This window comes from Ambystoma mexicanum, chromosome 7p (assembly GCF_040938575.1).
Source record: "Ambystoma mexicanum isolate Mex_15411 chromosome 7p, UKY_AmexF1_1, whole genome shotgun sequence".
In the NCBI taxonomy this organism is placed as follows: Eukaryota; Metazoa; Chordata; class Amphibia; order Caudata; family Ambystomatidae; genus Ambystoma; species Ambystoma mexicanum.
Window position 1 is genome coordinate 571,244,507 of NC_090939.1, and position 576,716 is coordinate 571,821,222.

Genomic DNA, 576,716 nt, shown 5'->3' on the forward strand with positions numbered 1-576,716 from the left:
TTAAACTAGGTTCCTGGCTCATCTGAAAATGTCCCGGATGTAAGAGTTGGCTAACTGGTGAAGGGTAAAATTAGGAATATGGGTAGGAATTTACATGTTCATAACTGTTATGCTTTTTACGGAAACGACAGAAGATTGCCACATGGCTGTGCAACATGGTGCGGACCTGGCTATCGTCATATTTAATTCCCCATGATTAGCTGAATCAGAAAATATGTATATTATGGTAGTTATTAGTAAAATTATGAAGTTTTGCCACATAACAGTTTTTGCCAAAAATGTGACATTCACAACAAATGGGGCTTGGCAATTAAGTTGCAATATGTCTGCTCCAGACTCCTAAACCAATCCATAGAGAGGGGCTGGATTGGGGAGGAGAGAGAAGGGTAACTGTCCAATCCTATTTGTATGACCTCTTGCAGGGTACTGCCCCAAGATTTTAAATCAGTGGTATCATTGCTGCTATATAAGGGGGACTGCACTAGTAGAAAGAGACAGAGCTGCTGAAATTTACCATCAAAAGAGTGCTGTTGCAAATTACGATCTGACAGCTGCAAGGAAACACCAAAGGAGACTGCTTAGAGTGCATCTGGGTAGAGCTGTCTATTGCTAGGAAGGCCTAGATGCTGACTGGTTCCTATGGTGGAGAGCGGGAAGCCATCCTTGAGAGTGGAGTGACCAGACCCCTGCCCTATCTTTCCAGAGGGTCTTGACATGCAGCTGGCTGTCCTGGACTTTATAGAGGTTTTCTATGTAAGTAGAACTGAGCCATGGGAAACCAAAATGTTGGGTGTCTGGTTGCCTTAAATCCTTTCCCTTTATGGGGGGTCGGGGGGCAAAAATGTGTCGATCCTTACCCTATGTAACTAAAAAGATAAATGTAATTAATTTCCCATTATGTGGAACACTACGGGGGGATTTTTGTTATAATTCGAAATGAGCAAAGCTCACTTCCCGTTGTCTGCTGAAAAACTATTGCTTATATTTAATTGGGTAATCCCTTTTGTCCCATTGACCCTGACTTCTTTAAGGAAGAGGGGTGTCTTTGTTCTTAAATCTGTCCAATCTTTTTGTCCAAATTTCCCTTAACACAGGCCTTTCAGTGGAGGTAGGTCTGAAATCCCAAATCCCCCAAATCATTCAAATGTTTCTGTCTGACTTCCCCAACACAGCTGAAAGTAGGGGGGTCTAAAAACAAACCGCTAAATCAGTGTGGGTGAAATCATAATTGCCATATGTATTTGTAACAATCTTGAAACCCTACTGCTAGCTTTTATGCATGCAGCAAAATTGAAATTGGGCAGCACTACATCTATAAATGTGTTCACTGACCAGCGTTAATTATTTCTTGAAATGAAATTTGTAGAAAGTAAAGAATTGTGATTTGCGTTCTTTTCAACTCACTTTTGTGATTCATTTATGTTGAGAGAAGTTTATTGTGTTGTGCCATGGATAAAGTGGTGTTTGACATTTTCGGGCAACTTTCTATTACTTTTAATTTAATAAAATACAAACATATTTCCTGTACACTGGCATGGTTCTTGGCTCATTGTTAGCTCAGGGGGCAGGGGATCAGCAAGGAATATCGAGGCTTAGCACCACCAAAGATGAAATCTGCCAGTCACAAAGTCAAAGTTATAAGTATAACTTTTATTCTTTACAGATTCAAATATGAAAGCAGATAGCCATCTGGTACTCAAGTGCCTCGCAGTGTTTACCAGCAGACACTGTGAGGGGAGAGAGTACTGGACATTCCAAAACTCACAGTGTTTATACTTTTTTCCCCAAGCCCGGTTACATTGTCCAGCCCCTCTTCAAGTTACACAGTTGCTAGAGTTCATGCCCAGTTCACATAGCAAATACAGCATTGTTGTTTCTAGGTTTAAGATACAATCCTTTACACACAAAATACAATGATGACAAACTTTGTTTTTCTTGGCCGTGTAGACTCTCCTTGTTCTTGAGCTTTAGGGTAAGTCTAGTTCCAAGAGATGAGCACAAAGGGTTTCTTCCAAAGCACACGGCTTTAGTTGCTTTGCATTGTGTTCCATTGTTTAAATGAAGATGAGACTTGTAAACACAGGTAACACTTTGAATGGCAATTCATCTTGATTGCAAGGTCTCTTTGCAATGAACAAACATTCTGCTCTCAGCAGCCTTAATGTTGACATAGGCTCAAAGTTCACTCTACTCAGTGGCAGCTGAAAACACAGTTAACCATTTCAGGACAGCAAGCGGGGGTTAGAATCAAAATGGCGGATGTTTCTAAAATGGCAGCTTTAGTCAATTCTATTCAGGGAATGGTTAGACGCGGTTTTCTGTACAATGCGAATGTGCTTAGGCCAACGTTCATAACCAGACGGTAGTATGCGAATATGGTTTAACAGAGGGATCAAAGAGACAGGATATGGGTCTAAAGTAGGGCTGAATAAAATAATCTGGTAAACAGTTTGTTGTGCAACAGCTTGAGTGGGGAGGGAAGGAACTCCCTGTGTTGAGGGTGGCTTCTTAATAAACCATTACACCACTGATGTTTAGTTTTTATTGAGATATTAAAGGCCCAGCCTAGCGGTGGCCTGAATCATTGGAACCCAAATTCTAGATGGCTCCTTGAAAGGTCTGTACCAACACACCCACACGAGGGAAGATTTCCCACATGTCTCACAGCCCTCATCCCGACAACCTTACTCAACAGTCCAAGTACTCAAGTAGCTCTTTCCTGAACGACACTTCACATTGGCCTACTTGCTTCATATGTATAAAACATTCACATTGGCCTACTTGCTTCATATGTATAAAACATTCAGGGACCTTAGGAAAAGAAACAACCACCATTTTAGGTGAGGCGGTGTCACCTCCTTTTCAACCAGAAAGCAAAGAGTGGGCAAATAAGCTACGGAACATGCAGGCATTTGAAACAGTAAACAAGGCTATTATTCTTCACCAGAGCACCGCTTTATCCTCTCACAATTGTGCACTTCCCCATTCACACATGTGCCAGCTAAATCCTGTAGCCCAGGGCACTAAACATCCCACAACGACTGAAATGGGGAATAAACCAAACACAAACACACTCCTGTGATCCCAACACTGCACACCTTTTATAGCAGTTGTAACTATGTAATTTCTTCAAAAGAGCTGGTTCCATCACGAATTCAAGAAGCGCCAGCCACCAAGGCCAAGGTTTCATCACAAATCCGAGAAGTGCCAGCCACCAAGGTTAAGGGAAAGATCCTACAGCAGAATGCAAAGTCAGCCCGTGTTAAAAGCCTCAAAGAGAGCCTATTATGAATTATAAAATTACAGCATCACACGCATCAATTTTCCATATTGCCATTAAAAGCACCGCTCATCCGTATGACAGAGACCCCACTTCAGGACAGTTGGTTAAACCCACCAACCCTTGTCAGATGCACCTCCATTCTTCACCTCCTTTTACTTGACAGTGGCCCAGGGAAATAGCGTGTAATCTTCCCCACTGCTGCTTTAGAGAGCTAGCTTTGCAGCAGTTTCAAAGGCAACCTGTGTCTGAACTGCCTGACAGCCTGTTTCTGCAGAATGCGTCAACATTTGCTTACTTGCTTGCAAATTATAATGTTTTTTAATTCCTTTATTAGCCATTCTTCAAAATATGAAAATCAATCTCCTCTTCAATGGCAGGATAGCACATGTTTTTCCAATAAGTTCTTCCAAACAATTTGCTTACTCCAAAATAATAACCAATATACTTCAGCCATCTGCTGTTGAATGCGTTATGATACCAAATGAAAAAGGACAAGCAGAAAACCAGCACAATATCTTGTTGCTCTATTTTCCTAAATATGAATCCCTGTGGAGCAGGATACTAGGTGTTGTATGCAGAATGTCCATACAGCACTATGATAATGCAATATAGCAAAAGAAATAAAAGTATCCTGTGTTTTCCTTTATGCAAGAACTTCCACTTATGGACACCTCAGGGAGACAAGAATCCAGAACAAGAGGGGTCATGCTGTGCAGATTTCAGCTTCCAATTTTAAGATTTATTTCAGTCACGACCGACTCAATTGCCAATTACCTTCTGCTGGCGTTCGATCTTAAGCCAACAAAAACTAGGAGAGTCAAGCTGCACTGACTAGGTCAGCCTCTTCTGACTCCCCCAGGCTACAACTTCGGACCACAATCACTTCATAAATCACTTCCGACAATCTAACATTCTGGGCTCCTAAATCTCTGTGGTTAACTGAAGTAAACTGCCTGCAATGCTGACGCTTGGGAGACTGCTGCTTTTCAATTATCCCAGCGTTAGGCGGCCACTAACTCCACTTCCTCTCACTGGGAGCACTGCACACTTGGTAAGCACTGCAGTCAACTGGCTGCAACCATTCCAGGTTTTTAACACTATCCACTGCAACTGCACTGCAATGAGAATACACACAGAGTGTCCTTAGAGTGGCAGCAGCGGTGGGGTTATAAATCCTTAATGTCACTTCACCATGGCAGCATTTTACCAAAACTAGCCCTAATTTCATTGCAAATCAAAACAAGCTCCCAAAATGCAAATTACTTTAGCTATTTTAAACAAAGTATCATTTTATTTGGAAGATGCATGGCATCTTTCCCATTCAAAGATGGCCTTTAGTTTTGCCTTGTTTCCAGAGAGCTTCCTTAGACACAGACATCCAAGATGGCAGCCTCAATGGAAGAGCTACAAAAACTCAAAGAGTTATGAGATGGGCGGGAATGGGTGGGATTACAACTGTGTATCCCTTCTCAAATATATCTCAATTGGAAAAGCAGTACAGAGCCTTGTTAAAAGCCCATATTTGAAGCTTGCATGTTAATGACAATAGTTTTGGCTTTAATGGTAGCATTTTCAGCACCACCTAACAGCCTAAACTAATAAAAAGGAACCTTGAGCACAAAACATTGCCGTGAATGGAACACAGAAAACGGTCCAAAACCAGCAAATTCTAATAACATCAAATACTAGGTTGAATGCAGGGCAAACACTTGAATAAAAGAGGCCAAACAGACTTCAGAATGTGCGTGTTCTCAAAATGAAAATATCCACCTTGTTTCTGAATATTATGCAAATTCCCTCATTATTGGAGAAAATACATGCAATAACTATTCATCGACTTGCATCCAAGATATTTTGTCTAGATGTTCAAGGATACAGAAGTGAATCAATGCAGACATAGACGAGACAGAACACATCAATTCCAGCTCGCAAGCTGACTTTAGCAATCCAATGTTCAGTCAATTAGCCCTGACCATGATTACCTGGACTGCTTAGTCAATGCAGCCTGCTGCAAATCAGGGAAAGATTCTGTGGATCCTGCCATCGGTCTGCACACCCCAACATGAAGGAAATCAACAGGTTTAGGAGAGAGCTAGTTAAACTATCCAGTGAAATTAACACACATGGAGAAAAATAAATTAAAAAGATACCTACCATCAGGCCTAAACATTTCCACTCACCTTTGGCTAGTGATAATGGACTCTTGGCAAGTAAGAAATGGAGAGTGGGTGGGTGACTTTTTCTGCATGACTAGTAGCTGGTAACTTGACTTTATCGTTGCTCCTATACTAATACATTGCCAGTCAGTCAACAGAGAAACTATAAAGTACCTTCTTTTGCTTGTGACATAGATACTACGTTTGTGGCCGAGAAACTTTGGGGGGGTCTCAGATCTGGAAGCTCAACTTTCAATCTATAATGATTTCAAATCAAACCACTTTATCCAACAGTCATACTTCAGAAAGATCATCTGGCTCTCGCCCCAAAGGATCATCCCAGCGAACACCTGGATACCACTGTTTTACTCCCTCATATAGGCCTGATCTAAATTGTGAATGTGGAATTGAAAGGGGAAATGTGCGAAATCAAGCACAAGGAAATAATGGCCATAATGAAGGCAAACATTGATTAGGAATATCCCTATCAAGATATGACCTGCGGGAGGCCCCTTGAAACTAAATGTTTAGCATGGCTGAAACAACAAGTTTTCCCCAGAGCCATCTGACTCAGTGACCTGAAATGGAGTCCATATTCCGGAACAAAGCTAAGTAATGACTGTCTGATCACAGGTTGTAGGGTAAATATAAATAATTTACCAGGATTATTCGGAACTCAAACCCCAATATCCCCGGCCCAGAATAGCAAGGTAATTATTCCAGCCACCACCAAGTGCTCCAATGGATTCCAATATGATTTTCATGTTAAGCTACTTTCAAATAGGTGCCTTATTTATTCTTGTTTCTTCCCCATTGATTTTTATTGATATGGATATATTTAGTCTGAATGCATATTTCTTGTTTGAAACCAGAGGCTGATGGCCTAAGTGTATTAAATAAAACTTCAAACATATCTGCTGGAGGGAAAGAGAGCACACAGAGCTTTTGGGTGGCACCATGTCACGTGAACGTAGCTGATTTAGTCATATTTCTGGTTTTCCTCTATGCAATTTATAGTCTTGCATTTCTAAAGGAAATTGAACTTTAACATAATCAGTACTGGGTGACATATTTACACATGCCATATTCTGGGGACTAGCTCACAAGTCAGTCTATCATCTTTGACGAGGTTAGCCTGCCCTGCACCAGTATCAACTGAGCCTCTGATTCTTCCAATGTCGACAAATTGCGTACCATCACATTGAGCAATAAAAACAGGCATTAGAAGCGCTAGGAACCAGAACAAAAGCGCTATATGCTTCCTGCCGCCAGGAAGCTCAGAATAGGGTCATTCTGGTTCAGAAAAAGAGACATGTGCCAACTGCCCAAAACAGGAAATGATGAATTAATAATTTGAACTTTCCTTAAAAAAAAATGCACACAGTTGATGCAAAATCTCTAACGCAGCTTTAATTTATGATGAAATGACAACCAACGTCCCACACCTCCTCAGCCATTATCTACGCCGCCGACCCCCGTCCTCTCTTCAAAGATGATTACTGCATGGAATCTGAAGTTGGTCAGAGTTTACTCTCAATATGGCACCTTGCAGAAACACACTACCCAAAGCTAATTTCACGGCATTCACTCCACCTAAGAACCGGTGAGGAATATTTAAGGAAATGTGTAATCTGCAGAGCTGCTCACCCGAGGTTCCAATCTTCCAACATTTTCTTTCCAACTATGCTTCTGGCAACGCCCCTGTGTCAACAAAAAGAGCGAAAGAAAGCAGCGAATTGTGTTCCTCTGTCAGGCACAGTGCATGTTTAGGAAAACACAGACAGCTAGTATTTGGTTTGTGCCTCTGTCTGTCCAGGACACAATTGGACTTATTCCAAGTACGGCGGTCCGGAAATAAGGGTGCCAGAATCAACATACCAGCACCCTTTCAGGACCGCCGTACTACAAGAATGCCGGTAAGGCCACGGATCCCCTCGCAGGCCTGACCTACTGGGAGATCAGGACCCTACCGGCATGTATATCACTGAAGCACCGGCACTGTTAGCAACAGTGCCGGTGCTTCAGTGTCCCCATTCCCATGGAGTCCTGTGGGAGTCCATGGGAATGGGGATTTACAATTCCGTCACCACTTGTGATATCCCAGTGGCAACAGGAGATCAGACCACGGAATCAGTGTTACAGGGTTGGCGGGAACCCGACCGGGAGCACTGGCGGGTTACCACCAACCTCGTAATGAGGCCCAATGTTGTCATACCAGGTGCCTAGACATCTTGGCATGTGACTCATTTTATTGTGTGACATTCAACACTGCATGTCTCTTTTCCTCAAACTTCCATCATTACATTTATCTGTAACAGGATCATACTTTTATGTCAAATCTAGGACATCTCTAATAACAGCATAAAAGAAGCTCCCAAAATGCAAATTACTTTAGCTATTTTAAACAATGTATCATTTTATTTGGAAGATGCATGGTACCTTTCCCATTCAAAGATGGCCACTAGTTTTGCCTTGTTTCCAGAGAGCTTCCTTAGAGGCAGTCATCCAAGATGGCTGCCTCCATGGAAGAGCTCACACAAAATCAAAGAGTTCAGAGATGGGCAGGAATGGGTGGTATTAGCCATAGATTTTACATTGGCTAAGGGCAGGGAATGGGAGGGATTACAATTGTGTATCCCTCCTCAAATGTCATTTCCATTGGAAAAGCATTACAGACCCAGATTCAAAGCCCATAACAAGCCCATAACAAACTGGGACTCCTCCTCGAGGAGGCAACCAACATTGATTGTCCTATCTGCTTCTTGGAGGTAGGCCTAGCTCAGTTCTGCCCATCAATAATTCAGAGATGTCATCATGCTCTATAAATAAGGGTGGTTGACAGAGCTCCAGACACACTGTCTCCTGAATTTCCTGCGGCTGCGTTCCTGATCTGCTCCATTCATCTTGCTGATTCCAGATTTCACTACAAGGCCAAAGCATTGCTGACCCAACTCCAGCAAGGCCAAAACATTGCTGATCCTGACCCAGAAAGGCCATTGATCCAGAAAAAACCCACTAAAATCCCATTAAAAAAGGGAAAAGCTGTGGTACCTTTTACATCCTGAAATCAGACCAGCTTGATGCCCACTACCTGCATGCCCGCTGCAACACTGCCATCCAGCTGTCCTTGCCATCCAGTGACCAGAATTGCCCAGCTGTTTGCTGTAAGGCGCGCCCGCCGTGTGGAGACCAGACCCAGTTGGCTGTTCCATAATTCCAAACCTAAGCATGGAATGTGAGTATCTCCCCATCACAGAGAAACACATAGTCTCCCCATCTTGACTCTCTTGTCTGTATTACACTCTCTGAGCAATCCTATTTATACCCTGGTAACTTGTTAAAACTGTTAGAATTCTCTGTGTACCCTGTCCTTGATTTCTAAGTGCTAGCGCCATTTCTCTTTTCATTTCTGTCTGGTGTAAATCCTAAGCTTTTAGTTATATTTTGAGTTAATCAAACTATCCAGTTAAAGTTGAGCACTGCGGTGCTAAGGTTGACCTTGTGAATCAACCTTGGAGCTTACTGTGTTCCTCTTTAACAATATAGTCTAGATAATGTAGTTTAATTAACATTTGCCTTACTTTCAAAACCGAAGTTTTCATTTCAACTGCTCTATTTCTCCTAAAACTGAACACCATTCCACCCCAAAATTGTCACCCAAATCTTCAGCTACGACCATTCTTTCACTTTGATATTGTCCCTGTGATATACATCTGTCCCCCAGACCAGAAACCGCATTGCGATTTTCAGTATTTCACCCATTTTTATAAAAGACTGTTTGGGTCATTTTAAATGGGAATTGTGAAAATTGCAACTTTCCAACGTGTCATTCGGCTGCAGCATGTTCTAACTTTCCACTAATTTTCGAATTGTATGCTTGTTGATCCATTGCATTGTGATTGCTAGTATTTCTGCATTCCTGTTGTTGGGAGAAATCATATTTGCCTCACACATTTAACTGCACATTAATTATTTATCTGTCCATTTACGAGTGTCATTGCATGTCTTTGCAAAGGGGTTTTGCCTCTCTTCTGTGAGGGAAGGTCAGATTTTGATTCTGTTTTCTGCCCCTTATTCCTGACTACCTGCTGATTCGTTCTATCCACTCAGAATCTGATTATTTGGGGGTTGAGGGAACATTACAGGGGGAAACCTTAAGCTTGTGTGCTATCTATCATAATTCAAAAAGTGTTCCAATTCACTTGTGCTTTGTATATGCTCTAGGAGAAGTAAACCAAGTGCATTGCTTCCATTTTCAATGTAATTATCACCCCATTGGTGATTGCTGCCCCATATTAAAAATTGTATGATTTCCTTTGAATCTTAAAGTAAATAAAATATTGCGTTTTCACCAACCAGCCTGGTTTATGGTCCATTGTGACCCGGGGTATTTTAAAAAGGGGGTGTGAGATGAGTTGTGTACCATCTCAAATTGAATCCGCATAAAATAAAGAGAAAGGCATCTTGGTTGTGCGCTAAAAACTAGGCTGAGACCAAGGTGTGTGTCGCCCGATTGAAATCCTTAACACCAACACAGGTCCAACGGGGACCACTGTGGCGCTGACTCATGCATGCACACTAGACATAGCGGCACCAGTATGTGGATTGGGACCAGACAGTCTGAGCCCACTTCCTCAGCCCATACACACAAGGCATGCACTAGCCCATGAAAAGCACTGCTTTCCCGGACAATTGCATGACCATGAAAGGAAATTCCTGACTTGAAGAAGTCCAAAAACCAAAACAGCCAAAGAACAAGTGTAAAATCGTGTGGCACGGCCATTTTAGGACACTAACCACAGTTAGTAGCCAAACGTGGTAAATGCAAATAAGCTAGCTAAAAATACAGCAAAAATGATAAAGATTTAACTGCTGTAAGGGTGCAGAAGGAGGAGACTGACACAGGTGGCATAGTGATTGCTATAGACTTCTATTTAAGATCAACATAAAGAGAAAAACAACCTTTCCCTATGTCTATGAGGGGATTCCCTGCTTCAACTAAAATTGCTAATGGGTCTGTCAGGATCTTATGTAAATTAAGAGTCCACCATCCTGTTTCAAAAACCTACTTCTGGCCCTCACACTTATAACTAAACTAAAAAGGTAGTGGATCTTCTTGGTCCAGAGGAATTGCTCCCTTCTTCTGAACAGGCGATCAGAGTTCAGGTCGTTAGGTGGGATCTTTACCTGAGGGAATGATCCTCTTCCCCAGATCTCCATCCCATTTCAGGGAACAAAGCAAAGTTCCAGATTGTAATTCCAACAAGCAATACCAATGGTCTTGGTTCAGGAGAATGACACTCCCTCCTCCTAGACTGGATGACACAATTTTGATTGCAAGTCTCTGACCAGGGGGAATGACTCCCTTCCCTTGAGTTCAGTACTTCAAAACAAAGGATTGCTGGCTTTGCATCAAAAGTTAATTATGTCTTCCCTCCAGGGGGAATCACTCCCTTCCCATGGATCACTGGTTTGATCCTTCTTATAAACTGAATTATCAGGAGAATGACTCCCTTCTCCTGATGTCTGTCTTTTAGTGTTTTCCCCACACAAAGCCAAGGGGAATGACTACCTTCCCCTGGACTCCCTTTTTGCTCAGTTTCATGATTTCACAATGCATGGGGAATTACTCACTTCCCCTGGCCTAGCTTGGCTTTGTTCTCACACTTTTGGGCTTTTACTTTCACAGTTCACAACACGAATGACTCCCTTCCCCTTGCCTTTCTTGACTTTAGTTTCACAGTTCAAAACAACAGGGGAATGTTGCCCTTCCCCTGGCCTTTCTCAGGCTTCTTATCACAGTGTACAATGACTCACAGTGTACAATGACAGGGAGAATGTTTCCCTTCCCCTAGCCTTTCTCATATATAAACTTGATGATGAGAGTCCCAGACCCGGGTTTCTTTAGGGCTTTGTCTGGGCAGACATGGTTCACTCGCCAGCCAGGTACTCCCATGAAGGAGATGGCAAGTGAGGATCTCTTCCTCAGGTTGTCATCTGCCTAGCACTGGAAGTTGGGGCAGAGCGCGGCAATGCGGTGGGCAAGTAGTGCCAGGTATTGGTTGAACAGCCAGGGAGAGAGGTTAGACCCCTGGGGAGCACCACAGGTAGAGATAGAGATAGAGGAGTGGAAGGACCCAAGTTGAACCTGGGAGGTTTGATCAGAGAGGAAAGAAGTCAGCCACGCCAGTGCCTGACCGGTGATCCCCACGTTATCACAGAGGTGGTTGAGCAGGATGGCATGGTTGACCGTGTCAAAGGCAGAAGAGATATCAAGTAAGATGAGGACACAGGGGGTGTTGGAATCAAGGTTGGAGAGCAGGTCTTCACGGATGTTCAGGAGAGCAGTTTCTGTGCTTCTGGCAGCTCTAAAGTCAGACTGATGATCATGGAGACAGCCAACAGATTCAGTGTGGTGATTGAGCTGGGAGATGGACAGATTTTCCAAGAGTTTGCCCAGGAAAGGAGTGATGGAGATTGGGCGATAGTTAGCCGGGCAGGATGGGTCGGCAGAGGGTTTCTTAAGAAGAGGGTGCACAAGGGAGTACTTTAGGGGGGGAGGGAAGACTCCAGTGGTGAAGGAGTGGTTGCAGAAGTCGCCCAGGGCAGGAGCCAGGGAGTCAATGTGGTCCTTGATGGTTTTGGCGGAACAGGAATGAACCTGTCCGAGACTTTCATAGATCGGACTTGTCTAGAAACCTTGTCTGAAGGGAACAGGGGAAAGGCAGAGAAGGAGGGAGGAGAGGTAGCCGAAGAAAGACCAGAGAAAGAGCAGGGAGTAGATGGAGGAAGGGGAGAGGAGGAGAGAGGGGACCGGATGTCCTGAGTTTTAGAGATGAAATGAGAAGCCAGTGCTGTGCAGAGGGCCTGGGAAAGGACATGAGCGGTAGAGACTGAGGCAGGATTGGCCAGTTCCTTGCAGATTTTAAAGAGTTCAGCCGAGTTGTTAGATGCCGCAGAGATGCATGCTTGGATGTGAGCTCTCTTCCTGGTGAGGACAGAGAGCCGGTATTGCCTTTGGAGCAGGCGGACGGCCAGTTTGTCAGAGGATGTACATGAAGCATGCCATTTCCTCTCAGCCATACTGCACTTGCATTTAAGGGTGACGAGGTCGTACCAGGAGTTGCACTTGGCTTTGGGCTTCAGGCGGATCCTCATGACAGGGGCAAGAACATCGAGATTATCAGATATAGCAGAGTGGAGCATGGAAAGGGCAGTTTCAGGTGTGAGTCAGCCAAAGGGGGACAGGGGGGTGAGAAAGTGGCCCTGAAAGCCTCAACTGACACGCGCTTCATGGGTCGGATGACTGAGAAGGTAGGTGGCAGTGATGAAGTTGGCTTGGCCTGAGGGGTAGAGAGGGTGAGCTGGGAGGAAAGGAGAAAGTGATCACTCCAGGAGAGAGGAGTAGTGAGAGGGATAGAAAAGGGAAGGTCTGAGGAGATCAGAACATCCAGAGTGTGCCCTGCAGAGTGGGTCGGCCAGAGGGGAGAATAGAGAGTGAGAGAGAGTCACAAAAGTCACAAAAGAGTCCAGAGGAAGGACAGGAAGCATTCAGGTGGATGTTGAAGTCTCGAAGAAGGAGGAGCTGAGTGGTCGACACCAGGAGGGAAGAGGAGAGGTCCGCCCACTCAGAGAGGAAGGAGGTGATCTGACCAGGTGGCCGATAGATAGTAGCTATAGTAAGGGAATGGCTAGGAGAGAGAGAGAGCCTGCAGACGAGGCATTCAAAAGAGGAATAGGCCTGCGTAGGAATGACAGAGGCAGGAATCCACTAAGGGAAGATCAGGGCTACACCCCCTCCGGAGCGGTTGGACATGGGCGCGGAGAGGATCTTGTAGCCATCAGGGAGGAGAGTGTCAAAGCTTGTGACAGAGCTGGCCGTGAACAATGTCTCAGTGAGACCGAGTACAATGAGGTCAAGTTCCTTCAGAAGGCGGCAGATGTCGGAGGAGTGTTTGACAGCTGAGCGAGAGTTTAGAGTGGCAATATGGAGAACACTTCTGGGCAGGGGTACAAATCATAGGTATGCCCTGCAGAGGTGCAATAGAAGCCCGAGGGGGGACAGAAAGGGAAGGAGGAGAGGGCAAGCTAGCCAAGGAGGAGGCAGCAGGGGGAGGCATGGAAGCCGTGAAGGGGGGAGAGGGGATAGCAGGAGAAGAAAGGAAATTGATGAGGCGCAGGAAGCGTCTATCGAAGAGAAGAAGGTTGGCTTGAGGGCTTTGGACCAAGACGGTACCATTCACATAAACATTAATGATGACCTTAGAGGAGTGGAAGGAAGCCAGGAGGGCCTCCCACCGTGTACCACAATTAATGGAGAGGAAGAGAAGTGAGAGAGCACAGAGACCATATGTAGAGTCCCTAGGTCTGGCGAGGGAACAACAAAGAGGAAGTCAGTGAAAGTTTGCCTGGAGGAGGCACTGGTATAGGTGTCAGCGATAGGGAGGCCTGGGTTGGAGACCAGGATGTCCTTTTTAAACTTCTTCCTACTAGATTTTGTGAGGAGAGCAGGATAGTCGATAGAGAAGCAGTTAGAGAAAATAGGAGAGACAGAGAGCACCATAGAGTAGGTAGGGAGAGGAGAGAAGAGGAAAGGAGAGGGAAGGGGAGAGCACTAGGGAAGGACACAGTGCAGGGTGCAGGCAGGTGAGAGAGGCGAGACAAGTTGAACAATTGGACAAGACGACAGAAAATTGTGAAAATACTTTCACAATGCAATTTTTAAAACAGGAGAAAAACACACCCAAGTTTGAGAGCCCTGAATAGAGAGGATAATGCCTATGATTCACAATGCAATTTTAAATACTTACACAATGCAGTTTTGAAAACAGGAGAAAAACACATCTAAGTTTGAGAGTCCTGAATAGAGGGAAAAAGGTCTAGGTTTCACAATGCAATTTTAAATACTTTCACAATGCAACAGTGTATGGATGTGAGGGAAGATGGGGTGAGCCTCGTGGACTGAGGGTAGGTAAAAGAAGTATGTGGAGGGTGAGGGGTGTTGTACCTTGTTCTCCCGAGATGTCCTCCCTGATCCCCAGAGGGTTTCTCTCCCCATGAGATCCTCCCGTTGAGTAGCACCCCCAGGGGGACTACCGGGTAGCGGCCTCACCTCCCTGGCCTCGTGGGAAGTTGCTCCCCATTGGGGAGAAGTGATGACATCTTGGGAGAATGAGGTCCAATACCCCTCACCCTGCACACACTTCATTTACCTACCCTTAGTCCATGAAGCCCACGTTACCTTCCCTCGCTTTAATGTATATATGCGAGACTGGATAACCTACAGCTACTGAGACTTGGAAAAGTAGGAATGACTTAATGAAGATCTCCTTGACAGGTAATGAGACGAGGAGGAAGTGCAGAATAATGAAGAGTCCTCCTTAAGAACTTGATATTTCAGGAAAAGTAACCAGAAATCCATTTGGTCTAAGTCTAGGGTGATACAAAAGTATCCCCATTGCACTGCATTGAAAGATGCTTTGAGCAATATGAAAAAGTTACCCAAACAGGTGGGAAGCGTAGTTTGCCAGTACTGACAGTCTGAAGGACTAGTCAGTTTCCCAAAAACAAAACGAGCAAAAGGCTGGTGAAGATGAAGAGATGAAGGCTTCACTTATCTGTAAAAAGTCAGGACAAGGTGTAAAACAAAAGCAACACGTGTGTGGGTTTATTGAATATGGAGGGAAAGTTGCCTAAAAGAGAAATCTTTCCTAACAGTTGTGAAACACAGATGCATATTAATAAACCTTCCTTGCTTTTTGCATTATTGAAATGGACATCCAGAATATTGTCTTGCAAATCTGTAAATAAAATGTGCAGTTCTAGAAAAAAAACAGCAAGCAGCTTTGTATATTTATTTAAATATAAAGTGAACCTTTTCTTTCACAAATGAATCAAATAGCTTGGGAGTCCTGTTGTCTGGGCTTGCCTTTAAAATGTACATTGGCTATCAAAAGTAACATCCCCTTCGCTACCACTTTGCATGAAAAGTTGGAGGTTTACACATGAAAGTGTCACCAAAGGTGAACTTGCCCCATGACCCATTTTACATTGATGCCTACTGGGGCCTTATCTGACAACAGTGTTCCTTCCGGTTGTGAATCACAGCTGGAAGGAATACTGCAGGGAACCAATTCAGCTCTGGCTGACACACCTTAAACCCCCAGCCACTTGCACTGGCTTCTGTGTCTTCAAACTCACAATGCCCACTCAAGAGACAGATAAAATCTGGATTCGTTGTCTGTTAACTGGACAAAGCTCTCAAAATATGGACTAAATCCGGGCGGGTGGCAACCCTATCCTTGTGCCCTCCCTCTCCCTCTCACCCTTTAAGATATCCCCTCTTACACTGTCATTTAACTATCATCTTTGCTGGCAGCCCTTACTTTTTCTCTCGTCCCTCCTCTCACACCTCACTTCTGTACCCTCCTACTCGCCCTTTTTTGCTCATATCTCCCATTGCTCAGCATCAATGGCACCCTCTACTCAAAGGCTCCCCCACCCCCCAAGCCCTTCTTATTTTCTTCCATGCCTTCTCGCATCCTCCCTTGAAACTTTGCAATTTTCTCCTTGAAGACAGGGGGACTACAAATGCAAACAACATCAAAAAACCCCAAAGCTGTTGTTTTTGGCAACTCTTGATTCAAATGGGTCAAAAATCGAGCCACTCTAGTGAACCTTGACCGTGCAACGTTCCAAGTTTGCTTCAGCTAAGGCGGCAGGGGAGTGTCCACGAGCGGGATATTTCTAACCTAAGGCGGGTTTCATGTTAGTGACGTCGACGAGCAGATTATGAGTGTTGCAATCCTGTGTTACAAACAGAAAACAAAACTTAAAAAGAATGAATTGTTAAGTAAGAACACACCGGCTTCTCTGTCCAGGACTCTATTTCCGAGGTCGGGGGGCGGGCCCCGAGAGTCGGAAATACAATCTGCTGTCAGGCTGCTGACCTCTTCCTCATCCAAAGTAAACAGAAGTGCTCGGCGAAATAAGAGAAGCTGCGGTTAATGATCCAGCCGAGGTAAAGGCTGTGAGTTGATTATTGAATGAACGTTTTTTCAGCCGCGATATAAAAGAAAGACCACGCCTGTTAAGTAAAGCACGCTGAAGAACAGTGTGGGTGCAGCCAGCCTTTCTGGGAGACGAAAAAAGAGCAGGGTTAGTATCCCACGCATTCCTCTCATAATGTAACTGGTTTTGTGCGTTCAGTTATCTCGCGTTGCCTTGTTCCAAAATCAAGTAATTTAGCTTTTGTTCTTATTGCTTTGGATTTTTGGACGTGTAATCTTATGTTTGCAGTGAAAGTAAAAAACTGAAAATACCAGAATGCAAAGGAAAACACAAAGCACATGGCAAACTTTTGACACCTACAAATAACGTGAGATACTTTGAGCTCTGGAAATTGTGATTATGACAGTATTTTGATTCAGTAGTAAGTAATGTTTCTCGTGGACACCATGTGTGAGTGACATTTGTCCCAGTATCAAGAGTTTCGTCCGGTAAATCATGGCGTTTGAGTTCTTGCATTTGAGTTCTTAGCATTTTGCATGAGAGGGACGTGCAGGCACTGTACTGCTTTTTATCCAGTCAGCGCTAGAAATTTCCTTGGCGTTTTATAAACTGCAGGTGCACTGCCTTAGATCATTTAGTATCTGGCCTATATTTCTCAAATCCAAAAAGTTGTAAAGCTTGAATTTATAAATTAAAACTCGCTACTTTTAAATGATTAGATGTAAATGGGTTCCTCCCTTAGCCAATGCATTGACGTGGTACTGCATTAGCTTTCTGTACGCAACGCAACCTCTGTTTTCTGAGCTCTAACATGTCACTTTGCACCCACCTCATATGCTAAACTTCTGCTCAGTGCAATACCCGAAGACAAGACCATCCTCCAGCCCTCCCTCCCCCACCCCACCTTGCTGTCCGAAAACAATCACATACTGCCTTCTCCCAGTCCCAACCGTATGAGGCTCCTCCTGCGACAACTCTACCAGGCACAATTTCTGAACTAATTATTTTACTTTACCTCCTAGAGAAGTATAGTGTCATCCCAGCCTAGTTTCATCTGCTTTGTTGTCTCAAGCTTTGTTGGTATAATGTTCTATGAGTGTGACCCTCGCCCCTCATTCCAGCCTGCTGTGGAGGGCAGAGATGCAGTCGGGTAATGCAGATGCAGGCTCACACTGGGGCGAAAGAGAAGTCTGGGTTCTGTTCAGTACCAATGCTATCTCACTTCATAGCACCTTGTTGGAGAAACCATGCTCACAAGATGTTTTTCTGAGAGTAGCCAGACACTTTATTTCATTGCAATGCAACATGGATAGAGGACTGACAGCATATCCTGTTCCAGCTTCAAACCACTGCTTCTACGATACATACATTGACGCCTGTATACCCAGTGTACCCATCGACTGGTTCAGATCCTTCTAGAAAGTCCAGTCCAATCACTGCCTCCAGTGACTGGCTGCCTTCTTCCTCATGTACTTTTTCTTCTCTATGTGTGAAACCATAACCCTTCATTGTTTGAGTGTCCCAATCATGATGCCCCTCAAGGTGCCCAGGTTTCAAGATGTAGTGTCAGGAGCTCTAATACCAAGCAGCCATAGCCACGCGGGCTCATTCATTAAACAGGCACTGCAAGTACAAATGGGGCTTCTGAGAGCTGTTGCGCAACTTATGTCAAGACAGTTTTCTCAATTAAATGGAAAGGCAAATCAAATGATATCATATGTCCAGCTGCAAAGAAAGGTGTGTTGAATCTACACGAATGAAACTGTGATTAAAACGTAAAGCTTACTACTTTAATTCCCCTCTGGATTTCCTAGCACCTGCCCCTCCCCCCTTCCCCTGCCCCTTCTCTCTGGACTTGTACAATCCGAATGCTCACAAGGCCTAGAAGGACCACCTCTATCCTGTTCATCGTTGTATTCTATTGCCATTGTCCCATGTTCCCTCCGCTGCCCTGTGTGCGCTTTAAAACACAACTTCTTGCTGTATAAGCACCTTACAAATGCACAATAAATAAGCAGGCTTCCACAGTCCCCGCTTTTGTTTTTTATGTGCAACCAACGTTTTAGTGAACCTAGTTCCCTCATCCTGTTACCATGTTCTTGGATTTCATGGGGACTGGGCCAGTACAGACTGGCCTTTTTTCTTTTTTTTAAACAAGTTTTCATTGACTTTTTAAATCATAACAAGCTCTGGATTCGAACATATAAAGCTTGTAACTTTGCATAGAGTAAACCCACCACTCCCTTCCCCACCCCCTCCTACATATTGAGCATTTCAGTAAGTGGATCACAAGGCATAGTACATGGGATTTCACCTTCAAGGCAGGTCGACGAGGGTCAGCACCCGTAATCTCACCGGGCACGAGAGGGCATTGTAGGCCTTTTGCATATAATCCAAGAAAGGCCTCCAAGTAGTCATGAACGGCATCAAAGAGTCTTTTTTTGTTATATTGGCCGATTAGTTTCTCCATTGCCCATATATTCCAGACTTTATCAAGCCACACATAGATCGTTTGGGGGCTCTGTCTTTCTCCATAAGTGGAGGATCGAAAGTTCAGCCGCCAGCATAAGATAAATCAACAGCCTTCGATCCACCATGTTAAAGTCCTCCCAACACACACAATAAAGGGTTGTCTGGAATGTCTATGAATAGAATCTCTTTCAGCCTGAATCTCACCTCCAGCCAAAAGTTTTGTTTCAACAGACACCCCCACAAAACATGCAAGAGTGTACCCTCAAGCCCGCACCCCCCGCCCAATATAACCTATCACTGTTCGGGTAGACGTGGCGTAGGTGGACTGTGGTTTCAAACCACCTTGTCAATATTTTAAATCTAGTTTCTTGCAAGCTCGGGCACAATGAAATCCCACTGCCCCAGTACATTCGTTCCAATCCTCCATGGGAATGCTGGACCTCAGATCACGCTCCCGGCCATCACATTATGAGGAGCGCACTACCCCCTTACTGACTTAATCGACTTTTAGACTTTAGGGATAAGCCCTCTGGTGTCAGTACCTTCCTGGAATACCCGCTCCACTGTGTCAAGTCTTGTGTTGCAAGTGTCAATTTGATGGGTTGGAGGCCCCAGTGCCTTGCCTGCATGTACCGAAATCTGGCAGTTCCCTCAAGGTCCCCTTCCCCCCCCTGCAGTCTTCAAATATGTGGATTTTCCCCTTAGCGAATCAGTCCACCATCTTGCTCAACCCTCTGTCTGTCCACCGCAAAAACCATCTATCAGTCTTCCTGGGGACAAAGAAATGGGTTAAGTGGACAGGGGAAAGTGATGGAGTCTCTCTCCTTTCCAACACTATCCCAGGCCTCGAGAGAAGCCCTTGTGATGGGATTCAAATGGAGGCTCTGCGCCCAAGCCTGGTGGGGAAGCCACAATTGCGTCCACCAATGTCTCCCCGCTATTGCTTCAGATTGGCCTTTCTTACCCCCTTCAACTTAGTCTAAATGCTTATATTCATCAGGGCATCAATTTAATCTTTCAATTGATTATCACTATCATACTCACTAGATTGACTGAATCTTATTCTCTGCTGCCGTGGTGAGTTTAACAGCATACACATTTACTTCTCTCCCATTTGTATGACATTGACAGCAACCTTATAATATTCCTCCTAAGATAATGAAACGCACTGTTAGATTGACACCTAAAGACAGGATAGATTGTTCCTTCATAGGTCCAGTTGCTAAACTTAAAACATCAGAAGGAGTTCACGTAGTGGCGTACCGGTGAGTGAACTAAAAACTCTCTTCTCCTGAAACATTGTCTCTAAGATATGCATTTCTTTATGTAGAAAGTGGGGCAAAATCTGTAAATGTTTCAGGAATTTATAGGACAATAGAGTGGACCAATTAAATGGCTTTACATTGTTGAGACTTACCGACCTTCTCCTTTCTGCGTGCCAAAACATGTTATGTGACCTAGTAGGAGTTTTGCTGATGAAATGTAACTCACGAGAGGGGATATCCTTGCCGCAGATACAGCTATCATTCACAGTAAACCACTCTGTGCGCTCTATGGAGAGTCCCTGGGCCCACCCCTCCCAACATATCTAACTGGCTACCTTAACTAACTAACCTGTTTTCAGTTGCCTAATGCATTATAGCTGTGGACGTTCAAGTAGCTATGATAACCAATCCATTCACAAACCTAGCCAGGCATTGGGGGTTATCTTTGGGAAGCTGAACAGAAAACGTGGCATTTGACCTTCTTTCTTCACTTGCCATATGTCACAGTACGTATACAATGTGCCCACGGACTATGCAGTACATGGCTGGCGAGGGCCCAGATTCCCGTCTCGATCCCAGCAAGGCCCCCAGGACTCAGGCACGTAGTGTAGGCAATGCCTGGACACCTAATCCCACATGGATTAAATCCTTCCTTTCAGACCGAACCTCCAGAGTAGCCATAGGTGATATAGCAGCCAACGCCATACCACTACCAATAGGAGTTCCCCAAGGATCCTGCCTCTCACCAACTCACTACAATGCATATACTAAATTACTCTTTGCAGCCTTAGACGCCATTGGAGTAATTTACACAAATTTCGCTGACTATACACAAATACTTATCCCTATCTCAGGCAACCTAGAACAAGACAACATCACAGTAAACAAAATATATACCATCATCCAAATAGCGATGGCAGCCAACATCCTCTGCCTAAATGGAGAATAAACCGAGATCTTTATAGTAGGCTCTCCCACCTGACTAGCCAATCTTCACCCACTTTACAAAGGTATTATCATTCACAATACCTCTATACTTATTTCAAATCAAGTAAAAACACTAGGAGTTTACCTTGATTCGAGTCTCACCATGAACAAACACATCAGCGCCCTTGCGTCCTCCACAGCTTACTCTACCAAACTTATCTCATGAAGCCGGCCCTTCCTTACGCAGCAAAACTGCATAACATTAGCAAGAGCTTTGATACTAACCAAATTAGACTACTGTAACATACTCTTACTGGCACCTCCAAAAAAATATCAACAAAATGTAACTACTGCAGAACAAAGCCCTAAAGATCAGCATTAGGCATAAAAAAGGAGCACATAACTCATCTTAGGAGAGAGGCACACTGGCTTCCCATCCAAGCAAGGGTACACCATAAAACGCTCACACTCGCACACAAATGTGCAACAGGTCATGCCCCCATCTACCTCAACAACTGCCTTAGCCGCAAAGAATCTATCAGGACCATGTGATCCACTGCCAATTTACACCTTCACGTACTGTGTTTCAAAAACACCAGAACTGGCAGCGCTAGCTTCCCGGTAGCAGCCCCAAGACTCTGGAACTCTTTGCCAGCCAATATAATCAATGAGCCCTCCATGGCTAATTTTAAGAAACTCCTCAAAACTTGGCTCTTTAATAAATTCTAAATTCCTGCGACCACATCCTTGTAAATACACTGAACAAATGGTAATTTTGTAAATGTAACTACTTAGCATATGTTTAAGTACAAAGCGACATGTAACCAATGAGCTTATACCGTTTTGGAACTACTGTATAAAGATCATTCAAATGTAAATAATTATGCAAATTGCCTTGTAGCCATAAGCCTAAGCAAACTTGTAAATACGCCGTGATACCCACGGGTTTGGGCGTACAACAAATGTTATAAATAAATAACGGTTGCTGGCTGTCGCAGGAACAGGATGCAACCTGTTTATATGGTAGACTGCCACTTCCAATATGGCCCCCGTAGCAGGATACCATCTGGAAACCAAGATGGCCTCCGGAAAACCTGCTCTACAGCATCCTTGGTGGTCTAGTGGTGCTGGGTATAGCCCAGGGCTATATAAGCCCCTCCCTGGGCCACGCCCAGCGATTAGCGCTTTCTATGGCTGTGGAGAAAGACAGCAGAATGCTGGCTGTCCAGTGGACCTCCACGTGAATAGCAGATTGTCTCCTTATTCCTCTGCTACTCTAGAGCAGGACTCCTGATGTCGCTCCTGCAGGGGTACTTATCCTGAAGCTCCTGAAACCACTCCGGAACCCGCTTCAGCACACTGTGAGCCACGGGAAGGAGAAACAACACACAGTAAGCTCCCGAAGCCCTTCCAGCATTTCCGCCCGTATTCTAGCTCACCTGTGATCATCAGACGTCTCTCTAGCTGATCCAATGCCATAGGAGGGCACCGGCCGCAGGCAACTTCCTAAAGAGAAAGGACACGTTAGTAACTGGACACAGCAAACTAACATTGAGAATACTCGCCGCGCACTGCTGGCATATGGCCTGTCTGGAACATTAGCGCATTGCAGGACTGATATGCAATGCACAAGACTTAACACAACGCGCAGAACTGAACTCTTAAAAGCAACACGCACAGATTTGTTTTTATCACGTGCAAGCAGGAACACTACCCCTGTTAATCACGAGTGCCCCAGCAGGTCTGACCCTCCAGACAGATGTCCAGCGAACCCACCAGCATCTACACCTAAGGTGAGATTCACTCCAGCACTGCCACCAGCCAGCCAGTGCACCCTGGGGAGAGTCGGGAGGTGGGGGAGGGGGAAGGCTAAGACACAGCACTTACCTACTCCTTTTGTCTGTTAATCATAGATACCACCAGAGGGGTCATCATAGATACCACCAGAGGGGTCTGAACCACAAGCAGCGCAACCAGACCTCCAAATCACTCCCCACTTACCCGCTCACTGGGCAGACAAGCCTTTGAGCCTACTAGTGGGTAGGGAGTGGTTTGGGCATGCAGCACTTCACCAGGAGACATGCAGAAGGGAATCCGAACCAGGCACTCCTGCAGGGCACCAGAGGTAAGCGTTACCATTCCTTCGGTGGACCCACACACTTGAAAAGTGCACTACAAACTTTGAAAGCTTCAGACGCTATACTTGCAGAGTCTTCTCCATGGCCGTAGTTCTACAGAAATTCCCACAGCCAAGCCTGACCTTCATGAATCCTCAGCAACAGCGCATTCAGGAAGTCCAGAACTTCAGCATAGGTGAGGTGCGACTCCATAGCTTCTGCTGCTTCCATGTCATTGCAGCTCAGACTTGTCACAAGTTATTTAGTGACCATGCTGAGGGCAGTTATAGTCTTAAGTTCTCTGAGATTGGCATCAATGTGTGCCATTTGTGCTTCGGTTATACACACCATAGCCTTCTCTATGCACTAAGTGGTCATTTATCGGCTGGCTCCTGTAAGCATTCCAAGATGCAAGAGCAGTATGTGATCCATTGCATACCCGATCCTCTGTGTCCAGTCTTTTCTTTGCCAGCAATGCTTTTTGCTTTGCCAACTGTACACCAATTTGGAGTGATTCAGATTCTTTGAAGTGACAGGTAAAGCAGAGAAGGTAAAAAGAAACTGATTATGCCAAAAGTAATATTCACAAAGGTATAGCCACACCCTGATCTATCTAATCTAGCTACCATGTCATATCAAGGTTGCTGGATTGATGCCATGGTGACATTTTTGAATCCTGGCACCACCATAAAATGAGATCTACAATATTGGGTGATAATAAAAGATGTATCATCTGGTCGATGGTCAGGAGTATACTACCAGGTGTCTGTCTGAACACACACTTTCAGTAACCATTTTATTCTTCAGTCAAGCAGGTAATTAGGGAAAAAAGGCACCATGCAGATAATGCATGTCCCTATCTAGGGATCGAAATTAAGTTAGGATAAGCGGGAGCTAAAAGCAGCTTCTGGGTATCCAACAGTCACCAGTGACTAGGAGCTACCACAGGGTAACGAGGAACTAGTACTCATTCCGCAAATCTAACTTCCAAAAAAGATCCACACTTAACATTTTGTCCATTATTTATGGACCTTTGTGCTTTAAATGTTCGGCATCAGTTGGACTAGGGAGCAAAAAGTAGCTCCTGGTAGCTTTTTGGTGTCAAGCTAACCAGTCTCTTCCACGCTAAAACAGGAGCTAAATTGCTCCCTGTCAATTTCAAACCCTGCTATATATGCCAAAATATCATGGAATAGCCATCATGTCTGCTCCTTATGGGAAAGGTACCTTGCACCTAATGCCACTCGGTTGTAGAACTTGAGGTGTTACATTAATGAATTTTTATTACATGCTTAATACCATAGAGGTCTCTAAGTGCAGTACCGGGACTCCAACCTGTGTTGCTCTGTTATCTTGCTTCCAAGACAAACTTGTTGTCCCTAACCTATTTTTCCAGCACCTCTTGTACCCTTTAACATGTTAGTAAACCACAGAATGGTTCTCTCAGGGAACATTCTCTGTCAAATACAAAGTTATTAGCACAATATGAAACCATATCCATAATATGGGATGGCTTAGACCATCTCAACTCACAGAAACAGTTTGATCAATTTGGCGACGGGCATTTAGGGTTCATCAGGGGCAGCTTGTGTCTACTCCCACTGCCCCCAAAAATCCAATTCAGGAGGATGTTACAAGAAGAAATAACCTGTTGCTCCTTACATATTTCTGCAAAAGGAAAGGAAAAACGATATTAAGCCTACCCCACATTGCCAGGCCCCATCATAAGCACATGCACAACCTCATGCTCACAAACCACTAAACAATTACAGAGGAAAGCCACCACCACACACAATACACAGTGAACAGACCCCTACAAATCACCCAACACACTGCATGAACAGATGAGCAGAGAAGTCCAAAGCAACAAGGTAAGAATAACCCCAACTAACCCAACCCAAAAAACCTCAAGCTCTGCATACACTTCTCAAACGCAAAGCAAACCCAGCCACCTCTCTGCACAGCAATCAGCATGAACATCACCACACTACAATGACTAACAAACCTCACATAGCCCTGCACAACAGCACACAGAAACCTACTGAGCCGTTAATCACACCCAAGCTCAGCAAACGGTGCAAACCGAACTAAAGCTGTCAACAGGACCTCACAACTCTTGCCCTTCCTATTCCAGCTATACCCTACTAACCCTCCGCCCCCTCTTACCTTTCAGTTCCGCCAGGGGACCACCTCAGCGGGGATAGTGCATGGTACAAATGATCTTTAACATAAGCGCTTTGTGTGGGTACAAACAAGTCATTTTACTGTGCTACCTATATTGCAAAGTATCAGGGGCAAAGCATCGGGCCATTTCAGCCCTGTTTCAGCACAGAGCTTGGGTAATTTATTGTTTGTTCCCATTCTGTGTTTCCTCTGTCTCTGTAAATCTAGGGTAATGTGGATAGTGGAGTTTCTGTTGTTTTTTTAAGTGTAGCACAGAGTTCCTTTGCCACATGTCCAGTGCAGTGTGTGCCCCTATCCCTGTTTATGTTGACTGGCACCCCAAATTAAGTTCTAAAATCTCTAGCAAGGGGTTTATTAAGTGTGATGGTATCTGCTTTACAAAATGGGTAGGCTTCCACCCATCCCGAGAAGGTATTCTCCACCACGAATAACATACGGGTAGCTGTTGCATTTTCAAAATTGAATGAAGTCAGCCTGAATGTTCATAAATGGTCTAAAAGACTGCTGGCATACTCCTTTAAAATTGCTTTAGCAGTCTACCCAGCATTATTCTGATGATGCATTATCTACAATAGGTTTGAACTCTGGATGAAAAATCAGGTCCATTGAGGTCCTGATTCAGCATCCTAACCATACCCCGCCTATCCTAATTCCGAAAGTCCAAGATAAATATGAGGCCGGTAGGATAACAGTACCTTTAGGGAAACCATGAGACCATGTCCATCCCATCAATGGTAATCAGAGTGCAGGCAACAGGCCACTGTGGACCAATACCCTTTGCTGAACCTAGGGCTGCTTCTTGGATGATATAGGAGGGGTCTGGTACCTGACTATTTACCCTTAATACGTATTCAGCCTTAGAACTCAGAAACAGCTGCCAGTTTAGCAACTGCATCTGCTGAAGCATTTTCATGAGACACCTACATGATATGATATATGATATGGCATTTGTAACGCGCCTATACACAAGTGTTTCAAGGCGCGATGAGGCAGGGAGGGGGGAACAAAGGGGAGACAGACAACGATCCTACTAGGCCAGGTGTCATTCAGATTGTGCAAGTGCAAGGGTAGAGGGGAAGGGAAAAGTGCAGGGGGGAAAGGGAGAGGGGGAAAATGCAGTACAGGGTTAGTAGAATACAAGATAAATAATAAGGGCCAGATGGTGGCAAGTGCAAGGTAAGTGCAGACAAGTGCTGGGAAGGGGGGCTGTAGGGATACAGAGACAGTCCCGCAGTGCAGGGGTTGCCAGGGAGGCAGTGCAGGGAAGAGTGGCTGGGTCAAGGACCAAGATCGGTGAGTGGCCCAGTTGCAGATTCAGTGCAGTTTCAGTAATTTAGCAGGGGAGAGGGGGAGAGAAAGCAGAAGCAAAGAGGAAGGTTTTGAGGTGCTTCTGGAACCGGAGATGGTTCTCCTCAAGTTTCAGGGAGGCAGGAAGGCTGTATCCAGGAAGGCTGTATCCAGGAACCTGAAGGGGTCCTTCCCTTTGCTTCACCGGCTGACTACAGTCATGTGCCATGCCAAAGGGGTAACAGGAGTGTATATCTTAACAGTGTTGTTATGCTAATTTACATGTTTGTGTTAGGGGTATTTATCCTGCAACCTGATTGGAAAACACATTGGTTAACTGCACTTTGTACTACTTCTTAGGATGACCAAACTGCATACCCTGCTATCAACTTTCCTCTCTGGTCTTTAGAACACAGCCCATCAACAAAATATACCAGGTCAGGGTTCTGTAAGGGAGTGCCATGAAAGTCTTTCCTTGACTGAGGAGTGTGTCTGTGGTTGCTACACAGTCATGGGGTTAGCGTCCGGTTTTGAATCCTGATTCCATGTTGCCTTGCACCTCTGAAAACGTGTCAAAGATATGTGAGGAGTTCAGGAGCAACATTTGATACTTAGGACAGTGAAAGGTGTTGTGTCTTTATTTTCAGTAAAAATACAACTATGGCTTGTGGTACAGCTACTTTTGGAACCAACTGCAATACACTCGGACAGTTGCACCGCAAGTGCGGCCGCTGCTACAAACCTAAAACAGGGAGGCAATCCTCCAGCCACTGGGTCTGAAGCTGTACAGTAATAAGCAGGTGGTCTGTGTTTTTCGCAAAACAAAAGAGGTGACGGCTGGAAGGTTTGGAATTAATCCTACCTCTGGCATGCTTCTGTGTGAGAACTGCAAGAGATAATCTGTTTCTCTCATGACAATCTAGGGTGAATTTAATTATGTCTGAATGCTGGGTGAACATTATATTATATCCAGAATGTCTGCTGGAGATTCCCCTTTTTACTGTTTACAATTATGTATTTTTGCCCAGTCTGTTTTTCAGAGGCACCCCTCCATGATGGCATTTAACAACCTGTTCCACACTTGGATCAGCTCTGTTCCCATTCCAGGGTCAGCTACAGACCATCCATCTTTTTGTTTAAGTTTGTGTCTGGCTTCCACTGGCATAATGATTCTCATCAACTGATTCATGTCTGCCCCTGAAGGGTTATAGCACTATGCAATGGTCTAAAGCTCCTCAAAAACTGCTGTAATTCCTCTTATATTTTGGAACACCTTGAGCAAATTCTTAAATTCCCCTGGTAACCATAGTTGGTGAACAGTGACCAGATTCTCCTCTCCATTGGTGGACTACCTTGGCAATTGTCTTAAGGGAACTTGAAACATAGGATCCCCCGTCCCCTAATGGGTTCCGACTTGGGTTACAGATGGACAACGGGAAAGGGGAAGTGTCAGGAATATGAGAACCTGGGGCTGGCCAGTTCCCAAGATGCCTGCACTCATGATTAAGCTGGCGATCCTGTCATTGACCGCTGACTGCAGAAATATTGAAAGACTGGTGTCTGATATAGAGGGGCAGATGACTGTTGGGTTGTTGGGTGACCAGTGTCATCTTGCCCTCCAATGTCAAGGTCTGAGTAGTGTGCCTCAAGTGTCGCAGTGGTCAGTGGGGTATCACCCCAAAATCATGGAGACAATCACTGCAAATCCCAAAATACCAAATTTCGGATGACCCATTTCACCGCATATATATGTGGGGGGGTGTAAAGTTAATATAAAATGTGGATGGATGTGGGGGCTGTGAGGTATCCCCGCTGTATATGTTTGCAAGGAAATGGGGTGAAGGAAAAAAGAATTCAGTATTTTGGAATTCGCAGGTTTTTTCAAAATGATCACATAGATCTGTCAGTTGGAGTAATTGCGACACTTGATTGGTCTTTCGATCAAGTACTTCTCTGGGCACTAGTGACAAAAATCAATAATATCCTTGAATGTGAATGTTTCCTCATACAGCCAGAGAGGAAAATGTAAACAATTTAAAGGGGCATTCACAACCTTAAGGTTCTCTGACTTTCTGAAGAAGGAGCGAGGCAGAAAAAGCTTGCATACAGCACCATGTAGACAAAGCTTGATCCTTTTGTTGCAGGCCCAAAAGATAGAAGGGCCACATATATCTCCCACCAACAGACTTTCACCTATACTGGAAGACCCTTTTAAGATTGTTGGCCCTGTTCTGGTCCCAGAGTTGCCTGTGGTAGTCTCAATGCTTTCAATTCTGCTGAACACTCCTAATCCTGGTCTATCGGTGGATAATGGTTGCTAGTGTCATTCTGGATGCCCTTTGGGGTCGGGGGTTCCCGTCATCTGTGGTTTGGCCATCCTCTCCACCCTGCAACCTTTTTCTTCTCAAACGTATAGAGTTGCTGGTTGAGAGATCATTGGAAAGATCAGTTATGGTAGCTGTTGCACAAGATGAGCATCTCCCAGCAAGTGCCCACAGAAATGTCTACTAAAACTGAGGCGCCTGATGCAGAGAATTTCTCTGGGTAATCGGGACAATAGATTACTGCAATGCTCAGCACTTTATGCCTGCTCTAGAAGAAGGGCATTATTGTCAACCTGGTATTAATCATGAATGGAACTCCTCCTGTCTGGACAATAACAGTCTCTGACTCTATCTAGTCTGGTTTTCATTATTATTGCCGTCATTCTACAGAAACCACTCTTCCCCATGGCTCTAATTGTGTGGCCTCTGCTGGCCATTGTAAGCTGTCCTCTATTCTAATCCTGCTCATCCCCCTCGCTTGCTTTTGATACGTGGTACGGTTGCCCGCTCTTCTCTCCTTTGGACTCTGGCCAACCATGGAAGCAAAGGCACTACTCTTGACTGGATTGCCTCCTATCTTTTTAATTGTTCTTGCTGCATCTCCTGGGGCACAGACATCTCCGACCTGATCCCCTGACTGTGTCCACTAAGCCTTCATCCTTGGACTCATGGTCCCTTACCCATCACCCCATACACATTCTCCTGTCACCTCTTTGCACATGACATGCAAATAATCTCCTTCTCTGATCTGGCATCTGAACTCTCTGTATGCATTACCATTTATCGTGTTGGTATCCACCACTAGATGGCATTTTCCAGTCTTCTGAATAACTCTTCCAAGACCAACGTAATCTGTCTTCCCCAGCCCCCTTTTTATTCTAGTTCCTGCCGGACATTCTCTCTGCCTCCCTAAAGGCAAGGAACATTGGTGTCCTTTTTGATATTGATCTCCACCTAAATCGATTTACTATTACTCCTGCCTCTTCTGCAGCCAGGATTAACCTGCTTTATATCAGGCAAATGTGCCATCTCTTTGCCTAAAACACTTATACTAACTGTGGTACAGAGTCTCCTTCAATATTGTGCCAGGCTCCTTCTTAAATGTTGTAAAGATATCTCCTTATGTTTATTTATCGCTTACCCCTTCACACATATTTAAATTAACATAGGTATGTATGTTTGGCATCAGTTGGACTAAGGAGCAAAAAGTAGCTCCTGGTAGCTGTTGGTGTCAAGCTAATTAGTCTCTTCTATGCTAAAAACAGGAGCTAAATAGCTCTGCTCAATTTCAAACCCTGCTATCAATGCCACAATATTACGGAAAAGCCATCTTGTCTGCTCCTTAAGGAAAGGTACCTTGCACCTAATGCCACTCTGGTGTAGAACATGAGGGGTAATATCAATTAATTTTTTTATTACGTTCTTAATACCATAGAGGTCTCTTAAGTGTGGTACCGGGACTCGAACCTGTGTTGCTCTATGTTGTCTTGCTTCCAAGACAAACGCGTTGTCCCTAAGCTATCTTTCCAGCACCTTGTGTAACCTTTAACATGTTAGTAAACCACAGAATGGTCATCTCCAGGAATTGTTCATTCTCTGGTGGCAAATACAAAGTTATTGGCACAATATGAAACCATATCCATAATATGGGATAGCTTAGACCATCTCAACTCAGATGATCTTTATTCAGTAACAGAAACAGTTTGATCAATTTGGCAACAGGTGTTTAGGATTCATCTGGGGCATCTTGCGCCTACTCCCCCCGCCCCCTCCCTGCCAGAAATCCAATTCAGTTTGGTGTAACAAGAAGAAATAACTTGTTGCTCCTTACGTATTTCCGCAAAAGGAAAGGAAAAACCATATTAAGCCCACCCCACATTGCCAGGCCCCATCACAACCACAATTTCCCCCTTGCCAGGTCATGTCGTAGTACTTTTACCACAAAGGTCAGATTTCCACCTTAGCAGTAGTAACCACATTACTCACCTTCCAGATCTTTAATCTGGGTAACAAAATAAAGAAGTCCCACTATAAGGCTAGCTATGACACAACATTTAACCAACCGGACCTAACACACAGCCACAGCACAAACTCTAAAAACTTTCCTGAAATATCAGCAGATGCATTCATCTTGTTGGTAAAACACAGCAAGAAAGTAGAATCACCCATGGATCCCTGCCCCCCTGACATCTACAAATCAATCCTCGCACAAGGAACGCCATCAGAATATTACAGAAACCTACTAAATCTCTCACTAGCAATAGAAACTGTACCAAGAGCCTTCAAATCAGCATATATCAAACCTCTTTTGAAAAACACAAGTGGCGACGTAGAAGACCTCCAACTACAGGCCGATTTCGAACATTCCCTACCCAGCAAAACTCATTGAAACCTACGTATACAAATTAACCCAAGAACACGTAGAAAAACACGACCTGCTAGACCAAGCACAAGAAAGTTTCAGACCCGCAAGAGGAACAGAAACAGCACTACTATCCATCTGGGAGGACCTGAAAACTAAGGCGGGCTCAACACAACCTCAGCCCTGATTCTACTCGACCTCTCTGCATCCTTCAACACAGTTAGCCATCACACCCTAAACAAAAGAAAGGAAGAGATAAGCATAACGGACATGGCACTACTCTGGATTAAATCATTCCTAGCAAACGGAACAGAAACCATATGGATAAAACTCTTCAAATCCAAACCACAAGTTAATGACTATGGAGTACCACAAGGGTCCTCACTATCACCACTGTACTTCAACATCTACCAGACACCAGTAATCAGAATCTTCAAAAAATACAACAGTGCATGCTACAACTATGCAAATGAAACTCAAATGATCTACCACCTCAAAGACACTCAAGCCGATCACTCAACCCTAATCGAGTGTCTAAAAGAAGTCTTTAACTGGATGAATGCCAACAAATTGAAAATCAACCCAGGAAAGACAGAAATCATGGTTATATCCAAAAACCAAGAGCGCAACACCTACATTCCATGGCCAATGGAAATGGGAAAAGCAGCAACACCATCTAAAGTTGTAAACAAAAATCTGGGAGTCCTGATGGACAACACCCTAACCGAACCACAAATAAATGCAGTCATCAAGAAATGCTTCTTCCTCCTCCACATGGCAAGAAGATTCCTACTTTTCCTCTCCTTCACACACAAAACACACAAAATCGTCACCTTCATCATGTCAAGAATCGACTATTCAAACAGCCTCAAGAATCGACTATGCAAACAGCCTCTATCTCGGGATACCAGAGTACCTCCCGAAGAAACTACAACAGATCCAAAATACAGCAGCCAGACTGCTCCTCAAACTATCGAAAAAAGACCACACCACTCCAGCCCTAAAACGCTGCACTGGCTCCCAGTCAAATATTGCATCACCTTCAAAACAATGTGCATAACACACAGGACAATCAGTGGACAAGAAGCTGAATTCCTACAAAAGAAAATAACAATCTACAAGCCAACGAGACTCCTCAGATCAAGCAACGAAATCCGCCTGGAACAAAAGCCATACTTTAAGAAAAAACTGGGGGGGGGATTCCTCCTTCTCCCACTTAGCTGCAAAAACCTGGAGCAACATTCCGAAAGCAGTCAGACACCAAAGAGCAACTACAATTCAGAAAATTACTAAAAACCTGGCACTTCAACACCACAGATTCAAACTGAAAAACCAAAGCCACCAAACAGGAAACAGAAAGAAAAGGATGACTAAATTTAGGATGACACTGACAGCACCCAGAACCGACCAGAGAAACTCTTACTACAAGAGAGACAATGGGACACAAGCGACACCCATAGGGACAGAAATCAGCATCCCTAGCCAACTACAGCCAACAACTTCACCAGCCCCATAAATGCTACCAGGTATCATACTTGTATAGAATTGTGTGACTGTTAGCACTTGCCACACTTGAACTAATTTGTGGACATTGGCATGGGCATTGACCGTATGGAGTTGTGAATGAAGCCAGGTGTCGCCCCTGGACGTAATTGCAAGCGCTGGCATGTGCCTCGTTTTGAAGGGACTCGGAGTGATAGCCTGCATAAACAACTGAATAAGATGATTAATGCCAACCAACTGCCACATATGGATGGAGTAGCCTTGGCTAGTCAATGCCGCGCACCGACTGGGCTAGATTTGAAGGGACACACAAACGCCTGCCTGCCCCACATACAGTCAGGTGTCACGTAGGTGGCCGATACCAAACTTGGGTAAGGTTATGAATGTGAGTGGATGCCATGTGTGAAAGGGACTGTGAGTATAGGACGGCCCAGATCAGGACAGAGACGCAGAGATTCTCCCGCACCCCACCTGGAGAGAATACGGAAATTCAGCACCCCACTTCCGGACAACAGTGCCAATTAACTAACTTCATCCCTCTGCATACACCTCTCTAACTCTAACCAAACACAACCACAAGCCTCCAAAACAATAATCCACACAAACTTCACTACATTGCAAGAACAAAACAAACCACACATAGAGTTGCACAACAGCACAGGACGACTACCGACCGTAAAACACCGCAAGCCCAGCCAACGGACCCACCGGGCTGAGGCTACCAACAGCACATCCCTGCTCTCTTGCACTTTTCCAGCTTATTCCCACTAACTCGCCACCCCTTCCCTTTTTTCAGAGCCGCCAGAGCGCGTGGGGACCATTTCCGTGGTGATAGTGCGTGGTACAAATACACTTTAACATTAACATGATCAACCTTGTCTCCTCATTTGGTACATTCAGATGTTGCAACACACAAATCTACTTGACTTTTACGGTGGTGTCGGAAAGGAGCCATACTTGATAGTGCCCCCTCCATATGGGGGCCATTACTGTTTTCCTTTGGTGCACCTTGATGAACAAAAGTCCCTGAGCTCCAGTGAATGGCAGGCTTCCTCCAGTTCTTACTTGTATCTGCATGCGCACCAACTTTATGGAGCAAATCAACCTCTTGCAAAGGCCATTTAAAAAATTGCGTTTTCAGTGATTTTGTTTTTTTATCGGAGATGAGGGTAGACTCCTAGGATGCCTCAAAACACCCAATCACAAGCCAACTCCACCCAAGGGGGGGAATGCCTGCACAACATCATACCCACAAACTGTGAACTAATAACAGGGAGCATCAACCAATAACGGGCACCCCAGGAGGGCTTAGTGCACCCGCTCCTCTTTGGGTGGGAATCGCGCACAAGAAACCCGGGGATACAACCAAACCCCCAATCCCTTAGCCATCTCCAGCCCGGGGGGAGGGGGGGGTATGCAAAACCTCATACCCACAAACCACTAGACAATTATAAAGGAAAGCCACCACCACGCACTATACACAGCAAACCAACCCCTACAAATCACCCAACACACAGCACAGACAGAGACGATGTGCACAGAAGTCCAAAAAAACAAGGTAAGAATAACCCCTACTAACCCAACCCAAAAAACCTCAAGCTCTGCATGCACTTCTCAAATGCAAAGCAAACAAAACCACCTCTCTGCACATCAATCTGCACGCACTTCACCACACTGCAACGACAAAGAAACCCCACATAGCACTACACAACAGCACACAGGAATCTACTACCCTCCCACCCCCTTGGCCACTCTTACCTTTCAGATCTGCCAGGGGACCACCTCAGTGGTGCTAGTGTGCAGTACAAATGATCTATAACCCCTTAAGTGTCAAGGACGAGCTATCTTGTCTTGACATTACGTTTGTGTTGCCAAGGACGAGATAGCTCGTCCTTTTTGGCACTTCGTTTTGTGCGATCCCTTTTTTTATTTGCAGGGATAGCACAAAACTGAAATCCAACCCCCGGGCTTTGTGAGGAGGAGGTTCCTCCTCATGGGCCGGGGGTTTAGATTTCTTTCAGTTTCACCTCGGAGTGAGTAATGCACACCGACATGTAACTGAAAGTAATTTTCATTATCGGCTGCCACAGTGAAAATGAAAGCTGAGTCTCCACCTTTCTCCCCCTTGTGCTGTTCAGATCGAGGGAGGTGTTGTTGGAAAGGGGAGACTCTCCCCTTTCCAATGCCACCTTTTTTAAGTATTGCTGGGCGCGGATCGGGCGCAGAGCGCTCGATCCACGCCCAGCAATGCCATTAGACCACCAGGGATCTGTTTGTGATGTGGGGGGAAGAGGGCTGCTTACTATGTAAGCAGCCCTCTTTCCCCCAGCCCTGAAAGCAGGGGGCCACACGTATTGGCCCAGCTAGGGGCAGATGGGTGATCATCTGCCCACAGGGAAGGGGGTGAAAAAAATAAAAGAAGATTTGGGTGGGGGTGGGAGCCACTAGACCACCAGGATTTTTTTCACAATAAAAGGGGGGTGGCCCTCTTCCCCCCCACCCCACCCTAAGTTGATGGGGAGCTCCTCATGTAGCCCTCCGTGGGGGCAGATTTCGGCACCTAGGAAGGGGTACATGAGATGCCCCCCATCCATTTGGTGTGGGGGGGAGAGGCCACTGGAAATATTGGCAGAGCCCCCCAAGCCTTGGGCAGTACGCCCATCTACCCTTAGGAAAGGGGCAAAACAAAACAAAAAATATAAAGGAGTAATAACTTATTTTGGATGGTGGGGGGCACTAAACCACCATGGATGTTTTTAGTGGAAAGGGGGGTGGCCCTCTCCCCCACCCCAAATAGATGGGGGGGGGGCATCTCATGTAGCCCTCCCTGCTGCCCCTACGAAGGAGTACATGAGATGCCCCCCTTCCATTTGGGATGGGGTGAGAGGGCCACCAGAAAACATTGGAATGGCCCCCCAAAGCATAGAGCAGTACATTTGCCGTTGCACTTGGGGATGTTCGCCCCATATGGGAGACGTAACACAGGCCAGTAAAAACTCCAGGGCAGTTGGAGGTGATGTCCCCGGCAGTGAGCATCCGTTTCCCATGTGTTTGACCATCCCCAAGCCCAGCAGCGGTTCCAGGGAGCCCCGGCTGGGTCCCCGACCTTTCCCGGAGGGAGAAGCTGCAACGCAGGCCAGCCAGAGCTCCAAGATAGTCAGGGGTAATGTCCATGACCTTGGAGGGCTGCCTCCCAAATGGGGCGACCGTCCCCAAGTGCTGCGGCTGTCCCAGGGAGCCCCAGAAGGGTCCCCATCCCTTCCCTGAGGGAAATTCGGTAACGCAACCGAGCCATAGCTCTAGGATTTGTCGTAGTGATGACCTTGGCTGGCTGTCTCCCATGTGGTCGACTGTCTCCAAGTCCATGGCAGTTCCGGCAGGGTCCCCATTCTTCCCCGGAGGGAAAGTCTGTAGCGCAGGCCAGCCAGATCTCCAGGCTTGTATTGGGGATGGTCGACCCACACGAGAGAAGGGTGCCCATGGCCAGGGACATCACCTCCGACCATCCTGGAGGTCTGCCTGGGTTGGGCTACAGTCTTGATAGTATCGTAGCTCTGGCGGTGGTAGCACTGTTTTGTTGGCTCAGCAGTGGTCTAATCCGATTTAATAGTCTCTGGTGGTAATGGCAATTTCGTTTCAGATATGCCACCTGGGCATCAGCACCCAACAATGCTTGTAAGTAGAGACCAGGTGTCTCACTTTGTCAGCAACCTGAAATTTAGTGTCTTTGATTTCGAAGGACGAATAGGCTGGGTCTAACTTTGGTCTGGTATGAGGGGAGCCGAATATCATAATCCCTGTTTTACCTCCATTGAGGCACATCCAGTTGGGCTTCATCCAGGCTTCAGTGGCGTTGTAGATGTAAGTGAGCTTAGTATTATCTGTGGTGTGACATCCGGTTAGTTCAATGACCAGTTGCGTGTCATCAGCAACGTTTGTGAAAAATACTCCCAGATTGACGAGCAGGGAGCAGAGACAAAGCAGATAGAGATTAAAGTGGATGGGTGAGAAGCTCGCCTCCTGAGGTACTCCACAGTCGACCCGTTGTGGAGTGGAGGAGTGGTCACCCCACTTGATCTTGGAATATCTCTCTTCTAGAAAGGACGTTATCCAGTCAATGGCTTCCTGGGAGCAGTTTCCTGAAAACAAAACAAAAGTGCAAGATCTCCTTACATGAACTTGCGAGGAAAATAAATTCAAAATGCGTTTCAAGAACTGATCTAGAATGCACAAAGGAACTGTAATATCAGCACAATGGAAGTCGGTGTACACCACCTTTAAAGAACAAAGATATACAGACATTTTGGCACTTTATTAACAAACATAATGCTGGGGTTCTAAATAATAGATCTCCAAATTCAGTATGGAAAGATTATAATCCTTTCGTTATATTACAGGGTTGAAATTATTGTGGGAAACACGTTATTTGGAGATATGCGACAGAGATTTCTTTACTTTCATGGATCAGGATATAGAAAAAATCCTAAATGTTCTAAAACCATCCAAAGCACCTGGACCAGACGGTCTTCCAAATATTTTATTTAAGACTGTGTTAAAAATATGGGCTGGAGTTCTAAGATAGTCACTACGGTTCTTTTACCCAGGTCCTGGAACAACTCTTTGTTGATTCTGATACATAGAAAAGGTGCAAGGTACTCCCAAGCAAATTATAGAATTTTAGCCATGATGTATTCTAGTGCTATGGACTATGGAACACAATATTCTTAGCAATCAAGAAACTGGCTTTCTCAAGGGATACAGCACTTTATCCAATGTCTGGATTTTAATGCAGCTTATCCGATGCACTTAATTATCGAAGACTAAAGCACTTTATATACGTTTTATTGATTTTTACTAAGGCTTTTGACATGGTAGACAGCCAGATTTTATGGAAAAAGATCATTTACATCACACATTTCATTAGAGTGAATCAAGAAGGGACATTAGGTGAGCAGGTGTTGGTAAACTATGGTTTGAAACAAGGATGTAACCTGGCCCCTATGTTTTTTAATATTTATATTGCCGGCCTGGAGCAGATTTTTAAGAACTGTCAAAATTATACTCTGCGTATACGAACACGACTTTATTATTTGGCTGTTATATGCGGATGACTTGATCAACCAAACAGCACTGGGTTTACAGCATCGCCTTATTGCCCTGGAATAATATACTGCAAAGCCTAACTTAAAACTTAACCTATTCAAAACAGAAATGATGACCATTAAATCCAACCACAGAACCTTAAAGATATAACGGGTCTGTACAAAACATGCCACCAAAAGAAGTGTCTAGTTATCTATATCTTGGCGTTTTAAGTTCCAACAAACTAGACACAGATCTTTTTGAAATTATTGTAAAAACTACTGCCAAGTTCAAGGCAATAAGATGCTTTATGTCAAAATCTGGTGGTTTTTCGATGGAAGGTTTTGTAAAGTTGTATAATACATGCATCGTTCCAAGTACATTTTATGGCCTAGAAGTATTTACTGCCAAGGTGACGGCTTGGTTAGACGTCTGGGAGAAGAGCCTCTGGAAAAACGATTTGGCTGATGGAAGCCATCTGCGTTGAATTAGGGTTAACGTCTAGCTCCACTCAGAAAATGATTGAGGCAAGTAATTTTTATATCAAGTTAATGATGAATCGGGGAAACTCAAAATGTTTGTATTCTTACTTTTTAGATCCCACTGGAAGCCTGAGTAGTTATCCTGCCCTAGGCCTTCGGCACAAAGAAATTGTTGATTTCTTGGATGGAATAGGATGCATGTGTGCCCCAGATGAGAATCTAGCCACTAAATTCCTCGAAATAAAAAAAGGCCAGGATCTGGGATAGAAATATACACACTGCACAACTGTCTGGGAAATCCAACTAGGCTATATATACTATGCAAGCTTTCCCGATTGACATAGCCTGTGCTTACATTAAAAATTTACAAAATAATAAAGTAAAGAAGATTTATAACGTGCTTAAGGCTGAACCAGCTTCCCACACTGGAAAACCGAGGGGGGGGTGGCTCAAGACCCCTTACAAAGAGCGCCTCTGCAGGTTATGTGGCTTTGAACCAGAGAGAACCTGGCATTTATTGACTGACTGCTCCACACTGGTTTTGGTTTATGAAAAAGGTACATAAAATTGATGCAGGATATGAATTTTATTTGCACAAATCAATTTTTCGGTCATTACTGTATGTGGGGGAAAATGTGCTTATGAACTTCACGGTTTTTTATATGTGGCAAAAATTATGAAGCTTTTAAACTGATTGCTTTTTATCCTTTTTAACGCATTTTAGTGAACCAGGGGTCATTGGCAGTGTAGCTTCTCTTTTAAAAACAATTTGTTTTTATAAATTGTTTACTATGTATTTTCAACAAAGTTATATTACCTCTTTTATACTCCTTTTGTGTGAGCAAATAGTGTTTTAGTGTATGTAAAGAATGTGTTCTTTTTGTGGTGTTAAAGGTTATATTTAACCGATAAAACACTTATAAAAAAAATATATGTATATTCATCATAGACCGTTTGCTTTCCCAATGCTTGGGTGTTTATATTTTGACTGCTCTGTCCTTTTGTCCTCATTCTATTAAGAAAGTTGCCTTTGATCTTTGACCTTCAACCCCATGAGGAGACGAGGATATCTTTGCTCCTGTTATGTTTACTCCTGTGCCACATTTGACTGAGTTGATTGGCCCGCTATTTAGGTTGGGTTACATGTTTTAGTCATGGAACCTAGTTTATTGGTAATAAGTTGTGCTACATTCACATTCTTCCTCTGAAGACAATATAGGGCTGGGTTACCTGACCCCTCTTTATTTGATTCCTCCTAAATATAAACTTTGTGAACATACCTTTGCAAACTGTATTTTGAGAGTTATTGGTTTCAGGTGTATTCATTTGTTTTTGCTGAATGTTGGGATCCTTCAGCCCCCTCCTCCCCTGCTGGTGGCACATGCAGGGTCTCTCCTTTCACTCATTCCCCAAGTGGCATCCAACTGCTTTCGGTCACTTACGGGTGGTGAACTATAAATGCCCAACTTTGTGGTACACTGAAAGTACAATATTGCACAACAAGTAAATCTATTAAGGACCAGTTCTGTTTTCGCTTAGTTAATAAAGCAGTACTTACAGAAGTGCAAACCTACAGCACAAAGAGGGGCGCAAGGTTGAACTGGAAAAGGTCTAGATTCTGATGTGGGTTCTGTGGAGTTAACACACACGATTTCAATGTCTCAGATTAACAGCTGGGTTCGCAAAAAGCAATAGAGAGCAGGGAATTCTTCCAATTCAGTTCGGTCACATGAGAGGCGGAAGCTGCCTTTTGTGGATCACAGGGTCCATCGTTTTCTGTGCTTCTTGTTTATGAAGCCTTTCAACATGCTAGCTAGCACATATCCACCTCTCAATGCAAAGACTTAATAAAAACGCTGGTTAACTTGTATGTACACTGAGGTGCTGCATCAAGTAGAGATGCAAAGCAACAAATAGTCATGGGTTCTAACCTCAGACATGAAAATGGCTTTCTTTGATCCTGCCTGATCCATTGAAACCATTTCAGATGCTGGCCCCACTGGGTTTGCCACAGTGCTTTTGCAAATGGGCATAGACGACCACAGGTGGCTGATTGCTGTGTGGCGGTGAGGGCCCTACTCTCATATGTAGTGTTATTAGAAGTGTTGGTGGTTCTGTAGGGGGGCAAACACCTCTGTATCCATATTTACAGAAATCCATTGCTGGTAGTCATGGACCACAAGCCCCTGCTGCCCATTATAAGTGGCAACACACCAAGGAATCTGGCTTATGATTGAAGAATGGACCTTTCGAGGATGGGTGATGCTGTGTTTCAGAATGCGGGCTGACAAAACTGCAGACTTTCTAACCACCCGTGCAAGCTACACAGGATGGTGGAGTGGAAGAACTCCTAGCAGAGGAACTCACCCACCTGATCACAAAAGCTGCATTGCTGGTGTTGCAGAAACTTGGGGGAATATTGTGAGCTATGGCTGCTGGTGAATGTCTGCCGTTGATACTGGTGGCGCTTCAGTAGGGAAGATGGTAGAAATTTCTGGCCCTGCAGAGCCACATGATTGGGCTACCTTACCAACTCTCCATGTTTTGAGGAGGGTGCACTCCGACCTATCCTCTCTGAAACGCAAGTGCAGAGTTGCTGAACGGAAGTGGCGGGCATCGGGCACATCCTCTGACAGACTGGCCTGCCGCCTGACAACACGGACAAACTGTTTAAAATCTGCAAGGAACTCTCTAATCCTGCTGCAGTTTCCCCTTCTCCCCTGCTATCCCTGACCCTCTGTACTTCATTGGCCTTCCCCTTCTTAACCAAAACTCAGGACATGCTGTCTTCACTCTCCACTACTCCCCTCCTCCCTCCACAGATCTCAGGACTCCCTTACCCCTCTCTCCTCTTTCTCACCCATGGCACCGGTGGAGGTCTCTAGACAAGTCCTCTCTGACAGTCTCCTCCAGGTACTCCCCCCTGCTCCTCCAGAACTATCAAGGGCAACATTGCCTTAATTTGCGCCAGCCTTGGCTGATTTCTGTAATCATTCCTTTGCCACTGGCTTTTTCCTGCTACCCCTCAAGCACTCTTGTGCATCCTCTCCTCATAAGCCCTGTGCTGACCCCTGCTGCCCAGCTAACTACCGCCCTATCTCAATTACCCCCTTCCTGGGCAAACTCTTGGAGAAGCTCGTCATCTCCCAACGGATCCACGCCACTGTATATATTGGTTGTCTCCATGGCCACCAGTCTGGCTTCAAAACAGCAAGAAGCATGGAAACTGCTCTACTGAACACCCAGGAAGACTTGGTCTCAAATCTCGATTCCACCCGTTCTTACCCTTCTGGATCTTTCCTCTGCCTTTGACCTGGTCAATCATGCCACCCTGACAGATCGGCTCTGTGACATCATGGCATCACAGGCCTGGCTCTGGACTGGTTGACTTCATTCCTCTCCAACCGACCTTCCGAGGTACAACTGGGCCCTTTTCTCTCCCCGATCACACTCTCCATCTGGCTTCCCTCAAGGCTCGATCCTCTCACCGTCCTTCTTACATCTACCTTGCCCCTCTGGCCCACCTGATCTCCTCCTTCTCTCCTCACTTCCAGTGTTATGCAGATGACATGCAGCTCTCCTTCAAGCTTCCCTTCACTGCCTCCTCTTCCTCTGCTCTCATCTATGACTGACTGCTATTCACGCACGGTGTGCTGCCAATGACATCTGCCTTAATGCCAGTAAGACTGAGATTCTTTTCATTGGGACCCCAGCTCCCTCCTACCACCGGACCGCCCTGTATGGGTCCCCACCCCTCTCCCTCTTGTGAGGCAAAAATCCTTGGTGTTATCTTTGACTATTCTCTCTCTCCTTCTCTCCTCACATCGCAGACCTTGCCAAAAAGGCCCACTATCGGCTGCACCTCCTCAGAGGCATTCTCCCTTTCTGCACCACCCCCTCCCCCAAGAAATTCACGGTCTCCAGAACTCTGGTCCTCTCTAGGTTGGACTACTTCAACAGCCTCTTCCTCAATCTTCTGTCATCCTCCCTTCAACTTATCCAGAATAGGACTGCAAGAGTTATCCTTGGCCTCAAGCCCAGGGCCAGCATCTCCTTAGCCCTACAATCTCCCCACTGACTCCTGGTTGCTACTAGGATCTAGTTCAAGACCCTCTGCATCATCCACAAGGCTTTTTAGGGCCAGCGACCCTGCTTCATCCAACTCTCTCTCCCTAAATACCTCCTTGCTAGAGCCCTTCGGTCTTCTAGCTCCAACCCTCTGCAGATCAGACGCTTCTCTAAGCAGAGAGTGGCGGGTAGATCTCTCTCTCTCCTCTGCAGGAGCATCCCTCTTGAATGGTCTCCCTGCCCCTCTCATGCTTGAGCCAGATCTCCTTAAGTTCCGGAAGCTCCTGAAGACCCTCCTTTTCTCATCTTCCTTCACTCTCCCCTGCTAACACCCCTGTTTTCCTTAGTGACTGGCTACCTGGTTCCCTCTGAGTTCCACAGGGCACCAGGCCCCCTGCCCAGTCCACCCCCATGCATTTAACAGGTGGACCTTCACCCCTGTGCACCATGCAATCCCTGGCACTTGCCCTCCTGGCCTCCCCTTAGCATTCGCCTTGCCCTTGTGGCCCTCTTCCACCCCTCCATTTTCACTTGCACTCTCTCTCTTCCTTACCCTGCACTTCCTTACCCTGCACTTCCCTCCCCACCCTAGCACTTCATATTTCATGCAGACGGCAGTCCCCCCCCCCCGCACACCTTGTTACTGCACTTGCACGATCCGAATGCCATAAGGCCTAGTAGGACTGTTATTGTTATCTTTCTCCATTGTCCCCCTCCTACCACCCTTTTTTTCTCTTGTGGTGCCTTGAAACACCATTTGTTGTATATGCGCTTTACAGATACCCAATAAATAGTGTCTGGTGAAGGTTTAGTCCTGAGATGGCTTCACACGGTTATCCCCTCTGCACACGTTGAAAAGGTGGTAGACTTATCCGGCACTGGACATCAGGTGGAAGCAAAAACAGAAGCATGTCAGAGGGAGGAGAAGATCTGGTTACCAGCTTGTAAATGAAAGTGTAAGATTTGATATATGGTTCCATGTGGTGTCATGTGATCAGGATACCATGCAAGCTGCCACAAATGGATGCTCCGATTAGAAGCAGATATTTATGACAAACCTGGATTTCAGTAAAAAGCTGGGAACCCAAGACTTCATGGTATTGACAAATCCTCCTGCTTCCCAAAGTTGGACTTCATACAATCTATGTTATGTTAAAGGTTCTTATACCGCACACTGTCACCACCTGCGTGGTCCCTTGGCACTCTGGTGAATCTGTTAGGCATGAGGGTGAGGGTGGGGTGTTAGGACTGAGCTGGAGAAAAAGCAAGGGAGCTGTGATGTGCTGTTGGCAGCTTCAATTCGGTTTACACAGTTCACTGAGCGTGGGTGTGTTTCAGTTGGTATCCGCCATGTGCTGTTATGCGAGGCTGTGTGTGGTTTGTTTCATTGTTGCGGTGGGGTGAAATGTGTGATGTTTGTTGTGCTGCAGAGATGTGATTGTGTTTAGATCCGAGTTTGAGAGTGGTGTGTAGAAAGGTGAGATTTTTAGAAGGGTTGTTTAGTGGCTGTACCCTATTCTGCCCCCTCTGTTTCGATTGCCTGTGGCCGTTCCCTTTTCATGCTTTCTGGTGCGCTACACTTACCACTCCCATGCTGCGTGCAGAAAAGTGGTTCCTCAATGGGCCATTCAGTATCACCGGTATCCAAAGTGGTGATACTGGCGTTAGAGATGCTGTTTGCAACTGTGCTCAATCTCTCCCAAGAAGTTAAATTCAAGGTATTCATGCAGCACTTCGGCATACAAGAGGCACATTACTCCATGATGGCCAACAGGGATTTGTAAATGTTTCAGAGAACATTAAACTGTGCATTTCAGATTGTGCACACGTAGGGAGACCCTTTACCCCTATTGAGATTCCTGACGGTCACTTGGACCTCCCTCACATTGCAACACACATGGCAGTAGCAGAGCCATTCACGAAGAGACAAGTAAAATTCCCTTCCAGCACATTTTTTGTAGGTAACCCCCAACTGCTAATCACCAAGCAGTAAAGCGGAAGCAGGTAGACATGGATACACAGGAGAAAATTAGCTGGAAGGCAGTCACCAGGGTTTCATGATGGAAAACCAAGTGTTGATATGGAATAGGCATGCTCACGATATATTCAATACCACTCGAGTCTACAAATTCAGCCACATCCATGGACGATTGTGGCAATAAGGGGGTTCATGGTTAATGTACAGCTCATCTCCCTTTGAGGCATGCCCTTTTCGTCAACTCGAGACTTGAAAGACCTGCACCACAGGAACGCATAGACAATGATGACATGGGAGACCTACCTGATAAAGGTGATCCACAAGACGGGGAACCAGACAAGAAGCTAGCTGCCTGAGATAGTGAATAGGAAATGGCATCCCAACGGCCTGCCAAAGAGTTGAGATAAGATGGAGGTCAAGACAGGGCATCCACTCATCTTGATGAGCATCATGGGAGCTTCCAAAAAAGTTTCAAGATTAATTTATGTGTAAAATCGGTGGGAGGGTTCTGTTGGATCACACATGTTAACATTGAGTTATAACCTGGTGATGCAAACAGAATCATTGGATTAAGTTAATTAAATAAGGTGGCACAGAAGGTGGAAATCCTAGTGCTTATCACCATGTGCAAGTGTTCTTTCACTGCAGCCCAAACACAGAGTATGCCAGCACCCATGGCACCACAAATCCACTGAGTGGTGTGATTCCATGTCATCATTTTAGAGCTACACAACACTAAGTGTTTTTATGTTATGCTTTGCGGGAGGAATCCCCTGCACCTCGTCTTTCTTTTAGCTTTTTCTATTCCCATTTAAAAAGGGACTTTAACACCATTCCTTTGTTGCCACTATATGTACTTATAATTTATTGTAATTGTCAAAGTGCTTTTAGGATGATTTGGTCGTAATAGAGCTTGTTTGATTGACATGGGCCTGCTGATGGTTTAGCACAGATGTCGGTTGTCACTTTCATGTGGTTTGGTACTTTTTATGACCCACTGGTCCTGTACCAAATTTGGGAAACTTGCTCGAGTATTCCTGGAGATACAAAACGCAGTGCTGCGGGATAGCATATTCTTTCGTCTCCCAAATGTGATTTTAGGCACCATCTGTGAAGCCAGGCTAATCAGGAAAATTTGTGTTTATTCACTTAGTCTCCCAGACTGTTGTAGCGGAGCAGCAAGAGATCCTACCCCCTATGTCCCTGTATTGGAGCCATGATACCCTGCCCTGTCTAACCGCAGCTATTGTACCAATACCGCAGCGAGTTTATGAAAGACGGTATCCATTAAGACGACTATATCGACTGTACCCTCGAATTGATGACAGCCTACAGGAGGAACTCCCCGAAGGAATATTAATTGATGACATCATAAAGTGTGCACAACGTCCTGAAATACTGAATGAAGATAATGTATGCATCCTATAGGAGAAATGACGAAGTAAAAAATCAACTTAACCTTAAAGTGTAAAAAAGAACATTACATGGTAAAAAGTGCTGCAGAAAACCGAATTATAAAAAATGTGTATAAGCTGAAACGCAGGATAGATCAAGTCATCGTATAGGCTAGCTACAAGTAGTGAATAGAATGCAGGTGGAGAAGCCATTGTACAGAAACTGGACATTAGTATCATGAAATAATAAGCCAAAGAATCATGAAGAAAGAATGAAAGGCTGTGTCGCAGTAGAATAGCAGGTTATTGGAGCTGCGTTTGGGGGGGGCTGTCTAGCCTGAAGTCAAGAACTGAGACGTTGATGTCAGCTTTCTACTCTGACGAGGAGCATGCGTGCGGAGGATGAATCCTCTCACGTTAAGGTGCAAGAAAGAACACACAGGATGCTAAATCTTCATTAATTTAAAACATTTCAAAGCTTGCAGAATTAACATAATTGTGGTCTCTAGTCATGTGAGTCAAGGATGGAAATCAGGCTTGAACCTGGAGTTCCAGACAAGATAGCGAGTGCCCTCACTCCCATTGCATTCCCAGGACAGGAATACTCTGCAAGGCCAAGTATGAAGAGAATTTTATGGCAGAAGGCATGGATGATGAGAGATAGTGGGCTAATTGGGTGGTAGGGCAGTCTCATGTCCTATCTACTTGCACCCGGGTCTTGGTTTATGTGCTGCTAATTGAACCGAATGCAGACATGGGACAAGTGGGCCAAACCAATAGCATTAGTCTGCATAACAAAAGACATTATAGCTTGAGAAACCAATGAAACAATGTGTAAATGATTTTTCTTAAAGTGACACTTTTGAAGAGGTAGTCATGCGTTGTCCACCTGATATCAGACAGCCAATAACAAACCTACCTCCCATATGATTTCATATCCAGATGTGTCCCTTAACCAATCCCAACCCTTGATAGGTTTTCCACTTTTGCCACATAGTATGATGTCATTCTGATGCATAAAGAAGTATATAATTGTATTTCTTGGGGAAATCGCTGAGAGAATGAGTGTACGTCTGTTGATGGCCTTTGTAAACTCCCTGTTTTAGATAATTATTAATAAAACAGCAACTTGCCATCTTCTTGAGTTTCTCCAGTTATTTGGACTCAGAATTATTCTGTTATAATCCCATCCAATACAGATGCACGTTGCAAGGGCCATAAGCGCACCTTCACAGCCAGGTGTCAAGTGATGAACCAGTCGGGTTGAAGTGCATTCTGGGATTGGCTATTCATGCCATTACTTCCAGGCTTCCTGCATATTCTCAAACGGTTCCTAGCCTATGGGCCTCATTACCATTGTGCCGGTCTGGAAACAATGGTGCCGGTAAGCCTACACACTACAACTCTGCAGGCGGGTGCTGTCCTGCCTGCCATACTCAGACCTGCCAGACGGAACAGCACTCGACCAGAGTTCTCACGGGAGCACCGGTACCGTTGTTCCTGTGTCCCCATTCCCATGGAGTCCTATAGGACTCCATGGGAATGGGGACTACAAAATTACCGGCGCCTGACTTCAGGACACGAAATAGCCCGGTGGCACCGGGAAGTCAGGCACGGTGGCCAGTCATAATTTCGAAAAAAAAATGTCGACAGACAAAAATGTCAAAAAAAAAAATGTCGACTTTCGTTTTTTTAAATTATATATTTATTTTAGGGGTTCGGGAGTTAAAAAAAAAGGGAACAATTAAAAAAAAAAGGGGGGGTTGGGGAGGGAAACCCCCCCCCCCCATTTAAAAAAAAAAATGCATTGAAAAAAAAAGTCGACATTTTTTTTTTCGACATTTTTTTTTCGAAATTTTGACTTTCGACATTTTTGTTGTCGAAATTATCACTATAAACCGTCAGGCACTGGTAATATTTTACGGGTCCCGTGGCAACCTGCCAGTAGTACTGGCAGGGTTACCGCTGGACTCATAATGAGGTCCCATGTGTTTACTTCAGGCATGGAAAAGGATGAGCTATGGGCCCACCCCTTTGAAGTGCTGAGAGATGATGACATGCGGATTAGGCAAGCGGGAATGTAAATCACTGCGTATCCAGCTGAAACATGGCTGTTTGATTGGGCACTGGTGGAGGACAAGATCTGTTGCCTTTTCTATAAGAACAGGCCTCCTCTTCCCTCCCTTCCCCACCCCCCTTCAGCGCTCCAGATAAGATTTTGAGATGGGACTGTTTTACTCCCTACAGTACCTTGGAATGTGAAAACATGTGTATTTTTGTTATAACACATACTTTTCTTTTTTGTCCACTAAATTACCAGTAGTGACAAGATGCTGACGTTTTTATTTAACTTTTTCTTTCCTTATAAACCCACTTAAGATCAGAAAAAGGTAGAGCTTGTCTGGGTGCCATGGGTTGCTGGTACCTCCGGTCTAAAAACACATCAGTGACTGTGGCAACAAGGGACAGCCTTAAATTAATCTGTTATTATTTTACACACTGTTTGATTTTGTTCGGATTATTTGCCTACGCTTAAGGTGTCAAATAGGCACGCCGCTTATCTGTGAGGTGCATCACCCAGAGGCCATTCCCAAAGTCTATGGGAATAGGGACTCGACTAATTCTTGTTGCTGGCACCAAACAGAACAGTGAGGTTACTGAGGCAGGATGGTACTTGGTCCAGGAGACATACGAGCCATTGGGCATTATATTCCGAGCCCATGAGTTTCATAAGGAACGTTGCTGATGTCACATCACTCAAACGGCACAAAAACACCAGTTGCTGCAGATGTTGCCATTTTAGAGGATCAGGTATCTCCAGAAAGTGAGTGCCAAATAGGTGAGCCATTTGTTAACTCTGTTGTATTCCCGCTCCATTTTATTGATGCTGTTTGCCCTTCTTCCTTTTGTTTAGAAATTAATACAAGCAAGTGATTCAGAGAAATAGAATTTTATTTAAAGTATGAATCCTCACAGTTTTTGGAGATAATGGGCTGATCACGGCACCCAACCAAAGGCCAGACAAGCCAAATGATTTGCGTTGCACTAAATCGCAGCCGAAGCGCCTGTCCGATTTAAATATGTGTCTAGCCATTGACAGATTGTAATTGATTGTGCTTCAACGTTAAGAAGTGAGGTTTTCATACCTACTTTAGGCCGGGCAGAAAATATGCACTCGCCACTAGCGGGTGATTGACTCAGAGCACTTACAAAATGGTGTGCTCAAAAGAGTACTTCTTCTGGTTCGAAGATGGCCGCCGACCGGTGAACACTGCAATGCCTGAGCTCCCTGATCCGCTCTGGGCCTGACGGTGCTAACAGAGACATAGAAGCAGCAAACGGCCCTCCCTGGCTGATATTGCCCCCCTCCTTCATCCTCCTGCCGAGCAGAGTGTACTGAGAAGCGGCCGAGAGCAACGGATGCAGAGAGGGCTCCGGAGCAGCTACAGCGGAGAGCAGGCACTAAGCGCGCCAGAGGTGGCAGCTTGGCGGTCCATCGCGGCACCTTACTGCACACAAGCCGCGGGCTTCCAGGGCAGACAGTGAGAGGTGGTGGCTTGGTGGTCCATTGCGGGACCTTACTGTACACAAGCCATGGGCTTCCAGGGCAGACAGTGAAGCCTCCAATGAAGTCGGGGGATGCCGGCAGCGCATCGGATGCGCCGGGACGCCCCCAATTAGAACGCTGTGAGCATTGATTGGATCGGCCCTGCAGGGGACCCTTCTGGCGGGCCGTAGTCTGCATGCAGAGCACCCAGGAGAGCAGGAGGAGGAGGAGGAGGCGGGAGCAACGCGGGCCACTCGGGAACAGCGACCCTGTCATATCTAGACAGAGCATTGCCAGCGCCTCGGGCCTCAGAGCGGCCCAGGGGCCTCGTGGGGTGGCCCTTCACAGAGGTCGATGACTAGAGGTGGCAGGAGCAGACAGCCCTGGGGGAAGTCCCCGGGCGGAGACGAGGACACGAGGCACCCAGACAGAAGGAGTCACCCCAGCCCCACATGAACCCCCGCCATTAACCAGCTTCAGAAACAAGTAAGGAGAGCGGGAAGGGGGACCTTCAGAAAACTGCCCTTGGACGCCGGCCTCGCCCCGGCCATATCCACGGGGGGGACACGCCTCAATCAGAGCCCCCAGGTCGTTTACCAGCCATCCAAGTCAGCAGGCATTTCCCCTGGTTGGGCCCACCGAGACCAGGCGGGTCCTGCCCTGCATTGGAGGTGCTCAGACCCTAGAGGTGAGGGGAAGACTCGCCGCATCTAGAGGGGCACACAATCTCGCCCGAATCGCCCAGCTCTGGGGCTTGGACCAGGCTGAAACCACTGGGACTCCCGGACCCCCTGGGGCCTTACCAACAATTGCAGAAGAGGGCTCTCGCTAGAGGGTTCCGTGCTGGAAGCTCTCTAACCCACAGCAAGTGCACGCCAGTCATATAGGGACATATACTGGGTCCGGCCAAAAGGCACTCTACTCCACCAACGTCAGCTGGCTCACTGAGGGGAACAAGGGTGCCAAAATCCAGGGTTGGGTCCACAGACGGAGGGCGGCAGGGAGCCTCCCGGCAGTTCCCGAACAATGTACTAACTCTGGCCCAGACACTCTTACATCTGGGGGACCCAGACCAGAATCTAACCCCTTTTGCAATGTCAAGGAATAGATGCAAAGATTCTTCCTTAGCTATGAAGAGCATAAAAAAGACCCAGGATGGGTCACTTACCAGAATCTGGTCCAGGGAGCCCGATGCGGAAGGGGGTTCGCACAGGGAAGAAGTGGCGGGGGACACAACCCAGGACTCCAACCAGGCTCCTCAGGACGTGCTGGTCACACACGGGATGCTTAAACAATTCCTAGTAGAGATGGTGGATAAGATGACGTCAGCAGGCCAAAGGCAAATGGACACTCTGAGGGAGGATCTTGTGGAAAGGACTCAGGGAAATTAAATGGGACATTAATAAAGTGGAGGACCGGGTTGACATTAATGAATGGGCCATACAAGAGGTGTCAGAAGTCACACAGAAAATCTGCTGGAGACCCTAGCAGTGGCCACTCAGAATCTGGAGCTGCAGGCTGAGGAGTTGGAGAACCGCTTCCAGACGGATCAATATTCAGGTTAAAGCCCTGCGACAGGCCATTCAGACCCAGGACCACATGAAAACTCTGACAACCATATTCATGGATCTCCTAGATGAGGAATCTGGCTTGGATTTCCCATTCGACAGAATCCACAGAGTGGGGATTCCCCAGGCGGAGCTCGGCGCTAGGCCAAGAGACATCCTACTGGCATTTCATAGCTTCATCACAAAGGAGAAGATACTGGAAAAGGCCAGAAAGGCGGGTCGCATCACCTATAATGGATCTGAGATCTTCCTCTACCAGGACCTAGCACAGGTGACTTTGGCTAAAAGGAGATGAATGGGTCAGTTTCTGACACACCAGAGAGCACAACAAGCAAGGAACAGATGGTCTCATCCGTTTGGCCTGACCTTCACCTGGCAGGCAGGCAACACAAGATCACGACATGCGAGCAAGGCATGGATCTGCTGGGAATTGCGGAACAGCAACAACCAAGCTCCGCGGGGGCAGCACCCCGCCGCAAACCACCCAAATCATGGGAATGGACCACAGTAAGCTCCAAATGACCAACGAAATATGACCACCCTCCAGCACGGCGCAACGACCCAAAAAGAAATCCATGGCGGTCAAAACGGTCCACCGGGTTCAGCCTCTCGAAAGAGAACAGTGTGTAACACAGTGAGTCCGGAGAGGGCACTTGCTATATAAGGATGGGGCACCGTCACAGGCAAACATCAGCTTTACAGAAAGGCTTTGGCGAGGAAGGGGGTGGGGGGAGAATCTTGGAATGGGATGGGGAGATCCCGGGTTGTTCAGGACTGGGAAAGTGTTAGAGCTCAGCTCTCGTCGATACGACACGAGGGGGGCATTCTGCCAGCTGAGCTCATCCAGGGGGGAAACTGAGGAGGTGGGGGGGACATAGAGGGAGGGAGGGTTCGATGCCCATCCAGGAGGCTGAAATCTTTAATAGGCACACCAAAGCTATCAATGAGCTCCCGACAACAGGAATTACCTGAGACCCAGGCTACGGGACATAATATGCGCACTCCCACTTCCTCACCACCTTCTAGCATGGGGCAGTTGACGGTACTGTCCCTGAACGTAAATGGGTTAAACTCGCTACTCAAAAGACAGAAAGTGGAGCGCTTTATACGTAAGAAAAAGCCCCACGTGGTCACACTACAGGAAACCCATATCCGAACTCAAGACTCGCATAGAATCAGATTGTGGGGATACACTAGGTTGTTTCAGGCCACTCAGCCAACTAAAAAAGGGGGGGGGGTCCTCGCTATGCAAGATGGAGTAGAGCTGAAAGTTAAGGCTTCGCAGAAGGATTCCCAGGGTAAATATCTGGCAGTGTGGCTAGAGGGCAGAGGGGAGGTCTACACAATCGCAACAATTTATGCACCCAACACTAGCCAAGATCCCTTTATGATAAAGGCCCTCGCCAGACTGGGCAATTTCGCCGCAGGCCACATCATCTTAACCAGGGATTTTAATATGGCCTGGGAACCTCACAGGGATAGGAGTAAGATGTTATGGGGCTCACGGGGCGGGCCCTCAGGGGACCTAAAGGCAAAAATGAGAGACCTGGCGCTGGTGGATGCATGGAAGGAAACCCAGGGGAACTCTCCCAGATATACATTCTACTCACATGCACACAAAACCCAGTTCCGGATCGACTGTCTGTGTATCTAACTCTCTTTTAGGAAATGTACTAGACATTACACTAGGTCCCATCGCGGTCTCTAACCACGCTCCCATCCTCTTGCCGATAACCAGAACGCAAGGGGCACCGGGTCTGTGGAACTGGAGGTTGCCTACGTCACTTTTTAAAGACATTATCCTGGTTAAGGAAATCGAGCAGGCATTAGAAGATTTTGTATCACATATTAGCTGGGAGGACACTTCAGCACAGACATGGTGGGACACCTTCAAAGCCACGATAAGGGGTAAGATTACAGCGATCAAAGCGAAAAGGGAGAGGGAGCTGAGACTTGCGGAGGAATGGCTGGGTAATAGACTTAAGGACGCAATTGCACAAATGGCTGATAAACTATCGAGGGCCATTGAAAGAGCGGTCCGCACAGTTAGAGCCCAGCTGAATCTCATCCACACCAGGGAAGCGAAAAGGAACTTGCTACATCTACGCCAAAAATGTTACGTTAAGGCGAACAGATCCGATCGCTTACTAGCCAGAATGCTCTGCAAGAAGGAGAGGGACAAAATGATACCGAAAATCAGGGGAGAGGAGGCCCAGACATACACCTCCAATAGCGAGATAGAAAGGGATTTCCGTAACCTCTACACAAACCTATATTCCTCAAGCAACCCAGACCATAGAGCGCACGAGAGGTATCTGGAATCGTGAATCTCAAGTCATATTGAAAGAAGAAAGGGAATGGCTGGAAGAGGAAATAACCATAGATGAGGTCGGAAAGGCAGTGCTTACCCTGGCAACTAATAAATCCCCAGGCCCAGATGGGTTTGCTGCAGAATTCTACAAGCTACATAAGGAATTCTTAATTCCCCATCTCACTAGATTATTTAACCAAATAGGGTCTTCCAGAGCGCTGCCCAGGTCAATGGTGGAGGCAAAGGTCATTCTTATACATAAGAAAGGTAAGGACCCAGAGGTATGCAGGGCATATCTCCCTATAGCCTTAATAAACGTGGACTCCAAGATACACACTAAGATACTGGTGTCCAGGTTGGATACCATTATGCCCACAATAGTTTGGGCCGACCATGCAGGCTTCATAAGAGGCCGCCAGACGGCTGATAATGTAAGGAGGATAGCCCATCTGACAGAAAAAGCGCACAGTAGGGGGATCCCGGCTCTCCTCCTGGCAATAGATGCTGAAAAGGCGTTTTTTTGAAGTGGAGCTTCCTCTTTGCCACAATGAACAAGATGGGGTTTGGCCCTGAATTTATGGACCGGGTCATGGCCAATTATCAAAACCCGACTCTCAGTTTGGCAGTCAATGGTCGAATATCAGTCCCGGTGGCGGTAGAGCGGGGTACAAAACAGGACTGCCCACTTTCTCCGCTGCTGTATGCACTCCACTTGGAACCATTCCTGGCAGCATTTAGGGCAGTAGAAACCATAAAAGGCATACCATTCGGGGGGCAGGAGCATAAAGTGACCGCCTTTGCGGATGACTTACTTCTCACGCTGGTAGAACCGAAGTCATCTCTACCAGCGCTTTGCGAGGAAATCGACCACTTTGGACTAGTGGCCGGGCTAAAAATGAACCCAAACAAGTAGGAAATACTCAGCCTTGGACTGTCGCCCTCCACTGAGCGACATATCAAAAACTCCTATGCCTTCAGATGGGCATCTATGGATATTCAATATCTAGGGGCGCACCTCACTAGGACCGTAGGAGAACTCTTTCGGGCAAACTACCTGCCCCTGATGGAGAAAATCAAATCAAAATTGGTTGACTGGGGGCCTCTAAACATTTCCTGGCTGGGATTCATAAATGTCCTAGAAATTGTTGTTTTGCCGCAGCTCTTATATCTCTTCGCTGCCCTGCCAATTGTAGTCCCACGTAGCTTCTTCAGAGCCCTTCAAAAGGTCACAAGTCGGTTCATATGGAATCAAAAGAAACCTAGGTTGGCAGCATCTCTCATGAGAACCCCAACCTCCCGGGGAGGAATGGGGAATCTGACTTTAGGGCATACTATCTAGCGGCCCAAATTAGAATCCTTAGGGACTGGCAGAAGGACGATCGTAACAAACCACGGCGGCCAATGGACAGAGCAGTGGTAGCGTGGCATCTAGAGGGAATGTTATGGAAGCCAAGGGCAGACAGAACACCTCAAATGTATGCAAGCAAAATCACATTGACCATAGAAGCATGGGGCACTGCACTGAAATGGGCCCACATCACTACATTCCCCTCCCCATAACGCCTATGATCGAGAACCCTCAATTCACGCGTGGCTGTAAAAACATGGAATTTGATGCATGGTATCAGGGAGGCTGTCGAATGATACGTGATATGTACCAAGATGGCACAGTGAAGGACTTTGAGAAGTGCAAGTCAGACTTTAACCTAGATGAGAGGCACAGATATGTGTACATACAATTGAGACATTGGCTGTCCCATCTTCAACTGCAGCAGGCAAGCACACGACTTTTAACCCCCTTCGAGAAATATCTGGACAGGCATTCAGGGGACAGGGGTTTAATGGCGTCAATATACAAACACATAAAGGAGGGGGAAAACCCACCATGCAGGGAGTACATGAGGAAATGGGAGGTGGACACGGGCACTGAGATAGGAGAGCAGGGCTGGCAACTACTGTGGGCACAAAACCCGAAATTGACTAGGTCCCTCCAGATCCCCGAGATTTGGCTAAAGCTGTTGGTCCAGTGGCATCTAACACCGGTCAAACTTAACAAGATCTATCCGTACTCTAACCAGGGATGCTGGAGAGGCTGTGGGGGACTTGGTAGATGGGCCCACATATGGTGGGAATGTCCAAAATTGGACACGTTCTAGGGGCAAATACATCAGGCGGTGGTGTAGACCCTGGGGAATGTAGGGGACAAAAACAGGGGTCTGGATATGATATGCTTGGGTGGAGTTTAGGGGTGAGTAACTTTTCTTACCTGGCTACTAACTTGTATTCTGAAATGTTTACCCCTGGATTAGTGCTTTTGCCAATCAACCACGGGTAGTCTGTGCCCGTGGAACTTTGCCTGTAACAAACAACTTGTGCAGATCAGTAAGGAGGGTTAGGTGTCACATAACCTATGCTTGATTGGACACAGTAAACGTAACTGCAGAAATTTGGTGCTCTGGAAAGGGAGCCGGTATGCTGCTACCGGCACCTTTATTTTCCAACCGCCAGACTTGGAAAGACACCCAATGTATTCTTTAGAAATGTGTTTTTGTGGTATCCGGGAAAACTACTCCTACCCACCCAGATCACCCTCATTTGCACGCACTTACCATTATGAAGAAATACTTTGAAAACGAAACCAAAGAACCCCTTAATCTCTAGAAGCCTTTCAACCCTCCTCTGCCCACCTGATGTGGTCTAAAGTTGAAACCATACTTTTAAAAACTTTTTCATATTGATTTTCGCTTTCATCTCAAACTTGGTTATTGTCAATAAAAGTAAATATTGTTAATTATTTTTGCATTTTTTAAAGCGCTCACAGAGGCATCGAGGCGCTGTTACAGGAATTTATTTAATTTTTTTAGTTGCACAATTGTTTTTTTTGTCTTAGTTGCATATTTATAACGTGCTTAAATACCCAGAGGTTTCTAAGTTCGGACCCGGGGATCGAACCTGTGTTGCTTCGTGTCGTCTTGCTTCCAAGGCGAGCACGTTGCCGCTGAGCTATCCTCCCTTATATATAACAAAAGAAGGGTCCTGGCGCACCAAAGGTATAATCCCAGTGCAACTCAGTTCTCTCTTTAGTTTCTTAAAGAGAGGAGCTAACACCCGGTATGCAGCCCTTTCACTCAAGGAGCCACGTAGTTAAAGGGCTGCCTGCGGTAGTCGCCAACCCCATGCAAACAGCCCTTTTAACTATTTAGCTGCTTGAGTGAAAGGGCTGCCTGCAGGGACTAGCTCCTCTCACTAAGAAACAGGAGAGCTGCGTGCCCAGGCTCTTTCTGTGTTCCTTAATGAGGAGCTGACCCGCTGCAGACTGCCCTTTTATCCAAAGAGCCATGCATGGTTAAAGGACTGCCTGCAGGTGTCTGCACTTCTGATCAGGAAAAGGGAGCAGCATCTCTCCTTTGTCCTAAACATAAGCATGACACCTGCAGGCAGCCCTTTAACCATGCATAGTTAATTGGCTAAATGTGCTGCCTGCTGTGGTTGCCGTATCTGGGGCTAGTCGTCAAGGAGGTGGGAGCCCCTGCAGGGCCCATCTTGTCCTTTTTTGTAGACTGCCGGGCTCCACCCTGTCTAGTCCCGGCCCACCTAAAGCCCTGGGGTGCACTAAACCGTAATGGGCAATGGGCATCCATGATAAAGTAGCCATTATGTGTATTAGTGGCTAGAATGGCATTTTGGTAAATCTAGTCTATCATTTCTTACTGTGGCATGACATTTCTACTGATAATTACCTGTCTAGACTGGTGTCAGGATGCAGTCAGCCTAGCCTTTTCTTACTATGTCATGGCGTATTTCTCTGGGCATGTATGATAAAGTAAGCATGGCAAGTGTTATTACGTGGTTAGATTGGCATTTCAGGGCAGCCACAAATGTCTAGATAGGTCTTTCTGTGGCACAGACTTTTCTACTGTGCATCATCAATGCTACAGCAAACCTAAGTGTATTACATGTCTGGCCTACATTGTACTACCAGTTTTGCCATGTTTTCTTAATGTGGCATTGCATTTTTAATAACAAAGTGGTAAGATAGTTCAGCAGGTTGAGCGCTCGCATACTGTGATCTGCAGGTCGCAGGTTTGAATCCCAGCAAGGGCATCTCGGCCTTTCATTCTTCCGTGGTTGATACCTGTATGTCAATATGTGCTACGTATAGCACTTTGGTGAAAGCGGTATATAAATAACAAATCAGTATCATTTTTAATGAAGGCATTAATGTTCCTGTGGACTGTTGGTGACTTGCAGCTATTGGATTTCTGGATAGTGTATTGGTATTTTATTTATTATTTTGGTATTTTTAAAATTTGACGATGTACTTATTTAAAAAATAAAATGTTACCTCTGAAAGCCCCTTCCAGTGACATCACCATGGTTAAAGAGGAACTGATGTCATCTGGGTCAAAGGTCATGTGCCTGTGATGTCACTTCCGCTACCCCTGGCATTTTGGTGAAATTACATCCCTGATCTGAATGGGGATTACTCAAAGTTGTAGTAAGGAAGGCCAATGGACAAATCAGGCTTTGTGTGGATCTGAGGGGGTTGAATAGGGGTTTTGTGGTAGATTGGTTCCCCTTGCAAAACATAAGAGAGATGGTGAGTCTGGTTGCTGGGGCCAAGGACTTGAGCACCCTTGACTTGGCCTCAGTTTACCATCAAGTCAGATTACACCCAATTTCATAAGATTATACCCTGTTTGTCACACAGGAGCATCCCTACCGCTTCAAGAGGATGCAATTCAGTCTGATTCGGTGGAAGCATTCTTCCAGCGAGTGATGCATGCCTTTTTTAAGGTTACTGAAGGAGTCGTTTGCTTCCAAGATGACAATCTACGTCACTGGGAGGATGAGCAGAAGCAAGAACATGAAAAGAGGTTAGAAAAGGTGCTTCACATTACTGCGGAAGCTAGACTGACACCCCATAGGGAAAAGTGCACGTTTCGGTTAGAATCTATTATCTGGGGCACAAGCTGAGTACAGCGGGTATAGAGCCAAATAAGCAGTTGATCTCTGCCATAGTCAACTCAAACAGACCGAAGGATCGCCAAGAGGCGTTATCCTTCTTAGGACTAGTAGAGTTCTATGTAAAGTTTGTGAGGCACTTTGCTGACCATTGCAGAAGCATAAGGGTTTGTGTAAAAAGGGGGTTGAATTTGTGTAGACTAGTGAATGTGAAAAGGTTTTTGGGGATGTTAAGGGAGTGATAGCAAGCATGCTGGTATTGGCCTGTTTTCAAACTGTGTTAAATGGATAATAACCAGAATCAAAGTGGTATAGAATGGATAGCATTTGCATTAAGGCCTTTGAGGGGGCTCAAATACACTATTCCACCATTGAGAAGGCAGTCAAAAGAAGTTGTGCATTCTTGTGGGGAAGAACGTTTCACATACACACTAATCACAAGCCCCTGCTGGGAAAATTCACAAGTCGGTTTTGGAAGGCACCTCACGAAGAATAATGAGGTGGCACTCCTCGGGAGCGTGATGCCTTCTCAACCTGTGGACCTGGTACTTGACACCTTTTGGGTTCTCTTTCTGTTTTAAAACAACAATAGAACACTTTAACATCTATTAACTAAAATACAACTACATGGCATGTGTGCTCCTTTAATCCCTCCCTTCTCACCTGCGTTTTATTTTTTTTGGAGCTCTCATCCTGCTTTTCTACAGGGGCGCGTTGAGGTGAAGAAACAATGGTAACTTGGGTAGCTGTTGTACTCTACAACTTCTTGTCAAATGTCTTTACTTTTAAGAATGAATCTTGGGGTAAGTAGCTGGTGAAAATGCTGTAATCATTGAGTGCGTAAATTAGATTCCTATGTTGGAGAGATCTCTTTCTAATAACCTTTTCTCTTACTTTTGCAGGTTCTCCGAATTTAGGAAAAGGGCTTATGGCTGAGAAGGACTGCGGAGTTTCCCAGAATGAGATAACGTTTATGAAATGTGAGTTTGCCTATACGGATGAGCGTTCAGGGATGCAGCCTTCAGGGATGAGCGCGGAAACAACTGTGAGGTGAACACTTGAAGCACCTTCAGGTACGTAATGCTTATTTAACGTCTTCTTTTAACTATAAAGTTTGTGTATTGATAATTTAGTACCCGGCGAGGGTGCAATCAGAATGAAAGAGCCATTCTGATTGGCCCTCGCCGAGTCATTACCAGGCCGGGAATCCCTCCGTCGGGATTCCATGGCCTTTGTCCCCGACGGGGGGCGTGGCAGCCCCTCAGCCAATGAGGAGGCTCAAAGCGGGGCCATCTCCGCTCCGAGCCCCCCCCCCCTGCGGCTGAGAGGCTGCCTTCGCCCACGCCGGGGACTTGGGTAAGTCATTTCTTTTTCATTTTTTTTTTTTGTGTGTAATTCCCTCCCTCCCAACTTATCTTCTTGTTCCTGCATCCCTTGGCAGGGGGACGAGGGAAGCCTCCAGCCGTGTGGCGACTTGGAGCGGGGCCATTTTTTTGTATTTTTGTTTTTTTCCCTCTTCCCCGCCCTCCCAACCCCACTTACCTTGTTTTTGATCCTTTTTCCGGGGACGGACGCACTGGGAACACTTGTGTGCCCAGTGCGTCTGCTCCCGATAGCCGCCATGGAAAGGAAAAACAGACTCCGTTGTCCCTTTCCATGGTGGCCATTTTCTTGGTAGTTTCTTTTTTTTTTTTTTTTTTCTGTCCCGAAACGCTGCAGCGTTTCCCTCAGCTTTCCGAAACAGACAAAACAAAAGGTATTTTAATTACGCAATATGACCCTCGCGGCGGGGGCATTACAGACTCAGGTAATGCCCCGGGGTCTTCGGTAAGGCCCTCGCTTCGCTCGGGGCATATACCTATGAGCCTCGAGCAAAAATACCTTCGAAGATGCGGTGGCTGTGGAAGAAACTTCTGACTGAAGATACTGCGGGTGCGAGTAAAACTACTGACGGAAGATAGTCGCCTCGGAGATAACCTTGGTCAGGTAAGTCTTTTCTATTAACTATTGAACTCTATAAATTGCTGTGAAGCTAATGTCTCAATTATCTCCTTTTACAGGTTCTGTGAGGAGAAACGGCGGTAGTGTTACCCGCTGTCAGTGGATCAGACGTGAAGCGCGTGTTCCAGCGGAGGCGGGGCTTAAATAGCTCTCTCTGCAATATGAATAGAACATGCTGCGACTTATGAATGGATCGTGCGGTGGACATGTTAAGTGTATGGAATTTACTGTAAAACATCACAATAGTCTATGGCAGTGTATGCTAAAAATGATGTAAAAGCCATGTATGCCAGGCCAACACCCACCTTTGACCTGCTGGTTTATTTAATGTTCCCTGCCTAACCTGAAAGCCTTAATGAGGATTACGTCAACTGACTGGGATCATGACAGTGGCTTAGCTTGTTGCAAATGCATGCTTTCTCAGTGGAACATGTGCCCGGGAAGGAGACTATAGTTTCTGACGATTTGTCTAGTGCAAGTAGTGGGCAGAAAGACAAGGAAGGTGGGAAGGAAGATGAGGAGGGAGAGCAGGTTTTCCTGGTGAGTGGGTGTTTGGCCAGCGTGGCGGATCAAAAGAAGGACAAGGACTTGTCTTTCATTTTGGAATATTCTTCATTAAAGAAAAGTGAAAAACTCCCAACTTCCCCCTAAACTACAGGTCTTCTTTACTTAACACACACTAAATAGGGTGATTGTCCGTCATCAGGGAGTCCAAACGGAAGATCTGTCTTCTGTCCAAAACTATTCTAACCTGTCCCTATCAAAACCAACTAAGTTAAAGGAGAATGATTCCCTTCTCCTGTGGTCTGCTTCTCAAAGTTCACTTTAGTGACACATTCGAAGGTAGTTCTTGGTAACTACTTTGATCAAGTCATATAGTTCAGATATGGAGCGTGTCAATTCCTCTACCGTGTCCTTTACACTTTGTTTCCCCCCTCCGATATTGTTATCTCTTTTCTTGTTAATTAAACATTTAACCTTTTCTCTACTCAATGTCCACTCTTTTTCCTGGCTGGGCCAAGTAGGACTGCTCCTACAATGATTCTCACTCTTCTTCACCACTTGATAGTTACTGTGACGAGTATGAGGGTTCCAGTAACGGTTCTCACTTGTCTCCACCTCTTTGGTCTTACTGGGACGAGTATGAATGTTCAGTAATGGTTCTCATCGTTCTCTACTACTCTTTCTTTACTGGGACGAGTTTCTGTGTTCAAATATTGCTTCTGCACTTTCTTTGTTATACTTGTCTAAATAAAGACTGTACGAGTGCTCTCAAATAGATTCCCACTCTTCTTTGATAACTTAAACAAATCATACTCCACTGAGACGAGTAGGATTCTTCCCTTTGTTTATTGTCAGTATCGCTCCTGCGACTCCTGCTGTCCCCATTGCCTTTAACTCTCAGAGTTAGCGTCACCAGGTCTGTGTTCAGGATGGGATCCTTTCCTCGGTTTGCCAAGTTGGGACTTCCATCCCTCAATCTACCTGGTTTCGGGTTTCCCCGTATAAGGCTTACTCCCACCAGACTTGAAACTCCTAGACTTGAAATTCTCAGGACTCCTCCTTCTTGATTTATGACGTGTTGCCGGGGATTCCCTGGTGGAGCGTCAAAGTCATTCTTCTGTTAGATGAGTTCATGATCTTCTTCTTCTCAGTATTAGACCAGTATTTCTTTTCCTATTTATTTAGGGTTTCGATATGACAATAGCAGATATCCACTTACCCATCATGTTCTCTTCTAGCAGGCTTCATCAACACTGGTTTGTAAGTGGATTGTATAGAGAGTTCTTCATCACAACAGGAGTCATTGTCCCCAAGGGGAACTCTCCCGGTGAGGTCCCACTTGCCTCTACCCCCAGGGAGGGTATCTCGTAGTGGGCTCACCTCCCTGGTGTCACTGGGAAGGGCTCCCCCCACCCCCTGGGGAGACATGGGAGTGAGAAGCGCCCATGCTTTATTACGAGGAGCTCAAAAAGATGCTGAGCAATGTTTAACAGTGGAGGGAAGGTCAAAATGAGGAGATGTTTCTGAAACTGTTTTGGAAGTTCAGGGAGGAGCTGAGCATGGAGGAAGGATTTCTGTGTGAAGGGTTGAGGTTAGTACCCCTTGCTGGCGTGCAAATGAAAGATACTGGAAGCTGCACATGAAGGGCATCTAGGAATGATGAAAACCAAGAGGAGACTAAGGTGTGACTATTGATGGCCTTACATGAATTCTGATTTGGAAAGTATGGCAAAAATGTGTTGCTTAGGAAATGTGTGCAATCGCTAAGGCTGTTGGAGTTGGCCAGACTACCTTGGGAATTTGTGGCATTGGATATATTGGGTCCCTGCAATGTGGAAAGGGGAAGGGAAGGCTGGTCTTAATGGATTTATATTCTATGTGAGTACAGACAAAGATTGTTTGTGAAGCAGATTCTAAGACGGTAGTGAGTTTCCTTGATGCAGTCTTTCAGAGGGAGGGATTCCCAAGGAAAATGTTGACCGATAATGGGTTTCAGCTGACCTCGATAGTTGTGGAAAATATCTTGGAGGGAGTAATGGGTTGAACATCACAAGACTTTTTGTACCACCCCAAGACTAACAGACTGTTGAAAGGTTTAAACACACCCTTATACAGGCAGGAAGGGTGTCAAATGGAACAAGTGGAGGAATTGGTGCAGCTCAGGGTATGTGTTTACATCTTGGTACCTCATGCTATTACGGGTTGGATCCCTTTTGAAGTGCTGAGGAAAAGGAAGCCATATACTGTGGTATGTCCTCTGTGGTTAGGGCATGCCAGATTTGTGGAATGGAAAGAGCAGAAGGTTAGGGAGTTGGTGGAAGAAAAGGGGCAAAAGATAAAGGTGAGGTATAATCAGCTCCAAAGTGTGCAAGTGAGGACTTCCAGGAGGGAGAATAGGTGTGAGTTAAGAAGGGAGGCAAGGTTCCTAAGGGGCTAGTTGGTTTTGGGGACCACAAAGAGTGGAGTGAGTGTATGATGATGCAGTCACATAAATGGCAGGGTTTGGAACAAGGGGAGGCTAGGCATGGTGCTATTGTGAGAAGGGAGGTGTGATGCATGCTGCATTATCAGGTGGCTCGTGGGAATTTCAATGGAAGGAATATTGGCATTCTGAGTAGAATGGAAGAGCTCATAGATAGAGGGTGTGTACATCTGATCTAGGTCAGTTGAAAAGGAGTTTGGAGATGGAGTGAGCTCTTGGAGGCTGCGTACCCATTGAGTGCAACTATAAAATGAAAAACCAAATAAATCAAGTAACCTGACTTCCCGTCCATAACATATATACCTCAGACAAGTCATCAAAGAAGAAAATCACGTGACAGTCATCAAAGAAGAAAATCACGTGACAGAATACACAGAATTTAATCTTCTGCAACGAAGACTTTTTAACTGTACCCCCAATTCTACCCCTTGCATGAGCCAGCCACGTCACCATACTGTTTTAATATGCTCTGATACTCTTAACAAACACACACACAACACCAATGGCAACCAGAGCATCTAAGAACCAGCACTTAGATGACCTTCCACATCCATTCGATAGAACCACTCCAACCGCTTACCCTGTACATGAGATCTACCCAAAAATATGGATGCTGACATTACAACATTGGACTCTCAAAGCCTTAGATAATCTTGTTCCTCAGAAAACATTCCGACCCCTACAGACAAAACATGCATCAAGATGCCCCCTCCACCCTCAGAGATGAAGGCATGTTCGAAAGATTTCTCTTTACACTTGGTTCAGCCCATATATCAAGACCTGTTTGGTAGATACCTCTCCACCCTGTGTTCAGGCAATGACGCTCACACCGCAACTAGACAACATTTCATACAAGGTTTCCCTTACTCGCCTGGTGATGGACATTACTGAGTATTCAAGGGCAACTGTTAGAAAGTCATTGACCAGATTACTGGTAACGTAATCGCTCAGCATTGTCCCAGGCCTTGCACCATGAGGCATACTGCCTCAGAGTCAGGCATCCTGTTGAAGACCCCCAAAAATAAAGAAAATACAATGATATGAACCTGTAGCCCTGTCCCTAGGCACCAAGGTATACGATTGGTTCAACTTCCTGGAGCTCCTGTCATTACAAAGGATTACAGTCCAATATTCACCCAGAAAAGGGCAGGGGGGGTTGTATGACTGGGAAGAGTAGGCTTCAGTGTAATGGGGTTAACTGTAAAAAATCATATTACTTATTTGTTGATCTTCTTGTCCCTGTCTGTATACTATGAGATTTCTTAAGCGGCACCCCTGATATTGGCCAGAGAAGAGAGCGAATGTTCTGGTATACACGGGCCATTTTATTAGCATTGCCATCTAATCATTAACACAAGACAGGACACCAAATCTGAACATTGGTTGAGGCGGCCCCATATTCAATTTATAATGTAAGACCACTTAGCCGCACTGCTCATTTTCTTCAGGGAGACTCCTTTGTAGGTGACCCAAAAGGATAATGGTGCCCATGTCGATTGTCCTAAGAGTTAATGTCTACACATGTCAGTAGGGCATTTCAATAGTGATCCAGATTCATCTACCCAAAGTTGCAGTTTAGGATTTCTTTCTGATATGACCAGGCCCAAAGGAAACAGAGCGTCTCCATGATGGGCTGAAGCTGTGCGATCTAAATGTACTCTAACCACTGCCCAAAATCCACAGGGTGGGGGAGCAGAAGTAAGAGTGCCAGCTATTTAAGCTTGAAGTGGGTACTACCAGCTCCTCACAATGAAGTCCGATGCCACCTTCAGGCAGAAGAGTGAAGAGGGTGAAGAATTAGGCCCTCGGGAAGGAATCTTAAGCAAGGAGTGGGAGTACAGATGAGAGTACCCGTTCCCCAAGTTTCCTGGCAGAGGCGATAGTTACCGAAAAATGCATATCTAGGTGGTAGGTCAGCAGGTAGGGCAAGCGTGCCTGCCTGGCTTCCATCGATGTTCAGGATGGAGGTGCTGGAGGTTGCGAAACCCCATCTTGAGGTTGAAATCCTTGAGCCACTATTACCTTTCCCTATGTAGGTATGCCATTCTGAGGATGTGGTGTTTTTAATTAATTTTAATTTAATCAGTCCGAACCTAGGATGGAGGTAAAGTCTCAACTTAAGCTTGAGAGGGGGGTGGGTGTGTGTGTGTGTGTGTGTGTCTTGTCTATCTGTCTGTCTGTGTCTCTGTCTCTGTCCCTCTCTCTTTGTCAAAGAAACCCCTGAGGAACTCTAGGGTGTGGATCGATGAACAGGAGGACTTCCAGACATTCAGGAGCCACCCAAATCAGGAGAGGATAGAGCACCAGGTTGATGTCCTGGGTAGCCTGAGCCTTGGATGGTGCATGCATCTTCCAGTGGCCCAGGGATGGATGCATGGTGTTGCTCATTCCAGGTGTACTGAGGTGAGTCTCCTGGAGGTACCATAGGAATAATGCACTGCAGGGTCTCCATCCTAAAGGGGAAGTACTTGAAAAAGGTGTTGACCCCTTTGAGATTGTTGATCGGCCTCCATGCACCTGCAGGCCTTACCACCAGAAATCTGATCAAGATTTCTCCCAGTTACCTGTTCCCTCAAGGGATATGGGGTCATGGGACCATTGCTGTGCAGATTCTTTACCATACCTGTTTGGTGCTTTTTTCTGATGTTCCTTAGCCATTTTGTCACAACTGTACCAGAGTCTCTGGGTAGACAGAGGGAAATAATATGCAGTGAATTTACCTTCCTACATCCTTGATGCTTTTGCCTGTAACCCCCGTCCCCCACAGCTGACATGGAAGCCCTGGAGGGGCCCCTACTCTCTTGGGCTCTGGATAAAAGTAGATCAGAGGTGGGCTGATGTCTGAAAGATGCATGAGCTGGTGTAGCCTCAATCTTGGTAGCTATGGATACAAAGTTACTTCTCCCCTGGTATCATCATCTCTGTGGCCCTCTGGTAGGCTGCCCGGAAACTATAGATAAATGGATCAGGGACATTTACTCACCTGAGTCATTTTGCGCAGCACATTTTATGGGGAGCGGGCCACCTCCAGAGCGGTTGAGACTGCAGAGGACTGATTTTCTCAGTGTGTGTTGCAGGCAGGGTGACTTTGAATCATCAGGAGCAAAAAAGGAGCCATTTGCCCAGTTTGGTGCTGCAAGTGGGGCGGCCTAGGAGCCATGGAGTGTCTGGTTAAATCAGCAGGACCCACACAAAGTGAATCACTGGGTTCTCCTTCCCAATTTTTCTGAATGAGTAATTACCTAAGAACATGAAAGAAAACAAAAACAACGGCATTAATAATGCTTACCCAAGAAGGCACCTATCCTGAATGGACAGGAAAACAATAGGAGGCTCCTGGTGGTTGGCTTTGTCTTATTTCTCCCTCACTCCCTTCATGGGTCAGGCTATTGACCCTACAGTTATATATTTTTTGTTTTTTGTATTCTATTTTGGCCATTTTCAACAATGATCCAGTCCCTAAGGCACGATTCTGAATGGCGTAATGACAGGGACGACAAGCCAAATGGATAGTGAAGGTACAGTATCACACACCTATAACATTCAATAAGGGAATGACCTCATAAAGATAATATACAAATATTTCTTGATCTTCGGTGAAGGTAAATAGTGTTCTGCAGGTAGTTGGGGGGGTAAACTTCGAGGAGAAAGTCTTTTACTGTTCTGAAGTCATGGCCCTGCCAGTTAGGGCCATCAACAATGTTCAAAGTACTCTGGTTATTCTGGATACCAATCCCTTGCACAGTAAAAAAAATCTGCTCAGCCAGAGGTCAGTTATTCCTAAGAATTAATAAATGGGACAGGCCAGCTTTTAATTGGTTAAGCAGGGTTAGTTCCTGATGCTGCAGTACCCCCAATGTTAAACATAGGCCTAATGTTACGAATATGGCTCCATTACTTATGCTGGTACTCACAATAGGCAATCTCCTAATGTGACAAAATGGCTACTGCTGTGCAGGAGTAAAGTGATGAGGCCTATCTGTTGTGTATGGCTTGGCTTTGCAGAAGGAATGTTGTGATGTCATGTGGAGTGTTTATGCCAGAGTGTTGGAATGCACGTGTGAATGTTATAACCTGGTCAGTTGATCAGCCCTCTGCCTGGGTGATGGGCTGCCAGTGTAACTTATATGTAACCTATGAAGCCAGTAATAAACCTAGCAAGTCAACCCAAGAAGGCTGAGAGCTGCTTCATTTCATTGGCGACAAGCTGGTCTTTTAAAGAAGATCCCAGGCATGGAACAGAAGGAGAGCTGGTGAACCTGCTGCGGGGGTGCAGGAAGGTGGAGAAGGACAACACTTCCCCCAATTGAAGTAAGGCCCATCACCAAGGGTGGTGAGAGGGGGAGGATATGAGCCCCTTGTATTGACTCTGGATGCTTTGCTGAGAAAACCCCATTCTTTTGCTCACGAGAAGGAAAGAAAAAGGGAAGCTTTCCTGAAAGATGGAGAAGGGTAAAACGTCTACATACACGGACAGGGGAGCACTATCCATAAGCAGGACCCCAGTGCTAAATCAGGGGACTGTTGGGGTAGAAGGAAGGAAGCTAAGTTGATGGAGGTCTTCCTTAGCTTAAAGGGCGTTTGGTATCCTGTACCTTTCTAGCATTGGTAAAGTGGATCCGGGACATTGTATGCCTGTATATAGCATGGGCATATAAGATGGACTAAGTCGGAGGAATATTACAGCACAAAAGTTGTCAAGCATGTAAACGTACCGGTAATGTGCGAACTGACGGTTGGAGGCAGAGCTCTTCCCAGCAGTACGTTCTGCATGTAATGATGACGTCATGGTGCTGCAGCTGGGTGTTTGCGATGCATTGTTCAAAGGAAAAGAATGGTTTGTCACTGGTGAGTTTACGTTACGGATGTTGCTGTATTAGCAGCAAGGGAAGGAGCAGTTGTGATCTTTTTCTTTTTTAAAAAGGACCCTACTGAGTTCTACGTGCGTAGGAAGTATGGGACAGCCAATCTGTGTTTCTGCGGCTCGAGTGGTTGATGCCGTAAGGTGGGTCTGGTCATCTGGCACTGCAGCTATGTTCTGAGTGTCTGCCCAGCGAGCAGACTGAGTCCGTATTTGGCTTTTGGTGAGGAGAAACAGGAGTGAACACTTTCCGGGTGATTAACTTGATTTCGCTCGTCATGGGACAGATCGGAATGCCTGGCTGGGGAGAAGTACTAAGCAGGTTGCAAGAATGACATTCGTGATGCCTGGCGATACAGGGGACGTCCATTGAAAGACTAAGCAATGGAGCGTGTACCCTTTCTTTGCTTTTACGGGTGTGCTTGGGTGCGGTAAAAGCAAACGTCTGTGGGCAACCTGCAGAATCAGGTGTCCAGAGATGTTTAAGGAATCAGCTTGGTATAGGTGGGGATAATCCGATATGTCAGTTGGTTATGACTGAATGGCAAGCGTGTGTACCTATGGGGTATGCTTTTCGGATTGGGTGGCAGGTTGGTTGGGGGTTTACAGCTTAGCGGTGTGGTCAAGGCACCCAAGGACTGTTAGCCATTCTGAAAATGTGCTAAATGCAGCTTGTGTGGTGCGTGTATTTAAATGCAACTAAGCAGCGACATGGACTTATAGGATTGGGTTGAATTGGGCTTGATCATGACCTTTTTTTTTGTTAGAGTGGATACGCCGTTTGAGAAATGTATTGGGCATCGCAATGTGAGCAGTTTTATTCAGACTATAATCGATCTTTTGAGGAATTTCAGCGTTTATGTTGCTCAGTTGCAACATGGTCTTTAGGGTTGGTCTTGGATTGGGGTTCACGCCATCTATTGGTGTGGAGATAAGTATAACCTCTTGAGGATTTTCAGCAGTTAGATCGCTAAATTGCAACATGGACTTTTAGGAGTGGATTGGGTTTGGGATTCATGATCTGTGGTGTGTTAAAGAAATACATCAATTTGCAAATGTATAGAATGTTGCAATGGGAACTGCATACTGTGTAATATGTGATGTATGGAAGATCTGTATTGTGCGGGAGTTTAGTCTGATTGAATTATCCCTTGTATGGGTGTGGATATGATTGGCTGGTGATTGCGAGGGTAGTGCCTGCCATATGTTTGGTAGTTTGGGTAAAGCTCATATGAAATTTATAAGTATGGTTTTGCTGATGGTGTTACTGCCAGGTCAGCATGTTTTACCTCTCAATGTGGTTGCTGGGGGTAGCACCTTCAGCATACCAATCGGTATGGATGTGGATGGGTATGCCACTAGGGTATTTGGGAGGTAGTGCCACATAGTATGGTATCTGGGTTTAGCGCCCCAGTATAGTATGGGCGTGACTGAGGTAGATGTCACGCATGGTTAAGCAACATACGCATGTTCTGTGGTGGAAGCGCGACCAGTTCGGTGTGGGTGTGACTGTAGAAGCAGTCATGCATGGGTAAAGAATGTATGCTTGTGTCTAGTGGTAGCGCCGCCAGTTTATTCGGAGTATGACTGTGATAGTAGTCCTGCATGGTTTAATGAGGTACGTGTGATGGGTGGTAGCGGCCCCGGTTTTGGTGTGGGCATGTCTGTGGTATTGGGCATGCGGAGTCACACATGTACTTCGATCTCGTGGTCGTGTGCCACGCTCATTGGGCCTCATTACGACTGGAATGGGTTAATGGGTTCCGCTAATGGATGCGGACCCGTAAACACCATTCCGCACAATTACGAGGTCCCCTCGTGGGACCCGGTAAGGATGCCTGGTAAAACCAGGTGTCGTTACCGGGTCCCGCGAGGGGAAGAGGGAACTAACAATGGGCAGGTCGTAATCCAGGTAGTCTATACTCTTCATAAGGTGATGTGCTGATACAGTTACAACAAATAGTATGGTGGTACCAAAATAAAAGCATGTCCAACTAAGGTACAAAATAGGAAAAATCTAACAATGCACGCAACTAATTACAAACACCAAAGACACACCACTGTAAAGGAAACACAGAAAATGCAGACTTTGACCATAAAGGGACAGACACTGTGGGATTATAAGTAGCGGTGCTCATGCAAATTATTTTAGAAGCAATGTCAATGTTCAAGGATATGGCAAATAAGGGGGGCTTAAAAGTCACTATGGTCCTTTAAGGCAGATCAGTGGGGATTGGGCCGCTTCAAATGCATTTGATTGCTTGTCATTGGGGATCAACAGGATCGAGCCAGGCTTCTAAGTGCATTCCTGCATTTGAGCTGGTGTCAAAACGGTCGAGAGGTGCTTTCCCAATGGTGAGTCAGGTCAAGGTGGTTCGAGGCATGACCACCTTGTGGATCAAATCAGCATTTGACATTGGTAGAGTCGATTTCTTCTAGTGGTTCAAGCCAGTGATGAAATGATACTTGCTGGGTCTAGTCAGTGTTGAAGACTGATGAGTCAATTGCTTCCAGCAGATTCAGTTGGCATTCAAGTGCTTTGATTCCATGAAGTCGAGCCAGTGATCGAGGCAATCTGCTTCAATGTGTCGAGTCAGCGTCTGGACAGCTCAATGAGCAGGTAAGCGGTTTGAGGAGCATAAAGTGTTAAAAGCAGTACCACTGGTCCTGTGGTGGTTCAAATTGAATTGAGCACAGTCGAGCCAGGTTGACGATGTCTCTACATGGTAAACATTGTTTGGCCCAGTCCAGGGTCTCCAGGGACAAGGTGAGTACTTTGTTCCACACTTCCACTCCAGGAAGATTATCTGGCATCTACTAGGGGTCCTTTACTGCCTGTGAGCAGGATCCTGGTTCCAGTGCACAGGCAGCAGAGAGGCCTTGGTCCACAGCAGTGCCACCCAAGCGTATGCCCTCACATCTATGGCCAGTGATTTTGGAATAGACTGTATCCCCAATAGCGATCCAGGTGAATCCTTCATGTCTTGAAATCCAAAGATGAATTAACTAAGGGCTGAGCCCCCTCTTCCCCCACCTTATGAAGCAAAGTGCTACAACGTATTGCTCCGCATCATGCCTGTTGTCAGGGTTCCAATCCAGGCTATTGGAACAAGTGCTCTTTGCCTTCTGCCATCAGATCCAGAATGCTCTGTCGGCAGGATGTGGTTAGGGGCAATACGTTTAGGAAACCTAACTGAATCTAAGATGGTGGAGCCCCTCTCCTAGCCTAAACCTCTCAACTAGCTAGTCTTACCCCCCCTCCCTTCCCATGCCTGCCTACTTCAAAATGATTCCAGTGATCTGTACCCTGGTGTGAGAGTTGAAATATGATGCCAGGATAGTCTATAATACACTCATTCCTATGGGAAACCCAGAGAGATGTTCTGTGCCCTGAAAGGTCTCCCTTGCTCAGGGGGCTAAATAAAAAGCTTCCTTAGGCAGGGTTCTACATTTTTGTGTGGAGACGCCCAGGCCAGACCGCTAATTCACAACAGCCCTGTCGTAACTAGTGCACTGCTTGCTAAACTGACAACAATATGACATGGAAATGCTCTGTCTTTATAATTGTTAGACCCCAGTAGCCATCGTGCTATAACCAGGCATGGCTTATCTTTTGGGTTTGATGCACCACTAGGATGCAAAATTATTACGTTGGGATTAGAGGTGTAGATGATTAAGAGGTCACCTCTGTCTGTTGGAACTTTGTGTTGCAGCAGCTGCCAGGAATGTGCATGTGACCTCTGAACCTGCACTGCTGCAGGTCAGTTGCTAAAGAAATCAGAAGGACAGAGCAAAGGCACATAGGTGCACTATGATTTTAGCCTGGAGCTTTATCAAATGGGGGTGTCTGATTATCAGGCCCCCCTTTCAGAAACAGAATTTCCTGCATCATTTTCTCTCGCAATATCTAAGAATTTCAAACTATCTCACCTCACCAGATGGCATTCTGTCATACCCATGTTAGTAAAACGCTGCCTACCAAAACTTTGGAAGTTTGAAAAGTTCAAGTTAACGAGTGCCAGTGCTGGTCACCTGTTCTCTGGTTCTGGCTGAGGCAGCAAAGCGCTGTAAGCAATCGGGAAGACAGAAGACCCTACGATGAAGGAATTATGTGAGAGGAAATATTAAGTATTGAAGCTATGGTAATGTACACTGACACTGTGCTGTTTGCAGTCAATATGTTTTCAACACTGGATGATGCAGTTGGTGCCCATCAGTCAAAATGAAGTTAAGAAATGAACTCCTCAGGGTCACAATATTCATAGAATTCTTTGATGTTTTCTGTTAAAGATCTTGGGCTCTATCCTTTACTGGTGCTGAGTTTGTTTCAGTGCACCACCACTATGTGGCTGATCCATCGAGTGATGAGTATAAAGGCTTCTTCTGGAAACGGGGAAACTGAGGCTTTTAATGCAGCTTTCCTCTCCAGATAAGGTGCAATGAGCACTGATACATTGGCTTCCCCTGTTATCTTGTAGTCCAGTGTCACTAGATCCTGGTAGCTCTTTTTCATCAGACTGTCCATAGGTAGATGCTGCGGAAGACCTTGCTGGTCTCCTTTGGTTTAGTGTCTTATGCTTCAAGAATCATCCCAGGGTTAGACAAAGTGCAGGAGCAGACCTCCAAGTTCAATGGGAATATTCAGAGCTGAGTGCAAACACTGCTTCCAATTCACAAGAGCAACCGTTGTGTGGTCCCCCCTAGGGTGACATGTGAGAATCCAGCAGAGCTGGCATAGTCTAAGGAAAGCACCAACTACTGCCTCATTTGTATTTGTACATTTTGATTCCCAACCACTCCTATGTTTTTCACCTTTGCCGTGTTGGTGGCACTATTTCCAAATAATCTTGATGGAGGTGGAAGACCATCTCTTAATATTATTATTGTATTTATTCAGTGCAGACCTCGTTTGGGTAGCAACAGAGCATTTTACAAGTCAAGGGGGAAGCACACGGCAAGGGAAGCGTATAGCAAAGGATCAATTGAAGGGAGCCGGGAGCTAACAGGGGATTGGGAGGGGGGACGATTTGACAACAAGATATCTACAAGCAAACAAAGGATGAAATGGGTGGGGGGGATGGGGAACCAGATCACCCAGTCTCAGGTTAGGTGGGCAGATGTGGGGGTGTGGACCTAGGTGTTTTTCTTGATTCTTGGGCAATTGCTGTGCCCCCAGTCATGACCTCTTGCTTCTTGGGTTGCATTTCAGTCCACTCGCCCTCACCCAGTCTTTTGCTTCATTCAACAAGTTGTACAGACCTGAAACGTTATCCATGTGGCTACTGAAACAAATATGTCAGTGCGTCCTGCGCATATGAATGGTAATGATATGATAAAATAGTTTATTTATATAGTGCCTATACACAATGTGTTTCAAAGCGCTTCAAGGCAAGGGTGGGAACCAGGGAAAATACAATGACATTCTTACAGACCATGAACACCAAGGATGTGAAATTAACTATCGTACTCGGCCTGACGACATTTCAGATAGTGCAAGAGCTAAGGAAGGCAGGGAGGGGGTGAGTGGGAAGGAAATGGAAACAGACCGGCGACTACCGTACTAGGCCTGACGACATTTCTGGTAGAGCCGGAGAAAAACAAAAGGTGAGGGAGAGGGGTGCAGAAAGGTAGGGGAGGAACAAAACAAGCGACTATCATACTAGGCCTGAGGACATTTCAGATAGTGCTGAAGGTGGGCAGGGCGTGGGGAGGAAAAAACCAGTAAGGGGAGGGGGGAGGAGACTGACGAGGTTGCTATCATACTAGGTCCAGGGACAATTCTGATAGAGTAAGTGCATAGAAAAAAGTAAGGGGAGGAGATAGGAAAAAGGAGAAGGGAAAGGAGGAGAGAACAGAGAGTTAGCAGTCAAACGAGTGGAGAAGCAAGAGGGGAGAGTGAATACAATTGCAGAAGTCAGTAGTAACACATAATGTTGCAAGCCAGGATACAAGATGAAGATGGGAACAGCATGATTCAGGGCCACGAGTACAAGATGCAAAGGAAGTTCAGCATGAGAGTTGAGAAAGGGTGACACACCGTGAATGAAGTCCATAAAAGTTAAATCCAGCATTGGCCACAAGACGGTGATGGTGAATCCAGAATTGATCAGGACAGACTCCTGCAGAAGTAGGCTTGAGAAGGGTGAGGGGGGAACAGGGTAGAATAATCAACCAAAACAGGCAACACCTATGTGTGAGAATGGTGGGGGCCCAAAGGAACATCACAGGGGGTAGGGGGTGGGGATGGCCTGTGGGGACAGAGGGAGTAACACATGTTGGTGCATGATTACCTGCTGTCTGAGCAGGAGGTCAGGCCCTGGGTCGTCCTGGTCTGAATGGGTGCAAACAGGAATTGCCCTTTTCTTCATCTGCCCCTCAACAGAGATCACACATAAATGTTGAAAAGCAGAGACGACAAAGGTGACATGAGTTGTGGTGGAAATATAATTACCTACTATCACCCGCTGTCCTTCGGCACTTTAAAAACCTGCTTATATATTTCTAGGACGAGCTTAAAGTTTATGCGACAGAGAACAAGTAAGATGGGATGAACTTGTGGTCCATGATGTCAAATGGCACAGAGAGATCTAGCATATGTACTCCCTTGTCCCACTCAGCTAAAATATCATCACATACCTCTATTAAGGTGGGATCTGTAACATTATTGAGGAGAGAAATGGTCTAAAAATATCTCCTAATTTTCAACAAAGTGAAGTTGAGATATTGCATCTTTCACCAATATTGTAAATGTCTGAGGCAGGCCTGCTAAGGAGCAGGCAGTAGTTATTACACCAGACAGATCCCAATGTTGGCATTTTCAGCAGGGGAGTGTTAATAGATTGCTTCAAGGAAACCAAAATGATCCCTTTCCAGAGATTTAAAATCTTGTGATATAAGAGCATGTGTTTTTATTGTGCTCTTCAGTGTATAGTCCTGGAAGGCAATCTTCTGAATAGTCTGCTTTACATGTTGTGTTACCAAGTTTTCTGAATCCCACTGCAAACTCCAAGTATCTTCGTAGTGCTGGCTGATGCAGACTAAGGTTATATAATACAATTTCAGTTAGGTTTGCTGAATGCTTGAAGGTTTGTAGGACCCTTCTGTAGTTGAGGTGGTGATCTAAGCTTTTGAAAACGAGTTTTCATGATATTGAACCACTGCACTGTTTGAAATTACAGAACGTATTTGTTTTTCAATTCCAATGTCACTGTTTGGAGGAATGAAGGTTAGGAACTATCAGTCAGCCTGAATGTCGGTTGCTTTTGTGTATAAGCTGTTGTAAAGCTTCACTGTGTTTTGGGAGTATAAATATCTCCTTCATTGCAACGTGGGCTTAAAAATTATTTTCTAATTTCTCTATGCTTATTTCCTACCATCTGCAGATCAATTTTGTAAAAGGATTTTTATTTTTCTCAAGACCTTGTCTATAGGAGTGCACATATACTTTGAGATGATTAAACTTATTCTGAGTCATTAATTCCCTCCCTCTGATTTCTTTGGTCAGACATTTGGCCTTTAGTAGGTTTAATTGTGCAGTATTCCAAGGGACAACAAACATGTTTATCTATTTATTTGTTTTATTTTAGTTGAAGTGGACCTCCTTATCACAACGTTTCCAGAAAGTGCATTTGAAGATTTTACAGGAAATCCTCACTAGAAAAATTGGAAGGAAGGGTAAGATCTGCAAGTAATGTTTCTCCCTGTAATTCTGCTTTGTTTGGGATTAAAATACAAAGGTGTCTAATGCAATGACCAGTCCTAGCAACTGTTAAGGTTGATCAAGTCAAAAGCAAGTGCTTTAGTAGAGCACAGGGTATCCGCCAGTGAAATCATGAGTGAACAAAAAGTCAGAAAGCCTAACCGATTCAAATCTGTTGGATCAATCCATCCAGATACCAATAATTTATAGTACTGACAAGTGAGGCGTATGCAGGGCCGGAGTGACTAAAAAGTCATTCTAGCTTCCCAGAAAGTAGTCAGCCAACCCTGGAGAGTGGTAACATAGCAAAGATGTAATAGTAACCCAGGCATTTATATGTTCTTGAATGAAAACAAGGTTTGTAATTGCTGGGAGCTATTCTGCTCCTGCTTGTTATCTAGAAAAGCCTGGTTAGCTTGATATTAACAGTTACTATACGCTGTTTTTCACTCTCCAGGCCAATTGATGCCATACATGCATGCCTATGTGTCATTAACTCTCCGTATTGGTGAATGTGTGGGAAGACACCTTAGGGCACACCTAGAAGACATTTAATCAATACTCAGTCATATATAAAGGAGGAAAGGTTAGAGTTTGTCTTTTGGGTAGAAGGTAATTTGCAAATCTCTGTGTACTAGCTCCTCATTCCCCAGAGGAACTGGTTGCTGCTGTATATCCAGAAGCTACTTTTAGCTTCAGCTCAACCAATCCTTATTTCAATCCCTGCAAAAGAACTTGAACCTGACATTCCGATTCTTCTAAAGTCTGTTCTGTAAGTGAATTTAGTGCATCATGAATAAAAGCCAGACGTTCTCCCTTGTTTTTCTTTTTTAATTTAAATCTTGGTGCCTTGAGAGCAACTGCTGCAGCTGCAGCTGAATTCATTGGCTGCACGGTGGCTAGGCATATTTTTTATTTTGCTTGCTTTTCTTGGTTTTCTCTCCGAAATCTGTTTAGCATTTAGCCCACTATGTAACAGGTTTACCTTAATGCATTACTTTGTGTTTTAATAAACCGTCTAATCTGCACTGTTTTTTTTAATTTCATTTATAAACGTGTCCAAGCACTTAAACATGTTAACTTGTAAATAGATGTTTAACATTTTTTTAAAAAAAATCAATTTTCTGAATTAAATTCAAGCTCTAACATTCTTAATTTTCTCGTTGCACACAAAGTAATTGTGATTTATTCATACACTGCCCAGGTTCAAGTACTCTGCTTAATACTGTGCACCTAGTGTCACACCCTTTAAAGATAACGTGCGCCTATTATCAGTACTTTTAAAGAAAAAGAAGGCAAGTTGTCAATTCTAGAGCAAATTGAGGTCTTCATTGACATCCATGGACTCAAAGTTCTTCTACCTCAGGAGTTAGCACTCCCCACTGTGATGACTCCTTAGAGTCCAGGGGAAGGACGTAAGAGGCAGCAAAAGGGATGACTACAGACTTGAGCCAAATGCCTTTCATGATGCTCACTAAAGGTCCCCAAAGAAGTTCTTCCTCTGCATATTGCTAACTGGGCGTTCCCTTCTGCTCAAGCTGCAGCTATTGCACTTGGAATGATTGGCTTCCAGGGCCGACCGAAACAAAAAAAATCCTTCATCCCTGTGAAAGTTGCCAAAAACTGTATTGGGGGAAAAAAAAACGTGGTAGGTCGGCAACCAGCAAACTGCTTCTCCCAGATTCTGTGCTGCTTGAAGGAGGAGATGGTCCATCCCACTGGCAAATGTATTACTCTTTGGCTTTTTTGAAGGTCCCACTTACCCGCAGTACAGTACAGGTTCTACTTCATTTGGTGGGTGGAGCAGATGGAACTGATGAAGAGCTGTGCAGGAAGTATAGGGGGGGGGGGGTGTGTGTGCGTGCGTGTGCGCGTGCGTGCGTGCGTGCGTGCGTGCGTGCGTGCGTGTGTGTGTGTGTGTGTGTGTGTGTGTGTGTGTGTGTGTTTTCGTTCAGCAGATCCAAGGATTGCTGACTTGGCTTTCAATGCTATGAAGACAGTGTTTCCGGTCATCTCGTGTTGTCTCCAAAATGCTGTTCTTGGGAGTTTCTATACCTCTTCTAGGCTGTGATTCAATGCCACCAGGAACTGTTGGTGGGTGTTACTCCTTGACAGGATACCCTAAAGATAAGTCACATAAAGAGTCGATGCAATGTACTTGTAAGGTGAACCCTCAAGATATGTAATAATTTACTGGAGAAGCTTTTCTTCCAAAGACTGAGGCCCATTGCTAGAAAATATTCTAAACAGAAGTTACTTTTCTGTATAGACTGGAGTAATCTAATTCATAGATATTGTATGACTGGTTTAATTACGTCACTGTTTCTTTAAAGGATGATTCAAGCATGTAACTATGTAAAGTACTTTAAAAGTACAAACCTAGCTAGGTAGCAACAGGGGGCTGTAGAAAAGGGTAGACTCATTCACAAGGGTAAACCTATGTGGGGTGGGCCACAGGTAGTCCAGAGCGGGTGATGGCCACACAGTGAAAGTAGGTGTTCTGCACTTTCAGAATGGTGTATATTGGAATTATTGTACAAGAGAGTGAGCTCTTCAACCAGGACGGCTGTGCTGTAGGATTGTAGCAGGGAGCCGAGCAATCCCAAGCAGGGTGCTTTACAAAGGATGAAGTGAAAGGGGCTGCGGTTGAAGATCCGGTGCAGGATGTGGGAACACCCAATGGGGACAACATAATACAACAATGCCAATGGATATAAGACACTGGGGGCCATCCTGGGCACTTCAATAAAATACAGGTGGGAAGTGGGTGCTGGGTGCAACAGATATCTCGCTTGAAGTCTTCTGGAGCCCCTTCATTTACTGAGCAATGACAGAGCGCTTAGAGATAGTCTGGCACTGCTGTAGCTCTATACAAGTCTCCATCACACTAGAACAACCACTGCTGACCTCCACTCACATATGTGCGCAACTGTTCACGGTATAAGCTCTCCTTAGCATTGTCTGTGTCAAATATATTGCAGAGCTGCCTTAGTAGTTTGGGGGATGTGCGGTGAAATCAGTCTCTGGTGGAGCCAAACTCAATGTCCTCAAACTTCTACTGTAATCCGGTCCTTTTCTAGTGTATAAACGGTAGCCGCCCCTCTACCATCACTCGTTACTGAAAAACGTCAACTTAAAATCAGCGAGTCCAATATAATCCAGTAGGTTAATGTTCCAATCACAATTGTGGTCGAACACTTTCAATGCTGGAGAATTTGTCACCGGTGGTCAGTCAAAATGTCGAAAAAAGAAAGTCAAATGTATTATTTTTTGATTTGTTTTTTTTGGGTTTGGTAAGTAAAAAAACAAAAGAGGAAAAACGGGGGAATGGGGGGGAACCCCCCCCATTTCGAAAAAAATACATATTGAAAAAGAAATTAAACTTTTTTTTTTCGACTTTTTTTCGACATTTTGACATTCGACATTTTTGTTTTCGACCAAATCACTATAAACCTTTGTCACCATCTAAACAAAACATTGGCAAAATAACCTGCCACACAAACCGAGATTGCACCACAGTTACAAACCAAATGTGATTACAAACTGCATCTTGGTACAAGCGATAGAGCCATTTTTGCATAATAACATTATTCTGTGTCAAATAACCCAAAGACGTTATTAGGGTTCCATTTTACTGAAGGGGTGTTATTGGAAGGGCTCATTTCCTCTGAGATCATTGAGTCACAGCATTTGCAAGTTGTGTGCATGTACACTTATCTTCGTCTCTCTTTCTCCAGGTCCGCAATGGCCAAGAAGCTGCTGCTGGTTGATGTTGACTGCGGAGTGGATGATGCTCAGGCCATCATGATGGCCCTGGCGGCGCCCACAGTGGAGATCCTGGGGATCACGTGCTGCTTTGGAAACACATCCCTGGAAAATGTGTGCAAGAACGTGCTGCGTGTACTCGAAGTTTGTAATCGGACAGAGGTGGGTGGTTCAACAGCAGAAGGGCACAACCAACAGTGAAGCCCTGTGTCAACAAATTGTATGAAGCTAGCCCATGTTATTTATAAGAGCTGGAAAGCGAAGACACCAATCAAACAGATTGTGTTAAAACCACGAGGGAAGGGTACATGAAACAGCAATCACTGGCAAAACCAATAGTTTTGACTTCTGTGTAGGTAAGGGAGAGGCCTTTGCCAGGCACTGCTATAACAGGAGCCTTTCTTGTAGACTCTCTTCTACTTTCTCCAATAGTTAGATCACCTTAGCTCTGGGTTGATGATGGAATGCCACTCTGATAAAAGACTTTGGACCTCATTACGAGTTAGGTAGCATTCCGGCGGTAAATCTGCCGGTATACTGCCCAACTGAATTACCCTTACCGCCACTTGGTCTGGGGGAATTACTGCTGGATTACAAGTGGTAGTGGTGTAAATCCCAATTTTTTAATAAGTCCGCTGGACTCTAGGGGGCTTTTTTGGCGGAATTACCATGGCAGTAATTCTGCCGTGGTAATTCTTCTACCGATTTTGCTAATTACTCATCCTAGACTTGGAGGATTTACCTCCAGCATGATGCTGTATGCCACTGAAACACCGCCCAACTGAATTACCATTATTGCCACTTGGTCCAGGGGATTTACCACCAGATTACAAGTGGTGTTGTAAATCCCCAATTTTGTATGAGTATTTTGCCAATTTTTCAGCTGAGACTTGGAGGATTTATCTCCAGCATGATGCTGTAGGTAAATCCCTGACACCAGGGCCATACACGTAGTATGGCAGGGCGAAATATTGGCAGTAATTCCATTACTGCCAATGTTTTCCCGCTCCACCATACTTGTAATGAGGCCCTTTGTACACAGAGTTTTGGATGTCCAGCAACGGGGCACATTTGAATGACCTATGGAAATTGATTGATACGTGAGCAAGCCCTTATTTCTCCCAATGCCCTGAAATAACGCGAATTACCGAACACTCAAAGCAGGAACACATAAATGTCCCGCAAAGACGATCAATCACAAACCCTAAACACATTATTATCTTCTATACAAAGTAAAATAACTGTTCACGGTATTCCTCACTTTTCCTGACTACAACACTTTGCCGAATTTTCTACCACTTTCTATACTGCAAAACTGTATATGGTGAGTTTGGGTTTGTATGTAGAAGGGAGGGATGAGGTGGGGTATATGAAAGTCAGAGTGCAGGAGGGGACAGCCCCCACTTTTTTCAGTGAAAAAAGTGGTCAAATCGGGCATAGGAATTTGGCAAAGTTGTAGTCGGTGAAAATAATGCAAGGAATCATCATAGATCCATGCATACTAGTTACTAAATCTTAAACTAAAATCAGATGTTAGCACTGTGTCAGTCTCCAAGTGTGCACACAGATGTCAAATCTAGAGTTAAAATGCAGTCAGTCTGAGATATCCTTTCAGTTAGTGCACTTTCCATCAAATGCATCTTTTTTAAATTTTAGTTTACATAAGACGTTAACGATCCTCGCATGCTTGCCTGAAATTAATTACGGGTATATTTATCAACATTCTTTGAATATTATCTCCAAATGACAAATATGATGTTAGCTAATTAAACTGTGTTCTGCTTTGGAAAAAGCCCAGCTCTACCAGTTTCCTGACAGTTTCCTTAATTGGAGACCGACCGTTCTCAATCAATAGAAAGCTCTCATCTTGCAGTCATTCCAATTCAACTGAATGGAGACCTTCTTTAGCGCTGTGCTGAACTATATCTTGAGAGTAAAGAGGCCATTTCATTTATTTATTCATATTTGTAGAGCGCGCAGCAGCCCGAGGGCATTGTGGCACTTGTTATAGAGAGTGATCAGAGCTTAGTTACATATACAACACATAGAGGCATAATTAATGTACAGTTTGCATAGGACAGTTTGAAAAGCATGTAGTTAGGGTGAAGGGGGGAGGAGAGAGGTCAGTGAGCAGTTGGTTAAAGAGAGCAGTTTTGAGGTTTTTTCTAAAGGCAAGGAGAGAAGTTTCTGCTCTTGGTGCAGTGGGTAGCGCATTCCAGAGCTTCGGGCTAGATATGGGAAGCCTATCCCCCCTGCTTTGGACCTGTTAATGCGCGGTACAGTGACTATATGCAAATTGTGGGTCTGCTAATTGTAGTGCCATTTACACATAGCATTATCAACCCAAGACAGACGGCTCTCAAGAACAAAGACAAACCCATATGCATTTCTTCCCCATTGGGTATCGGCAGTGTAGTCTAATTATTGGAGTATGTATAGCAAGCACCATCCATGTGATGGTGAGGTTAGAATTGCCTGAAACAATCCCTTCTGCCTGCAATGTGAGAAAGAAATGGGCCCTTTCATCTGATAAGCCTCACATGCCACAGTGCCAGCCAGTAGTAATTCCTGGAAGTTTACCTTCAGTTTAGAGCCACAGGGCAATGCAGCATGGGTATGCAAATTAGCTCAAAATCATGCATTTTGCTGCAGAAAAGTGACTATTTATAGAGAAGTGCTATTTTAAACATAGCTTTATCAACCCAAGACAGGCGGCTCTCGAGCGTGCAGACAACGACATACGTGTTTCACCCCCCAGTGTTAGGGAGGATTCTCAATATGTGCTAATTTCCCTTACCTTTTGAGACCCCCAGCAACTTTGCTGGATTTCTAGGATTTGATGTTTTTACCTGGGATGAGTGAGAGCCTTTTTTTCCCACTCTTCCGTGTATTTTGATGTGGGTTTTACGTTTGTGTTCTTTGGTTATGGAGTTTTAAAACAACTCCATAGGCATCATCTTTTTCTGTGTGTCACACAGCACCTTCAGTGCAATGGCACAGGGTTGTCTTTAAGACTTCCTGAGGTTTAAACACCTGTTTGGACTGACTACCGTCTCCCAGAACATGTAAAGTCAAATTGACTTTACTAGTCTCTTTAAATTTACTGACCCAGCACACACTAACTTCCTATAGAGTGCTGGAGGGGTTGCGATCTTCCCCTAAGTCAAAACACTGATGTAACAGTAACATTTTACCCTTTCCTACTTTAAATTGTTGGTGGCAGTGGTTTAGATCCAACTACTGTGATTTTTCCTGACCACTAACAACGGTAGCTAAAAATCGGGACAGCCATGTTTTTTCAAAATGGCACCCAAGACCTATCTGTAAAAACAGACTCCGGTCATCTTTTTTCGCCCTTTCTTTTAGGAAAGGTCCTTCTTATGTTTGTCTCTGCATGCCAAACAAGGTGTGGTCCCTTTGTTCGTTGGCCTTTGGCGGGCTCCAGTGCTGAAGCCCTCCTCTGCCGCCAGGATGTCTGGGGTGGACAGGAATCGAGGGAGGTGCCCGAAACTCCCTGTGCTTAGTCTCCTAGGAGACCTGAATGCACTCTGGCGTGATTGGCCGGCTGACTGTCCGGCAAGGACAGCCACCCTGCTGTGTGAGTGACAGCCGGGCTGGAATGAATGGGGGAAAACTGTTTAAAAGCAGGTCTCTGGGACTTGGAAAGCAGAGTCGACCACTGGAAGGAAAGAAACAAAGAGGAGAGGAAGGAAGAGGACTGCTGCAACTCCTGGACGACCGGTAAAGCCCTGCAGGTCCGAATTGCCTGAAACTCCGACGACAGAGAAGCCCTTCAAGGTTAACTTCTTCCCTTGAGTTTGGTGGGAACAACCAACTCGCAAGCCACCTGGACACCGTCCCCATCTGTTCGAATTTTCATCAGAGTGCTGTTGAAAACCGGATAGCCAGAGGGAAGGAAACCTGCTGGTGGACTTTAATGCACTCCCACCTTAAACCAACGTCTTGCTACTGCTTTTGGCCTCTTCCCTGGGCAGTGCAGGAACCTCCTGATGTCCTCCTTGTCCCCACGACTGAAGCTCAGCAACAGCGAGGTCTGCAGGATCTGCCAGGAACAACTGCCTCAGCTACAGCTCTTCTTCATTGACAATGTACTGTGCAAACGCGGTCCCGAAATCTTGTCGTCCATCGAGAAAGTGTGTGAACATTTCATCAACTACGAAGGCTTGTCCTTCCCTAAACATTCATCAAACTTTTTGCCTAGCCAAATCCTTTAAAAATCCATGGCAAAGACTTAACCATTATATACCAGAACTGTGCTAGCCTATACAAAAGACTCTGAACCATTGACTTTGGCCCAGGCCTATGGAGAAGAATTGCATGTTGTATTTAACTGAAACCCTTTGCCCTGCCTGTGAGTGTATTTGGGCTGTCTATTCTTATAACCTTGTCTTTTTCCTCTTTTATTAAGTATCTGCAGTGCCATTTTGCTCCCACTTCATTTTGGAGCTAAACTTGTTCATTTACTTACCGGTTGGATTTTTGTGTTGTATTAGTGTGTGATATTGAGCTGCTTATGCTAATGTAATGTTTTCTAACTGACTGGGTAAATAAATGTATATTCTTTTACCAAGAAACCTTAAGTAAGTGTATATTTGAATCACGGTATTTGTGCGTCCTTTGTGTAACTTGTTCTACTGCTCACTTAAACTCTTGAGATAAGTCTGGATGCTCAGCCATCGCTACCACTTTACTGTGTAGTACAGGCTTCTACCAAAGGTGAAATTGTGCTTACACTTGTAGTCCTAATTGCCTGTAGTGTTCCCCAATGGTACTGCAGTTGATTCTGCCTAACACCCAGTAGGGATTGTCAGTGTGGTATAGGATTTCTTGGTAACTGCCAACAGATTTTCTCTGCTTCAACTTTCTGCCAATGTCTTTCCTGGTTCTCCGCAAATGAAGCAACTGACTCAATTCATTCTCAGTTTTAGAATGCGTTTCTTTTTTAAACTCTCACATGCTTCTAAAGCCTCAGCCTACACTATTGCTAATGGCATGTTAATGGTTCAATCCATAATCTTTTGTGTCCAGACCTTCAGAAAGGGTTTTTGTGACAAAATGACTTCTGCTCCCTAGGAGTAACGAGGTGAGTAGTAGTAAAACCACTTCATTACCTCTCACACTTCTACAAACCAACAGTGATGCCAATCATAAAAGTAAAACGGACCCAGTTGCGAAATATATATCTCTTTCGACTTTTGTGTTAATGTGGGGCGAGGGAAGGCTACACTCTTGAGAGGGGTGCACATGTGATTCAGTAGCAGCCCAAACAGCAAAGAATAACAGTCCAAATTAAAGGGATTTTTTTAAATTAAAATAAACACAGGCAAACCAGTCTTCTAGGTGCAATTTGAAGAGACTGGAATGCAGCGGTCATGTTGTTCTAGGATGGGAGCGGTGTCAAGCAGGGGCTGAATGGGAGCTTGTTCCGGTTCAAGGCAATGCGTGGAGAAGGGTGGATTGTGAGTGCCCCCAGGGTTGGTTCAATGGTGAAGATGCTGGTGACTGGATGCACTGTTCAATGCAATCAGTTTGATGATGCGCTTGAGGTGCGAATTGTGAGTGGCACCAAGGTCTGTTCGACTGTGTAGATGCTGGAGAATGGATACGCAGTTCTGCTAGAGTGGCTCCATGTAGCATATGATAGTCAGTTTGAAGTCTACGAGGGTCAGTTTGACTGCAGATGAAGCTCGGCAGGGACGCTGCTGGAGAGTCAAACAGCAGCTAGAGGGAATCAGCAGCAATGTGCAGCATGGAGTTCAAGCTGAGGCAATGATGCACTCAGCTAGCATGGTGCAGTGGTGAATAGGCTTGAACGTGCAGATCAGTAGTTTGAAGGTCATTGAGTGACACATGCCGCGCTGGAGGGTCCTGATGGTTTGATGTGGTCGAACAGGCCCGAATCGAGGTTTGTGGTGGTTCAACAGTGGGAAATACAGGAATCCTGGCTGTCTTCGTGCTCAGATTCTCTGTCCCTTTACGGGACAAGTGTAGACCTTGTTCTCAGGCTTCCAAATCAAGGGAGGCTAGTGCACACTTCCAGGTGTTCTTCACCATGATGAGGTGGTAGGCAGCAGTGTGACTGGCAGAGACGCAGGTCTTCTTCAGCAGCAGGTCACCCCCAATGTCCCTGGGTGATGGGTAATGAACAGAGCTCGCCTCTACCTTGGACACTCAGTCTTAACCTCACTCGTGGAGGGCTTTGGTAAGGCAACCCTCCCAACAGAAGCCCAAGAACATGTTTCCTTAGATGTTTGTTCCAGAGAGAAGTTCAGGAAGGAGTGGTGGACGACTGCTTTTATAGGCACACGTCTACAGGTGATTGGTCAAAAGCAAGCCTGCTTCAAGGGTCAAATCCCCGCCCTTGGAACAAGTAGAATTTGCCTCCTGACATCACACCCAAAGTGCTTTGTGCTACAGGAATTGTGGGGGGCAGGAGGGAAAGATAGAGGCACAGTGAAAAAAGATGGTAGAACCTTCCTCCAGCTGTAACGGCTCCAAGTGTTTACACTAAACCTCCCCCCTCTGTTCTCAATACTATCAAAGGCTCTTTTAGTATTAAGCACCATGGTGTGAGGCTACTCCTTTTGTTAATGGGTATGCCCCTGGATTCCCTTTCCCAGGACAGCTTGCAGTGGAGTGGCTATCTCTCTGGGCAGAGTCTTATTTGCCCTCACAAAGGAACAAAGAGAGGCAACTCCCAAAAGCTACAGTCTTGCTGGCAGCAGCAGGAACAGCCTGGTGAGGGGGAGGGACACACCTATCCCTGCCAGAGCTGAGCTGGTTTTACAGGGCTGACATATATGCAGTGTCAATTGGATGTGGCTGTGATAATTATGAGAAGTACCCAGCACCATATCCTAACTCAGGAATGGCTTATATTTAAAGTTGTTTATTGTGCAACTAGGACAGTAAATGCAAACATATGGGGTTTTGGGACAGAGGTGCATATCTTAAATGCAGCGGCTGTGCTGCAGCGACTTTGGATGTCACTGCAGTTGGCAAGAGGGCACCTTTGCCCTGAACCTGCTCTGTGCCATGAGAGGGCAAAGACTACAGATCAGGATACTGATTCAGCTGGGCACTGGTGTGCACTATACTTTTGCATGGAGTTTGTGGAGACAGGGGTCAGGTCAGCAGAACGCCCTCACTAAGAGAATTGCACACATCATTTTATGTTTAAATAAAAAAAAGCCTGTGCTTCTACACTCTTGCCAGAATTCAATCCTTCACAGCTGTCATGGTAACTCAGCTGATAAAATAACTACATAAGCAGACATATGTTAAAAAACACCTTCTAAGTCTACTTTCTACCCACAGTTTCCTCATGTCCCGAAATGTAATCCAGGTGCAGACTGGTTTGAAATGTTTCTCACAGCCACCAGGTGGTGTCCTGCAGCCCTGTGCTGACTGTCACAAATTCAGTGGTACATCCTGTTCTCAAGTGATGTCCTGGGTACATACACAAAGCCACATAACCGCTCTGATCTCAGTATTTTCTTTTTGGGTATCATGTAATATTATCCCCACCAGAAATACTGCCGTATATATGGTCGTTGGGAATGCCATAGGCAATATTTTTTGGGGGGATAATTTGTGGGAGCAAGGGTTGCAGGGGGTGTCCCCCGCACATTTAAAAATAATGCAGGGGTTGCAGGGGTGTCCCCCGCAGTGTCCATGTCTCAATATCACCGCAAAAATATGGTGATATTTTTGTAGCGCGATATTTTTGCGGGGATATCAACACATGGAACTTTCTCTTTGTGGTTGCAGGTGCTGAGTTATTTGGAACAGTGCCTGTACATTTTCTTTGCCTGTAATGACTGTGGGAGGCAGATGTTAGTCTCTGACCAACATCTTTGGTATGTATTGTGTGCTTGGGAAGGATCACACTACAGAGAAGTGTACATCCTATAAATGTATGCACCGCAAGGCTGTACAGCAGCATGGCCAAAGCTGTTCTGTCCCTTAGCAAGGAGACCCCAGACGAAGCTACTCCAGAGAATACCACTTCACTCAACGCCCAGGTTGAGCCTCAACACGGGGATGCCCTTCTAGATCTCGGGGGAAGGTGAGTTAGGAAGAAAAAAAAGCACTCCAGCTCCCCGAGGGAGTTGTTCTCTTACCATTCCACTGACTCCTCATCTCCGAAGCGATACCACCGTGTAGGGTCCTGAGGTAGAGTTCTGCGCAGGAATCTGCATACACTTGTTAAAAATTATTAACAAACTTACCTTCCCCACTTTGGCTCTCTCCCAAGCTGGACCGTGATGCTCGAAGTGCTTGGGCAGCCACCTGCCAACTGACGTTGCCTGCAGCATGCTGCTCCCTCACTGTACATCAATGGCAAGCCTAAGAGCTTGATCCAGAGTAAGGTTCTAGCAACTCTTATGGCACAAGCCGCAGTCTCCCTAGTTACTGCCTCAGTGCCAGCATCATCTATCTGGGTGCCAAAGGCTCCAGCAGAACCAATGCTGGTTATGGAACTCTTTCCCCTGTCTCTGGGTCTAGGTGCAGGGTTCCTGCATTGTATTCCGGCCAACAGGTACACCTCATCGGCTCGCTTTGAGTCTATTTTTGCAGATGAAGAGGACATTGCCTTTGGACTAAATGTCAGAAACTTTGGAGGTCTATAGTCTTCCCAATGAGTTGGGCATGGGCAATCCCTTTGGCCCAGCTCCACTGGATCTGGAGGAAGGGTTCAAGGATGCTGGTGGTATTGATACCTCCCCAGACTCTGAAATCGGTATGTAAGAAGCGTCCACTTTGAGAAAAGTATTTGGTGCTTTCCAGAGTTTTGTTGGCATATCTGCAGAGTCTCTGTGCTATACCTTTTAAAAAATGTTAAATAGGCATTTTGCGCTTATAAAACAAAGACCTATTTAGTAAATGTACATGCTAAGCGTGTATTTTATACATGTTAGGTTGAAAATTGTTTACATTCATACAACACATACATTTTCTTGCATTTAATGTGTAAATAAGTTCTTGTGCAATGAACACAGGCCTGTCTTTCCTTCACTACTCTCATTCTTTTGAGTGAACATTCTCAAATGTGATCCGTGGATTCTGACATATCTCATAAGGTGATGCAGGTAGGTTTGTGGGTCCCAGTGATTTTCTTTTTTTCTTTTTTTTTTTTGTCAAGCCCGAATCAACTTTAATAGCCATACATCTTCTCAAAAGTGTGGACAAATTCTGGTCGATTCATGGGAGATAAACGCAAAAAAACTTCGAAGGCTGCAGGATGGGAGAGAAAAGTTAGTGGAAGTAATGCGTTGGCAGGGGTGAGGCTGGATGAGGCATTTGTGTATCTTAAGCAAATAGGACAGCCCATTAGAATCTGCGGTGGGGTAGCTCACTAGGTTAATGCACATACTGCAGAGATCTGTGTGTTAACTGCAGGTCAGAGGTTTGGATGTGGGCAAGAACATCTCAGCCTCCAATTCCTCTGAGGTTAATACATTTAGTAAAGTTGGGCAATTGTAAGATTTCATGCCAGACCAGCGGAGTCGGTCACATGTCCGGCCTGCTTGGGTTTGATTTTGATCATTTGGAATTCGATACCTTGAGTATTGTTGATGTTTTTAATATTGCAATAGAGTGAATTCCATAACAGACATGGACCTCTGAAAAGTCTATTGGGGTGGGGAAAGAGTCAGTCATTAATTACACGTGCATGAACTTTCACAATCCTGTGTTGGCTTTCATGTGGGCAACTGAAGGTAATTATTTTATGATAATAGTCCATGACTGCAAGCCAATAACTTGGTAAGGTCGGAGGCTGAGGCAGAGTCAGTCACACATCAAGCATTCGTGAAGACTGACGTTGCTTAAGTGACCGCCATTTAGTTGGGTAGTATTGCAATATCATGAGCCCTGTACCTGGGGAACAACATATAACCTGTATCTACAGTAAGTGTTGGTTTTCTTTTTTTAACTTGATTAAAGCTTAGCAACAGCCAGGTGAATGGCGTTAGATAATTAGATGCTTTGTTTTCTTTGGATATTCTGGTCAGGAAAAGTTCTGACCTATTTGCTAAATTTATAGTTTGTTTGCTTTGAACATATGCTGGCAGGAAATGGTCTAACCTCTTCAGCCTACTGTTTACAACAACCTTTCATTGGCATGAAATTATAATGACTTTAACCCAAAGCTGTCACACGAATGTCTTAAAAATGTGTGAAGCCCTGTGAATCCTAAATGCAATGAAAATTAAGGTGATTCGGGGTTCGGCCAAATTAATCTGCCCATGCTTTTTCTTGCTATAGTCCATCAATACATGTTTAATGGGTAATGCCCCTTCTCATCTACCATTCCAATTAGTTCTAATACGCAGGTTGAGGAAACCTGAATCAAGCCGCACATTCTAAGTCAAAGTACTCCTTTGTCAGTGAAGGTCCTGAGTGATGTAAACAGGGTGAAATACTGGCAAAGTGCTCGATTGACCTGCGGCGTATGCAATGTTGCTAAACTAGCTCTGCCGCTCTGAAAACGATCCGTTTTGGCTTTTGTGTAGGCATTTTTGTGATATGTAGGTGTATGTGTGTGAAGGGTGGGAGGGAGTGTGCCCAGTATGTGGGCATAGGAACAGTGTTGGGGTGAGTGTATGTTCAGTGTGAGTAAGTATGGATAGTGTGTGGGTCTATTCGCGGTTTACGATTGTGTGGGCATGTGCAGTGTGAGGCTGCATGCACAGTCTGAATTAATGTACAATGACACTCATGTTCTGGAGTCCTCTTTCTAAGGCACACTGGACCCAGTGAAGTTGGGGGTAACAGGTTCGGACTGGCCTACAGGGCAATAGGCCCATGGCCAAAGTCAAAACACAAAATGCTGGTGTGGGCCAGTCTTTTTGGCCAATTTGGGGCAGTTTTGAGTTAATTCACTCTGCGGCTAGTAGTTTTGACGAATGTTGCTGACAAATATTCTTTAAAAATGCACAATTTGCATCACACTTTATCAAAAAACTCCCCCTCGGTTACTATTCAGTGTCCCAAAAGGAATGAATGGCCATTTGCAACGGTGGCCCGAGACAATTTTATGGCACAGTCCGACCCTGTGGTTAATACTGCCAGAGCCTCTTGGTTTGGGGCTACGCGCAGAAGAAGTCCTCAGGTTCTCCTGCAATGATATGTAATTGTGTGCATGGGTGTTGCGGTCCCTGGAACCGCCATACTGGCAATATGGGATACGGAAGTGGGACGGTGATTCCGTCAGTGCGAGGGCCTTGCATATCGGCCACGAGCCCCACTTCGTTATTGGAGCGGATCAGATTGAAAGGGTCATTGAATATAGCACTTTAGACATTCTGGAGGTCATTTTAAAGTATATGGTAGTTGCACACAGGGGACCACCAACACTTGCACATATAGACATTCCGGAGGTCATTTTAAAGTATAAGGTAGTTGCACACAGGGGACCACCAACACTTGCACATATGTTTGGTCGCCTTCATACAACTTTCAACTCTCTCAGAGCACAGTGTAATTGTGAAGAGTAAATCCAGGGAAACTCGCCTTTATTCTTCACTTTTACGCTCCGCTTTGCGAGGAATAAAACCTAGCCTGGAAATGTCGCTGTGCAGGAGGCATTTCACAATGGATCTCTGTGGAATCGTACTTCCCTTTACCAGGTCCAAATGCAGGGCGTTTGCCATAGGAATGCTTTAGTTGTACGCATGCCTGCAGGTATAAAACTGGGTGCTCCTCCAAGACGCAGGAGGAAAGGGAAGGGAGGGTTCGGGGGGGGGTGGGGGTGCAAACCCTGCTTTGCTGCCCTCCTATACCGCGGCAATAAAGAAGTGCTTTTACACTTTCAGTTTGCACTCCACTCTATTGAAGATGACCCCTTTTATGTAACCAACAAATTGCACTGTGCAATTCTTCATCTTTTTAGTCTGTGGTGTTACTTTGATGACCTCTGGCATGGCACACCTGTCTGCATGCATGTATAATCTGACAGCCATCATTCGAGTGACCTTGCTTTGAACATATCGGTGAGCCATCTGTTAAAAGCGTGGGTTGTGCCTTTAGGCAATAAACCCCTGTAGTTCGCAGGAGCTTTCACTGTCGACTCTAAGAAGTACAGGAACAACGCTGTAGTTCTTCTGTGAGTGGTGGTACTCGCACTAGCTAAAGTGCAACTCTGCACACTGACTACACACGATTGCGTGACTCCCATACTTGTATTTGGGGAGCTTGGCACCTCTTGATTCCACACCAATCGAAGCAGTGGTCATAAGTAAGGCAGATAACCTGATTACATGTTACCTGGTGATTTGTACAGAGAGAGTAAAACGTGGGCCATTCTGAAATAGTCCTTAATACAAAGCTGGGCAATGGGCCTGTTTTATACTACCCTATCCAAGACTCTGAATTTCTCCCCACAGATTGCTGTGTACTCTGGCGCCTCAAACTCCCTTCTTGGGGGGATAAAGCCTGAATTTGCTCACTTTGGAACCGATGGCTTGGGAGACACCGGAGAATCTGCCAGTGTTGGACTCGAACCCTTGCAGAAAGAACATGCTGTGAATGCTCTTGTCCGGATTGTTAATGAGCATGTTGGAGAGGTAAGGTTCAAAGAAAAGTTCAGAGGACATGGTGGCTAGTTAGAAATTACAACTCTCAATCAAATCAAACAAAGAGCTCATCAGTGAACAACCTCAAAAGTAACAGGGCCTCATTACGAGTTTGGAGGCAGCCATACCCTTAATAAGGGAATGGCTGCCTCCAAACTCGGTTTTGGTCTGGGCCATTCCGACTTTGGAGGGCCCGGTATTTCCCCATTCAGGGAACCCGGACCATCCCCATTCCCATTTGAGCCCCCATAGGGCTCAATGGGAATGGGGAGCATGCTAACAACGGGCCCATTAATAGCTCCCTGGTCCCCTCGGGGGACCCGCAAAGGACGTGGAGGGGACCTCGTAATGAGGTGGTACGGTGTTAACGGCGCCGGCACCTTTACTGGCGCCGTTAACCCCTTACCGCCTCACTTGTAATGAGGCCCACAGTCGTGAGCCTGTTCTGGCCACAGCCTTCCAAGGCATCTAAGAGTGTCACATAAAGCACTCTTGTGTTCTGACCACATGTATATCCCATAGATCTCTTAATTTATATTCAAATAACAAACTTCATATTCATGGAAACAATTTCAATTTATGACACGCTGATCACAGATCAATAAGTCTTCATGTACTCGGCCGGGATTCTCCATCCGTGGGATTCTTTCTTCTATGGGCTTCCAACGAGGGGTAAGGGGCTTGGGGTCAGGGTGCCGAGGGTTGATCATTAACCTCAGTGGTGATCTGGTTGTCGACCGCCTTAGATAGCTCCCCTTTTGATACGTAGAAGCTATATTGATGGCTTCAGCTAGGCTCCGAAAGTGGTGTTGTCGAACGCACCTCTGTATGGAACTGGATAATGCCTCCAAGAATTGTTCCAAGATACTTATTTTGGTCATAAAGCCCATAGAGGAAATAGTCGACTGTAGCCACTTCTCCGCCATGTTCTTAACCCGGTAAAAGAGTTGCCTCTGGGTCACTCCATTTTGCAGCCTGGTGTCTCTAAACTTGATACAATAGGCTTCTTCCTCAAGGCCCAACCTTTCCAATACTGCCCTTTTTATGTCCACATATGGCATATCCAGTGTGGGATTGGCGGCTTGTTAGGCAACTTGCATTGGACCAATGAGTGGGCTGTATTGACCCTATTTATCTTGTGGCCATTGTGTGTTCCTTTCAATGCCCTCGAAATTCATGAAGAAAAATCCCAGGACATCTCCTTCCTGGTATTCCTGCAATACTGAAGATGGTATCACCGGGTGTACTCTGGTGGTGGTCACCACATCTGTGAATTGTAAAAGGTTGTCTTGGTGTTTTTCCTGTGCAATAGTCAGTTTCCGTGTAGCTGAATGGCCTGCTGGAAGGCCTGTCTGTCGGCTAGAGCCTGCTGGCTCTGTATATGCACACATTGTTGCAGTTGCTGTTGTCCATCGGTTAAAGCTTTCAATAGATTTTCCATGGGGCTTCTGAGTCCCACTTCTGACACCACTTTGTGGGAATAGCGAAGACTGGACTCCTAATGAGGTTAAATAAATGCTTTTATTGAGGATTATTGCAGTATAGGCTGGTTACATCACTCATTCGGTTTCTTCACCGTGATTCCGCTTCAGCCTCCCTCTAGGAAGAGAGTAGGCGGGGGTATAGTTTCTTCTATCCTGCTCTCTTTTCGTCACTCTGTCAGATAGGCCCACTTGTAAAAGGAGCCATCTTTAGCGTCTGACAGAAGTCGTTGACACACAATGTATCCATTGGGTCTGTTTTTATAGAGGCAGTAGTTTGGTTGGACCAATCCCTGCATGCCTTTCCCTGTGCTCCTTCCCGTCCTATTGTGTTACAGACTCCGCCCTTTATCCTCCAACCCACTTGCTGGTGTGGGCCACCATGACACCTTCCCCAGTGACCATGCTGTTTCCCCTGGCCCTACTCTTGTCAGCTCCAGTGGCATACGTCCTAGTATAGTGTCGCTCTGTTGCATTGTGCTATGGAGTCCTGAAGCTATTCTGAGGGGGCTGCGGGCTCCGGTGGTGTCGGCTTGTTTTCCGAGCGCAGCTATGGCTTGTTTTAAGCAGTCCGCATCGGAGCCGACTTTGTTACCACCTGAGGTTCGTCTCTGCAGCAACCAACCCTGTTGCACGCAGCTCCTCCAGAAACGGGTACAGCATCTCCAGTGCTGCATTGTTTCACAAAGACATGCATCTTGTCATGCAGTACTTCGATAAAATGTGCAATTCTGTAAAAATGGTGATACATTACATGCCAAATGGGTGGCTTAAAACAAAGAGGGGTTGCAATTGTCCTGCAGCCTGTGAAGCTGTTCTTGGACAGTGTCTTAACTTTTTTTTAAAGCCCTTGAACAGCGCCTTTTCGACATGAACCAAAAAAGCAACTCCTCTTTAGGACCGTGGTGGAACTCCATGGTTTTAAAGAATCAAGAACCCTTTCCTGGGACCATATGCGCTTGTAACGCACAGGGCCCAAGTAATAGGCCCGACCAAAGCCGGGTCCTTAATACCTGGCCTGGTGCCGTTATCAGCCAGTGAAGCCCCCACCTCCACCCGAACGGGTGCTTATTGCTGTTTATACCCTAGGTTTTAAATCTGTAAACTTGGGGTGCTAATAGAAATGTATTTTCTTTCAATGAATGCAATGCCTTGTGGTGTCACGCTCATTCGAACAAAATATCTAAGATGGCCGCCATTGTCTCGAAGGCCGGGCTCAATACAGGGCCCCTCTTACATGTCCATGGTGGCCAGCAGGGACATGGAGTAGCAGCAGCAGCGACTGTGAATGAATCAGGTAAGTGGGGTTTTGGTGAAGGGACAGGACATCCGAGGAGAAGGGAGGGAGAGGGGTGTGGGAGAAGATGGCAGGGCAGGGGAACCCGCCATCTGGCTGCTCGGAACATGGGTTCAGATTGTGGGATTCAGCCTGTGATCCAAGCAACCTGATTGATTGCTTCTCCCACCCTGGGTGCTAATTTTGCTTTTTGTTTATATTATTAATGCTGTAAGAATTGAGATCCCTAGTTAAAGACTTTCTGGAATGTCTGATTCTATGTATTCTAAAGCACTGTGTAGCATAGCACAATGATTGATGAAAACTGTTTTTGAGACCAAGCATATTGCCCCGAGGAAGCACTGGGGGTGAAACGCATGTAGGCAGGCAGGAATTTGGTTATTATGACTGTCACTGTATTGGCAATTTCATTTTTATTTGTAAAGTATATGTAATTCAGTAGCCATAGTAATTCATTGTATCGTGAATAATTTCTCGTACCTTCTAGGCCAGTGCAAGCTTTTTCTCAGGAGTCCACATGAAAACAGTTGTTCCAACGTGTTTCCCCAGGAAAGCCCCAGAGTCGCTCATCAAGAAACCCCTTCCTCAAAAGTCACTTATTAACAATTGAATGTTAATGCTAATTGTGTCTAAGGGTTGTTTTGAAGATTGCTGAAGTTGCAATATTGGTTGGCCTTTTTGTTTATAAAAGGACTGAAGTCAAATGTTGCTATATAAGTAAGTTATGAGACATGCTATCTCTCATAATTTACTTGATGTTCTTGCTGTGGGCACACTGACAGAGCTGTATCTGCTTTTCTTCAGATCTCGCTGGTTGCAACAGGGCCACTAACGAACCTGGCCTTGGCAGTGAAACTTGATCCCACGCTTCCCCAGAAGTTAAAGAATCTTTACATCATGGGAGGAAATTTAGAAGGTAAGGGATCTCCAGTACTACTCTGGATGTACATAAAATAATATTGGAATGCGACTGGAGGAGTGTTCAAGGAACAAAAGCGACACAACCAGTGCTGGAATTGGGCCGGATTTCGCTGGATTCACAATCCAAAAGAAATGTTACACTCGGATTACAAATTCAGGGAAACCAAAAGCCCGTGCTTGTGCTGCCACATAGTGCACCTCAGTGATCGTTTGTTGTCATGAATTGGTGACCTTCCGAGTTCCGAGCACTGCACCAACTTGTGATTTTTCGTTTGAGCAATTAGGTGGCATTTGCATCGCCTCTTAGCCAAAACTATTGCATTATAGTACAGATGGGGGGGGGAATATGCAGCTTGTAGGGGGTGTTTTGTTATTGGCCTGCCCATTGACTGCCTATAGCCATGCTGATCCACATGGCCATTCCCACCCAGTTCCTGTCCCTATCTGCCCAAAACACTTCCTCATGGGAACTCTTTAATTGGGGCTGGTGTAATAGAAATACCTTAAACAAATCTGCCTTCAGCCCCTCGATTTATAAACGCTATGAGTGTCCTGCACTGAAGTCCTGTTGAAAACAAGCATTGGCAAAGCCAGCACTTGTAGCTTTTAATAATAATAATAATAATAATTTAGCATTTATATAGCGCTACGAACCCTCAGGTATCTGAGCGCTGCTTATTATTACCCACGGTGTGTGGTGCTCATTTATCGACCTCGGAAGGATGAAAGGCTGAGTTTGGCCCTGCCGGGATTCAAACCTGTGTTAGCAGGCTCTGCACAGATGTCAAAGCGAGCGCTCTAGTCGATGTGCTATCGGACCGGCTTTTGTATAGTATTAGGCATTTGCCAGGCACTGCTATTCGATGCCCAGATACTCACACTATTTCACGCCTGCCACCATCAATGGCCAGTTAAGACCACTACGGTAGTGCCTGGCAAGTGCCTTTCCCATGCTTACACAAAAGCCCAAACTGTTGGCATTGCCAATGTGTGTTTTTTATTTTGCATTTACGCACAATAAAGTGAGATTAAAGTTACCTGCAGGCAAGGCGAGGAGTGGATAATTCAAAGTGGGCATTGTCACGTAAGAGTTACGAATGGTGGGTGTTTAAAAATGGGAGTGTGGCATAAAGCTGTGTGAGTGACACAGTGGCATGCATTTTGTATTACTGTTTCTTTCCAGAGGAGATTTTATTTGGGCTCCCGTTAATTTGCTTGTTGGTAGTTGTAAGCCTCCATTTATGATGGAGAACATAAAGCGATAATGATACTCTTTTTGCTCATCTGTATTGTAAAGTCATCTCTCAAAAATTGACTGTTATTTAAGACCTGGTATCCTTTGATTTTTAACACTTTTTACAACCCTACAGTATCACTTCTCTGGCATTAATTCACCCCCTAGCGCACCTGAAGAGGGATGGGCAAAATCACCCCTCCTCCCCCACCAATTAAGTATATAATGCGGAAGAGGAACCAAAGACATTGTGAATGTCCATGCTATTTTGCACCAATCCCTAGTGCTCCAATCATTGATAAGTACGTCAAGAGGTACCCATTTAGCCAAACCTACAGACCAGGGGCACTACAGACCCTACCCAGAGTGGATGAAGACCCTCAGGTGGCAACTAAGTAGACACCAATTGACAGTAATGAAGCCAAAGCCACTGACGTCGTTGGAGACACCACGACTTAGCATGGTTAGACAAGAAACACATGTGCCATCCGCACAATGAAACGTACACACACACTCGATTACATGAAGAACACAAATGCGCAGCTCTATAGTTGGAAGACAGATACACGTATATACTATCATTGCTTTATTATTTTGACACTAGCTTAAGCGCAGCAACCGCAAGAAGTGAGAGATCCTGAGTGAATGCTTGCAGATGCTTACTTATATGCAATTAACCTTCTGGAACTGCAAGAGCACCCATGGGACCTGACAGTCCAGTGTGACTAATATATGGAGAATATAGAGTAGCACGAACATACAGAAGCCATGAAATGACTTAGGAAATTATAGCAGGCCACCGACCCTCGGTGAGAGCTGAGCTGAATTCAGGCTGCACAGAGAAGCAAACGTGTGAAAAGGGGTGGGGGGTAGCTGCCAAGGCAACTATATACGGACAGCATTCCATTCCCTGAACGACAGTAATACCAGCTGCAGTAAAGATTAATCATTCTCCAATATTCAGAGTAACTCAGAGCTAAGAAGCCCATACACGGTCTCCGAGCACGTGACTTGTCCGACCCAGATGATGAATCAAACCGTCGCTTGGTAAAGAGGGGCGATCTCACACCGCCAGATAGAAGCTTGCAACAAAGATGTTACAGTGAAGACGAGCGTTGCATGATGTGAACGGGCACTCTCATAGTCTAAGGTGGTGAACACAGGATACAATACTAACACATAGTCTCTCTTATTACCTTGAGAAGGTACACCATGAGCTGAGAACCATTACAGATCCCAGGCCTGGGGAAGAGCAGCTCTAGCCAATCACAGTTCAGGACCCTAGGGGTGGGTGTCAATGGGTAAGAACCAATGGTAAGACCCTCACACTGCAACATTGTGTAGAGTCAGATAATTGGGGTTGGGCCAGGCCAGCCACCTGACATGAGAGAGCCAGTGAAATAACATGTATAGTGTCCACTATAGATGGACTACCACTCAATGGCCAATCCCAGAATATGATAGGTTTTCTGGTGAAAGGCCCAAGTTGTGGCATCACTCTGATATCCGGAAAGAACAAAGCTGGCCTTCGAGCCAGTAGACACTGGGAAGTTCCTGGATTTCTTCTGTCCGTGTACTGATCCCTGTTGGTTTTGGCTGTAATAAACCACAGTTTGAACTTGCTGTCTGTCTGGACCTGCGTTCCTTTTTGAGAGAAAGGTGTTGGGCCTTCCATGAGTTCTTGAGTCCGCAAACCACTAGTAGCCCCCTAACCTGCATGGGAGTTAAACCCCAACACACCCACCTCACGTCATTTTAGACGGCATCAAAGAGTTATTTTCAATTTTACAGACAGCTCCATAAAACAAATACCATTTCTGCATTTTGAAACAGCCTTTTATTGGCATGGTAACAAAGGGCATTTGTTTCGGCTGTAATGGGCAAAGGTTGTACCCATTTGAATCCGTTCCAACTATTGTAGGTTTTACAGTGTGTTAGTTCAATGAAAACGTATAAGCGAGCCAATATCGGTATGGGTGAATGAAACCAAGCATGTGTTTGTCTCAAAAACAAATGGCGTTTAGCGATGACCTGTAGTGTTGCATTCTAAAAAGAATCCCTTCGTTTTAGCAACGCTGTATTCAGCATTCTGAAAAAATGCACAGAAAGACAGTTACTGGAGTTTTACCAAACAACAATAAATTCACATACAGGCTTGAGTTGCTATGTTTCTATATATTTTTGAAAATTGTTTATTACTAAACTAACATGGCAATTTCTTTTTTTTTAATTCAGACATTGGTTGCTCATAATCAACCTTACAGAGTTAAGAAAACAAATGACAGCATTTTTATTGTGCATGACTAATATTTAACAAAATAAAGAAGATTAAAAAAAGAAAGATAAGACCAATAAAGGGAAAAAGAAAAAAAGGAAGGAAAAACAATTCAATCACTTTTCTATAAAACCCCAGGACTGGATCAATTAAGCTTGTTTGAAAAATATACCATAGAAAACTAAATAAGGTCACAGACCATAGATCAAGTCCTTCACGACCTAATGCGCACCAAACCCGCTTGGTGGAGCATCCTTGTCACAGAAATGGTCCCAACAGTTTCCTCACCCCTCGAAACGGTCTACAAAATTCTCCTGAATCTAATTAAGCAGGATTATATACAAACTGACCAAGCTACATCGACCTCTGGGTTTGTAAAAAGGGGCAAACCACCAGGATGTGCTCTCCAGTCTGTATCACATCTTCATTCTTACAGAGAGCACAACTTTTTGGTTGTTCCTCAAGTGGAGATCTAACAAGGTGGATTCCTCCCGTGGGCAACAGGTTTTGTCTAGATCTTGGAAAATGGTGACTCCAGTAGCAATTAGGGAATTTCTTTAAAGACTTAGTATGGTCCCTCAAAGGCTTGTCATAAGGTGACAAACTCTTATACAGCTTGAATGATCTCATCATTGTAATTGTTGCCATCCAGACATGTTTAAATAATATACTCTTAACAGCTATAGGGTTGCTAACAAGATGACTAGGTGTTGGATCCAATCTATCCAACACCAACTCAGTACATTTTCTAAAGTTGATCAAGGATCAAACTGTGGTTCGCTTTGAAACTTCTGCAAGGTCCTCATACAGAGATCCCGCAAGGGGAACCAACAACTTCCTGTGCAAGGTCATCCAATCCAATTGACAGCCCAACGATGTTAGTGCCAGTTTGAATCTGAGAGCAGCAATTGGAAGGCAATACGGTAAGTTGAAGGCTCACTTCCACACCCTAGACTCCACCTTGTCATACATGAAAGCTCTAGTGTTAGGGCTAATTTCCATGCTATGAAGTAACTTTGGTACCACTTTCATCCTTTAGTAGATTATCAGCGGGCAGAGCGAGAAACAGAACCAGTGTGATGATGGAAATGCATTGGATGGGTAGGCCTTCTTGTCCTCTCCCTCCTTAAACTGTGTGTTTTGCTTATTTTCTGCACAGGAATCCAGTTTGGACCTCTGGCAGTTCAGCTCTTCATTTTGTTCTCGGTGAACAGTACCCATGGATACCCTTAGGGCACCCATGAGTAGCGGTACATCCCTGTACCCCTAGTGTATGTTTTTGGGCACATGTGTGTTGCCCACAGAGCAGGGTATAGGCTGGTGGCAGCTTCTAACAGTGGCACTAGGTATCCTCCATTTTTGAGATATCCAGCCCCTGCCATAGGAATCAATGGATTCCTACACAAAGGCAAGATGGCCACTGTGGCCTCTTGGGTTCCTTTGCCTTACCCCCTTGTTTCTTAAAGTCCTGAGAAGCCCTGTCTCTGTTCCATTTCCCTGCTCTCTCCCCCAACATAAATGTGCCACATCTACTTTGGATCTTTATACCCTAACCCTCCCAGATGGGTACCCGTTCTCCCTCTCCTTCTCTTCTCTCTTTCTCCTTCTCGCTCTCCCTCTTTCCCTCGTTTCTCCTTCTCCCTCTCTCCCTCTTGGATTCTGAATCACCCATTATTCTCTCTGGTGCCCAGCATGCCCTATACAGACTTTTCACCTGAATGTCCCTCACCGCAGGGATGTGTTGAATATTTGCATTACACGTCTGCCAGTCTCTATAGCAAAAGCAAGTACTGCATATGGGTGATGTGCAAAGGTTTGGGGCCTGCTACGGAGGGTAAGGTAAGGATGCACCCTACAGTACCTAAGTGATATTGGAAAAAGGAGAACACGGATTAGGTGGGGCAGGGAGCAAAGATATAGTTTGAAGGAGTCGGACTTTGCAGCGAATGTTCGATGTGCATTAGGCCCCTCCACGTTTCCCCCAGCCCCCCTCCCCGAATCCCTGCATAATGCAATTTCCTTTGAAAGGTATTTTGTTTTCAATTCATGCATCTTTCCTTTCTGACCGGACCACACAGATTACTACACGCACGTGGAACACTTGCTCTGCAAAATATTCTATTCAACCTCAGTACAAGATGTCCATGCCACTGTCTTTAGCTTACATTATTAGAAAGGCACATTGTGTAAGGAGTTAAAGAAATATCGTCAAGATATGGCTTCTCCCACCTGAATAGCTCACAATAACGTCATTGTTTACATACTTAAAAGAGCTTTAATGGGTGGAATTGTTATTTTACCAGTTTTCTTTCAAATCATTATGCTACATTTAAAAATACAGCCACACTGGTTGCCGTATCTATTTCTACAGCAAGAAGGAGATGGCAGCGTGTCTTAGTTGGACTACAATGCTCGTGTCCGTATATTGACCTTTTCCCAAAGTAGAACGCCTGTTTAGTTTTGGCTGTAAGGTGGTGCATTACCACCATCTATGAGCCGAAACTATTGCATTTGAGTAGAGTTGGGGAGATGTAGAAATATAAGGAGGGGCACAATGATTGTGGGTGTTGTTGTTTCTCACCCCACCCATTGACTGCCTATGGCTTGCTAATTCCTGTGGCCGATCCCACCCACTTCCTGCACCTCTCCACCCAAAAAGTACCCTACTGTTATCTCTATGAGCAAGCTTTGTCAAGCCTTAGCCATCAAACTTTGCACCGAAAGTGCCTGCCAGTGTTTTTAAGAAGTCCTCTGAAAGTTAATGGTTTAATTGGAGCTGTAAACCTGCCACCGGTGTAATAGATGTCTTAACCAGGTCGGCCTTCAGCCACTTTATTTATAAGCAGTATGTGTGTCCTTCACTGAAATCCTGTTAAAACAAGCATTGGCAAAGCCAACAGTTATTGTTATAGTCCTATTCTTTTATTGTTTTGTTGGAAACTGCTCCATCTGTAATTTTCTCTTGTGACAGGTTTTCCTTAGAAACCAATACAGAATAAATAAAAATGTTAAAGCCAAAGGTTTCAGCTAGTGTATTGGTATTAGATACGTGTTTGCCAGACACTGTTATCATATGCCAGATACTTTCCCTATTTTGCAACGGTCTCCATTAATGGCCACTTATGATATGTCATTTATAACATACTGTTACACAAGTGTTTCTCAGTACTATTACGGTAGTGCCTTTCCAATGTCTACACAAAATCTAAAACTGTTGGTATTTCCAATGCTTGCTATTACAATGTTTTTTTTGCTATAGCTGACAATCAGCTTTTCAATAGTAGTACAAAACGGAACAAACGAACAACTTACTATGTACATTTAAAAATTGAGAAACATCAACTCAAACATATCACTTGATTACAACACTTATGCTGCTTCAGACCTACTTCATCATTTATAGCTCTTTTAATATAGCATTCTCTACAATATTTGACATCACCTATATTACAGTAAACCATTTGATCAATGATGCTTTCGATGGAATTAACACACAACTTTAAAACTGTATTTCAGCATTAGCTTCATCAAGTTTTAATTCATGCAAAAATGCGATAGCTCTTATGGTTACGGCCGTGGAGAAACCAGAATGAATTGTTCTCCACAATGTTTCAGATGTGGAGACCCTAAATGGTTCCATTATTCGTTTAAAATGTTTCATTCGTTGGTTTAGGAGTGCGTCACATTCGGTCAAGAGATGTTTTAGTGTCTCTACTTTATCTTCTTGATTACAAAAATGACACTTTTGATCTTGGTTAATAAGTCTGCTTCGGGCCATCACTTGGCTCGTTGGCCACAGATTAAGCCTTAGTCGCAAAAAGTAATTCCGGTGTTCTGTGGATGGAGACTTGACCAAATATCGTTCTGGAAAACTATGCTTTTTCAATACAAATAGTTCTGGATCATAATCACTATATTCAGTACATTTTATTCTCGTGTTTTCCCAATCTTGGGCAAATATCCTTACTTTTACTTGCATCATATTTTGGAGAAGTGTAGATAAAGTTACTTCTACTGATTCTAGGACTAACCTGGTTACACCATTTGATTATAAATTTGTCCTTAGAAGAGAAGACATAAGCTGCAAGTGTTCCCAATACTGTACCTGAATTCAAGGCCAATAAGCATTTCCTAAAAAGGGCTACAACAATCCAAATATACCTCCATATAAAGGGAAATCAATCCTAGTTCATGACGTATTGGTGGCAACGGTGTAGAGGCAGGAAGATGTAAGACTCTGCGCCAATACTTCCCCCCTCCAGGATCGACCAAAAACTATCATTCAGAATGGGTCGAGTTTCTGATGAATAAAGTAAAATAGGTGATACTTTTTGATAATAGTACGTCAGTATCGGAGCAATGGTAAACTTGCCATACTTTCCCTGTATGATCTTGGCTTGTTGTTTGAATGTTGTAACTTTGTCCTGTTGTATTTGTTTAAACACAAGGCTTTGTTTCGGTGTTACTATTTGCGCACCCAAGTATGTGTAGTGCTGAACCGTTTGAAGTTTTGACACTTTAAGGTTCCAAGCATAAGATATTTTTTACTATGCTTTTGACTTGCATTGAACATCATGATCTTTGTCTTTTCCAAGTTTATGCTCAAATGATTCACCTCAGTATAAGCTACCACCGCGTCCAACGCCCTCTGAAGGCCCGTAGGTGTTTTAGAAATGACAACCAGATCATCAGCATACATCAAAAATGGGATGATCTTATTAGCCAGTTTCGGAGGATCTGTGAGGATGTTTCTAAATGTCTTCCCCACATCCGAAATGAAAAAAATTAAAGGGGGCCGAGGCAATTGTACAGCCCTGCCTCAGCCCTCTAAATGCCATAATGGGTTCAGGTAATTTTCCTTCGGCCGTTAATCTTATTTATATGTTATTGTGTAGGTCATTAATGAGTTGTACAATAAGCCTTGGGCATCCCTGTTGAGTTATTTTTTTTTAGTAATAGCTCTAGTGAGACGGGGTCAAACGCTGCTCGCAGGTCTATAAAGGTCATGTATAACGGCTGTTTTACGAGTCTATGATGCTCAATTATTGATGTTAAAGTCAAGAGATTTACACACGTTCCCATCCCGGCAATAAACCCGGTTTGAAAGGGATCTCTTGAACCAGAATTTAAAGTCCATTTTTGAAATTCTCGAAGTATAAACCTTGAGAAAAGCTTGCCTGACGCGTCTAAGAATGAAACTGGCCTATAATTGCCCAGGACTGATTGATCACCTTTTTTAAAGATTGGGATAATTATAGCTGACCTCCACGTAGCTGGTATTTTATTAGTAATTACAATCTGCTTGAAGATGAGGGTAAGAATTTTAGACCATAAGACAGGGTTTTGCTTCAACACGAAATTACTCATCCCATCGGAACCCGGGGCTCGCGAATTTGAGAGCTTGTGTTTATAAAAAAACAACTCATCATCTTCCTCAATATTGAGCCCTTCATAATTTGAACATTCACTAACGAGTGGGCTGCTATCACACATTTCCTGCTGATGCATCTTGGTAAAATATGAAACCCATTCTCTTTCGTTTACCCCATTTAACTGGACTGATTTCTGTGTAGCGTTACTGCCAATTTTAATCATTGCCCATATCTGACCCGTGTTTTTGTTTAGGCTACTGCACAACATGGCTTCTCCATCTGTTTGTAGCATGTGCCTTTGATGAGAACGTAACCAATTTTTGTACTGACAGTTTAAGAAGTGCAACCTTTTGAATTTATCAAGGCAGGTCGAATTCAAAATCATTTTTTTATTTTTACGTAGTAATGATTTTTTGGCTTGAACCAAGGCATCATATTCATGACGTGGTTGTGGTAAGCTAAATTTCGCTCTATACATGACACACGATATAGGTGGAGAAACAATGTATACTCTTTTGATGCAGCTTGGCCATCATGGTAACTACTCTCCACATTCTTATAAAAGTCTAACAAAGTATCCATATTCCACTTAAGTCTTGCTCGAGCATTATTTACTGTTAGAGAGTGAGAGCAAATTTGGACAACACCTTCTTCTACTGGAACATCGACAAGCCATTTCAGATTCAATATATTGTGATCACTGTATAATTGTGGGAGTATTTGGAAGCTCAGGGTCTTGTTGAATGTGTCAGGGTCAACAAAGGCAAATCAATTATCGAGGAACAGCACCCTCTTGACCAGGTCGCATTTAAAGTCGTATCTCCTGGCAGGGATCCGTTACACATCACCAAACCCCGATCCTTAATAATGCGCACCCACCTCAGACAAGCTAGATTATATCTGGTATTATTTGCTGGTAACAACTGAAGGTTTAAATCACCTACCACAATCACAATTGTTATCTCCGGAGACTCCGAGTTAGCATTCAGTAACATTTCCAGATCTAAGAAGTAGGTATCATCCGAGATTCCCTTTGGGTTTCGATAAAGATTGAGAATCGTTATGCCCCCCCCACGGAAATTCTAATTTTACTAATAGTAAAAAAAGGTTTGGAGCTAACCAAGGAGAGAGATGCCACTTCTTATGATTCTTAATTGCGACCATTAAACCAGATGATGGTCTTCCCCGGACAGCTGCCTTTGCCGAATGTAAAATGATGGTGTGGTCCTCCTATGTTGGGGTTTCAAGTAATCAAGTTTCCTGCAAGATTATAATATCATGAAGGACTAGAATTTTCGCACTGGAGCCTAGCAGGTGAGAATGCCCACACGTGTTCCAGCTAATCAAAGAAATGGCATTACTCTCTTGTTTTAATATCGGTTATGAGTTGGGGTCCTGCTCTTTCGCTTGATTTTACATATAGACTTTAGCTTTGCTACACAAGTTCTTATTTGAATTTGCAGTTTGATCTTGCTCATAGTTGTCCATTCCCTCAGAATCCATACTAACAGGATTCCTGGCCAGAACAAAACCTAGTGCAAATATCTTCATTCTGGCTTGCAATAGTGCATTCCTAATCAAGTTAGACTGGATCCATAGCCAGACTATAGAGGAATAATTTTCTCGAAAAAATTCCACCTGATCTTAGTCAGTGGTGGTAATATCTTGTAAGGTGCCTACCTCCTCGCATATCGCCAATATACTTGTTTGGTTCAATACGTACTCTGGAAAAGGAGCTGGGCGACATTTTAATATCAGCCTATGATACTTGTCCCATTTAAAAAAAAATAATTGTTACTAAGCATGGGACCATGTGTCGACTCTTTAGAAGTACTCTGGTGTTTCTATTTTATATCATTCTCTTGTCTCGATTTGATGGACTCGTGGGCCGTTTGCAAGATCTGCAGTTGTCTATGTTCTGTCATGGAATTGTTCTTAGTTGTTGAAGTTTGCTTGGCCGTATTGTAGCTAAAATAGTTTTCTACAGCCTTAACAATTTGTTCTTCCATTCGACCGGTTTCTTGCTGCTGCAGTGTGGGGAGGGGGGAAACCACCCCCTTTCCCTTGCACTTGCTGATTACTATTAGTTTCGATTGTCATTCCTGGAATTGGTCTACACAGTGAGTGCCTTTTGTTCGAGGACCTCCTGTTGGAGTTCAACTCGACCACTGACATCCATCTGCCAGGGTTGCTTTTGATGTTTAGACTCAACAGAGTGAGTTGGGTTTAATTGTAGCACTTCCTGTTCATACAAAGCCACCTGCGCCCTGCTGTTATTTTGGGCTTCCAATTTTTGAATTGGGACTCAATCAATGCAAGATTGCTTCGTTTTAGTAATAATCATCTCCGGCTCCGAAATCGAGATGATACTTTGGTTCTGGAGCTGTCTTTCTGTTGAAACAGCAGCCAATTGCTGCAGTTCAACATACTTTTTTATACAGTTCTCAATTTGAGCTCTAACAGCCGCTAAAACAGAGAATTGTACATCATTTTGTTTTGCGGGTAACACCTTCATGTTACCACTGATTGGATTATCAGTCTGAAGCCCATTTTGCTTTTCGGGCAACACCTTGGTCTGACCACCCATTTGATTGACGGTCTGTGACCCCACCGTATTTCAGCCGGTATCTGAGAACTTTCCTCTAACAATATCTCTGCTCTTACAGCGATTGGAACCAATGTCTGAGGACGCACTGTCTTTGGACAGGGCAAGCTTGTATTGCTTTTGGGTGCTTCTACAGCTGCAATGGTAGCAATCAGTTCATTTAGAGGAGGATAAATGTGCATTGTTAATGTAGGTTGAACTGGGAATTTCACAGTAGTAGAAAAAGGACTGGCAGCTCCACGTTAGCCCGACAGAGTCCACAATTGTGAGCCAGCAAAGTAGCAGGACGTCCTCTCAGCAACAGCACCAGATACACTGCTAGCACACCGCTATTACTATGGATTAGAGAGGCAGATTGAGCAGGTCCTTCGTAATCCAGTCCCCCTAGTGCGTAACAACCCCTCCACCCCACCTCGACGATTAGTAGAATTATGCCAAATCTATGGGCTGAAAATTCTGGTCAATAAAAGGAAACAATGTAATAAGTCAGGGGGTGGCGGAGGGGGGAGGAGTCCTCCTGGGTTTATAGGAGCTATATAGCGATAGCATGGACGGATGGTGATCCTTCGAGTAAAGGACTGCAGGTGAAGGGGCTGGAATGGTCTGTGGTGTTTGAAGCTATTTATGACTACAAGGAATGCCCACATAATTTTGAAAAGCTATAGGGATAATGCAGGTAACAATTCAACCAGTGAAAGGGATGGGAACGGCAGTGGTGGGATTTAAACGGGTGGAAATGCCCCATCTGAGAAGTTATTAAACTGGGTACCTATTCCCAGTTAAATGTAATGCGGTATGCCATCTGAAGCTTAAAGTCTAGAAAACATGTTTTAATGGTTATTGTACTTCAAGTGATTGATAAAAAGTGCACAATTAAACGCAACAAAAATAAGGAGCATGTTACTTTCCATGACCCCTGATTATCCGTGTCACGCTGCATTCTGGCACGTTAGGCAGACGGAATACTTCAGTCTCGCTGACTCACTTGCAGCCCAGCTATTGTATTATGGGGCATGTGTGTTTGTATAAAGGGCTGTTGTGTTTGGGGCATTTTCCAGTTTGTGAAGGTTTCTCCGTTATATCAAGGGTTGCTGTGTGCACAGGGTTTTGTGTGTCCGTGTGTTGGGTGCATTTGGTGTCTGTTAAAACACCAGCTAATTGACCAAAGGAGTTAGAATGACACATTTCTCAAAAATTTGAATCTACGCTATATGTGAAAAAAGGCCATTCCTCAAATGTTTCGGTATTTACACTGCTAATTTCTCATGTGAAACAGGGGCATTTTAGTTTTGTAACACTCTGTCCATTTTGTTGCAGCTGTCACAAATCCGAAGACTATGGCCCTTTTTCCCCTAGGTTGAGCCATCCCTTTTGAGGCTTGGGAGGTGGGCCCGCTCAGAAAAACTCTCACTTGGGCTTTGGGTAAGAGGGACCTCACTGGGAGTGATTCACATCAGGGGGACAAGGACTCCCATTCCCATGAGGAACTCCCTATATATAAGACATTATCTGCATTCATGGGAATCAGAGAAAGTGATGTTACCATCAGCTCTGGTACTCAAAATAACACAAAGTGCCTTAGGATGTTTGACGCAAGTCAATGTTGGCATCTCCCTACGCTTGACAGCTGAACATAAACAACGTGCCCGTTTACGGTCACGGAGCAAGAATAAAGGCGCAATCCCCCTTGAATGGAGGACAAGGGGCAATAGGCAGAGGCGAGCCTCAGACGTGATCACGTTAGAGGGCCAGAACCACTACACAGCAGAGCAGTCTATGGTGCAGATAGGAGAGACGCTGCCGAGTCAGCAAGGCAAATACAGAGTAACGCCAGCCTTACCTGGAGCCGTCTATGGAACAAAAGATTGTCCTGCCACTTATTGTTTTGACCTATCATGATATATGTAGGTTGCCATTATTTTGACAGTTGTGGCTTGAATCAATCTGCTCTATGGACCGCTCCAGGGAGCTATTATTTGGTTCGCGGATTTGAATTAGCATACAGATACACCTGCAATCAGTGTGGATCTGCCCAGCTTTCTTTATTTGGCTGATGCCTTGTTTTTTCATATTTTTAAAGTGTTCACTTTTCACATAAAGGTGCAAAGAATATGTAAGCAACTCTATTACTTTTCATCAACATGTAGATACATACAAAAACATCAAGTAGAAACATTTCAACACAAAAAAAATAGTGTTGGACAAACAGTGAGAAATATAATATACAAATAGATTTCATCAATTCAATTTAAAGACGGTAGCAAATAAATTGTCACAATTACTAGACAAACTTGTAGACATACTCTACATAATACTCTAGAATGTAGTTATGTGCAGCAAATATTATTGGACTAAATAAGTCTCCTCTTTCTAGACCTAACATAGTTCAAATTTCAGGCGAAAGTGACCAATCCATGGGTCTGCGTCAGGGTAGTGAGCTCTAGGTGTAACATCGACACTTCAGCAATGCTGCTGCTTGGTCCACAGACGTTTCGGCTCTGGATGAGTGCGCCTTCTTCCGGGCCTCGGTTTGTGTCTCTCTAAAGGAGGAACACATATAAGTGGTGTTAGGAATTTTTATAAAAACTGATAGAAGAGCAATGTCCTACGTGGTAGTTCAAGAGGGTTGGATATAGCTTAAGTGAACGCTGTATTCAGTCTCTTTTTCAATTGAGGGCAGCACTAACCTTGTTGGGGCCCCTCTAGAGGGCCTGGGGGTGCCAGTTGTGGTCTGGGCCAGTGTTCTTTCTGGTATCCAGTGTTCTGTCTACCGGTCATGGTGGTATAAACGCTGGTGGTGATGCTAGTCTTACAACATTGGTATGTATGTAGCAATTAAATGACTGAGCTCTGGGGTGCTGTGGGTAAGGAGAAAGACAGGGGGTTGTTTTGTTTCAGCACAATCCACTGTCACCCATAGGTTTTAACTCCAGTTAGGATGGGCATATCCGCAGTATTAGGACATGAAGTACTTAGTCAGGTTGTGCGTCCCCTTGGAGTGAGCAACAAGGTAAGATTACCTTGTTTTCCCGTTTTATTCGTGAGCCTTGGGGAGACTCTGCATCCCGTAGTGTGCACGCTTTCAGAAGAGTGCCTTTGCCGTGCTTGTTCTGTAGTAGAAACTGATGTGTTTGGGGTTACAGTATTTGTCTACTGGTGTATTGCTCCATTGGTTTGAGCAAATCATGTTCCTATCGATAGTTGAAAAGAATGGAGACATCACCACACAGAGGACATGGTGGGCCAGGGGCCCGAGATACAATGAGGAACCCAGAATGCGAGGGAGGAATGAATACTCCGCTCATGACACGAGAGCCAAGGATCAGAGAAAGGCTGAAATGAGCAGAACACAAAACTCGCTTGTGCCCAGACGGGAAGGCCAGAAAACCGTGGAGAATGCCACTGCTACGGAGCAGATGCCACCTTACTGGAGCAAACCCTAAGACATGGAAGGTACCCAGGTTGCTCATAGCAGAGGGAGTCGGAAAGAGACCAGAGAGTGAAAGGGGAAGAAAGAAGGACTACCCTAAACTCATAATAAAGGCATAAAGGCCCAGAGAGAGAGAGAACAATAAGGGTTCCGGAAGCCCAATAAACCAGAATATTGTAATCCGCCAACGGCTCACAGAAAATCCTGAGAGGCATATGGAAAGAAAGCTATGGAGAACGCCACTGTTACTGAGCAGACGCCGCCTCACTGAAACAAACCCTGTGGCATCGAAGGTACCAGGGTTTTCAGGATTGTTCAGAGTGGATGGGGGCAGAGGGGGGAAGAGGGAAGGATTGCCTTAAATCCACATGAGGGTCATTGAAGCTAGGCAAGGGAGAAAGAACCAGAGAAGAGTTACGGAAGCCCAAAAATCCAAGTGGTGGCAAGAGCGATCACCTACTTCCCGGAGAAATAAGTGAAACATTGAAACATAGGTACCCAAGGGAGTTCAAGAAACACGATTGTTGTAAATGTCCAGATGGTTCACAGAAACCCCCTCAAGAGGTGAAAGAGCCACATAGAAAAAGGGGTTATCAATGCCCCAAGGATATATGAGACATTGGGACAGAGAAAACCATGGGAACAAGAGTGGCCCAAGAAACCCAGTGAAGAACAGATTTAAGGGTAGTATGGAGTAACCCAAGCATTGGTGTAACAGGGGCCCCCATACTCCCCACGGTGCAGGGGGCCCCGCCACCACATGTCTTGTGATGGGGCGGGGCCCGGACTAAAAAAAACTTTTTTTTAAATGTATTTTTTAGTCACTCTGCCTTCATAAAGAAATCATTTGTTACACCGTAACAGAAATTATTTCATTATGAAGGCAGAGAGACTACAAAAAGAGTTTCTTTTTGAAGTATGAGGGCTCCCGCGACCCCATGATATGAAAGCCTCTAGGCTGGAGGCCTTCATGTCGTGGGGTGGAGGAGTTCTATGGCTTCAAAAAGAAAGTTTCTTTTTGAACTCACTCTGCCTTCATAAAGAAAGGATTTCCATTATGATTTGGTCCTTAATGGAAATCATTTTTTTATGAGGTCGGAGTGGCTTCAAAATAGGGCTCCCCTCAACCCCATGACACGTGTGTGTATGGTAAAAGGGTGCACACTTAAAATGTATGGGCGGCTGCCTGTGTAAGTGTTTTTATGAAAGGGGGCACACTTAAATGTATAGGTGGTTGCCTGTGTGAATGTATGGTGAAAGGATGCACAATTAAATGTAAGGGTGGCTGGGTGTGCGTGTCGATTGTATGGTGAAAGGGTGCACACTTAAATGTATGGGTGGCTGGGTGTGCATGTGTGTGTATGGTGTGTGTGCTTGTGTTCAGGGCCGCAACCAGACCTAAATTGCAGGGGGGAGGGGGGTGATAACCCTTCAAATGTTGGAAGTGATGCTAACTTCACAGGTGGTGGAGGAGGAGCACATTTATTTGTGTCGAGCATCTAACTTCTTTATGCATTCTAATGAGACTATTCTAGTGCAGCTTGAATGTTAAAAGCAGTTACCTCGCTCCTTTAAGTCTGAAAGCACCCACTTATGGACTGCTGTGAGAATAAGTGGTCTCCTGTCCCTTCTCTACCCTTCCAATCACTTCCCTGGCATGCAAGTACTAAACCCACATCAAGATTTCAATTGCCTAAAAAATTATGCATTTTAATGCAGGTACTAACAGTGAAACTTTGTTAGTATTTGCTGGGCCTTTGTTAACAGCGAAACCCAGGTGCTGTTTAACATCTGTGTCCTGTTCTGTCTGGCAACGGCTCTGTAGGTCAGCCAGGTCGAGTCAACATAGCCCTAAATTTCAAGGGGGCATTTGGGGGGGAAGAGTGCTGAAGCCCAGTCAGCTCAATGGTGTTGTGCCACTACTTGTTTAATCCCTTGGTTACTTATCGGTAATATACAGGAGCAGGTGCATGCCTCTACAGGAAATCCCGCCCACCTACCGCCTATATGTTGGAAGTCTGAGACTGTGCCATGCTTAACACCAGCAGTTGTGCCAATTCCACAGCAAATATTCAAAAGAAGATATCCATTGAGAAAACCCTATCACATTTATCCCTGAAGAGATGACAATCTGAGGGAGGAAATCTCTCAAGGAATATGAAAAAGAGTGAAAGAAAAGCTGGTGACGTCATGAGAGACGAGTGTGACGCACTGAGAATATTGACTGAAGAGAATGTATGGATCTTACGGAAACTGATGACGAAGTTGAGAATCAAGTAACCTCTTATATGCGAAAAGAAGATTGCATGTGTGTGAAGCACTGAAGAGAATGCAAGCAGTTCAATAACTGTACAGATGCTGTAACGCAAGTAGACTAAGTAGTCACAGAGCTGGCTATACGTAGTGGATAGACTGCAGGCGAAGCCACCATTGTATGGAAACTGGACATTGGTGTCATGAATTTAGTAAGCCCAGACCCATGGAGAGGAAAGGCCGAGATCGTGGACATGAATGGCGAGGCTGTCTGGCCTAGTGTCAAAGCTGAGGCAGCCAAGGCCTGGTTATCTATTCTTGAAGGCAGTGAAATTAAGAAGCTGAACCAAACCTTGTTAAGGTGCAAAGAAAACATCAAGCGTGCCAAGTTTTATTCATTTAAGACATTTAAATGCTGCAAAATGGACCAAATTGTGGTCTCCTGTCACGTGAGCCAATGATGAAAATAAGAGTTGAGTGTGGAGTCCTAGAACAACGATAGTGCGTGCTCGCACACCCATATATTCCCAGAGACAAGAATACTTTGGGCCAAGTTCAAAGACAATCTTCATGGCAGAAAGCATGGGTGATGAGAGATGATGGGCTAATTGGGTGGGGAGGTAAAAGTTAAGTCCACCTCCTGGCACCTGGTTTTGATCTCACATGCTGCTAATTGAACCGAATGTTCCTGAAGGGCACGAGTGGGCCAACCAGTTATAGAGGGCCGGATTACGAAGGGTCTTATAGTTTGAGAGCCAATGATATACTGTGTACTTAATAGTGTTGAAGATAACATGTTGTTAGAGGTAGGCATAAGTTGTCCACTTGACAGGAGATCTCCAATCACAAACACACCCCTTATAGAAAGCATACAAAAATGTTCCCCTTGAACCTCAGTCCCTCGTAGGATTTCTATCATTTGCCACGTAGTATGACATCACATCTGACATATTTGTTTTATATAAGGCTGTTCTGAGAAATGCGCTGAGGGCTTGAGCGCATGTCTGTTGATGTCTGTTGTAGCTCCCTGTTTTAGATAATTAATAAAACAGCAACCTTTGCCATCTTCTTGAGTTGGTTCGATTATTTGGTGTCAGAGTTATTCTGCATCCACATCCATTGCACGCACGTTACCCAAAGGGCCATATGTTCAGCAATCTTCATTACTTATAGCTCTATTCTTCCTCGTCCCAGTACTCGTGTATGAGGCACTTTGACTACTCATACACAAGAACTGGGATGAGATGGAGGGACATGGAGGTAATGCCTGGCTTAGTTACCTTTTAATCTTCATTACTCCTACTCCTTCTCTTCCTCATCCCAATGCTTACCTATGAAGCAAGAAGCCTCATAGGTAAGCACTGGTACAAGGAAAAGGCATGTTTAGTTAATTCTGGGCCGAGAAGCTGATTTTGGTTTTTGGGACAGGGAGTGGGAGGAGGGTGATGTGTGGGGGGGTCGCGTGGCACGGGGATTGTGTGATAAATCATAATGGTCATCCATGTCCAGGCTAAGCAGGCATGATATGTGGTATTAGAGGCTAGAGACACATTTTGATGCAGCCAGTATAGTCATTTATTAGTTGTTCTTGACTTTCTTTTAACTGATAAAGCAGTCCTGCTAAGTGTAATTACCTTGCTAGACTGGCCTTATTTCTTACTGCAGCATTGTATATTTTTCTCAGCATCTGTGATGAAATAACCATGATAAGTGTTATTGCTTCGACTGGCATTTTGGTCTAGGTATGTCTAAATGTGGCCTGTCATGCTTTGCTCTAATATGTTAGTACGTGTCTAAACTGGTCTATATTGTCCAGTCTGTTGGACATGTTTTCATTGTGCCATGGCATTTTTAATAGCAAAGCATTCTATTAATTAAAACATTCATGTTCCTGTGCACTGTTGGTGACTTCCATGTATTGGATTCAAACGATCTGCCAATTTAATGCATTAAAACACATATTTATATCTTTCTCCTAGTGCAGTGTGTGGCATACTCCTGCAGCAGCACGTTCGTGCGTATTGCGCAAGCATGGTAATTTAGGCCGGCCCAGAGTGTGTTGCGACCCGTGATTTGTTGCCGAGTGAGCGGGGGGTCCTCCGCATGGCCCAAAGGCAGCCTCCAAATATTGTGTTACACCGCTGCATCCAAGAGGTGAACCAAATGGGGGTGTGGGGGGGGGGGCAGCACAAGTGTTGAAGAGGGATTGGAAGAATATCCCTCCACCTAAGTCAACTTGGACATTTGATCTTTTCATGAACCAGAGACTTTATTTCGTAAACTGGAGAAATCTTTGGAACTTTGACTGTAAAGAACTGTTAAAACAAGGAGAAGTGTTTTATACAGATAACCATTGGATCTGGAACCAGGAGGGATTCCTGGAAGCCTCAAGAGAGATTGGGGAGAACTCTTGAGGGCAGGACACTCTGCCTAGTTTTTCTTTTATCATTTTTCTAAGTGGTAGGGCCAGTCTAGAGGATATGTTTGGACAGAGGATTATTTTCTTATTTTTACCTTTGACAAGCACTTTAGCATAATTTGTTAGGAAAGGAACTCCATGTTAAGTTCTGTGTTGGTGTGTTTTGGCATGTGAAGGGAAGGAGATGTATTATGTCTTGTCATGAGAGTGTGTGTGTGTGTTTCACCCATGGCAGTTAAAACTATGCTGGGTGGTGGGAGCCGGTGGGCTCCCTCTCTGCTCCTGTCCTAGTTCCTACTTATGAAATGTAACCTGAAGTAACTAAATAAAAGAACTTGTCTACGTTTACCCCAGCTGCCTCGTGAAGTCTCAATCGTAAGACTCCCTTTTTAGCAATAGGACTAGAAAGGTGTTTTCCTTTAAGTTAAATAAAACTCGGGGTGGGGGTGGGGGGGGAGTGTGGGGTTGAGGGGGTTTGCGCATGTATAATATGGCCGCCTGAGCATGGGGATCCGTACTGGGGAAGATCCTATTCTTTAATCACTCTGTGTTGGTGCCGCGGTTTTCCCTGAAAATCTATCAACAAACTCCTGCTAGTCTGCTGCTGGTCCTGCCCGACTGGCGTGTCTCTGAAGGGGACCGTGCAAAGAAATTGCTGTGCTGAAGTTGCCGCCTAGCCCTCTCACAGTACCCTGCATCGTGCTTCCACAGGGAGCGGGCTCCTGCAGACTCGAGCGGTGGGGCTTCTGGGCCCAGCTGGGGGAGGGGCACCCGCCGCTCTGAGCTACGCACCCTTGCCTGACCTGCTTCGTACGGCCGAGACTGGCATAGCAGATGCCTCGTGTGGCCTCCTATGGCATGGGCAATTTCTCGGACACCCTATGGTGACCTCCCCCCCCCCCCTTCAGCTGCCAATCTCTACCGGGCTCCAGCCGGCAACACGCCACTCCGGGGCGGCGATCCTGGAATCCACGGACACCTTTCCCGCGCCTCTCCAGCACCGTCGGCCCTACATTGACGGCTGTTGAGTGCCCTGCGACTCCGGTGGGGCCACTCTTCTGCTGACTGCGCTGTTGCCCTTCGGCCTAGGACAGCGGCCTATTGCTCCTCGACTGGTCGGCCCGGAGAGGTGTGGCGCCAACCTGCTAAATCAAGGTATGGGTCCCCAGCACATCACACTGCAGGATATCCTGGTGTACCCACCTATTTGATCTCGCTGTTGTGTGGCTGACCCCAGGGAGATGCAGAGGACTTGACAGGTGTCCCGCATGATAGTGGGCTGCTGGACGGACCCTCCCGCTGCTCAAACATCCAGGACATTACCATAGGGTTATCCCTCTGGCCGCTGCGGCCCGTATAAGCCTGTGACTCGCTGGTTTTCCCACATCAGGCCCGCCAGCTACCACCTTGGATGTGCCTGTCTTGTTGCCCAGCGAATGGACCATTGCGCTGATTAACCCACTAGTACTGGAGTGACTCTGGATACCATCTTTGTCTGAGGTGCTCTCACTGCACAAGCTCCCCCACTCTACTGCCTGTTTTGACACCATCATTGAGCATCACCTACGGCGAGGTTGCTGATGTTCATTTAATTGTGGGCTGCTACCCAGGTCTGGCTGATTGGTTGTTTACATCGACCACCTTCCTCACTGCATATTACCCTACTATACGTGGGAGGCCACAACCCACTCGGTTGTAGACTGGGCGGTCCTACTGGTTGCAATCACCAACACTGATCAACCCAAGTCACCCAGCTCTGTCATTAAGACCATCTCCTGGGATATTGTGCATGAGACTGTTCATTCTCACCTGAGTTGCTAGTCGTCTACTTGGTCAACTCCCTGGTTGTAGTGATCTACCACTGTCGTGCCTCCATATCAGACTTACCTAGCCCGGGAGCACTCTGAGACGCGATAGCCTGCACCCTAGCACTCAACCAAGGAACACTTGCCATTCATCACTATTTGCTGAACGAATCTGATCTTGTGGGCGCTATACAACTCTGCTTTCGACGTGGTAGATGTGATCATGACCAAAGGAGCCAACAAAAAACAGTTCTATCAATGTGTGTGCAAAAGCGACGTTGAAACTCAATTAATCCCTGCCGGAGCCGTAGGCATCCATGTCAGTACCCCCTGAAGCTACTGAGTCACAGAAAATGATGGAATACATGCGGGAGGGATTCACTGTTCTTTACTCAAAGTTGGATGACATGAGTGGAACCATATACTCTTATCAAATCCCACATGGAAAAAACGGACACTCAGGTGACAGAGGTGGAGACTAGGGTCGGGACGGCAGAGGACGACATTGTTGCCCTACGGGCTGAGGTGACTGCCTTGTCCAGGCAGGTTCAAGATGTCAGCAAGAAGAATGAGGACCTAGAATCACGCTCCAGGCGCAATAACTTGCGTATCATCTGTGTCCCAGAGGATAATATTGAAGGCCCTATGGAAGACTACGTTGAGCGCACTCTGCTGCTGGATTCCCTAAAACATTCCCTGCAGTTCGCAAGTGAGAGAGCCCATCAATCTTTAACAGCAAAACCCAGGCCTGGTGCTCCTCCCTGCCCCATCATAGCGAGGGTGCTAAACTACTGGGACAGGGATGCTATTCTCCGTGCGGCGTGAGCCAAAGCCGACCTCTTCCTAGGTACCACCAGAATTCACCTTTACCCTGACTTGTCCGTGGCTAGTCAGCAAGAACAGAAAACCTTTCTGGCCACCAAGAAAAGGCTGCAAGACCTGGGAGTTAAATACTCTATGCTATACCCCGCTAAACTCCGGATTGAACACTCAAATCGAGTCTTCTTTACCATTCCCGAAGAGGCCTCCAAATTTATTGATGAATATTTCCCTGGCTAATCAAAATTGAACACTGTCCCTGCAGACACTTCGGCTTTGTTCTTCGAAGAATGTTATGAATAACTAGTGTGGAATGATGCCTGGATGACTGATACATCTACAGACCATTAGATTTATGCGATCAACTGACATCCAGCATCGCCCTGCAAGCTTTTTTACTTCCTCTGTACTGCTTTCACATTGTGCACCACATAATGCCTAGTTAAAACCCCTCTTCAGATGTAATCCCTCTCATGGCCAACACACAGCCCCCCAGGCGATGATGCTGCTGCTTATGGTTGGGTTAATGGTTTTGTGGGTTATCACTTCTCTGCTTGGGGGAGGGGCTGAGGTGGGGAAGGCCTGGGAGTGGTTTATAGTTGAAAAAATGCTTGACACGCAACTGGGTATCCGAGTCCCTGACTCCTTCCGGACTGGTCCTGTCAGTTTGAGTCCTCAGTGCGTCTGGTCTGGGCCCCGTAGCTCATTTTCCGGTTGGGGTGCTTGCCTATTGTTGGTTTACCATCTCAATGGCTGATGATAGTGTTATATGTATGAGCTGAAATGTCAGGGGACTGGGTAATCGCATAAAAAATGCGTAAAATGCAGTTATGTATTGAACGGCACAAGGTTAAACTACTTTTCCTACAAGAAACAAACGCTCTTTCCAGCGGATGTGAGGGGTTGGCGAGGTCATGGGGCTCCCAATGCTATTGCACCACCTATTCCACCCAGAACCGCGGAGTCGTGATCTTAATCCATAAAAGTCTCAAATTCCAGCATAAAGTGACTCATGTGGACTCCCTGGGATGTTATGTATTACTATTGGGACCCTGCTGGGCAGAGAAGTCGTGTTACTGAACATATATGGTCCCAACATCGATGATCCCGACTTTTATATACATCTCTCCTCCCTCAAATCTGGATTCCCTCATGTCTCTATCCTCTGGGGTGGGGATTTCAACACTATTTTAGACATTAATTACGATAGATCGGGCTCAACACCTCCCCAACTTTCCAAGGCAGCCGGAACCATCATAGAATTGCAGGCTCAGTTAAAAATGACTGATGCATGGTGGCTGATCCACCCCGACTCCCGAACATTCTCCTTTTATTCCTCGGTACAAGGCTCCCACCCACGTATAGACAGATGGTTTGTCTCGGATATACTTGTCAGAACCATCACCCAAATGTCTATCCTTCCCAGAACATTTTCAGACCACTCCCCGGTGACAGTCTCCCTGAGGTGGAATGCAGATGATCGGAGGGCTCGCTCGTGGAGGTTGAAACCACATTCTCTACTGGATATTGCCTTTGAAACTGAACTGGGAACCAGCTTTGACTTTTCTTTTTTATACTAAACACTGGCTCCGTCAAATCACAAGCCACCCTTTGGGAGACTTTCAAAGTCTATATCGGGGGCATTGCAATTTCCAAAGCGGCAGGGATTCTTAGAGCAATCCGGAGAGACATTGCTGAGAGTGAATCTTGACTTGCCCTCCTCGAGGCCGAATATGCTTCCTCTCAGTTGTCCATCACGCTTACTGATATATACACGGCATTAGATGCGTTCCGCACCCACGCGGAGCGAGAACGGAAGCTCCTTGACCCCCAGTCTGCTCGTAGGTATGAGGAAGGTGAGCACCCTGGGCGCGTCCTGGCTAGATTGATCCAGCATGAGAATGGAACGTCACATATCCCGGCCATTGAGAGGGCTGATGGCACTCTGTCATCGCATGATACTAATACTGAATTTCACTCCTTCTACAAAACCCTTCATTCCAACATGGATAACGCCCCCACTGCTGACATAGAAACATTCTTAGATAGCCTCCCGCTATCTATTCTTTCCTCGAAGACTAGGGATGCCCTAGACACCCCAATTACACCCGAGGAAATATCGAAGGCTATATACTCGCTGGCCTCTGGAAAGGCCCTTGGGTCCACCGGACTTCCTGTTGAATTTTATAAACATTATAGACCCGCCTGGTCCCCCAATTGTCAACGCTTTGAGAGGAGGCCTGCGGAACGGGCGTCCTACCCCCCCTCTTTGAGAGGTGATAATCATGCTACTACTTAAACCAGGCAAACCTTCCACACAATGTGGCTCATACCACCCCCTCTCTTATCAACTGCGACGTCAAAATCTACACTACGGTGCTGGCCCTGAGACTGGCCCCGTATATGTCATATATTATTCACCCGGACCAGTTGGGTTTCATCCCTGGGCACTCCACTTCTCTTAATCTGCGCCGTCTATTCACAGACAGTTGCGGCCACCATCAATATTCAGAAAGCTTTCGACTGGAGGTATCTGTGGCAGGTTCTTGAAAAATGCAACTTCGGTCCTCGTTTCAGATCCTGGGTTAAACTCCTGTACTCCTCTCCCGTAGCCAGGGTTCGTACAGAGGTACTGGTGATTAGCTCAATTCCCAATAGCAAGAGGCATGAGACAGGGTTGTGCCTACTTGCCGCTAATTTTTACCCTAGCCATTGATCTCTACCGATCTCTCTCGCTGCTAAGATCGCCATCCTTAAAATGGTGGTACTGCCCCAACTCTTATACAGATTCCTGAATGTCCCCTTATGTCCAGGCCACGAATTCTTTACAATACTGACTCGAACCCTCAATACCTTTTTGTGGAAACACTAACCATCCCAATGTCAAGGGGCATACTCAGCACCCCTAACTTTGAGAGGTACTGGATGGCTGCTCAAGCTCACTTTGCATCATATTGGTTCCTACCTACGATCCCCCCTCTCCACATTAAACTTGAACGCCTTGCCTCAGATGGTAGTTATATCTGCTCTTTAGTTCTCCCCGTCGATTGCATCAAATTTGAACCCATTGACCCTGCTGGGTCTATGGCACTGGCCGTGAATAAGTTGTGGAACCTGGCTAACGCCCAGCACCCCTTTCATGGTGACCTTCCCCTTTGGAACTTTTTTCCGGAGTCTCCCTGTGTAGATACCACAACAACACGTCATTGGTCAGGTGCAGGTCTCGATACTGTCCGAGACGTCTTCAACCTGGGCATCTTCCTTGAATGGTCTGACTTACCAGAACCCCTGTAAGGCAGACCCTCCCACTAGCTACATAAGGCAGGCCTGCACCGCTCTCAAGAATAGGTGCCCAGACGTCCCCTCAATCCCTCCAGATAACTCAATATTATCAGAAATTCTAAATACCACGACCTTCAAGGGAAAAGTCTCTAGATTGTACACCATCCTCCAGAGTAGGGGTGCCACCCCATTCGCCAAACTCGGGGACTCCTGGGGTAAGGATCTAGGTGTAGAAATGACAGATGAACGCTGGGACCCCATGTGTGCCTGTACCATTGAAATCTCATTTAATTTACAATTTAAACTGATCCAGTTTAAGGTACTCCATAGATTCCGCTATACCCCAATCAGACTACATCGCATGTCGAAAGACCATCCATCCACATGCCCAAGATGCGGATCAGACGACACAAACCATATACACATGGTGTGGTCCTGTCCGCGCCTCTCCCTGTTCTGGGAGGAGGTATGCACTACCGTATTTGAAGTATTGGATTGCACTATTACCCCTTCCCCATTGACATGTCTTTTTCACAAGCTTCCCCGACTTGGGCGAGACTCCAGGAAATTGGCAGGTCTATGTCTGCTGCTAGCGACCCGCTGTGTCCTGCTGCTTTGGCTTCGTCCTGGGGCCCCCACACACACTCTCAGTGGCTCCAGGCTGTCACCTGGGCCTCCGACACAGAGGAGTGCTGGGCACACCTACAACCAACAGTGGCTAGACCCAGGAATATCTGGGCTCCATTCTGCTCCTATATTTCTTCCTTGTCCGCTGACACCGAAGATGATGCCACCGACCGGATCTCTCCAGTACCCAACTGCGTTTAGCCTATGTGCTTTGATTGTCACTATGTTACTTGTATCTCTGACTACTGTAGCCCAACTGTTGTTTTACTGTTCTGTATAATCTTCCTCCAGAATATGTACGTGGAATGTATACTTAGACTGCCTGTATACTGCTTGTGTTCCCTGTTGCACTGTCAAGCTCAAAGTTAAAAAAAAAAAAAATTAATAAAAAAGAAACGGACATCCAAGGGGCTCAGGACCATTCGGACACATTCAAATTCCTCAGATAACGGGGCAAGCCCCCTGAGTCTCGACGACACCTTAAACCTTGGTGGTGACTGTTGTCCTTTTCCAGCAAAGGTGCAAGAGGCTCCCATTGCCACTTTTTCTGAAAAGGAAGGATTAACTAGATACAAGACCCATCAAGCCTCAGTGACACGACTGACTGCCCAGCTTTTTATAAATTCCGAAGGTGAGCCCAAGCCATATCTTGATTGTAGCTCTCTACTAAAGGAAAGAGGAATAAAACATAACGCATACCACTGTGATGAGAACCTGGGCCTAGAGCCTGCCGGGAATCAGGCCTTGAGAAAAACATAAATGGAGAAGCCAGCTAGGGGCATTTTCCCAGATCGCGGTGGTAGCAGCATAGTCACTTTTCCAAGCCAAATAATCTTGAAACTATTTGAGTTGCCATGTCGGGGGAAGAACATTCTTCCTGGAAGTACCCTGATTGGGGGCGGAGGAAATACCTGTTTGCAATAGCCAAAAAAGAACCACTATGGAAAGAGGGTAGTTGTAGGTCTTGCTCTGTTAATGCATATGAATAAAACCCAGAGGGCAAGGGGGTAGGTCACAGGTCTTGATAAGGGAATTGAACATTTGGGCTAAGCGCATTAGGTCCTTCAGACTTGGTTTCCACTTGATTTAATTTTCTTTCAATCTGACACATTGTGCTGTTGTAGATCCTCCCTGCTGGGTTAGTACATTCCCATTGGGTATTCCACCAACGCCATCTTTCTTTTGTCTGTGTGTTCTCTGGTATCCACCTAATATCCAGAGAAATTACTCCCGGGGGATCAAAAAGACCAAGAAGTTGCCAGCATGATGAGAGACTGTGAAGTGTTGCAATAGTGACACGCCACTTCCAACGCAATGTAGCCCCATGGTGGTGCACACCTTACCAAAAAGAGACATTAGAAGGTTTGGTTCCTTTAAATCCCAGTGGAGGAAGAATATTGTATTGTTGATGGTTTGTTTTTAAATGGCCATCAGTCTAGGTGGTGACAGAAGTTACGACAAGAGTGATTGAATTCCTTGAGTGTGTTTTGGCATGGGTGTTCCCTCATATATTTACAGGCAATAATGTGCAGTACCTATTTAAGGAAATGTATTTACTCTTATTAGCATTAATACAGAAAGGAGGACTCAATTCATCTTCACTTATGGTCTGCCAGAGAAGCAGAACTACACTATCCCTGTAGTTTGGGTCTTCTTAACTCTAGAGGAAGAGACCCATAGAAAATAAAATAAAGGATGTTTGGTGTCCCAAACGAAATCCATTTGATATGTTCCAAATATTGATGCTGCGAGTGTTATGGCTAAGAAATCACTGCCCTCAGAAGCACTTTAATGTTAAAAAAGCAGCGTATATAGCATGTCTAGTATTACATCTATCAATTACAGGTTGTGCACAGACGGCTTAAAAGAAACATTTTAAAAAAAACATGTATTCCTGGTGAAGTGTTAAATAAGTAATCTAGATAGGACGTCAACCAGTTTCTGCATATTGCATTGATTATATTGCATTCATCAGGACAACATTATTTTAATTAACAGAAGGGCATTCGCAGCATCCACTTCTGTGGATCGATCCCCTTTTCTCCTTTGATATTGTGGAACAGGTGCCTGATACAGAGATTGGAACTTTTTTCAAGGTTCACACCCTGCTTTTTTATTCTTCTAGGTCTTTTAAAAAAGAAATTTCTTTTTTTCTTTAGATCTTTGGTGCCTACTGTTTTACCAATATTTTAGTGACTCCGAGTAGAGGCCGTATAGTGTCACACTATTACTGGTCAGTTGTACTGTAATCTATAAAAATACAAGCCAAAATTCACTGTATCAATTTATGCTGCCTGAATAGTTTAAAATACCTTCATATTGTATTCTAACCTAAACTAATACTGTTGCTTTCTTAAAATGACCACGTGTGGGCCATCTCTGTTCAATCACAGCTCTGTGGTAACTGAATAGTCTTTCTATAAGATCAAACCATATTGACCATAATTGTTTAAAAATGTTGAGCATTCATGAATTTACAGGGGTTTGATATAACAAGAAAAAATCTGCAAGACACTCACATTTCAGCTTGCTTACCATTAGTATGGCGGCTTCTTACTAAAACGTGACCCACAAACATTTCAGGTTAAGGTCACCCGTTCATGCCATCTAGCTACGTTCTTACCTAGAACATGACTTCTTGTGAAGGAAGAAAGATTCTTATTTTCACGTAATTCCACTGCAGTCCTTATCTTCCATCTTAAAATGGTGAGGTATTGAAATAATGTTTAATAGAACAGTCCATCTCTTGTGAATGTTGGGTTTGTTTCATGTTATTTTATTTGCTATTTGTATAGCGCCTACTACCATTGGTATGGCCTCGAAGCGCTGTGTTGGATGAACACCTTTCAGTAGACCAAAGCTGTTTTGGATGAACACCTTTCAGTAGACCAAAGTCTCAGCAGACATGTAGATGAAAGAAGCCGTACAATGCATGCATTCATTTATTGTCAAATCAGTGATGAGTAGAGGATAACTAGGTTTAAAGCAATTGAAATTAGTCATGAGGCGCATATTGCAAAGGCATAAGGAGGAAAGCTGTGTCAGTGGCTATGTGACAGCTGGGCCACATTTTTCATGAGACTCTGCTGTATTCTATGGGTTGCAGGATGAGAGAGGGCGAAAGTAGGAATTCTGTCAATCCGCAGGCAACTGTGTACAGTTGAGGGCTCTGCTGTACGTCATATGCAGGACACCTGCCTCGATGGACAAAACATGCAATCGGCATGCACAAATGTAAGATAAGACATAGATACCCCCAGCGTACTTACTTAGTCTGTACCATCTTTTTTTCAGTGGAAAATAAGTTGGATTCAGGCGTGATGGTGATCATGGATAATCACAGATAGAAGATGGTGTTCGTTGTCCGTGATATTTTCAGCCTCCTGGAATACCCAGTCCTCTAGAGATACACGGAAGGCTTCAAAGTCTGGATGGTACATCGGGGGAAGAGCCGCTTGAGTTTAGGAGTACTTGCATGTGTATTCTACATCATATCTATTCTCAATCGTTGGGTAGACGGAAAAACATTGTAAACAATGTGGCAATCTATATGATAATAGTTCACTTGACTTGCTCTGGTTTGTGATACTGGCGAAAATTAGATTCTATTGTATGTCTTTGATAGCCAGTAGAGACCTGCCACCATTTTAGACATGCCAACAGCTGTCTTATTGAATACCCGCCTTTTGATACAATGGGTTACTGGTAGTCAATTTGGTCCACAATATGAACAAAAATAATTCTGTCCGGTATTAGCCGAATCCATTTTCATGGGCCTACATTTCTCACTTTTTACTTATTTGTTCAACCAGAACGAACATATCATAGGGAGCATCATGTTTGTGTTCTAGCATGTCTATGTATTGGTCTAGGCTTTCAAACATTCATCAATTTTGTTAGACCACAATTTTATCTATAAACCAATAATGTAAAGCATTATTCTTCCTCTTGGCTTTATTGGAACATGGTATCAGTAGAACAGGCTCAAGTCTCCCAGAGTTGAGCAAGAGCATTGAGTGGGTCACCTGCAGCCTTATGAAAAATGTAAGGATGGCTGTGAGGGTGGGAAAGGGGTGTGAGAGGGAAATGTCCAAGAGTGGGTGCATACACGTTTGTCTATGTGATGAAGTAACCCCATTGACCAGACATGGGCCAACAACTGAATCCCTTTTAGGAATTAAGGACATGTAATCCTCAGGTCAAGAAATGGAAGACGGGCAGAAAAGAAGGTTTGTGGTTGTGTCAGAGGGGACTAATAAGGAGGAGGACTTGAGGCAGATAAACATGCAACGAAATTGTAGAAGTTCATAGCGGAGAGAATGGACAAGAGCTGAGAATACCCAAACCACTAAGTTAAAGACAGTATGCTGATGACCTGCTGAATAAAGTATATTAATGAGGCTATACGGCACCTGGGCAGTTTTGTCGAGGGTGGCTGAACTGAGAGAAGTGGAAATGCAATCATGGGCTTGTGAACAAGGGTGCACATTGTAAGTCTGCCGATGTCACAGGTTTCCCCCCTTCTCACCTGTTTTCGCTGCTTGATGGACTCTTTAGGAGGAGTTTTCTTCCGTAGGGTATGGGTCTTGTACAAGCCCGCTCGGCCGTCTTCGGCTTCCAGTCTTCATTCAGCTTCGATGTCTGGGATCAATAGGAAACTCCAGGAAGTCCAGGATAAGGAGAAGGTGCACTCGGAGGCGGGTGCACGGATTCCAGGAAGAAGGCTGAATAAGAAGGAGAAAGTTCCGTGATGGCAAACTATGTAGCACACGTCTAGCCACAGCTAACGGTAGCGTAGAGACGCGCAGGGCCGCGGGGGTGTGGCTAAGTTATAGAACGTGCTGCATCGGATGTGAAGGCTGGTAAGCAGCGTTCTGTGCTTACGGCCATGTTGGAAGTACAACAGAGTGTAAGCCCCGACGTGTCAAGGACCAGGAGGCCCAGAAGGGGCGTGTGCGATGGTTCATGACAGCATGCCTCCTCCGAGAACCCGTCCCGCCAAGTTTGCCCGGGTGTATGAGATGGAACCTTCTGAGTAACCTGGGGGAATTTAAGTTTGAGATAGGTTCCCATGTGCGTTCACTGGGAGGGTATCCTTTCCATTCCACCAAGTACTGGAGCTGACCACGTTTATATCTGGAGTCATATATTCTGGAGACTTCATATTCCAGTTGTTCATTGACAAGTACAGGATTGGGTCTGCGGTTAGTACGAGTGGTCTGAATGTATGGTTTCAGTAGAGCTGTATGAAAAACTGGGTGAATTTTCTTCCAGGAGTCTGGTAATTTGAGCCAAAAGGCCACTGGGTTAACGATTTCTTTTATGGGAAAAGGCCCATAATACCGGGGGCCAGTTTATTTGGCCGTAGATGTCGGGGTAGGAGTTTCGAGGATAGCCATACTTTATGTCCTAGTGCGTAGGAGGGCCCTGGTCTTCTCTTGGAATCCGCTTAATGCTTGGTATGAGTCTGTGCCCTTTCTAATTGTTCTTTTGCTTCTCTTTGAATATTGAGTGTTTCAATCCAGGAATTGACTGTAGGAACAGGAGTAGGGTGTGGAAGGGTGGAAGGTAGCACTGAGGGATGATATCCTTGACTGCAGAAAAAAGGGCTACTCTTGACAGCTGAATGATCTGAATTGTTATAGGAGAATTCCGCCAGAGGTATCAGAAGTGACCAATCATCCTGGACTTTGGTAGTCAAACAAAGATATTGTTCCAGGGTTTGATTCACACGTTCGGTAGCCCCATTAGTCTGTGGATGATACCCTGAAGAGCCGGCACGTTGTATTCCTAGTATTCGGCAAAGGTGTTTCCAAAATTGAGATGGTATTGCGGTCCTCTGTCTGATATGATCTTGGAAGGGAGTCCATGGAGTATAAATATGTGTTCCAGGAAAATTCCAGCAAGTTCTGAGGAAGAAGGTAGCTTGTATAACGGTGTGAAATGAGCCATATGAGTGAATAAATCTATGGTGACCATTATGATTGTATACCCCCTAGAAGTTGGTAGTTCTACAATGAAGTCCGTAGCAATAATTTCCCAGGGCCTTGTTGGTAGTGCGGGCTGCAGTAGGAGGCCCCCCGGTCTCTTGTTATCATGTTTGTTTTGACTACAAACTGCACAGGCTTGAATGTACAGTCGTACGTCAGTCTTCATTCTCGGCCACCAAAATTGTCTTTGTATTAGATGAAGGGTGTTTGTGATGCCACGATGTCCGGAGTGAAGGGTATCGTGACCAAGGTTTATTATCTTTTGCTGTAGTTTCTGTGTGGGGATGACTAAACCTTTATCCTTGAAAAGAAATCCATCCTTAGTTCTGAGATTCCATCGTTTGTTTCCTGAAAATTCTTTCCAAAGTTCAGAGGACTGTGTTTGTATCCGAACCTCGTCCAGGAGACTGATTGCTTGAGCTACGAATATCGTGTGTGGAAACATTTTAGGGAATGACCAGTCTTCAAGGGTTTCGTAGTCAGGACGTCGAGATAGGGCCTCAGCAATTATATTCTGTGTTCCAGGGACATGATGAATCTGAAACTGGTATTGGGCGAAGAAGAAGGCCCAATGGGCTTGACGGCTATTCCTACATTCCAGGGCCTGTAATACTTGAAGATTTCGATGGTCCGTGCGAACCTGGACAGGATGTTTTGCTCCTAGAAGTAAATGACGCCAATCTGTGAAGGCTTGACAAATGGCTAGCAGTTCCTTTTCTAAAACAGAGTAATGGGTTTCACTGGGAGTTAATGTCTGTGAAAGATAAGCAATAGGATGTTCCAGCTTGTCGTCGAATTCCTGTTTTAGGACTGCGCCAATGGCATAGTTAGAAGCGTCTGTCTCCACTAGGAATGGCCGGTGATGTAAGGTTAACCGTTGGAATGCCTCCTCCTGGGCTGATGTTCAATGAAAAGGAGTGTCTTTCTTCAACAGGGCAATGATCGGTTGGACTCGGAAAAGGAAGGTATGAATTTCCTATAGAAGTTAGCCAAGCCCAGGAAAGACTGGATCTGTTTCACGGTGGTTGGACTTGGCCAAGATAGTATGGCCTTAACCTTGGATTGATCTATTCCAATACCTTCTGGGCTAATGCCGAATCCTAGATGTTGAACAGTAGCGACATGGAAAAGGCACTTCTTGGATTTTGCCAGGAGCTTGTTTTCACGTAGTCGCTGTAATACTGCCTTAACATGTTCTTCATGCTTAAGAGGGTCCTTAGAGAATATTAAGATATCGTCCAGATACATGATGACGAAGAGGAACAGCATGTCTGAAACACCCGATCCATGAAGCGTTGGAAGACCGCCGGGGCATTTGCAAGTCCAAAGGGCATGACCAAGTATTCAAAATGACCAAAGGGTGTTCTAAAGGCTGTCTTCCATTCGTCACCTTCTCTAATACGGATCAGATGGTAGGCACCGCTGAGATCCAATTTGGTGAATATTACGGCTCCTCTTACTGCTTCCAGGAAATCTGCGATCAAGGGCAACGGATAGCGATCCTTAAGGGTGCACTGATTTAAGCCTTGATAATCAAGACAAGGTCTGAGCTCATTGGTGTCTTTCTTAGGAACAAAAAACAGTGAGGCTCCGGCTGGGGATTTGGATGGTCGTATGGTGCCATTTTCAAGGTTAGTATCCAGATATTCACAGAGGGCCTTTTTCTCCGGTTCAGATAAAATGAACATCCTTCCAAAGGGAATCACAGCTGAAGGTTTGGTTTCAATAGCACAGTCTTCTGGTTTATGAGGAGGTAAGGCTTGAACAATAGCAGAAGAGAACACATCAGAGTATTCCTGATAGACTTTAGGAACCCGGATGATGTTTGAAACTGTGAGTGGGCCTTGATGGTTTGCTGAAAGTCCTTCCGATGGTGTCGGAGCGTGATCCAGGAGTAGGCAATGAGACATGCAATGCTCGGAACCCAGGAACAAGGAACCTGCTGCCCAATTGATGTATGGATTGTGTCTTTGTAGCCAGGGCATTCCCAAAACCATTGGGTAATGGGCGGACTTTAGGATGTCAAACTTTATCTTCTCTCGATGGTGGTTTATTGCGAGCTCAACTTCCTTGGTCTGAAGGGTTATGGGTCCTGAAGAAAGAGGCCTCCCATCAATTGCTTCTACAGGTTGCATAATATCCTGGGATTCGAAAGGAATATGGTGTTTAAAGACCCATTCTTGATCTATGAATATTCCCATGGCCCCACAGTCCACCAACGCCAGAATGGGGTAGGTTTCCTTCTTGGATGGCGATAGAAAGGCCTGTAAAATGACCAGATTGTTTTGTCCAGGAGAGTTCAAGGATGGAATAGATGTGGAGCAAAATTCTCTCTCCCGACACTGTGCTCCATCTAGGATCGGGAGCTGGCGTTTCCCGAACGCCGTGGAGGGGCTATAGGACACTCTCTCACTAAATGTTTGTCCGAGGCACAATACATGCATAAGCCGGTATGGATCCTTTGCAAACTTTCTTGGGGGGATATGGGTCCACGGAAGGCCCCTAGTTGCATAGGTTCAGGTTTGTTACTAGGAACAGAAGCACATTCAGGTTTCGAGGAGGTCTCTATGGGGTTCTTCTGGAAGGGTAACTTGGTCTTCTTTTTCTCTGCCTTCCTTTTCTGGATGCAGAAGTCAATCTGTAGAGCGAGATCCATAAGGGCTTGGTATGAACTTGGGCATGCCAATCTGGCTAGTTCATCCTTGATGTCTTCATTTAGTCCTCTTCGAAAGAGAGTGAAGCAGGCTTCAGAGGACCAGTCCGCTTCTTTAGCCAATGGTTTGAATCGTGTTACATACGTGAGCATGTCCTGGGAGCCCTGCTGGAAATCGAGTAAACGTTCCTGCGCATTATAGACCTGTTCTGGGCGGTCAAACATGGTCTTAAGGGCTTGAATAAATACGTCATAATCATCCACGAGGGCATCTCTGGCATTAACTAATGGTGTGGCCCAGGTTAATACATTCCCGGAAAGGTGCGAAATAATAAAGCCCACCTTAGCCCTGGGGGTAGAGAAATAATAGGGCTTAAAAGTAAAGTGGACCAAACAGGAATCAAGGAATCCACAAAGGTTTTTTGCTGTCCCATCGTATTTGTCTACAATGCCGCCCAATAGTACACTTTCCTTCATGGCAGAGTCACGGGATAAGACTAATTGTTTTAACGCTGCATTCTCTACCTTTAGGTTTTGTACTTCGGTTATTAGTTCTTGCATGCCACGCATAAGATCTTGAATGGCCGCCTCCATGTCTGTATGGACTTCAGTTAGGTGGCGTCTCAATCTGTCACAGGTTTCCCCCTTTCTCACCTGTTTTCGCTGCTTAATGGACTCTTTAGGAGGAGTTTTCTTCTGTCTGGTAAGGGTCTTGTACAAGCCCGCTTGGCCGTCTTTGGCTTCCAGTGTTCATTCAGCTTCGATGTTCATTCAGCTTCGATGTCCGGGATCAATAGGAAACTCCAGGAAGTCCAGGATAAGGAGAAGGTGCACTCGGAGACGGATGCACGGAATCCGGGAAGAAGGCTGAATAAGAAGGAGAAAGTATAGTAGGGGAAAGCGAAGGATCCGGGAACCAGGAAACGGAGTTCCGCGAAGGCGAACTACGTAGCACACGTCTAGCCACAGCTAACAGTAGCGTTGAGACGCGCGGGGGTGTGGCTAATTTATAGAACGTGCTGCATCGGACGTGAAGGCTGGTAAGCAGCGTTCTGTGCTTACGGCCATGTTGGAAGTACAACAGAGTGTAAGCCCCGACGTGTCAAGGACCAGGAGGCCCAGAAGGGGCATGTGCGATGGTTCATGACAGCCGAGATTTTGTAGCAAAAGGAAAACGTCTTTCCCGGAGCACCATTGATACCAAAGGCTGATGGAGTGAGACCGCCCAGACCGTGACACCAGGAAGTGGTGATGAGAAATGGCTGCTGAGCAGAATGACACAGAAATTAGTTGAAATTGAGTCAAGAAGCTGGAATAGATGCAAAAAGCAGATTGCATACTCAGAGTTGTGGCTCTAGCACTAAAACAAAAAGGTTATGCAGTGAATTAACAAATTAAATTACCGAAACCCTACAATAAAAGAAAACTCTGAGGATCTTCTTTCTCTCACCAGGCGCTGAAAAATTGGAACAACCTACCAAAGAACATACGCAACACAATAAACCACCTACTATTCAGGAAACTGCTCAAAACCTGGCTCTTCACTTCATAACTAGAAGACCACCCACAGGAAGACACATACAACTAAAACAACGATGAATGAGGAGACCGATCCTGATTCACACTAAGCAATCGACTGTGAAAAGATTCTAAGGAAGACACTCACGACATACCGAACGACTAACCAAGAGATAGCAATGATAGGACACTAAAGGACCAAATACCTAGCAAGACCAAGACAGAAGTACTAGGGCGAATCATCATTAGCACCCTTGCCCTAAACCCCTCCCAAGCTCCAACAGACCCTTGTCATGCTCGATAGCAAGGGAATACGGAACACCCATCCCTCAACTCCGAAACCAGAGTGTGAGAAATGGACATACCTAATCACATTTATACAAAGCTCCTAAAGATACAGCGAGGAGCGCACTGCGCCATCACACACAAGCAACAAGCAAACAATAGATTTAAGGGAATACTTTCTGCGACACACCGATAACTGAGAGATAGCCAGAATAGGAGGACACTAAAGACTGAATACACATGCTGAATAAGGCGGTAATACTAGGACGACTCATCAATAGCACCCTGGCCCTGAACCACACCGTGCTCCAACAGACCCATGTCCCAATAGATAGCAAGGAAATAGGGAGCACCCAATCTCAGCTCACACACCACAGGGAGAGATATTAGACATACCCAATCACATTATACAATGCTCACTAGGATACAGTTGGAGCGTGCCACACCATCACACACTACAGTCAGACGGCCAACAAGGAATCAGCAACAACCCCTCCCACAGGAACACAACTCAAATGGAACAAGAAGTATTAGAACCAGGATACATACCCCACTAACCCAACTTTCAAATCTCTGCATACCCAACCCACCCAAAATTCACACAACCATCTCTCACCCAGCAATACGCACGCACTTTACCACACTGCATCAGCAACATACAAACAACACATAAACAACACCAACAGTACACAAGGTCTTGCCCGCTCAGATACTTGCACCAAAGTTCAGCGCACGGTCTATACGGAACCGAAGCCGCCAACAGCACACTTCTCCCACTCTCCTACTCCCCCTCCACCCAACTAACCATACCCGCCCTCTTTCTTGTTTACAGATCTGCCAGAGCGCCTGGCGACCAATTCCATTGGTGACAGTGCACTATACAAGTGCCTATAACATAACAGAGAATGCTGTAATAACGAAAATGTTATGCGAAAAATATCGAAATTATTTTGTTTAAAATGTATATGGGGTGCGGTAAGGGGTTAAAACCGGTGGGGAGGGGTTTGGATGGGTTTAAAAACAGAAAAATGGGCGGTTTGGCAGGGGACCCCCCCAAAATAAAAATGTTGATCTATTTCGTTCTCCAGCATGGGGTCTGGCATGGATTCACATGCTCATGAATATTCCCCGTCGTCAGGCTGGCAATCCTCGATAAAGAAAAAATCAGTTTCAGTTTTGTTTCTGAACTGTCTTTCTACTAGTAACCAATCACTGGTCTCTGGGTCATACTGCCCCCAGCCAATGACTCCCCTCTACCTAAGCCCCGCCTCTGGCAGCCAGCTTCAAATTTTTACGTTCAAGTGTTGGGAATCCACGTGCTTAGGTCTTGAGCTTTTACTGCGTATTGCGTTTTTTCAAAGCGTTTACTCTTATTTTTTCGGTCAATTCGAGCCTCAAGATCCACCGATTCTTCTTCCGATTAACGGGGACCCGTTTCGGAAATTTCTACGCCCCTCAAGGGCATATTTTCCTCGAATTCCACTTCTTGGAGGATTCTGCAAGATATTTGAGGCCTACCCCGCGTGGACATGGCCCAGGACAAAGGAGATTCGACTCCCACTGAATCCAAGCTGTTTAGGAACTGCCCAGGATGTGGACTGCAGAACGTCTTTATGGAGGATGAACACTCCCGGTGCCTCTACTGCCTGCACGTGGATGAGGACTGTGCGTTCTGCAAGAACATGTCCCTCCGGACCATGAAGGACTGTCGTAAATGACTCGCTTACTGGCTGAAGAGCCCAGCAGCAGATGAGAAGAAGTCAGAGCGGTCTTCTAAGACCTTTGAGCGCGCTCTGGCGACGGGGCCCAACAATAGGCAAAGGACCGCGGCCACCGGGAGCGCCGTTAGTTCGGGCTCTTCGGCTGCCATTCAGGGCGCAATGTCACTGATGCCGTCAATCACGAGCCGGCTCGGTGAACAGGAAGTCGGAGAACCTGGGTAAGCTTCGGGTGAAGCCCTGGTCGATTCCGACGGAGAAAGCCAAGGGGGAGCGAGACGGTGACCCTCCACCCACGGTGAAGGCCTCAGACGCACCCAAAGTCGTGAAGGCCCAGATTCACCCGGCTAAGGCCTCGATTTGAGGGAGTCGTGGCGGCCCTGGCGAAGCCTGCAGGGGCGACCCCAGTGGAGACGACTCCCAGTCCTAGAACTTCACTGTCATCCCAGAGGGAATAGTCTTTCCAGCCTATCGAAAAGACCCCAGTGAAACCCTGGGATGAGAAGGAGGGGGGGCACGGTAGCCCTAACGGACTGAGATACCTCCTCCGAGGATGAGCTGTCTGGTGTCAAAGCTATCCTGGACAAGCGGTTTGAGGAGGTCAGGACCTACTGGAAGGATCCCGAGGAGGCAGACGTAGAGAGCGACGGTGGAGCCGAGGAGCGGCGGGCCGAGGAGGAAACGGAGGACACCACACCCCTGCCGACACTCCCGTTGCAACAGATGCCTCTGCCGCAGGACAATTCAGGAGCAATCTTGATGGCTTTGCAGACCCTGTGCACAGAGATGGGGACAAGATTGCCCTTAACTCCAGTGGATGATCCAGCGGCACCTAGACTGTCTCCATCCCCTCTGCCAAGGGACAAGACTGGGACGGAGACGACTGGAACGGACGACGGTGGCGACGACGGAATGGATCTCCCGTCACCTCCCGCCCGGGTGTCCCCTCCCGACGAAATTGGCTCTTTTCACGCCATGATCACCAGGGCCTCGAAGCTCTTCCAGCTGTGCCCCGAGGAGCAGAAGAAAGAGGGATTTCTTTACCAACGACGGGAAGCCAAGAGGAAAACCGTACTCAGTCCCGCTGTTGGACGACATATGGGACGAAGGGCTGTCCCTTCTGAAGAACCCGTCCACGGCCCCTGCAAAGAGACTCCACTCCGATGTGCCTCAGGGCGCAACCCACCCCGGATTCAGTTGTCTCTGCGGCAGCCAAGAAGAAAGCGGCAGGGGCGGCAGTGTCATCTTCCACTTCCCCGCTGGACGGCGAGGGGAAGAAGCTAGATGCCATGGGACGTCGGGTCATCTCGTCGGCAGCAATGACCATCAAGGCGGCCAACGCCCTCGCGATCGTGGCCTTGCTATGATAGGGAGCTGTGGTTCAAGATCACTCCTATCCTGGACTTCCTCCTGGATGACAATAGGGTGGAAGCCCTTGAAATCCTGTAAGAGGGCGAGGTGGCTTCGGATCACGCCATCACGGTGGCCACGGATATCGTCGATACCGGATTTCGTCAGATGGGCAACAGCGTTTGCCTTCTCCGGCGCGGTTGGCTCAGAGCCACTGACTTACATCAGGATGTGCAGACCAGGGTATTGGACATGCCCTTCGACGGAAACAACCTGTTCGGCAAAGCAGTGGACGAGTCACTGCAGGCCATCAAGGCGGACACAGAGATGGCCCGTGTCTTGGGCACTCCATCAGTGACCGCCGTCATTTCAGACCTCCAGAGGCAAATCTCAAGGTGCCTCCACAGGATTCGGCAGCAGTTCCTCATCGTACCGCCAAGCGGCCTGTTCCTCCTCGCAGGAAGCATACAGAGGCCGCAGCAAGGCCGGTGGATATCGTCATCACCAAGGAGCCCAGGGTGACAAGGCCTTGGCGAAACAGGGCTGAACCGGCCATGACGTCGGGCCCCCACCTGAGCACCCCGGTGGGGAGGCTGGCTGGCGATCTTCGGCTTGTGGGAGTCCATCTCCACCAACCGTTGGGTGCTGGATGCCCTGGCCCACGGGCACACTCTGGAGTTCCAAAGGAAGTGCCGCCATTTTACACCTGTGGCCAGGAAAGAAAACCATGTTCCACCGCTGCTTCTGGAGGTACGAGCCATGCTGAGAAAGGGCGCGATAGAACTCGTCCCAAAGAGGCTCCGGGGCTCCGGAGTGTACTCGCGGTACTTCCTCATCCGAAAGAAGACCGGCGGCTGGCGACCCATCCTAGACCTTCGCCGCCTCAACAAATACATCAAATCCCAGAAGTTCCGGATGATTACCCTTCAGCATGTGCTGGGACAGCTGGAGGAAGGCGACTTTCTGTCGTTGCTGGACTTGGAGGATGCCTCCTTCCACATCCCCATACACAAAGGACATCGAAAGTTCCTATGATTCGTGGTCCAAGAGAGGCACTATCAGTTCAAGGCCCTGCCCTTCGGGTTAGCCGGCGCCAAGGATCTTTACCAAGTGCCTGGCACCGGTGGCGGCGCGACTGCGCCTGCAGGCGATCCATGTATACCCCTACCTGGACGATTGGCTCATCCGAGCGAAGTCAAGAGAACTCGCCGTAGACCACACAGCAAAGACCGTCCCCCTACTCATGGAACTTGGATTCCCGATCAACTTTGCGAAGTCCCACTTGGTACTGTCGCAGGACACCCTGTTCCTGGGAGCCAGACTCGACACAATGGTGCGGTTGGCTTCACCATCGGAGGAGAGGACGAAGGCCATCCTGGGAAAGGTACAACGGCTGTTGACCATGGAAGTGGCACACTGAGGTCCATCAAGTCCCTGCTTGGCATGATGTCATTGTGCATTTACCTCGTGCATCTGTGCAGGCTGCGGATGTGGCCACTGCAGGAGTCCCTCGACGCCCGTTGGATGCAAGTGGCGGGAAGCTTCGAAGACAAGAACCCCCTCAACGAGACCTTCCGTCAAGCGATCCGGTGGTGGAGCACCCGCGTGCATCTCGCAGCGGGCATGGATTTCCAGACCCCAGAGCATCAGGAAACACCGACGACTGACGCCTCCCTGGAGGGCAAAGTGGTTTGTGTCTTCACTGACAACACCACCACGATGTTCTACATCCGGAAACAGGGGGGCACCAGATCCCCAGTCCTATCCAAGGAAGCACAGGATATGTGGCACTGGGCCGTCGCCCAGGGGATGTTCCTGGTACCCTTTCATCTGGCAGGAGTAAAGAACACAATCGCGACTCACTCAGCAGGGAGCTGTGCTTTTGCCACGAGTGGGAGCTTCGGCAGGATCAAGTGGATCTCCTTTTCCGATGGTGGGGCAATCCCCAGATTGATCTGTTCACGACGGCGACGAACACCAAGTGCCGGAGATTCGCCAGCAGGTTTCCCCAACCGGGGAGCATGGGCAATGCATTCTCCTTCCCCTGGGACGGCCTGTTCCTGTAAGCGTTCCCGCCGCTGCCGTTGCTTCTGCGACTCATCAGTCAACTCAGACGGTCCCGGTGCAGGTTGATCCTCGTCGCACCGGCATGGCCAAGGCAGATATGGTTCCTGGACCTTCTGGACATGTCAGCGTCCCCCCCCCCCCAGTCAAACTGCCGATGGATGCGGATCTTCTCGCCAGGGAAGGGGGCGCCATCCTACATCACGACCCGGGATCGCTGAACCTGCAGGCTTGGCTCCTACAGCGCTAGAGTTCGGAGGCTACGATATCCCGGCGGACTGCAAGGAGGTGCTTGAGAAGGCCAGGGCGTCCTCGACTCTTAAATGCTATGGACATAAGTGGAAGAGGTTTTCTGTCTGGTGCCGTGCGCAGAAGATCAACCCTCTATGGATTACGGCCCCTCAAGTGGTGCCGTACCTGCTGTCGCTGGCCAAGGCGGGGCTGGCACATGCATCCATCAAAATCCATCTGGCGGCTATCTCCCGCTACACAAAATCTCCGGGGCGGTCGTCGCTGTGGTCTCATCGCCTGGTGAAGGAGTTCATGAAAGGGCTGTTCCGCTCATTCCCACCGGTGAAGGCTCCGGCATGGGAGCTCAATGTGGTGCTGACCAGGCTCATGGGTCCGCCATTCGAGCCCTTGCATTCGGCACCTGTGAAGTTCCTATCGTGGAAGACAGCATTTTTTGTGGCCATCACCTCCGCACGACTAGTGGGAGAGATCCAGGCCCTCTCCTGTAAGCCTCCATATCTGACATTCCACGAGACAAGGGTAGTGCTGAGGACGCACCCCTCCTTCATGCCCAAGGTGCCGTCTGACTTCCATCTCAACGAGCCCTTGGTGTTACCTGTTTTCTTCCCGTCACCTTCGTCGCCACCACTTTGCACTCGCTGGATGTGGCTAGAGCGCTGAAGTTCTACGTGGACCACACAAACAGTATTCGGAAGACATCACAGCTGTTTGTGAACTTTGGCTGTGTGAACCAAGGGAAGGCCCTCTCGAAGGCTTCCATTTCCAGGTGGATCTCCGGCTGCATCATGCACTGTCACCGGTTGGCAAACCGAGCCGTTGCCCGGCCGTCCGAGAGCCCATTCAACCAGAGCGATCGCTACTACTACGGCGTTCCTGTCTGGTCATCTGCAGGGCTGCTACGTGGAGGTCGACACACACCTTCACAAGATTCTACTGTGTCTACTGGGATTCCAGGGAGGAGTCCAGAGTCGGCCAGGCAGTGCGGCGCAACCTGTTCGCTTGAAGGTGAGCCTGGTGGGGAGGTAAGAGATGCTTAATGTTGAGTTGTTGAAATACTTAATGTTGAGCCTTGCCACCTCCCGTGGTTGTGCATGTGTGTACTGCTATGTATTCTTGTATTCATGAGCATGTGAATCCATGCCAGACCCCATGCTGGAGAAGGAACAAGTTACTTACCTGTAACTGTTGTTCTCCAGCATGGGTCTGGCATGGATTCACATGCGAACCCTCCCGCCTACCCCTCTGCGGCTCTTATCTTGGTCCTACTACCACTTTACCTGCTACCAAATCTGAAGATGGCTGCCACAGGAGGGGCTTAGGTAGAGGGCAGTCATTGGCTGGGGGCAGTATGACACAGAGACCAGTGATTGGTTACTAGTAGAAAGACAGTTCCGAAACGAAACTGATATTTTCTTTACCTAGGATTCCCAGCCTGACGACGGGGAATATTCATGAGCATGTGAATCCATGCCAGACCCATGCTGGAGAACAGTTACAGGTAAGTAACTTGTTCCTTATAACATTTCCATTATTAAAGTATTCTCTGTAATGTAATTCGTTGAAATCACATTTCACCCTCAAAAGGCCTAGCACAGTGGTGCTTGAAAAGCAAATTGAATGAAATAAGAATTCTATTGTGGAAGTTTAGACTCTAATGCACACAAATCCTAGTGCAGTGGCACTGACACAGCGAAGAGAACCAAAAAACAACTGTACTGTGGGAGTTGTGGTAATACAACTCCAAAAGTCTGCCATAGATCTACCAAGTAAGTTCAGAGAACTAAAGAAGAGTGGCACTTTGGGAGTTGTGGTTCTTTTATTTCAAAAGACTAATAAAGTGGTGCTGACAAAGCAGAAAAACAACAAAAAATCGCATTGTGTGAAGTGTTCTGATATGCCAAAAGCTCTGTGCTGTGGCACAGCCAAAGCTGGGAGAACCAATGAAAATTTTGTAACTGGGAGTTGAGAGTCTGATGTTCCAAAACCTCAGCGTTGTGGCGCTGCTGTAGTCAAGACGACAAAAAAGACCTTGCACAAAGGGAGTGGCGTTTGTAACACTCACTCCAATGCACGGGCACTAATGAAAAAACAGAGCCAGTAAAAGGAAACCAGGATAAGATTTGCAGATTTAATAATTGTGACTCCAGCATTTCACGAACACAGCATGATGGCGCTGATAAGTTAAAGACAACCAGTAAAGAACAGCATTTTGTGGTTTGTTATTTAGATACTGCCAGGGTATAATACAGCACCATTGACGAGTCAAAATTTATTGTAGACCCCCTACTAGTCTTTGGCTTTCTAGGGATCATAAAAACTACTGAGAACATGGGGTGCCCTGTCAGAAAGTTATAGAGCTAATGAATGGCTGAAGACCATCTATTACCCTGAGAAGATATAGAGAAAGATCCTGACTAGTTTGAAACGAAGTGGGGTGGAGGGCAAGTTCCTCCCTATCTAAAAACCTCTGGGTATAAACATTATTATTATTTGTGTGTTAACTTTTCTAAATTGAGTTTTACGTCCATTGAAAAAGATGCCACCACACGTCTCCTCAGGTTTGGTCCTCTTTCAAGGTATTGAGATGGAAGGTGAATACCAAAATATTGCATGGGGAATAGTTCATATGATGTATTCACAGTTAAGTTGGAAAGTGGAGCTGAAAGTGAAAGGATGCAAAGCATGCAAAACATTGAAACTCTGGCTGTGTGGGTATCCCCAAAACAATCAAATTCTCCAAGCATATTCAAAATGGCTGGACAAGATCTTTCAGACAATGCTTCATTGAAGATCTAGGAAATGCAGGGCCAACAGAAGACGACACAGTTTGGACCAAGGGAAGGTTAATGGTAAAAAAAAAAGAGTTTTGACTGACGGACTGATAATGCAGTATCCAACAAGTGAAGGGTTAGGGTTTTCACGAAAAACAAAATTATGTAAATAGTTGCAATTGTTTGAAAATTGAGCTATGTTGTATTTAGTTGCAATATTGGTTATGGAAGGAGACCTGATGGCTCTGAATGTTCTTAGAATGAGGGAGTAGGAGATGGCAGTTTGTGGTACAACCAAGCTTGCCAGATTGCAAAGGGTTTGGATTCCTGTTACAGGATAATTTGAACTTACAAATATTCCAAAGACAAATTATCCAGTTTATGCATTAAAGGTTAAAATTGGGTTTACCAGCCTTTTTGCCTGCACAACTTCTTCATTGCCACCGGAACTGTCGCTGCCCAACCGCAGACCAGGATGTACATTTTTGACATCTGACTTTGCAGTTTGTTTCACAGCCAGGAGCCAGAGGCAACCAGATTTACCTGAGCCCAACCGAAGACCTCCACAATGTGGTTTTATCTTTAGCATTAGTCCAATGCCTGAAGTCTGAGCATGCTGCAGCATCATTATCTTGCTGAGACGATAGAGGTTCACCCATTTCTCCCATTCATTGCTGCCAGGGGATAACTCGCAGTTTATCGGATATGTTCCCTGAGGTGTTGGCGACCAAACCTGGTACCTGAAGTATCCACGCGACATTGAACAATAACAATGAGCTTAACTGGTAGCCTCACGATTGTTTAACACTAAAAATAATATTTTCAGAAATAAAGTGCTTAACTAACCTGCACAACATTTTACTTATTTTTCAGTCTGTATTTTTGAAGGCATTGCCTTTTCAAATGTTCATTTATGTGATGTTATGTCTTGACCCACCATGCTCTCACCGATTAGGGTTTTACGAGAATACTCTAGTATCTCTCATATGAGGTGAGCCACGGAAAGCTTTCAACCTCATGGAACACACAAGTACTGTGATGACATGCAGGTGAAACAGAGTGCCAACATCCCCGATGAGGGGTTCTGTCTGTAAACCTGTTGCAAAGAGGTTTTTGGTAAGCCACAACTGCCTACCTCCAACCTCCTCTCCATTTTAATCATACCAACATAACTCCCCCGACACAAGCTCATCCCTAAAAATCACTGTGATCACTTAAACAATCCCCCACATACATAGTCATTACTTTAAAATGTCAAACCATGTCTACAAGGTAGTGTTTGCAGACATATAGCATTTGCAAGAATCGTAGTAGAAAGTCTTCAGAACACTGCTGAGAGCATACATCTTTTTTCTATGTCTATACTAATGTTATGGGTCTGCAAATACTAACTTGCAGACCTGTCTTGAATTACTGGGTCTGTAGGGTCCAAGTATTTATTGCATTTTACATTTATTAGTAAGAATGTAGCAAACCACTCTGAATGCCAAAACTCCTGGCTTGGCCAATAATGGTTTTTACTTGTGGGTACTTTCCATGTGCCCCATTACCCCTTCACACACCCATCATCGCTTAGGAGACTTTGTAGTGAGGATCACATGCTTACATTGGGAGGCACTTCTGAGTGAGGCATTTTTAAGTTGTACATGGCTGGGGTCCCTCCCATGGCTGTAGAATGAAGATTATCCCTGTTAATTGCACAGGGAGTCTTGATTCTATTAAAGACTAGGAGGGGAGCATTATGCTTCAACTTCTTTATTCACTCTTCAGCAGTTTCAACAACAAAACATAAGAAAAACTGAAAAGGCTTCTTCTCCTTCAACCCTTTTCTTTTTCTTCTTAAAACTACACGTCCCACTGTCTCTGTAGTCCTCTTAACATCAGTCCAGCTTATGACCACTTCCTGCTCCTGGACTCCTCCTCTTCTTAGATGCTCTGAAATACATCTTTTCGAACTTGAACAACTGTCAATCCAACAGGGTGAACCTTTTTAACTGATGCCCACTCGGCTGCGTTACTCACTGTGCATCGCTTGACTCCTTCCAGGCCTCGCTACCTAAGGATCTTTGCTCTCAATTATTCTTCTGGTCTTCCCCTAGGGATCATACAAACAACAATATCAGGGTGGAGTCCTTGTACTATCACTCACATCAATTTAGCATCTATACATCTGAGCAGTACATATGAGGGTGGGAAATTAATGCTCGCCTCCTAGTCTTTAATCAAGACTCCCTGTGCAATTAGCAGGGGTAATGTTCATCCTATGTCAAGACTGGAGGTGAGCATTATGCTTGTTGAAAGCTTCCCTAAAACAGCTGTTGCCACCCCCTCAATCGGTTTAAAATAAAACTCTTTAAAAGTACAATCGCTAGCCCAGTCAGCTGCTTGCATGATATCCTGCAGAGTTACTCCTGCTGTAAACGCCTTGGACACGATCTCCTCTCACTGAGTGCATGCCGTACTTCCTGTGATTTTTCCAGTGCTTTATCATCTGCTACTCGCTTGCAAGACACTAGATGTAAGAGCATTGCTAGTTTGCTGATAACTGCTTCAGCGATAAGAATCTGTCTGCCGGCTAGCTATCTAGTAACCTCAGCACTACTGTCACGTCCTACAGCTGGCTATATCTTGGCTCTGGAGGTACTTTGTATCAGGCTCCTTTTATGAGCCTGGTCCCTGCTGGGTGTTCCCCTGCTGCCACACCCTCGACTGGCAGGTGTCCTGCGGAAATGGCTGATCTGTAAACTCCAATCGTCCTGAAGGCCTTCCCATCTTGTAAAAGATGCACTAGAAAGTTCAGGATCGCTACTATAGGTGCTGAAACGGGATGAAAATGACTCCCTCTGCACCAGCTCGACCACGTGGCCCAAGCAGCTTCGTAGCTCCTCCTAGTAGATGGAGCCCAAGATTCTGCGGTGAGCTCAGAAGCTTGTGTCGAAATACCTGGCAACTCCCAGCGTCTCCTGATATTCTGCACGCTATCAGTGGGAGAGCCCCCCTCACTCTCAGAGGGTGAAACGACCTAGCTGGGTCTGTGAGCAAGTGCCCCCCTTCTGGGAGCACCTGCGGGATGTCCTCTGTCATCTCCATCAGCGTCGGAAAGCACACTTACGATTTCCAAATCGGTGCTATCAGAATCAGCTCTGCCTTCTCTCGCCGACACTTCGCTAGCACTCTGCTCAGCATTACGAAGGGGGGAAACGCATAATGCATCTTCCCCTGCTCACAAATGGGGGAAGGCGTCTGTGCCTAGTGCAGACAAGTCCAGCCTCCAGCTGAAAAAGCTGGTTGTCTGCACGTTGAGATGAGATGCAAATAGGTCAGTGTGTACCAGTCCCCATCTCTGGTTCAGATGCCGGAAATTCTCTGGGTCTAGCTTCCACTCACTGGAGTCTGTCAAATACTGTGAATTCCAGTCGGCTACTACATTGAGTTCCCCCAGGAGGTACTCTGCAGTGACTAACATTCCTGACTGGAGGCAGAAATGCCAGAAGTCCTTCGCCAGTACTGCCAGTAATTTGGATCTTTTCCCTCCTAAGTGATTTATGTACCTGACTGCCGATATGTTGTCCATTTTGAGGAGAACGCATGGGCTCACTCTCCCTTTTGTAAACACCTTGATGGAGAAGAAGCCTGCTAGCAGTTCCAGGCAGTTCATGTGAAGACGAAGCTCTTCCTCGCTCCACTTGCCACCGGTTTCTAGAGACCCGCTCTCGCTCCCCAGCCTACTCAGCTTGCTTCTGACTCTATTACTAGGTCTGGTCGGTCTCCAAATATGGCACGACCATTCCAGGCATCCATATTATTCTTCAACCACCATTCCAGCTCCGTGATAGAATCTCGGTCCAGGGGAACCATCTGATGATATCTCAAACCCTGTTGTAAGTGTCTGATTTTTAGCCTTTGCAGGGAGTGGTAGTGTAGGGGCCCTGGGAATATAGCTTGAATCGATGCTGCTAGCATCCCCATTATCCTTCCTAGCCCCCTGATCGATATTTCCTGTTTTCTCACGCAGTCTCTGATCTTTCTTGATATCCTTGATCTTCCTGGCGTGCAAGTCTAAGGTCGCTTTCCTAGTGTCCAACACAAAACCCAGGAAGTCTAGTCTTTGTTCTGGTTTGGTCCCAGACTTCTCCCTGTTCACCAGAAATCCCAGTGAGGACAGGATTTCTGGACCCATGTGGTCTGGTACACTAGCGTTTGGCGATCCTCTGCGAGGAGCAGTGGGTCGTGCAGGTATATAATCATCCGGATCCCTTTCTCCCTGATCACTTCTGCTACTGGCTTCATCAACTTGGTAAAAACTCAGGGTGCTGAGGCTAGCCCGAATGGCATTGTACTGAAGCACCACAGTTGGCCACTCCAGCGGAATGCTAGGAAGGTTTTGAACTCTGTCTGCATCGGCACTGTAAGGTAAGCATCCTTCAAGTATATTCTGGTTAGCCAGTCTCCTTCTCTCAAGGTGTCCCTCAGCTGATGTATGCCCTCCATCTTGAAATGATGGTATACTACCCAGCTGTTCAATTCTCTCAGGTTTATCACTGGTCACACTTTCTCTTTCCTGTGCACCAGAAACATAGAGCTCACAAATCTCGGGGTCGATCTGCAATTTTCTATGGTTCCTTTCAACTCGAGTTGTCGGAGCTCATGGTGTAGACTCTCTTGCTCTGCTTGCGCTAGCTTTACTTCTCGAGGCCAGCTCTCTTGAACTGTCTCATGTATAAGATCTATCTGCAGCCCTCTGACAGATTGCAAGACCCATGCATTTCTGGAGAGCCTGTGCCAGTTTTCCCATGAAAACGGTGTCATCCAAGCCACTGGGGGATAATTTAGGCCTGCTCCTCTGCCTCTGCGTCCCCTTGGGAAACGTCCTCTTGTCGGGAAGAAAGTATGCTGTTGTTTGGACTCCCAGAACTGTGCTCTGTGATTCTGGGGCCTTCTGCCGCCGTGAAAATGACTGGCCGCTCAACCCCTATAGAGGCCAGTCCCGGCAAAAAACTCTGCCTGCGAAAATCTTGCGTATTGGCGATTGGGCTTTTTCCAGGGACGTAGAGGTGCACAGAAACCTGCCCACCTCCTTGCTGAAGGTCTCCCCAAAGAGGAGGCCTTGGGCAGCTTCCCTGGGTTAGTAGGAAGCTAGGACGCTTAGCTTGGCATCAATCTTCAGCAGGAGGCCTCTCCTCCTTTCTGATGAGATGGCGCAGTTGGCGTTGCCTAATGAGCATACCGCTCTCTGGGTCCAATTTACAAGGGCTACGGGATCGATTTCCTCCCCAGTGTCTCTGGCTCTCTCGGTCCAGTCCATTATTTTTGCCAGCGGTCCTGAAATATCCCAAACCTTCTCTTGGCAGCTCTCTGCCACCTTGCCTGGCAGGTCCGGTCAGGGACATTCCGCCCTCTGGCATGCCTCACTTCCTTGTCCAGTGCTTTCCTCAGTTTGAGCGCCATGTACTTCGTCACCCTGGGGGAGGGCTGCCAATCTGAGGATCTTGGGCTCCGAATGCTGTCTGGATCAAACATGTCAGACTTCTTCTGGCTCTTTGTCCAGATGTTTCTCTTTGCAAGCTTTCTTGCCTCTGCTGGGTGTTACCCATTCTTCTTCATCCTTTTCTTTCCCTTCTTGGGAGTGTTGCTCGTCTTCTACTGGCTCTTTTTCCGACCCTAGGTCGCCTTTGCCCATATTTTCCTCCCCTGGGAAGGGGTTTGTGAGGCTTGGCACAGCTGATCGTTGCATGAACGCGTCCCTGAGTTTTGTAAATTCGTCGGCAGCCTCTGGGGCCTTGTCAGGTACCCCGTATGGTCAACCTGGGCAGTTATTAGAGGCCTTCCTCTTGCAGGCCTGGTTACTCCCCTTCGAGCCACTGGCCAAGGGCTCCATGGGCGTGATGTCTTTCTCTACGGTGCTCTCTCTGGGCTGATTTAGTATGGACTCCAAAGTCTCCAGCCTCTCCTGTAATAGTTTCATCCCTTGCACCACAGTGTCTACCAACAAGCTCTCCAGCACTAGAAGCTAAAGCTGGAAGCGTGGTCCAGGGATTGCTCCTCCTCGCTCCACTCACATTCAGACATGTTGCTGAAGTGCTGTGTGCCTAGTACCTTTATGGTGTCTTGTGTACGCCCACTGCTGTGTTGGCACTGACGTGAGAGGGCAAGTAGAATAATCTCCTTATCTAGTACTTTGATGTACTAAGCCTTCTGTGTGTGGGCTTTATTTTAATTTTTTATGTGGCTAGCACCTGTGTTTCCTGTACCTCTGCTTCACGTGCTTGTTTGCACTGTCTTTAGCCTTTCAGGCTGCGCTGTGGGGAGAGCAGTCCGCTCTAGCCACGTGCTTTCCGTGCATATCTTGGCGCTTCCTCTCAATGTGAGGGTTCCTCCGATGCGTCGGAGTGGTCAAAGCTAACCCGTTCACTCCCAGGCTCACAATATGCAAATGTTTTATCTCTAGTAGAGATCCCCGCCTGGCACAGCTCTGAATACATACTCTGTAGCTGTTGCACGTGTCCCATGAGGGAGGGGGCCTTACCGCTCCTGTCGGCTTTGAGGGAAGACAAGCCCCTGGGTGTGCTGTGAATGCGACTCAGGGCTCGCCTCCCTCTCGCCTACGTATACTCGCTCGTTTGAGCGGTCCTCGTTATTCTATAAACAATTGTGCCTGTGAAAAATGCACTGCATTGTGATCACGCTGAACTTGTATTCGCTTGCTTTGTGCGGCCGCCTTGAAGTGCGCGCTACTCTCTATCTATATCTAGAACTTTAGTTGCTCCCACCGAGACAATAAGTTATTAACAGTTATTACTGTCCCCAGTACTAATATCAATTATCCATTCTGACTGCACATATTGCTTAAATACACTATATATCGGGGAATAGATGTGAAAGGGCACTTATCTGCTTGAAGAGCAGGAAAAGGAGTCGAGGAGCAGGAAGTGGTCATACACTGGACTGATGTTAAGAGGACTATAGAGACAGTGGGACTTTTAGTTTTAAGAAGAAAAAGAAAAGTGTTGAAGAAGAAGACGCCTTTTCAGTTTTTCTTATGTTTTGTTGTTGAAACTGCTGAAGAGTGAATAAAGAAGTTGAAGCATAATGCTCACCTCCAGTCTTTTCTTTTTTTTAGAACACATTTTAATTGTTTTTAGGACATATATTACAAATGAGGACTCCAAGGGAGTTGAACCTTAACAAAACATCACAACAAGAGGTCATTGGATTCGTGTAACTCGTACAGCTCCTTTGATATGTTTGTTCGCAATAGCAGCAACACTTCACATTACTGTCCTTTATATCTTACATAGGTTCGGCAACAAGGCAGATCATTGAGCATCCTCCCACTTTTGTCAAATTTTCCCAGCTTTATCAGAACAACCTCTGGCCCTATACACTCTCTGTTCCATCGCTATACAGGCATTTAGATCAGCAATCCATTGTTCCACCTGCGGCAACACGCTCGCCTCCAGTCTTGACATAGAACTGAGCAACTAACTAATTACAGATGTCAGCAACTGATGCATTGTGGGAGCATTAATGGGTTGGATAGGTTTCTATGACTAAATAACTGCATCAGGTCATTGCAGAGCTGTTGAGATGGAGTGTGGTGGAGGCATCCTTTAAGTTGGAGGACCATCTTCCAGGAAGATCTGGAATAGCGCCACAGTGAAGTTCTCTGCAGCGGCTATGTGCCCCTAGGAGTGGACATGTTATGTTCGTTATACGGTACATACTGTAAAGAAGGCTACTGTTGGGTAAGATTTTCATTTCAATGATACATCTTCCTGAGCTGTGTCAACCTCAGATCTTTTTTCTTTAACTAAGTAACTATTTTACCTTGAGCCTAGGTGAAGGGGAATCTTTTTCACCTCTCACCTAGTCTTTTACTCTTTTTATGGGTGACCTTTTTTTGTCTCTCCATAGTGTATGATTGAGGTTATAGTTTCCTACAACTTTTGGGCTTAGGTTGGGTTGCCCCTTTGGGCTCCCCTGTTAATTTCTCTTTGATATACTTGACTGAACTAAAGTTCCCAAGTAGTAAAGGGGCATTTCACCCATTTTACATGTTATATAGTGAGCCAGCACACCCCACCTTATGTGGAGTGATGGAGGATACAATGTATCCCCTTTCTTACTTACCTGGTAACATTTTGTTACAATTGTGAGTATTACAAGAATGGCTGGTTTCTGTGGTTTTACTTTTACCTTCATGACTTTTAGTCTTTATTTTTCAAAGGCTGTTAATTCATCCTCTGTAATGCACGGACGGGCGCCATTTTTCTAAAATGGTGGGTTCCTCCTTTTTTCACCATTTCTTGTGTGCTTGCTATTTCTGAGGTCTTTTCCTGCCATTCTAGGTGGGAACGACCGCAGTGGCTGTTTGTCTTTTGTGGAAATCCTGTGAGTTCCCCACCCAGGCTCCAGAGTCTCTGGAAAGGCCGGAAGCGAGCGAGGAGTCCAAAACTCTGCAGCCCTTTGTCTTGCACCTTGCCTGAAAGGGAACAACTCCCACTGGGGGGCTGACTGTGATGATTGGATAGCCAGACCGTCCCTTTCTGTAAAATGAGGGGAGAGAATGCAAAGGTTGTGCTATAGTTCCTGATGCACTCTGAACCTGGAAGCTGCTGACAAGTCGACCACTGGAGCTGAAACCGAAGAGAAAGATGAAGAAACTAAGGCCACAGCGATTTCCAGCAACCAGAGAGCCTGCTGTGTAACCAGAGCCTGCTGTAAACCTTCCTTCCAATCGACCTGGGTTTCTGGAAACGGATGACCCAGAGCCTGGTGAGATCCACTAGACTCAAGAAGACCTGCATTTTGTGCCATCCCACGTGGTGCTGAGACCTTGCGGGGCTGCAATACCCCAATAACCTTGGTCCTCAAGCCAGTGTGCGGTGCACAGTCTTCAAAGTCGAGTTGAAACTTTGGTGGCATCCTGCTGGAACTCCAGAGATACAATTTGAGTCCTAAGAGTTCCCTCATCAGTGCTGGACCTTGCAAATGACGAGAATCCGACCTGCGATTTTCAGTCTTCTGGCTCCATCAACTGGGTTTTTGGCTGCAGATCCTGACGTCTTCCTGCTGCAACTCTTCTTCTGTGCTGAGGTACTGTGTTGGCTGGGGTATTTACTTACCTTGAGCCTGTGATGATTTCTGTAAAGCTTTGGGGTGTTTGTGATTGGGAGTCCTCTTATCCAGTTCACCAAGGCCCACTGCTGTAATCTTCAGAGGATGTCTTCTTTGAATTCCCTGGACCCTAACTAACTTTACGGTGAATGACTTACTTGTTTGAACAGTTTTCCACAGGAACTCCCTTTTGCCTGCAACAGAACCCTATCTCACTCTGCCTAGAGCTGGCACCTAGACCATTAGGGTCCCTCTTCTACCTTTGAGTGAACACATGCAATATACTAGGGAAGGACTGGATAAGTAAAGGATTCTGTCTTGAAAAGTATAACAAGTGTTTTAAAGTACTTACTTGTGAAAGTGTTAGTTGCTAACTGCAACTCTGAGAGTGAACAGTTACAAAAGTTCTTACTTACCTTGAATGTGTGTTGTGCCATTCTGAAAAGTATATACAAGGTTAATGTACTCGCCTGTGAATTGGTTGTGCCTTTCAAAGAATAGGTGTATAAGTTTCCCAGTTGGGTCTTGCATCTCCCAACTTGCTGTATAGCCTGTTTAGAATATGTCTGCTTTAGGTTTTAGCTACCTAGAATAACATTGAGTCATAAAGTGTAACATTCGGTTTTGCTTTCCCTGGTCTATTTTATACAGATGCTAAAACAGTCTTATGTCTATACAAACTTTGAAGTTGCTTATAGCTCCTTTTAAAAAGTATATAGGTTTTACTTGCCTTGAATTAGCTGTGTGCCATCCTAGTGCATCCTAAATCAGTGTAGAGTTCTTGCTTATCTTAGACTGTGTTCCACTGAGCTGAAAAGCAACTGTTATTATATATTACACAAACAGGTCTTAATCACCTAGTACAACTGTGTGCTATCATAAATGTAGTTATAGGTATATACTGTTCCTTGAATGAGTGTTCCAATATTCAGAAAAGTATCCTGATAACAGGGAGGGTTGATTCTTGTGATTCCTGAACCGATTGTCACTGCATAACTGACAGGGTCCACTACCCACGAATTACTGCAAAGTTCTCTGAAAGTAACTAATGGTTTTTCTCCCCCATGAATAGGTGTGCCCTATACTAAATGTGTTTGATAAGTCTGACTTATCTAGAAATACTATTCCTTTTCTAAATACGGTCTGTGTACTTTAAAGCATAGTGTTGTGTTATAAATGTGTTTTATATGATCTGTGATAGTACATATTTCCCCTAATATTTATCTGGTCCTACTTGTATTTGAATATCATTTATTTTTACAAAAACATAGTGTTTTCGTGTTTCTTTGGACCATAGGTGCACTACAATTTATTTGTACTGATTCTACAGCCTTCTCTACTATGCTACCATATACTCAGGTTGTACAGCCTTGTACCAAGAGTGTAGTCTTGTACTGTCTCAGTTGAATGGTTTTACTAAGCCCTTAGTTGGACTTCAGAAAAACTGTCCTAACACCTACATGTTAGTCTCTGTTGTCAATTTGGCAAAACTAAACTTTCAAGCTAGGAGGATTTGTCAAAATGTGTAACTATACATCTCTGTTTAATCTCTTTATAGGAAGAGGCAACAGAACTGTCTGTGCAGAATTTAACTTCTATTTAGATCCAGAAGCAGCCCAGATTGTGCTGAATGAATTCACTTGTCCCACCTACATCGCTGCCCTGGAGTTTGTTTATAATAATGCTCTTAGCAAGGTAATTATGGAAGGTTCTTTGGCGTTCATCCACATTTTATTCCAACAATATTGTTTTTTGGTTTGTCGGCTTTTCAAGAATTCCTTGCTGCAAATCAGGGATTATACAGTGTGTTAGGAGTTGGGAGAGAACTATGAAGTCCTGTTTTTATTAGAAAAAGTTTATGGTGGGGAAATCTGGTTCTCCCAATGCATGATCAAAAAAGGTAGCAAGACCTACCTTAATAGGCATCCTGGCCCCTCTCCGACAATACCACTAGAGTCTAGCGCAATTGTGGCTGATGATTTTTTAAAATGAGGGGTGTAAATGTTTCCCCTGAATTGATTTGAGCAAGCACACCTGAACTAATGCAGTAAGGTTCTGGCCAGTACATCCCCGTACCCATTTTCTTTCAAATACTTGTTTGAAATCATGCACTTCACATCAATAATTTCAGAAGAATTGGGTAACGATCTAGAATGTACAGTAATGAGTATACATTCTGCGCTATGCACTTCTGCTTAATAAATTCTCTAAGCAGATTTACCTGCTTAATTACAATATATTGGTTATATTTTCCAATTGACAGCACTTTGCCGACACGTGTGTCGACTGCTAGTCGTTTTCAAAGCATAATATTTGTTCTAGCCAAACTCCGTAATGTAAGGGTAATATGTTCCCCTATAATCTTTCTAGTTGTCCAGTCTTAATAGTTGTGAGTCCATTAGTTCAATACTTGAAAGGTCAGTGAGTGGAACAGCATCTATATGAGGTTTAAATCCTCCTGATAATGCAGTGTCTAGTAGGAGTCCCCTTTGGCGTGCTGTGTGGCGTGTCCTGAATGTAGAATGTACACTTCACTCTGCAGGGCACACATGAAGCACTCCAAGTGGTGCCTGGTTACCAACAGTACAAAGTAACATTTTGTAACAATTATTTATGCTGGAAGCCTCGTTCAACAATAAATACCAGCATTGCATCCGTGAAAGACACGTTTCAACACTATGTGCCCACACTGCCCTCCTTCCATGTTGCTACTACCCAAATCATGAGGTCTTCTTCATTACATGCCCACGCTGACACCAGCTCTGCATCATGTCCCTATCACTGCCCATAAACTGCACCTTTGCCCCAGACACCTACACACACATGCACATAGGTACACATTCATACAAACGCGCGTTCAGTGGAACTTTTTTTTTTATCAAATATTTTATTGATTTGAAAATTAAAACAACATTACACTTATCTCTCTGCAATACAGGGTAGGGACGTGGGAAGGGGGGATAGGAACAGCAGGGGGAGGGGAGGGAAGGGGGGGGAGGCTGGGAGGGAGAGGAACATATGTAACATCACCATTTCCAGGTAAGGGTAATGGGATGGGGAGAGAGAAACAATCAAGAAACAAAAGCATCTAGAAACTCGACTTCCGGGACTACGGTCCGACAGACCGTCAACTTGACATAGGATGACCTTGTGGCGTAGTCTATTCATGGCATATTCGTTACCCCCACTTTCCCGGGGCATCTCTCGGACTCCGAGGCTGCGGAGCCACCCCTGTCATTTAGCTAGCCTCTTCCCATCTTCTCCATATTTTGGCCGCTTTTTGCGGGCAACCCCGCGCCGCGTACACTCTATGTTCCATTATAGCGCATATGTCCACATCTGTGACCCACTGGTCATAGCTTGGCGTACATTCCGAGCCCCACAGTTGCGCAATGTTCCGCCTGAGAACCGCCATCGCAGTCGACCAGAGCAATTTCTCATAACGGGAAAGGTCAGTTTCACTGGAGATCCCCAGGAGGAGTTGTTTTGGGCACCTCTGTATCGCTTTACCCATAACGCTAGACAGTTTATCACAGCATTTCTGCCAGAGCTGCTGTATCTTACTACATTCCCACAGAATATGGAAAACGGTACCTTCTTCTCGTTTGCAGCATAGGCATCGTGCATCCGAGAATTTGCCCCAGCGGAAGAGGGCCACTGTCGGGTAGTAGGTGCGGTGCAGGATCTTCAGTTGGACCAGTCTTAGCCTTGAGGAAATGGTTGTTTCACACTGGTACATCAGGGCCTCCACCCAGTCCTCTGGTTGAAGTGGACCCACATCTCGTTCCCACTTTGTCCTCAAACTGGTTAGTTCCGGTGTCACAAAGGATGTTATCACATTGTACATGGTAAAGGTGACCTTCCGGGCCACCCAGTCCAGAACTATGTTTCGCTCTAAGGGGGAGCTTTCCGGCATGTCTTGTGTTGTGTCGATGGGTCGTCCAAGCATGTTTCAGCTGCATGTAGTGGTACCTTTCTGTGGCTGGGAGGGAGAACTTCAAATGCAATGTCCCGAATGGTACCAGGTTGTCCTCGTGTACCACATTCCCTATGTTGGTGATTCCTCGCTGGACCCATTCAGGCCATCTGGGCAATTTTCATATTTCGGGAAGGTTGCAATTGTTCCATAGGGGTTGCACCAGCGTTAATTTCCCGCCCCATCCTAAGTAACGATGTGCTGCCTTCCATATTCTCACTATATGTGTTACCATATCTGTTTTTGGTGTGCGGTTCAGGCCTCCATACAGGTGCCCTAGGGGCGTGGTCGTGGCATTGCAGATAAGACCTTTGATGTGTGGGAGGCTTCCGTCCCCATGGAGCATATCATTTACTACCGCCATCTGGCTGGCCCAGTAATATGACTGCATTCTGGGCAGTCCAATCCCTCCTTCCCAGATAGACCTCTGGAGCGTGGCAAGAGCAATTCGTGGGTGTTCTCCTCCCCATAGCAATTTCCGAAGGGTGCACTCGATTTTGTGGAATTCTCGCTGGTGGATGTTTAATGGAGCGTTTTGCAGGATATATAAGAATTTAGGAAGAGCTATCATTTTGAACAGGGCCGCTCTGCCCATCAGCGTTAGTGGAAAGGAGATCCAATGGCGAGTATCTTCTGCAAATCTTGTTACCAGGGGGGAGAGGTTCAGGGCTGTGTATTCAGTAAGATGCTTCGTGATACGTATCCCCAGATATTTGAACTGTTCCCTCTCGATCTGGTAAGGGCCAGCCTCTAGGTTTGCCATCGAGGTGTCTCCTATAGGCAAGAGGATGGATTTGGACCAGTTCACACGTAATCCGCTGAATGCCTCATATTGCTCTAACAGATGCATGACTCTGGGGCAGGAGTTGCTAGGGTCCTTCAGATAGATGAGCAGGTCATCCGCATAGAGGGATATTCTGTCTTCCCAGGTCTCGGACCATAGGAAGCCTTCACAGGTTGGCGCATTTCGCAGGAGGATTGCCAGTGGTTCGATAGCGATTGCGAAAATCATGGCCGACAGTGGGCAGCCCTGTCTTGTGCCCCTCCCCAGCTTGAAGAGGTCCGAACGCCAGCCATTGACTCTGGTCCTGGCCACCGGGGATTCGTACAACAGGCGCACCCACTTCATGAAGTTCTCACCGAAGCCCATGCGGTGCATTATGATCCAGATGGCCTCCCATCTCACTGAATCGAAGGCCTTTTCAAAGTCAATTGCTAGTAGGGCTAGTGGGTCCCGTATGCTGTTGGCCCTTTCCAGGGCTGAATATAGCCTGTGGAGGTTCATGCGAGTTGATCTCGGTGGCATGAAGCCGCACTGGTCTGGATGTATCAGGGAGGGAATAACCTGTTGCAGACGGTCCGCAAGTAATTTCGCCAGTATTTTGGTCTCGCTATTGATGAGTGAAATGGGCCTGTATGAATTGCATCTTTCCGGGGGCTTGTCCGGCTTGGGTATCACTATTATTGTTGATTCTCGCAGATCTGGTGGGAGAATGCCCTTTTCTCGTGCATGTTGATACATTCGGAGTAGTTGGGGGGGGGGCACCACATTGGTTCCCACCTTTCGCCATAGCTCAGCCGGGAAGCCGTTAGGTCCTGGGGATTTACCGGCTTGGAGGCCCGACATGGCACTTAGGAGCTCATCTTCCGTGATCTCCCTCTCCAGCAGTTGCAGTTGCGTTTCATTTAAGGTGGGGATGTCAATTTGGTCCATGATCGTGACGTCCATCTGTGTCGTGGGTTTTCTGTACAGCTCAGCGTAGTATTCCGCAAAGCCTTGGCTTATTTCCTGATCCGTCACCCCTGCGTTCGCCCTCCTGTGTCGAGCCTTCGGACATGACTGCGTCCCTGCTCCTTCCTTTCTAGCCAAGCCAGCATCTTGCCAGCCTTGTCGCCTGTTTCATAGAGTCTTGCTCGCATTGCAGTATGCGCTTGTTTCTCATTGTCCATCGCTATGTTTTGCAGCCTTTTCTGTGATAGTAGCAACATCCGATTGGAGGCCGATGTGTCCTCAATTATGTGCCTCTCCTCTGCCTGCTTAATCTGTTGTTCGGCTTCAAGTGTCTTGCTCCAGTGCTGTCTTTTTTTTGCAGTCGTCCACGATATTAGTTCACCTCTTACCACCGTCTTGTAGACCTCCCACAGTGTTCCTGGGTTCATTGACGTCTTTGTATTGAGCTCGAAATATGTATTGGTGGTCTCCTGTAGCCTGTCCACAAGCTCGGGGTCACACAGGTAGTAGCTATTCAGGCACCAGCTCGGCGGCGGAATCCGCCTGGATGTTATGAGTGTTAGTTCTAGCGGGGAGTGGTCAGAGATGCCTCTGGGAAGTATGTTTATTTCTTGCGCCATATGTAGATCAGTTGCTGGGGTGAAGAGAGAATCTAGCCTGGAGAGCGAGGCATGTGCTCCTGAGTGGAAGGAGTATGCTCTTGTGTCTGGGTGGAGTTCTCTCCATACATCACATAGGCCTAGTGCGTTGGCAAACGTGGCAAGTCTGGTGGGAACATTGGGGTTTCTATTCCGCAAGTGTGATCTGTCCAGGGTTACATTCATGACTTCATTAAAGTCACCTCCCAGTATCATGAGGTTAGAAGTGTCCTTTGCGATTAACGGGGCAATGTCAGTAAGTAGTGGGTCTAGTAGAGTTGGGAGTGCATAGGTGGCGATCAGTGCGATGGAGTGATCCCATAGCTTGCCTGTCGCACATACGTATCTGCCGCCTGTGACATGGGTTACCGTCGTAAGGTGTAACGGGAGGTTTTTGTGTACCAGGATCATGACGCCTCTTGAGCCCATTGTGAAACCTGAGTGGAGTGTCAGCTTGTAGTTTGTACGTCTGAATAGGGTACAGTCTGTGCCCGCAAGATGGGTCTCAGACAGGAACACTATGGCAGCACCCCGCCTGTTTAGAAATTGCTGCACCAACCGGCAATTGACTGCATTGCCCAGACCATTAACGTTCCATGTCATAAGCCTCAGTGTTCTGAGAGCGTCGCTACTACCGCTACGTGATGCCATGGGGGCTTGTGAAAGTCACTGCCTGTGTTGCCACTGACGGTGTTATGCGCCAGCTGCGAATATGCCCGTGGGTTAACATTGTCTTATCTAGCCATATTATCTTGTATGTTTGACAGGTCCCATCTGTAACTAAACTTAACAAATCCCCCACCCCCCACCCCATACTCCTCCCAACTAGAAGCATCGGTCGCCCGAACAAAAAACCCATGGTATCAACTGGACACCTTACATGCGTTTAACTTAACTTCAAGTACAGGTGGCCTCCCCCTGCCTGGGGGTGTGACCAGGGGGGAGCCGCCACGTATAATAAACATGGAGTTTGTTACGCTATCGGGAGGGGGCTCTCCTTGTGTCGCGGTCTTGGGGCATACCGCTGCCGCATCAGGTAAGTGTGTGTAGCCTGCTGATGCGTGTGTGTGTGTGTGTGTAGACAAATGATTCAGTAGTTCAACCTGGGTGACCCAACGGGATCTCTGGCTTCCGGCAGGCGATGAGGCAGTGGTCAGCCCCCCTGATCGTCCGGTGGGTCTTCGCTGGTGGTCCACGGGCCTCTCGCTGTTGGTCTGGTGGAGGCCTTCTGTTCCTCCCCCTGTTGTCGCGGGGGGTCGACCAGTCTCCGTCTATGTTTTGTTCAGCCCAACGCCAAGCCTCCTTGGGATCATTGAAGTGGACTGTTGTCCCTTTGTGATAAATCTTGAGTTGCGCAGGGAAGAGCAGGCCATACCTCACTCCCATTGTTTTCAGTTGTTTTTCGAGGTGGTCGAAGGATTTCCTCGCCTTTTGCACTTCCCTGGTGTAGTCGGGGGGGGGGGGGAGGGAGGCAATTTTGGAGCAATTGAATGTGATGGCGCCTTTTGCGCGCGCATGTTGCAGTAAGGCATCACGATCCCTGTAGTTTAAGAACTTTGCAATTACCGTGCGTGGAGGTGCGCTGGGCGGAGGTCTGCCCGTAGGTACTCTGTGTGCCCTCTCTATGGAAAAGAACTTGGAGAAGGCATCTGGCTCATACAGGTCAGTCAGCCATTGTTCTAGAAAGAGTTCCATGCAGGGGCCTTCGGCCTTCTCGGGTATGCCGAGTATGCGCACATTGTTACGTCTAGATCTGCCTTCTCCATCTTCAATTCTGTCCTCCAGTACCTTCAGTTTGTTTGACATTTTGGAGCTGCTGTTGCATGTTATGCATTCTATCCTCTGTATTGGATATGCGATGTTCAGCTTCCCCGTGCGTGCAGTTAGTTTTTGGAGATCGTGTCGGAGGAGGGATACATCCATACTTATCCCGTCCATTTTCTGCTCCATTGATGTGCGGGAGTCGGCTATCGCAGCCATGTCCTTCAATGAAATTCCCTGGTCAGTTTCCATCTCGTCTGCGGATTGCGGGTGGAGGTCTGATGCCTGGGGCGGAGGGATGGTATATTGATCCATCCTGCTTTGTGTGGGGAGTTTCCTTGACTTGTCTTTCCCCATGGTACCAATATCACTAGCTGCGTATGGTTCTGCGTGCTTGGCCTTTTGTAGGTGTTATCGTCTCACTGCGTGCTGTATTCGTGCTCTGACCGCACCCTGTAGGAGTTGTGAGGACCACAGCTTGGGCTAGTCTGGGAGCGGTCCGCGTATTCCAGCTATCAGGCCACTACTTCTACTCCTACTTCGGGTACGGCTCCCTCACTTCTAGCCCTTCTTCAATAATGCAAATTGAGGATAGTTCGGTGTGTTTGCTGCAGGGGCGCCTGGCGATGCGTGGGTTGGTGCTACCCCGCGGAGTCCGCTCCTGACGTTGTCCACTGCAACACGGCCAACTATCTGGGGGAGCGGTGGCCGGTGGGCCGGTGTGGGCCGGTGTGGGCTATTTGGCTCGATCAGTATTAGCACTTCACCCCCACTGTACACCTCTTGTGGTGTGTGCTTTGCCAGCCCGGTGGATCAGCAGTTGTCGCCGCATGGTCTCGCTCTGGGCGGATTCTGTGCCACAGGCCCCCACAGGCCCACGCCCCCGGAGCCTCTTTCCGTGTCTTGTGGCGGCACACCTCCAGTCCGGGGCCGCATATGTGCTGTTAGGTTCACGGCGCATGCCAAGTTCGCCAGTAGACGGGGCCGCGTGGGGTCTAGCGGCTCACCCCCAGCCCTCCACCTCTCCCCCGGGCTGTCTTGCACGCCATCGCCACCGGGAGCAGGGCTCGGGCAGGGACACTCACCCACGCCTCCCAGCCGCACCGGTACTTCTTCTCCGTCGGTGGCGCGCAGGCTTGCCTCACACGCTGGGCCCCTCGGGAGGTACGTCCCTCGTTCTCGAGTAGCAGCGGTCCCGGGCGTCCCACGCGGGTGGATACGCGCCCCGCCCTCACATCCGCACGGGTCCGCTGTAGTCCGCCAGTTAGGATGGGACACCGCCGGAGCCTCACTGGGACCGCACTCTTCCTCAGATGTAGTCTGCGGATCAGTAGCAGGCTGGGTTCCGTTGCAGCGCGGCCTCACTGCTCCGCTTCAGTGCGTTCGTCCGTGCGCGCCGGCGGCCATTTTGGAGGGTGGATGTCGTACGCCTCCAAACTTCTTGTGGTTGTTTCTCTTGAAAACGGCTGCGGTTTCCTCTGCTCTACACCTCGTTTGTTGCCAAGGGTGTCTGACACCACACGGAGGAGTTATCAGCTCTTATGTCATCGAATTTCAGGCGATTTTACCAGGATGTTTGTTGCGGTCACAGGAGCCGAGGAGACCTACGTCTTTCTCATCCCGCGGCTAGCCGCGCCCCTCCCAGTGGAACATTTTGAAATGTGCCTTTTTGCTTTGCATAAGCCTAAATGCCGGGAATGGTTAATTATTTCACACCTCACAATGGAAAACGTGCAAACCCCTTAAATTGTCCAATACTTCTTAATGAGTCCAAGACTTGGACACCCCCAGAAGAGCATTTGTGATAAACCCATCTGCTTGAAATCGTTTGACAAAGGTATGCATCATGTACACAAACAACATCTGCACATCCAACAATCATCTATAACACTTAAGGAGAGCAGAGATTGTTTTAAAGGAAAGGGCAACCTCTGCATTATTTGCCATCTCTTCTACTCGAGGCACAAATGCTCTGAAACGTTTGGCTAGGATAGACAAATGCTTCAAATGGTGGCTTTGTCAGTTGCTTGTTCATAGTCCATTTCCATCTGTATTTTACCGTAATTCCATGTAGTATTGGGTGACTCTGTAGTTGGAGTGTCTTTGAGGTATCGGAGGACGGTCATAAGGCAGGTCCCGGGTAACTGAATAGAAACTGTTGGCCCTGAATTTGTGCCATGGCAAAGTCTCACTTGGCATAGTATCAATTAGCCTAAAATCCTATAATATGACATAATAAAGCATAACAGCTAGAGAGAGAATGTTTTTCATAGATATAAACAAATGCATGTGACAAACTGGGATGATTCCAAAGTGAAAAAGAGTGTCCCCATTTCTTGGATGTTTGTTGGACAAGACATAGTAACTGTGACTACCGCAAATGAGTCTACCTTATCCCTAGCAAAACATCTTGTCCCACAACTCCCTCCAGCTCTGCAACAACACATGCTACAAAATGGAGCGCACACCTCTCAAAGAAACATGTCTACACTAAACTTCCCCGTACACAGCACTATCTCACCTTAAATAGACCAACACAAATCTCCACACTCCGTCAGACACCACAGACAACCATGCAAACAATGTACCTTAGTAACCTGGAACATACATTAACCACTCCGCCAGACAACTCACAAAATATCTACAACTCACACACAACAGAAAGTTCTACGTTTTCAGGTTTGCACATATCAACATTGGAATATAGCAAATCGTCCCTGCTCCCTCTGCTTCTATGGTCTACTACCCTACCTTTTGCAGATCATGAGGCTCCAAAAACCTGAAAACAGCAGAAGGTTTGCTATACAAGATTAGATAGCATAACGGGGCATATCAAAGATTTCCTCTCGTTTGCCTGTGAGGCAGTATACTCTGGACGGCCCAAGCAACTTCAGTGATTGGAAGCAACAGGGGAAGAAATGAAAGGTTGGTCCTGTAGCAGTCAGTCTGCTATACTAGAAACTATGGTGCACTCAAAGGCTGAAGATGCTATTTATCTGCCTGTCAAATCAAGTTTTATGAGACTGAGTGTGAGCCAGTGCAGCAATAACATAATTCCAGGTGACCGTCTCACCAACAGAAGAGCAATTTGCTCCTAAAATCATGAATTCTGCCCAATTGGGAGTATTTTCAGAGTAGTGCAAACTTAATTACTTCTAAGGACTCTAATATTCAGATGAGTCACAGCGATATTGCATATTTTACCGCAAATCACACACTTTGGTTAAGCAGTGAATCCAGGATTCAACCCACTCTGGTTAAGGAACTTGAACAGATACATTTCAACGTTTAATTGGTACAAATGATTATGTTTTGGCTTTCAATGATCCCAGTAAGACTGTCTTCCAGTGATTACTTGCAAAATATACAAATCGCACAATAGACCAACCTGATAATATGTAAATCGTTTAAGAAACATAATAAGGCAAAATAATATTATTGTGGCTTTATTTGCACATCCTGTATGAAAACTACAGTCCCAGAATGCAAAATAATGCAAGTCTAAAAATGTAATGCTTTACACAACTGTACTTTTAGCATTCACTTTAAGCAGACTCCCTAGATGATAGCAGCATGAAATAAAAATAATGTTGGGGGGGGGGGAAAGCGTTTTTTTTTTTTTGGGCAAGATATATTTCTTGCTTTATTTTTGCAGCACATTTTTATAACCTGCAGACCTTGCGAAGAAAGGTTGTAAGAACCAAGATGCAGGAAAGAAGCATTGCGTACACAAGTCTGCAAGAGAGCCAGGTTGTCATTATTTGCATCAGCTGTAAAATGCCTCAACTAGCAATTTAATAGAAAGAGTCCCCGATAGGCCAGTCTTGTCTTGGCAGAACAGTGTTTGCTTTGCTTACCTTTTTTGTTTGACGTGCGTGTTTATTTAAGATTATGTTTTTTGATGGTTCTCACTTATAATTATGCAGATATTCCCATTCTATATTCTCCAATCCCCCAGTCATCCACAACCTTCACACTCGCCAACACCCCTCACATTCACCAATTTCACATTGTCAACATTCGACACGCTGCCAGTCATGCACATACTCACTAGTACTGTCACACTGTCAAGTCACTACTCAAGCACCCCAGTCCCTACCACACTCCCAATTGGGCTCCCAACTCAAACCTTATGCTCTCCAGTTCCTCTTGCACCCTACAGTCCTTTATTCTTTCTCAGTATTTTGTTGCCCCAGTCTTTTCCTTCTTCGCCCATGTATTACTCCTTCTGCATCTCACGTCCTTTCTCCCAGTCTTTTGCACTCTCCCTCTCATTCTGTCTTCCAATATTCTGATTACTGCCTCTTCCCCCAAGTCACTCCGTCTAGACCATTGCTCTGTCTCTGGCCCATTGCTTCATCTCTGGCCCAATTTTCATCGCTCCCCTTCTGGTACACTGCTCGCTCTCTGGGCTCTGGCTAATCGCTGCCTCGCAGGCCCACCACTTCCTCTCCCGTTCTTTCCCATATTAGCATGATTTTTATTTATTTTTAAAACTGCAGATTTTGTTTTTTTTTTTTTAAAGAAATGTCTGTTTTTGATTAAAAATCAATTTTTGCTCTTTTTAGATTAACGGTCCATTTACCGTGTTATTTGAGCTGGGGTTTGATACGTTGTACTAAAAGAAATTGTGTAGTAAGGTTACCTGGCTACAAAGCTCCTTTTCGTAGCAAACTTACAGCTTGCTGTTTGTTCTGCAGGATTATACTAGCCACATAAAGTGAACACGTTTATGCGGTTCTATGTGAAATTACATTTTTGTGAAGGTCTCAAGAGAAAAAGAGCAATTTACTTTGATCGATTTTCTTCTAGTGTGGGGGCAGCGTTGTGACAGTTTGCTTACTAAAGCAACCTATTAGTGAAAATATATTCATAAAAATATCTTTTCACTGAGAACGGCTTTTGCATGTCAAGCTACAGAAATCATGGATATAAATGAATCTTTAAAAGGTGCTTCATTATGTTACTCGCTTTAATTGTAACTGGAGTGGTATGAGTGGGGTCTTTCATTTGGAAAGGTCCCATCACTGTTCCAATTGGTGAAACACTCATCCCAAAGAAAGGGGCTGCTAACAAATGAAATGTTTTTCAACAGTAATTGAGATGCCTTTGTTAAGATGCCTTTTCTCGTCTGCATTTCAAGGCAGCTGTGAAGGGGAGCAGGTCACTTCAGCAGTGGCCGACATGGGAAGAGTGTGGCTGCAGCCATTAGATTAAACTGCTGCCCATAAGCAGAGCAATGCAAGCAACAAAGACCAGTATTAAATCTTTGTGGCAGAGGCCGCCTGCCTTAATGAGTGGTCGGGACACTTTCTCCTGGCGCAACGCCCTCTCACTTTGTGGCACAGTACACCTGCCTTAATGAGTGGTCGGGACACTCACACCCTCCCACTCCGCTGCAGAGGATGCCTGCTTTAATGAGTGGTTGGGACACTTTCTCCAGGCGCAACGCCCTCCCACTTAGCGGCATTTGGCGCCTCCCTTAATGAGTGGTCGAGGCACTCACAGCCTCCCACTTTGCGGCAAAGGCCGCCTGCTTTAATGAGTGGTCCGGACACTTTCTCCAGGTGCAACGCCGTCCCACTTTGCGGCATGTGACGCCTGCCTTCATGAGTGGTAGGGACACTCGCGCCCCCCCCCCACTTTGCGGCAGTGGCCGCCTGCCTTAATGAGTGGTCGGGACACTCGTGCCCTCCCACTTTGCGGCAGAGGCCGCCTGCCTTAATGAGTGGTCGGGACACTCGCGCCCTCCCACTTTGCGGCAGGGGACGCCTGCCTTAATGAGTGGTCGGGACACTCACGGCCTCCCACTTTGCGACAGGGGACGCCTGCCTTAATGAGTGGTCGAGGCACTCACGGCCCTCCCACTTGTGGCGCTGCCCGATGACGGGCTCACGCGGCGGCATGACGTATCACGCCGCCGCAGTGTGTATAAATAAAGGGGGCGTTCCCGGCCGCATCAGAGCGACCGGGAAGCCCGAACTGAAAGGACTGGTGCCCGTGTGAGTCCTATGTGTGGAGGGGCTTATGGGACCGCGTGGGGGCTCTGACCCGCCCCCAACAGTGGCGACGAGTGGTGAGGGAGACCCGGGCCCGGCGGTGAAATCATTCCGACCAAATTTTTGAATGGAAGCGGATCGAAGTGTCGCTTCGCTTCATGCCGGGTCGCGGGACGCACACGCGGCCGGCGGCCATTTTGTCTTGTAGGCCGTGAAACTTCACAAGGCTCCGGTTTGGAGCGTGAAGACAACACGGGCCTAATTTTTGGAAAAATTGGAAGTGGGAAATATAACCTGCACGCCCATGCCGGTTTTGTGCATTTCTACCCAGTTTTGGGACTCTTATGTCGTGTGAAAGCCAGGAGAAGGACCAACATCACAGGGCCTGTCCAGGCCCATCCATTGCCTAGGCTCAATTTTTGGAACTCCCAGGTCTATCTGGACTTCGGCAAGGTGAATCCACTGTTTTCTCTTTGTCTCCTTCATCATCAAAGCGCTGTGGCTTCTTCGTTGGTTCCTTCATCATCAGGTTTGGCTGCATGTTGTACCTCCATTGGTGCCCTGCCCGGAAAGGAAGGAGTTTGAGTTGCGGCCCTCAGGACAATAGGTGGGGGGTGCCTGTGCGCTCAAACCCATGGGTGACTCTGATGATTCGGACAGTGGTGTTGCAGCTGCGTCGCTTCCCCGCGATCGTGGCCAGGCAGCTGCTCAACAACAGGCTGTCCTACCTCCGGTGATCCAAGCCCCTGCAGGACTGCTACCTGGACAACCAGGGCTTCCCATCATGGCCCAAGCACGAGCACCCGCGGCCCATGCCGCCCTGCAGCCCATTCCCGAGTTCGACGCATCGGGCCCACCCTCGAGCATGGGGCCCCGATGGAGAAGATGGGTGAGTCGCCTCGACATGTATTTCAGGGCTGCACAGGTGACGGATGACGACAGCAGAATTGCCACCATGCTGTACTCGGCAGGACCTGCAGTCCAGGAAATATTTGAATCACTTACACCCATTAATAACTCTTACGATGCGGCCAAGGCGTCACTCCTTGCGCACTTCCTCCCCCTTGCAAATGTGGATTATGAGAGGTTCGTCATGCTCTCGGCTAAGCAGAAGGAAGAGGAGACACTGGACACTTTCTACGGTCGCTTACGCCGCCTCTCCCTCGGATGTGCATGGGGAGACGCAGACGACATGATGCGTACGATGCTGATCCAGGCATGCTCCTCTGGCAAGCTCAGGAGGCAAGTCCTGAGAGAGCCAGGCATCACGCTGCCCCGCATACTGGAGCTGGGCAGATGCCACGAGGTAGCGGAGGCCCGAGCCAGCAAGATGGAAGCAGGGTCTCGGTCGGTGAGATCAGAGGAAGTGTGTGTTGTGTGGCGAGGTGGCCGAGGTGTGAGACGCCCAGGTGGAGGACCCCGAGACAGGGCAGGAAGAGGTGGGGAGTCGTGCCAGAAGTGCAGGTACGACCTCCCTCACATGACAGAGTGCCCTGCGGTTGGAAAAACCTGCGGGAGGTGTGGACTGGCCGATCACTTCTCGAGGGTATGTCGTGCGGCCATGCCAGTGATGGTGCCGAGTGGTCAGGCACGGATGTGGACTCCGCGCCAGAGCCAACCGCCCAGTGTAGCCCAGGTGGAACAGGGTGAGGCCGAGCCCCAGGCTGAGGGAGCTGAGGAGGAAGACGAAGAGAACGTCTTTTTTGTCTCCAGCGTAGAAACACTCAAGAAAAAAAGCAGGAGACAGCCGAGATGTGTAGTGGAGATCAACCACTCCCCAGTCCCGGTGCTCGTGGACACTGGCGCCTCCGTCAACGTGATGGCCAGAGGACATTTTGACTCTCTCAAACCCCTCCCGGGTCTGGCCACACCGAAGGCCCGCATATTTGCGTTTGGGGGCCAGGAACCGATACCGCTAGACGGTGCCTTCGTGGCTGATGTGGAACATGATGGCTCACATATCAAGGCTCGATTCTACGTGACCCCGGTGAGCAGCAATACCTTGCTCAGCTGTGCGGCTGCAGAGGCATTAGGGATCGTAAGTTTCGCATACTCCGTCCACCTGGAGGATATCCATGATCTCCTGGACAAGTATGCTGCCCTCTTCAGCGGCATCGGAAAGATGACTGGGAAACCCATTCGACTACACATCGATGAGTCGGTACAGCCCATCGCACTGAAACACCGCCGAGGACCCTTTCACTTAAGGGGCCTGGTAGATAAGGAGCTGGACAATTTGGTGAGCCTGGATATCATCGAGAAAGTGGAAGGCCCAACCCCTTGGGTGTCTCCGATCGTGGTGGCCAGAAAGCCCAAGCAACCTGACTCAGTACGCATATGCGTGGACATGAGGCTCCCGAACAAAGCGATCAGAAGGGAGCGGCATCTTACGCCAACGATCGATGACATCATTGCTGATGTTCAAGGGGCTCGATTTTTCTCCAAACTGGACCTCCGAGCCAGCTATCACCAGGTCGTCCTTCATACAGAGTCCGGTACATAACAACTTTCACCACCCACCGGGGTCTGTATCGATACAAGCGGTTGAGCTTCGGAGTGTCGTCTGCCGCTGAAGTGTTCCAAAATATCATCAGGGGCGCCCTAGCAGATCTGGAGGGCGTCCTTAACATTAGCAACAACATTTTGGTGTTCGCCAAAACCGAAGTGGATCACATGAAGAGGCTGGGAAAGACTTTGGAACGACTTCAATCTCTGGGCCTCACCCTTCACCGGGAAAAGTGTGAATTCATGCGCTCCTCCATTGAGTTCTTCGGCTTCATACTCAAGGAGGGGGGGGTGTCGCCAGACCCGAAAAAGGTCCAGGACATCAAAGCGGCAAAAGCCCCCGAGTCGGTGACCGACGTGAGGAGTTTCCTGGGGATGGTAACCTACTGTGGGCGGTTCATCCAGAACTTAGCGTCGAGATCTGAACCACTCCGGGCGCTGACCAAGAAGGAATCACCATGGCAGTGGGGCCCCCTTGAACAGGCCGCCTTCGAGGACATTAAGGGTGCCCTCACAGCGGAGGACACTATGGCGTTTTTCGACCCCGCATTAGAATCTGAGATCGTGGTCGATGCAAGTCCTTTCGGGTTGGGAGCGGTGCTGACGCAGGTGGACCGCAACAGGAGTGTTCGACCTGTGGCATATGCTAGCAAAGCCCTCACCGAGACTGAACAGAGGTACTCCCAGATCAAGCGGGAGGCCTTGGTGGTGCTGTGGGGCTGCAGACATTTCCGGCTCTACGTCTTGGGACGTCCGGTGACGGTGGTTACTGACCATAAACCACTGCTTCCGATACTGGTGGGCTCCTCTTCGAAACCACCGGCGAGAATCGAGAGGTGGATGCTCGCCCTCCTGGAATATTCTGTTACCCTGGTGTACAGGCCAGGGGCCAACAATGCCGCGGACTACCTCTCTCGTCATCCGGGAGTGGGCGAGGGAGAGGGGTATGACACCTGCGGAGAAGAAGCGGACAGTCATGTTCGTATGGTGGTGGAAGCGGCAACACCAAATGCGATGTCCCTAGAGGAGTTGGAGGCTGCGGCGGCTGAGGATGAGTGCTTTCGAATTCTAAAAGACTCAATGCGTAATGGGTCGTGGAAGTCCATCCTCGAAGCGGTGGCCGGGCGCACGCAAGAAGCCAAAACAGTATTGGAGCAGTTGTGGAAGGTGAAGGAGGAGCTGTCGTTCTCGGACTCGGGGCTGCTACTCCGGGGTGACAGGATTGTTGTTCCGCAGTCAAAGGTGAGCGATGTGATCCATCTCGCCCACCATGGACATCAGGGCGCCGCCAAGACCAAGGCGCGGCTCCGTTCGAAAGTCTGGTTTCCAGAGTTAGAGAGAAGGGTGGATGACTTTGTGGCGGCCTGCGTATGGTGTCAGGCGGCCTCCCCTCTGCAACGAGAACCTGCCATTGAGGCAATGCCCCGAGGCACGAGGCCGTGGGAGATCGTCCACGCCGACTTTGGCTCAACATCAGTGGGCACCCATTTCCTGGTGATAGTCGATGAACACTCAAGATACCCGGAAGTCGAGTACGTTGACTCAGTGGCCTTTGAGCATGTGGTGGTAGCGATGGAGAAAATATTTGCGGCCCATGGCTTTCCCCACACCCTATGCTCCGACAACGGATCGCCCTTCCAAAGTGAGCGATTCTCCGAGTTGCTGGAGAGCTGCGGAATACAACACTGGAAGATATCCCCCCTGTGGCCCCGAGCGAACGGGGATGCGGAGAGACTGATGCGGACCCTGAACAAAACCTTCCGAATTGCTCAGGGGCAGGGTCAATCTTTACAGCGTGCCCTCTATCAGTTCCTTCGGGTGTACCGAACCACCCCACATGGAGCCACGGGAGTGGCTCCGGCAGAGGTGTTATTCAAGAGATGCCCCCGGGGGTTGTTGCCGGAAGTTGGGGAGAAAGAACCGGGGGTCATCGATAATGAGCGGGTGGAGGCTCAAAGGCGAGTCCGAATTGAACAAGAAAACCTGCGCCGGGGTCTCTGCCCTCAGAGACTTGAACCAGGGGATGAGGTCCTCATCCGCAATCGACACCCCCACGGGAAGCTATCACTCCCCTATGAACCGGAACCCGTGGATGTAGTGGCGGTGAAGGGGTCCATGGTGACGGCCTCGGATGGACGATCAGCTGTCACCCGAAACGTGAGCTTCTTCAAGAAGCTAGGTGATCCACGAACTGACACCCCGCCCGAACCGGATCCACCAGACATGCCTGCTGACGGAGGTCTCTGTGACGAGGTGCCCGAATCCCCAGTCCGGGGAGAGGCGGCGGAAGGACGTCACGCGCCGGAGGTAGGCGGGAGGTACCCCCAGAGGACTGGGCGAGGGAAACCCGCCTACCTCAGCGAATATGTCGTGGGACAATTGGCTAGTGAACTGGGATGAGCGGATCTGGGTGGATGACATTAAAGGGGTTTCTTTGGGTGTGCAGTAGTGTTTACAGTAGATGTGTGGTTTTCTAGTTAATAAAGTTAATGTTATTGTGTTCTGTTGTTCCTCCCGGAAAAGGAGGAGTGTGGCGCTGCCCGATGACGGGCTCACGCGGCGGCGTGACGTATCACGCCGCCGCAGTGTGTATAAATAAAGGGGGCGTTCCCGGCCGCATCAGAGCGACCGGGAAGCCCGAACTGAAAGGACTGGTGCCCGTGTGAGTCCTTTGTGTGGAGGGGCTTACGGGACCGCGTGGGGGCTCTGACCCGCCCCCAACGCCACTTTGCGGCAGGGGACGCCTGCCTTAATGAGTGGTCGAGGCACTCACGGCCTCCCAGTTTGCGGCACAGGGTGCCTGCCTTAATGAGTGGTCCGGACACTTTCTCCAGGTGCAACGCCGTCCCACTTTGCGGCACGTGACGCCTCCCTTCATGAGTGGTGAGCACACGCACACCCTCCCACTTTGCGGCAGAGGATGGCTGCTTTAATGAGAGGTCGGGACACTTTCTTCAGGAGCAATAGGAGCAACTAGGGTAAAAAGTAGTGGGTGACTCTGAAATGTCAAGGTTTTCGACACAGAGAAGCCTTGTTTGGGTGGGGCGGGTGAGGGAGGGGCGGCAATCTTCTTGTACCCTAGTCATTATGCTACTGCTGCCAACGTGTTCAGGCTTCTGGTCACAGGGAGATCCAGGACTGCATCCTCACTGAAGAGGCTACAGAATGTCCCCAGTAAAGAGTCCAACTATTACCGAATGCAGTGATTGCGCTATCCATGGGCCAGTCCAGTCTCTCTCTCTCTCTCTCTCTCTCTCTCTCTCTCTCTCTCTCTCTCTCTCTCCTTCTCTCTCTCTCTCCTTCTCTCCTTCTCTCTCTCTCCTTCCTTCCACTTTCCCTGTTAAGTTGTGCTTCTTTTCTCTGCATCTTCCCTGTTGGTCTTTAATTCATAACTAACTCCTTTTCTTTACTTTTTTCTGATTTGTATTTGTTTATTTATATCCTTTCACTTTCCTCCCTTTTTTCTTCCTTTCTTTTGTTTTTCATATAGTCCTTCATTACTTTTCCTTTCTTTTGTTTGCCTCTCCTTTTCCACACTTGTGTTACCCTTTCTTTCTGCCTTTCTCACTTTCTCTTTTTGACTCCCGTTTTTCTTTCCACTGTTCCTTTTGATTCCTCTTAGATTTTCTGTCTCCTGGTTTTTCATTAACAGGTTCTTTACTTGGCTTTTTTTTGTTTTCATTTAACTTATTGTTGTGCCTTTCTTTCTCTGTCTGTACATTCACACCTCATTTCTTTCATGTTGTCTTTCTTCTTAGTTTGTTCTTTAAATTATATTTCTATTCTTTCTATTCTAACTTTCTCCTTCTTCTTTTCATCCTTTGGCTTTTATTCCAGTTTATTTCCTTCTATCTATTGCCTTTATTTTCATTCCATCTCTACTTTCTTACTTGTTTATTACTTTTTTTTCTTTGTTTCCATTCTTCATTTTGATAGAATGGAAACAAATATAAAAAAAATGGTTGGAAGAGACAGAAGAAAAGGTAAAGAAGACTGATGACAATTAAAGAGAAATAGAGAGGCCACAAAACAGCCCAAAGAAAGACTGAAGGATCTGACAGTTTGGAATTAAAAACTAAAATACAGCAGGGAAGAGAGATGAAAAAATAATGTAAGAAAGAGCTGGAAAGAAAGAAAGGGAGGCATAACTAAAGCAGAAATGAAAGAATAAATGATAGCGCAAGAAACAAAAGAAAGGAAGAACAGCAGGAAATTAAAGACTTGAAGGAAATGAAGTATGAAAGAAAGGGCGAAAGGGAAAGGAAAAACAAGGCTGGAAACAAAGACAGTAAAAAGAGAAAGGTTGACAGAAAACAGAAAGACTGAGCAAAATAGGACAGAATGATCGAAAGGGACCAAAAAAAGATAAAAGGAAAAATTTACACAAAGGAGGGAGGGTCAACGCAGAAAAAACAAGACTGAGAAAGAAAGAAAAAATAATGATTTGCAAAGAAAGCTGGAAAGCTGCGCATGGAGAGTTAAAGGTAAATGAAAAGGCAGAATGGCTCAAAAGCAAGACAGTAAGAAAGGGCAAAGGAATCCGAGCAAAGGAAAAAGAACAAAAGGTAGAAAAGAGAGAGGGCGAGGGAAAGAAGACACAAAAGATAGAGCTTCAAAGAAAAAAGAACAAACTATCACTGCAAAGAACACCATTGATGTCAGTATTTTAAAGAGTATTTCATAGACAGAACCCATACCAAGTGTTTCATTGTAGAGTGGATGCCTCAGAAAGAATATTTCCCCTGAAGCCATTTATTGTTTCACTGAAATCATCTCATACTGGCCGGGGGTGATGTATTGTGTAAACACAACCAAGTGCATTAGACAAAACGGCTATCTTCTGGTTTTGTAAGAGCTTATTGAGTTATGTTTGTGGAGTTGAAACAAAAGTTTTTACGTATGTTAAAACTGTAGTTTAAAAAAAAAATCCAATCTGTTGCTCTTCCAGAAGTTGGCACTGATCATTGTTTTCAACTTAGTTTTAGTTATTAGCTAATGAATGCAGATTTGGAATGACCTTTAATTGCATTATTCTAGTATGCAAATTGAAACCATCGTCTGATGGGCAATATCTGTGGCCACCTGCCACACACAAGCCCCATCGGAAAAATACAACTTCAGTCGGGCCTGAAATCACCCAGAATAGCACCCATGAGAAAGGTTAGGATGACAAATAGCACCAATGTAAACTACTTGGTACTTTGCATAAAATCAAAGAGCATTTTGGGAAAATAAGAACTAACACACATTTTATATATGCTATCTGTGGCACTGATTCAAACTTTCAATTCTTCTGAACACGTAATGCACAGTGGCCTTTCTGCTTATTTCAGTTATGATAACACCCTACCAGTAAAGTACAGGCAAACCGTGAGTCATACATGTACATTTGAAGAGAGCTATCCTTTAAGGGTCAGATGCTATATGTCCTCCTTTAGCAGGCAGACGGCTTCCCTGCAAGCTTTTATTTCACTGTGTCTGCCACGCACACACACTACTTGACTAAATTTATGCCGGGTGCCACTTGGACTGGGGGAGTCCCGGCTCAAGGACCATTTTTTTGAGCCAGCCCGGCTTACTTACCTTTTCATTTATTCACGTGTTCACCTAACACTAGCTTGCAGCAGAGCCCACTGTGTGTGACTTTCTGCGGCGATACCTGTTACCAAAGAATCATATCGACCCAATTGGCTTATCATGCCTCACTGCGGTGCCCACACCTTCCGTGTTGTGCACTTTACAAAAGGCCTTTTCTTTCCCAGTCCATTGTCTGATTATCTGTCTCTCTTGCTAGCATACACAAGGATTCCTTCCCAGGATATTCACTTTGAAGGTCACTTTTGGTACACATCTTACTCTTACTCTACAACATTAATTTCTTACCACCTTGTGTCTGTCTGTAGAACAATGCATTGTGGGCATTGTTTCATCTTCTTAATTCCTAACCAAGAGCAAGTGGTGCGAGGTTCAACATGTTTGCTGCTGTAGCTTACTTTAATTCTTTTTGGTCAGCTATATGCAGTATACAGATGAGTTCAAAATACATTCTATTAATCTACGAGAGGGTTATTTCTAGAGTTTTCTGAACCAAAATATGTTGTTAAGATTGGGGCAAGTTTGAAACTAGCTGCTATGTGGTACATGGATTCCACGGTGGCAGTGGGGACATCAATAGCCCAAGCTGATATGCCCTTGATTAATGCTGCTTTAGAAAAGCATAGGATTCTATGACAAGACTGGAGGCGAGCATTATGCTTCAACTTCTTTAATTACTACTCTTCACAGCAGTTTCAACAAACTCAAAACTATAACAAAACACTGAAAATAGTCTGAACTGACTTCTCCTTCCTTGAACTACAATCCCCATAGTCTCTGTAGTCCATCCTACTCCAGCTCAGTTATGACCATATCCTGTCCCTGAGCTCCTCTTCTTTTACTGCTCTTCAAGCAGATAAGTGCCTTTCTATTTGCCTCTTAGCCTAATGTGGGTTGGTTTACATTTGCATAGGTTTTGGGGTATATGGGGGGTTTCAGATGCCCCCACGACAAGTTTACACTGAGGGCTTATGTTTAGGACAGTAATTATTGAGTTTTACTACGTTGGGAGACGGAACGGCGTTTCGAGTCGGTAACGCCGCATCCACGCGACTTCGCGGAGATTTCTAATTAGCTGCTTCGCAGCAGCAGCGGGAGCTCCGGCGACCACCAGCCCCGTGCCGCACTACTGGCACTCGAGGGGTGTCCCGCCGGGCCCTGGAGCTCCCCGAGCCTCCCTTCACCCAGCGGGGAGCAGACACGCTGCAGCGGGCCCCCTCCCTTGCGGAGGAGGAGCCGAGCGTCGATCGCGGCGAGCCCTCGCAGAGGGCTAGGAGGAGTTCCCCCCCCACCCTTGGGGGGGCGGAGCTTGATTAGCACTGAGCCGCCGGCCCCCTCCCTTGGGGAGGAAGAGCCGAGCGTCGAGCGCGGCGAGCCCTCGCATAGGGCCAGGAGGAGTCCCCCCCCCACCTTTGGGGGGGCGGAGCTTGAGAAGCGCTGAGCCGCGTCGCTTTTACTACGCGACGCGGCTGCAGCAGATCGAATTGTTCGATCGGAGCGAAACGAAGCTCCGGGAGCGAGAGTGCAGATCTCCCCACGCGCGCGTGAAGCGCCCAGCAAGCGGGGCCTGCAGATCCTCAATAGAGGCAGCAGGAGCGAGACCTTCCCAGAAAAAGAAAAAAAAAAAAAAATAATAATAATAATAATAATAATATAAGGTCCCAGCGAGTTACCCACAGCTGACTCACAAGACTAGCAAGCCAACACAGGCATGGTATACTAAGAAGAGTCAGGTGCAGCCACACAAAAAAAAAAAAAAAAAAGAAGGGAAAGATTTGGTGTTTCGGAGGAGCATCCTATCAGGAAGTGGGCAGCAGAAGACACCTGCACGCAGGTTCTGAGGCACGCAGCACCCCTTATCATGTCTGAATATGAGTGGAGTGAGGAGGAGCAGTCCCTAGACTTGGCTGCAAGTTTCAAGGAGGTGCTGGGGAATTCCCTGATAGATGCGGTGGCTCAAGGGGTGAGACCCTTACAGGAAAGGCTAGAGACACTAGAAGCTATGCTTCATCAGCCTAAGGAAAGCACCAAGACGACTCGCAGCTTGCCCATGGAACCCTCTGGAGCAGGGTCTAAGGGGAGTATTCAGGCCCGCAAGAGGAAAGCCTCTGCAGACCCCCAGGGCCCATCGGATGGGGCAGAAGATAAGGCCCCGGAGGTCGCCGACGCTTTCGCGAAGCTGAAGAGAGCATATTTGCAGCGTCAGGCCGTGCCGGACCTCATGACCCCCTCTCCCGGGGAAGATAATATGGGAGATGACCCAGGCTCGGAAGAAGAGCCAGAGGAGGAGGACTTATCTCCTCAAGAGCCGGAGGAACCAGTCGAGGAGGAGTGGGCGACGCCCAGCGGGGGAAAGAAAGCCCGCAAGGAGAAGCACCTCGATGAGGAGCAAGATGATATGTTTGATCCGGACGCCATCAGAAATCCGAGATCTTCCGACTGGCAGCCTTCTCCAAGAGTGGCTCAGTACATGACAGCAAGGCTCAGAAAAGCATTGGATAAGGAAGTTCGCCAGCGACTCCGGGCGGAATGTCCCAGACCGGACTTACCGGGGAAGGTGGCGGAAGCCCCCGAATTGGATCCAAAGATGCTCACCTTTGTTTCAAAAACCAATAAGGACCCCCGTAAAGGGATTGATAGATCATGGAAGAGTTGCCAGGAGAAGGTCCTGGACTTAGCCGGTCCGCTCGCTAAGATCATGGACTTGGCCGAAAGAGCGAAGGACACAGGCGAGGAGGTGGACCCAGAGGCCCTAGCAGGATGGGCACAAAGGGCAGTTTGCCTCCTAGGTAACGCGAATTGCGCAATAGCCTCCGAGAGGAGAAGAGGATTGCTTCTGAAGATAGACTCGAAGCTCAGTGACCTGGCATCCTACGAGGCCGGGGAGACAGCGCAAGGCCTCTTGTTTGGTGAGACTTTCGGGAAGGAGATGGGCCGATTTGTAGGCACATACACATCACTGGAGAAAGCGCAAGCTTCTATCCGCAAGATCTTCCCGCAGAGAGTTTTTGCCGGGACCGGTCGTTACAGGGGTCGCTCGACCGGTCGCCAACAAGGAGGCAGAAGACCCCCGAATCACAGGGCCCAGTACTGGGAGAACAGGCAGCAGGACACGTTCTTCCCGGCCAGAGGTCGTAATAACAGAGGACGACGAGGTAGAGGCTTCGGACGAGGCCAAGGGTTCACACCAGGTAAGAGCGGTAACATACCCTCCAGTGGGAGGGAGGACAAAGAGGTTCTGGGGAAGCTGGTGCGCGCTTTCCAGCGATGCCTGGATTTTGCAAACCGTCAGAGGTCTGCAGCTAGAGTTCATCCAAGACCCAGTGCAGACAAAAGTCCCCCAGCGCCAGCAGCTAGCAAGAGGGGATCAGGCAGCCCTCGATACCGAGTTGGGGCTCTTAGTGAGGAAGAGAGCCATAGAAAGATGCCCCGGGGTCCCAAGTTTTCTCAGCAACATGTTTCTCGTTCACAGGAAGGAGAAAGTACGCCCAGTAATAAATTTGAAGGAGCTGAACGGATGGATAGTCTACCATCATTTCAAGATGGAAGGAATCCATCAGCTCAGAGACTCCCTGAGGGAGGGAGACTGGCTGACCAGGTTAGACCTAAAGGATGCCTACCTTACGGTACCAGTACAGGAGCAGTTCAGGGGATTCCTGGCTTTTCGCTGGAAGGGACAATTTTGGCAATTCAGGACTATGCCATTCGGGCTTGCGTCAGCGCCTTGGGCGTTCACGAAGTTGATGAAACCAGTAGCCGCAGCCATCCGAGAAAAAGGAATTCGGCTGATCATATACCTGGACGATCTATTGCTTCTAGCGGAAGATCAAAAGGCTCTGGAATACCAGACGCAGTGGGTTCTGGACCTCTTGCAGTCACTGGGGTTTCTAGTGAACACGGAGAAGTCAGATACGAAGCCAGCGCAGAGGTTAGATTTTCTCGGCTTCATCCTGGACACGAGGAAAGCCACGCTGGAACTTCCAGCAAGGAAGATCCGAGATATCAAGAGAGAGATCAGGGCATGCCTAGGGAAGAGAGTTATATCACTGAGGACCCTAGCGAGGATTGTGGGCCTCCTAGCAGCCTCAATACAAGCTATTTTTCCAGGTCCCTTACACTATCGAGCTTTGCAAAGATTGAAAATCAGACACCTGCAACAGGGGCTGAGATATCATCAATCGATACCGCTAGATCAGGAATCGATCACGGAACTGGAATGGTGGTTGCAGAATATGGACGCTTGGAATGGGCGTGCCATATTCGGGGACAGGCCGGACCTAGTGATAGAGTCGGACGCCAGCCGTATAGGTTGGGGAGCGAGATGCGGAGAATTGCAGACTGGAGGGAGATGGAGCGCAGAGGAGCTGAACCTGCACATAAACTGCTTAGAGCTTCTAGCAGGCTCCTTCGCGATAAAGACATTCACGAGAGACAGAGTGAAGTCTTGCGTCCTGCTGAAGATGGACAACATATCGGCAGTGCGCTACATAAACCACTTAGGAGGGACGAAGTCCAGGTTGCTAGCCGAGCTAGCGAAGGATTTCTGGCATTATTGCCTGAGGACGGGGACATCAGTGACAGCGGAGTACTTACCCGGCACACTGAATGTGATAGCAGATTGGAACTCCAGGTACCTCACAGACTCCAGCGACTGGAAGTTAGATCCATCAGTGTTTCGGAGGATAGATCAGAAATGGGGCCCGTTACACACGGATCTATTTGCGTCTCGCCTCAACGCCCAGATACCCAGCTACTTCAGCTGGAGGCTAGACCCAGACGCGAGAGGGACGGACGCATTCTTGCAAGACTGGACAGGCAGCACTCATTACGCCTTTCCTCCGTTCATGATGCTGAGCAGAGTGCTGGCGAAGTGTCGGAGGGAGAGGGCAGAGCTAGTGCTGATAGCACCGTTGTGGAAAGCCCAAGTGTGGTTCCCGACACTGATAGAGCGGTTAATAGACCAGCCGAGGATCCTCCCGGAAGGGGAACAATTGCTCACGGACCCAGCTGGGCAGTGTCATCCTCTGAGAATGAGGAAGACACTCCCGCTCATCGCGTGCAGGATATCAGGAGACGATGGGAACTGCCAGGCATTTCGATGCAAGCAGCAGAACTTATTGCCGAATCCTGGGCTCCATCGACTCGGAGGAGCTACGGCGCGGCTTGGGCCAGGTGGACGAGTTGGTGCAGAGGGAGAGGTTTTCATCCCATTTCTGCTCCTATAGTGGCCATACTGAATTTTCTAGCACAACTGCTGCAAGATGGAAAAGCTTTCCGCACTATTGGAGTGTACAGATCAGCGATTTCCGCTGGTCATATGCCGATTGAAGGTGCACCGGCGGGTGAACATCCAGCAGTCTGTAGGCTCATTCGAGGAGCTAAGTTTAAAGCGCCACCGGTTCCCAGATATACAGTGCTATGGGACGTTACGAGAGTTTTGAAATTATTAGAGAGTTGGCCGGTGAATAGATTCTTGTCTCTTAAGCAGTTGTCAGGCAAATTGGCGATGCTGTTATGTCTCATATCCTGCAAGAGAGTGTCAGATGTTAGGGCTCTGGAAATAAATAGGAGAGCATTCGGACCAGAAGGAGTGACCTTCATAGTAGTACAAAGGACGAAATCAAATACAACCGCAGTGCACTATCCCTATTTCCCCAATAATGTCAAATGGTGCGTAGCTAGTTGCATCAAGGAATACGAGGCCAGAACGGCAGACGATAGAGCGAGTAGTACTAGTCAGTTGTTGATAGCGCGTAGGAAGCCCTTTCAGGCGGTAAAGACAGCTACCATAGCGAGATGGGTCAGAGAAATAATGCTAGCAGCAGGGATCGATTTGCAGCAATTCGGTGCTCATTCAGTGAGGGGGGCCATGGCGTCCAAAGCATATAGGACAGGGGTTCCCTTGCAAGATATTATGGCAGCAGCAGACTGGGCGAATGATCGCATATTTAGGGAATTTTATTTTAAACCAACAGAGGGGATGGCGAGTGCAGTATTGGGACAGCTTTGAACAAGCATAATGCTCGCCTCCAGTCTTGTCATAGAATAAAGATTACCCCTGCTAGTTGCGCAGGGAGTATTAATTCTATTAAAGACTAGGAGGCGAGCATTAAATTCCCACCCGAGAGATGTATTGTACATGTTATTGAATGTTGTATATGAGAATAATATGAAGATGGCAGCAATACATGGACACCTCCCTAAATTTTCTGCTTTCTATTATTTCTAGGAGAGGAGCAGAAGAATAATTGAAGTAAGAGACTAGTAGAAGTCATTGCCTGAGTGGAAGGAGTGCGACATTCGTTTGGAATGGTTCAAGTCATTGCCAGTTGCAGGACTAAGTGTGGAGTTTTCAAGGGGACTTTCAGAGCGAGTAAAAGAGAGGAGGAGCTCAGGGACAGGATATGGTCATAACTGAGCTGGAGTAGGATGGACTACAGAGACTATGGGGATTGTAGTTCAAGGAAGGAGAAGTCGGTTCAGACTATTTTCAGTGTTTTGTTATAGTTTTGAGTTTGTTGAAACTGCTGTGAAGAGTAGTAATTAAAGAAGTTGAAGCATAATGCTCGCCTCCTAGTCTTTAATAGAATTAATGCTCCCTGCGCAACTAGCGGGGGTAATCTTTATTCTTCTTTTAGCCTGTACGTGGCATGCATATCTCACTCCCTCCTTAAGGAATGTCATACCTCGCATATCGCTATCGCCAGGCAGGACAGGGTTGACTGCTGCTCTTTCTATTGAGCTGATTTTTTAAATTAATGTTGATATAATGATTTATTCATAAATAGTGGCAATTAGATTGGTGAAGGTAAACGGAAATTGAGTTTATATAACTCGTAAGGGATTCATCTATCTTTAAACTTTATTGTAGCCCATGGAATTGATCCTTCAGCCATGGTGACCTGTATAACCGACACTGAAAAACTGTTCAACAGAGATGAGTATTCCTACTTAAAATAAACACTAAAACGTTTCATTTTTATGGAGAAGTTCATAAATGCTATCAGTTTCTTAGTCCACATGCCCCTGTGGTTCAGGGTGACCCTTCAACTCTTTTTTTTTTTGTTTTTTTTTTTTTTTCTATAGAAAAGACAGAGAATTTTTTGGAGCAAAAATCACTCTTTCGCTAATCAGAAGATTTGGTTGCTGTGCACATGCGCAATTACCATTCCATGATCACATTTCTGAAGGTCGTAATTTTTGGTATAAAGGCATCTTTATTGCTATAGTTTTGGTCAATATACTCAAGTCTAAGCCGAGCCGATGCTGTTTTCGACCAGAAGGTCTTTTTCTAGGCTTAATTTTTAAATGTTTTTTATTGTATTCACTGAATTTCATCAACTTTACAAAATCATTTTACAAAGTTTAAAATAATCAGATATTTCATAAAAAGACATGATTGTTAAATGACAAAGGGCCTCATTACGAGATTTTGCGGTAAAAACCAAAGTTTACCGGGATGGAGGTAATGCCGCGTCTGGGTAGCATTGACGCTGCTAAGAGCGGCCGATTACGAGAATGCATGCGTTTAGCGGCATGCCGATATCGTCTGTACCGGCATGCCGTAAATGACCCCAAAACCCCCGTTAGCGGCATCATGGAAAGCGCTGAAACCTCCTCCACCTTCGTCCACCCCTAAATAACGGGCCCGGCAATACCGGAACCGGAAGTAACGTCACCGCGCCGGAATGGGAACTGGCACAGCGGCCATCTTAAAAAACATAATCCATTGCAATCCTCGAGATACAGGACCTGGGGCCTCATACCACCAGCTACATCTGCACCCACACCTCCAGCAATATGCCAAAGGCCATAAAAAAGGTGCATCCCGCCAGAGGAAGGAGAGATTTTCAGAGGATGAATTAAACATAATGGCCGACACACTGGCAGAGAATGCAGACATGGTCTTTGCCTCAGACCTCAAGAGAGCGGCACAGCTGAAGAAAAAAGAGATGGGAGCTAGGGGCCCAGGTCAGTGCAGTTGGCACCACCCCCCGCCCCCGCACCGTAAAGGAAGTTAAAAAACGCTGGGATTACCTGCGCCTCCGTGTGCGCAATATCTTGTCAGCTAATCGGTGCCAGGGTCTGGCTACTGGCGACGGGTCGAACTCACCAATTAAACTCACCCGATGGGACGAGACTTGTGCCAGCACCATTGGAATGGAGTCCATAGAGGGAGTGGAAGATATGTAATGTGGAGCGTCGTCATCGGCAGATGGAGGTGAGTGTCCAAACAAAACACTGTAATGCAAAATATGATGATGGTCCACCAATGTGACAGTGACATGAGCCAATGCATGGGCCATCACACACACATGGACACATCCCTGCCTAGATGCTGTCCCCAGCACCATCACATTCACATGCATGCAGCATGCCAATGCCATACCTGAGACACACCCCACAAACACGGAAACGGCATGTGTCACACTGCACGCAGTCCACAACACAAAGGCATGTCACACAGCATACACCACCCCACACATGTGTGAACCAGACGTATGCCTGAATAACCCCACCATATGGCAAGCAACCTATATGCTACAACTGTAAGATAGCAAGTCATCAAATGTGTACAACTGCACTAATACCATTATATGCAGGATGCATGTACAACCATCACTGATGCCATCCCTCTTTCGGTCCCTCACAGGCCCTAATACCAACAACGATGCACAGGACTCTGCTGCACAGGCCACCACTCCATCGAAGAGGGCCGGGGAAGACAGCAACAGGCCTTCCACGTCCAAGGGCACAGGCAAGGCACATCAGCCACTGAGGGCAAAGGCAACACAGGATGGCAAGGAACATGGGCGTCAAAGGACAGCCGCTATACCACCAGTGCCAACACCCGTGGAATCCACTGCAGTTGAGCCAGTGGCAGATGGGACCCTGTCTGCTGCTAACAGCTTGGTAGGGGAGGCAGCTGCCACAGTGGGGATGAAGAACAATCCCAAGGTGAGGTATGTGTCCCTGAGGAGGACAACCGCTCAATGGAAGTTGGTGGCATACCCAGCCCGGCCCCCAATAAGCTCACCCAATGGCCCCACGCACGTCCAGTCTGGAGGAGAGGCACAACCAGAGGCCTGGAGCCCCCACAGAGGACCCACCTTAATTGAGCCCCTTGCCAGACGTACCATCCACCTCCGCAGGGGTCCGGGACGGGGGTTTGAGAATGGCACAAATGGAGGGGCGGCAGCAGGAGCTGACTGGGCTTGTAAAACAATATGTCTCGGATGGTGACGTGACGAGGAGAGAGGCCAGCGAGAACACTGCGGCCATGAAAGGGGCCATTGAGTCAGCAAACTACGAATCTGTGAGGAGCTGTTGGCAGTGAGGCAGGTCCTTGCTAGGATTGCCGATGCCTTGGAGGCTCAGTGTCCTAGCCCGATAGTGGAGCATCCGGCCATGGGGCCATCGTCCAGCTCCACACAGACGAGCCCCCTGCGCAAGTCTGTGCGCACCATGCTGCCCCCGGAGTCTGGCAGAGGACAGAAGTAGCAGGGTCAGCCTGTATGTGCAGACTAATGCAGACTCATGTGGCATACCATTGCACGCCATGTGTGGGGGAGGCGTAGGGGGAGGGGGTGTGTGGGGGAGTTGTAGGGGGAGTGGGTGTGTGGGGGAGTCGTGGGGGAAGGGGGAGGGGGGGGTGTGAGGTGAAGGGGCAGGGCACTTTTTTCATATTTCCTGTTAAATGCACCCATTGTGTACCAAAAAATCACATGACTGGACATTGCTTATTGTGTATGTGTGCTTTATTGGTTTACAGTGCATAGTGTCCATGTACCCCCACACCCAGTGCCTGGAGTCCCACATTCGTGGCACCCTCTGCATTCATGTGTCTTAGAAATATTGGCCTATCACAGACTGGCGCACAGCACGTCCCTCCTGTGCATCGCCACCTGCATGATCAACCTCATCTTCTTCATCCTCACCTGGTGGTTGCTGTTCAATGTCAGGGGGCAGAGGCACATTCCGTCAGATGCACATGTTGTGCAGCATGGCACATGCCATGGTGATCTTGGCCACCTTCTCATGGCCGTACAGGAGTGCCCCACCCGACCTTCTGAGGAAGCGAAACCGTGCCTTCAACAGGCCAAAGGTCTGCTCGATCACCACACTGGTACGGATATGGGCACGATTGTAGTCCTCTTCGTGCCTGTTCTGCGGGTTCCTGACAGGGGTGAGGAGCCACGGCTTCAAGCGATAGCCAGCATCACCTGCATGGGTGCAAAATAAGGTATGTGTAAGTCAATTCCTAAAATGACACCTGTACTTATCACTCACATGCCTGCAGATATTTGTTGTTCACATGCACATGTCCCTGGATGTATGCACACAGCACTTATTATTCCCATGGTGACATGCAGCGCTACTGTGGTGGTGGCCCAGTGACAAGCTGTGTATTCCCTTGGTGGGATTGATTTGTGCGCACTCATGGATGCATGTCCTATGTTGTGTTTTGCTGCGGTCTTTTACATTGTGCATACTCACAGCATGTTGCTGGATTGTGTTACAGAGGGTAAGGTCTGATGAAGTGCAGTGGACGTGTTGTGATATGTGGGCTGGTTGCAAGTCAGGCATATTGTCATTGGTGTGCAGCTTCCATCTTTGTTATGGGGTTTGGGTGTCATGTTCAGTTTGGGATGCTTTGGGGCACAGTGTTTTGCTGTATGGACATTGTGCTGTCACCACCCCAATCACACCAGGGTGGTGTGTGCATCCCCCCCGCCCCATGACACTGCCATGTGCCTGTCATGCAATTTACCAAGCAGCCAGGCACGTCGTCCTGCATGCTGCTCCATCTAGCGTGGTAGCATGGAATTCCGCAGGACCATTGAGTCATGAGTTGATCCGGGATATCGGGCACAACAATGTTTGATGAACTTGCAGGAGTCACATACCATCTGCACATTGATGGAGTGGCATAGCTTTCGATTGCGGTACACCACCTCCATGGCATGCGGGACCACAATTCCACATGGGTGCAGTCAAGAGCACCGATAAAGTTTGGCATACCTGCCAGTGCATGGAAGCCAACTTTAGTGTCAAATATCTCCTGGGCAGTCCGTGGTAGGGATATGTGGTCGCTTGAGGGCATCGAGCACTTGGTTCAACATGCGTGGGAAAAAAAGGTTGTGATATGCTATGCATCTGCCCCACTGTGTTCTGGTAGGTGCGTGTGGCCGGGAACTGGAGCACAGACACTACTTTCAGTAGGGGGGGGATGGCGGTGCGTATTTCAATCAGGCTGACAATGTTGTCAGTATCATATCCACAATGGTGGTGATGGTGTCCCGGTCCAGGCGGTACAGGGTGTGGATCTGCTCAGGGGTTAGGTTGAATGGACTGGCTCTGATGCAAAGGATTGGAGGCTGCCTGCGTGGTACCACTGGCTGCACTGGTGGGACTTGTTGGCCCTGTCTCATCCTAATTATCCTCCTGCGTCTCCTCTGTGGTGTCTGTTGTTAATGGTGTAGCAATGCAAGCATGTCCTCCAGCCCCAATATCGCAACTGCAAGTGGGATCATTTTGGTGTGGAAAGGGGTGTGGTGTGTGGGTGTGCTCCTTTTGTGCTGGGCCAGACTCCATTGCCTCCACCTGTGCTGATTGTGTGCACCTGTGGCAGTTGGGAACACTGCACATTGCTGTTAACGGGTGATTCGCGATGCCGGTGATGCCGCCACCCCGGTATCCCTTATTACCGCCTTCATGATGCCGGTAGTTGCATGTCTGCATGACTTGTGATGTCCTCCGGTTAGCGCCACCCCCGGTATTGCTGGCCCGAAGGGCCGCTTGCCTGCGCACATGCCGGTACGTGGGTGCAGTCTCAGCGGTGACGCTGATACCGGGTTGTCAACTCGTAATAAGCTGGAGCGGTATGCGGTGCCGGTATTCCCTTACCGGCATCGTTTTTCCATTACCGCAAATCTCGTAATGAGGCCCAAAGTATTTAACATAGCTGATAGATATAGTAAGTCTTTATATTTAGTTGTTAAAAAGAAGCATAAACAATGCCCAATAATGTTACAGTCCATGTGGACAAGGCAAATACATGGTTACGGCCAGTTATCAAAAATTAACTGTATATGCCAATGGAACATGCATAAGAGAGGAGAAAACAAAATGAAGAAAATATAAAAAAGCTAACCGGGGCGTGGCCGGGAGTCGACCGTACGGCATGGCTCCTTAAGTGCTCCTGGAATGCCCCATCGTCGGAGCGAATTTTCCGCGGATTGAAGCTGTCACCGAGCCGCCCTTTGGCTCACCCGTACCATGAATGCCTGCTGCTTCTGATGAGCAGGTTTGGAGGCAGCACGGAGCAACCCTGTGGCCGGGAGAGCCTCGCACTCTACCAACAGATCAGCATGGAGTAAGCCAAAATGGCGAACGGGCTCCCCAACGATCGCAGCCGAAATGGGGGAGGGGCAAAACCCCATTAACACCAGCCAGCAACATCAACCATCCGCGGGCTATGAGGGCCTCGGATCCGACCCCCACTCAGCAGCGCCAGCGTGTGAACCCCGAGCGGAGCCCTGGAGGTGTGCCTTATAACCGCGGCAGCCAGAGATCCTCGCCGGTACTACTGAGGGGGAAGCCACCGCATACAGCCGAGGCCAAGCGCGGGCGCATCGCCTCTTGCCTGGGCTGTCACTGCAGAGCACCGAGCCGGCCCCGGAGACTGTGCCCGATCACACAGTGCAGCCCGCCCCAAGGATCCCTGAGCAGTTGGGTGGAGGCCGGGGCCCACCAGGAGAGCTCTCGACGTGCACCCGCGGTGCCCCCTGCCCACAAAGTGGGAGGTGCCGGGCCCCGCTCTGGCTCCCCACACCTTCACCCAGCCAGGCGCGGCGGCGGCTCCCCAACGCACGCCACACACCGCGTTGGGCTTCTGGAAAAGTTTGCGGGACCCTTCGGCCAAGACCTCTGCCGCGGCCCAGACGTGTTGCTGGCCTGCGGTGCCGCACGGCTTTGAGGCCCCGGTGGGGGAGGGGCGCACCTACGCTCCCATCCCTAGCACCTAACGCGGCCCGTAGTCCTGTCACCCATCTCTACAAGCGGACCAGGAGAATCTCCTCCACAACCTGCAGACTCCAGGTGGCATCCATCAGGACCTGAGGCGAAGCAGCACATCGGCTCCGAGCCCCTGCGGTGAGTGCGCCCAGCGCTGCGCCTCCAGCTTCTGCATACATCCGAGTGTGGGCCTGGAGAACACCCGCCCTGGATCGGCGTAGCTCCCCGCTATGGGGGGCACCTGCCCACGACTAACCACCATCTCCCGGGCACCAAATAGCCCTAATTGCAGCATTTCCCTACACGCCTAGCCCTTGTTTGGCGGTCTGGGATTCAGCGGCCCGGGAGCTCCCCTGCACGAGATTTGCCTGGCACTGAGACGGCTCTGCTGCTTCCCCCCTCCTTCTGGACCCGCATACTCCCGTTGGCGCCCTCTGCCCGCCGCCCCGGTGGACCCCACGGCTGGCGCGGGAGCTGGGGCCCACCTGGAGGGGCCCTACGCCTAAACCTACTCCTGGGGGGAGCAGTAGTACCTAAGGCAGTACCCTCGTCCGCGAACACACAAGCTAACACACAAGCTAACATCAACAACTCCTTGAAGCCAGGGACAGCAGCACATGTGCACCCTACCCTACTCTGGAGTTCCTCCGGGAAGCACCTGGCACAGCTATCTCCACATCCTCCAATAGACATTTTAAGCTCGCCTGGATCATATCCACTCCCTGCATTGTGGCCCTTCCGGATCTGCTGATCTCCTTTACCCACTCCTTCGCCTCCAGCCGGACTTCTGCGGGGTCTCGACCCCATCTATCACGCCAATCACTTCTCCTCCTCATCAGCGGATCCTGACCTCCCGGGTCCTTGTATTAGGGCCGCAAAGTTTGGCAGGCCGCTGAGCAGCCCACAAAGCCATCTTACGCTCGTCCTCGTCGCCCGCACCGGCTGACCTGTCTTTCTGTGAGGTGGAGCTCGCCATTCCTCCCTGGCACCATCCCTGCTCAGCTGGGCTATATCTGGCATCTCTGCATACATTATTATTCAATACTACAACAGTTGTCCCTTTTTCCGCCCCCACCACAAGGCGAAACCATGGCGAAAAGTGGAAAAGCGGCAAAACAAGCAGATATTGCAGCAATGATGTCCAACCCGGGCCAAAACAAGGCGAGCAAAACCGACCCTACCACCACAGCAACTCCCAGCGCCCTCTCCTCACCGGAGCACCCACAGGTCGAGCATTTTGCTACCAAAACAGACTTAAAAGACCTCCTAGCAGCCCTCACAAAGGAGATCCATAAAGGCACAGAGGAGATCACCAAAAAGATCGCATCTCTAGACAAAAGAGTGGAGGAAGTGGAGAAGCGCACCGAGAAGGTGGAGAATGGCCTATGCGATAACACCTTTGAGCTGGAGCGCGGCTTGAATAGAATAGCAACCTTAGAGGCCAGATGCGACGCACTCGAGTATAAGCAGGAGGACAGTGAGAATCGCTCCTGGCGCAATAATATACGCATCCGAGGAATCCCCGCTTCAATCACCAACGCAAATCTCGAGAGCTTCGTTAACGACCTACTCAGGTTCATTATAACTCTTCCCGACGGCGCCCCGCTGGAAATCGACAGAGTCCACCGCACAGCGCCTAGGCAAACCTCTTCCTCTCCACCAGATGTTCTCGCCCGGATTCACTTTTTCAGGGTTAAAGAGGAAATAATGAGAGAGGCCAGGTCTTCGAAACAAATCACTTTCAGAGGCGCAAACATCGCACTGTTCCAAGACCTTGCAAGCATAACCCTCCAGAAAAGAAAAGCCCTTCGTAACCTCACAGAATGGCTTCAAGAAAAGAAAATACAATACAGATGGGGTCCCCGCGCATCTGAGCTTCGAATGGGAGGGGGTGCGCTAGCAAATCCGGAGCCCCAAAGAGGCAGATCAATTGTTGGGAATAAAGTCAGCAAATGAGGACTTTGACCATGCAACCTGCTCTCAATCTCAACCCGGCTCGCCTACATCCAATCGTTGGTCCCGTGCTAGCGGGCGGCGCAGGCCGCGGGGCCCCCGGAGGCAACACAATCCGGACTGATCAGAAGCCCTCACATATCTCCCTGTGGCCGGCTCGCCAGATCAATGTCTCTCTCCGCCCGGCGACCCCTTGCGCCTTCCAACCTCTCTGTTCTCCATCCTCCCCTCATCTCACACGGAAGGTACTGGGTCAATGCCTGGCACCCCGGGGAACACCGTCGACTCTCACTCTGGCGCACAGCCCCAGGCCCTTGTTCTCTACACAGCCCTTGGCTTACCTCCCCACGCCCAGGTGGTTTTTCTGTTCATCTGCGGGATGCAATTCCCGACGACTGGGTCCACCAGTAATCCCCACGAATGAGCTTTATGGTCTCATTCTCACAGTTTTGCGGGGAAGGAAGGCAATATTGAGCCATGAGAACTGTTTAACTCCCCTGAAACCCAAGTTCACAGTTATAGTTTTATTCGTAGACATCAGTAATTATAGCCCTCCAACATGCCCCCATAGGAAGACTCTAAAGCCCTACAGCTCTTGCATAAATCTCTCACGCAACACATGCTTCACACCCAGAACTATAAGGCCCGAACAACGCTAGGGAGATTTGCATCCTGACTTGGAATGTCCAAGGCCTTAACTCCCCCAGGAAGCGCAAATCGGTGGAGCACAGGCTGGCGGCTTTAAACGGGCATATAGTAATTCTTCAGGAGACTCCTCTCTTGCCAGCCGACTAACGCCGAATCAAATTCAGGTGCTTTAAACAGGGCTTCTTTGCCTCTAGTGGTGAAAAAAATGGGGGGTGGCGATCCTACTAAGCGACAAATTCCCTCTATCCAACCCCACAGTCAAAAAGGACCCATCGGGCAGATACCTTTTTGTCCGAGGCCTCATTGCAGAACAGCCAATCACAATTGCGGGGATCTACGCCCCGAATGCAAATCAGGTCAAATTCATAGATGAGCTACTCCCTCCGCTATTAACCTTCACCACAGGGTATCTCCTAGTCGGGGGGGACTTTAACTTAGTCCCCGACCCCACAAAGGACAAGTCCCTTCCCCCATCCCACCCTGACTTCTCCCGAGCCCTTGCATTTGCCAGACTTCTTAAAGAGTCAGGCACGGTTGACATATGGAGGGTAGCCAATCCCGACACTCGCGATTACACGTTTTTCTCAAACGCACACGGAGGTCACTCCCGAATTGACATACTACTTGCCACCATCACCTTATACCCATGTTTTAGTAATATCAAAATCCACACAAGAATGGTGTCCGACCACGCGCCCGTCTCGGCAGACCTCTCTATCTTGGGAGGCCCTGACCCCCCTCCTAGATTCTGGAAACTTAACAACACCTTATTACTAGATCAGGCGATCAGGGGCGAGGCAGAAGAAGCATTGATCAACTATTTTGAGGAAAATCAGAACCCCGAAACCCCAATTGGGCTGTTATGGGAGGCCATGAAACCAGGCATAAGGGGAGTACTAATTAGTGCTGCCTCTGAGCAATTCCGAGTCTCCAAAATCCTCACACAAGCACTAGATTCCAAACTATCCTCCCTAAAAAAAGACCTCAAGACCAAATACTCTAGAAAGGCGGACAGGGAGCTAAAAAAGGCAAAAGGGGCTCTAGAGATGCACTTGGCCGACCTTACAGCGAAGGCTCTGGCATATACGAAACAATTTTACTATCATAAAAGTAACAAGGCGAACCGGTTGCTAGCGTACAAATTGCGGAAAACCCACACCAGAAACAACATAGTTAGCCCTAAAGGACCAGGTGGATTAAGCAAATTTACTACCCCAGACATAATCGAAACCCTATTGGACCACCATAAAGCGGTCATGCAAGGACCACCCACATCTCAGGAGGATAAAGCCCAACAGCAACGCTATCTGGAATCTTTTCACACCCCCACGATTTCTTCCCCCTTAGACTCCCTGGAAACCCCAATATCCTCAGAGGAAATCCTAGAAGCCATCAAATCACTTAAAAACACTGCACCTGGCCCGGACAGGTTCACGCCCAAGTTTTGCAAATCATTTGCTCACATCCTGCCCCCACAATTAGCAGTACTATTCAACTCATTTCTATCCAGAAAAAAGGTAACACACACCATGGCCGAATCAACTACTATCCTACTGCAGAAGCCGGGAAAGGATCCGGAGCAAGCAGCCTCATATAGACCAATTGCCCTAATGAACACCGACGGGAAAATCTATTCCAAGTTTCTAGCAGCTAGATTAGCCAGGATTCTCCCTGAGCTAATTCACAAAGATCAAACAGGCTTTATTCCTGGCAGAGGGACTCATGATAACATCAGGCGCACACTCAACATAATCGAGTCCGCGAACAGAATGAAAATTGCGCTCCTAGTAATTTCCCTCGACGCACATAAGACGTTTGACCTAGTGAACTGGGACTTCATTCGGAATACTCTTTCTCACATGGGCCGTGGTCACAACTTCACAACCTGGCTAATGGCATGCTACGCACATCCATCAACGCAACTCCGAGTCAATAGTAGGAAATCGACGAGCATCTCTATATCCAGAGGGACCCGCCAGGGGTGTCCACTATCTCCCTTGGTGTTTGCCTTATCGATGGAGCCATTTGCCACGAGAATCCGCCTCAGTCCCAATATTAAAGGGGTCACGGTGGGCGGGACTGAACATAAAGTGGCGCTCTACGCCAACGATGTACTTCTCACAATCACTGATCCAACCAGCTCGCTGAAACCTCTACTTTAATTAGAAGCATTTGGTGCATGTTCCGGGTTCAAGGTGAACTATGATAAATCCTCCGTCCTCCCGATCAACCTCCCAAGGCGCCAGGTAAATACTCTATGTCCCGATCTGCCATTCCTGTGGGCTCACACCTCGCTGCAGTATCTGGGAGTTCACATCCCTAAATCCAGCCAGTTAATCTACAAACACAACTTCCCTCAGTTATTTAAAACGCTACGCTCAGACCTGAAACGATGGGACAAACAGGAGATCTCGTGGCTGGGCCGGGTCGCCGCGGTAAGAATGAACCTGCTCCCCAGAGTGCTATATCACTGCCACGCGCCCCCAACTCACATCCCGGAAGCGGATCTTATAGCTTTGCAGCGCAATATTATGAAATTCATTTGGGGAGGCAAAAGACCCCGCATTGCCAGGAAAATCATGACCCGCAACCGACAACTCGGAGGTCTAGGGGCCCCGGACATCGCTAGAAATCGACGCGCTTCTCAACTCGCGCATGCCTTCACCTGGACTTGCTCAGGGGATCGCCCAGCCTGGCTGCAACTGGAAGAAGCATGGTGCACGTCCCCCTTATCAGACCTGCCCAACATCCAGTCCCAGAATACCCCGCCCTTAATATCTCCGCTTCCAGCAACTTGCAATACAGTGGACAATTGGAAAGCTGCAAATAGAAAGTGGGGAATCAAAAGCTCGCTGGGCTTGCTGACCCCAATCTGGGGCAATCCGGGCTTCTCCCCCGGCCTTTTCTGCCGAAGTTTCGTCAAATGGTCAGAGGGCGGCCTCCACAGAATCTCAGACTTTTTAAATGAAGACCAGCCGCTCTCCTTTGAGGACTGTAAAGCGAAGTTCAAGATAACCGAGGAGGAACGATTCCGGTATACTCCAATCCGGCACTGGATCTTGCAACGCTCCGTCAGAGAACGAGGCTCCAAGGACTTAACACCCCTCGAACTATCACTAACGGCATCCCCTCCAAGAGGAAAGATCTCTACCCTCTGCAAACTCCTGGAAAAAACCAACCCGGAATCAAAGGAAAGGTACATGCTGAACTGGAAGCGCGATCTGGGGCGCCCCCTGGACCCTAAGGCCTGGGACAAAATTTGGACAAGACTTCACAGGAGCACCCAGTGTGTCACTAATAAGGAAGGAGGATATAAAGTATGCTTTAGGTACTATATTACACTGTCCCAACTGTACAAAGCGGGTGTGCGGCCCTCACCGAACTGCTGGAGGGGATGTGAACAAGAGGGGGTCGCCTTTCCATCTCCTATGGGACTGCCCAAAAGCAGCGCATTAGTGGAAGGGTGTTCTGACACATATCCAAGCAATAACAGCCCTCAATATCCCATGGGACCCTGAAATCATTTTACTGGGAGACTTGGGGGAGGGGGACCTGCCAATGTCGGGAAACGCAGCCCGCCTCTGCACCCATCTACTATTGGCAGCCAAGATTGCCCTCGCCCGTCTTTGGAAGTACCAAGAGGGGCCCTCCATCCCACTTTGGTGGGCTAAGTGCTGGGACATTGTTGTGGAGAGAATCACTGCATCCCGCCTGGGCAACCTCAATCCTTTCCTGAACACTGGGCCCCATTTATAGACTATGCGGTCCGTTACCCGGCCCTCACACTGAAGCCGCCCAATGTCGACAGGTTGAACTGAACTCCGCATAGCTTTAGCCCAACCCAACCTAGAAATATCCCCCTCCACTACCGCCTCCCTATCAGAATATTGCCATGAATGAGGTGCATACTAAATTTCACCCTTTAATATCCATTCTTCCACTATAATGAGCTGTGTCTTCACAATCTTGTGCTAATTCCGTTGTCTACTGTTTGATCTGTTTTATTCCTTTTCTGTTTTTGCTACTGTTATTGTTTAATATTGAATAAAATATATATTTTGGAAAAAAAAGCATACCATAGTATAGACCCAAAATCTCAGTTGTGGTGTTGAGAGATGTGCAGGGGCAAGCCAAATTGTGTAAGTTATAAATAGGGGTACACGAGGCCTGCATATGAAATTCGTCCGAATCACTCAAATACATCTTACCCAAGTTACATATTTAGTGTCTCTGCTTTCACAGATGAATGATCAAATTCTAGTGAAATCTGGTCCTTCGAGATCATGCATTTTGCACACAATACTTAGGATCAGTTTAGATATGAGCCCATGATAAATATGAGTCTTAAGTGAGACGCTATCAGAAAAAAAGGTGTGCACATGGCCAGCAGGTATATTTACCCCAATAGCATGATATTCTCTCTTTTAGAAGCACAATATGTGTATGTAGGATGTTTCATTTTTCTATAATATAATTGCTTGATGGACATTCATTAGTGTTGGTCTGTTAATGTCTATTACTGTAAATCGGCAAATGGGAAGAATTCTACTTGTGGCGGCATTGGTGTTAATCTGATAAAAGTTACTACTGTGAGAGGGCAGATGGGGAAGGTTCTGTGCGTGGCTGAATTGGTTGTTATGAACAAGTGGGATAAGCTATGGCTGCATGTTTAAGCTACGATACATTTTCTATTCTATTGATAATCTGGGATTCCCTATTGGAATCCACGAAAGGCTTCTATTTTCCTTATCTCGGATTGCGATAAAGCAGACGTGTTCAGCCTTGCTGTCCTGTATTTCTCAGGTTCGTAGCCGCCATGTTATCCATTGTTTCTATAATGTGCTGGGACGTCACACACTATACGTGTGACATCATTACTTGTGACGTGAAATCATGTACTCAATGTGTGCCGTGTCTGTGATGGAATCACAGTATGGTCAAAGTATTGCATCCTTGCCCAAGCCCTTTGTCTACATGTATGTTATGTTACCTTTAGTGCGGGATATTGAAAAGTAAAAGATGCCTATAATCTTTAATGAGTTGTTGATCCTATTTCTTAGTGGCACAGATAATGTCGTATTTACTACATTGTACTTACACATGTTTGTATTTCTGGATGTGCGCCATTTGTCGTCTATATTTATTAGAAAACAAGCGCAATATACATCTGATTCAACATATGTATGGATATCAGTAGAATAGTTACCTCTGCATGTAACTTGTGTTTGTTAAGGAGTATGTGTAAAGGATCAATATTAGACGATTCACCTTAGACCCATATGCAACAGGTAATTGGTGGCTAAAGTTGGCCAATATGTATGTTGATTACTGTATACTAGTCTGCATGTGCTTATATTTCCTGACAAATCACTGGCGGGTGATCTAATAACGCTGTGTCATCATTTTGTTTTTAATTATTTCGAGCAAGCTTGTTTTTCATATAACAAACTGTGACCAAATCTATATGTCTTAGGTTCTCATGATTGTCCTAGTTGTGGTTGTCATGAGATTGGTATTACGTAAGTTTTGAAACACATAATTCAAATGTCAAGTGAACTACTGGATAACATTCACTGATAACGCATATGTACCCAAATATACAGTATTAAATAATATGATAGGGCCTCTATTATAAAAAAAAAATGCATTTCATGATCTGTGTTGAGGCTGTTAATTACAGTTCTGAGTTTGCAAATCAGTCAGGCCTCCATTCTATGTTTAAGTTCCCTGCCACCACCTCTTCTTCCACTCATCATCCTTTGTACTCCTACAAAGTGTATTTGTTTCCTGTCGTCCAGCTGATGGTGCTCCTGCCAATGGGTTCCAAGAGGGAGTTTGCGAGTCCTGACTCCCCAAGACATTGAAACATTCAGGAATTCTAGTCTATAGCTCCGTAATGGTGCTTCAAAACACATATTTGCAGTTTATATATTCGTTGTGTATGCTCTTGTCAGCAATCATTAGTTCATGTATTTTGGCCCAAGGTGGATGTAACACATTTGTGGAAATCCCTTTCTAGCCTTCCCTTTCCACCCATCTGTGGTGTCGGTATTGGGTTCCTTATTAGTCATGAAAGGTGGACACTGTCTCATTCTTAGGGTTGGGGCTTTGGTGTATGTGATGTTGGGGTTATCTCATAAAAATTGTCTGAGATCTTGGTCCATTAAAAGTCAGTGCCAATGTTTTGTCATCCAATATTATTGCCTACTGTTGCTGCTGTATTAAGTTATCATCCTGATCTTTGTTGTTTCAAATTCTTCTGTTCTGGGTTTGGGTTTCAGTAAACCGCTCCTTTCCCTTTCCTCCACTTTCTTGATTGCTTTGTGAGGCATGCAGTGTTCTGTCAACTTAATTAAATCTCTGATTCAGTAATTCACATTCCTGTTGGAAGCTATATCCTCGCTGCAGTTCCTCTGTGCTCTAATGTATTCTCCCGCATGGATATTGTTAATTGTGTGTCTCCAATGACAACTTGTGGCAAGAAGGGTGTAATTAACCTATGTGCTTTTCCTATACGTTTTAGTCTCAATGGGATTTTGTTTTGAATGTAAATCTTCAGATCTAGGAAGTTGACTTCTATATCACTGGCTGTATCTGTGAATTGAAGCCCAACATCATTCAAGTTGATCATTGTGACATATTCGCTTAGTTATTGTCCTATCCCATTCCATATCATATGTTGTCTATGTATCGGTACCAAGAAGTGATGTGTTCTACATAGGCATTGTGGCTGAGTGCAACTGCTCGAAATGCCTCATGAAGAGGTTGGCTAGAGATGGAGTATGCTTTGCTCCCATGGCCACACCTTTGATTTGCATATATATATATATATATATATATATATATATATATATATATATATATATATATATATATATATATATATATAAAAAAAATCACATCATTCAAGATATTGTGGTAGAGAGTAAAATCTAACATCTCTTTGATCATCTCACATGCATATAATGGATTGCGGTTGTAAAAATTATGTATTAATGCACTGGTGACCAATTAAACCTTTTTTCATATAAATATAGTGTGACAAATCTGAGGATTTCATCCCTTCTTCCCTAGTGGGAGACATTTCCCATGGAGCTAGGGCCGTGCGTCCACAGTGCAGTTATCCACCTGGGAGTGGTGCGCTGAGGGAGGATCACATGGGGAAGGAAGCCCCTTATGGGATTGGGGACGACTATTCGCAGGAGATACAGTATATCCCTGCTTCAGTACCGCCAGCCCCTTCTCCCGTAGTAAAACCTCCTTCCCCCCTCTAGCCAGAGCCAATATGTTCTATTGTCAAACAAGTCAGACTAATATAGTTGACAAGACTGAAATACCAACTAAGTACTTTTCATCTGGTTTTAAAAGGAGTACTAGCTGGGACACAGGAGGAGAACGATTCTATGAGGAAGAACTGTGGGAGCCGTGCAGCAGGTGAACGGATGACAGCCGAGCGGGAAGCCGTGAACTGAGTAAAAGGAGAATGCAAACCTGGTCTATTCTAGAAGGGCTGCTCGAGCTGCTGTTGAAACAAAACTCTGTGCTCCCCAGGCCTCCGTGAAGTGCCTGCGAGCCGGGCAGAATCGGATATCTTCAGAGCCGTTGTAGACCCCACCCCTCACCCAAATGCTACCAGGGCCTCAAGAAGCAACGCAGATGCTCCGCAACTGCTGGTACCTACAGCGAAGAAGCTAACGGGTACAGAGGTTACGCAAGTGACATTGAAGGTTCAGGAAAGCAAGGGAGTGAGGCAGGAAGTTGGAGAAAGAGCGTCTGGGACCCTGTAGAAACATTGCGAATCTCGGACCCGCACCCATTTGAAAGTCAAAGAATAATAGCATCTGGGACCCTAATTGAAGAAGGAACTAAGAGAGAGGGGATTTGTGTGTTTGGCAGGAGAGTGAACCAAACAGATATGACCATTAAGTGAGTCTGGGACCCGCACACATATGAGAAACCAAGAATAAAAGGGTCTGGGACCCTAATTGAAGGAGCAAACAAGGAGTTGTATGCTTGGCAGGTACAGCCCTGCATTGTGAGTCTGGGACCCACACCCATGTGAAACTCAAAGGCCTGAAAGAACAAGGAACAAGAGGGTCTGGGACCCTGTAAGAGAAAGAAAGATAGTTAATGAGAGGACAACGTCTTGGCAGGAATGTAAACCAAGCTCGTCAAATCTTTGTGAGTCTGGGATCGCACCAACATAAGAAGCTTGGAACAAGAGGGTCAAAAGCCCCTGGAAGTGAAAAGGACATACTCATATGCTTGGTAGAGAAGTGTGCCAAGTAGCTGGGATTAAAGACTGTGAAGTTAGGAAGAATATCCTTGTAAAGTACTCAGTGACATTTACTTAAAAGGACACAGGGCTCAGAAGCCTAAAAGAAAGTAGAACAAGTCTAGGGGAAAGGCACACAACCCTAACCTTGGGGTTCTATAGTGAATGATGAATATGATTTATTTCATCACTTTTGTTTGCCCGAGAGACTGGGAACCTTTCTATTAGTTGGAACTACCGTGAACACTTTACTTTGCGAAGAGATCATCCTTGCACAGTTGGTTTAAGTTGTTATTGTTAGGGACAGAGGTAGGCTTTGGAGACACGACAGTGACTGACTTTTTTGTGTTGGACATCCTGACAATTTCACTAGTTTTCTTTGAGGCGGGGAAACCCCCTCTTAGCTTTGTGCGAATGGGCCTTTAATGAGGTTACCCCAAACAGGCCCCCAACTTAAGTGAGTACACGGTTGAACATGAAGCAAGTTTATTGTACAGTTTTGCAGGGAGCAGTTAGATGGTGTTGCAGGACCAAACTAACCCAAGTCTAAACAAACCACATCAGTTCACATATGTACAGTTTTGCAACAGTTAAAACACTCCCAAATACTTTATTGCAATCCACCCCAAAACATGATTGGACAAAACCATGTAAAAAGAAATCCCATTGTTTCTCAATTCCTATGTTTTCCCTGGCCAGTTTTATCTTCATAATTATCTTCAGATCGTATTCATAACACACCTCTTCTAAGAATTTGTCCATAGTATGGCATGACATCAACACATCACATAGTTAAACATTGGTATTTAAACTTAATTCATTACTAGCTATAACTGGCCTAAGCCATTTAAACCCTTTGCACATGGCTCGCATGAATAATTCCCACAATATGCAGAAGCATGGGTGATTGATTTCTCTTTGTTAGTGATGCTATCTCATTCCCCACGTCACCGCTTCATTGAAACTTTCCAATCTACAAAAACTCTCACTTAATCGCACAATTGAAGCTCCTGAATACCTTTAGACTCTGGCTTACCCTGATGTTTTACTTCTGACCAAAATAAATAACGAAACTGGTTCTGTCATGCTCTCACACATCAGGAGAGTACATCTACTATCTACGATACTCATCAAATCATAAAAACTCATGGCTATTTTCTACAGCTGTACTGACCGCGAATGTTTAAATTACTCACTCACCTGCCTTCTGAAAAGCTGGCAAGGTAGTTTAAAAGTTAAAGTACATTTTGCAAAAGGGGTCCCAACTACTGTGTTCCTGATTAATTTGTGAGATTCATGAATTCCGCATGTATTTGTATTATTATATGTGTATGTTTTTACATTTGGTGGGTTTAACATTTTATCTTTGTGTGCATGCAAGTTAATATGTATCAATTTCTAGACTAACAGGAACAATAAAGTTACATATCCCATCCATAATTAACTACACTTTGATACCTATGAAATTGTCACACGGCACACAGCTCCCCGCCACCCCCAGTTAATCATGGGGTACGCACAACATTAACCCCTCATAATCATGGTGACCTTTCCTGACCACCCCAACATTCCCCCCTTTCGTTAATACTTTAACTAACAAATCATAATTTTCTTGGAGAACAACCCCACGACCATCTCACACTGGTCTCAATATGGGCGTACTCCTCTGTCGAAAAAACCCAGCTCATCCGCCCACCATTCCCACAATCTACCCGCTGCTCCACAAAAGCAAGTCAATTTGGTAGAGGACACAAGACCCCTTCATTTTGAGTATCCATATGGGATGAAGTGGTGGTAGCCCTAGCCCTGGACAGGGTTATGGTCATCATGGCAGCGTCTGTTGCTACCTCAGCAGAGAAACTACGTAGGAGTGATTGACAAGAACAAAGAAGAATATGAAAAAAGAAAAAATAGGCAACATGATCTTTGCAGCGAGGCTCAACCAAGAAGACACCCAAGAGAACAGAGTCGATCCATGAGTCAATGGTGATCCCAGCCTCTGTTTCCATGATCACTTTCAGTTTATGCAGGGCAGCAATAGTTCTGATAAACCTCCCATTTTCAGTATCATTGGGAGGCACAAACGTGCAAGAGGTATTCCCTATTTTCCAGCATACCCCACCTGCTGTTAGGAGGTCGAGTATATATCGGTTTTGCAGAGTCATAAAACTTTAATTCTTCCCAAATGGCACTGAACGCTGACCCAGACTCGTTCATAAAGAGTAGGAGTTCACACACCTTGACCCAGCCACCAAAGAAGCAGGGTAACAGCCCTAAAGGGCTGTCAGGTCCCTACCAGCAACATCAGCTTAAGATGGCGGATACTGCAGCCCCTCTCTTTGCTGAAGCTGCAGGGCCACCGAGATGCCTGTCTCTGCCATGCTCTGATAGGCCATCCGGGCCTCTATTACAGGAACTAGCTTCAAGCCGGCAGGCTTTTGCCGGTCCTGAATGAAGGCCTGCACATAAGGTCATTGACCTTCCTTGTCTTGCCCTCTATTCCGTGGGTTGCACTGGAGTGCACACCTACCCCACCGCATCTTGACCCAGCCATCAAAGAAGCAGGGTAACAGCCCTTTAGGGCTCCTTGGTCCCCACAAGCAATGCCCGCTTAAAATGGCCAACACTGCAGCTCCTCTCTTTGCTGGAGCTGCAGGCCTCTCTCTGATAGGCCAGCCGGGCCTCTACTACAGGAACTTCTTCCAAGACGGCAGGCTTCGCCGGCCCCGACTGAAGGCCTGCACATAAGGCCATCAACCTTCCCTGTCTGAAACCTGGACACCTCAGTGGCTGCAGCACCCCACGGGGCATGTGCAGGTACCAGTAGTCCTGTGCCATAACCTAATGATATCTCCTAATCTTCCTGCATACACGAATATCTTGCCTAGCCCTGTTTTATCGCCAGCATCAGGTACCATCTCCATGCGTCTTGTCCTGACTATCCCAGCCACCTTCTCTGCTGCCCTAAGCATCACAACACTGTCCACATGTAGCTCCGCTCTCCGCAACTCACACCTATCCACCCATATGGCATCTCACACGCACTATGCTGAAAAACCACTGCCCAACCCTTGCCGCAATAAGCGTGTAGGATCGAGATCGGGCCACGATCTCTCTGCGTGCCCTTGAGAGCACTTGCCTACCATGCATGCTCAATGCCTCCTCAGAAGTCGCTGTCCTAGGCCCGGTCTCTACGTTCCTGCCCAGGCCCCTACACCCCAGAGCTCTCTCACTGATAGCCCCTCAGCTGTCCCAACTGCAAGTTCTGCTACCGGCCCCTCCAGCCGCGCACTTCACTGAGCTTACAAAGTGGTCACATAATCTACAGACACTACTAAAACCCAATGTGCACTTCACCCCCATCATCCAGATATCCTATGCACCTAGCAGATCAGACACTACACCTTGCAGTAATATACGTGTGCAGCCCTTTGCCCAGCCCTCCAACACCAATCAAAACTCGAAATGCTGCTGATGCTTCAAATACTGTATGTGTGTTGCCTCCGCATGCTCAGCCATCCAATAACAATCAAAAATAGAATGTTGTTTCTAATCCTGCATGTGTACCATTTCCTCTGCCCAGCCATAATCCCCTATGGTACAATGGCAATGTAATAACAGGCCCACCACTGCATACTCCCCTATCATCCCTTGCCTCAACCTAGCCTTTGTCAATGCACGCTCTCTACCCGCGCATGCCTTAGACATCTATGATCTCTTGACTGCTAACAACCTTGATGCAATAGCAACGAAAACATGGCTCCGCACGGCCTCTGGACCTACCCACTCCCACTCCCTCGCCATCCCTTTAGGCTACACTATCCTCAGGGGTGATAGATCCAATGGCAGAGGAGGCAGCTTCTACTTCATTACCAAGGTCCATCTGATTGTCAGACAAATCCAATCCACACTGAACAACAATTGTGACATCTACTCCATCAAACTCTCCACGTCCACGAAAAGCAACATTGTTGCACACATCAGCTACCATCCGGCCGGCCCTCTCCTTTAATTTGAGGAGGACCTACTCCTTATCTTAGGTGACAACGCTAAACCCTCATCACAAGTGCTACTAGGAGGATCTTAATTTTGGCCTTAACGACCCATCTGACCTACCAGCTTGCTCCCTAGCCAATGCCCTCACCTCACTCTGCTTCACACAATGTATTTGCAACCCTACACACATCAAAGGGTGTTAACTGCTGACAACAACTGCCATATTTCCATCAAAGCTAACTCGCCTTGTCCCTGGTCCGACCGTCACATCATCTCCTTCGTGCTTCTCTGTGGTCCGCACATTAAACCCTCCACCACTTCGCTCCTGCCCTCCCTAGCTTGTTGCTCTAAGAGACTCACTAAATAAAACCGCTCCGCCTGGCTCTATGCCCTTCATCCAGACAACTTGGTTTCTACCGACCCCACATACTTAGCAGACCTGTATTGCAAAACTCTGACCAATGCCATTGATTCCACTGCTCCGCTGGTACAAAAAAAATGCCAAACCCATTAGTCACTCAAATTCTTGGTAAACCCCCAATCTAGCCACCCGCCCAACCGAAAAAAGGATTTTGGAAACTTGCAGGAATAACAACCACAAAGAAGACCCCAAACTCCAATTCACAAATCTCTCCAAACAATACAAGAAAGCCATTATCCAAGTAAAAGCCACCACCTTCAACACTAGGATTGCTAAAGCCAACTCCAACTCAAAAGAACTCTTCACCACAGTATCCAGAAGGCCTTGCTGCTTAAAAATGACACATTGGAAAAGAAATTCTCCGCCAAACAAACCAGCCTCGCTCATCTGCACAGGCCTTCCTATGCCCCAATCCTAAACAAAACTAGAGTTCCCCTGTTCACTATAAACAAAATTACCACACAGGAATCGCTGCGCCTCCTTCCCGGCCTCAAACCCGCACGTTGCAAAGGCGATGTTTGCCCAGCCTCCCTGATCAAAGACTGTGCCGAAACACTAGTACCTTTCATCACAGCTTTCATTAATGACTCCTTCACCTCCAGCTTGGTTCCAGCTTGCCTAAAGGAAGATGGGGTCCTCCTGCTTCAAAAATAAAAAAACACCCTCAATCCAACTTCACCCAACAACTACCGGCCCATCACCACGGTTCCCTTCCTCCTCAGAATTCTTGACAGTGCGGCTTACACCCAAATTCAACATCATCTTGAGTTTAATCAAATCCTTATGCGCCGATCTGGTTTCCGCCTAGGACATGGCACGATCATAACATTCTATGCCAACATCTGATTTTCTCAGCCTCCTTTTCCACTGAAGCAGCCTCCTGGATTGCCTCCATTGTCAAAGGCAGAGTTATGAAAGTCCTTGCAGAGAATGCATGTGCAGCGCCCTCCCCCATCAACTGTAAGGTGCCACAAGGGTCCTGTGTGTGCCCCACGCTATACATTTTCACAAAGGCCCTCTTTGAACACCTAGACTCTCTTGGTATCACCTACACAAACTATGCCGATGATACAAAAATCCTCCTTCCCGTATCTAGCTCCTACCACGATGATGCTGCCACACTAAACTCCACCTATGCCACCATCCAAGCTTGGATGGCTACCCATGGACTCTGCCTCAATGATGAGAAAATAGAACTTCTCATCATTGGCTCCAATTCAGCCCTTAAGCAATTGAACCCCTTGTACTCAGCCTTCAACATTGATGGCTCAGTTATCACAGTCGCTGCATCCGTGAAAACCCCAATGAGTGTACCTTGACTCAACCCTATCCCTCACCCGCCAAGTCAACGCCATCGCATCAGCAGCAGTCTACTCCACCAAACTCATCAATTTTGCCAGACCCATCCATACCAAAGACAACTGTCTAACCATTGCCTGCTCAGTGGTGGGAGCAAGATTAGACTACTGCAATGCCCTATTCGCTGGTACCTCATCGCGTAATCTATAGAAACGCCAGACTATACAAAACAATGCACTTCGCGCAATATTTAACATGCCCCGTTCAGGCCATATCTCTACTGTCCGCAGAGAAGTCTCCACATCAAAGAAAGAATCACCTTTAAGACTCTCGCCATCACCCACAAATGTATCACCAAGTCAGCTCCACCATATCTTTTGCAAAAAGTCACCATGTCCCAACCTTCTAGGCCCACCATAACCCCATTTTCTCACAGGCTTGTGCAACCTTAATTCAATCGTGCAAAAGCAGGAGGCATAAGCTTCCCAGTCATTGCAGCCAAGCAGTCAAACTCCCTCCCACCTGCTCTCAGGGCTGGAGGTTCCTTCTGGGCCTCAAACCCAGTTGTTGAAGTCATCTGTCATGTAGACCAAACAGTAACCTGCCTGATAATTCTTGAATATTGTCTGCTTCTGGTCCCTCTGCAACTTTATGCTTTCTTGCCTTCGGGCCCCATGTAACTGGTTCTATAGCGCCCTGATGCCTGAGGGCTTGTATGTGCTTTACAAATGAAATAAATAAAATAAATACCTGGTCACTTACTATAAAGAAAACCTTGGTGTGGCTAAACAGCTGATATCAATCAGGAATGTCTGCTAAAGAATGTGATGATGCTGCTGAAATGTAATTGGATTGTCTCCTGTGTTGCAAATGGTTCGTGAATTTCACCGTCAAACATAGTCTTTAATTTATTCATATAAGATGGTCAAGGGGGCACAGATGTAACTTCAGGCAATGAACGGGCCAAAATCAGGTGCTCATCAATGATCAGGAGGACAGGCACATGAAGGGTAGAGAAACTGCGCACACCTGGCCAGGCTGGAGACAACTGCCTGTACGCATTCTATCCACAGGTCCAAAAATTATTAAGAAGAGCAGCTGTACCTCCAGCTAAATCTGTGATGCGAAGCATGCGACTGCGGTTCCCATTCGTGCCAACAGGCACCATACCATTGCCCTTAAAACACAAGGAAAAATAGGTGTCTGTATCTTAACATATTTGTCTGGCTCCTTGAACCACAACAGATACTGCAAATGCTTTCTCCTTACTGTCTCACACTCTTTGTTTATTCGTGCCACCCCTTCTTCTGAGAATGCTCTCATTCCTCCAGCTGTGCAACACTTCACCCCTTGCTCCCATCAATTTTTAGAAAATATAGCTCCTTCCAAGGTCAATTGGGCTCTTTCAACACACCTGATATTTTTGTTTTCTACACGCGTGGCAATTGAACAATCATAGTCATTTGGTATGATTGATGCCGTAATTGACTTCCATTAAAACTGCCCTTCGAACCCTGCACAGGGCTAGATGTATTAGACAGCGCAGCTACTACCACTACCTTACTCAGAATAATTACTCTAGGAATGCCAGAAGCATGGGGGATGAGAGCAGATTTAGCAATGCCTACAGATCTCTCGCTCCTCACCTTCCACATATGGCTATTCTGTGTGTTATCTAATGCGAAACCATGTGCATTCATTGTAGAATCTAATTCATCATTGTAATTGTCCAAAAGATTATCAACATTTCTTTTCATAACATGTTCTCCTCGGACCTCCATAAAATTAGACAATTTGAAATGTCCCCTTTTTATACTAGTTATCATCTTCAGACATGATGACCCGAGGACCAAGAAAACCTCAAACATAAATGTTTACAATATTTACAATCTGAGACATTCTTTTCCCTATAGAGAAAATTATTTACATTCCAAATCTCTATTCACACACCGATTTTAAATGGAAACGAACAGTGAATTCTTAGGGCGTACTTAACTTCTGTGCCTGCTCCTGTGCCGATGGAGGGCTGCCGGTATCCCTTCGAGTATCCCTTAAGTGGATCCAACTCTTGTTGCCCTCCACCTTTACTGCAGTCGGAGTCACTTGGATTACTCTCTGCTGCGAATGGAAATGCTGCTTATTCCAGGGACGCACGAAGGTGCGGATATAGATGAGGTCCCTGGGGAGAAGCTGTGTCTCTTGTGCTGATAGTCGGTAGTCTCGCCGTTTACTCCTATTGTCTGTTGGTGAGAAGACACAACCTTAACACTTTTTGTTAACGGCCCAAGGTATTCCCTAAACTCCCCTCCTAGGGCCGCTGCGGTCTTGTGTGTCTGTCATACATGAAGTTGAAAGCGGTGTATGTGGCCTACTGCCCATTTGCGATTTCATGAGGCTCAAGTGGTGGTCCCTCCCTGGCTGGTTTTGTAAAAAAGAAAAAGGCTAGTGAGAGGCATGTATAGCATGATTTTTTTAACTCTACACATATTTTAGCTAAATGGGCCTTAAGGACCCCATTGAGCCTCGCCATGATCCTGGTGGTACACCGAGCAAAACCTATGCTTTATTCCTAGCAGCAAAGTGATTTCTCCGAACAAGACATTAAGTGGGCTCTGTTGTCGGATTTTAGGACCTCGCAAATTCCCCATCTTGGAAATACCTCTCTCTCCAGAAATCTTGCTGCTGATTTAGCATCAGGATGTACACAGGGACCAACCTCAAGCAACCTGGGAAATGGACAAGCCACGATAATTATCTATCTGGAATTACTGCACCTCATTAACATGTCCACAAAATGAATGTGGTTTTCCTTGAATGGACCAGAGGGCCTGGGCAAGACCCCCATGACCAATATCATGGTAATTCCCGGATTTAATTCTTTGCACACTACATATCTACTTACCTGTTCTTGTAAGTTAAGGATAAATCAGCCCTGCTGGAGCTCTGGTGTGATTAGTCATCTAGGTATGCAACGGGGAATGTAGTTGCTCTAAAGCCAAAAGAAGCAGCTCTACGTGCACCTCCTGTGTCCAAAGCAAATCTGTGGGTGAGAGAACACATCCTCTCTTTTTCCATAGCTCCTGTTCTTCTCTAAGGGCTTTCCCTTGCATTTCTATTATCTGGAGTACCAGGACCGTGGTGCACAGGGCTGGTAACTATGCCTGTTGGGACACAGTTTCCATTTTCGCGGAATCTGTGAAAGGAAAATACGCTGCTTCCTTCACTGCCTTGTCTGCAGCATCATTTCAGAGAGCTATTGAATTAGTGCGGTTAGTATGGGCAGTGCACTTTACTAGACCTATCTCTGCTGGCAAGGTTAACGCTTCTATTAGCTGGGATAGCAGCGCTGCATGCTGGACAGGGGACCAGTCCAACCTCCTAAACCCTCTTCTCTGCCATCTTGATAACCCAGAATGGACAGTGGAGGTGATGTATGCAGAGTCAGAATGAACAGTGACTGCCTTCCCCTTACAAGTGCACCCAAATGCCTCCAGCCATCTCCTGGTTGATGGTCAAAGACCCAGCAACAAAAATCACCTCACCCCCTCCAGGGCATCCTCTTTCACATTCACTCTCTTCCTCGTCTCCCTCATGTGTGGCACAATCATGAACAATATCTTCAGGCTTCACTGGCCCTGCTACAAATGTCGCAAGATTTACTAGGTGACATTGCACTGGATGCATTGATCTATTTGACACAAATACCCTGATACTCTCTGAGTCAGCAACGTGCATTTAGATGTTTCTAGAATCGCTAAAACCGCATGCTCCATGTACAATGTCACCAGGCAACCCATAGTAATGGTTGAAAACTTTTGAATTGCAAAAGCGGCTGCCAGTAGAGCTTGCTTACAAGGCACCTGTCCCTGCATCACTGGGTCTAAAAGTCTGCTGTCATATGCTAAAGGTGTGTGGCCTAGCGATGTTTGCTGGGTCAAGACCACGGTCATCACCTGCCCTTTTGAATGGAAAAACGGAAAGAATGCCTTCTTGTAATTTGGGGTCGCCAGGACCGAAGCACTGCTGATTACAGCCTTGAGTTCCCAAAACAAGTCCCCATTTCCTCAGACCACTCTCTCAGAACTTTCACCTTCTGTACTTCCTTTAGTCCCTGCTGTAAGGGCCGCACATAACTAGAGTAATCGAAGATACACGACCTACAATAGTTACAGAGCCCTAAAAACCACTGCATCTGTTCCACTGTGTCTGGCTGAGGCGTATTCTGAACTGCAGTGGCTCTCTCCAGCATTAGCTTTCTTCCTGCAGGCGATATTACTTGCCCCAAATATACTACCTCTGTCTAACAGTACTGCAATTTTTCTTTGTCCACTTTGTACCCCTTCTCTGCAAGCAGGTGAGGAGCGTTATTGAGTCTCCTCAACACTGCTCCTCAGAAGTACTGCAGACTAATAGATCATTCATGTACTGAATTGCGGTACTGGACACATATAAATGCCCCAAATCCATCTGAACCACCCGGTTGAAAAATGCTCTGAGAATTGCAGTACCCGTGGGGCAACCTTGTGGGCTTGAATCGATGACGACAATGCTTAAATGCTGTGAGGTACTGAGAAATGGGGTGTAGGGAACAGAGAAAAATGATTTTTTAAATCAATTACCTGAAGTGGGTTGACACAGTAGGGATGGCATGATGTTACAGAGAATGGTGGCAGGATTCGGTACCACTGGAAATTCTGCCTCAAAAATATTATTGAGGGGGCCCAAATCCTTGACCATCCTCCAACTGGACCCCTTCGCTTTCGTCACAGGGTAGATAGGCATATTGCATGGGGACACAGAAGATTGTATTATGCCTTGCTTTAACAACGCAATAATGGTCTTATAAATCCATTCATCTGCTTACTTAGACATGGGGTACTGCTTAACTTGTGGTAATATCGCACCAGGTTTCAATTTTATCCCCACTGCTCCAACACTCTTTAGCAGCCCCACATCATGAGGATTGCTGGTCCACAAATGGTCCAGCACTTTTCCCAAATCCTCCTCCCAAAATGGCGATGTATTTTTAACAATGAGCATGGTCTTTGATGCTTCCCTTTGCTCTGTCGCTGTCTGACAAGGCACTCCAATTTCAAAGACCATCTCTCCTGTCTCTTCAGTATCTTCGGCTTGTCGGACACGTCCCATGGCGATAAGATCGGATCGATGCACAGAACTTTGTGCCTCGCTCTACCTTTCCCATCTGTGCATGAGAGAACCACCCTGTTCTTCTTGATCACTATGGCCTCCAAGAGAATCGTAACAATGGTTCCTGGCGTTAATTTCTGCAGCACATCAGGCCAAAATAAAAACTCAACTAGTACTCGCCAGGCCTGATTTCTGATCCCCGGGACCCAACTCAACGAAACCATCACCCCATAAAGAAACAATGCTGCATACACAGGAAACCCCCTTATCGCGCTGTCGCTGCAATAGGTCTGAAAATGTGCTGCTTCCCTTACTGGCTACAACGCTGGGATTGAGCATACTATAGCCTCCTCCGTGAAAGCAATCCACATTTGCAACTTTCTCATGATGTCCCTTCTCAAAAGATTTTCTGGGGTGTTCATACAATACAACAAAGGGGCTGATACATTTTGATTACCCACCTTGATATGAAGATCTTCAGTAGAAGCAACTGACAGGATAGCCCCAGAGAATCTGTGTATCCATCATTTTGCCTGACAAGGGGAATTCACCTACCTTGATAAAGACTTAGTAGTCCCTTTGTCAACCATGAATGAAAGCATTTGATCACCTACCTGCACACCTATCTGGGTTTCCTCTTCCAGATCAGTGGTAATGGACAGGACTTGACATATCAGAGATCCCTGTGGACTGTATTTCTCCTGGTAAATATTAGCACCTAGAAGAGGAAAAGGTTTTCCCCTGAAAACACTCACTCAACTGTAGTGCACAACTGTTCTTTGTTGTAAAGGATTCTTGTCCCATTTCTGCACCGATGCTTGTGCTGGCATGGTCGGTGGGATCCCGAAGGTCTGTGCAGCACCAGTCGCTGGGTTTTGTTGTGATTGCATAGATCCCGTGGCATATGGCAGGGCCAGGCCTGCATCTGTTGAGCTCCCATGTTAATGAACTGTGGCCGTTCACAACAATTCCCATGACACGTGTTCCAACCTTCCGTATGACCAACACTGAATCCCATAGAATCCTCCGTAACTGTTTCCCATCGGCCCATTAAACTGAGGACCCATTCCTCCGAACCCACCAAATGTCCCACTTACACGTGGAAATCCTCTCCTGCACCTGGGAAACCCTCTCATTGGCCTTGGAATGTGAATATACTGCGTCGTACCCGGTTCACTGTGTCCCTGTTGTCCCGATTACCCCTGCTGGCCCTCCAAAGAATTTGTAATTAATGCTCCTTTTTAACAAATCTTTGCCAATTTCTTTTGAACAAGTTTAGCCTCTGCTTTTTGTGCCTGCTCTACATTCTCCCTCTCTTTTTCCTGTCTCCTCTTGCAAAAATGCACAATGTCTGCCTGAATTTCCAGCCAACACTTGGCCTCCATCCCTACCACTTTATCTAAATCATGCTGGACTTCTTTAGGAAGTCACTTCAGCATGTGGTAGAAAATTCCCACATTCTTGTCACATGCTTCTCCCGCTTCTCCCCTCCACATCTTCTGAATTAACTGGATGTGAGCGGCAGGATCATCATCCAATTTCATTGTCTTAGCTAAAATTGAATTGATGTCGGACGTATCCGGATACGTAATTCACAAGGCCCCCCAAACCTGTGCCCTAAGATTATTAAAAGCTGCTCCATCATGGGTATTTGTATACAACTGAACTCCAAGATATCATGATCTCTTCCAAAGCTCGTCTGAACACTCCCCCAATAGGGCAGTGAATAAGCTCTTCATGTGCCCTATTGCGAACATTACACAGGCACAGTGTTTCTCTAATGCACCAATCCATTCCCCACCCATGCAGTGAGCGAAGGGGTTGTCTTCATCAAGTTACGTCGGTCCATGTATGACCACGGGACGTAATATGCCCTTCCCAGACCCTTCTGGAGCAACAGAAACTGAGTTACCCCCCGTTTTGTCTGGAGTTTCCCCCATCCCTCCACTACTACTTGCTACAGCCATGCAAGTACCCTGGGGTGTCCTATGGCTCCATGGTGTTTCCTACTACTGAAGCGGAAGTGAGGGTGACTATGCCCTGCTCTCCCTGCTCGACATGCGCCTCCTCTCCTTCATTGTCTACTCTGGCTACTGCACCCCCTGACCCTTCTACAGGAATGGAAGCATAATTAGCACTACCATAGGGTGCCATCTCCCGTCCTCCCTGCTCAGCGCCTGTACACGTGGCAGCATCCCTGTTCTCCATATCCAGCTCAACCGTTCTGATAACCGAGTTATCCAATCTAACAAGAAGCTGCCATGTCTCCACTTTCCTTCTTCTACATCCCTTACCTGTTTTCTCACTTCCTCCCGCTCTTCATCTCTTTGCCACCATAGCAGCACTACCTCATCTTCCGCTAGCCTTGGCATGTCCTTAATTTTCTCTGGTTCTTGCACATCTGTCACTCTTCGCAGCCTATCCTCTATCCTTTCAGGAAGTGGCCTAACCTCTTCTTTCTCTCATTTTCAATCCTTCCTCTGCTTTTCTGACTACCGGCCTCTCTTCTCGCCCCTCCACCCTTACAGGGTAATTCATAGAATTTCGCAGAAAAGTGTCGCAATCGGCTGGCGCAGAGTGTCCGCGTGCGATTGACTGCGCCAGGCACGTGCGATAAAACCGATTTCCGCGCACAGCGTATTCATGGATTACATGCTCCCAAACCAGCCGTGGCGCAGAGTATCGCAGCGACCCTGCAGCAGCGCCAGTAACGCCCCCAAGAACGCCCTCTCGCAAGGAAAAGCCAGCAAAATCGCTAAATCATCGCAAAGGGCTGCGCTAACTCTGGACCAGTTTACAGGGCAGCCAAACAAGGAACGCAAAGCGGGTAACGTGCATATCAGGGGTACACGTGAAGTCATACACGCGATTAGCCAGGGTACGTGTATTACAGGGGTACGCGGGAAGTTTAACAGGCGATTAGCCAGGGTACGTGTATTACAGGGGTACGCGGGAAGTTTAAAACGCGATTGGCCAGGGTACGTGTATTACAGGGGTACGCGGGAAGTTTAAAACGCGATTGGCCAGGGTACGTGTATTACAGGGGTACGCGGGAAGTTTAACAGGCGATTAGCCAGGGTACGTGTATTACAGGGGTACGCGGGAAGTTTAAAACGCGATTGGCCAGGGTACGTGTATTACAGGGGTACGCGGGAAGTTCAACACGCGATTGGCCAGGGTACGTGTATTACAGGGGTACGCGGGAAGTTTAACACGCGATTAGCCAGGGTACGTGTATTACAGGGGTACGCGGGAAGTTTAACACGCGATTAGCCAGGGTAAGTGTATTACAGGGGTACGCGGGAAGTTCAACACGCAATTAGCCAGGGTACGTGTATTACAGGGGTACGCGTGAAGTCATACACGCGATTAGCCAGGGTACGTGTATTACATGGGTACGCGGGAAGTTCAACACGCGATTGGCCAGGGTACGTGTATTACAGGGGTACGCGGGAATCATCACACGCGATTAGGCTGGGTGGGTCCTCACAGGTGTTCCCTGTACACCCTCCACGGCCCCTGCAGGCAGTCTACAAAACAGGGGACTACCCTGCACACCTGCTCATGTCCCCCTGCACCCCCACCCCCCCAGCAGTGCAGGGGCAGCCTCCACCAGGCCCCCACTCATGTCTCCCACCACCCCCACCCTCCCGCCACCAGGGGCAGCCTCCACCAGGCCCCCACCCATGTCTCCCACCACCCCCCGCCACCAGGGGCACTCTCCACCAAGCCCCCACCCATGTCTCCCACCACCCCCACCAGTGCAGGGGCACCCTCCACCAGGCCCCCACCCATGTCTCCCAACACCCCCACCCACCAGCACTGTGGGGCACGTGGCCAGCAGGCAGTCAGGCAGCAGCAGATGGCAGGTGGGAGCGTGCTCAGGGCTCTGGGGGGCAGTAATTTCGCCTCCTGGCCAGGAGCGTGGTCTCTCGTGTGTGAACGCGTGGACAGCCTGATAGGTAGTGAAATCCCACACGTCAGCAAAGGCCCTTAGCGCGTAAACCCGTCAACAGCATATGCGCGCCTATAGTCACCTGCACGTGCAGGAAATTGTTGCGTGACACGTCCCAGTGTCAAAGCGTGTGATTGGTGAAAATGGATGTACACGTAAAAGTGACAAAGCGTGTGATTGGTGAAAATGGATCTACACGCAGGAGTGACAAAGCGTGTGATTGGTGAACGTACACGCCGCGTAAGTGACGCTGTACGTGTGGGCCTGTATATAAGGTACATGTAGAACACCATTTCCTTGTACGTGCTTTTCGTGGAGAGCGAGTGGGTGAAATCTGTACTTCTTGTCGTTTCACACGCGATTTACTTCACGGCGTTTCCAGTTCGTATTCCCTGTTACCTCTGACAGCTTTTTCTCTTTTTTCTCTTTTACTGGTTTACCTGGGCCTGTTCCCTCAAACAGTGTCCCCTTCTACTGTTGTCCTGTCTTCTCAGACAGCGTACACATCTTCTTTTGGCGGGGGTTTAGCCAGCCAAACGCGCTCATTCTTCACGCTCTTTTACCTGGCAGACGGTGAGTCACGCACGTATCCAACTTCTGTGCTTGCCCCGTGTGTTGCCTACCCCTTCAGAGGTCATTCTAGGCTGCGTGTGACACGCATACGTTCATTCTTGTGTTACTGGGTGCCACAGCGTAGTGCAGGTTTTTCTTTCTGCACACGTGGTCTAGGAGGGGTTGCGTGCACGTCATCTCCCTTTTTTGGGCCTCCTGTGCGTTGCGTGACCCGTCATCTTTCCCCAGGGGTTACAATCAGCCGTGCTAGAGCACTAGGGTACAATTACCATCTGGTACCCAACCCCTTTGACCCCCAATTGCCCAGGACAATTGTCTACAGCCACTCCCATACGCACATTAATATCAGTGCCATGGCTGGGAGGCGAGGATTCCGTAAGGGTGGCAAAGGTGGAAGAGCCACAAGTGGTGGCCGTGGTGGATCCGGTAGGGGACGTGGTCGTAACTTGCAGGGTGAGCCTGTCCCCCCATGTGTGGAGGACCAGTCAAGGGCACCCATCATCCCCCCCCCTCCCCCCTCCCCCCCTCCCGTTGAGGCTGAAGTGGCTGACACCATCCATGCTCAGCCCTTGTTGGACCAGCCCATTGTGGCACCAGACCTGGCTGACTCCATGGCTGACTTCCAGGTCAGCAGGGCTACGACACGTGCGCTGGTGCACGTTGATGCCATCATGCCACGTGGATCTGGGGCAGCAAGGTCATCTACTGCACCAAGGAGGCAGGGCGGAGTGGCTGCAGGGGCAGCTGCGGCTCCATCCACCCCAGCCCTCACACACCCAGCCAGGACAGTGTCGGTCCTAGTCCATGCTGCTGAGATTCCCCCTGACACCATCACACTCGAGCCAATGCCTGCACCAACTCCCATGCTGAGTGTGCAATCCCACACTCCTGATACAGAGTCCACCAGGGCTCCTGCCCCTAGTGTCCAGAGCGGCGCAGGACACTCAGGATCACCACCACCTTCCAAGCGGAAGAGGAAGAGTGCTCGTCCGGCACAGGCTGATGCCCCAGACACGGCTACACAGTCCGGCCCGTCCAGGAAGCCCAGCTTCACGGATGACGAACTGAATGCACTTGTCGAGTATGTGTCCGGACATGACAACGAGATGGTCATTGTTGCAGGATCCAAGACCACACCTGCACAACGCCAGGCACACTGGCAGACCGTTGCGGACATCGTAAGTGCCCTTGGAATCGTGAGGCGCACAGCCAATGATTGCTATAAGCGCTGGAATGACCTAAAGCGCAGGGCAAAGAGTAAGCTGGCCTCAAGTCATGCCGCAACTCTAGTGACTGGAGGTGGGTCTCCAGTAGTAGACATGGAACTCACTCCACATGAGTCAGTCGCTGGGACCTACGTCACGGAGGAACAGATCCAAGGCGTGGGAGATCTGGCTGATTACGAGGCATTGTCCGGTGAGTGCACATGCATGTGTGTGTCATACATGTGCATGGTGTGTGTGTGAGGGCTTCTGTTTGGGTGCCAGGAGAGAGTGTGTGCGCCTCAGTCGTATGGGTCAGCCATGTGCTTCATGCAATACTTCCTGCGCAGCTGCATTTGGCCATAGCAGTATCCCTTCTGCCAACAGTAGACATCTAGCACAACTGCACGCCAGTTGCCCTTGAAGTGTCACCTTGACACAACAGATTTGCTTATTTTTCACTGTTCATTCAGTCAGTTTGTTTGCATTCCACCACTTTCACTAGGCATGTCGCTGTCCACTAGTCACATGTCTGACATGGGTATGGTAAAGGGGAGTGACTTTGTTACCTGGATATCATTTGTACACACATGTCCCTGTGCAATTTGACCATTACAGACTGGCAGCTCCAGGTGAAAAATCTGACCTGTTAGAATCAGAAAAGCTATTACATGCGGGAACTGGACTGAATGAATAGGTGCTGCCCTCCTCTCCATCTTCACTCAATAGCAATGGTACATGCCATCTGTGTGATGGCATGTGTGTTTCACCTGCCAATCACAGGCCAATGTGTGATGCCACTGCCAGGCAGCATGCAGAAAATTTGTTCATCTTCCATCTTGGTGTCATCAGTGTGTGCCGTTTGCCTGCACTTCATACGCAGTGAGGGTGCATGCATGGGAGGGTTCTAGTCATGTGGGACATGTCAATCAAGTACTGGTTCTCTTGCTTCTCAGCCCTCAATGTGTGCCATGGTGCTAATGCCTGTTTCCATTACTTTGTTTTCATGTCTTTGCAGGGGAAGACGCACCTGATACTGCTGGGGTTGTGGAGATGGTGCAGACCCAGGAGGTGTCCCAGGGCCGACCAACCACCAGTGAGGGACGTGGTGTGGTGGTGGGGGAGAACCCACAAGTGCTGCAGGTCGTGCTCTCAAGGGGTGTCTCTGGCTGCACCTCCCCCGAGCTGTACTCAGGTGTTGATTCGGATGAGACCTACGTGCCGTCGCTGGTGAGTGTTCCAGGGAGGGATTCTGTTCTGTCTCACCCACCTGCACCAGGGTCAGTACCCTCCATGGGGATGTCAGTGTTGGCAGCTACGCCTTTGGTGGTTACGGATGCAGGGTCACACTCCGCGACATCTGATCCTGTTCCTGGGCCAGCAGATCAGAGGGGGAATGCAGTCCTGCAGCCTCAGGCAGTGCCGGCACAGCAAGGCGCAGTTCGCCTTGCCCCAGACAGGTGTGGTGCCCGCCGACGTGGTGGCCGTACGCCACCTGGCAATACCGCATGGGAGCAATCCATTTACGGTATGGCTACCCAACAGGCTGCATCATCCGAGATGATGGCTCAGGCCATGGATAGGGTGGCCACTTCCATTGTCCCCCCAGAAAGGCTGATGGAGCGACTAGAGCAGGCAACTGACTCCATCTGCCAGTCACACAGGGAGGACATGTTGGGGTCCAACAGGGACAGGCGGGCGGCACTGGCGACTCTGCAGGAGGCCATCTCCATTGAGTCCCAGGGCCACAGGGAAGCCCTGAGGCAGGAGCTCCTACACCTCAGGACGACTCTTGTTGAGCTTGAGGCTTCAACACACCAAAGGACAGAACAGCAGCTGGAGCGTCTCACCCGTACGCTCTCAGCTGAGATGCAGGCAACGAGGGCGGAGGTCCGGGCATCCCGTGAGTTGTTGCATGGGGACCTCCGCACACTCATCCTCCAGAACCAGACCTACCACACCCGCATGCTTGCAGCCATGGAGGAGCAGACTAGGGCCTTGCGTGGGCTGCCTCCCATAGTGCAACCACCTCCGGATGCAGCTGCACAGGGTGATAATAGCGACAGCAGTGACACTCCCACAATAGGGTAGCCGTGTGGGCCATGAGCCCATGGAGGTGTTTTATTTTCCCAGGATCCACGCAGGTGGGTTCTGGTGTGCATCCTGTCCTCGGACCTCCTGGGTGGCCTCCCCAACCCCCCCGGGCCCATCAATGGCCATTTTTGATTTTTTCTTATTTTTATTTTGATTTTGATTTCTTTTATTCCCAATTTTTTTGGGAGGATCTGTTGGCTCCGATCTGTTGGCTCCGATCTGTTGGCTCCGATCTGTTGGCTCCGATCTGTTGGCTCCGATCTGTTGGCTCCGATCTGTTGGCTTCCGTGGTTCCTGTGGGCATACGCTGCATTGTGGCTGGGCACATGCAGGCTTGTAATGTATTTGGTTCAGATGCTTGGGTTTGAGTCACACACACCCCTCCTGCTTCCCGTTTCCATGGGCTTGCAAAGGGTGTGCCCAAGTGACAGTGAATTACACAGTGACGTTGGACTCCCATGACCTGTGTGGCCAGTCTGTAGTCAATACTGTGTATACATTCCTAGTGCATATTGCTGTTGTGTTGTACACTGCATGTTGCATTGATGTGTAACTCTTCTTCTGTGTCTACCTCCCAATTTGCAGGTCCCTTCCTCAAGTCCACACAAGGACCTCTAGTCTGGCGATGGGGACCATGTTGGCAGCAGTGCACCTACAACTCTACATGGCGCCAACACTGCACAGTTGGTAGTGGTGGGAGTGCAGGCATTTCCAGGTGGTGAGACTACTAATATGTTACATTTTTGATGTCATGTTAATGGTACTACGTGCTCAAGTATGTTGTTGGTCCGGCATTGCTGTGAGCATTTCAGGTGTTGCAGGTTTCTAATAGTGCCACTGTACATAGTGAGAGTGATGTCATGTTGTGGGGATTACTTTGTTTACCTGCAATTAGCATGACATGGCACGGTGTGTCGTGTGGCAGTGCTGGGGTTGGGTTGGCTGACATGGCACTGTCCTCTTGTTGCATTTTGCAAGTGGGTATTCATTTTAGCTGCTTCAATGTGTAACTTCACAAAACTGCATTGGTGGTGTCTGTGTGGGTAGGGATGCACACATTGTGACACTTCCAGGTGAACAATCTCAGGCTGACATGGAATTCCCGGTTCATTCTCCACACATTCAGGATCAGTGTCAGGTTGAGTCATCATTGATTGTCAGATGGAATGTGCCAGGGCAGTGTGCACTCCACAGGGGTGTGATTTCTATGTGAAGTAATTAGCCACTAGCTGTGTACGGGCTGCCTCCCCCCGTGCCCTTTCCCCTCCCATGCGCAGCGGCTGTGCATGTGGTTGGGGATGTGGGGCCACCACCATGTCCACGGCCAGGCCCCGGCGTGTTGCAACGTTGTGCAGGACACATGCTGCCACTATGATCCTGCACACTACTGGGGGAGCGTATAACAGCTGCCCGCCAGAACGGTCAAGGGAGCGAAAGCGTGACTTCAGCACTCCGAATGTGCGCTCCACTATGCCCCTGGTTGTAATGTGGGCTGTGTTAAATCTTACCTGGGGTGGCGTGGTGGGGTTCCGAATTGGCGTCATCATGTGGGGGCTGAGAGGGTAGGCACTGTCCCCTGTGGAGGTGGGGATTGGTATCATTGGTGAGGTTGTGACCTTGCTCAGTATCCAACATGCATGCATGTGCAGTGGCATACATACTCACATACTCATACATACTCACCAAGCAGCCATGTATCGCCATGCCGCCCAGCTTCTAGGTCCCGGCTTAGGGTGGACATTCGGTAAATGAAGCTGTCGTGGGTGGAGCCGGGATAGTTGGCATATACTGAGGTGATGATTCCCTTGGCATTACATGCTACCTGCACGTTGATGGAATGCCAGTGCTTGCGGTTCCTATAGATGTGCTCAGATGCCCTGGGGGGACGTAGAGCCACATGGGTGCAGTCGATGGCAGTAAAAATCCAGGGCGGCAGCATGCCTTTCTGCAGGTGTTCTGGGCAGGTATATGTGCCTGCGGACTGATGGGCGTGCAGTCATGATGTTCAAGACCTGGTGTAGGCAGCGTGACTGGGTGGCCTGTGACACCCCACCCACTATGGCACTTGTCCGCTGAAATGATCCAGTGGCTAAGAAGTGCAGTACATTGAGGACCTTCTCCAGGGGGCTGAGTGCTTGGGAGCACAGGGTGGGTGATGTGAGGTCATCCTCCCACTCAGTCACCAGGTCCAGTATTATGTGTGGTGGAAACCTGTACCTCCCATACACCTGGTCATCAGGCATCCCGAAAAGGCTGGTTCTGGGTGTGAATATTCTGGCCCTGACTATCCTCCTCCTCCTCCTTTGGTAGCCCACTGCCACTGCTGCTAGGAACGGTATGTTCATCCTGGCGTCTGAGCTTGTTATTGTTAAAGTCCGCAATTTATGCTTAGCGCGTGTTCTAGGCGAGCGTGTGACCCGCGCAGCCCTGGAATCCAGTTCCCAGTCCAATAGCGTGTGGAAATTCACACGCACCACGGGATACAGCGTGTGACCCGCGCAGCCCTGGAATCCTGTTGCCAGTCCAAAAGCGTGTGGAAATTCACACGCACCACGGGATACAGCGTGTGACCCGCGCAGCCCTGGAATCCAGTTCCCAGTCCAATAGCGTGTGGAAATTCACACGCACCACGGGATACAGCGTGTGACCCGCGCAGCCCTGGAATCCAGTTCCCAGTCCAATAGCGTGTGGAAATTCACACGCACCACGGGATACAGCGTGTGACCCGTGCAGCCCTGGAATCCTGTTCCCAGTCCAATAGCGTGTGGAAATTCACACGCACCACGGGATACAGGTTCGCAGACGTACTTGCGTGTGTAAGTGGCCGCGCACCCATTAAATACACGTACATAGGCCAATCGCGTGTACGCGCACTTTTGTCCAATTACACGCGATGACACTCTGACGTGCAGTATCTCCACGTGTGCCCCGTCATCACGTCCTGAGTGGGGAACACCCGTGCGGGTCACGTCACAGACGCGCTTACGCGCTGAGGGACTCTGGTCCAATAGAATCGCGTATGCGTGCTGACGCGCTTACGCGCTAAGGGCCTTTCCTCGGATTTCACGCTGACGTGCAGGATTTTCACGTGCCAAATCACTCCGTATCAAGCTGGCCACGCGAAAACACACGGAAGCCCACGCTCCTGCCCAGAAGGCCGAGTTACTGCCCCCCAGTGCCCCGAGCAGCCTCCCACGTGCCATCTGCTGCTGCCTGCCTGCCTGCCTGCTGCCACCGTGCCCTGCCATTTGGTGCCTGCACATCAGCCATCTGCAGGGGTCCAGTTGCTGTGTCCACCCCTGCTGGAACTGAAGACTCCCGACTGGTATTACATCGCTCCACAGCCCAGCCCCAGGACCCAGTTGCCCACCCACACCTGCCTCTGGGGTTGCCATGTCGGGCACTTCCACATCTGGCACCAGTGGCAACCCCAGGCCAGAGGGGCAGAGGGGCACCAGCTTCACTGTCACCGAAGTTGGTGTCCTGGTGGAGCATGTCCTGGGGCAGTATGATGCCCTCTTTGGATCGTCCCGCGCCAGCAAGGAAGGACGGCAGAGGATCTGGGCCGACTGTGTGGTTGCCATCAACGCGGAGGGGGTGGCAACCCGCGACGTCCTGAAGATCAAGAAGCGCTGGGAGGACTTGAGGTCCAGGACCCTTGTGAAGGCCCGGCGCCTCGTGGAGGGGGGCCGGGGCCGCATGAGTACCATCCAGATGAGGGTCCTGGAACGCGTACGCCCAGCGCTCCACGCCCAGATCCTTGAGAGGGAGGCCCGTCTGGAGTTGAGCGGTAAGTGTCCATGCATTACTGTGTGAGACAGGGCATGTTGCGGTGTGCTGGTTCTATGATACTTGCCTGTATGTGTGCCATAGCCCATGTATGCATGTATGTGTGCAGGGACATCATGGTAATGCATGTGCGACCAGTGATGTGTGATGCACATGGTTGTTGCATGTGTTGAAATGCCGCATGGGGAGCCCTAATCAGATTATGAACATGAGAGCATGCCAGTCTCTGTACCTGAACATGGGTGGGGGTGAGGGATGGGTGCTGATGCCAGGTACATATATGGTAGCCATGTCTGTGTGCCTGACCTGCGTGTCTGTGACTTGTGCATGCCATGGATGCATGACACATGTGTGTGACAATGCAGAGATTCAGTAAAGCAGCAAAATTACCCTTGTATCCGCTGTGTTTGGTGTGTTTGGGGCCAGATGGATGTGACTGAGGTGATGTGTGTGCATGTGATGGGCATGAGCCATGATGCATGTGAATTACATATCATTGAATGTTTCAAGAGTCCATTGGACATGCATGGAAATGTCCATGGCATGCACCATGCCTGTTACTGTGTGTGTTTTGCCTGGACTGGCCCATGTGTTGTGGAGGGACATGATGGAAGTGTACTTTGACAGTGGTGCTCATCTGCGATTGCTTCCTGTCTAGGGGACCATTGTACAGTGCCCTGATGCTTGTGTTCTTTGTCTCCCTCTACGCAGCGGCTAGTGAAGAAGAGGGCGGAGACGGCGCTGTGGAGCAAGGCGGCGGGGATGCCCCCACGGCTGCAGCGGAAGGGGTGGGTGAGCCCCCACAGGGGCCTGCTACGGTGGGAGACGGTGAGGAGCCATCCAGGTTGGTGGTTTGCACAGAGGAGGAGGAGGCCGCCACTGGGGCACACATGGGGCCTGGTGGGGGCATCCCTGCTGGTGCAAGTGGTGCAGTCCAGGGCCAGGGGCAGGAGGCAGCACAGGTCACCGTGGAGGGGCCTGTGCATGTCGCTGTCCCTGACCCTGTGAGTGCACCACCATGCACCAGCAGGGATGCCCCGTCCCAGGCCTGTCCGCAGGTAGAGGGGATGTCCATGTCACCTGACTCCCCTCCACCTGCGGACGTGGGAACCCCTGGCCGTGCGGAGAAGGTCCTGATTGGGGTCGCGTTGCGCACGGCTGCGATTCGTGATGCTGTGCGTGCTTCCCGGGAGGAGCACGCACGTCATCACGAAGTGCACCGTGCCGACGTGGCCCAATTGGGATCGGCCATGTTCGGGGGTTTCCTGCATGTGTTGGCCAATGTGGCGGCCCTCTCCTCCTCTGTGCAGGCTATCCACCAGTCGTTCTCCTTGCCGTCTTCCAGCCCAGATGCCACCAGGGCCCCCTGTGGACCTGCCCCGACCAATGCAGCCAGCTCGGTGGGGATCCCATCCCTGCCACAGTCGGGAGTCAGAGATCCAGCAGGGGTGGACACCAGAGCAACTGGACCCCAGCAGATGGCGGATGTGACGGCATCATCGGGCAGGGCACGTGCACGACGGCGTCGGTGGTTTCCATCAGCCTGGATGCCGTCGTGCTGGCACAGGCAGTTGCGTCGGAGGCAGCAGCAGGCTCAACGTGGGAGGCATCATGGCTCGGGGCCATCAACATCAGGGGTGCAGGCATCGGCCGGAGGGCAGGAGAACCCTGGAATGGGAGTGGCTTCCGTGTGGGAGAGGTTGTGCCAGCGGATAGGTGCGGAGCGGCAGCGGGCAGAGGAGGAACGGCTCACGATGGTCAGGGCGGAGGACTCCATGCGGAGGGCGCTGAGGCGGGCTGAGTGCCTCGAGGGTCTTCGCAGGGAGTTTGAGCTTGACACTGCGTTATCCCTGCGGGACCTCGGGGCCAGGGAACATGCCCGCCTCCAAGCCATTGAGCAGGAGTTCGAGGATGCCCTGGCCCATGACAACAACCAGTGAGCCGTCCAAATAGCCCGCTGCCTTTGTATATAGTTGTATAGTTAGGGTTAGGTTTCCTTTGTTTTTTTGAATTTTTTTTGGGTTGCGATTGGACAATGCACCACTTTTTTGTATATAGTTCCCTTTTTAGTTAGTAGTCAGTTAGGTTTAATTTGGTAGGGCTCATGGACCCAGGATTATCTTCTTGATTGGCTTATTTTATTTTTTCATAATTATTTCATGGACATTCATCTTGTTTTGTTTGATTTGCTTTGTGTTTTTTCTTATTTGCTGTTCAATACATATTATTTTTTTAATCTTCAATGTGTCGTATCATCTCATTGCTTTCAGGCATGTCATGTTGGGTGTTTTGTCATTCACTTGCAGCCATTGTGTGTGACAGACATGTGTTAAATTGCATTATTTACATTGGGGGTGTAACATGTAATTGCCTTTGATATGTGGGTGGGTGTGATAGTTGGTTGGGCCTTTTGGCAGGGGAGGATGGGCATTACGGACATGATTGGGGAATGTTGGGACCCAGGTGCAGGGGGGCATGGATTGGACATGGGTGGGGGCCTGCTGGCAGGTGCCCCACAGTGCTGGGGGGTGGGGGTGGTGAGAGACATGAGTTGGACATGGGTGGGGGCCTGCTGGCAGGTGCCCCACAGTGCTGGGGGGTGGGGGTGGTGGGAGACATGAGTGGGGCCCTGGTGGAGGGTGACCCTGGTGGCTGGGGTTTGGGGGTGGTGGGAGACATGAGTTGGACATGGGTGGGGGCCTGCTGGCAGGTGCCCCACAGTGCTGGGGGGTGGGGGTGGTGGGAGACATGAGTGGGGCCCTGGTGGAGGGTGACCCTGGTGGCTGGGGTTTGGGGGTGGTGGGAGACATGAGTTGGACATGGGTGGGGGGCTGCTGGCAGGTGCCCCACAGTGCTGGGGGGTGGGGGTGGTGGGAGACATGAGTGGGGCCCTGGTGGAGGGTGACCCTGGTGGCTGGGGTTTGGGGGTGGTGGGTGACATGAGTTGGACATGGGTGGGGGCCTGCTGGCAGGTGCCCCACAGTGCTGGGGGGTGGGGGTGGTGGGAGACATGAGTGGGGCCCTGGTGGAGGGTGACCCTGGTGGCTGGGGTTTGGGGGTGGTGGGAGACATGAGTTGGACATGGGTGGGGTCCTGCTGGCAGGTGCCCCACAGTGCTGGGGTGTGGGGGTGCAAGGGGACATGTGTTGGTGTTCATTAGTTCAAGGAGACATGTGCCTTTGCTGGGGGGCATGCCCATGTTGGGTGGGCTGCCTGCGGGACATGACCAGGGATGCAGGGTAGTCCCCTGTGGTGTGGGCTGCCTGCAGGGGCCGTGGAGGGTGTACAGGGTACACCTGGGAGGAGCCACACTGTCAAATCACATGTGGAACTTCCCGCGCACCCCTGAAATACACGCGCCCAGGCTATTCGCGTGTGGAACTTCCCGCGCACCCCTGAAATTCACGCGCCCAGGCTATTCGCGTGTGGGACTTCCCGCGCACCCCTGAAATACACGCGCCCAGGCTATTCGCGTGTGGAACTTCCCGCGCACCCCTGAAATACACGCGGCCAGGCTATTCGCGTGTGGAACTTCCCGCGCACCCCTGAAATACACGCGCCCAGGCTATTCGCGTGTGGAACTTCCCGCGCACCCCTGAAATACACGCGGCCAGGCTATTCGCGTGTGGAACTTCCCGCGCACCCCTGAAATACACGCGCCCAGGCTATTCGCGTGTGGAACTTCCCGCGAACCCCTGAAATACACGCGCCCAGGCTATTCGCGTGTGGAACTTCCCGCGAACCCCTGAAATACACGCGCCCAGGCTATTCGCGTGTGGAACTTCCCGCGCACCCCTCAAATTCACGCGCCCAGGCTATTCGCGTGTGGAACTTCCCGCGCACCCCTGAAATACACGCGCCCAGGCTATTCGCGTGTGGAACTTCCCGCGAACCCCTGTAATACACGTAGCCCGCTCCCCCAGGCCCGATCGCGTGAGGAACTTCCCGCGCACCCCTCAAATTCACGCGCCCAGGCTATTCGCGTGTGGAACTTCCCGCGCACCCCTGAAATACACGCGGCCAGGCTATTCGCGTGTGGAACTTCCCGCGCACCCCTGAAATACACGCGCCCAGGCTATTCGCGTGAGGAACTTCACGGGAAGCCCTGTAATACACGTAGCCCGCTCCCCCAGGCCCGATCGCGTGAGGAACTTCACGCGAACCCCTGTTATACACGTAGCCCGCTCCCCCAGGGCCGATCGCGTGAGGAACTTCCCGCGCACCCCTCAAATTCACGCGCCCAGGCTATTCGCGTGTGAAACTTCACGCGAACCCCTGAAATATACGTAGCACGCTCCCCCAGGCCCGATCGCGTGTGGAACTTCACGCGAACCCCTGTAATACACGAAGCCCGCTCCCCCAGGACCCATCGCGTGAGGAACTTCACGCGAACCCCTGTAATACACGTAGCCCGCTCCCCCAGGCCCGATCGCGTGAGGAACTTCACGCGAACCCCTGTAATACACGTAGCCCGCTCCCCCAGGCCCGATCGCGTGAGGAACTTCCCGCGCACCCCTCAAATTCACGCGCCCAGGCTATTCGCGTGTGAAACTTCACGCGAACCCCTGAAATATACGTAGCACGCTCCCCCAGGCCCGATCGCGTGTGGAACTTCACGCGAACCCCTGTAATACACGAAGGCCGCTCCCCCAGGCCCGATCGCGTGAGGAACTTCACGCGAACCCCTGTAATACACGTAGCCCGCTCCCCCAGGCCCGATCGCGTGAGGAACTTCACGCGAACCCCTGTTATACACGTAGCCCGCTCCCCCAGGCCCGATCGCGTGAGGAACTTCACGCGAACCCCTGTAATACACGAAGCCCGCTCCCCCAGGCCCGATCGCGTGTGGAACTTCACGCGAACCCCTGTAATACACGTAGCCCGCTCCCCCAGGCCCGATCGCGTGAATAACTTCACGCGAACCCCTGTGATGCACGTACCCTGCAAATCGCGTGTGACACTTCCCGCGCACCCCGGTATACATGCACACGTATTTTTTGTCAGCGGGTGTCCGTGTTTGTGGGTACCCCTTTGCACGTCATTTTTCCTGGAGGGCCACAGTATGGGACATTCATCATGGCAGTATATAGGTGCTATTTGTTGGCGCACCTTTTGGCGCACATTTCTTACAGCCGCAGAGACGCTACCGCCTCCTTTCTTGTGGCGGTCGTGTTTGTGCCTGTGCGCTGGTTTGAGCGTGCGCTTTTTTCCCCTATTCTATTCCATGAATACGTGTTGTAGGCGAGCGTGTGGGCGTTCCGCGCACTTGTGCCCTGTACTTCCCCCGTGACGCCCACGTTTTGGCAAGTTGTTCCCCATTCCGAGTGTTACGCCCGTGTTCCGCCTACTTTTATTGCGTGCGCCGCGCTATGTGCGATTTTCGCTGTGGCCTGTGCGATTTTCGCTGTGACCTGGCGCACGCTGTTAGATGGCCTGTGCGCTAACGTGCGCCGCGCACTTTTTATCGCACATCCGCTGGTTTTCTCGCGCACGGACTTCCATGAATCGACGTGCGCTGCTTTTCGTGCGATTTTCGCACGTTCACTGCGATTTTCGCTATTCCACTGCGATTCGCACGTTTTTGCCCACTTGCGCCGCGCTAATTATTCCATGAATCGGCCTCTTAATCTGTTTGCTAACCTAGCATTCAGAGGAGTTATCCCCTTCCCGCTCTCCATTTTCAACCTCTCTGCAGCCCTAACCATTGAAGCAGTTATCCTTCCACTTTCCTCAAAATCCCAGTTCTTAGAAATTGTAACAGATGGAGACATTACCTGTGTCTGTCTTGCGACCACTGGAGTAGCCACTGGGGAAAATGGTGGTACGAACTTGCAGTATGTGTACCCCTCTGAGGGTGATAAAAGATAGCACGAATATGGGGGCGCTGCAGAAGGAATTCCTGCACCCTCCTTTTTTGGCCCTCCGCACACAATTTCAACATTATGGCCATTCCTGCCTTTTCATACAGCCTCCATAATTCCAAGATGTTTAACTGTTTGTGCTTGGTAGTTAAAAAGCTTTGCAGGTTCCCTCCAATATCCCTGTATCATAGGTTCCCTCAATAGGTCAAGGATTAATGTTGTTTCCTTTACTCTCCTGCAGCCATCCTCTGATACTTTAAAATGTTTACCTTCTAGTTGGCAACACATGGCACAAATGATTCAATGGAGTCTCCATACTCCAACCCAAGTTATCAATACATTGTTTGACAAAATATCTGAAATATCTGATGCCGAACCCACAGCACACAAAAAAAAGGTTTTACCCAAAAACTCCCTTTCTACCCTTACCCAATTCCTTAGTTCGACACACTCATTCACCATACTCGTCTATACCGCAATTAACTCACTCAGCCACTTACTTCAATTCTACTTCTCACTTTTACACAAAAGACAGCATCTTATCAAAACATTTGCCACCAATATTTCCAAGATATCCCCATCATTCAAGCATAGGAGGGACGCAATGCTTTCCACTGCAGCACCGACACTCTTGCTGCTCTCTCTTTTACTAGTACAACCTTCGCTGCTAAGATCGTCCTTTCCTGGCTGCAGGAAGTTTCCCCTTCAGTACTTCGTCTAAGCAAGAAAATCGAGGTGAGGGGCTCCGCCCACACAGCAAAACCAAAGAATGGCAAGGCCTACTTCAGAAAGGTATCTACAGTTGTACTTATCCTAAGATACCACCCCACCTTTAGGTCAGACTCCAGACAAGCAAATTAATTTTATCAGGACAAACCTCACACTGGGCGTGTGGGGGTAAGAGATCCCCTCACACCTCTAAAATAACAAACTATGTAAAAAAATATATACAGGGGACTTACAACACGGAACAATTCAACCACTCTATCAAAAACATCCACTTTTCCTATCCCTGCCACCTAAAATAATTTCACACCCACACTCCAAATCTACCTGTAACAGAGGACTCTGGATCCAAGTTATGCATAAAGGTAAACTTTTTTTATTCAGGTTTAAAAAAAATATTCAATCAAGAAAAGTTATTATTGCTTAAAGTGCCGTAAGGATGAGGTCTCGAGAAAAGCCTTCTTTTCGTCTTAGTATGCCCACTCAAGGTTCTCTGTGTTCCTTTTAGCGTTCGTTCCCTGTAAAGATAAGACGGGCACAATGTATCGCGTCCATATCCTTTTATATTATTGGAGAAACCAGCATACCAATGTGGGTTCAGGATGTAGCTCGGTTCACGTTTATTGAGAAAGTAAGCCCTGACACCAAATCTTAACTTTATGGCGGACGCTCGCCAAAGTTGCTGCCGCTCTGGCTGCTGACATCACTGAGAACGAGGACTGCATTTGGCTTTAACAAACGGTAAATGTGTCGGAAAAAGATTCTCCCCAGCCTCGATTAATTTTAGAGAGTTTGAGGAGCACGGTTGGTTACACGGCTTTGGTCTACTAGGGGTTTGCCTATATGGCAGCTTCCATTTGGGTTGTCATCTTTGATGTCCTGGGTCTTAGTCTTAGCAGTGCACCGTGGTGGCGCGAGTTATGGTTGCTTGGCTTATCATAACTGGCGAATTTCAGGGGGGTTTCGGTTTTACTTGGAACCATAACGTCCATTTAACAAAGATTTTTTACTGAATTTCATAGGTTTTTAGTAGCGCAACTTAACAATAATATCTCTGACTTTATGTACATGTAACATGGAACATACTGAACCCCCTCTACTGAATTTGATGTCCGTGAACTCTTCTAATGTCCGCGGACATATGCGGACAACAATAACACTACCCAAAAAGTCTGGGGGGTATGTTTAATTGTTATATCATAACATATGAACATTGTACAAACTCACAAACCAGCACACATACACATTATATGTAGTAATAAATAAGAAGTGTAACCCACATATATAACACATTAAACATTCATTTAAATACAATATGTTCGGAAATGGAATATACCAAAAGAAGAAAGATAGGCTTCCAACATGATTACCTCACAGAAACTCCACAACTAAGAGCAACAGCAGATCTACAGACCAGTAAGAACACACCTTGCCAGAAGCTAGTAAGTGTACTGCATTTTAATCATATATTTCTAAACTTTCTGTATTAGATACAAAAAAATATTATATTTTTTCTCACAGAAATGTCTAGTACTCTAGAGTGGCTAGAGGAGCATTTCCCACGTGAGGAAATGTCTGAAGATAGTGAACCTAATGGTCGACACTTTACTATATAAACCAATTAATAAATATTGTGTTACATATATTTAACATATACATTTTTTTTGTACAGACCATACAAAAATAGTAAACAAAAAGAAATATTGGATAAGACTCTCCAGCACATGGAAGAGAAAATGGACCTAATCCTCTCAAATTTCAACAATTTAAAAAACTTTGTGGAGGATCACTTAAAACAAAAAACTAGATACCATTGTCCCACATGTACCTGTCCCCCCTTACCATATCCCAGTCAATTATTCCCAAACCCTCTCCATGAACCAAAACGTTTTGATGAGACTTCCATCCCTTCTTCACCTCATATGAATCCTATTGAAACCCCCAATTCTCCTGTGTTTGTCTCAGTTTCTGCTTCACCTTCTCTGTCATAAATATAACATCCATATATAATAAAGTAAAATTATTATATTGTGTCCTAACTCATTTCTTGTTTTTTTTTTTTTTAAAAGCAGTTCAGATGTCTGCAGACAGCGCAGATGTCTGGAATGTCCGTGAAGAAACGAAAATGGAGGTGTCCTAAGAACACTATACCTGTCCGTACTGTTCGCTAGCAAGTTGAAACTGTTCTAAGAACACATGAGATGTCCGGGATATCCGCAATTAACCAAAATGGAGATGTTCTAAGAACATTATGCCTGTCTGTAATGTTCGCAAACAAGTCCAATCTGTTCCAAGAACACATTCGGTGTCCGAGATGTCCGTAATCAAAGTAACACACGTGGTGTCCTGAAAAGTTCGTAAATAATCAAAATGGGGGTGTTCTGAGGACGCTGTCTGTATTGTTCGCAAGCAAGCTGAAACTATTCTAAGAACACACACACTGTCCTGACATGTTCGTAAACAAACAAAATGGGGGTGTCCCGAGGACACTATGCCTGTCCCTATTGTTCGCAAGCGAATTGAAACTGTTCCAAGAACAAACTCCTGTTCATAACTGTTCGTTTCGCTTGTGTAGCACTTTTAATTTGTTTCAGGACCCGAACAGTGTCCGTAGAATACCAACGCGCATGCGCAAAACAGTTCACGTGCATTTGGTGTCCTGCAGACACCGATTCCCTTCCCGGACATGTTCGCGAAACCTATCATGTGTCCCCAAACAATTTAAAACTACCTTTTCAAGCAATCCACAATATTTTTCAATAATAATACCATAGCACAAGTCCCAGACAATAATCCTGAGTTTCTACATACTTTTTGGGACTTTTTTAACCTTTTTTTTGGTGTTCGATCTGTCTGCGGACAGCGCGTGTGTCCGCAAACCGCGCACAAGCACACCTATAAAAGGCCACACCCTAGAGCTCATTGTGTTTTTGACTATCTTACAGAACACAGTGCATTTTGCTGCCAACTTTCCAGATTTTCATCTGAAACCTGATGGCATCCATGGCTGCAGTACAGCCACCTGGTGCTACATCTGCCTCAGCACCGCTCCCACCCCCTCCACCACCACCTCCCTAAGGGCCTGAAGAGCGGAACAGGAGTGAGGATGCAGAGGAGGATGAAGAGGATGACGAGAATGAGGTAGTGGAAGTCCCTACTACCAGCACTCGCTGTGAGTCTTGGGTGTGGCGGGTATTTACCATTCATGGTAACGTACCTAAGGCATGTGTGAACCAAGTCACTTGCAACCAGTGCAAAATGGTACTGAGTCGCAGGAGGCCTGGTTCGTACAGCTTTGGTATGACTACTATGAAGCGACACCTAAAGTCGTTCCACGCGGGGGGCATTCGCAAGGTTGTACCTTGCGAGGAGCGTAGTAGGTTCACTTCCTCTACTACATCCTCTGTTTCCGATCCTGTCACCACAAGGAACACTCCTGTGGGACAGCGTATTCCTCCAGCTGCCCCACAGGCCATTCACAATGCTGATGACCCTTATCTTTCGAGGGTCACAGTTGTGTGTATGTACTGTGATGCAGTACTCTGCAATGGGGAGAGACTTCGAAGTGCTTTTGAGACTCTGGTCTCAGAGCATGAGAAGACCTGCTCACTACCTAAGTAAGGCCCACTCTACATCTTCCTCTCTCCACCCGCCCTTTCTTATCCCCATGGTTGGTTTCCCCCCTTACCCCCCTTTTCCCTCCTCTCCTAGTGTGTTGTGTGTAAAAAAAACAAAAAAATATAAAAAAACAAAAATAAAAATAAAAAGGCTCTTTTCAGAGCCGCCTTTCACAGTTTAAAAATAGAAGTGAAAATAAATGAAGCAGGACCTTCTGTATTTTTTAGAAGTCCGCGAACATCTAACATTTTGGGGTGCTGGCCTATCATAACCATTACAGTTTTGTCTGGGAGGAAGTGGTGGCTCTGAAAAGAGCCTTTTGGTAGTGTTTGTTTGGGTTTGAAAATCTTGAAATGCTCAACACCTACTACAAAATGGATGCTGTAATTCCAAAAAAGGTCACAATGCATTTTGTACATTTCTCAGGAAAATCTGATTGCCAGCATAAGTAAGATAGACTCCATCTCTGCGAAAAAATGTATGTGCTACAAAACATATTTTCATTGTGAAAAGAGGACATGCCAACATCTCTTAGAAAAGCACAAACAGCCTTATTGACATTGCGCCTTGCTTTCTCCATTTGTGGACCAAATGAAGAAGAACGCAGCCACATTTGTCTCTGTGCAATTCGTGAAAAAATTACTTGAGAATTTGGAAACATGTCCATGGCCTTCCCAAGTCCTTCTTTCATTGCAAATTGGAAAGAAATTCCAGACACATGTCCTAAACTGTTCCCTCCACAATGAATTACAAATATGTCTGGATGATGCTCTGTCTCCAAAGTAGCACAGAGGGGTAGCAAGTTCAACCACTTCATTCCACGTACTCCATGCCAGTGCACTTCCACATATGAGAATCAAAGATCTACAGCTACTCCACAGCTTTCTGCATGCACCTTCAACCTATGTATACACGAGTCTCCCAAAATCCAAACAATCTGTTTCCTGAAACACACATCCATAGCTATCTGTTCTTCTCTCAGGAAAAAAGAGTATCTGACAAACTTTCTCCTGGCACAACACACCCACAAACATTTACTGACCAATCCCTTGCTCTGCTCAATTCTCATTTGCATGCCTCCCCACCCCAAAATCCCTGGATGTAACACGTGATGTCCGCGGACTACCGCCATGTCCGCGGACATATCGTAACATGGACAGTCCTTCTACCATTTCCATTTCACTTTCTGTGCCATTCCCTCATTGGATATAACTAAGCAGTCACACGACCATCCACCAATCACATCCAAGACCTCTACATCTAACTGCATCATCATAGATCAGCACTTCAAATGTACTGTTAATCACTCTGAGTACAAGTGTCATATCATTGGAAAGCACCTTCTACAAGAAATACTGTACAAGTCTCCAAGATTTCCACTTGCAGCTGCATGCATATCCATATGCATGAACACAAACTACAGGTATGCATATTTTCTGTATAGTACATGTACAATTCTTATACATTCTTATAAACAGATTAACTGACTTTTAGCTTGTATAACCTATAAAATGAACTTACTGTCATTTTTCCCATCTCCTATAATCAACAGTCACTTCCAAACCTATCTGCTATTTAATTTCTTTTTACACACACATTTGCAAAGCATGTTGAACTAACACATTTAAATTAAAATATAGAGTTCACATAGTCAAATAAAATTGCATGCACACACAATGTTCAAATATCAAACAACAATACTTGTACAAAAACATAAAAATCAATGTCTAAATTAACATCAGTGCTATATACAAACAAAATTACTAATGATTTCCTTTACAATTGCAGACCATTGAAGACCACTCTCCTGAAAAGCAGCAGCAGAATGTGAAGTACAAACAATAACTAAGAAGAAACCTGCTCATTCCACAAAAAAAGTTAAATACCACCATAATATTTGTACTATTATTCAAACATACTGTAGGGTTAATTCATGCTATTTCTGCGCCTAAAAACAGATTGTGCACCATTCTGTCCACAAATCCCCATTTGTTAAACAGAGATTTACAGGCAGAATGGCGCACAAATTCCCATTTTTCAATGCACAAATGACACAACCTAGCCCCTAGAATTTTGATACTATAGAACAAACAAATGTTTTAATTGTATACCATTAGATTTACTGTTTGTACTTCTCCACACCACTAGCTTACTTTCTACTGTCATCTAAACCCCGGTTTAGTAGCACATAAATTCAAGAATACCCATCCCAACTAGTTGTAGTTGCCCAATGCACAATCACACACCATCACATACATCTTTATCATCATACTCAAGACACTCATGCACACAGCACACATACATTGCAGAACACCCCAACCCATACCTTGTTTATTTTTTCAACAGACCCTAAAGAATGCCTACCAAAAATCAAGTCTGTAGAAAGCAACGCAGAAGTAGAGCAAGTTAAACTAGAAGCGTCCAAAATAAGCATCCATCTCTAGCAGAATTTGTAAAAAAAAAGTTCAAACAAAACAGCTAATTCAGTCATTTGGCGAAACAAAACAAGCTTCAAGTACAGAAACTTTGCCTCCTCTATCAAAATGTAAAACGAAACAGAAAACAATTAACAAGAATTCAGCTACCACTACTGATAGAACTGCTCCTATAAATCTTGATATAGTGCCAAGTAAGTATACCAAAAAAAGTATTTTAGCAAAAATGTTCCGCCACAGAGTCCTTCAAAATCTTATAAAAACAGCAGAGAAATCAGGCACAACCCTTAAAACCTACCATAGGAAATTAATCTTAGAAGCTTTGATAGACAGTGCAATCCTTCTCACAAGAAAGTTATTTATTTTAGTGTTAAACAAAATGAAACCACCAACAAAACTTGTGACTAAATTACAAAAAAGACTTCTCAATAAACAAAATGTCAACAGAAATAACTTCTTAAATATCTGTGGAGGTGAGTGGAGTCACACTACAGGCACAGAACCATATTTTAATGAAGAAGCATACAAACAAAAGCAAACAAATACAATTGCCATACATAGCAGTGGACGAGGTTATGAAAAAGTTAATGCCATAATGGAACAAGAAATACTGCTTACAAAAATATCCCCAGAAAACGTAGAATTACCTCTCCATTCAACTGAATCAGAACGTCTAGTATACAAATGGCCATGCACGTCAATGTGTAACATTCCCCAAAAATCTTTCAAGTCTTTACGCCAATTCCTCAATCAGTATGTGAAAGGCAAAGACAAAATCAAAATTAAACTACTGCAAAATATGGATACCTGTCCAGTGTGCAAGTATACTGACTACAAGGACATTCATTGGCCTGCATTTCAGGACCTACTTGTAAAACCACCTTCCATCATATCTAAATGATGTCAACACAGCATTCAACTAAGAAATCTAGTCTATAAACTGTACTATGCTAAAAGTCCTGCTTTAGCACTAGCCAATTTAAATAACATTCTTCTACATGGTACAGCAAAAGACCTACTTGAAGAAATCGACTATATCCAGAAAAAATATTTTGGAAGTGAAAGCCACTTACAGAATGAAATAACTTTAAAACAAATTAGCAACAATTCTATGCATGGCAACCTTCTACTACACACATACAAAAAAGAAATACTGAAATTTAAAGGTACATCTGCTGAAGTACCAAAACATGTGTGTGTTTGTTGCCGCAGAACTTTTATAAAAAGTAACACACAAACTGTAGACCTAACATACAAAATAGAAGACAATGAAGATTCTAAATGGTTTGAATTAGCTAATACGAAATAACTGACCCCTTAATACTTTGCAGTTATTGCACTACAAAACCTGACAACAACCAAACTCCTTCACGTGCTATCACAAATAATTTGGAATTATTTCCACTACCAAAACCCTTACAACAACTCAATTTATATGAGAACATTATAATTCAAACAGTGCATTAATACGCTTTCAACCAAAAACAGCAAAATTGCCTCCCTCTGAATTAGTGAAAGGTATTCATGGAAAAGTAGTGTATTTACCATTAGATCTAAAATAGAATGTGCACACTCTGGGAGTGCAACATCCAATGGAGCAATCTTTAATTATCTTAGTAAATAGTGTCCCTACAAAAGACAAAAAAATTTGGCAACAACTGTTAGATTTACATAAAGTTAGACAAGCCTTGCAATATCTAAAAGACAATAATGAATACTACAAAGAAATGAATATTGAAGAAAACTTGAAAGAAACCACTAAAATAATTCAAGAGTCACCAGAAGCTGGTCAATTTGAGCTTCTAGATCCTGCTACAGTATCCAATACTTTAGACCATTATAAAATTCATCCATTGCACTCTAATGACACCGTAGAAGATGCACTAGAAACGTACCAAATGCGACAAACAAAAGGATCACCAAGCAGCACATGGGAAAAAATTATAGAAGCACATGCTTTTCCTCTACTCTTTCCTACTGGCAAAGGAGGAAGGTACGATGATAGACCTATTCAAATAACAGCATCAGAAAACAGCCAGTTACGGATGTATTCTGAAGATCACAGATTTAGACAAAATGTGGAATACACATTCCACCTACTCTTTGAAAGTGAACTAGCAACTCTATGTTACGGAGTTGCACACACATTAAAATCAGGAACCCACTTTCAAAATATGTCAGCTACACAATTATTACAAAAAGTGCAACAAAAAGATGAGGTTTTACAATCAAGTATTACAAATCTATTAGCAAACATGCGTGGTACTAAAGAGTACTGGTTCCGACGTCATGGGGATGTACCTTGTATGATAAGAAACCTTGGCCCACCCACTTGGTTTGTTACATTAAGTTGTGCAGAATATGCATGGGAAGATTTACATGATTTCCTACGCATATAAAACAAAAACAAAACAAACATAGATATACTAACACCCGGAGAACTTTGTTCTCTAGATCCTGTTAATGTTTTAAGATATTTTCACCATCTCTTCATTGCTATGCTACACTTTATTTGTAATAAAACTGTTCCTCCCCTCGCAGAAGTGCAACCAAGCCAAAGGAGCACCACATATCCACATGCATTTATGGATTAAAGATGCTCCTAAATTTGGTCAAGACAATGATGCCACTGTGTTACAGTTTATCGAAAAATATGTCACTTGTGAAATTCCATCGGAAACAACAAATAAGGATCTTCATGCACAAATTTTACAATTTCAAAGACACAAATGTGGCAAATATTGTCGTCGCAAATACAAAAACAAAGGGAAATACTACACCAAATGCCGCTTTGGTTTCCCTAGACCAGTTACAAAAACAGGTCAAGTAAACAACTTCATGTCTTCAGTTAGACATAGTGTTAAAGGTAAATCACCTAAAAATATATATTACATAAAAAGAACAGAAGAAGAAAAATATATCAATGATTACGATGCAATCATTGCCCAATTATGGAATGCAAACATAGATGTGCAGTGCATTGCAGACAATTCCACTGCAGTTGCATGATATGTTACAGCATACTTAACCAAATCAGAAAAAAACAGAGCTCCAAGACCTCTGGAATGACCTGTCATCAGACAAAACACAGTCTCAGAAATTATACAACTTGGGCATAAAAATGCTCTTCCATAGAGAATGTGGCTCCTATGAAGCACCAGATCGTTTAACCGGTACTGCTTTGTATGGAAAATCTGAAAATATAGTATGGCTAAGTCTTGGTCATGCTAAATCTAGAAAGAGTTCTGAAATCATACGACGATATAGAAACAATAGCCAAACATGATCCCAACAGCCAAGACATTTTAAAAAACAATTTGCTGGACACATACTACCCAAACAGAAGTACCACTTTAGAAACCATGTGTCTATACCACATAGCCCAAAACTTTGCATACAAAAATAATATAAAACCTGATGAAAAAAAAGGTAGATACAGAGTATCAAATTGTGAAGGCAACTTAGTAAAACTAACCAAATGTAATTAATTGTATCAAATTGTCATTAAAGACTCCTCAACATAAAGAACTATATTACATGTCCCTGCTACAACTCTTTAAACCATGGAGAAAAGAAGAAGAAATACTAGATAACTATGACTCCTACGAAGACGCTTTCAAAGCAAATGAAAGCACTATAACCGATGTAAACTTTACACAGTACAAAACAATGTTGCACAATGAACAGCAACACGAAGAAGAACTCCAGGCCCAACTAGATAAGGACACTCCTGACAGTAGTCAACCTTCTGTAACAGGAAGCCAAGAACAACTTGGAGAGCCACTAATAACAAATGAGGCAGAATTAGCTGTGACGGAAGTAGAAAACACCATGTGTCAAAACTAAATAATGAGCAACGTAGCATTTTTCAAGAAGTAACAAAAGAAATTACACATGGTGTACAACATGAGAACAAAGAATGCACCTGCCAAAATTACAAACCTATACTACTGTACGTCAGTGGTGAAACTGGTTCTGGCAAAACATTCTTATTCAAAATCATCAGTAAATTCCTTCAACATTTGACAAGCAACAAACTGTCAGCTGTTGTCACTGCCCGCACAGGTTAAGCTGCCTACAACATAGGCGATGTCACTTTACACTGATTACTACTCCTGCCAGTCGAACACCAAAACAAATTAGACTATTACAAACTTTCTACAGAAGCTGCAATGGAACTACGCAGAGTATTGAAACAAATTAAAATGCTTCTAATAGATGAGGTGAGCATGGTGTCCAACCTAATGTTGGCTTTGATTCACCTCAGATTACAAGAAGTACTCAAAACAAACTACGAAGAGCTCTTTGGAGGAAAACACATTATTGTTTTCGGAGATCTTCTTCAATTGACGCCAGTGAAAGGTGAGCCTATTTTTAAAACCTTAGGACACAAACTCTGCCGTAAAACTGTTGGCAGCATAGGAAATGTCAACCTTTGGCAACATCTCCAATAAAGAGAATTAACAGAAAACTTGCGGCAATCTGCAGATCTCACTTATGCCAACATCTTAAAAAGTATTAGAGTTGGTATACTATCTCAAGAAGCACGAGCAATATTGAAAACCCGGCACATTCATGCACTTTATGGCGATAATGCATGTGCTACGGATGTTATGGAACAATTAGCCCACAAAAATGTCCATAGTATGGCCTTAATGCCAACTCTTGCAAGCTGTTTCAAATTCAATGAAACCATGTTAAAAAAAGAAATGCAAACAATAATTGAAATTAGCGCCACAGACAAACTAGACATACATGGTACGACACTACCCATGTGTGAACAAGCCACAACAAGACTAAATAGTTTAGAAAATTCAATCTCCAACACAGCTGGATTGGAAAAAATATTAAAATTATCCTTAAATTGCAGAGTAATGCTTAAACGTAACCTTGACGTGGATCAAGGACTAGTTAATGTAGCACTGGGTACAGTTGTTGGCTTTCAAACATACCCACGTAATAACAACATTCAGTTTGTCAATATTCTCTTTGACAAACTTTCAGAAGTGAAAAGGATAAGACGCTCAACAGCTCGATTCCTTCTCTTCAAAGACATGTATGTACGCAGAGAACAATTTTCTCTAACTCTAGCATACGCAGTCACCATTCATAAATCACAAGGTCTTACCCTAGACAAAGCATTGATAGACATTGGTAACAGTCTTTAAAGAAGGCATGAGCTACGTAGCACTATCACGCTTACGTACACTTGACGGTCTATTTCTAATCAACTTTGATATTCCTTGCATTTTAGAATACAATAGACTTTGTTCACTATACACCCCTCATGTAAAAACATATCCTGTTCAGCAAAAAGTAAAATGTTCTAAAAGAAAACTAAATGAAACAGAAATGCAACAGGCTGTAACTGCAAATCCTCCAAAGAGAATAAAAAAAACTAATACTTCATCAAGTACCACAAACAAAAAAGAAACTATTAGGGAAAGTAAACCAGGTACTTCTTCAAAAAAGGAAGACAAAGTCAAAAAAAAGCACTTGGATACAGAACTACCTGGCCCATTTAAACTTTCAAATGCAATTGGTGTAAGTTGCTATGCAAATGTAGCAATGAATATTCTATTTCAATTAGCACCAATTGTTGACAACATTTACTTACACAGTACAGACCAATTGTGTTTGCAAATGTTAGTACTTCATAGAAATGCAACAAATAATCCTGACAACACGTATAGTGTTTATGGAATACGACAACAATTGGACTAATGTGCTGGAATGATGAAATTCACTATAAACTCACAGGAAGATCCACAAGAATTTCTAATGTACTTACTACAAGTACTGGAAAACAAAAACATACCTATAAATGAAATCTTCCAGATTTCATACATGTGGAAACATACATGCACTCTCTGCAACAATGTGACATAAGAACAAATCCCCAATGAGCGCTTCGTGTATGTATCAATACCTAATTGTGAATCCGTTCCATTTCAGCAACTTGTACAAAATGCAAACCATGGTAGATTATGTACTACCTGCAATTCGGATAATCGCTCCACCTTACTAATACAAACACATAGTAAATACGTAATACTAATGCTTCTACGTTACAATGTAGATGGTACCAAAAACAACTGCAAGCTGACTGGATTCACACATGGTCAAGTATCACTTGGTAAGAAAACCTTCAAAACAGTAGCTATAATCTACCACATAGGAGCCACAACCAACGCAGGTCACTATACTGCATATATAAAAAATAAAAATGTGGATGGTTCGAATGTAATGATAGTACCATTACTCTAAAGCAGAGATTGCCTGCAAATCTTACAAACGCTTATTTAATCTTCTTAAAACCAAAATGTAATAACTAAACTGTACTTAAACAGTAACAAAACTTCTATTAAAAAACTATAAACTGTTAAAATATGCTAACAACTATCTAACTACCCCAAGATTCGACAACAACTAAACAGATAAATGAATGCCACTAAATTATATCATAAAATAAACAGAATACGCCAACTGGTATCTAACTGCCCCAAGATTTTACAATATCCAAACAGATAAATCAATACCACTTCATTATAACAAAATATAGACAGTTACAATATGTCAACAGATATCTAACTGCTCCAAAAATCTGCAACAAGCCAACATATAGAACATTAGCCAGAAACAAGTGAACACTGAAAACAAACAAACAAATAGACTGTAACATAACAAAAAAAGGGTTTTTTTAATCCAACATGGATTTTTTTTCCCCACAGACCCAATGATTTTAGCAACAAACACAGAAACTGAACAAATTGCACACTACACTGGTTTGTAATCTACTAAATATGAGGGTAAAAAAAAATGTTTGATTATTCCATGTTATAAGTCGTTACAAAATACCAATACTAACATGATATTTTCTTTTATCACAGAAATTAACAAGGAATACATGTACTCCAGTTACTAAGCCAAACAGTAAGTATATTATAATAAGTATAACCATCGCAGCAAACCACACCCATAGTGACTTATAACTTCAGTGTTTATAAATTTGGTCTTGACCATGCACCCCAGACTCTAGGCCCTGGCCACAACCACCGCAGCATACCACACCCATAATAGCTTATAACTTCGCTGCTTATAAATTTGATCTCGTCCATGCACCTAAGACAAGATAAGCCACTATGGGTGTGCTATGCTGCGGTGTTTGTAGCCAGGGCAGAGAGTCTTGGGGGCATGGCCATACGGCCATGCCCCCAAGACTCTATGCCCTGGCCCAACCACCACAGCATATCACACCCATAGAGTCAAACATTTTAACTATGCCATATGGGCACTTTTAATGTCCGCGAACATGACGAGTGTTCTTAGAACAGTTTCAACTTGCCTGCAAACAGCACAGACAGGCATAGCGTCCTCAGGACACACCTATTTTGTTTATTTATGAACATCCCAGGACACTTGATGTGTTCTTAGAACAATTTCAACTTGCCTATGAACCATACGGACAGGCTTAGTGTCCTCAGGACATCCCATTTCCTTTATTTACGAATATTTCAGGACACCCGTATTGTCCGCGGTCAGAAGGAACACAACAGGAGTGCCAGCCACCTAAATAAATACAACATTTAACCCATCTCTTACTCCCCCACCCTCCCCAAACAGTATTACACACCAAAACACTTTACTAAATCTTATTTTTCCACCATGTTTCACTGCGCTGTCCGCGGGCGTCCGTGAATCCAAGATGGCGGGCGTTTCCAAAAATCTGAAGCATTTCACGCTCTTCACTGTCCAATCAGCGAACACGTTGCATGTCCCCGGACATGACGTAAGCCGATTGGCCAATCAGGACACTGTCCGCGGAGCGAACAGGGAAGTGTGTCCGCGGACCGAACATAGATATCACTAATTTTTTGTGACCTACTTTTTGGTCATTTTTTTAAAAAATACTGGACGGATTTTCACCAAATTTTGCAAAAGCATGCTTTTGGGACCAAGCCGCTCCTCCTGGTCCAAATTTGGTGAAAATCCGTCTAGCGGTTTGGGCTGTAGGCGTGAGCAAAGTTTATTCCCCATTCAGTCTATGGGGAAAAAGAGGTTTTGGAACCCCCCCCCCCCCCGGACCAAACCTCACCAAACTTTGCAAAAAAATTCAGGGTGACCCATGTACTTTTTTTTGCAAAGTTTGGTGAGGATTTGTCCAGGGATAGCAGCGTTATGGAAACAGCAACTTAACCATAACTACACAGCCACTACCGTAGCTGTGTAAAATATAAATATATATAATATATATATATATATATTTTTTTTTTTTTAAATGTATTAGTTTATTACAAACTTTTTAAAAACAGAAAGAATGTTACAATTTCACATTTCTCATTATGAATATTCATTATGTCTCATTTAACATTTAACACTTCAAACAGTAGTTCGACTAGATCTTTTCCAGCTTCATTACATCTTTTGTCAACAGGATATCCACTTGATCTAAATAATATATCAGCGCATACATTAGTTTATTTCTTTCCATAGCGAGAATCAGCCACCAAACTTCTCCACATAATGAGGATCTTTCTTGTATGTTTATGCCCAAATATCTTGTTCATAACAATTTAAGTACTGGGCAATATAAAGTTAAGTGTTTTAAAGTTTCATCAGCACTACCAGATAATCTGCACTTCAGCTCTAGCGGAAGATGTCTGTTCCTCAAGCATAATGTTTCTTTAGTTTCGGACAGATTAACGGGGTAATTCATAGATTTCAGCGCAAAGGCAGCGCACGCAAGCAGCCCAGAGAGGGAGCGTGCGCCAGCCATGTGCGCTAAACAGCATTCTGGCGCACCCGTATTCATGGAATTTCAAAGCCATTTTGAGTGCTGGCGCAGAGAACATCCCGCAGCAGCAGTTACAACCCAAGAACACCCCTTGCGCAAGGAAAAGGCATTGAAATCCCCAGTGCAGCGCAAAGGGCCACGCTAACCTTGCACCAGTTCACAGGGCGGGTACAGTGTATTTCGGGGGGGTGCGGGAAGTTTCACACGCGATACGGCTTGTGCGAGCAGGGTACGTGTATTTCGGGGTGCACAGGAAGTTTTACATGCGATAGGGCTTGTGGGAGCATGGTACGTGTATTCTGGGGTGTACGAGAAGTTTCACACGTGATAGGCCTTGTGCGAGTGGCGTATGTGCATTTTAGGGTGCGCGGAAAGTCTTACATGCGAGAGGCCTTGTGCGAGCGGGATACGTGTATTTCGGGGGTGTGCGGGAAGTATCACAGGCGATGGGGCTTGTGCGAGCAGGGTACGTGTATTCTGGGGTGCACGGGAAGTTTCACACGTGATAGGCCTTGTGCGAGTGGCGTATGCGCATTTTGGGGGTGCGCCGGAATTTTTACATGCGATAGGGCTTGTGCAAGCGGGGCACATGTATTTCGGAGTTTGTGGGAAGTATCACACACGATAGGCCTTGTGCCAGCGGGGTATGTGTATTTCGGGGGTGCGCTGGAAGTTTTACACGCAATAGGCCTTGTGCGAGCGGGGTACGTGTATTTCGGGGATGCACCGGAAGTTTTACAAGCTATAGGGCTTGTGTGAGCGGGGTACGTGTATTTTGGGGGTGCGCAGGAAGTTTCACACGCGATAGGGCTTGTGCGAGCGGGTACATGTATTTTGGGGGTGCGCGTGGTTTCACAAGCGATGGGGCTTGTGCGAGCGGGGAACGTGTATTTTGGGAGTGCGCGTGAAGTTTTACATGCAATAGGCCTTGTGCGAGCGGGATACGTGAATTTTGGGGGGGGGTGAAGTTTTACACGCTATAGGCCTTGTGCGAGCGGGGCACGTGTATTTCGGGGTTTGTGGGAAGTATCACACGCGATAGGCCTTGTCCGAACGGGGTATGTGTATTTCGGGGGGTGCGCTGGAAGTTTTACACGCAATAGGCCTTGTGCGAGCGGGGTACGTGTATTTTGGGGGGGTGTGTGAAGTTTTACACGCGATAGGCCTTGTGCGAGCGGGGAACGTGTATTTTGGGGGTGCACGTGAAGTTTTATATGCAATAGGCCTTGTGCGAGCGGGGTACGTGTATTTCGGGGTTTGTGGGAAGTATCACACGCGATAGGCCTTGTGCGAGCGGGGTATGTGTATTTCGGGGGGTGCGCTGGAAGTTTTACACGTTTTTTCGCTAGCGCGAGAGGGGTACGTATATTCTGAGCAGTGCGCAGGGAGTTACACACGTGATTTGGCAGTGTGGTCCCTCCCTGGTGTGTCCCTACCCCCTCCCCATGCCCCGCGGGCAGCCCATCACTCCTGGGCATGCCCCGCATACAGGCCGCATGGCACCATGCACCTGCGAGACTTCACACATGTCCCCGACCCACCCACCATTGACGGCACCTGCCAGCATGCCCCGACTCATGTCCCCCCACCCACTCAGCAGTGACAGGCACCTGCCAGCAGACCCTCACACATGTCCCCCGCACCCCACCCACCCAGCAGTGACAGGCACCCGACAGCAGGCCCCGACTCATGTCCCCCCCCACCCACTCACCCACCGAGCAGTGACAGGCACCTGCCAGCAGGTCCTGACTCATGTCCCCCTGCACCCCCACCCACCCAGCAGTGACAGGCATCTGCCAGCAGGCCCCGACTCATGTCCCCCCCCAACACATCATCACGATCCACAATCATGGCCCTTATGGCCACCCAAATCCCACCCCACGCCACCCCAGTCCAAACACGCAAGCAAGTATTACATCCACCCCACATTGAAAAGCCCATCACATGATACATCCCAAATGGCAAGTATGCACATCAGTACATGTCCGTCACACATACACAATGGGTGCAAGTGAATGAGAAAACCAACAGCGTGACATGCATGAAACCAATGAGAGAATACCACACATTGAAGTATGAAATAAAAATGAATTAAACACAAAAGCAAGGGAATGAAATGAAATCACACAATAATGGAAATAATAAACAAAATGCTGCATGTCCAAAATAATAGAAAAAAAATGGGTGAAAGCAGAATCCAAATTAATCCTAATGAACATGGGTCCAAAGTGTCCGTCCCTCAAGCCAAATCCAAAGGTAAAAAAATAAGACAAATCCATTGATCTATGGTAAAATAAAAAAATAATTAAGTGAAATCCAGTGTTCAACCATATACAAAGTACAAATCCAGGGTCCAAGAACCCAACTATTGAAAGAAAACCTACAAAAAACCCTACCTAATGAACAACTATATAAAAAAAAAGGTGGGGCATTGTCCAAGCGCCCCGAAAGGAAAGAAAAACGGAAAGGAAACCTAACACTAATTAACTATATACAATGGGGGCAGGCAAATCCTACGACTCACTTGTTGATTTACCGGGCCAGGGCGTCATCGAGCTCCCGTTCTACGTCCTGGAGGCAGGCCTGCTCCATGACCCTGAGGTTTCGCAGGGATAAAGCCATGTCCACTTCCAACTCCCTGCGAATTGCCTTGAGGCACTCAGCCCGCCTCAGTGCCCTGCGCATGGATTTCTCCGCCCTGACCATAGTGAGCCGCGCCTCTTCTGCCCGCCGCCGCTCCGCATCTATTTACTGGCCCAACCACTGCCACACAGAAGACACTCCCAATCCAGGGTGGTCCTGCCCTCCGGCTGATGCCTGCCCCTCTGATGTTGATGGCCCCGATCCATCATCGCTCCCACCTTGAGCCTGCTGCTGCTGTGTATGTGCCCTGTCTGTTGATGCCTGCACGTCCTCCTCCTGCTGGGGTCCAGTTGTTGGGGTGGCCACCCCTGCTGGACCTCCGACTCCCGACTATGACAGGGATGTGTCCTCCTCCAGCCTGGCCCCTGGGTCAGAGGCAGCTCCATAGGGTACCCAGGTGATACTTGGGCCGGAAGATGGCACGGAGGACGACTGGCGCATAGGGGGTTCAGTTGAGGAGGGGGTCGGTACAAGGTCCAGCACACGGAGGAATCCAGCACTGGTGACCCATCCTAGTAGGTCAACGCGGTCAGAGGTATCCGAGATAACCTGCAGAGTCTTCACGAAAACCCTGTAGTTCATCTTGCATGCCCCGTTGACACAATGCCATCCCAGCCAGGACATGCTCAACACGGTCCCGGTTTGCCACATCCGCAGGGAGAGGAAGGCCAGTTGTGCGCTCATCCCCTCCCTGAAAAAGTGTCTGGACGAAGACATCCCTGCTGGTGATGCAGTCACAGGATCGGGGACAGGATTACACACAGGCACCTCTGCGGAACGTGTGCTGCCTCCTGTCCCTGTCCCTGCCCCTGGACTGCACCACTAGCACCAGTGGAATCCCCCCTCCAGACCCCGTGTGTGTCCCTTCCACGGCCTCCTCCTCAACCAAACCCCCCACCAACCTGGATGACTCTGTGCCACGTGCCATCTTCCTCCATTGGACTCTGTGGGGTCTCAGCTACCCCTTCTGCTGCCGAGGAGTCCACCTCCGACCTCCGCCTCTTGGACCTACCCTCGGCAGCTGCGGCCATGGATGTGGCACCAGACTCCTCACTCCCCGATGAGATGACAACATGGGAGGGGAGCCGGGCCTTGCGTCTCCGGCTGGCGGTGCGATCCCTGCCACTTTGCTCCACAGCACCGTCTCCGCCCTCTTCATCCGTTGCCGCTGCAGACGGGGAGAGATAGAACACAGGCATCAGGGCACTGTACAATGGTCTGATACACACATGACAGTTGCACATGAGTGGCAGTGTCAAACTTCACACATGGCATCACACTCCCCTACCCACATCATTTCAACTCACACACATGAGCAAATCGACAGGAATGTTGCACTAGGCAGCACCATCCATGCACAAACAGCATGAACAGCCAAAGGTTAGCCTGGCGTCACATGCAACACAAGAAGTGCAGAACACATGCACACACGCCACCAGACATACATGCATCTGTACATCTCCGCCACCTGTCAGTGATATCATCGCCATCCATGTCACATCTGCCAATCAGCCTCCTACATGTCAGTGTCACATGCATCCATGGTGTATCACAGTTGCACACTTGTCAAATACACACACATGCACATGTACATAGTGCAGATACATGCAGGTGGAACCACAACCATGCCACAGTACATAAACAGAAATTTAAATGTGTGCACCTACACATGCATTCGGCCAGCATGCATTCCAACACATACATCATTGATGTGTCTCACACATGACAGGACTCACATGCGGCAGGCTCATGTCCCTGTACATACACATCCATACATGGGCCTACAAAGACATGTGTGCAACCTGCACACTCCTGGCACACCTCAACATGCACAGCGTCCAATCAGTACGCATGTACACTTACCGCTTGTCTCCGGACGGGTCTGCCTCTCAAGGACCTTGAGGTGGAGCACTGGGTGTATATGTTCCAGGACCCTCATCTGGTTGTTGGTTAGGCGGACCCGGCACCCCACAGCATCCGCTGCCTTCAAGAGGCGGCGGGCCTTGTTGAGGGTCCTGGACCTGAAGTCCTCCCAGCGCTTCCGGACGTGTTGAATGTCGTGGACTGCCACCCCCTCCATGTTGATGGCAGCCACAATGTCCATCCAGATCCTCTTCCGTCCTTCATTGTTGGCGCGCAAACTTCCAAAGAGGGCATCATACTGCCCCAGGACTCGCTCCACCAGGATACCAACATCATTGGCACTGAAGCTGGTAGCCCTCTGCCTCTCTGCTCCATGGTTGACACTGGTGCCAGATGGTGTTGTGTCCAACATGGCAACCCCCGAGGCAGGTGTGGGTGGGCAACTGGGTCCTGGGGCTAGGCTGTGGAGCGATGGAATCCCAGTCGGGAGTCTTCTGTTCCACCAGGGGTGGCCACAGCAACTGGACTCCTGCAGATGGCTGACGTGCAGGCACCAAACAGCAGGGCATGTGGCCAGCAGGCAGGCAGCGGCAGATGGCAGGTGGGAGCCTGCTCTGGGTTCTGGGGGGGGGCAGGAAAATGGCCTTGTGGGCAGAAGCGTGGTCTTCCGTGCGTTGTTGCATGGCCAGCTTGATACAGAGTGATTTGGCATGTAAAAAAACTGCATGTCAGCATGTAATTCGAGGAAAGGACCTTAGCGCGTAAGCACGTCTGTGACGTGACGCGCAAGGGCGTTTCCCTCAACACGGGTGCATGTTGATTGTACACGTGCAAAAACTGCATGTCCGCGTGTCACTGCATGTAATTGGAGGAAAGGCCCTTAGCGCATATGCACGTAAGTGACATTGCACGTGTGGGATGGGTTAAAAGGTACGTGTAGGACACCATTTTCTTGTACGTGCTTTTCGTGGAGCCAAGCGGGTGATTCTTGTACTTCTTGCCGGTTCACACGCGATTACTTCACAACGGTTCCAGTTTGCACTCCCGATATACTCAGACAGCGTTCAGTTTTTCTTTTGGCGGGGTGTTGCCAACGTGCACACGTGCGTCTTTTTCACGTTCTTTTTCCAGACAGACAGTGAGTCGCGCACGTATTTTTCAACTGTGGTTGCCCCCATGTGTTGCGTACTCATTCAGAGGTCATTGTAGCCTGCGTGAACCACGTATACGCTTATTTTTGTGTTTCTGGGTGCCACAGCGTAGTGCAGGTTCTTTATGCCACGCACGTGGTCTACCAGGGGTCGCGTGCACGTAAAATTTTGTTTTTGGGGTGCCTGAGCATTGCGTGACCCGTCATCTTCCCCCAGGGGTCACAGACAGCCTTGCTAGAGCACTAGGGTATGTATTCCATCTAGTACCCTACCCCTTTCACCCCAATTGCCCAGGACAGTTGTTTACTGCACCTCCCATTTGCCCAAAAACATCAGTGCCATGGTTGGGAGGTGACCAGGCAGTAAGCGAGGCAAAGGTGGCCGACCTAAAAGAGGTGGGCGCGGTAGGGGGTGATGCCAGGATGTGCAGGGTGGCCCAAGAGGCCAGTGTGCCCCCCCCAGTGGGTCAGGGAGATGTAGCTGACACCATCCCAGCTCAGCCCTTGTTAACCATGCCCATATTGTCAACCGAACCGGCACAGGATGACTACCAGGCTGACTTCCGTGTCACCAAGTCAAAGCCATGTGTGGCAGTGAAAGTTGCGGTCACCAGGCCACGTGGATTATGGGCAGCAATGTCATCTGCTGCCTTAAGTAGCCAGGGTGAGGAGGCTGCCGGGGCCGCTGCAGCTCAATCAACCCAGCTCCGAGTCTCCCAGCCGGGACAGTGTTCGTCCAAGTCCATCACACAGAGGTTGGTCCTGCCAACATCACCCAGCAGCCAATGCCTGCAGTGAGACCTTTGGTCATCGTGCCTTTGGCTACTTCCAGTGCCCAGTCCACCTGCGCTTCTGCCCCTACCAACCAGAGTGGCGTAAGCCACTCAGCTTCCGCACCACCTTCCAAGAGGAAGAAGGGTGCTCTTGCGGTACAGGCTGGGACCCCAGACACGGCTACCCCTCCGGCACATCAAGGAAGCCTAGTTTCAATGATGCAGAACTAGACGCACTTGTGGGCGACGTGTCGGCCCATGGCCGTGAAATGGTGGTGACTGCAGGGTGCAAGACTATGACTGCTCAACGTAGGGCCAACTGGCAGACCATCGCGGACCACATTAGTTCCCTTGGATTTGTGAGGCGCACAGCTGATGATTGCTCTAAGCGGTGGAATGACCTGAAACGCAGAGCAAAGAACAAGATGGCTTCCAATCATGCCTCTACTCTGGTGACTGGTGGTTGGTCTCCACCAGAGGAGGAACAACTCACTGAATATGAGTCTATCGCTGGAGCCTTCATCACGGAGTATGAGATACAAGGCGTGGGAGACCTACCAGATCTTGAAGCAATATCTCCGGTGAGTGCCCATGCATGTGTGTGCAATCCATGTGTATGTTGCTTGGGTGATGTGTTCTGATTGAGTGCCAGGTGAGGCTGTGTATTCATGACTGCTATGGGTCGCCCATGTGGTCCCTTCAAACCATTCCCCGGCCTTGGGTTTCGGTTTCACAGTATCCCTTCTGACCGCAGTTGACAATTTGCACCTGATTACTGCACTTGCCCTTCAACTGTCATCTTGCCAAAACATTGTTCATACTGTTTTCCTGTTCATTCTGCCTGATTGATGAAATCATTAGCATTTTTACCACACATTTTTGTGCCGTACTGCCCCAAATGTGACATACTTCAGTCATAGAGTACACCCCACAATGGCCCACATTTCTTACCTTATTATGGGAATGATTTGACCAATCAGGCTGATTGAGTAATGTGCACCTACACATGGCCTGCACAATATCATTTTGGGGCCGAACATGACAATTGTCTTCTGTCATGTCGAAGTGACCAACCATTGATATCTATGTGGCTGCCATCACTGCATCAGTGAACACTGGATTTGTTGCAGCGTGTGGCACATGCGTGTTTTGTCACACTATTTTGCATGTTTTATTTCATGATGTCCATCTCACATGGATGGGTGACAGTACTGATTTGCTACCATCTGGGTGTCCTTGTCCAATCTGCCATGGCTATGCTACGTGCCATCTGTGTGCTGGCATGTGTCATGTATGTGGATTGTCCATACCACTCACAGTCTAATGTGTGATGCCAGTGCTATCCAGCATGCAGCACGTGTGTTGGGTTTACATCTTGGAGTCCTCAATGTCTGCTTTTTACCTCCCCTTCCAACTCATTGACAGTGCATGCATGTCAGTGTTATTGTCATGTGTGACATGTGTCATTTATGTACTGGATGTCTGCCTCGTCATGCCTACGTGTGTGTGCTATGCTGCTCATGCCTGTTTTCATTACTTTTCTTTCATGTTTTTGCAGGTGATGAGGCACTTGATGCTGTTGAGGAGAAGGAGATGGCACAGAGACAGGAGTACTCACAGCCACAACCGGCCACTAGTGGAGGACGTGGGGTGGGGGTGGGTGAAAACCCATTACTCATGCAGACCATACTGTCCACGGGTGTCTCTGGGTACACTTCCCGAGACCTCTATGAATCAGGTGCTGTATCGGACATTGAGACATATTGTCATGATGCCTACCCCTGGAGATCCAGACCAGGTCCAGCAACCCTGGAACCAGGCATCAAGTTATTTTGGGGCAAGCCCAAAAAACCCTGCTAGGGGCTGTTTGGGTGCGGTCCTGGCGCTTATGGTGCCAGGCTCTTATGGAGAGTCAGTCCTGACACGCCCGCCTCGAGTTTGGAGCTCCTAGAAAAAGGGAGAAAGAAGGAGAAAAGGTTAGAACAAGAGCAATACCTTTGATCCTTACCTGAATTCCCAATCCATCGCGCCTTCAAGCTGGAAGAAAGAAGTTATTTTATGGGCGTCGCCTGCTGCAGCGCCGCGCTGAACTCACCGGCCTTCGCAGCATCTTCACATTCCACCGCATCCTCCTGCATGTTCCCGCCGCATTCCGGCACCTAAGGAGTAGACCACAACAGCAAGGTGAGCCAAGGGAATACACAGAGGAATATTAGTAACCCCCCGATAGACTTACCTCATTTTACCACCGGGGGTACTATTCCTCTTCACGGGTCGGCGCAGCTTCCACTGCATCTTCGCCGAACCCCGGCCCCTAAAGGGAAACAAAAGGACAGCAAGGTGAAACAAAGGGACTATCAAGGGGAACCCTCCTCACCACATTAGACTTACCTGATTTTACCACCGGAGGTATTATTCCCCGAGACTTCATACTTTCTCTCAGTGCCTGAATAAGGGAGAAAGCAACAGGTTACATATTGACATTATTTATCGAACTGTGTTGGAAATACAAATCCTTACCAGAATATTACCGGTTGCCACGAGGAACTCTTCACTAGGGTCAAGCTGCAATCTGCAAGGAATCGGACAAGAGTGAAAGTCAGGCATTTGAACTCTTACGAACTACATACTTTTTGGAGTCAATATTGTTCTGAAACTCACCAATTCCTTCGAGCCAGTGAAGCAACTGGTAATCAATGCGCCCCTGCGGTCAATGCAGGATGGAGAGCTCATCTTTTCAAACCATCAGGTGAGACTATAAGAGGGGACATCAAAGGTGATCTGTGGGGAGAACAGCAGGGGCGTGGGGGGATTTACACTCAACTCCACGGGTGGTTAATTCCCTTTCTCCTTTTGCTGCAGAATATTCCTACAGGCCAAGCAAACGAAGCTAGGTGGGCCAGTCCAGTCCATCATCTCGGCCCTACGGGTCACATTGGTGGAGACCGCAGCTGTCCAGTTCAGATCGACGCCTCTGTGGGAGCCAGGTGAGCGTAACACATATGTCCCGTCTCGGGTGAGTGTTTCTGGCAGGGATGCTGTTCTGTCCAACCCACCTGCACTGGGGTTAGACCTCTCTATGGGGCATTCAGTGTTGGAAAGTCCGCCTGTGGCGGTTACGGATGCTGGGTCACACTCCACAATATTTGCTCCTGTTCCTGGGCCAGCAGATCAAAGGAGGAATGCAGTCCTGCAGCCTCAGGCAGTGCCATCACAGCAAGGTGCACATCACCTTGCCCCAAACAGGTGTGGTGCCTGCCAACACGGTGGCCGTGCGACACCAGGCAATACTGTGTGGGAGAACTCCATCTACACTATAGCAGTACGATAGGGGACATTGTTTGAAATGATGGCTCAGGCCATGGATAGGGTGGCCACTTCCATTCTCCCCCTGAAAGGCAGGTGGAGCTCCAGCAGCAGGCAACTGAATCCATTTGCCACTCACACAGGGAGGACATGTTGGCGTCCGACAGGGACCGACGGTCTGGACTGGAGACTCTGCGCACAGCCTTATCTGCAGAATCACAGGCCCACAGGGAAGCCTCAAGGTTATAACACAGGTCCCTCAGAGATACTCTGTGTGAACTTGAGGTGTCCCGGAGTACAAGGTCAGAACAGCAGCTGGAGCAGCTGACATGCACACTCTCAGCTGAGCTCCAGGCAACCAGTCAGGAGATCCGGGCATCACGCGAGGCCATGCAGGCAGAAATTCGTGCTACCTGTGAGGTGCTGCATGGGGATCTCCGTACCATCATCCTGCAGAACCAAACCTTTCACACCCACATGCTTGCTGCCATGGAGGAGCATGCCAGGGCTTTGCGTGGTCTGCCTCCCATATCACGCCCACCTGATGTAGCACCAGAGGGTGATGACAACGATGGCAGTTCTCTCACTGTAGCGTAGCCGTGCAGGCCATGAGCCCATGGAGGGTTTTTTTTTTCTCAACATCCACGCATGTGGGTGTTGGGGTGCACTCTGTACCTCGTCCCTCCTGGGTGCCCCCCCTGGTCCACACATGGGCATTTTCTATTTTAATTTTTATTTTACAGTGTGTTGGTTTGTGTGGCTCCCGTAGGCATCCACTGTGTATTCCAGCTGGGCACATGCAAGCTTGTCCTGTCTTTGGGTTAGAAACTTGGGTTCCTGACACACACACCCCTCCTCATGGGCTTGCAAATGGTGTGACCAAGTGACAGTAACTTACACAGTGACATTGGGCTCCCATAAGTTGTGTGGGCAGTCTGTAGTCAAAACTGTGTATACATCCCTAGTGGGGATTGTTGTTCAATTCTCCACTACATGGTGGATTTATATATGGTTCTACATCCATGACTTTTTCCTTATATGCATGTACCTTCTTCATGTCTTAAAAAGCCCATCTCCTTTGCAGATACAGTTCATGTGGTATGCAGTGCACTGACACATTTGCCTACCAGCAACACTCCGCAGTTGGAAGGGGTCGATGTGCGGCCTTAGTCAGGTTGTGGCACTTGCACTTCTTCAATTTTTTACTGTCATATATTGCCACTGTTTGATCCTTTACTGATGTTTTGTCTTGCTGGTAAGTATTTTTCATGTGGGTTTTTTATTCATTACTGAGAGCACATCATCTGTGGCCTGTTTCCATTTGGGACAGTGCACTTTGTGACACTTGTGTCATGTGTTGTGCATTCATTTGGTTGCTTTCACATTGCATGCCATGCCATGGTGTGTTAGGTAGCTGAGATGGGGAGGGGTTGGGCGACATGCCACTATTTTGATGTGGTATTTTCAAGGGGGTAGTCCTTCATGCTGCATGAACGTGTGGCTTTTTCTGACACAGCATTGGGTGTCTTTAAGTAGCTAGGGATGCACAGAATGTAGCACTTCCAGGTGAACAATCTCAGGCTGGTATGGTTGTGACAGTTGACTGTCCCTTTTGTCATCATCATTGATTGTGAGCTGGTATGTGCCAGGCCTGTGTGCACTCCGCAGGGGTGGGATTTTAGGTGAAGTAATTTGCCACAAGCTTGGTACGGGCTGCCTCACCACATGCCCTTTCACCTCCCATACGCAGCAGGCGTGCATGAGTTGGGGATGTGGGGGCACCACCATGTCCACCGGCACGCCCCGCCGGGTTGCAACATTGTGCAGGACACATGCTTCCACTATGATCATGCACACTACTGGGGGCGCATATAGCAGCTGCCCACCAGGGCGGTCAAGGGAGCGAAAGCGTGACTTGAGCACTCTGAATGTGCGCTCCACTGTGCCCCGGGTTGCAATATGGGCTGTGTTGTATCTTACCTCAGGTGGTGTGGTGGGGTTCCAAATTGGTGTCATCATGTAGGTGCTCAGAGGGTAGGCACTGTCCCCTGGGAAGGTGATAATGGTTGTCATTAGTGGGGTGTTCACATTTCTCAGTCTCTGACATGCATGCATGCGCAAAGGCATTTATACTCACCAATTAGCCATGTGTCGCCATGCTGCCCAGCTTCCAGGTCCAATTTAGGGGTGACATTCTGAATATGAAACTATCATGGCTGGACCCTGGATAGTTGACATATACTGAGGTGATGATTCCCTTGGCATCACATACAACCTGCACGTTGATGGAATGCCAGTGCTTGCGGTTTCGATAGATGTGCTCAGTGGCCCTGGGAGGACGAAGAGCCACATGGGTGCAATCAATGGCACCTAGCACTTTGGGGAAGTGTGCCACCCCGTAAAAGTCCTGGGCGACAGCCTGCCTTTCTGAAGGTGTTCTGGGCATGTATATGTGCCTGCGGACTGAGGGGCGTGCAGTCATGATGGCCAACACCTGGTGTGGGCGGCGTGACTGCGTGGCCTGTGAGACACCCCAGACTATGGCACTTGTCTGCTGAAATTACCCAGTAGCCAAGAAGTCCAGTACATTGAGCACCTTTTCCAAGGGGCTCAGTGCTTGGGAGCACAGGGTGGGTGATGTGAGGTCATCCTTCCACTCCCTGACCAGTTCTAGGATTATGTGTGGTGGAAACCTGTACCTCCCATACACCTGGTCATCAGGCATCCCAAAAAGACTGGTCCTGGGTAAAAAAATGCGGGGCCTGGCTTTCCTCCTCCTCCTGCGGTGTCCCACGACCACTGCTGCGAGGAACAGTATATTCATCTTAGGGTATGAGCTTGTTTGTTGTTTGCGCGCACTTTTATGCTGCGTGGGGCCGCTTACGCCTACTTCCTGCTGGCGTATGTGTTTCCGGATTAGCGCATCTTTTATGGCGCACGGCTTTCCCCTGTTCGATTCCATGAATACGTGTTGTTAGCGCGCGTGTGGGTGTTGCGAGCATTTACCTCCTGTAATTCCCCCGTAACGCCCACATTTTCACGCGTTGTTCCCCATTCCGCGTGTTACGCCCCGTGTTCTGCCCACTTTTCTTGTGCGCGCTACACAATGTGCGCTTTCCCTGTGCGCGTCTCGCACGCCGTTTAGTGACGTGTGCGCACGCGTGCGTCACCCACGGATTTGGCGCACATCCCATGTTTTACAAGCGCAGCGCATTCCATGAATCGATGAATGGCTCCATGTGCACCTTTAGCATGCGTGCGCTGAGATTTTCATGCTTGCGCTCTCCTTTTCGGCGCACATTTATTCCATGAATTACCCTGTAAGTCAAAATGTCATATATATATATGGCTCTTTGCTTTGAGTTAGGACATTTCTACAAATACCACAGTAGTGTATTCAGTACCTTAGCCTCTGGTGCAGCATTTTTCATCAGCTTGTGGTATGATCTCTGCTCTACTGTATTCACCCAGTCTTGTAGCCACAGTTTCTTTTTTACGGAGTTTGGTTTTCCTTCAGGGTGATATCAGTGTTTAGTTCCGCAAGGAGATTTTCAGATTTGTCTGCCCATTGCCATAGGATCGTTTCATTCTGACCACTTCTTGGGTTATTGAGGATGTCAAACTGTGGAGGTCGGTCTTCAGCAATTATTTTTCTGTAGATCAACAGCATGTTCCATGCGACCCTCGCATTTATGGATGTGAGCCCCAGCTCGTATCATATGCACTCAGTGGGTACCTCCCTTCGAAGAGGCAAAACTCTGCACCAAAAAGTGTTTTCAAATTATGTCCACAGTAAATGTGAGGAGCCCAGTGCACAATCTGCTTCATAAATCGATGCTGGCACAATTTTCTGCTTATAGAAGTCAACAACTGGCTTCAATGAGAACTTGCCATATTTCATATTTATTGCCAAGCCTTGATCTGACAATTGTTTGCATTTATCTTTTGCCTTTTGCACCCATGGCGCATCATTAATGCTGCTGCTAATCAACATGCCAAGGTACTTCCTTTGATTCACGCATCTAAAGGCTTCTTTTCTCAGATACCACTGAAACTTCTTTTGAGATATTCTTTTTTTCTCTTAGATTTTGAAGGATGAGGATCTCAGATTTTGCAGGATTTATTTTGAGATCATTTTCCTCAACATACTTTCCTAGCGCAGACAATTTTCGTTGCAGGTCAATGGGTGTCATGTCCAACAGGACCAAATCATCTGCGTAAAGCATCCATCCAATATGGTTCCCATTGAGTTTGGGAGGGAACGCTGCTACTTCACCCAGTGCAATGCCGACATCTGATATGAACAGACTGAACAATATGGAAGCCAGCAGGCAGCCCTGTTTAACACCTCTGTAGGTCTTAATAGGAGCAGACAGAGTACCAGCACGGTCAAGCTGAATTTTTATTTCAGTTCTTGAATGCAGCTCTTTAATTGCTCCAATTAAGCTTGCCGGACAATTCCATGTAATCAGTTTTGTCCACAACAACTCTCTGTTCACACTGTCAAAGGCCTGGGCCAGGTCAATGAATGCTAGATATATTTCTGTCCCTTGTCGAATAGCCTCCATTTTCAACAGGTTGATTATAAGCTAATTCAATCTGCAGCCAATGCCTTTGACAAACCCAGTTTGCCTTGGATCATACGTACCAAAGAGTTTCATCCATGCTGTCAAATGATGTTGGAGTTGTGTAGCAAATATTTTACCAACTATGTCGAGGAGTGCAATCGGGCGATCGTTCTTTGGCTCCGATCTTTGTCCTTTTTTAAATATGGGCACCACGATTGCACTCCTCCATGACTCTGGGATGATGCCGTTATTCAAGACTAAGCTGAACAATAAATAGCAAAAATTGGCCCACTTTGCAGGATTCTCTTTAAGCATGAAATTTGTAAGACCGTCGGGGCCTGGGGCTCTCGACAAACTAATTTGACTGATGTTCAACCGAATATCTTCTCTCTCTATTTCGATCTCCCAACAAGAGGGTGCTGACGGTTCTGGATCATCTGTCACAGCATGCTTTGAGAACACTGTATTATAGTGTTGTATTCACTGAGATTCTGAGACCATAGAACTCATTATGGCTGATTGTGGAGTAGATGTATCATTTAGCAATTTCCAAAAGTCTCTGGAATTCTTTTTTGTCAAGGTACTCATTATTTCCTCTGCATCACGTTGATATAAGATATGTATATGTGAGAGTAACCAATTGTTGTACCTTTATTTAATTATATTGATTTCTTGAGATCGTTTGTTTATGCCGCTCTTCGTCATGGCTTTTATTGTTTTCGGAGTTCTTTTTTTTTTTTTAATAGCACCTCAGTGTCGTATACATGCTGTTTTTTTTTTAACTTCGTTTTGCACCAGCCTGTAGAGCTCTCTCTATATTGATCTAACAAGGCACAATAATCGATGTTGTGTCAATGGTCTTGAGCATATTGCAGAGATCATAATGTTGTCCACTTTCTTGCCATCAAGCCTCAATTTGTTTTGTCCAGGCTCTATGGATATTTCATGAGGCAAGTTGTTTGAACCACTTTTTGAGGTTCCTTTCAGAGTTATTTTGACAAAGTTGTGGTCACTCTGCCCCATCTGAGTGACTTGCAATGTGACAGTTCTTTGGGCAATTCCGCTCTGACACGAAGATTTAATCGAGAATCGATTCTTGTTGGTTTCTTTGCCAAGTCGCTTTAGGCGGGATATCGCTGATGATATGTCCATTTAGCAGGGATATGTCCCATGCCTCCATTTCTTCCAGCCATCTTTCAGCAGCTCGAAGGTTCCCTTCAGCAGTTCAAAGGCTCCCTTCATTCTGCTGATCTCTTCTTCTTCCCCCACCACCATGTGCCTCTTCTCGTTTCCGCTCCTTTTAGCTCCTTGCGCCCTTACACTGAAACACCCTACCTCTCTCTATCCGCTCCTCCCCACCTATTCCTCCTTCCGCTCCTCATTGAAAGAACTTCTTCACTCCCTTCCCTGATACCTTTCCCCATCCCCTCCCTCCTTCTAATACCCTCTCACTGTTCTTCTTATCTTTCTTTTCCTGTCTCTCCTGTGATCTTCTCTCTTTTGTTGCTCACTTCACTCATTACTCTCTCCTTCTCTTTCCTTCCCTACCCCCCTCCTCTCCTCTCCTTTCTTACTTGCAAATTGTTCTAAATGCTGATTTTATGGTTTGATTCATGTATACTGTTTTGCTTCTACTGTTCCATGTTTTATGTGTTTCTTGTTGTTAACTGTAAAGCTTGCAATATAGGGAAGATAGGAAAAAGGAATGTCAACAGTTACTACTTCTCTTAGTGATTAATTCGCATTTTGGAAAAATATATAAACTTTAATATGAAGTAATTTTTAAGATAGACATAATACATATATTAATACACATAAAATTCATTTTCAGACACTCTAAAATGTATACACAATTGAGACATTGACAAAAGTTGTTTCAGACATAATAGTTCTAAAAAATTTAGAAGCGTATGTTAATATAGCTGTTTGCATTTAACCTTTGCTGTGAGTCCTTAATTTACGTTTGGTATTCGATCTTTCTAGATCTTAAAATATTTTAATGCAATCTATTTAAACTTTTAGACTGCCAACTCTACTTAACTGTAAAGCGCCTTGGATTAAGGCACTATATAAAACAATAAAATACAAATACCAATACTTTTGGCTCTTTCTGTTTTTGACTTTTCCGATGTATTAATTTGTATACAGTCAATGTTTAAGTCGCCACATAATACAATAAAATACAAATACCAATACTTTTGAATCTTTCTGTTTTTGAATTTTCCGATGTATTAATGTGTATACAGTCAATGTTTAAGTCGCCACATAATAAAATGTTAGAGCCGGGCTCTGTAGATTTGGTACTGTCAATTATTTCAGAGATTAGTTCGATAAAAAGATGCCAGCAGCTGAGTGCTGCCAGTAAAGATTTGTAATGTGGATTTTGTAATTTAAGCATAGTCAATTGGATATATGGAGAGTGTTTTTTTTTTTTTTGTGCTACGTACTCGGCATCCACCTTCTTTTTTTACCAACATCAGTAAACCCGCCATGGGTCAGCCCTTTGTTCTTTTTATTGCAGGCTTTGGGGTGATCTCATACCCTTCCGCAATTGGTGGTTCCACAAGCCAAGTTTCTTGAAGGCACAGAATATCCACTAGCCTTAATTTGTTGGAGTTTTTGTTAAGTGTGCATGACCCCTTGTATTCCAAGTGCCGATACAATACATATCAGATCTTTTCAAGTTCGGATGTGTCTCCAGTGATATGGTCTTCTTAGTTTTTCCATGTGGGGGCCGCTCCTCGCAGCACAATGAGTTACCTGACTCTTCAACATCTTCATCATTCACTCTGAATTCTTGAATATCAAAACCAAGGGGGATTAATGAGACACAGCATTCAGTATCATCTCACAAATCATAGTCAACTGTATATGAAGGACCAGACGATCATGCATTCCTTCATCCACAAATTCCACAGTTTTGATGTCGTCGGACACTATTGTCCTTCAGTGTGGGACATGGTGTAGTAGGCGTAGAACTTTCTTTCTATTTAGGATGAGTGCATCCTTATCTGGTAGAATGCTTTCAAGTAGAAGGGAATGATTATAGCTCCTTTTTTGTTTAGCTTTATGGTTTGAATATGATACGTGCTGCAAAGTTTATTTTTCAGTTCTATGTTAATTTTTTTGCATTATGCAGATCATTCCTTAGAGGCTCATTACCTTCCTGTTGCTGTATGTGGAAATGTGATGTGTCTTTTAGTTGTTTTTTGTTTTTATTGGCTTCTCTTCAAGCCCTTGGGGGATAATTCTGTTTAGGTAACATTTCCTTTAAAAAGGATTTGTGCCTCTACTTTTGCTCTTTTCATCCAGGGTATAGAGGTTTTGATATTGCATGTCACTGTGTCTCACCTCTGTTTCCTTTACAACTCCCACGTCTTTTTTTGGAATTATTTCACATGCTCTCTGTGACAATCCATTCTTGATCGGCTTTGGGTTTGCACATTGTGCTTCTAAAGAATCCCCTTCGGATTCAATACAGATATTTTACTGCTACTGCAGTTGTGGTCATCTACTGCCTATACCTCCTCCATTTGATTTGTTGATAGATTTATAGAATCTGACATGCTATCATCATTTGTGGGTTCTTGTTCATTTGCTGCTCTTGATTTTTCGGGATTATTTGTTATTTGCACTTCCAGTAACGTCATAGGTTTATTTACTATCTTAGGCGGATTGACTGTGATACCAAGGGATTTGATGTTCCTTAAACATTTTCTAGAGTTATTGACATTGCAACTCTTCCCTTTTAGTTGGCTGTTGGTTTTATTTCCTTATGCAATCTTGTTTGCATGATTCCTGCTCACTCCTGACTTTATAGAATGGAAAATTGCATAATTTCCTTCCTCTTGACTGGCCACTGATGGTCCTTTGTTTAGTTAACCCATGGAATTGCCGTTCAAGACATTTTTTGTTGCTGCAGCCATGAGTTGAGGTAGGAGGGATTCATCGGCTACACTCAGTTCGTCATTCAGGGAGCTTGGAGGATTTCCGACCAAGCCTTCTGCATTCGCAGACGTAGAGGGCAGGATGGATTGACCAGGCACGGTACATTCAGGGCCTACAAATATCTCCCTGGCACTTGTTTTTGTCAAGTTTTGTTTTAGTTTTAGCCAAATCATCAATGTTTTGGTCAAATGTACTGGAGGATTTTGTTCTCATTGTCGCAGCAAATGTTCCAACCAATATGAGATTAGATGTTACAGATCTCTAGTTTTTCGCATTCAGTGGCCCTGTGAAGATGCCAATCTGCTGCGCATCGGCAGACACTTTTTGTGATATGCCAACTTCACTTGCGACCTTGCATCCTGCCTTAGTTATAGTAGAGCAAGTGCTTTGCGCGCCACTTCTGCCAAAAGCCATCTTCTATGTTGTTTTTTTATTGTTCCATCAACAGTTTTATTGAAACTTCCACTTTCCCATTCTCATTTAGAGTTAATTTTTTATTTGCATGTTGTTCCATTTCCATGCTCACAAGTTTGGAATTCATCTCTGGTCCTTCAAGTTGTCATTAAGTTATTCATACAACTTTAGAAAAGGTGCAACCGCAATTGTTAGTACTGACATAATAGTGTTTGATAGTGTTACCAGTTGAGAGTGAACCATTACTTCCATTAGTTCTAGGTTGAATGTATCGTCTTATTTTGGAATATTCACGGGCAACAAATGATGAGTCAGTAGATGAGTCATCCGTGGATTCTGTAGCGTTTTCAGTTCCGTGGTTGCTATCGTGTCCCAAACGCCTGGATTTATTTCCCAAGCCTCTGGTGTTTTTTCCTTTTGTCCATAGTTGGCGCACTCCCTTGTGAGCAGGCGACAAGCTGCTAGATTCTACCCTTCTCTGTTTATTTTAGGGGGACGGGTCGTTGGCATTCAACTCTGTACCTTGATATTGTTTTAAGCATTTTTCCATGGAGTTTGTACTCTGATGTGAGGATGAGTCCCTTGAATTTCCTTCTATTTGTTTACAGCTTATGTTGTGGGTCATTTGCAGCAGATCTTGCAGCAGTGAGTCACGTCGATGGGACGTATCAACTTGTTTGTTCTTTTCTTCTATTGCAGAGTTGAAAGGTATATCGGGTTGTCTGATCTCAAAAACGTCATCCAAAGAGTTGTGCTGTCTACATTGGGGCAGAAGATCTTCTACCTGCGTCACAGCACCCTCAGGGTTATTAATAGTCACACATTCTTTGTCGTTTAGGCCCTTCTGAGGAGCACTTGAGGTCATTATTTCCTTATGTATAACCTCACACCCAGACCTTGGAAAGTTCACAAAATCAGTATCATGTTTGTTTATAGCGGCTTTTGTGTGCATTTCGTGTCGCGCTGTTTCCGGGTTTGTGCCACTATCATAAGCATACGCAACATCCTCTGCCATGGCTGATTCACTATTTAAGTGTTGTACTTTTTCAGAATTAGTCAAGGAGTTCAATGATGTGTACACGATCATTGTGTTTTTATAGGAGTTTGGCGCTGACATTTGTTTGTCATTTACAATGGGCTCATCTGTGCCGTTGTTACAGGATTCTCCTCCAACCCCCCCTCGTTACCCCAGCCGCTCTAGCCACTCCACCTGGGGCCTCGGCTGCACGCCAAGCAAGGACGCGCAGACGAGGCACACCTGTGGAGGACAAACATTCATTATGTGAATGTGCACCCTGCTATAGACCCAGCATCTGATTAGTTGGTGGGGGCTTGCACGCACGTTCAAAGCGGTCAACGTGGGTTCCTGGAAACTTCGAGCTTATGCTCATCTCGTTAGAGTCAGTAAGACCAACAAGTGCAGTAGCAATAACATTTCTTTCACTTACTTTAAGGGGCCGATGTTCTCGATCAGGTCCACCATCACTCACCAACCCATTAGGGAGAGCAGATTTACATTGTTGCTGTTGCAGTCTTGTCTGCGGGTAGGTCACCGGGACGGGCTTCTTACAATATTCCATCGTCAAACGGACGCCATCAGCATTTTTCGAATGTTGGGCAGCCATACTGCAACCCACGCAAACCCGACCAAACATGACAAACACTCCCCGCACTCACGACGCTCCGCGTTGGAGGCTGGGTATTTATGTTTTGGGCTCCTCCTTGTTGCGGAAAGTGAAAGAATACTTGCTCTGCTATCCAAAGAAACTGTGTTCACCGGAGAACAGAAACAGAGTTCCAAACACAACAAACACTCCCTGCACTATCATCTAGTTGTCAGAAGTCCATGCAAAACAGGGTGGTTCCATCGGGATTTGGGACTAACGTAATCGGAGACCACCATGGACTTTTGGATGGCTCGATAATATCCAGCCTCAGCATCTCCTCTATTTCATGTTTTAGCTCAGTTCTTCACGCTTCTGGGACACGGTATGGACATAGTCGTACTATTTTTCCAGACTCTGTTTTGATGGCATGTTCTACTAAGGTTGTCCAGCCAGGCTGATATGAGAAGACATGTGTCCATGGGTGTAACTATTTTAATAGTTCTGTTTGTGTTTCTGGCATTAGGGAGTTTCCCCAATCTACATCGTGAAGATTTTGTTTGGGCCGAGTCTCGTGCTTGGGTTGGATTCCCTGGAGTAATGGTGGAAACAGAGAAAGGTTTGGAGAAAAGAGCAACTATTATTGCGCCAAACTGTATTGCATCCGAGGCTTAGATAGAATCACTTGTTTAAAAATAAATGTTTTGATTTATTTAGACATATTTCCAGTACAGTGAATCTTTATACAGATTTAGGTCAAATGTCCTTAATTGCCTGGTCCTCTAGACATGTTTTACCAACAGATAGAATGCTGGTTCATCAGGAGGAAGTAGATGGATGTATATTTTGACCAAGGACTGCATATATGTGCTCACAATCAAAGACTGGGGTCAGTCCTGCCTATAGGTAGGGACGCCCTATGGAGGGTTTTGTCTGTGTGACAAAATCACTTCCTGATCCCTCCCATAAGAGGCTAATAAAGCGAGCCGTGTTATGGTGGAAACAGTACTGGCCTGACTCTCTGCCTTCCATTCATTCAACAAATTTATGTGGTGATTTTGTTCTTTATTTTGACGATCAGGTTGACTGACGAGATAGTTAACTGGTCCCAATTTCTTTACTATCTCAATGGGTCCATGAGCATTTAATTTTCAGCAGATGTAGGTAGAAGGCCCATTACTTTATCCTTCTGTTCGAAGGTTCTCATTTTAGCCATTTTTGGTATATTGGTTCTGCTGTTTCACTTGTGAATGACCAAGATTATCTGGGCGAGATCCTGTAGACGTCTAAGGTGTGTTGTAAATCTTGTGCATATATTCGGTTAGGGTTTGTTCTCCTTGGTTCTACCGTTTTTTCTTTTACAACGTCTAATGTTATTCTGGGGCTTTTCCCAAACAGGAGCTCAAAAAGGAGAGAAGCCTGTCGATGATTGTGGGGTGTCTCATAAGACCATCAACACCCAGGGAAGAGCTCTATCCCAATTGTGGCCATTTGGCTTGGTCTTTTTCCTCCGCATATGTTTTATGGTCCTGTTATATTTCTACTAATCCATCTGTTTGGGGATGATATATAGTGGTTCGCAAATGTGATATACCCAGGGTGGTGCAGACTTGTTTAATCATGGTGGACATGAAGTTGGTGCCTTGGTCTCACACAATTTCATTGGGAATTCCCACTCATGCAAAATACGGTAGTGTTAGGGAGAATTCTCTGTTTAGGCTGAATTTCCTAACCTAGTGAGTCACCCAGCAGCTTTGCTGGATTTCTGGAGTTTGTTTTTTTTCTCTTGCCAAGAGTGAGTCTCTTTTCCTCACACTCTTGGACATGATTTGAGGGGTTCCTTTGACTGGTAATGTGTTTTATGGGCTATGGGGTCTTTTACTCCAATGGGTCTCATGTGTTTTTACTATGTGTGTTACACAGCACCCTCAGTGCAGTGACACAGGGGTGCCATAGTGACACCCCACCATAGACTCCATACCCTGGGACTGACTACTATCTCCCAGGGCATGTAAAGTCACCATTGGCTTTACTAGCCCCAAATTATGTACAGAAACCAGTACAAACCATCATATTGTGGACGTACTGGTCGGGGCAATTCGATTGCCCCGGGGTCTGTTAGTCGAGGGGGCACGTCTCCGTCCCCCCTGACCGAGTTTTGGCTGGTGGCAGTGGATACTACTTTTTATATTCGACCGCGAATATATCTCTATGGGATTTTCCCATTGTTCGAGGCTACCAACTTTAATTATTTAATTCTCATAGCCTCAAACATACCGCCGGTTTATTTATTTAATATTAATTCGCTGGTTGGTATTTTTTGCCAGAACTCGATTCTAAAATGGCGTTTGTGTTCTCTTCTGTGACTCCAACACAAGTCAAGCCCTTTGTTCCACTTTTTGGCGGGCTTCTCCACAGAAGCCTCCAAAAGTGGTGCCACTCTGTCTGGGTACCACAGGGGGTGTAGGATGGGGTTTAGGCACCTTGGACTGAGTTACCTTGGTAACTCAAGTCGCACTCATGTTTGATTGACAGCTAGGCTGAGTGAATGCAGGGCTTTTGGGACTGGAACTTTAGAAGTCGCCACAGGACCTGAAAATCCGACGAGGGAGAAGCTGAGCCGACCTGCTACGACGACACCACCGGTGGAGCTCTGCGGAACCGACTCCCCACTTCCTGACGACAGAGAAGATCTCCCTGCTGGAGAGTCTTCTTCCCCTGACTGGTGGGCACAACCATTTTACCTTCTTTGCTCGAATCCTAGGACGTTTTGTGGTCGAATTGCCCGTGCCAAGCACCCCGGCAACCGGAGAGCCACTTACCACTGGACCGCGAATAAAAGGATCGCTCCTTTTAACTGAGAACTCCGCGGCTGGTTTCTTCCCTGGCAGTGCAACGGACTCCTGTCTTCCTCCCCGACGAGATTCTCTCCTCCCCCGGACGAAGCACCGACTTGCATCTGCTGCCAGGAACAACTGCCCCCGCTGGAGTATTCTCACCACTTTAAGGTACCGTGTCCGCCAGGCCTCCCTTTCTAAAGATTGCTGCAAGGTAATAATAATCCCTTAACCTTCTGGACTGGGCTGGCCGCCTTGACCATCTAACTGGTCCCTTTCTTTTGGTCCAACTCTTTCTGAACTGATTTCGAGACTTTTGGGCACTTTTGAACCGTGTGACCTTGAACACATTTCGACCGGAACCTCTTAAAGTGGGTCTGGCCTTGTTAACTTTGACTTTACGGTTTTAACGTGCCTTCTTCTCCTACTGGGTTCTTCTGAAAGTGTTGGGATCTGTTTCTATCTTTGCTCTGTCTTTCTCTCTCTTTTAAACCGATTGATTAGAGTGCCATCTTCGTTAAGCGCTCACCGCTGTCTGAAAACAAGTGTTGCTTTGCTTAAGACTTGTCTAACTAATCTTTGAAGGGAGTGTGTACCTTTTAGTGACCGTGTTTTTGAACTGCTTGATATTAGTGCCAGTGTGTTTTACTAGATGTGTTTTTAAATAAATAATTATATCTCTTTTACACCAAGCTCTGCTCAGTGTTTGCTTGTTCTACTGTGTTCTTTTGACCTATTGTGAATACTCTGTATACTGCCTAACTCTTCTTGAGGGAAGTCTGACTGCTCAGCCACAGCTACCAAGTGAATCTGTGTGGTACAGACTGCTACCAAGTGAGTTTACTGCAAAACACCTGTAGTCTTAAATCTTTTGCAGTGGTCCCAGAGGGAACTGCACAGGTTTCTGCCTAACAGGTAGCAACAGATCGCATGCATATCGGGCCGAGATAACCCTCATATGAAAGCTTCTGGATACCGTGTGGCATAGTCTACCACCACCAATAAGTATTTGAGGCCTCGACTACTCAGTTCTAGAGGTCCGACAATATTGATTCCAATCCTCTGAAAGGATTCCTTGATAAGTAGGATTGTCTGTAATGGTGCCTTGAGAGGTATGTAAGAGCTAGACCACTGACAGGTGTGACACCTCTGGCAATAGTCACTTACTTCCGGGTAGATGACGGGCCAAAAGAACCATTGTAAAACCTTCTTTAATGTTTTTTCCACGGCCAGGTGTCCTCCTGTGAGGTGGTTGTGGGCTCATTTTAATACAATTTTGCGATAAGATCTTGAAACTAACCATTGTTCCTGTTGTATCATTCCTGTTTCTCTGGTAATGCAATAATAAAACCCGTCCCTTTCCTTGAACCATGGATATCCCTTTGGGACTACATCGTTGGATTCTGCTTGGTCTCTGGCTGTCTTCAGGCTCTCTTCTAGTTGACTCTCCATCTGGAACATTGGCAGCTGTTTATTGATGTTCCAGTCTGTTGCACACATCCTCTCATTCCACTCTCTCTTTAATCTTTGCACTTCACTTCAGGTTTTACTGATGGCCATCTTATCGCGAAATAAGGAAACGTCAGAGAAGGGGGCAGACTTTAGCCAGTCCTGTTCTTCCGAACTCGGGGAAGTCGGTTCCAATCAAAACTGGGGCAGGCAGTTTCAGCATAATGGCAGCCCTTATTTTGGAAGCCTTATCAATTCTGAGATGTATCAATTGGGAGGAATACTTTTTTGCATCGCCATGCACACATTTAATAGGAATATCCAAATCTGACCCTTTCCCTTCCCCATTTACTTCTGGTGGGACTGCAGTTTGCAGACTTCCACTATCCAAGAGGGCTCTGGTGGTCTGTCCATCTACAGTGACATCAAGGGTAAAAGGGATATGTTGTCAGCAATATTCCTGTGGCTGTAGGTTGCCAGTTTCCATTGGTTCTATCGGGCAATGGGGCCCCACTCACTGCATTCAAAACATTGAGGTTGTCTGGGACTTAATGTTGGTTCATACTTGTAGTCCAGGTTTGTTAGATCTGGCTTTGGTTGTTGGTCGGTGGAGTGCCTCGTTTTCATACTCTGGAATGGACTGGTAAGGGCTGGTGTTTGGCATGCCTAGGGATCCTGCCTTTTTGTAGGATGTAGCATTTTCAATGGCCTCTTGCAAAGACGGTTGGTGATGTTGTCAAACCTACCTTTGTACTTGAGGGGGTAGGGCATCTATACATTGTTTGTTTATTAATGTCTTCCGTGGGTTAGCTGCCTGGTAAGCTCCTTGCATGGCTCCGGTTAACAAGGGAGCCACATACTTGCTCCTACATTCCAGGGTTCATTGCGCATTTGTGGCAATTCTTTTGAAATTTGTGAAAAAGAAGGAAGGATCTTCGTCCGACTGATATTTTTGTACAATGGCAGGGGGTATAGTGGGTTCTGCCCTAGTAGCTCCCATAGCCTCTCCCATTTGTCTGATGGCTTCTTGGTTCTTTTCTTGCGTGGTACCCAGTACTTGGCTAGCTTGCTGTAGAGCCTGACGATCAGCTTGGTCTTGATGGCTCTGGGCTTGGATTAATTGCTGTAATTGTTGTTGGCCTTCAGCCAATGTTTTGATAATCATTTTCATGGTTAGGCGTTCACCTATCCGACTGCTGCCACCTCCGTAACATAGGAATCTGGATCCTAGTTATACATATAAAGTAAACTCTTTTTATTCAGGTTTCAAAAAAATATTCAATCAAGAAAAGTCCTTATTCTTGCTTAAAGTGCCATAAGGAGGAGTTCTTGCGAAAAGCCTTCTTTTCGTTTTAGTATGCCCACTCGTAGTTCTCCATGTTCCTTTCAGCGTTCGTTCCCTGTAAAAGATAAGACGGGCACAATTTATTGAGTGAACATCCTTTTATAGTACTGGAGAAACCAGCATACCTATGGGGGTTCGGGATGTAGCTCAAGTCATGTTTATTGGGAATTTAAGCCTTCCCCAAATCTTAAGGTTATTGCGGACGCTCGCCAAAGTTGCTGCCACTCTGGCTGCTAACATCGCTGAGAATGAGGATTGCCTCTGGCTTTAACAGACGGTAAGTATGTCAGAACAAGTTCCTCCCGAGCCTCAATTAGTTTTAGCGTGTTCGAGGAGCATTGTTGTCACACGGCTTAGGACTGCTAAGGGAGGCGGGGGGGCCACCTATATGGAACGCTTTTTTCTTCCCTATTTCCCCCTTGATTTACACCCCAATAGTGCACTCACATGAACCTGAGGCACTCTGATGTGGTGCTCCGTCAGGTCGTCCTGCACAGCTAGGCCACAGCACCATGTCTCTGGGGAGCAGATCGATGCTTAACCAATATGGCATTCGCAGACCTATTTTTCACCATGCATGGAAAACTAGCCCCCGTCGTGAGGTGCTGCAGCGTAGAGGTGTGGGCAGAAGACACCCAATGTTTTGGAAAGTCTGGGCTTTTGGCTGTATCGCCAAATGTGTGGATGGGCCTTTAATCAACTTAACCCAAACGGGTCCACCACTGAAGTAGCGAGTACACATTTGTACATAAAGCAATTTTATTGTAAAATTCTCCAGGGAGAATGCCCATGGGTTACTTGCGCGCTATATAAATTTAAATAAATAAATAAATAAGAAGTTAGATGGTTTTGCAGAACCAAACTAACCCAAGTCTCAACAAACCCCATCAGTTCACATCTTTGTATACTGTTTGCATTTAAACACTCCCAAAAACGTGATTGCCATCTGCCCACAAACATGACTGGACAAAACTCTCCAAAGAAATTCCTTTTTTTCACAATTCCTAAGTTTTCATTGGTCAGTTTTATCTTAATAATTATCTTCAGATCATATTCATAACACACCTCTTCTTAGGATTCATCCACAGTAGATCATGACGTCAACACATGATTAAACATTGGTATTGAAACATAATTCTTTGCTAGCAATAGCTGGCCTAAGCCATTAAAACCCTAACTCCTGATTTGCACATAGCTCACATGAATATTCCCTGTGTTATGAGCTAGGCTGGGTGAATGATATCTTTGTTAGTGATGCTATCTCATTCTCCATGTCACTGTTCCATTGCAACTTTCCAATCTACAAAAACTCCCACTTCATTGCATAATTGAAACTCCTTAATGGCTTTCGGCACTGGCTTACCTCGCGTTTTACTACTGGCCAAAATAAATAACTAAACTCCTGTCAAGCTCTCAGGCATCGGGAGATTTCATCTACTATCTACAATACTTATCAGATCATGAAAACGCATGGCTGTTTTCTACAGCAGTACTGACGCGAAGGTTGAAGTTACTCATTCACCTGCCTTCTAAAAACAACAAACAAAACCAGAAACCCACAACACAGAATGTGAATTGATTCCCCTTTCCATTCATTCAGGTCTCACCCCTTCGGTGTACCCAAAACAAGCAGTCCCTGGGAAGGCTCCTACCAGTGTAGTAGGGGCAGCCCCAGAGCCAACTATGGTCCTGTGGCAGCTGGTGAATGTTTAAATGGAGGTGGTAAATATTTCTCCCAGATATGCCATAGTGGGCGAGCGTAGCGAAGGTGCCCAAACCGATGAAGTGTGGTTTGTGGGAGTCCTCCCCCGCACATGTTATTAAAATAATGGGTTAAAATGGTGCATTTTAGATCATACTTTTTAGGAATAATAGGGTAAAAAGCCAAACAGTTTGCAATTGGTTTTGTAGGGTAACTCAGGGAAAAAACAATAGATCCAAGTCACCAACAGTGCACAGGAGCATACCTCCAACACATTTTCATGATGCCTTTGCCCAAAATATGTTCCAGTATTAAAAATGTTCACACTGGCTGTGCCCATACATTTCCATGCTGACTGCACCATTATACCTTAGTATTCCCATATAAGAACATACTCCTGTTAGCTTTGTGCACAATGCCAGTAGTGATACTATAAGAAAACATGTCCATGTTTGTTCTACCAATATATGGCAGTATCCTCATATAAGAACATACGTTGTTGGCTTTACCATTAGAAATGCATCCCACATTATGAAAACATGTCCAAAGTGACCTCACCAAAATGCCAGTCTAGCTTCATAACAACACTTGTCATGTTTGCTTTATCAGAGATGCCCAATATAATATGTCGTACCACAATATGAAATAGCTAGACTGGCTGCATTGAAATGCCAGTCTACCTACATAAAAACACTTATCATGCTTCCTTTATCAAAGATTCCCAATACAAAATGTCCTGTCGCAGTACGAATAATACCACTAATCATGTTTGCTTGATCAAAGATGCGCAATACAAAATGTCATACCACAATAAGAAATGGCTAGACCAGCCGTATTAAAATGCCAGCCTGCTTGCTTTATTATCCATGCCCAGAAAACTAAATGCCACTCCTGCCCCCTCCCCCCCAGCCCCCAAGGCACCAGCACCTCACACTCACACATTATGACATTCATAATTAATGTGATTATGTCTGAGTGTGAGGCACTTAGGGTCCAGGCAGCAGATGTGTGTCAGGCGCTGGGGTCCCAGGGTACAGCCATGGCATTTTTTACTGGGCATAGATGCCCAATAAAAACTGCCACGCCCGCCCCTTGGGGCCCCAAGCACCTCACAGGCACAAAATCAATGTTATGCCTGCGAGGTGCTGGGGGGCCCAGGCATGGCCTTTTTTACTGAGTATCTATCACAGATGTCCATTAATAAAGGGCATGCCTTCGTCCTGGGCCCTCCAGCGTCTCACATGCACAGATAATCAATTGTGTGTGCATGTTAGGCACTGGAGGGCTTATGGGTCAGGAATAACTTTGCATGTGAGGCACTAGGAATCCCAAGGTACTGGGCTGGCATTCTTTATTGGGCATATCCAGTAAAAAATGACATACTTGCCCCCTGGACCTCAGTGCCGCACACGCACATGATGAATGTGATTGAGTGTATGCCAGGCTCAGGGGGCACGCATGGTATTTTTTACTAGACATCTACCATAGATGTCCAATAAAAAATACCATCCCTGTCCAATGGATCCCACCGCGTCTCACAGACACACACAATCAACATGATTATGTGTGTTTGCAAGGTGCTGGGGGGTACAGGGGGCAGGCATGGTGCTTTTTATTAGACGTCTATCATAGATGCCCAGTACGAAAATAGCATCCCTGTCCCCTGTGCGCCACAGCGCCTAACACACAAACACAATCAAAGGGATTGTGTGTATGCAAGGTGCTGGGGGGCCCACGGAGCAGGCATGGTGCTTTTTATTAGACGTCTATCATAGATGCCCAGTACGAAAATAGCATCCCTGTCCCCTGTGCGCCACAGCGCCTAACACACAAACACAATCAAAGGGATTGTGTGTATGCAAGGTGCTGGGGGGCCCACGGAGCAGGCATGGTACTTTTTTGCTAGACATCTATCATAGATGTCCAGTAAAAAATACCATCCCTGTCCCGTGGACCCCACAGCGCCTCAAAGACGCACACAATCAACATGATTATGTGTGTTTGCAAGGTGCTGGGGGGCCCACGGAGCAGGCATGGTACTTTTTTGCTAGACATCTATCATAGATGTCCAGTAAAAGAAATGCCATTCCTGTCTCGTGGGTGACTCAGGAGAGCTGACTTTGGCCTGTTGGGTTGGGGATTGTGCCTGCCCCCCCACCAATCATCATTCACACGAGCACCCATCATCCTACACTCACTCCTAACACAGACATACACATATTTAAATAAATGAACATAAACATACCTTCTGCCCCTGTGCTGTAGTTTCCTCCCAGCGTTCCAGCTCCTACTAGCATGAACCGGAATCATAAGGCAAGAGCGTCCCGATTCCTGCACATGCACGCAAGGGCCTGAGAATGGGTGATGACACGCCCAACTCCTACCTGCTCTGTCTGGAGATGAAGGAGGGCCCCCTCACAAATACAGATATGCAGCCTTGCATGAGCCTTGCATGGCGCATTGAACATGCGCAGCTGGGGAACTGAACTGTCAAAGGGAAACAAAGTTTCCCTTTGACAGTTCAACCAGCCCAGGATCGCTTCCTCAGCTGGAAAAAGCAGATGAGGGAGCGCTCAGTGTTTCTCGGCTCCTCCATAATGGTCAAGTGGGCCGGTGGGTCGAAGCCCCGTCGCCCAGTAGGGATGAGCCACCACTGATAATGTCCTTCCAACCACCATCCAACCAGGAGAAGGGAACAGAGCCAGGGCTTCTCAAGACTTTGAGAGACAGGAAGGGAAATGCAGAAAGCCAGGTGGCCATCTTGCCTTTGTTTAGGAATCAAATGATTCCCATGGCAGGGCCTGTGTGCCCCAAAATGGGGTGGGGGGGCAGACCCACTGCAAAATCAGCATGTTGCTGCCACCAGCCAATGCCCTGTGTGAGAAACCTGAAGGTGTCTTCCTGGCTAGTCCCCATAATCTGTCATCCAGGTGGCCAGGACATGGCCATCGCTATTGGATCCAGTTCCTGGGGTGGATCAGTGAGGGAGGATCACCTAGATGGGGGCTGGGAGGGTCCTTGGGAGTGGGACACCGACAAGTGAGATGCAGTATCCCCCTTTTTTCAACACCTTTTCCCCATCCTACAACTTAGGACATTCAAAACCACTGCCCCCTTCCTTTTCTGGCACAAACACTTTCGCACGACACACCACAGAACTGACTAACACCAGAGCCATTCACCTGACCTGTCCCAATACAAGGGTCAGATCAGAATTACACACACCTGACAGCCCTTTCCCTTCCTCACAGGGATAAAAGGTGGAGTAAGAGAGCACAGTACGAGCAAGGCAGACTGCACGATGAGACAGCTATCCAGACCCGGCAGTTGAAGAGGAGAAAGGCGGCAAATATCAAGAAGCTGATGAGAAGAGACACAACCTTGCCCTCTTCAACAAAACCCTGGGAACCCTCAGTTGAGAGAATCGTAAGGCCGAGGACAATAGCCCAAGTGTGCTGCAGCCTATGTCAATGGTACACAGAGCATATCGACACCGATAAACCGGAGCGAGGGAGACTCCTGTTTCCATGGTAACGGCCTTGATTCCAGTTAGAGGAATGCCAAGTGGTTCATCACAGCCGGTGAGTCGAGGGGCGAGCCGATAAGAACCGGGCTCTGGTGAATGAAAGTTGCAAAGTGGCAAAATAAGAAAAGCTTAAAGAACTGTAACATAGAAATGGGACCACCAGCTGGAAAAGGGAGCCGGCACCATTGAAACCCTGGTCAGTCCCTGTCGGAAACTACAGATACCAGAAGGCCGTAAAATAGCTGTCAAGAAAGGTCAAAGTGGTCATACAGGAGGTCAAGCAAAATCCCTGGACAGTCGAAAGCCTTTGTCCTAAGAAGTGTGAGAAAGCAAGGGAAGGGAATCCTTCAAACAGTGGAAATTAATGCGAATGTGAAGTTGGCAAGAGTGAACCTGGAAGAGGGCTGCTGACGAAAAGGGGGCAAGTCTAAAGTCCCAAGAAACAGTGTGTTGACAAGAGTGAACCCGGTCGAGGGATGTCCACTGGAACTGTTTAAAAAGAAAATAAGATTGTGACCAAAGGAAAAGCCATAGTGAACCCAGTGGAGGGAGGCTGAAAGTAAAGAGGGGTCAGCGCCCGGAAGAGTGGGACCCAGGGGTGAAAAATCCTCACCCTAAGTGCAACCGAGAAACAAACTTTAATTTTGTTGAAGGAATTTTTTGTTTGTTAGTTGAATACGTCAGGACATCAAAGGCTAGAGACTTTCAAGAGAAAGGAGACTTGGCCATCGATAGTCCTGAAAGCTGCAAGTGGAACTATCCTCTCATGCTGGAGAAGCTAGAGAGTGCAGTGCCAGCCTACCACATCCTGACATATTATTTCTGAACACTTCTTTCTTTTCTTAAAAACTATCCCACACCCTTTTTGTATTAGTTGTAAGGTTTGGCAATATGTTTCTTAGTATAGGCCCTTTTGTATTTGACAAAACGCCACTAGGGCTGCCTTTTTTCCTTTGATGGTCTACGCTTGCTCCCATCTTAGATTAAGGTTTAGATTGGGCATTTTTCCAACCTGCATACAGTTTAATAAACACTCTTAAACTGTGATCACTTGTGTCTATCTTTACTGTTGCCACCATGAGTTTGTTACACCTGTTCTGTGGGCAACACACAGTAGCCCAAAAATACACACTAGGGGTAGAAGGGGTACAAGGGTGTTCTGCTACCCATGGGTGCCATAAGGGAATCCAATGGATATTGTTCAATAACAATAAAAATGAAGAGCTGCACTAAAAAATAAAAACACCAACAGTAAGTGGGGCCACAGGAACGAGGAGGCCCTGACCTCCAAAGCATTTCCAGCATCACACCAACAACCAGAAGCACCTGCTTTCCTTTAACCTAAGCAGGTTAAATAGGATCTGCTATCTTGCTGTACTAGTTGAATGTTTGTCTCATCCAGTTCTTCTGTCTAGTATGGAGACTAATAATCATCCGTTTACACAGTGTGGAAGTAAGGATGCACTTTTATTTTCTTCTTCAATTCCTCTTGGCAAGTTTTCAGATTCAATGACCGATTGCTGTAGCAGTTGCATGTCTGTTGCTTCTGGGTCTGCTACTGGGAATAGTAATAGTTTGGTGTTATTGACATCTCCCACAGTCGGTGAACTGGTCTGTGCGCTGCTTTCTTGGCTGGTGAGTTTGTACATGAAAAATATCTTAAGTTTTATTTTTCACACACATTTGAATGTCTATTTCGGTTTCTATTGGGTTACTGTTAGTAGATGGTTCAGTAATGTTTTCCACGGGTGATGGTATCCTGTCTCACATATTTAGTACTAGATTTATTTCCTTCCCGGTTTTTGGAGACTCCTGTATCCTGATCTTGTTGTTACCCTTGATATGTCTTGCTCTCATCCGATGTCTAGGTCTGCCCCCTCTCTTGCCACTAGCTGTGGATTTCCGGTTCTCATATCTGTTGACGGGGGTCTTAGAATCTTTGGCACTGATCTCTGATTGTTCTTTAAAAATCTTATTTGGTCTAAAAATAATTCTTCGTATTAGGTTCTGTGTTCCTCTTACTGGGTGTACCCTCTGAGGTTTCTTCTGTATCGATATTCTTTCAGAGTCACTATCTTCATCTGAGCTTGCTGGCGATTAAGCTGGTGTGCTTTCCTGCAAACTTTTATTAGTTGCGTCTTCATACTTAGGCTGAAAGTATAGCCTCTGTCCTCCCTGTAATCTCTGTCGTCTCTGAAAAAGGTTTGTGACTTCTTAAGTTTAACTTCATCCTGGTGGGTTTGGAATATTTTGTACATTGCTTATAGTGTTTTTGTTTAGTTGTTTCCGATGATGACGTCTCCTTTATTTCATTTTTTAATTATCCCTAATTGCTCCTCTACGCTTGACTGTTCGCCATTAGCAGGTTCTGTAAGTAGCTCTATCATGACAAGTGGGCTATGGTTGAAATTTTACTGCCACTTTTGGCCAATGTCTGTATCCTCTGAATTGTTAAAATCTGGGAAGATAGGACCTGGAGACCTCTTGGTATATTGGCCTGTTCTAGATAGTTATACATAGTAACTTTCTCCCAGTTAATCTTTCTTCAATACTTTTTCTAGACTTAGAGATGTCCGCCGTAATGTTTCTTGAGCACCTGAGGGGCTTTTCAAGGCATGAATAGTGCTTCCTTTGCGTGAGAATAATGCTTTCTTGTCTTCATCTTTGGTGAGTAAATATTCTGCCATTGTGTCGAGTAATCCTGCTGCCGTAATTGAGGGCATTCTCACAAGTATTCCCTGGGGATCCTTTGTTCAGGTGGCCAGCGAAGGGCCATCACTCTTGGATCCCATCCCTGGGGGCAGACAAGTGAGGGAGGATCACCTGGGCAGGGGGTCCTTGGGGAATGCGGGAGGAACACTGGAGGGTGAGACATCATATCCCCCCGCCCCCTTTCCAATATCCCCTTGCCCAACATACCCTCAGGCTTCATGGGATATTGCCATCCAAGTCCCATCCTACCCCAGCACTTTCCCTTAAGGAAAATATGGAAACCATCATCCACCTATCTTAACAGACCCGACCAATCCTCACACCTAACACAGGACAAAGACAAATGATAAAGAAACATACTTACCCACAACGACATATTTATCCACCCTTTCATGACAGTAATTTACCCAATTTATTCATAACCCCTGTGTAACACTACAACTCCCAAAATTCCCATTTCCCCTTACACTGTCAAAGTACTGGGAGGTGGAAGTGACAGCCAGGAGTAATGAAGATTACCCCTAGGAAAATGCAAGCAGCAGCCCTACCTATTCTATGGCAATATCCCGCTACTGAGGACAGGCAAGGTCAGGCACAAGACCATAATCACCAACACCTGAAGCATGTTAAGGAGCCAGCAAGGTATAAAAGGTGGGGCCAGAAACACCCATTTGAGCGAGCTGGGGATGCAGGAATGACTGTGGAAGCCAGGATGAGGTGGCAGAGGGAGAAGCCTGGAGAGTCTTGAGAAGGACGGAGTGCCAGGACACTGACCCTGTGTGTAAAGGGGAGGGCTGCAGTGTGGCGAGCTAGCCTTGTCTCCAAGGTGCCAGAACAGGGACAGCTGCAGTTTGCTGGCAGGGTCCAAACCAGTGCTTGTTCCCTGGGTGAGCTATAGAAGCCCAGGTGGCTGAGGGGCAGGTGGTGAGATCCAACCTCAGTATGATCCCATTGAAGGACCTGCCAACTCTGCTCTACGCAGGGTGAGAGGTAGAGGCACAGTGGCGTGTGCGTGGCTGAAGAATTACCTCTTTTGAACATTGTGAACAGTTTAGCAGGTGAAGCTCCCAAGATCACCAAAATGCTGCAGCGGCGAGCTAGCGGAGTGGGAGAATAACAAACATGTTGCATTCTGGGACTTGTAGTGTGAAAATGGCAAGATTGGAAATTTAATGCAACATGAAGGTAAAAGAAAGATCCAGGAAGTATGCAGAAGCAAGATCGGGTAGAGGGATGTGGGTTGTTTGACCGCAGTATAAACATTCGTGGGGTAATTGACTGTAGCCAATTTCGCTGCAAATCTGTTTTCACTTTGGCAAAACAACCCAAATCATACCATACTGCCAAACTGCCCTAATTTACAATTTTTCTCCCTGCTGCCTCCACAGCTCCTCCTGCACTCCTGCAGCGTCGGATCCATCCCTCTGACGCGGGTGGGATCCAACACTGTACGTTTCCTTTTTCTTTTTTAAAAACAAATCTTTAAGCGGTCGGGTGCTGGGGACACCCCTGCAATCCCCACTGACATTATAGTGAACAAGGGTGCGGGGGACACCCCTGCATCCCCCGCTCCCCTTGATCACTATAATGCCATTCGAATGGGAGATTTTATCACAATGATCATATTCGATCAAAGCTCACATTCAAACAGTTTGTTTCGGTCAACTTTGCTAATACCACAAAACCAGAGGGGCAACCAGTCGGCATGGTCACACAGTGAGAAAGAAGGAAAACCCAGCATTCTCGAAAGTCTCTGACAAAGCCCAGGTCTGACAAAGCTCAGGTACAGACTTTGTTTTTGTGCATTTGGTGAATACTACTGTGAGAGACATAACGCACAGGGCTGGCCTCCAGGCAGGGGACAGACCCAGGATGGCCCCATAGACCCCACACCAAAGTTGAGTGAACTTTGTGAACATTGCCAAGACAGGCATAAACTTGGGGAAGGGAACCCTGTGAGGCCTATTATCAGTTTTTGTTACAAGAGAGGCTCTAACTCGGCGAGGGAAGCCTGAGGGGTCTGGTGTGAAATATTGTTGTACCATAACTATTAGAAGAATTGTGAGCCAAGGAACTGTTGTGAAAATTGGTCAAAGTGGTCATGCATAGTTCCAAGCCAAAGCTATGCAGTTTCGAAGGGCTGCGATGTGAACATTGAAATTGATTGTTTGAATTGATTGTTTATTTGTATAGCGCCTATACCCAATGTGTTTCAAAGCAAAGTGCTTCAAGGAGGGAGGGTACATGGGAGAATACAGTAACATGCTTACAAGTCCTTGAAACAATTCAGAATGTGATAAATACTATCGTAATCAGCCTGGCGACATTTCAGATAGTGCGAGGAACAATAAACGAGGAGGGGCGGGAGGAAAAATTAGACAAAACAAGTGGTTACATTACTATGCATAACGACAATTGATGTAGTGCTGGAATATTAACAAGAGGAGGGGAAGGGTAGGGTGGGAATGGAGTGAGGGGAAAAGGAAAAGAACAACACAAGCAACCAACACAGGTTTGGGGATGCTGCATGGTACCAACCACTGTGGCTGTGCCATGAGTTTCCCAAAAAACGTGTGATCTGAAGATTGTATGGCTGTGCGGATTTGCAATTACCATGGCATTATCCCATTTCTGACAGTCATAATTGTTGGTATAAAGGCATCTTTATTGCTATTGTTTTGGTCAATATACTCATGTCTAAGACGAGACGACACTGTTTCAACTAGGTCTTTTTCAAGGCTCTAACATAGTTGATAGACATAGCAAATTATCATATTGAGCTAAGTTACAAAGAAGCATAAACAGTGCCCAATAATGTTACAATCCATGTGGACAACGCAAATAAATACAATGTGTGAGCCCATTATTCAAAAGTTATCACACATTTACCATATAGCACAGTGGAATACACATAAAAGAGGTGGAAACAAAATGAAGAAAATTGAAAAATACACAGCATACCATAGCATAGACTCCAAATTTCAGTCGTAATACTGAGAGATGTGCAGGGGCAAGACAAATAGTTTAAGATAACAATAGGGGTACAAGAGGCCTGAATATGACATTCTTTGGAATAACTCACTACATCTTACCTAAATTACAAGGTTGAGTACCTATCACACCTTTTACACTAAGCACATATAAAACATTCAGATACATAATTGTACAATAAAATATCAGTCTTCTTGACAAGACACGTATAAAAAAAAAAACAGTAAAATTCCAAACATTTCAAATGTCATTGTATAAGTTATAAAACAGTAAGAAGGAAACAAGAGACATCCGCAAATTAAGTTAAAAGAATCGAATCAATCTGTCTCTTAACCTTCAGCCATATATGGTAGGCAGCTGCAGTTATTACTAATGATAACGCCCTGAAAATCGCAGAACAAAACTGGTCTATACCAGGACTTGCACATTTTGCATATGCTCTAACATATTCTGGCTAAAGTAAAGCAGTTCATCAAAATATGTCTTGCTGTGTTGATACTACTCCCACAAAGGTGGCACAGTCTGTCCTTTAAAGACACGCCATTCCAGGCTCCTGTGTATTCCAAAACCGGGAGGATACCAAATCAGACGTGTTATAAAACGAATCAAAGGGTAGTTATGTAGCTTCAAACAGCTACACAGCGAAGTAGTAAGGAGGCCTTGGCTTGCATACTGTTTATATCTTTTCTTGGCCGCCAGTCTGGTTGGTGATTGCAAGCGGTCCAACTCCAGCAACTTCTCTTTGAGCTTTGGCAGGGCTATTAATGTAAATTGGCATATGGGAAGAATTCTACTTGTGGTGGCATTGGTGGTAATCTGATTAAAGTTACTACTGTGAGAGGGCAGATGGGAAAGATCCTGTGCGGCTGAATTGCTCATTATCGCAAACATGACTAAGGAGTCATCTTTGTATGGCTGCATGTTTAAGCTAGGAAAATGTTAACATTTAAGATTCTATTGACAACCTGGGATTCCCTGTTGGAATCCATAAAATGCTACTATTTTCCTTACCTCAGATTGTAATAAAGCGTTTGTGTTCAGCATTGGTGACCCGTATTTCTCGGGTCCTTGGCCGCCATGTTATACACTTTTTTTATAATGTGCTGAGACGTCGCACACTATACGTGTGATGTCATTACCTGTGACGTGTGAAATCACGTACTGAACGTGTGCCGTGGCTGTGATGGAATCGCAGTATGGTCATAATATTGTATCCTTGCCCCAGTCCTTTATCTACATGTGTGTTAGGTTACCTTTAGTGCGCAATGTTTGAAAGTAAAAACAAAACCTATAATTTTTAATGACTTGCTGATCCTATTGCTCAGTTGCGCACATAATGTCCCATTTACTGCATTGTACTCATACATGTTTGCATTTCTGGTTGGGAAGGCACTTGTCTACATTTCTTAGAAAACAAGTGGAAGATACATCTGATACCACGTATGTATGGATATCGGTAGAATCGTTTCCTCTGCTCACCTTGGACTTGAGTATATTGACCAAAACAATAGCAATAAAGATGCCTTCATACCAACAATTATCACTGTCAGAAATGTGTTAATAGAATGGTAACTGCGTGTGTGCATAGCAACCAAATCTTCAGATTACGCATTTTTTGGGTGACTCAAGGCAGAGTCAGCTGTTGCTATCATGCAGCATCCCACAACCTGCTACGAAGTATAAACACATGGAACCGATATAACCAGCACAGTAGCGAATATGTCCATATGCCCACTCCCCTACACACTTTGTAGCTAATTTGCATCCTCACAAAGTACCTCTGAACAAGGAGTGAACTTCCAGGTCTTGAGGGTTGGTTAATGGGTGGGCCTGGGACATGTGTGGCTTTTCGGCTGAAAAGCTCTATTCTACTCTTAGATTTCAAGTAGAAGTTTTAATTTGTTTTAAACCAATCATAAAATTGATGGCGTTTTCTGTAAGCATGTGTGAATATATAAATACATGTGCAATAGAGCAGGAAAGTTCAGATTACATCAAACTTAACAAAAGAAAATGCAAAACTGCTTTCCTCTAATTTGTTCTAGTCCATTAAAGTTCACCAATTATGTCATGCAGCTGAAGTTGCCGAATTCGAACGCTCTACCTACATTTGGCAAAGTTCCATCAACGTTTTCATGCCTAATGTGACTGATAAAAAAAACTGTTTTGCATTGGGCTTTTCAGAGAGGCTACAAGGTGCCCTATTTTGCCAGAAGATGAATAAAGCATTTCTGTTTCCTGACATTTGTTGTAGGTGCAGTCAGTTCTCCAGATAAGACTTTGAAGTCTGAGTATTTGACTACCTATTTTTGAAACTTGGGAGTAAAATTATGTTTTAGGCGTAAAAACACGAGTACTGTTCCCAATGGAGTATTTTATAAATGAGTAAACATAAGATTCATTTGACCTCTTCCATAATTATAGTCGTTTCTTCCTGTGGCACTACACAAACTACTGGTCCAAACACATCCATGGATCTGTTTGGGTGAAAGCAGGGGCACAAGCTCCTACATGTCAATTTCCCAATTTCTTTATTGGGAGTATTTTTACTCCCCGTTTTTTTTTGGGGGGGGGAGAATTTGCCTATTTTTAGGGAGTAAAAGTGGCCAATACACCCCTTATCTGTAGGGCTGGGTGCAGCGGAGCAAACAGAATAAAAAAATATACTGAAAAATACCCAAACATATCTGCAGACCCCAGCAGACCGCCCTATTCAGTAATGCTCAGTTGGTTGGGGGGACAAAATTAAATTAAAAATATACCACAAAATGAAAACGAATTCACCAAACCCATAAAATGATCTGCCACACCAAACGAGTGGTGGTATGGCGGTCTAAATCCCAATTTATGGTGTACAGAGGACTCTGTAGGAATTTTGGGTGTATTTAATTAATTTATTTTTTGAAGTATTTATAATGTGCCTATACAGCCAAGGTGTTTCAAGGTGCAATTTAACGTGACCGGTAAATAATACTGCACGGTAACCTGATGATTTTTGGACGTAAAGTGGAGGATTTACTTCCACCATTATGCTGGAGGTAAAACCTGCACTGCAATGCCAAACTCTGAAGTCGGTGGTGCAGTAAATGTGGTGGTAATTCTGCTACTTGCGACCGAATGACTGCCACTTCTTTACTGGGCTGCTGAACTCATAATTATGTCCCTCTGTCTTTAAAACAAGTATGAGATCTATGGTTTAACCTGGATCTGTTCTCTGTAGCAGAAGGACTGAACATTCAAATAGCTATGTATAAATGGTTGTGAATTAATACATAATATTTTTAAACTTGCTCATGATCCCGGGACATCATGTTACATTTGGTTTTAGGCACAGAGATACAAATGGGGTTTGAATGCTTGACAGTGCTTCTGATGGCTCCAAGAGCCCAATGAATTTGCATAAAATATGGCAATAAGAGTATGCAAACATTTGGACAGTTTCATGAAGCTCCATTTGAGGGCTAAAGCCAAGGATACATTAAAAAACCTTCGAGCATAACAGTGGATTACTAGGTAAAGGCTTGTAAGCCTCTTACTACGGGCAAATCTAGTGGGATTGGCTTTAATGCAGATTTGTTGGTGGTGCTCAAAGAAACACTGAATGAATTCCTTACAACTGCCATTTCTCCTGAGTCGACTAAAAAGCTGTGAGTTTTTTGTTTGCATAAATCCAAAAGCGATCAGGGCGATCGTGCCAATTTCAGACTGATTTCACTAATTAAGCTTGCATATATATCGGTGAAATGGTTGATAAAGATCAGGTTGAATTTGTCTCAAAGAGGTCTGGACGCAATGTAATTTGCCAAAGACTGGGTATCAACCCGTTTACTCATGGGCGAGAGGAAGACATTTGACAATTTCCAATAGTCCCTGCGTGTTTGCAAACCTAAAACATAAGAATCTTGGTGGGATATTCTGCAATGCTCTAAATTAATTACATTCTGGCATGTCTGGTGTGGTTAATAACAATGGTCTGTATCCAGACAGAGATCCAAAAGGATACACAGTAGGAGTGCCCACTTTCTTCCCCTTTATTTGATCTTGCATTGCTTTGAACCAGTTATTCACATCAACATTAGAAAATGTCAAAATTGGTACAAATATAAATGACTACTTCATACAGATGATATGCCTTCATATGGTCTCCAAATCTGAAATGAGTCTTAGATCATTGAGAAGTGAATAGTTATGGACGCCTCTGAGTCTCCCATGGAAAATGGTCCATGTCAAATCTGATGTTGATTTCAAGACTGGTAGCCCAGAAAAATTACAGCAATGTTGAATTCTGTTGGAATGCCACCTTTATGCCCTACATCCTTTATTGTAGACAATTTCAAATATATCTTAATAAACTGGAATGGATCTCCATCTCAGAAATATGATCTTCAGCGCAAAGCTAGAGGGCTCGTATAAACATTTGGGCACACATTTGAGTGTGTCGAGACCTCTCTGCACTTGGTACAATATGAAGAGGGTCTTTGCCCTGCTTCCTTTCTGAACCTCCCCTGCTTTGTCCTGGAAAAACTATTCATGCAAGGTTGGTTGGTTTCAAGTCTGCTGTCCTTCCCCCCAGCCTGCTGCTCATTCCTCTTTTAATTCCTCCTTTAGTTTACCCCACTTTGCTCAACATCCATGACCGTTATTCTTTGGTCAGAGCTGAACATGTGGCTAATCATTTTTGTTGTGGATATGTGATGTTTCTTGCATTTGTAATTGTCGGAGAGGCCAAATGGAAAGATCACTCTGTACCTAATGCCTTCTAGTTGGAGCTGTTTTGTGACCACCTTCATTCCTAGCCTTTCCTCCTGTAATTGTAATACAGGGTCCCAAATTGATTGCCCTTCTTAAATGTTTGTCCTCTAGCTTTTTCTGGCATTTTAAATAGTCTAATGCCCAGATTTCGACACCAAAAGGTGCAATTGCTGTCATTCTAGTTTTTTTTGTGTCAACTTGTGGCGCTAATGAAAAACTGCTGTGCTTTTCATCAAAGCTATTCAATGTATTCATGGTAGTTTTCAGTGTCTGTATTTTCTGGTGTTCAATCCAGGCCAGTTTTACATTGTAGGTGATGTGATCCCCATATATTTAAACTGGTCATCACCTCTACCTTGCAGCCAGTCATAAGCGATTTAATGCGGTTTATAGGAGAATCCCCAAATCTTCTATTCATTTATATTTATTGCAAGTCTTTGGCTTTGACACATCTGTAAGATGTTAAGAATTCTTTGCAGGCAGACAAGTAGTAGAATTGTAGAATTATTGCATACATGTTGCTGATGAATCTAACATTGCCATCAAGAGTACATTTTGTGGGTCCTCTCAAGCTTTTAAAACATATAGTACTGGCCTTTTCAAACACTTAGAAATATGGAATACAGGAACGCACCCAGCCTCAACAGACCTGTTTGATTAGGGATTTGCGCAGCCTGTGAGGGCCCCAGTGCTCTGAAAGGTTTCAACTTAACAATCATCCTGTTAATTTTTGCAATCATGTGTACAGATTTCCAGGGATCCACTGTTCATGTTTAAGGTGATTCCATCTGAGCTTGATTCTACCGTGAGTGGCACATACTCCTATACTATTTCAGAAACGGTATTCTTCTTCTGGTGTGCTACTTGATAAGAGTAGTCACCTTGTATTCGTTTTCAGATGTGTCTAGTGTTGTATTGTTTTAGAACTATTACTATTTCTCATCAATGTAGGCTATCTAAGATTTCTTTTTATATTTATTCAATTATGGTATATATTTTTTCTGCGTCTTGTCAGTCCTTTGTGCAGGGAGAGAAAAGGGGTTTGAAGAATGTGTCTATTAGACCACAGTGTTGTACCCTCTTTAGCACTACATACATTTTCCTGTTAACCTCCTCCTTATAAATGGCATTGTTTGATATGATTACCCAACTTCTTGCCAGGGAAAACATAACATGCAATATTAACACAAATGTCTGGTATTCCTCTGTTAAAGTTAGACAAAGATTCTCTATCTTCCATCCTCTTGTGTAAATAGTCCACAAGCACTACTTTAGTAATTTGCTGCATTGTTTGTTGGTTCGTGGGATCCTAGTGCCTCCATTGTAGAGCCCAGTGGAAGCATTATATTGCAGAAGGGCTCTCAGTCTGAGATTCATAAAGTATTGCAGTATTAAAGGGAATGGTTGTTTTCTTCCCTATAGCTGTAGACCTGTTCCATGTCTCTCCCTAAACTGAAAACCTAATCTATAATAGCTGCAGTGCAGTAGTTAGTCATTTGGTTGTATTGAGCAGGTATATTATCTGGGCGTCAAATATAAAAAAACATATTAGAATGAGTCCATTAACTGGGCCCCGGCCAAAACCTTATCATTAGAATAGATTTGTAAGAGGACTAACAGTCCCACGATCTTCCAAACCCCTGGCATGTGGATCATCTCCCCCAGGAATTTAGTGTTTAGGTCTAACCAATACATAATCTTGAGGATACATACTAATTTAGTTAGCCCAATGCTTCCATTCATAGAGGGTCATACATTTTTAACACTAAAAGGTTTTCTGAGGCCAATATCCTTTGGGCTTCAACAAGACCAAGCAATATGTTTGGAATCAATACTATCTTTGTAAGCGTGTGCATATCTTTCAAAAGATTGTGCATATTATTGATTCCATTAGTATTCACCCTCTTAGTTCTACCATATTGTGACCTGGTAGATAATGTAAACAATACCATTTAAGTAAGTGTATTCTACTGCCCACTCCCCCTGGAGGAACAGTAGGTCCTTTCTAATAAAAGAAAATCACTTGAGCATCCTAGAATACAAAAGTGACTGCTACAATATGTATTCCAAGAAAGAATAGAAATATTTTGCAGAACCTCGATAGGCTGTAAATATACTGGATGCAAAGTTTAAGGACAAGTACTCTTTTCTTGCGCAAGTATAATTTGAATTATTCTGCAGTGGAGGACATGTTTCTCTCTTAACCGAACTGGCTGTTATTGATCATTAAACATTCTCTATGTAAGGCACTACCTCTGTATATTTAATATGTTCTTGATTAGAGTCTGCTATAGTATTTTGACCATACCTCTTGCTATAGCATCTTGAGTCCGTGGTGGTCAGTCTGGAGTGAGATGCTGGCTATAAAACAAATCCAAACATACACAAACGTTCATTGTATGTAAAGAGATGATACACTATTAAGGGAGAATAAAAATACACCGTTACAATACAATAAACATGTAATACTTATCCACAAATTCAACACAATCAATATCTCTCATTTGAATTACTCTTTGTTGGGGAATTTTATGAATCGTAGATTGCAAAAATGAGACATTCATTGGGAGACATTTTTGTTTCTCAGAAATAGGTTATTAAGTGTAACTGTCAATTTGACTTGGTTGTATTTTCGTTCTTGTGGATAGCCTTTGAGTTTCCTACAGAAGGATATTTCATCCTTCTTTGAGTTGTTTAAAGTGAACCATGTTCCGTCTACTTTTATGTCACCTAAATGTCCTCAGCATCAAGTGGTATACTTAGCTCAATGTACTTCGATCGTAGGCCCTCCAAATGAAGACAGCCAAGGTTCCTGTTGTCCAGATTCATCTGAGTTATTTAAAGGATTGGTGTTGTTAATGGGACATTAGTCTTGGATCCATCCTCAGATGTACATGCCATAGAGCTTAGGTCTTTGGATCACACTGTGGCTTTGATTGTGACTTTTCTTGTGATCCTATTATTATCCAGTTTATTAATTTTGGGTGTTTTAGTTGAAAGATGTTCATGGGTCTTATTTTCCGCAAAGACCTTTATTGAATTTCATCTCCTAAAACATAAACATGTCCAAAACATGCGACTTATGCGGATAAAGACACTACCATGCCACCCTGTGCCCAAACCTACCCCCAACATCCCTTTAAGAGTTACCATCTGATCTATTAATGCAATCCTTACTTTTGACAAGTGTAGAAGTTACATAATGAAGAGCATTAAAACTTTAGACTTCAATATTCATTAAATAAACATGGTTACAAAAAAACATATCAGCTTTTAGACTCTTAAAAGATAAAACTAAAGGCTGCCAATCAGACTGACCTATCGGGTTCATGGAAGGTTTCTCTGTGACTAATAATTGCCAAAGCTTCTACCCCCACAAATGATTATGTGGGCCATCAGGTTTCCTACACAAAAATACAAAGACTAGCTTTGCGGTTAATAATGTTATCATATTCCCTTTAGTGGAATTAAGTGGCCAGTCCTCTTTCACTGGCAGGCCGAGAAGGATCACCGTTGGATCCCTTGGAAAAGTCAGTAACTGTGCAACACAAAATGTGCAATTTAGGGCACTCCCAGTCCCATTATATGTGTATAAGGGAGCCAACATCTCCAAATTGGTGCCAACAGTCTCCTGATAAATCCAGCTTCATCTTCTGTAACTGCAAAGGGTCATGTACCATCTATAAAGCTTGTTAGCATTTTCTCTGAATTGGTCACACATTGAAGAGATCTTTACTTTCAGCCACACGTCTGGCCAAGTCATAGTCCTTGGATTTCCCACATTGCATCATATTCTTCTGATAAAGTGTTCCATAACTAGGACAAAAAGAGCAGAGGTGCCTTGTTCCACTGGTCAATCTGAACTTGGGAAAAGGTGGTATTGACTCAGATTCTGAAGGATGGGTTACTTTAAATGGCTAGGATTAGTTTTAGAAAGGTTTCCCAAAATCCCAGGGCTCTGTGTTTCTTTTGGAAAGGTTCAATCAACTGTATTGAATATTTTCTCATCATTAAGCACTAGTCATACTCCTGGGCCCTTAGGGAACCTTTTCGTTTTATGCAGTAAATGCACTACCTTCCTGATATTGTCAAACAGATTATGACCCTGAATGATGCTTGCTTGATCAGCATGCATGAGCCCTTGCAGCAAACATTCTAACCTGCTGACTCACATTTTGAAAGGATTTTGGCATCTGTGTTCAGCAGAACAATGGCCTATATGGTCCACTTTCTTCGGGGTCCCTGCCCCTCTTAGGGATAAGACTAATCACCACTTTACTCATGGTAGTGTATATCTCCCAGGAGTCCAGAAATGTGTTTACATGTTTTTGTAAAGGGGTTAGGAGTTCCTAAGCAAATGGCCCATAGATCAAGAGACTCTTGTGGTCCTTGGGCCTTATTTGTTTTCAATGTTTTAATAGTTAAATGGATCTCCTTATTTTTTAATGGGCTCTTCCAAAAGCTTGCTCTGGTCTTGAGAAATCTGAGGAACAACTATGTCTATTTATTCTTACAAATTGTCAATATCAGGAAAGACTCAAATAAAAGTCCCAAAATATCTGTGCCTTCAAGGTTTCATCATGCACAAAATTGTGGTTTGAGTCTTGTAGTATGTAAATAAAAGCTTTATTTACCTTAGACTTCAGAGCATGAGCTAATAACTTGCTAACCTTGATAAAGTTCTCATTGTATACACACTTTATATTTAAGAGTGTTTTCCTGTTCTAGTGATAGGTTGTTTGTCCGCAGGTCCCGTCCATGGTCCCCCTTTTTATTGTGCCCAGTTCTTTTTCCCACCCAAGCAGTCCTGGCCGTAAGAGTGCCTTGCATTTCTGTTGTAGTGTAATGGCAGCAGCTGGGTGCCTTCAGGGAAAAGTCACCATTAGCCTTGAAACGGCAATGAGAAGAGGGCACTTGAGCACCCGATCCTAACATGTTGCAACCCTGTAGATTTTGCCTAGATAGATGTAGCAATTGCAGAAGTTGTCTAGGCTGGTGTGTGATACTAAAGCAGAGCTTCAGAGCAAGAATGCCTTTTTGAAAGCGGAAGATTACCTATGCTCATTTGTAAGTACAGAGACTGTTGGGGTGATATGAAGGATGTCTAATCTGGTGGGTAGCTGGGTGGGGGCAGAGGTCAGGAAATGTACAGACCCTGCTTGCTCTGTGTTGGGCCAATACCTTGGTATTGCAAGTAGATCCGATTTTTGATGCTTTTTTAGCTGCTTTTAGACAGATTGTTATGGATTCTGCTACAGAGTTTTCTGCAGAGACGGGTCTTTGTGATATGCAGCACGGTACCATGAAGATCCTTTCTTCTATTGCAATTAGTGAGATGCTAAGACTAAGTGGGTTTTATGGGATTCCTGAAATGTAAATGTGGCAGTTTGTACAGGACAATTCTTGTGTTATATTAAGTTCCAGTGAAATTTCCAGACACTCTGAAGTACAAATATGGCTACCTTGGGCATACAGTTGATTTTGATGCCTTGAACTTCGGAGCACTGGTACATGATGCCAACACAGTACTTGCTTACATCGCATACTGTGTGGAAATTGATACTTGTACAGACAGGTTGGCCCAAGCAAAGTAGTTCTGTTTTATTGCTTGTCTATTTTGAGTAATGCTATAAAGACTGAGAATATGTATGAATTGTGGTACACCATAACGTTACATGCATTTTAACTTGTACTTAGATATACACCTCCTGGTTTGCTTTAAACAGAATGAAGGATATCTGCACCTTGTTAAGGAATCGTTTTTGAAACACAAAAATTGATTGACCTCTATGATTATCATTTTCTTTTTAGATATGACATTTTGAAATTGAAGATGGTTGTTGGACAAACGCTTAATTCAAAACTCATTTTAAATGTTCTGGTACAATTTATATTATTTTCCTTGGATTTTAAACCAGACTTTCTGTGTTAAACATTGCTTTTGTGGAAGATTCAGTAGTTATATTGCCAGATGTGCTTGCGTCAGTTGAGAGGGAACATCTGGTCCGAGGTGTACATACACGGAAAGTACTGTCTAAAGTATTGAGGATGTTTGAGGATATTTAAAAGTAATTCTTTTTTTTTTTTTACTCCATGAAGCTTTGTGTGTTCTTGTAGGACCGTAGTATACAGATGTGTGATTAGCATGATAGGATTGTAGCTCTGGCCCCATGACTTCTGGTTTAAAGAGATATTGAAATAATATCACTTTCTACCAATATGCTTGGTATACTGTCTGTTAAATGCATACTTTTGGCCCTATTTGGAACTGTTTGTTGGAGCAGAACGCTGAAAAACCTACTACCGAATGGTAGGCTCTCTGGGCACACTTGTTTATGAAACAGGGACCGCGCCCAACCGCTAAGACTTCTATAACATGACATGATCATGTTGTATGTTTGTGTGGCATATGCATGGCTCCAGCGACACTGTGGGAGCCCTTGCAGGCATTAGTGCAAGGATGGGTGAGTATGGGCTTTTTTAAGGGGTAGTTTGCAACTACTGTTTGGAGTGGAACAGGCAGAATTTCTTGCACTGTTCTCCTAAGAATCATTCATGATTGCTCATAAAAGGGGCAATTTACTTAATTGTGTGAACTTTGTATCTATAATGTGGGCAGAACATGATTCTCAGGCCTATTGTATGTCTTTTTTCCACATGGAAGTGTTTCTTCTTTCATATATGCAAACTGCACATTTCATTGATGTATATTCACTGCTTTCTATTGAGAGAATAATATTTGCCTGTGCCAGAGCCTGCTGTTAACACAATCAATTTTCTATATGTACATTTTCAATCAAATGAGATCAATTGAAAGCCTCAGTATGAAACAGAGGAGTCTCTGCACGGGCAGTCTCTAGTTTGACCTCTTTATCCTTTACTCCTCGCAGGAATTTTTTGATAACTGGATTCACCAAAAGAGCTTAAAAGGCAAGTTCATGAAGCGGATATCAACCAAAACACAGCTCCACTCTTTTGGCTTTGTGTCCTATGACTCGTATGCCATGGCTGCTGCTATTGAAGACGACATTGTCACTGACTACCTCAAATTTGGTGTGGATGTGGATCTCAGGGGACAATTTACCAGGGGGATGATGATCCTGGATGTGGATGATCGACTGAAGAAGCATAAAGTGTTCTTAATGAAGACATGCGATCTTGAGAAGTTCCAGAGGCTCATGATGGCTGCCCTTCAGTAGGACATGTTACTGAGGAGTTTGGTTATTCATAAGTGTAAACACTAGAGAAGCAATCTCCCCCATCGCAGGTGCAGTAAGGCCACTCCACTGAATTGTGCTTCTGCCTTCACGCACTGTATGTGTGCCTAAGAAACGAAACAAACAAATAGACTGTGATTTGGATTGCAGGGACGTGGAAAGAGTCTAATTTGGAGGTTTATGATGGATAGCAAGGTGTTGTTCATTATTTACAAGCACGACGCCCCAGTATAAAGAGGCTGATCTCCATTGTTGTCATTAGGCTCACCAACATGCAGCCCTGGTTGTAGACAACAATGATTTGCATGTGAGCTGTTTTAGACCCATTATCATAATGGAAAATGAAAAACTACAAGTCCCAGCATGCAAATCACTGTTGGCTTAAAGTGGGACCCTAATGAAATGGGGTGAGTTTGGGACCGGTAAACTCTGATGCCTCGGCAGTAGTAAGGCCTCAGCTCTACATCAAACAAGGTGTCCCATGCCCAGCAGCTCTGAAATACAATATGAAAGCCAGCTCTACCAATGCACAAAGAACACAACGCTGAAATTAAGAATAGGGTCTGGAAAGTTCGCAGAAGGGCTACCATGCATATGCACAATGATAGGTGCTCTTACAACATTTTAGGTTCACTCCAAGTTAGCAAAGCTTTTACTGATTAGGTCTTCGAACCTTGGTTCACTAATCAGTATGGCTATTTCTGGTGAAGAATAGGGTAGAATATTCAAATGAATGTGGGCATTTGTAGAGCACACACCCACAGTCTTGACTCCATCATCTGGTCTTCTTTAGACAACTCCAACTGGGATTTGTTGTGCCACAGTCGGGTAATTAATAAAGACTGATTGCAAGATGGTACTGGTTGCATGAGTAAGGAAACCAAGTCTGGCCCATTTTAGTTTAGCTCTTGGCAATGTATGATTACCCAGAAAACATTTAGGCAATATGTTAGATGTGATACAATGCAGTCCAAAACAGATTCATAATTAAATAAGAGCAATCAACTCTGTGTGTGCCACGTGTCACTGTCTGGAATTTAACCCCCACCAATGGTGACCTTTATATGGGGATTCTGCTCCACTTACTGATTGATACCTTGTGGTGAGTAAATACTTTTGCAACAGCTAAACCGGATAGTTGTTGCTGCTTACTGTAGGTAAAAGCTGGCAACTGGCCTTGCTGGGTCTCGGCTACTGCTCCCACTGGGTGGCAGAGCGCAAGACAGGACATGTGACTTTGGTGAGATGGTGCTACCTGTTGTAGGCGTATGCGTGCTGCTGTTTTGGGATATGATGCTGAAACTGGCGATGCTCTTTAATATGTGCCAGGTGATCTGTACTCATCCCTTCTAGTGTAATCGATGCCTTGCAAGGCCAGTACAGGTAAACCCTCGACAGGCAGTGCCTCACAGATAGCCTGTATATAGACATTACTGCCGGGGAAGAAGGTCCAGTACAAGATGCAAGCAGTCCAGCACACTGTGTTTACCAGTAACCAGCATGGCAGGTGTTTTTTTTTTTTTTAGTACATCAATGAGACCCTGACAACGTGCAAAGGTATTCTGCAACAGATTACATGTTCACAGCTAAAATTAAGGTACACAGTGCCAAGTAGACTTCTGATTGGCTGAAGGTCAGGAAAAGAAATCTATAATAGACTACATTCAGAAAATGTCCATGGATACTGTGTCTACTCAGGATTTGGTCTCTGATGTTAATGAAGGTATGCCGCCTGCTGCTCCAGGGAAAGTGTAATTAGACATAGGATCACTGAACTGAAAAGTGTGTCGCAAGTGAGGAGGAACAGAACACTTGAGACACTGGGGCTATAGGGAACAAAATCAATGTACTTTGCATTTGTATGGCTACTTATGTACCATTGGTATGATCTCAAGGCGCTGGTAGGTTGAACGCCCTCGGGAACCGAAGTTCAAATCAGTAGAGAGAAGAGAGAAAGTCATAAGGTGCGAGTGAGCACCGGATATGTGTGCAGCTGGTGTGGCATTCGTGTGATAGCTGCTTCTTAGCGGTAGGTGTAGTGGTTGATCAAGATCATGTGTTCGTTCTGGCAGGTTGTTATCCAGACTGATTCTGGCTGTGTTAGGCATGAGGAGAACGCCTAGGCTGGAGGGTGTGTAACCAGCTGTGTTTAGTTAGGATGATGGGGAGTATGAAGCAAATGATGGTATAAAAACAGCTATAACGAATGGTGTCATAGTATCGCCGTGTTCTAGTTGAGTGGTGGTGTAAAGAAAAGAGTAAGCATGGAGATGTGATATGGTGGTTTACCTTAGTTGCTTGAGATCGAGCACACTCAAGTAGTTCTATGCCCTCCGACTGTTCCATGCATTACGACCGTTTCAAGCACTCCAAACCGTTCCATGCTGTCTCAAAAGTTCCATGCACTCCAAACCGTTCCATGCCCTCCAATCCGTTCCATGCACTCCAAACCGTTCCATGTATTCCAAACCGTTCTATTCACTCCGATTTATGCACTCCAACCATTTTATGCACTCCAACCATTTTATGCACCCCGATCGTTGTATGCACTTGATATCGTTCCATGCACTCTAATCATTTTTTGTAGTGTCCATTCTGTGCCCTCTATCTGTTCTGTGCATTCCATCCGTTGCATGTACTCGCTCAGTTCTATGCGCACTATCAGCTTGATCAGTTCTATGAATACCTTCTGATCAATGCACTTCGTCCGACCTATGCATGTTACCCCTTCATCATCCGATCTGCTCATTTCATTCATTCTTCCCACGTTATCCGTTCTCCATGCATCATTCATCCACATACTTGACCCGTTCCATACACCCTCTTTCACCCGTTCCATCCACATACATCATCCGTTTATCCACATACATTATCCGTTCGTCCACCTACTTCATCCGTTCCATCCACTTCACCCATTTCATCCACACACTTCATCCGTTCCACCCACTTCACCCATTCCACCCACTTCACCCGTTCCACCCACACATCTGTTCCAACCACATCACCCGTTCTATCCACATACTTCATCCGTTCAACCACCTACTTCATCCGTTCTACCAACTTCACCCGTTTCGTCCACACACTTCTTTCGTTTCACCCACTTCACCAGTTCCACCCACTTTACTCGTTCCACCCACTCCATCTGTTCATCCACATAGATTATCCGTTCATCCACCTACTTCATCCGTTCCATTCACTTCACCCGTTTCTTCCGCACACTTCATCCGTTCCACACACTTCACCTGTTCCACACACTTCACCGGTTCCACCTACTTCACCTGTTCCAACCACTCCACCCATTCCATCCACTCCACCCGTTCCACCCAGTTCATCCGTTCCACTCACATACTTCACCCGTTTCATCCACATACTTCACCCATTCCATCCACATACTTAACCCATTCCATCCACATACTTCACCCTTTCCTTTGACAAACTTCATCCGTTCCACCCAGTTCATCTGTTCCACCCCGTTCCATCCACGTACTTCACCCTTTCCTTCCACCCACTTCACCCGTTCCACCCACTTCACCCGTTCCACCCAGTTCATCTGTTCCACCCAGTTCATCCGTTCCACTCACATACTTCACCCGTTCCAACCCCATACTTCATCCGTTCCATCCACATTTCAATTGATCCATCTACTTCAAACGTTCCATTCAACATGCTTGACCCATTTCGTCCACATACTTCACCCGTTCCGTCCACATACTTCACCCATTCCATCCACATACTTCACCCGTTCCATTCACCCATTTTCTCCGTTCTTCCACATATTTCACCCGTTCCATCCACCTACTTCACCTGTTCCATCCATATACTTCACACGCTCCATACACCCACTTCACCCGTTCCATCCACATACATCACCCGTTTGCTCCACACTCTACACCCACTCCACACCCGTTCCGTCCACATACTTGACCCGTTTCGTCCACATACATCACTCGTTCGCTCCACACTCTGTACCCGCTCCACACTCTACACCCGCTCCACACTCTACACCCGCTCCACACTCTACACCCGCTCTGCATCTGCTCCACACCCTACATCTGCTCAACACCACAACACCTTCCATCCGCTCAACACCCTAAATCTGCTCAACATCCACTCCACACTATCATCCACTCCACACCCTACATTCGCACCACCCCTACATCCGCTCTACGCCCTTATCCGCTCTACGCCCCATCCGCTCTACGCGCTTCATCCGCTCCACTGACTTCAACCGCTCCACTGACTTCATCCGCTCTACGCGCTTCATCCGCTCCACTGACTTCATCCGCTCCACTGACTTCATCCGCTCCACTGACTTCATCCGCTCCACTGACTTCATCCGCTCCACTGACTTCATCCGCTCCACTGACTTCATCCGCTCCACGCTCTCATCCGCTCCACGCTCTCATCCGCTCCACGCTCTCATCCGCTCCACGCTCTCATCCGCTCCACGCTCTCATCCGCTCCACGCTCTCATCCGCTCCACGCTCTCATCCGCTCCACGCTCTCATCCGCTCCACGCTCTCATCCGCTCCACGCTCTCATCCGCTCCACGCTCTCATCCGCTCCACGCTCTCATCCGCTCCACGCTCTCATCCGCTCCACGCTCTCATCCGCTCCACGCTCTTCATCCACTCCACCGACTTCATCCGCTCTACGCGCTTCATCCGCTCCACCGACTTCATCCGCTCCACCGACTTCATCTGCTCCACTTACTTCATCCATTCATCCTGCATTATCGGTTCAACCCATGTCACATGTCCCAAGTTCTCGATCCGTTCCATGTTCTCCATGTGTCCCATGCACTACACCCGTCTCATGCACTCGAATCGTCTATTCTATTTGTTCCATTTATACCATGCATTTTTACATTCCATGCCATCTATCGGTTTCATGCACTCTAGATGTTCCTTGCACTCTGCACTCATCCGTATCCAGTATTCATCTTTCCATCCTCTCCATTTTATTCCTCTCGTCCATTTTGTTCCTCTCATCCATTTCAATAATTTCATTCATTTCATTAATTTCAATCACTTTACTGCTTTCATACAATGTATTCTTTTTATCCACTTCACAGCTTTGATCCTTTTTACTCATTCTATTTTGTTTGTCCTTTTTTTTAGCTAACCTTAGAGGTTACTAGTTTTCGATTTCTCGCTCGGATCATGATGCTGGATTGCTATTTATGATCTAACATTTTGGGCAAATGTCATTGAGTTGCTGTTATCCAGTTTGAGTTAGTTTGAGATAGGGGCAGGTTTTAGAGGAAGAGCCATGTTTTCAGTAATTTGCAGAAAGACACAAGCTCTTCGGTGAGTCGGATGTGGGGTGGGAGTGCGTTCCATAGCGTGGGGGCCAAGGTTGAGAATGATGATCCACCTAGCCTGACTGAGTTTGTTTTTGGTATGACTAGAAGGCCGGCTGAGCTTGATCTTAGAGTATGTGCAGGGTGATAGGGGTTTAGTTGGTCTTGAAGATATTGAGGTCCGGTTTTATGCAATGCGCGGTGAGAAATGCATAAGGTTTTGAAGGTCACCCTTCGGGCAACCGGAAGCCAGTGCAGAGTTTTGAGGGCTGGGAAGATTTGGTATGTCAAGTGTAACACGGGTTACCATCGATAAGAGAGAAAATCTCTATTTGCCATAACCTAAAGACCGTCTATGTGGCGGGTGGACTTTAGGGTACAGCTTGAACTCCTGGGTATTCCCCTTGGACCGTAGCTCGCTTCAGCCCCTGTTAAACTTGGTATTTGGGCCATGTGCGAAAACACATATTGGTGCAAGGGGTACGCCAACAGAAAATATGAAAAAAGGAAGAATTTTATAGATAGTGTAAGGATGGGAACGCAAGTCAATTATTCAGGTTCATGGGTCTTCATCTGAGGACCTAGTGCTCTTGGTTTAATGTTCAAACCCTTATTCTAATCGAGCGTTCCAGGTGTTCATTTCTGCACATTTCTTAACGTCCTGGGGGATTTAAAACACCCTAACCTACTACTTTCTTGGCTTTCGAGCTTGACTTGAGACACAGCTCTCCTGAAGTCTGTAGTTTTGGATCCAATGCTCTCCAGCATGCAGGACCTGGTGCTTCCACCCTCTTCTCCTGGAGTCGCGTGGCTGACACTCTCCTACCAAAGGAAGACCATGGTTTTTCTCACCCTTGACCTGGGGTTACCGTCAGTGGATCTGGGTAGAATCCCCCTCCACACACACAACACGCAAGGGTCGGTTTCTGTTCATGAGCCCAATACAGGCTCTTCTCCAATTTCTATGAATCTCTTTCACATTAGTTACCCTAGTACTCCCACCAGGATCTTGGGTATAGCCCCCAGCAGTCTCAGTACTTTTTGGCTCTTGCTGGTCTCTACATTACAACATCAAGCAGGCTCTCTGCACATCTCTAAACTCATTGAAGGTCTGGGCCACTTTCTATTCTTGCTACCAACACATCACATTTCTGGAATGCCGTCCTAACTCCCATACCACTGACCTCCTTCTGTCTCATCTTACACAAAGGCATAGGGCTTAATTGGCTCAATAGCGGCAGTGATTGTGTTGGGGTCCTGCAACCTTTAACTTGGGGTCAAGATGTTGGCTACATTCCGTGAGTCCACCTACCAGGCATGTGTTTCCCCTCTTTATCTTACTAACATCGTATGTTGCACGTTTGCAATCCAGTCTCCATGGTACAAAGGCTCAAAGTGCTGTCCACCCCCTTAGAACTGGGCAGATTCAATATGGTGACCTTGTTGTCCAACGCTACAGATTCTGGCATCTCTTCTGCCTGTGTTTTTTTTTTGCTTCCCCAATGGTATTCGGGTGTACACCTACAAGGGGGTTGCTTTTCAATGCTTGCAAGCACCCGCTTCCTCAAGAACTCTACATCAAACTCCACTCTGGGGCCTCCTCAGATGCCAGTCAGATGACATGGGGTTCGACCGCTCTGTGGATGGTTTACCATAGAGACCTGGCATGAGCAGCCAGCTCGCCTCTAGTACAGTGCCTTTCACAGTGTTTATTTTCTTTGAACTCTTTTTCTCTGATGTTCCACAGCAGAAAATCTTTAGCTGACACCCGCAAGGCACATGTTATGTTGGGTACCACAGGAGACCCTGCCCGAGGGGTTATCTGTAGGCCTGTCTTTGTGCTTGGATGCGACACAGGGTGGACCCTGGGGGATACGCCACAAATCATCCCCAGACATTGCATCATATAATGGGTGCCCTCTGCTGTCCCCCAGTGCTCCCTGGTCTTACCCTTTAAAGCCCAGAAAAAGTGACTTTGTCACATACCTCATCCGTTTTTGTCTGGCTTGCCCTAGATTATTTGTGCTGGAGAAACTGGATGGCTATTCAGACAGTCCATGTTAAACTGAAGTAACCATGTTTTATGTTCTTCTGTATCGAGGAGGGGTTTGTTTCACAGTAGGTTCGTGGCAGTTGTTCATATACGGTGTGTTATTTAGTTTTTAGAATGATTGCAAATTCCTGGATGATGGTAGACCCCAGAAGGAAGTCGCAGGCCCGCTTAAGGTGGATGTTTGTGTATGTTTAGGTTGATTCTTCCTGTAACTATGGACTGTGGACCTTTGGTGCGAAGGTAGGTAACACAGGTGACTCTTAGGTTCAGTTCGGTGCTCCCGTCAGCCAGTGAGTAAACTCGGACAGGTCTGTCCCCAAGATCACCATCTTCAGGAGTCCAAACATAATGGCACATCCCACAGGTCAGGTCTGGCTCTTGACCTCAAATTCAAGGGATGCCTTGGAATAAACGCCATGTATCAATTACATGTGTCCTCATGAATACATGTAATATGTACATGTCTCCTGGTACAAATTGAGGATGCAGGACTAGGTCCAATATTACTGCTGTTTGGGCGCTCCCTGAGTCCAAAATGGCTTCAGGTGGAGTGTTTTCAAACCGCACTGAGGTTTTATATTCCCTCTCCCGAGCCCCTTGGACTAACATCTCCAACAGGGATGAGTCGTCTTCTATGCTCTCTTGGGATAATCATTCCAGTAGGCAGCTTCCTGGTCCAGGACTTCGATAGGCCACATGCAGAGGTTATCCATGAATTCCTCCTGTCGAAGATCAGACTTTGCCTGTATGACCCATTCTACCAAAAGAGTAGTACTTTTGGTTTTGATTGTAGGGATGGGCTTTCCAAACCTAGCTTCTCCTCCCCACTGGTGTACTAAATTAAGCAGGTTTACTAAGTGCTCCTTGGGGCCACAGACCTAGAGCTTGACTTAAGCGGAGTCATGGTCCCACACAGCAGAAGCTAGTCTTTCTCTTTCTTCCCCACAATTTCGTGTCTTAAGGGAGTACACACCAGTCTGTGGTATTCTGGGGATATAAGCCCTCTGGTGGCTGCTAGCTGTCTGAATTGTCTCTTCTAAAGAAGGATTTCTTTTTAAATATGTTTTTTTTTCTTTGTGAAGTTGTTTAAATGCAAACCGTACACAAAAAAATAGTATTGATTTAGAAGAAAAAGGGAAAAAAGACTACATCAAGAGAGAAACATCAAATTGAATTACCACAATTTGTAAGATTTGGCAAAATACATGAAAAATAATCTAAAGAAATCACAATTCCAAATTAAGATTTAAAAAAAACTGTGTCCATCAAGCTTAATCAATAAAAGAATAAACATGAATTCATACAATTACACTTTAAAATGTCTTCTTATAATAAGCCCTGAAAGATTTCGAGCACACATCTGATAGTGGCAAATTGGTTATACTGTCTGCTGGAAGCCAGGGGCACAAAAGGTTGCACACACAAGTGTGCCGTCCTCTGCCCTCGGCTTCCAGGGCCATACTATCCATTCAACAAAAGGAAGAGAGAAGTAGGCAGCAGGAGGCCTGAGCCGGAAGCAGGTAAGTGTGGGAGTGATTAGGTGGGCAGGGGCAGAGGGTGCTGTGTAGCAGCTGGCATTTCAGGGGGGTGCCCTGAAAGGGACCAGGAGAGGGCAGTGCACAAAACGTTGCACCTGGGGAATGCAGCCTTCTGCGGTTCAATCGAAGGTGCAACGTTATGTGTGTGGCCTGTAGACATAGAACCGGCAATTGCCCAGGACAGTTGAGTATGGGAATCTAGTAAAATGACTTTTGGTGGAGTTGAGTTTCTTCTCCTCAAGGTAACCCTGATAAAATAGTGTCTATCTACCCACCATATCCATAGTGATACACCCGTCTTTCTGAAGCAGCTGTTTCTGAACAAAAACAGGATTTAATTTGAGGTTTTCATTCTAAACATTTACTCTTTCTACAAGTGGTTCACCTTGTTCTAACCACAGATTTAGATCAGTGCAACAATATTTCTCTACAAAAATATTAAGTGACACAAATAGGGAATTTGTAACTAGGTCAATGAGTTTCCTGTATAACCAATAACGTTTTCTACTTAATCAGAACACATAGAGGTGAGACACCCAACTCCTATCTCAGAAGGAAAAAAGGTAAACAAGTAACAGCAACCTGTGCCATATTAAGGCTTGCAGTTTGTGCCAAATTTGTTCGTCATCTACATGCAGCAACCTAGCCCCATAAAGTCAAACACGGCATAACCTTGATTTTATAGTACATTAGCACTGGCAATTGGGAGAAACGCTTGCATTTAAAATGTATTTCTTTAAATTAGGCAGCCAACAGGAGCCCCTTAGAGCGCAGCCTTGATATATTTAAACCAATTTGGTATTCGTTTACAGATGGTAAAACCCAGGTAGTTTATTTGCTTGACAGTCTGTAAGGGCCTTCAATTAAAGGAAGGTGACTTCCTGCTGTTGGTAAAATGACCTTTGATTTATTGCAGTTAATCTCCAACGCATTCTCTTCCATGTAAAACCCTAGTGCACTGAAGCGCCTCTGAAAGCCAAAAGATGTCTGATCGAATATATTAAGAGATTGTCAGTATAAATCAACTAGTGCATTACAACCAAAACCAATCTGGGGCGGAGGGATCTTTGTGTCCATCAAATAGCTATCCACGTCAGAGATGTAGAGGTTGGAAAGGACAGGCACCAAAAGACATCCCTGATGAAGGCCCATAAAGGCACTCCACCTGTTTGGATAATGAGCCATGACCATCCAACCCGACGCTGAACCCTAGTAGTGTTATGAAGTGGGGCCAAGGGTCCAAGTGGCCCATCAGTTAGTCGCCAACCTTTTAGCTTGCTCCAGAGTATACCTCTATTCACCTTATGAAAGACTGAGGATAAGTCCTTGAATACAGCTTAAATTGACCTTTGTTTCCACCAGCAGCTTTTTTGTAGCAAGAAAAGAACAAGTCATTTTAGGGAAGTACGCACGCCCTTGCCCTGACAGGCATATTTCCAAATGACCTGAATCCCTAGCCCACACTTCCAAATTATCCAAAAGGATTGAAGCAAAGATTTTGCTTCCCACATCTAACCATGCTATGGGATGGTAATTTGCCAGGCCCTGCCTAGGTCCCGCTTTATAGATCAGAATTAGGTGGGACTGTTTCCAGGAATCAGGGACTTCGCCCCTAACCATGATTTTATTTTACTAGGGCAAGGAGGATGGCCACGAAAGGTTATTGTCCCCCTTCATCGTCAAATTGGAGATGCCATAGGGGCCTGCTGGCCAGGATGCTTTTGATCTCTTAATAAGAGTCATTATTACCTCTAGGTTAAAGTCTAACTGGCAGGTACCTATATTGGAGGCATCCCAGTACTCTCACCAGTACTGGCCTGGGTATAAAGTTGTTTAAAGTAGTTTATGCAAACCTGTTCCTTAATTGGGTTGATTTGTTGGCAGATTCAATCGCTTTGATTGAAGGACAAGATCTGGAGCATTACATCGCTATCACTTCTGCCTAGTTACCATTTATAATTTTTTGTCCAGTTTCGAAGGTGCTGTTTTACCATCTTTATGCGCCTCTGCAATGTTGTGAGCTTTGCTGCGTTGTAAAGCATTAATCTCCCTTCGCAAGGCCCTTTTCCCATCTTGAATTTGTCAGATTTATGGTTCATCAGGCCAGGACTAGGGACTTGACCTTTATTAGAGAACACTGACGTCCAGGCATAGAAACATTTAGATAATGATTGCAGGGCAAAGAGACCCTTTTGACCTCTTCAGCAAGTTGTGAGTAGAAATAATTGAATTTATGGTTGGATTTAGGTATCGTATGGCAATTCCATTTTAGACCATTCCTAACAGGATTAACCAAAGTAGGAAGGGGCATGTTTTCCTCATGGGCCTGAGTTTTTGCTTAATTAAGCAAGAAAGAACAAAATCATCAACACTACCACCTCACAATATGTTGAATCTACGACACAGATCGAACATGGATTTGGTAACAAATATATCTATGAATGAAGTGGAGCTCCCTGTGGTTGGTTTTTAATTGAGGTCCCCTTCTACTTGACCATTCAATCAGGTCATATTCCAAGTGTGTGTCAGATTAAACCAGGCATAGCCACTGCTAGATGCTAACCCAGTATCCATACAAGCTGCACAACTTCAGTTATAGTCGAGTAAATAGTATCAACATTCACAATTTTAAATCACCCACAGTCATAACATAACCCGAGCTATGCACAGTATGCCAAGTAGTTACAATTTCACCCAGATCATTCAGTATGGAACCCTCATGTGTTGTGGCCGGGTTCCAATAAACATTCAGTAGGAGCAACACACCTTGACAATAGTTACTTGAGTCATTGGAAATACATTCCACCACCAAACGGCCTGGATTGCACAATTCCTAGTCCTTACACACAAATGACCAACTCATGCCTTATGGTCATAATCAGGCCCCCATAAAGCAGACCCTTACCCCCTGTGATCAATCCGGATATGTTGTCACTTATCCCCGAATGGGAGCCCCTTTAAATGAGGCCAGGGAGGTGAGGCTAGTACCAGATAGATCCCTTGGGGGTGGTAATCAGCAGGAGGATCTCATGGGGGGAGACTCTCCTCTAGGGACAAGGATGACCATCTAAGGGTAAAACGGTATGCCAACCCTTTATCACCTCCACCCACCTCCTACCCATCCTCCTATCCCTTCACTCAACCCTCTGTAGCCCACACTTCATTCATGCTACAGAGGCATTAATAACCCCAAATTGGGACGAGGAAGAGTAGGGATGACTTTAGAAAGACTTCCCTAGAAGATACTGGGACGAGGAAGAGTAGGCATGGCTTTAGAAAGACTTCCCTGGGAAGTACTGGGATGAGGAGACCATGCAGTGCAATGAAGAGTCCTCAAGAGAACATACATACATGTTCTAGTTGCTTTGCTGGATTCAAAATAAAAAAAGATGAAAGACTTTCCAAAGGGGCTAGTCTTCCCTGTAGGAACTGAAAGTATGAAGGCGGTACGGCGCAAGAAGTGGTAGCAGATCGGGACGCAGAGGAAGGAGCAGAGAGGTCCGAAGCCGGTCCAAGCAGGAAAGGCAGAACAGCAAGCTGCGAAAGGGAAGCTTCCAAGTGTTCCTGAAGTCTGAGAGGTGCAGAGAAGAAAAGCTGCACAACCGGGAAGAAGTCAAAGACTGCAGCAGAGCCACCACAGGACAGCAATAGTCCACAGAAGCCATGGAGAACCGGAACCCTTGCAAACCACGCACTAAGGTACGTGGGTTGCATGGAAGGTATTGGGGACCCGAGACAGCCGTGGCAGATACAGAGGGGCCTCTGAGTGCTGCTAAACCCCTGCTGGAACGTGCGGGGAAGCCCAGGACGCAGAGAAAGCCAGAAAGTTTCAGCTGGGAGACCCTACCCAAATTGTGGGAAGCCAAGAGGAGGGTGAAGGACATCTCTCTCATCACAGTGTTAGCGGGAAGACTAAAGAATAAGATAAAGGGGGTGGAAGCCCACTCAACCGAGTCTGCCAGGACCATGCTTGGCAGGTTAGTGCACCAAGTTGCTCTAAGCCAGGGGAAGGGTGTCATTCCCCCTGGTATTGTGAACTGCGATAAGACACCTGAGAAAGGCCAAGGAAAGGGAGTCCTTCTCCCTGGCATTGTGAACTGTGATAAGAAACCTGAAAAAGAGGCCAAGGGAAGGTAGTCATTCCCCTAGCACTGGGAGCTGAATCAAGCCTGGGAAAGGAAGACATTCCCCTTGGTGTTGTGAACTGTAAAGTAGGCCCGTAAAAAGCCCAGCGGAAGGGAGACATTCCCCCTGGTGTTGTGAACTGTGAAAGTAAAACCAGAGAGAGTGTCAGAATAAAGCCATGGAAGGTCAGGGGAGGCATTCTCCAGGAATCCAATAGTGAAGCATCAACTATGGGCAATACGGAGTGTTGATGTTCGAATTGGAACTTTACCTTTTCCGTTTGAAACCTGCTAACCTCCGTTCTTTTTCTCTCCACCTTCCTTCTCCTCCTAACTGTTCAGTGTTTTACCAGTCCCAGGCTCCCCCGCAAGTGTTTTGCACTTGCCTCTGGGCCGCTGTACTGTGTTCAGCACTACTGCACTTTCAGCTCCATGAGCGGGGCAACCTCTCTGCACTTAAACCAGGACCCTGCTGGTCTGGATGTGATTGCCCCCCCGCCCTTCCTCGCACCTCAGTCTATACGCATGCATGACCTAAATGTACTAGGACTAGTCCGTTCGTCTGTCCTGTCCCACCCACTCCTCCTTTTTTCTCCCCCCTCCCTAGCTTGGTCACAACTGTAACACTTCATGCACTTGCACTAGAAAAAATGGTGTCAGGCCTTGTATGCTAGTTGGTCATTCAGAAACTTCAAGGCGTAAGAATGATTACTGTATTGCTTTGTTCCCTTCCTACCTTGAAGTGCTTTGAAGCACTCTACCTGTTTATAAGCGCTCTATAAATAAACAATTACAACTTAACTGTTTTGCAAACTGGGACATTGGTTTGTGCTTTTGGAAAGGGATTGAGACCTGGGAAAGGCAGCCATTCCCTCAGGTAAAGATCCCACCTGAGAAATAGAGCTGTGATCCATTGTCCAGAAGAAGGGAGCCATTTATTTATTTATGTATTTGTTAAGCGCACCGAACCCAGGGGCATCTGGGAGCTTGGTCTTCTTCTGGACCAAGAAGATCAATTGCTTCTTTAGTTTAGTTATAAGTGTAAGGAAGAGAAGTAGGTTTTTGAATCGGGACGGTGGACTATTGATTTACAAGGACATCCTGACTGACCCCTTAGCATTTTAGTTGAGGTAGCGAACCACTTCTTAGAGTTAAGGAGAAGTAGGTTTTCTCTTTATTTCCAATAAAGGTTTATGCCAACAACCATGTCACCAGTGTGTCAGTCTCCTTCTTCTGCACCCTTACACCCTTTACTGGCTGGTTGTTTCAGCACATAGAAACCATCTAAGAAAGGAAGTGTCCTCATCCAGACCTCTTGTAAAATGACACTGTCAAAATGATTTAGTTGGACAAAACCATTTTGGGGGGGCACCGATATAGATAAAGCCTGAAGTATTCCAATGAAGGATCTTCGATGTCTGAATCTATATATTGACAGAACCTGATTTCAAAAGACGCTTGTCGTTGCCAAGGCTTCCAGACAGCCAGGACAAATATCACCCTGTGCATCTGATGCCAAGGTTTTAGGCTCAGAGTAAACTGATCGTTTGGGAGGACCATCAGCTGAATAGGATATTTTTAGGTCACTAAAGCCTGCCATGCTCCTTGTGTTCCTGTATATAATTGGTATTGTTGTAGGCTTACACAGTGAATTACACTTATACACGGTATGGACAAGCCAGTCATAATATTGGCAAGAGCGTCTCTTGCTCCAAGAACAGCATTTCTAAAACAATTCTGGAGGTCACATAGAGGAGCACAATGCCAGTCCTAATCTTATCACAAAATGAGTTGAACTCATCATCTGTAGTCACATGTCATGAAGTAAAGCTCATATGTTGGAACGATTAAGGACAACAGCAAAAGCATGGTGTAAAGGTTCCAAGACAACCAGTGAAAGGAAACTGTGCAGGATTGACATTTGGAGTGTGTTATTGCATAGCCAAACTCCTGGTTTCTGAGTATACTTTTTATTTTTAACAGACGATCACACGGGAGGAGGACTTGGCAGGTGCTCGGCTAGCGACGAGTCCTCATATATGGAGATGCCCAATAAAGATGATAACACACCTGTTTGCTCATCTTGCTTATGAATTTTCTGCAGCAATGGAATTATTGAGTCATCCTTAACAGGTTTAAAGTTTGATTTCCATTCACCTGGGGTATGAGATTCTTCCTTTTCACAGATGTCAATGCCAGTGTGGGGTCTTGCTGCAAGGCCTCATTTGTGTTTGAATTTGCATGTTTCTTTGCCTGTAAAGCATTTTTCATATTTTGCAGGAATTTACAGGATGCCCTATTCTTTACAGTGGTACATTTCCTTTGACGTTTTTGGACTTTTCCCCCTGCTTGAGATGTCACTGTAGCCTGCCCCCCCCCAACAAATGGGGATAAGCTGTGTAATAATATTTGTTGAATCAACAATCACCTCATGTACATCTAGACAGCCAGCCCAGAAACCACATCGTCCGTAGGTTCCCCTACACAGGTGGAGGCGGGATCTGGCATAGCAATTGGGCCAATAACCACCTCTTGAACCTCAGGACTACCAACCCCATGGACCACTTCCTTGACTGGATCCTTGGTATTGTAGCAGTCGTAGGTGATCTGAGGCCTGTTATCTTTCATATGTACACTAATATTGTCATACAATCATATGAAGGAGTTTAGTACAAGGATTAGTGCCGATATCTTGCACCCATCTGAAAGGATTGTTTCATTGAGTCCAACTCATGTGAAATGTGAGTATGAGAATTCATATGATTACTTTTCAAAGTGTCAGGGGAATAGTGATCCCCAAAGAGGATTGGTTAAGCCACAACAGAGCATAGAAGGGATGTGTTCAGTCCCTCCAACTGATTCCCTGGTAAGTCTGCATCCAAGTACCCGGGACCAGTGTCAACTATTTGCAAACAAGCAGCCATCGGCTGAGGGGAAAGAATACCTAGGGCAGATAGAGCAGCCTGTACCCTAGCCTCAGGATTTATATTAGTAGATTCATCAAGAGTAACGTTAACAGGGGGACCACACCAGGGCTACAGCAGGGCCCACCATGTCTGCCTTTTGTGGAAAGAACTGAGTGATATGATTTGTTCTATTAGCAAAGAGAGTCAAGAGGGAGAGAACGTAATGATACAGCATTTAAAACGCCTGCAGCTAGCATCTACTACATGCTCCCTCCCTGCCGGAACGCCACCATGAGTCTTCTTTGGACCGTTCTGGCTTGTTAAGCTATTTTGAGTTGTTTTGACACGCTGCGTCCCAGGCATTGGGGGCTCCAGACACACAGGTGCTGATTCATGGAATTATTTGCGCCGAAAAACAGGGATTTGGGTGCCATTCTGCCCGCAAATCCCTGTTTAACAAATGGGGATTTGCGGGCAGAATGGCGCACAAATCCCCGTTTTCGACGCAAATAATTCCATGAATCAGCCCCACAGTGTTGGCTGTGTTAGTCTCTTCTGGCATTTGGGCTGTAATCCTGATTGCCTCCTGCACGATATCTGCACAATTATCCCACAGCAAGGGGCTACTGCTCCAGGGGGGTTTTACTCCCTACCCACTATGCCACAACAACAAAGGTGATTTGAAAAAGAGTGTGGGAGTTGGGGTGATAAACGTTCAGCATGTTCCGAGCCCCCTGGGACCAGCCCAGGGAAACTCTGCTGTTTATTCAGTGACTGTAGCCGATGTGGGAACAGGGCCTGGCTACCGGTGGCTACATTGGCTACCCCAGTTGCTGACCTTCCAGGCGGTTAGCCTTTCGAAATATCATGTATTGAGCTTGCTTGGGAAATAAGGGCTGGATTCGCAGAAGGTGGCCCTCGCATCTGATGTTGGCGACCTCACTGTTCTGAATAAAAGGAATAAGGAGCTGGCCGATATTGGGACAGCCTTAACAATTGACGATATTAATGGTGTAGACCCACCCTCAATTGATATGAGTTCTTATATGCCTTTCCCACCTACAACGCTTTTGTCCAACGAAATAGGGTCTGAACATAACCCCAAGCCTCATGACCTTCTTTTGGGATCCCTGTCGGACTTGGAAGTAAATCCAAAGACACAGATCCCTCCTGATAAATGGGGTTTGGTAAAAGCTAACATTAGTAAAGAATTGAATCTGTGTAATAACGTTGACGACTTCTGTAAGTGGATGGACTCCCTTGATAAGTGTGCAGGAAACTACCACATAATTAAGGTCGATAATGGATGTCAAAAAGATCCGATAATACCCCCAAGCAAATCTCAGCACATAAATTTACAAAATGACTGTAACCAATCGATCCCAATATCGGGGAAAGCAGGTCGAGCGTCAGAAACCACACAGTCAACACCTGATGACTAGAAACCTATCACTAGCTCTCCGCCAGTGGTGAGTCTTTTCTCTCTCTCTCTCTCTCTGAAGTGCATGTGCAGCTGAGAGGCTTTATTCCAGTTTCTCCGACGGATGTAAAGAAACTAAAGCCTGGTCAATCTGTTTTGGGCCATTCTGTGAAAGCGTGAATTCTACCATCTACTGTAAAAAACCTATGAGCAAGGAAACTGACTATGCCGGTTTTTGGGGACAAAACTCTAAAAGCCTTTATCATGGATGACAGAAATTGTGTTATCACTAACGTAGAGAAGCCAGGTGGGAAAGAACCGAGTGACGCACTGAAGAATAGAGTCCTGGTCTAGTTGCGTCAAAGAACTGGGTCTGGTTAGATCTTGGGATTTGAAGATACTGGGCTTCATTATGGGTCCGGCGGTAACCGTGCCGGTACTACTGGCAGGTTGCCGCCGGACCCATAATAAATTACCGGCGCCTGACTTCCCAGTATTACTGGGCTATTCCAAGTCCAGCAGCCGGGAAGTCAGGCACCAGTAATTTTGTTAATCCCCATCCCCATAGAGCTCCATAGGACTCTATGGGAGTGGGGCACAGAGGCGGTGCGTCCATGACGGCTTTGCATGCCGTGACCGCTGGGCACAGTGTCTCCGGCAGGCAACCCTGAAGTTTGCCGGTCCGGAAACAACAGTGCCGGTAAGCTTACTGGCACCGTTGTTTCCGGACCGGCAAACTTAGAATGAGGCCCACTGTGTAGGCTTGAGAACAACGAATAGTGTACCCAGGAAAACAAGGACTGTGTTCTGGTCGGCTGTGGGGCAAGCAACTTGCCAGCTTTCCTCAGAAAGTGTAAATGTCTAACTAGAGGGTCATCGAACTTGAACCTTATAGTGGGCTAATCTTTGATTCTTAATCCCTTGGGAAGAATGTCTAAGACGTCACAGGATGCTGGTATCTGTTCTGTTTGTTTTCATGTGGATGATTTCTGTTCTGTTTTGGTTTGTAATATATTGTTTTGTGTAGCGCTCTGATGCCTGCGGGTTCTCAGAACTTTATAAATAAATAAATTAGGGCAGCGTGGCGATGTAGCAAGTGATACATGAGTTGCTGTGGAAAGGACAGTGGTGCTTGATAGCAGTGCCATTGAATTACAGTGGAAGGTGGGCGTAGGCAGAACTACATAGGCCATATGGCACCTACTGCGGATTTCATATATGGTTGGGCAAAATGAGAAGTCACTGGGCCTCCTGCAGGGACAGCAGTTACAGATCGCCCACTGAATCCGTAGATGAATTATAATCCCATAGCTTTCTTTTCTTTTTTTTATTTGACTTGTCACAATTTACAAAACAAAATCACAAGAAAAGGAAAAGAAAAAGAAAAAGAGAATATGATGAAATTCTCAACTCCAACTGTCCCATCACTTCAGCTGCCGAATTGTAACCAAGGTACAAAGTAACGCACGGACAGATCTTTTCAAATCACAGCCCACGGCGTGGCTCCAGTTTTCGTAGAGCTTCAAGTTCATGAAGAACTGGGCAACCGCTATCACATATCTGATGTTATCCCCCTCAATTAAGCGGTTCCACCAATCTTCTTCATCACACGTTCTACAGGCTAATAATAGATGACGCAATGTCTCTGGTTGTTTCTTGTTTTTACAAAATCGGCAGCTAGTGTCAGTTGTTATTTTCCTGATCGTTCTAATCTTGTTCGTTGATAGGAGATTCATTCTCCCTCTTAAGAAGGTATCTCGCAACGTCTTGCTTGGGAACTTTTTTAGATAGTTCGGTAGGTCATTTAAGCCTCTTGTTGTTGGTGGCAAGTGGCTTATCAATTTGCTTCTTTGGTCCAATGATGTAGTCTGTATCCTGTCATGTTCCTTCAGTTTTTGTTTTACTTTATTCGGATTCTAAATAAGTTCTTCCTCAGAGCTCTTTATTTCCGCAAGGGTTTTTTTATGTTCTTTCTTCCAACACATCAAAATTTTACTTTTCTGTTCTTCAATTTCCATATGAATAATGGACATTACGTTTGGGCAAGTGGTAATCAGGGACTTCCTATATAGCATTAATGAATTTCTAGCGACCATCGAATCCAATGATTGTAGACAGAGTTCCTGGCGTATGGTCTTGACTGGAGTTGATTGTGGTAAGTTCAGGGTACGTTTCCAGAACAAACCTTCTAGGCATTTCCAGAAGTCTTGTGGAATCATCAGCAGTGCGTCCGCCCCATAAATCAAAGACGGTACCACCTTCCCTTTATAGAATTGAATCAGGGGGATTACTGTAAATCGTTCAAATCTTCTGTCGATTATTTTTGCTTGACTTGCCAAGTTTTTTACCTTCTCCAAAAGGTGGAGTTGCATGGGACGCTCTTGTTTATTGTTACTGAGAATTACCCCTAGATATTTAAATTGTACCACTTGTTCTATTTTCTCACCTTCCAGAGTCCAACTGAAATTCTCAATGCGGGTGGTTTGTTTCTCCATGATCATAACTTTGGTTTTGGTCTTGTTAATCTCGAGATTATTCTTCTTATGTTCGACACTAGTTCGTTCAGTTGGCGTTGAAGGCCGATCGGGGTGTAGTCCATTAGAATGAGATCGTCCGCGTAGAGTAATCTTGGGATCTTAACCTTTCCTGCTGTGGGTGGGAAAGACCGGATCTCCTGGCCGCTTTCTTCAATGTCCCAAAGATATGCGTTAAAGAGTGTTGGTGCAAGAGGACACCCTTGCTTCACCCCTCTTGCCGTTGGGATTGGCTCAGACAGCAACCCCCCTTGATTTAAACACACTCTGATAGAGGTGTCATGTTGAAGGGCTCTAATGGGTCCTAAGATGTTTTCCTGACAGTTTCTCGATGTTAATTTTTCCCAGAGTATTTCACGATTGACCTGGTCAAAAGCCTGGACGAGGTCAATAAAAGCAAGATAGATCTTTGGATTTCCTTCTTGGATCTTGCTTTTTAAGGTGGTTAATAAGAGAATGTTAGGTGCAGTTCCCCCATCTTTCACAAACCCTGATTGTAGAGGGTCCTTATGTCCCGATTTCCTAGACCATTTATGAAAATTTTCTAGCAACAGTGAAACAAACACTTTCCCCACTACATCTAGTAGTGCAATCGGCCGGTAGTTCCTAAGTTGATCTCTAGGCCCTACTTTGTAAATCGGAACAATTGTTGCTGTAGTCCATGAAGCAGGTATCGATCTTGTTTCAATACAGTTTTTAATTACCTCATGTATAAAATGTGTCCACTCTATAGCATGTTCCTTCAAGTCTGCGTTGGTAATGCCGTCGTGCCCAGGGGCCCTTGTGTTGTTCAATTGGATGAGTTTTATGTCCTCCTTATCCCAGAAGTTTTCCCATGATGGTTCTAACACTTCATGGTTATGGGACAGATTTACCAACTTTTGGTTGGGACGGTAACAATGTCCCATTTTCTGAAATGCTTTCATGAAGTAGGCCGACCAGGCTTCTTCCCCCACAAAATTATTTATTGAATTATTTTGTGTGTCTGAAGTAGTTCTAATTAAGGTTCAAAAATCTCTGGTTTTCCTACTGCACAGTGTCTTTAGCATATCAGCAGCATCGGCTTGAAGCATGTTTTCTCTGTGATGTCTTAACCAGTTTTTATAGGTCCTTGATGCTAGTTTTAATTTATTCAGCAGTTCAGAGGTAGGTGTCTTCTTAACTTGTCGCTTTAGTTTTCTCTGTTTTTTCCTTTCTTCGACAATTCTCTTTTTGAATTCATGTAAATGGGTTTTTGACGTATCATTTGGACCAAACTTTCTTTTAACTTCGTAGACTTCTAACAGAGGTTGATAGTCGATGTTATCTTTCATGGCTACTTGCTGTTTTTTTCTACTGATGCTTATTTATGCATCTGTAAGTTCCACAACTGCATTAGCCGACAATCTTAACTTTGTGCCCCTATTACAGACTTCAAACTTTGCTTCCATTTTCGAACTTGCTTTTCTTGTGCAAGCCTATTTTACCTTTAAGAGGTTATGGTCTCTGTTAACCGTTCTCACAACCTCATATTCAGTTATGATCTTAAGTAACTCGCCAGAAATAAATATATGATCCAAATTTGCTGTCGAGTTATTTCTTTCCCATGTCGGTATTCTCGGGTTATCTCTGTGTATTGATGTTTCTAGACTCTGCAAATCCCAAGCGGCCATTGCCTTAATCCAAAGATGTCCACGTACCATATTCAAAGGCACCTTTTTACCATTCTCACACAGCATATTAGATTTCGGGCAAACTGCATTAAGGTCTCCACACAAAATGACAAATTTCGGCATCCACTCCAGATGTATTCTTTCTAAGATGTTACCTGCCATTTCTAGGTAGTCCTCGTTTTTAATCGCTGCGGGATTCCAATATGTGTTCACCACAATTATTGCTTCATCCATTGGAATATGATGACTATTATCTAACAATTGCTGTGACCAATTCAGAAGAGACACTTTGAAGTGGCCATTTGAAGTCACTGAGTCAACGTAGCGTAGTCCTGATCCAGATCTAATAGCGGTGAGCAGACCTGAGGAGGGTTGTCCTTTTTCCGAACGGTCAGCGGGGGCCAGGTAGGTTTCATAACCCTCCAAAAATGGCTTCTTAGTTAGCCATGTATCCTGGAGACAAATGATGTCGAACTCTCCAAGGTTAACATCGCTCTTTGCCAAGAGGTGGCTAAACCCCCGGGTGTTCCAACATGCCATGGTGATATTATCCTTTCTCAAGGCCTTCCAACCCTCGGTCCCGGCTTCCGCCTTGCTGACCTTCTGTGCCTTGCACAGCTAACTTCTATTCCCTGGTGCTTTCCCCGGACCGTTTGCACATTCCTCATCTTCTCCGTCTCCAGACTTTTTTCTTACCGCTGTTTGATCGTTGACTATTTCAGTAACTTCTTGGGCAAATGTGATTTTTATCTTCCGCAGGGGACCTTTTGGGTATCTGTCGTTGTTCACAGCATCCTGATGAATATTTCCATCTTCACTTACTTCGTTTGATTTCGCTCTTTGATCTTCTCTTTCTAAGGTACTTAACTGTTTCTCATTCCTGGTAGCTTCCTTTCTTTCTGTACAACCTGCAGTAGATCGAATAGCGGTGTCATCCTGACAGGTAGGTAGTTCCTTTTGTCTTGATCTCAGATTATTCTTTTGCACCTGTTTTTGGGTTGTTTGTTCAGTTTGAGCACCACTTGTTCGGCAGTCCCACAAGTCGTAGCCTAACATTTGGAAATGTTCTTGTTCCGAGATAACCATGAGTCTAATTATAGGGGAGGGAATATGCAGGTAGACACAATATCTTTTACCCGTGGAGCTAAACTCCACGATTTTTATGTCTTCCGTGCTAATCTGCCTCAGTTTTGGGATACAATTCATTAGTGCCATGATGTTTTTCCGATTCAGGATCAAATTATCTCTGGACTCCCCTACCCGTTCCAGCTTAAAAGTAATTTCACTATCTAGTCTTTTGCTGTACAGGATGTGGGTATCTTGTTCTGTGACTGTAGCTTGTTTTCTGTCAACTCTTTTCCTCTTTGTTGTTATAAGTTATTGAGTGCAGCTTCTCTCATGTCTGACTGTTGATATCTCTTTTGTTATCTAGGATTGTGGGCCTTGGATTTGTTTCTAAGGCAGTTCTACTGCTCCTTTTATGGTCGTTCACTAAGTTCTCAGTTTCTAGGGAATTCAGGCTCAAAAGTTGTTTTCCTCCGTGGGCCTTTACTGCCTTTTCCTGTTTTTCTGCCAAAGTAAGGAAGGGGCTCAATTGTTGGACGTCTTTGTTTACTTTATTTCCACAATCATTTCCCAAAACCCTCGCATGTTGAATCTCTCTTGGGGATTCTAGCTCTGAACTTTCAACCGAGTATGTCGATAGGTCTAGTAGATCAATACTCTCTTCAGAGTCAATGATGATCTGATGCTTCTTAGCTGAGCTATCCGCTGGTCTGACTTCTTCTAGATTTGAAGGTTCCAAAGCCTGGAAAACCACTGATCTGTTTATTACCTCTTTTCTTGTCCGTTCTTTAGTTCTTTGTTTTTCTGTTTGGTCCTTTGCTAGAACTGACTTTAAGGACTGAACTTCTTCTGTTACTACATGTTCTCCTTGCTTGTTCACTGGTCTTTTCCTTTTTACAAAAAGCGGATATCATTTCGGGGTCTTCCCTCGATTGTCAAATCCTTTTGGAACTGATGATCCTCTGGTTCGAGGTTCAGTATGTGGCTCTAGATCTAGTTCCTCTACTATTTCAACCATGGCAAGTGTACTATTTTCCTCGGGCATGATTACACATCCATTAGATGGTTGTTTCTTAGATGTGGAGGGGGGGACCCTGTTTTCTTTCCGTGCTTTTATTTGCGGGACTATTTTCAAGACTTCGGTGGAGTCCCCTAGGGGATTTGGGTTAGTTGTTTCATTCCTACTTTCATTCAATGGCTGTCCGTCTTCTAGAGCAAATGTATTTGAGAGTACTTTTGCAAGTTCCTCAGACTGTGCAACAATCGGTGCAAGTCCAGGAGTCGCCTTGTTCCCCTCAATCTCAGCTGGTTTCTCCGAGTTTCCTGTAGTGTCGTCCTGTGGCTTATTAGATGAAGCAAGCCCCCCACCTCTTGTTTCTAGGGCCATAACATACCCTTCAATGTAAGTAATTTTTGTGTAGCGCATTGCCACCAAAGTTATCTGGTCCTTTAAGGTGTCATGAATGGATTCATATAATTTAACGGTGTCAGAGCAATTGTTGATGCTGACATCACTGTTAGGTTGTCCACTTTTTTTTGTGGGAGTTTCTTTTTCATTATTAGAGTCCATAGTTGAAGATCTTCTGCTTCGCAGCTGAGAATGTAGATGGGTACTAGGTGTGGTGTTAGGTCTCTGCTCTAAATTCTTTATAGGCTTCTCAACACCACTTCCCCCATCCAGTGAAACATTTGACGGTATATCCCTTTGAGCCTCACTCATCATTGATATTTCCCTTCAGGTAGGTCTCAAGTTTGTTTCTCTTAAAGCAAGGTTTTTGTCACATAATGATGTGTCAGTTGCTTCTTGTCTGGGGATTAGCTCTATGCTCTTATCTGTGTTTGTCTTAGAAGTTTCACACAATTCCAAGACACGGCCATTTGACGTATAGTTTTGAATCCTCACAGGGTTAGATGCCCGACACTTCACAGTTTCCTCCTGCGGTCGTTTGTTTAAAGTGAAAATGGTTTGTTGGTTCCCTTCAAGTTGTGATTCGGGATCCTTAAAATAACAAATTCCTGTTTTTAAAGATGTACGGGGGGGTAGTCTCTTGTTCCTGACCAAGCACAATCTTTCCTGAGTATCTTCTCATTCGGGGACATACTTGCCCCATCTAATAAGTCTGCATCACGGACTTCCTCCATCTGCATTTGTTCTTTCCTTACAGTTTTTTGGAAGAATCTTGTCACAGGATTTGAGGAAACAAATTTTGTCCTTCGCCCTAAATTAGTTTTGCGGATTGCTCTCTTGTTCATTAATTTTGATTTTTCCTGCAAAGACATGTTATGCGACGATATCATTAATCTTCTTATACTGTGTTTTCTAGCAGGTTTTTTCCGAGTGTCTTTATCTTTGTCTGAGGAGTCCACGGCCGTAAATTCATCCTCTGATGAAAGAGAGTTGTTACTCTTTATTGTATCTTCAGGTTCACCTCTGTTACAATCTCCAACTCCATTTTCTTTATCAACATTTGTTTCATTTGTTTCATTATTGTCTGTAGACTCTGGGACTTGGATATCACCTGGTGATATTGGGTTCTCTTGTCGAATTTCTTCACACGGGCTAATCAAATCTGGCCCTGTCATTAAAGGGTGGATCTGTATGCTGATGTTTGTCAGGTTGGTTAAGTTCACTTTAACTTCAGTCGCACTTTGGGCTGTATGAGACACTTCCGTACACAAGTTCATTGTCAACCTCTCCGAGGGCAGGCCTGGCGAGTTTGTCTCGGGAGCCACTCTCCCCACGGCTCCCGCCGATCTCGATCCCCGGGACTCCTCCCCTCCCTCCTCGCCATGGAACCTCTCATCCCCCACCATCCGCTCCTCACTTCTCGTTCTCCCGGGGGCCCCTCCCGTCGGCCGCAGAACCAGCGGCGGCCTCCCTCGAAAGGGACTGGAGCTGCCGCCCACTGGCACCTGGCAGTTCCATCACTCCACCTCCCCTTGCCCCCACCGGGAGTGGGCCAATCGTCACTCGCTCCTCCACCTCCGCTCCAAGTCCGCTGGCAGGTAAGAGGGACAGTGTGGTTGGGGAGACAGATTGAGGAAATGTTTGTGTTGCGGAGGGGGAGGTGGAGGGGGAGGAGGGATAGGCTGATTCGCGGTCGTCTTCTGCGTATCCTCCTCCTCCGCTCCCGTCAAAGAACTGTCGATGCTTTCATCCAAATGTGACAGAGACAGGGACAGAGACAGGGCAACTTAAAGTGCCAGTACTAGTCGGAGTCATTTTGGGAAAAAGAAAAATGTTTTGTTGCATACCTGCCTCGACCTGTATGTTCATTGGCGACGCTGATACTAGTCGTCGTTGGCGCAGTCGGGGGCGCTTCAGCGGGCTTCTCTTGTCCAGGCCAGAGTCCTCACGCCCTGGTTGTTTGCTCCGCATACCACGGCCAACATCCTCCATAGTTGATCTCGAGCAGGCCGCCTGTGCAGCCCCGGACTGCACCAGACTGCTTCCACCTCAGCTTCCAACTCTGCGTCCGCTCCGCGGTGTGTGGAGGTTTTTCAAGGGTGGACTCCACCTCCAGACACCAATAGCAATGGACAACAGACTCAACAGCACAGAGGGACTGCACCAGACTGCTTCCACCTCAGCATCCAACTCTGTGCCTTCTTTTCACAAATGATGACGCAGTCAGGGTGCGGGAACAGCCAGTCCCATTGACGCGCTACAAATCCTTTTTATAGCATTAGTGTTGGCACTCCAGCATGCATACCTCTCAACTCAAATGCTTTTGGCGGTTGACACCCGCCACTTAGGCAGCTCTCTCACCCACCAAGCTCTTTATACGCCCATAGGAATCAACGTGCTTTCACCCGCCAAATAATAAATCTGGTGTTTTCACCTGCCCAAGGAGCATGAAAGGTTGAGAGCTATGAGCATGCTCCTCACAACAGGGAGGATAGGCTACTAAAGAGCCTGCTCCGAGTTAGCAAAACAATTCCAAAACTGGAGCTTTCAAACAGTGAGCACAGCCAGCAACCGCAGCTGCGAGAAGGATTCTATAGCTGCCTTATGGCCCTCTGGATGTATGGAGGCAGCAGTTTGTACATTTCTCCACTACCAAGGTGCATGCGACAACCAAAAGACCTTTCCCATCCAGCCATTTATTTACTAGCTCCTTTGGTCTTTAGGACGGTTGATTGGGAGAATCCAAGGAAAACAATTGGAGGCCCATTTCAGTTTTGGCAATATAACTTGGGATTGTGGCACATCCATTATTGGATCCCCTGCTTTATATCTGCATGTTGTGAAAGTCACAAGTGAGCAGCTAGGTAATGGCATGCAAGAGACTCTGGGTGCGGGGGGAAAGCTGCCCGGTTTTGATGTTGACCCTGCTGGTGCTATACGAGGGATCCATCAAAGCTTCTCTCCTGTCCGTAGTATATTCCCTATAGAGGCTCATGCAACCCAGCGATATTAGTCAGAGAAAACATAGATCCCACCAAAACTCAGAAAGGACCAGGGCAGCCAGGGCCGCAAGCCTAGCAAAGATTGCTAAATGCATGTGGCACAGGTGCACACAGTTCATGAATCAACCCACAAACTTACTCTAAGAACAGCATTTCTGAGACACTAGTAAAAAAAAGCATAGACTGCAGGGGAGCCAGGAATCCCAAGGGCACACAGGCAAGGCATGGTGGAGTCAGACAGTCGGGCCATGACTATGCTTCCTGACTCCAGGCTGTTGGCTCCTCCTTTTATGGCCTCAGGCTACAGACCCGCAGCAAACCTGAAATACATTATAACATTATACGGGTCACCTAAACAAGAGGAGAAGGGTCCAAAGCCAGAGAACCACTCGCATTTATACACAGCTGAAAAACCCAAGGTGTTCCCAGTAGCATGATATGGCCCCAATACTGTTAACCGTATGCATTACTTTGAACCCTCAACAGAATTCATAACAATATACATCACTGAGAATCGCTACGCATTTATGTATCACTGAGAATCACTGCACGTGTATGTATGTACTTTATGGTGTACTGTCAAAAACTAGCACCCAGATGCCTCAGGGCTGGGTGTGCTTTGCAAATGTCAAAATAAATAAATCTCCATGCAGCTCAGAGTATACAAGGGGTTGGTATACAAACCAAAGCTAGGATATTTGAAAGATGTTCAAAGATGCAAAGTCTAAATGAAAGAGTTAGGAAGGAGGACATTAGGGAGAGGTTGGAGAAGGGAAAGATCAAGGGAGAGAAGGGCAAGGTTTTGACGTTGTTGATGTTGAGAGAGAGGAAGGAGGTGCACAAATCATTACAGCACTGAGGAGTTGGAGGCAATCAGATAGGGGCAAGAAACGTTATCCAGTCCATGCATTGGCAGGGAAGAATGCTTGCTCATAACTTTCTGGGGTTTCTGGTCCGTATCCTGACTTGTAGGAAAGTTGAAAAAGAAGGAATAGAGGAGCAATCCTCGCTGGGGCTACCCCGATCCAGGGGAAAGGTTTAATAATCATGAGAGCTTAAAAGGGGAAGCAATGAGAGATGAAGGAAAGCCAACCTGTCTGTTAAATGCATTTCCAGCAGGGGAGTATCTTGGCCGTGGCCTATTGAAGGTCTTAGCCCAGGCTCAAGCCTATCCCAACATACAGCATCTGGTTTTGCTTTGGGCCATAACTTGGCATAGGTGAGTATCCCACAATAATTACCTATACCTCAGTCTACAAGGCTATATGATTAAGTACCTTCAACCCAAATCCTAAAAGGATGACATCAAACCCTGAACACAACTTAATCCCTTTCCATTGATGCACTGCAAACGTTTCTTACAGGCCTTCAAATCACCCTGATAACAGAATAGTAATGGAACAAATAGAAGGATGACATATTGAAGGAACACCTGGAAGGATACAGAGGGGCATGATACAGAGGGTTAATGGCACATCATCCCTGAAGTATTTGTATTTTGTATTTATCAGGATAAGGAGAAGAGCATGGACAACGAATTCTGAACTTAAGCGCAGCTGAATGGGAAATCCAAAAAATATGGGGTCGATTCATGGAATTAATGTGTGCCGCAAACTCCCGCGCAGAGGTGCCAAAACGTGCGATTCGCAGTAAAAGTGCGAAAATCGCAGTGCAAGTGCGAAAATTGCAGGGAAACCAGCTCACACCGATTCATGGAAGTCCGTGTGAGAGAAAAACATTGGATGTGCGCTGAAAATGTGCACCGCGCACGCCGGCGCACAGGTCATCCAACAGCGTGCGCCACGGCCACTGCGAAATCGCACATAGCGCTGCGCACATCACAAAAGTAGGCGTAACACGGGGCGTAACACTCGGAATGGGGAACAACGCGTGAAAATATGGGCGTCACGGGGGAAGTACAGGAGGCAAGTGCGCGGAACGCCCACACGCTCGCCTACAACCCGTATTCATGGAATCGAATAGGACAAACCAGCGCACGGTCAAAGACGCGCACAGGGCCAAACAAGTACGCCACAAGAAAGCAGGCGGTAGCGAGCGCCCCTGCGCCTGAAAAAAATGTGCGCCAAAATGTGCGCTTACAAAAAGCACCCATATACAGTCATGATGAATGGTCCATACAGTGGCCCTCTAGGACAAATGAGGTGCAAAGGGGTACCGACAAACGCGGACAACTGCTGTGTGAAAAATAGCGTGTGCGTGTGTTCCTTGGTGCACGGGAAGTTCCACACGCGATTGGCCTGGGTACGTGTACTTCGGGGTGCGTAGGAAGTTCCACACGCGATTAGCCTGGGTATGTGTACTACGGGGTGCGCGGGAAGTTCCACGCGCGATTAGCCTGGGTACGTGCGTTTCGGGGTGCGCGGGAAGTTCCACACGCGATTGGCCTGGGTACGTGTACTTCGGGGTGCGCAGGAAGTTCCACACGCGATTGGCCTGGGTACGTGTATTTCGGGGTGCGCGGGAAGTTCCACACGCGATTAGCCTGGGTACGTGTACTACGGGGTGCGTGGGAAGTTCCACACGCGTTTAGCCTGGGTACGTGTGTTACGGGGTGTGCGGGAAGTTCCAAACGCGATTGGCCTGGGTACGTGTACTTCGGGGTGCACGGGAAGTTCCACACGCGATTGGCCTGGGTACGTGTACTTCGGGATGCGCGGGAAGTTCCACACGCGATTGTCCTGGGTACGTGTACTTCGGGTGCGCGAGAAGTTCCACACGCGATTGGCCTGGGTACATGTATTCCAAGGTGCGCGGGAAGATTCACACGCGATTTCAGCAGGGTACGTGTATTTCGATGGTGCCGGGGAATGCTACACGTGATTTGGCCGTGTGGGTCCTCCCAGGTGTTCCCTCTACACCCTCCATGGCCCCTGCAGGCAGCCCACACCACAGGGGACTACCCTGCACCCCTGCTCATGTCCCACAGGCAACCCATCCACCATGGCCATGCCCACCAGCCAACCCACATGTCACCTTGCACTACTGATCACCAACACATGTCTCCCAGCACCCCCACCCCCTAGGGGCACCCTCCACCAGGCCCCCACGCATGTCTCCCACCACCCCCACCCCCCAGCAGTGCAGGGCACCCTCCACCAGGCCCCTACTCATGTCTACCACCACCCCCACCCCCCAGCAGTGCAGGGCCACCCTCCACCAGGCCCCCACACATGTCCCCCACCACCCCCACCCCCCAGCATCCAGGGGCACCCTCCACCAGGCCCCCACACATGTCTCCCACCACCCCCACCCCCCAGCAGTGCAGGGCACCCTCCACCAGGCCCCCACACATGTCTCCCACCACCCCCACCCCCCAGCAGTGCAGGGCACCCTCCACCAGGCCCCCACTCATGTCTACCACCGCCCCCACCCCCCAGCAGTGCAGGGGAACCCTCCACCAGGCCCCCACACATGTCTCCCACCACCCCCACCCCACAGCATCCAGGGGCACCCTCCACCAGGCCCCCACACATGTCTCCCGCCACCCCCACCCCCCAGCAGTGCAGGGCACCCTCCACCAGGCCCCCACTCATGTCTACCACCACCCCCACCCCCCAGCAGTGCAGGGGAACCCTCCACCAGGCCCCCACACATGTCTCCCACCACCCCCACCCCCCAGCATCCAGGGGCACCCTCCACCAGGCCCCCACACATGTCTCCCACCACCGCCACCCCCCAGCAGTGCAGGGGCACCCTCCACCAGGCCCCCACACATGTCTCCCACCACCCCCACCCCCCAGCATCCAGGAGCACCCTCCACCAGCCCCCCACTCATGTCTACCACCACCCCCACCCCCCAGCAGTGCAGGGTTAGCCTCCACCAGGCCCCCACTCATGTCCAACTCATGTCTCCCTGCGCCCCCACCCCCCAGCAGTGCAGGGGCAGCCTCCACCAGGCCCCCACTCATGTTTTCCTGCACCCCCACCCCCCAGCATCCAGGGGCAGCCTCCACCAGGCCCCCACTCATGACCCCCTGCACCCCCACCCCCCAGCAGTGCAGGGGCACCCTCCACCAGGCCCCCACTCATGTCTCCCACCACCCCCACCCCCCAGCATCAAGGGGCACCCTCCACCAGGCCCCCACTCATGTCTACCATCACCCCCACCCCCCCCCCAGCAGTGCAGGGGCAGCTTCCACCAGGCCCCCACTCATGTCTCCCACCACCCCCACCCCCCAGCAGTGCAGGGGCAGCCTCCGCCAGGCCCCCACTCATGTCTACCACCACCCCCCAGCCACCAGGGGCACCCTCCACCAGGCCCCCACTCATGTCTCCCACCCCCCACCCCCCAGCATCCAGGGGCACCCTCCACCAGGCCCCCACTCATGTCTACCACCACCCCCACCCCCCAGCAGTGCAGGGTTAGCCTCCACCAGGCCCCCACTCATGTCCAACTCATGTCTCCCTGCACCCCACCCCCCAGCATCCAGGGGCACCCTCCACCAGGCCCTCACCCAGGTCTACCATCACCCCCACCCCCGAGCAGTGCAGGGGCAGCCTCCACCAGGCCCCCACTCATGTCTACCACCACCCCCACACCCCAGCCGTGCGATTTGCCTGGGTACGTGTATTCCTGGGGTGCGCGGGCTGGGTACGTGTATTCCTGGGGTGCGCGGGTAGTCTCCCATACGATACCATCAGGGTTCGTGTATTATGGGTCTGCGTGAACTTCCACACGCGATACCATCAGGCTACGTGTATTACGGGGTTCGCAGGAAGTTCCGCACGCGATTGCCCTGGGTACGTGTATTTCGGGGTCCACGTGAACTTCCACACGCGACTGGGCCTGTGAGAGTGGGGTACGTGTATTCCAAGGGTGGGCGGAATATTTACTCGCGACTGGGCCTGGGAGAGCGTGTTACGTGTATTCCTGGGGTGGGCGGGAAGATTCACACGTTCGCCTACAGCCCGCCGAAAAATAAATGGTCCAATCCTGAAACACGTACGCCAGCATGAAGCAGGCGTACGTCGACCCGCGCAGCATAAAAGTGCATCCAAACAACAAACAAGCTCAGATGCCAGGATGAATATACCGTTCCTAGCAGCAGTGGCCGTGGGTTACCAAAGGAGGAGGAGGAGGATACTGAGGGCCCGAATTTTCACTCCCAGAACCAGCCTTTTTGGGATGCCTGATGACCAGGTGTATGGGAGGTACAGGTTTCCACCACACATAATACTGGACCTGGTCAGTGAGTGGGAGGATGACCTCACATCACCCACCCTGTGCTCCCAAGCACTCAGCTGTCACGCTCACCTGATTCCCACAGAGGCGCAGGTCTGGCTTCGAGTGCTGATGCTTCTTCAATGGTGAAGCGCAGGACTCTGAAGATGGACAGGTAGGGCCCCTCTACTCTGGCTTCTCTGGCTCGTAGGAATATTCCCCTGTGCGTGAAAAGGGAGTATTACCTACTGACGGAATAATGCCCAAGCCTCCCACTTCCTTCCAACCCTCCACGATACCCTTCCACGATTCCCCATGAAGTCTCACCTTAGGGTCTGGAAGGATGAGTTCTCCATCCTGCTTCTGATGCAGGGGCGCGTTGAAACCCAGTTACTTCACTGGATTGAGGTTTGATGGAAGTTCAAATAAGCTTGACTATTCAGGTAAGGCGCTGTAAGAGTTCTGTTGCAAGTTCCAAAGTCCAAGCTTAATAATAATGTTCATTGTCTTATTGCAGCAAGCGCTAACGCTTATGTCTTTTTCCCCTTAGGGGCCGGGGTTCGGAATGCCAGAGATATGGCGCCGACCCGAAGTGAAACGTGCAGTTCCAATAAATGACAGGTAAATTCTGGATGAGCATTCGGGTAATGTCTTTGCATTCGCTCATTCAATGTCTTTGTCTTTTTTCCCCATAGGGGCCGGGGTCCGGAATGCCAGGAAGCGGCAGGACCCGAAATGAAATGGGAATGACCCAACTGGTAAGTCTTAGAAGGAAACTGAGCTTTTCCTATACCCTTCCTTCTCTCACCTTGTGTTCTTGTCTTTTTGTCTCTAGGCACTGGGAAGTGGCTGCGGATCCGGATGATCGCTGCTGAAGATGGAGGTGCCCAGGAAAGGTGAGTGAAATGCAGCGCTGCAGCGATCGAAACGAAATGCTTTTAAAAATGATGTCTTCCCTTTCAGGATCGTCGGTGTGATGTCTCCGTGATACAGCTTTAGCAGGTAAGGTCTTCTTTCTCTCCAATTCTCTCTTATCTCCCTTTGCAGGTGACCCAGGATGCTGACAGGCGTGGCTAAAGTCCAGATGCAGGAGCTGACACGGTGAGCGTCCAGCTGCGAGGAGCAGAACAACGCGAAGCAAGAGTTGCTGATCGGGCGTGGTTTAAATAGCTTTGGAAGAAGTTCCAGGTATGTATCCTTCCATCGATCAGGTATATATCCTTCCCCGACCACACCCTTGTGGAAAGTAGTCCCACAGGTAAAGTAGTTCCATTCAGGCCTCAAGAGGGCCTGGATGTAGCAGCATGGTCTGCATCAGGTAAGTGCACATTGAAACACTTGAACACATGTCTAGCTTTATGAGCCTGGCGCCTAAGGCGCCAGGACAGGGGTCCAACATGAGCCTGGCGCCTAAGGCGCCAGGACTGTGTCCAAAGGGCCCCAGCTTGGGCCCGCTGGCACTTCCCTGGGGGGAATGATGCCTGCCTCTGGGGTTGCTGGGTCGGACTAGGCTCCTTGGAGGTAGTCATCATGACATCAGCCCCCTGGAGAAGGTCCTCAATGTACTGCACTTCTTGGACACAGGATCATTTCAGCGGACAAGTGCCATAGTGGGTGGGGTGTCACAGGCCACGCAGTCACTGTAATGCTCACCTGCTTCCCGCAGAGGCGCCGGTCTTGACTGGGTGAATGCCGTATCTTCAAAGGTGATGTGTAACACACGGTTGGCTCTTTGGGCTGGACCTCTGTGCACTGTATGTCTGACTCGAAGAGTAAGATGTCTGCAGATAGAAAATATGGGATTAATGAACTGGGGTTATTGGGTGCCTCTCTCCTCTTCCCTTTCTCTTCTCCTGTAGAACCCCAAAGGTTAACGCCCTCACCTTAGGTAAGTGAACGCCGAGCTCTCCATCTGCCTCGGGGCAGGGTGCCGTAACCAGTTTCTTCACTGGATAAGGGTGCAGGCCTCTTGACTTCAGAGGACTGCTGTCCGTCGTTAACTGCACAAACGGTAAGTTCTGGGCACTTGAAATGTCTTAAAAGTCTTTTGTAATGATATCTCTTGTTTTGCAGGGTTCCGGCGATGGCGGATGGCGGGCTGATGAGAGTTGAGGATCGAACCCGCGTGAGGAATAGAAGCGCCTGGAAGCACGTAAGTAAGCGCTTGTAGCCTGCTTCACGATGCGCACTAACTGTCCCTTTTACCTTGCAGGTACAAGTTCGGAGCTTTAGAGAAGCTGAAGGGTGCTGGAATACCCACTGGATTCGGCGTGGGAAGGAGTAATGGCACGTGAGTAATAAAGTTGCCCAATGTCTTTAAACGCACCTTCTTTTGTCTTTCAGATGCGGGATGCAGCGCCGAAGGCCTCCGGAGCGTGCGAAGAGCTGGTAAGCTTTTGTCTTTCAGATGCCGGAATGCAGTGCGAAGACCTCCGGAGCATGCGAAGAGTAGGTAAGCCTTTGTCTTTCAGATGCCGGAATGCAGCGCCAGGCGTTGGTGACAGCCGATGGACCAGGTAAGAGATGCGCTACCACTGAAGACCGTAGTGCTAACCTGTTCTTTCTTTGTCTTTACAGGTGCTGCTGAAGACTGGATTCCAGGATGGTAAGCCTTTGTTCCCTTAGGCCCAGGATCAGAAGCAGAAGACACGATGAGCGTTCTGCTGCAGAGAATGCAGAATAACGCAAAGCAAGATTCATCCATCGGGTGTGGTTTAAATAGCCTCCTGTAGTGCTTAGGTGTCTCCTTCCACAGCCACGCCTAGGTAAGAAAAGAGTTCCTGCTTTCCAGAAGAGTTCCAGTGTTCTGAACCTAGGGAGTGGCTCCTGCCCCACCCAACAGGAAAAGTAGTCCCAAACAGAAGAGGATCAGGGGTTCAACTGGCAGGTAAGTAAGCAGCATGGTCTGCTGCAGGTAAGTCCACCCAAGCATTATGAGCCCGGCGCTTCCAGCGCTGGGACTGGGCATCTTTATGAGCCTGGTGCCACTGGCGCCAGAACAGGGTCCAAAAGGTCCCAATTGGGACTGGCTGGCACTCGGAACCGGGATTATGGGTCTGCTTCCAAGGGAGTCGGGCAAGTCCTGATCCCTTGGAAGCAGAGATCATGACAGTCACGCTGCCTACACCAGGTCTTGAACATCATCACTGCACGCCCATCAGTCCATAGGCACATATACCTGCCCAGGACACCTGCAGAGAGGCAGGCTGCCGCCCTCGATTTCTACGGTGTGGCACAATTCCCCAAAGTGCTAAGTGCCATTGACTGCACCCATGAGGCACTATGTCCCCCCAGGGCATCTGAGCACATCTATAGGAACCACAAGCACTGGCATTCCATCAACGTGCAGGTAGTATGTAATGCCAAGGGAATCATCACCTCAGTATATGCCAACTATCCAGGGTCCACCCACGACAGCTTCATTTACCGAATGTCTACCCTAAACCGGGACCTAGAAGCTGGGCGGCATGGCGATACATGGCTGCTTGGTAAGTATGAATGCCACTGCACATGCATGCATGTCAGATGCAGAGTTATGTCACTTCCCCAATAATGATACCCATCACCTCCTCACCAGGGGACAGTGCCTACCCTCTGAGCACCCACATGATGACGCCAATTCGGAACCCCATCACGCCTCCCGAGGTAAGATACAACACAGCCCATATTGCAACCCGGGGCATAGTGGAGCACACATTCGGAGTGCTCAAGTCACGCTTTCGCTCCCTTGACCGTTCTGGCGGGCAGCTGTTATATGCGCCCCCAGTAGTGTGCAGGATCATAGTGGCAGCATGTGGCCTGCACAATGTTGCAACACGCCGGGGCCTGGCTGTGGACATGGTGGTGCCCCCACATCCCCAACCACATGCACGCCCGCTGCGCATGGGAGGAGAAAGGGCACGGGTTGAGGCAGCCCGTACGCAGCTGGTGGCTAATTACTTCACATAGAAATCACACCCCTGTGGAGTGCACACAGCCCTGGCACATACCATCTGATAAGCAATGATGACTCGACCTGACAATTATGACGAACAAAAGGACAGTCAACTGTCAGAACCATAGCAGCCTGAGATTGTTCATGTGGAAGTGTCACAATGTGTGCATCCCTACCTACACAAACATCACCAATGCAGTGTCATCAAAAGACACACTTCCATGCTGCAGAAATGAATACCCACTTGCAAAATACTACACGAGAACAGTGCTATGTCACCCAACCCCTGCCCGGAACGGCCACACAACACACCATGGCATGTCATGCAATGTGAGAGCAAACAAATTAATCCCCACAACATGCCCCAAGTGTCACCAGCTACAGTGTCCCTAATGGAAACATGGCCACACATGAAATGCTCACAGTAATGCAGGACCTACAACACACATAACCAAATACTTACCAAGAATACCAATCACCTACACAACCTCCAACCTACCTTAAACATGACATTACAGACTTAAAAATTTGCTAGCCTCACTACCTGATGATGCCAGCACTTCGAACACTTCCAAGTATACAGTGTTAGCGCCACGCAAGAGTGTAGGTGCACTGCTTACAACATGGACTCCAGTACCAAGGTGGACCGCCTTGTGAAGACATGAGAAATGGACCTGCAAATTAGGAGGATGAGATGGATGCAGTGGCACATATCAATAAACCATGCAGTGTGCAATACAACAACAATATGCACTATGAATGTATACACAGTATAGACTACAGACTGCCCACACATCGAATGGGAGTCCAATGTCACCATGTACGTCAATGTCACTTGGGCACACCCTTTGCAAGCCCATGGAAACGGGAAGCAGGAGGGGTGTGTGTCACAAAAACCCAAGCATCTGAACCAAATTCATGACAAGCCTGCATATGCCCAGCCACAATGCAGCGTATGCCCACGGGAGCAACACAAGGCAACACACTGTCCCATAAAAAAAAAATTTAAAAAATTTAAAATGGCCATTAATGGGCCCAGGGGGGTGGGGGAGGCCACCCAGAGGTCCGAGGACAGGGTGCACACCAAAACCCACCTGTGTGGATCTTGGGGAAAAAAAACACCTCCATGGGCTCATGGCCTACACGGCTACCCTATTGTGGGAGAATCACTGCTGTCGCTCTCCTCACCCTCTGCAGCTGCATCAAGAGGTGGTGGCACTATGGGAGGCAGCCCACGCAAAGCCCTAGTCTATTCCTCCATGGCAGCAAGCATGCGGGTGTGGTAGGTCTCGTTCTGGAGGATAATTGTGCGGAGGTCCCCATGCAACAACTCACGGGATGCCCGGACCTCCGCCCTAGTTGCCTGTATCTCAGCTGAGAGCGTACGTGTGAGACACTCCAGCTGATGTTCTGTCCTTCTGTTTGTTGAAGCCTCAAGCTCAACAAGAGTCGTCCTGAGGTGAAGGAGTTCCACCCTCAGGGCTTTCCTGTGGCCCTGGGACTCTATGGAAATGGCTTCCCGCAGAGTCGCCAGTGCCGCCCGCCTGTCCCTGTCGGACGCCAACATGTCCTCCCTGTGTGACTGGCAGATGGAGTCTGTTGCCTGCTGTAGTCGCTCCATCAGCCTTTCGGGGGGGACAATAGAAGTGGCCACCCTATCCATGGCCTGAGCCATCATCTCTGATGTTGCTGCCTGTTGGGTTGCCATACCGTATATGGATTGCTCCCATGCGGTATTGCTAGGTGGCTGACGGCCACCACGTCGGCGGGCACCACACCTGTCTGGGGCAAGGCAAACTGCGCCTTGCTGTGCTGGCACTGCCTGAGGCTGCAGGACTGCATTCCCCCTCTGATCTGCTGGCCCAGGAACAGGATCAGATGTTGCGGAGTGTGACCCTGCATCGGTAACCACCAAAGGCGTACCTGCCAACACTGACATCCCCATTGAGGGTTCTAACCCTGGTGCAGGTGGGTCGGACAGAACAGAATCCCTCCCAGGAACACTCACCTGCGATGGCACATAGGTCTCATCATCCGAATCGACACCTGAATACAGCTCGGGGGAGGTGCAGCCAGAGACACCCCTTGAGAGCACGCGCTGCAGCAGTTGTGGGTTCTCACCCACCACCACACCACGTCCCTCACTGGTGGTCGGTCGGCCCTCAGACCCCTCCTGGGTCTGCACCATCTCCACAACCCCAGCAGTATCAAGTGCGTCATCCCCTGCAAAGACATAAAAGAATACAAATGGAAACAGGCATCAGCACTATGGCACACAATTAGGGCTGAGAGGCTACAGAAAAAGTACTTGATTGACACATGTCCCACATGACTAAAACCCTCCCATGAATGCACCGTCACTGCGTGTGAAGGGTAGGCAGATGGCACCAAGATGGAAGATGAACACATTTGCTGCATGCTGCCTAGCAGTGGCATCACACATTTGCCAGTGATTGGCAGGTCAAATACACATACCTTCACACAGATGACATGTACCCTAGCCATAAAGTGAAGAGGGAGAGGAGGGCACCAATTGTTCATTCAGTCCAGTTTGCTCATGAAATTGATTTTTTCATTGAAATGGTTCAAATGTTTAACCTGGAGCTGCCAGTCCAAAATGGTCCTATAGCACAGGGACATGTCTAAACAAATCATATCCAGGAAACAAAGCCAGTCCACTGTACCATAGCCATGTCAGACATGTGACAATAGGACAGAGAAATCCCGAGTAAAAGTGGTGGTATGCAAACAATCTGCCTGAATAAACAGAGGAAAATAAGCAACAATGTTGTGGCAAGATGACACTTCAAGGGCAACTGGCATGGTATTGGGCTGGATGTCTAATGTTGGCAGAAGGGATGCTGCTATACCCAAATGCTGGTGCGAAGAATGTATTGGATGAGGCATATGGGTGACCCAAACAACTCAGGCACACACACCCTCACCTGGCACCCAAACAGAAGCCCTCCCACACACACCATGCACATGGATGACACACACATACATGTGCACTCACCGGACAATGCCTCGTAATCTGCCAGTTCTCCCACGCCTCGGATCTGTTCCTCCGTGACGTAGGTCCCAGCAACCTGCTCATGTGGAGTGAGTTCTATGTCCTCTGCTGGAGACCCACCTCCAGTCACTAGAGTTGCGGCATGACTTGAGCCCAGCTTATTCTTTGCCCTGCGCTTCAGGTCATTCCAGCGCTTGTAGCATTCAGTAGCTGTGCGCCTCACGATTCCAAGGGCACTTATGATGTCCTCAATGGTCTGCCAGTGTGCCTGACGTTGTGCAGGTGTGGTCTTGGATCCTCCAACAATCACCATTTCACGGTCATGTGCGGACACATACTCTACAAGTGCATTCAGTTCGGCCTCATTGAAGCTGGGCTTCCTTGACGGACCGGACTGTGTAGCCGTGTCTGGGGCATCAGCCTCTACTGGACAAGCACTCTTCCTCTTCCGCTTGGAAGGTGGTGGGGATCCTGAGTGTCCTACGCCGCTCCGGACACTAGGGGCAGGAGCCCCGGTGGACTCTGTACTAAGAGTGTGGGATTGCACACTCAGCATGGGAGTTGGTGCAGGCATTAGCTCAAGTGTGATGGTTTCAGGGGGAATGTCAGCATGATGGACTTGGACCGACACTGTCCTGGCTGGGTGTGTGAGAGGTGGGGTGGATGGAGCCGCAGCTGCCCCTGCAGCCTCCCCAGCCTGCCTACACGGGGCAGCAGATGACCTAGCTGCCCCTGATCCACGTGGCCTGATGACACCAACGTGCACCGGCGCACATGGCCTAGACCTGCTGACCTGGAAGTCAGCCATGGAGTCACCCTGTGCCAGGTCTGGTTCCACAGTGGGCTGGTCCAACAAGGGCTGAGCATGGATGGTGTCAGCCATGTTAACCTCAACCAGGGGGGGGGCATGGGTGTCCCTGACTGCTCCTCTACACATGGGGGGCTAGGGGCACCCTGCAAGTCACGGCCATGTCCCCTACCGGATCCACCACGGCCACCACTTGGGGCTCGGCCACCTTTGCCACCCTTACGGCTTGTTCGCCTCACAGACATGGCACTGATGTTATTGTGCGTATGGGAGTCGATGTGAACTATTGTCCTGGGCAATTGGGGGTCAAAGGGGTTGGGTACCAGATGGTAATTGTACCCTAGTGCTCTAGCAAGGCTGTATGTCACCCCTGGGAAAGATGACGGGTCACGCAACGCACAGGCACCGCAAAAAAGGGAAGTAAGGTGCATGCAACCCCTCCTAGACCACGTGTGTGGAAAAATAAACCTGCACTACGCTGTGGCACCCAGAAACACAAGAATGAACATATGCGTGTCACACCCAGCCTAGAATGACCTCTGAAGGGGTACGCGACACACGGGGCAAGCACAGATGTTAAATACGTGCGCGACTCACCGTCTGCCAGGAACAAAAATGTGAAAATATGCGCGTGTGCGCGTTGGCAACACCCCCGCCAAAAGAAGAATTGTACGCTGTCTGAGGAGACAGGACAACAGTAGAAGGGAACACTGTTTGAGGAAACAGGCCCAGGAAAAAGAGGAAAAGAGAAAAAGCTGTCGGAGGTATCAGGGTGTACGAACTTGAAACGCTGTGAAGTAAATTGCGTGTGAACCGACAAGAAGTACAGATTTCACCCACTCGCTCTCCAAGAAAAGCACGTACAAGGAAATGGCGTTCTACACGTACCTTTTATACACACGTCACAGACGCGCATACGCGATGAGGCCATTTCCACCAATTACACGCTTTGACACTCGGACGTGTATTTTTTTTTTTACACATGCCATTCTCTACGGCCATGCGCGTGATGTCATAGCTGCGCATGGGGGCCTTTGGGCCAATGAAATCGCATATGCGTGCAGACGCGCTTACCACGCCAAGGGCCTTTCCTCGAATTACACGCAGACGTGCAGGACTTTTCACGTGCCAAATCACTCCGTATCAAGCTTGCCAGGCGTAAGCACAAGGAAGACCCCGCTCCTGCCCAGAAAGCCGATTTACCGCCCCCCAGAGTCCCGAGCACGCTCCCACCTGCCATCTGCTGCTGCCTGACTGCCTGCTGCCCACGTGCCCTGCCATTTGCTGCCTGCACATCAGCCAGGGGTGCTGTTGCTGTGGCCACCCCTGCTGGAACCGAAGACTCCCGACTGGGATTCCATCGCTCCACAGCCCAGCCCCAGGACCCAGTTGCACACCCACTCCTGCCTCTGGGGTTGTCATGTCGGGCACTGCAACATCTGGCACCACTGACAACCCCCGGCCAGAGAGGCAGAGGGGCACCAGCTTCAGTGCCAGGGAAGTTGGTGTCCTGGTGGAGCAAGTCCTGGGGCAGTATGATGCCCTCTACGGAAGTGTGCGCGCCGACAAGGAAAGACGGACTCAGATCTGGACGGACATCGTGACTGCCATCAACGCGGAGGGGGTGGCAGACCGCAACTTCCAACATGTCAAGAAGCGCTGGGAGGACTTCAGGTCCAGGACCCTGAACAAGGCCCGGCGCCTCTTGAAGGCAGCGGATGCTAAGGGGCGCCGGGCCACTTGTCGGAAGATCATATGAGGGTCCTGGAACGCATATCCCCAGCGCTCCACGTCCAGGTCCTTGAGAGGCAGACCCGTCTGGAGTTGAGCGGTAAGTGTACATGCATCATAATTGTAAGCCGTGCGTGTGGTGATGTGCCAGTAGTGTGCCGGTTGCACATCTGTTTGTATGGGCCTGAGTATGGGTGGGGGTGTACAGGACCATGAGGCTAACACATGCGAGGGCTGTCATGCGTGAGACATGGATGGTGCTTGTGTGTGTAGGCTTGCATGCCAAATGCAGTTGTGTGGGCACACATGTTTGGATGAATGTGTATGTAAGTAGGCATGTTTGTGATGTCACGCATGTATGTTGTTTTCAGCTGCATGTATCAGCACTGTGTACATGTGCATGTGTGTGTATTTGACAAGGGTGCAACAGTGATGCAACATGGATGCATGTGACAGCGGGATGTGGAAGCCTGATTGGCAGATGTGACATGGATGCCCATCGGAAACACTGTGACAGTTGGCTGAGGTGTACACATGCATACAAGTGTGGTGGTGTGCGTGCATGTGTAGTGCACTCCCTGTGTTGCATGTGATGTCTGGCTCACCTTTGCCTGCTCATGCTGTTGTATGTGTATGGATGGTGCTAGCAGTTGCGATGTGGCTGTGGTATGGCTCATGTGTGCAAGTTGAAATGACATGTGTGTTGCCAATTGTGATGGCATGTCTGAGGTTTGCCAATGCCACTCATGTGCAACTGTCATGTGTGTATGTGTCCATTGTACAGTGCCCTGATGCCTGTGTTTTATTTCTCCCTGTCTGCAGCGTCAACGGATGAAGAGGGCGGAGAAGGTGCTGTGGAGCACAGCGGCGGGGATCGCACCGCCAGCCGGAGACGCAAGGCCCGGCTCCCATCCCAGGTTGTGATCTCGTCGGGGAGTGAGGAGTCCAGTGCCGCGTCCCAGGCCGCAGCTGCCAGGGGGAGGTCCAAGAGGCGGAGGTCGGAGTTGGACTCCTCGGCAGCAGAAGGGGCAGCTGGGACCCCACAGGGCCCAACAGAGGAAGATGGCACAGAGTCATCCAGGTTGGTGGGGGGTTTGGTGGAGGAGGAGGCCGTGCAAGCAACAGAGACGGGGTCTGGAGGTGGGGATTCCACTGGTGCTAGTGGTGCAGTGCAGGACCAGGGACAGGAGGCAGCACAGGTCGCCGCGGAGGTGCTTGTGTGAAATCCTGTCCCTGATCCTGTCACTGCATCATCTTGCACCAGCAGGGATGCCTACGTCCAGACCCGTTTTCAGGCAGGGGATGATCTCACGACAACTGGCCTTCCTCTGCCTGCGGACGTGGCTATCCGGGTTCGGGTTGAGCCTGTCCTGACTGGTGTGGCGTTGCGTCAACGGGCCATGGGAGGTGACCTGCAGTCTTTTCATGAGGAGACTGCACGTCATCTCGAATGGCCCGTTGACCGCATCGGCCTACTGGGACAGGTCACCCAGGCCGGATTCCTCCGTTTGATGGGGCTTGCTCAGACCCCCTCCTCAACTGAACCCCCTATGCGCCAGTCGTCCTCCGTGCCATCTTCCCACCCATCAGTCACCTGGGTGCCCTGTGGAGCTGCCTCTGACAGTGCGGCCAGGCTGGTGGAGGAGGCATCCCTGCCACAGTCGGGAGTCGGACGTCCAGCAGGGGTGGCCACATCAACGACTGCACCCCAGCCACCGGAGGATGTGCAGGCAGCAGGAGGCAGTGCACGGGCAGAGGCACAGCAGCAGCAGCAACGTGGTGGGAGCCATGATGGCTCGGGGCCTTCGACATCAGAGGGGCAGGCATCGGCCGGAGGGCAGAAGGACCCAGGATGGGAAGTGTCTTCCATGTGGCAGCGGTTGGGCCACGCCATAGATGCGGAGCGGCAGCGGGCGGAAGAGGCACGATGGCCAGGGCGGAGAACTCCATGCGGAGAGCCTTGAGGCGGGCCGAGTGCCTCGAGGCAATCCGCAGGGAGTTTGGGGTGAACATGTGGACGGCCCTGCGGACCCTCGGGGGCATGGAGGAGGACCACCTCTGGGACTTTGAGCAGGGGTTCGATGATGCCCTGGCCCGGAACATCCCGAAGTGAGCCGTCGGACTAGCCCGCTGCCCTTGTAAATAGTTCTGTAGTTAGTGTTAGGTTTCCTTTGGTTTAGCATTTTTTTTGGACCTTATGGACAATGGGCCACATTTTTGTATATAGTTTTTTTTTTTAGGTAGTGTTATTAGATAGGTTTCATTTCTTCGGTTGGGATCATGGACCCTGGATTGTTTATCTGTATTTAGTTAACTTTTGGATTTTCATTTTTTTTAATGATTTCCCCATGGAGCAATGGTTTTCGATTTTAATTTTCCATTGGATTTACTTTTGTGGACTGTGACTTTGGACACCTTTCCTTTGCATTATGATTTGTGGTTTTGCATTATTTCACGTACCTGCTGTTTTTTTTTTTTAATTTCCATCATTGTTAGTTTATATTTGATTCAATTTATGTTGCTTTTAATACATATTTTTTCTTCAAACTTCAATGTGTAGTATCATCTCATTGTTTTCATGCATATCATGATATGGGTTTTGACATTCACGGACTCCCATTGGGTGTATGTGAGGGACATGTGTTCATTTCCAAACTTGCAATTGGGGTTCTATCATGTTTTTGCCATTTCTAAGTGGGTGGATGCAATACTCAGGTGGGTGTTTGGCATTTGGAGGCTGACCATAAGGGCCAGGGATCTAGATTGTGGTGACATGTTGGCTGGGGGACATGAGTGGGGGCCTGGTGGAGGGTGCCCCTGGTGGCTGAGGGTTGGGGGTGGTGGGAGACATGAGTGGGGGCCTGGTGGAGGGTGCCCCTGGTGGCTGGGGGGTGGGGGTGGTGGTAGACATGAGTGGGGGCCTGGTGGAGGGTGCCCCTGACTTCTGGGGGGTGGGGGTGGTGGTAGACATGAGTGGGGGCCTGGTGGAGGGTGCCCCCGGATGCTGGGGGTGAGGGTGCAGGGGACATGAGTTGGACATGAGTGGGGGCCTGGTGGAGGCTGCCCCTGCACTGCTGGGGGTGGGGGTGATGGTAGACATGAATGGGGGCCTGGTGGAGGGTGCCCCTGGATGCTGGGGGGTGGGGGTGGTGGGAGACATGAGTGGGGGCCTGGTGGAGGCTGCCCCTGCACTGCTGGGGGGTGGGGGTGATGGTAGACATGAGTGGGGGCCTGGTGGAGGCTGCCCCTACACTGCTGGGGGGTGGGGGTGGTAGTAGACATGAGTGGGGGCCTGGTGGAGGCTGCCCCTGCACTGCTGGGGAGTGGGGGGTGGTAGAAATGAGTGGGGGCCTGGTGGAGGGTGCCCCTGGATGCTGGGGGGTGGGGGTGCAGGGGGACATGAGTTGGACATGAGTGGGGGCCTGGTGGAGGTTGCCCCTACACTGCTGGAGGGTGGGGGTGGTAGTAGACATGAGTGGGGGCCTGGTGGAGGATGCCCCTGCACTGCTGGGGGTGGGGTGAGGGTAGACATGAGTGGGGGCCTGGTGGAGGGTGCCCCTGGATGCTGGGGGGTGGGGTGGTGGTAGACCTGAGTGGGGGCCTGCTGGAGGCAGCCCCTGCACTGCTGGGCAGTGGGGGAGCAGGGGGACATGAGTGGGGGCCTGGTGGAGGGTGCCCCTGGATGCTGGGGGGTGGGGGTGGTGGTAGACATGAGTGGGGGCCTGGTGGAGGCTGCCCCTGGTGGCTGAGGGGTGGGGGTGGTGGTAGACATGAGTGGGGGCCTGGTGGAGGCTGTCCCTGCACTGCTGGGGGGTGGGGGTGGTGGTAGACATGAGTGGGGGCCTGGTGGAGGCTGCCCCTGCTGGCTGGGGGGTGGTGGTATACATGAGTGGGGGCCTGGTGGAGGCTGTCCCTGCACTGCTGGGGGGTGGGGGTGATGGTAGACATGAGTGGGGGCCTGGTGGAGGATGCCCCTGGATGGTGGGGGTGGTGGTAGACATGAGTGGGGGCCTGGTGGAGGGTGCCCCTGGATGCTGGGGGGTGGGGGTGGTGGGAGACATGAGTGGGGGCCTGGTGGAGGCTGCCCCTGCACTGCTGGGGGGGTGGGGGTGATGGTAGACATGAGTGGGGGCCTGGTGGAGGGTGCCCCTGGATGCTGGGGGGTGGGGGTGGTGGTGGACATGAGTGGGGGCCTGGTGGAGGCTGCCCCTGCACTGCTGGGGGTGGGGGTGGTGGGAGACATGAGTGGGGGCCTGGTGGAGGGTGCCCCTGGTGGAGGGTGCCCCTGGTGGCTGGGGGGTAGGGGTGGTGGTAGACATGAGAGGGGGCCTGGTGGAGGCTGCCCCTGCACTGCTGGGGGGTGGGGGTGATGGTAGACATGAGTGGGGGCCTGGTGGAGGGTGCTCCTGGATGCTGGGGGGTGGGGGTGGTGGTAGACATGAGTGGGGGCCTGGTGGAGGGTGCCCCTGGATGCTGGGGGGTGGGGGTGGTGGTAGACATGAGTGGGGGCCTGGTGGAGGCTGCCCCTGGATGCTGGGTGGTGGGGGTGGTGGTAGACATGAGTGGGGGCCTGGTGGAGGCTGCCCCTGGATGCTGGGGGGTGGGGGTGATGGGAGACATGAGTGGGGGCCTGGTGGAGGCTGCCCCTGCACTGCTGGAGGGTGGGGGTGATGGTAGACATGAGTGGGGGCCTGGTGGACGGTGCCCCTGGATGCTGGGGGGTGGGGGTGCAGGGGGACATGAGTGGGGGCCTGGTGGAGGCTGCCCCTGCACTGCTGGGGGGTGGGAGTGGTGGGAGACATGAGTGGGGGCCTGGTGGAGGCTGCCCCTGCACTGCTGGGGGGTGGGGGTGATGGTAGACATGAGTGGGGGCCTGGTGGAGGGTGCCCCTGGATGGTGGGGGTGGTGGTAGACATGAGTGGGGGCCTGGTGGAGGGTGCCCCTGGATGCTTGGGGTGGGGGTGGTGGGAGACATGAGTGGGGGCTTGGTGGAGGCTGCCCCTGCACTGCTGGGGGGTGGGGGTGATGGTAGACATGAGTGGGGGCCTGGTGGACGGTGCCCCTGGATGCTGGGGGGTGGGGGTGCAGGGGGACATGAGTGGGGGCCTGGTGGAGGCTGCCCCTGCACTGCTGGGGGGTGGGAGTGGTGGGAGACATGAGTGGGGGCCTGGTGGAGGCTGCCCCTGCACTGCTGGGGGGTGGGGGTGATGGTAGACATGAGTGGGGGCCTGGTGGAGGGTGCCCCTAGATGGTGGGGGTGGTGGTAGACATGAGTGGGGGCCTGGTGGAGGGTGCCCCTGGATGCTTGGGGTGGGGGTGGTGGGAGACATGAGTGGGGGCTTGGTGGAGGCTGCCCCTGCACTGCTGGGGGGTGGGGGTGATGGTAGACATGAGTGGGAGCCTGGTGGAGGGTGCCCCTGGATGCTGGGGGGTGGAGTTGTGGTAGACATGAGTGGGAGCCTGGTGGAGGCTGCCCCTGCACTGCTGGGGGGTGGGGGTGGTGGGAGACATGAGTGGGGGTCTGGTGGAGGGTGCCCCTGGTGGCTGGGGGGTAGGGGTGGTGGTAGACATGAGAGGGGGCCTGGTGGAGCTGCCCCTGCACTGCTGGGGGGTGGGTGTGATGGTAGACATGGTGGGGGCCTGGTGGCTGGTGCCCCTGGATGCTGGGGGGTGGGGGTGGTGGTAGACATGATTGGGGGCCTGGTGGAGGGTGCCCCTGGATGCTGGGGGTTGGGGGTTGTGGTAGACATGAGTGGGGGCCTGGTGGAGGCTGCCCCTGGATGCTGGGGGGTGGGGGTGGTGGGAGACATGAGTGGGGGCCTGGTGGAGGCTGCCCTTGCACTGCTGGGGGGTGGGGGTGATGGTAGACATGAGTGGGGGCCTTGTGGAGGGTGCCCCTGGATGCTGGGGGGTGGGGGTGCAGGGGGACATGAGTGGGGGCCTGGTGGAGGCTGCCCCTGCACTGCTGGGGGGTGGGGGTGGTGGGAGACATGAGTGGGGGCCTGTGGAGGGTGCCCCTGGATGCTGTGGGGTGGGGGTGGTGGGAGACATGAGTGGGGGCCTGGTGGAGGCTGCCCCTGCACTGCTGGAGGGTGGGGGGGTGGTAGACATGAGTGGGGGCCTGGTGGAGGGTGCCCCTGGATGCTGGGGGTTGGGGGTGGTGGGAGACATGGGTGGGGGCCTGGTGGAAGGTGCCCCTGGTGGCTGGGGGGTGGTGGTAGACATGAGTGGGGGCCTGGTGGAGGCTGCCCCTGCACTGCTGGGGGGTGGGGGTGGTGGTAGACATGAGTGGGGCCTGGTGGAGGGTGCCCCTGAATGCTGGGGGGTGGGGGTGGTGGTAGACATGAGTGGGGGTCTGGTGGAGGGTGCCCCTGGTGGCTGGGGGTGCAGGGGGACATGCGTTGGTGGGCAGTAGTGCAAGGTGACATGTGGGTTGGCTGGGGGGCATGGCCAGGGTGGATGGGGTGCCTGCTGGACATGTGTGGGCCACCTGCAGGGGCCATGGAGGGTGCAGAGGGAACACCTGGGAGGACCCACACGTGCAATTCACATGTGGTGCTCCCCGCGCACCCCTGGAATACACGTACCCTGATGGAATTGCGTGTGATACTTCCTGCGCACACCTGAAATACACGTACCCTGCTGCTTTTGCGTGTGATAATTCCCGCGCACCCCTGGAATACACGTACCCTGCTGCTTTTGCATGTGATACTTCCCGCGCACCACTGGAATACACGTACCCTGATGGAATCGCGTGTGATACTTCCCGCGTACCCCTGAAATACACGTACCCTGCTGTTTTTGCAAGTGATACGTCCCGCGCACCCCTGGAATACACGTGCCCTGATCGAATCGCGTGTGTTACTTCCCACGCACCCCTGATGTACAAGTACCCAGGACAATCGCGTGTGGAACTTCCCGCGAACCACTGAAATACACGTTCCCCGCTTGGCGTTTGCTGTTTGGCAGCCCTGTGAACTGGTCCAGGGTTAGCGCAGCCCTTTGCAATGATTTGGGGATTTTGAAGGCTTTTCCTTGCGCGAGGGCATTCTTGGGGGCGTAACTGGCGCTGCTGCAGGGTCGCTGCGCCACTCTGCGCCACGGCTGGTTTCGGAGGCTAAAATCCATGAATACGCTGTGCGATAAAAAGGATTTTTTGGCACGCGGCTGGCGCAGTGTATCGCACGGGGACACTGTACGCCAGCCGCGTGCGCCATTTTTGTGCGAATTTCTATGAATTACCCTGTGTATGTATATATATATATTACACAGCCACAGTAGTGGCTGTGTAGTTATGGTTAAGTTGCTGTTTCCTTAGGAAGAGCACTTTTTGGGCGGCTTATAACTCCGCTTCCCCTCAACAAACCCCCACCAAACTTTGCAAAAAAAGTATATGGGCCACTCCGAATTCTTTTGCAAAGTTTTGTGAGGATTTGTCTAGGGGGGGAAAAGTTATAGGGGGGGGTCCCATATACTGAATGGGGGAAAAACTTTGTGCACGCCTACAGCCCAAACCACTGGATGGATTTTCACCAAATTTGCGGCAGGAGCTTGGTCCCGAAAGCGTGCTTTTGTAAATTTGGTGCCAATCCGTCCAGTACTTTTCTTTAAAATGACCAAAAAGTAGGTCTAAAAAAATGAGTGATATCTATGTCCGCTCCGCGGTCACACTTCCCTGTTCGGTCCGCCGACAAGATACTGATTGGCTAAGGGGCTCACGTCATGACCGCGGACATGCGACATCTCTGCCGATTGGCTGCAGTGAGACGTGTTCTGCGTCAGATTGTTTGGATGCGGCCGACATCTTGGATCCGCCGACAGCGCAGCGGCGACCAGCGCCAACATGCTATTTCGAAACCTATTTTGCTGTGTCATAGTGTTTGAGGAGGTTCACACAGTAAGAGATGGGTGAAAAACTGTATTTGTTCAGGCGGTAGGTGTTAATGATGTATTCTCTATGCACGCCTTGTTCCGAATGTTTGTGCGTATATAAAATTAGGGTTTTAATAGGGGTAGTATTTCAGTCCGTGCTGCGCACAGGCACCTTGAAACTGTTCTAAGGACACGCATGGTGTTCGCCAACATTGAAATTGAGTACATGCCGTTATTACATTATTTTTTCCTATGGTTGTGCTATTGATTAGTACGCCGCCATGGGTGTGACATGCTGCGGTGGTTGTGGCCAGGGCCTGGAGTCTTGGATGCATGGCCGTAGGCCGTAGGCCGTAGGCCGGAGGCCATACTTCCAAGACTGAGGCCCTGGCCACAACCTCCGCAGCATGTCACACTCATGGATACAACTGTAGTATTGGTTATCGATTCGATGGTTTTGGGGAGAGTGTACAGTCTTGGGTGCATGGCCAAAGGCCATGCACCCAAGAACAAAGTTATAAGCACTCGAGGTATAAGCCACTGCACACCCAAACATTGTAATGTCTATGGACATACAGGTAGGAGTCTAGGCTTTGGCCAGAACCACTGAAGCATACCACAACTATCGATACACCCCTACTACCGCACATCACTCAGGTGGTTGTGGGGAGGATCTGCAGTCTTCGGTGCAGAAGAAACTTGTGAACTCTAAAGTTATAGCCAAAATGGTTTTTACATCGTGCGGTGGTTGTGGGCAGGACGTACAGTTTTCGGTGCATGGCTGCAGGCTGTAGACCATACACCGTAGAGTGTAGATCCTGGCCACAAGCAGTGCAGGATATCACAGTCATACATTACACCCATACATTCGATTATGTATCTGGTAGGTGTAGCCAGGGCCTAGAGTCCTGGGTACAAATTGATTGCATGCTACAGTTATAATGTTTTATTGTATGGGTGTGTCACTCATGTATAAATGACTCTGGGTGTAATATGCTGCGGTGGTTGTAGCCAAGGCCTAGAGTCTTGTGTGCATGGCCATAGGCCATAGGCCATACTTCCAAGACTCTAGGCCCTGGCCACAACCACCGCAGCATATTACAGAAATGGATACACCTGTAGTATTGCATATGGGTGAAATGGTTGTGGAGAGTGTGTAGAGACTTGGCTGCATGGCCAAAGGCCATGCACCCAAGAACAAAGTTATAAGCACTGGAGCTATAAGCCACTTCACACCCATACATTGAAATATGTATGGACATACATCTAGGACTTTAGGCCCTGGTCACAACCACTGCAGCATATCACAGCTATAGATATACCTGTACTATTGCACATCACTCAGGTGGTTGTGGGCAGGCCCTGCAGTCATGGGTGCATGGCAAAAGGCCATGCACCCACCAGCACATTTATACGTAGTGTTGTTACAAGCCACAATGGGTGTGATATGGTGTGGTAGTTGTGGCCAGCACGTAGAGTCTTTGGTGCATGGCCAAAGGGCATGCACCCAAGAACAAAGTTATAAGCAGTGCAGTTGTTAGCCACTATGGATTTTGTATACTGCATACCCATACATTGAAAAATCTATGGCCTTACACCCAGGTTTGTAGCCTGTGGCCACAACTACTGCAGCATATCACAGGTATAGGTACACTCCTACTATGAAACATCATTCAGGTGGTTGTGGGGAGGCCATAGCATTTAGCGAGCATGGCCAAAGGCCATGCTCCCAAAATCAACTTTATAAGTAGTGAAATTAGAAGACACAATGGTTGCGATATGCTTTGCTGGTTCTGGCCAGGACCCAGAGTCTTGGGCACATGGCCAAAGACCATGCGCCCAAGACTGAAGTCTTAAGCAGTGAGGTTACAAGTGAACATGGGCGTGGTGTGGTGTCTTGGCTGCATGGCTGCAGACCGTGCACCCAAAACTAAACTTAGAAGTGGTCAAATTAGAAACACCATGGTTTTGATATGCAGCAATGGTTGTGGGTAGGACCTAAAGTCTGGGTTGCTTGGCCGTAGGGTGTAGGTGGTAGGTTATACATCAAAGATGCTAGGCCCAGCCTACAGCCACAGCAGCATATTACTGCCATAGATTAGCCATTTAGATTTGCATATGTATGAAATGACTGTAATTATACCTACTGTTTAATTTGTTCAGAATCCATATATGTTTTACATGACTGTAGTACTTGGCGGAACTAGCCTTTTTTCAATTTCTCTGATAAAAGAAAAAAGTATGTTAGTGTTTGCATTTTATGAAGACTTATTACATTGTATAATAGATAGTTTAGCTTTTTTTTTTGACCCTCATATTTATTTTACAAACCAGTGTACTGTGCATTTTGCTCAGTTTCTGTGTTTGGTTTTCAAATCCTTGGGTCTGGGGGAAAAAATCCTTGTCGGATGAAAAAAAAAACTTTATTTGCTATGCTACAAACTATTTCTTTGCTTTCTTTGAGTGTTTCCTTGTTCTTTCTGATGAATGTTATGTTTCTTGCCTTGTTGCCGATTTTTTTACAGCAGTTCGATACCTGTTGGCGTATTCTAACTGTGCATTTGTTGTTGTGGTTCTGTGGTATTCATTTATCTGTGTCGTTGTTATACACTCTTGGGCAGTTAGATACCTGTTGGAATATTCTAACTGTTTGTAGTCTTTCACTTCATTTTTTGGTAATGTTTAAGTACACATTAGTCATTAAATTTTGGCTTTAAGAAGATTAAATACGCATTTGTAAGATTAGCTGGCAATCTCTGCTTTAGAGTAATGGTGCTATCATTACATTCCAACCATCCACATTTCTTTTTAATGTATGCAGTGTAGTGACCTGCATTGGTTGTAGCTCCTGCATGGTAGATTATACCTACTGTTGTAAAGGTTTCTTTCCAAGTGACACTTGACCGTGTGTGAATCCAGTCAGCTTGCCGTTGTTTTTCATACCATCTGCATTATAACGTAGCAACATAAGTATTATGTACTTACTATGTGTTGTTATCAGTAAGGTGGAGCGATTGAATTGCACATAGTACATAATCTGCCATGGTTTGCATTCTGTACAAGCTGCTGAAATGGAATGGAATCACAATTAGGTATGGATACATACACAAATCGGTCATGTGGGATTTCTTCCTGTATCACATTGCTACAGAGAGTGCATGTATGTTTCCACATGTATGAAATCTGGAAGATTTCATTTATAGGTATGCTTTTTTTTCAAGCACTTGTAGTAAGTACATTAGACATTCTTGTCAATCTTCTTGTGAGTTTATAGTGAATCTCACCATTCCTGCACAGTAGTCCAATTCTTGTCTTATTCTGTGAACACTGTACGTGTTGTCAGGATTGTTTGTTGCGTTTCTATGAAGGACTAACATTTGCAAACACAGTTGGTCTGTACTGTGTAAGTCAATATTGTTAACAATTGGTTGCAATTGAAATAGAATATTCATTGCTACATTTGCATAGCAACTTGCAGCAGTTTCATTTGAAAATTTGAATGGACCAGCTACTTCCGTATCTGAGTGCTTTTTTTGGAGTTTCTCTTCCTTCTTTGAAGAAGTACCTGGTTTACTTTCCCTGATAGGTTCTTCTTTGCTTGTGGTAATTGATGAACCTTTACTTTCTTTTGTTTTCTTTGAAGGATTTGCTGTCAGATTCTGTTGCATTTTTGTTTGAATTAGTTTTCTTTTACCACGTTTTACTTTTTCTGGAACAGGATATTGTTTCAGATGGGGGGTGTACAGTGAACGCAGTCTATTGTATTCTAAAATGCAAGGAATATCAGCGTTCACTTTACTTGCATCAAAGTTGATTAGAAATAGACCGTCAAGTGTAAGTAAGCATGATAGTGCTATGTAGCTCATGCCTTCTTTAAAGACTGTGTTTCCTATATCTATCAATGCTTTGTCTAGGGTAAGACCTTGGGATTTATTAATGGTGACTGCATATGCAAGAGTTAGAGAAAATTGTTCTCTACGTACATACATGTCTTTGAACAGAAGGAATCGAGCAATTGAGCACCCTATACTTTTCACTTCTGAAAGTTTGTCAAAGCGAATATTGACAAACTGAATGTTGTTGTCACGTGGGTATGATTGAAAGCCAACAACTGTACCCAGTGCCCCATTAACTAGCCCCTGCTCCACGTCAAGTTTACGTTTAAGCATTACTACAATTTAAGGATAATTTTAATATTTTTTCCAACCCAGCTGTGTTGGAGATAGAATTTTCTAAGCTACTTAGTCTTGTTGTGGATTGCTCACACATAGGTATGTTATACCATGTACGTCTAGTTTGTCTGTGGCGCAAATTTCCATTATTGGTTGCATTTCTTTATTTAACATTGTTTCATTAAATTTGACACAGCTTGCAAGAGTTGGCATTAAGGCCATACAATTGACATTTTTGTGCGCTAATTGTTCCATAACATCAGTAGCACATGCATTTTCGCCATAAAGTGCATGAATGTGCCGGTTTTTCAATATTGCTTGTGCTTCTTGAGCTAGTACACCAACTCTAATACTTTTTAGGATGTTGGCATAAGTGAGATCTGCGGATTACCGCATGTTTTCTGTTAATTCTCTGTATTGGAAATGTCACCAAAGGTTGACATTTCCTATGCTGCCAACAGTTTTTACGCAGAGTTTGTGTCCTACGGTTTTAAAAATAGGTTAGCCTTTCACTGGTGTCAATTGTAGAAGATTTCCGAAAACGATAATGTGTTTCCCTGCAAAGAGTTTTTCGTAGTTTGTTTTAAGTACTTGCAATCTGAGGTGAATCAAAGCCAACATTAGGTTGGAGACCATGCTCACTTCATCTATTAGTAGCATTTTCATTTGCTTTAATACTCTGTGTAGTTCCATTGCAGTTTCTGCAGAAAGTTTGTAATAGTCTAACTTGTTTTGGTGTTCTACTGGAAGAAGTAGTAATCAGTGTGAAGTGACACCGCCTATGTTTTAGGCAGCTAAACCTGTGGGGGCAGTTACAACAGCTGACAGTTTGTTGTTTGTCAATTACTGCAGGGACTTGCTGATGATTTTGATTAAGAATGGTTTTCCTGACCCAGCTTCACCACTGACGTACAGCAGTATTGGTTTGTAATTTTGACAGGTGCATTCTTTATTTTCGTGTTGTACACCATGTGCTATTTGTTTTGTTATGTCTTCAAAAATGGTGCGCTGATCTTTATTAAGTTTTGATTGTTGTACAGTTAAGTCTTCTATATTTTCTTGATAGTGACACATGGTGTTTTCCACTTCTGTCTTAGCTAATTCTACCACATTTGCTATTAGTTGCTCTTGACTTTGTGTTACAGAAGGTTGACTACTGTCGGAAGAGTCCTTATCTAGTTGGGCCTGAAGTTCTTCTTCGTGTTGCTGTTCATTCAGCAAAATTTGTTTTTCACATCGGTGATAGCGCTTTCATTTGCTTTGAAAGAATCTTCATAGCAGTCATAGTTATCTAGTATCTCTTCCTCTTTTCTCCATAGTTTAAAAAGTTGTAGCAGAGACATGTAATATAGTTCTTTCTGTTGAGGAGTTTTTAATGACAATTTAACATGATTAATTAAGCTTCGTTTGGTAAGTTTCACTAAGCTGCCTTCACAATTTGTGACTCTAAATCTGCCTTTGCTTTCATCAGGTTTTATATTATTTTGTATGCAAAGTTTTGAGCTATCTGGTATAGACACATGCTTTCCAAAGTGCTACTCCTGTTCAGATAGTATGTGTCCAGTAAATTGTTTTTTTAAAATGTCTTGGCTGTTGGGATCATTTCTGGCAATTGTTTCTATGATTTCAGAAATCTTTCTCTAGATTTAGCAGTACCAAGACTTAGCCATACTATGTTGTCTGATTTTCCGTACAAAGCATTACCGGTTAAACGATCTGCCGCTTCATAGGCACCACATTCTCTATGAGAGAGTCTGTACAATTTCTGAGATAGTGTTTTGTCTGATGATAAGTCATCCCAGAGGTCTTGAAGCTCTGTTTTTTCTGCTTTTGTTAAGTAGGCTGTAACATATCAGTGGAATTGTCTGCAATGTACTGCACATCTATGTTTGCATTCCATAAGAGGGCAATGATTGCATTGTAATCATTGATATATTTAGATTCTTCGGTTCTTTTTATGTAATACGTGTTCTTAGGTGATTTACCTTTAACACTATGTCAAACTGAAGACATGAAGTTGTTCATTTCACCTGTTTCTGTAACTGGTCTAGGGAAACCAAACCGGCATTTGGTGTAGTATTTCCCTTTGTTTTTGTACCTGCGCCGACAATATTTGCCACATTTGTGTCTTTGAAATTGTAAATTCTGCTCGTGCAGGTCACTATGTGTCTGTTGTGAAGGGATTTCACAAGTAACATATTTTTGAATGAACTGCAAAACAGTGGCATCAGTGTGGTGACCAAACTTAGGTGCAGCTTTGATCCATAAAAGCATGTGAATATGTGGTGCTCCTCTCGCTTGGTATTCTTTTCTCCAAAAGAAGTGTTGCACTTCTCCGAGGGGAGGAACAGTTTTATTGCAAATAAAGTGTAGCATAGCAATGAAACAATGATGGAAATATCTTGACACATTAACTGGATCTAGAGAGCAAAGTTCTCCAGGTGTTAATAAATGTATATTGGTTTTGTTGTTGTTTGATATGCGTAGGAACTCATATAAATCTTTCTATGCGTATTCTGCACAACTTAGTGTAACAAACCAAGTCGGTGGTCCAAGGTTTCTGATCATACAACGTACGTCTCCATACCGTCGGAATCAGTATTCTTTTGTACCACGCATGTTTGCAAAAAAAAATTGTTATACTTGATTGTAAAACCTCATCTTTTTCTTGTACTTTTTGTATTAATTGCGTAGCTGACATATTTTGAAAGTGAGTTCCAGATTTAAAAATGTGTGCAACTCTGTAACATAGGGTTGTTAGTTCACTTTCAAATAAATGAATATGTATTCCACATTTTGTCTAAACCTGGGATCTTGCGAATACATTCGTAATGAACGGTATTCTGATGCCGTAATCTGAGTGGGTCTATCATCGTATCTTCCACCTTTGCCAGTAGGAAATAGCAGTGGAAAAGCATGTGCTCCTATATTATTTTCGCATATGCTCCTTGGTTAACCTTTGGTTTGTCGCATTTGGTAAGTTTCTATGCTTTCATTGGAATGCAATGGATGAATTGTGTACTGGTCCAAAAGAGTGGATACTGCAGCAGGCTCCAGAAGTTCGAATTGTCCAATTTCTGATGACTCTTCAATTATTTCAGTTGTTTCCCTGAAGCTTTCTTCAATATTTATTTCCTTGTAGTATTCGTTATTGTCTTTTAGATATTGAAAGGCTTGTCTAACTTTATGTAAGTCCACCAGTTGTTGCCAAATTTTTTTTGTCTTTTGGTGGTACACCATTTACCAAGACAATTAAAGAATGCTCTATTGAACGTTGTACTCCTAGAGTGTGTGCATTTTGTGTTAGATCTAATGGCAAATAAACTACTATTCCACGAATGCCTTTCACCAATTCAGAAGGAGGTAATTTTGGTGTTTTTGGATGAAGGCGTATAATTGCTTGAAAAGGGTGAACTGTTTGAATTATGATGCTCACATACAAATTGAGTTGTTGCAGGGTTTTTGGTAGTGGGAACAATTGCAAATTATTTGTGATAGCACGTGAAGGGGTTTGGTTGTTGTCTAGTTTTGTAGTGCAGTAACTACAACATATTAGGTGTTCACTTATTTGATATTTGTTTAGAGAGCTCATTCAAACCATTTGGACTATTCATTGTCTTCTATTTTGTATGCTATGTCTATTTTTTGTGTTCCTTTTGTAAAACGTTCTGCGGTAACACACACACACATGGTTTGGTATTTCAGCCGATGCACTTTTAAATTGTAGTATTTATTTTTTGTATGTGTGTAATAGAAGGTTGCTATGTGCAGAAATGTTGCTAGTCTGCTCTAAAACGATTGCATTTTGTAAGTGGCTTTCACTTCCAAAATACTTTCTCTGGATACGGTCAATTTCTTCTTGTAGATATTTGGGTGTACCATGCAGAAGAGTGTTATTTAAATTGGCTAATTCTGAAGCTGGACTTTTAGCATAGTATATTTTATGCACTAGATTTGAATGATGTATTGATATCCTTTTGATATCATGGAAGGTGCTTTTGCAAATAGGTCCAGAAATGCAGGCTAATGAATGTCCTTGTAGTCCTGTGTATTTGCGCACTGGACAGATATCCATATTTTGCAGCACTTTCATTTTAATTTTGTCTTTACCTTTCACATACTGATTGAGGAACTGACGTAAAGATTTGAAAGATTTGTTAGGAATGGCACACATTGACGTGCTTGGCCATTTGTATACTGGACGGTCTGGTTCAGTCGAATCGAGAGGTACTTCGCAGTTTTCAGGGGATACTTTTCTAAGCAGTCTTTCTTGTTCCATGATGCTATTATTGATTTTTTCATACTCTCGTCCACTGCTATGGATGGCAATTGTGTTTGTTTGATTTTGTTTGTATGCTTCTTCATTAAAATATGGTTCGGTGGTTGTTGTGTGACTCCATTCACCTCCACAAATATGTAAGAAGTTATTTTTGTTCACATTCTGTTCATTGATAAGTTTCTTTTGTAGTTTGGTACTTACGTTTGTTAGTGGTTTCATTCTATTTAACGCTAATATAAACAACTTCCTTTTCAGAATGATTGCTCTGTCCACAAGAGCTTGTAGGATTAATTTTCTACGGTAGATTTTAAGGGTTGTGGATGATTTTGGTCCTCTTCTTATTAGATTCTGAAGGACTCTGTGGCGAAACATTTTTGCTAAAATACTTTTTTTACTATAGGTTGTTGTTACTAGATCAGGATTAATAGGAGCATTGTTAGCAGTACTGGTAGCCAATTTTTTGTGAAGAGTTTTGTGTTTTGTGCCACATTTTGTTGGAGGAGGTAAAGTTTCGGTAGTTGAAGCTTCCTTTGTTTTGCTAAACGACAGTATTAGCTGTTTTGTTCCAACGTTCTCTACCAACTGTGCTACAGGTGGATGCTTAGGTTGGACACTTTTATTTATATTTGCTCTACTTCTGCGTTCCTTTCTACAGACTTGGTTTTTGGTAGGCATTCTTTGGGGTCCGTTGAAAAAAAGAAGGCATGGTTTGGTCTGTTGTGCAATGTGTGTGTGCTGTGTGCATGTGTGCATGAGTTTGATTGGGAAGCTCGTTGTGGTGGTGTGTGAATGTGCATTGGCCTGTTACAATGATTTGGGAAGGCTATGTTTCTGTTTGTATACTACTACAATGTGCTTCAGATGAGAGTACGAAGTGCGCTAGTGGTGAGGAGAAGCATTAATACTGAACGTAATGGCATAAAATTGAAACAGCTATTTGTTTTATAGTACTAACATTCTAAGGGTTCTGTATGTTATTTGAGTTCCAAACATACAGGGATTTGTGAGTCACTCTGCCTGTTATTCTTTGTTTAATAAATGGGGGTTTGTGGGTAAGATGGTTCAGAAATCACGGTTTGCTTTGGTGCGCAAATTAAATACATAACCCGCACAGTCTGTTTGAGCAATAGTTATAAAATAAAGGTCGTATTGTACGTACTTTTTTTGCAGAATGACCAGGTTTCTTCGGATATGTCGTTTGCAGTGTAGATGCTGTTGATTTTCAGGAGAGTAGTCTTCACTGTGATTGTAAAAAGAAGAAGTTAGTAACTTTGTATGTTTAAAGCAATGATGTTACTGTACACGTTAATTTTGCATCTTTCGTCTGAGTATTCTCCTTTGCTATTTCAACACAGTGCATATGTGCATTTCACTTTACTATGTGCTGCCTTTGTATGTTACTTGCAGTATGTCAGTTGCACGTGCTTCAGAAATGAGTTCAATTTTTAGGTTATGAAAATGCCTTGTTTCTTTTAAGCTGTGTTATCTATAGCAGAGAGGTTTGTAAGCGATAGGTCCTTATAGTAAATGGGAAAAAATTCTGTACTTTCATATTATAAGTACGATTTCGAAAAATCAGGAGATCCTCAGAGGTAGATGTCACCACAGCAATCAGGAGCGTTTAATATTTCTCATACAATCGCATTGGAAGTAGCATTTATGTAGGGGGTACACAGTAAACAATTGTGCCATTTTCTAATGGGAAATCAAGTTTCGCACTAAATAGGGAGGGTTGTAACGTATGTATAGGTTATGCGGGAGACAGTAAGAAGTAGTGCGGTTTGTCAATGAAAAATCAGACATCTTGCACTTAAAGGGGGAGCGTTGGTATGTATTGGCTATGCAGATTTAGTGGCATTAATTTGTTTAAATGAAATCATAAGATTTGCACATGTTCTCTGATTAAAATATGCATACGTGTACTTTATACTATACGCATGCATGTGCGCATGCAATGAACTTTACGTAGAAATCTGCAACACTTGCACAGTACTTTTTGAAGTAGATGCTTTGCAATGATATGCGATTTACATCCAGAGTGATCAATAGTACATTTGAAGTGCAGAATTTTGATGACGGAGTTAGATGTAGGGATGTTTAATGTAATTGGTGGATGGTTGTGTGACTGTTTAGCTGTGTCCAATGAGGAAATGGATTTGCGAGTGATGTGGAAAGGGTAGAAGGACTGGCTAAGAGTTATGTGCCGCATGTAGACAACGCTTGTCGGTGGGTAGGACATGTCACATACGGGTTGCTACAGCAAATCCAGCATGGAAAGGGGACTGTGGGCATCAGCCAATCAGATGTTCACATTGTTTTTTTGTGTCGAAAGACTGTGCGTATACTGAAGATGGCAGAGGTGCAGAGGGTCAGGGTTTTTGGAGATATTTTTGTCCATGGTTTACAGCACTATGCCGAAAGTAGACATGTGGCACATCATTTTGATGTGAGAGGAGTGGAGGTGGTGTGGAGCACTGGAACTGATCGCAATGTGGCGGCAATTCTCCAAGTTTGCACCGAGATGCGCACGATGACCACTCCTCATGTGGTACATTTCCACTATGGTGCTTGCCATTTGGGCTACGTGAGGTCACGTACTTTGTTGAAAGATTTGGAACAGTTGGTTCAAGCAGTCATGAACATCTTTCCAACTGCAAAATTAATTTTGTTCTGGGTTACTCCCTAGAGGAAAATGGGACAACAGTTCTGTTTTCTGTCCTGATCAAAGTATTGGGAGGTGTAACATCAATCGCGGCATGCATGCTTTTAAGTTACACGCTGGTATGTTTTTCTGCAACCACAAGAACGTTATTCCCAGTAATGTAGCTTATTTTGAAGCAGATGGTGTTGCGTTATCTTCTTTGGGAAATGCCATGTTCTTTTGGAATGTGAGGCTTGCTTTGGAGAAGGTTCTGTAATGGTTGTAGGAGTAAAGTAAGAACAAAAAATATTGTAAAAAAACAAAACGGGTGTCTGTAAGGCATCTGCCCAAAAAAAACAGCTCTTTGCAGAGCCCACCTTAAGGGGGGAAAAGGGGAATAATATTTAAATGTACAGTCGTCACGCTCTGATCCTGTACGTGTCTGCGAACATGGCAGTAGTTTGCAGGCGGCGCGTATTACCAAAGGGGATTCTGGGGTGGAGACGCATGCAAATGAGAATGTGCAAATGTAGGGATTGGTCAGTAAAGGTCAGTCGGTGTGTTCTGTACGTAGAAATTTAGTGAGAACGTCTTTTCTCTGACAGTAGACCAGACAGCCATGGCTCTGTGCTCAAAAACAGATTATCTGGATTTTGGGAGACTCATGGATACATTGGTTGAAGGTCCATGCAGAAAGTTGAGGTCTATTTGCAGATCTTGGATTTCCTCATGTGGAAGTGCACTGGCATGGTGTGCGTGGAATGAGGTGGCTGGACTTGGTACCTCTCTGTGCTACTTTACAGACAGAGCATCATCCTGATATACTTATCGTTCATTGCGGAGGAAACAGTTTAGGCATGTCTCTGCAATTTCTTTGCAATTTGCAATGAAGGAAGGACTTGCGAAGGTCATGGACATGTTTCCAAATTGCCAATTAGTTTTTTCCCGTATTGCACAAAGACAAAAGTGGCTGCATTGTTCTGCATTTGGTCCACAAATGGAGAAAGCGAGGCGCAATGTGAATAAGGCTGTTTGTGCCTTTCTAAGAGATGTTGGCATGTCCTCATTCCACAATGAAAACATTTTGTTTCGCAGCTCTTTCATTTTTCGCAGAGATGGAGTCCATCTCACATATGCTGGCAATCAGATTTTTCTTCGCAATGTACAACATGCTTAGCAACTTTTTTTGGAATCATAGTCACCTATTTGGCTATCCGTTTTTTCAAACCTACAATTTTTGAAGCACACACAACATCACCGAAAGGCTCTTTCCAGAGCCACCACTTACTCCCAGCGAAAACTCCATTGGTTTTGCTTTGCTTGCACCCTCCATTTTTGTGTGTACTACGACTGTCCGCGGACTTTTCCAAAAAATTCACGGGGGCCTACGACGGTCACTTGATAGTTCTATTGTTAAACTGAGAAAGGCGGCTCTGAAAAGAGCCTTTTTTGTAATTTTTGTTATTTTCCAGTTTACTGCTTTTAAGGACACAACACACTAGGAGAAGAGGGCAAAGGAGGGTAAGGGAGGGACACCAACCACGGGGATAAGAAGGGCCAGGTGGAGAGAGAAAGATATAGGGTGGCCTTTACTTAGGTAGGGAGCAGTTCTTTTGATGCTCAGTGACAGTAGCCTCAAAAGCACTTCGAAAACTCTCCCCCCTGCAGAGTACTGCGTCACAGTACACACACACAATATTGTGACCCTCGAAAGGTAAGGGTCAACAGCATCGCGAATGGCTTGTGAGGCAGCTGGAGGGATGCATTCCCCCACAGGAGTGTCTTTTGTGGTGAAAGGATCGGACACGGATGATGCTGTGGAGGAACTCAATCTACTACGTTCTTCGCATGGCACCACCTTGCAAATGTCTGCACTGTGGAACGAAGTTAGGTGTCGCTTCATGGTTGTCGTAGCAGAGCAGGTCTCCCGCAACTCAGCACCAAATGGCACTGGTTACACTTGACCAGGTTCGGTACGTTCCCAAAAAATGGAAACTCGCCACACCCACGACTCCCGCTGAGTGTTTGTAGTGCAGAGTTCCTCCACCTCATTCTCTTCTTCCTCTTCTTCCTCGATCTCTACATCCTCACCCGTATATCTCTCTGCAGGCCCTTGGGGAGGTGGTGGCGGTGGAGGGTTTGGGGGTGGTGCTAAGGCTAATGAAGCAAGAGTAGCCATGGATGCCATAAGGATTAGTTGCCTAATGGTCGCTACAGCAGTAAAGGCAGCACAACTTCAACTGCTATAGCCAGTAGCACAATGAAGATGAGCTCGGGGGTGTGGCCATTTATAGGGGTCGAGGGGTGCAGCTCGTGACCATAATGATCACTCAAAAGCGCTGAGAAAATTATAAACAACACGTTCACAAGTAGAGCTATTGTATAGGACATGTCCAATGTTGATTTTATACTGAAAAATAATTTCCCATGTATGTATAAGTTATTGTGCAATGTTGCGGAAGCAGACAAAGTGCTCAAATTAGTCCACACGCTCAGCATGGGTGCGGTCACATGATGACGTCCTGAACACATCCGCAAGGGAAATGCGTGCCCGATGGACAGAAAATGCAGACTAACAAAAGTGCGCATGCGCGCCAGTGTTCTACGGACAGTGTTCGGGTCCTGCAACTAATTAAAAGTGCGACACGAGATGGACAGTTAGGGACAGGCGCGATGTCTCTTAGTACTTATGGGTGTACTACTGTGCATGTGCGTACCTGATCTGATGACTGTACGGAGAGGTCCAGTGTCCTTAGGACACCTCCATTTTGTTTGACTACGAACATGCGGACCACCGCGCCTGTTCTACGGACGGTTCCATCTTGGCTGCGGACAATATGGACAGGTATAGTGTCTTTAGGACACTCCCATTTTGCTCATTTACAGACATCCAGGACACCTGGTGTGTTCTAGGAACATGTTTTATCTCGTTTGTGAGCGGTACAGAGAGATATAATGTCCTTAGCACGCCTCATTCTGTTCATTTACGCACAACTTGCACAGATGGTGCTTTCTAAGATCAGTTCCATCTTGGTTGGCATTGGTACGGGTGGGTGTATTGCCGTTAGAACATCCATATTCTATTACTTACGGCTAGCTTGAACAGGCGCGCTGTTCGCAAACATTTTAAGTCTTTTTAAAAAACTTTTTTTCCTCAAACCCTTCCTCTACAACAAATATACAAAAACATTCTAAAAACACACACACACTTCAACAGAAATACAGGAGGATGCAGATACTGACAAGAATATAGGGGAATTAGGGTTCAACACGGGCTGATTGTGAGGAGATGATTTGTGTGGGGAAGAAGGGATGGATGTTTCATCAAAGCGTCTATTTTCTCCTTGAGGTTTCGGGGCGGTTCACTAGGAAATGAAGAAGGGGGCAGGTACAGGTGGGACAGTGATAACGTATTTTTGCTCTCACAAATTCCTCCACAAATTCCCTTAAACTTTTAAAATTGTCATTTAGTGTGTCCATTTTCAGTTCTACCCTTTTCAGCCTGTCTTCCTCGGTGTCGTTTGTTGGCCTTTCTTCTTTTTTTTCCTGGGCTGTTAAAAATAAATATATGTATGTTAAATGCCCATAAAATACTGATAATTATTTTGCTTATGCTGAGCACTGTGTACCATTGCTAGCGCTATCTTCGGACATTTCCCCATGAGGAAATTCTCCTCAAGCCACTCCAAAGTACTGCACATTTCTGTGTCAAAACACGAGAAAGAAATTATTTTTTCTGCCCCTCATACCAAAAAAAGTACACACACATATAAGAAAAATAAAGTTCACTTACTATTTTGTTCTAATTTGTCTTCGTCGTGGTACGTGCGTCTAGTGTCGGTCCTGGCTGCAGAGTTTCTGTGAGGTAATTACGTTGGAGTTATACTTTCTTTTTTTTATGGTATTATCCATTTGATTCTACATGGTCATTAAATGCATGGTTTTTGTTTCAGACGTTTAGGTTTCCCTATTTATTTACTAGTACATATAATGTCTTTATGTAGGCTTTTTTTGAAAGTTGAGCATTTTTTGTGTAACACAATAGTACAATTTCAGATACCCCATGACTGTTTGGGTAGTGTTGACCTCGTCAGTGCCCGTCCGCAGACAGGTGCTCAGTCCGTTCCTTTCAAATATCAATAGCGAGGGGGTTCTGTATGGTCTATGTTACATGTATATAAAGTAAGCAAATTGTACTACATATCTCCCAAGATCACATGATGATAGTGTATATTCAGCAAAAAAACTGTATTAACGCTATGTTATGATTAGGTTCCCCTTCAGAAAACATGTGAAATTCAGTACAAAAAAACTTTGTTAAAGGGACATTATGGTTAAGTTGCCCTACCAAAAACCTGTGCACTTCACTAAAAAAAACTTTTCAAACGTGCCATTATGGTTCAAAGTAAAACCGAAAACCCCCTGAAATTCGCCAGTTATGGTAGGCTAAGCGACCATAACTGCCCGCACCACTGTGCTCTGCTAACACTAACACGCAGGACATGAAAGATGGCATCACAAATGTCATTAATGACATCACTGATGGCATCACATGTGCATTTACTTTTCAGACGAGGGGTTGTGAATATAATTTTAGCAAAAAAGTATCGGGGATTATAGGGACATGTGTAATAAAGTACATACTTAATCACGCAATGTAGTGTTCTAAAGAAAATTCCACTGCAGTGTTCTTTCTAGTACAGGAACCTACTCATACAGAAATGTACGTATTGCCTGCAGCATACACCACAGAGGTGCTATGTTTGTTATTTCCAAAGTTGTATAGTAAAAAGATGAATGTTTCTGTATCACACTTTTCTGGTCTGTGAAACATGTACTAAGTTGGTAATAATGCATCGCTTACCACATATTTCTACTAAAACACACAAAACATATATACACTGCAATGCATACAAATATGGGGCTTATATATGAAGAGTAAAATAAGCATACAAGACGCAGTATCATTACCAACTGTGTATCATCTACATGATTGTATTCACGCACAAAAATGATTGCTTTGTTTCAGGCCTGCTTCTTCCCCTGTATATGTACATCATAAGATGTGATTAAATTGTAAGGAAAGTATTGTACGAACATGTGAGAATAGCAATGTCTATAAATGTAATACCTTTTGAAAATGTAATTTCTGACTGTCAGTAAATACACCCAACTAGCCTAGATATGGCAGTGAACAAAAACAAAGGGGCTACACATGTGATGTCATCAGTGATGTCATTAATGACATTTGTGATGCCATCTTTCATGTCCTGGGTGTTAGTGTTAGCAGAGCACAGTGGTGCGGGCAGTTATGGTCGCTTAGCCTACCATAACTGGCAATTTTAGGGGTTTTTCGGTTTTACTTTGAACCACTATGACACGTTTGAAAAGTTTTTTTAGAGAAGTGCACAGGTTTTTGGTAGGGCAACTTAACCATAACGTCCCCTTAACAAAGTATTTTTTAGTGAATATATATATATATATATATATATATATATATATATATATATATATATATATATATATATATATATAGAAGGAGTCCTTAGGGCAGCACGTATATGTGCGTCTCTAAAAATGTGTGGCTCGGAAGTTCAGCTTTATCAAGACTTGGCCTTTTTCACCCTAACCAAAAGGAGGCAGATGAACCCGGTCACTAGCATTCTCAACCAGGATAAGGTTCGTTTAGGTGGAATTTACCCTTTGGCTTGATATTCTCCTGGAAGCGTAGACAGTTCCGGGTAACAACATTTGAAGAAGGTCTGGATGTGGTAGCGCCGGAAAACAGAGGAGATCGTACTGGGACATTGGATGCTACAGGTGACACCTTCTAGCAGAGGCGACAATGGGAGTGGTCTAGGGCAAAGTGAGACAACAGGAAGGCCAGGGCTCTGAAAGGCTGGGTCAAATAAAAGGACATGCCACACTCTGAGGGGTAAAGGCGAGGGACCAGACAAATCAGGTACATCAAGGGGTCTGGTGGGACTGTTGTAAACAAGTGGGAGAGGGTAAATAGCTTTGGAAATGGAGGGCCAGGATGAGATTGGGGGATGAAGTAGGGGACCGGAATGGGATCTCATGGAGGGGGCTAGTATACCTCTCCACAGTTGGTTGTTTTTTTTGAAGTTGTCAACATGACCCATGTATCGGCCTGGGCCAAAGTTTGGGGGGGTGTTTGGGGAAGGGTGCAATGGGGGGGAAGGAGGGATGAGTGGGTGGGGGTGATAAGCAGGATAATTGTGAAAGTATGGCAGGGGATGGGGGTAAACAAAAACAGGACTTGAGGGTTCTAATAGCTTTGAAATATGCATTTCATTTTAAAATGCCTAAGGACCGCGTTGATCCCAGTGGATTGCTAAGGGGATTAGAGGTAAAGGCCCGGAAAGCAATGCAGAGGGTTGGATTAGACTCATCATGAGTTTTAAAATACTAATTTACAATATTCGGGGGCCAAATTCCCTGGCAAAGCGATGTAAGTCAGGATCATTCTTGAGGCGTGAGAAACCGGACTTTCTCACGCTTCAAGAAACTCACATATGTAGGAAAGACAAATAACATATTAGATTACATTGATACCCACAGATCTTTCAGGTGAATATGAATGAGAAAAAGGAGGGGGTCCTGATCGTGATTAAAAAATAATCCTGATTTGGTGATCCTGAATTCGGTGAATGATAAACTGGGGAGATACCTATTTCTGAAACTCTGCATTCAAAGGGAAGTATTTACGGTTGGGAGCAAACTTGGGTCATGAAAGTTTTCTGAAGGCAGCAATGGAAATTACTGAAAAATATTGCTGACGGCCAAGTTATACTGATGGGATTTTAACATAATATGGGATGCGGAAATTGATTCTACCCAAGTGGGATTTACGGTGCAGGGCTCACCATCACAAAGGCTTAAAGACAAGTTTACACAATTAGGGTTAGTAGATGTGTGGTGAGCTAACCGGAAAGGGAACCGGGATTCACGCTCTACTCACACGTTCATAAAACCCAGTCGCAAATAGATTACATTTGGGTATCCGCTAGATTGGCGGGACGAATTCAGGAAGTCTCAATGGGATCGATAACACTATTGGATCATGCACCCTTAGGGGCGACATTGACCACGACACCCCGCAACAGGGGGCTGTGGAATTGGGTTCTGCCATAATGGATTCTTGCGGATACGGTTCTCTCGGGGGGAAATAGAGGAGTGAATTCAAGCCTATTTTAGGGAAAATGTGATGGCAGATACCTCTCCGGGAATCTGGTGAGATGCCCTCAAAGCGGTAATCAGGGGGGAATTGATAGCCTGTAAATCCCTGAGGGACAAGATGAATCGGCAGCTCGAGAATGAATTACAAACTCAACTCAAGAATATAATGCCTAAAATGCGCAATTACCCTATGAGAGAAACAATGAAAACATATAGAGTAGTTAGAGGGCAGCTAGAATTATTAAGGGTGAACAAGGCAGAGAGGACCCTACTCTAAAATAAACAACATTATTATCTTGAAAGGAATGGAGCGGATAGGTTACTAGCAGGGCAGTTAAGACAGAGGACTGCCACCCGAATGATACTGAAGATCAAGAAAGAGGAAGGGGAGGATGTGACTGACACAGAAGGGATAATAAAGTGTTTTGAAAAATTCTATGGCACGCTATATTCTTCTGATCGAGTGCAGGAAGGCCCGTTGAATACATATTTAGCTGGAATATCCATTCCTAAGCTACCAAAAATAGAAAGGGAAGAGCTCCTCAAGGAGGATATTACAGTGGAGGAAATAATTGCTGCCATAAGACAACTCCCATTGAAAAAGGCCCCGGGACCTGATGGCTTTCCAGACATATTTTATAAGAAATATTGGCAAATGTTGGCCCCCCATTTGACGTGCCTGTATAACTCCTTTGAAAACACATGTTACTGTGTCAGTGGATGAGGCTAAATTGGAGGTATTCCCGAAAGCAGGCAAGGACCCGTCACAGTGTGGGTCATACCGTCCAATTGCGCTAATTAACATAGATGGCAAAATATACACCAAGATACTAGCCACACGAATGGAGAATAGACTCCATATGTTAATAGGTCCAGATCAAGCGGGGTTCATAAGAAACCGCCAGACCATTGATAATCTAAGAAGGGTTTGCCACCTAATTGAGAAAGTAGTACAGCATGGGATCCCAAAGGCACTCCTCGAATTAGATGCCGAAAAAGCATTTGATCGGGTAGAGGGGGCCCTTTCAAACAATGAAGAAAATGGGGTTTGGCAAGCGCTTTTTGCAGAAGATACAGGCAACCTATCAAACCCCAACCCTCCGTCTGTCTATCAATGGACAATTGTCGGACTCAATTTGCATAGAGAGAGAGGTACCAACCAGGGATGCCCGTCATCCCCATTGCTTTACACAATATACCTGGAACCTTTCAAGTAACGCATAAGGGAGGCACCAGGAGTGAAGGGGATTCCCTTTGGAGAGTCGTAACATAAAATAATGGCATTCGCCGATGGCATGTTGTTGGTCATATTGGACCCCGGAGAGTCCATGAAAGTGATTACTTCGGAACAAGCATTATTTGGGGCAGTCTCAGGATTAAAACTTAATCCACATAAACCCGAAATACTTCAAAAGATATCATAGAAGAAATGTGGGATCCACCCAATTCTTATGGGCAGAATAACAAATTAAATATTTAGGGATTTCAATTACAAAATCTATGGCAATGCTGTACGAGACAAATTACCCTCAATTAATCAACACTTTGAGAGGGGACCTGCAAAGATGGAACCCCTTATATATATCATGGCTGGGGTGTATGGCTTCGATAAAAATGGTGACCGTACCACACTTTATTCTTTTCAGGCTTTGCCAGTGGCTATTCCTAGGCCCCAAAGGATCGGGGTGGGATGGCCTCTCCAGACTTTAGAATCCATTACTCGGTGGCCTAGCTGAGGGTATTGAAACAATGGCTTGCAGGAGATGATGGTAAACATTGGGTTGCTATGGATAGGGCAGTGGTTGGTGTTCCACTAGATGAGGTTCTCTGGCTACCTAGGGCTCGCCGCCCTCCGAGTATGAAAGCCTCATGAATAACAGCACTCGTGGGTGAAGTGTGGGACAAAGTGTTGAAGCAGAAACATATAACCACGACTCCGGGCCCCTTCACACTAATATTTGGGAATCCATAGTTCAATCCGGGCATGGAGGCTAGAGCCTTTGGTAAATGGAAGGAGGGGGTTATACAAGGCTAAAAGATCTCATACTAGGCCAAGAAATTAAAACCTTTGAACAATGTAAACAATCCTTTGCACTTACAGAAAGGGACCGAACTATCAGCTTCGGCATTGGGCCTTGCACAACCCCAATAAAACTCAAGCTGGCAGACAGCTCACTGCATTTGAGAAATATATTACATCGCAAAGGGGGACACCCATCTTATTTCAACATTTTATGCCTTGTTTAGCGAGGGGGGCCACTGGGAAAAGAGGCTATATATGGGCAAATGGGAGGGTGCCTTAGATTGTCAAATAGTTGAAGAGGAATGGGAGTCACTTTGGTATAATATCCCAGAATGAATACGATCTATCCAACTAAGGGAAATGTGGTTTAAATTTCTCACTCAATGGCACTATACAACGGAGAGACTTAGTAAGATGTTCAAAGGCACGTCGCCGGACTGCTGGCCTATCTGCAAGGGGCGGGAAGATGGCTCCACATATGGAGGTGTTGTCCGGCGCTGCAACCATTTTGGGGCAAGGTCAAAACCATTCTAAGGGATGTAGTTGAGGCTAATGTATTCGTGGGGGTAGGCAAATGCCTTCTGGGCCTTTGGACAAAAGATGCGACTCCACAAGACAGGGTACATAAAAAGGCATTTATGGTTTTCATTTTGATGGCCCAACTTGTGATTGTGCAGAACTGGAAGAAAGAGGCATCCCCAACTCACCATGAGTGGATATACAAACTCTGGCAAGTCACACCATGGAATGGGTTACGTATAATTTACAAGGGGAAGATCGAAAGTTCAGGACGGACTGGGGTACACTGTTGGACTATTTGAAGGATGACTACCAAATTCAGCCGTGCCCACAAAATACTCTGATTATGGACATTGCCTAGCGTTGCATTGATATACAACATTTAGAATAAATGCATTAATAATGTTTTATTTATTATTAAAGGTACTGCTGATCGAGGGATAATGGGTGGGGGTGGAGGTAGGGAAGGTAGGTTGCAGAGGGGGGAGATTGTTATGTAAACTGGTGAAATGCTAATACAAATATATTTTTTTTAAAAGAAGAAAAGAAAAGCATAATTTGTTCCCATAATTCTGGATTTGGATGACATTTTCAAAACTAAACATTTGTCAAGGCCCCCGCTCTCCCCATTGCATATTTTGGGAACAAATAAAATGAAAAAGTTATTAAGAACACAAAACCACACAGTTCCAGTGTTCAGCCCATCCATTTTCCCATAGAGAAAAAGTGCAGTTTTTGAACCTCTGTAGCATGAAAGCTACTAAGCAGATTTGGACCAAATAACAAACAACTTGGGCACAAAGCGTGGATTAAAATTTTGTGACTGCTTTGTGGTAAATCCATCCAGTAATTTTTAAGATATTCAACAGAGGAGGGGGTACCACCTGCTCCTTAAAACCTTTATATCAGCCTCAATGCTTTTTACAGCAAAGAGGCTGAGCGAGGGTAATAACATTTGACTTGCTGGATGGATTTGGATGAAATTTTCCAAACCAAAGGTTTGTCTTTCGCCCCACCAAACTGGACATTTTGGGAACAATATGTTAGAAAATGAAAAAGTTATTAAGAAAATATATAATTGCTGTTTTCACTCTATTCACATTCATTTTTGCGTAGAGAAAAGGTGAAGTTTTTAAACAGCATTAGCATGAAAATTGCTTTGCAGATTTGGACCAAGTAAGAAACAATTTGGGCACAAAGCGTTGAATTAACTTCCCTGACTGGTTTGGGGTAAAGGGGTAAATCCAGCCAGTAGTTTTTTAAATATTCGACCGAGAACGAGGTGCCCCCTGCTCCTTAAAACCTTTTCATCAGTCTTGGTGCTTTCAAGCTGCGAGGCCTTTCAGACATGAAAAACCGTCTTTTTTTTTTGATGCTCAATGTAAGTCATTCCTGCGATATTACCGGGAGGAGCTGCAAATGAAAGAACTCAAAACGCTATTTGGAGGAGGTAAAAGGATGCCATAAAACTTTGGAATGAACACCCACAATCTTACAGAGTCTAATAACGTTCTCGACTTCAGCAAGAGACTCAAAACTCTTCTGGTTATGTAATCACTACTATGAGAACATTGATTGTTTTGAACCACAGCACTTAGATGGCCTGGCTGTAGGCATTATATAAAAATATCCATAGCAATCACATCAGGCAAGAGGTTGGTAGTGGGAAGTTGAGGATTGGGGATCCAGAAATGGGTAGAAACATTTTGGTTTATCTGGGGAAGACCGATGGAATCTCACGAGATTACAGCGGCAATGCTCAGAAACAAGATGAGCGTCACACGAAGTGATGAGTGATTGGGGTAATGAGAGAGGGTTAGGCAGGTGAAAAAGCAATTGAGTGGAGTGAGAGGACCGGAAAAAAAGTTGGGGGACGCTACTCTACCACAGGAATTTCTGTTATTGGAAATGATTTCTTTGAAATTATTGTGGGAATAAGGAGTTAGAAAGAAAAAGGTTTAACATCTGCAGTGCCTACATCTACTGGGCACGGGGCGATAGATGTTTGCTAACAAAGTAATGGTTTGTCATGGCCAGTGGCCATGCCTAGTGGGCCCAAAAGAAAGATATTGGTGCAATATGCACAGAGGCCACAGCTGAAGGCCGTAGATAGTGAGACCTAAAGGAACTATACAACTTGTTTGGGCGTGGCCACTAGCCATGGCTGAAGGCTACGGCTAGTGGGCCCAAAAGGAAACTATTGGTAGAACATGTGTAGTGGCCACGGCCGAAGGCCATGGTTAGTGGGCCCTGAGGAAACTAAGGTATAGCAAAATTCTTGAAATTAATTGAAAAACCATTTGTTAAGAGAGAGTTAAGGTGATCAGATTGAATGCAACAAAACCACTGAAATGTCAGCGCTCGCCTTTCAATCAAGTCCACCTCGGAGAACAAATGTATGTCACACAAACCAAACAGTGATAGGGGGTGAAGGCCAGCAGAGGGCATGAGAGGAAAAAAGTAATTGAGGGGTTTGGAGGGCCCATGGAAAGACGAGGGGGAACTTTGTGAGTGCCTGTGAGGACAGGGAAGAGTTTGGGATTTTCAAGCATTATCGGGAGAATACAGGCAAATCCCGCAGGCATGGGTAGTTCAATGCCACTGTATGTGTAGTTTGTTGCCATTATCGGGGGAATATCGGGGTAATCTGGCAGGAATGGGTACAGTGTGAAAAAATAAAAAAATAAAGTAATTTTACACCTTCAGTGATCACATCTCCTAGGCAGAGGGTAATGAATCTATGTGCCTAAGGGCATGGCTAGTGGGCTCCAAAGAAACCTATTGGTGAAACGTGTACAGAGGCCACGGCAAAAGGCCATGACTAGTGCACCTCAATGATTCCTATTGGTCCAACATGTACCATGGCTAGAGGGCCCCAAAGAAACCTATTGGTGCAACATGTACAGTTCCATGGCCAAAGGTCATGTTCGGTGGGCCATCTAGAAACCTGTTGGGGCAACAACATGTACAGTGTCTACGATCGAAGGCCATGGCTAATGGGTGCCACAGAAACCTATTGGTGCAACATGCACAGTTCCACGGGCAAAGTCTGTGACCACTGGCCATGGCTAGTGGGCCCAAAAGAAATGTATTGGTGCAACGTGTACAGTGGCCACAAACGAAGGCCATGGCTAGTGAACCTGAAGTAGCCTATTGGTGCAACATGTACAGTAGCCACGGTCGAAGGTCATGGCTAGTGGTCCCCAAAGAAAACTATTGATGTAGCATGTACAGTGGCCACCCACGGCTGAAGGACGTGGACAATGGCCATGGTTGAAGGCCATGGCTAATGGGCCCAAAAGAAACCTATTTATGCAACATGTGCAGCGGCCAAAGGCCATGGCTAGTGGGCCCTGAAGAAAGTATAGTATAACAAAACCCTTGAAATTCTGTGTAAAAGCTTTAGTTCAGAGATAGTTAAGGTAACCAGATTCAACATGAAAAATACTAAGCAAATAAACCTTTGAAATTTAGTGAAAAAACAGCAATCGCATTTCGAACAATTCCACCTTAACTATGGGTCCCCTGTTGCGCAGCATATGACCACAATAAAGACATCACATATGACATCACTAATTACATCATACATGACATCACTGTTAACATCACAGATTGTGTCACTATTAACATCATGCATGACATCACTGATGTCACTGTTTTGATTAATTACATTTTGAAATATGACAACTTCGTTTTTTAACATAACATAAGTGTACATATTTCATATGTACACAGTACAATGTGTTCTGCTCTTATTTCCTTACATGCAACACGAGGTATACAATTGTGTAGTATAAGCAACTGGTCTTTTTTTGCATATTAACCAAACTTCAAATTCTTAGATTCTATATTATCATAATGCACACAAGCACGAACATTCTTTAGTATGTGATTTTTAAAAATATATAACCTGTCATTTAGAATTGAATGTGTTCATGTAATGTTATTACAGTAAGGAGAATTGTACTTGTAAATGTGAACATTGACTATTTCCATAACACTTACTATTAAACATGTTTCTACTTCTATCGATTCTTATTTTCTTTCTACTACTACATATACTTATTATAGGGGGAGGGGTGGGAGGGGATTGTGGACGTGCAATAACTTTTTGGGTCCACGTTTAAATATAGGTACAATATAGGATGTCTGTCAGGCAGTTGGAAGGTTCCCAGTCTTCAAGATGTCATCAAAAAGCACTTTTAATATTACGGCCTAGAGATTTTATTCCCCCCATTTGTTTGCAGATATATATATGTGGGGGGTGATCCCCCAGCCCCCCTCCACCTTACGCCTATATATTTTCTATTAACTTTACCCCCCCCAGATATATATAAATGCAAACAAATGGGGGGAACAGACTTTTGGTAGTAGGTCTTTTTGACCTCAGACATTTTGGCATATACCTTACGGCCTTTGATATAAGTAATTTATAACGTGCCTGAACACAAGTGTGTCTAGGCGTGACAAGACAAGGAAGGGAGGACAGAAGAACAAAACAACGATCTTTCTAGGCCTTGTGCCATTCAGATTGTGCAAGTGCAGGGGGGCAGGGGAGAATTGCCAGGGGTGCTTAGGGGCAGGGGAGAGTGCAAAGTAACTGGTAAGTGCAGCCGGGAGGTGGCTCATAAGTGCAGAGAGTCAGGGGACTGTAGGGTTGCAGATACAGTCCCTGAGTGTTTGGGAGGCCGGGGGGCAGTGCAGGGGCAACCGGTTGTGCAGGAGCCTAGTCCCATAAGTTAAATGGTTGGCCAGGTAACCAGTATGAGCAGCAGACAGGGACATCAGCAAGGGAGAAGGAGAGAGAAAGTGGTAGCGAAAAGGAAGGTCTTGAGTTGCTTCCGGAACCTTAGGTGGTCCTGCTCAAGCTTGAGAGAGGCAGGAGGCTGTTCCAGAGGGAGGCCCCAGCCAAGGACAAGAGATATAAACCCCACTCTCTGCCTCGAGAAGCGACTGACCCTCAGATTGGAGGTGGATGAGTGGAGGGCTCAAGAAAGAAGATGCTTAGAAAGAGAAAGTTGAATGTAGTGTGGTCCCCGGACCCAGAACACCTTGTGGACGATGCAGAGGGTCTTGAACTTGATCCTCGCAGCCACAGGGAGCCAGTAGAGAGATTTCAGGACTGGAGAGATACAATCCCTGGGCTTGAGGCCAGGGACAAGTCTCTTAGTCCTGTTCTGGATATGTTGTAGAGGGCGAAGAGTAGAGGACGGCAGATTTAGAAAGAGGTTGTTGCAGTAATCCAGCCTACAGAGGAGAAGGGCTCTGGAGACAATGAGCTTCTGGGGGTATAGCTGATATTCTGACTTCTTAGAGATGTCAGAGATGCAAGGAGAGAAGGAGAGGGTGGAGTCACATATGGCCCAAGGTTCTTAGCCTCACTGGAAGAAGCAGAGAGGTGAGAGAGGGAAGGCGGGTCCCAATAATGAGGATCTCAGTCTTTCTGGCAATAAGGCAGAGATCATTGGAGGCACACCATTCCTGAATAGCGGACAGACAGTCTGGTATGAGAGAAGGAGTAATAGAGGCTGAGGGGAGTCGGAAGGAGAGCTGGGTGTCATCCGTATAACACTGAAAGTTAGAGCAGAAGGTAGAATCGGGGTGTGCCAGAGGGGCCAGGTAGTGGTTAAATAGCCAGGCAGAGATGTTACACCACTGGGGAACATCACAGGTAGAGAGAGAGAGAAAAGACCCAAGTTAGACCTGGGAGGGTCTATTGGTGAGAAAGGAGGTTAACCAGGCAAGGGCCTGACAAGAGATAGCCAGGTTGTCTCAGAGATGACTGAGCAGGATGACTGTGTCGAAAGCAGAGGTTTGATCAAAGACAATGAGGACAGAAGGAAGGTTAGAGTCAAGATTGGAGAGCAAGCCTTCACGGGTGTTCAGGAGAGCAGTTTCCACACTTCTGGCTGCTCCGAAGCCAGACTGGTGGTCATGGAGACAACCAACAGATTTAGTATGTATATTAAGCTGGGAGATGGCCAGCTTTTACAGGAGTTTGCCCAGGAAAGGAGTGATGGAAATCGGGCAATAGTTTGCTGTAGAGGAAGGATTCGCAGAGGGCTTCTTAAGAAGGGGGTGCACAAGGGAGTGCTTAAGGGGGCATGGGAAAGTTCCAGTGGCATAAGAGTGATAGCAGAAATCGCGCTTAGCAGGAGCAAGGGTGCCTATGTTGTCCTGAGGAGTAGCGGAGCACCTGCTTTGAAGAGGCTTGTCTAGAAACATTGTTGGAGTGAACAGGGGGAAGGAGGAGAAAGGAAGAGGTGAAATGGCTGGGGGGGGGCTGGAAAGGTAGAGGGAGAGGAAGAGAAGGTGGACAGGATGTCCTGAGTTTTAGTGGTGAAATGAGATGCCAAGGGCGTGCAAAGGGCCTGGGAGGGAACAGGAGCGTTGGAAACTGCAGCAGGATTAGATTTTGAAAAGTACGGCCAAGTTGTGTAAGAGAGCTAGTGAGTGTAGAGAGAGCGGTGGGTGGGCGTAGAGTTATTAGGGGTGGGGGATGGGGGATGGGTGTATTTTTTAAAACATGTGGTGGGGATAGAGGTCGAGTTGGGGTGGGGTGGGTGTTGGTAGAGGGAGAGTAGAGGTGGGGTGGGTGGTCGTGACTATTTAAAAATATATATATGTTTTGGTTAAACCTTAACAACTAGTCTGGTATTGTGATCGAGCAATAGTTTTTTGTGTCCAGTCTTTTACCACGTTTGGATATAGGTATAATATAGGATGTCTGCCAGGTAATTGGAAAGTTCCCTGTCTTCAAGATGTCATCAAAAAGTACTTTTAATATTACATCCCATGTTTTTGGATCACCCTTGAATAACCTGTTAGACGCCTGCTTCCCGATGCTCTCGAATTACCACTGCCCATGATGATACCACATACATCCTCCACATCGTATGGATGTTATCAAATCGACAATTATTAATCATAAAACCCATACCCAAATCACTCTGGGCCCCGTCTCAGCATAAAGACTTTCTATGTGTAACACCCAATCTATTTCCGAAATGGCATTAATACTCTGTTCACCATGCCCTGTGGTCAAAGCATTAACCAATTTCCGAAAGGATCTTGTGTCCTTTTAGCAGAGAAAAGACATAATTTCCTCTGCATCAGCTTGTAAGAGCGAGGCTTTATGATTCCTCACCCAATTTTTGATTTGCTGCTTAGCCTTTTTTATTCTCTCCTTTTGTGCACTCATTTATTTTACCTCTTTTAATATCCCTGACGGCCGCCCTCCTCTTTTTTCCATATGGCTAAACAATGATCATACTTTATGAGTGTTTCTAATTACATTCAATGCTCGTACCCTCCATTTTTTATTTCGCCCCAGAGATCTTTCAATCACTTCACAAAAAGCTGTATTAAAATTATCATGGGTAAACGTGAGCAGCTTCCAATCATAAGAGGAGGACCCATAACCCCTGCCAATTCCCTGTTTGCTCTTTCAATACGGTTACCATTCCATGTGACAGTTCAAAGAAACATTAGGAGTCATCGCTTCCATGTACAATTCTTTAGAGGAATGTCATTTTAAATTGATTGAGCACTTCAACATGCAGAGGTCACTCCAGATAGTTTTACTAATTTCCAGTGTCTTACATATGCCAAAGAGGAATTCATCCACAAAAATGTAATCCAATGTGGATGAAGCAAATCCACTGTACCATGTTGGGTGAGTGTCCAAGTAGCCTTCGTTTGCGCATTTCAATTTTTATAGGCCAACATTGCTGAGTTAATTCAGCCATTTGCTGTCGTTTTCACATTTAACTGAATTACCTTTATGTGAATTGAAATAATGTAGTGATCCTATACACGTCTGTTCCAACTCCACTTTTGCTTTCGGACAAGGTGAATTAAAATCCCCAAGAATCAGCACATGTCCATTAACATGCTTACCTCTCCAATAGGCAAAATGTTCCATCAAACACATTTCCAATTGGCATACCCCGATGTGCCAGTATATGTTACACAATACAAATTGCATGGAAACGCCCCTCTCTAAAGATGATACTCCACTGCCAACGAACCTTCTCTTGTACCATACTTCTTGATATCAGCAAACCCACATTCTGATTTTAACATAATTAACAGGCCCCATTTCGATCTACCCGGGAGGCATTTGGTGGCAGACTGATAGCAAGCCTTATAATCATCCCATTTTGGGCATTCGCTCAGCCAAGATTCTTGCAAACAGATTATTTTAAAATGTCTTAACAGACACCCTAGCTCTAGGTTTATAAATAACTGTGTATGGTGTCTGGAATTCCATGATACTAAATTCATAGAGTTTGGCAATAGAGTCCTTTGTGGCAAAGTACTGTAAACCTTTGTTTGCTTAGGGAACCAGCTAACCAGGACCAGTCTTGGTCTTTGTACCATTACTGGTCTCAACCCTCCCAAAGTAGGCCTTCCTTTGTAAGGGGGAAGTCATTGTATACAATTGTTTCATTAGAGGCATTCCTTACTGGCTCCAAGGCTTCTCCACTCTGCCTCCCTTTATTTGACATACCAGATATAGAAGGAGACACGCGGAAGCCAATTTGCCTCAATGTTTTAACTCCTTCAAAACCAACTCAAAAACTACTCTGGAGTCGAAACTGAGGAGCGCCATGTCTGTCCTATCGAGCTGTCCAAATGCCACCCTCTCTATGTCCTTTGAGGATATTGCACTTAAATTTAAAATCTCTCTGAACAGTAAAAGAATGCCGGATCTATTTAAAACCAGTCTCCGACTATCTTTAAAAAAATACTTGTGGGCGGGTGTGGCCAGCCGGGGACGTGAACGGATCCCTCCTCGGTAAGCTCTGAGGTCCCTTGCCACCTTGAGGCCCAAATCCCCCCCTCAAGAGTCCCTAAAGACCTAGGGAAAACAACCCATGTATGCAGGAGCGCCTAGAGCATTGATGGGGAAAAGATGAGATGGTGAGGCGCAAGTTTGGGGAGTTTTGAGAAGGTTTCGTGGCGCAAGATCCTCCCGCCAATATGGCGGCCGCAATCCAACTAACGGCGAAGATCCCAGAGACGTGTGCCGGAGCTGAGGTGGAGAGACCTGCGTCCCAGATGACATCTCCGGACACAACTGAGCTGGTGCAAATATAAGTTAAATCGCATGAGCGAGCTGCGCGAGGGTGTCCTGGACTGAAAGAAATCTGGTGGCGGTCTGTGGCCTCTTCCCCCCTTCCCCCTCCCCCTCTTACCTTCACAGCATCAGAGCAAGCAGCTGGAGGAGCCCAGGAGTGAGTGGTGGAGGTCGGGTGTGGCTTGGGACGCAGGAGGAACAGAAGTGAGGCGGAGGCAGATGCTGTCAACGCGGATGCAGTGGAAGTGAGCAGTCGCGCCGGGGCGAGTAACGGACGTCGGGTGCGCTCCCTCCCCATATTCGCGAGACAAGGCAGAGGGTGGCGCCTACAGAGACAGAGGGCCGCGGTCTGCTCATTCACCACCAGAAGTAAGGAGACCTGGGGGGTAGCGCAATGCATGCGGACACAGGAGGGATAGGGGCCCGGCAAATGCAGTAGAATCCGGGGTGGAGCACGGAGCAGCAGACACCTGTGGAGGGAGAAAGGCCAAGGGCAGACTTATAACTCGTAATTCAATGCAGCGAATGCCTTTGGATTATTGCCCTGCAAACGCAGTACCTACATAAGCACTGAGCAGACACCATCCAATCGGGCAGCACCAACACAAGTGATGAATGTGTGCCGGAGGCAGCTGGACTCACTGCAACTGAACAGGAAGAGATACTGAGACCTGGGAAGTGCATTCCAGTACTCAGCCACAGCACTGGTGCCTTGAGGAGTGACTGAACTGGATGAGAGCATACCCTGAGTGGAATGCATCACAAATCTCTGGATTTTAGAGCCACAAAGCTGCAAAGTACTAAGCAAGGAGGAGACACCTCCCTCTCCCAACAGCCAGGTTGGACCCTTAGAAACCTTAAAGGAACAGCAAGCCTGAGAGGTCTCAATTAGCTGAAGCTAATGATGAAAACCTGGGGCCAGGATAGACATAAAAGCGAAACTTAGAACCCCCCTATGTCAGCTGAAGAAAACCTCATGGCCAAACAAGGTCAGAAGCAGAAAGGATCATCGTCTGGGGACATCAAAGCCCTTATGCAAGCCGCAGATTTCCTTAAACGCAACCAGCAACAAACGGCTGCTCAGGTTCACTCCCCTCCCCCAGGAACCATGCTGACACAGGAGGATCCTCCATTACGCAAATCAGACCTGTTGGCGATGCTACAAGAGCTGAAAATGGATATCGAGGACAGTGCCTCAGACTTGGCCAGGTCAATAGCGGATCTCAACAAAGGAATCATGGCCCTGGAGAAATGAATGGACGAGGCTGAGACGGCAATAGCAGAGCAGGGACACGACCAAGATGCGCTGACTAGAAGAGTTCAAGAGCTCGAACAGCAGATGAACCAAGTCCAAAGCAAACAGGAAGACGCTGAAAATCGGTCAAGACGCAATAATATATGGATCCGAGGCATCCCTAAATCGGTTCCAGACTCCGAACTTCAGCAAACAGTAACAGAACTATTCCGACAGATCCTGGGCCCAGAAAAAGGAAAAAGGGACATTGTCCTAGATAGAACGCATACGGTCTACTCTACCTACCAAATTAACAAGAATCTGATCCCAGATGTGCTAATTAGGGTACACCTGTACCAACTAAAAGAAGACATCATGCAGGCTGCACGTGGGCTAGAACCTATTTGTTTCCAAGCGGCGCCTATCCAGCTCTATCAAGACCTTGCGCATGCCACCTTGCAGAAGAGGAAGCGTTTGAGAGTGGCAACAGACTGGTTGAGAAACAAGAAAATCCGATACCGATGGATCTTCCCGAGTGGACTTAGGTTTGAGTGGAAGGGACAACGGTACACAGTCACAAAGGAAGAGGACTTGGACAAGCTCATGAGAGAAGAGGACGGGAATGAGCGCAATGCCGCGGATGAGAATCCTCCAGATCACCCTAGAGAAAATGGCACCAGGGAGGATGATCTCTGGAGGCCAGCGCGGCCTCGTCCAAGGGGCCGCAATAGAGAGACTAAGGATAAGGAACCGATATGACGAGCCTATGTGAAGGGGTAAAGTGAGGTCTACAGTTTGAGTGTCATGACCCTTGCCCCTGGCCCTCACAGGCAAGTCAGCCTTCCAGTTAGGGCCAGGTCAAAGGCCTTAAAACCTCATCCAAGACTCTCTTGGAGTCAGGCTCATAACCATCATGAAGACCAACATTAGAATGGTGAAGAAAACAGTGAGCAGACTGTTACAACATGTGTCCTCTTTTTTTTTTATAATAGGGGCTTGTTGACAGAGGACTGGATACAAAGAATATAAGCTAAAGGGGTGACAACAAGCTACCTTTAGATATCCACACCAAAGGAAACAATAATAGAACTCAAACCGTATGTGTATACAGGCACACCATCAGTCTTTTAGCAAATATAAAGAGATGGGAAGCTCAATTTTAACAAAAATATCTCATATATTTATTATGTTTAACTCGGTAATAAAACAGACCATGTGGTCACATTTGCAAAACTCAACAGCATCTAAAAAAGAATCACAATAAAAAGAGACAATTGATCAACAGTTTTGGTATTTGCATTCATTTGCATAATAATTTGTATCATAAGTGATGTTAGTAGCACATGGGTGACTTCAAACTAGCATATATCTATTTGCTTAGTTGCACTTAAGAAGTTGCATGGTTCGAAAAGTATGCCTCATTCAGGAGATGCCGTATTCACCAGTGAATGAACACATGACCAATAAATAACCTCAATATGTATGTGGTATTTCGTGCTCTCATATGGCCCTATACTTGTCAAAATGTCTTGTCATTTATAAATATACAGAAATATGGTTTGTAGAGATATATATATAAAAATGAATGTAGCAATAAAATCAATAGGTGCCCACTAAGAATGAGTTAAGTCCCACGTTTCATGTTTTGCAAAGGGAAATGCACCGGTGTTTTGAAGAAAATTATAAATGCTATACCATTGAGATAGCGAATTTATATCAAATAAACAGTATGATCCCCACCCTAAGCTTGAAAGGACAAACAAATATTCTCAAACAACTTGTGTTCACAGTGAAATAATTTTGATAAAAGAGAAAAGGCTCAGGTCCTTTTGGTTTATACTGACACATATATCTCTGTTTTTATAGATATTGTGAGACAATTTACAACACAATTTGTGCCATTCTTGACCCTCTAACAAGAGGACTGATGTGTCCTGAGGAAAGCCTCACATACACGACTAACCAGTTCAAGAACAAGGACAAGTCGGTGTGTCAAATATACGTTGAGGCTGGAAACGGATTTATTCATGTCGACACAACCAAATTGGGGATTCTAAATCTAAGCAAATAGATATATGCTAGTTTGAAGTCATCCATGTGCTACTAACATCACTTATGATACAAATTATTATGCAAATGAATGCAAATACCAAAACTGTTGATCAATTGTCTCTTTTTATTGTGATTCTTTTTTAGATGCTGTTGAGTTTTGAAAATGTGACCACATGGTCTGTTTTATGAGTTAAACATAATAAATATATGAGATATTTTTGTTAAAATTGAGCTTCCCATCTCTTTATATTTGCTAAAAGACTGATGGTGTGCCTGTATACACATACGGTTTGAGTTCTATTATTGTTTCCTTTGGTGTGGATATCTAAAGGTAGTTTGTTGTCACCCCTTTAGCTTATATTCATCATTAGAATGGGACTATTTTCTTGGGACTATTTAACTTGGGGGGGGGGGGGTTCAGCCAACATGGAGGCACACACATAGCTCAGTTACATGGAACTGAGCTATGCGGTCTAGTCTCTTGGGTGTGGCAGGCCTGGGACTACTTTACCTGGACTACTTTGGGTATGGCAGGCCTCGGACTATTTTACCTGGACTACTTTACATCAGACTATTTAAACTGCACCCAAACAGCAGAACATGCTTTGCGGTATTCTGCTGTGGGCAGCGTAACGCTCACCGTGTCCAGTTCTTTGATGCCAGTTTACCTGAAACCAAGGACCTGCAAAGAGAGAAAGAACACTCTAAAACTTACCTGGAACAGTATCCTGTCTTCATTCCATCACCAACTTCAGTTCCACTCACCTGAAGGTACGAACTCCATCATCCGGCACCGCATGCATCCTGGAATACCATAACCTGGAAAGAGGAGAAAGAAAGACAGCATTAGTAAGCGTTTACTCACGTTTCCTCCCGAATGAAGAAAGCCACACAATTCATACCTGGGGAGTCATCTCCTGGTCAGTATCATTGCTGGAACATTACGGCGCTCGGCGAGGAACATCGCAACCTGCAAGGTGAGAAATGACACAGGTTAGCAATATAAAATGCGAAACAGCGCCACGCATCGCGCATTACTCACCGGACAGCATCGCGCACACCGCGCTTTTGCCAACCGGCCCATGCTCATCTTCAAACTGCATGACAACACCAAAATACCTTTCCATACTTAAAAGGAAAGAAGCAAGACATTATTATTCAAACTAAGATGAACATAAGAACTGCATATAAAGACTTTAAAGCAGTAAACCTACGGAGTCGCAGCAGGCCTGGATTCCCACAGGGGGGGCTTGCACCAGTGAAGTAACTTGGTCGCTTCTCGCCCCCCACATCTACGCACCCCTACCGCGATGAGCAGGACGGAGAATCCACCTTTTACAATATTAAGGTGAGGAGAGGACCCAAGGGGGAGGAAGGAGTTGAGGCCAAGGGAGGTGGGAAAACATAAAGACAATCTGGTATTGAATCCAGCTCTCCTATATTGCAGACCCATCTTTAACCAGAGGCCTTACCAAGGGACGGGGAGAGGGTTCAAGAGTGCAAATCATCGAACCAGTGCTGGCCGGCGTCCCTGTGGATACCAGGTGAGCGTAACATTGAGTTTGTTAACAATATTCATATATAGGGGTAGCTTCATGATGGACCTATATTTGCGGAGGACCAGGGGGTAATTAGACTAGAACTCCTCAAGAGACACACCACTTAGGGCGAAAGAGAGAGAGATAAAAGATATGTTTGAGGTGGGGGGAGGAGGGAGGAGAGGGAGGAGCAGAGACGTGGATCCCCATATTCCTGGGAGAGTTTAATCCGGGTGAACTACTGTGATAAATTGGTAGATGTTATTGTTAAAAGTTACAGGGGAGTTAGGAGTTGGGGGGTGGGAGAGGATTCAAATGGAACACAGTTCGTGGTTGAGAACAAGAACAGTTTAGGTGCAGTATTTAAGGGCCTGTGCGAAAATGGGGATTGGCTAGAGGGTATGCAATACAACTCTGAGTATGGCTGACTTAACATTTGCTATGTTAAACGTTCAAGGGCTAAATTCCCCAATTAAAAGGAGATCGATTATGAGGAGGCTCACGGAACAACAAGCTTCAGTGGTGTGGGTGCAGGAAACCCATCTGCTCCCGGAAGATGAACAAAGATTAAAACACAGAGCCTTCCCAACACAATTCCAGGCGTCAAGCGGGACGAAAAAGAGAGGGGTGGGAATCCTTATTGCCAAGGGGGTCCGCTTTGGAAAGCAGTTTGTTCAAAAAGATCTGGAGGGGAGATACCTGATCTTGGGGGGGATTCTGATTGGCCAGCAGGTTACCATGGTAGCGATCTATGCTCCCAACGATAAGCAAGACCGGTTTCTACTAGAGCTATTGCCGAAAATTGCAGAATAGGGAAGAGGGCAGATCCTAATGGGGGGGGGATTTTAATTGCGTAATGGACGCCCCAATGGATAAAATCCTTCCAGCGTCCCCCAGTGACAATGTGAATAGACAAGACCTAGCCCAATTCCTTAGAGACCTACAGTTAATAGAAACCTGGCGGTTTTTCCGCCCTCAAGAAAAAGCCTGTACCTTCTACTCAGCTGTACATAAAGGGTTCTCCTGGATTGATATGATCCTAGTCTCTGACACAGTTATTCCACAAATTGTGGGGGTGGAAATAGGGATACGATGTATATCGGATCATGCACCGGTCTCTATGGTGATGGATATGCCAAGCCTGTGGCCGCAGATCCGTAAACCGTGGCGCTTAAACAAACTACTTCTAAAAGATCTGGCACTCAGAATGGACATAGAACAGGTGCTTAGGGATTACTTCAAAGAAAATACTACGCCAGAGATTAATTGGGGAACAATATGGGATGCCAGCAAAGCAGTAGTCTGGGGCGAATTCATTGCACACACTGCAAACTTCCTGCGGAGAAAGGAAAGGGAGAGACAAGATCTAGAAACTAAAGTAAAAATAGCCGAAGGCCAATACAAAGATAAAAGATCTCAGAAAGCTTGGCGGGAACTAAAACAAACCAAAGCCGCATTAGAGGCATACTATGCGGACGAATCCGCACAACTTCTCCTCAGAACGAACCAGATGTATTGCATAAAGGGGGACAAGGCTAATCGGCTATTAGTGGCCAAACTGAAAAAACAAAAAGATTGCAATAGTATCAATCAACTTAAACGCCCGGGGGGAGGAACGGAAAAAAGGGGGAAAAAGGGATAGCAGAAGTCATTACTTGTTCTACTCCTATCACTTAACATTGGGGATAATCTGCAAAGAGAGGTGCAAACAGAATTCCTGGCACAAATATACCTGCCGCGAATCACAGAAAGGGATAGGCAAGAACTAGAAGCCCCTATATCGGAAGAGGAGGTAAGGTGGGTCATTAATACCTTGAAAGGGAACAAATCCCCGGGTCCAGACGGCCTCTGTAATGCTTATTATAAAACATTCCAAAATGTTTTGGTGGGCCCGTTGACACACTTCTTTAATTATAAAAGGGATACCGGGCAAGTTACGGGCGATATGAGTCCAGCTACAATGGTGCTCCTGTTGAAACCAGATAGAGACCCCACAGACTGTGTGAGCTACTGCCCTATCTCATTGTTAAATGGAGATGCGAAGATTTATTCTACCATTATAGCACAAAGATTGGCTAAAGTTCTCCTGAAAATTATCCACCCGGATAAGGAGGGCTTTATGAAAGGGCGCCACACATATGACAACACCCGGAGGGCAATAAATACCATTGAATGGGGACAGAGAACAGGCCAACCCATGTCTGTATTGGCTTTGGACGCCTCCAGGGCTTTTGATAGCCTGGACTGCAGCTTCCTACAGCTGACCCTGGAGAGGTTTGGCTGTGGACCGATATTCACCCGCATGGGACTAGCCAATTTTGTAAACCCGTCCACACAGCTAATGATTAATGGGCAACTAACTGAAAGCATTCCAATCTGCAAGGGTACTAGACAGGGATGCCCGTTATCACCACTAATCTTTGCTATGGCCATGGAGCCCCTGGCACAGAAGATACCGACGCAGCAAGGCATCTCGGGGGTGGAGGTGGGAACCTGTGGAACCCAGAAAATAGCCCTCTACGCAGATGACGTCCTTCTCTTTTTAAGGGACATGGAGCACTCACTCCCCCAGACTATCACACTACTAGGGGAATTTGCGGAAGTCTCAGGGTTTCATATAAATTACCCTAAATCCAAAGCTCTCAATATCACTGAAGATCCAGAGCCGGTGGCAGAGTGGGAGACGTTACCCTTTAAAATGGAGTCAAGGGCCCATAGCCTATCTAGACATAAATCTAACACCCACCTATAACAGGCTTTATGGGGCAAATATCCCAGGACTGCTGAAAGCCCTGACAGAAGATCTTAAAAGATGGGATATGCAAGAATTGTCTTGGTCAGCACGTATAACAGCGATTAAGATGTCCCTTCTCCCCAGGTTCTTATACGTAGTAGGCGCACCCCCGCTGCAAATTCCTACTATGGCGATCCAGAACTTACAAAAGAAAGTCATGGCCTTTATTTGGAAAGGGAAGAAGCCTAGAGTCCCCAGAAAGGTTTTATTCCGATCTCAGGCAATCGGAGGGCTGTGAGTACCAGAATTCCGTAGATATCTATGGGCAGCACAGGTGGCACCGATGTTACAGTGGGCTCCACGGGAGAACCAAAATGAATGGGTAAGCCTGGAGAGGGAGGTAACGACGATCCCACTGGAGTATCTGGGGTTCTTGCGCTCAAGATATAGAGGGAGAGAGGGTACACTGATAGAGACAACCAAGACCACTCTATGGTACTGGGACAAAGCACTGCGCGGCAGGAAGATAAAGATAGGGGGGGGCATTTACGCCAATGGCCTACAACCCAGACTTTACACCAGGCACACAACCCCACTTCTGGTCTCGCTGGGAGGGAGGACGAGCACTGACATTAAAGGAATTTTATATAGACGGGGTTCCCCTGACGTTTGAAGGGTGTAAAGAAAAATTCCGGATCCAAGAGAGCGAAAGATACCGTTATACCAAAATCAGGCATTGGATTACAAAAACCAAGGTAAAAGAGGAAGCATCCCAGACACCAATAGGGCTAGAACTCACGATACAGGAAGGGACACCTGAAAAAGGAGGTCGCGAATATACCAACTGCTTTGTGGGGCGGACCCAGAAAAACCCTCTCATACATGAGGAGATGGGAGGAGGATGTGGGCAAACCTATTTCTTTAGAGACCTGGATGCAGATATGGCGTCGAACTGCAAAAAGCTCTAAATGCGCTTTGATTAAGGAGGCAGCCTTTAAGCTATGTCTTAGATGGTACATGACACCACAGCGAATACTCTCTACTAATGCTAGCTACTCCCCATTGTGCTGGCGAGGCTGTGGGGACACAGAATACCTAATTCATATGGGGTGGGCTTGTCCATGGGCACAGGCATATTGGAAAGAAATCCTGAGCCACATCAAAGAAATAATGGGGGTGCAGCTCCCCATGGATCCAACAGTGATACTGCTGGCGGAGGCAGTCGAGGGCAGTTATGCAAATACCGGGAACAGGGCCATGCTCATAACCCATATGTTGAGCGCAGCCAGAATCAACCTAGCACACATGTGGAAGAATAAGCAAGGGCCGGTCGTGGCTATATGGTGGGTTAGCTATGGGGTGTCATGGCTATGTAGAAGGTGACAGCACTGGCACACGGCTCATATCCCAAATATTTGAATACGTGGATGCCTCTTCATGAGTTCACTAAAGACAGAGAACAAATGTATTTTAAACCCAGAATCTTGTGTGAAGTCTCCATCCTATGACCGAGAGAGCCAGACATGGACAGCCCTAAGTTGTAATGCACCGAATTACACGTGAACATCTTTCTGATGTTATCTCTACCGAACACTATTGAGAATACGGAAAAGGGGGAAGGGAATAAATAAATTGTTTAACTGTTATACTCAAGAACCTACTTAAGAAGATTTCCATAACTGCATGTAAGTGGAATGTTCAGAATATTACAATCGTTATTTTTTTTTATGCATGTATGTAACCAGTGCTCTTGAGATGAAAACACTAAATAAAGTTTGTAAAAAAATAATGTATATAAATAAATACTTTCAATCATCATTTTAAACCGACTGCGGGATGTGGCGTGTGTAGTTAGTGTGGTATTCATTTCTTTTTTAGATAACTGTGTTTGATTCTCATTGAATTTCCTCTAGTGTGTGACTTGAATCCGAGCCCCTGGCCCCCTTCAATATTGAAAATGTAGTTGGGGCCCTTTTTTTATCGGTTCACAGCCTTCCGTGTGATTCAAAACTCTTGAAGGACACAGCTTCTTGTGCATTTGCATGTAGAGAGATTGGGGATAGGATGGTTGGGTGGAGGTAGAGAGAGTGGGGGGTAGAGTGGGTCGGGGTAGAGAGAGTGGGGGGTCGGTGGGGGAAGACAGTGTGGAGGTAGGGTCGGTAGAGTGGAGGTAGAGTGGGTGGGCATAGAGAAAGTGGGGGTAGGGTGGCTGACTGGTGGAAATTAGCTGGGGGCAGGAAACATGAACCAAGCAACCTCGGGAGGACTTGTCAAATGTAGCCCAAAATAGCTCAAACACAAGCATAACCCAACTAGCACATGTAATGGGTCTGTGGTCGGTGGGTGTAGAGAGAGTGGGGCGGGTGAGTGTAGGGAGAGTGGGGGTAAAGAGAGTGGGTAAGGGGTGGGTGGTAGTAGAGGCAACCTCAGGAGGAATAAAACAAGATTGCAGCTAAAATTAGCCCAAATACAGCCCAATTGCACAGAAAATAGCCCAATAAGGAAAATCACTACCAGCTGGGAAATGGAACGCCCAGCCGACTTGCTTCTTACAAAGCTGCTAACTGGAGTAAATCTTTCAGGGAGCTCCTCATTGGGTAATACGGCAGAGAAGTTTAGAAAGACATTTTCGTGAGTTGGCCATTTCATGCTGTGGCATTGCTGGTTTCTATGCCAACCAGATATTCTCAGTTTAGAACCCCACTTTCCACTCTTTCTCTTTTGCAACAATGGGGCCAGCAATGTTGTGGTCTGTGCCACAAGAATTAATCAAAACCAAAAATGTAGGTAGGAATATCATTTTGGTTAGCGCTATTGTACGAGCCATCCCAACCTGAAACTTAAACCCCTTGTCAATCCTGTTTTCCAGGCTCTGCAGCACCATACCAGTGTTGTTCTGGAAGGTACCATACATATTCCTCACTCCCAGATATTTAAATGTGTCCTGCGCTATGGTGATCGGACACTCTTGTGACGTCCCTGTTGAAAGAGAAGAACAACTTACTGTTAGGCAGAAACCTGTGCAGTTCCCTCTGGGACCACTGCAAAAGATTTAGGACTACAGGTGTTTGGCAGTAAACCCACTTGGTAGCAGTCTGTACCACACAGATTCACTTGGTAGCTGTGGCTGAGCAGTCAGACTTCCCTCAAGAAGAGTTAGGCAGTATACAGAGTATTCACAATAGGTCAAAAGAACACAATAGAACAAGTAAACACTGACCAGGGCTTGGTGTAAAAGAGATATCATTATTTATTTAAAACCACATCTAGAAAAACACACAGGCACTAATAGTAAGCAATTCAAAACACGGGCACTAAAAGATATACACTCCCTTGGAAGAATATTAGACAAGTCTTAAGTAAAGCCCCACTTATTTTCAGACAGCGGTGAGCGCTTAACGTAGATGGCACTCTAATAATTCGTTTTTAATAGGGAGAGAAAAACAGAGAATAAATTGAAACAGGTCCCAACACAAAAAGAGAGGAAGGCAAAGTAAAACCGTGAAGTTAGAGTTCAATAGGCTGGATCCAAGATCACACGGTTGCAGTGCACAAAAGTCTTGTAACGGTTCAAAAAGGAGTTGGACCAAAGAAAGGGACCAGTTAGAGGCTCAAGGCGGCCAGCCCAGTCCAGAAGGTTAAGGGGTTATTATTACCTTGTAGCAATCTTTAGAAAGAGAGGCCTGGCGGACACGGTAATTTAAAGTGGTGAGAATACTCCAGCGGGGGCAGTTGTCCCTGGCAGCGGATGCAAGGCGGTGCTTCGTCCGGGGGAAAAGAAGATCTCATCGGGGAGGAAGGCAGGAGTCCGTTGCACTGCCAGGGAAGAAACCAGCTGCGGAGTTTCTCAGGTAAAAGGAGCGGTCCTGCAATTCGCGGTCCAGTGGTAAGTGGCTATCCGGTTGCCGGGGTGCTTGGCACGGGCAATTCGACCACAAGCCGGTCTGGGGTGCAAAGAGAAGAAGGTAAACTGGTTGTGCCCACCAGTCAGGGGAAGAAGCCTCTCCAGCCGGGAGATCTTCTCGGTCGTCGGGAAGCGGTGAGTCGGTCCCGCAGGGCTCGACCGGTGGTGTCGTCATGGTAGGTCGGCTCAACTTCTCCCTCGTCGGATTCTCAGGTCCTGTGGCGACTTCTGAAGTTACAGTCCCCAAAGCCCTGCTTTTATGCAGCATACCCCCATTCACTCAGCCTAGCTGTCAATCAAACATGCTAAGTGGTGAGCCGGCCGGCTCACCACTTGGGCCAATCACACAAGAGTGCGACTTGAGTTACCAAGGTAACTCAGTCCAGGGTGCCTAAACCCCCTCCCACACCGCCTGTGGTACCCAGACAGAGTGGCACCACTTTTGGAGGCTTCTGTAGAGAAGCCCACCAAAAAGTGGAACAAAGGGCTCGACTTTGGTTGGAGTCACAGAAGAGAACACAAACGCCATTTTAGAATCGAGTCCTGGCAAAAAATACCAACCGGCGAATTAATATTAAATAAATAAACCGGCGGTATGTTCGAGGCTATGAGAATTAAATAATTAAAGTTGGTAGCTTCGAACAATGGGAAAATCCCATAGGGATATATTCGCGGTCGAATATAAAAAGTAGTATCCACTGCCACCAGCCAAAACTCGATCAGGGGGGACGGAGACGTGCTCCCTCGACTAACAGACCCCGGGGCAATCGAATTGCCCCGACCAGTACGTCCACAATATGATGGTTTGTACCAGTTTCTGTTAATAATTTGGGACTAGTAAAGCCAATGGTGACTTTACATGCCCTGGGAGACAGTAGTCAGTCCCAGGGTATGGAGTCTATGGTGGGGGGTCACTATGACACCCCTGTGTCACTGCACGGAGGGTGCTGTGTAACACACATAGTAAAAACACATGAGACCCTATGGAGTAAAGGACCCCATAGCCCATAAAACACATTAACAGTCAAAGAAACACCATAAATCATGTCCAAGAGTGGAAGAAAAAGAGTCTCACTCTTGGTAGGAGAAAAAAACAAACTCCAGAAATCCAGCAAAGCTGCTGGGGGATTCACTAGGTTAGGAAATTCAGCCTAAAGAGAGAATTCTCCCTAACACTTACTTATCCAGGTAACTTTCTTTCGACTGGATCTTCCTCCCACGCATTCCTCATTTTATGATATTTCCATATCCAGGTTCAGCTGCTTTGGACATTTTTTCCAGAAGAGGGCACTGCACGTCATCAATGGTATAAAGCATATGCAGCGACCGTTGGCTTAAGTTCTGTTTTTTCTGTGTATAGGATATCCTACACACGACAGTTACTCTTCCTGAAAGAGCAAAGACTGCAAGAACATGGAAAATTCTACTCCGGGGCAGGTTGGGAGGGGCGATGAGGAATATGTGGGAGGAACATCCAGTTGAAAGAACGTTATCATGGGTAAGTAACTTGTTCTTCGAATGGATTGTGTCCTCCCACATATTCCTCATCTTATGATAAACTCCCAAAGCAATGTATGTATTCCTGGAGGAGGGAGCCAGAATTTTCAGACTCATGATAATTGAAAATGTAGCACTGCCTTTCCAAATAAACCTTCCCGGCTTGAGGAATAGTCCATACTATAGTGTTTGGTGAAAGTGTGTACGGATGACTATGTAGCTGCCACACAAATATCTTTAATTGGGACTCCCCTCTGTAAGGCAGAGGCAGTAGCCATGTCCCTGGTCGAATGAGCTCTAAGATCCTCCGGAGGAGATGTAGAAACTAAGTGCATGCCTTGGATCAAGCCTGTGTAACCGCACCTCTTCCTTTACAGGATGAGGAGGAGGAGGATAATATGAAGGTTGAATTATTTTCCAAGTTAAATGAAACTCAGACACAAACTTAGGTAAGAAGGTAGGTTTAACCTGTCATTGTAGAAGATGGTGTAAGGAGTCTTGCAGGACAAGGCCTGAAGTTCACTCAGTCTTCTGGCTGATGTGATGGCCACTAAAAGGATTGCCTTTAAAGTTAATAACCTTAAAGGACAGGAATGGATAGGCTCAAACGAAGCACACATTAGAAATGTCAACACCAACTGGAACCAAAATGATATTCCTACCTACATTTTTGGTTAGAGCTATTGTACCATCCATCACAACCTGAAACCTAAACCCCTTGTCAATCCTGTTTTCCAGGCTCTGCAGCACCATACCAGTGTTGTTCAGGAAGGAACCATACATATTCCTCACTTCCAGATATTTAAATGTGTCCTGCGCTATGGTGATCGGACACTCTTGTGACGTCCCTGTTGAAAGAGAAGAACAACTTACTTATCCATGGTAACTTTCCATGGTAACATAATGTAGGCCAAAGGGACGTAAGTCATCAGAGGAATGTTCTACATCCTCATAAATAGAAGAAAGTGATTAGAAAAAATCCTGTAGTGGTGTGTAGGATTTTTCAATAATCCTCGATGGCGTCGATGACTGCGCCTAGATTTTCGAGCACATCCACATCAAGGGTTTTGACGCAAGCGGCGTCGAGGACTTTTAAGGTGCGACAAGGAATCTTTCGGCGCTGATGGCGTTGATGACTTCGTCCTCGAAGGAGATCTGTCACGACTAGAGGGATCCTTCGACTGCACTTGAGGAGTTTTTTCCTAGCCTCCTAGGCTCGAGTGCGCACAGGTTTTGCCCTTATCTTTTTTACCTGGGCATGGCTTTCAGGAGTCTTCAAGGGGGTCTAAGCTGCATTCTTGAATACCCTCATCCTTTTTTATCTGAAATTCTCCCACTCAGCCGGAGAGGCTGATTTCATTGGGCACTTGACCCGTTCTGGGGAGGAACTCAACAACGACGAAGATGGCGACATATGGTGCCTTTTCATCGAATGCCGCGAAGATGACGAGTGGTGAGAGCCACTGCGTGATCGTGATCTTGTTGCCTTCTTTCGACAAGGAGAAATATTTCTCGATTCGTCTGAAGATTGTTTTTTCGACTGAGTCGTCGATGGGGATTTTTTTAGACCTACCTGCCGTTAGTTTTCCTCTTTGCTCTTTAAGGGCTTTCACCGTCATCGATAGGCATGCCTTGCAGTCAAAAGTAGCATGATAGGAACCCAGGCACCACAGACACACTCGATGGGGGTCCGCTAGGGAAATTTTTGCCCCACAGTCCTGGCACTTCTTAAACCCCAATTCCGGAGTTGATAACACTGATGACGATGCTATTTGTACGATTATTTTAGCAAAGATTCTCGTGGAGTACTGAAGCGCACCGAGTCCGAAGCGATATCTTTCACGGAAAAACAGAACTGAAGCCAACGGTCACTGCATGTGCTTTATACCATCGATGACGTTGACATTGAGACAGAGGCGGGACATTGAGTCGACAGGCATCAACACGCAGCACCCTCTGCTGAAAAATAATTCCAAAGCAGCTGAAGCTGGATATGGCAATATCATAAGATGAGGAATAAGTGGGAGGACAACATTCAATCAAAAAGCTCTGACTGTTGCCAAGCTAAGCCCATACTAAGATCCTACTCAAACTGATCCACAATCTTGTGTGCCTACCCCATTGATTCACTGGGCCTGCTCAGATATATAACTGATTCTGTCACACCCACTGTGATCCACTTGCCTTCCATTTCCAGTGGCTCTATCACCTGTGCAGGAATCAGAGATGGCATGGAGGCACCCCTGACCTATACCCCTATACAGCCCATATTCCTGGAATACTCTGCCATTGACTCTAACTACGGCTTACAGTGCAAGCTATACGAGCCCTATCATTCTTTGTAGGCAGGTGTCAACTGTCACCCTCATTATCACTCTCTCTTGTTAGGCTGAGGAAATCAAACTGTTTACTGTTTAGGGCCACCAGTGCCTCCTCAAGCGGCTCATCCACTCCCAATATTAATTTTGTCAGCTGCCTGATATTTGTAGCCATCAAGTGTCCTTGAATGAACCCGACTTCTTCTATATATTTCTGACCAGGTAGCAGCGGCAGCAGCTTGTTGGCTATGATTAATAACTCAACGTCTCTATATGTACCACAGAGCATAGGATTCCAAATTGGTTCAGGAATAATCAACTGGCTCTGTATTCTCCAGTAAGGCCCCAGTTCTCAAGCATTTTCAAATACTTAGAGGTTGGAGCCAACATGTCTGTAAATAATTGATACAATTCTATTCTTAGTCCATCTGGCCCAGAGGCCTTAACTGAGGCTAGAGAATAAATGGCCATTTTCACCATATATTGTGATTACACAGACCACAGTTAGTTTACATTCTTTTAGTTCGAGTCTTGTAAGTTGTCTTTTTATTTCATTTTTTTAAGAGAGAGAAGAGAGAGAAGAGTAAGAGAGAGAGAGAGAGAGAGAGAGAGAGAGAGAGAGAGAGAGTGTGTGTGTGTGTGTGTGTGTGTGTGTGTGTGTTTTTTACTATCCTTGTGGGGGACTTGGGTATGAAAACACACACACATGCTGTTGGGACTTGATTGCACTGTGGGGACCTAAACCCAAGTCCCCACATGGTAATGCCTTCCAAATGACTTAAAACAACTTAAAAGTTGTATATGCCAATTTTTATAACTTTTTTAAAAAAGGCCTTGTGGGGACCTGTGTTTATTTTGGTGTGTTGATTTTTTACTCAGCTCTGCCCCCGCAGGCTGGGTGTGGTATTGCAGTCATCAACACACGGACAGGAATTTAAACACACTTGATACATCGGATGCCCTACATGCTTAGGCAGCAGACAGCAGATTCATGGGAACCATTTATACACAAATACAATTATGTTTTAAATGGCCTGAACTCTGCGTTTAAATGTAAAATAATGAAATTAAGCTGGTTTGTTTGTATTTTGTATGTTTACAGAATTGGATATAATTGATATGCAATGTAAATCTTCCCTCATTGATTGCACAACACACTTCCAGATTCATTTCAAGCATTGACTACTTTTGTAATAAACGAATCACAATGTGACTTACTTTACTTTCTTATTTTTCTGTGATTTTGTTGAAGTCCCTATAGGGGTGGTGTGTGATGAAATTGAATTCTACTCTGTCAAGACAACACATTATGTGCACGGATGTCATCTTGTCTATAGTCTGATATGTGAATTAATTGAATGTTGGCATCACATTTTGTCTGATTATTCAAAAAATATTCACATGGTTGATGTTTAATTGATACTCATTTGGTTTCATTACAAGTTGATCTCTAAGGGGAAAAAGTGGCAGTAATGGAATTGGCGCCACTTTGATCAATCTGCTGATATAAGGGTTATTGAAAATGGACGCTAATTCCTCTGGTGGAATTAACCCAGAAGAAATGAGCGCTGGAGGAATAAGTAATGAAAACCAGTGATAATTCCCCCGGGGCTAAATCGTCCAGTGGAATTAGCACTGGAAATAAAAATGCTAATTCCATCCTATCTTCAGGTTAAAATACTGAACGAAACACTGCCAAAAATAGTGGCCAATTCAACCAAAAATACCCAAAAGGTGAAGGAAAATGCATTCAGGTGATGCAAATGAAGCCACAGATGAACCCTATTGGCCATACAAGGGTATGTGAATACAAATAGTATGTAATGATGCTGAAGTCCCCATAGAGCTGATAGGATGGTACTGAGTCCACCAAAAGGATGGTCTGTGGTCATGTTGAGGTCTCTGTTGGGATGTTGTTTGGTGACATAGAGGTCCTCACAGGGATGGCGTGTCATTGTATAGAAGGCCACATAAAAATAGTATGTTAAAAATAGTATGTATTTATGCTCAAGTTCCCATAGAAATGGAATGCAATGATATTGAATCCTCCAACTGAATGGTGTGTGCCGATGTTGAGGTCCCCACAGTGTTGATATGTGATGATATTGAAGTCCTCACATGAATGGTGTGTGCTGATGGTGAGGTCCCCAAAGGTATGATATGTGATGATATTGAAGTCCTCACATGGATGGTGTGTGCTGATGGTGAGGTCCCCACAGGGATGATATGCGATGATATTGAAGTCCTCACATAGATGGTGTGTGCTGATGATGAGGTCCCCATAGGCATGATATGTGATGATATTTAAGTCCTCAAATGGATGGTGTGTGCTGATGTTGAGGTCCCCACAGGGTTGATATGTGATGATATTGAAGTCGTCACATGGATGGTGTTTTGATGTTGAGGTCCCCACAGGGTTGATATGTGGTGATATTGAAGTCCCCACATGGATGGCGTGTGCTGATGGTGAGGCCAAAACAGGGTTGATAAGTGATGATATTTAAGTCCTCAAATGGGTGGTGTGTGCTGATGTTGAGGTCCCCACAGGGTTGATATGTGATGATATTGAAGTCATCACATGGATAGTGTGTGATGATGTTGAAGTCTCCTTAATGAAGATGTATTATGATATTAAACATTTCGTATGTGGGCTTTTTGACATTAAATGCCTTACAGATATATAATGCTTCAAGGGAGTAAAAGAGAGGTTTTGTGAAGATGTTGAAATCATTTAAGAAAGTATTTATAGGCCTGAGTGTGTTTTATGTTAACATGAACTCATGTAATGGTAATGTTACATCAAGCTCTGCTTAGTACATGGCCAAATCAGAAATTGAACGAAATCCCACCTGACAATGGGGGTGATTACGAGTTGCGCAGTATTCTGTCTGTAAATCCACTGGACTTACCGTTACCACCACTTGGTTTGGCAGATTTACCGGTGGATTACACGTGGTGGTGGCAGAGTATGATCCCTTTTTTTCATTGGACTCTATGGGGCATTTTTGGCAGAATTACTGCTAAGGGAGCAAGGGCTAAAGGTCAGTATGAACAAGTGCCAGTTTTGCTGGACAAGCATCAAATACAACGGAAGCATCATCTCTGCAGACAGCATTCCTGTAGATCCCGCAAAGACGGAAGCCCTCCTCACCTGGTCAAGACCTCAGAACTTGAAGGAGTTACAGAGTTTCTTTCTTTAACAGCTACTGGAGATTTGTTGTGGGATATGCCAACATCGTGCAACCGCTTGTGGACCTCATCAAAGGATACCTGCCTAACTAGAAGGAGCCGCAGAACTACCATCAACTCTGCAGACCATTTACACCATCCACATGAGCCCTTTGATGATAGGTGGACCGACTAATGCCAGGAGGCATTCAAGGAGCTGAAGCAGATCCTCACTACTTGAGCTCCTCGAATACTCAAACCAAATGTTGGACTACACAGATCCTCAGTTGCCTTGCATCTTGCACATTGATGCAAGTCTTCCACCTGTGATTGTGTGTTGATCCACAGCCTGGTAAAGAGTGGACAGAACAAACTGAGTAACAAGTGGGAGTCTCAACCATTCAACATTGAGCATCAATTAGTAGCGCTGCCTGTCTACTGACTGTGGCTATGCAGCCAAGAAACATCAAGACCTTGCAACGGAACCATCTGCTCCAAGTCCAGGATGAGTTTGAGCTGACACCGGTAGTGAGAGAAGAGGACGTGAACCCGAATCTAAGAGTGTTCTTTCGAGCCTAATCCTGATACCATTGCTCCTGCTAAATTGGATGTCGCATTTTACCCTTACCCATTGCTCCACTGGAATATAGGGAGCCTGACTTGGTACAGGGTTGATCGCTGGGTCAGGAAGAAACCCTAGATGAGGCCCCGGCTGATCTTCATCCTGCAACCAGGGAGAGCAGGACTGTCATGAAACTAATTTAGGATTCACCAGGGGTCTAATGTGAGTTTCCCATTGCTTGATTCTAAGTTTTCCATGCTTTCTTCTTTAGTGCAGGTGTCTACGAGTTCAGGGATACTTTGGCAGGTGGACTATAGATCTAAATCATGGCTCAATTATTTTTATATTATTATTATTATTATTATTATTACTATTAGGGTATTCAGAGGGGGAGGGTGGGAAAGGGATCTCCAAACAATCAGGGGAGAAAAACAGTTGCTAGCTACATAGATTTTTAATTCAGGACATGGCTATCCTCAAGGTTGAGGATATTTTAATGGGGAGGAGCATGCAACAAATTAGAGTAAAAGACACCCGCATCTGATGCCACACAAAGATTCTTTAAAAAAGGAAAAGGGGGGCCGGCCACCAGGGGGCGCACGGATGAGTCGCCTCTCCGTGTGAGCTCCGTACACAAGGTCCGAAAAGTGGCAGTGAGCCCCCACTTTGAGACCCCCCCGATGCTGATTTTCGAGCGAGAGGTGCGGGAAGGTGTCCTCCCCACCTGGGAGAAAACCCGGTGAAAATCGGAGGCGGCATCATAGCGAAATTAACTTCGGCGCGCTGAGGCCTCCGGCGCGGCGTGCGAGCTGCCGATCCTCCGATGCAGGCCTGAGCACACGCGGGGAGAGCCGCTTCCTGTGATTGCCCCGACGCGGTTCCTGGAGCCGTACACTACTGCTCTGTCTGGCTGGGAGCCCCTCTTGGAGCTCGCCGACACTCCCACCGCTGCACGGTGAGTGGATCTCCCCTCTCCCCCTGTACCACGAGACGGCTGTCCCCTCCACTGCCGGTCTCTGCTGGCCTGTCCTCGGCCCTCGGCCCGGTGGCGTGGCGGGGCCTAGCCCTCCCTAGCAGCTACCCTCCAAAGGAGCCCGGCACTCGCTGCATGACCGGGGAGGAGGGTTGGAGGGGGAGCCACACATTGTGACCGTAGAGGAGGAGACGGTTTACGAAGACATGGAGCTCCGGAGTGCCTTATGTTGCCCCCCCCCAGCGGGCGTGGCTCTGTTTAGACACCCTGCACGTAGAACAACACCGCGGATGACGGTCCCTCGTCCTGAATGGTATCTCCTACCACCACTTCTCTTGTGATACGCGGTTCCGTGCAGAATCCACTTCTACTCCAGAGAATCACCGGAACTGAGGGTTGGGCCCCCAAAAGGTTGGGGCGTGTGCCTCCCCGAACACCCCCGCATACCAGGCAGCCACCGTTGTGAGGACGAAAACCGGCAGCACACCCCTGGGTCTTCGCGGATCTCCTCTGGCTGACGTGGGATTGGGAACTAGGCCCTCTGCAAGCCCTCTACACATGCCTCACCGTACTTGCTGGACACGCTGACACATACCTGTTTTTCTCCCTGGAACGATCTGCCTGAATGCGAATGGTCAGTCCAGACCCAACCTCCCCTGCTGCGCAATCTTACATGAATATCTCTTCAGGCAAGTAGTGGTACAATACTCGTGAGATTCTGGTGGCCCGTGTCCATATCAGAAGTACTGTGCGTGAAAGGCCCCACGACTGAACGGGTCCTAACGCTATATCCATTGAAGATCGCTAGAACCTTTTTTATCCTGCTGGGTGATTCGGGGTCCCACCCCCCATGGACCCTAGGACTAAATTGGCGAAGTATACGTTCTCACCAATTGCCAGATCCCCCTTTTCGATTTCTATGATGTCATCAGCAGGGTCCGAGGCTGCTGCGACCAAGGCAGACGTAGCTGACCTGCTTGCTGAAATGAAGGGCATGCGAGCAGACATTGGCAGTAGGATAGATAAGATCACACAAAGGATAGACAAAATGGACGACAGGCTCGAGCAGGTTGAGCACAATCAAACATCTCTGAGTGTATTAGAAGCGCAGATGGATCACCGCATTGCAGACATATCAAACAGAGAAGACGAATTGCGTCTTAAGGTCGACGACCTTGAAAACAGGGAGCGTCGTAACAACATCCGAGTTTTTGGTGTTCCTGAGAAAGAGGGTGAAACCGAACTGGACCTGAAACACTCATTACACGCTATCTTGAAGCTCCTCTATAACGACGACTCGATTGATGCACCTAAAATTGACCGAATCCACAGGGCTGGAGGTAGACCGGGGGGCCCGAGATCGGTCCTGGCCCGATTTCATAATTATGCGGACAGAGCACGAGTTTTGGATAGGGCCAGAACCGCCCCACAATTGTCCTTGGAGAACTCCGTCATTTCTCTCTATCAGGACCTGTCATCCCTCACGCTAGCAATGAGGAAAAAGTGCTCTCCGATCACGAAAATGTTGAAGGACAAGGGTGCCAGGTACCGATGGGGGTACCCATTCTCCCTCACCTTCGAGTGGGAAGGCTCGACATTGAGACTTGTCTCGGAGAAAGATATTGCCGACTGCATATCGGATCTGATAGGCCCGCCGGAAGATGCCTCTTCTCATGAAGATCAAGGGAAATCTGGCGGCGAATGGAAAACCAAGGCTCCACGGCGGAGAAAGATACCAGGTTCTAGGAAATATAGAAAAATGAACACTTCCCAGGACATGGAGCACTGAAAGTGTGAGAACTGATCAAGTTATTCTGCTGAGGGGGTTATGGACTCGTGTACAGGAGTCAACCTCCTGCTTCGCGACTTCCATAGATGGCCTACAGGCCAAATTGTGAGTGGTCACTTTCTCCACGTGCTAGGTATCCATAGCTCTGTGTGCCTCAGAAGCTCGGACTGTGATATGGAGTAATATTCACATTGCGTTGGCTCCTGGAGGGAGGTTGATGACTCTGTTATTAGATTATTGTTAGCGTTAGATGCGCACAAAAGTTGGGGGCTCACTGATATATGTGATTTTATTATGGTAGGACCGCCTGTTTTGCGGTCTTCACTGGTGGTCCGAGTTCGGCTGGGTGATGTTAACCTGGGCGAATCGGGCGCCGAATACGTTGGGGATGGGGAGGGGGTTGGGGGAGGGGGTGTTTGGAAAACGCACAGTCTGCACTAATCTTGATCCAATAGATGCACAGATGCACCTTGGAAACACTGAGGTCTATTGTACGTGCCGAAAGACCTGGTCGTTGGCCTCTAAAGAGCTTTCTGGGATCCACTCTTATGACACTGACCCACACATTGCAATAGCCGACGGGATATGTGCCACGGCACAGACGAAATGGCCGCCCACGACCTCTGAATATATCTATGATGGCACCTACGCCCCGTAGTGACACATTACGCATTTGCACACTTAACGTCAAAGGCTTGAACTCCCCCACGAAACGATCAATGGTGGCCAGGGAATTCAGGCAATCAAACGTAGACATCCTGTTCCTTCAAGAAACGAGATACCGGAGGGGTGAGGAGAGGGCCATACCGTCACGGGAGATTGGACTTGCTTACTGGAGCTCGGGTATACTGAAGAAGGCAGGGGTGGGGATTCTGGTTCGCAAATGCCTGCGGATGACAGTTCTTGACATATGGACAGATACTGAAGGTAGGGCGATCACGGTTGTGGGCAACATAGGGGGCATAACAATTACTCTGGCTACGCTTTACGCACCCAATCAGGGACAAAATCGGTTCCTTCACAAAATCTCTGAAAAGGTCTTCAATATGGCTAAGGGGCACACTGTCCTGGGTGGGGACTTTAACACATGGATGGACAGTTCTATTGACAGACAGACTAGAGCCGACGCATTAGATCCGCCCGTTACCCGAATTGAGGCTGACATTAAGTTTACCCTTGATCTGTATGGCCTTGTTGATAGCTGGCGATACCTGCACCCGTTAGACAGAGGCTTTACCTTTCACTCCCTCCCCCACGACACACTCACACGCATCGACTATATTTTCCTTTCCAACGATCTTCTACGCGTGCTGCAAGCTGCCACTATATATCCCTCCGCATGGTCAGACCACGACATGGTTGCGATTGATATATCTTGGACTGAGCTCGCACCCCGGAATACTAAATGGAGGTGTAATGAATCCCTCTGGGCTGACCCGGTCTTTAAAGGGACCTTTGAAACCGAAATCGAGCAATTCTTTTCCACTAATGATACAGGAGAAGTGGGGAAGGTGTCTGTGTGGGAGGCAGCCAAGGCAACTTGGAGGGGAGTTCTTATAACGGAAGGGGCCCGAAAGAAAAGGGAACGCGCTTTAATGGAAAGGGGCATCAGGGAGAGGCTTAGTGTGGCTCAGAACCTGGCGCAGTCCTCCCCGTCTGATAGACCTAGGTACTTAGCTGAAGCCAAACAACTCAGAGAAGAATTGAGGATACTTATTGCTGGCAAAACAGCCCAGACCCTACAGTGCCTTAAGCAAAAGTATTACGAGAAGGGGGATAAAGCAGACGCCCTGTTAGCAGCCCGCCTTCGTGCACAGAAAGCGGAAAGATGGGTTGATAGTATTGAGAGGACTGACGGCACTCTTATAGATACGACTGTCACGTCCCCGGAGGACATACAAGAGGCATTTGCCTACTTCTATGAAGACCTATATATGTGTGACCCCCCTCCCCCTATGGGAAGCATAGACGCATATCTTGAGGACGCGCGTCTTCCTACTCTCACAGGTACGGAGGCCGAATCCTTAGATACACCGATCACTGAGGATGAAGTTGAGAGTGCCATTAAGAGGCTGAAAATAGGGAAAGCCCCAGGGGATGACGGATTCACACCGGGTTTCTATAAAGCATTCTCCACCCTTCTTGCCCCTTTCCTAGCATCCTTGTTTAACCATATCTTCGATACGGGTCAGGCCCCCCCATCCTTCTCTCAGGCCCTCCTGGCTGTAATTCCTAAGGAAAGTCGAGACCCCAAATACTGTAGTTCTTATCGACCCATCTCGCTTCTTAACATCGATGCAAAGGTGTATGCCAGAGTCATTGCGGCTCGGCTCGAAACATATCTCCCTAGACTGATACACTCTGACCAAGTTGGCTTTGTCCTGGGCAGGCAAGGCGCAGATACTATGACGAAAACACTACACTTACTTCACGAGGCACAGGGAATGAAGGGGGACCCATCTCTTTTGTCGTTGGATGCTGAGAAGGCTTTTGATAGGGTGTCATGGGACTTTCTGGAAAGAGTGTTAGTGTCTAATGGGTTGGGACCGAAACTCTGCCGCGCCATTAAAGCATTGTACACCTCCCCCACGACGTCTGTGGCGGTGAATGGAGGATACTCACGCTGGTTCCCCCTTGAAAGAGGAACGAGACAGGGTTGCCCACTGTCAGCAATATTGTTTGTGATGTCCCTCGAACCACTGGCGCAGAAATTAAGGAGTGACAGTAGAGTTAAGGGCATCACGGTAGGAGACAGGGAGTATAAACTGGGACTATACGCGGATGATATCCTGCTTCATCTGACGGACCCCTTAGACTCGATCCCAGCTGCGCTCAACATAATTGAGGAATACGGTGCACTGGCCGGCTTAAGAATCAACACAGGGAAGTCAGTCCTCCTCCCGATTGACAAAGATAGGGATTCTGAGATCGTGCGCTTCGCCCCGCTAGGAGTTCAAGTCAGCCTTACTACCCTCCGTTACTTGGGCATCAATGTCACCCGCGATCTTGACTCCTTATATGGAGCTAACTTTCCACCACTGTCACTCGCCCTACAGAAAGATAGCCAACGCTGGTCTAGGCTCACGATCTCCTGGATGGGCCGTTTAAATGCCATAAAGATGGTCTTTCTCCCTAAAATATTATATTTGTTTCAGATGCTCCCCATTAGGATCCCCCCAGAATACTTCACGGAAGTGAGAAAATTGTTTCTGACCTTCCAATGGCAGGGCCAGAGGCCAAGGATTCCGAGATCCTTACTCCAGCTCCGCAAAGACAACGCAGGAGTAGGCCTCCCGGATATGGAGACATATTACAGGGCGACACAACTTAGGGTTCTTGTCCCGCACTTTAGGCAACGTTCAGAGCCCCAGTGGATAGCGCTGGATAATTATCACCTCCGTCCCTTTATTGTGTCCGAATGGTTATGGGTCCCCAGATCTCAATTGCGTGAGGGAATCAGATCCCACCCTATCCTGGGCACATTGTGGGCAGTATGGAAACCCGGCGGGAAAATGATGGGCGTCACGACATGGCCATCTCCCCTAGGACACCTTTGGTCACCAGGAATCCGAGATGCAATCCCAGAACCAGGAGGCTATGAAACATGGTATCAAGCGGGGCTGGAAAGGGCGGGCCAATTATGGCGCAATGGAACCTTTATAACCATTCAGGAGCTCCAGGAGGCGCTCGGCATAGGCCCGCTCTCGGTCTTCCTATATTTGAGACTCAAAGGGGTAATGACAAGGTCAATCTGGAAGGACCAACTGCAGAGGGATCTTACCCCGTTTGAAATGATCCTTGATCGATGTACGGGCTCCAGTGGCCTGATAAGTGCTATGTACTCGGCTTTGATCAAGGCCGATATTTCCCCCTCCTTGGTGCTTAAAAGCAGATGGGAAGCAGATATGGGTAGGCAAATCTCGCAAAAATTGTGGCTACAAATCTGCAGACGTACTGCGAAATCTTCTATATCCTGCCAGTATAAACTGCATGCTATAAAGTTATTGTATAGGTGGCAGTATGACCCGATCAGGCTCGCCAAGATGTACCAAGGGGTTAGCCCATACTGTTGGAGGGGCTGTGGGATGCGAGCTGATTATTGGCACATGTGGTGGGGGTGTACAATGGTTCAGACCTACTGGTCGGAGGTTCTTAGCTGGATCAGGGAACTGGACAATGAAGGAAGGGTACAGCACCCAATGCTCATCTTGTTTGGTCTGATCGAAACAGGGGACAAAGTTGTAAAGGCACCTACGATGGTACACGGTCTACTGATGGCTGCACGAGCCTGTCTCACTATGGTATGGAAGAGGCCAAAGCTCCCTAGTAAAACCGAGTGGCTTGGGGTTGCCCAAACTCTCTATAGAATGGAATGCTTGACTGCCGCCCTACGCGGAGACCTTACGGATGTCGAAAGTGCCTGGTTTGAGTTCAGAGCCAAACATGCCTTGTAAAGATAATGTGTGCAGAATACTGTTGTGATTTGTGCCAATACTGACAATGAACGATGATTCTCGTTGTGGCGGCTCCATGGGCCACGCTATGTGTCTTGGTCGGACACTATATTTGTACTCAAAGCTTTCTGATGTGGTTTCACTGTTTAATGTTGTTTTTCAATCCCGTACTTGGAAATGTTAGAGAAGGGAGGGGAGGGGGGAGGGGGGAAGCAAGATTGGATATTACAGATTTTACCTGCAATATTGTTTAACTCTCAGGAACTATTGCGCATGCCATACGGAGACGGTATTCACCTTACATGCCATTTCTAATATCTTATTGACAAACTCTGTATGTAGATGACTGTTGACTTTGCATAAAATCAATAAATTTTGAATTTTAAAAAAAAAAAAAAGGAAAAGGTTTGCAGCATGAGCAGAGCGCCTTGAAGACAGTCGGTCTGAACCTCCACTGAGGGGGGTTGAGCAGCACTCCTCGCTGCACCTTAGCTTGTTCTTTTTCACCTCTGCGGGCCCGAGCTGAAAGAGTGATTCTCCCCAGACATGTAGGGGTGTGCCAGAACCCACCACTGCCTCCTGGCACTCCTTTCACTGCCAGGGCCTGGATCCACATGGCTCTGTGAGCGGGGAACGCCCCCAGTCATTGCCCCCCCTCTCGCCCTCCTCTGTCAGGTGTGGCGCTCTCCAGCAGAGAGGGGAGTGCTGTGTAATGATTTAAGGCCTGCCCCCTGCCAGGATGGGCTTCCAAGACTCCCGGGGCTGCATCTGGCAGATGCAGCCTGGGTGGAGCATTGGTTTGGGCCCTTGCCCCCAGACTGCCATAAATGCTGGGCTGCACCTGGCATAAACTGCCCATCCAAAAGAAACTTTGGGGACCCATCACACATGCTGCTGCTGCTAGCCTGCCAGAGAACCATCACAACACAGAGGAAGAGAAATACCCAGAGCAGAAAGGACCTTGTGACAGGGCTGGCCTCGCTGGCTCGCAAGTAATGTTTTTTTATACATAGTTACAGCACACTGTATGGAGACATATGCATATATTTGTAAGGACTTTTATTTTTTCGAAGAACTGTTTATATTTTAAAATGACTCCTTTCTGTACTGTTTTTAGTAATTCAGCTGTTTAGGTAGGTTAATAATGTAAATAGTATTGTGTGATTACCCCTTTTTACATACAAATATAAAAGTCTGCTGGTGTACTGGGAGAAGGGAAAAAGCTTAAGAACAACTAAACAAATCGTACACCAGCATTTTGCTGTCTGCCTTTACTTTTCTGTCTGCTAAAAGTCATATCCCTGTGTTTCTTACCAAGAGGTTTTTGGGGAATCCCATCCCAACCTTTGCATTTTTATCCCAAGTCCACTTCCTACCGTGGTGCAACAAGGCAGGTTCAGACTGGGGCATAACATTGGTCCAGGTACCATTGAAAAAGTGGGCCACAATCACACATTACAATTCATCACTATCCAGAACAGACTGTTTGTGTATTAACCAAGGTGGTCTTTTTGGTAAGATATGCTGCAACTAACATGTTTGAAAACATATATGCTTAGTAACATTGGTTAAGCCTAGTATTGTAATTTATCAAACTGGCCCAATCACACCAAACCAGTTGTCAATTCTGTTAAAAGATAACTGGCCCCTTCTAGAATTGGCATATCTTAGGCAAGTGGGGGCTGCTGGAAAGGTGGGTTACATTTTTAAAGTTAAAAGTTGAGTGTCATAAACGTATATTGCTGATCCCATCTACATCTTTCTTCCATCCCCCCAATATAAAAATGGGGGATCCACTCAATGACAGATCTTTGGGAATCCTAGCACTGAAAGGAAGGATGAACTGGATGTCACGGGTGGGTGCACATCAGAAAGGGTTTGTACAGTAATATGCAAGGTTTTGACATTGTGTGCTATGTTACGTTATCATGGTGTATACTGTGCCAAATTGCCAGCACAGTGGTATGCACAGTAGAACACATAGGCTTGCCCATGGGGTGGCGTACCATGAACCTATCAAAGGTATGCAGACCTTAATCTGCTGGAAGAAAGAAAATGAGCGCAGGTAAGAGAAAAGGATGGGAAAGCTGCAAGTAAATGTCAGTGTTATCTGCGTTTTAGATTTTGCAATGAAATATTTTGATTCTATCCTCAGTGATCATGTTATTGTACTAAACTAATACAATATTAATCTGATTAGTTCATGTCAACAGTTTTCTCGATACTGTGAAAAATTCAGGGTCCTGACCCTGTTCTTTGAGCTAGCGGATACACTAGGAACAATGATGGCTGGTAAGAATTATTTATTGGACGGGTGTATATGTTTCCTACGAATTTGGTGGAGTGACTGAGTGTAGCGAGGGAGCATGAACTAATAAAAGGGGGACTTGAGTGGGTTCCTTCCCTGAAATTCTTTTTTATATAATAGGCTAAAATAGTGCATTTTACAGCACACTTTCTGTAAACAATTGGGTAAAAAGCCACACAGTTTGCAATCGATTTTGTATAGTAACACATGAAAACTTCCAATGACTGCAAGTCACCAACAACACACAGAAGCATTTTCCAATTCATTTCCATGATGCCTTTGTGCACAATATTTGCACATTTTAAACAAATTTCATGCTGGCTGTGCCCATACAAGTCCATGCAGACTGCACCAATATATGCCATTATTACCAGATAGAAACATACTCCTGTTAGCTGTGACAGTACAAGATGCAATGCCACAATGAGAGACTGCCATCACCAATGTACGCTATTATGTCCACTTAAGAACCCTCATGTTGGCTTACCTCCTTATGCCACTAAGAAATGCCATGCCACAGTTTGAAACTATTTGAAGACTGGTTGCACCAATATAGGGCAATCTAGCCATATAATAACACTGATCATGATTCTTTGACTTTGGTGCCTGGCACAAAATGCCATACCACAATAAGAAAAGATGTTCAGGCTGGCTGCTTGCCGCAGCTGAGAAAGCACTCAGTCTTGTCACGGGGCTAGCTTTGATCCTCCATAATGTGTGGTGGGCCAGTTTCATGCTGCCCAGTATCTATGAGCCACCCCTACATGGAGACCAGGAAGTCCATCTTACCAGGACTCTTAGGGCAGTGGCTTTAGTTACCTGGAGGAAGACTGAGTAGGATTTGTCAGTGGTCTCTTCCCCATACCCACCTACCACCTTCTCAATTCATTAGGGGCAATGCCCTTGCAAAGCTGCTTCCTCATTCTCTCCTAGTATGATTCCCAAACTTTTTATGAGGGCAGTAACAAACAAAGTATGGTGAGAAAGGCACAATAGGTACAACTGCTCCAATTGATCTCACCACAACCAAACTAAGGCTCTACATGAGACACTTCCTGCTTAGCTTAGACATAGACCCAAACCTGGAATTTCACTGAGTAAGCCCTCTCACTGTTTTACCAAAGAAGAGGTAGACCGAATCCTTGACTGAGAACCGCTTGACCAGTTGAGCTACTAGAGCCACCACAGCCAGATGGGACATAGACAGAGTCAAAGAGAGGAGGCAGGATTTTCTCCTGACCCCAAATGGTCACCCAGCCTTTTCAAGCCTCGGGCACTGCACACCAGCCAGCCAGACACACATATTGAATTAGCCCCATTGCTACAGAGCAACTCATTTGAAACATCCACAATTCAATAGGGTGAGCCACTGCCAAACAGGCAATTGGGGCTATGTGGATTTATTTTCCTTACATTGAAAATATTATCTTGTTTGTAAATCAAAAGGTGCTTTCCTTGATGGGGAAATGCCCCCTTTAACCACCAAACATATGCAATTATGCTACAGTATTCATTAGGAAACAGAATGACATTGAGGTCCCGACAGAGGTGGTGTGCTGTGATATGTAAGGCCACACATGGACGGAGTGTGTTTTCACAGCACTGTTGTGTGATAAGTCCCCACACAGTTTATGGTGATATTAATGTCTTCATATACTTCACATGAATTGGGTGTGATACTGATTTACGTACTGCATGAACTGGGATTATAATGAGAATAGTCCCAACATTATGTTATGTTATGTTACTTTGCATTTATATAGCGCCTTATGTACCATTGGTATGGTCTCAAGGCGCTAGTAGGTTGAACGGCCTCGGGAACCGAAGTTCAAGTCAGTAGAGAGAAAATGGAGGGAGTCAAAGGTGCGTGTGAGCACTGGATATGTGTGCAGCTGGTGTGGCATTTGGGCGATAGCTGTTTCTTAGCGGTAGGTGTAGTGGTTGAGAGATGAGCATGTGCTCGTTCTGGCAGGTTGTTATCCAGACCGATTCTGGCTGTGTTAGGCCTGAGGAGAACGCCTAGGCTGGAGGGTGTGTGACCAGCAATGTTTATTTAGGGGCAGTATGAGGCAAAATGATGGTATGAGAACAGCTATACCAAATGGTGTCATAGTATCGCTGTGTTCTATTTGAGTGATGGTGTAGAGAAGAGAGTAAGGGTGGAGATGTGATATGGTGGTTTACCTTAAGTGCTTGCGATCGAGCCCACAACATCCGTTCCATGTACTCCTAACGTTCTACGTATTACGACCATTTCAAGCACTCAGAACCGTTAGTTTCAATGCTCTTTCAAACGTTCATGCACTTCGAACCGTTCCATGTGAGTTACGCCATTCTATGCAATCCAATTCGTTCCATGTACTCCAGTCCGTTCTGCGCATTCCAATCCGTTCCATGCACTCCAGTCCGTTCCATGCACTCCAGTCTGTTCCATGCACTCCAATCCGTTCCATCCGTTCCATGTATTCCAGGCAATTTTATGCACTCAAACCATTTTATGCACTTCAACCATTTTATGCACTGCTCCTTTCATTCGTTCTACCCACGTTATCCTTTCTCCATGCATCATCCATCCACATACGTCATCTTCTCACGTTCAATCCACTTCACTGGTTCCACCCATTTCACACGTTCCATCACTTCACCCGTTCTACACTCATTCATCTGTTCCATCGACATACTTCACCCATTCCTTCATATATTTCAGCTGTTCCTTCCCCATACTTCACCCATTCCGTCCACATACTTCACCCGTTCCATCCACATACTTCACCCGTTCCATCCACATACCTCACTCGTTTTGTGCACTTCTAATGAAGTCCCTGCAGGTTTGCTGTGTCATGATATTGAAGTCCCCACAGGGATGGTGCAATGGTGATACAGAGGTCAATGTAGTGATGGTGTGTGAGGATATTTAAGTTGCCATTGTTTTTTAATTTTGTACCTTACAGGGACAGCTTGCGTTAATATGGATTATCTTCACAGTGAAGTTGTGCGAAAATATTGAAGTCTGTATGGACTTGGTTTGGTGGTGTTGTAGATGTCTCTCCCACTGAGGTTCCACTTGCCTTAACCCGTAGGAAGGGCCTTGCGGAGTGGGCTCACATCGAAAGCCTCATAGTGGGGGGGGGGGTCTCACACTAGGGGAAAAGGGATGAATACCTGTGATTTGTCAAATACCCTTCCACTTACAATGGTGGGTTCCCCATCTCTATTTAGAGAATCAACTTAGAAAATACATATTCCACTGTTCTTTCCCCTTCTGCTGTGCTACGGTGAAGCAAAATGATTGGCAATCTAGGAACCATCTCAATACTCTTGGGTTAGTGTCTCTTCTCAGGCTCATCCAGGTTAACAGTGAGTGGTCAGTAAGCAACCTGAAATTCCTTACTGTGAGGTAGTACCTCATATGTACAAAGGCCCATTTGATGGCTAGGGCTTTGAGCTCCATAGTGGCATATGACTGCTCTCGGGAAAAAGAGATTTTGGCTGGTAATAAGGGCGGAGGTTCAACTATGTCATACTCTTGAGAGAACACTGCATCTAAGCCTAGTTTCTATGCGTCTGATTGCAGAATACATTTTTGATTAAAGTATGGTATCTTAAGGACAGCCTCCTGATATAGAATTTTCTTCAGCAATTCAAAGCTTGCTTGGTCTTGTTTATTCCAAACCAATTTCTGTGGGAGTGAGTTTTTTAGTTTGTTCATCTGGTCAGCAGCTAGGGTGGAGTAGTTGGGGATAAACCTTCTCTTATATCTGGTGAGACCCATCGGAGATCCTGGTTGGTTTTAAGGGTTGGTGTTTGTTGCACCACTTTTACTTTCTCAGTTTGAGGTTTTATTAGAATATTCCCCACAAATTACCTGAGATATTTTACAGTGGACTGGGCCAAGTGACACTTTCAGGGTTTAGTCGTAGACCTGCTATCCTAAGAGTACGGACTATCGAGTAAAGAAGGTGAAATGTTCCGGCCAGCTGTTACTATGGACCAAGATTGCGTCCAGATAGGCCTCACAGAAAGCAGTGCATAGGTTTGGTATTGTATCTTTGAGCCGTTGAAAGGTGGCAGGAGCTCTGTGTAATCCAAAGGGTAAGACTTTGAACTGGAAAGAGCCTTGTGGTGTTGAAAAGGCTGTCTTTTCCCTATCTGCTGAATTTGAGGAGACCTGAAAGTATCCTTTTGTTAAATCGAAAATAGAAATTTACTTGGCCGTCCCTAACTTCTCGATTAAATCGTCAATGCATGAAATTTGAAAATTATCAAAGATGGAGATAGAGTTCAGCTTCCTAAAATCTATACAGAATTGCCACGAGTTATCATGTTTGGCAACTAGGAAAATAGGGGAGGACCAAAGACTCTCAGAGGGCTCAATGATATCAGCCTTGAGCATCTCCTCTATCTCCAGTTCAATAATGTTTCTTCTAGCCTCAGGGATCCTATAAGGCTTTAGGTTGATAGTTTCCCTGCCGGTGTGTGGAAGATATGGAACAAATTATCGACCCTCCCCGGTTGTTCTGAAAACACTTAAGGGAATTGAGCCAGTAAGTTGCCTGGGTCTTCTTGGTGGGATAATGACAACTCAGGTAAAACTATTGGGCTCAATTTCTGGATCAGTAAGGAGGGTGGCCATAGTGACTGTAGCTGTCTCACTGGGATCTACTTTCCATTCTTTCGGGAGATTAACAAGATAGACTTAGGTTTTCTGACACCTACCAGCTTGAGAGATTTGATAGTACAAGGGACTTTTTTTTCTAGGACTTCATAGGAAATTAGCTTATTATCCAATGTCAGAAGGAGAACTAAAACTGATTGCCTGATAGAAAAGGATCGGGTTACATCATGTTTATTATATACTGCCATTTGCTGTTCTTGAGCTTGACTTAAGTGTCTTTTTACAATCTCCCTTACTGACGCCATATGCGCTTTTAATTTCTGGGCCATTTGGTAAATGGGTAGGATGTCCTCTCGTTCTCCTCCTAGGTTTCTTCAACATGTCCAAAACATCATGGGTTCCCTTCCATAGAGTAACTCAAAGGGAGTACACCCCAGGGAAGTCTGACGGGTCTTATGGACTGCAGATAGGGCTCAGGGTATCATTATATACCAATTTTGCCCATTGGATTCCACCAGTTTCTGCAAAATTCTTTTTAAGGAATCATTAAACTGGATTGTTCCTCTTTCCTTCTTCACAATGCTTTCCTTGCATCTGCACACGGCAGGCATGCGGCATCTCGTATTGGCGTTATCTGCCAAGTTGAAAGTTGCAGACTCCGCGACATGCCTTTGCTCGACCTCCACAAGGCGTAATTATGTCAGGGGTTTTCCCTGCACACAAGGCTCTCCTACTTCTCTCCTACTTGTCCGAGGTAATATATGTCTCATGTTAAAGAGACATCTTCTTTTTCTCTTACAAATGGGTTCCTTTTTGCATTGCCTTCAGCCAACAGTAAAGATGCCACATTATTTGATCTAACATGTATGCAGCCATGGTAGATGTCCTAGGGAGTTCCTCAAAGGAACGGGAGTCCTCGTCCCCAAAGGGGGCACTTGACTCGACCCCTAGGGAGGTCTTGCAGTGCGGGCTCATCTCCCTCGCCTCACCGTGGGCCTCCCCTTTGGGTCAAAGGGATGAATACCTGCAATTAGTCAAATAGACCTGGAAAAAATTATAGAATTCTGGCCAGAGTAGGGTACCGCAGGCATTAGGTGATTGACAGTCGTACCTTCCAGATGCAACAAGGCATATATATGAGTGGTAGGGTCTGAGGCCCTCCTAACTCCCTCACTCCTCCTCTGAGGCTGGGCTGTGGTGAAAATACTGGCTGCCCTCCTGTCCCATGTTGAGAGGGGTCAAGCCCTCCCACGTCCTACAGCTTGAGTAGGTCAAACCCCTGACTATCACAAAATGCAAATGCAATCTCATTGGGTTTCGTTGGCCGTATCACCACTTAGTACACGATTACATGGCATGTCACTGTGAGAAATTAAACAGCGCTCTAGGATTAATGACTGCACCAAGAAATGTATGGGCAATTCCTTTATACTAGCTACAGCCCCATAGCATATTTTAGCAGCCCCCTGACACATATGGCACTACTGTGCCATCCTGGCTTAGCAGAACAGTGTTTGCCATGCCAAAATGTGTCCTTCTGCACATCTCTGTCATACTCAGCTGTGTTGTCCCATATTGATCAGTACTGTGCCATTGCATTATGTTTGGCCTCACTGTGTCATATTAGGTACCACTGACTCATAATAAGTAACATTTTTCACATGAACACATTCCAGAGTCCTCATATCAGGCGCGAGTAGTTCATCAGATCCCGATTCACTCTGCATTTTGGGACATGCATAGAACCAAACAAGATTTTGCTGAAGGACTGAAAACTCTGCACTGGCTCCTAGTGGCTGCAAGGATTAAGTTAAAAACCCTCTGCATTTTCCACAAGGCCTTCTGGGGCCTCAATATCTTCCACTCTCTCTTCCTAAATATCTCCCTTCTCTAGCTCTTTGCGCATTTGCCTCCAACTCCCTCAGGGTCAGCTGCTTCTCCAAGCAACGAGTTGGTGGTAAATCTCTTTCTTCGACTGGAGTCTCCCTCTGGAACAGCCTCCCTGTCTCTCCTCCTCTCTCCTGCTGATCACCTCGGTTGAAACTGAATCTGCACTGGTTACCTGGCTATCCTCTGATCTCTGGCCCAGGTCCCCTCCCCGCCATTTGCACACCTGCACTGCCCCCTTGGTGACCCTTGCACTCAGGGGTTGTTTCTGTGCCCCTACAGCCCCTGCCAGCACTTGACACATGATGTCTGCACTTACCCTGGAACTTGCCACCAGCTGGCTGCACTTTTTATTTATTGTTTGTTTATTCTTTACTGTTATCCTATGTACTGCACTGCCCCCTCCCCCTTAGCCCCCGCACTCTCCCCTCCCCGATCCACTGCATTTGCGTGATCTCAATGTCACCTGGCCTAGTAAGATTGTTGTCTCTGTCCTCCCTCGGTTCCTCCTCCCTTGCCTCATCGCGCCTTGAAACACTTGTGTATAGGCAAGTTATAAATGCCATATCATATCATGTAGCATACATCATTCATGTCATCCTAATGTTCTATTTCGCAGTGTACTGTGATGTGTTTGGAATTGTTAGTCATTTTAAGGTGAGTTATGTGTTGTAAAAATCAATAAAATAAAACAAATCTTTCCTTCACCCACCATCTTTTACCTCCCACCACCCACCTATGGCAGTACACCCCTTGTTGGCGCTGCCATTTCGGCGTGGGCCGGTTTGGGCATGGTTGACATTGCAGCCGCGTTTAAACACCCTCACGCCAAATGGAGGTTAATGCTGTGTGCATTTTAGGGACTCGGTTTTTGTGGTTGTCAGAAATTGGCATTGATATAACCCATCTAAAAACACTCAGTGGCATATGGGTAAACATACTACGCACGTTGGAATTTTGCTGGCCATTTATTTTAAAGTTACATATGTTGCCTTTTTTCATTGCAAGCCTACACTTTCTCCTACTTGAGTGGATTGAGTAGTGAATGGGTTTCTTGACCTCACAAACCGAGAGGGAAGGAGGTGGGTACACAGCACTGCATACCTGTATAATGCGTTATATTTGCAATTCTACCCTTGTCAAGAATCACACAGTGCGGCTAGTCAAGCGCTGAAGCCGGGGTTCCAGGTTCCAAATTGGACATTTTATCCTCTCCTCCCTATAAACATGCACCATGGTCCAAGGCCCTCAGGCCAATCTCCTCCTCTTTGATAGGCGCTTCCCTCGCCTCATCAATTTCCTCTAATCTCCTGCTGTCCCCTCCTCTCCCTCCTTGGCTAACTTGCCCTCTCTCCTCCTCCTCCACTGCCCCTCCTAGGGCCCTTTCTCCTCCGCAGAGCGTACCTCTGATCTGTACCCCTCCCCGGAAGGTCTTTAAGGCTGGCAACTTTCTTCATATTGCCACTCTCAACACTCGCTCTGCTGTCCAACACTCCTCTGACACCTACCACCTCCTTGAAGAACTAGACCTTGATGTCCTTGGTCTTACTGAGACATGGTTCATGAAAGCTCTGTCACAAGCTTTGACACTCTACTCTCTGATGGCTACAAGATGCTCTCCGCACCCAGATCCTCCCGGTCCGGTGGGGGGTAGCCCTGATCTTTCCTGAGTGGATTCCTGCCTCCATCATTCCCACTCAGACCTACTCCTCTTTTGAATGCCTTGTCTGTAGGCTCTCTTTCTCCTACCCATTCTCTTACTGAGGCTACCATCTACTGGCCTCCTGGTGAAATCACCTCATTTCTCTCTGAGTGGGCGGACCTTTCCTCCTCCCTCCTGGACTCTACCACTCAACTCCTCCTCCTTGGTGACCTCAATATCCATTGTGACTCTCCTTGTTCCTCCTCTGTACTCTTTTTTGACCTCTGGGACTCCCTCTCCCTGTCCATCCTCCCTCACTCTGCAGGGCACACACTTGATGTCTTGATCTCCTCTGGCCTACCCCTCTTCATCCCTCTGACTACTCCTCTCATCTCTCCCTCTCTTCCCCCCAAGCCAACACTGCCAACTACCTTCTCGGACATCCGGCCAATGAAGCGTATGTCAGTTGAGGCTTTTGCCGCCACTCCTCCTCCCCACACCTCTGGCTGTCTCACATCCTGACACAGACCTGTCTCTGCTCTACTCTTCAATTTCTGATTCTCTTGATGCTCTTGCCCCTGTCATAAGGATCCTTTTGAAGTCCAAAGCCAAGTGCAATTCCTGGTATGACTCCGACCTAGCTACACTTAAACGTAAGTGTAGGGCGGCTGAGAGGAAATGGAGGGCTTTTTGTTCATCCTCTGACAAACTGGCCTGTTGCCTGCTACAAAGGCAATGCCGTCTCTCTGTCCTCACCAAGAAGAGAGCACACATTCAAGCTCGTGTCTCTGCGGCATCTAACAACTCGGCCGTACTCTTTAAAATCTGCAAGGAGCTTGAAAACCCTGCTGCAGTCTCTACCCCTCCTGTTGCCTCCCAGGCTCTTTGCAATGTGCTTGTCTGTCACTTTATCTCAAAAACCCAGGACATCCTGTCCACCCTCTCCACCCCTGCCCCTCCTCTCCCCTCTCCATTTATGCTTGCTGACCCTCCTTCAGCAGCCCCTCCACCCTCCTTCTCGTCCTTTCCTCTATTCTCCCCTGAGGAGGTCGCTAGACAAGTCTGATCTATGAAAGCCTTGTCAAAACAGGTTCATCCCTGTTACTCTAAAACCATCAAGGATCACATTGACACCCTCACTGATTTTTGAAACCACTCCTTTGCCCCAGGATCCTTCCCCTCCCCTCTGAAGCACACCCTTGTTCATCCTATTCTCAAGAAACCCACATCTGATCCTTCTTGTCCGGCTAACAATCACCCAATTTCCATTACTCCCTTTCTGGGCAAACTCCTGGAAAAGTTGGCCATCTCTCAGCTTAACCTTCATTCCAATTCTGTTGGCTGTCTCCATGACCACCAGTCTGGCTTCAGGGCTGCCAGAAGCATGGAAACTGCTCTTCTGAACATCCATGGAGATCTGCTCTCCAACCTTGACTCTAACATTCCCTCTGTCCCAGTTTAAGCCCTTTGCAGCATCAACCTCCCAGCCGGGACAAAGAACCCATCATCCAAGCAAGTGCACAACGCCAATACCAAACAAGCTATGAGACCAGCAGTGCTCAAGACCAGCCATAACAACACAAGCACCAATGCACCATGAAACACTACAGCCAAATGAGATCTGACAAAACACATGTCTGTAATACGCCCAAGCATCCAGGTCTTGTCAGCAATACCCCTGGAAAGGCTTGAGACAAGTGCCAGTGGAAAGGACGAGACATTGAGCAAAACCTCCACATGGACTCCTCCACTGATCTAAACATGCATACAGAAATTGGGCACAAATGCATAAGGATCAGCCCACAGCATCATCAAAGTCCTGTCAAGGACCCCACTCGCCTGCCGTTGGTGACATGATATGGTATGATAGGTTATTTATAACGCGCTTAATACCCAGAGTTGTCTAAGCGCGGACCCGGGGATCGAACCTGTGGTGCTCCATGTCGTCTTACTTCCAAGGCGAGCACGGTGCCCATGAGCTATCCTCCTAAGACGATGGTCGACCTCCCTCCATAACAACAGCGAGAACATCATCCCGCCCTGAAATAAAAAAAACACCGTAATGGGAGAAGGATCTGAACTTCCCTGCGAAGGATTCCTTTCACTGTTAAGTGTGGAGACAAATGGCCCCGATCGCCCCTGTTTCAAACAAACAATATCTACATTTTGCCCCCCCTCGCAGCCCATGTTCCATGACTCCACGTTCAGTGACGTCGCATCCCAAAATGTCATCTTCACCGCACATCTCTCCAGTCACCATTTCTACTCATCTGCTCCCTTCATTCTGAGACTTCGGCCCAGTTTACACCATTCTCCATCCTGCAACCCCACTCCAAGCTCCGGCCTGCCCTCCCGATAAAAACCCGGATGTGGGTGGTGCTCTGCCCAGATGTCGCCACGGCTATTGTCAATAACTGACAGCTCCTCTACCACTTATCTCATCAGACCAATCCCCACCCTGCCTGCACATACCATGCCACAGACTCTCTCTTCCTATTAGAGGAAGGGACCCAATAATGCTCTCATTCATACGCACACATTCAAATCCCTGTCTCGAGCTCACGAAACACCAGATCCGTTATAAACAACTGTGAACTGTTCAATTATATTGGTATTAACTTCAAAAATAACATCAGCAACATGTAAATAATTAATAAACGTTATGTCCTCACAGCACAACGAGAAGAAAGAACACATAGAAAAATAACCCTTTCTTTAAATATGTGCCCCATGTGAAATAGTTAATCCTGAAGAATCCTTGTTGGCTGTTTTCCTCTGAGCCAAAGTTCAGCCTCTGAAGGGTCTTCTGTACTCTTCATGCCACCGTCAATGAATATCTTCAAAATCACTGGCTTCACCAAGATGACTTTAATGTTTTTCTCTGCAGCCAGATCCTTTGTTTCCTTAAATGATTTCCTCTTCTCCACTATTTCGTTGGGATAATCTGGGTATATAGCCTAGGCTCCCCCATCCAAAGATAGTTTACCTTTATACCTCACTGCCTTCAGGATTTTTTCCTTTGTGCTTACTTTTGTGAGCACCAGAGTGATCTGCTGTGATTTGCCAGATATCAATTTAACAGCTCTATATGAATAATCCAAGTCTTCAGAAAAGACAATCTTCTTTCCAAGCACTTCAGCTAGTATCCCAAGGACAAGCGTATCCAGGCCCTTGCCCAAATCAGCATTTTCTTGCACACCCAACAGCCGAAGGTTAAGGTTTCTGCTTGCCATTTCCAAGTTCAGATTCTGTTTATTTAAATTGGATATTTCGCCATGCAGATCATTGTGGGCTCTACAACTCCCTAACACCTCTGAAGTCAAGGCTGAGTTTCCAGTTTCTACTTTTGGAACCAGGGTCTCCAGGAGGTTAACTTTTGTAGTCAGTTCATTCAAAGTAAACTTAATTTCACCCACATCTTGGGAAACCTTCAGTAAAAGTACATATGTGTCACTGATACCAGGGGTGTCCTCCAGCTCATTTCCTTCTTTGGATTATTGGGGATGTGATTTTCAGGTCCCTCAATCTTCTTTTTGTTCAAAGTACTCATTTCTGGACTAGTGACTTCAAATTCACAGACAGGGGAGGCAGCAGGAGCTGTTGTACTAAGCTGTGTAGGGTATTTTGTGGAGATTTGGGGCCTGACGGTATTTTATTACCGCCGAAAAATAACTTAGCAATAATCACTCCATGTATTCAGATTTGGCCATGTGCAACGATAATACAGTGGACATGCATTATTTCAGCACCCAGGCATGCATATTTGGTATGCGTGGTTGGTATGCGTGGTTGGTGGTATTTTGGTGAGCATAATTCCCTTGTTTTATTTGTGGCCCCAATGTCCAGAATCCCTTATCCTTGCTTAGATTTTTCGTGTAATCACTAGAGAGACCTCAGACCTACATTTTAGGAATACCACATTTTCAGTGTTAGTGTTAGTGTGCCACCATGGGCGATCTCACTGACTTATTTACGACAGAGAGCTATATGTGGTAATTTTGTGGTAATTTCCACTACCTTATATACGGTAGGGAACTATGTTCAGAGAGTCCCTCTTCCCGTTGGCTCATGTACCTCCAACGAGCTATGCTACAAACAATCACTCTCAACTGTCCATACTGAATATGATCATGCACACATCTGTCTTAAAATGACAATTGCATTGTTTAAAAATCTCCCCTCACCATCAGCACTGTATTGATAAATATAAGACACACCACCCGTCTGCTTTCAAATATTTTTCTGTATTATAAAAGTTGCATTTAAACACGATCTCACTCTTTACAGAAATAAATAAAATAGCACAGTAACAGCATTGTCTGTAATACACTGAAAAAAAATGGTGGAGAACAGAACACAATTTGCAACATTAACGTGTGATTAAGGCACCGGAATCTCCTTTCCTACTGTGACTGAACATTCTCGTACACACTCAGCTCCCACACTTATGTAATTACCTTATCTGTTCAGAGTTTTCTTCAGCTGTTCTCTTTCTGAATGTGGCTCCCTTGAAGATTAACCCCAGTGAAAAGCAGCGCCTTTCCTTCTCAAACCGGGGTCATTGCCTGGAATTCTCAGCTTTTGCAGATAGGAATGCTCCAACCAGGAAAAAGGTCCTTCTCCCAGCTCTGCCAAATCTTGACTGTCCTTCTCTCTCCTCAAACTCCCCCCAGCAAAACTCTGATCACTCCCTCTAGCATGATACTTGCTATGACGCTGCTCAAATCAGAATCAATCATGCCATCTCCTCCTTCTCTACACAATGGCTCATTTTTATAGTAATACTTTGTAACCAACTGATTTCCTGTTCTTTCGAGCTCTTTTGCTTCCTGTAATTATGTGGACAGGGCAGCAGAGAAAAAAAAAATGGATGTGCGTTTAAAAGTTCACTTTCAGAATAGGCCTAATTCTGCAGTGGAGACACATTTTTATTAGTGGATTATGTTTCATTAGTCAGGTTAGTTATAAGTAATGTTAGTTATTATTTTCAAATGTGTCTCTCGCACCATAGGCATTTCAGGTGAAAAATAGTGTGCATTTTTGAATATGCACGTGTGCTTTTAACTGTAAAAATAGATTTGCATCTTATATGTTAAAATCGTTTTTGACTGAATAGCCTGTCTTTCCTTGTTAATCTGGTAACACATATAGCAATGCACCGCACCCTTGTGGTGGTGCTGCAAAAAAATTGCTACCTGTGCAGTAGTGCTGTACTCTGTGCTGTTTGCTACCTGTGCAGTAGTGCTGTACTCTGTGCTGTAACACGCCAAATATCCTTACATACCCTCCTTTTGTTTTTAGAATCTGGCTACGATCCAAGCCAATTCCTAAAAACAATTTGTTCTTTTTCTTCTTTTCACAATATATCAATCCAATAAAATGAATATTCATGTTCATCAATGAAAAAGTTGCAATCAATACAGTATTCATCTGAGTTCATTAGTTTACAAAATGTTCTACATTTGCCTTCTCAGTGGAAGTGGCATTACTCTAAGTTTAGATTTTTCAAGTCAATTAAAACAATGAAATAAAACAACTAACCAAAACAAATAATTAATATAACAAATTAAAATAAATAATTAAAATAATAAATACGTGGAACTCCATATGTCAGCACTCTTGTCTGCCTCTGATATGTCCCGACCAGCGATGTTATTGGGTTCATTCGAGTACACTTTCATCTTGGCAATCTTAGATCCATAGGAGTCATCTTTTTTAGCATTCTGGTTATCTTGTCTTCACCTCCACCTGGAGGCAGGCATCTTTTGGTCTTCATCCAGGGGACTCCAGGACTCCATCGTCTCCCGTGGCCTCTGATCCCGCAACCTCCGACCAAATAATGTTAATTTTCTAAATCAAATAGAAAATAAACAAATTAAGTACATAGCACAAATCTAACCTCACCCTTTTGCCAAAAATAAAACATGCTTGGTAAAAATATTTTTTTTTTCTGAAATTAAACACAAGTTAAAAGAAAACAAGCACACATAAACAGCATTCAATATTTAATACATTTTCTCTCTGCACACCAACCATGAGCTTCCGTTATATGTGCATTTATTTATTTATTTATTTATTTTATATTATATATTTTTACATATACTACAGTGTTTATGTGCCATCATAACAATCAACTTTTTAACTTCTTTGTCACTGCCTCCTAATTACACCCATTTATTTTCTCTTTTTGTGTTCAAGGGACTTTATCTGTTTCTACATGCTCAAGCTGCCTGATCTCATGTCTGGGATGGCATGGTTTGATTTGATTTACATGGACAAACTGCTCTATTGCTGTTTCACCTTCATTTTTCAAAATTTTATACACTACAGGAGAGACCTTATCTATAATTCGAAATGGCCCCTGCCAGGCTGCTAGAAATTTAGAATTTTTCTGTTTACTTTTTCCAAAATGAAACTTGTACACCTGATCCCCTACACTGTATTCCTTTACTGATGTCGTTTTTATCATAATACGATTTTGCACTGTCAGCAGCTCTTTCCAGATTTCTCTGCACAAAAGCAAATGCATGTTGCAAATGCCTCCTCAGTTCATCAATATATTCATGAACTGTGGATGCACTCACAAGGGTTTGCTCATGTGTTCTGTATAGTAGGTGTTGTGGTAACACCATTTTCCTACCTGTTAAGACCTCATGGGGGCTAACACCTGTTGCTTTGGCAGGAGTCGACCTGATAGCCATCAAATCCAACGGTAAACGTAAATCCCAGCTGGAACCTGCTTCTGCCATAAATTTCTTTAAAATATCCACAACAGACCTATTGCTTCTTTCAACTGTACCTGAAGACGCCGCCCGATATGCGATATGTAGTTTCCTTTTCACACCTAGTATTTGCCATACCTTACTCATTAGAGTACTTGTGAAATGACTTCCTCTGTCTGACTCAATTCTTTGTGGCAACCCAAACCTTGAGAACACATGGTTCACCAGCAATGTGGCTGCTGTTTGCGCACTACAATCTGGTGCAGGAATGCATTCAATCCACTTCGACATCAAACATACCACACTCAAAATATAACGGTGTCCCCTGCTCGACCTTTTTAAAGGACCTACATAGTCTATTTGCAAATCTGACCATGGGAGAGTTAGGCCTCTTTTCATCAATGGTGCTCTATGCATTGGTGAAGCAGGTTTAAATTGGGCGCATACTAGACATCCTCTAGTATATAATTCCACATCTTGGGACATATGTGGCCAGTAAGCATAATCTTTTAGTATTTCTAATGTTTTTTGTGAACCTCTATGGCCTGCAGTTATGGCATCATGTGCATGGTGTAGCATTAGTCCTCTGAATGAAAGGGGTACTACCCACTGTATTTGTCCTATTATGGACTCTCTAATCATGAGTCCATCCTGTAATCTAATTCGTGTTTTGTTCTTTAATAGCACCCTCAACTCTTCTTTTCCCATACAATCATTTTCTGTTAAAGGATTTTGTTCGGGGTCTATCAAATGATTATAATAGATTCCCAAAATTTGATCATTCTTTTGTGCCTCTATCAAATCTTGGTCTGGCGTGTCATGACTCCACTGCACCACCGGTTGATCTACCTCCTTTGGTGCTTTAGAACGTGTGACTGCATCAATTTGTATTTCACCCATTAAATAATCAATAGGTAGCAATTCTCCCATCACAGCCCCAATCTTAGCCAGGTGGTCTGCCTTATCATTTCCCTCCTTATCCTCTCCTGGTGTTTTTAAATGCCCACGAATTTTTCTCCAGTATATTGTTAACTCATTCTCTGACACCAATTTGTCTATGGCTTGTATCATTTTTCCATGCTTAAGTGGCTTTTTGTTATATGTAACCATGCCTCTTGCTTTCCAACCAGGCAAATACTCCACAAAGCTATTCCGTGCATAGTCAGAATCAGTCACCAGGACAATTTCACTGAACTTTTTATCAACTGCAGTAGCAATTGCTTTATAAATGGCTGCCAATTCCGCCACCTGACTGCTCCTATCTCCAATCCTCATCCCTATACTGGGGACACCTTCAGATTTCAACCAGACATTTCCTATTCCTGCCACTAACTGTTTATTACTGTCATTTTCAATGTGAAAAGCACAACCATCCACATATACAGTTGGCAAATCCTTGCATGTTTTTTCATCAAAAGCTTTGTGTGGTGATTGTTCAAATTCCTGCAAACTAGTTTCTACTTCCATTTCATTTGGTATTTGTTCAGCTGCACAGTCATGTAAGTCAGCTAACCCTTGAGCAATTGGGTTCTTTTTATTTTGTCCATATCTCGCTTCTACGGGAAAACCTTGTAATGCTAGCGTCCATGAAGTGATTCTGGATTGCGCTAGATTACCTGATCTAATTCTTTTACTCTCTAAAAATTGCAAAGGTTGATGATTTGTTTCAATAATTACCTTTTCTCCCTGAACAATGGGGCGGAAATGTTGTAGCGCCCACACAGTGGTTAATAGGGCCTTTTCACATTCATTAAATTTAATTTCAACTTGGGAAAATGCCTTACTTGCATATGCAATGGTTTTGTGATTCAAATCGTGTTTTTGTGATAACACTGCTGACATACAATGTTCAGAAAAACCTATTTCTATAAAGAAATCCCTGTCCTTTATGGGGTATGCTAAACATGGTGCCTTTACAAGACATTCCTTTAATTTAGCCACTGCATCAGACTGCCCTTTTTCCCATTTCCAGGGAGTATTCAGTTTAAGCAGTTTAGTCAATGGTTGAGTGATTTCTGCATAATTTTCAATGAACTTTCTGTTATAGCCTGTCATCCCTAATAAACTTTTTACTCCTTTCACATTTTTAGGATCTTTTAATCTCTGTATGGCCTCTATTTTCTTCTTTTGTGGATTTAGCCCATGTTCAGTCACTTCATGCCCTAGAAAGTTCACTTTTTTCTTGCACCATTGTGCTTTTTGCAAAGATACTTTGGCGCCTGCTTTCTGCAATTGGCCAAGTACATGTCTTATTTCATCAAAATGGCTTTTCAGGCTTTCATTTTTTATCAGGACATCGTCCACATAAACTATTGTTCCTCTTTCCGCTGCATCCGGCATGGCCTTTCTCAGAAATATGCCAAATTCACTCCCACTATTGATGTACCCGAACGGAGCTCTAAGCCAGGCATATTGAGTCCTATCAAATGTAAAGGAAAATAAATGTTGTATCTCCTCTGCCAATGGCACGCACCAATATCCAGAGGTGAGATCTAATGTGGTAAATACATTTGAACCATGTACCTGAGCTAGGCCCTGATCAGTGAATGGCAGTGGCCATCTAGATATTGGTACTCTTTTATTTAACTCTCTCAAGTCTGCACACAGCCGCCATTGACCATTTGGCTTTAACACACCTAAAATAGGTGTATTGGATGTGCTATGAATGGGCCTGATGATTCCCCGCGATTCCAAATTTTTAATAATCTCTGCCAATGATTCTAAACATGCCAGCGGTAGTCTATACTGGCGTACAAACACTGGGTTTCTGCTACACCCTTCTGGTAGTGTGGCCACATGTAAATCAGTTAAACCACAATCATAAGCATCTTTTGCAAATACATCCTTAAACTCCATAAATATCTCCCTCAGATTGTCCCTCTCTTCATTGCTTTCACATGCATCCGCTAAGGAGATCTGCTCTTCTACCATTTTGGAAAATTCTGGAAAATCTTCTGGTAAGGGAATCTCGGCGCTTTCTTCTAATTGTGTGGCTGTGTCTTTTTGTAAAGCTGCCACTTTTAAATATTTTGGCATATCAGCTTCCACTTCAATGGGCTGATTTTCTGTTTCATTTTCATTTAAATTAAATATTATGCAATCCTCCTGATGGCAGCACACTGTCTCATTTGAATCATAAGGATACACAGAATGAATTTTAAATATTCCTTTGGGCTGAGAGTCCAGGTATTCTGGCAACTCGCCCTTGGCATCTACATATTTTTCTGGAATATTCCCAATCACCATGTTATTTAAATCTGCCGTATAATATGATCTTTGTATGGCCATTCCTAATGGGGAGTTTTCCTCTAAATGAATATCCTGACAACCTTTATTATTTACCATGATTTTTACAGATCCCTCACCAATGTCTACCAATGGAATGTATTCATAATCCAGGCCTTGCTGTTTTATGGATTCATTCAGGCATACAAATGCATCAGAGCCTTTCATCTGCTGTCCATTTTTGCATTTCAGTGTTATTGCAAACTGTTTTGTAAATGCAGGAATAATAGTATTTTTCCTCATTTGTAATTCGATTGCATAAGGAACCAGTTGTGCACAATGATAAGCCCTTCTTTTGTCTTCAAATTCAGGTGCCGGACCACCTAGGCGTGACCATATTTTTTGATTAAGGAAATCTAACACCATACACATTCTGTGCATGATGTCATTTCCCATGTAAAATTCATTTTGTGCTCCACTCACTATCCATACATTATGGTAAATTGTTTTCTGCCCAATGCTAATTTTAAGCATGCATCTGCCTGCAATTCGGTTTTCAAAGTCTGGACTGTCCAAGCAAGAAACATATTGGTTTTTAATCCTAAATCTCGGGATTTCTTCCCTTTCCATTATTTTTTGCAACAATTTCTCATTAATGAAACTCCTTTCATGTTCAAGCGCTAAAGTGGCTTTTATTGTTTTAAAATAGTCATTTATACCAACATGAACCCATGGTTGCTCATCTTCCATGTGTATTTCTGCCAGAGTGGTAATGTGTTTTTCTGAATCTGTTTTAGGAGCAATATTCTGTTTGCACGTTTTCTCTTTTAGATAAAAACATAATGTGTGCTCATCTATGGCAGTCTGCCAATTTTTCCTTGGGTCCAAGTATATTTGTACAGGTAGTTTTTCATTGTCGCTCTGCATTTCATCTTGACACATTAATATGACAGTGACACTAGGTATGCAGCTATTCTGGAGATATACCTCCACAGCATCATTTGTTTTGGCAACGGTGTGACATTTATTTATATTGCTTTTTTGTGATTTTAGTTTCTTAGACCTCAATGGTTTTTTGGTTAAGGACCACAGCACTCCATTCACCCCATCTATGAGAGGAGACAATCTTTTCAGGCAATCTGTCCCCATCAGAAATGGAATTTCACAAATAGATGTGATCAATACCTCTTGTTTCATTCTGTGCTTTCCTATTTTTATGTCAACCTCAGTTACACCTATGATGGGCACCTCCTCCCCATTAAAGTTATGCACTGGGCCTTGATTTTCCTTCACTGTAATCTGACTCTGTGGGGGTCTCCCTTCATTGATACTCTTTACCAGCTCCTTGGACATAATTGTGGCCTGTGCGCCAGTGTCAATCATAGCAAAGGTGTGGCATTTTTCTTCTACAGTGATGGGTGCATAATATCTGTCCTCAACTTCCTCTAATACACATAAGAAATGTGAATTCTTACTGATTTCAGGGCTCACCTTTCTCAGGTCTTTTTCACTTTTGGCTAAGCACATTGGTAAATGGAAAGACATTTTTCCCTCCTTTTTACCCATTTCTGCGCGAGATTTTTTATTCATTTCTCCATGATCAGAGGTTTTTTGGAGTGTGGCCACTGTTCGCCCATCCATCTGGGTAACAACAGAGACCACATTACAATCCTCCAACTGAACATGTGTAACAACATCATTCAGCAATTTGTCATTTTTTAATTCTGTGCATTTGTGATAATTTAGTGTGATACCAGCCCTTTCAGCCTCTTCAAAAATATGTGGCTCAAAGAATTCTTCAGGTGATTGACTTGTACCCTCCTTGTGAGTATTTCCTTTTTCTGTCTGTGTTTGGTCATTGTTTTGCTTGCCCAGGGAAGGAGCTATAGCATCCCCACTTACTCCCTGTTCACTGGTATTCCCCATGCATGAGTCATTTTTCTTAAATCTGTTCCTTTGTACTTTTGGAATTCCTAATGTTTCTTTTTCATTTGTGCAAATCTTTACTGTTTTATTTAGCTCTAAGTTAAACTGTACCTCTTTTTTAGAAGTATTTGCACTTTCTGTCACAATTTCATTTACTGGTACTTTCATTTTTAATCCATTAGGCATCTCAGAGTCGTTATGCAAAATTATATCAGAGCAATCTGTCATTTTGGCACTGCAGTTATCATGAGTACTTAGTCACTTTTCGGAAGCCCCCCGGTCATTGCTATGGCCATCAGCCCCCTCTTTGGAAGGTTGTTTTTGCGCTGTATAGAGCTTTCCTATTTGCTCAGCTAACATTTTCACTTGGGCCTCAAGGCACTGGAACCTTTCCATCTCTCTAGGATCCTCTTTCTGTGGCCTAGGTCGATATTGGTTGTTTTCCCCCTGATTGGATCTATTCTGATACCTCTCAGGTGATTGATGTCGGTTGGGATGGTTTCTGAACTCTTGATTCATTTGTGGAGGGGAGCGGGTTGCACCCATCCTTTGATTATAGTCCCCTGGTGGGGAATCATTGTACTGGCGTGGACTGTAGTTCACGTTTTGCCTCATGTCCTGTCTCTCAGATTGTGGGTACTGGCCCCTATGTTGATTTCCATTATCAGTAAATCGATCCACATATCGGGGCCTATCCTGATTACCATATATCATGGTGCTGGGATCAAATCTGCTCTGTGTCCCCAATGACTGGTAGGGACCATCATTTCTTTGATCTTGATTTTGTCTCTGGTTATTGTTCATACCTGCCATATCAGGCCGGTATCCTACCCGGGGTCTGTCCCCTAAATACCTAGGGCTGATGTAGCTCTCTCTATTACTAGGATCATGTGATTGGAACATTGGTACAGGAAATGGCGATCTTTGTTGATTACCCCTTTGTTCAGGTGTCACATTATTTTTACCTTGGCTTTGAGCAGACTCAAGGGACATTTTGGCTGACCTGATTTCCATTACTGTGGCTGAGGGTTCTTTAGATTTAGGTCTAGTATCTTTCATTTTATCACTTTCTCTACCCTGACAATAGAGTACCTCATATAGTTTTGTGCTTTGATGTACAATCCATTCAAGGGACTTGTCACAGTCAAATTCACGGACCAATTGGGATATGATGTCTTTCTGTAGCCCATAGAAGTATGCAGTTTTAAACTCATTGGAATTTGAGTCAAAAGATACATCAAAGCGAGAAAATGCTCTTTTTAAGTCTTGTAAAAATTGGCGAGGGGATATATTAGGTCCAGCAGTAATTGTGTACGCGACTTTCTTTGCCTCCTGCAATGACTGAAAAGGAGAAAAATGACGCCTAATTTCTTTTTCAAACTCCAGCCATGTCATATTCTGCTGTTCATCTAATCCCCTTATGATGCTGGCCGTCGGGGCATCTAAAGTTAAATGAAAATATTGTCTGTACTGTTCCTTAGGTATCTGGAGTGCTTTAAAAATGTCATGCACCGCTTCTAAGTGATCCTCAATGCAGCATTCGCCTCCCTTTTTAAATGGTTTGATCAGGGCTTTAATGGATTTCATTATTTTTATGGGGCTACTTGTTGCAATGCATGGAATTGCACTATTTTGTGATTCACTCCTGTTTTCAGGTGTATGAGATTGGTGGCCGCCCCCAATGGGAGTATCAAATCCCCCAAGGGCGCTGCAACCAAGTTCAGTCACCGGCCCAGTCACTGGAGCACTAGCTCTTTGGGCAGAGCTAGAATTCACCTCCACTCCATTGAATGTGGTACCCTGCCGCCTCTCCTGGGACCTGGGAATGCACATTTGCTGTTCTAAGTCCTTACACTTTTTAAGGAGTCTGTTGGCTTCATCTTGCAAATAGTTGTTTTCACCATTCATTTTATTAATCACCTCCTGCATGTCGCACATTTGCATTTGGCATTCATTGAACTCTTTATTTCTCTTGTCTCTTTCTTAAATCATTTTAATCATTTCTTGTTCTGCACTCTGGAGATCACCTTCTTTTTCACAATGTTCTTTTTGTAAAATCTGCATTTCTGAAACAACCTCATCTTTATCCTGCCTAATGTGATCCACTAAGGCTTTTAAGTGTGCCAATTCTTGCTCACTATCTTCAAATTGTTTCTTGCTTTTGGATAACTGAGTATCAAAGTCTCTGCATTTTAATTGCATGTCTTTTTGGCATACATCCAATTCTGCTCTCAACATTTCCTGATTTTTACTTGCCCCCTCTAATTCAGTCTTTAACCTGTTAATTAGCTGAGTATCATTCTCTTGCATTCGCAGGGACTTGTTTAAAATAAACCATATTTTGCCGCATAGCCGTATTAAACAGTCTTTCTCTGCACTTTTATCGGCTGCATTCAATAATCTTGTAAGGCAGACCTGAATTATGCTGCCTTCTGCAAAAATATTGTCTAGTTTTTCTTTCTGCACCTTACCCTGAATGCGGTTACTCCATTCTAACGTGCTATTTGACGACCAATTCCCATGTGCAAACAACTTTGCCTCTAAATATTGCACTAGATCTGAGAATGTGGTTTCCCTTTGTGACATTCTGAAATTCGTTTTTAGTGGCACACTGCTATTATAAAATGGGTTCCCTTTAATGTGCAAATGGCAGTGTGAGACACACTTACCACGCCCAGTAGGTACTCTATGATCACTTTCCCGGCCTGCAACGCACCATAAATATGTAGGGTATTTTGTGGAGATTTGGGGCCTGACGGTATTTTATTACCGCCGAAAAATAACTTAGCAATAATCACTCCTTGTATTCAGATTTGGCCATGTGCAACGATAATACAGTGGACATGCATTATTTCAGCACCCAGACATGCATATTTGGTATGCGTGGTTGGTATGCGTGGTTGGTGGTATTTTGGTGAGCATAATTCCCTTGTTTTATTTGTGGCCCCAATGTCCAGAATCCCTTATCCTTGCTTAGATTTTTCGTGTAATCACTAGAGAGACCTCAGACCTACATTTTAGGAATACCACATTTTCAGTGTTAGTGTGCCACCATGGGCGATCTCACTGACTTATTTACGACAGAGAGCTATATGTGGTAATTTCCACTACCTTATATACGGTAGGGAACTATGTTCAGAGAGTCCCTCTTCCCGTTGGCTCATGTACCTCCAACGAGCTATGCTACAAACAATCACTCTCAACTGTCCATACTGAATATGATCATGCACACATCTGTCTTAAAATGACAATTGCATTGTTTAAAAATCCCCCCTCACCATCAGCACTGTATTGGTAAATATAAGACACACCACCCGTCTGCTTTCAAATATTTTTCTGTATTATAAAAGTTGCATTTAAACACGATCTCACTCATTACAGAAATAAATAAAATAGCACAGTAACAGCATTGTCTGTAAGACACTGGAAAAAAAATGGTGGAGAACAGAACACAATTTGCAACATTAAAGTGTGATTAAGGCACCGGAATCTCCTTTCCTACTCTGACTGAACATTCTCGTACACACTCAGCTCCCACACTTATGTAATTACCTTATCTGTTCAGAGTTTTCTTCAGCTGTTCTCTTTCTGAATGTGGCTCCCTTGAAGATTAACCCCAGTGAAAAGGAGCGCCTTTCCTTCTCAAACCGGGGTCATTGCCTGGAATTCTCAGCTTTTGCAGATAGGAATGCTCCAACCAGGAAAAAGGTCCTTCTCCCAGCTCTGCCAAATCTTGACTGTCCTTCTCTCTCCTCAAACTCCCCCTAGCAAAACTCTGATCACTCCCTCTAGCATGATACTTGCTATGACGCTGCTCCAATCAGAATCAATCATGCCATCTCCTCCTTCTCTACACAATGGCTCATTTTAATAGTAATACTTTGTAACCAACTGATTTCCTGTTCTTTCGAGCTCTTTTGCTTCCTGTAATTATGTGGACAGGGCAGCAGAGAAAAAAAAAATGGATGTGCGTTTAAAAGTTCACTTTCAGAATAGGCCTAATTCTGCAGTGGAGACACATTTTTATTAGTGGATTATGTTTCATTAGTCAGGTTAGTTATAAGTAATGTTAGTTATTATTTTCAAATGTGTCTCTCGCACCATAGGCATTTCAGGTGAAAAATAGTGTGCATTTTTGAATGTGCACGTGTGCTTTTAACTGTAAAAATAGATTTGCATCTTATATGTTAAAATCGTTTTTGACTGAATAGCCTGTCTTTCCTTGTTAATCTGGTAACACATATAGCAATGCACCGCACCCTTGTGGTGGTGCTGCAAAAAAATTGCTACCTGTGCAGTAGTGCTGTACTCTGTGCTGTTTGCTACCTGTGCAGTAGTGCTGTACTCTGTGCTGTAACACGCCAAATATCCTTACAGCTGCTGCCAGGTCAGCTGACATTACAGAATCCGAAAGTGTGAATGATGATAGCCAATACCAAACCAGGCTGAGTAAACTCAAAAACACAAACTACTATAAAAATCTCAATCGCACAACATCATATGTATCAGGTGACAGGTGTTGAGAGAATTATAAAGATGCAGACAAGAGGGAAAGAAAATTGGCGTGGTAGGAGATACTGATTGTCAGAGAGAGCTGATATGTAGAATTTGTACTTGCTCAACCACCTACAAAAGCTGAGAGGCCAGAAGTGATGGAACAAGTAACACTACTGGGGAAACCCAGAAAACTCTGAGGTGTCTTTGAGCTGTACCCAACCAGAGGAACATGCGGTACAGGGTTTGGGCATCCTGCAAACCAGAGCCACCCCTAAAGTACCAGTGCCATACTGTCTCATGCAGGATGCCCATGAGGTAAAATCATCCTCCCGCATACATTCTACTTCAGGTTCACTTTGGGTCCATTATTGTGGATCAACCCATACAACTAAAGCCCCACTCAATTGGGTACAGCACTCTGTTTAAAAACCTTGTTGTCCATCTCTGTAATGCCAGACACCCATATTGAATTAGCCCCATTTCTACAGAGCAACTTATTCGGCACAACCCCAACTCTATAGGGGGAGTCACTCCCAAACATGCAATTGGGGTGATGTGGATTTATTCTCCTTATATTGAAAAGAGTATCTTGCTTGTAAATCAAAAGGGGCTTTCCTTGATGTCGAAAAATGTCCCCTTTAACCAGCAAACGTATATGCAATTATGCTATTTATGTATGTATTTATTGCATTTATAGCAGCCAAACCCTCAGGCATCAGGGAGCTAGTTACAGTGAGTGTGAAGTGACATTCCTAAATGTGCAAGACCACACCCACAGGTTTCAACATACAGGTGGTTCTTAGTAGCATAATCTGGCAAGCCACGTCTCAAGGTGCAGAGCTAAATCAGGTATACAGATGCATGAGACACAAAATTAGGCTAAATGTACAAACTGGCAAAGCTATGCCTCATGGTGCGGGGGCTACATCTGCAAGATGCATGAGAGAAAAAATGAGGGTAAATACGCAAACTGGCAAGTCCACACCACGTGCTGCACGGGGCTACATCAGGTATACAGATGCATGAGAGGCAAAATTAGGGTAAATGCATAAGCTGGCAATGCTACGACTCAAGGTGCGGGGCTACATCTGCAAGATGCATGAGAGACAACATTAGGGTAAATGCACAAACTGGCAAAGTCTCGCATCATGGTGCGAGTGACTACATCAGGTATGCAGGCAAATATGGGACAAAGATAACGTACATCATTAGGTAGGGTGCAGGTAACGTCGATAGACAGCAACATGCTACATAAATGTCAGTTTAGGATCGTATACAGCCAAATGCAGAATGTAAGACAGATCAGGTGGGTTCCAGGTAAAGTCCAAGTGCTGTGAGGAGCTGCAAAAGACAAAGTAGGTCGCTTGCAAGTCAGATGTGTGCACCATTTGGAAGAGCCTGCCCTTGTAGAGCGGGTGGCTGCTTCCAATGTGCGGACAAGATAGGTAGGTAGAGCAGTGAGTAAAATATGCATTCACACTCAAAGTTAGAAAGATGGTCATGCACGTGAAGGCAATTGGGGGTGAGGAGCATGGGCACTATCCACTTAGTAGATGAATGATTCAGGATGGAGCCAATAAAAGGCAGGGGAGCAGGCTAGGGAACATGCAATCCAAAAACATGTGATGAAGTGAAAGATAGTCGAGATCTAGCTGTGTCAACCACAGGCTTGCATAGATAGATCACAGTGGACGAGGAAAGGAGGTCTGCAACAGCAGGCTAACAACGGTTTTGTTGAGACAGGCTGCTGTTAATGAAGCAGTGATCTGGGTGGGCAGATGCGAATGCTGGCAGCCACGCTTATCTGGCATGCTATGAATGAATGAAGTGCGTACGGAGCCGATGGGGCACGTGTCGTTCTGATGTGCAGAGGTGAGAGACAGGTGAGGGCTGAGTGGAGGTGGAGCGATTGTGGCAGGAATATGCAGTTGCAGACAATGGCGAGGCAGCGCATACGCAGAGGAGGTATTAATCACCTTTCCTTCAGTTCGTGGAGGTTTGCACAGCAAAGAAGGTAGCCATGGCCGGGAGTTCCAGACTTAGTCCTTTTTGTGCATGATAGAATATTGGCAACCAGAACATATAGACAGAAGAGAGATATAGTTTGATGCACCGTACGTGCCCATACAGGCCCAGACAGGGGGTCTGAAGCCTTTTATGCTGGCCTTCGATTTCTGACTGAGTCAGCTTCCCCATAGGGCCTGGTCCTGCATTCAAGGATGTAATCACTGAAAATCAATAGCAAGGCCCAACAGGGGGAGGCAAGGCAAACGTGGCTCCAGGCTGAGTGGGTCGAGGGAATGCAGCCATGTTTGTGTGGAGCACCAGCTCCCATACACCAGTGGGTAGACTGCAGGCAAGATCTTGAAAGCAGGCCTGCACTGCTCGCTCAGGTGCTGCAGGGCAGAAGGGGCCCAGACAGGAGTCTGGAGCCTTTTATGCCGGCCCTCGGTGTCGGACCAAGTCAACGTTGCCGGCTTTGCAGTATTCAGTAGGGATCAGACTCATATTGAAGTACCCACAAATATGGTGTTCTGTGATATGGAAGTCTCCACATGGATGGTGTGTAATAAGGTTTAAGTGCCGACACAAGTGGTGTGTGTTGATGTTTGCACAGCACTGTTGAGTGATGAGTCTAAAGTCCCCACAAAGTGCATGGTGATATTAATGTCTTCATATGCTTCATATGAATTGGGTTTGATGATAATGAATTTACATATGGCATGAATTAGGATGATGATGAGTGTCCCAAAATGATAAATCATTCTAATGAAGTCCCTGCGAGTTTGCTGTGTCATGATATTGAAGTCCCCAAAGTCATGGTGCATGGCGATACAGATGGTGTGTGAAGATATTTAAGTTGCCGGTGTTTGATCATCTTGTAGTACTTTACAGGGATAGGTGTGACAATATGGATTATCTTCACAGAGAAGTTGTGCAAACAGTTTGAAGTCTGTATGGGCTTGATGTGGTGGTGTTTTAAATGTCCCCACAAGGATAATGTTTGAAGAGTTCATAAATGTTTTACCAAGATGGACACCATGGAAAGGGAACACGGGGTGTATAAAGAGAACACAACAGGGCATGGGTAGGGGGGACCGGGAGGGAGACACGGGGCATGAGAGGGGGTGGGGAGTGGCAGGAGAGAGACACGAGGCATTAGCAGGGGGTGGGGGGTAACAGGAGGGAGACACGGGGCATGAGCGGGGGGTGGGGGGCAACAGCAGGGAGACAGGGGGCATGAGCGGGGGGTAACAGGAGAGAGACACGCGGGCATGAGCGGGGGGTGGAGGGCAACAGCAGGGAGACACGGGTCATGAGCGGGGGTGGGGGGCAACGGCAGGGAGACACGGGCCATGAGAGGGAGGTGGGGGGTAACAGAAGAGAGACACGGGGCATGACCGGGGGATGGGGGCAACAGGAGAGGGACACGGGCCATGACCAGGGGTGGGGGGCAACAGGAGAGAGACACGGGGCATGAGAGGGGCGTGGGGGCAACAGGAGAGAGACAGGGAGCATGAGCAGGGGGTGGGGGGCAACATGAGAGAGACACAGCGGGGCATGAGCGGGGGGTGGGGGCAACAGCAGGGAGACACGGGGCATGAGCGGGGAGTGGGGGGAACACGAGGGAGACACGGGGCATGAGAGGGGGATGGGGGTAACAGGAGAGAGACACGGGGCATGAGCGGGGGGTGGGGGGCAACAGCAGGGGGACACGGGGCATGACCAGGGGGTGGGGGGCAACAGAAGGGAGACACGGGGCATGACCGGAGGGTGGGGGGCAACAGGAGAGAGACACGGGGCATGAGAGGGGGTGGGGGTAACAGGAGAGAGACACGGGGCATGAGTGGGGTGGGAGGAAACAGCAGGGAGACACGGGGCATGAGAGGGGGGTGGGGGGAACACGAGGGAGACACGGGGCATGAGAGGGGGGCGGGGGGTAACAGGAGAGAGACACAGGGCATGAGCGGGGGGTGGGGGACAACATGAGAGAGACACGGGGCATGAGCGGGGGGTGGGGGGCAACAGTGAGCGGGGTTGGGGGGAACACGAGGGAGACACGGGGCATGAGAGGGGGGTGGGGGGTAACAGGAGAGAGACACAGGGCATGGCTGGGGGGTGGGGGGGCAACAGAAGGGAGACACGGGGCATGACCGGGGTTGTGGGGCAACATTAGAGAGACACGGGGCATGAGAGGGGGGTGAGGGGTAACAGGAGAGAGACACGGGGCATGAGAGGGGGGTGGGGGGTAACAGGAGAGAGACACGGGGCATGAGCGGGGTGTGGGGGGCAACAGCAGGGAGACGCGGGGCATCACCGAGGGGTGGGGGGCAACAGGAGAGAGACACAGGGCATGACCGGGGGGTGGGGGGTAACAGGAGAGAGACACGGGGCATGAGCAGGGGGTGGGGGGTAACAAGAGACAGACACAGGGCATGAGCGGGGGTGGGGGGGCAACAGCAGGGAGACACGGGGCATGAGCAGGGGGTGGGGGAAAACGAGGGAGACACGGGGCATGAGAAGGGGGTGGGGGTAACAGAAGAGAGACACGGGACATGAGAAGGGGGTGGGGGGTAACAGAAGAGAGACACGGGGCATGACCAGGGGGTGGGGGGCAACAGGGAGACACGGGGCAGGACTGGGGGGTGGGGGCAACAGGAGAAAGGCACGGGGCTTGAGAGGGGGTGGGGGCAACAGGAGAGAGACACTGGGCATGCGAGGGGGTGGGGGGTAACAGGAGAGAGACACGGGGCATGAGCGGGGTGTGGGGGGCAACAGCAGGGAGACGCGGGGCATCACCGAGGGGTGGGGGGCAACAGGAGAGAGACACAGGGCATGACCGGGGGGTAGGGGGTAACAGGAGAGAGACACGGGGCATGAGCGGGGGGTGGGGGGTAACAAGAGACAGACACAGGGCATGAGCGGGGGTGGGGGGGCAACAGCAGGGAGACACGGGGTGGGGGAAAACGAGGGAGACACGGGGCATGAGAAGGGGGTGGGGGTAACAGAAGAGAGACACGGGACATGAGAAGGGGGTGGGGGGTAACAGAAGAGAGACACGGGGCATGACCAGGGGGTGGGGGGCAACAGGGAGACACGGGGCAGGATTGGGGGGTGGGGGCAACAGGAGAAAGGCACGGGGCTTGAGAGGGGGTGGGGGCAACAGGAGAGAGACACTGGGCATGAGAGGGGGTTGGGGGTAACAGGAGAGAGACACGGGACATGAGCGGAGGGTGGGGGGCAACATGAGAGAGACACGGGTCATGAGCGGGGTGGCAACAGCAGGGAGACACGGGGCATGAGCGGGGGTGGGGGGAACACGAGGGAGACACGGGGCATGAGAGGGGGGTGGGGGGTAACAGAAGAGAGACACGGGGCATGAGCGGGGGCTGGGGGGCAACAGCAGAGAGACGAGGGGCATGACCGGGGCATGGGGGGCAACAGAAGGGAGACACGGGCCATGACCGGGGGTGGGGGGCAACAGGAGAGAGACACGGGGCATGAGAGGGGGTGGGGGGTAACAGGAGAGAGACACGGGGCATGAGAGGGGGTGGCGGTAACAGGAGAGAGACACGGGGCATGATCGGGGGGTGGGGGGCTACAGGAGAGAGACACAGGGCATGAGAGGGGGGTGGGGAGTGACAGGAGAGAGACACGGGGCATGAGAGGGGGGTGGGGGTAACAGGAGAGAGACACGGGGCATGAGCAGGGGGTGGGGGGCAACAGCAGGGAGACACGGGGCATGAGCGAGGGGTGGGGGAAACACGAGGGAGACACGGGGCATGAGAGGGGGGTGGGGGGCAACAGGAGAGAGACACGGGGCATGATCGGGGGGTGGGGGGCAACATGAGAGAGACACGGGGCATGAGCCAAAATGTGTTTGGCCCGGGGATGGGTTGGGCTGGTTGCTTGCATATATATATATATTCAGGGCAGAGGTGGGGGTATTTCTGCACCTGTAGTGAAAATCCAAAGCTGGCACCCATGATCCCAGTGTTTAATTTCCTAACAACAGAAACATTTATTTTTGATTAAGCAGTTTGGCAACCATTTAACATCTTAATAAATATAACCTATTATTAAAAAAAAACACAAAGGAAGGGGCACAACAATTACAGAGTATTTGTTTGGTGGTCAGATAAAAAAAGAAACAAATTTCAAAGAAAACTAGCGAATGCAAGTTTAAGCAGCATGATTGAGTTTGGAAATTACGTTTTTTACTGAGTGCCCATTTGGAAAACAATAGTGTGTCCAGCAGGTAGAAAGCCTGCTTATAACAGTGCGGGCCCCCACCCAAATAATAGTCATGGCCACTTGATTCCTGCTGTGTCCCTTTCGGGCCAGAAGGAAAATAAAATAGGATGAGCAAATAAGACGTGCAAACGCGGGAGAAACAGGCTCAGCAAATACGACCTGTAAACGCGCGAAGACGGCAAAGCAGATTAGATCAGAGCCACTGGCTTCACTCTGTGTAGCAGGGGGCTTGGAAAAAGACTTGTCAGTGATGAGGCAGGCTGGGTTCTTGTGTTGTGAAGTGTGCATACACTTGCCAATATTCAAAATAGATAAACGTGTGGCATCATGAAAGATTACGTTTTTAAAAACTTAGCATTTTCTGTGCATTCATGTTAAACTAGGCACAATGTTTAAATAAGAAACCATAACATGTTTTAATTACACTAAAGAACTGTGCACTTTAAATAATTCTATGTTAAACTAACCACTATACTCTTGACAAACTTTATCATCCTAAATGCAAGGATTCTTTTTAAGTATTTGTCTCTCAGTGAACATTGGGTTGGGCTAGCACTGGGGATCACATTTCAACAAGGGCTTCAACTTCAAGGCTATTGTCATGTAGAAGGGGCCCTTCCCTGGGGAATTTCACACCTCCCTTGAGCTTAGACCAAACACTAATGTGGAGGAGGGGAGAGGAAGCAAGGAGCAGGAGAGGGCTGGGAATTCCAGAGTGGTTTCAAACTGGCTTTCAAAAACATTGTGTGAAAGCAAAATGCTACATTTTCTTAATAAATATGTACTTTTTTATTACATTTGAAATGGGTGCTTTTCTCAGAGTCATGCTTAGGGCATAATGCATTTTGCCAGAACCCATTTAACAGTAATACTACGACTGTTATAGAGTTTACACTGTACTGGCTTAATTAAAAAACCTTGTTCTTTATCACCACATTCCTGCTTGTCATAGTTCATTCTGTTGTCCTAAATGCTTAATTTTATAGCACTTCATGCCCTAACCCGGCTTCACATTTTCAGGAAATGCTGAAAAACATTGCATTTTAAAGCGAACTTGATAAGTAAGGTTGGTCACAGCTTGATCGGGTTTAAAGATAGTTTGGCAGATTTTTGTGTAGTTGCTATGTTCCAACATATGTTTAGGAAAATATATGTCAAATGGTGCATTTTAAATACACTGGGTCATTTTATTTCTCATAATCAGTCATGATTACAAGAAATAAAGTTAAGGATTTAATACAACATTACAAGATGCTGGCGCTTAAATGTCCTTCCTCTAGTGGCAAAGCCAATCATGCAGAAATCTTGCTTCTCAATCTACAGTATGGGACTCATTACGACTTTGGAGGTAGCCATGCCCTTATTAAGGGCATGGCTGCCTCCAAAATCGGGTCCGGGTTCCCTGAATGGGGAAATACCGGGCCATTCCGAGTATGAAGGGCCCGGTATTTCCTCTTTCAGAGAACCCCCGCCCGGTCCTTCCCCATTCCCATTCGAGCCCTCATAGGGATCAATGGGAATGGGGAGGGAGCTAACAACGGGCCCATTATGAACAGGCCCATTGTTAGCTCCCTGGTCCCCTCGCGGGACCCGCTATGCACGTCTGGAAGAACCAGACGTCCAGAGCGTGTCCCACGAGGGGACCTCGTAATAGTGCGGAGTGGGTTTAACGGCACCGGCACCATTACCGGCGCCGTTAAACCCATTCCGCACTTCTTTTAATGAGACCCTATGTCTCAGATATACAAGTACTCACCGACCGCACGGAAACACCACCTCCTTTAGCATCCCTTAATATTACCAATGTAACTCTTCTCTTTTTTATTTTCCCACTCCTATTATCAGAATGAACTCTTATTATCGTACCGATAGCTGCATGAGGACATGCCACAGGTTTCAATTCATGATGCACACATGCGAGCACCTAAAGTTAGGGTGACCAGATTTCCAAAATGAAAAAACGGGACAACCAACAACATAAAAGAGGGACTACCCCATCGCAGCCCACCAATTACCGCCCCTCCCCCAACATGCCCCCACAACCACCACCCAATCATATTTCCAGCACTTCTCCTTTTTATAAACTGTGTATGATCTCATTTGTGCAGTTTTGTCTGTGAATCTTGGCATGTTAATGCAAAACAAGCATTTGCTACAACTGATATTACATGGCTTGCTGTACAACCTTTTCCAAGCCAGTCTCTGTGGCACTGTCAGTAAGTGGTGTGACTTGTACCTGAAAGGTTGGGGGTTCGAGCCAATCCTCCAGCTCCAACATTCTGAACGTGTTGTGAAAAAAATAATACACTTTTAATTACCATAGCCGCCCAACCATGCAAACCCCGGATGTGGCTTCTAAAATGAAAAAAACTCCCGGGACCCCAGGATGGAGGGTGATTTCCCTGGACTGTCACTGGACAACCGGGACGTCTGGTCACCCTACCTAAAGTGTAAAAATCCCTACTTTGCATCTTTATCTCTTTGGTGCGTCGTAAGGGTGCCTTAGTTTGCCTTTCTTTGTGCGCGTTTTGCTCTTGAAGCGAGTACTTGGTTTCATGACCGGCCTATTAATTTAGACCCAGCAGCTTTTGAGCTATTTTGTGCTCAATGAATTTAGCTGCATTCATTGCTCTCTGCTGTAGACAGCATGGCCAAGTAGTGGTTTACTTTACTATTAAGCTAGGTAGTTTATACGCTAATTGTGAATCCGCCTCGATCTGCATCTCAAGCAGTGGCTTAATGCATTTCTGAACCAAATGAGCTTGTAAATCGGAATAGCTGGTTTTCAATGCATGTGCTCATGATGCAGCTTTTACTTGACCATTCTGTTATTAAATTATTTGCACGTTATCTGGCACTCTTTTACACGTCTCTATTTGCAAACCCAATACTTTTGGATGTTGAACTTAAATATTTGAGACTCTGTTATTTTATGCTCTCAGGAGATAGCAGACTGTTGATTGTCAATGTTCATGTATCCAAAGCTGCCATGTGCTCGCCATTAGCGAGTTAATGATGGTCTCTTGGCCAGTAATGAATGTGTGCATGTGCTGAATTGAGGATGGCAATTGACTGATGTGCTAGTAGCTTGCAACAAGTTTTTACCAATGTAACATTCTATGTTCAGCTTATTTGATGCTGCTACTTGATTCACGGCTGATAATTGGTACCAACAAATGCTGTTGCCCAAACAGGTTAGTGGTCGTTTTGGGCTGTTTGTTGACAACGTGCCTTTTATTCAGTGGATAACTGCATGGGTTTAGCCTGGAGAGGCAGCCCTCAAGTTAAATCCGTTTTGGTGGATTCTGATCACCTACAGTGTGGATGCACTTTTTGTTGCATGTTGGGCATGAGGGAGGATTGGATAGCTGCTAGTTGTTTGGTCTTCTGGTGGATCTGAAAATTTTAGCTGGGTTAAGTTCGGCTTGTTTTTTTTGTTTTTTTGTGAGCATAAAATTGCGTCTTATTCCCAATGGGGGTATTTTATTGAAGTTTAAACATATTTTAACTCTGTTTTTGACCTAATTCATGCATAGATGTGGTCCCAAGTGTACAACTGTTCCAACCTTATCCATGGAGCTTTTTGGGTGAATTAGAGCAGTGGACTCTTGTATGTGTTTTCAATCTTGTTTTTGGGAGCGAGATGGTATTTTTGGGCGTATTTCCAATTTTAGGGGAGTAAACCTAACTGGTACACTCCTTGTCTGTAGGGCTGTGTGGCACTGGTTGCAGGCAATCGCCCAGAGAAGCGTGAAAGCTAATTTCCATGTACACTATGCATATATGCATGTGTCCTAAGCAGACCATTGTGTGCCTCTGGTGCTAGGGATTGTAGGCCTGGACTGATATGTACATTGTTTAGGGTTCTGTTTGTGGGTTTTTTAATTGCTGTGTGCAAGTTACTTTGAGAATATTATAGTAGCATAGATGCTAAGATTGTGGCTGTCCTGGTGGGCAATTTGAATGGCAATGTTTTGTAAGTTGTGCTCTTGGGTTAAGGTATTTTGCTAATGGATACCCTGAGGTGCCATGTTTTCTGGCAATGAAAGTACGTAGCGACTGATCCTGGCTGTCGGTGTGCAACACCGGGACGAGTACAAGACACACTATTTACTAACACTCACCAGTATGCTCTACTCCACTCTTGTTACAGCTTCATATGGGGCACCCCTTCTAAAATTTGATTGAAATTAATTTGTAACCTTCGATGCCTCTGTTAATGAATGCAAAAAGCTTGTACACCCAAGAAATGATGTGTAGCATACATTGATTCGGATCTGAGTACAAGAATTGAATCACTTTTGCTCTTCTACCTCTACATTGTATATTGTATTTTGATTTCTCCAACTGTGGCACAGATCTGAGACTTATGCTCAACTATTGTTTACAGTTTTCTTTTTCCATATGTGTTACTCTCTGTTCTTCCTTTTGAGACACCATAATTAATATGCAGCTGTCTTGACATAGGAAACCGTGTGGAATAAAAATTGCACCACTAAAGATAAGAATTGTCGTTCCCAATTATATAGACTATACCTTCACAAAACAATTCACCGGATTTGTTTAACCCCTAGGGGTTTTAGAATACATCACGACTTTGAATTAATGGTTTATCTCTGACAACACCACTTATTCAAATACAACTAATCACATACCAAATGTATAGTATGTTTTAACTTTGCTAGGCGGTTACCACCAATGTGATACACTGCTCATTTCAGCCTCAGGTTCCGCCATTATGGGCTGCCCCTTCAGTTCACACATGAGTACACGACATGGCAGTAGTGATTGTAAAGGTAGAAAGTTGTTACAGAGATGTGTTCCAGTTTGGGGGATTCCATAGTGTACAACTAAACGTTGTCCATAAGAATACGTTTGCATGCTACAAGGTCCCAATGTGATAAAATTGGAGTCATGGAATTGGCCATCTGGGAGCAAATTCACAGCATTATCTATTGGACACCAGCAGAAAAAATCACAGCAGGGAATCCTTGCAACAGATGGAGTGGATGGAACGGATAGAAAGGATGAGTGCAGAGAACGGAGGGAGTGCCGGGAACGTAGGCAGTGCATGAAACAGGGAGTGCATGGAACGGATAGAATGCATGGAACTAATAAAGTAGATAGAACCAATGGAATGATGGAACGGTAGAGTGGATGCAACGGATAGAATGGACTGAACTGACAGAGTGGATGGGACGGATGGAATAGATGGAACGAATAGAGTGGATGGAACAGATGGAATGGATGGATCAGTTGGAGGGCATGAACGGTTGAAGTGCAGGCTATGGATGAAGTATAAAACATATGGAGTACATGGAAGGGATAGAACGAAAAGAGTGCATGGAATGGAGTGAGTGCACGGAACAGAGGAAGGAATGGATGGACCGGTTGGACTGCTTAGAACAGTTGGAGTGCATGGTATGGATGAAGTACATGGAATCAAAAGAAGTGCATGGAACGGATAGGACGAAGGGAGTGCATGGAACGGAGGGAGTGCACGGAATGCATGGAACTGATAGAGTGCTTGGAATGGATAGAGTACTTGGAACCGATGAAGTGGATAGAACCGATGGAGTGGATAGAACCGATGGAGTGGATGGAACCGATGGAGTGGATGGAACCGATGGAGTGGATGAAACCGATGGAGTGGATGAAACCGATGGAGTGGATAGAACGGATGGCGTGGATGAAACAGATGACAAGGATAGAACAGATGCAGCAAATGGAACTGATGAAGTGAGTAAAACATATGGGACACAGCCTCACCGAAACCCACCATATCACACCACCACGCTTACTCTCTCCTATACAGTGATACTATGACACATTGAGTATAGCTGTTCTCATACTAACACCCGCCACATACTGCCCATCATCCTAATTAAACTCACCCAGCTGAGCACACACCACCGGCCTAAGCGTCTCCTCAGGCCTAACGCAGCCAGAAATCACTCTGGGTATCAACCCACCAGAATTAACACATATTCCTGACCTCCCAAACCATCACACCTACCACTAATAGGCAGCTATCACGCAAATACCTTTCCAGCTGCACACATATCCGGTGTACCCACGCACCTTATGACCCTCTCTCTCTCTAGTGTCTCGAACTTCGGTTCCCGAGGGCGTTCAACCAACCAGCGGTTTGAGATCAAACCAATGATACATAAGGCGCTATATAAATGCAAAGTAACATAACATAACAGATGGACAAATGAAAAGCAGTAAACACACACTGTTATTATCACACACAGACACACATAGAGAGATCCTCAGGCAAACATACCACTCAAAGCACCTAGATTTGGTGGGTGTCACTCACCCTGTACTCAATTCGAGTTTACCAAAATCTGTGTACCCTTCCATACACTTGGATAGGCTATGTTCCACTAAAAACACTGACTTTCAACTGCCTTGAAATTGCAATAGGTTAGGTAGGTGCAAAGAGAGGTAGAGACAAGAAAACAGAGAGGCAGAAACGTATAGCAAGACACAGCCACACAAAGGCATCAATCTCAAATGTCCCTAATACATGCAGGTTAGGTGATCAATTCCTTGTGTCAGTCTTTGGATTCTGGAAAAAGTACTTTTCCTATTTTAAAATTAGGACTACAAGTCTCAGGATGCAAAGAAAAAACCAGGACTGAGCACCCACTTAAAGCTTAAATGGGGAAACCTAAAAGCTCTTACAAATGCACATAAGCCAAAGTAAATACATACACGCTCATTCTGACATATTTATAGTCATGCACAGGGAGGCAGCCCTTGCACACATACACAAACCTGTATCCCTTATCCACCCAAATCCACTCAGAAGCACCAAGCGTGCCGGCCTCAGTTAACAGGACAGTCATGCAAATGTTATGGATAGCTGTCTTCTAATAATACCTAGAATTCCCCTGCCTGTAGTCTGTGGGCATTTGTCTTGCTACTCTTAGTACTCAGCATTGACCTATACCTGAAGTACAAAAATAGTTTTAGAGTTACCGAAAGTTGCCAAGTATTTGTTGCCTGTGTGAATTACTATCCACTCATCCATCTCCTCATCACAGTCTCCCAGTATTACCCTTTCCAAAATGTACCATTGAAGAACACTAAACAACATAAATACCCTCCTCCTCACAACCTGACCTCTTCTTATCTGTCGCTGCTGCAATGAACAGATCAGTCTTTTCCAGAACCAAAGATAAGCGTATGAAATGTATGACACCGTAATGTTACTTTTGTATTGCAGGTGTGCATATTCCTATGCTCTCTGTATCATTCTACCAATCTTGGGACAGTTGGGACCTACTCTGTGGACCAGTTCCTCTCTGATCCCTGAGTATTGCTGGGCAGGCTGAGTGATCCTTGGGACAGCTTCAGGTCAGGGAAAAGCCAGTAATCTACCACTCTTGTGGCACTATCCAGCATACAGCGGTCTCTATACAAAGTGGGAGCATAAACACTTATTGTGGTTCCAGATCTCAGCAGTGCGATGGCATGCAACAATTCACTTTTCCGAAGCCCCTCGGTTGTATGGCTCAGAAGCATAAGGAAGAAGATAAACCAACACTGCTGCCCGTGCATGTTGGCAAGCAAACTGGCATATTGAACAATGAAACCTTAGCCTGCAGCTCTGTGAAAGTGCGCAAAGTAACACCAGCATAGGAAAATGCCTCTGGAACAGACAATGTGGCAGCTCCTATGTACTTACTACATAGTGAACAACCTACTAAGACAGTGGTCTGCAGCCTTTCGTTATGTAGATGATTTGAACTTCAACTCCCGCCAGCCCTAGCCATCGTAGTCAATGGCGACAGATCAAGGGAGTAATAGACACCTGCACTATGATAGCTATGGAGAAGGATACATTCCAAAGCCTAATCACTGCTGCTGTTGCCCAGTGGTGTTGGAAGCAGACATTCTTTGCTCTCCCGCATTGAACTTTGCACGGTGCGACTTGACACCACAGGGTGCTTTGCTCTAGCCTAGTCACAGCATGGAGGACGGCCCAGACAGCTACTTTGGTCATTGCCCGAGACTAGTGCCCAGTGCGGGTGGGCCAGCTGGGGAGAAGGCGAGCGGCAGGTGTCGAGCGAGTGTGTGGCACCGATTACAGTGCCCCTGTGAAGAAACATTTTACCTAGCGGGTCAACTTCCTGGTGAGCGCCGTGATTGCCCACTACTGGAGCAGGTGAGACTCACTGAAGACTGAAAATCAGTTTGGCCACTGAGATGTTAGTGCGACAGCTGGTGAGGCAGGCAGCAGGTCTGTAGTAACTCCCTGCTGTTTGCCCATGTTGTGTGCACCCACTTAATTGGCTAGTACAACATTGTAGCAGTTAGGAAAGTTCGCAAAGGGATTGTATTGGAAGTTGGCTAATACTGATACATTTGCAGCTATTTGTTGCTAGTTGTATTTTGCCCCTTTTCCCCCTTGCCTTGAGCTCACTTTTGAGCTTGCCCATGCATATGACCAGGTAGTGCACTCAATTGAGTAGCCCCAAAACACATCACTTTGTTTTGCTGATAGTGACTGCTGGACACTGCTGGGCATTCATCCGGCATTCATCCTTAGAATGTGTGGAGAGCGCATGGTCTTCAGTGTTCCATGGTGGGACCTGAGTGACTGGTTGAAAAAACACAGCGTGCATCTCGAGGGAAACAAAATGGATAGATGAAATGTTCCGAGAATCAGGGGCAAGTTCAGACTGCATAGTGACTCTACAGTTTAAAAAACAGTTGTCCTTTGCTCTATCTGCAGATCAGACCCTTGTACTAGACACAAATGTGGGCAGTATTCTATTACGAGGGTCGGAGGGCCAACAAATTAAGATCTGTATTGGCACATGTCCCCCTGTTAACAAGGAGAGTGTGTCATCATGTCCAAGTATGTCAAAAGATCTAGTAGTTGTGGAAAGCAACAGTATCCTGAGACTTCTTGCATCCCCCTCGACAATTTAGGTTGGGAGGCCCCGATTACCAGTATGTGGAAAGAAGGATAAGCTGGGGCTTTGCTTCCTCTGGCGATGGGAAGGGAAAGCAGAGGCAAAAAGTGCATGTCCAGCGGTCTTCTTGTGGCTCGGGCATACCCAGCAGAACTTTCTTGGCGAAGCAGGATACTCACAACCGTTTCACTCGGTCTGCCAGGCCCCCTTCTCACAGCTTGACATTGGCCTCCCGCTACGTATGCCTTTGCTTCCCGCTGTATATGCTCTGCACTGCATCACGGGTCTCAAGCACTCCTCCTGCTATGCTGCCACACCAGAGAGATCACTCTGCACACAGCTGGCTGTGCTCCCATAGCAGCTTTGGCTTCTGCCTCTCCCTCTGCCTTGGCTTCCATTTGTTTCAGGTTTCCCGTTTTTAAAGCTCCCACCTCCATTTGTATTACAAAATGAACCAGACCTCTCACCAACAAAGCAGTATTTCTGCTTTACACCTGTTGTTCTCCTCCTCGTCCCAGTACTGGCTGGGGTTGATCGTTGTTTTTTGTTTCTCAAAATGAAGATATGTTATTCTAGTTATCCTCTTCTTTGTTCAAGTTGAATATTGATGCCATTTAGGTCATATTTTAGGGGATCCCAAGAAAAGGGTTGACAAAAGGCCATGAAGGCTTGAGGGATGGAGGGTTCATGTTGGGAAATGGGGGATACCATGTCTCACTTAAGGATGTCCTCTCCCCAAATCTCCTCAACTCAGGTGATCCTCTCTCACATTTCCAATCCCAGGGTCAGGATCCAAAACCATGGCCTTTCCCTGGCCGCCTGAGAAGAGTATCCCTGGGGAAAATAAGTGAGGGTGCCTTCAGGTGCCTCACATACCCTTCCCCTAAGAATAGGGCCTCTCGCACAATGGATATATGGTAAAAGTTTATTTTCTCAGGGTGGGGGTTGCTGGGAATCTCTCTGGATTGAGGACCAATCCCAAACAGAAGTGGTGGCTATAAAGGGTTCTTCATACCAATTGTTTGCAAGGTAAAAACTGTGAACGGCTTGGGCTGACTTCATGTAGTAAGGATGGAAATCTGGGAAAGTCAGTCCCAATGATCGTTTCTTCTGGTAGATCCAGAAAGACAGCTGAAGGAATAATTGTAGTTTTGCCTTGCACATGTATGGGTATAGCAACTTTGGGGTAGATCTCTTGATCTCGATTCACACAAGTAATTCTCACCAAAGGTGCACCATTTAATTGCTCAGGTGTTACTAGATTAGCTCACACAGCCATCTGTTTACTTCCAGAATCTACTAAGGCCTGTACCAGGATCCCACTCACAAGAACTGATGTGTGACTGAACTTAGATGATGTCCCACAAAAGAAATTGCTCTGGGTTTCAATGTTTTCATAAAAACATGGATCCTCCCTATCTTCTCCTACCATACATCCAATCTCCATGGGTTCCTCACTTTTATTTTGGGGACAATTCCGAGCTAGATATCCTGGCTCTTTGCAGGTAAAACAGATTGGGATCATGGGTTGTATTGATCTACTGTATTCTCTCCTCACTTCCACTTTGGCTTTGGGATTTAGCTTTTTCTCTTGGTGTAAAGTTGGGTTGGGGAGGTCCTCTATTTTCTATCCACTCTTCTAATGAGTGTAGTAAATTAATTTGTTTGTTGGCATCAGTGACATTTTGGGCCGTTTCAATAGCTAAAGAGAGTGTGGGCTTGTTCAATTGTAAGGCGGCCCGTAGGAGGGAGGTAAGGAGTTGATAAATTGTCCTATGATTACGGCTTCCAATACTTCGGTAAGCTTTTCTTTCCTACCCCTAAGGACATCATATTCTTAACTCGCTCTCCCAATTCCACTGGTATTTCCCCGGAGTTTAGTTTAATACGTCTTAACTTCTAACGATAGAAATGATTGGTTTGTCCCACTCTCTGTAAGAGACCTGTTAAGATGGTAAGCAAAAATAGAGTAATGCAACCAGTTATCATTATGCTGTATGTACATAGTTCAAGTATTCATGCATTAGTTTAGGCGAAGTACATATGCAAGTCACCATTGTGATATCATGACATTCCAGCATGGAGTGTGTGGATGAAAGGTTCTGGGAGACAGTTTGTTTGAGTCTCCGTGGCGGAGCCTGCCGCCGTACATGTATTCTCAATAAACATATGATTTAATGCTACGTGTGTCGGCGAGTAAGTCAACATTGGCGACGAGGATGGTTCATGGGCTCCGCGCGCGTCGATTGCTGTGGACTGAGCTGTAAATCATTGAATTAACGAGCGTTTCCCTTCGCGGCGGTGGCAGGCTTTGATGTAAAGTGGAAGGGAATTTCAGAGCAAAGGCAAGTGATTTACGCAGCGATCTGGTGCGCACACAGCAGAACAAAGGCAAGTGAATTATACAGTGATCCCTGCCAGCCCTTAAAATGTTTGTTTAAGTATCGTGCATTCATGAAAGATGAGCTGGGAGCGTCAGCAAGGCCTAATCCTAAAGTAAACAGGCCATTGTGACGTGGGTTTCCTAGCAACCAGCACTCAGCTGCCTCAGGAAAACAAAGTAAACCAACAGAACTCATCGTGCTGCATCTCTGAAGAAAAGTACAGGCCATTGTTGGTTTGTTCAATACAGTACATTGTTGAGGCTGCTCAAGATACATCTACACAGGCAATTAAAGCCAAGGCAGCTCAGTTAACAGATCGCCTGCAGCAACTTGGGAATCAAAGCAAATATATACTTGTTGCAACTTACATTTAACTGCTATTTTGGTCAGCTAGCAGTAAGACCATCATGGCCACAGCAATTCCACCTCCCAGATCATTTTTGGAGGAGCCTGGTAGGCCCTTCCTCACATGGGACAAATGGAAGGACGCTTTTGAAAATTATTTAGTGGCTATAGGAGGTGACAGGTTTTCCCCAGCACGTAAAAAAGCTCTGTTAATACACAACCTGGGGGTTGAGGGACGCAGAATTCTGGATGGTTTAGCTGGCAGTCAAACATTGGATGATAATGATGCTGACATTTATGACCAAACAGTGAAGAAGTTACGGGATCATTTTGAACCGCGAAAAAACATAAGCTTTGAAAGGCACAAGTTTTTCCAAAGAACGCAAGAACAGAATGAGTCAGTGGAGTCATATGTAGCGTGTCTCAGGTCATTGAGTTATTCGTGCGAATTCGAACAGTTGGCAGATTCTTTAATAAGGGATCAACTACTTAGATGCACCAATAACCCAAAAATTCAAGAAAAGCTCCTAGCAAGGGACATGAAGTTGGAGGAGGCATTGGATATGGCAAGAAGTATAGAGCGGACATCTCATTACGTGAAAGAACTTAAAGATGATAAACAAATTACCACGGCCATGTCAGTTTGCTCAGTTGACCAGAGGAAGAGAAGTAACTCCCTTAATCCAAGAAGAGGGAACTGGAGTGCGAAGGGTTCCTGTTTTAGATGTGGAAATTTTAGACATAGTGCAAACTTTCCATCATGTCCGGCTAGATATGCAGAATGTTTCAGGTGCAAAGGAAAAGGACATTTCGCCAATTTTTGCAAAGCTGGCTCAGTAAACCTGATAGAATCAACGGTGGACGCAAGATCTAACCATGAAGAGGAAGTCAAGAGAAATTATAATATTCAGGAGATCTCGGCTAATCAGGAACCAAACGCAAAGTTTGTATTTGAGATTTCCACCATTCAAGGTGAAGGAAATGGTCCAAGTGATATATTCCAAGTGGATGGGTGTGACGTAGAGATGAAGGTTGACACATGTTCTCCCTGGACAATAGTATCTAGAGACACTCTAGTAAACGTATTAAAGAAAGAAGAAAAATTGATTAGATCCACGAATGTCAAAGCATGTGGATATGCAGAATCGGCCATTGACATCATGGGGGAGTTTCCAGCCATAATCGCCTACAAAGGAAAAGTTTGTCAAGCCAACATAATTGTGTCCAGAAGAGGTTCATCCTTATTAGGATGGGAGGAGCAAAAGAATCTTGGTGTGAGGATTCAAGCTAGTGCATCATATCCATAGCGGAAATAGGAGACATTTGGTCAAGGAATTTTCCTGAAGTATTTTCGGAGGAACTTGGGAAACTAAAAAACTTTGAACACCACATCAAACTCAAAAAAGGGGCACAACCCATTCAACACAAGGTGAGGCAAGTCCCATTGAGAATGAAGAGTCAATTAACTGGAGAACTCAAGGACTTGATAAGAAAAGGTGTGATAGAACCAGTAGTTGCCACGGAGTGGTTATCACCTATTGTGTTGGTGGCCAAGTCGAATGGAAATTTAAGGCTGTGTGTCGACCTGCGCAGTCTCAACCAAAACATTGTAGTGGAAAAGCATCCTCTTCCTAACATTCCTGAGACATTGTCCACATTAGGTGAACCAAAGTTTTTTTCCATTATAGACCTATCAGCAGCGTATCATCAAGTTCCGCTATCAGAGAGTTCGCAGCATCTTACGGCATTCATCACACCAGATGGCATTTTCCAATTCAAAAGAATGCCATTTGGATTAGCTTCTGCGGCTTCTGTGTTTCAAAGGATTATGGAAGAGGTACTTAGGGGTTTAAAAAGCGTGACAGTTTTCCAGGATGATATCCTGGTGTTTGCGGACACGGAGGCAGAACATGATGATCATCTCAGAGCTGTGTTGAATAGACTTAAGAGAGCTGGCCTAACTGTACAGAGGAGTAAATGTAGAATTGCTGTTCAGGAAGTGGACTACCTGGGTCATAGAATATCAAAAGATGGTATTTCTCCTAAGAAATCGCTGGTAGATAGTATAAGTAAAGCGCCCCAACCTTGTGACAAAGATCAGCTAAGGTCGTTTATGGGATTAGCAGAATACTATCATAAGTTTGTTAACAACTTTGCCACAATTTCCACACCGTTGAGAGACTTACTTAAGAAGAATATAAGATTTGAATGGTCAAGTGACTGTCAAGCAGCTTTTGAGAAAATCAAGGAGAGTATCATTGGAGCTCCTTCGCTAGGAGGATTTGTAGTGGGAAGGAAGACAGTATTAGAAGTGGATGCAAGCAACCAAGGTTTGGGGGCGGTGTTGACACAACATGACTCTGATAAAGTAGAACACATAATAGCATTTGCATCAAGACCACTGAGGGGAGCAGAGATCAATTACTCAGTGATCGAGAGGGAAGCTTTGGCGGTGTTTTGGGCCGTGGCTCATTTTAAATTCTTCTTGTGGGGGCAAACATTTCTGGTCAAAACTGATCATAAGCCCTTAGTTCAATTACTAGGTGGTGTTGAATGGTCTAAAAGCTCGCCCAGAGTGTCAAGGTGGATGGTGGACTTGTTAGGCTATGACTTTAAGATTGTACATGTGGCAGGAAAAAACAATGTAGTTGCGGATTGCTTATCTAGACTACCAGCTGAGGAGAAAGAGGTTGAGGGTGTACATTATGAGCAGAGGGTAGTAATTGCTGAAGTGGAAAATAATGCCATAAGCAAGGAAGAGTGGGAGTCTGCTAGCAAAGAAGACATGGTATTGCAACAGGTCAAGATTTGGACCAAGGCAGGGTGGCCTCGCAAGACAGAGGTGGAAAAAAGTTTTGAATGCTATTATAATGTAAAGGATGAACTCAGCATGTCAGAAGATGGGATTCATCTTAGAAAAGGTTTGAAAGTCATACCACCTGGTGGTATCAGGCCTACACTGGTAAATTTAGCTCATCAAGGACATTTAGGTATGGCTGGCACAAAGAGACAGATTAGAGAGTCCTATTGGTGGCCAGGAATGGATGGGGAAGTTGACAGGTGTGTGAGAGATTGTTATGATTGTATAAGGAGTGATAAAACCAAGGTTGTAAGAGTTGCACCCTTGAAACCAGTCAGTGTTCCCACTGAGCCTTGGAAGAAGGTGGCGGTAGACTTAATAGGCCCTTTGCAAGACTTGGGGGAGGACCTCAAATACCTAATAGTTATGGTAGATTATCACACCAAGTGGATTGAGTACAGGGCTATTAGAGAAGCTACAACTGAACAGATGATTGCATTCTTTGAAGATATTTTTTACAAGGAGGGCTTTCCGACAGAATTGATATCGGACAATGGTGTCCAATTCACTTCTTGTAAGATGATGGAGTTTTTCAGGAAGTATGGTGTAAGACATTATAGAACGGCCCTTTATCACCCTAGGGCTAATGGACTTGTGGAAAGAGCGAACAGGTTTATAAAGGGAGGGTTACAACTGGCCATGGCTGCGAGGTTAGATTGGAAGAAACTTCTAAGAGAAATGATTTGGGGCTATTGTATCACACCGCATACTGTAACCAAGATTTCTCCCTTTATGTCTCTTAAAGGGAGGCAACCTGGCTCTCAATTGTGTCCAGGGTGGTTGAATTTGGATAAGTCAGTCAACATTGATAGAAGTAAGATTGTGACATTAATCAAGGAGGCTCAAAATGGTTATGAAAACAGGTTCAATTCTGACAAGAAATGTAAGAGGTTGGATGTGAAGGAAGGTGAGTGGGTGTATATAAGGAATCCCAGATTGTCACCTAAGTGCACTGTTAGCAAGTTCTTAGGGCCAAAAAGAATAGCTAAGGTAAGAAACAATGTGGTGATATTAGAAGGAGGAGAATGTTGGTCAATGTCAAGTTTAGTAAAGGGTGATTTCAATGAAGATTTTCCAGAGTGTGAGAGTCAAGATAGTATTGTAAATAAAACACAGGATTCTGGGAACAGCCGTGTTGAGCCAGAGAATAGTGATGAAGGTACGAGGAGAACAAGGAGCAAACCTTCATGGTTAAGAGATTATGTTGAGTAAAACTTTGTGTTTGAAGGAGGGAGATGTGTTAAGATGGTAAGCAAAAATAGAGTAATGCAACCAGTTATCATTATGCTGTATGTACATAGTTCAAGTATTCATGCATTAGTTTAGGCGAAGTACATATGCAAGTCACCATTGTGATATCATGACATTCCAGCATGGAGTGTGTGGATGAAAGGTTCTGGGAGACAGTTTGTTTGAGTCTCCGTGGCGGAGCCTGCCGCCGTACATGTATTCTCAATAAACATATGATTTAATGCTACGTGTGTCGGCGAGTAAGTCAACAAGACCTTCTTTGATTTCAGCAAAGGTGGCTGTTTCTGGGAGGTTTAGTAACTGGTAGGACATTTGTAATTCTCCTTTTAATAAAGGTCCTAGATATCATAGTTTTAACTCATCCCCCCATCGGAACTGGGTTGCTGAACTTTCAAAGTTCAAGGAAAAATGTACTAAATAATCCCCTTCTTTGTAGGTTTGTAGAACTCCCTGTCCCTGTAGAATGTTTGTTTTTTCTTCAGCGGCAGTCAGACGTTCCAGTCCAATTTGAAATTGGTCTTTCACTTGTATTTGATGCACAGCCAGCTGAGCTAATACCTCATCTATGTATGACATGCTGTCTGGAGGTTATATGGTTTCACTTGAACTTTCTTCAGAATCGGACATAGAAAAATATTCAGAGTCCCTTTTGGTTTCAGGGCCTGAATCCATTTTGGTTGGGCTGATTGAACTCATATTACCTTTTCCCTCTTTCCCTTGGAGTAATTCTGTAGAAGGATGAGGTGGAATGGCAGGGGAGAGTCCCTTTCCAGGGTTAAAAGAAACTAATGGCCCGGGTCGAAAAAACACTTGTGGTTTTCTGATGTTTAAAACAATTCGATCACAATGTTTCAAATGATAGGTGGCCAAGGGAAGAATGTCACAAAGGGTCTGTGAGCTATATAAAGTCTTGACACTTAATCGGGACCTGCAAATGTGTGTCAATTATCTTCTTGATTGTTGACACTTTAGCCTGAGCCTGAACTCTCACAATCATTTTTTCCCTGAGAGCTTTTGGACTACAGCAACATAAGGGCTTCACAATTTTTACCAATTCAGAGTCTCCCACCCCTGACACCATTTGTGAAGGCAACATGAGTCAGACAGACAACAGGTTCAAATGTTCTCAACAAAGTTTTATTTAACTTTAAATGCAGGGTGGAATGATGCCTAACATGCCTTATGCTAAGGTAGGATTTCCCTTTCTAAAGAAAACTAAGGATAGTCTACAGGAAGTCCAAAGTAAAACTTCTGTCTGTGTCCAAAACCTATACTTGGCTTCACAAATAACTGCATACAACATGTAGGGATATCAGCATCAAACAGGAATAGTGTTCAATGTAAAGTTCAGAGCTCCTACTAGCACTTTGGCTTGTATTTTGCTCCCCTTCATCAAACAATCAAACACAGGGGTTTCCCTTCCCCAAGTTCAAAGAAGCTCATTGTTAGGCAGAATCCTGTGCAGTGCCCTTAGGGACAACTACACACAATTAAGACTTCAAGTGGTAATACAAGTTCACCTTTGGTACAAGCCTGTACTACACTGTTAAAGTGGTAGCAGTAGCGGAGCAGCCATACCTATCTCAAGAGTAAATGAGCAGTAGTAGAGATTACACAAAGGGACCACAATTACTGTGACTCAAGCAAACACTGACTCAAGGTTTCAGGTAAACAAATATAAGTACATTTATTTTTAAACCATCTGTTATAAAACACACCACTTCTATAAATTCAAAACCACACGTACAATACACTACACAACCAATCACACTTGTTCCAGCAAATTCGAGGTAAGTACATTAGGATTTGAAAGACCGGTGTTGCGACACTAACGTGTACCCGCGGATAGGAATGCTCACGAAGTTAAAACATACTTTGTACTTAAGAATTTCAAACAAGGGAAAAGTGAATAAAAATTATAGGCAATACTTTTTCAAGTCAAGTAGACTCGAGGACTTATTCAAAGATACAGATTAAAGTCAATAGGCCTGCGCCAGTGTCAATGGAGCAGAGGCTCAGTTGCCGAGGATCACACGTTCAACAGTTCGAGATTCGAGATGCCAAGAGTTCGTAAAGATTGTCAAATGGAAGCAAAAGTTATAAGAGGGAGGTAAGAAATAACAAATCTTCATGGAGGAAAAGGGTTCACCCAGATTCCGGCGGTCAGACAGAGAGAATTACCAAATGTACACAGTACCTTATTCCGTTGGAGAAAAGCTGGTGCCACGGGAGTTGTTCCTGGTAGTTTCTGCAGACTCACGGTTCCTGCGGCTTCAGTTGTGGGGACAAGAAGGAGGACGTCGATGAGGCCAGCAGCAGCGAAAAAGACAATGATGAATAAAAGGTGCGCTCCTTTAAATCAGGAGAGGGCTCTTCTGATGGCTATCCGGACCACTACAGCACAGCAGTGATTTCGACCCAGGAGAGGATTCTCTGACTGAAGAAAAGACGAGCTGGTTGATCCCACCAGGCTCAAGGGAAGAAGACTATGGACTGGATCTTCTCTTAGTCGTTGAAGGGGTAGATAGCTCAGGACTGCAGCAGGGCTTCACCGGGACTCAGGGTTGCAGCAGCTGTCTTCTTCTCCACTTCTCTTTGGTTCCTTTTAGTTCCAGAGGGGACTCTGCCTTCTAGCTCAAGAGTCCCGCCCTTTATGCCAAAATCCCCCATTCACACAGCCAGGCTGTCAATCACTCAGCAGGGGGGTGGTCCAGCCCGGATAACCACCTCAGCCAATCAACACAAAGTGCGACTTGGGTCTCAACGGAGACCCTGTGCAGGGGGTGACTACACCCCGCCCTCACATTCAGTCCACCTAGACACCCAGATGCCAAAGGAGGGCTTCTGGTCAGAAGCCTGTCAAATGTTGGCGAACAAAGGAGGCAAACCTGGTTTGCCGTGCAAAGAAAGACCCAAAAAGGATGTTAACAAAAAGAAATGGCGATTAAACCCAACCAGAGCCGAAATAAAAAGTATTTGGGCTAGCGGGTTTAAAGTTCGAGGCTACTAAAATAGCCTAAAACAGTACCACGTTATGTAATATAATCGCGGTAGGAGAATTAGGGTAGATACCACTGCCACCAGCCAAGTCTTAATGTTAAGGGATCGATACAATGCTCCAAGAGGTACAGAAAAAAGGGCTAAAATGTAACCCTTTCCAATACTCCATGTAAAATGGGGTGTACTGGATCTGTGGTTAAATGACTATGTAAAGTTAATGGCAACTTCACCCTTTTCTGGGGGACAGGAGTCAGCCCCAGAAATGGAGTCGGTGGGAAGTCTAAAAGACAACCCTGTGTCACTGCACTGAAGGTGCTGTGTAACACATAAAAGCGTGGGGCTACTGAAGTGGTGTACTCCAGAGTCCACAATCACAAAAACAGATGAAATACACATGGCAAAACACAGGTAAGAGTGGGGGAAAAGCTTCAGAAATCCAGCAAAGCTGTTGAGGGACTCACTAGGTAAGGGAAATTAGCCATAGAATGAGAATTCTCCCTAACACTTGCCCCCCCAGATTAAGGGATAGGGGGATTTAATCCACTCCTGGATGGATCTCATACCTCTAGTCGGTTATAAACATCCTAGAGAGACCATCAGCATTTTGGTGGTGACGTCCTGCTCTGTGCTCAATGGAAAAATCAAATCCTTGTAGGCAGATTGACCATCTGAGTAACTTCGGGTTCTCCCCTTTCATTTGTATCAGCCATCTCAAGGGTTGGTGGTCAGTCTGAATAATGAAGGTAGAACCATACAAGTATGGCCTAAACCTCTTCAGTGACCACACAATAGCAAAACATTCACATTCTATTGTTGCCCACCTTATCTCAGGATCCCTTAACCTCCTGCTGATGAAACAAATGGGGTGTTCCCTACCTTTCTCATCCAGTTGACTAAGGACTGCATGTATACCAATATTAGAAGCATCAGTTTGTACAATGAAGAGTTGGTGATAGTCAGGAGCTCTTAGGACTGAAGCTTCACAAACGGCTTTCTCTAGACCTTCAAAGGCTTGATTGCAATCCTCATTCCACCCAACCTTTTTAGGAAATTTGGGAGAGGAGAGGACATTCAAGGGAGAAGCTATGGTCCCATAGTTCTCAATGAAGTTCCTGTAATACCCAGTGAGACCCAAGAAGACTCACTTGTTTTTGAGTAGTAGGGGTGGCCCAGTTTTGTACAGCTTGTACATTGCTAGGCAATGGCCTTATTTCACCTCCTCTTGCCTCATGTCCAAGGTAGACCACTGTACTCTGACCAATTTGACATGTACTTGCCTTTGTGGTCAGATGGGCCGGTTCCAGAGGCTACAATAGATAGCCTAGGTGATCAATGTGTTCTTTCCATGTAGGGCTGAACACTGCAATGTCATCCAAGTATGCCATGCAGAAGTCCCCCATCCCATTCAGAACTTGATTGACCATCCTCTGAAATGTAGCAGGTGCATTCTTTAATCCAAAAGGCATTACCTTGAATTGGTAGAGGCCAGCTGGGGTGGAGAATGCAGTTTTCTCCTTGGCATGGTCTGTCAGGGCTATTTGCCAATAGCCTGACGTTTGGCCAAATGTGCTGAGGTACTTGGCTGCACCAAGTTTGTCCACCAGCTCATCTGTCCTAGGCAAAGGATGGGCATCAGTCTTTGTGACTGCATTTAGAGCTCTGTAGTCCACGCAGAATCTCAACTCTTTGGATCCTGCCTTTGGTACAAGCACAACTGGCTAGACCATGGGCTAGTAGAGGTCTCTATAACCCCGAGATCAAGCATCTTGTTGACCCCATTCCTTATATGGGTTCTTATATTGTCTGACATTCAGTACCCCCTGCTTTTGACAGGCAAACAGTCACCAGTGAGTATATCATGCTGGCCTCAAGGGGTCAAGCCTGGTAAGTAAGAACAGGGAGGCAAACTGATTTAACAGTAACTTGCACTCATCCTGCTGGTCAAATGTGAGACTGGAACAGAGATTAACTCCTTCCACTTGCTCATCACACACAATCTCTGTGAGGATCTTAAAGCCGTTATAATCACATACCATCTCTATGGGACTTCAACATGATTTTCACACTCCATACATGAACTGAAACTTGGTCTTCCATAGTGAACCTTTTGCATTTTCGTGGTTTTATTGCATGCACTCTTTCTAGAAAACTGGTGAGGTTGGGGTCTTAGTGGGCTAGAGGGGGAATCATATGCAAAACCAGCATTGTTGCTGTGTGAAGGCCAGAGGCAGTGTCTGAGTCCTCAATATCAGGATGGATTTGTGTAGTTTGTGACACTGGCACTTGGATTTCTTATTTATCCAGACGCAAGAGCCCACAATCCATTAAATGACAGCACTATGATACTTGATTTTCCACTGCCTTAGGGGTTGAGTCAAATAAATAGAGATGAGTGCTTTGGCAAGTCTGCATCAGGTTAATTTTGTATTAATAGACACAAGGCTGCCATGTTTGGGGTAGAATATGTGTGTGTAGTTTAAGGTGGTAGGAGAAGGAGGGGTACATCATTTTAGATGGGGAAGGTCTGATGATTTATTAGGACAACCATTGAGGAGTTGAATACTAAATGTTTCCTTTCCAGTTATTTGTTGACCTATGTGTGGCCCCTGGGCAAACTTTAAAAATATTCTTATCACACACCATCTCTATGGGGACTTTAGTGTTATCATTATCGCATAATATCTCTGTGGGGTCCTCAACATCTTAGAATTTACACAACATCTCTGTGGGGACTTTAGTGTTATCATAATCGCATGGCATATCTGCGGAAACCTTATTTTGTACTTGTAATTGTTTAGAATTTTATTTATTCTATAGCGGCTAATGCCTAAGGGCTTAACATCATCATAATTACATACTGTCTCTGTGGGGACTTGAATGTTGCCATAATCATACACAATCTCTGTGGGGACGTTAGTGTTATCATAATCACTTACCATATCTGTGGGGATCATATTCTGTTTTTGTAAAAGTTTAGTATTTTATCTAGATTTCTGTAGTGGCTAATGAATGAGTGCTTAACATCATCATAATTACACACTGGGGGTCATTACGACCTGGCCGGTAAGAGATACCGGGCACCGGTAAGAGATACCGGGCACCGGTAAGGAGACCAGTGCCGGTAATCGCTTACCGCCCTATTCCGAGGTCCCTTGGCGGGGACCGTAAGGAACGTGTGGTCCGACCACACGTCCCTTACGAGTCCCGCTAAGGGACTAGGGCACTAATAACGGGCTTGCAAGGCCCGAGCCCGTTATTAGTGCCCTCCCCATTCCCATTGAGCCCTATGGGGGCTTAACTGGGAATGGGGAATGGTTTGTTCAATGAGGACTTACCGGTCCCGCCAGGGTTGACCTACACCGGTAAATCCCCATTGAACAACACCAGACATGGACACGGTATGGGAGGCAGCCATGGAGCTAATAGCTCCATGACTAGCGCCCATGTCGTAATGACCCCCACTGTCTCTGTGGGGACTTTAGTGTTATCGTAATCACTTGCCATATCTGTGGGAACCATATTTTGTATTTGTATTTTTTGTATTATGTTTAGATTCATATAGCGACTAATATCCAAGCGCTTAGCAGCATCATAATTGCACACTGTCTTTGTGGGGACTTTAGTATCGTCATAATCACGCACCATCTCTATGGGGACCTCATCATCATTGTAATCACACACCATCTCTGTGGGGACTTTAGTGTTATCAGAATCACTTGCCATTTCTGTGGGGATCATATTTTCTATTTTCATTTTTTGTTTTATATTTAGATTTATAAAGCGGCTAATGCCCAAACGCTTAACAGCATCACAGTAACACACTGTCTCTTTGGGGACTTGAGTATAGCCCTAATCAGACACCATCTCTATGGGGACATTATCATCATTGTAATCACACACTATCTCTGTGGGGACTTTAGTGTTATCAGAATCACTTGCCATATCTGTGGGGACCAGATTTTCTATTTCTATTTATTGTATTATATTTAGATTTATATAGCGACTAATGCACAATTGCTTAACAGCACCATAATTACACACTGGGCCTCATTATAAGCATGCAGGTCCAGAAACAATGGTGCCGGTAAGGTTACCGGCATCGTTGTTTCTGGACCAGCATACTACAGGTTTGCCTGCTGGAGCCGCTGTGCCCCACAGGGCAGGCCATGCCGGACACATCAGCCATGGTAGGCAAACCATCACGGAAGCACAGGCACCGGTTTGCCGGTGCTTCCGTGGTCCCCACTCCCATGGAGTCCTATGGACTATGGACTCCATGGGAATGGGGATTCACAGGATTACCGGCGCCTGACTTTGCGGCCGCCAGGGTTGTAATGCCCCGGTGTTACCGTGAAGTCAGGCGCCGGTAACTCCTTACGGGTCCGGCGGCAACCTGCCGGTATCACCGACAGGGTTACCACCGGACCCATAATGAGGCCCAATGTCTCTGTGTAGTATAGTCCTAATCACACAGCATCTCTATGGGGATCTTACCATCATTGTAATCACACACCTTCTCTGTGCGAACTTCAGTGTTATCATAATCACTTGCCACATCTGTGGGGATCTTATTTTGTATTTGTAAATGTTTAGTGTTTTATCTAGATTTCTATAGTGGCTAATGCCTGAGTGCTTAACATCATCATAATTACACACTGTCTCTGTGGGGACTTGAGCATACTCCTAATCACACACCATCTCTGTGGGGACTTAAGTGTTATCAGAATCACTTACCATATCTGGGGGGATCATATTTTCTATTTTAATTCTTTGTTTTATATTTAGATTTATATAGCGGCAAATGCCCAAACGCTTAACAGTATCATAATTACACACTGTCTCTGTGGGGACTTGAGTATAGTCCTAATCAGACACCATCTCTATGGGGACGTTATCATCATTGTAATCACACACCATCTCTGTGGGGACTTAAGTGTTATCAGAATCACTTACCATATCTGTGGGGATCATATTTTCTATTTTTATTTTTTGTTTTATATTTAGATTTATAAAGCGGCTAATGCCCAAACGCTTAACAGCATCATAGTAACACACTGTGGCCCTCATTACGACCCTTGCGGAGATCCATGGTGCAATTTGCACCATAGACCATGGCGCAGAGCTGCCAACTCCGCCATGGGGGTTGGCGGACTTACCGCCCCATTCCGACCTTGGCGGGGCGGTTAGTACCCAATCCCCATTTACCCTTCCCCATTCCCATTTTTGCCCCATAGGGTATAATGGGAGTGGGGAAGGCGTTAATTACGCCACCGTAGATTACGGTGGCGTAATTAACAAGAGGTCCCGTAGCGCCATGGATTTTTCCGCCCGGAAAATCCGGGCGTAAAAATCACCATGGCGCTACGGAAAGTCGTAATCTGGCGGAGAGGTACGCCATGCATTACGCTGGCGTAAACCCCTCTCCGCCAGGGTCGTAATGAGGGCCTGTCTCTTTGGGGACTTGAGTATAGCCCTAATCAGACACCATCTCTATGGGGACCTTATCATCATTGTAATCACACACTATCTCTGTGGGGACTTTAGTGTTATCAGAATCACTTGCCATATCTGTGGGGATCATATTTTCTATTTTAATTTTTTGTATTATATTTAGATTTATATAGCGGCTAATGCACAAGCACTTAACAGCACCATAATTACACACTGGGCCTCATTATAAGCATGCAGGTCCAGAAACAATGGTGCCGGTAAGCTTACCAGCACTGTTGTTTCCGGAGCAGCATACTACGCGTTTGCCTGCCGGAGCCGCTGTGCCCGACAGGGCAAACCCTGCCGGACACAGCGGTCATGGTAGACAAACCGTCACGGAAGTACCGGCACCGTAATTAACGGTGCCGTTGCTTCCATGGTCCAGACTCCATGGGAATGGGGATTAACAGGATTACCGGTGCCTGACTTTGCAGCTGCCAGGGTTCTAATACCCTGGTGTTACCGTGAAGTCAGGCGCTGGGAATTCTTTACGGGTCCGGCGGCAACCTGCTGGTATCACCGGCAGGGTTACCGCCGGACCTGTAATGAGGCCCACTGTCTCTGTGGGGGCTTGAGTATAGTCCTAATAACACACCATCTCTATGGGGATTTTACCATCATTGTAATCACACACAATCTCTGTGGGGACCTCAACATGATTGCAAGTACACACTGGGCCTCATTACGACCGTGGCGGCAGAGGGTTAGCAGCGCCGGTAGAGCTGCCGGCCCTGTCAACCCTCTACCGCCTCATTACGAGGTCTTCTTGCGGGTCCCGTGAGCAGACCAGGATGCTAACAACGGGCCCGTCATTAACGGGCCCGTTGTTAGCATCCTCCCCATTCCCATTGAGCCCTATGGGGGCTGAAATGGGAATGGGGATGTATCGGTCTGGGTTCCTTGAATGTGGAAATACCAGGCCCTCCAAGGTCGGAATGGCCCGGTATTTCCCCATTCAAGGAACCCGGACTCGGTACCCGGTATGGAGGTAGCCATGCCGCTAAAAGCGGCATGGCTACCTCCATTCTCGGAATGAGGCCACTGTCTCTGTGAAGTCCGTTTCATGATTATCGCACACAAGATCTGGGGAAAATGTAACTTTTCCATAATCAAACATGATGCCTATAGGAAAGTTAACTTAGCTCTAATTATACACATTCGAAAAGAATAAAGCAACATCATTTCCATTACACCATTTCCTTTTATCGCTCAAACCCATCAAACCCCATGACTGCCCACCTCCCTGCCCGTATCTAAGTAGTACATTTCAGACTCCAGCGATTACCCCTCTTCCGTACATCATGTTTGGTAAGAGGAGCAGAGCCATAGATGGACAGAGCAGGACACAGACACAGTGGACAGTTAATACATGCCTGGTTATTACTAATGTAAAACGTGTTATTGTTTGCAGGTCAGCTGCATCCTGCATGCATATGCATATATTTTTAGTCACTTGAAATCGTGATGGAGTGTTAGTACTTGCATGTCACGAAAGTGATTGGAGGGTAGGGGCAGGAGACCATTCATTCTCACAGCAGAGCATAAGTGTGTGGTTTCAGATGTAAAGGAGAGAGCATTGACTGCTTGGACCATTTAAGCTGCACTAGAATGGTCTCATTGGAATGTGTAAAGAAGTTACATGCCCCCACACACTGTTACGTTCTGCCCTGCGTCCCGCTGCGCGGTGACACAGGGCGTTCCTAATAAAAACCCTGCCCCCGCGCTCGGGAGGCAGTTCCGGGGCAGACCATTCACACGTGTGTGTGTGCATCATTGCTGCTCCCGCTGGAGCTGCGCCACAGGCCGTGCGGCCTATTCCAGCTACGCCAGCCCCCGCGCGTGCACGCCGCGGGCTGGAATTTAACAATGGCGACGAGGTGGAGCGAATACTAACACGCGCTCAGCGTTTACAGCACATAGATGGCCCGCAGCCATCGCAGCATAATTTTTGGACACCCGGTGGGGGGGGGAATCGCACACGTGACCCCCCTACCCCAAAAAAAAAAAAATACATTTTGCCTCTCATTCTCACTCACCCTCTACTCGCTGGCTGGGCATTGTGGAGCCATCTGGCATTTGGCCTCCCACACTAGAGGGCAGCAACACGAACTGGCATCGAAACCACGTGGAAGCACCAGTTCCTGAACTTTCCGTCACAGTGTCTAGAAACTGCAGCACTTCCAGGGAAGGCCCAACTTCACGGCGCTGGTGGTCGTCCGAAGAGCTCGCGCCAACACCGACCAGGTACACATCAACATGGCGGCCAGTACGTCCACCCCTGGGCCCACCATGCCGTCCAGAATTGCGGCAAACCTGTCGATGACATCACCACAGCCTCGCACACAAGGAGGTTCATCGACACTGGTCCAGCCTTTTGACCCTTTCACGGACCCATCATCAAATGGACCCAGATGGCAGCTGTGGATCCAGAAATTTGAGATGGCGATGGAGTGCAAAGATATAACGTCGGCCAGGAAGATGAAGGCGCACCTACTGCTCAGTGTGGGTGACGAGGTACTGCGCATTTTCAACTCCTTGAATGTTGACGATGGCCAAGATGCATACCAAAGCGCAAAAGATGCCCTCACGGCTCATTTTCTCCCTCAACTGAACCCAGACTATGAGACTTTTATCTTCTGCACTACTATACAGGCAGCAGACGAAACCCTGGATGCCTACCACACTCGGTTGAGAAAATTGGCCATGTCCTGCGAGTTCACAAATGTTGAGAGGGAGATCAGGAGGCAAATTATCAACGGCATACACTCAGAAAAACTAAGACGCCTGATACTCAGCGAGAGAGGTATTCCCCTGCAACGGATCCTTGAACTTGGACGACAAAGGGAACTAGTTCACACCAGAGCGGCCAACATGGAGGCCATGCTACACAGATTGCAACCTGCTCTCAACACAGCCATGGTGGCCCAGATCACCAACAAACAATCCTCGAGGGATGACTACAGTGGGGGCTATGGCCAGAACAGGTGGCAACCGCGCATTCCTTGGCCCACAGAGTGCGGCTGGTGTGGTGGCCCACGACATGGCCACCGCAACTGTCCCGCACAAGGCACCCCATGTGGCGCCTGCGGCAGGAAGGATCATTACGCAAAGGTATGCAGATCAGCGGGCACCTCCACGCAGCCCCCACAGAACCTTCCGGAGAAGAACACGACCAAGAAAAAGAAGCACGCCAGTGCAAGGAGGGTGACAGATGCCAACTCTTCCACGGAGGAAGAAGGGGATGATGTCTCGGCAGGGCAGCAGGATCCCGGTAAGGATAACGATAGGAAAGGGAGGAAGGTATACCTGGTGTCTGCATTAAGCCAAGGTCAAGAACCACAAAGAAAATCTGCATGGTCACCGTCCAAAACCAGCGCATTCTCATGACCATTGACACAGGCGCCTCGGTGAATGTTATGCCCACAAGCATATTCCAGACTCTAAACCCTCAACCAGACCTGAAAAGCACAGACACGCTGTTGTATGCATACGGCAGCAGGAAGCCCCTACCAGTTATTGGCAGGTTCCGCACTATGCTGGAACACGGCGAAAACAGACTATGGTCAAAAGTCTATGTCGTGAAGGCAGGAATTGAAAGCCTCCTGAGTGGGGACGCAGCAGAATATCTGGGAGTGGTCAAATTCATATGTCATGTCGATGAAGCCGAGGAGGTGTAGAAAATGTTGAGTCAATACCCCAAGTTGCAAGATGGAATAGGCTGTTTGAAGGGCAAAACCATCAGACTGCACATTGATGAAACAGTACAGCTGAAAGCCGTAAGGCATCGGAGGACACCATTCCACATGAGAGAACAAGTGGAGCAGGAACTCAAGGCATTGGAAGAAGCCGGCATCATAGAGGAGGTCACAGGGCCCACACCATGGGTCTCTCCAATGGTGGTAACGCGAAAGCCTAAACAGCCTGGAAAAGTCCAGATTTGTATAGACATGCGTCTCCCTAACACTGCCATCAAAAGAGAACACCACATCACACCAACAATCGACGAAATCGTGGCGGACCTCACAGGGTCTTGTGTATTCTCGAAAGTTGATTTGAAGGCAGGGTATCACCAACTCAAACTCCACCGAGACTCTCGCTACATCACAACATTCTCGACGCATTTGGGGTTGAGGAGATACAAACGCCTGAGTTTCGGGATATCGTCCGCTGCTGAGGTATTCCAGAAAACCATCCAAGAGGTCATCAGGGGCATCCCTGGTGTCCTCAACGTGAGCGACGACATTCTGATTCACGCCCCCGACAAGAAAGAGCATATCAAGAGGCTTCATACCCTACTGGACAGACTACAAGAAGCTGGGCTTACCATACACAGGGAGAAGTGTGAGTTCCTCAGATCGAAAATCACTTTCTTTGGTTACAAGTTCGGCAGCACGGGCATCTCCCCTGACCCCCAGAAGGTCGCAGACATTCAGGCTGCAAGCCCACCAATGACCCCCACAGAGGTACGCAGCTTCCTAGGTATGGCTACTGTCATGATCTCTGCTTCCAAAAGGTCAGGGTTTTCCCAACTCCCTTGGAAGCAGATTCATAACCCAGGTTCCGAGTGCCAACCAGTCCCAATTGGGACCTTTTGGACCCAGTCCTGGCGCCAGTGGCACCAGGCTCATAAATATGCCCAGTCCCAGCGCTGGAAGCGCCGGGCTCATAATGCTTGGGTGGACTTACCTGCAGCAGACCATGCTGCTTACTTGCCTGCCAGTTGAGCCTCTGATCCTCTTCTGTTTGGAACTACTTTTCCTGTTGGGTGGGGCAGGAGCCACTCCCTAGGTTCAGAACACTGGAACTCTTCTGGAAAGCAGGAACTCTTTTCTTACCTAGGCGTGGCTGTGGAAGGAGACACCTAAGCACTACAGGAGGCTATTTAAACCACACCCGATGGATGAATCTTGCTTTGCGTTATTCTGCATCCTCTGCAGCAGAACGCTCATCGTGTCTTCTGCATCTGATCCTGGGCCTAAGGAAAAAGGCTTACCATCCTGAATCCAGTCTTCAGCAACACCTATAAAGACAAGAAAGAACAGGTTAGCATTACGGTCTTCAGTGACAGCTCTTCACTTACCTGGGCCATCGGCTGTCACCAACGCCTCGCGCTGCATTCTGAAAGACAAAGGCTTACCTACTCTTCGTGCGCTCCGGAGGTCTTCACTCTGCATTCCGGCATCTGAAAGACAAAAGCTTACCAACTCTTCGCACGCTCCGGAGTCCTTCGGCGCTGCATCCCGCATCTGAAAGACAAAACAAGGTGCGTTTAAAGACATTGGGGAACTTTAATACTCACGTGCCATTACTCCTTTCCACATCTAACCCAGTGGGTATTCCGGCACCCTGCAGCCGCTCCGAACTTGTACCTGCAAAATAAAAAGACAGTTAGAGCGCATCGTGAAGCAGGCAACAAGCGCTTACTTACGTGCTTCCAGGCGCTTCTATTCATCACACGGGCTCCATCTTCAACTCACTCCAGCCCGTCATCCACCATCGCCGGAACCCTGCAAAACAAGAGACATCATTGCTAAAGACTTTAAAGACATTAGAATTACTCGAAACTTACCGTTCGTGCAGTAAACGACGGACAGCAGTCCTCTGAAGTCAAGAGGCCTGCTCCCCTTATCCAGTGAAGAAACTGGTTACAGCACCCTGCCCCGAGGCAGATGGAGAGCACGGCGTTCACTTACCTAAGGTGAGAGCGTTAACCTTCGGGGTTCTACAGGAGAAGAGAAAGGGAAGAAGAGAGAGACATTCAATAACCCAGTTCATTAATCCCATATTTTCTATCTGCAGACATCTTACCCTTCGAGTCAAACATACAGTGCACAGAGGTCCAGCCCAAAGAGCCAGCCGTGTGTTACACATCACCTTTGAAGATACGGTATACGCCCAGTCAAGATCGGCGCCTCTACGGGAATCAGGTGAGCGTTACAGCTACCTACTGCGGGAGGTTTATCCGAAACCTGGCCACCCTATCTGAGCCATTACGGGAACTGACGAAAGCAAACATCAAGTGGGACTGGGGGCAGAAGTGCCAGGACTCGTTCGAAAGCATCAAGGAATCCCTGTCCATCGACACCAAAATGGCGTATTACAATACCGAGCTGCCCACAGAACTGTTCGTGGATGCAAGCCCCGTTGGGCTCGGAGCCATCCTAATGCAGGTGACGAAGGAAGGGGAGAAAAGGCCGATAGCCTACGCCTCGAGAGCCCTCACGGAAACCGAACAGAGGTACTCCCACATTGAGAAGGAGGCCATCGCTGTGCTGTGGGGGTGCAGGCACTTTCATCTCTACTTATATGGGCGGCGGTTCACGACAATCACTGACCACAAACCCTTACTTCCCATTTTTATGGGAATGTCGTCACACCCTCCGGCACGAATCACCAAATGGCTACTACATCTTCAGCAATACGACTTTGATCTCATCTACCAACCAGGCAGTGGAAACCCCGCGGATTTCCTCTCGAGGCATCCGCGAGCGGCAACCCAACAAGAAATCCAAGTGGCCGAAGAGACTGAGGAACATATATATGCCAAGTGGTACGCGCAATGAGACCAAAGGCAGTGAGCATCGAGGACATCGAGTCAGAAACTCACAAGGATCCTTGTTGCAACTTAGTGAAAGATGCCATTATCTCAGGGGACTGGAAGACCTTCATGAGACACACACACAACAGAACAGAGGAAGCGAAAGGGTTTCTGTCCGGCATGTTCACCGTCCGGCAAGATTTGTCGATCACAGAAGGCGGATTGATACTAAGAGGAAACCGCATTGTAATCCCTCTCAGAATACAAGACAGGATAGTGGCCCTAGCTCATGAAGGACACCAAGGAGTGGCAAGGACAAAAGCCCGCATAAGGCACAGGGTATGGTTTCCCCAGATCGAGGAACGGGTCGAGACACTCATTAGCACGTGCCTACCCTGTCAGATAACGGGGGCCCCGCCAGAACCGAAACCAATTCTATCGGCGGAACGCGGCCGCTCTCGGTGGGAGGCCATCAGCATTGACTTCTATAAGCTATGAGAAGGCCTCCACCTTTTGGTGGCCATTGATGACCACTCCTGATATCCGGAAGTTGAAATAGTCGAATCCACAGCAGCGGAAGTGGTCATTCCGGCCATAGAGAAAATGTTCGCAACGCACTATCTACCTCCATCAAAAGTGACAATGGGCCACCGTTTACAGGGGAGGAATTCAAAAACTATCTGCAGGACCTCAATATAAAGTATCATCACATCATGCTGAGATGGCCCCAGGCCAACGGGGACGCAGAACGGTTCATGAGAACCATTAACAAGGTGCTAAGGGTATCCAAGGCGAACGCCAGCCCATGGAAGGTTGACCTCTACCGTTTCCGGCACCGTCATCAGATCCTCGATTCCGCACCATCCAAGTAGGACCCCGGACGAGGTCAACGAAGGATGCACGGAAATGAGGAGAAGGAGTGCCAACGCCCACATGAGTGGCAAGAGGAGAGCAAGGCCGTCCAATCATCAAGTGGGGGACCAAGTCGTCATGCTACGCAACCCCACCAAGTCAAAACTCAACACCAGATACGAGGAACTGCCATGGACCGTCAGTGACCGGCACGGAACCATGGTGACTGTGACACAAGGACGCCGTCAAGTGACGAGGAATTCGTCGTGGTTCAAGGCGGTGCCTCGCAACCTGTGGACTGACAGTGAGTGCCACCGGGAAGACGAGGACGCTCAGCCCAGCAAAGAAGAGCCTGGGACCATCCCGGAGGAGACAGGAGCGATGGATGGAACTTGGGAACCGCTGGATGCATCCGGCCTCGAGGACCCGAACAGCGAAGGTGAGCAAGATCATGAGCCGGGGGGGTGTAGGCCCCGAGAAGGGCGATACGGTCTGAGATCTGCCACGAGACCGCCAGCCAAGTTAAATGACTATGTGTGGTAGTTTGATGCACCCGGACCACGAACATTAATGGCAGGGCAGTTATTGGTTAAAGACGTGAACAGATGTTGAACTTCCAGTTGATGTCAGTTAGTGTTATGTTTGTTTGTTTTATAATAAAGGAGGAATGTTACGTTCCGCCCTGCGTCCCGCTGCGCGGTGATGCAGGGCATTCCTAATAAAAGCCCCGCCCCCGCGCTCGGAGGCAGTTCCGGGGCAGACCATCCACGCGTGTGTGTGTGCATCATTGCTGCTCCCGCTGGAGCTGCACCACAGGCCGTGCGGCCTATTCCAGCTACGCCAGCCCCCGCGCGCGCACGCCCCGGGCTGGAACTTAACACATACCAATAAGTTCACCCCTGGAGAGGGTGGGTAGAGGTAGGCGAGCATGGGAGAACCACACCCCTCCCCCCCTTTAATAAAAAACAAACAAAGTTGACTTACAAGAGTCTAACTTCAAGACTACAAACTAGCTGTGGTCGATGTAATCCCATAGAACCCTGTTTTCACCTCTTACGGGTAATGTCTTTCTCTAAGGCTATCGTGGTTTCCTCCTCTATTCGGGGTAAGCATATCCGGCCAAGTATATGTCCATCTCACCTGCCTTTAAAGATATTGTTTCATGTACAGTTGTTGTAAATACTGACTAAATTCCTCTCCAATTCCTTCCTTGATGGTGCACCAGCATCCGACTGTATTTCAAGTGCATTATTTCTCCCTATCTCCAATGTCACTAACCAGGGCAGAGAACTGCCTGATCTTTCGCACGCAGAGTCCTTGTGAGCAAACAAGGTGCCTGCCAAATATTTTATTTCTCTCACAACTGCCTCATTGAATTGATCCTTAATCAATCCAATATCAACAAATATGACTGAACTATGGTTGCTGTTATACAGACCGTCGTTTTCCAACTATCTGTACCTTCTTGGTCTAATTCCCTGTGAATCAGCTTTAACAGACTGCCCTACAATGATAAACATGTTGCTCCTCTAATGAATACCTTATACGTTTTACGTACTATACCCACTGCCACATCATTCCCCAAATTCTTCTCCATAATTGTCTCTACCTTGTTAATGAGTACCTTTCAAAAGGCCACATTTGCTAGAACATCAGGCTTGAATCTTGTCCCCTTTCCTCCTGCCTCTTTGGCTATCTGACTGAGGAGTGGTCAGATAGGAGGCACAGGAATATGTTGCATGTGATTATCCTGCCATACGCTTCCTGACTCATCTAGTTTTGATGAATTGTCATGAACCGATGACCAAAAGAGATAAGCCACAGCCACCCTGAAAGGGGGGCGTTAGGGGGCCTAGCCCCCACTCCACCCCCCTCACACAGAAAGTGTGCCGCCACCAAGGGGCAGAGAGAGAATGGACCCCGGGGCAGAAATGGTGGTCAGGAACGGGAGGTGGTCTCTAATTAGAGGGACAGATCGGCAGGGCAAAGACCTTTTCACATCTGCCAGGTGACATCAGCGGCCCAGGCCGTTAAATAGGGGCAGAAAACCCAGTTTAGCCGCCCTTTCCCCGTTTTTCAGCTTGTAGCCCCAGCTGGTGAAAAGAAATAAATAGCGGCGCTCCCCGCAGCCCGAAACCGGGGAGACACGAGTCATCCTGAACGAGAGGCTCAGGAAGGTTCATGGAGAGAGACCTGGATTTTCAAAAATGGAAAAAGTTAGAACAGACATAAAAGGAGAGAATATGAAATAACATTGGGAAATGACATTAGGAATAATAAGGAAGCAAGTGTTATGCACGTGCAACGTCACTGTGCAACGCTGGACGTGGCAGTAAAAAAGAGCCGGACGCCAGAACTTCCCACTGGTCCTCGGGCCGAACTTTGCATACGGCCGACATGTCCTTTTGTTCTTGCCGGCCCACCAGGCCACATATTAGCATTGTGGCGCCCCTCTCCCTCACAGGCAGATTATGGACGTACAACACTGGCAACGAGGGTGCAAAACAGCCCGCGCTCAGCACCTGCTCTTCTGCTGATGCCGGTTTCCTGCAGAAAACATCGCCACACTCAGTACTCTGCAGCCCAGTCACCCCGAGGCCTGAGAACAGTGAAGGGAAACAGGAACTCACACCAGCACCCCTAGAAGGCACCAAACACAGAAAGTGGGGACATCTACCCAGCATCCATAGCAGAGGGAAGCTGTTTTTCCAGGCAAGAGGGACCACCCCAACTTGCACTGCCCGGGGCTGTGGCAGGATAGACATGGCAGAAGGTACGCCCAGGCCAGGCTCCTCCCATCTAGAATGACGGCATTGCTCACCACACCCTTGATGGCATGAGGACAGAGCAGCACTACTGCAGCACTGGGCCCTTTGGACCCCTCATCGATGGGACCCAGGTGGACCATATGGCTACAAAGTTCAAGATTGTGATGGACTGCAAGATGTCACGACACCAAGGAAGATGAGGTCTCACCTACTGTTGAATGTAGGGGACGATGTGTTGCACATATTCAACTCCCTAGCCACACGGGAGGGTACTGACGTGTCCAAGTCGGCGAAAGACATCCTCACAGCGGATTTCCTGCTGCAGTTGAACCTAGACTACGAGACGTTCAACTTCTGCACCATAATCCAGACTGAGGAGAAATTTCTTGATGCGTATCACACTAGGCTCTGACAGCTGGACCTATCATGTGACTTCGACGATGTCAACAAAGAAATTGGATGCCAAATAATAAATGGTATGCAGTCAGAGAAATTGAAACAGATTGTCCGGAATGAGAAAGGCATCTCCCTAGCAAGGATACTCAAATATGGACGCCAGAGGGAGCTATAACACGCAAGGGCAGCCCACATGAGCAACACTCTTCAGAAGCTACTATTCACCCCAGTGACCACTATTGACCAGTTCACAAATCATCCAATACCCAGAGATGAGAACTGCAAACCTCACAACGCACCAGGATGGCAGCCAAGGGCGTCAGGACAGAACGAAAGTGGCTGGTGCGGGGGCTCATGACATGGGAGAAGAAACTTCCCAGCCCAGGGGACCACGTGCAGTGCATGTGGCCACCGAGACCATTATGCAAGAGTGTGCTGTCATTGGGCCCACCCTCACAAAACCAGGCCCAAGCTCCAAGAACATACACCAAGAAGAAGAAACGAGTGAAAACCCACCTCATCGTGATGGAGAAAAACTCCTCCACTGACAAATCCGGAGGAACGTGACGGATTGCGGCAGTGGTTGAAACAGGACGCATGAAGAAGAGAGGGAAGATCCACCTCATTTCAGCCCTAGAACAAGGTGACAAGTCACAGAGGAAGAAGAGGAGGCCCAGATGTATCATACATGTTCAAGGACAAGAAACGGTGAAATCACAAACTCTGATGACATCCACAAACTACTTGCCAAGCACCCAGGCCTACTGCAGTGCATAGGATGCCTGAAAGGAAAGCTAATAAAGCTACACATTGGCACAACGGTACAGCCCAAAGAAGTGTGGCACGGGAGGATGCTGTTCCACATGCGAGACCTGGTTACCAAGAAGCTTCACAAGCTCGAGTAAGCAGACATAATAGAGACAGTATCAGGTCCAACACTGTGGGTCTCCCGCGTGACCGTCACAAAGAAACCAAAACAACCTGGGAAGGTACACATCTGTATCAACATGCGTCTACCAAATGCTGCCATAATCCGGGAAAGACACATTACCCCGACCCTGGAATAGATCGTGACTGACCTAACAGGTTCCCAATTTTTCTACAAATTAGACCTGAATGTCAGTTTTCACCAGTTACCAAAAATAAAGGGTACCGCCGACAGTGAGTCTTTGATCTGTTTAGATGCCTCTTGGGAACGAGTGTTCCAGTCCCATTTGGTGTTGGATTTGGTCAGCTCCCTCAAAGGTTCCGAGATGGTGGCTTGATTGGGTATGAAACTGCCACAATATGTGGCCATACCTAGAAAGCTGCGTACCTCCATGGTGTAGTGGGTGGTGTCGCTCCTTTGATGTCTGCGACTTTGAGGCGCTCAGCCGACACCCCTTTGCTATTGAAAACGTAGCCGAAGAAAGTTAGCTCCTTCTTCAAGAATTCACATTTCTCCTTATGAATAGTGAGCCCAGCGTTCTCTAGTCTGTCGGGGACCGCTTCCAATCGGCATAGGTGTTTTTCTCTGCTATTGGCATGTACCAGGATGTCACTGCTGACATCGAGTACCCCTGAGATGCCTGGATGACCGACTGGATTGTCTGATGGAATTCTTCTGCTGCGGATGATATCCCAAAGTTCAGTCTTTGTACCGTCTTAGGCCAAGGTGCATTGGGAAACTCGTAATGTACTGTGAGCCTCTGTGCAATTTCAACTGGTGGTAACTATAGAAAAAAAATTTGGACCTAGAGCTGGAGGATGGTACAAGAACAGTTGGACCCGATTCACAAAAATATACATTTATTTTCATACATTGTAAATGTTTAGTGGTATCAAGACAAATCAAAACATTAAAAAAGTCAATCATGCACTGATCTCTGATATATTTTCCTATATTCACTCTACGCCATCAGACGTACTCCTTCACACATACGTTCATAATCCTTTTTGACTGCACATATCGTATATCGATCTTGTGACATGCCCAACCTTTTAACAAATATTCAAAAACTGTTTTTAAATCACATGTGTATACTGGTGTGTCTTGTTCTGCACCTGATGTTGTCAACACATGTTTCAGCTGGAATCAGTGGGCCTTTACACTTGGGCCCTCACTTTACTCCAACCTTCTTCAGAAGTGGATAACTGGCTGTGTACCACTTCTATATACTATGGAGTTGGAATCATCATATAAAAATCAAATAACAAAAAAAAGCCTATTACCACCAATGTTCTACCCACCCTCGTGCATTTTCAATAAAACTTGGTGATTTGCCCATGAACTATCATGTAATCCAGCAATACCATCTGAGCACCCATAGAGGGAACATGACCCCTTTGTTGGCTCTGTTCCTGTTTATGGTGGATATAGTGGTATATATATTGATTTACCCTACACCCCATGAGGGGCTGTTGGCCTCATGTATGTGACCTTCATTAAAGAGATTTATTATCTGGAGAATAAAAGCGCCCACCCGTGGCTGGCTGTGCTGCAGTACTGGGCTTCTTCATTATGGGATTTGAGTCCCGTTTCTATGACCATGGGCGAATAAGTTCTTAATGGTCTAACACAGGCGCGATACTAGGCGCCCTGATATGTTCTATAGACAAACATAGCCGGAAAGGTAAGTTATCAACAGCGCTTGGCTATGCTAGCTTCTCTGCACAAGTTAGCGCGCGTTTTTGTATATGCACTGACCGACACCACAAGAACCTCCATTGAATAGGGACTTGTATCATTTGTATGATAAATGTGCGGTCCACGCGGTCATGGCTGCTTTTTGCTAAAGTATTTTGACCTCTCTCACTATGGGATGTAAGTCCTGTTTCGATGACCATGGAGGAGTAAGTTTGTAATGGTCGAGCACAGGCGTGATACAAGTTGCCAGAGATGGTTTGCCAAAAAATATAGTAGGAAAGGTAAGGTCCAAACAGCGTCGGGTCCTGCCAGCTTTCCTTGGGTCTTTCTGTGGAAAAATTGGCTTGACGTAAACGCTAGTGTGTTTTTTTTGTGCATTTTTTGTTTGCATCCCCTCATGCACTGAACGGCTACACAGCGGGATAAACAGGGTGATAGGCTAGCACTTGCAAACCGACCCGGGGTGAAATGCACATTTTGATGTGCATTGACAAATGCTGAACGGAAGTACATGTGCATGTGCCAGATCCTGATCATAACCCCCATATGCTTGGTTGCAGACGTTAAACGGCCTAGTAAATGAAAGAGATATTTTTACCCGAAACCCGTTGTGAAGAGATTCTACCCGCGCACACCCGTGGAAGCCCCGTGCAAGTCCCGCTTAGCCGCTGACTTTCGCTTTGCTGCTTGTCTTTTGGATTCAATCCACAGCGCTTTTGCATTTTGCAAAAAGGAAGGAACTTCAAGTCCCAGAAGGCTTTGCTTCCTACGTCCTCTGGGCATGATTATAAAACTGTGGTTGCGCGCGCACCGTGCGTGCTCACCCGTGGAAGCCCCGTGCAAGTCCCACTTAGCCGCTGACTTTCGCTTTGCTGCTTGTTTTTTGGATTCTATCCACAGCGCTTTTGCATTTTGCAAAAAGGAAGGAACTTCAAGTCCCAGAAGGCGAAGATCATCACGAGAAAGTGCATATATACTGACTCTTATTATTATATACAGACTTACAGTATCTTTCTTATTTTGTTTAGGCTTTGCTTTCTACGTCCTCTGGGCGTGATTATAAAACTGTGGTTACACGTGCAACATGCGCGCACACCGGTGGTAGCCCTGTGCAAGTCCCGCTTAGCTGCTTTGCCGCGCTTGTCGCGGTTCATTGCTGGGTTGTGAGATTTGCAGGTAGATTCTGTTTTTTCTTAGGGTCTTGTGTGTTGTGATAATGAAACGTGGCATCTCAACTTTAAAAACGGGCATGCCCGCAGTGACCGCCATTCACTGTACTAAAGGTGAAGGTCCCGTTTTCAACTTGCCACATTGTCCAACGAAAAGATCCCAGTTAAGTTCTACTCCCCGCACGGGTACAATCAAACCCAAATCAAGAACTAAGGCAGAAATATTACTGGGCATGGATATTCGACCATTCTGCCGTGATACAATCGCTCTGGACTCCAAAAATTTGGAACGTGAAAGTAATGTATCCCTGCCCAATTGCCCATCAGAAAATCTAACTGCCTTAAATAGTTGTCCTAAAAATGGCATTCCACATGGTCAATCCATCAATAGGGTCACTATGGACGCAGGAACATTAGATGGTCAGGTGAAACACGCGACAGAGGCTGCTCCCACTGTAACCTTTGCTAAAGAAAATGTATCTCTAACGGATAGCATCTTGTTGAAGAATGTGTTAACTGGCTCTAGTCCCATAGCTGTTAAAGTGCCTGTTTTTTCTTCTTCATCTGATGCTGACATTTCTAACTCAAAATTGTCTAAAATATCTATTACTGGTGACATGGCTGTAATTGATTTGGATACGAATGCATCATGTTTCTCTGCTCATACTTTATCTGAAAATCTATCAAAATCACCAGTTTTATTTACAAACATCAGTGAAATGAACTCAGTGGAGCATGTATCCTTTATTGCCCCAACCCCACGGAAATTGGGTGCAAATTAGCTTTTTTCGGTTGAGCAGGTTGAAAATACGAACGGTTTAACCGGAATTGCCTTAACATCTATGAATACAGCAATTCACTCTTTGGCTAAACTGTTTGAAGCTTTAGCCAATAAGGCTGATGTTCGTTCACACCAACTTAATCAGATTTTGTCTTGGCAACTTTCTACCACAAATAAGCTTGAGAATTTAGGGGGGCCCCCATACCGCCCCCTCTGCACAAGTCTGTAAATTCTCAAACCTACACACAGATAGGGGAGCTTCCACAGAATTTTCAGAACATTCCTCACATACTGAACCCTATTACTGACTTGGCATTCATTACAAACGAAACTATGGGTGATCAGCAAAAAAAAACAAATTAGGCACTTTTTGATGGTACAAGGACAAACGTATTTGATTTGCCCGCGAAATTAGGGTTCAAAAAGGGTGACTTGGCCAAGAAATCTAAAAATTGTAGATCCTTAGCCAAGCGAACATCCCAAATCAAATCGTTTGTTAACAATCTTTCGCTACCGCCAACAGCAACCAATATGGCCAAAGCAAAAAAATACTTGTTGCAATCTCAGTTGAAGAAATCCAAAGCTTCTTCAGAAAAGAGCATTCTGACTCAATCGTACAGTCCCTTGAATGCTTTGGTAAATGCAGCTGTGGATGCTGCTAAAGAATCTAGCGAAACAAAATCCTGTGAAGTACAACATTCAATTCCTTCAACAGTTTTGGAGGATCAGTGCCTTATTGCCCGTTTCAGAGAAATAAGACAAGCAATGGATGATTATATGGCCTCTAAACCAGCTCTTAGAAACTGACCTTGGCGATAAATGATACTACAGTACCCATTCCAAAAACACTTTGCGCCAATGCAAATCTAAGTATGAGTGAGTCTGGTCCCCTGGTGGCACAAAAAGTTCAAATAGCTCGAACTCAAGTTCCTCACACTACCCAACAAATACCACCATCGACGCAGATGCCATATCGAAATAAGAATGTTGAGCCATCATCCCAGATCTCCTCTTCTTCTGATATTGCAGAGGTGATTAAATCTACCTTATCAAAGTTCTTTGACAGTCACAATTCTAAAAATGGCAGTGACCTTGGAACTAAGGTCTTAGACAATCGAAATCTGAATGATCTTCGCAATCTGTCAAAACAAAAAACTCCAATTACCAGTATCAAGCGACCAGCAGTTCACTCACTGTTTATGAGATGTAGGCCTGCCCCGGCCCCTCAGTACAATCTGAATAGAGCCTCAGTTTTATCCATCTTCAGTGAAGTCCCCGAGCTCGACGATATTGGTATGATTGACATTGAGCTAGTAGAATTCACTGATGCGTCGAAATGGTCAAGAGTGACCTTATGGATGAACTCGAGGGTCGTAGTTAACACCATCTGGGCAGTTAAGTCCCAGCTTTTTGACCTTCGATTTATCATACAGGCAGGACCAGGCTCTCCTGAGCATATTCCCCTTGAAACTTGGAATCAAACCTTACAGCACAATCAAACAAAAAGCTAACCATCTGCTCACGTAACTGCAATTGCAACCCAAAAAATGTATAATGTTAGCATCTGGATGCTCATGAAACAGCTCTATCCTTGATTAGCTGGAATTCCAGAGGGCTTAGGCATCTGATGAATAACTAGGCTATTAATTTGTTAATCCATGATGTGATATTAATACAAGAATCCTGGCTCACTAACACTCCATCGTGGAATAACTATGACATCCTCCTAACTCCAGCGGTCAAGGGCATTTCGGGGTGACCGGTATTGGGTTTGCTTATAGCAGTTAAGCAAAGCTCCTCTCTAAAAGTTGAATCATGGTTTTCACCAAATCCATTTATACAAATGTTTAGATTTATTGGTGATAACATCCACTGTGCACTTATTAATGTTTACTGGAATCCGTTGGGAATTACAGATGATAGGTTTCTGGACTTAATGAATCAAGCAATGGATCTCATAACTATGGATGGCAATGTTGACACTATCATCATAGCCGGTGATCTAAATCTGCATTGTTTGGGCCCAAAGCGGTAATCTGAAATGGCTCATCCTACTAAATGGACAAGCTTTGTATAGTCCAGAAGCCTATTAATGTTAAATGGCTCTTTCTCCACTTATGTCCCTGCTAAGGTAACTTGGCATCGAGCCTCTAGCGAGGGAATCATTGATTACATATTCGTCAATTTAAATATGTGGAACAAAATAAAATCTTTCCACATAATACACACTGAAGCGAGTGATCATAACATGCTTAACGCGACCTGGACTACCAAATTTAATATCATCCAACGGCACCCACAACATTTTAAGGGTTCAATTATAGTAAACACTGCAAGGAACAGGTTAATTTGGACAGAGTCATCCCTGGAAGTGTTTAAGTCGTGTTATGACGCTGAGCTAAAGTGTGAGATTGCTGGAATTCAAGGTTCAACAGTTACTTATCATGAACATATGCAGTTATTTCAACCTGCTTCTATTAGCCACAAACAAAAACAAACACCTTATTTTCATGTCTTCAATCATGAAGTAAAAACTAAGAAATCATTGGTGCGGGCTGAAAAGAGGGAGGCACAAAAACTGCCTGGTGATAAACGAATGCTAGTGTTGACTCATATCAAGACTAGATATAGGAATTGGATAAAGGGAATGCAGGCTAAATTGTATCAAAGTGATGGTAGCAGTATGTTAAAACTGCTGTCTAGTAAAAACTCTGCTGAATCATGGAAAATTATCAACCAAGCAACTGCAGGTCATCAGATAGCAGTCCAGTCCAATGATGTCACAGAAAAGAGATGGGTTCAGTATTACCCCAAATTATATGCTGCATCTATAGAGGAATGCTATTTATCTAGGCCTTTGTCCCAAACTAATTTCCATCTAAGTTTTGACAAAGATGACATTCTATATTTCATCAATAAAGCCAGTCGTTCTAGGGCGCCTAGCCAGGCTGGACTGTCAAACATGACACTGAAACAATTTCAAGTCATATGGGCCGAAATACTGTACATCATGTTTAAGAACATACTTTCATCACAAAAAATACTGGAGTCCTGGAAGCATTCTATAACTATCCCAATTTACAAGAAAGGAGACCGGGCAAATCCAGCCAGTTATAGACCTATCTCTTTGTTAGATGTTCCCGGGAAGATCTTTTGCCTTCTAATTTTAAGAGCTATGAACAACTGGTCGAACAATCACTTTAAGAGAGATCCCTTCCAATCTGGATTTGTCAGTGGTCTCGGTAATGTACCCAATATTATTGCCATTAATATGCTCAAAGCCCAATATGCAGCTCGGAAACAATCATTGTATTTTGCATTTATTGATTTCCGGACTGCATTTGATTCAATAAACCGTGAATTACTATTTAAAAAACGAGAACTTCTTGGCTGCCCATCATCCCTACTGGCACTATTAATCCAGCTGCATACGGAGACTACTATGCAGGTGAGATTATTTTTGGAGGGACTTTTGTCATTGTCTTTTAGCACCCATGTGGGTCTTAAACAAGGTTGTATTCTAGCCTCTATCTTGTTTGATCTATTTATCCTGGACATGGGCAAATCTTTCCTCCAAGATGTCTCTGATGTGCCTGGATTGGGAGGTCAGCATATTGCGTGGTTATTGTATGCTGATGATCTGGTCATGATCTCGCAAACCCCTAAAGGTCTTCAAAATCTGCTGTCTGCTTTATCCTCCTATGCTCAACTGAACCATCTCATTGTGAGCCTGGACAAATCGCAAATATTAATTTGTAAAAATCGAAGCAAAAGCAGAATTGATAATTGCATTTGGTCCATCAGAAATGAACCCTTGAAATCTGTCGTAGAATATAAATATTTTGGGGTCATAATCCAGAATATGCGCACGGATAACCTTGATCTAATCAATATTCAGTCTGATCTCACAGGCTAGAATTCTAATGTATAAATATGTGAAATTTACCTTGAAACATCATCTCCTTTTCTACGAGCAAAAGGTAATCCCCATATTAATTTATGACACTGAGTCGAAACTCTACATCAATGACAAAATGTGGGACAACCTGGAGGCACGTTTTTGGAAATCGGTATTGCATCTGCCGAATTGTACACCTATGCCAATTTTGCGATTCTAACTAGGCTTGAACTCATTGGCTTGTAGAGTAAAGTGGAGGATGTGTGCCTTCTTTCGTAAGTGTTTGATGGGTCTTGAAAATAATAGCATCTTAAGTACTGTTGCACACTATTTGACTACATCAAATCATGTCTTTCCGTTAACATGGCGTAACTGTGTGCTGAAAATCTTGGCTGAAGCCGATATAACGTTAATGCATCTGATTGAAAATCCATTGCGTGCTAAAATGAAGCAATATCGGTGGGATTGGATAAAAAACAGAGAGTCCTGCTTAAAATACAAAGATTTTAACTCTGATAATTTTGGCAATACAAAACTGGGTCAATTGGCAGGGTACCTATTGAAATATCCATCCTCGATTGTACGGAACCAATTCTTCTGAGTCAGATTGAATTTATGGCTTACTAGGGAAGTGCTTGCTAGGCGTAATGTCATTCCAGCCGAGATGAATTACTGTCAATATTGTGAACGTCTAAACGAAAAGGAAACACTCCAGCATCTGGTGATATCTTGTAATATGCTAGTTGACCAACGAGCCAAATTTTTCACTAATCTGTTAAATTTGTCTGAAGAATTGGATGAATACCAAATCTGGAGTTTATTTTCCAACAAAAAGTTCACTGTGATAAAATCACTAGTACAATATTTAGACGTAGTTCTGCCTTGTGAAATCAAGCTGTAATGACATCCAGTTATTATTTTGTAAATGTAAAAGGTGAATTGTGTATTCAGGAATGATATTTTTATAGATTTTGTTAATATTTTAATTAACGTTTCTTTGCATTTTATTTGTACTTCTTTTTATATTAATCTGTAAATGAAATTGATTTTTGAAAAGTTGACTTGTTCAGCTATATCAAAATAAAATAATTAAAAAAAGACATTCTACCACACAAGAGTTAACGGCCTGGAGACCCATTTGTTATCTGTGATTTCGGCTGGTAAGCAATGAACGTAGACAGTGGACTGTGATATGTGCTATGTACATAACTAGCATATAAACACAGGAATGCTGTGGCTGAGACCTAGCTTCTCATATCTTGATTGCAGGCATCTGAGGCCAGCAATAAGGAAACAGGGGATACGTTGTACCCAAGCATTATCATGGAATGAGTATTGAGTAAGTATGATCCACTGTGTAAAAATGTGGGGATAGTAATGGCTAGGGAATATCAGGGCTGCCGGTTTCCTTACCTCTGTCTCTTCTGACAGTCTCCGCCAAGAAGTTGTCTAGGCACAGGAGCATTTGGATTTTTCCCATTGTGTGAACTTCCTCCTAGAATCCTCAGGAGGTAAGTTAATTCCATGTAACAATCTATTGGTTACATGCACAACTTTCTGTGCTTTTATTGAGAATGAACGAGGGTGGTAAAAAAAAAAATGTATTTGATTTTTAGATGATCATTCCAACTCCATAGTATATAGAAGTGGTACACAACCAGTTATCCACTTCTGTCCTGAGGAAGGTTTGAGTAAAGTGAGGGCCCAAGTGTAAAGGCCTGCCGATTCCAACTGAAAAACGTGTTGATAAAATCTGTTGCAGAACAAGACACACTAGTATACGCATGGGGTGTAAAAACAATTTTTGAATATTTGTTAGACGGTCGGGCACGTCACAAGACCGATATACGATATGTGCAGTCAAGAAGGATTATGAATGTGTGTGAAAGAGTACATCTGATGGAGTAGAGTGAATATAGGAAAATATAGTAGAGATCAGTGTATGATTGACTTTTATTAATGTTTTGCTTTGTCTTGATACCACTAAACATTTACAATGTATGAAAATAAATGTATATTTATGTGAATTGGGTCGAATTGTTCTTCTACCATCCTCCAGCTCTTGGTCCACATGTTTTTGTGTATACATTTATCACCAGTTGAAATTGCACAGAGATTGGCGGTACATTACTACTTTCCCAACGCACCTTGGCCTAAGACGATACAAAAGACTGAACTTTGGGATATCAACCAGAGCATAAGTATCCAGCAGACAATCCTTTTGGTCATCCAGGGCATCTCAGGGGTACTAAATGTCAGCGGCGACATCCTCGTACATGCCAATAGCAAAGAAAAACACCTACCCCGATTGGAAACGGTCCTCCACAGACTAGAGAACGCTGGGCTCACTATTCATAAGGAGAAATGTGAATTATTGAAGGTAGAGCTAACTTTCTTTGGCTACGTTTTCAATAGCAAAGGGGTGTTGGCTGATCCCCCTCACAGTTGCATACATCAATGGAGCGACACCATACACTACACCCATGGAGGTAAGCAGCTTCCTAGGTATGGCCACGTATTGTGGCAGGTTCATACCCAACCTAGCTACCATCTCGGAACCTCTGAGGGAGCTGACCAAATCCAACACCAAATGGGACTGGAACACTTGTTCCCAAGAGGCATTAAAACACATCAAAGACTCACTGTCGTCAGACACGACGATGGCCTACTAGGACACCACACAACAGATAGAGCTCTACGTGTATACAACCATCTCCAACCGGAGAGATAAAACCGATCGCATACGCATTGTGCGCCATGACACCTACAAAGAAACGATACTCGCACATAGAGAAGGAAGCCATCACAGTTCTGTGGGGTTGCAGACATTTTCACCTCTACCTCTACGTTCAGAGGTTCAAGGCCCACACAGATCACAAACCCCTAATACCGATATTCACGGACTCGACCCCACATCCTCGGGGAGGATTGAAAAATGGCTACTGCACCTTCAGCAGTAGGAAATCAATCGACTGTATCAAGTAGGAGCAGGCACCCATGCTGACTTTTTGTCCAGACACCCGAGAGCGGCGACGACAGTTGATGTCCGTGAGTCCAAGGAGACAGAAGAGCACATCTGCCAGATTGTGAGTACCATGAAACCCTGAGCAGTCAGCATTGCAGACATCTTGGAGGCACCCACCGCCGACCCATGCTGCAACATGGTGAAAAATGCAATAATCGCAGGCAAGTGGAAGTCATTCCTCTCCAACATCCACAATCGCACAGCGGCCGTCAAAGACATCCTAACACGGGCATTCACGGTCCGCCAGAGTTCTCCATCACAGGTGAAAGGCTGATACTGAGAGGCACACGCATCCTCATCCCCTCCAGCCTACAGGACAGAATCATCAACCTGGCACACGAGGAACACCAGGGGATGGTCAGAACAAAAGCCTGGATACGACACAGGGTGTGGTTCCCTCAGATAGATGCGAAAGTTGAGAATGTGGTTTTGTCATGCCACCCATGCCAAGTGACCAGTGCCCCGCCAAGGCCTGAACCAATCATATCTGCCCAAAGGGGCATGACACGCTCGGAGGCTATTAGTGTTGATTTCTGTTCACTACAGGAGGGGACATACTTTTTAGTTGCCGTGGACAATTACTCACGCTACCCTGAGGTAGAGATCATACAGTAAACAGTGGTGGCAGTAGTGATCCCGGCCCTGTTGAAGATATTCACCAAACATGGGCTGCCAAAGTACATTAGGAGCGACAACGGGCCCCCCTTTCAGGGAAAGGAGCTGGTGAAATACTTAGATGATTTGCAAATCCGCCACCATCACATCACTCGAAGATGGCCACAAGCTAACAGCAATGCCGAACGATTTATGAGGACAATAAACAAGGTACTGCGCATAGCAAAGGCGCAGAATAGCCCATAGAAGGTAGATCTATACCGGTTCCTGCAAAACTACCAGTTGACACCTCACACCTCCACTGACATGCCCCCAGCAGATTTGATGTATGAGACCATCCTGAACTCATCAATACCTCACCACCCAAGCAAATGGGTGAACAACCTGGACCAGGGGCATACAAACTCCAGAAGACTAGCACTCTGAGCTAGAGGAACTCAGTACAAGGTGGGGATCAAGTGCTGGGGTTGCAAATGCCTCAAAGTCGAAGCTAGTGACCCAATATGACTCCACCCCATGGAGGGCGACCCTGTAGAAAAGGCACAATGATATTGGCCAGCCGAGACCACGAGACAATTGCAAGGAATGCATCCTGGATCAAAAGGGTCCCCGACACCAGGTGGAAGGAAGACCAAGAACAGCCACAGGCGGAGGTCAATAAAGAGGCAACCACCATGAGACAACACCAACTGGAGGAGTCAGGCCTGACCCTGATCCCGTGGACCAAGCAGAGACGGACGATGTACCGACCAGCCACATCGCTGACAACAAAGACGAGGAGGGCACAGTCAACAGACCACTCCAGCGACACAGCCAGTACAACCGGAGGGCGGCCCCAAGGTCCCAAGACTCCAAGGTAAGCTGAGAGACTATGTATGTGAATGAGGACTGAAGTTATAATACTACGAACAATCGCGATAATAAAGATAATTAAGAGCCGGGAACTTACCTGTGGTCCCTGTGCTGACCCTTGCATACGGCTGATGTGTCCTTTTGTTCTCGACGTGGGGCCTCATATTAGCGCTGCGGGCCCCTCTCCCATGAGGTTATGAACATACAACGGGGGGGTGCAAGAGGAAAGAAATGCAAGATGTGCTGATGCACATACGCTGCCATTGCCTATGTTGACTTCTATCTTGATTGTTGTGTAAATAAATAATATGCATATGGCCTTGCGGCCTTGTTTTGACACAAATATGTCTGGGCTATGTTTTTCAAGGACGCTGGGGGCAGGCAAACAGAACAAGGAGTCAGCAGGGCAAAGGTTGATCGGTTTGGGTGGTGGCGCGAGCGAGCTGTGCCAGACTGCCTTTGTTATGTGAACTGGTGTTGGGGAGCGTGCAACCTCTGCCAGACACCAACCAGCTCATAAAGTCCAATGTGCAGCTCCCTAGAGTGTACTCTCATCCTCGGCATTGATTGTTCAATTTTATATCCACTGCCCCTATGATGAACATGAGCGAATCTTCGCAAATGCTAAGCATATCATCAAAAAATGCAAAGTTATAAAAAATTCGGGCTGTAGGCATTCACCAGTACCACCCTCTCTCCGTCACAGACTCCTCTCACTTGGTCTCCCTCCACTCCAAATGCCAACACCTCGTGCACCAACACTACTGCACATTATGACTGTAGGCATTCACCAGTATCACCCTCTTTCCCTCAGACTCCTTCCACAATTTTTTACCCATCTCCTGTCACCCTAATCTTCTCCACTACAAATCCAACTTCTTGGACACCAACAATACTGGACCTCTTGTCCCAGCAGTAAATGAGTCAGAAAACCTAGATAGACACCATTGTAGTGAGCATCTATTTCAATTGTTTGTCTGTTCAGATAAACTACCATTTTCTGCTGCCTGACCATATTATTCAGACATTTCAGGTCATCGGCCTTCTTCCATTTCCTCTTTCCACCGCCATCTCACTCTTTGGTGTTTGACATACAATGCTATTTGTATTCACATACTGTAACCTTATACTGACCGTGTGCTATAAATCTGCCTGTAAAACCTTTCCATGATTAAATCATCTGAACCTTATATTCTCCATCCCCTCCATTATCATCCTCTAGAATTCGCCATAGAAACGTCCTGAAAAGTACCCCACCGAAAAGACCCTCCTCCAGAGTGCCATGTACTTTGTCCTAAATGCAGATTATATCTAATAGGAGCATATCCCCATCTGCCCTTCCCCTCCCACATCTTCACAGCTGTCATGTACCGGCGTGTAAGCAGTGTCAAGAAACGGATGCATAGCCCTTTAAGAACACTACAACCAGGGGCTTGGAAGTTGGCATGGCAACGCTGGCGTCCTCTCAGCGTTTCCCACGGTCGACGCTGGAAGCCGCGGAACGATGTCATGTGACCTCACCTTTATAGTCTCCGCCTACACTCCAGATCGGTGCTTCTGATTGAGAATTGGTGGCGCCTCGTATCTTGTACCTTGTATCCAGCTTTCCCTTTGATCCCGGTTCTGTCCCTTTCCTTTTCCCTTCCCTCCAGCATTTCTGATTACCTTGTTGCCTCGACCCGGACCGTTTACCTGGCTTTGGATTTTGGACTGCCTTGTTCTTGTTTGCTGCCCGCATCATTCTTCGACCTCGGACCGCTCACGGAATTCCTAGCCTTCGCCCATTGGTTTTGGTTGCTCTTCGGTTATCTTCTGGATCATCAATCATCTGGACTGCATCTGGGTATTTTGAGGAACTTTGGAACTTTTCTTGAACTTTGGATTGTTGACCTTGGAACTCTTGAACTTTTGGATTATTGCACTTGGAACTTATGAACTTCCAACCTGGGGTTTCCTTGTGACGCACACTATCTAGTGTGTATTTAGACGTCCTCGTGCCGGCGGGATAGGTGGTTGAGCTTTGCTGATATTCTGCATTGTGGACTTCGGAGTTCTTCTCTTCCTGGTTCCATCTGGTTCCCCCCGGAGTAACGGTAAGCCTAGGGGTTGTTATCAGAATTGGGTTCATCGTATTGCATTCTTTCTGTTGTGTTCGGGTTTGGTCAGAAGGGCGGTTGTTATATTATCTGTATTGTGTTAACTCCTCACTTACAGATCCAACGCCTGTCCTCGGCTACTCGTACCACCCTGACTCTACCTTACAACTCCTGCGTCCTCTGGGTCTCATCAGGTATCCGTTCTTTCCTCTGATTGATCGCTCTGGCTGTCCGTTACTGGGGCCAGAGGGTTCCATCGGGAGGAAGAACTCTTCGGCTACACGACGTGGGCAACTGGATTCTGACAACAGCTGCCACTGCCATTCATTCACTCCCCTTGTTTTAAACAGACCAGTATTCATTAGAGTGGTTATAGTGACTCGTCAGTTAAGCAGTTCAGTTTCCCCACCCCACTTAACATCAACACACAAAACAATGGAACTCATTACAAGTTTGGCGGCAACACATCAGTAGATCCACAGAATTACTGCCAAACACTTTTACTATTACTGCCACTAGGTGGCAAGGATTTACCACAGGATTATGAGTGGTGTGACAGTGTTTTAGTCCCCATGTTTAGAATCCATAGGACACCATGGGGAGCGGGGGGGTCCATCGGTAATTCCACAGCAGTAATTCTGTATATTTTCAGCGGTAAAGTTGATTTACCTCCATCTTTTTGCACGAGGTACGTCCCCCACCTTACTGCCGAAGCTCTAAATAGGGTGATACAATAAAGTGGTGGTAATTAAATTACTGCCACTTCATCAGCACTTTCTACAGCACTGCCATCATAGTCGTGATGAGGCTAGTTGTGGTGCACAGTAGGTGAGGTGGCCAGATTTTAGAAACCAAAAACCGGGACAATTTTGAAAAGTGAAAAAGAGAAAACAACATCCAAGGTGGTTGACAAAAGCAAGGCAAACGTTTGTTTTCAAAAATGGACTAATTAAAATCTTTTTGATTAGCAAACATACTTATTTGATTAGCAATGTTAAGCTAATATTTTTTAATGTCACCAAAAGTTGTTTGTACTCAAGTCCTAAAATGAGCAACAATACGTATTTTTGTGTATTGCTAAAGAAAGACTTTAGTGCGATCAGTGTCTGTAAAATGTAAAGGTTAGTTGCATGGATGGACACAAATAAAATGATATGATACAAAGACTCTGAAAACAGCTTTCTATGCAAGGCTCTGTGCAGCTGGTGTTGCAGAGGGCGGTGTCCCATATATTGTATGCTTGACCCATCAATTGTTCTGTAAAGAGAAGTTCCGAAGATTCATAGATAAATGTTAAAGGAAAGTCATAAACTGAGACCAAATATGTAGTATGGTGTTGCAACAGGCATGGTAATTGTCAACTTCAGGTGGCCCTTGCCTGCCATTGCTATCAACTGTTTTCAATATAGCGTTAAATACCCCTTTCGGGGGAGGCTGAGCTGCTAATGTTCCTCAAGCCCAAGCCTGTTAAGCACAAGCACAGCATTCCAGCCTTGCGCACCCATGAAAGTGGTATTTATTGCTAACAGCACTCAGAACCACCATCTGGGTTGCCGATTCTTTTGCTTTGTGCAATTCATGCTTCCCTTAAAAAGAAATTACCCATATGTCTGCTATTGAAAATAACAATTTGTAGGACCTGGAGGTGAGCCAGAGGTGTGCAGGTGGGGGTAGGGGGAGGTCAAGGTGTGGCACTTCAGTGGAGTCTCAGGCTGGGGCACCACTTCCAAAGACAGGTTTAAGGCTGGCAGAGGTCCAGCATAAAATGCAGGTGGGTACTTGCAGATTCCCCGTGCATTCCCGGGCTCCGGATTGGCAGCTCTCTCCTGCAGGTGAGAATATATAATGCAATCAATTGTCTAGCAAAGCGATCTCTGGAGGTTATCTAAAGTGTATGGTACTGCAGTATATCTATAGATGTACAGACTGGATGAAGTATTGATCGCTAATCTGCTGAAACATCTAGTTAGCTTTGTGTATTCATTATGCAGTAGGGAATAAAAGTAAGAGACTAAGCCGAATGGACACAGAAGCAGGCAGAGAATGGGGCAAATTAGGTGGAATATTGTAGTTTGTGGCCATCTCACTTTCAGTAGCTGGTATAAAGCAACGAGGTTATAAGATAGACTCTCAAGGAGTTTGGATCAGCTCATGGGTTGAGCACTAGTTGCACTGATGTTTGCAACCAGCAGGACACAGAACTATACTTGCCTTCCAAAGCATTTGCCTGTGTGATCATGTGCATTTTTAAAAGCGTTCACTTGTCAATATGATGCACCTTCCCCAGCAAAGTGCAATATATTTTTGTATTTTTGTATTTTGTTTATTGGTAGAGCTCTCCAAGCCCGCAGGCATCTGGGCGCTTTTCTTGCATAACGTAGATTACAGACTGTACAAGGACACAGATATACTTATACACAATTATTACAGTTACATATCTACAAGTGTACAATATTTACAGATGCTAGCAAGAAGGTTATTTTGATCCAAGAATTAGTTGAACTGCCGCAGGTTTAACTACGGAGCAGGATAAGGTCAGTGAGACTTGTGTGCTAGGAGCCACGTTTTAGCATTTCTCCTAAAGGAATTGTAGACAGATTCTGTTCTTAGTGGTAGGGGTAAGGTTTTCCACTTGGCTGCTAGAACGGGAAAGCTACTACCTCCTGCTTTCTGTAACTTGAAGCCAGGGATTATGAGGCATTGAGCATATGCAGATCTGGCGGTGTGAACTGAGGTGTTGCAAGTTGTTGGCCAAATAACGCAGAGCTAGATTCACAAGGCACTTATGAGTAAGTGACAATGATTTAAAGGCAATCCTTTGCTTCATCGGTAGCTAGTTCAGGTTGCGTCTAGAGACAGAGATGTGTTGGGATCTAGGGATATTCGGAGATGATCTAATGGCATTGTTTTGGATAACTTTAATTTTTGACTAGTTCTGTTGACTGGTTCCAAGGTAGAGTGCATTGCAGTAGTCTAATTTAGAGAGGACTAGGGCTTTGGCAATGGAGATAGAATTAGGTGTTGTGAGAAATGGTCTACATGCTGTAATTGGTTTGCAGGTGTATGCTGTTGAGGAGGCTGTCACGTTAATTTGTCTAGATAGTGTTAGGGACGAGTCGATATAGATGCCAAGAGTTTTTCACATCATTGGAAACCCTGATAGTATTCCGTCTATGTTGAAGGATTCGAATTGTTTATTTAGTCTGTTGAGTTTTAGTTGAGAACCTAAAAGGAGTAGCTCTGTCTTCTCATCATTGAGGCAGAGTCCATTCTTGGCCATCCAGGCCTGTATGATGCTATAGATGTCATTAAGTACTTTGGTGTCAGTAGCGTAGTTGCCAGTGATGGGTGTGAGTATCTGGGTGACATCTGCATAATATGTGTAGGTGACACCCAGACAATCAAGGTAATCACATAGGGGCTTCGTAAATACATTGTATAGAGTAGGTGACACGCAAGAGCCTTGAGGTACTCCACACTTAACTGGTGCAGGCTTGGCCGAGGCCGATGGGAGAAGACTCTCATTGATCTATTATCAAGGAAGAACTGGATCCAGGTGGTGGCTTTGGCAGAGAAATGTGCTGCTGATGTTAAATGCTTGCAGAGGACTTTATGATCTACTAAGTCAAATGCTGCCGACGGGTCTAATAGTAGGAGGCGGGCCAGTTTGCCTTTGTCTTTTAATTCTTCAATTTGGGTTTTCAGGTCAATCAAGGCTGTTTCTGTTCCGTGCATGGGCCTAAAGCCAAATTGTCTGAGGTCAAGGAGGTTGTTGATTTCTAAGTGCTCGTGAATCTGCAGATAGGCTGCTCTGTCAATGATGTTTAATAGAAAAGGGACTGTGGTGATGGGTTTATAATTAGTCAGGATGTTAGAGTCTAGTGTTGTTTTTTCAGTAATGGGAGGACACAAGCATCTTTTAAATTTTTGGGGACCATACTGGATTCGAATGAGGAGTAGATAATCGTCGTGATGAAAGGCGCTAAATCCTTAGCTGCCTCTTTAATGATGTGAGAAGAGCAGATGTCGCCCTTGATTTAGCTTGGGTGACACGGTTGTTGTAAGTTTCTTTCTTAGTTTGTAGGATCGCCTCTTTATGGTTAACGGAGGCTATCAGCCAGCAATGTATCTTTGTTGGGGGCTATTGGATGACTCTTGCACTGTGTTTCTGCATTTCGTTTGGATTTGCGGAGTGATCTAAGATGTGGGGTGAACCATGAGTTTAAATGGGCAATAGGTTTGGCTTCGCGTAATTTGAGAGGTGCAATTGTATTTATGGCATTGAGTAGGCTATGGTTGAAAAGGTCCACTAGGACCATAGGGTCAGAATGTTTAGATATAGCGGCAGTGATAATTGATTGTATAAGAGGAAGAAACTTCTCCACTGTGATATTGCGATTGTTCTTTGTGTAGGTGGGATTGGTTGTGGTGTTCTTTTATCAGGAATGATATAAGGTGAGGGTCTGACCAGGCACACAGGATGTTTGAGAGGATGTCAATGTTACAATTAAGGTCGGCAAGCCAATCTAGCGTCCTGCTTTTGATATGGGTGGGTTCAGTGATGCGATGCTGAAAGCCTAGTTCTGTTATCATATTGGCTAGGGCTATAGCCTTAGAGTCCTTGGTATCCTGGAAACCCAGGTTCAGGTCACCTAGTAGGATAATTTGACATCCTGGCTTAGTATTGTTTGTGAGGAGTGTAATGTCTTCTTCAAAGGTAGTTACGGGCCCCGGTGGTCTGTATACGAGATGGATAATGACAGTTCAGGGAGGCAGAGATGGTTAATTCGACGGATAAAAGTTCTGCAGATGGGAGTGAATGGTTAGAAATAAACCTGAGTTCTAAGACAATTTTAGAGATGAAGGCGGCGCCTCCGCCTTTAGCTCGACTGGGATCTCTATGGAGTCGGATGATGAAATACTCATCTGGGATGGCAAGGGAGCGAGATGGGACTGTCACAGCATGTCTCAGTGATTGCAGGAAAGTGAAGGTCTTGGGATGTTATGAAGTCAACAATGTCTAGGGCATGTGCTGGCAGGGATCTGACATTGATCAGGCGTCCTTGACTGAGGTGGATGGCTTGTTAGGCGCATTTTCTATGAGGACAGGGTTTCCTCTGGGTGGGGTAGTGAGTGTTGAGATGTTTTCTGTAGTGTTGTCTATCTTAGCTTTGGTGCGAAGTTTTGTAGTGGTTTTTGTAATTGTATGGTAAAGTGGAGAGTGCATAGGTAAGAATTTAGAGCCTAGTCATTCGTTTCTCTTTTTTGCTAGGCAGAGTTGGTTAGGGGTAGGTCTATTTGTGAATTGTTTGATCCACTTGGCCGGCCTGTTGAGGTAGGGATTTTTTTAAGACTTATGTGTGGTTGGAGTGAGGTGCGTGGCTGCTAGGGAACAGGGGGGCAGAAAGCAGGTGGGTGGTATGTTATCTGATAAGGGGAGTTTCACTAGCATAGCTGGTAGACCAATAGGAGATCTAGATGTGGTACTGGTGTTGGTGAAGTTAGCAGACATTGGGCAGTTATAGCTGGTGTCACCTGCAGCCATAGTAGGTTGGAGCAGTGAGCTAATCATAATGGGAAGGTATGCGCTGGTGAGGAGGCGCATAATTATAGTTTAACTAATGGTGCAGGATGAAGCATTCAAGGATAATACAGAGTATACAGGATGCAGTAATCAGAGTTGTTGCCTAATAGGTAAGATATAGTAACCAGGCGACTGATATAACTAAATCAGGGATAATACAGGATATGCTAAATGCCCTAATCAGAATTGTTGCCAACTAGGCACGATACAGTATTCAACGCTAATACAGAGTGGGCACAATGAAGCTAATACAGAATGGGCACTAAGCAACATTCAGGGCTACTACCAAGTAGGCAAGATACAGAGTAGGCACGATGCAGCATTCAGGACGAATACAGAATAGGCACTGTGCAGCTAATACAGAACAGGCACTAAGCAACATTCCGGGCTAGTACCAAGTAGGCTGGATGCTATAGTCAGAGTTGTTGCCAACTGGGTACAAAGCAGCATTCAAGGCTAGTATACAGTAGGCCAGATACGGTTTTCCCATATAATGCAGGATGGGCGAGGATCAGTATTCAGCGTTGATGCCCAAATGTGCAAGAAACAGTGATCATTGATAATACACAAGCAGTGTGTGACATTCGAGATCGTTACAGGATTCTTAGTGTGGGCTAATAATTGGAGGCAAACACAACACGTGTTGGTAGCCGCATATTAGGATGCTTGCAGTTGCTGGACGAGACTGTAGCAGTGGAATGGGGAGCATTGCGCTCCGCAGACATTAGGTGTGCCCAATTAGCTACTAATCGGTATGCCATTTGAGGGGCAGCACGGGGATGTAATAAGAAGTTATGAGGCGCATAGAAGGCATTTGGCGGTTCTAGGACCATAGCGTTTCCTTGCACAATGAGAACGTGTGCAAAAATAGAATGGAGTCTTCGCTTCCTTGTAGCGGGTGAAGTTATTTTAGCTAGGAAGTCGGCACGCAGGCAAATTGATATTAAGGCGAGGAGTCTGCTTCACACGACGAAATGCTGCGTTACGGATCAGAGCACCGTAACAGATGAGCAATAAGGCTTACCTCGTCTAGGGCTCAGCAGATATCAACCGGTGGTGCGCGGCAAGAGGAGCTCTTCTTTAATGTGCAGAGGCATCTGAGGAGGAGGATGTAGGGCTCAAGACAGGAGGCTTATCAGTGTGCCTTTGCAGGAGGCCAGCTTACGCCTGCCGGTCCCCTGATGGGCTACAAGTAGATTCTTCGGGCCAATCAGCGTGTGCAAGTGTTTTCCAAGGGTTGAAGGACACAATCAACATCGGGCGTTAGACAGCTGCCATTTTAGCACTGTACCAAGCGTTTTCCTTGCACAATGAGAGCGCATGCAAAAATAGAATGGAGTCAACACTATCATACACTAACCTGCACTTTACTGAAAAACATGGAGACAATGCAGTGTTTTAATGTAATTATGCATTATGTAACCGCCATTTTTTAGGAATGTAATTGTAGGGCTGTCTTTTAACAAAAAATAAAGTTAAAAACATACTGTTATTTTCCAAACATGATATAGTTTTAAACAGTGGAGGAAATTATTACTGCTGCACTCTCACTCCATTAGCCCCTTTGGACTTGCAGTAAACAGAGAAAAGAAGGTGGTAAGAGCCCAGAGGGCAACAGCAGAATGTAGGGTGATCTGTGCTTTCATTGAACAGGGTAATTTAAATAGCCAGTTGTGCTACACAAATGTCAATTGAATTAGCAAACCTACAGAATTTCAAGCGACCCTGCTTATTTTATGCCTTGAAAAGTATAACAGATTAGGATGTCTTAACCCACACAATATATATTGAAGTTTTCCAATTGTCTCAGATTCCTGAGGTGCACTAATTGTGACAGTGAAGCCTAAAGGGAACGCTAACCCTGCAGTGGGTGAGTATACAGTTATCACTTCTAGAGTTTCCTCTCCTAGACCCCACCCTTCATTTTATTCCCTTCTATTCCTTCCTTTTTCCTTCCTACAGTTTCCCATTTTCTGTTTATGTATCCTATCCTATCCCATCACCTTACCGCACTGTCTTTCATCTCATTTTGCTTATACGTTTTGACTATTAGTTGGTGCTGAAAGCGCTACCGTTAAGCCAAAACAATTGGCATTAAAATAAGAGCTTTAACATAAGAGCTTCAAATAGGGGCTTTGAATGAGGGTCTGTAGTGCTTTTCAATGCAGATGTCATTTGAGGAAGGATTTGTAATGTTTGGCTATGTGTCCACAGATTTAACGCCAATCTCTAAGTCAAATCTACATGAATTTCCTCCCATACTCACCTATCTCCACCCAAAACCACACCCCTTTTGCATGCTTTAGCTGCATTTGTATTGTGTGCTGAATTTATCAGCCATTTTTACTTCTAAAATGGCAGCCGACATATGTTAGTTAAAAGTTATTTGACTTGAGTGATGCTTTAAAAAGTATTTACTACAGCTTTTAAATTGTTTCATATTTTAATGTATTTTGTATTGAAAATAAACTGTTATAGTCACGTTTTGTTCTAAAATTTTCATGTACAGAGTTGTGGGGGTTGGTCTAGTGTGCAATATATTAGTGTTGTCACTGTGATTTCATTGGGTCTGTGGTATGTGCCATTTTCTTTCACCAAATTGTGGTGTACCTAGCTGGAGGGTGTGTGTAAAAGCCAGAATGCCCCCTAACGGGCCGGAACAGTACCTTAATAAATAAAAAGGGAGCAAAACTCACCTGAAAATGAAGCAAACACACATGAAGAACATTTTGGAAATTAGAAAGGCACAACAATATGCTGTCATTGACCCATTACTGCCCAAAATCAACATTTTATCACGGAAATGTACCCCGGAATAGCCCGGAACGGTTCCCTAATATATAAAAGGGCAGCAAAACTCACCTGAAAATGAAGCAAACACACATGCAGAACATTTTGGACATCAGAAAGGTACAACAATATGCTGTCATTAACCCATTACTGGCCAAAATCTACATGTTATCACGACGTAAAAGTACACAGAACGGGCCGGAACAGTACCCTAATATATGAAAAGGCAGCCAAACTCAACTGCAAATGATGCAGACACACATGAAAAAACATTCTGAAATGAGTAAGATGATGCCTGCCATTAACCCGTTACTCACCAACGTGATGTGTCTGCCAGTACCTGGATATATGGAGTAGAACTTGGCAACTAAAGGTATGAGGTTATGCTGTATGGTAGAAGAACAGCGTCTTATCACAGAAGTGCCTGAACATATGGTGGAAGAAACTGGGCATTTGATGGCAAAACTGCCAAATTATGTCAATGTTATGGGGTCTTGTACCGCGCACTGTTGCTACTTGTGTGGTCTCTTGGCACACTGGTGGATCTGCAATGGAAGGCGTATTGGGGTGTTTGAAAGGGAAAAGAGCGAGAGAGCTTTGATGTGCTGTTGGCAGCTTCAGTTTGGTGAAACCGGTCACTGAGCGTTGGTGCATTTTCGATTGGTAGCCGTCATGTAATGGTTTTGGTGTTGTGAAGTGCATGCAGTTTGTGGTGCGGTAGAGGTATGGTTGGGTCCAGTTCAGGTTTTGTGGATGAGTATGCATAATTTGATAGTTTTTAGTACGGTTAGTTAGAAGGAACACATGGCTAATTTACACAGTTAGGCTAAATGCAGGTAGATATATGATATTAGGTAATAAGAGTGGTGGGGTTTTACTGGAGAACAGTAATGGTTGTACTCCTCGCCCACACCACTCTTAACTTATCAGTCCCTGTAGGTTGTCTACGTCAGGCGTCCAGGGGCTAACAGTGGCAAACAGGGAGTGGAGATGCTCAAGACAGAGCCACCTGTTGCCTCTGGCCCATAGCCAATGGCTGCTTGGCCAAGGCTGCCCTGGGGCTCTTTAGGATGAGGTGTACTTTGGGACATGTGACTTGCTCATGGCCCAATCCATGGGTTACAGGCGGACTGGGGTGTGCAAGGGGCAGGCTCAGGGAGGGACTGGGAAAGGTTTAAACAAGTGATAAAACACAAAAACAAAATGAAAGGGGAGGGAGTCGGGATGGGAAGTGGGACACGAGCAGGGGGACTCACGAGCAGTCTCTGGTAGGGCTGCACAGGTGGAATCAAGTGGGTGAGGAGAGCACCGGCAAAGGAGAAGACTCTCTGCTCCTTGCTACCTGTTGGGACACGTGACTCTCTCAGGAAAACATGGCTAGTGCTGTGGATATGCTTATGTTTATATACATTCCCCTGCACAATTCAAAGGCACAGGCAGAGGAGTGCAACATTGTGTGACAAATCCGTAAGATGGGACAAGAGATCTGAGCTTTCTGCATTGGGGGTGACTGCAATGAATAACCACATTTAGTGATGGCACAAAGTACAATTCACCAGTATAGGCCATACCTTTCTTCAAACTCTAAGAAGCCTTGGGAGATCATCTCACATGCAGGATGTCAATAAAACCTGCCTTCTATTCCTCTCAGTGTAGCCCATGAGACATTCTGAGTTTGTTGCCTGACCCTGCTGCATCTGGCAAATGTTGTGCTATCAAGTCAAATAAAACATAACATAAAATGTCTTTAAAAGGTTATCCATAAACGTTGATGCAGTATGAGTGTCATATTTTGTTGGTTTTTAGGTAGACATTTGTTTGTATTTTAAGAGATGTATTCTGTTTTTTCAAATACATAGTACTTCCCTAAATGCACTTCGGACATTTGTACAGACTACTAGAGAAATCAGCTAGGTCAAGCAAGACAAATTATACCAGTCCTGGCATACATCATTGTTGATTGTTGGCCTTTTACAGAGTTTAACAATGAACCCGAGGGACCAGGTTGCGGTATAATTGTCATCTAATGCTGTATAAAAGAATTAAACAGCAGATGTTGCCCCTTTTGGATGATTCCTTAAAAACGGTGTATTAAAATCTTAATATTTTGCTTAATCTCTTTCTTTGGTATGCAATTTTTTAAAAAATGTTTTCTTTTATTTGTATTTGGTTAAAATTAAACCTTTACAAAATGAGTCATGATAATCATATCATAAAATTACAATTCATAAAGAACACATTAAAACAGTATTAAACATCTTTACATTCTTATCTTGTCATACAGTTATCAATTGAGACGACATATATTATGCAAAATATTTAAAGCACATTTTAAGTTGATATATATCCTAAAAAGAGAATTTTGAGTTAATATCACACAGCTATGTTTCATCTTGGATTTTGAAGCAAATAAGTTATTTTTCTACTATCTTTAAAACGTTTCCTAATGCTAAAATTAATGGGTAGTGTACACCATTCAAAAGTCTTTCCCATAGAAACTCAATGCAATCAATGAATTAAGTGCTGACAAATTTTACCAGATAAAACGTACGTAATCTTTTAAAATAACAGCACTCCAACACTAAGTGTTTTAAAGTTTCATATGGATCTTGACAATGGGGAAATCTACATTGCATTGATTGAATACACATTGACTTTCCTGACCAATGCTGACAGCGTTCTTTAGTGTGAAATTGATTTAGTTTAAAAGGTATGTACAATCCCCTAATAACAGGGCAAGGAAATAAAATAACATAAGGGTTGCGTGGCAAACGTTTCCGCATACATTTTGCATATTCTAAGTACGTGGAATACCGTTTTGATTGATCCATTGTTTGAATCCAATCTTCCTCGAACAATTTCATTTTGACAAAAGCAGGGCGAATGCATAAATCATTATGAGTTACTCCAACTCTGTCTAATATCACATTCATCCTAGATTCGAACCTCTTAATTGTATCCACTGTGTTATTTTCCATTGCGTGTTGTAGATCTTTGCATAAGCAATTTTTAGGGGGATTTAAAATGTTTGCATAGTTCAATAGTAAGCACCATACCACTCTACAAGATAATGAGATCAGACTTAGCTCGTGCCTAATCATACCATTTGGAATTGACATTGCCATTGTCTCTTAGCCCTTTGCGTGACCTCTTAACGATGAAAGTGCAATCTGCTCTTATCTATATTCTTGATGTGTGTCCTTTCGATTTAAGTGATTACTTAGATTCTTTGCAAGGTCGAATAATTAAAGGCACCTTTAATTATTCGACCTTGCAAAGAATCTAAGTAATCACTTAAATCGAAAGGACACACATCAAGAATATAGATAAGAGCAGATTGCACTTTCATCGTTAAGAGGTCACGCAAAGGGCTAAGGGAAAATTGACAGTATCTTTTAAAAATAATCTTCATTTGGCTCTTTAATGGACGTGCTTTATTATTAAGTCTTTCTTTCCAGATGGAAATGGAAGAGTTGCTGCTTAGTTGATATCCAAGGTAGCAAATCTCAGACTGTGTTTGTACTGCAAGATCTCCCATTTTCCAACTGAACGATTTTATTTTCCTCCCAGCATGGAGAATCAAAATACTTGTTTTGCTGACATTTGGTATGAGGTTTAGGTTAAGGGCATATTTTTCAAAAGCAAACAATTTAGCTTGCAGACCAGCAGGGGTGGTATCCATAATGAGCAGGTCATCGGCAAATGCTAGCCAGTGTAGTTTTAATCGAGCCAAGTCTTACAGGGTACATCCCAAGCTCCTTCCAAATTTGTTCTAAATCGCAGATATAAAGATTAAAAAAGCATGGCTGCCAGGTTACAGCCTTGTTTTAGGCCAATCTGAGTTTTGATAGCTTCAGTTATGGCACCTTCTCCCGATAACTTTACCTTATATGCAGTGTTAGAGTGCAGCATTATTAATCAATATATTATTTCTAGAGGAAGTCCCAATTGAAGTGATTTAGTCCATAATAAATTCCTTATCACATAATCAAAAGCACAAGACAAATCAATGCTTGCTATGTATATTGGGTAAACTCCTTTCTTTGTCGTACTACCAATAATGGGTCATCAATGTTGCATTCAATGGAATACCCATCGCGTTCCTGAAACCAATCTGAGATTTCACAAGAATGTTATTAGCAGCAATATACTTTTCCAAATCCTACAGCAATAGGCTCGCAAAAATCTTAGCGCTTGTGTCAATAAGAGAGATGGATCTGTAATTCTGGGGATCCAGCGCATTTCCTTTCTTATAAATTGGTACGATTATTGACGTTCCCCATTGCTCTGGTATGTTACCCATTTTGAGAATTACATCAAATTTAATTTTGAGTATTGCTGCCCATACTGTTGGCTCGGCTTTGTACATACACAAAGGTATGCCATCTGGACCTGGAGCTTTAGACTGTGTTCATTTCTTGATTGCCCATATAATGTCAATTTCAGACCAATTCAAAGTCTCCCATTTCACACAAAAATTCAACACAGGTGCATTAGATCTAAGACGAGGTGGAATAGCAAACTTTTCTGTTAAATATGCGACCCATATATCTACCGGTTATATATTCGCATCAATGGCAACCTTAGAGCAAGTGGTATTACGCATAATCGACCAGATGTGCTTAGAATCATGCATGCACAATTTGCGCAAAATCTCACAATTGAGATTGTTTGATTTTTTCTCAGGATTCTCATTTTGTTTTTATACAGTAATAAAATTCGATTTTTGACATGTTTAAACTGAGCATGGTTAGATACAAGTTTCTTGGAAGTAAGCAGATCTTGATTTTTTTTCCCTTTTAAAAGCTGTATTTCATGGTCAAATTTATTTGAGTGATATGGACCTGTTGAAAAAGATTTACCTTGAACTCCTTGTATAACAACAGCAATTATTTTAACTATTGTTTCTTCTTTAACAAATGGTGAAACATCCAGACCCCAACACAGTGATGCCATAGTAAAGGCAGTTTGAACTTTCTCTGAAATACACTTACACAACACAGGATTCCATCTCACTGATAATTTAGGTCATTTGATTTCGTATAGCGGCAACAGGTGATTAATACTATGGTAATCATGTATATATGTTAAGTTTAACTGAATAGGAGCGTGATCACTCAGGATGATAGGGTAGATCAACACCGGTGATACTAAATGTAACAGCTCATTGGATGTCGCAAAGTAATCTATCTTAGAGGTGGAGTTGAGACGACTCCATGTGTGCTGAAGACCATCTGCCTGACTATTCACAAAGGATATCTCCCATGTTTCCAAATAGGTAATCCATTTGTCACCCCTATCCTGAGATCCCAACTTCCTCGAGTTACCATTGTGGTGCTTCTCTGCCTTATTCACACAGCATAGGGAATTAAAATCACCTGCAATAATGATCTTAGGTATCATTGCGAGATTGTGTATACATTCTAAACATAGGTCTAGATCATCAAACATTTCTTCTAAAGATATCTTCAGTGGATTCCAATATAAGGATAACAGGTATAGGCGATCTTGAGCATTTTTGCCAATATCTATTTCAATCGCCACCACCTGAGAAGAAAGGTAAATCTGAGACGATTTGATTTAAACCTGTTGCTTATGGCAATTGCAATCCTTCCCATCGGACAGATTTTTGTTTCTTCGACTGTGATTGTGGGAGGAATCATTTTCCACAAATTCATTCCATAGCTATCCACTGCCATTGCAGGGAACGGTGCAAGTGACCCACTAAACAATATATGTGAAAATAATCAGAGAAATAGTCCACAGCTGGATGAACCATGCGGAGCGGGTACATCATGAGGAGCATGGATTGTCCACTTTCACCAATCAATGCTGGATGCCATTTGCACATCCATCAATTTTTTTTAGCATGTTTATATACTTTGTGTAGAGGGTTTGATTGGAGTCTTAATAAAGAATAATCTTTCACTTCATGAAAACCAGCATGAGCGCCCAGTGAGTACTTTGGACATTTGTGCGGTGATCCAGATGTCCTTTGCCATAATATCTGATTTGATGCCAAACTTGTGAACACTTGAGTATCCATGCAGGTCAATGGAATGAAATATGAATGGATTGAAAACACTCAAATGTACATGACATTCATTGACATGATTTAGAGAAGCTCTAGTAAACATGAAACCTTCAATGACTGTGTCAACCAGCCAGTTATCACCCAAGAGAGACTTCATGTATTCAACGTTGATGTAAATATGTTGTACTAGGACACTCAGCATGCGTGGATAGCCTGGTATTAATTCCCATGGAAGTGGCACTTTTTTTTTGGTTTGTCTAGGAGAGCTTGACTGCTACGGTACACCCAGATCATAATCTTCCACCAGAAAAGAGGTAACATTTTCTTTCTTGGAAACATTTTCATATGGGTTCAATTGTTTGGTATGTTTATTTTTGGCTTTAATGTCTTCCTGAGTTGCATAAAATTTTGTTTCACTAATCAGAAAAGAATCCATTGCGGCTACAGTCTGCAGCTCATCTTTCTGTCTAATTTTTTTCCTTCCACATTTGCCTTTTCTGACATTCATCCTGAGCTTTTTCAGAGAGTACACTATTTTTTCTTTTTACTTGAACTCTTACCAATTGATTCTGTGCAGCCAGAATGTGGTGGCATGTTATTCCCAATGTTATCCCGACGGCACACAGCCCTCCTTTAAGATTCCCTCCTCTCCTTCCAGACTGCTAACAATCTCAGTCTTAGTGGCAGTAAGACTGAGATCCTTCTCACTGGGATTCCTCCCCCCTTCTTCCCACCTTCTCTCTGGTCGCCCTCCTTGGGCCCCTTCCCTCACCCTTGTGAGAGGCAACAACCTGGCTGTCATCTTCAACTCCTCTCTCTCCTTCTCACCTCATATCACTGACCTTGTCAAGAAATCTAATTTTCAGCTTCACCTCCTCAGAGGAATTTCCCTTTCGTCACCTTCCCCCAGAAGCTCAATGTCTCCAGAGCTGTGGTTCTCTCCAGGCTGGACTACTGTAACAGCCTCTTCCTTAATCTGCCTCTTTCCTCCCTCAGCCCTCATCAACTAATCTAGAATTGGACAGCAAGACTTATCCTTGGCTGCAAGCCAGGGGAACTCATTTCTCCAGCCCTAAAATCTTTCCACTGGCTCCCTGTGGTTGCAAGGATCAAATTCAAGACCATTTGCATCATCCACAAGGCTTTCTGGGGCTGAGGACCTCACTACATCCAGCTCTCTCTCCCTAAATACCTCCCTGCTAGCGTCCTTCGGTCCTCTAGCTTTAACTCTCAACAGGTCAGAGATTTCTCCCAGAAGAAAGTGGGGCGTAGATCTCTTTCCTCTGAAGGAGCCTCCCTCTAGAACAGCCTGCCTGCCCCTGTCGGTATTGAGCTGGATATCCCAAGAAGCTTCTCAAGACTTTCCTTTCCCCATCCTCCTTCCCTCTCTCCTCCCATTTTACTTTCCGCTGCTTCAATGTCTGGTTGCCTGTATGCTTCATGAGCCTTAATGGGCCCAGACCCTCCTTCAACCAGTCTTCCCCCTAATCCCTTACCAGCACTTGCCCTTGGGCACCCTTCCCGACTAGCCTACTGAATCTGGTCCACCCCCTCATTCGTACTTATTACCCCCTTCATTAGTTACCTGAGCACTTGCCCCCCTGGGCCTCCTTTAGCACTTGCCTAGCCCCTGGCCCCCTCCCCCTGCACTTTTCCCTCTGCCCCTCTCCCTGCACTTTCTTTTACTGCACTTGCACAATCCGAATATCACAAGGCCTAGTAGGACGTTACTTTTATTTTTACCTCTGTCCCCTCCTCCCCCCACGTATCTTGCAGCGCCAGGAAACACTTTGATGTAAAGGCGCCATACAAATGTTCAATAAATAAATAAAATGTTCACAAACTGTTGCAAAAGCATGTTTCAACTGGGAATAACTTTAACACATACTTTTTGTCTGGTAATACAGTAACTATGAAACATCCAGACTGTGCCTGAAGAAATACTCGGTTTTGCGTAACTATCAAGTCGGCCTTCCATTGTATTTGATTTGCGCTCATCACCTTTTGATATTGTTACAGGTTCTTCTTCATAGTGACCCTCCTTTATAAAGTCCACTATCTTTTCTACAGGTATGTAATCGAATGGGAAACGTGTTTTGCCCGCATGCCTGTTTAACAGGTGATAATTCTCCATGCAACACTGTCCTCTCAACCCTTCCTTCACATAAAAGTTCTTGCAAAATGTAGATTTCCCATATCATTTCATCCATGTGATCCTCTTTGTGCTTAGTCAGCCTTTTCATCACTGCATTCATGCTTTCTGACACATCAGTTGTAACTCCACTGTTTTCCTATAAATGCCAACTGTTTGCAAGAGCCATCTGCCTGCCTTTCCGAAGATGTCTTAGCTCAGTTTGTATTCAAAATATTTTACAAAAGAAGCACTACATTTTGCCCTTAGTTTTTCCAACAATTGTACAAAGTCTCCTTCACATTTGCAGTCTAAGAGCTGTAGAACATTATTGGTGTACACTTTTCTGTCTGCTTTTCCTCCTTTATGACCTGAAACCCAGAATTCAACATCTTTCAGTATTTGGTTCCAACAAACCACATGCTTGCATCTTGGAATAGTATTCCCTACAGATTTCACAATAGCAGATTCTATGTTTGTTACTATACTAATGGAACTCTGGTTAATATGAGGCATACACTTTGCTGGAAAAGAAAAAGATTATTCATAAGCAACTGTGTGCTTATCAGGAATCAGTACAAAGGCAGAGATTGCAGGATTTTATTAAAAAAACTAACATTAAACTAGTAGAGCAGATAGGAAAAAAATCACTGAATTTAAATGTTACGTCATATGAAATTAGGGTTCTTGAATACAACTTCATCCCTGCCTCAAAACTATTGATAATGTCTGGAAGAGCCAAGGCTACCATATGTTCAGGAACCAGCGAGTAATGGCATACAAACCCTTCCAGTGCATAGTGAAGCATGTTTATCTTTTATAAATCATCATGACTGATACTACAATTGTTTCCCATACTGAAGTTTATTTTTCTTATTTCTGGCACTATAACTCATGTGGGTAGGAGAAGCATCACATTCTGCAATTTGTTTCTGGTAAATTGAAGTTGGACCTAAATCTTTATTTCCAGCAATTTCTATCAGCACAGACGGAATTGTGCAAACATGAGCTCTTAGGTATTTCCTCATATTTCCATAAGGTATGCATGGCTCAGGTGTTTTGTCTTCATCTAGATAATGGGAAATCACTTTTTCAACACTTCCATCAAGAAATTCATACCCATATCTGTAAAATGTAACTTCCTCTGTACCAATTAATCTTTGGAATTATGTCTTCCACACCAGAGGACTGGCCCTCGGCAGAGCATGCCTTTCTGTTTGAATCCATTTGTATTGATCACATATTCAATCATCTTTTTTATGCTTTTGTCCTTCATGACTGTATAGGAACACCTGCCCATTTTCTGGATTAGCTGCTGGAAGTGTGGAAATAGTGCCTTTTACATGATGCCTTAAAATGTTGAACACTTGTGAAATCGGTGTTTGTTTGTTCATATAAACTATACTAGACATCCTGGAGGAAAAAGTTAAAATATTAATTAAATTCAAAATGAACACTGTTTCCCTGACACAGTAAGATGATTACAAAAATACGCAGGCAGTGGGTTTGTGGCTCAGGAATGGACACAGTGATTAGGGGTGATGTCGGGACATAGTGATAAAGGAAGGATGTCTGGACGGTTCCACGTCATGTCATCTATGCTCTATCAAATACAAAGCACATCTTTACATCTATCTGTCTTTTTTTAAAATCTTTGTCATATTTTTCTTTTTCAATTTTCATTTGGGGAGACTCATTGTCAGGGGCAGGACTGGCCATAGAACATGTACTATTGGAGCTGCAGGGCCAGGGACCATGAAGAAACCTAGACCCAGAAATGTATTGTACTTAAAAAGGCTGTTATGCCCTTTCTGTAGACATATTGCAGTTCAAAACTACAAATCCCAGCATTTGGCACGCCAGGACTACATTTCCCAGCATGCTCTGCAGACTCGCAAGCCAATGGGAAGCCATGCTGGGTGTGGCGCGCGAATGCGCATGCGCAAGCCCCAAGGCACGGGGCTTGTGCTCGAGACATCGATGAGAGTGGACGTGTGCCCAGCAGCTCCACGGAATTCTCACGCGAGGGGCCCTGAGCCTCCGGAGGAACCATACGGCCCCTCGCTTCAAAGAGATAAGTACCGCTTAGCCCACGGAGTGTCTGGGATTTATCGGGGAAGCGCAGGGGGCATTTCCCAACCCCTCCAGAGCCGAGTTCTGCTTCAGTGAATGTGTGAAGATCAAAGACGACATTTATTGTGGATGTTTTCACGTGTTTTCGTCTTGTGGAACATACGCTGCAAAAGCGCACGAGACAGGAGCGCATTACAGTGCAAAGGCACTCGGTCTGAAAGAAGACCGAATATTGGCAAAACATAGATCTTGGGGGATGAAAGGCCACGTGCGGCAGCGCACCCAAAAGGAACCTGAAATCCATGAATGCACAGAATGCTGAATGCGTGTAGAGTGTGTTTGGGAGAGTGAGAGACCGACAGAACTAGAAGGCACACGCTAATGCTTGTCCTTTGTTTTCCTTTTAGTTTGCATCTGATCATCTGACCGCAAGGACGTGGCACAGGACTCGACAGCCTTTGCAGGACAGGACTTAAAGACAGAAGCAAAAGCTAAGTGTGCTAGTGCATGAGACTTTGTTCATGAAGATGTAACTGGGCTCAAATTGTTTTACCAATCCATGTTTGATTTTACTTCTTGTTCAGAGGAGCATGTACATGTTTTGTTAGAAGGGCAATGCAATGTGAAGGGAAACACCTTTACATGTAAAGGTGTTAAAAACAGTTACATCAGCCAGTTCAAGAAAAGTGTGCAGTCATCGTTTATCCTAAAATCCCCAGTCCCATCCATAACCTCTTCCTACCCCTCAATCCGGTTAACCTAAAATCCCTCTACCTATCCACTCATCGAGACCCTAACCCTCCTTCCCCGCTCTGGTTACAGAGGTCTGTGTAAGCCTTGACTTGCAGACACTGAGACCATTGAGGGGGTGGTTGGTACTGCTTCGCTCCTGCGCCTTGGACCTGGGCATCCTGACACTCATCTGCATTGCTTTTACTTATTTTTTAACTTATCTCATCCCTTTTTCTATCTACATTTAAAAATAAAACAAAATGTTTTAAAAAACAAGTTTTCAACAGAAGTAAACACCTGATTTAAATTTGAAAAGATATAAAAATATGTTTCTATCCAGACATACTGATGAAGGATGAGGTCTAGATATAGTGATAAATAAATGATGTCTGGGTGTAGTGATGAACAATGATGTCTGGACATAGTGAAGGATGGTGTCTGGATATAGTGGTAAAGGAAGGATCTATGGACTTATTCTGATGGAGGTGTAATTATGGGTGAACTCCCCATTTGGAAGCTACACCTGTTTCTTACACCTTTTTCCTATCTTTATAATGGGGCCTATTCTGATAGAGGTGTAATATCCCTATGGGGTTGTTCCACCTCTACCAAAATACGGGTGTAAGTTGCACACTATATAGTAAAATGGGTCTCTATGTGCCGATGGTGAGTAAACTGTGTCCATCAATACGGTAAATGCTTACTTTCTTTCTTTTGTATATGGTAAGAAAACCTTTACAAAATCAGAAAAAAGAATACATAATACATTACACAGGCCGCTAGGACCTGCAGCTCTGGTTGATTTACAAAAGGCGATTAGATCAAAGACATTGTCTACCTTGATGATTATTGGATCTTCTTTGACTGTAGTGCTGTTACAGTTTTCAGTAGAGTCTAAGGATTTTACAGAGCCCAAGTCATAAATATTCATGAAAAACTTTGCCCATGTAGTTTCATCAACTGCATTCAATTGAGCAGTGCATGTAGATGAAGATTGGCCGTTAATCAACGACCAAAACAAACAAGAGTCTTTTCTCACCATAATTCTTAGGACCAGTTCAGCATCTTGCTGAAGTGAGGACACGCTACTCTGTTTACAGTAAATCTTGTACTTTTGATTTACTGATTTGTACTTGGAATATTTCAGATCATTAGGCATGCATTGACACTTTATCAACCTTAGGGCAGACTTCATCTTAGATTTGGCCTCAGCCAATTGTTCATCATATAAATGTTGGTGGTTCTTTCGAGTGGAGCTACGCATGGAAGAGGGGTGATACATGGCACCAGAGATAAGGGTATTGATTGATCCATCATAGTTCCCGACATTGAACATGCCAAGCTTCCAGTCCAGAGTCGAACGGGTCATAGTTTCTCTGAACTGATAGGCAAACCTATTGACATTTAAAGATGCTCGTCAAACGGTGCTGCCACATGGGCAAACTCTAAGATCACAAGGACCAATGGGCTCATTGTAAAAGAGAGCAAAGGGGAAGGTTAGAGTGGCTCTCAACATACAATGATCACTCCAGGTGGTTGGGGTAATGGAGAAATTGGAGCATAAATCAAGCATTTCAGAATCAATAGAATATATAATCAATCAAGGTTTGACTCTGCCCACGAAACCAAGTATGAACCCTACTAGAACTGTCGCCAGCATACTCAAGTAGGGAATGTACATTTAGAGAAGCAAGGGTGAAACTCTAAGCTAGGTCATTTTTAGGGTTCCATGTCTTAAAATCACGGTAAAAATGGCTTTGAACACAAAATATTGCAGCAAAAAGGTCATGGTTTTGCCGCCACAATCCATGTAAAGGATGCAGGGGACACCCCTGCAACACCCGCTCCCCTTAAATGGTATAATGGGGTACACCTTTACCGGGTCAATCCACGATTTCTTTTACAGGTAACATTTTTGCCACAATTTTATTACCCAATACCATTTTTAGAGTGTACTTCAGAAGAGAAATTACAGAATGTATGATTCGCTAAGAGATCGCCAGCCGGAACAGAAAAGCATTTGACATTTAAGTCACCAGCTAGCAATACAAAGTGGGTGCCACATTTTGCCTTCCATTTACAAACCAACTTGACAATGAACAGCAAAAATTCATCAAGATCACCCACCCCGCAATGCCAATAGATGTTGATCAAGAAGATGAAAAATCCCTGTGAGGGAAAATCAAGCTCAACCGCCAGTATACCATATGGCAGATTCAAAACTTGACGAGAGGACACCAGGAGATCAGATTTTACAGTTATTCCCAAGCTACCATACGGTCTGCCTTCACCACCACATTTTGCTGCCTGTAAAAAAGAGATGGTATCCACCCAGGGCAGGACGGCTGGTAGTAAGCCATGTCTCTTGGATCATTAGGCAACGGGCACTTTTCAAATCAACCAAGATAACAGAGTTAGAAGATAAATGTCTGTGTCCCCTGGAATTCCAAGACAATCATTTCAAGTCTCTATTGTTAACACAGATTTTTACAGGGGTATTTTCATTGTTGGTAATGCCAGGGACTCTGCTTGCTGGGACACTGAATTGTAAGTGGTCTATTCTCGCGGGAGTCTAGCTATTTATTTTCACCATTCCACTGCTTAATATAATTGACAAAAGGATTGTCTTTCAGAGTTGGAATATGCAAATTGTTAGTTTTTTCCTCCCATATTGCCACAGAGAACCCAAATTATGCAACAGATCTTTCTCTGCTAAGACAAGCACCGGTTTAGACCGCAAATGGAGGTGAACTCGGGACACATCATTTCTGTCAAGAAATGCAACCCTCTCTATGCCAGCAGAGGAAATGGCAGTCAATGAGGATATTTCAGCAAGAATTAGCAAGAATTAATAAGATGTGATTGATACAGATAGGAATAGAGGGACACAGGAGGCTCGACATAAATATATTACTCGCCTCCAGGGAGCAACAAATCGCATTACTGAAAGCCCTACAGGCTTCTCAATTGCCAGGAGAAGAGTTTGGAGTCAAAATTAAGACTCTTTCACGCTACTATGAGACCTAGCATTAGGAACAGGTAAACAAGCACTTTCCCCAAGCAACCCATTCTTGAGATTCAGGGCAGCCCTCTGACAGTCGCAGTGTGACCTGAAAATTAGTTTGAAGGGGGAAGTTTTCCACCATGTGTAGGCATGCCTCCATCCATAGTTACCATCTCATGTCTCTGTGAAGGAATGTATAATTTGTCAAACAAAGATTAGTATGATTGTCATAGGCTATGGATGAATTTACAGAGATTACTGGGGGCAAACATAGAGGTAGGTAAATCAGGAGTTGAACATTGACTGAGAATGAAGAGACAATCTACTAGTGACATTTTCTCTTAAACAGGTAACATTCTCTTTAGTCTGGAAGATGGAGCCAGACGAACTTTGAAAAGAACTCCCAGTAGGAACGTAATTCAACAAAGCACTACTGACACAAATCTGATCAGTTGCTATATCGTTTGATTGCTGTTCAGCCAAGCTCTGGTTGAATTCCGAACCTGCCGGGTTCAATGAAGGAGTCAATCCATGTGTACAATCACACAAACAATAATTTGTGACGGAAGGTTTGGGCAAGATATGAGTGCTTGCAAGTGGCAAGGTGGTGAGAGCTTTAGCCATGTCCAAAGCCTGGTCGATAGATCGAGGAATGACCTCAGCTAGAGAGGGTTTAGAGCATTCTGGTTGAGGACTCATCTGCATATAAGCATCTATTCTAGGAGTAATAGATACATTAAATGAGGTAGGAATAGGAGGTTGAGAAAGGAATAGTAAACCAATACAAACTTTAGCCTCCATCAGAACACCATTGAGAAGGGAGGAATATCCACGCAATCCAGAGATCAAATTTGGTTCAGATTCGAAGATATATTTTAAGTTAGTTGTGGAGGGCAACCCTTGTAAACTAAATATGTGGTTGGATGAGCTGATCTGAAGATCAGAACCTGATTCTTCAGGCACTGGAGTTAACATTTGGGCTGGAGTTTTAGATTGAGACTTATGTCCATTCATCGAATCAAGTATGGTCAAATTGCGTAACCATTTTAGGGAGGAATTGTTCCATCTCTTTATCAGTTTTTGGTTCTTTGTTTTTTTCTTTTTTCCTCCTCGTCCCAGAGGACACTTGGTCAAAGTACTTGGTTGCATGTGTGATATAGAAAGTTGTAATGGTGGTCTATCAAGGATTTCTATGATAAATGGGGGATCGTCCTTAGGAACATTACACAGTGGTACAGTTGGAGCATCAGGAACAGAAGAGATGTCTCTAATGTGAGTAGCTTTTGTAATTGTGTCCACTAAATTGCTTTTATGGTCATGATCGAAATTTGGTAGCTTGTCAACCTGTAAATTATGAGAAGCTAAGTGGCAGAGACAGGCTTCGAGGTCTTCAACCTTGGTGTAAATAGAAGCAAACATGGAGGAGGGAGCATTTACCTCATCCCAGATGTTGTAGTAAAGTTTGACAAAGGTGCTAAGGACCATGCTAAGAGCAGAGAGACTAGGAGAGGACAGCTTAATGCAGTCATCAGCGTCTCTAAGTGTGTGATGGATTTCACCCTCACTTGGTTGTGTAGAATAATCAGGAGAGGAAATCGAGCGTGCTCTACGCTTTTCTTATGAGTTGAAATCAGTCAGCTCTGTGGGCAAGCCAGTGCAAGAAGCATCGCAAGTTTGCTGGGTTTCATTCTCCAAGGTTTCACAAATCATTGGTGGTATTATACAATCTGCATATTCGATGATACTTAGATCATTAAGGATGTTCATCTGAGATCGATCAATTGTAGCAGTTTGCCTATTGGGTAATAAGGTTTTAATTTCGGTGGTAGTCCCAGTAAATTTCAGAAAGTAGTCTAGGATACATTATCCAGCAATAGGAGACATAGGAGGAGGGGTGGCTGCCCGACCGACTGAGGAGAGTCTGGGGCCATGTTTTGTAAGAGGATTCAATTCAACACTACAGCTAAGTCAATGCCTAGTCTGGGATACTGAATGGAAACCCTTATTACTATATCTTTATGTCCAGTTCATGCGTTCTGGATGACTACCCCTATATAACACCCCTCTCTTGGAATCCTCCTGACCCCACTGAGCCAAGAAGTAGTTCTGATTTGCAAGTTAAAAGGTTTATTTGATAATTTAAACAATATATATATATATATATCACGCTTTATAATAAATTAATAATTGAATATCACACTTAATCTGATCAGTAATCAATAATGGATAGTCTGGCACTAGCACACTTCTTTATAATCAATGAGGAGTGGTTATAGGATGGATAAGATAGCAACAATACTTTTATGGTTTCAAATGGATGCAATGTGGAATGAAATGCAGTACAGAAAATAACTTGATAGGATTTCAGCAAAAGACAATGTAATCACTTTCTTGGACAATTCACCCCCCCCCCTTTTATGCAATGCAAGGAAATGGAAGGAAGGCACACAGTTCTCAGAAATGCAATCAAATGTGATTCAGTTCACCCCAGCAAGCTTAGACTACAGAAGTTTGAAACACAGGCCCAAAATGCTTTTATATGTGCTGGCAATGAAGTGAAAAATATGCTAAAATGCTTTTAATTCCCTCTAGAGGTTCAGGTTGAGGATTAGTTGGTTTAAATTAGTTCAGGCTTACTTTAGCAAGGATCTAGGAGTAACTAGCAGGTTAAACGAATTTTTGGCAACTGAAAGCAAGAAAACTGCTGTTTTCACACGTTGAGAAATTTGCAAATCGCGGCAAATTCGCGAGTGCGTTTTTCGCGATTGCGGCAAAACTATAGGGAATCGGAATGCGGTTCTAGGTTCGTTGGAAAGCTGAGATTCTAAGCTTTCAAAGGAAAGTTACTGCAAGTCTCTAGCAAAGTCTAGCAAAGTTACTGCAAGTCTCCGTAACAAACGGTTACGAAGTTATGAACGATCAAATAAAGGTAGTTTTTCGGATTTGGAATGTTAAAATTCAAAGTGGCAAGTGCAGCTTGCAACTAGAAAATGACAGGTGACAGCTTTACAAATGACAGGTGACAGTTAGGAGGCAGTTCTACTTAGATTAAAATAGGTTGAATTATATTATTTTAACTAAGAGATTGGTTCTACACAGTTCTGCTAGGTACTCACAATATATTTTTGAGTTAAATGGGCCTCGCCACGGATCTGGTCAGGTTTTAGACTGGACTCTGGTCTGGTCTCGGCACTTCACAGTGATCTGGGTCAGCTCTCTCTGGTTCTGCTAACAGAGGTCTGGGTCAGCTCTGCTCTGCCTCTGGTTCTGGATATTGATAGATTTGAAGTCTGGATCTTTCTGCACAGCTTTCTCTAGAGATTGATGGAGGTAAAGTATGGTTTTTCCCGGCAGAGCGTCCCGCAGCAAATGGATTTGAAGGTCCCTATCTGTCCTGTCTGTCTGCTTTTATCTGTTTTTAAAATGGGTGTGTGTGCAGCATCACTAGACCCTACCCCTCTCCACTTATCATTGGCCAAGCTTTCATTTCTCCCCTGATTGGGGGAGCTAAGTTGTGTCAGAGTGATGTCATTTTACAGCCTGCAGAAAGTCCACTCCTCCTGTCAACTTGCACACAAATCTAGATTTGAACCAAATACATATTTGCAGAGGTACATATTGTTTTAAAATCATATGCACCCATCATGCATTACAGGAGGTATACCCTGTCCAAATCTGCTCTTCCTGAGAGCTTGCATTCAGAAATGGCAATATTTTGCACTTTTTAACTGGTTTGCAATACCGGACATTAACCCAAATTTACACACATGTGCGCAAGGAGTATGGGCATTACTTGATGAAATGTCAGATTTTTAACATGCATACATTTTAAGTAATACCCTCTTAACTGCTAGCTTGCCCCCAGATCATGCCACCGGTTCTAAAAACCTCTTAAAATGTGGGCAGAAAAATCACAAGAATTATGGTGTCATTTAAATAATTTTCACAAGTCCGTACTATGAGTTATTCATCTTTTTAGAGTCATGTTCTGGCCCCAAAGGGGTGTGGTTTTTTCAGGTCACATGGTACAGAAACCAGTCTTTCCAGTTTCTGCCAAGCTCAGAGACCCTGGCCCTCCCAGCTTCTGCCAAGAGGAAGCTGTTTTACGACATCTGCAATAAACCATCTGCCTGGGTGAAGGGGGTTGCATTGTTCAGAGCTCCTGTATTCTGTGGGGGCTCCCCTTAATTCAATTATCAGAGAGATGGCATATCCTTAGTGTGGCCAGCAGGAAACAGCCAGGCCTGGGAAGTTACTTGTGAATCAAGTTTCACTCCTGATGGGGGTAGTTGCCAGGAAAAATTGGAATCTCTTTAAGCCAGTTTTTAGCCACATGTCATTTCTGTTCCCCAGTTTTCTGCATTCAAATAACTAACAATTTTTTACATATGCAGCTAGAATGCTGATTCTAAGTTTAGGCTCATCCTCTTTCCAGATTTTGTATGCCCACAAGACTTTATTCTGCCAGATGTCCGCTGGTGTTCAGTGAGATTTTTGGATGTGTTGCAAATAGGCATTTTGAGCTGGCATTCAGAGAAACAAAAGGTGATTTTAAAGTGCGGTTTTTCCTTTGGCACACATTTCACTCATGGCACCCCGGCCCATCCTGCTCACACTGGTGGGTGGCAAGTTAGGCAACCATTTTAGTGTGCACAACTGCACGGTTTTCATAGATTCTGGTGCACATGTGGGCTTTTTTGGCCATCTTGGATTTCCTAAGCCCACAGCACCAAATGTTATAGCCTAATAGCCCAAATGTGGGCCAGAACACCCAACAAACCCCCCCGCCCGACGGCACTTGGATTGAGTCGAGGGGATGTCGGGTGCACAAGGGTTTTGACCCACGCCCTGGTATGTCCGCATAATCTTCTTCCAATTCTGCAAATGGCACAGTTCAGCATCTTTTCCTCCATCCGGTACTGATCGATCGGTTCTCCTCGCCGGTCCTGATGGGAATATTGGGCGGTACACCGGGCCCCTTGCGTCTCTGCTCCCGGTCTCCGGATCATCCTCCTTGGCCGGTCTTCAGGTTTTCTTTCTCCTAGGACGACAAAGGAAGAGCGGCAATACCTACTCATAGACGTCTTTCCACCACTGTTGAGATAGTGGGGCAGCATATGCATTTCATCATAACGAAACATTACATTCTTATTTTGAAAAAAAAAACAGTATAACTAAGAGACAGTTTCATGCAAATCACAATATTTTAGAGACTAGATGTGGTATGTTTTATGGTTGGAACTGAATTAGTCTGAGACAGTACCCGCTAGGATTCCAGAGGATTCCTCCAGTTGTTGCAGAGTGTGCCTGGGATGGCAACATTTCAACTGGTTTATGTGGACCCACTTGTCTTCCCCCGCTGCCAAAGGACCTTTGGGGATGTGGATTTTGTAGGCCACAGGGGAGATCTTGTCGATGATCTCAAAGGGTCCCTTCCATGTAGGCAAGAATTTCCGCTGTTTTGCCTGGTTTCTTTGGAAGTGGTATAGATAGACCCGGTCCCCCACCTGATATTCCTTCCTGGAAGTCTTCAGGTCATAGTGGGTCTTCATGCTATCAGCCTATCTTTCTAGATTCCGCTGAGCGTAAGCAAAAGCATGTTGGAGGTGTTTCCTTAAATTCTCCACATACTCATGAGTAGTGGAGGCATTTATCAGTGTCTGCTCTTGGGTCCTATAGAGCAAATGCTGAGGAAGCACCATCTTGCGTCCAGTCATCAACTCAAATGGTGACATTTTGGTTGCAGATGAAGGGGTAGATCTGATGGCCATTAGGACCAGAGGTAATCGGATATCCCAACTTGGCCCAGAATCTGCCACAAACTTCTTTAATATGCTCACAATGGTTCGGTTATATCTCTCTACTGCCCCAGAAGAAGCTGGCCGGTAAGCAATATGCAACTTCCTTTTGACCCCCAGTATCTCCCACATCTTTGTCATTACTTCACTGGTGAAGTGGCTACCCCTGTCTGACTCAATCCTTTGAGGTAGACCAAAACGGGAAAAGATATGGTTAATCATCAGGGCAGCTGCGGTTTCTGCCTTGCAATTTGGGGCTGGGAGACATTCCACCCACGTGGTAAACAAGCATGTCACAGTCAACATGTACTTATTCCCCCTAGCAGAGCGAATCACGGGGCCTACAAAGTCGATTTGTAAATCGGACCATGGCAGTGTCATCCCCCTCTTTTGGAGAGGCGCACGGTGCGTGAGGGATGATGGCTGAAATTGTGCACACACAAGACACCCCTTCAAGTATTGGTCGAGGTCCTGCCCCATGTGTGGCCAGTATGCAACCTCTCTTAAGATTTCCAATGTTGTGTGAAACTCCCTATGACCGGCGGTGGCCGCATCATGGGCGTGACTTAACATCAGGCTTCGGAATGAGGTAGGAACCACCCACTGATCGTGGCCAGCTTTGGATTTCCTTACCAGCAAACCGTCTTGGATTCGGAACATTTTTGGACATTTCATCAACACCCTTAGGTCCTCTTTCCCAATGTAATCGGTATCCGTCAGGGGAAAGTTCTCAGGGTCCTCAAGGTGTTGGTAAAACTTACCAATAATTGGATCCCCCTTCTGAGCTGTAATCAAATCAGCATCAGGGGTCTCCTTACTCCATTGTGCAATTGAGAGGTCATTGTGAGCATTTGTCTGGGACCTAGTGATAGCAGTGACCTGGATTTCCCCCAACAGGGACTCAATCTCAATTAGATCCCCTTGGATGGCCCCGGTTTTGGCCAGCTGATCAGCTAAGTCGTTTCCAGTTTTGTCTGGTCCCTCTACTTTGGAATGACCCTTGATCTTTTTCCAATAGATGGTCATCTCATTCGAGGTGACCAGATCATCAATGTTTTGGATCAACTTCCCATGTTTCAAGGGTTTGTTGTTAGCACATAACATGCCTCTGGTTTTCCAATTGACCAGGTGCTCCACGAACCCGTTCCGTACATAATCCGAATCTGTGATTATGACCAGTTCGTGGAGTTGATGCTGGACAGCAGTGAGGATGGCCTGATGCACAGCCATCAATTCTGCCACCTGACTACTTCGGGGACCAATTTTGTATCCAGCGGAGGGTTCTGGGGACTCATTCACCCATGCATTCCCTACGCCGGCCACCAGTTCTTTCTCCCCGTCGTTGTCAACATGGTAAGAGCATCCGTCCACATACACAGTGGGCATTCCCTCACACGTGTCCTCTTCAAAGACTTTGTGGGGGGAATTAAGGTATGCCTCCATGTTGTCCTTTATTTTTAGACTTTCGTCCTCGAAACAGTTTTCTTCGGCACAATCATGCAAGTCAGCCAGACCTTGCGCGAGGGGACTCTTCTTGTTTTGGCCATATCTGACCTCCACAGGAAAGCCTTGCATTGACAGAATCCAGGAAGTAATTCGGGAATTACTCACATTTCCGGCCCGGATTCTGTCACTTTGGAGATATTGCAGAGGCTGGTGTGGAGTCTCCACTATGATGTGTTCCCCCTGGATAAACGGGCGGTAATTCTTCAATGCCCACACCGTTGCCAGGAGTGCCTTCTCACAATCGTTGAATTTTTCCTCCACAGAGAATAAAGTTTTGCTCGCATAGGAGATTACTTTATTGACCTTGTCATGCTTTTGGTATAATACTGCCGTCAAGCACGTATTAGAGAACCCCGTCTCCAGGAAGAACTCCTTGTTTCTGACAGGGTAAGCTAGGCAGGGCACTTGTGAGAGGCTTCTTTTGAGTTGTCTTACTGCCTCGGCTTGTTCTGGACCCCATTCCCACTTGACCCCCCCCTTCAGGAGATGAATCAGGGGTCTGGTGATCTCTGCGTAGCCCTCAATGAACTTTCTGCTGTAATTAGTCAGTCCAAAGAGGCTCCTTAGTTCCCGCAGAGTTGTGGGGTCTTTCAGTTTCTGAAGTGCTTCCACTTTCTTTTCCTGGGAAACAGAGACCCTGAGGAGTAATCTCATGCCCCAAGAAATTAACACGGGTTCTACACCACTGTGCTTTCTGAAAGGAAAGTTTTGCTCCGGCGGCCCTCAACTGCGTCAGAACATAACAGATCTCCGCTATGTGTTCCTCCACAGATGAACTTTTGATGAGGACATCATCTACATAAGCCAGGTTACCCCTCGCACCCAGGTCGGGCATGGCCTTATGTAGGAAAATGTTAAACTCATTACCGGAGTTAAGGTATCCGAAGGGAGTCCGGGTCCATGTATACTGCTGGCCCCCAAAGGTAAAAGCCAGCTTGTATTGGTCCTCCCTACTGACAGGCACGGTCCAGTATCCATTGGTCAGGTCTATTGCTGTGAATACCTGTGACCCCTGGATCTGGGCCAGCCCTTGGTCAATGTAGGGCAGAGGCCACCGGGAAGTATGGACCCGTTTGTTGAGCTCCCTGAGGTCGGCGCAGAGTCTCCACTGGCCGTTTGGCTTTAATATTCCCAGCACCAGATTATTGAAGGTGCTGTGGATGGGACGGATTATTCCCCTGGACTCAAGGTTCTTAATTATTTCAGTAAGGGACTCCATTGATGCGAGAGGCAAGCGATATTGCTTCACAAACACTGGAGTCATGCCAGGGTCCGTGGGGATTGTTGTTGTGTGGATGTCAGTGCGACCACAGTCATATGAGTCTACTGCAAAGAGATCTTGGAAATCCAAGAAAACTTGTTTCAACTTTTGCTTTTGTTCCAGAGTCACACAGGCATCAGCTAGGTTGACTCTCTCTTCCACCATCTGCCTGAAGCCTGGAAAGACTTATGGTTTGGCTATTTCAGCGGCCTCCTCCAGCTGGGTGGAGAAGTCCCTGGTCAGAGTGCTGATTTGGACTGGAGGCTTCAGGTGGGAAAGGCAGCCCTCATGGACCTGGAAAATCACCTCATCCCTCCTGAAGTCACAAGTCACATCTTCCTTACCATAAGGGCAAGAAGTGTACACCAGGAAGTTATCCCCATGCCGGGTAAAAATCCTGTCTGGTGTTGTATTGTCATCACTGTCACTGTCAAAGCAGTCCTTGGGGATTGGCCCTAACAGTTCATTACCTAAATCTATGGAAAAATGTCGGTCATCAACCGCCATTCCAATAATGGTGCCTGCGGCTAGAGTAATACTCTTTAAGTCGCTGTTATCCACCTCTATTGGAATGGTGTCATGTTCTATGTTGACTAATGGAGTTGGGTTTACCCCTAACCCTTGCAGTTGGAGAGAAGCATTTAGATGTATGTAAGCATCAGGGTTTTGCAGATATTGTCCTCTTTTAACTTTCACTTCCAGGGAGAATTGTCGGGTCCTTTCTGGGATGGTGACTTCCTCTTTGATCTGAATTTCAACTGCATAAGGTAGCAATTGAGCTGACCTAAATGCTTTTTCTGGATCATCAAAGCCCATGGGATTATCCGCTAATCGGGACCAAGCTTTGAAGTTTATTAGGTCCAAACTAATGGCAAAGCGATTGAGAATGTCACTGCCTAAGTAAAAGGTGGCAGGGACGTCTCGCACGACCCAACAATTGTGGACTATGCTCTTGTTGCCAATGGAGATTTTGAGCATACACCTGCTTGGCAGGTGATGTTTGGAATTAGGTGCTTCCAGGTCCATTTCCCATTTGTCTATCATTTTGAAGGTGGGAATGGCTGGATCTTTTGGGAGTTGGCGGAACATGGCTTCATTGATGAAGCTCTTACCGTTGTTCACACACACTCGAGCGAGAACAGAGTCCTTCCCATCATTTAACTGAACAGGGATGAACAACTGCTCTCCAATTTGCTGAATATCAGCCAGGCTCTGAGCTGATTTCACATCTTTCTGGACTATCGGAGTGGGAGTTTCTGATTGTGGATTAGTATAGAATCTCAGAGTGTTTCCTTCCAGTGTGGAATACCACCTTAAACTGGAAGGAAGGTTGATTTTCAGAAATAGAGAGGACCCCCCATCACCAGTCTGTTGTCCTACTGCTATTACTGTCACGTCTGGAATTTGGCTATCTGGAAGTGAAATTCTACTTGGTCAGACTTTTGTTCAACCATGTGGCTGGTGCCGTTTAAACTAACATGGTTGACACTCTGTTTTAATTTTATTGGTCGGCTAGTCTGGGTCCAGAGGACCTTGTTTACACAATCTATTAGGGGTGACAGCCTTCTCAGGAGGTCATTCCCCAGTAAACAAGGGGTGCCCTCTGGAGTCACTACTATAACCGGGTGTTTCACCTTGTGTCGCCCGATCTTAATGTCCAAGTCTGCAGTCCCCTCAACGGGAATTTCCTTCCCGTCAAAGTTCTGCAGTTGTCCAGGAAGAGGGGTGAGAGGAATTTGGTAATTCCCTCCCCTTCCTGCATTCAGTTCATCAAAGGCCCTTCTGGACAGAAGGGTAGCTTGAGATCCCGTGTCCACCAGCGCTGAAATCGTACCCTGCCCCTGTACTTGTACCGGGGCATAATATCTTCCCTCCTTCTCCTCAAGGGGGCACAGATAATGCACATTTTTGGACAACTGGTGGGCTAACTTTCTGGTTTTGGACATCGCTAGCGAAGAGATTTGGGCAGAATTCTGTGGAGAGCATTGGGGATCTGAAAGAAAAAATTGGCAACTGGAGATCAGAGCCATTGTGGGTTCCCCTGGCTCCGGTTCCGGGCCCCCCCCCCCTATTTGGAGGCAGTCACCAGGATGGGTTTGAACCAGGGGATTTTCTTGCTGTTGGTTCTGGGATGAGATGGTGGGCGGCGGTAGCTCAGTCTCCACATCTCCCCAGTCTGGATTTGCATCCCTAGGGACCCATTTGTCTTTGGGAGGAGTTCCCCCCTCTCTGAAGGAGAAGATCCTTTTCCCAGGATCCTCTGAGGATCCCTCTCCCTCAAATTGGAAGATCTGTACCTCCTCCTCAAACTGAGTCTGTTTGGGTCTTTTGTTTCTCCTACCCCCCCTCTGCTCCTTAGGAGGCAGACTATCAGGGGCAGGAGATTTTGTTTCCGGTTCCTGGTTTTCCAGGGGCTGTTTACAAGTAAGGAAGGAAGCTTCCTCCAAGGCTTTACACCCCCCTTCCCCTTGTGCCTCCTCCCTGGGAACCAGTTAGTTATCGGGGTGCTGCCCCCGTCATTGCTCTGGAGCACCAGGCCCAGAGTTTGGTGCATTCTGTGCCGGCATGCCCATCTGAGGGTTCTGCTGAGCCCTCAGTATGTGACCCAGATCCCGCGCCATGTTTTGAACCTGGCGCTCTAACTGGGAAACCCGCTCAGGCTGATACGGGGCCCTGTTTTCTCCCCTGGGCTGATCCCGGGAAGGGTAGCTATCCCTTCTTTGGTAGTACTCCTGGTTGGGAAGATTTGGATACCCCTCCACCCTTGGCCTCCCCTCTCCCGGATTCGGTTGTCTGGGCTCAGGGAATTGGGGAAAGAAGGGTGGAGGATTTTGGGGTTGGAAGTTGGTTGGATACCTGGGGAAAAAGTTCTGCCCAGGATTTGGAGAATTTCTGCCCTCCGGTGGGAAGTTAGGAGGGAAGTTCCCTGGGTTAGGTGCTTGGCTGGATCCCCCCCCTTGGGCTGGAGGAGTCCACACATAACCCAGGATGGGTCGATTTCCCTTGTAACGGGGACTTACATAATCAGGAGAGCGAGGGACCCCATTTGTGGGGCTGCCTCCCTGGCTCCCTGTCTGTGACTGGCCCGAGGACCTTCTGGGCCTAGCATTATTAGGTGCAGGTAGGTTTTTAGGCCCCCCCATCTCCAACTCTAAAACGGGGGTGACCTTTACCTCTGCCACCTTGGCAGCAGCAGGGGTGTTGTTGGCTTTGGGGTTTTTGGGCGCATTATTTTTATTTTCTATTGGCTTCTGCACCTCATAGATCCGGGTCGCCTGTTCAATGACCCAGTCTAAAGATCTTTTCTCGTGAAAATCCCTCACGAGCTGGGTCATTATGTATTTGGGCAAGGCATGGAAAAACGTATTAATAAATTCTCTGCTATCCGTGCGCACCCTTCTTGTGGTCTGTGCAAAAGCACGCTTTAACTCCTGCACAAATTCTTGTGGGGCCTGATCCTCCCCACATTGTAAGTTGTAGGCTGCCTTGCGAGCCTCTTGAGGATTTCTATGAGTAGAAAAATGTTTCAAGATGGCCGCCTTATAGGTGGACCATCTTAAATGATTTTGGTCCTCCAGCCCCGCAAAGAAACTGGAGTATTCCGGGGAGAAGGTCCACTTTACATATTGAATACAGCTTTGGCTGTCCTTCAAATGGAAAGTCTCCATCATTTGCTCAAACAACTCTAAGTGCTCCTAAACAGAATACTTGGCGTTCTTATGATAAGGCGTGATGACGCTCCTGATTGCCTTAATCTGCTTTAAGGGGTCCTTAAGCAAGGCCCTTTTTGTCTTATTGGCCCTTTTGGTCCGGGTAACCCTGGTCCATTCATCTTCTGACTCAGAGGCACTGCTCCCAGAGGTTCCCGTCTGTTCTTCCAGGTTTTCCCGGATTCTGCGAGCCTGGGAATGTCTGGCAGAATATGGGGACCTGGTCTCCTGTGTCCTGTACCGTTCAGAGGAGTCTTCAGATTCCTCTTTGCTGCCAGGATTTGATGGGTACCCCCCGCACTGACCTAACTGGGCCGAGGTTTTCAGGATGCCCTTAATGGGCCTACTCTCCTGGGGTTCCCCACCAAATTGCACTGTGCTTGGGTGCCCATGCCCGGATGCTCGCCCCTCCATTCCTGGGTGGTACTGGCCTATGAGCCCCATGCCTCTGGCTGGATAGTAATCTGCCATCCCTGTGGCCCGGTGCTCATGTGCGCCAGGGGACATGGGGGTGGCAGAGTCCAGGGACTGAGAGAGATAAAGGCCTCTGGTGCTAGGGCTCCTGAGGTTATGCTCAGGAGTTTCCCTTTCCCAGCGAACCTGGTCTCTATCCGCCCCTGCTCCCTGTTGCAATGCAAGAGCCTGTGCCTTCAGTTCCTCAGTTAAGGCCTTACTAGACTCTATCAGTCTCCCTTGCATCGCTACCTGTTGTTGGAGACTATCATTGTGCTGGCAGAGAGCCTCATTCTCTCTCTGCGTTTCCTGATTGGTCCTGGAGCACTGGGCCAGTCTTTGCTGCAGGAGGGTTACCTCCTGAGCTGTGTCCCTATTGGCCTGCTCCTTTCTTGCCAGAGCATCCTCCACCTTCCTGGTGTGCTCTAACAAGTTATGGTGTTCTTTTTGGAGGTCACCCAGTCCCTGGAGGGCCAGGTGATTTTCTTCCATTTTCTTTTTAAGTGGCAGACTTCCTGGCCTAAGGTATCCCTTTCCTGACTAAGAGCCTGCATCTGTGCCGCCAGGTCGTCCCTTTGCCTTTGGAAGGCACCAGCTTTCTGGCGCTCCTGGTCAAACTCTGCCTGGGTATCCAGGTCTTTCAAAATCAGTTTATTGCTCTCTGCCTTCTCCCTATCTAGGTGGCTTTGCAGGGTGACTACCTGCTCAGCACATGCCCTATTGAAGTCTAACTGTTGCTCCAGCTTTTTCTGGCTCTGCAGTAGGGAGTCCAAACCTTCTTGGGCCAGAAATCTGGTATCCTGGTCAACCTTTTCCTGTTGCAGGATGTCCATATCCCTCTTTATTTTAATGATGTGCTGTCTACTCTCATTTTCTGACTCCTGGCTCCCCTGCAGCCTATGCTCAGAAGAGACCAGGTCAGATTGGACCTTCTCTAACGCCATCTGTCGCTTATTCGCCAGATCTTGGCTTTCTTTACATTTATCCTGCATGTCTCCCATATATAGGTATAGGTATGCCGCTATCCTAACCATCTTGTCTTGTTCATCCTTAGCTTTAGGAGCCATGTATAGTTCACTCAGGGCCACATGTAAGGGACCCTGATCTCTCCATATATCTGACCCTGTTTCCGTGACCTGTTGCGTGATGGCCTGCAACCAGACCATGCGGTCCTGGTGAGTCCACTCACCTCTCACAAATAACTTATGTAAGAAGTGCTCTCTGGCTATTTTCATGTCTACTAAGGTCGTCATTCTAGAGATTGGTCTCTGTCCTGACTTACAGAAATTAGTATTTTATTTTTGCAAAACAGACCTTTTTCTTAGAGCATTCCTTTGAGGAGTGCTTTACAGCGTAACACAGCGTGGTGATCCGACCGGATATGTGTATCTGGTCAGCTGGCACACTGTATTAATCTGCACAAGTGATAGATCTAATCCAAACGTCCGGCACGAGCCCCCAATTTGTAAGAGGATTCAATTCAACACTACAGCTAAGCCAATGCCTAGTCTGGGATACTGAATGGAAACCCTTATTACTATATCTTTATGTCCAGTTCATGCGTTCTGGATGACTACCCCTATATAACACCCCTCTCTTGGAATCCTCCTGACCCCACTGAGCCAAGAAGTAGTTCTGTTTTGCAAGTTAAAAGGTTTATTTGATCATTTAAACAATATATATATATATATATATATCACGCTTTATAATAAATTAATAATTGAATATCACACTTAATCTGATCAGTAATCAATAATGGATAGTCTGGCACTAGCACACTTCTTTATAATCAATGATGAGTGGTTATAGGATGGATAAGATAGCAACAATACTTTTATGGTTTCAAATGGATGCAATGTGGAATGAAATGCAGTACAGAAAATAACTTGATAGGATTTCAGCAAAAGACAATGTAATCACTTTCTTGGACAATTCACCCCCCCTTTTATGCAATGCAAGGAAATGGAAGGAAGGCACACAGTTCTCAGAAATGCAATCAAATGTGATTCAGTTCACCCCAGCAAGCTTAGACTACAGAAGTTTGAAACACAGGCCCAAAATGCTTTTATATGTGCTGGCAATGAAGTGAAAAATATGCTAAAATGCTTTTAATTCCCTCTAGAGGTTCAGGTTGAGGATTAGTTGGTTTAAATTAGTTCAGGCTTACTTTAGCAAGGATCTAGGAGTAACTAGCAGGTTAAACGAATTTTTGGCAACTGAAAGCAAGAAAACTGCTGTTTTCACACGTTGAGAAATTTGCAAATTGCGGCAAATTCGCGAGTGCGTTTTTCGCGATTGCGGCAAAACTATAGGGAATCGGAATGCGGTTCTAGGTTCGTTGGAAAGCTGAGATTCTAAGCTTTCAAAGGAAAGTTACTGCAAGTCTCTAGCAAAGTCTAGCAAAGTTACTGCAAGTCTCCGTAACAAACGGTTACGGAGTTATGAACGATTAAATAAAGGTAGTTTTTCGGATTTGGAATGTTAAAATTCAAAGTGACAAGTGCAGCTTGCAACTAGAAAATGACAGGTGACAGCTTTACAAATGACAGGTGACAGTTAGGAGGCAGTTCTACTTAGATTAAAATAGGTTGAATTATATTATTTTAACTAAGAGATTGGTTCTACACAGTTCTGCTAGGTACTCACAATATATTTTTGAGTTAAATGGGCCTCGCCACGGATCTGGTCAGGTTTTAGACTGGACTCTGGTCTGGTCTCGGCACTTCACAGTGATCTGGGTCAGCTCTCTCTGGTTCTGCTAACAGCGGTCTGGGTCAGCTCTGCTCTGCCTCTGGTTCTGGATATTGATAGATTTGAAGTCTGGATCTTTCTGCACAGCTTTCTCTAGAGATTGATGGAGGTAAAGTATGGATTTTCCCGGCAGAGCGTCCCGCAGCAAATGGATTTGAAGGTCCCTATCTGTCCTGTCTGTCTGCTTTTATCTGTTTTTAAAATGGGTGTGTGTGCAGCATCACTAGACCCTACCCCTCTCCACTTATCATTGGCCAAGCTTTCATTTCTCCCCTGATTGGGGGAGCTAAGTTGTGTCAGAGTGATGTCATTTTACAGCCTGCAGAAAGTCCACTCCTCCTGTCAACTTGCACACGAATCTAGATTTGAACCAAATACATATTTGCAGAGGTACATATTGTTTTAAAATCATATGCACCCATCATGCATTACAGGAGGTATACCCTGTCCAAATCTGCTCTTCCTGAGAGCTTGCATTCAGAAATGGCAATATTTTGCACTTTTTAACTGGTTTGCAATACCGGACATTAACCCAAATTTACACACATGTGCGCAAGGAGTATGGACATTACTTGATGAAATGTCAGATTTTTAACATGCATACATTTTAAGTAATACCCTCTTAACTGCTAGCTTGCCCCCAGATCATGCCACCGGTTCTAAAAACCTCTTAAAATGTGGGCAGAAAAATCACAAGAATTATGGTGTCATTTAAATAATTTTCACAAGTCCGTACTATGAGTTATTCATCTTTTTAGAGTCATGTTCTGGCCCCAAAGGGGTGTGGTTTTTTCAGGTCACATGGTACAGAAACCAGTCTTTCCAGTTTCTGCCAAGCTCAGAGACCCTGGCCCTCCCAGCTTCTGCCAAGAGGAAGCTGTTTTACGACATCTGCAATAAACCATCTGCCTGGGTGAAGGGGGTTGCATTGTTCAGAGCTCCTGTATTCTGTGGGGGCTCCCCTTAATTCAATTATCAGAGAGATGGCATATCCTTAGTGTGGCCAGCAGGAAACAGCCAGGCCTGGGAAGTTACTTGTGAATCAGGTTTCACTCCTGATGGGGGTAGTTGCCAGGCAAAATTGGAATCTCTTTAAGCCAGTTTTTAGCCACATGTCATTTCTGTTCCCCAGTTTTCTGCATTCAAATAACTAACAATTTTTTACATATGCAGCTAGAATGCTGATTCTAAGTTTAGGCTCATCCTCTTTCCAGATTTTGTATGCCCACAAGACTTTATTCTGCCAGATGTCCGCTGGTGTTCAGTGAGATTTTTGGATGTGTTGCAAATAGGCATTTTGAGCTGGCATTCAGAGAAACAAAAGGTGATTTTAAAGTGCGTTTTTTCCTTTGGCACACATTTCACTCATGGCACCCCAGCCCATCCTGCTCACACTGGTGGGTGGCAAGTTAGGCAACCATTTTAGTGTGCACAACTGCACGGTTTTCATAGATTCTGGCGCACATGTGGGCTTTTTCGGCCATCTTGGATTTCCTAAGCCCACAGCACCAAATGTTGTAGCCTAATAGTCCAAACGTGGGTCAGAACACCCAACAGTTTGTTGAGACCCTCCTGCTTGGGTATTAGAGGTCACACTTTCGTGGGTGAGTTTCCTGAGACAGTGTGAATTTATACCCCTAAATTGTAATTCAGCTCAGCAACCAAAGCAGCATAATTATTGGTGCCCCTTTGTTCATCATGGGCCAGTTGGCTTCCAAGGGACCCATTCATTGTTTGAGTAGCAAATGCATGAATTTCCACAGAGATGCTCTTTGATTCAGTTATTAAAGGCACTGGGGGTTGACTACATAGCACTGTGCGAAAAGTCATTGTTGTAGGAATCCAAAATCGCAGGCTTATAGATCACAAAATAACAAGTGCGTATCAGAAAACATAAAGGCACTAAAGAGCACAGAAGGAAAGAACAAAACAAAAATTAGAGACCCAGCAAGGTACCTGGCATGGCTGAAAGGGAGTAACACACCCCCCGCAGTCATCAGCAAGGTTGTATGAGTGTAAGGATGAGGCGGTCGCTGGACACAATGAACGTACCGTCAACTAGTTAAAAACGCTGACTCTGTGATGTCTGTATGGTTCAAAGGGCCAGGATTGCAAACACAAAAAGACCCTGCAGTCACCAATACAGACCTAAACGTTGAGTCTCAGAATATCCAGTAAGTAGTTAAAGGTGTTGGAGTATGTTGAAAGTGTAGCAAGCACGGCTCAAAGGAAGTCACACGACCCACAGCAGTCACCAACGAGATTTTAGCACTTTTGGAAAAAAGCAGAGACTGAACACAAAGAGGCACCCACCAACACGTTACTATCACAGACTATGCTAACTGTATGGTTCAAAGGAACAAAATTGCAAACACGAAAAACCCTGCAGTCACCAGTACAGCAATAAGCTCTAAAGTCACAGAGTGTCAGTTGGATAATTCAAAATGTTAGTGCGTTGTAAGGTGCAGCACGACTCAAAGGGAATAACTAACCCCCGCAGACACCAGCAAAATTGTTACACTCAACATCAAAGAGTCACATAGAGCGATGCATCGAGCACCGTCCGATTGAGTTCTCAAGTACAGTAAGGCTGTTAAGCACGCAGGGTCAACACATCAAGTACCAGAAGACCCCGCAATCGCGTTGCCACAAACAGATCAAAACAAGGAAGGAAAGGCACAGTCAGTAGTCGGTTTACCGCCAATGGCTCGCAGAGTGATCTGCACCCCCAACATCCGCTCACAAGAAACTAAAAACAACGTTTGATCCAGGGTAGTCAGCAGTGTTCTGAGTGATCTGGATAGCGACAGACAGTTCTGACTCCAAGCGTTTAGTAAGGACTATGCCGACAGATCACGTGAAAAGAAGTTCTGAATCCCTTGGGGCAATGAAAATGTAACCACTCGGCATGGGAAGTTCAGAAATTAAACAGAAGACTTTCGAGGATTTCAGGGTAGATGAGGAACGTAGGTAGGAAGGGTTTCCAAAGAAAGCCAAACTAGGTGAAATAAGCAGAGGCAGCGTACCAGGAAGCACAACACAGTACGCAGATCTAAGTCACACGCGGAGCACAGGCTAAGATTAAATATACCTGAGCAGTTAAATCAATCAACGTCGTGAAAACTGGGAAGCATACTGTACCTTCAATCTGTGCCAAAAAGAGAGTGTGTTCAGTAATCAGTGAACACAGTAAACACTCCTGCAGCGCTTAGCTGGGGGTGATGGTTTTTAAGAGAATGACACACCTCCTTGTAATTCACACAGTAGAAAGACTTCCAGGTAGGATAAGAACAATGCCATAGTAAACACTCCTGCAGCGCTTCGCTCAGGGTGATAGTTTTCAACAGAATGACGCACCTCCTTGTAATTCGCAAAGAAGAAAGACTTCCAGATAGGTAAGAATAATGCCAGAGTAGACACTCCTGCAGCACTCCCATAAATACCATATCTTTAGCAGCCTCACTAGAAGCCCATCACACCAATTCCTCTAACTTCCCCTACTCTCACTGATTGTCCAAGAAGGATGGCAGGAAGGGGGCTCTTCTGATCAGTAAAGACACACCATCCATCTCACTTCCCAATGACTTAATCTCATTTTATTTTGAGTACATTTGTATTCAAGTCCTTGCTGCACCTCCCTCTTGCATAATTCTCATCTATTGTATTTGTATTTATTTTTATTTATATAGCACGTTAATCCAAGGCGCTTTAAAAGAGGAACAAGCATAATACAACAAGCAATAGATGACAAATGAATCTGAACCAGAAAACAGTACTGCTGGTGCTGATGGAGAGGGACAAAGTGAGAGAGGGGGTAGGAGGAGTAAGTAGAGAAGAGTCAGTAGTGATAGAGGAAGCAAAGGATGCTAGGGGGGTGAGTGGAAGAGATAAGATTTCAGAGAAGTGCAGAATGAGGGGTAGGAGGTGATAGAGCAGACAGGGAGAAGGAAGAGATCTGCAGAGCGGAGGGAACGAGAAGGAGTATAAAAAGTGAGGAGGGAGGATAGGTAGGGAGGGGCAAAGCCATAGAGGGATTTGAAGACTAGACAGAGGAAATTAAATTTGTGCTGTGAATGAAATGAGAGCCATCCTCGTGAGTTGAGAGGAGAAGAGATGGAGTCGTAAGGAGAGAGAAGGCAGAGGGAGCGGATGGCAGAGTGGTAGACGGATTTGAGGGGGGAGAGGTGAGAGGAAGGGAGTCCAAACCAAAGAGTAGAGCAGTAGAAGAGTCTGGAGAAGATAAGGGAGGTGACTAAGAGTTTAGTAGCATGGAAGGTTAGGAAGGGGCACATTTTGCGGATGTTGTAGAGGTGGAAGGGAGGTGACTAAGAGTTTAGTAGCGTGGAAGGTTAGGAAGGAGATGTTGTAGAGGTGGAAGCGGCAAGATTTGGCAGTGAGAGTGAGGTGGTGAGAGAGAGAGGTGGGGGTCGGTGAGGAGACCTAGATTGCGTGCGTGGGGAGAGAAGGGGAGTTTGGAAGGGGGGAAGAGAATAAAAGGAGGAGTAGAGGGAGGAGGAAGAGTGTTGCAGGGAAAGAATAGGATTTCAGTTTTGTCTGCATTAAAAGTAAGGAAGTGAGAGGACATCCAAGATTTAATAGCAGAGAGGCAAGAAGAAAGCTTATGGTGGATATCAGGAGATAAGGAGGAGAACGGGAGGAAGAGCTGGGTATCATCAGCGTAGAAATGGTGCGAGACACCAAAGAAGGACATAATGGGAGCTAAGAAGGAAGTGTAGAGCGAGAATAGAAAGGAGCCAAGGGCAGAACCTTGGGGAACACCGTGGTTGAGAGGAAAGGTAGGGGAGGTGCAGCCACCCCAGGAGACTGAAAAGGATGTATACTGTCTGGGATGTATTTGTGCGGTTTATCAAATATGTATCACATATAATGCCACTGGTATCCCCTTGTGCACTTCGGGATATGTTTGCATGTTTTACAAAGTTTGTATCAAATATAGTACCACTTGCATCCCTGTATGCTCTTCGGGATATGCCTGCGTGGGTTTTCAGCTGCTCCAGCTCCCTTAATGCCCTCGCCACCAGCCCAATCTCTTCCCTACCTTTGGGGATCATCTGGACGGTCTCCGGTCTCATCCGGTGGCAGAGCAGAGTTTCTCTGCTGCAGCTGCATTCAGCATTCTCTTTCCCGTGGTTCCGCAGCTCCAGATTTTTAGTTGCAACTCCAGCTGCCTGCGTCTTCGTTCTGCTTTTGCCAGTTTGGTTTCCTTTCTCCCTGCCACCGCCCAGGTCCGCCTTGCTTGAACCTCTCTCCTTCCTTCACGCCTCTCAGCCTTCGGGTCCTCTGAGATAGAATGAGCGTCTTGTTCCTTGCTCCTCCAGGGCAGATTCCACAGACCATCAAGTCCTTCTTCCCTTTTTATGATTGGGATTGCTTCTTGACAACTATCGCGTGTGTTGGTTCCGCGGTGGCCTTTTGCCTCCTTGTCCTCTCATGTTCGTCTCAGCGATCCTTTGCATTACGCTTGGGTAAGTCTCCCTCATACTCATTCCATTCTTGTCAATTATACCTTCCACTCCAATGTAACATATAGAATTACGGGGGGCCAGAAGGGTCTAAATAGAAGATAAGGAAAGTGAGGACTGAGTGGGGCGAAGTGAAGGAGAGGACAGACGTGAAGGAGGGGAATACTGTGCTCTCATAAGTGGTTTGTCACTGATCCCATGAGGGGTTTCCCTCCCCATGCGATCCACCTGCTGAGTACCACCCCCATTAGGTAGCACCCTCACCTCCTTGGCCTCATGGGAAGGGGCTTTCCCCATGGAAGCAGTAACAATACCTTGGGATTCATCACAACATGCAAAGGTGACCTTTGCACTGTTACAGTAGTATTTGATAGAAGCAGTGAAAGGTGTATGTTAAGTGGGTACTTCAGTGATGACACAGGGAGGCCAGGCAGGGGTAGGTATCTTCTTTACTTAGAAACAGGTTTGCAGGATAATAGGTAGCAGGTAAGTACAAAAGGATCTTCAAATAAAGACATAGGAGACATGCACTGGCACTCACTCAGTCCAGCAGCCCACTTCCAACTGCCTCCCAAGGAACACTCAACATTCCACATGCAGGCATTCTACAAGCATACCACAGCACCCAGGCTCAGAACAGATGAACAGGGGAGAAAGCAATACAGAACACCTTACACAGAGAAAAACAATGCCGCTGCTTTCTTCATGATGCACATCTAGGTTCCTCCTGGGTTTCTGCTGCCGTTTTACATATTATTAAGGTACCGTTCCAGCCCGTTCTGGGTACTTTTTCATGATAATTCGTAGATTTGGGGCAGTAATGGGCAAATAAAACCACATTGTTTCACCTTTCTCATTTCCGAAATGATGTTCTTGTGCGTCTGCATCCCTTTCAAGTGTGTTTCACAGAGTTTTTGTTTATCATGGTACCTTTCCAGGTACATTTTCGTGTGAAAATGCAGATTTTGGCCATTAATGGGTTAATCACAGCACATTGTTTCACCTTCCTCATTTTCAAAAATGTTTTTCATGTATGTTTGCAGTATTTTCAGGTGGGTTTTGCTACCTATTTTTAAAATATATTATGGCACTGTCCAGCCTGTGTACTTTTTTGTGTTAAAATGTAGATTCTGGGCAGTAATGGGTTAATGACAGCATATTTTTGTTCCAGCGTGTTCTGGGTATTACACACACCCAACATGTAATACGATCCCACGAGAGCTGCCCTAGCATATCAGCATTGAGGATTTGAGTATGCTTGCCATCCAATACGCCGATTTATGATAGCAGATTGCGGTCAGTAGTGGAAACGACCAGTGAGCAGGCTGCACTGCAAACATAGGCCTCTGGAAATAATTCAACAGATTTAATGATGTCAGGGGTGGGAAGTGAAACCCCCTCAGCTTTGGCAGATCAATGGAAAACTCTGATCTCTCGAATATTCGTGAACAACCGCTGTTGCATCCATACTTGCAACATTCTGTGGCCAAAAAGATGTAGGATTTTTCACGTTTCAAAAATAACACTTCGCATAACAATTACATCACAGAAAAAACCTACATTGCTGGCACCACTGGAGCATTCTAAAATACACAACCCATCAAACAGTACAACATGGAAAGATGTTCAAATGTAATGGTAAGATAACACAGAATTCAATGACCTAACTCACAGAAGAGAATCCCGCAGTGCAGGTAGACAACGTTTAGCGCTGCTCTGTAGCAGAAGCTTGGGCAGTACATATTTATTCCTTCAGTGCTAAAAGAATAACTGAACAACATGGAGACTGATACCCTCTTCAATCTGATATGCAGATGCTGTGTGATGGTGGTATGCTCTGCCACTTGCCTTCACTGGTGGTTCACCTAAGGCATGTCCTGGCCACAATGCAGGGCAAAGCCATGAAAACCACTCTGTTCGCCTTATCAACACCACAGTCCCTATATGACCTCGCACCACCTCTCCCTGCAAACCTGCAAATGTATCTGCAACTAGCTGACTCAATTAATGTGTTCCCAATGTAAATTATGTAAAATATTTATATTGTACCTTCATTATATACATTGTACCTCCCTGTAACTAAGCTCCCTGCAAGTAACAGCGCCGCGTTGCCCATGGGCTGTTTGTGTGCTATACAAATGTAAAAAATAAATAAATTAGAGTGATCTACGGTCAGGTCACTGGATTGGCCTGAGCTCATCAGTCAAAGTATTCACGTACCCGCTGAATGCACAGACAGACTAACTAATGTGAACCATGCTTTGTCCTGGGCCGGTCTCAAGCAGCCTCCCTTAAGAGTCACATAAATTACATGTCCCTGTAAAAAGCAGTAGGATTGAAACACTTGTGTATAGGTGCGTTATCATATATCACCCAAATCTGTAGCCGGTAGTACTGTTTGAAAAGCAGTAGCCCACTGCCTAAATCAGTAGGGTTGGCAAGTATGATGCATCACACGTTGAGGGAACAGATGCTCCAATCAGACTGACCACCCCCACTAACTCGGCGCCTAATGTTGCCTTGAGCTGTATTACAGTCTTTATGACAATATAAGAGATGAGGTCTCAGCTTATAGATTAATGCCGAGCGATATCAAATTAACGCCTGAAACGGCTACTTATACACCGACAATGGCAACCCGCAATGAAAGCAGTGACAGGGTGTTCATAGTTGCTGAACCAGCAATTGCCAGCAAGGGAATCCCGGATCCAACTCTGAGGACACCACTAATAGAGACGTCAACGCATGGGGTTTTTGAAGTAGACAAAATAGAAGGAGCCCCCAGTGACAAAGGAACTTGTGACGCCCAAAATTCGGCTTTAAGTAAAAAGGCAGCCATATTACTACAAATAAAACAGATTGCACCATTGAAAAGAAATCAAAAAATAATTAGCAAAAATGGCCCAATAGGAAGGGCTCGAGGAAATTCCTGAGAACATTAAATGCAATGGAGGAAGCTGCAGCTAAACGCAGACTATTAGTAGGAAAGATTTATCTACACAATGTTCTTTATTAAGTAATGCATGTGCAGAAAGAATAGTGATTAAGGAAGCTGAGCAGCCTACCTTGCAAAAGCACGCCAGTTCCGTTAATAGGGAAGAGATGACCTTGGTAAATAGACTGGGTCGAGGGAAGGTCACTGGGCCTCATTACGAGTCCGGCGGTAGCTGTGCCGGAAAAACCGGCAGGCTGCTGCCGGACCCGTAATACCATTCCGCCTTTGTGATTGCCGGAATCAATGGGGCATTACAACCCCGGTGACCCGGTAATTCCGGAGGCGGAATTCTGTAAATTCCCATTCTCACAGAGTCTGATAGGACTCCATGGGGATGGGGACCATGGAAACACTGGTTCCGTCTATGACAGGCGGGTGGTGTTAAGGTCAGACCTGGCGGGAGGGACACCTCCCGCCTGCAGGAGCCTGAATCAGCAGGTCCGGAAACAACGGTGGAGGCGTTTTTACCACCACCGCTCTTTCCGGACCGGCAGGGTCATAATGAGGCCCACTATGTCAACAGGTTCTAATAGTGCAGATGTTCAAACTTTTGCAACTGATTTCGTGGTGGAAGCATTTTTTTTTTTTAAAGTGGTAACCAAATAATACGGAATCGGACAAACATGTTGGCTCAGCTTAATTAAATACTGAGACTTAGATTAATTACCACAAAAGATATTGATGTAGTAGACTTTTTCCACCCAGTCAGAATGGACATTGTGATTCTAAAAATTAATTGTGTGCGGTATCTGCAATGTTGATAGCAGAAACAGTCATTTAGACGAATGGGCTATTATTTGACACCTTACGATAATTAAAGTGGGTGGAATCTAAATAGTGGGGTGGAATCACAGCCCATTCAGTTTAATGCAAGACATGGCCCTTCTTTAAAAATCTTGTGTACTATCGGAAAAAACTATTGGAATGTTGAAGTTGTAGAGACTAAATTGGTGGAGTCGCATGAAAGTGGATGATTGGTCACGGTTACCAGGGGCTTTATCAAAAGACGAGTTGAGAATTCAAACTAGGCACTATCTTTAATGTATCTAAAGCGTCACACATTGTCATGGAATGTGAGGGCTTCCCAGAAATTATTGCAGAATGAAGATCTCTGCGTATCCCCTAGGTCATTTGAAATGGTTCTTCTGCAGGAGACCTATGCTAAAATAGAGATGCTTTGGGATGGTTATATTGTTATACAACAAAAAGCTTTCCACACTGAGGGAGGTCGTCCTTTGGGAGGCCTACTTACAACTTTGAAAACAAATGTTTTTCAGATTGTTGAGGAAACATAACTATAGAGGTCTATCAGTGGTTAAAGCTATGTACTTGGATCTCAAGGTTAAGAGACATTCACCTGACAAAGCATTTGTACTGGAACACCGCACATTGAAGAATTCAACGGATTTTCGAAGAGCTAGATTTGTTGTTGGATGCTTAACTTAATGTGTTTAGAACGACTTGAAGAAAAAGTTGCTGCACCAAATAAATTGTATATGATTCAGAAAAGAGAAAATGGTGTACGCTAGAACGCGAGTTTGGCAAATGGGCTTTTGTTCGACTTAATGGAAATGTATGTGGAGACATCCACAGCAAACATAGGTGGGCAAGGGGGGTGCTATTCTCTGGGATAGACTATATTTTTATGTCAGAATATTTTTTTTTCTCTAAGTAATAGCCTAAACGTCGTTGAGACAATAGAAAGCGGCCATTATATGTTGGTAGTACGTTTTATCTGGGTAAGAGACAGTGCTGTGCGGACAACTGCAGGAGGCCTGGTTTGTTACAATAATAAAAATAGAGCCACTTGGAATCCCAGAAACGTTACATCAATAAATGTGGATGCTCTCCAGTCTTTTAATAATTTAACCCTAAAGCATAAAAAAAGTGTATTTAAAGTAAATAGTTTCCCACTTTTTTATAAAGGGTCAGATTGAAGTATTACCCAAAAATAAGTGTGTACGGTGTAGCCGTCCTCATAGTTTTGATTATCAGGTGCAATTGGCAAAGTAGAGGTTAAGAAGGGAGATCAGAGGGGTAAAAAGTGAGAGGATAACTGAAGCGGAAAAAATGAAGAGGAAACGAAAGTTGCATCAAAATGATTAAAACTGGTTAAAAAACCCCTGACATGTTAATTCAAAGAGATAGTGCAAAAATATTGGATGTTATTTAAAATAAAAATACAAATACATTCTGGACTTTAATACACAGCTTGAATTAAAAAAATAATATGAATCCGATAAGTGAGGATTCTTGGAGTAAACACTCCGAGGCACTGTATAATAGTCCAAACTAAGGTGAAGATCGGCATGGTAGCCGTCAGGATTCCTCATGGGCTATTGATTTTGATTATGAGGCTATATTAAGGATAATACAGAAATCACCTGGGACAAATGGGCTATGTAATGTGGTGCTAAAAAGTGCACCAGGATTGTGGTAATCATTTCTCTTCCTTTTATTTTCAACTTTTGTCGACAAAACGCTACCCCGCTCTGTCCTGGAAGACTTCGAACATAACCATATTCAAGAAGGGCGATAGGAGTAATCCTAATAATTACAGACCTATCGCCCTTTTTGATGTAGAAAGTAAAATCTTTGCTGCTCTGATTCTTGAAAGAATTGAGAGTTGGGCAAAAGATGAGGAGACACTGTCCACATTTCAAACGGGTTTCAGATGAGGATTGGACACCACGCTAAATGGCACCATTATGGAATACTTTTCTATGAAAAGCTTGGCCCAAAAAATTATAGCCTCCATCGATGTATCACTGGCCTTTGATCCAGTAGACCATGTACGTCTTTGGGAAAAATTGAGAACATGGGGTTTGCCTGGAAACGTATTGGCCATTTTAAAGTATCTGCCCTCAAACACTGCTCTGAGTGCGCGTCTGAATGGGCACGGCGCGCCATCAAAGGACATTTTAACAACAAATGGCCTATGACAAGTCTGTGTTTTAGCCCCTTGCCTATTTAATTTATATTTGTCAGACCTTGGAACTATTCATCTGAAGTGGCGTTTATCTCACCAAAGTTGGAGAATACAAGAATTCCATGGATGAGTTACTCAGACGATATTATCTTAATGGACCATACAAAAGTTGGTCTTCAACATCTAATTAACTGTTTTCAGTAATAAGCGGTAGAGAATAAATTAAAGATCAATGTTAATAAAAATGAAAATTATGCAATTTACGAGATGTAAAGGTTACTCCAAGCATCACATGGAAGTTAGGACTTGAAAGGTTGGAGGTAAGTCCCAGACATCAAATATTTGGGTTTTATTTTGGATTCAAAAATGACCATGCGCTCCCTGCAAGGAAGACTTATGGTGAAAATGCTTCAGCATGGAACTCAAATGAAACACATTATGTATAACTATTGCAAATTTACATTAAAGCCGCTAATGATATTTTATGGAGCAAAAGCAGTCCCAGTGGTGATGTATGAAATGGCATTGAGGCTGCAAACAAATTTAGCTCTTTGGAATCGTATGGAAGGGAGGATTTGGCAGATAGCTTTGTCTCTGCCCAATTGAGTACCAATAGTCATTTTAAGGTATGAACTGGGTCTGTCTTCTCTGATGGTGCACTATTCCTGGAACGTATTGAGTTTATTTATTCATATGTTTATTTTATTCATTTATATGTTTATATAGCGCATCAGAGCGCATTACAAATAGACGGACGTGAGAGTTCAGAGAACCAGGACAATGGCAGAGCCACAATGGACATAACATATTAATAATAAAGCATAATAAGGAATAGGGATTACTGGAGTATCTAGTTGTTGAGATCTTATTTGAACAGAAGTGTCTTTAGTTGTTTTCTGAAGCATAGGTGATTGGTTTCTAATCTCAGTGTGGGAGGAAGTTTGTTCCATTTTAGGATGGCTTTAGTTGTGAAAGCCCTGCCTAATCCCATGGCTTTTTTGGCTGGTACGACTTGGAGAAGGCCAGTGTTGTTTGATCTTAGGTTGCGACATGATTCATGCCACTTGAACTGTTTTTTTTAGGTATATTGGTGCTTTACCGAATAAACATCGATGTACCAAGGTGATGGTTTTAAATGTGATGAGTTCCTCGATCGCAAGCCAGTGTAGGTCCCTTCTGTCATTTTTGACATTCTCTCTTTTAGGTTTGCCGGTGATAATTTTTACAGCGTTGTTTTGGATCACCTGGCATTGTTTTAGGCATTTGCTGCTGGCACCCAATAATAGGGAGTTTCCATAGTCTAACCGGGAGAGGATTGTGGCTCTAGCTATGATTATGCTGTTTTGTTAGCTCAGCAGGGGTCTGATTTTTTTCAATAGTTCTGGTGATATGGGCAATTCCTTTTAAGATAGGCTGTGTGTGCTTCTGCACCCAAAGATGCCTGTAAATATATGCCTAGTGTTTTGACTTTTTCTGCTGTTTTAATTTGTGTCCCTTTGTGGTGTATTGTGGGCTTAGTTTATTTCTGGCATGGGGTGATCCAAAGGTCATAAGTTCTGTTTTGGTGGCATTTAAGCACATCCAATTGTCCTTCATCCAGCTTTCAATGGTGTTGTAAATTCTCGAGAGTTTTTCGCTGTCCTGTTTATAGTTCCCACTTAGTTCAAACACCAATTGGGTGTCATCGGCAAAGTTAGTAAAAAATACACCGAGTTGGGTCAGCAGTGTGCATAGGCAACGCATGTAAAGATTAAACAGTAGGGGGGAAAAGCTAGCGCCTTGTGGGACTCCTCAGTCTACTGGTTTTGGTTGTGAGGAGTGTTTGCCCCATGTGATCTTGGATTGTCTGTCCTGTGAAAAGGAGGACACCCAGTCTATAGCCTCTTGTGAGCAGTTCCCAGATTGATTTAGGGCCTCTCGGAGTTTCTGATGATCAAGCAGATCAAAGGCTACTGAGAGGTCCAAAAAGATTAACAGTCCAGTCTTGCCCTTGTCAAGGATGCCCAGCATTTCTGTCTGAAGGTCTAATAAAGCAGATTCTGTGCTGTGGGCTGTCCTAAAACCCAATTGTTGTGGGTGGAGTAAATTGTTGTTGTCCACGAATTCCTGGAGTTGGTCAGTGCAGATCTTGTCCAGTATTTTATATATACCGTAGTTTATACCGACGAATACTGGTAGCCGAGGGTGATGATTTGTATGGTGATCTGAGAAGGCAGATGATTGCTAGTGAGGGGGGCCTGCTATTTTCTCTACAATCAAAAAGTAGGGAAATCTTGACTGAAATAAACCGAACGAGAAATGTTATTTTTTTTAATTTACTTTTTTATTTGTTTTGGTTACACAGTAACCTTTACAAAAGAGAAATATATTTACAACCAGAGCACATACATAAATCTCACCAGTTCACGTAAAATTAAACATGCAAAAAAGCAAAAAGAAGATACAAAACTTAAAATGTTAGAACAGGAGCACAAGGCATAAAACCATACATACAATTTTATATGACTGCTGGTGCTCGATCTTTTGTTCCAAGCATTATGGCCAGTTCATTCATTTCCCAAAGTAAATCAAACAGTAGTCCTATCATAGTCCACACTTAAACTTAAGAAAACGAAGAACTGCTAGTTGGAACTTAACTCTCTTCCCATGTAGCATCTCCTGCCATAGAGCTTTAAGATCGACACATTCGGTGTTTGGAACAAACTCAGAAAAGAATTTAATACGTTCTTGTCTTAAACTAATGCATTCAGTTAAGATATGTTCCAGAGTCTCCTCCTGTGCCTAATTTCTACAGAATCTGCATTGATGTACAGTATCTAAATCACCTGACCTAATGTTTAATATCATTCCTGTTTCTAATACATTAACCCTGAACCTCATAAATGCTTGCCTCCACACTTTGCTCGGAAATTTAAGTAAATATTGTTCCATGACACCGAGTTTTTTGTTGGATACTAATTGGTAATAAAGGTTCTTATCCAAAACTTCAGCAACCGTGGTATTCCAATCACAATGCTGCAGGAGGCTCTTAACCTTCATTGGATTCAGAATCAAAAGTTCCTGCGAAACCCCCACTTTGCCCAGAGAATCCAAAGCCTCCTTTTCCAATTCCTGTAAGACAATAGATACTGAATTACCCTCAACAAGCCCCCTACTAATGATTCCATACAAATTGGTATCATTGCCCACCACCAGTTTACTGTATAGACAGATGCGTCGCCACTCGATTGTACATGATAAGGAGAATAACCCCAATTCATAACAAATGGCGGCGACTGGGACACATTTAGGTAGGCACCAGACCAGGGATCTCAAAAATCGGGCCTCGTATTTGACAATTTCCTTCCTGCACCAAAACAGTGCAAATTCAAGCCCATAACAAAAATGGGCAACCATTTTATGTTTATATATGTGAAGGCACGGTAAAAGGGAGAATTTTCCGTATTTATTGTTTATTGTTTGTAAATGAGCAATCAGAGGACTGATTTTCTTATCTAGATAGTTACGGAAATGAATTTATTTAGTGTCCTCAAAAATCGGGTAACTAAGATATCTAAAGGAGTGACACACTGTTAATTTCACATGATCCATAAACCATGAATACCTAATAAGACTTTTCCTGTGACTTAAAAGTAATATGAAGGTTTTGGCTTGATTAATTACTAAGGAGTTGTCCTGGGAATAGTTCTTAAGGGAGACCAATAGGCGCTGCAAACCAATAGGAGTATAATCATACAAAATGATGTTGTCTGCGTACGCCGACCAGACGACCTTAGCTCCTTCTACTTTTGGTGCTGCGAAGGATGCTTCTTCCTGGTGGGGACCAACATCAGAGAAATACAGATTAAAAATAGTGGGAGGGGTTGCAAATTCTAAGATGGCCGCCGACACTGGGTAGACGGGCCGGCGGAGCGCCCAGTACCTTCCTGCAGCTACTGCTGGACCCACCACCCCGCAGCGGTTGCCTTACTAGGGCGAACAGAGGAGGATTGGCAGAGGCATCTCTGGGGAGCAGGGAAAGTGTTGCGCCCACCTCACCCGAGGCTCTGTGAGGAGTCAGAAGGAGCACAGAGCGGCCCGAGGAAAGACGCGCTGCAGAGGAGGCGGTCAGCTTGCGGTTGTCGGAGGAGTGCGGCCTGCACGGGATCATCAAAGGTCCCCCTCCTGCCCCCTCCACCCTGACGGCGTTCCGATCAGCGAAACGACAGAGCCAAGTCCACCAAGGGAGACAAACGCGGCTTCTGAGGGGAGGATCTAGGGATCCGGTGGCCCAGGACCTAAGGCTGCGGCGGCTCCCCGTGAGACCCGTCGGGGAGAGGAGGAGCGGAGGACGAGGAACCGGCATCCCGCCGGTGGTCCCGCAGAGGGGAGAGAGAGCCCACGGTGCCAGAGAGCAGATCCCAGGAAGGAGCTCCAAAGTAAGGAGCACTACAGCTGCATCTCCTGTCTCCGACTGGCCTTTTCACTGGGCCTAGGTCACGAGCGCTCACAGGGCACCACCAGCAGCCCTTGGGAGGGAAGTTGCGCAAGGCGGTCCCCCCGCATACCAACGCTAGCGTGGCTTGATCACAGGCCCTGGGCACAAAGGTTCTAAGCAGAGTGGCCCGCATAAAGATGACTCAAAATCCAGCACAAGGGGGCAGAGCGCCGATCAAGACAACCAGTGCAGAGCCGGACGGATTGTAAGGGCCCCAACTCAAGCTGTGAGAAGCAGCGGGGGGGTGGAATGCATTCTTGACAGGCCCTGGGGGCAGGGAGAGTCAGTAGCCAGAATTGACAAGAAGAGGCCAGAAGCACCCCCTCAGCAACACAGGTGCATGAGAGCGCGTGTTCCACAGGAGTATATCAGAGAGAAGTAAGGGGCTGTGGAGCATCCCCCCAGAGGATAGAGAGGCTTTGGGCAAAGCAGGACGGAACACAGGAGTGGTTGTAGCATCAAGTGGCTGCCGCCGCCGATAGAGGGATTTGGTACACACTCCACTATGTCTAACAAACACAAAGGCAAAGTGAGTAGAGGAGCGAACCCTCAAGGAGACACGTCCGGTACATTGCCCACAATGTGGACAGTCTGGGAAGCCACCGAGGCTCCGAGGGGTACCCAAGAGGGGGCAATGGGCAACAACGCTCTGGAGGGGTTGGACCCTACAGCTGCAATCACGCATCAGGACTTTCATGGATAAATGTTGACATTACAGGCTAACTTAGTTAAAACATTCCAGGACCAATTTCAACTGCTGCGAACAGACCTCAACGCGGCCTTGGGGGAGGTCAAACAGGAACTGCGCCAACTAGCCGAGAGAACAGATATCTTGGAGAGGGGTCTGCAGGCGGTGGATGATGACGAGAGAGCAAATAGTGAAGCTATTGATAGATTGGATGTAGCAACCCGGAATCTGGAACTCCAAATGGAGGACATGGAGAATAGGTCCCGGAGGGTGAATATACGATTCAAACTGCTTTCAGAATCAGTACAGGACAAGGACCTGAAGGGGGTCATCCAAAACATCTGCGCAGACATCTTAGGTGAAACTGACCCAAATAGGGTGGAACTAGACAGAGTCCATAGAGTGGGATGACTCAACAGAGATGCAAAGTCCAGGCCAAGAGATGTCCTTGCAGCGTTTTCAAGATACGCCCAAAAAGAGGCGGTTCTAAGAGCAGCAAGACAACAGGAACCGATTCAGTATCGAGATCAGCGAGTGGAACTTTTCCAGGACCTGGCCAACAGTATGCTGATTAAACGCCGTCAGATGGGGCCGGTCCTAACTGTACTCAAAGAAAGGGGGATAAAATACAAATGGACATTTCTCTTTGGTCTCCTCTTCGAATGGGCAGGGGGGCAAAAAGGCATAACTACTCTACAAGAAGGCGCGGACCTGCTACACCTGGACCTCGATCGGGAGCAGGGGAGGGAGGGCCAGGGAGGGCCTCCGGGGGGGGAGTGGGCGAGTGGAATGAGACCAAAGCCATGGGAGTGGTCCACGGTTGGGAGAAAAAAGGAGGAGGAGGGACACGTTACGCGGCCAACCGTATAAGGAGACAGGTGAAAACCTGAACAGTGAGGAGAAGGGGGCAATGGGCGGAGGAGAGCCATGAATAGTCACTTGACAAAGGGGTGGTGGGCAAAAAGGGAAAGGGAAAGAATATAGAGCAGGGGAGGTGGGGGCGAAAACATCTTGGGATCAGAAAGGGCGATGAGACCCGGTGGGGAGGGAGGGAGCGGAGAGGATTGGGGATCCAGTTTGGGAGGGCGAGGGGGGAGGGGGCGACTCGGTCAGAGGGGATTAAGCGTATAAAGGGGAAACAGAAGGTGGGGGCAGGGCGGCGCAGGCAAGGAGGAATCTCAGGACGAAGCAAAAGAAGGGGGACAAAGGGCAGAGCAGGGGCGTGTCCAAAGTGAGGGGCATTCAAGTGGGTAACGCATAACGTTACGGGATTAAATTCCCCCCTTAGGAGGAAAAAACTAGAGCAATTCATGAAGAAGGAGGGACCGGATATCCTGGGGCTCCAGGAGATGCACCTCATGCATAAGGACCAAGGGTGACTGAAACTGAGGGGGTTTGACCAGATTTGGCATGCTTCTGAGAAGAACAAAACAGGGGGAGTAGCCTTCACCATCAAGAATACGGTTGACTTCAGGGTAATTGAGACCATATGGGATAAGGGGGGTAGGTATATCATAGCTATTGGGACATATCAGGATCTCCTCTATACTTTGGCCGTGGTGTACGCACCAAAGGCCGGACAGGAGCAGTTTCTGCAGAGGGTCCTGGGGGTTCTTGAGGATAAAGCGAGGGGACATATCATTCTGATGGGGGACCTCAACATAGCTTGGGAGAGGGGACGGGATAGGTCGGGGGGCCCGGCAAGGGGTGGGGGGCAGTGATGTCAACAGAATTAAGAACTAGGATTGAGAAAGTGGGGTTACGGGATGTGTGGAGGGAATTACGGGGGGACGAGGAGGGCTACACTTTCCTCTCGTGTGTCCATGGGTCACAATCGAGGATTGACTATATTTGGGTCTCAGTGGGTTTGTGGGTCGAGTTGAGGAAGTCAAGATGGGCCCCATCGGAATAGCGGACCACAAGATTGTTTCCATCCAATTGAATTTAGGGCGCCGAGAAGAAGGGGTGTGGGGTTGGAAATATCCAAAATTCTTAATCAGGGACCCAATTATCAGAGAAGAAATAGAAGGGAAAATTAAGACCTTCCTCGCGGATAACAGGAGAGGGGACACGAGAGAAGACACGAGGTGGGACGCCTTTAAGGCTACGATCAGGGGTGAACTGATATCGGCAGCAGCACAGAGGGGGAAGCAACTGAAGGCCCTTGAGGCTCAACTCGAGGGGGAGGTTGAGACGGCAAGACAGATGGCGGGCACAACCCTGACAAGGGCTTCTATGAGAAGATATAGACAGGCATTAGAGCAGCTAGAAATCCTCCAAACAAAAAAAGCTGAAGGGGCGTTACTTGCTGTTTGCCAAAAGTACTACGCTAAGGCAAACAAGGCAGATGCTCTCCTGGTACGTCTATTAAGGTGGGGCGAGGTCAAAGAACACAATTACAGCCCTGAGAACAGAAGCAGGGGAAAGGGTCACGAAAGCGGAGCACATCCAGGAAATATTGGCAGAGTTCTACAAATCCTTGTATACTTCAATGAGACCCCAGTCCCACCTACAGAAGGAGTTTCTAGACAAGGTGCATATTAAACAGATAGGGAAGGAGGCGGAGGAAAATCTTAATCGGGAGATCACAGAGGAGGAGGTCCAGAGGGTGATTAGTAACCTATCGCCAGACAAGGCGCCTGGCCCAGACGGCTTTACTGCAACTTTCTATAAAACATTTACTACAGAACTAATCCCACACTTGACATTTCTCTTTAATACTTTCAGGACAACAGGTAGAATAACTCCGTCTATGGAGGAAGCAAGACTAACCCTTATCCTAAAGCCCAATAAAGATCCAGAGGATAGAACATCCTATAGGCCCATTGCGTTGATAAACATTGACACCAAGATCTATACAAAGGTCTTGGCAAATAGGCTTGAGCCCCACCTTCCGGATCTGATCCATCTGGACCAGACAGGCTTCATAAAGGGTAGACAGAAGGCAGACAACATAAGGCGGGTGGCCCACCTGGTGGAAAAAGTTCAAAAGACAAACACTCCAGCGATCCTTCTTGCGCTCAACGTGGAAAAAGCATTTGATCGAGTAGAGTGGTCCTTTTTGTTTCGGGTAATGCAGAAAATGGTTATGGGAGGGGAATTCCTCAAAATGGTTCAAGCCAATTACCAATCACCATCAACAAGGGTGGCGGTCAATGGGGGCACAACAAGACCCTTTAGGCTTATCAGGGGCACAAAACTAGGATGTCCCCTGTCCCCAATGCTTTATGCAATGTATTTGGAACCTCTCCTAAAGGCCATAAGGGAGGCAGAGGGAATTAGGGGCATCCCGTTTGGGGGAAACATTCAAAAGGTAGCAGCATTTGCTGATGAAATGTACTTACCCTCACAACACCAATACAATCTACACAGGCAAGCAGAACACTGCAGGAGGAATTTGGGGTAGCCTCGGGCCTGAAGATCAACATAGGCAAATCTGAACTCTTGAATTTGACTCTGAAGGTAGAGGACAGAGAAGCGTTGAGGCTAGCCACCCCCTTTGTATGGAGCCCGGGGGGAATTAAATATTTGGGAGTAAGAATCACGGCCACGTTAACAGACTGGTATGTGGCTAACTACCCCCCGCTATTGAAGGAAGTAAAGAGGGACTTCCACAGGTGGAGGAACCTTAGGGTTTCATGGTTGGGACGGTTAGCGGCAGTCAGAATGGTCACGCTCCCACGATTATTGTATTTCTTTCAGGCGATCCCACAGGGAATACCAACAAGCTTCTTTAGGGAGCTAAATGCCCTGACCAACAAATTTATATGGGAGGGAAAGAGAGCGAGACTCAGTAGGCACCTATTGGGGGGAGGGTTGGCGTCACCGAATTTCCAGCAGTATTACGAGGCTACAAAGTTACGGGTGATTAGAGAATGGCTGCGGGAAGTGGAAAGCACATCAGACAAACAATGGGTGAAAATGGATAGAGCGGTGGCACACCATGGTTTGGCGGAAGTACTGTGGCTTCCGAAACAACATAGACCCCAGCATCTGTACGAAAGCACCATAAAAAAATTGGTGGCGGACAACTGGGACAGACTAGTGGGAACCAAGGGAATTAATACCTTCCCGCCCCCTTCAGGCCTATTTTTAAAAACAGGGACTTCTCACCTGGGCTAGAGAAGGGGGCATTCAGACAGTGGCATGAAAGCGGTTGCAGGAAGATGGGGGATATGTTCCAGGGAGGGGAAATACATACGTTTGAAGACTGTAAAAGGGAATTTGCGGTAAGGGAGGGGGAAAGACTTCGGTATGCCCAGATCAGACATTGGGTGCTGCACCCGAGGAATAGACATGCAGCGACCAGGGAAACAACTCAGTTTGAAAAATTCTTTCTGTGCAACGATGGGTCAAATAATCTCATATCTAACCTATATAAGGTGCTAGATGACTCAAATGCCTGGCAGCAGTGGCCGTACATGCGGAGGTGGGAGGGAATTTTGAGGAGGGACATTGGTAGGCAGGAGTGGGAGAGGTTGTGGAGGTGGATCCCCAAGTTGGTTAAACCTTCTCAGCTGCAGGAAACGTGGTACAAGATATTGTATGGATGGTACTATACACCGGCATGACTCCACAAGATATACCCGGGGACCGCAGGGGACTGTTGGAGGGGCTGTGGGCTGGAGGGCATGGCAGAGCATATCTGGTGGGGGGTACCCAAAGATTGTGCCGTTTTGGCAGGAGGTGTAAATGGTGCAAGAGCAGGCATACGGAGCAGGGGATAAAAGATCACTGGTACAGATACTACTAGGAATCAAAGGGGACATTGGGGTGGGGGAACCTAGATCCCGTGAAAAGGTGAGGGTAGTCCTCACGCTTGCAGCTATTACAACAATAGCTCAGAGATGGGAAAGTCCAGAGATACCACTGTTGCAGGACTGGCAGCGGAAGATATGGGAAATCTTAGCTCTAGAGTGGGCAACCTACACCATGAATAATAATTTGGTCAAGTTTGCAACGGACTGGGGAGAGACCATGGCCTTCCTCAAAGACAAAGGAGGAGTCGCCTCTGGGGAGAGAAGGGGAAGCGGGGAAGGGGCGGTAGTTGGGGAATGGTTTAAAATGTTGTAAAATCAATAAAAAGAGTTTTAAAACAAAATAGTGGGAGCAAAAATGCAGCCCTGTCTCAGGGCATTACCGGCCTTGATTTCCTCGGACAGGGATCAGTCGATGTTCAAACGCACCCTTATTTTTGAGTCTGCATGAAGATGGTAAAGAATCGAGAGAAATGGAGCGGGCATACCCAATGCATACAATTTACCCCAAAGGGTGGTTCTATTTACAGAATCAAACGCAGACGTCAGGTCTATTGACGCCAGATAAATGGGAGTACTACCCACGGTCTGGGTCTGTTGCTGCATGATATTTATCAAGAGCCTGCCTGCGTCCGTGCCCACACACTTTCGAAAGCCAAATTGAAAGGGGGAGAGGATCCTGTAGTCCTCCATTCAATTCTGTATGTATTCCAAAATTAAAGAAGCGAAAATCTTGGAGTCTGCATCTAACAGTACGATGGGTCTATAACTGGAAGGAGCAGACCTATCGCCCTTTTTATGAATAGGTACTACATATGACATGTGCCAACTCTTATGAAAGACCCTGGTGAAAAGGATATCTTTAAATAAGAAGAACAACATTCTTGCCCATAGATCTGGATTCCCTTGTGAGCAAATTTGGGCCAGGGGCCATTGATGCTGAGCAGCGAGCAATCAATCTCTGTATATCTGTTCAAACAAATGGGATGTTCCATTGACTTGACCCAATATCCTGAGGCACCATCCACTTAATATCTGGAGGACAATACAGAGTGCAGAAATGCCCTGCCCACACTTCAGAGGGAATGCATACTGTTTGTACTCTAACCTGGGCTTCATCTCTCCTATTTATAAGTGTCCAGAAATTCCGAGTGTTGACATGGGAAAGGGCCTGCAGCATGTTTTCTGCATCCATCTGATAGAGTGAAGCTCTTAAAATTTTGGCTCTAGTTTTCCATTTATTTTTTGCCTTACTGAACATGCAATTGAATAAGTGAATACCAGGCATTTTTAGTAATAAACGGATTTCCCTATTCCTGTCTTTCTTAAGTTGAGGCATGGCTGGGTTAAAGACATGCGTGTGAATTTTCTTAATCCCTGCGGGTCCCAAAATGACAACTTTCACATAACTCTCAAAATCATGATGGGTATAAATTAACAATTTTTTATCAAAACCATTAGTCTCAAAGTCTTGAAAAAAGACCTTATTAACTTTCTCAATATTGTTGCTGTGCCAGTTAATTCTATTGCAAGCTTTGTTGATGTCCAACCGTTGCCTAAAAGTCCCCATAAGGGGAACTTGGGGGGCTTGTATGGATACTTTGAGCAGACTATGATCGCTGTCGTCTGTAGGTATTATGACAAATGTTGAAATGATCTTATATAGAGTCGAACTGGCAAAGACATAGTCAATGGTGGAGCAATCAGTCCCATTTGTCCATGTTTTACAATCCTTATCGATCCCCACAAGATCATTTACACAATACAAACCCCAATCAGAGAGGGCATGAAACCATTCAGCACCCTGCAATTTTTTGCGAGAAGATCTGCACACTACAGGATTAGTGTGTTGACCCTCATGTAGCCCAACATTCCCTGGACCCACTGTGGCATTGAAATCCCCTGTAACAATGATACTAAGTGTTTTACAAAACTCTTGACACTCTCAAATGATGACATCTATAATTTCAATGAATTTGTTCAACTCAAGATCCAGGCACCAATACAGATTAATAATCAATAAGTAACCCAGATAGTCTGGGTGTAGAAAGTTCAAAAGCATAGCAATACACCCCTATGAATCGTAAACAATTTAGTACATTTAAATGAGAGTACATTTCTTACAGCAATAAGCAGGCCACCAAACGGTCTACCTTTGGCTTTTTTGACAGCAAGTACTTGATGTATGAAAAAGCCGTCCAACACCAATGGGGACAAGGCCCAAGCTTCCTGAAGGCAGAATATGCTAGCATCATATAGGAGCGCAGCACTTATGGAAGGTAGCTCGAGTGCACGATTGCCTCTAGAATTCCATGATATTAAGGAATAGGGAGAAGCGATCTATGGCTTTTCTTGAAGTGCTTGGATTTTTACCAGGGATTCTCTAAGTGACTGAGTGACCCACCTCAAATCAGCTTCCGAAGTTGGAACCTGGGAAGTCTCCTGCTCCTTATTATTATTATTTTTTTGCTGTATGGCCACATTAGAGTCATTTGAGCACATCCCCTGTACAACAGCCCCAAGCCTTAAGAAACGGCCATTGCAAAGTTCTAAATCAAAACCATAGCAGTGCAAGGAATCAATTTCCAAAAGAACAAGTTCTAAAATAGTTTGCGAGTAAAAAACCAGCCTTACATAATCAAACCTAACAGGATGGATATAGTCGGTCAATTTAATCTCTCCCAAGGAAATCAGAGATAACCTTGGCACCTCTCTAAAGAGGGACAACATTTTCTCACGATTTAGTGCCCCCGGGCCGCCTTGCGAGCACATAAAACTCTGCATGACATTGGGAAATTCAGAAAAATTAGGTGGCCTCCAGTCCATTCTGTTACTCAATTCGTCAAGACGAACATTTCCTCTCAACGGGTGGATATTAGTATTTCCAATATCATCTACTCGTTCCTCATGGGGGCCCTCCTCCCACTCCTTGAATTGAGCATAATGTTTGGCCCTTACAGGAGAGCCTCTTCCGTCTTGATGATACATGCTAGTAAATCGTGCTTCTCCACCGGATTTATGCAGTAAGGTACTAGAATGATTTAACATTACATCAGGTCCTATCGGGGGACACAGTTTCCAGGTTATGAGCGGGCCGAACATCGCTCACTCCCCCATGTTTTAATGGAATGGTAAACCTGGGAACCAAAGGAATCACTTTAATTTCTGTCCCGCTCGTAGGAGGTGGGGCTGTAAGGCCTCTTTCTGTCAAGTCAGTATTGCCTGAGGGCATGATCTTGTCTGAGGCCCAGTTAGTGTATAACAGAAATTGTGAACCATGCTTTCTTGAATCTTGAGGGCCTGCTGGACTAATATTTTAATGTCCTCACTTGGTACTAAAGTTACATTGGTGGACCGTCCGGACTTCTCCCTCCCCTACCCCTCTTATTGAGGTATTATTGATTTTTTCCCGTAGAGTTATGTTAGTGGGGCAGTTTAAAGATGTGTGAATCGGGGAGGTAATGCTGGCTTTTGATGAGTCCTGCCTTATCTCTTCTGACTAGGTGTTATTTGACATGACCTTAGGTTTGGGTGTAAAGAATTGCTTAATATTAAGGCTGTCAGTAGTGCATTCTATTTTTGGATTTTCTAATTTGATAGACCCGCCTTTTTTTTTTTTAAAGAGGAATTCCTCTGGGTCTTCTGTGTGTCAACAGGTGTGATTATGCCCTGCTGAGGCACAGCGCCCCAAAGAAATCCTCCTTTATATGCGGGTTCTTTTTTTTGTTTTGTTTCTTCTCATTATTGCCCTTATGCCTAATGGCCTGTGTCAATGTGATGGAGGCTTCTGCGTACTCGTTTTCCACATCACAAGCAGTTATCGCCCGGGCATAGCGCCTGAATCGTTGGTTCCTTCTTTGTTTTTTTAATACTGGACCCACCTCCTTTAAGTCTAGGGGCTTTTGACTTTATTCGTCTAACTGTGAAAAGTCAATGCCACCTTCGACAGAGAGGCCACAGATTTATTTGTGTTGGTTTTGGGAACCTTGAGAGAGGGTAGGTTCTTACTTTTTTTGCAAGGATTATTATTTGTTGCACTAAGGCTGGCCGCCCTACGTTTGAGTGCTCTAGCCCTCATTTTCTTCTCTCTCCGGGAGATATGTGGTAAGAAGGCTACGACAGAGTCCAAGGAAGAGTCCTTGTCCCCACTACCTTCCTCCTCTGGAGGTAGAGCACCCCCATTATCCATGGCCCTTAATAGAGCAGAAGGACTGTCTGAAGTTGGTAAATTCCGCATATTGGCAGAGTAAGGCTCGCTAACCGCCTGGTTCGCAGCTCCCGAATTGGTGCTGCGCCAAAGCGATTCTAGACTCCCGAGAATAAATGTGAACAATATTCTTGGAAACCATTGTCTTTAGTTCGTCCATACTAATAAAGAGGGCGGGGAATATGTCCTTGTTACCGTAAACCAAGGCCTCGGCATAGGACTGAACACCGCCCTGGATCTTAAATTCTGTTTGCGAACTTTGGTCATGAGTGATTACTCTGAATGGAACAATACTAGGCCCTGTGGACATGCTACATCTTTCCACAGCGGGGACAAAACCCTCCAGTTTACCTAAGTTCTTGAATGTCCATGTGTGTTCTCTCATGGCCCCTGTCCAGTAAATTCAATATTCTTGTTAATAAAGGGAATGTTGCATATGTAGAGGCAACATCCTCTGTATTAAGGCCCTCAAAAGACGTGCCTATTTGTGGAGCTTCATATTCATGGGGAGAAGAATGAAGGGTGGCGGGGGAATCGGTCTAGCGCCCCTCTGGATAGTGTGTGAAGAACTACCCTGCCCAACCTCAACCATGTTCTCCACTCCTGCCCCCCGCCCCAAAAGACTTGCCCGTGGGTAACCCTGTGCGGTTTTCTTCAAGAGGTAACGTTGCACTGGGCAGGGGAGGTGCTTCGTACAGATGGACGTTGTCATAACCGCCCCCTCTCGCCCTTGCGGGGGTGGATGGCCCCCTTGATAGACAAACCCTCCTATCCAGCTCTGCCAAAATTATTGGGCCAGTAAGAAGGTGTCTGCCCCAGATTTAGGTTTAGGACCCTCTTCCAAATTCTCAGCCGAATTGCCCTGATTATCATATATGCTGACAAGGATTTTTTGCAGGAGAGTAATAACACCATCTGTTTTTTTAATTGAGTCCCCAGACACCTCAAAGAGCAGGGGGACTGGTAAATGATCTGGGTTCTCACTAGTGGTGGTTAACAGTGACGCGTCCTTGTCACTAGACATTGTTGAGAGCGATCCCGATTGTCACGGGGACTGTGTGCCACCGGAGAGGAGGGCTTCGCTTTTAGTACACGATAGGGGCTTAGACAGTGAATAGATTTTTTTTTCCACCACCAATGAGCGTGTCAGTTTGCCACTACGCAGCACACCGACCATATTCTGATTGCCGGTGACCCTTATTGATCTGTAAACAGCCAGACAGCATTGAACTTAGACAGAAAAAACAGAGGGGGAATATCTACTTATCTCAAATTAGGAATCACAACAAATGCCTCTTAATGTAAGACACACAGGACAAGAAATCTCTTGTAACTCCACAATCAGAGCGGAATACCTTAAATGTGTCCAATGTATACCACCTAAAGAAATGTAAAAAGTTGACTCACAACCGCCACCCCACCCCTCCACACCGCCAAACAGCCCAACAGCCACTTTCTATGGCACTTACGATGCACGTGCGCGATGCGCGCACATCTTCCTAATTATAGAAGCAGAAAGCGGATGGAATCGAGTCTGGGGCGTGGCACTACTAGGAATGCTGCAAAGAGAGTAAGCACAAGTTAACACCTGTGAGTTGACTGAGGTGAGCTTATATACTTGCAAGTAAAGAATATAGCAATGTTCATATGAGGGTTCCTTTACTTGATAATGGTAGTCCCTGTGTTGCGGCACAATGGAACCTTCGGATGGCTTCCTCTTGCCGACGGCGTCCTCACGCTGAGAAAGCAAACAGCTGCAACGGACTTCAGCAGGGTAGCTCCATCCCAACAGCCACTTTCTATGGCACTTACGATGAGCGCACATCTTGCTAATTATAGAAGCAGAAAGCGGATGGAATCGAGTCGGGGGCGTGTCCACTACTAGGAATGTTGGTAATGGTAAACAGCTCCAACGGACTTCAGCAGAAGAATCTGGTCACAGTGAAAAAGAAGTTGTGTATACATGATTTGTGCAAGACCTGCAACAAAAGACAAAGATACACATTGTTTTCCAATCTGGCAGTTGAAAACAAGAAGTTGTGATCATTAGCACTGCATTTGGAAACATTCCTGGAATGAAAATATGGAAACGCGTTTGTTAGGCCTCAAATAGGCCACTACAGACGTCACCCTTAAATGACATGTGTTAGGCAGAATCCAGTGCAGTTCCCTTAGGGAGCACTACACCAAATTAGGACTGCAGGTGAGAGCAATAAATCCCCTTTGGTATCAGTCTGTACCACAAAGATTTAGTTGGTGGCTGTGGCTGAGGAGTCAGACTTATCTCAAGAGGGAGATGAGCAGTATTCAGGGTTTACACAATAGGCCTACTGTACTATGGCACAAGGAAACACTGACCAAAGCTTTGTAGTTAAAAAGTAGATATATATTTATTTTATACACTTCTAAACAAACACATGTATCACAAGTATCAAGCAAGTTAAATTAAGTCAATAGAAAAATATACACACTCCCTATATAAATTGTAGACGAAGTGAACCAGAGTGAAAACTGAGCAAAACGGCACAGTGACAACTGCACACAAGGGATCCTCTAGCAATTTCTCACAAGGGAGGGAAAACACAAGTTATCTAGAAAAAGGTTCTTATACCCCCTAGCAACACTTCCCATCAGTTGTGAACCAGTTCAGCCAGACAGTAATCAGTATAGGCAATACTTCAAATGAAAACTGAGCAAAATGGCATTTCACAATGATTATGCAGTGGGAAGGAAAGGGTAGTTATAATAAAGGATTGCACCACACAGTTCGAATGGAGAATCAATCTCGAGAAAGCAGGTCTAACAAATGTGACCAGAGTCCGTAGGCCTGTGCCAGAGTTAATGGTACAGGGCAAGGGCCCAGGAGCAAAATGTTCTTGTAGCTGCAGTCAAGTCTTTGGTTAAAGATGTTGAAAAGGTGGATGTAGAAGGCGAAAGACAATGTTAAGAGAGAGGGGCGGCCACCCAACAGTTAGGAAAAGGATTTAAAACACCTTTAGCACTACCGCGAAGAAAGGGCAGCCTGGTGTAACAATGTACCTTAAAAGTGAAGAAGTGGCTCCTGCGGTGGCGGTTGTTCCTGGTAGTTCCTGCAGTTTGGGGAATCCAGCAGAGGAAGAGAGGCTCTCGTCGTTGAGGAAGGTTCAAGGTACTGCCCTACCCAGGGATGAAACCAGCCGCGGTGCTGCCAAACGAAGTTTAAAAGGTACGCTCCTTTTAATCGCGGTCCGGGTCGATAGCTGCTTGGCTATCCGGTCTCCAAGTGCAGGGCACTGGCGATTCGACCACAGCAGGTTCGGGAAGGCGTTTGGCAAACTGGTTGGCCCCACCAGCTCAAGGGAAGAAGGCTCTTTCAGATGAAGATCTCCTCTCGTCGTGTGGAGAAAAGTGGTAAGACGCTGCAGCAGGGCTTCAACGGTAGTGGTAGTCGTTGCAGGTGTCTTTGGCTTCTCTCCTCTTCGTTTCCGTAGTTCCAGTGGCGACGTCTTGCTCTTCCAGTCCTCAGGACCCTGCTTTTATGCAGAAAGAGACCCATTCATACAGCCTAGCTGTCACTCACACAGTGGAGTGGTCTTCTTGGCGGGAGACCCCGGAGCCTATCAGGTTAGAGTGTGACCTGAGTTGCTGTGGCAACTCTGTCCAGGGGTCCTACTCCCCCTCCCACACAATGGACCCACCCCAGACTAATTGGCGCCGGAAGGAGGGCTTCTGGGCAGAAGCCTGCCAAACGGACGAACGAAGGATCCCCGGCCTGGGTTAGGATCCTAGAGAAAGAAGTTATATTAAAGTTCTGGCAAATAAAACCTACCAGAGCAAAGTTAATTTTAAAATGCACCGGGGGTATGTTAGAGGCTGTCAGAAAAAGTGGTAAAAAGTGGTAGCCTCGAACAATGGGAAAAGCCAATAGGGAAATATTTGCGGTCAAATATTTATGGTAGTAACCACTGCCACCAGCCAGAAACTTTAGAGAGAGGGACTTTAGGGTACCCCCTCGAAAATGAAAATAGGGGAAAAACTATTAACCCCTTCCAGTACTTCCATAGTAAGATGGGTTGTACAGGTTAAGTTCATAAAAATCGACTAGTAAAGTCAATGGGGACTTTACATGCCCTGGGAGACAGTAGTCGGTCCCAGGGTATGGAGTCTATGTTTGGGGGTCGCTACGACACCCCAGTGTCACTGCACTGTGGGTGCTGTGTAACACATGTAAATAAAGATGGTTCATATGGGGGAGAGAAAATCCCATAGGCATTAAACACAAAAAATAGCCTAGAACACACATAGCAGAAATGCCTAAGAGTGGGAAAAAGAGTCTCACTCTTAGCAGGTAAAAAGAAACAAACCCTTCAAATCCAGCAAAGCTGCTGGGGGACTCTATAGGTAAGGGAAATTAGCCATATTATGAGAATTCTCCCTAACAAAACGGGAGCCAAGTAACGCTCATCCTCCTCTTTATTCTCCTCCTACAATACTGCCCCTTCCTCCTCCCGTCCCTCCCACCTTCCATCATCCCGAGTCCCTCCTCCTTAAAGGAGCCCTTCTTCTTTCACTTGGTAACAGTGTTTATAAGATTTAGGTTAAATGTATTAATGGTTAAGAGTATAAGAAATGCCCTGTCTTCGCTACCTTCAGCCCCACATTGTATGATATACGATCGGTAGTATTTCAAAATAAAATACCTTGGGTGATCACTTACCGGATCTGATTATCATTGGAAAAATGCTGCATAGTTGGCTTAAAAATGCTTATTCCATTGCACTTGTAAAAATGTGAAAAATTGTTAACTTAATTGATTTTTCAAATTCGAAAAACTGATATGTATTATTGAAAGATGATCGATTATTACAACTGTATATATTTTATATGCTCTTTTTTCTCTTTTTCTTTTTCAATCTAGGAATGATTGTTATTACTATTTTAATTGTGTGAGTTGCATGCATACGGTTCTTCTTTGTGTATTTTGTAAATTTGTGTAAGGTTTAATTTAACCAGAACACAAAGAAAGAAAAAGGGTCAGAGTATTGGATACCAAAGAGCATTTGAAGTTGCAGGCTTGGGAAAGGGGTAGGATAAGACAGAACAGAGCACAATGGAATGGAGGAAGGCTTCCTCCACCTCAGTTTTATGAGGGCTTATCTTTCCTTACTTTCTTCTCAAACTTTCCGTATAGCAAAGCATTTTGTGCATGATGTAAATAAAGTAGGATCAAGTCACTTGTTACCTTAATAGTGATTGGACGCCTTCATGTAGGATTGTTTTTACCCAACCCCGTCTGGCATTTTGCCTTTAAAAGGAAGGTGTCATCAACTCCTTTGATTCATTTCGGAACGTCAAGGACTCGAAGAAGAATTCATGTGGGTCTTGTTAGGAGGGAAGTCCTTTCCAAAGTCTTCCACTGATACAGTAAATGCAGATGTTCCAAGGCACAGGCACGCTGTGTTCCCTACCCATCCACAGGGCACATTGGGGTGAACTGCTGTTGGACCAAGACTTGACTCTCTTCCAGTTGCACATTTACCCAGGCTGCTCACAGGAGGTGAAGGACTCCAGCAGGTGCTATTTAGCCTCTCCAGGGTGGGAGAGAAAAGAACAAGGGACAATCTGGTCTATGACCCCCCAGGATTGGTACTCACTGCACCAGACTCAGCAAAGCAGTGGAATTCCTGCATTCTACAGCTTAAAATCACCATAGCACCAAAGTTGACTGCTTTTGAAAGGCTTCTAGCCACCAAGACCTGCAGGGTGCTGCTTTGTGCACTTCTTCAAACAACTGTTGCTGTATTCATCGAACTGGCTTGACTCTGCATCCTATCAACAGAGCAGGTCACCTGTCCGTCTCGAACCAACAGCTTGACAATGCAAACAAATTTAAACCATCACTTCAAGAACAATACATCGAACCACCAGAATCTTCGCTTCAACCCAAGCTACACTATTGAATCGAATGTGGTGGGCTCACCGAACTGTATCAATCGAAAGCCTCCTTAGAACTCCACTGAGCTACTGCTTTGGAACGGCTTTATGCCAAGCCTGCTTGGACCAGCATGACCCTCCACAAGCAAACCTGGTCCCACCCGCAAAGACAGGATCATGAAGCCCTTTAGTTCAACACTGTCAAAACATTAAGAGCTGATAAAAGTACTATTAAGGTGCTCCAGCCCCCTTCGTCCACATTTGGAACCCTAGAGACTGCAAAGCCACCCACTTGCAACTTTTTCAACATGCTTGCTGAACTTTGTGATTAACTTCCTTTCACCCCGTCTTTGCAAAGGGGGAGTAATTATATCAACATCTATTTGGGACATAGGGAGCTATGATGTAACTCCAAAATATTTGATAAATCTTCCAAATGCCTATTGATGATCCCATTTCCTTCACTTCAGGGGGAGAAATTACTCACCATAATGATCTCTCTATCGATTCTTCTCCTGCAGATTTCTCATCGTGATAGATATCCATCATCCAGCTCCGCTGCCTGAAAGCTTTTCGCCAGGGGAGTAGTGGACCTCGACTCGGCTGTCGATCGTCAATCTGTCTTGTCCGGCTCTCGATCGTCAGCTCCAGAAGTAACGCCAGGCGTCGTATATATAGCACGTCACTACCACCCATGCTTCAGTTCCTCCCTTTTCCTGCCGCGCTTGAACGCTGCAGAAGGAAAAACCACAGCAGGCGGCTAATCAGCCAGTAAAAAAAACGTAACAGGGATACATCCCAACAGGGTGATCCCACACAACAATGATTGAAAACATTTTTGTTTTTTTATCAAAAGACACAGAAGCGGTCATCTAAGAGCCATCACCAGATGCCATCTGATTTGGACAGAAGCGACAAGCCATAGAACTTTCTGAGCGGGGATGGATGGAAGGGTCGATGAGGAATCTGCAGGAGAAGAATCCATACAAATATCATTACAGTGAGTAATTTCTCCTTCAAAGGATTGCTCTGTTCCCGCAGATTCCTCATCTTGATAGACTCAAGCAGTTAGAATAACGCAGGAGGGCAGTAAGATTTAAACCACTAGATTATGTAGGACCGCCCTACCAAACCGTGCATCAGCTCCTTGTACAACATCCAAGGCATAGTGTTTGGTGAATGTATGTAAGGATGGCCAAGTTGCTGCCTGACATATATCCCTAACAGGAACCCCTTTTTAGAGGGCTGTAGAGGCTGAAACCCTTCTGGTTGAGTGAGCCCTGATGCCCGCTGGAAGCTCCCTGCCTTGCCAATTGGTAACATTTGGATCTGCACAAAACAATCCAACTTGACAGAGTCTGTTTGGTTATGGCAAGACCTTTTTGAGACAAAGAATGGGCCACAAACAACTGGTCTGACCTCTGAAACTCAGATGTGTGAACAACATAGAAGCTTAACGCTCTGTTCGGGTCAAGGCGGTGGGATATGGAGGAGGGTAAAAGACCAGCAAATCGATAGACTAGGATAGGTGAAACTCAGAAACCACCCTATGATGGAAACCTGGCCTGACTTTGATAGACACTTTCTCATGAAAGAACCTTAGAAATTGAGGTTGGCAGCAGAAATGTTACGCTAACCTGGTATCCACGGGGACGCCACCCAGCCCTGGTTGGATGATTTGCACTCTCGAACCCTCTCCCGGTCCCTTGGTAAGGCCTCTGGTTAAAGATGGGTCTGCAATATAGGAGAGCTGGATTCAATACCAGATTGTCTTTATGTTTTCCCACCTCCATTGGCCTCAACTCCTTCTTCCCCCTTGGGCTCTCTCCTCACCTTAATATTGTAAAAGGTGGATTCTCCGTCCTGCTCCTCGTGGCAGGGGCGCGTAGATGTGGGGGGCGAGCAGTGACCAAGTTACTTCACTGGTGCAAGCCCCCGTGTGGGAATCCAGGCCTGCTGCGACTCCGGAGGTTTGCTGTTTTACAGTCTTTATATGCAGTTCTTATGTTCCTCTTAGTTCAAATAATAATGTCTTGCTTCTTTCCTTTTAGGTATGGAAAGGTATTTTGGTGTTGTCATGCAGTTTCAAGATGAGCATGGGCCGGTAGGCGAAAGCGGGGTGTGTGCGATGCTGTCCGTGAGTAATGCGCGATGCGCGACGCTGTTTTGCCTTTTACATTGCTAACCTGTGTCTTTTCTCTCCTTGCAGGTTGCAATGTTCCTCGCCGAGCACTGTAATGTTCCAGCAATGATACTGACCAGGAGACGACTACCCAGGTAAGAATTGTGTGGCTTTCTTCATTCGGGAGGAAACGGGAGTAAACTCTTTTCAGGTTATGGTATTCCAGGATGCATGCGGTGCCGGATGATGGAGTTTGTACCTTCAGGTGAGTGGAAATGAAGTTGGCGATGGATTGAAGAGAGGATACTGTTCCAGGTAGGTTTCGTAGTGTTCTTTCTCTCTCTGCAGGTCCTTGGTTTCAGGTAAGCTGGCATCAAAGAACTGGACACGGTGAGCGTTACGCTGCCCACAGCAGAATAACACAAAGCATGTTCTGCTGTTTGGATGCGGTTTGCGGTTTAAATAGTCTCAGGTAAAGTAGTCCAGGTTAAATAGTCCCAGTGCCTGCCACACCCAAAGTAGTCCAGGTAAAGTAGTCCCAGGCCTGCCACGCCCAAAAGACTAGAAAGCATAGCTCAGTTCCTTGTAACTGAGCTATGTTTGTGCCTCCATGTTGGCTGAACCCCCCCAAGTTAAATAGTCCCAAGTAAATAGGCCCATTCTAATGTTGGTCTTCATGATGGTTATGAGCATGGCGCCAAAGGCGCCAGGACTGACTCCAAGAGAGTCTTGGATGAGGTTTTAATGCCTTTGACCTGGCCCTAACTGGAAGGCTGACTTGCCAGTGAGGGCCAGGGGCAAGGGTCATGACAACAAAGCTTGCAGCTCGCTAACCCTCCTGGAAGATGTGATCGCCACCAAGAAGGCTATTTTAAGGGATAACAGCCGTAAAGAATATGAGTGCATAGGCTCAAACTGAGCCGCCATCAAGTAGGTCAAAACTAGATTAAGATCCCAATCTGGGACGACAAAGGGGGTTGGCAGAAACTTATTGAGAAGGTCCTTCAGCAATTAGGCCATGACCGGAATCGGTAAGAAGGAACGTTGGTCTGTGGACCTCTTGAACACAGACAGGGCCGCCAAATACCCTTTGACCATGTTAACCTGAAGGCCTGACAAGGCGAGTGACAGAACAAACTCGATCACTATGGTGGTAGGGCAAGAGATAGGGTTGATTACGCATTGCCTGCACCATGCCTCAAATCTTCTCCACCTGCACATGTACAGAGATCTTGTAGAAAGTCTGCGTGCAGCCAGCAACACCTCAAGTACCACCACTGAGACGTCCCAGTCATACCTCATCCTCTCAAGAGTCATGCATGTAGGGTGAGGGAATCCAGGGTCGGGTGGAGCACTCGACTCTCCGACTAGGCCAGGAGATCCAGATGCCGAGGCAACCAGTGAGGTGGACAAATGGTCAAATCCAAGAGATTTAGAGTGCCACGTCCTCCTTGCCCGATCCGGGGTGATCAAGATCATGGTCTCTTGAAATCTCTTTAACTTCCTGAGAACCCACGGAATGACTGAAATCGGGGGGAAGGTGTAGTGGAGAGTGAAGGTCCAATCCACAAGAAACGCACCCCTCATTGCGCCATTCACTGGGAATTCCTTCGAGCAAAACTGTTTGCACTTCCTGTTGGACTCAGTGGCAAACAGATCCACTGCTGGGGTACCCCAGCGAGCAAAGACCTCCTCTACAACTTCCTGGCACACATTGCACTCATGTGAGACCGTGACTGTGCTCTGCCTCCTCAGAGCATCCGCCAAGGTGTTCTCCGTCCCCGCCAGATGTACTGCAGGGACTGAGATTTTGTTCTCCCATAACCAGAACCATATCTGTATTGCCTCAGGGGGCTGGAATACACACCACCCTGCTTGTTGAGGTAGTGCATTGCCACTGTGTTGTCCGTCAGGACGAGGACATGCTTCCCTCTGAGAGACGGGGCAAAGGCCCTCAAGGCTAACCTGATGTTCCGCAACTCCAGCCTGTTGATGTGCCACCTGGCTTCTGATGGAGGCCAGAGGCCACTCACCTACAACACCTCGCAGTGGGCGCCGCAACCCTTCAGAGACACTTCTGCGTCCTGGAAACCTTGAGCCAGGGCCAATAAATTGGCTTGGTCGTCAAAATAATTGATTCCGCTGGCTCTCATGTAAACCGAGTCAACTTGATCATCGGGGGGTCATCAATGCTGAAAATGGACTGCATCGAGTCAAAGAACTCCGATCTTGATAACTGTGCAAAAGAACCATCGGCGACTGTCGGTGCCAAGGGCTTGACTGCTGGCGGAGTAGGCTCCGATGCCAAAGCTCGGCACATAGGGACGCTCGGATGATAGATGGACGTCGTGGTGGATGGTTGGCCCAAAGGCAGTTTCCCAGCCCTCTCACGCAGGGAATTCGGCTGCATCTTTGCCCAGAACGTGCAGGCCTCTGTTTCGTGACCAGCACCCAGACACCACAGACAGACGTTGCAGGGGTCGGTCACTGACATTTTGGCCTCGCAATCACAACATTGCTTGAAGCCAGAAACCCAGTGAAATGACACTGCGTCAAGGTTTACTAGGAAAACGTACAATTAGGTACAAAACAATGTTGAGTAAAGTTGAGTTGTGTTACCGATACAACGTGCAAGCGTGTGGAAAAAAGGAACTAAAGCATGGGGCGTAGTGACAGGCTATATATACAAGGCCTGACGTCACTTCCACAGCCGGCGATCGAGAGCCGGACAAGACAGATTGACGATAGAGTCGAGGTCTACTACACCCCCTGGCAAAAAGTTTCCGAGCGGCGGAGCTGGATGATTAATATCTATCAAGATGAGGAATCTGCGGCAGAAAAGCAATCAATTGAATTAATGTTTTACTTACTGGCAAAATAAATATCAGGAACAAAGATGCTAATACTATAACCTCCTTTTGACATTGTATAGTACAAAACACTACTGAATTGCTTTTTCATCTGATAATTGAATGCCCTTTCCTGTATAATTTAAGGCAACAAATGTTCAGTAAATTTGTAATTAATGATGTCTGGTGCAAAGCCTCTGGCAGCGGTTCATATCTGGCAATGAAGTCCCTATGACACTAGTACTGCTAAGGTACTTACACTCCATTAATTAAATCAAACTAAAATAAATAAATCCAAAATGAGGAATCTCATTAATTATGTGCATACTATGGATCACTTTAACTTTAGGGTTTGTGCAATATTAATGAATTTTTGTAGATCACAGAAACAAACTTTTTATAATGTTAATTGTCGAACTTTGATGACTGAATTTTGCAACTGTTGAAAAAATGTTTTATTTTATCGGTAAAAATTTCTTGTAAACTAAAAGTACACTTTAAAATTATTATTATTTTTTTTTTTAAAAGGTGTGTTTTTTTTTAGTAGTTATTGCATATTGGTGTGTTTAATAAGGTATATATATTTTTATATAACCTTGATTGGACATTCCTTTATTTTGGACTGTTGTACTATTGCTGTTTGGGTTGCTACAGTCATCACTCTTAAGTGATCAGCCTACCCTCGGTCCACGTTTCCACAAAAGGCGAAAGAGGTATATCTATATCCTGTGCCTTTTTCACCTTTATGATTGGGATCACTGTTGGTTTGTAGTAGTCTGAGGGCTGAGTATGCAGTTTAGCCACTACTCATTCTTCTACTCCTGAAATGCAGCCACAATTTTGTGACGGAAAACTCATGAGAAACGCTAAGACTAAATTAAGATCCCAAGATAGGACCACAAATGGTGACTGTGGGAACATGCTCATCAAAACCCCTAAAAATATGGATGACTTGTTGGACAGAACAAAGAGAATCTTTCCACTGGGTCCTCTTGGAAATGCAGATGGCAGCAAGACAGCCTTAAACCGGTTCCTAGTGATAGCCTCGACATCCAAAGCATCGAATGCAAAAGCCGGGAAAAGAAATGCATTAAAAAATATGTTTTAATGGGGGGGGGCTCCAAACCCCTGTTTTTTACCCCTTAAAACCCATGTTAATAAAAACAACTATACATTAAAAACAATGCATTTTTTCAAGGCTTTTGCATTTGATGCTTTATATTCGAGGGAATCACTGGATACCCCTTAAACCATGCCAATCTGAAGCCCCTGGTGAGCAAAAACAACAAACTCTGAAATCACAGAGATGGAACACAAAGTCACCACATTGCTTCTCCTGCACCAGCTTCTGAACTTCATCCACCTGCACGCATAGGGCCTAGTCTCAGGGCTGCACACAGACAGCAGCATTTCAACAACCTACTCATTCAAATCCCAGCCTCCATACATCATTTTCTCAACAGCCAGGCATGAAGATTGACTGCAAATTTGGGTGAAGCATCCAAGTCCTCCACTGGGGCAGCCGTTCCACCATCAAAGGAAGGTCAGAAGGTAGAGTGTCAACTCAAGAAGATCTGGGTGCCACATCCTCTAAACCCAAACCAGGGCAACAATGGTCATACAAGACCCAAACCTCCTCGGCCTCTAAAGAACTAGAAAGATGACAGGAACCCACAAAAGAGCATAGTGGAGACCGAAGGGTCACCCCATGGGTCCTGCAATGCCCCTATGGGGCATATTTCCTGGAACACAAAAGCCTGCACTTTCGGTTGTACTTGGTCACAAAAGGATTGAGTAGAGGGATTCCCCAAAGTTCAAAGATCTCCGAAAGGAATTCTGGGCAAAGTTCCCACTCCTGAGAAACCAAGCCCTGCCAGCTCAGAGCATCTGTCACTCGATTCTTCATTCTGACCAGATGGACTACCGTTCTCCAGAACCCCACTGCCTACTTGCACACTTGCACAGCAGCAATGACTACCCTCCTAAAACCACTTTTGTTGCATGGCCAGTGCATTGTCCATCAGGATGATGATAGAAGGCTAGATAGAGGATAAAGTGACAGAGGATAGACCAGCACCAGTCTGAGGGTCTGCAACTCCAACAGGTTGGTCTGCCTGGGACCAAAGCCCACTCACCTTGAGATCCACAAAATAAGACCCCCCCCCCCTTTCGTGTCAGTCACAATCATGGCCTGAACTGCTCACCCACCAACAGTCTCTCCTGGCAAGACCACAACCGAAGATTCTCAGCAAACTCCACCGAAACAAGGAGATGGTCCGATAGCTCTGCAGGCAAGGCCCCACAAGACCACGAGGCGGACCGAGCAACAGGATCGCAGCAAAGCCAGGTAAGGCCCAGTCGGGCTGCATATGTTCGATTTGCTTTTTGCCATTTTTGTTCAATTCTGTGACGATTGCACTTCATCGCCGGAATTCTCCAGCAGGGCTGTTTGATATCAATTGTGGGCTGTGCCCTTGTGAACAAGCAGCAATTTTATTTCTAGCATCTACATAGCCCACTGGGTCTGTTTAAAATCTGGGCCATAAACTTCCTTAAATGTGCCTCGCCAGCCCGCCCAACCACTGTTTTGATTGGCCCAAACTTCCATCTAATAGCCAATCCCGAAGCCAGCAGGCGTGAGCTGGCCCCTGACAAAGGCCCAAACTAAGGCCCCTGTCCAGCCGAGGCCACCTGGCTGCTTCACTATGTCCTTTTGCACAGCCGTTTGGAATCTGCGCTTTACCCTTCCCGAGACCTGCCTGTCTCCAGCTCCGCCCTTAAGGTAAGTGCTCTCTGACTAGCGGTACACTCTGCTCCACCCGCCTGCTGCAAATGGATCACAGCCTTTTTGATAAGCCAGCAGTGCCCTGTTGGCCTGCCTACCCCTGAGCCTCCTCGCACACACACATCACCCTCTTCCTCCACTTCCATTCCCCTGCCGTTTCCTTCAGTATGTTGGCGTGATTACTATTCTACTCTTGCTGTAGTTTCACCCTTTTCTCAGCCACAACATTCAAACTGACTGCGGGCTGAGTGTCTTGCCTCATCAATGCTGAACCCTTTTAACTCAACGTTCCACTGGTGCATCTGCCTGTGCTACTCTACACTGGCCCGCACTGGTCTACCTTTTTACCTCCACCAAGCTTCCTGCACTTGACTCTTTATCCCAACTGTCTCCGTGTTGCAATTTTTACTGCATTAACCCATCACCACCCCAGCCTTCTCCTTTTTTATCTGCATTTTGTGAAAGTCAAATCTGGGCATTCTGAACTATGTTGTGCTGTGCCCAATTGTGAGCATGTATCTGCATTTTTGAAAAAAAGATTTTTATCTGCATTTTGGGAAAGTCGAATGTGGGTATTTGAACTGTTCTGTGCTGTCACCAATTGTGGGCTTTTTCACCCTGTGTCATCACAATACTGTTTCTGACTTCCCCAGACCCCTCCAGCTGTGCTATCTGCTTTCCTTGGCTTCTGGAACTGGGGAATTCCAATCAGTTACCTGTAAGTCAGCTATGCCAATTGCTAGGCCTGGTATTATTACCCTGATTTAATTCTGGTAGCTATTGCCCCACTTATCAATATTCAATTGTTCTTGCTTCCCGCTACATCTTGTAACTTAGGCCCTATCCCTCCTAAACCTTCTACGGTCTTATCGCTGCATTGATTGTGATTTGACTTACTGCTAGGCCTCCTGGTGTTCCTCATGCACTGTGCAGTCCCTTCCCTCTGCTTCCCTCCCCCTCCTTTGCAACTATAGTACTCTCCATCGCTCCTAAGCACTCAACTGCTACTCTAGCTCCTTTCCTACCCCTCAAAGTCTGGAAGGAAAAAATGTAAAAAAGAGCAATCCTGGCCTCCAACCCACGATTGCCTTTTGACGACACCTACATTTTTTTTTGTTGTAAACTTTTTATTCGTTTCATAACAAACAAATAGTGCACCTAACATGGTGCATAATCTACTCAAACCCCAACACCCCGCCTTGTCTTCCCCTCCCCTCTTTACAGTCACTATAAAAAGGCCAACATGGTCCACAACTGTCTCTTCTTCTCCATAATCCAGGGAGCTGTCTGTGTACAATTCTTCGGGTCCCAGGCCCGTCAGAGATGCAATCAGATGTTGCCATGTCATCAATGATTCTGTTTCCTCTTCACCTCCTCTACATGCTGCCTCCCTCCAGACCACCGTTTCAGCCTCGGCCCACTGCAGAAGGTCCCTCCGCCAGGTAAGGTATCTACATTGGGTCTCACCTGGGCCTTCCATCCCATGGCTATCCTTTTTGCTAAAATATAGGCCAGGTCTTTGAGTTTTCAGACATGCTTGAGTTTGCGCGGTCTAGGGAAGCCTCCCACTATGCATGCCCACAAGGAATCTACCACTAGTTCAATTCCCTTGGAAGCCAGTTGATCTGCTATTTCCCTCCAATATCTCGTAATTTCGGGGCAAGCCAGAACATTTGTACCATCCCGGCATTTTCTACCCCACATTTCGGGCATCGCTGTGTAGCTGCATTTGTGAATTTAGCAATTCTCTTGGGGGTCATATATGCTCTATGAGTAATTTACTTTTGGATCTGTTGTAATCAGGCATTCCTCAACACTTTTTTGTGGTACCCTTGTGCCCTTTCCCATAGCCCATCGCTTATTGTTTCCCAGGTTTCTTCTTCCCAGTCCCGCCTCGTCTGAACCATCTCCTTTCCCACTTTAGACATCAGTATTTCGTAGATTCTGGAGACCTCGTGACCCCTGTCTGACACCATTTGGAACATTTCTATAGCCTAGTCTGGCTGCTGGGTCAGTTCTACTTTTGACCACGTCTTTTTTAGCATTGCCATCAACCTCACATACGTGATATACTGCCCACTATGTAAGCCTGTGTCCTCGCTTAAGCTATCAAACTCTATTCTGCCATATCCTTGCCACACATCACCTACTGTTGTCACCCCCACCAGCTCCCAGTGTTCCCTTATAACACGTCTCAATTGATCATCTATCCCCTTTAATGTCACCAAAGGGACCTGTGGGGAGCACAGTGTTCGGCTTCCCAGCATTACACAGGTCCTATGCCAGATCCTTCTACCCAGGGTCAGTAGCGCCGCTCTCCTACTTTTCGGGAGCTCAGTTACCCACATCCATTCATTTAAGAAATATGGTGTACATTCCGCCCTCAATAGTCTGGACTCCGAAGTGGTGTCTTCGGATGAGCCATCTAGCTACATATTGTAGCTGGCCCGCTAGGTAGTACACCTCAAAATTGGGTAGTTTAATACCCACCCGATCATGTGGGTTTTGTAATTTCCATAGGGCACCCGATTTCTAGTATTATGCCAGATGAACCCTCTGCTTGTATTATGGAGTTTATTGAAAAAGCGTTTAGGTCTCAAGTACGGGACATTTGTAAAGTTGTGTAGCAGCCTGGACAATACTATCATTTTAAGCAATGCCGTTCTCCCCATCATGGTTAGGGACAGCTTTGTCCAAAATGTCATACTGCGTTGAATCCCTTCTACAGCTTGCTCAGTATTATTCCCGTTCATCTCCAGCATTGTGATACACATTTATCCCCAGGTATCTGAAGGTGTCTACCGCCCATGCAATGTGTAATACCGCAAACTATCTTGAGGCAGTCCTATATATCTTCGTAGTGGGAATATCATGGATTTCCGTGGGTTTACCGTTATGCCCGATATCAGTGCATATCGATCAAGTACCTCTAGTATATATTGTACGTTTTCTTCAGGGTAACTTAGATACAACAGCATGTCTTCAGCATACAGTGATATCAGGTGCTGTCCACCTTTCGTTGTGATGCCCACCTCCCCATATTGGTATCTGAGGTATGCCGCCAGGAGCTCTAGTGCTAGAATAAACAGCATCAGAAACCAAGGGCAGCCCCGTCTAGTTCCCCTGCCTAGTGTCCACCTTTCTGATATCACCGACCCCGTCTGGACTCTGGCAATCGGCGCACTATACAATAATTTCACCCATTGCAGATACATCGGTCCTATCCCAAACTTCTTTAGGACCGCTAATAACCAGGGCCATTTAACAGAGTCAAAAGCCTTGACTGCATCTAGTGAGACTATCGCCAATTCTTGGGAGCTTCCTGCGGGCTGGTCTATAACATGGTGCAACCTCCTGAGATTATCAGAAATGCTCCGCTGGGGAACATATCCTGTCTGGTCATGGTGTATCAGGGCACTTATCAGTGGTTTCAATCTGTTTGCCATCACTGCGGTAAGGATCTTACTGTCTTGATTTAACATTGACAACGGTCTGTAGGATCCGCAATCAGTGTCTATTTTGCCCGGCTTGAGGAGCAGCACGATGACCGCTTCTCTCAAAGTCCTTGGCAGCCTACCTCGTTGAAACGCCTCATTTAACATGGCCAACAATGGTGGAAGCAGGTCTGCCATATATGTCTATAAAATTCACTTGGGAGGCCATCGGCCCCCGGCGCCTTATAGGTGGGTAGGTTACGGATTACATATTCCAGTTCCTCCAATTCCAGTGGTGCCTCAAGTCGTTCTCTATCGGCTACCTCTAGCCTGGGTAGGATGATGTCCTCCAGCACTTCGTTTATGTCAATTCCTTCTACTTCAGTTTTATTTGTATACAATTTGTGATAGTAACTCTGAAAACACTCATTTACTCCTTCTTGTGTGTCCTCGGGTGCGCCATCCTTGCGGCACATCTCCCGGATCGCCTGTCTCGGGGTCTCACTTTTATACAACCAGGCTAATAATCTGCCTGGTTTATCCCCTTCCGCATGCTGTCTCTCTATATATTTCCTATATTTGAGGTTACATAGTCTCTCCCAGGGGGATTTACATTTTTCGGTCAGGTGCTTTATCCCCTCAGTCTTTCCTGGGGAGTCTGGACCCTCTTGCATTTTAGCCTCAATCTCCTTTTCTGTGGTTTGCAGCTCTGCCGTTATGCCCCCCAGCAGCCCAGTCCACTTTGATATTGCTGCCCCCCTTATTACTACCTTGAACGCTTCCCAGAGTGTGCCCGCTGATGCAACACTTCCAGCATTTAGTTCAAAGTATTCCTGTATTGCTTTTCTTAGGTCTTCCCTGAACATTGCAACCCTCAGTGCTTCATGTCAGAATCTTAGGCCTAGGCGGCGAGATCTGCCATTTCACCAACAGTGGCGTATGGTCTGATAGTACTGCTGTTTTGTACTCTACCTCTTTAATCTCTTCCACCATGGAGCTAGACACTAATATGTAGTCTAACCTGGTGTATAAATCATATGGGGCTGCGTAATGTGAATACCCCTACAGTTGGGGTGGCGCTTCCTCTATATATCAGTGAGCTGGAATTCTCGTATGAATGTGGTCAGAACCCTTGCAGCCGGGTTAAGCATGGTTATTTTGTCATCAGACCTATCCATCTTGGGGGCTAGTGTAAAGTTGAGGTCTCCTCCTATTATGAACGCTCCTTCCATGTATGGGCTAACAATGGCATACAGATTTCTGAAATAAGGCGCAGTATCGTTCTTCGGGGCATAGATATTAATCAGGGTGACCATTTTATTGCCCACTATCCCTTTTACTAGCACCATTCTCCCATCTTCTCTTACCTCCTGTTGCAACAGTTTGAACGGGACGTGGGGCGCAATCCATATAAGGCCCCCCTAGCGTATACTGAGTATGTGGCCCCTATTATGGTCCCTTTCCACTTCCTCTTTATCAACTCTAGTTTCTCTTTAGTTAAATGGGTTTCCTGTAACATTGCTATATCTGACTTCCGCTGGCGTAAATACATCATAACTTTGTTGCGCTTAATATAGGTATTTAACCCACGTACATTCCAGGCCACAATTCTAAGGTCCCCCATTTCAGCTCCGCCCACCCTTCTCCCCCACCTTTTTCTGTACAGATTTAGTTGTTTATAGACCTTCCGTGTTGAGCTCCTGTCTCATCTTGATTGATCCCTCCCTCCCCCACTTCCCTCCCCTGAACCAAAACACCCCTCTAGCTACCCCAACTCCCTGCAAACTCTCCTTGTTGCCTCCTACCAACTCCCTCTTCACCCCCTCCCCCACCCCCCACTCCAAACCAAACTCTTCCTCCCTTTACCCTTGCCCCCACTTCAACCCCTGCCCAGTTCCATCCCTGGATCTCAGGCAACCCTGCATCTAGCCCTTTTCCTGGCCCTTGCAGATACTCAGGACACAGCGGGGGTTATCGCCCTACTGACGATTCCATTATTACTGGGGGTAGGTCTGATCTACCGATGTCTCCTGTGTTTGGCGTGTGCCGTTAACCCTGTCAGACATGACCCTCTACTATATTCCAGTCCAACCTGTCCACATGATGAATGTGCCCACTACCAGGATCAGCTCTCTCTTCGAGCTGCCCTCAGTATCTCATACCAACAGTCTACATTCGCCCCCCCGCCTTAATAATCAATGGTATGGTGCTGGTTCACTTATCCTGTCCTTCTCGGCCCGACCCAGCCGTGTCCTCTGGGCATCCTTGTGCGTCCAGCCATTTCGTCGCATCCTCCGCCTCCTCAAAGAAGTGTGCTTTGCCCTTGTGTAGGACCTTGAGCTTCGCCGGGTAAAAGAGCATATATTTGAAACCAGCTGTTCGCAAACGTCTTTTCACCGCTACGTAGCTGAGGCGTTGTCTCTGCACCTGCATGGTGTAATCTGGGTATCCAGGGACCGTCGCCGATGCTTGGGTTATTGTCCCACCTTTCTGAAAGTATTCCAGGACCTTTTCCCTGTCTCTGTATTTCAAGATTTTTGCAATGATCGGGCGGAGAGGGGCTCCCGGTTGGGGCTTCCTTGTCAGGGCTCTGTGCGCCCGTTCAATCTCAAATCCCTGGGAGAGCTTGCCCGTGCCTATCTCCTGGATCAGCATATTCTCCACATAGTTTGTGGGGTCTGGGCCCTCTTCCCCTTCTGGCAGCCCCACTATGCGGATGTTATTTCGTCTCACCCTTACTTCCACCTCCTACGCTCAGTTTTCCAGGTGGCGCACCTGTTGTTTCAAGATATGAACTTCCTTGGAGTTGGTGGTGCTGACTTCGGTGTTAAGTTTCACAGTGCTCTCCAGCCCACTTGTACATTCCACCAATGCCCTCACATCCTGCTGCAGGAGGTTTACATCTAGTCCCACTGCATCTATCTTGAATTCCAGTGCTGCTTTTAGCGCCACCATTGCGGTCCCCCACAAGGATTTCAGTCCGTTATGGCATCCAGGATCAGTCTTCTCGTGGTGGGGCCGTTGTTTCTTGTGCGCTACTCTTGGCCTGTGCGGGCATGTTCTGGAACTGTGATGGTTTAGAAAAAATTTCCATTGTGGGCTGCTTAGCCTTAGTTTTACCACTCTTGAGCGCCATTGACTCGGCAGTCTCCAGCTTGGTCCGCGTGTTGTTCTTAATCTCTTGGCGACCTTGTGGTAGGAGTTTTTATATTGGCCTTCAGCTACACGTCTCAAGGGTGTGGGGGCCGCGATGGTGCGGTCTACCACTTGCTCGCGTTTCTCACAGGACCATTCGCTGTGTATGGGGTCCTCATCTACAGTCCTTAGGTTGGTGGCTTGTGATGTTTTTAATTTCCAGTGGGGTTCACCGCTCCTCTGTCGCCAGTTTCGTCCTATCACTTTGTTGCCAACTGAGCACTGTCTCTGTGCATCTGTTGGTTTTGGCAATGTTGTTTGCTCCCAGCTCCCTCCTTTTTAATTGTGGGCTCCGCCTCCCGCACTGTACTGTAGGCAACTCTGTCTACGGCCACCCTCGTGATGGGGCTTTTCGTTTGGCCCTTGGCTACGCATCCCAAATGTGTGGGGACCTCAATGGTGCAGTCCACCGCTTGCTTGTTTCTCTCAGGGGGCCATTCACTGTGTATGGAGTCCACCTCACCAGTCCCTAGTTTGGTTGCTTGCACTGCTCTTAGTTACCAGTGGGGTTCACTGCCCCAATGTGGCCAGTCCCTCCTGTTACTTCATTGCCAGCTGGGCACTGTTTTTACACATCTGTTACTTGGCAATGTTGATTGGCCCCAGCTCCCTCCTTACTTGTTGCGGGATTCACCTCTCGCTATGTATTGTGTGCAGCTCTGTCTATGGCCGCACTCGTGGGTGTGCATCTTCTATAGCCGCCCTCCGTTGGGCTGAATCAGCATGTGGTGGCCTCCCACTGCGTTTGTGTGTCCGCACTGGCCTCTTGGCCGTATTACCGCCTCTTCGTCTATCCATCTGGGAAAAGGTACGGCCCCAGCAGTGCTTCTTTTCAGTGTGCCAGGGTGCGTGCAGATTGATCTGGCAGGGGGGGCTTGTCGCAGTGCCCCTTCTTGCTTGCCGGGCCGCAGGCGCTCGGCTCCTCAATTAAGGCTGCTCAGGGTTTGCAGCCCGTGCCCCCCCCTGTCTCAGAGACCGCAGTCTGGCTCCGAATTGCGCTCGCTCGGCTGCCCGCCGTACGCGGGCAGCTGAGCTTTGCCTTGCCTTTGCCGCTCTTCTTTGAGGGAACCGCTGTGGTGCGTTCTCAGTCTCTTCTGGCCCCGTGGTACCCACAGTGCGTTCCGAGCGCTCACGGTTCCCAGGCGCTGCACAGTTCGGCGGGGCTTTGTGTTGCAGATCCTGCAACAATGTTTCACAATAGGCTTGATCTGGTATATTGTATCAGCTCGGGCACAGAGCTCACCAGCTTGCCGAAGGTAGCCGGCTGTACTACACTTCGCAAAGGGCCCTCAGTTAGTTCAGTTTTCCGCCCTTGCTATCACAGGGCTCCTCGCAGGACCTCTGCAGTGACCCGGTCCGGTGTCTTCCTTTGTTTAGAGTATGACGCCATCTTAATTCCGCCGGGTCGGGACTGGTCTTTGTGTTTCAGCTCACAATCGCTACATTTCGGCTCTGCGTGGACTCGCTGTGCACTCAAACCATGCTCCACATATTCCGACAGCCTCTTAGTTAATTCCAGCTGCTGGCTCCAGCTTCAGTACGTTGCACACGACAGGATCACCTCAGGATCAACAGAAACACACGGAAAGCGCAGCCTAGTTCATGGCTGCCAAGCCACGGCCCCACGCCGACACCTACGTTAATGCTTCCTTCCAGGCAGACTATTACGGACATCCTCTTTACTGTCGCCGCTCCTGACTTATGGATTCCCCATATGGTCTCTATCCTCCCTTTTTCCTCCTCATCCATTAATGGTGGAACTAGGTGGTAAGTTCTCTTGGCACACTTCCTATCCTCTAGGTGCATCATTAATGCTCACCTGAATGGCACTATCATGGCCCAGGGCTCTCAGTCCAACCTCCTCCCTCTTGACAGGCGTCTTCCATCTCTCATTAACTTCCTCCCTTCTCTTGCCATTCCTCTGGCTGCCTTCCCTCTGGCCTCCTTGGCCCCACCGACGGGTGTACCCTGCCCCTGTGCCCCACCTCAGAAAACCTTTAAAGGTGGCAATCCGCTTCACTTGGCCACCATTAATTCTCATTCTGCTGTCAAACATTCGTCTGATATTTGTCAACTCCTTGAAGACTTTGACCTCAATGTACTCTCTCTCATTGCACGTGGTTCAATGTCAACTCTGTCACTGTTTTTGACACTCTCCTTCCTGAGGGTTACAAGATCCTCTCCAAGCCCAGGTCTAATCTGTCTGGAAGCGGTGTGGCTCTTGTCTATCCTGAATAGGTCCCTGATTCCATCATACAAACTCAATCCTACTCCTCCTTTGAATGTCTTATCTGCAAGCTTTGCGTCTCTCCTTCCTCTTGGGCCACTCTCCTCCTTCCTCTCTAAGTGGGCCGACCTCGCCTCCTCACTTCTGACCTCTTCTTCCAAGTGTCTCCTCCATGGTGACTTCAATATCCATCTGGATTCTCCCGATTCCACCACTCTACTGTTCCGCAACCTCTGCGATGCTACTCTCACCATCGTTCCCTCTGGCACAACCCACTCACCTGGGCACACCCTGGATGTGCACATCTCAGCTGATCTCTCCTTCTCCAACCCTCTCATTACTCCTCTTTCCTGCTCTGACCATTCTCTCTTCTCCTCCCATCTGTATCTACTGGGCCCCCGGGCTAAGCCTCTGACAGCTCTGCCAGTCTCCTCCTTTGTCATTCGACCAATGAAGCGAGTGTCAGTAGATTCTTTTGCCACCTCCTTCTCCCACCACTCACTCTCACACTGACTCTGTTCTTGCTAACCTTCACCATGAGGATCTGCATGAAGCCTGTTTCCAAGTGCAATAGTTGTGTGTGACTCTGACTTATCCTCACTGAAAAGCAAAGTTGCAGAACGGAAGTGGCTGGCTTCTAGCCCACCCGCTGACAAACTGGCATGCCGCCTGCTCCAAAGGCAATATAGATTCTCTATCCACCCCAAGAAACTGTCCCATATCCAACCCTGTATCTCTGGAGCCACAAACATGGCTGAACTTTTCAAAATCTGTAAGGAACTAGCTAATCCTACTGCAATCTCCACATTTCCATCCTCTATCTCACTCTCGACTTGTGGCATCCCTCAGAGCTCTATCTTCTCGCCATGGCTCTTTAATATATACCTTGCCCCCCTTATCTCCACCTTCTCTCCTCATTTCCAGTGCTATGCTGATCACACCCAACTTTCCTTTAAGCTTGCCTCCTCCTCCTCCTCCTCCTCCTCCTCTCCTTCCTCTCTCATTCCTGACTGTGACTGCTATTCAGGCATGGTGTGCTGCCAATAACCTCTGCATTAATGCCAGCAAGACTGAGATCCTTCTCACTGGGACCCCTACTCCCTCCCTCCTTCCTACTCTCTGGCCGCCCACCTTGGACCCCTCTCCCCTCACCCTCTTTTGAGGTAAAAAAATGTGGGCGTCATGATCAACTCCTCTCTCTCCTTCTTGCCCCACATTGCTGACCTTGCCAAGAAGGATACTATCAGCTTCACCTCCTCAGCGGTATTCTCCCTTTCCTCACCTTCCCCCGGAAACTCAATTTCTCCAGAGCTCTGCTTCTCTCAAGGCTTGACTATTATAAGAGTCTCTTCCTTAATCTACCTCTCTCCTCACTCCATCCTCTTCAACTAATCCAGAATAGGACCGCAAGGCTTATCCTTGGCCTCAAGCCCAAGGACCATATCTCACCAGCCCTAAAATTTCTCCACTGGATCCCGGTAGTTGCAAGGATCAAATTCAAGACCCTCTGCATCATCCACAAGGCTTTCTAGGGCCTGGGACCGCTCTCTATTCAACCATCTCTCCTTACATACCTCCCTGCTAGAGCCCTTTGGTCCTCTAGCTCCAACTCTCTGCAGGTCAGGCTTTTCTAGCAGAGTGGGGTATAGGTCTCTTTCTTCAGCAGGAACTTCCATCTGGAAAGGTCTCCCTGCCCCTCTCTGTCTTGAGCCGGATCTCCTTAAGTTCCGGAAGCTCCTCAAGACCTTCCTTTTCTCCTCCTCCTTCGATCTCCCACTCCCCTGCAAATCTTCTCCGCTACGACTAGATGCCTGCATACCTTATGAGGCCTTGGGTTCAGGCCCTACCACACTTGCCCTCAGGCATCTTTCCCCGATTAACCTTCTGAGGCTGGCCCTCCCCCTCCTCTCGCACTATTCCCTTACTCTAGCCTCCCCTGGCACTTGCCCTCCTGGGCAACCCTTGCACTTGCCCAGGCCTTTGGGCCTCCCTCTCCCGGCACTTCTGCCTCCTCCCCATCCTTTCCCCAACCTGCCCCTTGCCCTGCACTACACTGTACTTGCACGATCTGAATGTTACAAGGCCTAGAAGGAGCATTACTGTTGTTTTTTTCTCATGTCCCCCTTCCCGTCTTGTGGTTTCTGGAAATACTTTCTGCTGTATAGGCATCATACAAATGTTCAATAAATAAATAAATAGCTTGCCAAAGAATTTAGACCATTGGCCACAGAGCAGCTAATTCAGAGAACACATTCTTAACTGAGCCTTCATCATCAGAAAAATGTGGGATGCCAGGAAGGCCAGAACGGCTGATAAATGCAGCATGCATGAGTTCTGAAGCATCTGGCAGATGCTTAAGCAATGGTTTCTTGGTTTCTAAAAGCACCTTCCTGAAATTGTGTGAGCCTCTCCAAAAATACAGGGAGGCCCTTTTAGAAACCAAGAAACCATTGCTTATACATTTTGTTTATTCAAAGAAGGAACGCGTCTTTTTTGCTTGGATTCATTGCGATACCCTATAAAAACACAGTCATCAGCACAAGATATGAGACCTTATCTTCTCTAAATGCAAACATCGGGCAGATGCTGTTGACTCTGTCCTTGGGGGCAAAAGCCATCTGTGTCCAGATGTGCAATGATGTGCCCTGATGAACTGGAGCCTTTGTGAAAGTGTCGGATGGAAAGCCCAAAATATGCAGCAGCCGACAATTATCCTCAAGGAGTTTTTGCAGAGGTTGGAGGATCTCCTTCAGCATCACCATCCTGAACTGGCCCTTCTCTAGGGAACTTGTTCAAGCCCATGAGGTCCAGGATCGGACAAAGCCCTCCCGCCCACACCCCTGCTTTGAGGCCGGAATGTACCAGGAGTATCATCCGGACCCTGTGTCCAATTTCAGCACTTTTTAATTGGTCCCTCCAGGGCCACTAGCTCCGGATCACGTAAGGAAAACAAAGGAGTTTGATTGGGGGCCTCTTGCAGAAACGGGAGGCAATAACCATCCAATACCACTTTAAGCACCAAGATGTCTGAAGTGATCACGCGGCACTGCTCAACAAAGGGTAATATACAACCACCAATAGGAAAAGAATGTGGAGCCTCAGAGGTTTTAGAGTAGACTTGCCAAAAGGCACCAAAGCCTGCCCCTTAGAACCACATTTCAAACTGTTGGAGAGAGTGTATCTCTGCTGAGTAGGCATTACTGATGAATCCCGAGTCGTCCTGTGCGCAAAAGAGGTGAAGTGTTGATAACTTCGATGGCTGGAGCCATAAGCAAAGGAAGTGGCAAACGGGAATGGATGTTGCCTCTGCCTCTCCCTCCCCCCCCAGGCCAAGTGACTTTGCTGTAACCTTCGACTCCTTCTACTTCTCCAAAGACTCTACATTTAGACCTTAACAAATTAACACTGTTGAAAGGCAGTCCCAGTAAATAAGAATGCACGCAAGCAGCAAAACCTGAGGCTTTTACAGTAGAGGAACCATTGCATCAAACTCCATTGCATCAAACTCCATCCCCCTGGATTGGCCGACACAATATTCTGGATCCAGACCAGCAGTTGGCAACAATGTCCAGGAAGCCATCCCTGTTCTCTCCCTCGGAAACATGCAGCAAAGCTTCCGTGATGATTGACTATAGCACATGCATATTTTTAACGAGTGTACAGAAGGCATTCACTGCCTTCAAAGCAATACCCCTTAAGCAAAACCTTCACAACCCAATCAATCTTTTTCCCTTCCCAATCCGGAGGAATGGCCAATGAAGCTGAAGCTGATTTCAGGTTGGCCATAGCCACCTCAACCATCAAGCTCAGCAGAGAGGTGTACTTTGAGTGGAATGCATGGTTACTGAGGTCTTAGTCAACTGTAGGGGTTTTACAGGGTGATGGCCACACAGCCAGGACGGGGTCAGCAACGGCAGTGTTAAAGGGCAATACTGCTTCACACTGTGGCCCTTTTCTAGGATATCCATCTGCTCATAATGGACCAGAGGATCAGACAGAGTTCGAAGACCTAAAGCCGCTACAACCTTTTAAAAAGACCTCATACACAACAAATTACTTACCTCTCGGCAATGTTTTTTCTGATGGATGTTCCTCCCACAGATTCCTGATCTATGATATCCTATCGACAGCACAGCGTTTCTTCAGAAACGTGTCCACCACCAGGGGGGCATCGCTGCTCTGTCCAATAACCTCTATGCGCCGTGCGCTGAACATGGCGTCATGGCCAGTATATATTGAGGTACTAAGTCCCATGATCTCGATCTCAGTTCCACCCTTTTTTTCTAGCACTGTGATGCTGTGGGCCTGGGGAACCAATGGTGAACTGGCCATCGGCCAAGAGGGGCAGGTAAGGAGGGTGATGAGGAATCCTTGCGAGAAACATCCATAAGAAATTAAAGTTACTCACCGTAGTACTCATAGTTCATGGTCCCCTTTGGGGGCGTCCTCCAACATGGGGACGGTACTGGAACCTTTGGCAGTGATAAATTGAGCTTCCCCTTTAAATTTAGTATAGCGTGCAGGTGCAAGGCTTCATGCATGGGGATGACCCGCAGAGGCCCCGCCCTCAGGCGCCTCACCTCAGTCCCCTTTGTACACATTGGATGCTTAGATACCTGGCTACTCTCAGTACATTGGCATACTAGAGGGAGAAGGTGGGTGGGACGTATGGAGGAAAGGGTACTGTGGACTAAGAGTACTATAGTCACTACAGTGAGTAACATTAATTACTTATACGTGCCGTCCCCTTTCCTCCATTCTTGTGGGTGATTCCACAGAACAAGAACATAGGGTGGAGCTATGACAACCCGCCTGATATCTAGGGCGAAGCGAAAATGTTCTTCAGAACTGTCTGACCAAATTCTGCATCGCACATGGAGATGGTGTCCAGCGAGTAGTGCCCACAGAAGGCCGACGGAGTGGCCCAAGTAGCCACCTTGCTGATGACATCCAAAGAAGCAGGTCTCCTAAACGCGACAGGCGTTACCTTAGCTCTGACCGCATGGGCATGAATCCCCTCAGGAACAGGTTTGCCCATGGCCGTGTACGACTCCGAAATGGCCTGAACCATCCAACGGCAATGGAAGCTTTGGAAGCCCAAGAGCCTGGGGAGGAGTCCCCAAAAGCCATGAACAATGCCTCATACTGCCTGAAGGGTTTTGTCCGAGAGATAAAACTTGAGAACCCTCTTGAGATCCAAGGAATGTAAGGCCCTCTGTGCCTCCGACTGTGGGTTGGGGAAGAACACCGGTAGGCAGATCTCCTGATTCAGATGCAATGGAGAGCCCACATTGGGCAAGACAGTTGGGTGAGTACACAAGATGACCTTGTCGTCATGAAATGTGGTGAAGGACTTGCACGAAGACAACGCCTGCAGCTCACTAACCCCGAGCAGAGGGGAGAGCCACCAATAAAACAGCTTTTAGCGTCACCAAACGGATGTCCACAGACATCGTCTCGAAAGGCTTGCGTTGCAAAGCTGCAAGAACCACATTGAGGTCCCATACCAGATGCAGTCTATGCATTAGAGGAAAAAGCCTAGACAATCCCTTAAGGTGGGCCATAACCACCGGATTAACTGCCAAAAAACAAGCTATGGGGAATTCTTGTAAGCCTCAATGGCTGCCAAATACGTGCAGCAAGTAGCCACCTGAGCTCCAGAGCGAGCCAGGTGTTCTGAAAAAGCCAGTACCTCATCCAGAAGGCAGGTGAGCGGGTCTAAGCCTTTGTCGGGAGCCCAATGGCAGAACCTAGTCCATTTGCTATTATACTGGGACCGAGTCGAAAGCCGTCTGTCCTGCTGAATGATGTCCCAGTTGTCATCTGAAAATGGAGCATGCTGAAGCCTCAGCTGATCAGGAACCAGGCCGCTAGGGCCCGTTTGGCCGGGTCCGGATGTTCCACTGCTCTGCCCTGCTGCGTCAGGAACCCCCTGCTGTGGATTGGAAGATGGACTTGACTCCGGGAGCGCAACTGCAGCAGATCCAAAAACCAGGGTTTTGAAGGCCAGTGGGGTGCAATCACGATGAGGCTGCAGCCCACAGAGGCCCAGAACTTGCAGAGGGTACATTGGAGTATAGGGGAGGGTGGTAACGCATAACACCTGCGGCCGTGCCAACAGATCTGGAAGGCGTTTCCCAGTGACTCCCAAACGGTTGATGAGGCAAACTGGGTGCCCTTGGCATTCAGGGAAAATGCGAACAAATCCAGGTCTGCAAACCACCAACGCTGGAACTCGTAGGTGTTGAACCCCAAGCAACTCCGCTAATACTAACTCGCATTTATATAGCGCTACGAACCCTCAGGCATTTGAGCACTGCTTGTTATTGCCCACGGTGTGTGGCGCTCATTCATCGACCTCGGAAGGATGAAAGGCTGAGTTTGGCTGTGTCGGGATTTGAACCTGCGTCTGCAGGCTCTGCACAGATGCCAAAGTGAGCAGTCTACTCGCTGTGTTATCTGACTGGCTGATCCGCTTCTGCATTGCTGTCCCCCAGCAAGTGGACCGCATCCAGAAGACAGGTGACCGATGTTGTACCTGCTTGTTCAGGTACAACCTCGTAGTAGAATCGTCCATCCTGACCAGAACCGACTTGTCCCTGATTAGGGGCAAAAATGCCTTCACGGCCAGGCCCACTGCCCTGAGCTTGAGCAGGTAGATTTTTAGGAGGGCTTCAGTCCTGGACCATGCTCCATTAATTGCATAGCCCCGCATATTAGGCCCCCAGCCCGAAAGAGGAGTCGGTCATCACCACCAGGGTAGGCTCCAGTTGGGTGAAGGGGGCTCCCACTGAAACATTGCCAGCCATCAGCCACCAGTGAGGATTGGGCAGAAGGAGCGGCTGTATAGGTACCCTGTCCGACTGAGACCCTGTCTCCTGATACCAATTTGTCGCTGGAGGAACCTCATCTTGAGACGGGCGAGCTGTACAGTGAGCAGGCAGGAGGCCATCAGGCCATGAATGTGCTGGAACCACCATGCCGAGGTGGTCGAGTTTGCCAGAAAGTGCCCCAACCCCTTGCAGAGGGCCATAAGTCTCTCGGCATGAGGACCACACGCTGAACGGTAGTGTTCCAACGCACCCATAGGAAGACCAATTCCTGAGATTGGCTTAACTGTGATTTCCTCTGGTTGAGGGAAAACCCCAGCTGATGAAGAGTATCCACCAACCTCTGGCAGGAGTGCACCACACCTTCAAGTGACCCCACCTTCACCAACCAGTTATTCAGGTAAGGGTATAGATGCTAACCCTGCAAGCGGAGAAGGCCCACAGTTGCATTCATCAACTTTGTGAAGACACGAGGGGCCAAGTTCAAGCCGAAGAGCAGCACACTGTAGTGGAAGTGGTACGACATAATCGTGAACCGCAAAAACTTTAGATGCGGTTGATATATGGGTACATGCAGGTATGCATCCTTGAGGTCCAGGGAACACATCCAGTGCCCTGCCCACAGCGACTCGGCTATGTGTGCAGGAGTAATCACCTAGAAGCGTTCCAGTGGTAAAGACAGATTTATAAATGACAGGTCCAGAACTACCCTCAGGCCAGCCTGGTTGTTCTTGGGTACCGCAAAAATCCTGGAATAGTAACCGAAGGCCCCGACTACAAAAGAAACTGGTTCCATCGCCTGCATCTCCAAGAGCAAAAGGACCTCCCGTAAAAGAGCCGGGGACCCGATCTGATGAAGCAGAGGAGAGGATGGTAGAGGCAGAAAAGACTGAAGCCTGCGGAGACTATGGATATGATCCACGGGTTGCGGAAAAGACCCTTCAGGTGAGCTTTGTGGCCCGACCTTGACGTCACTGCTTCTTGGCGTCAGAGACAGGGTTGGGGGAGCGAAAAAAACATGCAACGTCCTCTGCTGCTTCCTCCTGTTGTCGCTGGGCAACTTGTCAGGCCTCTGTGTACCACAGTCTCAGAATGCCTTGAAGCCGGAGAACGCGCTGAGTTTGGACTCGGTCCTACACTGGGATTGAGGGATGGATTTCTGACCTGGTTTTATCAGAATGGCCAAGGACTTGGCGGTTTGAGTTGAGGTTTTCTTCTTCATTAATAAGTCATTGGTTGACAAACAAAACAGGTCCATGCCCTCAAAGGGCAGATCCAGGATTCACTCCTGCACATCAAATGAAAACTTTGTGGCGTGCATCCACGCTGTCCTCCTTATTATGACCCTCAGGCACAGTACTCTGCCTCTGTTGGCTGTATCGATGTGGGCGACCAAAGATTCCATGAGGTCAAGGCATGCTTGTCCGAAGGGAGTTCGAGCAGAAATTCCCTGAGCTCATGCCACAGCTTCTGGTTAGCCGCAGTCAGGAGGGCATCTGCATTGGCCTCTTGCAGATGCAGCCCCAACATGGAGTAACAGTGCTTTCCCAAGGACTCAAGGAAGTTTTTCTCCTTGGAGAGGAAACTGGAGGCTCCTGTGGAGGAAGAAGACGACGACGATGGTTAAGAATACGAGGCTGCAACCACCACAGAGGAATGGGGCTGCGGGTGGGAGTCCAGGAGGATTGGCTCCCCGTCCATCAGCCTAAACCTGCTGTCCAACTTCTTGTTCATTTGGGCGTTGGCCCTAGGCTTCTCCAAGAACTTCCGCGTGACCTGCATGACATTCTTCTGACGGGGAATGTCTGACCAGATTGTGCTGGGTTTGCCCAAGACCTCTGCTTGCACTCCTGACTCCTGGGGGGCTTCCTCTGGAAGAAGAACCCCCAAAAACCTTGCCAGGCCCTGAAGGCAGTCATGAAAGGCCTTACCGGATGCTGAGGGTTCATGGTCCTGAGTGTCATTGTCATTCTCCTCGCCATCGCCGCCCCCCCTTTTTTTTACACATGGAGGGGAAAGCCACAGACAGGTCCAGCAGCTGTTGAGAGGAAGGCTTTGGTGGTACAGGAGGAGGTGGGGGGGTCAGAACAATCGGTGGGACCTGAACCAGGAGAGGGGCCAGCACCAGGATCGGGTGCCCAGGAGCAACGGAAGGAGTACTCAGAGGAGGGGCTGAGGCAGCGCCACCTGCGGGATGACCTCCTTCACAATGTCCTTCAGGAGCCCCTTCGTCTGAGGGTAACGCATGAGGAGGAGGAAGCACTCGAATAAGCAGTCCTCACAAGCCGTCTGATCCCTAGGGGTCTGACCTGCCCAGGCACTGGGCCTCCGCTCCTGGTCAAACGCTGAGGTGCCTGGTGCGTGTAGCCGAACGGCTATGATGGGCAGATGTAGCCCTGAGGTGACCAAAAACCTGCAACATAGGATCTGCTGCCGCTTCCAGAGGTAAGGGGGCTAGGGTCATCCTGCAAAACCCATTTGATGGGTCGAAAGCACTGGGGGGCCCTGCGCTGGATCCAAGATGGCCACCTGCCATGTGCCGCTCTGCCATTTTGAAGCCTTGTGCCATGCCCAGCGTGGGAGGGCACGAAAGCCCTGAGCCAAGAGAGATCTCATAAATTAGGCGATACAGCTTGGGTTTTGCACCCAAAGCAGAAGCGTCAACCTCAGAGATCCCTCTGGTAGGCACTGAGCCCTCAGTTACCGGTCGGTAGTAGTAACGCCCTGATTCACGGCCTTGGAGCGAGCTCCGGTAGGCTGGGAGCCCTCAGCACCTGTGCCAGTAGCCGTGCTGGATCTAGTCGAGGACAGACTATTGGAGATGGCACACGACGATCCCTTACCCCCTGGGTAGAAGAGGACGACGAGCCTGATCGCCCTTCCGAGGACAGCCTGGTAGGGCCCATGAGCCCCTCAGCTTGGGAGCCGGTAGCCCTGGACTGCCTGTAAGAGCCACCGGGCCCCTCGGCTTGGGAGCATGGTACCCTTTGAGGCCTCAAGTCTACCAGGACCTGAATCCGAGGAACCCTGATCCGTGGGAACTCTGGGGAAGGAAATGCTGCGCTATGGAGCCGTGATGAACAGAGGGTTTATCTTGTGTCTTTATGAGAGTTTCTGGAGATGAAGCCCTTAAAGTGGACCAGAGGAGAAGTGTGAAAGATCTCCCTCCACCACGAAAAACGATTCTTCAGTGCCCTGTGACCAAGAGTCCTGCAGGCCAAACATGAGTCCCAGAGCCAAGCACTCAAGACAGAATGCATGGGGGTCCGAGGCTGGGAAAGAATGGTCACATGAGGCACACCTCACGAAGCATCATACGGTCGACATGCTCCGGGGAGGCGAGGCACCGAAGGGAAGTGAAATGAGGATTGAAAAACGGGGAGTATGCAGAAAGTTAAATAAATCTATGGGCTGGCTGCCAGGTCCAACACCGTCCGTGCGGAAAAAGGGACTGAGGTGAGGCACCAGAGGGCGGGGCCTTGATGGGATGTGGCCATGCCCCTGTGCGCTATACTACATTTAAAGGGGAAGCTAGATTTTTTGCTGCCAAAGGTTCCGGTACCGTCCCCATGTTGGGGGACGCCCAGAAGGATGGAAGAAAGGGGACGGGCTGTATGAGTAATAACATTACTGTGGCATTAAGCCCCCCATTCCAAGGGCTGAAACGGGGGGCCGTTACCCCTGTCTCAGCCCTTGGAGTGAGGGCTTAATGCCATTAGTCTCCCGGGTTACCAAAGCAGTAACGTGGGGTGCTAAAAATAGAAAAAAAGAACGTATTTTCAGACATTGAATGGGACGCATGAGGCGTCCTGTTCAATGATTGAAAATACTGTGCTAAAATTTCCGCCATGGAAAGGGAAGTCAGGGCTCAATACGGAGCCCTTCTTCCTTTTACATAGCGGGTGGAGAAGCGGGGAAGCTGCGGCAGCACAGTGAGGTTGGACATTGTAAAATAAAAATAAGGGGACAGGGGTTGGGGGTGGGAGGCATGGGGCGGACAAGGGAACCAGCATTCAGGCGGCTTGAAACGTGGGCTGAGATTGTAGGTTTCTGCCCAAGTTTCTACCCACCTGATTGGCTGGTTCCCCTGTGCCGGGTGCTAATGAGAGTTAAGTAATGTGTTCTAATGGATTCCTTCCTCACACAGATTCCACTTCTATGATAGACTCCCAAAGCAGTACGTACATCTGGAGGAGGGAGGAAGCAAGGACACCACCTAGACCAGAACACTCTTGAGGACCGCCCAACCGAAATGGACGGCCTGGCCTGAAAAGGAACCCAGGTAGTGATGCTTAGCAAATGTGTGCAGAGAGGTATCCATGTTGACGCCTGGCAGATGTCAAGGACAGGGACACCCCTCAGCAGGGCAGAGGTGGCAGCCATTCCTCTGGTAAAAGGAGCTCTGAGAACCTCAGTCCCATCCTTACCAGCCACATCTGCTTGATCACAATCCTGCCAGCATTGGCACCAGCATAACCAACGAAAAGCAGGTCATCTTTCCTGGCCCCTCTCATCCGAAAGACATAGTAGCTGAGGGACCACACCGGGTCCAGCCGATGGTATCGATCCTCTGCCTTGGAAGGGTGAGGTGGAGGAAAAAACACAGCAGGAAGGATTTTTTAAGAGAGATGAAAATCTAAGACCATCTTTGGTAGAAAAGAGTGTCTCGCTCTCAATGTCACCTTCACTTTGGAGAAATAGGGAGGTTTAACGGATGCCTTGACGTTACTCACCAGGAAAATCACATAAAGGGTGAGCAACATAATAGAACATAAATGAAGTGACTCAAACGGAGATCCCATAAGAAATGTAAAACCAAATTCAAATCTCACGCCAGAACCACAAACTAGAGCGGAGGAAACTGGGTACATAAACTCTATAAAAACAGCATAACAGTGCGGATTGTGAAGAACCAACTCTGTTACGGGGACCTCTTAAAAGCTGAAATAGAGGCGAGGTAGCACTTAACAGTGCGATATGCGGGCCTGCTTGGGCCAAGGACAACAAAAATTCTAAAACAGAGGATAAACAGGATAAAGGATCCAAATTCCCCTCCCAACACCAAGCTTAACATTTACCCCACTTGCAGGCCTACATAGACTTTTGTTGAGGGTCTCCGAGCTGAGAGGAGCACATCAATGACATTGTCTGCCAAGTTACACTCCTTGTATCTCAGCCTCTCATTAGCCAAGCATGAAGGTTCAGGCTGCTGAGGTTTGGGTGGAGGACCCGCCTTTCCAATTGGGAGAGCAAGTCCACTCTACCCGGGAGGCACAAGGGAGGGCAGGTGGACATGTCCAGCATCTCTGGGTGCCAAATCCTCCAGCCCCAGTCTGGAGTGACCAGAATCAAAGTTGTCTCGAACAGGTGCAATCTCCTGAGAACCAGTAGAATGACAAGGATCACCGGGAACGCATAAAGGAGAGTCAATGTCCATTTGACCGTCCGTGCATCCCCCAGAGCCCTCCGCACTTCTTGTTCACACAGGAAGAAGAGATCTTGTCCCTGTGACTGGAGGCCATTGACCATCCGAGAAATGTTCACCACTCGGTGCTTGGGTGGGAATGCCCTGCTCATGCAATTTCCCAACACCACCCGATAAATCGGAGGGAGTGGGACTGCGAAGCCTGAGACTTTTGGAAGTTCATGGAAAATCCCAAGTTGTGCCACAGACAGGTGCTCTGACATTAGGTTGGGGGAGCGAGTTTGGACCAGCCAATCGCCCAGGTCAGGAAAAAAAATGGAATGCTCTCATGCCTGAGGCAAGCCGCTACTGCCGCAAACAGCCTGGGAGCGAAGAAAGACCGAACAGCAGGACTTTGAACTGGTAGTGATGCTGGCCCACTACAAACCTCAGATACTTCCTGAACTCCCGATGAATGGGCACTGTGACAAACCAGGAGGAGTCGGACTAAGTTGCGATATGTTCAAGGATGTTTATTTAAATAATTAGAAAAATGCCATCTAGCCCTAATGCTATGAGGGGAATTCCCTAACTAATAAACTAAAAATAAGGGTGCTCATTCAAAGTCCAAAAGAAATAGTCCTTCCAACCCTTTAAGTTATCTGACCTTACCACTTAAAACACAAAAGAAAAGAAAAAGGCAGCCAGAGCAATAGCCTCTGTCCTTGGCCCAATAACTTGGAACCCTTTTGCAAGTAAGTTTGTGTTTAAAAGTTAATCCATTTCTCCCAATAAAGTCCTCAGCCCCTCTTCAGGTTCTGTATGCTAAATCTTGAGTCTTTACATATGGTCCATATGATTCCCTCTCTCCAGAAAGAAAAGGTTTCCTTAATATCATTCCATCATTTCTGACTTGGTGCTAATAGTGTCCTTGTTTTGTGTTTAAGCACTGAACCCCTAGAGGTTCTCTCCGTTTCCAATCCTGCTGGCTATATTTAATGTTTCCAGGGATCCCCAAAGTCCTCTGGCCCTGTTACAGGCATACTTTAGCGGGGCCTTGGTGAGGCGTCCGCCCGTTCGTGTTTTCTCAGCTCCCGTAACCTTTGTGGCTTTGCTAGCCTTCGATATCACCGTTTGCCACCTCTCAGCGGTATTACATATTCGGGAGCATTTGCTTCTCTTCCGCTTCCCGGCAGCGAATGCCTTCTGTGCGATCTCTCTGCTGCGGTCTGGTCTCGGTGTCAGTTAACGGGCCCCATGCCCACCACAGCTTCCGTGCGGTCGTGCCACCAGGCGAGATGGTCACTTTACCATCTCTGTCTCTACCTTGGCTTCTTTTCCTGTCAGGACGCCAGCCTCCCGGCGTCTTGCTAGAGATCCCCTTGCTTCCCACGCTACCACCAGATCTGCA

At 46.3% G+C, this 576,716-nt stretch overlaps 1 protein-coding gene across 3 annotated transcripts; it reads left to right on the forward strand.

The window, feature by feature from the left end:
- The first annotated feature begins 16,322 nt into the window (after nt 1–16,322).
- On the forward strand, nt 16,323–289,549 carry LOC138526169 (uncharacterized). 3 transcript variants are annotated; one of them, XM_069636579.1, is made up of 7 exons: nt 16,323–16,596; nt 75,720–75,807; nt 79,570–79,759; nt 92,008–92,187; nt 95,779–95,890; nt 151,293–151,429; nt 288,218–289,549. In XM_069636579.1, exons 3-7 carry the CDS (start codon nt 79,577–79,579, stop codon nt 288,524–288,526), a joined length of 921 nt encoding a protein of 306 aa, XP_069492680.1. In that variant the 5' UTR covers nt 16,323–16,596; nt 75,720–75,807; nt 79,570–79,576; the 3' UTR covers nt 288,527–289,549. The 3 variants fall into 3 exon arrangements, with proteins under 3 accessions (XP_069492680.1, XP_069492681.1, XP_069492682.1); XM_069636580.1 differs by having other exon boundaries at nt 16,334–16,459; XM_069636581.1 differs by lacking the exon at nt 16,323–16,596 and adding an exon at nt 70,681–70,753.
- The last annotated feature ends 287,167 nt before the right edge of the window (nt 289,550–576,716 follow it).

Coding starts and splice junctions, on each gene's coding strand:
- LOC138526169 (XM_069636579.1), top strand. CDS start 79,577: ATGGCCAAGAAGCTGCTGCTGGTTGATGTTGACTGCGGAGTGGATGAT. Junction 79,760..92,007: donor AAGTTTGTAATCGGACAGAG/GTGGGTGGTTCA, acceptor TTCTCCCCACAG/ATTGCTGTGTACTCTGGCGC. Junction 95,891..151,292: donor CATGGGAGGAAATTTAGAAG/GTAAGGGATCTC, acceptor ATCTCTTTATAG/GAAGAGGCAACAGAACTGTC.